Source organism: Coloeus monedula, assembly GCF_965178545.1.
Source record: "Coloeus monedula genome assembly, chromosome: 1".
NCBI classification, from domain to species: domain Eukaryota; kingdom Metazoa; phylum Chordata; class Aves; order Passeriformes; family Corvidae; genus Coloeus; species Coloeus monedula.
The window spans coordinates 69,118,044-69,602,924 of record NC_138781.1 but is presented as its reverse complement, the minus strand read 5'-3'; the positions used below and the strand labels follow the sequence as shown (position 1 = coordinate 69,602,924).

At 41.4% G+C, this 484,881-nt stretch overlaps 2 protein-coding genes across 4 annotated transcripts; both read left to right on the top strand.

The window, feature by feature from the left end:
• Window positions 1-35,939: 35,939 nt before the first annotated feature.
• Window positions 35,940-39,802, top strand: EDN1 (endothelin 1). Its single transcript, XM_082283100.1, has 5 exons — window positions 35,940-36,062; window positions 36,221-36,362; window positions 37,344-37,502; window positions 37,771-37,878; window positions 38,637-39,802. Exons 1-5 carry the CDS (start codon window positions 35,999-36,001, stop codon window positions 38,773-38,775), a joined length of 612 nt encoding a protein of 203 aa, XP_082139226.1. The 5' UTR covers window positions 35,940-35,998; the 3' UTR covers window positions 38,776-39,802.
• A 136,650-nt stretch (window positions 39,803-176,452) lies between these two features.
• On the top strand, window positions 176,453-474,177 carry PHACTR1 (phosphatase and actin regulator 1; the record flags this gene model as incomplete). Of its 3 annotated transcripts, XM_082280607.1 has the most annotated exons (13): window positions 176,453-176,513; window positions 187,890-188,036; window positions 189,655-189,801; window positions 357,305-357,469; window positions 403,860-403,940; window positions 410,709-410,888; window positions 422,426-422,756; window positions 431,088-431,296; window positions 432,785-432,941; window positions 459,670-459,725; window positions 464,555-464,616; window positions 470,675-470,815; window positions 474,097-474,177. In XM_082280607.1, the coding sequence occupies 13 exons, from the start codon at window positions 176,453-176,455 to the stop codon at window positions 474,175-474,177; spliced, it is 1,818 nt and encodes a 605-aa protein (XP_082136733.1). The 3 variants fall into 3 exon arrangements, with proteins under 3 accessions (XP_082136733.1, XP_082136734.1, XP_082136735.1); XM_082280608.1 differs by lacking the exon at window positions 187,890-188,036 and having other exon boundaries at window positions 176,456-176,513; XM_082280609.1 differs by lacking the exons at window positions 187,890-188,036; window positions 459,670-459,725; window positions 464,555-464,616; window positions 470,675-470,815; window positions 474,097-474,177 and adding an exon at window positions 412,041-412,247 and having other exon boundaries at window positions 176,456-176,513; window positions 432,785-432,945.
• Between the last annotated feature and the right edge of the window lie 10,704 nt (window positions 474,178-484,881).

Genomic DNA, 484,881 nt, shown 5'->3' with positions numbered 1-484,881 from the left:
CAGCTTTCCATAGAGCAAGCATCCATCCACCTTGTGGTTTTTTCCTAACTAAAATTTGAAGACTTGCCTGGGGGAATATGGCAAAAGGGTCAAGATGAAATATTTTTTTATTTGTAATCTTGAACTATAAAACCACTTTTTACTGACATTAAAATGTTGTTACACAAGAAAGGAATAATTCTTTGTGTGTTAATTGCAAAATCTGCCATACAGTTGGTGAAAAGGCCACTGCTGTAATGAGGGTTTGGCATTACTGATTACCATCAACCTCTTACAAGACTGTGTTTCAGGTGATCTTCATTTACAGGTAGACAAAGCCATTTTCTCCCTAAATACAACTGTGTGTTACTCATGCAGAGAAAGAAAAAGGGACTAGAAGTCTGACACGCACAGCTAATATGGCTGTTTTAACAACAAACCTGTCACTGTGGGCATACAAAGAATGGATGGATCCTGGCATAATGAAATTTACCATTCCTCTGTTTGCACATAGTGAAAACAATGTAGAATTATCACTGAATTGTTGAGGTGTTCCAATTATGGCAGGAGACACTTCTGACAAGTTACAGGGCTACACATTCCTAGAAGTTTCAAATTGACATGGGATTCATGCTGTAATTTTTAAGTAGAGTTGGTTTCCTGCTGTGTCCTTTTATCACATTGTTACAGAAGTTTTTATAACCCCTTTAATAACAAAATTCCAGTAGGAAACTGGAAGTTGTAAATTAAAAGCATGATCACCTTTATGGAATTAACAAGGATGAGCACATATAAAACAACTGGAAGAAAAGGATGGGAAGCAAATCTGGAAAAAAAAAGGGAGTGAACTTGAATGTGAGCTGGGCTGCATTGTTCACAGATTAACTCCTGTATCCATCTCAAGGAAGTAATTCATACCTTACACTGCTCATATTCAAGAGCAGCACTATCCTAGATCCATTTTTAACTTTACAGTGGCTTTTGTACTGTACTCACATTGCGCTTATTACATTATTCCATTACAGTGTTGTAAAACTGTAGGCGATGTTGAATGAGCTTTATTAACTTTCAGAAAGAGCATTTCAGTACCAGAAAGTCATTTCTATTACTTGTGATTATCAGGCAATTGTAGTAATCCTGCAATTAGAAACACACACAGTAGGAAGGAGAAATTACTCCCATCTGACATGAATGTGCAGAGCCTCGCTGAGGGCCTGAGCACCCGAACCACCAAGCACTCTCAACTCACATTGAACTTAATGAGAGTTAAGAGTCCTCAGCTCCCCGCAGTGCCGGACTTCAAATTTGTGAGTGTCTTTTGTGCAACCCCTGTGTGAAGTGTCACTGTGTGTTTGTATGTTCTTTTTATAAGCGTGGTGTCAATGTGTCTTGTATCATTATCATTTATATCTATGTGAAATTACCCCAACCAGCCAAAGGTAGAACTGAAACATTGCTGTGTTACATGTGCTTTGAGAGCCTGAAGCTTTTTCGAGTAGAATCAGGTGATGGTTTGCAGTTAATTAACTTGGGAAATTTTGCATTAGTTTTAACTCCTTTGAAATGGACACCTAACAGTAAAATAGAACTATGATAATTAATTTGAGCATATTTGTCTAAAGCGTGACCAAAAAAAGATGACAGAATCAGATAGCTTTACCGCAAAGTAAAACTATCTCCAGAATTTTGAATGCCATCACAACTTACCACCATTTCTCTGATTTTTATAAGGCAGCAGTAGGTAAGAAATTGCTGTTGCACATGCCCCTAAGTCCTGATTTTACTAAACTCCAGAGATTTACTGTATACACATCTTAAATACATACTTGAGGAGCAATTTGTGGTGCTCTCATATTCTGTTCAGGATTAATTCCAGGAAGTCTCCAATTTAACAAAAAATTCAGCTTGGTGAATTGGGTGATCTACATCTGTCTTTTCTGTTCTAGGTGTTTTGAAGACATCAAGGGCAAGAGATGAAAGCATATCTTGAAGAGTAAGAATGACATGAGAACAGATATGTCATAAAGAGGAATGTTAAGACATATCATTTGGTAAGTTCATATCAGGACAGTAGGGAGAAAGGACCAAGAGAATGGGCACTGATTCAGTCATAAGGCCCAGAAGATGGGAGTTGCTTCTGGGGATGTAAAGCTGCAGGTCAAGAGATCTGAGGACAGATACTGAATCATCACTTACCCAGGCAAAGCAGATAAGCCACATTTGAGGCAGGAACTCTACTATTGGCAGGTAGTTGCAGATATATATAATGTTCAAACCAAGGAGGAAATCACCGTTTTCTAGAAGACTGTAGTCCTGAATATTACACTGTTTCCCTTCCCTCTAGGATGTTTCCAAATGGATATTCCTTGAGGTGCCTCTACAGCTTGAGCAACAGGAACAAGGAAGAAAGACCTGAGAGAAAGTTAAACTCTGTACCTCTCGTCTGTTAGTGCTTGTAACCAACATCTATATACGTGTCAGCACACAGGGGTGTCCTGCATCAGCACAAGCCTGCGACCACTGCATTAGCAATTACATTTTCATTCTGAATTAATTCCTTTTGTTTTAAATTATATTGTATCTTTATTGTCTTGTCTAGAGTCATGAGTGATGGGTAAATCACATTCCCCCTGCCACAAGGATCCTTCTGTTCAAAGCAGTAGCAAACACCTCAGAGACCTGCCAGTGCAGCATTAGGCTGCTCTTCAGATGGTGTGAATTATCACAGCTGAATTGGAGTAAATAACACTGGGCTGTTTACTCAGGGATCAATTTTTAACAAATCTGTCAGACACCCTCTGGCAAATCCAGCACAGCTGTTTAAACGTTAAAAGGCCAGAACAAGTGTTGCTTCTCAGTGTATCCAGGCACACTCTGGCATCTTCTCACAACCTATTCCCATCAGGAGGGTGCAAGCAGGTGCCAGCTAAAGGCTGGCTACAAATACAGCCAGAGCACAGACATGGCATGGTCAGCTTCTGTGCGACCCGTGCGGATGCTTCCCTGTGATCTGCCAAAAGCACTCACTAGAAAAAGAAACGACCAGTGGCCTGTAGCTCTTTCAGCTCAGGCCTCACTTGGTTTCTCATTGCATGATGTTTGCTGGGGATGTGGGTACCTGATTTTGGAGGCAGTGTGTCCATATAATAATAATAATGGCTTTGGAACATGAACGCTATTAAATGTGTCTGTGTTTCCTGTTGGGGCTTTAATAAGCTACAGCATGGCCTACCTGTCACTTCTTAGGTCAAGAAATAAACGAGAGACAGACACATTCAATGTACCTGGCCTCAGATCTCTTGACTGTAGCATTACATCCCCAGATGCAACTCCCAGCTTCTGGACCACAGCTGAAATAAAGCTAACTTCATGGGTCCAGGGGTGCTCTGCCCTGCACTGGTTACTGCTGCTGTGCACACCTTTGTGCCTTTCTTTCTGAGCTTCAGATTGCTGTAAATTGTGCCCTGAGGCTAGAGCAGCCCACAGTTGCTCCATATCAGCCAGTCCCCTGCCAGAAAGTCTGATAGCAGTGTTTTGCTTACAAATTCAAGTGCCCATCACATGCATTTCATCTCAGATAACCTACGTAGGCTGAACACAGTATGGCCCACCTCTAAGCCACAGATGTACCATGAAACAAAGACATACCATGCTTTACACTTAGCTAAACGTTCTGTATGGTTTCTTAACGGATTTATCTCACCTTGAGTTTACTGACATGTGGTTAAACAGAATATAAAATTAATTTATCACTATATAACTTACCCCAGAAGTCCTCATTTTTTGCAAGATAATCCTCACTAAGCTTTCATAAACACTGTAGTTTAAACCTGTAAACTGCCCTTCAAATGTGTTTAACATTGGGACAGTTTCATCAAAACAAAATTTAAAATCCTCAGTTTTATCACAAGTGACTTGCCAAGAGCCATGGAAACCAAACAATCCACAATTGAGACTGCTCACTCAAGATACCTTCAGCTGACTTATCTGATGGGCCACTGCTTCAGTTCCTATGGAAAGTTCCTCTGAGACCAGTATGACCATCCCATAGCAGGGAATCCTTTCCTTACTTTCCTGGTTTTTAATACAAACCATGTCACCCATCTTAGGTGACTTCTGGCTAGTCTCTAATTGTGAATGTTACATTATGAATGACTAAAAAAAAAACATGGCTAGAATTGTCTTCCTATGTCTTAGGGAAATTTTCTTTCCCTGTAAGAAGTCTCAGCACTTACAGATGGTCTTTAAATGATACACCAAAGACTTAACACCATCTCTGGCTTACATCTTTGAGGATGAGACCACTGTCTTAGGTCTAGACACTGGACTGCTGATTCTGTTACTGACTTTAGATGAAAACAAGCTACTTTAAAGTACTTCAAATTGATTATTAGGTAATTTTATGTGGAATGTCCGTGGGTGGATAAGCATACAGCAACAAGGGTGTAACAGCCCGTAATGCATTGATTTGATGTTCATGTTTTGTTCCAGGAATGTTAAAAAAAAAAAGGTGGTGTTGCCATTTATATTTGTCTGTACATTTCTCCTCTTTATACTGAACAGACTATTCAAAATGTTAGGAGGTGACTGGTGATTTTCAGATATTCCATGAGATCTAAGGAAACCATGCTAGCTGAAAGATGGCAAGGCTTTACATTCCTATGGTTCAGTCATGGAAACAAAACTTAAGAGTTCTAAGATGAGTCAATTATCTAGGCATGCTTAGTTTTCTTTGGTAATTGCAAGCTTGTTTTCCCCAATAAGGTCAAATGTTAAGGCTTGTTTGGTTTTGTGGCTGTGCTCTTTAGTGTATTTGAAATCCATTACCATGCGTGAGGCATTTGTGCTGGAAACAGGCCAGCTGAAGGCTGTTTGTAAAGTCAAATGCCCCCAGCATTTCCTCTTTTTGTTGAGTTTAGGCAGTTACAACATCCTTTTGGGCTTCAGAAGTTCCATTTGCAGGTTATTCAGGTCTAAAGTGTTTTGGTGTTGGTACCTAAACATCCCAGAGTTGGATTCCTCCTTCTGAGAAGGACAGCATTTGACACAGGTGACAGTTCCATGTTGTATAATGAGTAATAAGCTCTTGGTTGAAATCACTGACCCCTAGGAGCCGTTCGCCACCCCGTCATCTTCCTGCTCCAGAGGCAGACATGGAAGTGAGTTCAGAGCCCACTTGTTGGCACAGGACTCATCCCCATTGTAACCCCTCTTTCATGAAGGGCTTTTCACAGAGTGCCTGTGGAAGGCAGGAGTGATCCCTGGACGTAAACATGCAGTGAGAGACACAGTGTGGAGGGAGCATCACTGAGAACATCCACCCACCTCCCAGGAGCACAGGGACAAGGTGCACCAATAGGGATTTTGCTCAGTGCTGGACCTCACACAGGTGCAAATTTTTACAAAGGAGTTTGTCATCGTTGCAGGGCAGTTAGAATAGATGACCTTTAAAAGATCCCTTCCAGCTCAAACATGATTCTATGAACAGCACCTACCCAGACCTGAGACACCTGAGTAGAAAGCCATCATCTTGACACTTAGCCTTTCCCATCCCTTATGATCAAGCAGATCAAGTCAAAATGAAGAATTAAAAGGCATCTTTTGACAAAAGTTTTTGACAAATCAGAAGGAATTTTGACAAGAAGCCAAAATTCCCTGTTTGAACAGAAAATTACTACAGCTTCTGATTCTGGTAATCCTCAAACATTCCCCAGCCTGAGCAGCTGCCCTTCTGGCACCCACCTCTTCTGCACAGGATCTAACAAGGTAGTATCATTCAGGAATACTATGTCCAGAGTGACCGTATCCTTTGTAACCCAATCACAAGGGCTTCATCCTGAACACGAGCATGAGGAGGAGGAGGAGATGGTGATGCCCATTTCTTGTACACTCAGCTACCGACACCGCAGTGGTGGCAGTCTCTGCCACTCAGCCCAAGAGGTGCCAGGAAGGTTCAGTCACCATCCTCTAGTGCTGCACCAGCTCTCTCCTCATCAGCCAGGGACTACACAGCAAGGGAGACAATGTCCCTCAGCTCCCTGGGTGAGAGGTCACCTCCATTAGTTACACCTCCTTCCCAGGAGGCTGCTCCAAGCTCCTGTGCTCTGGCCAGGCACTTGCTGGCAGAAACAAGGCCAGGAGAGAAGAGAGAGGGAAAGATAAACCAAGCTGCAAGACAGAGCAAGCCAGGGAGAGCACGGCATTGTAACCAGGCTGTTGGGCTGTTTGGGCACGGGAAGGCAGCTCTTGTATTTCAGACCTGTTACCCAGTGTTAGGTGTGTCCCTGGTTTGCAAAAACAGTCTAGGTGCCAGAACAGAAGCAAATGTTGAAACAGTGCCTCTTTGCAAAACAGAAGTCATGTTTTTATCTGGACACCAGACAGTTTTGCTCCACCAAAAAATCAAGTGGGTGGTGCAGAAACCATTTTTGGCACTTACGGGTTTAAATTTTGTTTCTCTCTTTGTTTATTCCCATACCTATAATGATCCATGATGCTTTTCTTATTTACAGTGTTTCAGAGCAAGAGCTCACACAGCTAATGCTGATTAATTCTGCTGGACTGGGCAACTGGCTCCCCTGTGGATATCCTGTTTTCCTGTGAATCATAACTCCTTGAGACATCCTCCAACTCGATCAAAGATCCCGAATGTATTAGATATGAAGACATCAGACAGCTCAAACAGATTAGAAAAGACACACACAAAGAAATGTGTCCCAGCTTCTCCCTCCTGTCCTGTAGAAAACTGGCATGGTGAACACAATCCTAAGCACTTGCCATAAAAAGTAGGACAAAAAGAAGAAAATGGAGAGAGACCTTGGGAATGTAGTTTACCCAGAGACTTCTGCAAATTGTCCTTTCTAAGTATTTGCACTTTTGTACTTACTTAGTTCTCCCTTGCAGTTGGGAACTCCTCAGGCTAGATCCTCATCTGATGAAAAATTACATCTGTAAGCTTCAGCAAGACCTGCACCAACTGCATCAGTGGAGGACTTGGGACTACCCCTTTTAAGCACTGAGCCTTGCCTACAAACACAAAAATTAAAGGAACATGAAAACCTGTGGTCTGTTTTTTCAAGTTTATGTAGTCTGTTGCATCCTCCATGGTTTTATTCAATTTTCCATTTAGCTACATGAACAATTGAAAGGGTCCTGTACCAGCGAAATGTCAAAACCTGAGGTCATGAGGTCAAACTAGGTTATCTTAATAGTCTCTTCTCCCCTTGCAATCTTTGCACACAGGTTTTATCTGATGAAAGAGTTAAAGTCTTTATTTCAGCAACGTTTGATCTTGAAGATTACACAAATAATTAGTCTTTTAAGCTTCTGAGCTTTTTTTAAAATAGAATTTTAAACTGTCCTTTTAATGGACGCCTTTTAATCCTTATGTTTAAGAGTAAGAGCCATGCTTGATCTACGACGACAGACAACGTGTTTGGATAGTCAGAAGGCCATTTTTATGGGAACATTTAAACAATACATTGTGTTTTTTCAGGAAGCTCTTCCTCCAATCAGTGGAATGAGCTGACTGAGGGACCAGAGGACAGTCCTTTTGCTGTCATTAAGCTCATGTAAAAGGAAGATGGGATGTGCTGCTCTTATATCTTAGACTGAACTGTGCCAGGTTTATTTTTAGTCCTGGACTTCTAATTCTTCTAGTATCCTTCTGCACTTGGAGGGCAAAATAAACCCTTTTAACCTTAGGCACTGTGAATACTCACTTGAAGGCAGTGGAGGAAAGAACATCCATCAGGAATACACTCTGCAAACACTCAGCAAAATCATTAGATCTGCATATTCTTAATCAATGAGGTCTTGGCAAAATAAAGGGTGATGGTTTTTATCCAGACTATAGTTTGTCCAAGTCCCTGGGTGGGGTTCAGCTGTTTGTGTTTTCTTTGAGGAAAAATGTTCTCAGGGTCTGGTACTGAGTTGTTCTTTGCCTCCAAAAAAAACCTCCATTGTGGGAGCATCAGCATATAGCAGGGTTGTGAGAGGCATAGGAATTGAGCCCAAAGTTTGCCCCTTGATGCAGCTTGGGCAGCTGTCAGGGCCACTGCAACCATGCAGCGGAGGTGGGACTGGGTTTGAAGGAACGATGGCCAAATGACATGAAAAATATTAGCCTTCAGCATAGAAACAGAAACCTCACTGCCCATTCCTGAGGACAAATGGATAATCTTTTTTATTTTCAGTATCAGTGGAATTTCTGTTGTTTTTGTGACCTTCCCCTTTTAATTGGACCAGTGTATGTAATACACTGGAAATAATGATGGATAGCATAGTTTTCCAGCATTTGAAAGAGGAGGGGGGCAATTGCTGGTATGTCCAATCTGGAAAGCAGTAGGAATACCACAGCATATGCTTGAAACTTTGCTGAGCATGTAGGTCATTATAACAGATGCTTCACCTCCCCCAGATTCCTCCCTGTCAGTTCATCCAGGGCAGTGATGAGGGAGCTAGGGACTGCTGGCTTTTTACCCAGTGCTACCTTGTTCCTCAAAAGGGTTCAGACTCTCCCTTCCTCCTACAAGGGACTACTTACTTAGCACATCTTATGTTCTGGATGTGCATGGCAATCTTGTCAGCCCCATCGAATCAGACAATGACTTGGGTTGGAAGGGACTTTAAAGATCATCTAATTCCAACCCCCTTTGCCATGTGCAGGGTTGCCCCTCCTTGTGAAATACTGACCAGACAGTAAAGCTGTCAGAATCATGATCATGCCAAACCACCACTTCCCAGGGGGGTAAGGGGAGCTAGAAGCTGCATGTGTCTCACTAGCAATTACACAGCACAAAAAAGAGAGCTGTCTGAGAAGGGCGTGGAATTTAGTGCTTTGGAGGGTGATGTGAAATACTTTTCAAACATTTGTTTAGGCCAGAAAGTTAAGACAAAGAAGACAAAGCCTGGCCTCAGCATTGTCACAAGCAGTCTCCTGCTGCCTTCAGGAGGGCCAGGATTTCGCTCATGGACTTTTAAGGCTGGCGCAGAGACAGTACCTTACAACAGAGCATGGGCATTTCTGGCACAATGGGGATTGCTGTTACTGACACCGGAAAGTGATTTTCTTTTCTTTTGGTTTTTTTTAACCTGGCATTGCTCCTTCAAGCAAATTAAAGTCTGATACATTCGCATTTCTATGTGTCATTAACCCAGACACCTACTGCAGGGCCTAAAGCTTGTGGCTGCTGGAGAGACTAAATCCTACTAATGCTCTTTTCCTAACGCACTGAGGGAATCTGAAGTCTCTCCTTTTGAAGCTGACTTGCTATTTTGACTAATTGCTTCTGGTAACTGTTAATAGCATTTTGCAAAGGCACTTCATCTGCTGACGGCAGATTGATGTAAGGAAGGGACACAGTTCACATTTCCAAAGGGAGCATCGGGAAACCCATTACCAGCTTCATTAATCTGTTAATAATAAAATTAAAGTACAAATAAAATGTGACAAATTGAGTTCTGTTGTGAAAGTCACTTTAACAGGAGGCTCTGAATAAAGGTCAAAACAGACTCTGATTTCTGCCGGGTTCTAATAGTGGAATCAGAGGAGAGCATTGTAGAAACACTGTAATTAATCTGGCAATACTGTAATTGTCCCCAAATGATACAGAGTTTGAGGAGTGATTTTTTTTCCTTTTTCCTTGAGAACATTTACAAAACCTGGAACATAAAGCTCTGTCACACAACATTTAAGTGCTAATCCAATTTCGCAGGAAGCTTTCAACCATGTAGGTATGGTAGATAGGCTTACTCTCACTGCCTGCCTTCTTGTGGCTGCTACCTCAGTCAAAACTCCAGTTTACCCAGCAAAGGGGTAAAAGAGAGAAGAAAAGCTCTGCAGGTGTAGATTGTCTAACATCTGTCAAAGAAATAAGCCAGACATTGGAAAGAGGCTTTGCTAGAGTCAATAAGTCGGATCAGACACCCCTTTTCTGGCAAGGATGGGATTGGCTTACCAATCTTGTTTAAAATGGTTTTACTTTTAGGGTTATCCCCCAAACCTATTGGTACCCCCTGCATCAGCCTCCGTAGCCACATTCTAGGTTAGCAGTTTTGTTTCTGCAGTATTATCTGAAGATCCTAGCAGGAGGATTATTTAGGAGTAGAGTCTAGATTAAGATATCCTGCTGAGACTGATTCCAGTCTCTCCAAGGCACAGTGTGAATGGGTTCTGTAGAAAAATATCAATTTATCTAAGTTCTTCTTATTACTGTTGAGCAATTGCCCCAAAAGCAGTCAATCACAGAGCATAATTTGGGCACACAGCTGCAGTGAATGGAGGGCTTCCTGCAGCCTGGCAGAGCAGCCTGTGCTCCCTGTTCAGGGAGCACCTGAACCAAAGGCACGCTATTAAGAACCCAGCCAGGCAAGCAAATACATAAACATGTTAATGTGAAGTGTTTGAGAAGAATGGCTCATTAAGTCAGGCAGGATAATGATACAGAAAACTAATGGCTCTATTTTAAAAATCGGCAGGAGGAAAAGTAGAATGCTGTCCTTTGTTTTTATGCAAGCCAAAAGGAGTCTGTAGAGCCTCCTCTTCTCCAGTCATTTCAGGGATAATCCAGACACTGAAGAGACCAGATTCCCAGTTTGAGAAGCACCATATAGTGTCAGCTATGCCAAGAAAGAAGCAAGGGGAGGGTGAGGATAAAGAATGAGGGAAAGAGAGCACCATTGTTACCTGATCTCATAGAAGATGTGAACAGCATGGTGAGGAATTGCCCCAAAATTGATGAGGTTGAGGGCTTGGGTAAGGCAAGAAGCCTGAAGCAGATACCTGTCAGTGTGAAAACACTTAAAGATTGGAAATGGGATATTAACTGGGCTTAGTGGTGAGAAATTTGTGTAGATTGTGAGAGGAGCTCTTAAGCAGAGAGGCAGACTATGGAAAGGAGAGAAGGCAGCAAGATAACTGCTGGCTCTGGATGGACAAATTTTTCATTGGCACAGTGGTCTCTCAGAGGAAAGGAGTAGGACAGAGGCTGACATGAGCAGATTTTTCTGCCACAATGTGTAGCAAGTATTATTCTTGTGCTCTGACTTCAGCTGCTTGCTTTACACTAAGTTTCACATTTAATATCTATTTGTGATAAACATCAAGTCAGATCTCTAATTCTTGTGGTAGTGATTTGAGCACGAGAAGTGGAGCTATCAATCTGCTTTGGTTTGGGTTCACAGAGAGCTAAGTTGTCTCTGCATGGGAGAAGATTTTGGGAAAAGCAATGATGGCCGGGCCCAGGATTGCTGCTGCTTTGGGAGGTGGCAATAGCCTGATTTTCTTCGTCAAGGACTCTGTCCAGCTAAGAGAGTACTATTTCCTACCTCCTTGTTCCCATTTTCCATCAATTTTCCTATGCTTTCGAAGTGGGTCTTTCTCACACAGTCAGTGTTTTTATAAGGCAAGGAAGACAAGTTCTGCCTGGTATCTGTCTTTCCACCTGCTTTTCTCTCTTCTGTCCAGCAGAAATTTGTGCATTCTTGAGCCAATGTGAGCCTGACAGATATGGCCATAACAACTGTGAAAGAACATCCCCAGGTCTGTTTGATACCCACCAAATTCCTGAGTCTTCCTCGAAGCCTTTTCTAACCGCATCTGTCGCACCACAAGGAAAGGGCTTTGTATTGCTATTGGTTATGTATGGGATCCTGCAGCTGCCTGCTGTAAAAGCAATCATGCCCCAGGCTTTTCTTTTTGAATAATATATGTTTCTCTCATAATTGCTTTCCCTTTCTCCTTCCCCAAGAGTTCTGCCTTGTAAAAAATTAGAGAGAACAACCCTATGAAGAGAATTACTATCAAATAAGGAAGACCTAATGCCTGAATGCCCAAACACAGCTCCACTAGTCCAGTCAGTACAGTATAACTCTGGGATCAGCATTTGCTCTGAGTTAATCCAACTCTGTAATTTAATTATTCAAAGGCACTATTATTAGGGCAAAAACATGGCCTTGGTAGCAGAGCACCGGAGCCTCAGCTGAGGTAAACATCTATGTGCCAATCTGTTGTGCCAGGGTCACCTGTAGGAACAACCATCACAAAAATTCTCATGCAGTCTAAAAGGCTGCTGTCTCTCCTTCAAGAGGCTCTATTTAAGCTCTCCAGGGCTTCTAACACTAAAATAAAATGGTAGGTAGTAGAAGAGAAATCAGCTTGTAGCAGCAAAATAGTAGCCTTCTCATGGAACAGCAGAGAGAAGTATAAGTGATGGCAGCCTGGAAAACCAAGCTATGAAAGCCCAAACAAGGGCTTTTTTGGTTTTGGTTTTGGTTTTTGGTTTGGTTTTTTTTTTCCTGAGGGAGGGGAGGTGGAAAAAATTATTCAATCTGGCAAAGAATAAAGAAGCAACAAAGACCTGAAGGTAGAAGCTTAAGTGAAACATGTGAGTTGTTACAAAAATAGAAGGGAAATGAGAATACATAGCCAATATGAGAACAGTTTAATATGGGATGTTCCCCATTCTTTTCTTATGTCAGTATTTGGATAGCTTTCTCCATGGCTCAATCACAACTTCTAAGCTTGACACAGAATTTATTGAATGAGCCTCTTTGGCTCCAGTTAAGCAAAAGATGGAGCAGAGAGTCCTAATGCTCCCCATGACTATAAAATTTATAGGCATATGAATTTATGGGAATGGAGTTTGCTTTTAAGATCCCAGTGTCTGGCTGGTTGCCTGGTGCAGGGGAAGGACTAATCTACCTGCAGGGATGTGTGCTGGACACTGAGCCATGACTGCTCTCTAGGCACCCAGTGTCACCAATATCCTCAGCTAAGAGGCGGACCCAACTGAGTATTTTCAACACATTTTCTAGGGGATAGTTTCTATCCTAAAGTCCAAGACTGAAACCTGCCATGATTTATGTGCTTTATCCACTGCAATCAGTGTCATCAGCTGGGGGAATGGTTCCACATCAATCACAAGCCATAAAATCAGGTGTACATCAAGTGCAAGGGGCAACTCGTTGCTACTAAACTAAAATTCAGCAACATCAGTGAGTGTTTGAAGTTTCAGGGCCCAGAAGGTTCAGAACAAATATAGACAAGAAAATACTATGCTGTTTTGCAGCCCTGGGCACTGTGGTCTCTTAATCAGTTTAAGAACATAGATTATACCTTGGTTGTGGAGGCATAAGGAAAGATCTATTGTCAGAAAAGATACTGACAACTGCTGGATGGGGTTTCCTCTTCCCCAGCAGAAGGTAGCACCTCCCAGGCTTGGCAGGGGCCCTGGTCAAGTTCCCCAGGCAGCAACACTGAGCTCTCAGCTGGGGCGTAGGGACAGTCCTGCAAGGAAGGGACTGCCAGTGGCAGGCAGAGGCCTGAAATGCCTGTGTCCTTGTGCTTGGAAGAAAGAAGGTGTCATCAGTCAGGAGTGTAGCCAGAGGACAGAGGCAGGGCTGCTTGGGTCAAGACCCTGGTGATCAGCAATGTTGGACATTTCAGAGCAGAGGAAATAAAACCCTCATGTGCTCAGGGGAGCAGGACTTTATAACTTGTCTCCTCTCTGCAACCAAGTTCACACCAGGGACAGATGTGTGTATTTATCTATAGGTCTCTGCCTCAGCTCTCTCCCTCTAAGGAGAAAAAAAGCCAGTAAGGCCACCAGGTTAGCAAGTGGTGGCAGCCCGACCAGCAGGAAACACACAGCTGGGATGCAGCTATCAAGTCTTCATCAGGACCATGGGACTCCCACTAGTGGGATCCTCTTTCTCCCTCCCTCCCCTCTCCTCTTACACTTGCCAGTCTTAATTTCATTTTAGCTGTAAGAGTCTCTTTGCTTCTGACATTTCCTCATGTCTTCCCTAAGTAAACCAATGTTTATGACATTAAATGTATTCACTGTGCCTTGGTATTAAGCAATTGCTTTTAAAAGATAATCTTCCCTTTTTGGTTATTACCCCTTTATTTTCACTGCTATTTTTCTTGGTGAGTTATATGTGGAAGAAATTACTGCTATTTTGTCTTGAGGTTTCCCTGAGGAATCTTGTAAAAATGAACAGTCCTTTTACTAAGCTTTCCTATACAGATTGAGCAGAAATAAAATGAGATAATTAAATGGCTCCTGAAAGAATCCAGTGCCTAAAACCCTGGGGAAAAAATAATGTTTCCAGCTACACCATTGTGAAAGCCTTAACTGAAGTGCAGTGTTTGTGTTCTGCAGAGGGTCTTATGGCATCATCCCCACCAGCAGTAGCTCCGAGTGCTTTCCAGGAATGCAGTTAAGTGACATAACTAAAAAGTGTCACCTGTTTGTTCTCACAGCCTCTCCCCACTGGGAGAAACCCATGTGGTTGAGAGCCTTGTTTTGGAAGTATATTACTTCTGTTTGAGTCACATTTTTATTCTTGTTTTTAGTATACTTGTTATCATCTGTATGTGTTAAAGAAGTTTAGTGGCACTCAGGGAATGAGTGTGTCTCCTGGCTGCCTGTTCTCCTGAGCACTTTGTTCTTCAGTAGGAGATTGAGAAAAAAATTAGCGTTAGGAAAGTTTTTCTCAAGTTATAAATAAGAGGCTGAATTTCACGCTTGTGATACACATAATTTGTGCCTACAAATCAGCATGATGAATAATGTCTTGGCTTGTTTTGCTGTGCAAAAATATCCTCCATCCATGCAAAGTTATGGTTGCCACAGTCCCAAGCATGGTTGTGGCATGAAAACCCTGAAGTCCCTTTGTCTTTTTTACAAAGCCTGTGAGGTTTCCTCAACTTTGGAATTTGCCCTTCTAGTTGGATCAAACAGTCTGAAGCTGTTTAGTTTTCTGGCTCAGCTGCTCCCCCCCTTACTTCTCAGAGAGTAAGAATTAATGGGCTCAGTCCTGTAAGACACTGATCTTTCTGGCACCAGTTCAGCAAACTACTTATGCAAGGGTTTAAATTTTAGCTGCCCAGGAGCTGCTGAGATTAATGGGACTGTACCAGGGACTACAGTGGGGTCATCTTCCCTGACCCCACGGCCTGACCTGCCGACATCCCTCTGGCTCCCACGCTGCTATAACTTGGGGGTGACCTCAGAACATGTTTGTTTATCCTGGAATTAAATGGGTATGTGGGGACTTTGCTGGATCTGCCTTACACTGCCCAGCTCTTAAGTTCAGATACCCACAGAGCAGTCACAAGGGGACAGCAGATGGGGTGGGATCGGCTCCATGATGTTGTCATGTGGCAGTCAGCTACCCTGGCCATGAACTCCTTCAGGCACCCAGGATATGGGTAACCTCTGGGGAGAGCACCCTCCTCCTCACTGTCCCACTACATTTTCTGAGGGTTTTTTGCATTCCAAAGGGTTTCATGGTGAAGTAGAGTCAACACTCAGGTTTGGGTACCCAGGTTTCTGGGGACCTGGACCTCAGTGGTTTCCTGCAGTGCCGTGTTGCAATGGTGAAAGAAGAGGCCACCATGTCAAGCAATGCTTGTGCATGAATAGGGGCTCTCAGTAGTTCTTTGTTCCTTATAGAAAACACAACAACAAAATTCATCTGAGGCATGATCACTCACAAAACTTATGAACCTTCAGAGGCAGCCAAAATTGACCCATCCTTTTTTCTTGAGAGGGGCAGGGGAAGCAATCTCCACTGGTCCCAATTACTCTGTTCGCTAGAAAAAATATTTCCGTGTAATGACCTCAGTAGGGAGTAATCAGCTCCTTTTGTGTATTAAATGAAATCTCTGGGGGGACATTAGAGCCTGTAATTCGTATTTCTCAGATGCAATTTAAGTCTTTCATCAAAAAACCTCATAATAACTGAGCACTGTGATACCCAGTAGATTCATTTTCATGTGGAGGATGAAAATAGCCAACAACATGTTAACAAATTCCATGGGGAGACCAATTGTAATGATATAAATAATGTAACGTGGGCATGAATTTGCAAATATGCTTCTTTATGGATTGCTGAGAACAAAAAGGCCCTTTTAAACATTTTCTTTATATTAGGATAGAGGTGGGGAAAACCTCCCTAGCCTGCTCATTAAGAATGGAGTACATGAGCAGTTTCCAAAGGTCAGAGCCCAGAAATGATGCATTTCTATATCTTACTCAGAAAAGATTCCATGTGCCAGGAAGGCTGCTTGAATAAGTTTTCATCACTTCTACTGCATTAAATTGACTGAGGAAAAGAGAGGTCTGCATGAGTAACAGCTTTCACTTAGGGATAACTGCAGAGAACTGCAGAGAAGAACATCACTTTCTGTGCAAAGAACTGATCCTGGATCAAACATCATGTTTTGAGGAACGTGTATCATTTCCAAGGTTTGGGGTCTTTTCCAAGAATTGCCAGTGAGTGCAGGACAGCCCAAAGCCTCAAGATGCTTCCTCCACCTGCATCCTGTGAGAGCACTGCTATGATAGAAAACGTCAGCACAAACGGACCTTAGACACAATTTAGCCCCTGGAGTGGACAGGCATTTTCTGATGGGAAAAGCAGCATTCTTCCCCCTCCAGCTGGACACTTTATCTAACACCATTGCTTATGACAGCACACTGATGGATGCACGTCTCTGTGGCAGTTCACCTCCTGAGGAGAAGCAGAGCCTTTGGTAGGACTTAGCCACACTGCTCAGAGTGGGGGGGGTTTCTGTGTAGCAAATGCAAAGCTACAGGATGATAACCCAGGTCAAGGAGAGGGACAATATGGCTGGAGGTAAAGAAGGGTGGCTGGGAGAACAGAAGAAAATACAACAAATTGTTTATCAAATAAAGAGATGCATTTGCAGTTCAAGTGACACTAAAACATCTAGAAGTCTCAGAGAAGGATAACAGTTTTGTCAATATATTAGGAGCTTTGCTTAAAATAATTTTAATTATGATTTTAAGCATAAACCCTGCTTTAGCAGGATTCAGCATCTGTTGTTGAAACATTTTCCACCAGAACCCTTAGTTTTTACATATCTTTAGATATTTACTGCTATTGAAATAACATATGAAAAGATGCTTATCAGCCCCATCCAAAACATATTTTCTGGCATACAAATGCTTCAATCTATTTTTGTATTTAATCATCTATAAATAAGCAGACTAAGAAATTGTCAGATAGTACACATGCAAGCCATGTGTACATCCGGTACTAATTTTCATCATGCACTCAATTTGTCAAAAAAAGAAAATTGAGCAGAATAAGCTTCCTAAGCCCATTGGGCTGAGGCAGAGTAAAGTTACAGTGGCCTATGGAAAGCAGAGCAAGAGGTCAGGCCTAGTTAGGTATTTTTCCTGATGGATTTGCAAAGGATAGAGCTTGCAAGGAGATGTGGCTTGTGAATGATGCAGTTGGAAAAATCACCTGGGGTAGACACAGCTGCAGAGTGTGGGCTCAGCCTACAGGTACAGGTTATTCTGCTGAGAAAAGACAAAAACCTCCAAAACTTATGCTCTGCTAAAAGCCTTTTCCAGAGATAGTCCAGGCTGAGGAGACCTAACACATGCTGCCACAGCCCAAGTTACGTGGTTAACCCTTTGAAGAGAGACCATGATTTATCATCACTCAGTCCTAAACTCTTTATGTCTTACAAGGTAACAAATGAAATTATTTATCTTACCAAATCCTTTCAAATCACTTTATCCCTGGAAAGCTGTCTAGAAAACCACAGAGGAGCTGTAACAGGCATGTCCACAGGCATGGGAGAAGCCAGCTCCCATTCACTCAGGCCAAGCTACTTGAAACCACAGAGAAAGACTGATAACAAGTTCTTATTTTTTGTCATTGCAAGGGCTATTAGCCATTTCTTTCTGCTCTCTTCTTCTCTCTGTCTGTGGATACCTTAATGTTGAGTTTATATGGTTCAGTTTATGCAGAGGTCATAAACAGCCTGTTCCTGCTGTAATTCCCACCACCAGCCCACTCTGGGAGAGCACCAAGGAACAAGCCCAAGGACCAAGAAATAGGTGAACTGCCAGAGAAAAAGGCCAGTGTGTTATACAGGAACTCCTTTGTAAGCAAGAATATTAAAAGGATAAAAATCGATTCATAATGAATTCAGGAGGCTCTCTCTACATACTTTAACTGCCTTGTATTATCTCATTGAAGAGGCGCTCCAGGCTCACTAATACAAGTTGTTACACAAGCAAAGCACTCCAGCATTGATTTTTTTCTTGCTGAGGATTATGAATCAACGTGATTTAATCAACTCTACTCCTGAGAGTAATGACCAGCCCCTGAAAGTTTAGCCAAGCACAGGAACTTTCTGGACAGAGGCAGTTTTGTATCGGTGCTTTTAATTACATTTGAAGACATGGATTATCCATTGATATTTGACCTCTAATTATATTTTTAAGAGGTGGCTCTATTGAAAAACAGTTATATTGTGAAGATGTGTGCAGAAGCTTAAATGAAAGCAATTTTTTTTTAACTGTGCAACACTTTCTCTTGAATGAGCAGATCTGTTTTTACCAGCAGGCCAGAGGGCCCCCCCCCACACCATCAGTCATTTCCTGAAGGCTTGTGAACCTGATGTGGGAGTTGTGGTTATGAGCTACGAGTGTCTAAGCTAAAATGCAAGTTGCTGCTGCCCTCGCTTGCATCTGGAGAGACTGTAAGGCTGTAATTGCCCAGTGGTAGCTGTGCGGTGCAAGAGCTGCTGCAGGCTCCCCTCCAACTGCATGCACATCCCATGGTTTTCCTATCAGTAGGACTGAGCTGAAGTTGCTCCAAGGCATCCAGCACCTGTCTGTTGTGCAATAATTCTTACTTAGGCAAGAGAGGGAACAAACCCTCCCTGCACAGATCCCCGAGAGCAAAAATACAAACCGTAGCTATGGAGTAAGCATTTAGTGCTGGAATCATGAACAAATTTGCTTGGCCTTGCACTTCCCACTGCAGCAATCAGCAGCTGTTTGCTGTCTGTGATGGCTGCCAAATACAGCGCCCTTTTAGAGAGCAAAGAGCCAGGCAGGGCCCTCCTGGCAGAGTTTATAGTTCTCTCTCCAGGATCCCACCACTTGCCCCAAGCTGAGAAAACCGTGAGTTTCTTTGCTGTTTATCGTTTATCTCCTCTTTCCACTAAACCCCCTAGTCTCTGAGCTGTCCAGATGTGCTGATATCATCCAGGGCCTTGCATAACTTTCCTCTTGGGAAAAAAGGAAAAAAAAAGGCTGCAGTAGCAGTTCCTATGGAAATTTATTATTTTAATAAGATCCTCTGAAGCACTCAAAACCAAACTAACAGCTGCTCAGAGACCACTTGTTTCCCCTGAATTCATTGAATTTCTGGGTGAGCATGGACTTTCGGAATATAAATTTGAACGCTTCTAAAACTGAAACTCAGAAAACATCCAGACCAGAAACAATATCCTGATGAAGCTGAAAACTGAATTTAGCATACAAGTCCCTGTTTTCTTTTCCCTCTGAGCAGGAGAGAAAAGATCACTGGTTTATTGCTCTGTTACTAATGGCACCAAATAACTTTAGATCTAACATAAGGAAATCTCTTGTGTTAGAGTTAGGGCCAAGTTGCAGGGGTATGCCAGAGTTTGCATTAAGAAACCACACACCTCTATTCTCTTCTGTGCTTCCTGTACAGCCTCTGCAGACTTCACTGTGCTACTTCTGACTTACACCAGCACAGGAGAATGGGAAACCAGTCCCAGTACAGCAGGAATGACTGTGGGGTGATGACATGAGTCTGTAAAACCTTGTGTGTCAGGAAGGAGGGATGTAAGGATCCTCCATGACAGGAACTAAGGGTCATAAAGCAGATTTGAAAATGAACTAAAGGATGTATTTTCTTCACACCAAATACAAGCGAGCCACAGAAATTGGCTGTGAGATGCCATGAACAATAAAGCTCATCTGTTTTCAGAAAACTAGGTAACTCAGTGGAATAGGAATCCATGGAGGGCAACTGCATTCAAAAGCACCACCTCTGGCTCAGGAAGTCTTCTGTGATTCATGGGGGTGTCTCACATGATTTCCTTCTCCATTCTCCCACTTCTTCCTAGAAATCTGCCTTGGACTGGTGTTGGAGTCTTTTGGTCTGACACAGCACAGGTGTCCATTCACATGGAAAGGGATTGCGTCAGCATGATATCCTTGCCATAACAAGGCATCCAGAATGCACAAGGGATTTGAATGGATGCACAAGGGATATGAATGGGATGCACTGTAGCACCTGGGCCCTGGAAGAGGGTGAGCAAAGTGAGACAACTCCTATGAGAAGGAATTGACCCAAATTCTTATATATTTTTTGGTTTTCCATCAACTGGTTGACACAAACTCTCCAGGATCCCACTGAAGACCCTTGTGGCAACTCAGCCATTACTGGGTTTTGACTTCAAAGACTTGCCAAAATTTCAGTGGTTTGGATTTGTTGGGGTTTTTTTTAAATACATACAGTGCTCAAGGTTACATTTACCGTGCTTAATTTAACAGTATTTGGTGCAGAGGCTGTAGAAGTTTCTGGTTTTTTCCATACACAGATGCCCCTTAAGAATCAGACTATGCTACTGCCTGGAAAAAGCAAAAAAGCATCCTGTCTTAGGACCTTTTTGTGAAGATTTTTCCATGTTGTACTTTGTTTTGTTTTTCCATTTAATATGTCAGTGGACATCATGACAGGTGTGAAAAGGCTGCTTCCTTTATCTTGTACATTCAGATGGAATTCATTTCCCTATGTATCACATGTGATTGAGCCCAAAAGCTTGGTCTTACAGCAGGTCTGCACTATAATGTCTATAGAATTTTGCCATCATCCTTCACAGGTATGCAAAGGAGTGTGAGAACTAGTTACTTCCTTTGCTCACATGGAAAGTGAGTGTAAACTGTTCCAAAGCTGTGACCCTGGCAGAGTTTTATTTGTAGAAGGAAAGTGAACAAACTTGCTGGGCTGTGTGGGGAAATACCCACCTTTTCAAGTCTGGCAGTGGTGTCCTTGTGCAGGGGCGTGGGATGAGCTACTGAGATAACTCTGTTCCTCTCTGATCCCTTGAGTGACTGTACCTGTATTGGGTCGGATCAGGCATTGCTGTCCTCCTCCTCTGCATTTGGCTCTTGCAGCATCAGACACTGACAGCAGCTGCTGTCCAACTTCCTTTCTGTGCGTTCCTCTCCAACAAACTCTCCCTGGAAGAGAAGGGGAGAAAGCTGAGGGTCCCCAAAATATTGTCTTTTCTTGTCCAGAGACAAGGAAACACCTCTGTATATTTTGCCACCTTGTAGTCAGCCTACCATGAACTCACTCTACTTTTGTACACTGCAATTATGAGTGATGAGGGAAAAGGACTTTTCCAATTCTAACATGCTAAAGTCATCTTTCTTGAGAGAAAATCTTGAGTATATACATGAAGGCACTGTTAGTTCCCAAGGACATCAGATACCTATAAGCCTTGCAGGGTGCCACACAATTTTCTGAGCAGTCCCTGCCTTTCCTCTACACAAGTTTAAAGATGAACAGCAGAAGGAAGTGTATAGACCTGTCTGCTTAAAGACTTAAGCCCAGAAGAATAACTATGGACTAATTATTCCTCTTCTGCACCAGTGTGAAATGCTTTTAAAGAGCCATTTATGATCCTGTTATTTCAGCCACTGATGGCAGAGGAAGCCAAGGAGACAGGAGGACATGCCATGGCTGGAGGCAGAGCATCTTATCCATCTTAGGGAAAAAACACAGCACCCATCTCCAGCTAAAACTGACTGAACCTCCCTATGAAGGTGCCATTAGTTGAGTTGCTTCTTTCAGAGCCTCAAAACTATGTGAGCTGAATCAGGGCCTGTAAAACACATTCTCACACAGCTTTAAGTGACGATATGTCCAGTGGTTTTAGGAGGTTCTGCATCTCCCCCATATTCCAGGTCCTTAAGATATTTCACCTCAGTTATGTGACCACCTCTGCACCCATGTCCTCCTAGGGCTCTCTCCAGCTTCCTTCTTTTCCTCCCTTTCCCATCCACACCACAGCTATATCTGGCCTCACTTACCAGCTATAATTTTCTTTTCTTTTTTACAGGCTTATTTTCTTCCTCTTTTAGAACTGCATAACCCTTTGGGCCTGCCAATTGCAGTGAGGGACGAAGAGCTTAAAATAAGAGAAAAGAAGTTAGAGATATTCCTTTTTATTTATCATAAAACCCAGACTTTTGGTTTAGCCCTGAAAAACATTCACATTGGAAATCTAACACCCTTTTCCAGCAGCACCCTTAAATAAGCACAGCCACAGGTACAGTCCAGGGGGAGGAAGGAGCCAGAGCTGCCAGCTAATTACCCAGCCCACTAGGAAAGCTGCAACAAGCTCCTGAAACATGTCCAAGGAGAAAAACAACAAAAGGAAATCTGGTGGGGTTGGGAATTGACAGAGGCAGGGAAGGAATAGGTTATTTCAGGAGGATTAAAAGGTCAAAGGACTCAGTGTGGAGAAGCCAGACCAAATCCACCCAAAGCTGTTAGTATGGGATCATCTGAAAAACAAATCCAGGGGCTAATCCTTCAGCCTGCTCAGGAGAGACATGCATGTCAAAGATGTACCCCCTCCTCCTGCTGGGCATGTCCTCCTTCTGGCTGAACTCGTGAGATGACCCTTCTCAGATGTCCATCCATCTGTGACACCACCTCATCCTTTGTCCCAGGTTTGCTCAATCCTTATATGCAAGCAAATGGAAACCTGTAGGGGCAAGTAGGAAGCCCAAGGGTGAATTCTTTGTCCTCATACTAAATACAGGCACTGTCACTCCACTCAAAAGGATGGTATATCAGGGAAGAAAATAGCAAGCCTTCCAAGGCAGTTCCTGTCTTGCCAAGTAAGAGTGTATTCTGCTTCCCAGGTGCATAGTAGAAAAGAAGATGTGATGAAGAGTTGTGTGACCATCCTAAGGCTGTGAACCTCCCTGGTGGATGTCCCTCACCTCAAAGATGTAAAGAGAAATACCAAGAACCGTTTACTCCACACCTAACAAACTAAGTGGAGCTTTTCAGTTCCAATCCTTAATGCTGCACGCACACAATATTGCCCTTAATAATGTCCTCACAGTCAAGGATAGGAGACAGCTCTATACCCTCCATGGCATCCTTTGCTCCACAGATGTCTCTAATAGTTGTTCTTGCCACACACACCAGACTTTTCACACTGCTCAGGTTAGCAAAATAGGCTGCAGTGCAGAAAAGTAATAGGCACCTGCTGATGACCCATGAGCCTGCCCACTTCATTTTTCTCTTTTAGCACTTCAGTCTGAAGGGTATAAACTTGGTTACATTTCCTTACAGACACAAATTCTCTAGAAGACAGGGCTTTTCAGCATCCTCAAAGCAAAACAACTCATGGTTTTCTTTAGGATGCAGCTTTGAGAGAAGATGTCTCAGGCAGGTCTGGATGAAGCCTGTATGTGAGGTCTGGATGAATTGCAGACATGCCTATCGCTGTGGAGGAATCCTTCCAGTTCTAGCTGTGTCTCCTCTGCCTAATACCTGTGTGAGAAGGCTTTGCTGCCTCTGCCGCGCCGGGATGGCACTGACGTGTGATGTGACTGGTGGCATCTCCCGCGAGCAAAGCCCAGCCCGAGGCTGCGGCTCCCGGCTCTTGGCACCAGGCGGCAGATCCAGGCACCACCTAGAGGCACTCGGGCTGTAGTATAAGGCTGGAGAGGTCAGCTCTTTTCCGCCACATTAACAATGTAGTACGACGTCTATCACTAAAGCTAAGAGCCTCAGCATTCCCATTTTCCTGTTCCTTATTTTATCAAAATAAGTTGATTAGTTTGAGCAATAAATGCAGGTCTGGAAGCCCTCAGGGAGAGAAAGCTGTGGGCAGATCCTCTGGGAGGGGAAATTCAGCCCACAGCAAAAAGAGTCCTGTGGGACAGTTTAATTGGTGTTTCTCCATAATCCAGGCAAGATGTGCTCAGTTTGCCAGCAGCTTGGTTTAGGCACTTTTTTGGTGAAAGTCTCAGCCTCGATTTTTAGCCATTGAACAAAAGCAGGTTTCTGTAATTGCTTTTTGTGGTCATCCACAACATCCCAGCTTTTTAGTCTTTAACAGCGAAGCAGCCTCCCCAGGCCAGAATTGACCAGGATTGTAGCACTGCTGAGGGAAAAATCTATTTCTCTTTTCTCTTCCGAAGCCAGTTCCTTTGGGAACTAGATACTGAGCTGTGGTACTGATTCCCTGCACTGAACCACGTGGGCTCCTATCCTTGCATCTGGATTAGCTCTCCAGAACGTGGTGAACTAGTGCCCTCAGAAAACAGATTCACGTGTCTTAACTTCCTACCACCTTCTCATTTTTGTCTTTCCAGATTGTTCTTCTTTTCTTTTGCAACCTCTTTTTCCACTATAAACCTGTTGCTGGCCCCTCCCAAGTAGGAACTTAAAAAATAATTGCTAGGTCTACAAAGGCAGAGGTGGTTTTGTTTGTTTTATGCCACGGGGTATGTGTCATGAAGTTTATTGCACCACTGAAGGTCGTTACTATAATGAAGTACCTCTCCATAATAGGAACTGGAGACAAGCCTTGGATCTTTTTGTGCCTCCAAGTAGCTATTTTCCTACACTTGGTCTCCCCGACCAGGGAAAAACTTTCTAAGAAATATCAATGGCCACTTTTAAGATCCAGAACAGCACCCTGTCTAATATTTCTAACATACTCAGACATACAAAAACATCACTAAACCCTTGTGGTGAGAGAACCACACCTCTGACAGATCTGAATGGAGATAAGAAAAATATTTCCTGAAACTCATTAGACTAAGATCAAACCTCCTGAAAAAGGAGAAGTGTCCTCTGCTCAATGAAACTCCTGAGCTTTGGATTTTATATGATAGGGGCACACTCCATAAGAGGTAAGTGGCCTAGCACGGTGACCATATGCACCTGTGAGCTCAGAAACATGAATTTCCTTTCTCCGTATTCCCAAGAATGCAATACCTCAAGAGATGTTTGAAATCCTTCTGTCACCTGCACTTTGTCATGTACTGGCACCCCACAAAAGGACACGCATCTGACCTTGATGCTGCAGACACTTGAGCATGTGCCTAAAGATATTCTCAAAGCCAGTCGAGCTGGTCATGCAGTTAACACCACTGAGCACAAGTTACCTGTTCCAAATGAGCACTGCAGCAGGGACCTTGCAATTCCAGCAGCTACATGGATCTCCTGTTGGAACTGTCTCTCATGAGTGGCCCTCCGCATATGTGTGTTTCTTCCTTGGGTCCTGTTCTAGGGCTTGACTCCCTAATTTTTTTCTCTTTCATACCACTTATATTTTTTTTTGTTGCTCTGGGACTAACTTAAATGTCAATGTTACATTACAGAGAGGATGCAGCACTTTGTAATTCCTTCATTGCTTAGCTGTATTTCTCATGCCATGGGCCAATGTGTTTGCTTCATGACTCTGGGCTGTCAAATAACCTTTGAGAAAACCATGCCCTTGCTGATAAGACCAAAGAAATGAAAAATGAAAAAAAAAAGGGCTTTGGCAGAGCAGTTTCTATTGCATGCACTAATCAGTGCCTTCTTTTGCTGCAGTGTACTTTGCTACAAGGAAATGCCTGGCAGGTTCGCTATCTCAAAGCAGCACTTCACCTACTGTAAATGTTCATCAGGAGGAGAATGAGGAGATGGAGCTCCAGTTCCACGGCCCCTGCAAACTGGTCTCTTTTGGGAAGGTCTCCCACTGCAGCCCGCCACAGGGCCAAGTTCTCTGCCCTCCTGCTTGCAGCTTTGGAAATGGGCAGTGCTGGCCTCACTTGCTGATTTCCCAGTATTTCACACAGCACAGAGCCACTTGCAAGGTCCAAGAAGCCAGCCCCTTTATTGCAACTGAGCTTTCACCCATTTATGTTCTGTACAGCACACATGGCAATGGTGGCACAGGCACAGCAAGCAAGGTCTCGGCTGAAGATAGAACCACAAAGAAACATGGAATGTTTGGGGTTGGAAGGGACGTTTAAGACCATCCATTTCCAACTCCCCTGCCACTTCCAGGGCTGGAGCATCCACCATTTCTCCAGGCAACTTGTTCCAATGCCTCACCACCCTCATCATAAATAATTTCTTCCTTATGTCCAATCTAATTCTACCCTTGCAGTATATAATTGTTGCCCCTTGCCTGTCACTACAGGCCTTCGTAAGAAGCCTCTCTCCATCTTTCTTACAAGCCTCCCTTACATATTGAAAACACACAGTAAGGTTTCCCCAGAGATGAAAAGATGATTTTTTCCAGTAAAAGTCTCTTTTTTCTACAAGAGTTGGAAATCCTACCTTCTCGTTGTAAGGAATATCATACACAGTTCCAAGTAAACTTCAAGGAAAACAGGATGCTATTTCATTCAAGTATCACAACTGATATTTGTATTAAATGAAAGAGTGGAAAAATTGTGACTACTAATGAGAGCAAAGGGTAGGTGGCCTTAGGTGGCCTGCTTCTTCCTATTCTTGTAACAAGGGTAAGTGGATGGAAACGAAACACACATCTGCTAATGAACATAGCGTAATTTCACTAGAAAAGGGAAGTGAGGATTTCTTTTTTGCCTGATCCTAAACCATTTTCCTGTCAATATAAGTGGGTTTTGAGAGGATCACTTTGCCTTGCTGCTTTTGATTTCCACTTTTCCAGGGAAACAAGCAAGCTGCAAAGAAACAGACAAAGCTCTGAGCTGTGTCACATGGCCCAATTCAAAGAAGGAAACTTTTTGAATCATCAAAGGAAGCAAGGGGCTTATTTCTTTTTTCCATTATGCAAAATAACACATTTTCAAATTTACTGCCAGCTCCAATTCTTCTGGGAAAAGAGGGAGTTCTGGAAACTAGTGGCTGAAGTAAAGTTAAAAAACTTGGTGTCGGGATCAAAATTCTTGGGAAAGGAGGCCTTTCTGTTCCTTGCACTTGGCCTGGATATCTACCCAATTAAGTTTCATTGTCCTAGAGAAAAGTGTGATTTAAAAGCCTTTTTAAAAACTATGAATAAAACTATATGGATAACTAACCACTGAAATGTGTTGGAAACACAATGCTAAACTTCGTTGCAGTCAGGTTTGGACCCTCCTTACAACTCTGCCCTCCTAAAACTAAAATGAAACTGCTTTCACTCTATTTCAGATGGTGTGAGACCAGTTTAGCTTTCCAGAAAGATGCTTTCACTTGAAAAAGGAAATATATCTACAAGAATTTGAAGGAAGCTGAGATGTTCTGTCGGCTGATGATTTGACCTATACTGTGTGATATATACAGTTCCTATTTTCAAAAGATTCATCCTAGACCCATTGTAAGAAGCTGGTTGTTCCTGTTGAAATTGAAACCAATGCTACAGTTTTACAGCATAATGCTGTTAGGGCACGTGGAATATGTATGTCTTTAAATAAGAAGAAGACATTATTAAAAACTGTGAAGAGATGGTAAATGTTGGGGAAAATTGACAGTAGGAAGCAATTCTTAAGGCTCACATACAGTTATGCCAATGGTAACAGGGTAAGTCCAGCTCATCTAATTGGAACAGGATTAGTCAAAGGACGATGCATATACGGTGCTAGTGGCAATGGTGGAAAAGTCTTCATCATCCACAAACTTTGTCAGAGCAGAGACTGGCATTCACTCTGCACAGTGCTACACCATCAGAGCAAAAGTCCCTGGGGATACCTCTCCTACAGAGGCTTCCTCCATTTCAGGTGAATGCCTACAACTATAATGCTAAATGCTTAGCGAAAACTCAGGAAACTGCATTGCCTTTTTTTGACATAGCAAGCAAACCTGCTTGAAACAGTAACAACAGAAAGGTCTGGCTGCAGGCACCAAGACTGCAGTGGAGTTCCCAGGGGCACCAGCTCAGGCTCTGACAAGAAGTTAAAATGGAAATGGCTGGTGAAAAATTCATAATAGAGACATGCCTCAAGGACACTTAGTGAAAACAGCCAGAAATGCTGGCCTCATTCCTATATGCTATTTGTCATGTATGTCAAATATCGACATACAGCCCTGTCAGGCATCTTAGTTTTTTAGCTGTTCTTAGGAACCTGGAGACATTTATAGCCCCTTCCCTTGCAGTGGTGCCTCATCCCCACACATTTCCCAGGCACTTCGTGGTGTGCTGGGGCAGTGCTGATGCCGCAGGTGGCATGAACACTTCGGAACAGGCTTGTTCTTGCAACTAAAGGCAGGGGGTGGAGTCTGTAAGGTAATCTTAGCTCAGTGCTGGGGCATCATCTATCCTCAAGCTGCTATTCCTGTTTTCTTGGCCTTGACAGGTCACAAAATCTCCTTGTCAGTGTCACCAATGAGTAATTGCCGTAACAAACCCTGGATCTGTGTGGCCCATATTTTGCCCAGACATAGAGGAGATATTTTAATGTGTATATGTCCCTTGCAAAAGAGGAGGGTGTTCCTCTTATTGTCCCTTTATAAATAAGAAGGAGAGTTTCTGAATTTTATTTCTTTTTTTTTTTTTTTTTTAATAACTGTAGTTAATCTAGAGTTTCTCTCCTCTGTCAGCTTTCAGTGTAATTTGTTCAAGCTGAGACCGGGTGCAAGAAACAGCTGGAGCATGTTTAGTGCAATGTTTCCTCCCAAAGCTGCCTTCTCCTGGGAGAAACAAGGGCAGATGAAGACTAGAAACTGCAGCTGAAAAGAGATAATCAACACTTCCTTTGCAGGCAAAGTATGATTTGGTCAAAAAAATAGACAAGCATCTGCCTAAATGGACAAGTAGATCTGTAGTGCTAGAAGCACTGGTTTGTAATGAGGCTGCTTTCCTGTCCATATTCCAGGCAGTCACAGACAGAAGTGTAATGCTAGGGAATTTGGGAACAAAGCAAATACCTGGAACAAGTAACAGGAGAAAACCAAACCCACACCTATGGCTCAGGCCACATCTAAACCCGTGGTGTGTCCTAGCCCATACTGATTTCTCTTACAAAGAAAAGACTGGAGCCAGAAGCCCGCTCATCAAACCCCAGGCTCTAAACAGAGGGGCAAAGCAGTCACAGAGGGGCCACATGTTCTTGGCCAAAGGGCTGTGCTGTAAAGAAAGTTTGACACCATTCTTGGAACAATGCATTTTTCTAACTACTTTCATTTCATCAAGGCTTTTATGCACTCAGTAAAGGGTAGAGCCAGCCAGTTCTCAGAAATCTGATTATGTGAGTCTTTGGAGACTCATCCAAAGGTGGAGCAGGCCACAGGACAGGTGGAAAAACTAGGCATCAAAAGTCAATTAAATTCATTAATTCAAAGAAGCATCTCTGAGCAAACTGCAGGAAGACATCACAAGTGCCTTTTCTGAGCAAAGCAACATAAAATCCAAGTGATGGACAAATCAAAACAGAAAAAAATGCCAGTTTTAATAAACAAACCTCTGTGTACTGGAAAGGCTGATAACGTAACAGGCAGGATACAGGACATGGTTTCGAGGAACTCAGCCCATTTCTCTACTCCCTCAGCAGTTTCTGAGGGAATCCTGGAAAAGTCACCAACTTGGATTCATCCCCAGCTAACTCTAGACATTAAGAAGAGGACGGTGCCTAAATTTAGGACAGTCAGCACCTTAGGCCCTTTTCCATACTCCAGAGGGCAATTCAGACACCAGGTGAATGAACCAAGATGTTCATTTAGTTTAGAAACCATATCTGCTGTCTGGTGGCACGAGTACTGTCCTCCACGCTTCAATTCCCAGCTCTGGACACTGGGATGGCATCACTGATTCTTTGCCAAGGCCACAGGAAAGTGATTATTATTAAAGAACATGAAACCCTGAAATGCCCTATTGATAGGAGCAAAGTATCAGTTAGAGCAACTGCTCTTAGTGATTTTCTTGGGAAGATTTTCTAATTGGAAGCATTGTGTTTGAATTCCTTGAAAGCCAGATTTGCCAAGAAGTAAGTAAAGAAACCTGATAAAGCACATTTTCCACTAACTGTTATTTGCAAATAAGTGTTCTGTCACATGCTGCTGTATTCACAGAAGAGGTTGTATATGAAACTAGATCTGGTTTTCTACAAGTGACGCTTTCTGTTTTGTATTTTCCTTTTCTTTGCTAAAGCCTTCTGTTGAAGTTCTTGCACTAATCCCTTGTATTTATAGATTATAATCTTTATATAGTTAAACTCTTACTTGCATAACTCATTCTTAAGAGACTGATTATCAACACATGTAACCTTTTGGCATCTTTTCACACTTCTAGAAGACATAGCTCATGCTGCTTGTATTTTGAACTTGAGTGGACTTGACAGAATGGAGCTGAAGGCCATGTAGATATATTTATTTTTTTCCAAAACAAACTTGAGAGTCCAAGAATAGCTATGAGAATATATCACAGCCCTGTGGGATCAACCCAGCATTTTGTGTCTGACATGGCTGAAGGTGGATGTGTCTGCAAGAGACCAGGCATAAGACAGAGAGCTCCTTCTCCAGAATAGCTCCCAATCTAAGACTTTCTGGGCCAGAAGTAAGGTCTTTGCCTTACAACTTCTACTAATGTTGACACTAACATGAGAATTGGGTCAATTAAAAACCTAAATCCAACTTAAGCACCACAGTATTAATTGCTTGTAACACCAAAGGGTTATGGCTTGAATTCCTTTGGGGCCTCTGTGTGCAGGATCCTGAGCTACTACAGCAGAAATGATCACCCATCTGAGCCACCCTGGCACCTCACAGGACACTCCCTTGGCAGTACCAGGCACCCTGTCACCTACACAAGACCTGGGTGGGAGGGCTCAGGTCACCTGCCCATGTTCCACTCACAGAGACTAACTTTTTGCCTTGCTCCTGTTATTCTGTTTGCTGCTCCTGCACAAGAGCAAATGCAGAGTAAAGATGGAAACAGGAGGAACTGCTACAGCTTGCTGGGACAGCAGATAGCCAACTGCCTCCAGTGCCCCTGTGGTTCACTGCAGGGGGAAGTGAACACTCTTTCTCCCACAGTATCAAGGAAGAAATGGACAGCTGAAGTAAGGGAGAAGTTCCTGTTAACTCTCACCTAAAAGTTACATGGATTCTTTATTCCCAGGCTATTTAGCCTTTCCCTTTTCCCACCTGATGTTTCCCTCATTTTAAAAATTATTTTATTTCCAGTGAAATATTTTCCTGTTGCTTGCAGTTCTTTGTTGTGGAAAGTATAAGTGGGAGGAAGGTTTCACAACAGGTTTCACCCTCTGAAACCTGGATCTCTGCAAACCATCTTATTTGTGTTTCTGGCAATAACACTTTTAGCCCTGGGAGAAACTGTGAAATTTTCTCAGTAAAGTTGGCTTTCTCATCTATTTCAGCTCTAAGCTGAGTTTGAATTTTTGTATTTTAAATGGTATCTAGTCACTGCCACACGGTGTCAGGACCTGATTGGTTTGGAAGAGCTTTCTTTTCTTATCTGATGGAGGCTTTTCTGTATCAAGGATCATATAGCTGCAACTTTCCTCCCTAGTTTAAATACAATTTTGTATGCGAAGTGAATTTTGGAAAGAAACTGGTCATTGGTGGTACTGGACAGGATCCGTTTGGGCCACGTGTTACAAACAGTTAGGGCTGAGATTGCTGGATCAGTGGTTGTCCTTACTCCTCTCCTCGGCACTTTAAGAAGTCCGCAACTGTATTGTGAGACAGGCACCCAATGTCCTTTGCTAAACCTCACTAACTGGAGATGGGGAGAAATGAAGAAAGCTGGTTTGCAAGAAATTAGACTTCTGCCCAAGGACTCTCACAGCTGTAAGAAGGATTAAATCCTTTATAGGGCTGGGTAGTGACAGATGAGAATAAGGTAATTTCCAAGGGCTCAAATTACCATGGCATGCTAGAATGGTTCGGGTTGGAAGAGATCTTTAAGATCATTCCGTTCCAAGCCCCTGACATGGACAGGGACGCCTTCCACTACACCAGGTTGCTCAAAGCTCCATCCAACCTGGCCTTGAACACTTCCAGAGACCGGGCATCCACAGCTTCTCTGGCCAACCTGTTTCAGTGCCTCACCCCTCACAGTAAAGAATTTCTTCCTATTCTAAACCCACCCTCTGTCAGTTTAAAGCCATTCCCCCTTGTTTTATCACTACATGCCCTTGTAAAAAGTCCCTCTTCAGCTTTCTTGCCCCCCTTGATATATTGAAGGGCTGTTCTAAGGTATCCCTGAAGCCTTTTCTTCTCCAGGCTGAAGCACTCTCTCAGCCTGTCTTCACAGAAGAGGTGCTCCATCCCTTGAGCATTTTCATGGCCTCTTCTCTATTTTCTCCAACAGGTCCATGTTCTTCCTGTGCTGGGGACCTCAGACCTGGATGCAGCACTGCAGGTGGGCTCTCACCAGAGCAGAGCAGAGCAGAGGGGCAGAATCACCTCCCTTGACCAGCTACCCGCATTGCTTTTGATGCAGCCCAGAATACGGTTAGATTTCAGGGCTGGAAGTGTATGTTGCCAGCTCATATCAAGCTTCTTGTCAACACCCCCTGTCATTGAATCACAGAACCACAGAATATGCTGAGTTGGAAGAGACCCATCAGGATCATCGAGTCCAACTCCTGGCCCTGCACAGGACACTCCAAGAATCACACCATGTGCCTGAGAGCATTGTCCAAATGCTTCTTGAACTCTGTCCGGCTTGGTGCTGTGACCCCTTCCCTGGGGAGCCTGTTTCCATGCTCAACCACCGTCTGGATGAAAAAAACCCCAAGTCCTCCTCAGGGCAGCTCTCAATCCATTCATCCCTCAGCTTGTACTTGGGCTTGGGATTGCCATGACCCCCATGCAGGATCTTGTGCTTGGCCCTGCTGAACTTCATGAGGTTTGCATGGGCCCACCTCCCAAGCCTGTCCAGGTCCCTCTGGATGGCATAGTTAGCTCTTTGACTTGCATGTTATGTAAAAAATTTGCATCTTGCATAGAAAGGGGCACTGGTGGATAAGACAACCCCTGAGAGGAAAGTAAGGTGCAAGAGGGGCAGCAAGGGAAGCAAAGGGACAAGTTATACAACTTTCACTTAGTTGAGAATAGTGTTTCAAATCTGCAGAAAACAGCATGTTGCTCCCCTTGTTCCCTAGACAGAAAGGCACAGTACTACAATCTCCTTTTATTGTTTTGCTGATAAGCAGGCATTTTTGCATTTTTGACACTAAACAAAACATCCTTTAGAAAAGTTGGTGCCATAGCCTTTTCCAGCTGGAAAGTTACAACCAAAGGCTGGGTGGCCAGCTAATTTTTTGTCCTGTTAACATAATGTCTCAGAGGTGGCTGCCCAAGGTGCTCCAGCTAGAAAGGGACAAAGCCTGCTGCAGGAGTAGTCAGCTTCAGCTCCTGCTTCCACCCTTGTCCACATGGGCAGCAGTGCAAATATGGTGCAAAATTCCCAGCTCTCAGGGTGATCTGGCTTGGCGTGCACCGGGATGACTCGTGGAGTACCTGACTTTGTATTTCCATCCTGCAAACACTGGACTGCTAGCCAAAGTTTAGCCCTCTTCAGCGGATTTTATAAGGCCCCTATTGTGACCCCTATTGTTAGACTCCTCCTTTAAACAGCTTTAAAGTGAGCAAATTTTCCTTCTTTGACTCCCAAAGGATATTTCTGCATGGAACAAAGCTGAGCCCGGTACCTCCCAGTCTCCAAGAAAGGGTCAGGATTACCCATTCCTGGGGAAACCCACCTCCTGGCCTGGCAATCCCAGCAGCCTGAAACGACCCACCCGGGCCACTGGTAGCAAACTGAACTTATCAGTTTTTGCATTACTCAAGCAACGGGAATAGCTTGATTCTGGTTAGTCCCATGATCTGAAAGTGGAGCTATTGAAAATCGCTGAATCAGAGGAAATGGATCTCTGACAACAATAATATTTATGAATTCTTATGAAAATTGCTGAAGATGTTTTTGTTTAAAAAAAAAAAAGTGGAAAAGAACAACACCTTTAGAAGTGCCTGCGATATGTTTGTGCCTTGTTACTCAGAGGAAACATGCATGCTGTTTTTGTCAGCTAACAAAATACTTTCTGACAAGGCATTTTGACAAAGCTGAAAATATCTTACACCAATGAGTCATTTTGGCTTCAAGAGCACATCTTAGAAAAAGGAATCTCAGGAAAAAAAGTCTAAATAAGCTCTGGCATGAAAGACAGTCTTCAAGTGACAGGCCTAGAAAGGCTACACATATTTGTACTCAATACAGAACGATTGCTATCTTTCAACCCACACAACTGCTTCATGTTTTTTTCCTTTTTTTTTTTTTTTTTTTTTTTTAATGACAAGAAAGAAAAAAAAATCACCTAGTTTCTTTGCTAACTTTTGGACACTGATAAAGTTCATTACTTCAGAGGGCTGCGATTACTTTTTGTATGTCGCTGTGTGACCTCTGCTGGCAGATTCTTATCATGACTGCAGCAATTCACACACATAGGTACGGATACATTGGCATTCCCGTAAGTCCTGCCCTACATACACAAGGAGACATAATACATAAAACGATATAATCTCTGCTCTGGAAAATAGACTCCCACACTGGAAAGGTGTGGGGGAAAAAAAAATAATTGTATAACCCAGCTTACTCCACTCACAGATGTTTTACAGGCCAGTTTTTAGAGTACCTTTGATAAATAGATATGACCATCTCAGGATGGGGTCACGGGTGTTTATTCAGCATAATGGTCTAAATGTTCATTATTGCTCGGAAAGCCCCTACACTTCATCCTGTTAGAAGCAGGGAGGTTACACCGAGGAAAGGATTAGTCTCCACTTGCATTCCTTTCTTGTACTCCTCATACCATCTGCTAACAGCCATTGTGGGAGAGAGGATACCAGCTAAATGGACCTTTATTCTGACTCAGCACGGCTGCAGACAGTCTGTCCGCTATGATACAGCAGCACAGTATAATTTGATACTTTAAAAAATGGTCATTCACCTGACAGATCACAATGCAACTTGCACTTAACAGCCTCGCTCTTTGTGATATCCAAGGTCATTTCTATTATTACAGCACAGTGCACGGAAATTCCACAAATACCAAGAGAGTCTTATCTATTTATCATAGGTGAAATTGGCACACTTTATAGCACAACGGCTCTGCGGCGGGTCACAGGCATTTGAGTTCACTTAAGTTTATATTCAGGGGCTGGCTCCCTCAGCTGGGAGCTCGGTGGATTCCATGGATGCATATATACCTGTGATGGCACTGCCGCAGCCACTCCTCAAGTGTCCAGGTTCCACGCTGACTCTGCTCCTTGACACGAGGCTGCAAACATAAACATGCCAGCAGAAAAGACCTTGCCAGAATTAGCTGTGAGAGCCAAAGGCAAAGGGCAGGCACGGATCTTCCCTCCTTCCCTCCCTGCCTGGCTTTACACGTGCTCACCCCTAAAACACGCTGTGTTTAGCACCTTGCTTTACCATGGCAGAAAAGGGAGATTATAACCCAATGCTCCGCTGCTGCTGCCAAACACAAAACGCTTGAGACCCCAGAGCACGAGGGGAGCATGCCGGAGTCCAACACAGTCAGGCATCCTTCATCCCGCATAAAAGACCCCTGCATCCCGCTGCTGGGTTCTCCCCAAAGCAGTAGCAGGAGCAGCAGGCCCAGAGCCCCAAGCCCTGAAGCCTTAAAGCACTGAAACCATGAAGCGCTGAACCTTGAGGCCCTGAAACCCTGAAGCCCTGAAACCCTGAAGCCCCGCAGCCCTGAATCCCTGAATCCCGAATCCCAGAGCCGCCCTCAGGTGCGACGCGCGGGCAGGGCGCCCCCTGGCGGCCCCCGGCGCGCCCCTCCCTGCCCCCGGGGCGCCCTCGGCCCCCCCGCCGCCGCCGCCGCCGCCGCCCCCCGCTCTTGAAGTTTGCAGGCGATTTCCTTTCCAGCCCGGCCTTATCTCGGCCCGCACGTTGCCGCGCGGTGACTAATAGGAGAATAACATTGTCTCGGGATAAAATAGCGCCGGGGCTGTTTACCCGCTCCATGGGGGTTCGCTATAAAAGGGCGCCGGGGACCGCCGCGCCAGCCAGACGCGCCGGGGCGCACCGAGCCGCGCCACGCAGGGCACCCGCCACGGCGCTCCTTCCCCACGCCGGGAGGCACTTTCTCCGCTTTTTCCTCGCCTTTTATTAAGTTTTACCCTGTTTCCTCTCACTTCTTCCATCCGCCCTCCGCCGCCTGCTATGGATTATTGCCACATGATCGTCTCGCTGCTCTTCGTGCTCTGCCCGGGGCTGCTGCCGGCAGGTAGGTGCCGGTCCGCTGCCGCTCGCCCCCACTCGGGTCCGGCCCCGCGGGGGGCTGCGGGGAGGGGTGCCCGAGGGATGCCGCGGGAGGGGATGCGCGGGTGCCTTGCCTTGCCTTGCCTTGCCGCGGGTGCTGAGCTCTGCCGCTCCCTCCCGCAGCCCCCGGAGCCGAGGTGGACGCCGCGCCGCCCCCCGCCGCCGCCGCGCACCGCCGCGCCCGGCGCTGCTCCTGCTCCTCGCTGATGGACGAGGAGTGCGTCTACTTCTGCCACCTCGACATCATCTGGATCAACACCCCCGAGTGAGTGGAGTGGAGGGGTTCCGGTAGTTCCCCAGCGCCGGGTTCCCCTTGGGTTAGAAAGAAAGGGAGGGAGGTGTGAAGGCGAAAATTAAGAACCACAACCCCCCTGCAGAGATGGGAAGGGGAGGAAAGAATAGCTATTTGCACAATTTCTCCTACTGCTTTACCTCCCTGCTCCCACTTTTCTGACACATTCAGCAACGAAGCTGTTCACCAGAAGAAAGCAAGCAGGGTTTGGCCACCTAGATTGGGCAGATAGCTCCTAATAGCCCTAACACACCTGCCTTCCTTAAGTCTGGGCAGCAATACTTCCTTTAGGTGCTGCTCAGCAAAGGCTGCAGGATACTTTTCACTATGAATCAGAAGCAGACAAAATGCCAAAGGCATGATTTTGCCAGCCTGAATTTGAACGGTTTTCTTTCTGACAAGTTAGGAGGTTGGAAGGAATACTTTGACACCGGGTGGCTCTAGCTGCTTTTTACTGCTCTCTGCTGCAAATTGATGCGTCCCACGTGCCAATAGGATTATGCACAGTATCCATTTCTACACTCTCCTCACCAAAACGTAGTGAGCTGGAGGCTCATCTAACGCTGCAAACACTGACTCTGGTGATTTCTTCTGCTGCTGGGTTTCCTCTGAGCACAGAGGATCTGTTCCTCACTTTTACTGCTTCTTTCAGTGCTGGCAGTAGCCAAAGTTCAAAGAGATGAGGTTTTATTGCTTTCTATTGCACAGGGAGGCACAGCAGCCTTGTGAAATCACAATTAAAAGGTCATTATCCTTGTCAGTAGCCATGCTAATGAATATGTTGCATGGTCATCAGAAGCATTTGCGTGGAAACTGTGACTAACGAGGCATTCCCAATCCCACAACCTTTACTCGTGCAATCAATGCCATTGATAAGATTGCCCAAAATACCCCACAGTGTTTTGAAGCCACAGAATTATTTGAAAGACTTTCATGTTGTCTCTTTGATCGTAGGAAGACTGTTCCATATGGTCTTGGAGGCCCTTCTCGACCCAGAAGATCACTGAAGGACATGGTGCCAGAGATGCTTGCTGAACCAAGCAGCAGATGCCGATGTGCCAACCAGAAGGACGAGAAATGTTTGAACTTCTGCCAGACAGGCAAAGATCTCTGGTGCGTCTCTTGTTGCTACTCTTTAAAAGGCAATGCATGTGAAAGGGATGGACTGTGGTGCACTTACTCATTTTGGAACTTGCTGAGCAAATACTCTCCCCAAAGCTTTGCCTCCTACCTGAGTGCTCAGACTGCTGTGATACATAATATGGCTTGGCCCAGAAAGATTGCTTATTACATGCCTTGAGAAGTGGTTGATGAGATGCCTCACCTTGTGGACTGCAGACTTGGCTTTTTTTTAACAGCAGCACCTTTTCCCTTTTAACAGGGCTCAGTCCACAGTGGAGAAAACCTCACGGCACCGCATCAAAGCCGGCAATTGCATTGGACCCGAGTGCATGAACCGACAGCTTGTTGACAGCAAGAAAATGAAGAGGTGAGTTTCTTCTCATCCTGTTGTAGTTCCCCGGAGCAGCAATAGGGAGCACAGTTCACCTGCCTTCAGGTCATCCTGGGCTTAGCTGGTGGTTTCAGCCTGAGAGTTATGGAGGAATCAGTGAGGATATTTTGAGGGCTTTTCTTCATGCACTGGGTTTTTAGCTTGTGAGGACACGGGTGCTGAGCTCAGCCTGCTATCTTCTACTTGCATTCAGTGCTCAGTCATATATGTCCATGGAAAAGTATGGAATACAGAAGTTTGCCCGTACTAAAGAAGACTCTTTAGTGCTACAAGCAGAACAGAACTTACGGGAGCAGGGCAGCCTGATAATATTGAATGAGACTTAGGCCCTGGAAGTCTTAAATAATTTTTTGAAAGTGGCGCTTGCTTACTTACTTGAAAAATGCACCGATTCATTGGAAGTAGGATCGGGTTTACCTGAAAGAAACAACACAGAGGAAATAAAAAAACCACTGGAGACCTCCTGACTGGCTACTTAAGGAAGTCTTGGGCATCTATATTTGAGTGAACATTTTAATTTAATGTTTGCATTGAAATTATGAATACAATATTTCAACTATCTTAAGTTAGCCTAATTCTAAGAGAGGTATAGCAAACAGCAGTTTATTAGGATCCCATGGCAGAAATCTAGACTGAGGTTTATTTAATAAAAAACTAAATTTTTTCACACTTCATCATCACAACCATATTTCTTCATTATCACAACCATAAATGTTCATTTCTTGTTTTTGCAGGCTGGAAGCCATTGGTAACAGTATCAAAGCTTCCTTCAGTATCGCGAAGCTGAAGGCTGAGCTCCAGAAAGGGCGAAAGCTCAAACATAACCGGACGAACAAGAGGCAAAGCGTCCGGGAAAGCCTGAAAGCATCCTAGTGGGAAGATCACCTGAATCTTTCTCCACAGTGCTTGCGGACAAAGCATCACGAAAACTCTGTCTTGACTCCAACATTCCATGATGGAGAAGGGTCCCTCTGTCCAAGTGTTTGTGCAGTGGAGCAAAATGCTAAGGAAGTCCTGTATTTGGAGATATAAAGACAAAGGATTTCATCATTTTGGCATTCAGGTGGATGGGTAGAAGGGCTGAAGGGAAATCTGCAGTAACATACATGAAAAGCCATCTGTCTGAAGAAACATTTGAATACTGCTTCTGGAAAGTTACCCATCAATTGAGCAGCTTTCAGGGTCTACATCAAAAGCATCTTGCAAGGAGGACTTCACAGATGTGCTTAGCAAGGACAAAAAGCTAGATCTGAGTGTACAAACTTCAAAGCAAAGAACTCTACCTTTTGATTAAAATGCAAAAATGAAAGCCACAGTGCTACTTTAATCAGGACTTACTGCATATATACATGTCTACCTCGCGTACTGTTTGTTGCACTCCTGCTAGAGTATTTTTACACCTTGTTATTGCCTTTACTAATCAGCTGCAACCCTTTGCCTTTTTTCAGAAGTCTAGTTTACTTGTACAACCAGAGTTATCTGAATGTGGGTTAGGCACTCTGGTTGTTTGCATAGTCAAAGTCCTTTGGCTTTGGATACCAAAGGACTGTTCAACATAAAATAAAAGTTAGAGGACACTACTAAGTTTCCCATAACAAGGATATTTGGTCAACTGAAGTTCTAATAATAGATGTTGTTGTGTCTTACATGCTACCAAAAATGCACTGAAGTGGGGATGTACCAGAGGCTGTTGCAAGATTTATTGAGGGCCTTGTTTGGTGGAAATGCATTGAGACAAAGGGTTGTTTTGAATTAAGTCAAAAGGCTAATATTGGGTGAATGTTTATAGCAGTGAATTTGTTCACATTGTTGAATTTACAGACGAGTTGAATCTTATGTGCTTATTTTTGTGTCATGTATTTATATTCACACAAGTTCTTCATTATATTTACCATGTTGAATACACATTGAAGTAGGCCATATTGGTCTATGCATGTTTTATGTATTTCTGTATGAAATTGGGAAATGCTTTATGCCTATCAAGGTAAATATCTTCAGAAATAAATATTTTTAATTACTGTATTGGCTTGTTTTTCCTTAGTCTGTGGCTCCGTGATCATGGAAGTAGATTGCCCCATGTACAAAGCTGACCTGGGTGTCCACAATTGCCTTTCTGTCAGATAATCCAGATCACGGCGGTGAAAGTTTGTGCTGGATGTGAGACAGCAGAAGATACTTGTTATAGATGTAAGCTTGCTCATCAAATCTTCATGGCAAACTCTAAATTGGACAAATGAATTTATCCTGGAGCAGTCTTCTCACGTGTCTGATGTCTTTTTCACCCAGCAGTACAAATTCTAGTGTTGGATGTACTATAGCATTAAAATATGGGCAGTAAGGGTTTGGGTATAGATGAACTAAGGGGGAAAATGCACACAGTGGAAAATGTGTGGGCTGTACTGAACTAGCAAATGTTACTTTTTACTATGCTATACTAGAAATTTCAGCTCATTCCATGCAAGTTAAAGATGGAGATCTCAATGGAACCTCAATGGGCCCCAAGCCCAGGAAAGAGCTAGATCAATAGTTAAATTTTCACATTTCCAAACATTGGCTTTAAATGGTCATACCTAGAAAGATGCTTAAAGCAAATAAATGGATTTAATAATCTGTGATCCTATGGGGGGGGGAAAAAAGCACAAGAGTTAATCCATGGACAAAACTGAGTGGTTTGAGTTTTTTTAAACAGAACTTAACAAAGAAGTACAATACAAGGAGTGTGACCCAAACACTGAAATAGTCACCATAGAAAATTTCTGAAATTGTTCTGGATTTCTTGTCAGTATTCATAATATTGATAGTAAAGCCCATATTGTGTTTCCTTCACACTGTTCTGCTATGCTTTGGAGCAGTAATTCAGGAGGGAAATGACACTGCTGGCAATCCTGGTCTGACAGGTGTGCCTGGCCCAGGCAGCGGGAAGGAACTGGGAGCCCCTGTGCTTCTGCAAGGCAGGATGCAAAGCCGGAGCTGTCCTTTGATCTCTGCATCACCCGCACTGACTGCTCGGGATGCGCCTGGGTCAGTGACCTCTGTCAGGAGTGAAGAGACCTCACTAACGCTCCCTGGTTTTCCATTTCTTGCCCTGCCAGTGGTTGCCTTTGGCAGGGAAAATAAACAAGCAAGTAGTTGAGATGCTGCCTCTCACTCAGCCAAAGTGGCAGGTAAGCAGCTGGTGTGGGATGTCCCTGATAGGCAAGGGGCTGCGCATCAACATCCCCATCCCAGTTGCTTCTGTTTCCTCTCCTAGGAAAGAGTGTGAGGAGAGGGTCAGTTCTGGGAGTGGAAGAGCATTGCAGCAGTGTCTGTGCTCTTATTAAGGCTGGTTATTTGGATTTTGTAGGTGGCTGGCCTAAATGATGCTGTGGGTGGGCTTTAGTAGCCCAAGTTCCTGGCTATCTGTTTAAGAGATTCTTGAGACACCATCCTAAAAATAAACCTGTTCCTTCTAGGGTTTACTCTGTTCATGCCTGGAGTCAAAAGCTGGCTTCCATTCTCCTTTCCTTCCCAGTAAACTGCATCTGCTGCTTGCTCATGCTGCAGCTTTGTGTAGTGATGGGCACTCACTGGCCTTTAGGCATGCCACGGGTTTGGCATGGTCCCTAGAGTTGTGCAAAGTAAGAGCCTGAGCCTCAATCAAAGAGCACGAGGAGGGTACTATGCCCTAATGGCAGGGACTTGCAGGATTTGGGAAGAGTGGCAGGAGCTGTTTCATGGTGCTCAGCTGGCTTCAGGGACCTGCTGGTGTAAAGCAAGGGTGGAAGGGGATGCACCGCTGCTTCTGCACTCCCTGCCCCCCCCCCCCCCCACACAGTTTGCCTTGTGGCATAAACTGCAGCTTACCCTGATTTGCAATAATGGGCTAGATTGAAAAAACAGAGTTTAGCAGTCTGTTTGTCTCATTGCATAAGCAAAAGGGAACATGAAGTATTTTATCTTAAGTCTGGCTCATGTACAATTACCAGGGTCTGTCCCAGAAGTTTGCTCCTTCTCAAAGCTCTATGGCAGAGAGAGATTCAGTAACGTAGGCTAGAGTCCCTGGTGAGAAAAGAGAGGCATAATATGTGCTGGGATTTATGGCACTGAACACAGAGCAGTGTAAAAGTACATTCTTACTCATAATAAACGACCTGAGTGAAAAAACATTCTACCTGAAGCCAAAGGAAACATTGTGCTGACTGCAGACGCAGGGCTGCAGAGTCAAGGCTCTTGTTCTTCTAACTAGAGCTAATCTCACTTCTCTGAAAAAGGGAACCTTCCATGACCATGATCTATCTTCTTTTTAAGTGTGAGGTTCTTCTAATCCAGGATAAAAGTTGAGAAGCATAAAGGAAAGTGTATAGGGAAGAGGGACACCACTTTCCGGTGTGGCCCAAAATACACCTGACATATGACTGAAATTCCATCTCACACCAAGAGCAAGGAAAAGCTCAGTTCCTGAGCCATTATCAAAGTGTATCTCCCTCTGATTTTTCTTGAGTTCAGTAGGGCCATTTCTGGAACTGGAAAAGGTTTCACAGGAAAGGACAACTATTCTCCAAAATTAGGCTTGCGGTACTTATTTTTATTCAATGCCGACTTTAATTCTTTCTTTCTCAGCTGGTTTATTTTCATTTTCTCTGGATAAAGGCTATTTTGACTATAGATCAAAACAAGGTATACAATAAAACAAAGCTCTGACGTGTGAGTCAGGCTTCAAGTCAGGAAAATACTACAATGCTACTGAAATTCTTTCCATCTTATCTACATAATTCTGACCTAATTTTTCCAGAAATGGCGACTCTAATCTGTACCACATTATCATGAACTGCCCCCAAATAATTCTTGCAGGATGTCCTAATGTTGCCTATAGAAGTTACCAAATACCAGCCTCTTTGTTCATGTTTCCTTACATTAGGATAAATTTAGCCACCACAACACATTTCTATATTTACTAACACTGAATGAGCTGGACAAACCACTGTTTGAGTGCTATCTGATGTTTACTTTTTTCACACTCAACTGTTTGCCTCTGTGTATATAAAACCATATCAATTTTTACTTGGCCTGCATCAAGGCACTATTATTAGGCTCCTCGGGTAGAAATCCAGCTTCCATCCTCAGCCAATATCTTTATTTAATGTACTGTTCTTCCTTCGTGACCTAGGAAACAAAAGGACCGACTTTTTGATTAATTAGAGGAGAATGCTTGGAAGCTGTGGTGCTAAGTGTAAGTATGCAGAGAGACAGAAAGCTGCAGATAAAGTACAAAGATAGTGACGAGATCGTTTTTCCTGAGGTAAACATCGTGCAAACGACATTTCAGAACCATAGCCAGAATGAGTGTTCATGTCTTTCTTTATTTTATATCTCTGATCAAATCTGAGCTAGGTGAAAAATGATAGGGAAGCCTATTTTGCTCAATATGGTTAAACAATCAGTTGGTATGTCTTAGTGCCTGGGACAAGCTCCTCTGCTCTGATCAGGTCAAGGAGACCTGAATTCTGCCTGAAGTCCATTGGGTCGGCCAGCCAGCCAACAATTCCCTCAGCTTTAGAGGCATCATTTCTGCCAGTGCAAACAAGAGCAGGATTTGATCCAAAAAGACTTCCTTCTTTCTCGTATCACCATGCTGGGGACAAACAGACACTGGTTTGCTGATACTAGCCCAGGCCTTTAGTGGCTCTTGGTTTTCTCAGTCTGGTATTGGAGGAGATTTTTTTTGTTGTTTGGTTGGGTTTTTTTCCTCCCTGCAAGCATTTGCTAGTAATAAATTAGATAAATATCACTTTGGTAAGCAATAGGGCAGTTTGCCTCTGGCTCAAAAAAAGCTGCATTCAGAAATGGATGAGCCCCATGGAGTTTGTGGTTTCATTGACCTCTCCAGCTATTTTGGGGGCTACAGAAATGATTTGAGTTCATCAACTGTAATTCGATCCCACAGAGTTGTTGTTGTGTTTTTCCCTCCAAGGAAATAAAATTTTAAAAAACAGCCCTAAAACTAACTTTTTTCCTAGCTAAAGGAAAAATGTACGTTATGTGCCAGTCACCAGAAACAAATCCAACTTCTAGTCTGGCAAGAAGAAAGCAGCACTGTATTTTGGTAGTATAGGTTGGATGTATATTTTTCTCTGCCTTCTCCATCTCTCTTCACAAACGCAGTTCAACCCAGGACTTGATGAATTATCCACCATGAAAAACAAAAAGAATTCTCTAAAGACTTCTTGTGCAAAGGTAGCCATGTGCATTGAATGTCTTGGTGGGCCAGAACTTCTCCTCTTGTCATCCTTCTCATCTTTCTTTCAGTCCTATTGTTTCAAAAGATAGTTTCTCTTTTGCTTCTTATTTTAATCTTCTCATATCTCTAGCAGGAGTATGAAGCAGTGATATTCACAAACTAGACAGCAAACTAAAGTGGACAGAAAAGTTGGACAAATGGTGCATGCCATACTCTTATCAGAAATGTGCAGGCCTTTAAGCTGTGTGTTTGCCTGTGGGAGGATTTCCTTCGAGTAGTGTAAACAAGCACAGAAAGAGAACCATGACATTCTGTGCTGGAGAGGTGTCTTGAGAGTGCTCTGTGGGTTTTTCCCTCATGACTCTACCTCTCATGTGACCTCAAAGGAGTCTCTCTTTCCTCACACGTGGACTGCCCAGCACATCCATCAGGCAGTTGACTTAATTATGCAGCAAGGCAAGCAGGGATCAAAGAACCCATGCTGCTGAAAAGAGGGATCATTGCTGGGCTGATCAGAGCCTGCTGTGCTCAATGCTGCTGCCACTGTGCCCTTTGGGGTACAGGAGACAGGGTGGCTGCGAGTCATAAGCCGCACCAGCAGCCCTGATCAGTCCCCTGGAAATGTAAACCTCCTGTCCCACATGGCTGCAGGTCCACCACAGGTAATGCCATGAGGGCTGCTTTGTTGTGTCAGCTGCTCTTTCTCTAAGAACCATCTCAAAATGACCCCACAGGTCTTATCAGTACCTTACAGCAGATTTTTCTGAGAAAGCATCTCAGTTGGGAGTGCTGTCCAGTCATCCCAGCTTCCCTATGGATGGACTAAATGGGTATTACTCATGAGAGTTTGGAGGACCACACTGATTTCAGCAACCAAAAGTTTTTATTGTATCAGCCATGTAGCAATAGCCTACAGCTATGAAATCCACAGACACCTCAGCAAAGGTCCATGTTTCTTCCATGTACCCATAAGAAGAACATTTTCTTAGTTTTCCCAGAAATTTTAATCCATTATCTTTCTAAAATCTTATGGCTTTTCCTGAGGACTTGGCCTGCTGCTTTTCCTTCTGGGTCATTATGTCATTCTCGGTACACATCCAGCTGGACACTTTGCAGCTATGTGCTTTCCAGTGGCTTCCAAATGTGCATTAAAGCTGTTAATTTAATTTTACTTCACCCTTAGTCTGCTTCATCGTGAGCACAAGGACATCTTTCACCTGGCTGAAAAGCAAATTGCTCATGAGTGCCATGCTTTGCCCTGAATTGGCAATAGTTTATAGATTGCTGGTTCCGGTGTTGACCCTTTAGGCAAGTCAGGAAGTTGGCTAGATATTACTATACAGTAAAAATTTATTCTTTGAACTCACCACTTTCTGCTGAGTAATTATTTTTCTCCAAAGACGTTTCTATAAATGTCTATACATGCACAGGGTTCAACTTTCCAAGCAAACTACAGTCTTTCCTTTATTTTTCTTTACACACAAGCATTTCTGTACTGTCCCTGTGACCAAACACAGCTTTTGTGAGCTGCTTCTGTATGAAGCTCTGATGGTAACTGTTTTTTCAGCCTGTGTTCCATGAACATTTGAAGAACCATGAAACATGATTAAGGGATGCAAGTTCATATATGCTTTAAAGCAACCTGCATATGTGAAATTCCTGGAACAGTTTGCCCTTCCACTGGAAATTCTTTAGTGGCCCACATTACAAATTAATTAAACCAGTGGTTATACATGGAAAGTATACTGGAAAAAAAAAGTTGCAAAATTAAGCTCTCAGCATAGGAGAGTGTAGGATTGAGTCCAGCCACATAGCAAGTAAGAAAGGTACTGTTCTTAAAAAAAATGTGATTGTATAAATACATTATCAGGTGTATGCAATCAGGTACATCAGTGAAAATTTGAGGCATTTACCAACCTGGCATGTGTACTTGTAGGCATGGAAATGTGTGTACATGAAATGTAATGTATTGCAGTGAAGGTCTTTTCAATGTTGTACAACACATTTTGTATCTACTATGCATTGTCAGAAAAGTCCAGAATCAAAGAGCTCTCTGCCCAGATATCTGTCTTTTTTTATCCCCATTTAAACTAGCAGAGTTCTGGTCAGTATAGCTGAATTCTCTAGGTGCCTTGCAAAGGATGCTTTGCAAAGGATGCAGTTGTTCTTAGCACCCAGACCAGGCACTGCTGCACAGAATGGTTACTTTTCCTCAGGATTCTGATCTGTTCAAATTGTGCTGTCTACATTAATATTTTTTTTTTACAATGAGGTCTACAAGGAAACAGTATATTTGCCCTCAGTTTTTCCTCTCTGGATGGACAGCACAGTTGGGAAGCTCTGAATGGTTTATGGGCTAACAGACCACAGGTTTTGGTTGGATTTTTTTCTTTTTTCCTTCTTTTTGCTGCATTCCAATTTGTTTAGCTGCTTGGCAGGGATTTGACAGGGACATTGTTAAGGAGACAAAGAACCTGTGGCTGGGGTGACATTAGTGTGCTAAGAGATGCCTCCTTTTCAGCTGACAGCTTAACCAAATTGGATCAGGTATCAGAAAGACTGATGGAACACTGGAGGACATGAAATATTTAGCAAATGAGTGACCTGCACATCCTACCTGGCCCTGGCTACAGTCACAACTTTGCAGGGGAGCTGATGCAGAACTAGCCTTCTCTCTCCACCTGACAAGCTCAAACAACTGATAAATTACCAGAACTAATTGTTGCCTGACAAGCCTTTGATCCCTGGAAGAGTCAGTTTATAAATGATGAGCTCTTTTTACATGCCACTGCTGATGAAGCTGTTGAAATAGCTATAAAATCAATAATCCCTGCTGTCTAGGGATCCTTTAGGTTTCTTCCATTTATTCAGGAGACTGTTCAAAGTGTCTGCAAATGCTCATTTCCGTCTCTTCCCAGCACCCTGCCCAGAGAATGTCAGGCATTGCTGCAGAAATGAGACTTGGGAAGGGGAGACAGGGAAAGCATCTGAGAAGCAGGTCAGTCTAGATGAACACTGAGTAGGAAGCAGGACAGTCTCCAGATCTTACTCTTAGCCCCTTGGGATGGTCTCTCCAGGAAGAGAAAATTGTTAAAAACTAGGGCAGAAAGGCAAGGTGGAAAAATTTTGGATAATAAGCAGCATGGGAGGGAATGGCAGCATTTTAAAAGTGGCAGTGAAATAGAAATCACACTTATGGCTCCCGGTGTCCAACCTCTACGAGGAGCCCAGCTGGTCTGTTTCTGAGGACATGCTGCCTCTGCCAGAGACAGAGCTCCCCACTGCCAGCACATGTGTTCTTCACCTGCTGCCATCTGGTTACAGCACAGCAGAGAGCTGGGGTACAAAATTCTGCTATGGTCTCAGCTGCATGTGGCCAAAAATGGCCAGAGTCCACCCCACTCAGCAAAGATTTTACTTTATGGTTGTGTTCAGTGCAAAGCCAGCGCTGCTGATCTGAAGGAACAAGCCACTATTTATCCAAACAGAGTCCCTTACAGGTGGGATCTCATGTGCAGAATTTGGTCCTAGACCTGTCCTGCAAGAGCGTGTTGTGACCACAACATGATGATGGAGAACTCAATGAAACCTTGTCTTTGGGCTGTTTGAGCAGGCTGCTGATGCTTTCAAAGCAGACGCCTTTGCAGAGTGGTCAGGATGCTCCAGAGGTCATATTTCTCTTGTGCAACCATTTGACAGCTTCCTTTTCATCTCTGATGAGAACAGCTAACTAGCAAAATGAAACACCACTACCCAAGCACATGCACAAGGCTGGATCTACAGGAAGTGTTGGCTGATGCTTCACTTTCTGTTCTTTCCTGAAAGCTTGTACACAAATATGAGGTTTTGTAATGAGGTTCAGTGTGGTTACTCCAAAGCCATCTGTGGCCTGGTCACCAAGGCTTGTCCTCGTCACAGGCAGAAGAGGTGCTTCCTAAGAGTGAAATTCCCCTGTGGTGTCCTCCAGACTGAGGAACACTTGGGCTGGGTCACAGCATCAGTTACAGAAAGGAATAACTGAGACATCATTAGCTCTAACTAGCTGTTACTGAGTGAATGAAATGGCTAATATAATGAAATCCTGCTCTTGTCCAGGCAAATTCTTCACTGTCTTACTAACCATGGAATTTCTCCAGACCTTCAGCCTGTAGTAGCATGCAGGCAATCCATAGGGAGTCCCTTCTTCAGGCCACAAGGCCTCAGGGCTAGGAAACTTGGTCTGGAGGACATCCCTAACCACCATGTGCTCTAGGGTACTGCATCTGAAAGAGGCAACAAGACAGAGGTGAGAATGGTGCAAGAGTGAAATAAGAACGAAGAGACTCAGTCTGTACAGCCTCTTGCAGCAGGTGCCTTTCTGACGCTAAGGGTCCTAGGAAGCTCCCAACAAAGAACTGCCTTCCGAAACAGGAAGGCTCTCAGCAACGCATCAAGATGAGCAGAGCAGGGTGATCAGCTCAGAGTTCTCAACCTGGTATTAATTTAGTGGCAATTCAGTAGTGAGCAGTTTATTCTCAGGATGCTCTTCACCCTGAAGCACCGTTACGCTTCCCAGCTGAGTAAAGGGTTTAGACACAGATATATTCTCAGATTAGCATCTGCTAAGAAGCAGTGAGGGTGGAGCAAAAGAGAGGTACAGCCAACGTAATTTTACGAGAAATGGTTAAGTGCAAAAGTCTAGGGGATCTTCTCCAAGGAAATGAGATTGTTCCCAAGATATTATGCCATGTGTAAATGATAAAAGAGGTGGGCATGAGGTTGATATGGAGATGCCAGAAATAGGATGGTGGGAAAAATATGCAGGAAGGATCTACTGGCAATCCTCATGGAGTAGCATTTGAGGGATGAAACCATACTAAACAGAGGAAAATGTATGCCATATCTAATTCGCTTAAGAGAATATGAAATTCTCACAGAAGAATAGCAAGACAGTATTTACCAATTGTTTTCCCATAGATAAATGACAAACTTCTGATATGTTACTAGAGGTAAGCAGGAACAAGATGTACTGTATGACAGCTGTACAATAAACTGAAGGTGTGGTAAAGAAAATGATATAAAGGAAGCTCTTGGGAGGAGAAACTTCTCATCTTAAGCTTAGTTTCTAGGACAGTCTTAAGTAACATGAATTAACTCTAGGTTATCCTGAGGAGGTAACAAGACAAAGGGAAGAAAGAAGCAGGAGGGAAGCTAGGCTGAGGAGAATTTGATTCTCATGAAATGTTGAATGAGTCTAGCTCCTGCAGCCTGGCCTACCACCCTCACATAGCTGGGCTGACTGAAGAGGAAGAGATTACCAGTTTCGACTACCATACTGAGAAAAGAAAAAAAATTCTTTGTGCTCTTTCTGACTTAGTCAGCTCTTTAAAGAACTTGTCACACCCAGATGTTATTTATATCTCTTTCAGGACAAGTTTTCATTGGGAAATCTCCTCTGAAATAAAAAATGAAAGAATAAGCTAACTCAAGGACAAATTTCAAGAATAGAATTATCAGAAATTGGTAATTTTAGTATAGTTAGAAAGGATGTAGAAACAGCACTGAAGTTGTTGGTTTCAATAGCTTTGGAGTACATGCCAGGATCTCGCTGTAGATCAGTTCACACTGTACTCAGTCCCGGTTTGAAGAAACCTTGTGAATGCATTCCATGTGTGACTACCATCAGAAAGCCAGATCATTTAGACAGCACTGGCATTCCTCGACAGAGGTGGTTTAAGACTATTTCTCAATGTGAGTTTGACTGGCGAGAAACTCAGGAGGGGTCAGCTGAAGCTTCTTTATGTTATATCAAACATATAGAAAGGAACAGGTCCCAGCTCACAGTGCTCTACCCTGAAATCTGTGGGTGACATCAGTGAATAGCTATGCTATCTTTGAGCCAGGTGGGTACTGAGTCAAACCTAATGAAGTGGCTTTCTGTGCTGCAGAGGGAGAACAAAGTTGTGAGATGGGGCCACCCTGATTTGCATCAATTTCTCATAAATCTTTGACAGCAGAGGGTACTGCCTGATGCAAAAAACCCCTATTATAATGGCAAAAAATTGCTCCCCTCAGGTCTCTAACATTCACATCCAATCATATGTGAGATGTGTGTCTACTGTTCATTTGGGTAAACTGAAATATTGTTTTTCTCTTCACTGGATCAAGGTTACAGCTATCTTCTAAACTGATCTTGACCTCTCACTACAGATTAAAGCAAAGGAGAGGAAAATAATCTCTCTTTTGTGCTGTTACAAACAACTGCACATAAACTTCTGTTGACTTGTCTCCTAATCCAGAGACCTGTATACAGCTGCGAAGATGGAGCAAGCTCAGCTTATGTCCTATTTGTTTCATGAGCAGTTTAACTGGTAGACATGCTGCTCTCTAGTTCACTCATGTTTGTGTTTTGCAGCATTGCAATGATACATAAAGCTCTGCTGAGGTACAGGGAACTCTGCTACTCCTTGTTGGTGGTTTTCGTTGAAAAGGTTGGGGCAGTGTCTGTGGACTTACGTGAAGAGTGACAGTAAGGATGGCACTTGCTAAAAGTGACTTTACTGTTCAGACAGCAGCTTCTAACACATCCTGGGTACTACCACTAAAAGCAACAGAAGGTGGTTAGAGGGATAGAAGACATGGCTGGCATTCATGTCCAACCAGCCCAGTTTCTGCAATATTTACAACCATGGGAAAGAGCAGAAGAGAAAAGTTGACAGGGAGTGTGGAAGTTACAGACCGTGATTCCAGATGCGGTATGAGAAGTCCAATGTACTTGAGGTATAAGCTGGCTGCAAATGATGGGACTAAGGCATCTTAAGCAAGCCCTGCCCCTGTTGTATTCTTCAAGCCCCATTGACATCAATGGGACTTTGTCCTGCACAAAATAAGATCACAGATGACTTTTCATATGGGCTTCAAGAATTCATTAAACTAGGGTGCAAAAATCATGGGGAGAGCTAGACAGATCCAGCCCCATCATTCATAGCTCCCAGTGAAAAGCATAATTGATAAGAATTTATGTCACCGTTTTCCAGCTGCTCGTACCAAGCCTTCTGTACTTGTCTGAGTAATACCAGCATTTTTTCAGTGTTGATACATCTCTGTTTCCAAGTTTATTGATTTATCCTTCAAGGACCTAATTCTGCAAACATGTTCAGTTTGCCATTCAGTTCAGATACTAACAAGTGACAGGGACAGTCAGTTAAATTGAAAGGGAAATTTGAGTCTTCAGCCTTGGCTCCTAAATGCTTGCAGTGACACCTTAGATGCATATAATCATATTTTTTCTGTAATATTTCAGTCAAAAAGTCTGATCTAGACTAATTTGCTTGAGAAACCTGGTTTCAAGTTCTCATTCTTCCTCCATGGTTTCCCTGGGTTGCATCATAAAAGATACATTTCACTATGTAATTTTGCATTCAGACATAAATGAAAATTGGTGTGCAAAGCTGAGTGAACTGAAACACTTCTGTGTTGCATTTCCAACATTCAACGCTGTTATGGGAGAGAACTGGTGAGAAATGGAGGCTATTGTAAAAGAAAGATTTCAGTACCACAGCCCTTAATTTGGAGCAAAGTAATGCTGACATAAGACATAAAAATATTTTCCATTGTGAGTCAGGTGCCTTGGCCAAGTCTGGAAAGAACTGAATTCTTTCTCTCTTTATGTTTGAAAATGAAAAAATGTACTGTTATCAGGACTTGACATAAAAATAGGCGCGTTTTATTTAATGTGTCAGCACTCGCTTCTTTTACAGCTCTGAAGAATTCTGAGTGTGTTTTTTCTGACTTGCTAAGTTTCCAGTGCAAATGAGTTACAACTCAAGAACTTGATATTCAAGGTTGCTAAAATTTTGCAATTTTGTGGCATATGAATGCACCATCTGTTCTTCCTAATAAGTAGCTATTTTTAAATTATATTTTGTATGGTTTTTGCTATTCTTTGATAGAAGGTCTATGAAACAGCTTAGTATATTCTGACACATCAGACAGAAATAACTTCAAAAGAGTATTGATGCATATTTCTCTCCAAATACACGAGTATTCAGTCACATTGATTTATTCATATTGTATGTTGTTTAGCAGATATTGACACATTTACAAGAACTCGTTTTCAGTGGTTTATTTAATAGAGTGGGTGCATGATTTCAAATAAAATACTTTTATTAGGTATTTGATCCTCTCAGAAATTAATAATAAAAAAAAAAGATGGCTCAAAATTTGGGTTTCAAAACACTTCTCTGATATTTTTTTGATGAAATGGGAGAAACAGGCCTTTTTCTACCCGAACCCTCTCCTACGTCATTATTTTCCTGTATATTCTTTGTTCTTATTTTCCTCTTTGTTTCCTTTTTTTTTTCTTTGCCATTAAATGGTTAAATGTGGGGAGAGGAGAAGAAAAGAGGGATAAAAGTTGAGAACAGAGAAGGGAGAAAAGTTTAATTCCTGTTCGTTGCTTAAAATAGGACAGCTTGTTACAATTATCATCTCCCTTGTTGCAATTACTGGTGTAGCAACAGCAAGTTTTTAGAGAACTGATAGGAACAAGTCGCTGTATTGCTACCATGCCTCAAGGACTCTACCCCTATTTTAGGCTGCCTTGATAATTTTACCTAAATTGGTGGGAGACCTGGAAGTTTGATTTGACATAGCTACATGAAATTCAGCTTTTTGAAGAACTCAGTTTTCAGGGAAAATGAGACAAACTAAGGGCTCAGTCTTGCCTCTCCCTTTTCCTCAGCTGGCTGTGTCTCTCTGTTTCAGTCTTTGGGAAGACACCGTTGCTCCTCTACTGCATCCTCCATCCTGTGTCTTGTCCTTCTGTTTGGGATAGTGTCAACAAATACTTGGAAGGTGGATTCCACATGGAGAAATACCCTTGCCCACAGGTCCTCAGGGATGCCCACAATCAGCAGATGCTGCAGGCAGCCTACCACACCAGCAATGGGACCTGCCCAAGTCACTGTTCAGTGACATCAGAGGAATGGGAGGTGTGTGGAGGAATAAATCAACAAACCTCAGAGAACTGGAGAAGTGAGGCAGGGATGCAGTACACCCATCTACACATTGAGCTGCAGCACTGATGGGAACCGGAGGTGAGGAACTTGGGAAAATTAGGGCATAGAGCATCTATCTTTCTTCAACTTGCCTGGAATATGTCATTTCCTACTCAGCCTGCCATTTCACAGCTGTGACTTTTTCATAGTGTTTTTTTCAAAAGAAAATAGGTCTGGCCCCTCAAGGGGACTTACCACAGACCAGCCCCAAGTGCCCCCCTCTAGCTGCTCTCTCTCTCTCTCTCTCTCTCTCTCTCTTCCAGCTGTCTGTCTCTTGGTTTTAATGAACTGAAGCCATAACAAAGTCCAGACAACACAAGGGCGATTCAGTACTGGATTTCTTTCAACAGTGCTAATTCCTCTGGCCTTTACAGGGGCATTGAACCAGAAACACACCTCAAATGGGTAGAGGGTAAAACAACCCAAACAAACAAACTGGAAGGTTAAAGAAAAGATAACCTGTGCCTATTCTTGGGAAAGTAGAGTGTTTTCTTCCATCTCAGTTCACCCCATAGCCAGGCAGGCCAGGACTGCTGGTACTGGGTAGCTCACCTATGAAAACAAATATTCTCTTGTTGGATAAAGTGCCACACTGTTGATATTCAATGCCTTTTCAGGTTTTAAGGCTCTCCAGACCAAGTAAAAATCAACCAGGCTAATTAGGATGTGCAAGTCTTTTGTCCTGGTTGTGTTTTGTGTACCAATGTACATATAAGAAAGCAGGACCTCCAGGACAGTGCAAGAACATGAGAGAAAGAGACAGAGAGAGACAGAGAGAGAGAGAAGAGGAGATGAGCATGTCAATGTGCAACAGGCAAATAAATCTGTCTATGTGAGCAACAAAGAGAGACCAAGGAGTCTTTTCTTATCACTGAAGATATATTAGAAGATTTCTTCTTTTAAAGAATGACCAGGATGAGACATGATTAAGAAATAAGGATAACAGGGCATTTAATTTTTATGACTCATTCCACTGAGCTATATAAATCATGTTGCCTGTGCATGACTTAATCTTGAAATGATGAAGAGAGATAACAGATAAGAACACAAATCAGCAGCTACTGCAAAGTGATACTCAGGGCTGTAGATTTCCTTCCCAGCTGGGAGTCCGGCATACCAAGTGACACTGCATGTGCTGCAGAATATTCTGTCTTACCCAGAGGAAAAATGCCACCAAACACAGCACAGGTTGAGATACAGCAGCTACAGTGCTCTATCTGCCTCTGTGCAGCAGTGCCTGGCTCCCACCAAATCCAAGCTCACCAGAGGCTGGGAAATGAAAACTGCCATCTCTTACAGACACCAGCCACAAAATACTGTGACTCACAGAATGCTGGCCCTGCTGGGTGCTGTTCAAAATCTGGCCAGCCTTTGGCAGCCCTGTGGCAGGTTGCCTGCTACTGCAGGGCATTATCTTCAGGCTACCCATAATTTTTGGACAAGAACTGACTCAGTGTTAAGATATGCCTCTGTAATCTGTAGGAAATCTGTCTTGCCTGAGATCATCAACCCAGTCTACACAGTCTGACAAAGAGTTCTTGGGGCAATGGTTTAACCCTTTCTCAGTTCAGCTGGGACCTGACAAAGTATCATGTAAGGAAATTATTTCTAATGCCACCGCCGGGTTTCCATTGTGCTCTTTCTTGCCAAAAGAGGACTCTTCCAGATATACAGGCACAGACTGCTATATAAAGATCAGCAGTTTTTTGGAAAACAGCACAGCTCTTCACTGGTGAAAAATGCTAGTCTCCTTCCCTGGACATAATCAAAAGCTCTCTGGACACAATTCTGAGTAATGTGGTCTAGGGGACTCTGCCTGAGCAGGGAGGTTGGACCAGGTGACCTCCAGTGGTCCTTCCAACCTCGCCCTCTTTGACTACGAGCTTGTCTATGGACTCTTTCATAAGCCTCTAAGTCTAGGGAGACTACATGAAAACTAGAGCATACAAAAAACTAAAATCACTTTATTAAAGTGCAAGTCTACAACTCACAGGCAAGGTTCACATGCAAGGAGGATTCATTCATGCCACTTACTAAATTTCTGAAAGGCATGCACTGATCAAGAAAAACCAAAACCCTCTAAAAACAGGAAGGAAGCTCTTTTTCTAGAATGAAATACACTATTTTGATGCACCTAAAATTGATAGGAAAAAGTCAACTTGAGTGCAGAGAATCACCAAGGCAAAACAGTATCCATGTTGTTACTGAGCAAAACAAACCAAGATGCCTACTGCTTTGTTTCTAGCAGTGAGCATTTTTATATTGATAAAATTCTTATTCAAGGGCATGAGCCAGAACTGTGACCCCCATGACACTCCAGGTTTACACATTGTGTACTGACAGAGGTCTGCACTAGCAGGATGAAAAAAATAAAGCTTTTCTTACACAGCAACAAGTTCCTACACAGCTGGCTCAGATGGATGGTAACATAAAAACATAAGGGCCCTGGTAAGGGAGACTCAGACATGTTTCTCTTCACTGTTTCTCCAGAATGTGTTTGATGAGCACATCCCAGATGTGTTTCTACTGAAACACTGGGGCTGGTTGAAGGCTCAGCTGTTGCCTTGCCTCTAGCTGTCTGAAGTGAAGCTGACAAATTCACTCAGCTGTGCCAATCGGGGGAGCTGCAAGGCTGTTGTCAGGACAGCCAAACACAGATCTGGGATCTGCTGGGAAGACAACTCCTAACGACTTCCTCCTATCAGGAGCCTCAAACCCAAAAATCTTCTTGTTTGTGAAGTGAGGAGGTGTAGCTTTTGGTTCTATTTCCCTCATTATGCAACAGTGACCTGATTCTCCATTAAAAAGAAATAATTATACTTTGTTGAAATGCTGCTGTTAAGTGGAAGACAGCACTGCCAAGAGGATGCACAGAGCATGTCCGTAAGCACAAACATATACATAAATACATTTGCATGCATTTGTAGATATTTATGTGCATGCATATATATATGTGTGTGTGTATATGTGTATATGTGTATATTGCTGCTCTGTAGAAAACCTGGCATAATTTCAGCATCAGCTAAGCACACACCTGGCCCACACTCGAAGAGGCCACTTGTGTTCTGCATCACAAACATGGTAAGAATGCTTTGACCTTCCTGTGTCCAAACTGGGTTTATCCTTGCAGAAAATACACACATGAAAAATAGAGGCAGAGAAGAAATATGAAAGAACGGAAACAAGATGCTATTTGGAAGAAGAGGGATTTGCATGGTTGATACCCTTTTGGGGCCCCCTGACTGCTTTCTTAACCTCCTAATTTTTTTCCCCCTAAATTGTTGCTATTTCAGCACAAAATCTGAGTCTGGGCCCTATTAATGACATTGAGCAATTTTGGCTTTGCTTGAACTTCAAATTCTTCACCGGAGGAATTTCGCTCTTTTGCAGAAATGACAAAATGTCATTCTTGATCAAGGATACAAGTTTCAACAAATGGTGTTGGGAGTGTTATCCTGTGTGAATGGCAAATATGAGAGCCTTGCACACTGTCAGAGCTTTGCTGTCATCCTGATCTGTTGTGTTTCTTCTGAGAAAACTGTTATCTGTCAAAAGGTACCTCAGCTACCTTGTCGGTCTCACCTGTGTCGCAGAAACAGCTGCTGTGTGTGGTTCTCTGCAAGAAAGCAGCACACGTGTTGAGGGGTTTTGTGCTACTTTGCCAGAAACTGAGCCTTTTCACCAGCTAACTGTCCCTCCCAAGAAATGTCAGGCTCAATTTCCTTGTGGACAGCTTATACATACAGCCAAAGCTTTCTAGTTCTCTGTTTCACCCCCTGAGTATCCTCAATCCTACTCGAAATTATATCAGTTAGCCAAGCAGTCTGCTACTACTTGTCCAGGTATTTTGAGACTTCCAACAACACCTCCTTTCTTCCCCATGGTGCCTAAGGCTCACAACACTGAAGTTTCTACCACCTCCTTTGGGGATTCCCTCATTTCAGGAAGATTCCCAGAAAACTGCTTTCTTATCTGGTGTTGCAAGAAAAGCCTTATGTTACAAAACAAATATGGGGAAGAATCAAAGGTGGGATTCTTCTTCTCTGTTTCTGGTTTTTAATATTAAGAGGTCACAGTCAATGATTCAGACATCACTTTGTATGATTTTTTAAATTTGTGTTTCTAATTTTTATTTGTATCACCTTTAATGATATTTATTTGTATGACTTTTAGTCTTTTAGCTAACCTTTGCCTTTCAGTAATTTAAAGTAAAAATAAAAATTAAATTCTTTGTCCAACACACATGATTTGGTAATCTGGGAAATATTTGTGACTGTCATGTATGACCTCAGCAAATTGCCTTGGGGAGAGCTACCTGAAGTTATTATGCTGGGGCTTGCACAGGTAAAGAGCTGTGCTCTCTTTGGGAGGTCTGAAATGTGTTGACTCAAAGGCCGTGATGCAACAGCCTTGAGGAGGAGCAGAAAGCACCCTGCTTGCCTGCACCTCCCTGCTGTCACCCAGATCAAGTTCCACTTGGAAGGCTGAATCCAGAAAGGCACACAGGTACCCTCAGAGCAATGGGAACAAACATTATTAGCTGGGACAGCCTGAATTTGAGGTGAGCCTTTTTGCCTACACCCATGATAAAAAAATCTCCGATTTTCTGGCTTTTTCTGTGCTGCTTCCAAAATGACACAGATTACATGTGGGCACAGGCTGACTGCCTATCATTCCACATGGTGACTTACGCTGAACAGGACGTGGTAGCTAAACTGCCTAACTGCTTAACAGAGTAACGGGAAGGACCTTTTCCAGTTGAACTTTGTAGGGGAAACTTGGTATATATGAGTAAAACATGATTGTTTGAGTTGATTTGATATTTAGCTTAAACCCCAACACAATCTTAAGGCATCCCTGAATACCACTGCAGTTCTGCTGCCTTCACACATAGATCACCCTCAAGGCAAGTAATGAGACATCAGCAACAACAAGAAGCAGTGAGGATCCATTCTGGGTTGTTTTTTACCTGAAAGATGGCTATAAAATAAGGACATGAACTTGTCTTGTGCAGTTAGTTAAATCACTCATGTGGCCAGCAGCAAATGTTCAGGGAAAGTGTGCAGAACCAGGCAAGCACACAGCTGCCTGCCTCCTATGCCAGGATACTTCTACCTTCCATCAATTCAATTTATAGTGACATAGCAGGATTCATTTTTGAAGTCTTTTTTTTTTTTTTTGTGAATTGCTTTATCCCTTTGTCACAAATTGTAAAGTGGTAAGGAGCTCTAGAGCTTGGTTATGCTTGTGCAAGAGAAGTACTTTCTTCTGTTTGTCTTAAACTTCTGCTTGCTAAATTGGTGTAGTATCTGATAGTGTGATAATACGAGATCATCAGGAAGTCTTTTATGGTGGCTGAAACATCATAGACCATTTTTCCAAGTTTTACACTCAGATCTCCAAATCTGCAATGTGGTTTTGCCATCAGCAAAGTGTATGGTGGATGCCAGAAGTCAATTTGTTAGTGTGCACACACACAGCTATACATGCTACACTCACAGGTGAAAGAACAAACAAAACCCATTGTGTAGTAAACATAGTGTAAAACAGAGGTGAACACAGACAGTCCCTTGTCCGATGTAATTCCTTGCAGGAATTCCTCCTATGAGCTGCTCTGTTACTGTGCTTTGGAGCCTGGATATGTTGAGTTTAATTTCTTTTCTAGGAACAGCAGACAACAGGATAGAGTCCACACCTGGGAGGTTTTGGAAAGGTGAGGAAAGGCAACTTTTCTGAGTTGAGTGCTGTGCTCTGAAAACGTATTACCCCTTGTCCATAGACATCGCTAGCCCTAAGCACACTGGCTGACAGCTTGTCAAACACCAGATGGATGCAACCAGCTAATCATAGCTGGTAAGAAAAGTTACTAAATACAAAAGCAACTGAGACAGCTCCATTGACTGTTATGCACTAAAAAGATAGCTGGGTTGGGGGGTCCAGTGAAAGCTTAGCACAGCAAAAATATTCACAGCAGGCCGAGGGGACCCTTGTGCCCAAGCCCTTGTCATCAAAATCAATGCAGTGGCACTTGTGACTTGCATGGTGTCTGTCCTCACTTTGGAAAATCTCAGTGCCTCATGGACCAGGGCTAGGGAAAGAGTGGTGAGTGACAGCTGATTTGTATGTTCCTATCTTTTCAGATATCATTCTGAGTGCCTAAATTTATATATTTTATTTATGCTGCCCATGCAACACCTCTCCAGAGAGAGGGAAGGAGTGCCCACGTTCATTAGATGCCAATTCCATGGCCCACATAGACAACACCTGCACTCAGCAGTCCCCTCACTAGTATTTCCAGGACCTCCTGTAGCAGAGTTCATCAAAGAGTTTGTGCTGGAGGACAGGGAGCACTGCTTTGAGACTCTGTGCTCTCAGGCTAAGCTGCTCCTCACTACAAAGGAGGAGTGGTGTTGACAGGGCTGGTTTCCCAGCTGCTGAAATGCAAAGCTTTGCCAGTTTGCATAGGAAGAGAAGACCAGCCAGGTCCCTGTCATCACAAACAAGCCAAGCAGTAAATGTTTAATTTCAACAGGGCCCTAGAGCATCACCTCCACATGCCACTGACTGTTAGAGGCTTCAAAAGAGTTTCCTAATACCCTCTGACAAACTAAGACCTATGGTAAAGACTGAGAGCCCATGCAAATAATGTAGCATGTAAAGGGAGGAGACCCATGGGAAGCCCAAGTGCAGAAACAATGATGCACTAGGAAAATGTTACTTAAAAGTCTGAAAGGTCCCTAGGAAGCAGGTTATAGCTTACACACTACAGAAGAAAGCAATATTCTTCTCCCAGCATGGTCTTCCTTGGCCCCCAGTAAAGTATTTGGCTTAATCCAGACATCATGAACAACATGCAAAACACTAATGTTTCTTTCAAAAGAATGTCTAGCAACTGGTGGCACTTGCAGCAAAGCACTGCCCAAAGGCTCTTCTTGGCACTTGCTTCAGTACCTCTCTACACATACTCTGTAACTTGACTGCAGAACAGTGGCTGGGGACCGGCACACTGTGCAGCAGGAGGCAGTTCTCCATCAGACTGGTTCCAGCTTGTAAGGAACCTCTCCCATGTTGGCTTAAAATAGCATTCCTACAAGCTCCCCTCATCTGCAGGGGCAATCTTGTGTTGGAACAAGCAAATAATGGGAATGGTCTTCCCTTGACTCCTGTGCCCTCTGCCTTTTTTCTGTGCTCAGTCTTTTTCTCAGCCAGGGCCAATGAGTAAGTTAACCTAGAGAATGGGATGCACTCTATGCCCAACCACAGCCCTCTTCTGCGCCAGCACCTCACACTGATGCAACACCTATGAGGAAGAGAGATGCAGTCATACAGCTGATATGTGTCTTTTTAAGAATAATCAAAAAGAATAGACATTTTACAGTGTTATCTACAAAACGCCTGAGTGGGGGAAACTCACAAGTAGTTCTTTTCTTTCTTTGGGTGTGAAGAGAGAGAACAAGCATTCCCTTCTTTCCTGTATTCACATTCCATCTAGATTATCCTGTAGTCCTTGCCTGTTAACTTCAGCCTTGGCTACAGCACTCCCAGACCACAGTGATGGCCCAGCAAAGGGCTTGGAGACAGGAGGCAGGGGATTGACATCACCTACCATGGCTGGTGTTTAACATACACTTCATTCGGCTCCTACTGCTCTGCCAGCCTTTTTGAGGATACTGGGGCCCATAACCACTTCTGCTCAACGCTGAGTAGTCAGTCATCCCCAGCCCACCATGTCAGCTCCTCTACAGAGATCTTAAAAAGCAAGAGAGCTTTAACTGTGCAATGTTGCTCTGGAATAAACATCTTTATTCCAGTTGAACACAGAGGGAAACCAAGGAACAGTGGAAGCATTTCTTTTAATGGAAAGCTGCTTGCCTAGTGAAGCATGCCTTAACTTATTCCAGGTTTGATCTGCATAAAATTCTTATAGTGGTGGGTTTTCAAAGTATGCTGTAATCTAGAGGCCAGAGGGAAAAAAAAGTTGACCAGTGGCAAGATCTGAATGGGAGCTGGAAATCTTTTAAAAGGTGGGGTTTTTTGCCTTTGAAGGGATCTTTGCAGTGATCTTTGGTTCAGGCTATTTATAGCACTTTCACAAGGCTGAGCATTTTCGAAAATGTCTTGCTGCCTTACAGAAGTGACATTCCCATGCTTGCTGTAAAATACCATGGAGGATCCTCAGAACACTGAATCCCTTGGGACACCTTGTCACAGTGCACAGTCTGAGAGAAGGTATCCCTTTGCTCCAGATCCATAGGGACACTAGGTTATGTTAAATCACAAGTGATTTTTTTTTTCCCTTTAGTAGACTGCTTTTTCAAATTTTAGACTAACCTACATTAAGGAAAGAAAAGCAAGAAAAAACCCAAACCACAAAACCTGGCACAAGATCTATTATAAATAATTCAGAACAATCTGCACAATTATATTAAAACCATTACTCCTCAAACAAAAATGGGACCAAAAAAGGTCTAAATGCCTGATTGTATACTTTCACAGTGACTCTCTGTACCATATCTTGTACTACAAGTTCTCTCAAATGCATTTTCCAGTGTACTTTATCCTGACCTGTCATTTTTTGATAATTTACTGGTTCATTCCATGACCTTTCTTTCATCTTTTAATATATATGTGAATTTCCTGGATAAAGGCAAATCACTATTAGATCATCATCTGTCTTCACATCATGAAAGTAAATTCCTTGCCAATGCCAGCATTAGTTGTCCACAATCCATTAATCCAAAAAGCTTAGAAAAGGTCAGTTTTTAAGCTAATAGTATAAAACCCACATAATATAACATTCAGATAGAAAGTTTAGGAAGTCTCTTTTGCAACTTAATTTAAATCCCCTGTAGACCACAATGTCTGGATAAAGCCCACAAAAGATTAAAGACACTGGAGGACCTGATTTTCTAACCCATTGCATTTTCTATCCCCGTGCAAATCCACACAAATCTTTACCTCTTTGAAGTCACTTGCAAATCTCTTGGTCTTTTCAATAGTACTTACAACTTCACTTCTGGTAATTACATCAGCCTGCCACTGTGGAACATCACTCCTGGGAAATGTTAATAATATAAAGCTGGCCACCGCCAGATCCTCTTTGTACCAAAGCCGTTTAATTTAAGTAGTTTTTTCTTGTCCTTGTTAAAGACATGAGGATGTTACAGGCTTCAGAGTTGCACAAATCGTTTCAGAAAGGGACAGGCTGATCCTTTTAATAGGAGTTTGAACCCTTACAATATGTTTCAGAGAGCAGAGCACATCCAAGCAGTCACCCCGAATGGATCTTCCTTCTCCAAGGTATGGCTTTCCTCACGCTCTTGGGATTGCTTTGACTCTTACTGTGCACCCTCTTGGCTCAGCAGTAAGTGGAATACAATCAGGGAAAGAAAGTAGGTCACTTTCTATCAGCACCTGGGCACCCTGGTAAATCTTTCCTTCATGAAGTTCTCCAAGTAAATATTATGGAGTGGCAGGTAGAGTTGGCTAAGGAGCTAATGCTCATCCAGGGGTACTTCCCATTGCTCACATAATGAAAGGCCATCTTCTCATGGCAGCTTGACAGACAAAGAAAGGGAAATAGAAGATGAAAAATGAGCTGAAAAATTAGTCCCCTGGTTTCGCTGATAAAATTTTCAAGCAAAATATTCCATTAATGGAAACATTGTCAGATGGGGGTTTTTTGTTCTATTATATTTCTCCATTAAATCTAGATGCAAGTACAAATGCACAAAGGAAAACCAAGCAAAATTAAAGATACGGTTTCACTAAACTTCTGAGGTTTCTGGTGAGAAAGTTCAGTTGCAAACACTGAATGCTCCCCTGTCTGCATCATCAAGCTGTTGTCCAAGATGGAATTCACTGTAATCCCATTGCTGAGCATTGCCCACAGGCTATCTTCTCCAGCAACAATGTGCCTTCCTCTTTAAAATGGCACGTTTTTGTGGCCTGGCAGGTTTCTAAAGCAAAAAGCTTCTTGTGTGCTGGAGGCTGCTTTTACTCTTGCTATTGCCGTTTCTTTTCTCCATGGGGGAACTGTTGACAGAGTAGATGATAAGTCAAAGCCCAGATGATGATCTAGGTGTTGACAGATAAGATCAACAGGTTTGTTGTCTCAACCAAGGCGCTGTTTATCCAGTACAATGGTGGGCTAATTTCACTGGCACAGGCTCTATGATAATGTCCTGCCATAAAGGAATTATTACAATTCCACCTGAAAGCCAGGGCTGCTTCTCCCTCTCCCCTCTCCCTCCCACCATTTCTTCCCCTCCCTGCCAGGTAAATTCAGCTGACATTCCAGACACAGATATTGCAGGCTTTGTGGTTTACTTTGACCCACAGGGTGCCAGTCTGCCACTGTTCCTGCTGCAGGTACTCCTCAGTGAATGAGAACCTCTCTTTGTCAGATTTAAGGAATATCACTCCTGAGGCATCAGGATAAAAACATCGTGATAAACTAACATAATTTGAAGCTAGAATTACTCTCAATTACACATTAAATTATATATTATTCCAACACCTTTGATGATTTTACAGTGACCGTAGGCTTTGCTGCTGAAGGTAAAATCTGGCTTGTTTTCTTCTCATTAATCGCAAACACAATCTCTTGGGAACTGAAAATCATTTGCATGTCTGCATGACACAGATTTATTACACAGAAGAGATTATTAACAGCATTGCTTCATAATTCTCATTTGAATCACTCAATTAGTTTTGCTTCCAGGTGAAAAATGAGGGCTTTGACAGGAAGGAAACAGTGTTTTCTAATTCATCACCAGAAAACATTTGCTGAATTATGTCAATTGTCTTACTAAATATTTTTTAACTAGTCCTTGTAATTTCTTCACTTCTCCCAAAGACCCTTGCCTCCCTGAACTTATTGGTGCGAGATAAGGTCTGTTCCCCAAGTGCCTCCCTCGCACCTCTCCATTCATCACATCACTCTGAGATCTATGCCCTTGGTGATAATCCCAGAAAGATGCTCCCTTCTTAATCCCAGCATCAGAAATATAGCTGAAACAGCATCCAATCCCATCAGCAGTGAAATCAATTAGGAAGTAGGTGCTGCAAAGTCATGAATATGTAGAGGTGCTTTCTGTAACAATAATCAGAGCTGAAAGGAACGTATGAGTAGCTTGCTGAGGAGATGAATTTGCATTTTCTTAATGAATTCCCTCTGAAGGTATCTGTGCTTCTTTCTAATGCTCGTGTTGTGCAAACATCTGAGTGATAAGGACTTTTGTACCCACACAGGCCAAGGCTTGGTGAACGATCATCAGAATTGCTCCTCCTGTCTAAAGAGGCTTAAGGGGAGACAGGGAAAGTGTCTGCCCCTCAGCAATCTATCCTGCTGGAGGACACTGGGCTTCCAGCCACAGAGGTGGCAAGTGCCAGATCCAGAAGAGGTGCAGCAGTGAGTTATGTATAATCTAACAGTCTTTGAGGCTCCTCTGAAATACAGGGGACAATTGCTTGGGCAACTGCCCTAGTGGGTAAGATGCAGTTCTCCTGTTTCCACTCCTGTGTCCATTCTTGTGCAGTTCATGCTAAGAGGAGCAGCCTAATTTTACAGTCATATGGGAATTACGTCCTTTTTCTTGTATCATGCTGTTCTAGGTTCTGTGAGGCATAGTTGTTTTAAACTCCTAAGATAAGAAGTAATGAATTCTTGTTACTGAATGATTATAATTAATGCTTTCTATTTTATTTATAGAGCTGTTTTGCAGTAACTTCTGGTAAACCTTTTCCCTTCCTTTTATAACAAAAAAATGAAGATGAAGTCTGCCTGTGCTGACAATCATAAGGGTCAGCTGTGTTGGTTTTTTGTAACAAACATTGTCAACTGAAAATTTAGGCTTCTTTTATTTATCGGACTGAGTCAGAACTTTAAAGCAGAAAATAGCTTTGAAGTGGGGCCCAAAGTAAAGAAGAAAAGCACAACAAACCTTTAATGTTTTATCTGCAGGTTTGCTGACCAAATCCATCTGCTTTATTTGTCAACTGATAAAGACTGGCAGGTGCTCTAATGAGATGGCTTTGGCTGCACTTGCAGATCATCCTTTCGAAACCCGCAGCAATGTCGTTCTCCAAATAGCTAAAAGACATGATTGACCTCAATGTCAAATGTGTCAGTGGATGTGTGCATGACCATTCTTGTGGGTACATGTAGAACACCCTCCCGCACCCCTCTCGCTGTGGCTCGCTGACCCCTGCTCCTATCTGCCCTGTATTTTTTTTTTTTCTCCTTCCATTTTGGGTCTGGCCTTCCCACAACAGGAACTCACCTGCAATAGCCAACATCTTGCAAAATGGCCATATCACCCCCAGGCCTTTCTGCCACAAGGGCAGAAAGGATCTGGACAGTGCCAAGATCTCTGGGTGCTGCTCTTACTCAGACAACAGAGCTTTGTCACTTAAAAGGCAAGATTTAGGGGAAGAGGTGGCATAAAATCACAGATGTCTGAGAATAATTGAGGCTGGAAAAGACCTCTGAAGGTCTTCTGCTCTGTCCCTTGATCAAAGCAATTACAAAGTTAACATTTTCAGTATCAATATTGTCTGAGAGCAAATTGTGCACCTTCATCTCTCTCCTTTGTAGGTACCAGCTGGGAATGTTTTTTCTTTCTCATAGACTAAGGGAACAGAACAATCAGGTTATAATTAGAGCAATAGTTCCAAATTTGTATCTATCTTTCAGCTTCTATTTTTGACTTGAAGAAGGATTTTTGTACCCAGACACTTGTTTGCTTTTTCAGATGTATCAGCTAGTCTTATAAAAATATTACCCCCTCTGGCAAATCTTGCTGGTATTCTTAGACTCTCCCAGCAAGAACATTATCTTCAGTGAAGTTTTGACTCAGCAGTGACCAGAGAATTTTTGTCCCTGAGATTACATACAATTTATCTCAAACAAGCTGCTGAAGCTGTTATTCAAATAAGCAGATTAATCCAAGAGTCAAGAGTGCTATCTGAAGGCTTAAATGGTACAGAAATTAAAAGAGAAACTGAAGTAGAACAGCCTGTGCAAAATCAGTGATTCCTTGGTTTTTTAACATAGTTGAAATTCATTTGTCCCAGTTATCCAGCCTCTTTTTTGCTGCTAAAGTTGACAATATCTTTGGTTTGCCACTCCAAGTGAGGGGTGGAGGGAAATTAGGAGAGCAGACTAAAAGAATCAGGGGTGGGCCAAGATGTCAGTAGCAAGATGTGCTTTGTCTAAAGTTCACTGATCTTAATTATGGTAAAAGATTAAGGGACATTACTTCATTCTAATTCCTGTACTGACAGTTCCCTCTTAAAAGTTAAACAGCTGACAAAAAAGCAATTCAATTTTCTTCAAATTAGTCTTCACAACCAAAAATAAAATAGGAAAACCTTGTCAGTTGCTACTTTTTTTACTGGGTATATTATGGGAAGCTTAGAGTAGAGATTTTGCTATACAGTCCAGCTGTTCCTGACGTGACTAGGCACACACACCAAATTTTTCACTGTAGTATAATCTTGCTGTGTTGAATCAGGTTAGAAACCTAAAAAAGCTCCAACCATATCACCCCGAGCAATCCTTGACCTTCGCAATTACATTTTCAAATGCTTGGGGAAAGACAAAACTAGGATGAGCTGTTCGGGCTGCTCTGAAAGGAATGCAGATTCCATCAGTGTCCATTTGCATCAGTCAGTGGAAATGACCCCAAAAAAATGTTCTCATAATTAATTCCTCGAGCTTCACTTACTAGATTAACCACACTTTTTCCTGATGCTGTGTTACTATTGGTTATGATTTAGGTCAGTGGATCCATCATGGACACAGTTCATCCTCCAAACAGTTCATAGTATGACCACAAGAGAAATAACAGACTTGTTATTGTCATTTATAGAAAGGGAGCTTAATATCTTGAGGGGCAATTTGTGACAGATTACAAAAATCGCAGAATTAAATGGTCTTGTGTACTGAAAGCCCAGCCTCTAGAGCTTTGTCCTGTGCCTTGCACTGGGAATAGTTCAAGGAGCATCTGCTCTTGGGGAGAATGTGGTACACAGGACAAAGTTGCTCCTCAGTCACAGATCTTCCCTCAAGATGATACCTCTTGAAATACCCCTTCACAAAAGCGTGAACGTCAGCAAGGAAAATGCTTTCAGGGCTTCAGCAGGCCTACAGAGCAGGTGACCTGCAAGTTCACAGGAGGATTGTCAAATAGCTTTTCATTGCCTGTTCTGTCAAGTACCCCCCTTCTTCATGGTGACAGTTCCCTCTAGCCTCTCCTCCTTCCTATCCTTTTTGCCCTACTTCTCCCCAGCTAATGCTGATAGGGAAGTTTAGATAGACAAAACAGGAAAATAATTGTTATTTTTCAGAACAAGGCTGCAGAATTTAGGGAGTTGCCTTTTGGACCTTAGAGTTTACAATTTGAAGAGCAAGCAGGGGAATGGAACATCTTCACTTAGTTTCCCCTCCCACATATTAAATTTAAATATGCCAAATGAGTGGAAAACTTATAATGCAAGTTATATAATCCTGAAGGACAAGGGAGAACAAAATACTTTGCTGTTCCTGGAAAACTTAAGTCTGAGGGCCAGATAACCCTAAAAACTTCCACTAAGCCATTTGAGCTGTCACACTCAACGTCTAGAAAACTCTTCATCCATGAGGAGAAGGGCAGTCCAGGAAAATAATTCATCTCAGACAAAGAAAGCAACTAATGTGGAAATGAGTGGCTGAAATCCCACCACAATAAAAGTGTGATTATAATGCTATGGCTTTAAGATCTATCAATATGATCATAGATTGTATTTGTCCAAACAATGGTTGTCTTTTTCCCTTCAGATTTTGGCTTACAAATCTGTGGCAGGCCATTACTGCTTCATGATTAAAAGACTCAGGCCGTAACCGCTTGCTGTGAGCAAGAGGCACAGGCACAACGGACAGCCCCTACCCAGTCGCAGACCTTCTTTCAGCAAAGGCAGCATGAGCTGAAAGAATTCACTGCAGATCCCACCGATGGTTCTAACACTGATTCAGACTTTAAATGCTGTCCTGGTGATGACTGTGTTGCCACAACTGACCTTACTAAATACAGGGACTGTATTTAATGTGGCCATCGATAAATGCTGTGTCCTCTACTGACAGAACTGAGTTACCAGCCGGTTGTTAGTTCGTCTTACTTCTCATGTAAAGATGGCAGTGTGCTAAACCTCACATTTGTTAAGTGAGATGCTCTTCTATTTTATGTAAAAGCTGTGTTTCAGGAGAACTAGGCTCAACAATGCAGCTGCAGCTCAAGAGCAAGAAAATTATAGACTATGTAAACCTTTATCTGAACAAATAGGCAAACCAAATAAACTCCCTCCTCTTTAACTGAGTGATCAAACTGCATAAGGAAGTGATAACAGGGTAAAGGTAGCAAAGAAAAGGTGCCTCCTAAATAATACCTTGTCAAACAAAGAAGGAAACCTGTGAGTGGCTACATTGGAGTTAGGAGAATTGGATGAACATGTTTGCACACATATATGGAGGAGTAATGTGAACGGTGGTGAGGGCCATTAACTTTGATGTCTACTGGAACCCTGAACAAAAAAGCAAAACAAACAAGAGATGCCAATCTGAATTTCCATACTCCGAAGTAACCTGTTACTATAGGATTTGAGCCTCCTGTGGTGTAATTCTGGCAGTAATTACATAGAACAGCATTTGTGGTAGCGTCAGGACAAATATTACCTCCATTAGGTCTTGAACAAACATGAATCGAGAAGTGTGGGTGTTCTCCAACTTACCATGTCCACACAGCACCAGTTATTTGATTTTATTGGGTGCTATGGGCCCCCAACCATTTGGGAAACTTGTGTTTTGAATGCCCTCTAGTGGTCCTTCCCGCTGCAGGAGCCCGTCCTCGGGAAGCCTCCGTGGTCCCGGAGGCCCGTAGAGCAAATAGAGGGAGGGTCAGCCAGAGGCAGTGCCGGGTCGGCCACCTCACTGAAGGCATCACGGAGAGGGTATGGGGCTCGGGGTTTTTTTATAGCTGGCTTATAATGATTTTTAATAATTCATTTAATGCTTGCAGTCATTAACTTTTTTGGAATGTGATTTGTCATAGAGGAGAGCTAAACTATCCGACTGTCTCCTGGAAGGAGGAGGGGCAAGAGGGGGAAATGCTGTGGGCTGCGTTTGAATGTGTCCAGCCATGGTATTTACTCCTACACCCCCTTGTGTCATTTACCTCGCGGCAATTCTCCTTGGATTTCGTACAGCTCCAATTTAAAGCTTATGCCAGCAAATTAGCATTTCGGGGCAAGAAACATTCTCAGTGAAATCTGCTCCTCTCTGGGTTGCACTTGTGTGCAAAGACAAACCCAGCCTGGCTTGGTGCCTTATGCTGGGCACCTTTACTGCATAAAGAAACCAAACCATCCAGGGAAGATGTGCTCAAAACTCATGCACAGGCATAGCCTTCGAAGCTTTTCAGAGCTCGCCCTGTCAACTCCCTCCAGTACCAGATGTAAAATCAGTCTGTATGTTTTAATAATTAACAGCAGTGATAAAAGTCTGCAAAGTATTTCTAAGTTAGTGTAGCTGCTTAAATCAGGTTTGTTAACTAGACCTCTGTTGTTCCATCTGCTTTTTGATCTGACACCTATCTTAATATAGTAATCAGCAACAAGCAGGAGGGTGTGTTAACATGTTACATTTGTTAGCATTGCTACAGGCGAGAAAATACTTGAACTTTGCGAAAAGAAGCAAAACCAAAACAATAGAGTAAGATCAAAGTGAAATCTCTGATGATTTTTCTTTCACAGAGAGTTTCCTTCTTTTCCTCCTCACATTTTCTGAGATGTTTCTGCTCTCAGAGGTTATCCTTAGATATTTTTATGAAAAGGACGACACAGAAATATTGATAGAAGCATTAAAGCAATCCCCAAAAAGGACTTAATGTAGAACCCGACCTGAGGACAAAATTTCTGCCACAATCACCACCAATTGTTCCCCTTAGCTTGTTTTGCACACAGGAACTCCAGTTGTGGAGCCAGTGTGGCAGAAACAGCTCAGCAGGAAAGGCATGTTAGGCATCTGCCACGTGCACTGGAGAGAGTTGCTGAGGGTTCAATTATTTTTCCTCTTTCAGATACCATACAAATTATTCAAAATTTGAAGGACTGGTCACTTCCCAACCCTGCCTGCTCTTTAGCAAAGTGGATCAATCCAGAAAAGCCACAATTTCCACTAAAGCCAGTTGTTTCCACGCATCCAGACTGGGTGTGTAATTATTCCAAGACTTGGCCCTCAGGCAGATGTGGTCACAAAATCAGTGGATCCTAGGTGAGTACCACGTGCTAGCCATCAGTGGTCCATCTTGGTTGTTTTGGAAAAGCGGAACCAGTAAAATAATTATGTACAAAATTTTAAGGTAGAAGAAATTGGTGGTACTTGTAACTGGGATACTGACTTGGCAAGAGGAAATCAAAGTTCTTTTTTCTCTGCTCTTGGCCTAACACAAAGGGAAGTCATTCTACTTCTGTGCACCAAACAGGTACTGTTCTAAAAAAATATATAACAAAACTGTCTCCTTCTAGAAAGGGCATGGAAATATGCTGAGGGGAAGGACAGTATATAAATGCTAAAGGAGATTATGATTATATAGTAATCTGAGGCCAGGACTTGAGCTGATGCCCTGGGAAACACAAAATGTGATTGGTCCCATGTTTCAGATCAAAACGTTTTGGTGGCTAAATATCAAATACTTCAGGTGCCCACAAGTACTCTCAAACTAGCTGTCATCTGAGAAGTTACAAAGAAGACAACCCCAGTAAAATTCAAAGAAGGAATACATTACAGAGTCCAGTGATCTGGCCAAACTATTGCGGAGAGACCAAGGTAAAAATCAATTAAGTAGACTGTTAATTACAAGGTACATGCTTAACTCCAGATGCAAAATAATGGTGATGGAGCAGCAAATATAGTCCATGTGTGGGCCCTGAGCAGCACCCAGACCAGGTGAGTCACATCGTGCCACACCACATGAAGTCTTCAGAGAAGTGTGGCTGCTACTAGGAGACCAACGAGTCAAGCTTGTAAAGAGCAGCTTTGCCTAAAAAGTTGTTAGAAGCAACTCCTGCCCCCTCAGCCCTCTGATCACAGAATATACTGAGTTGGAAGGAACCCACAGTGATCATCAAGTCCAGCTCCTGGCCCTGCATAGCACCATGATGGGCTGTGCACTGCAGCTTTCAGGTATATGAAAGCTTTGCCATGGTCTCTGAAGAATCAGAAAGGTTGGCAGTGCATTTCTATTGACCAGAGGGTGTTACTTGACATATTCTGGGACAGAGGAGATGGTTGTGGTTGTTCTTGTGCTATGGATGGAAACATGAGGCTTTAGGGGCTGTACCCAAGAATGGGAGTTGTTAACATGGGAGTCATCCTGGTGCTCCACTAATAGAAGTGACGGCTGGAAGCCTTGTGCATAGCATGGCTCAATTTGTGGTTTCACCTGCATGTCTGCAGGCCTGTATCTGCATGTTAGAGCTGATGACCACAGTCAGCTCTGATTTACTGAGAACTGATACAGTTGCTTAGCTCTTGCTAAGCAGAAAATGCAGGTTTTGCCTGAGCAAAACTGTAATTTCTGTGTGCTGTGAAGACTGTGAGAGAACCCTAAGATACAGATATAAACCTATATACTTTCCTACTTTCTATAGGCATTTCCTCTGGTTCACTCAAGTTAACATTAGGAATTTTTTTCTTTCCCATCCCTATGTGTTTGACTAAAGTATATTGCAAAGTAAAATTGTTTCATTCGACTATGACTTAAAAATAATGAATCCCCCCGATATTTCATCACACAGTTAATCTGAAATTTGTCTTCCAGAATCTCCTTATCTTACTGAGTATCATGGTGAGTTTTTGATTCCCCTGTTAAAATACAGCTGCTAGTACTTACCATCTGTTTAACTCTTCACAGAATCACAGGATGGGTCAGGTTGGAAGGGACCTCAGAGGGGTCATCTGGCCCAACCTCCCTGCTCAAGCAGGGTCATCCTAAAGCACATGGCACAGGATTGCATCCAGACAGTTCTGGAGTCTCTCCAGTAAGGGACACCCCACAACCCCTTTGGCCAACCAGTGCTCGGTCACCTCACAGTAAAGAAGTTCTTCCTCATTTTCTGGTGGAACTTCCTTTGCATCAGGTTCTGCCCATTGTCTCTTGTCCTATTGCTTGGCACCACCAAGAAGAGCCTGGGTCTGTCCTCTTGGCACCCTCCCTTCAGATATTGACAGACGTTGATGTGGTGCCCTCTCACTTGTCTCTTCTTGAGGCTGAACAGGCCCAGCTCCCTCAGCCTTTCCTCAAAAGAGAGAGGCTTCAGTCCCTTGGTCAGCTTTGTGTCCCTCCACTGAACCTGCTCCAGGAGCTCCATGTCTCCCTTATACTGAGGAACCCAGAACTGGACACAGTGCTCCAGGTGAGCCCTCACCAGGGGTGAGTAGAGGGGCAGGATCACCTCCCTTGACCCGCTGACAGTGTTTTCCCTAATGCACTCCAGGATTCCATTGGCCCTCTTGGCCACAAGGGCACTGCTGGCTCATGGACAGCTTGTTGTCCACCAGGACCCCCAGGTCCTTCTACCCTGAGCTGCTTTCCAGCAGGTCAGCCCCCAGTCTGCCCTGGTGCCCAGGGTTATTCCTCCCTGGGTATAGGAGCCTGCCTTTGCCTTCCTTGCATTTCAGAACATTCTTCTCTGCCCATCTCTCTTTTACAACTTTTTGTTCAGAAATCCTTTATTTCAGAGTTCATTTTAATTGCAGTCTGAGGTTACCTGACAATTGTTGCTTGACTTGTCCTGGCACTGACACAAGGCTCCACCTCTGGCTGAGGTATGAGACAAAATACAGTATAACCTAATTCCATTGCAATGGGCTCATGTGAAAGTGGTACTGCTGCCTTTTTGCAAGCTTTGGCAAAACATGAGCTACATGAGTAGGAAAGGCTTGTTTTTTGCCTCTTTTTTGGAATAATATAGAGAAAGGCTTCAGAGAGAGAGTGAGAGAGCATTATACTGTATTGCAAGGTCTGTTTTCTTTATCACTCACAAGGACAAGCCTATATTCTCATTTTGGGGTACCTAAACTAACTTCAAAATGAATTAAAAACTGATAAATCAATTTGACTTCACATAGCATTTTGACTACAAGTGTATTTTGTGGCAGACAGGCAACCTAGAAGTTCTCTTTTTCAGGGTCTTTTCCTTTACTTCTAGTGAATACCTGTTGTCTCTACTCCAGGTTCAATACTTGAGGTGTTACCTGCTGTCCACAGAAAAAGTGGATCTTAGACTAACCGATCATCCTACTTAGAGTCTCAATAGGGGATTCCCCTAGTTCTAGGAAAATCCAAAAGTCTCTCTTCTCTCATGTTCGAAATGATGATAAATAAAATGTAGGCATGTTGCATAGAAAACACTAAGCACTGCAAATGATATCTTGTCTCTTTAGTGCAGCTTGAGATGTTATTTGTCTCTTAGTACCTCAGCCCTTAAAACACCCTTTGGTTGCATTTTCAGGCTTTGAGCCTCACTTTGAGGGCAAAACACTCAATTTTTGTTTTGAAGTTCAATTAGCACTTTGAATATCCTGAATTTGGAAGGGAACCAGGATCATCAGCTCCAGCTCCTGGTCCTGCACTGGACAGCCCCAAGAATCACACCATGTATCTGAGAGCATTGTCCAAACAACACTGACCCCAAGTTTTAATGAAAAATAGCTCCACAAGCATTGTGTAACTTCATAGGATCATTGCAGCCTGTGAGACTGGCTATTTGTAAAACAGTCAAAAGATCTTCAAGCGCAATATGGGCCCTTCAAATCTACCCACCACTAACCTGTGGGTAGTTTTCATGCTTTTTGCATTGTGAGCTGGGTAGAAGACAGAGAAAGTTTAGGAAACGTTATTGCTTCATGTAATATCTTAATACACATCTACCACCCACTGTGCCTATCTAATGCACTATCTACCACTTAGCAGAGCCTGATATTGCACAATAACAAAATTTAACAGCAGTTTGGGAGAAGAAAAATAACTTCTCATCTCATGAGTAGGCCTAAGTCTCTCCCCTCCCTCTGTCAGGCAGATCTACTTAAGTCCTGCTTGCTCTGCCAGGTTTGAGGTGTTCACTTCTTGTTGATTTATACTTGTGATGCCTGGACTGATCCACTCTGATAAGCTTTGCATCATCTCTGGAAAGCTAAGGCTTTGTTTTCCCCAAGTCACTTGTATTCCCTTAGACATCAAGTGATTTCAGCAGAATAGCATCTGCATGGCTGAAACAATGCTGTATACAATGGCAAAAACTAAATTAGGCCACGCAAATTAATTTTGTGCTGTTAGGTTTATTGTTTATGCTTACAGTTGCCCTGATAAAGCATAGGTGTCAGTTGTTCCAAAATTAAGCATAATACTTTGCTCCAGGTAGCAACTTGACGTAAAAAGGCTTGGCAGGTGATTAGTTAATAATATCATTTAATCTGCTTCAGTAATTTAAATATTGTCAGCAGCTGAAAAAGTGCCTATTCAAAGTAGCTGCTCTAAGGATGCTTAATATCTTGTGGACAGCCTTCGAGATCTACAGATGAAAGTTAGGTGGTATTACTATTATTATTGTTGTGTCATAAAATCTGGGTGTATACTACAACATATTTTCTATGAGTACTCATTTGAATTTGGACTTTAAACAGGCTGTTCTAGCCAACTTGTATTTCTTTCAAGCTTGCTTTCAAAAATTTTGCTGGCTGGTAGGTTTTCAGGGTATATATTTTGAGTCTGAATTCTTCAAGGATTTGCTTTGTAAGTCCAATAGCTGAGGTGACTGAGCTGCATGACCAGAAAACAGCAACAACATCACGCAAAGTGTGATGAAGCAGAGGAAGAGTGGTCTTTACACAGTGATGAAGTAGCTAACAAACAGGTGGCTAAACTTATCTGGTGAGCTTTCCAGTCAGAAACAAACCCAAAAAGTCTCTCCTAGATTAAAGCTGGATAAGCTTTTGCTTGCCAATATTTGCTAGACTGCCCCACTGATGGGCTGTGGCTGTTGTCCTTCCCAGAGCAGAGCACCTATGAGTTGCCTCAGCTCCCCATCATGCTCTGTGCTTTGCATGACTGGGAAAGAGGATCCCTGTCTGCTCAGCAAAGCATTTCTAGTCCTGCACATGCAAACAGGGTAAAACATCATAATTAGTCACATATTTCAAGTCTTTTTCTCTTTAGGCAACAAAGTCTCTGTGGAGAAACCACAAGGGCTTGGCCAGAGCCAAATAGCTGTGTTTACTGGATATACACAAACGTAGGAGGCTAGAAACCTTCACTGATGAGCTGGTTGGTTTCTGGCATCTTCAGCCACAGAGAGCTGTGGAGAGTCCAACAGACAATTTAAAGGCAGAGCGCATGAGTAAGAATGTTATGTATGGGGTTTTACTGGTGTTTTTGAAACCCATAGCAGTAGGACACCAACATAATTTAGTCCCATTTTGAAGCTCCACTGTGTTTCCAGCATGATGCAAAGCAGGTACCTCATATGCACCCAGAGAGTCTGACACAGACTCCACTAGAAATGGTTGCTCTGTTCTTAGCCGATAATACAAGTCTGCCACAGAAAGCCCTCACTGTGCCCTCTCGTACAGACCATTTGCCTTCCTCCTGTAGTTTCTGTTATTCTGACTGGAACAATCTGAACAGCTCTAAATGGGTAATGATACTGTGGGAAAACAGAGGATACTGCATTGGGTATGTACGGTTGTGTGCAGGCATCCCTCCATGGCTGGATCCAGGAGTGGGTGAGCCTTCAGCTCCGCTTTTAGGGATATTCTTAAGGTATGTACAACTGAATGCTATCTGTGCACTGCAACAATATGTAGAGTAACAGAACACATACACTGAAATAGCAGCACGTGAGTTGTTCCAGGTGCCCAGGCTATCTGGGAAGGCACTGCAGGCTGGAGAAGCTGCATGTGAGGTGATGGGGAGCAACAACCAAACCTCAGCAGAAGAATCACCTCCATGGTGCTGCAGGTACAGGGTTAGTTCCTCATCACTTCAAGTTGTCCCATGGCACCAAGCCAGGCCCTGAAGATGAGAGAGCATGTTCCAAGGCTGATGAATGTGTGGAGAAGGGCATGAAAATGCACAGGGCCCGACAACCCTGTGCAGTCAGGCTGAAGGGCAGTGTGAGGCAGGAGTTGGGTTTGCACTGAGCAATGCTTCTCCAGGGAAGGCTCTGGTTACCCACTGTGACCTGTCTCTAATGATGACTGGAGGGTGAAGAGGTCTGTAGCCCATACCCCACCCTGAGAATTCCCCCTGCCTCCTGGGCTCTTCCCTTTCTGTCCATAGAGGCTTTTGGAGCCTCCTAGTAATGAAAACTCAGGGTCTATCAAGTTGAAATGAGAACAACAAAGCAAAGAGGATGCCTCAGTGCTTATTCTCCTCTCTGTGGCTCTTCTGGGCTGTGGCTGACTGTGTGAAAGAGCCTCACTCCGTTCCAGGAAACCAAAAGCTGTTTGTGCAAGGGGAGAAAAAAATCTGCCAGTAAAGGATTAAAGATTTAATAATCATAAAGGAAAATATGCTCTGTAATGAAGTATCAACACCAATTGACTAGTTTCTGCAGTTTTGACAATTGCCAGGTGTTCTGCACCTGCCTGTGTTGTTTCAGTAGCACCTAGGTGCTCTCCTCCCCACCGACCTGCCTCCTGCCTTGCAAATTCCCCTTGAGAAAGGTGGGAGCATTTCATGTTTGGTATGTTGTCATGGAACCAGAAACCCCTTTGGGCAGATAGTTGTCATATCTTCCTGTTTGTACAGGCGCGGGAGTGCTCCCTGGCAGCTTTCGCCAGGGATCTGGTGGACATCTGGGGGTGTGCAAAGAATCTGCATGGGGGTCCCCCTGCCCAACCCACACTCCCTGGTACCAAGGACTCAGCAAACCTGGATCTGGGCCAGCTCCCCAAAGACTGTGCCTGCTGTACCTTGCCGTGGTCTAAGTTCTCCCGGAGAAGGTGCGACTCTTTCTCCGAGGCCAGTGTGGGTGCTGACCTTGTGAGGGTGACAGGCACGCAGGCCCTGACTTGGGGGTCTCCTCAAGCAGAGAGGGGTTGTGGTGGGAGCAGTGCTTTGCTGTTGGTGCTACCAGATGGTCTTTAGGAGAGACTGTGGCTCCAGTTCAGGACCATATTTTTCTCCAAATGTCCGTCAAATTCAGAAAATTAATCTTTCTGGTTATACAAAAGTATCCTTTCTTTTTGGCACCGATTCCTGCCTACCAGACTCTAAGCACTTTTGACACTTTTCATAGAATTTTCCCCCTTCTATCCCTGCTTCTGTTAAACTTCCCATCAGCTCTGTTTGCTTCAAGGTGCTCAGTAATGGATAAACCAGAAAGAATAAGGAAAGAAGACAATGCTGAGTCTGGATTTGGTTGATGGCATAACCATAGTAGTCCTGTCTTCTGGCAAATTTCCTTACTTAATTTGTCTTTGCTCATGTGTAATCCCCTGCTCCAAGGCTGATGCCTTCCCCAAGCACAGTACACCCCCTGTATTCCAGCACACTGACACCCATACATGCTGGTCTACCAAAGGCTGGAAGAAGAAACTGTCATTCCTAGGACACTGTAGGTCACTGTTCCTAGAAGCTGAGGGTGAGGTCAGACAGCAGGGCAAAGCAAACATCCTGCAACATCAGTGCAGGGGCTGTGTCCCCATCCCTTTCCCTCCCAGCAGTGCTATTTCACTCCTCTGCTCCAGCTTTGTCACGTGTCTCCCTGCATAGACTTAACCCAGCCTGCTAGACTGGCTGCGGGTTGTTTCCCCCACTCCTGGGGTTAGTTTCCTGCTGGTTTACTGGCTTGAATTGGTTTATTTGCCTGTCAGCTGCACACCAGTGCCAACAGGAGGTAGCAGGGAGGGGAGGTGGGCTGGGGTGGGCCCCCCTCCTGCGGCGTCTGCAAGCCTCAGTATCGGCCCAGCCCTGCCATCTCACCACACCCTCAGACAGAAAAGCAAAGGACACTTCAGCTATTCCCAAGATAGATGTCTAGATAGATAACAACAATAGACAATAAGAGCTGTGTACTGCACACAAGCATTTTTGGCAGATAGCAGCAATTCGGATATCGGTGTCTGAAGAGCAGTGCTGCGTCTGACTGCAATTGCAAACCCACTGACACAGAGGCACGCATACCTAAGTGCCTTTCTTCCCCCACCCTTTGCTTTCTGTGCACTTTACCTTGATGGATAGGGAACTGTCTGAATTAATTGCATCCTATTATCATAAAGGTGGTTACTTCGTAACTGCTGGTAATTATCCTTTTGAAATATGCATCTGAAAGATTGGCACATCTGTTACACTTACTGCTCCTTCCATCATTGCATTTCAAAAATATATGTGTATATATTCAAATTGGGTTTTGAAATTTGTTAAATTGCTGTATTCTTGAGCCTGGGCCCTGTATTCAGAGAGATGCCTATGTTCTCAGAGATGTATTTTTAAGGAATTAGCTTTCCTAGTAAAAATTCAGCTTATCCTTTTGCTCTCTTCCTTCCTCACAGAGCTGAACTGAATGTAGACTTCCAAAGGTGCAAGTTTAAGCAAGATTCAACCAAACTTCTGTAAGTGAATGTAGCAGTAAATAAGGTTATGGTTAACAGAGCACCTAAGTCTGGCTAGGTTTTTGGAGGCACTAAGATTGCCAGAGAAGTGGCCAGTTCCTACAAAAATACATGAACTGTGGTGACTTTTTTAGAGTCAATAAAAATTGGAGCCTCCAATACTTTCATTGGCAAGTTGAAGGCTGGATATAATCTCTCTCTCTCTGTCCTTGGTTCAGGGAACATTTAAATAGATGGGTAATCTTATTTCTATTCAGCAGGACATTTATTTTAAGTAGTGCCAAATGAAAAAAGACTTTATCCTATGAAGGCTTCTAAGGTGTTTGAGAACATTATGATTTGAAGTTTGGAATCTCTTCTGTAATGAACTGAGTTCATGCTTGATTCCAAGGGGCATAAGTCCCAATTTGATTCTCATTTACTCTTAACAGTTAAAGCTAAGTTCCTAAAACTTAAGCATCTGTCAGATTAACTTCCTTCACAATCTTTACAGACAGTCAATTTTCCACGAGTGCTGGGTGTCTTTGCTCCTGGCAGAGCTGTGTAGCACGGGCATCCTTTAGAAGAACAAATAGGGCTTTATAGCCTATTCCTGGCAATCAGCTGCCAGCATGGAGAGGCAGTTAGCCACCCTGCATGCAGTGTTTCTAGTGGGTTATGGGACAATAAAATAAAGCTTGTTATTAAAGGGCTAAAGTCATGCTCTGATCTTTTTGAGAGCCTGCCCGAATTGTCCATAATCTTCTGTTTATCAACTATCGCTAAAGTTCATTTATTTATAACCATGACAAATAACCCCCATGTACATTCCTCCAGTGATTTATTGTGCAATTGTTTTGCATTCCTGAAACGTAAAACAAACCATCAAAGTAAGGCAAGATGCAAGATATTAATTTTTAAGAAACAAATGGAGGAGAATAATTCCTTGAAATGGACAATGCAAAACGTAAACCAGCTGCTCATACAGTTATGATAAGATTTAAACTGAAAAGTTACAGTGCTGATGAGCTCTCCATGAGAAGTGCAAGCTGTTTCATTGTAGAATAGATAATGCCACCTCATCACTACGTACTTAGGTCTCCAATAATTCATCATCCTGCTGTAAAGACTGGGCTGTTGCTGGGCAGCCTGGCTCTAGAGCCTGTGTCCGTCGTTGACCTGTAGTTGCAGAAAGTGACTCATGTACCCTGATCCCATTTTCTTCATGGAACAAGAGGGCTGGATCTGGTCTTTTGGGAGTAATGTCAATGGTCCTGTCTATATAATCTTCACTTCTCCATCCTCCACTCCTGTAACAGTATGTGCATCAGGAAGATGAGCTGCAATTAGGATACCATAGGAAAGACATGGAGGTTGTACTCCTACCTCCCAAGGTCTTGGGAGATGCAAGACTGGGACTGTCCAAAGCGCATCTACTGTGCAAGGAGGTGGTGTTTTCTTTACTGGCTCTGCTTATCTCGTTTGTCACAAATAAACTCATGAGACAAAGGAAAGCCCTCAAGCTTTGTATAAGCGAGTGCATTGCACTCACCCAGTAGCCCATGGTCACCCACACTGAGGGATTAATCTAAGACAGGGCTGGGACCTTCTTCGTAAGTATTAAATTTGAGGACCTTTGAGTCAGCATGACTCCCTCAGTGAGACCTACGGTTTTTGACCAATATTCCATGTGGACCTATATCAGATGTTGTATCAGCTGTATGGTTACCTGTTCTCCTGGGTCAGCCAGGTCCTGAGTGCCAGGACAAGTGAGCAAGCATGTGATACTAATTGTACCATTGGTTTGCTCAGCTCCACCGGGCTGCGGCAGAGAGCGGGCACATCGGGAGACCTGCTGGGGTTGTTGGCATCTACCTGCGAGCTCCTGGGTATGTGACCACTCGTATCAGGCTCCAAATTAAACTTTTGTTGTATTGTCAAGTGCCTTCTCTCAGAAGTTCACCCAGCAGCTTTTCCCTTGAGTGGCCCTTTTCTGAAGTGTCTCATATGTTTGGCTGTCATGTTTGCAGGACCTTAGTTATTCTTGTAACCTATGCTCCTTCACCAGGCTGGTGGAGATTGGTCAGAAGCCACTAGTGGAGGACACACTATTATCTCTGCTGGCGAATGCAGTCACATGCTCATATGAAAATGCATGTGAACATACACAGCTACTTTCCTAGAAGTAGGCAAAAACCCTATGGTCATTCTTTGCCCACCCTTGCTATTGCAAGCAGAGCCAGTTTCTCAGGGTTCAGGAAGCCTGTAGTGAAAGTGTCCCTGAGTTAAACAAATTAAATGGCTGGCTAACATTAACATAATCAAGCTTCATCTCAGCAAGAGCTGAAACAATGTACAGAGCTCTAACATTACTGGAAATCTGTGAAACGAGCATGCTGTTTCTTGGTTGTTTTGTTCTGGTTAATACCAATTGTTTAGAAAAGAAAATTCTTCTCAAAAAGGAAATCAAGAGCATTTCTCCATCCCTACTGTTGCTGCAATAACAGGAAGCAAAATTCACATATACAGAGCTTGGCAGATAAGAGCTGAATGGCAGTTTGTTTTTTATAGCTGGTGGCAAGGGATCCAAATGAAAATCAAATCTCTTGCCCTTCTAATTCACAGTGAACTGAGCCCTGAGTCTTGTGGGACTCATGCAGACAGCAGGATGGATCTACCTAGGGATGAGAGCTGCAGGAGAGCTCTCTTTTGAACTGGCAAGACAGGTCCAAGACAAAGAGCTCATGACCATGGTTGGCAGCTGGTAGCAACACCCACATAAGGTGACCTAGGCACTTACAGAGGGAAGGCAAGAGTGGCTCTGAGCAGCTGCCTGTGCCTCACCCAGGGGCTGCTAGAGCTTATGATCTCTTGCTTTTCTGACAAAATGTCACACAATCAGAGGAGGGGAATTCTTATCTGACTGGCTGCAGGAAAAGTTGCAATCCTAGTAGCCTGTCTGCTCGTTTCCTTGGCAGGAAGGTCAGCCAAGAAGAGGGTCTTCTTCCCTCATGTGGCAAAACCCGGCAGTGCCTCCATCTCTGCAACCGGCATCCCACAGGTTGCCTTGTAAACAGCCTCGGCTGCGAGGTGAAGGTTTGTGCAGGGAGTAGCTGAGGGCAGTTCTGTAGTTTGGGGTTTGGGGACAAATGCAGCAGCTGCATGGTTCTACCAATGCTGTCAGCAGCAAACTAATTCACAGACTTCATCACTTAATGTGTCTTTTGGGGGGTTCAGAGTATGTTGCCCCTGTTAGGAGACTCACATCTCTCATGTGGTTTCAGCCTATCTACAGAGTCAGAACAAAGGTGCTCTGTTCATGGTTTATACGTATAAATTTTGGATGACAAAAATTAGAGTTTAAAATGTTAGAGCCACATTTCTACAGTACACCAAGTATTTTGTTCCACAACTCTCCCTGTCAGGAACTGCACCATGCTTGGATGTTTTCCTTCAGGCTGCTGCATCTCGTCACTTTCTTACATTTCCCATCTAGTTTCTTAGGTTAGCATACAATGCTTTGTTCCACATTCCCATTCTCAGAGCTTGGAATACTATCAGTGGACTTCATTTAATCCTTTCTTTTCACCTAGTCTGAGGGCTAATCCAGGTTTCTGACAGCATGTTATTGTCAGCTGATCCTGGCACCACTGAAGTAAGTATATACTTCTGAGTCAGGGCTTGCTCGCTGGCTGGTACCATTTGCTATATGTGTATGATACCATGTCAGTAAAAGAAACGCAAGATTACATCTCTAGCAGTAAAAACAAAGCATTTTAAACAACTGAAATGCACTCTGACCACTGTGCCTTCTGAGGCTGTAATAGTGGAGGGATCCTTGAACGAGGCCTTTGCAAACAGAGACTTGTAGGAACTCGGGGTTCCTGCCCCAAAGAATTCACTATTTAAGAAATAATATACTTCTATAATGTATGTGTCTCACCCAAAGGTCCAATCACGCAAGATATTTTAAGGGCTGAAATTAAGCCTGATGGGGCAGCCTTATTAAATGGTTCGTCTGTTGCTGCCTTTAGGCTGGGCTGCATTGCAGACGTGTTTGCTGGCTTAAGTGCTTTGAACCAGTTTGCCTGTCTTGACACAGCAGAAAAAACCTACTGCTTTCTTCAGAGGCTGGTGGAATACTTTGAATAACATCCACTGAGCTGGGATTCCTGTCCATATGAACTGCACAAGGTAGAAAACTTGTCTGTATTTAGAATGGGCTGTGTGTGCATATATGTGTATGTATGTATACATGGACTGACAGCTCCTTGTTACCGGCCCTGACACTGTTCTGTCCACTTACCCCCTGTACTTCCAGTTTCCTCCACAGTGTCTTCTATTTGATCTGTTTCCTACCTGGGAATGCATCTTTTACCTGCTCTTCCTTCACCACCATGGGATAAAATGGTTTTTCTCTCTCATCAACTATAGAAACAATCTCCATTTAAATGTAACAGTGGTGTCACAAGCAGCTTTATTACCAAAGTTAGCAGTGCAGTACATCTTTGACCACTTGTGGAGCATTGGCCAACACTCTGCTTAGTACCTGGGTCAGCTGAATTTCTATCAGGTGGATTGTAGCTCAGAAAGCTGTTTGTTTCTGTGGCACATAGCTGAGCAATTCTTACCATGTCTTACCAGAGAAATATGTACAGCCAGGACATTTAATTGGTGTTGTTTCTTTCGAGTTAACTGGAAAATATGTAATCTTTAAATAATCTCTAGGAAGTGTCCCAGTTGGTAGTATTGTTTGTGGAAGGCAGCCACCGCAAGGGTTTGGCATTTCCAGTTTTCATTTTTATTGCTTGTATATGGAATGTGAGAGGTGCAAATAGCCGTGGCAAATGGAAGTACAGTGATATGTACCCTTGATGGGTTTATATAGATTTTCACACTGTTGAATCTCTAGATATCTCCTTCAAGAAAACAAGAAAAATATGAAATGAACACAAATCCTCACCACAGGGCTCAGCACACAATTTCAGAGCAATATCTGTCTCCTAGGGAATTGTTCTTGGAAAGTAACCAGTTTTTACCCATAGAATGATAGAATGATTTGGGCTGGAAGGGACCTCACAGATCATCTATTTCCAATCCCCCTGCCATGGGCAGGGACACCTTCCACTAGGTCGGGTTGCTCAGGGCTCTATCCAACCTGGCCTTGAACACTTCCAGGGATGGGACATCCACAGCTTCTCTGGACAACCTGTTCCAGTGCATCACCATCCTCCAAGTAAATAATTTCTTTTGAATACCACATCTAAACTGAACCTCTTTCAGTTTAAAGCCATCCCTCCTTGCCCTATTGCCCTTGAAAAAAGTCCCTCATGTGCCCTTGTAAAAAGTCTCTCTCCAGCTCTCCTGCAGGCCTCTTTTAGGTACTAGAAAGCTGCTTGGAACTCTCCACAAAGCCTTCTCTACTCTGGGCTGAACAATCCCAGCTCTCTCAACCTGTATTCACAGGAAAGGTGCTCCAGCTCTCTCAGCATCTCCATGGCCTCCTCTGGGCTTGTTCCAGCAGATCCATGTCCTTCTTGTGTTGGGCCCCTCAGAGCGCTGGACAGAGTAACAAAGTACATGCTCTTTGCTGTCTGGCAGGTGATTGTAAGCTTCAAATGACACCTTCACTGAAACAAGTGCAACTGACTTTTACAGATCCGAGAGGCTAAAACCTGCCTGGAACTGAGTCAGCATTTCTGTGGTGATGCATAAGGTGGGCAAGACCCAGCACCACTTACCACTGTGCTGGGAGACCTCAGCCAAAAAATTCAGGCGTTGCCAAGGCTGGAGAACACTCACTGCAAGTATTGAGTAGTTCCATGAAAAAAAATTCTCAATTAATAAATCATTGGAAACTTTCATAGGGCCCAGTTTAATAGAATTTAAAGATGAGAGAGGATTAAGTGAAAAACAGGAAGCATCCTTCAAGAATTTCCCCCAGAGCGATGTGGGCGAGAGAATGAAGCGAGAGAGGGAGCCCAGATGTGTTTGCAGTTGAGGAATGCGTGCCTCTGAGGGGTGGTGCACACTCCTGATCCCACTCCCACTCCTGCAACGCACACCAACACTGCTGGGAGAACCCAGGGCACACTGAGGAGCAGGTGGGCAGATTGCCTTGGATTCATGAGTCACTGAGATGCATTTTCTCTCATGTCATTCTTTTCCGCTCTCCACCCCCTGCAAAAAAACTCTCCTCTGCAACTGTGAAAGAAAGGCCCTGATTTCTGGGTAGCCTCTGCAAGGGATAAGATTTTCAGAACAATGCTCACAAGCAACAGAACTGAGAAGGAAATGTCTTTTATAAAATAAAACATTTTACTGACCTACTTGAAATCATCTTGGTGACAGCACAGCTACCCAGACAAAAAAAAAAAAAGAAACTCATGTCTTTCTGCATGAACTTAATTAGCATTTTCATTTGAAGCATAAAACATTGATGAGAAACAACATCTGTACATATAAAAGGTAGTTAACCAGGGAAAACAAGTGTATTGCTTAAATAGGGAAGCTTGACAGAGAATAAGTTATCAAAAGCACAATGATGCTTGAAAAATGCCATGAGAATGACAATCGTTTTCTTCAACGTAAGTGGAATTATGATTCTCCTGAGCCACAGAATGTAAGAATACAAAGTAAATCATTCCCTCCCTTTTCATACAAGCCCTTTTCACTGCCAAAAAAGAGACAACTGTGCCACGGACAGGAGAAAATAATTATTCTGTGAAACTCTGAATAGCACTTTGTCTCCAGATACAGTCTTGAAATAGCCATATCAAAGAAGAGTCATACTAACATCTTTCTAATTAATGGCCATTAATCTTGTGACCCTTCTGGTAGTTCCAAAACAAACAAATAAGTGCATTTTTTTATTCCCAAAGTGAGAGTGTTGTTACAAGAGTGGTGTGGCAGCTATACACACAGTTCCAAAACTGCAGGAATTGCCCTGTGAACCTGGGACCATAACTGGCATATCAGTAGGAAAAGGAAAGGGAAAGTGTGTGAATTCTCTTCCCAGCCTCTAAAATACTGCAAAACAATGTTAATTCTCTATTATACGGATGTGATAGGGGCGTGGAAAAGACTCAGCTTAAGAACAGCAGCATAGACAAGTGGGCCAGACCTTGATAAAATGCCTATATGTGTTTGCCAAAAAGTAGTGCAGTCCAGTTTTTGCAGCTCCTGTCACTGTGTTAAACCAAGTGATTTTGTGGCTTTTTTAGTGTTTATCTTTGAAACATCCCTTAAGATAAGAGTGCTAGCCTCTACAGTCAACAAGGAAAACACAGACAAAAGGAGTCCTCTAAGATGAAGGAGAGAAGTTGTGGTGGAGTAGAAAACGGAATCTGTATCTACCATGTTTCCAGCCACCGTCTCACCTGAAGAATTACCTCTCTCCTTTCTCCATTTCTTCCTTTGTGGCAACTTTTCTTTCCATGTAGGTGTGGGAACTGGGAGCCAGCAATGCTTCTGGTTTCAGCAAGCCTTGAGGAGAAAGCAATGGTCCTAACTCTGTGAAACTAGTCTGGGCACACTAAATATCAGGGATGTGCCCAGTTCCTTCACACATATGATACAGCCTGGGATGCACTCCACAGCAAAACAAGTAACATGGGAATGTCAGCGAAGGATAGGAGTAATTGTTCAAGTTCTCCCCTTACCCTCCCCCCTCTTCAAAAATATTATACTCTCACACATTTTAATAGACATAAGTTAATTTTTCTCCACCTAGCAAAATTGTCTTGTTGATTGAAATGACAGAAAGGAGCAAAACATTTGGTGCAAAATGGAAAAATCTGAGCTACCATAGTAGAAAAGCAAAATATCTCTGCACTGACATAATCCAGTGCTGTGAACTGCAGTGTCCATGTTTCACACTCCTAGTCTTTCTTATGATTTCTGTGAGGTACCACAGTACACAGCCTCAGTTAAAATGACCTGAGTCAAAATTCCAGTATGGACTTAAAATCGTAGCACTTTATTGTTTTAATTATGAAGATCCTTTTTTTTTTTTTTTTCCCTGGGTGAGCAAATAAAGGAAAATAGCTAAAGCTTCTTTAGCAATTTTCAAGTGTACAGATTTTCAGTGAAAAAAAACCCCTGCTGTCAGTGACTTTTATGAGAAAAAAAAGTCCTGTGTTTTGTAACCAAAACTTACTCCTCCACCCCTATCAGATAATGTTTGTGGTCACTATTAGATGAAGGGAACTTCCCATTCCCAATACCCCAACTCAAAGGCAAGTTGATATCAATGTGAGGTTTTGTTTATTCATAGATGTCAGGATCAGGCTATAAGTCTGTAGAAACAAGAGACCCTATTACTTTTTTACTTGTAGATGTGCAACTGATGGGTGTTCAGCCTCCAGGAGTTTAGATGACTGAGATAAGGTTTCAGATAAACATCCAAATGTTTAGATTTTTATCTAACCCAAAGCTCTGAACCTTTAAAGGATTACCCACCTCCAGGGATAATCCTGTAGTGATTTCAACACCTGTACTGAGTCAAAGTGAGTTCAGAGTGTCCTGGCCACAAGAAATGGTTCAAGCCCATCATACCATTTCTTTTGGATGTCTAAATCAGTCTGTGTCAGATCTGAACAAAATTGTTGGGCACTCCGATTTTAAATGACAAGATACCTCCAAATAGTCATCAATAGGATCACTTACTACCAAAGAAAAACAACCTGTGACGCTCTGTGTCTGTGCTCTACAGAGCAGATATGTCCTCAATATTTTTATACTTAATCAGAAGCCAAAATACCTCACAGCTTAACATATATTCTAATGAGCTGCTTTTCTGTTAGCATTCTGCTTTGGAAGAAGGCTTTGCTGCCCTCTCTTGCAGGTATCATGAAAATGTGTTCATGTTGGCACACAGCAAAGCTCCAACTGTAGGTTAGTGTGACTGATCCCAAAGATAGAGAGATATACCTGTACAGGAATACAGAGCAGATAACAAGATACAAAGACACAAAACAAAGAACAAAATAAAAAGAGCAAAATAAAAGAACAAAATAAAGAACAAGATACAAGTTACCCATTCCCAAATAAAGAACAAGATACCTCACGAATGGCCATTTCCCACTCCTACCACAAGTGTGTTAGATATGCTTATAGGGAGCCTTTTTTGATCCAGTTCCAGCATTCCCACAGAGCAGAGCCCACAGCAGGATAGGCTGTGAACTCCTCTCCTTCCCAGGCATCAGCTTGCCCAGCTGTTCTGAGGAGCAATTGGACTTTGTGCTTCATTTAGGCTTCTCCTAAATGACGCATAAGTCTTATCAGGGTTACTAGAACTCTTTGTAAATCTGACAAATTATTCTGGGTTTGGTTTCAGTTTCAGATGCTGTAATCATGTTTCAGGAGCCACCAGGAACTGGGAGGAAACAAAAAGAATTATGTGTAACACTTTATACATACCTGTGCACCTGTACCATGTACACACGTATGTCACATGTTATTTCACCATGGATCTAAAAGTGCTTTGCAAGTGCTGAGAATGCCACAAAAATCTGCATCTCCATACTGAAAATCAAATTTAAAAAAATTAAAGAAAAAATCAATGGGTGTTATTGTGAAAACAAAATTATAGACAGAACACAATCTTCCCTGAGGCTTTTTGGCAAATGCTTTAGCCTTATTTGGGCTGACTCCACTGTTAGTCTAAAAGGAAGACAGAGGGGTTTTTTTAATAGAAGGATTGCTCAGTAAACGGAACTGTTTGGTTTGGGCTTTTTTTTTCTAATCTAAGCAATAAAAAGCAGGTCTTCATTTAAGAAGTTTGTGTGCTGTAAATTAGCATATCTCTGAAAGCAACTACTGACTTTGATCACTCTCCTGAAGTACAACGGTATTTAAGGAAAAGCTGATCTTATTTTAATCACTGGTTCTTCACTCACCTCTGTAATTAGAAGGAAAGCTTGCCTCAACAGTGCTCAGATGGAATGCACAGGAAACATATGATTAAATGGTGATTCTAAGTTTAGCATTTCACTTCCAGAAAGCAAAACTAGTATCAGGTGTAAATGTTTTCTGTAAAGTCAAGGGACATTTGAAAGATGAATTAACAATGGCCTACATAATATGCAAAGACAAAGGGCAAAATAAAAACCTGTTGGGATCTTGTGATTGCATTCAGCGGGGCTAGACCTTCAACCCTCCATTTTCACACTGGGTCTTCTCTACAGATTTCATTTGACAATCATGGTGAGGTGAGTTTCAGAGAACTTTATCAATAATGAAAACAAGAACAGATTTGGTTTGCTTTCCGCTGCCACCCCTATCTGGATCAGCCTGAAATAGAAGCTTTTCTCTGTCCTGTTGTGCATCCTACTGTTTGGTAACTTCAGACAAATGCTTTTAACAGAGTTCTGGTGATTATGGTCTCCGTAATGTGTTGTAAATCCCTGGAAGTGGAGGAGGGTGTTTTCCTGGAGAGAACAAACTTGTTTTTCCTTTTAAATAAAACTGTTTTTTCGTAACTATGTTGAACTGGCCACTGGCAAGCAGACCTCTGCAAATGTATGTGTTAGAACTTAGGAAAAATTAAGAGACCTTGCACCAAAAGGCCAACATCTAATTTATGTAAAAATAATGATCTGGGGAGTGTTTTCATCCACGTTATTGTTGTCATCACAGAATATCTACTGTTTGCATCTCTGGTTCATTGTTTATTTCCCCACCATTCCATGTAAACTCACTCCTGGTAGGAATTTAGCAAAAGTAAGGGCAGAAGTTGCTTCATAAACAGGCAATGCTGTTCTCATTATGTTGCATTCTAGGCAACCAAAATGAAACTAAGGGTTCCCAGCAGTTGTTTCAGTTTCTTCAGCAAATGCATTCCATATCTCAGTGATATTCTCACCAGCCTTTTCCACCCTACAATTTCATGTCAAGTGAAGTAAAATCCGGTGTGTGCCATTTGAAGCATGCAAATGTCCAGAGAACTTGATATTCAGCCATTCACACCTCTCCTTCCTGAAATTGAGTGAAATCTTGCCTCATGCTTATTTGTGTTTGCAATTGTAATTCAAAGGATCACCAGAAAAAAAGGAACTATTCTAAGGTGGATTTTAGAGTCTATGCTACAAAATAGGACACACATTGGGTGAGATCAGGCTTTCTTGAATCCGACAGATATTTAAGTCTGCAACATTTTCTTTTCCTACTGAAAGGAATAAAATATGCAGTCTCAGAAAATTATGGTTGGACCATGATAGTGGTCTCCAATGGCAAAGTATTGGTAGGAAATTAAATACTATTTTTTCCCACCTCTTTTCAAATCCAGTTTGAAGTAGAAAGTATTATTAACAGTAATTTCATGGAACAATTAATTTATGCATTTGATACATCACTTGATATCTCTAGGGAAATCCAGAGAAAAATTTAGAAGTTTCTTTAACTCAGAAGTTCTGGATTAGATGCAGAAGCTACCTGATCTGAGGGAAGAGCTTGAGTACAGAGATAGACCAGATACCTGGGTTTAAAATTTAATGTAGATTAAGTTCAGTTTTTCAGAATAGTTTCTTCTTTTTGGGTTCTTGATTTCTAACTTTGATGTTGGTGTGACAGTTTATTTTGAAGACAAGAATCTTTACAAAATTCCACTCAATTCCATTCATTTTCATTTGCAGAAGAGTCATCTGTGGGTCAGAAGGTCTCAGCAGTGCCTGACTCCAGGACAAAGGCAGTCAGCCTAAGATTACAGTATGGAAAAGTGAGGAAGAAAGAAACTGATGATTCCAGAGAAGGAGGAGGAACAACTTCCCTCCCAGCACCTCTCCGACTCTTTGTTTCACTGTGCTGTGAGTCTCATGAAATCATGAAGTTACATCAGCCAGGTGCCTCAGTGAAAGGACTGGAGATACTGGGCCTGGTCTGCAAGGTAAGGTAGCAGGAATTTACCTGAAAATGCCATGAAAAAACACAGCAAACACACATATTTTAGACCTTACAAACCAAGCCTCAGGCTATGTGGTGAACAGGTTTGGAGGATAAAGTTGCCTATTGTTACATGAGTATTTATTACCCAGTGAAACTTCTATATCTGTTCATTGCATAAGAATGTTTATTTTAAACCTGTCGATTGGCAGGGACCAAGTACCCCAATGACTGCACTGCTGCAGCATGTTCTTTATCTGACATTTAATTGAGGGGATTTTTTAGTAAGTGTGATTATACTCTTTGTTACAGTCTGGCTATTTATAAATTATGTTACTGCCTGTTGCTCAGACAAGGACAGACATTGTAATGTAAACACATCTATTCACCCCGTAATTGATAAATGATACTCATCTTTGCACACTAGTCAGGAAAATCTAAGCTTCCCCGTGCAAAATATTAAGAAAGTTGCTTTGATACCTGTCGTTCCTTGGCAACCATCATTGAAACACTTTGATATATAGGACATCACATTTTATAGACGAGTAACAGGAGTCTCAGAAAGGCCAGTCTTGATTTTTCATTCTCCAAGGTTGAACAGCCAAAGTGAATACAAATGCCGCTCTTTTTCAGAATGGATATTTGCAAAGCACTTACCTTGCTGACCTGCCTCCTGTGCCATTTGAGTGTAAGAGAACAGCTTACACTTGACCAATTATACATTTTAGGGTGCATATAAGGCACCAATAAGCAAATAAAATCTTGAAAAAGAGGGGCAGCTGTAACTCCCTCATTTCCAGCTGTTGAAGCCAGCATTCCAGCCACCTGCAGCAGTCCGACAACACTCAGCTCCTCGTATTATGAATGGACTCTAAAACATGTCTGCCTGACAGGGGACAGGAAGAGAGGAGAATGGGGAAACAGACAGGAAAGGGAGGAAAAGAAGAGTAACAATGCAGTGCTTTGAAAAGGTAGGCTGGACTCCAGCATTACTTCAAACACTGCAGAGCTGCACAGAGGCTCAGCAGCCAGCGGGTTTTCCTAATGACACTGTGCATTGTGCTGGAGTGGCTTCTGCTGCTACCACACAGCCACACTGCTGAAGGCTCCAGGGAATTACCTTGGTATTTAATTTGTTGTTATGAAAACAGTGAGTTTCACTGCAGCAAGAATAGTTGCTTCCCAAACAGTTACCAGAATCCTATTGTTGTTCTCCTTCTTGTTGACCTTTTTGATGGTTTTGCGATTATAATGATTTTCCCGGCTTTGCTATCTTGAATTTGTTTGATTAATATTGTGTCAGGAATTCAGAAAGGGGAAAAGCAATCCATCTCAGGCAGAAGTTCTTCTAAATGAAGGAGTTTGAAGAAGTATTTTTTTCAAATGGAATTGTGAGGGGAAGAGCAAAATTTTCCTTGCTTTAAGCTTTTTAATTGTATATGGCCAAAACAAATATAGGGTTCATTTTAAGCTGCACTATCATGCTGTTACCACACAAGCTATTCCATTGTAGGATTTTTTAGATTACATTAAGAGCAAATACTACTTCTTTAGAGTGTAAAAGCTGTGAAAATAATAATTTTCAGTTCTGTTCTCATGTGTCTTTAGAGATTCAGAGTTTAATTTCCCAGAGTGCCCAAGAGAGTGGCAATCTTGGGAAGGTATTTTCCTGGCTGGCCCAGAAATCAAATTATTGTAAAACTATCTGGCTGTGAAATATGTCACCAGGGCAGCTACATGAGCTCCCCCTTGCCCTCTGGTTTTGGCCCGTGATGTTTGCATGAGGAAGTGTGTAACTGTGTCTCTATCTCATTCAGCCCATGTTCCCTGTCATATTTTAGAAAGTCTTGTGTGACATTCAATATACAAGCAGCAAGCAATAAGCTGGTCAAAGTGTCTGTTAACTTAGATTTGTGTAAATCTATGATGTTATTTTGAAAACCAATTGTAATAACAAAAGAATATAGAATTATTCTTACATTTCCTACAATAAATGATCTTTATTGCAGATAGTTGCCTGTATTTGAGGTAACATTTGCATACCTAACTATGCACCACTATGATAAGATAACAGAGTCATTATGATGTTATTTACTATGCTTATACAATATGCTGATTCAGTTCCTGCACGTTACTTTTCCTTTACCACTTATGTCTGTGTGTAAGAACACCCAAACAACAAAACCCAGAAATGTACTGATTTTTTTTAATTTGCATACAAAACTGTGTGTTATCTGTCCTCCACAAAGCTCACATTTTAATTGACATTTCTTATCTACAAGGACGTACTTTTCTACAATAAGGGCAGTGTGCCATAAGCTACTTAGGAAAGTCCTATTAGGAGACAATTATGTTCATTATTTTAAATATATATTAAGATTAGAATACTGCTAAAAACATGCTATCCACTTCAGAAGTACAAAAGAAAGACCTCTCCATCCTACACCCAGTTCCACCAAGAGAGCTTGCAATGCAGAGACAAAGCCAGCAGGGAACTGAAGAAACATGCAGGGGCTAGGAGACACGGGGGGTTTTGAGAAAACACAGACACAGTCTTGAATACAATTTATTAGGGTCTATATAAAGAAATTATAGAATTATCTTGTCTACTGTATGTATTCTCTTTTAAATGACAGTACTGTAAGTGAAAAGGCAAAACATTAATTGCTGGTTTGCTACCACATCTTCCAGCGCTGGTGTCATTTTGACATACTCCCCTAAACAACAGAAGTAGCTTTGTAGTTATTTCTATTTCTTTCTAGACAAAGAAAATCTTTACAGAGTCTTTCTTGAGTTTTGCATGTAGTGGTAATGTATACTGTGCCCACAGCCCCCACAAAGATGGACTTTATGTGTCACATTACAGATTTTTTATTAGTTTGTTATCAAAGGTACCAAGTCACATAAGTCTCTTTTTTTTCCACAGGACTGTTTGGAAGGATATTTGCAGTAGTAGGTTTTAGCATAAGACAGGCAAATAATTCAAGAAGAGCAAGGTGTTGCTGCACTTTAATAAAAGACTCCAAACTCCACTTGGAGAGCCCACAGAGCTGTGGTCCCCCTTCTTTGTTACTTCACTCCATTTTCCTCAGCAGCACCATCTAATGCACATCCTTGCTGTGCAGCTGGGAATGACTCAGTAAAGTCTACCTGAGGAATATCAAAATCTAGACAGAGGGGAAATATTACTGAGAGAGAGAGAGTGCTAACATAAAATCTGGAAAATTAATCCAGTGCTGGAAAAGAGTATTCCTGTCTTCTTCCTTCTCCCTTGCCCTCCCCTGGCCTGCCTGAAGCCCACGTTGAGCATGGCTGTTCACTTATTTTAGACTCCTGGAAGAATTTAAGTTCATGCACTGGAAAGTGAGAATGGCTCTATGGAGCAATGACTCATTCCAACGCACAGAAGAAAGAAACACTTTTACCAGCCCTCTGGCCTCGCTCAAAGTCCATTTCTCAAGGGTGGTCTTGCAATCAACAGCTCGGAGGAAAGACTTGGATCCCTCCTGACAGACCCAGACAGGTGGACACTGACCCAACCAAACATCTTCTGGCAAAAAGCTCCATCCTGCAAGACCACTGAGACCTCAGGCTTTGATGAGGCAAATGGTGAGACTAAACCAAACACTACCCTTTCTAATGGCCTTTTGGATGCTGCCCTCAGCCAGTAAGAAAGGGCCCAAAACATTGTTGGAGCAGGAGGCTATTCAACCCTTGCCAAACAAAATGTTCTTTGGTAAGATTTCTGGGAAAGGATTTTTCTCGTTACAGAAGCATCTTCTTAACTCTTTGCAGAGTGAATGTCAGGCAGGGCACTGCTTTAATTTTCAGGTTTTCCAGCATTTCCTTCCTGTGTGCCCAGTGGCACGTGGAGAAGGCAGATGCAGATGATTTGCTTAAATACCAGGTGCCACAACAGGAAAGAAGTGGGAGACAGGAAACTCTTCCCATCACCCTTCACTGTCTTTCAGCTAGGCTTTCTGTACAGCAGTGCACAAGTTAAATGTGACAGGGGAGAGCCAATTGCTTGATATTGCACAGTTGGGAAAGGGAAACAAAACCCAAGCCTTCAGCCCAACCTGCTGCTGATGTTTTCCTCTCTGTGTGCCAGCACTCAGCTTAGGAGCTGCTCAGTTGCATGGTTGAAGGCAAGAGTTATCTTTCAGTTGTGTGTTTGTACAGCACCTAACACAATGAAGCCCTTCTCCTCTACTGCAGCTTGGAAACATTATCACAGCACAAATAGTAAATAGTAATCAGGTTAAAGATAGCACTGAATTAAACCAGAGCAATACTCCTGCTGGAGGCCAAAAGGTACACAGTGCCAGCTCAGGCAACTGGCTCTCCAAACTGAAGGAGAACATTCCTCTGCAGTAAAATAAACAGTATTCTTTTTTCTCTTGAGCTAGATAAAGCATTGTGTGTTTCTGATAAATCCATATGGTTTGCTTGCTTGCAGAGGAAAACATGAAGAACAACAATTCCCCAGATTTCTTCCTCAGAAGTTGCATTATCAATAAATGCCTGTGATATCAGTCAGGCTCTTTAGCTCACACATCCGGCCAGTATCTTAATTGCAATAACTTCACGTCCCAAAAAGTCAATGCAGTGATATACAAGGGACCTGATTCCAACCCCTAACCTCTCAGAGCCCGGAAAGTCTTTCAGCATTCCTGCAAACTTACATAAGAGAGAAGGAGCAGATAACATTGTATGCTTGCAATTAAACATGCAGGATGCTTGTGCCCTCTTGCAGAAAGGAGTGAAAGAATGGCCTCTAAGGAAGTTGTTCTGAATTAGAAAATGGCCTTACAACTGAAGAATTTGGAGTGCAAGACCAAGGACCCATGGGATTGTCTGAATTGTTTTTTTCAAGTCTCCAAAATTACTTCATTGCACTTTTTTCTACAGTCTATGACAACCTAAAGCCTACTGAATAAACAGACAAAGTACTGTTTGTGGTCTTTATATACACTGACCTAGGCCTTAATGGCAGCATTATATTTATTGGATGGAGGACAGACCTGACTTATTCTTAAGTGGATAAGGAAATTCTCTTGACTTAAAATGTTTCCTTTAATTTAATTTGTCTTTAGAATTGGGAGCTACAGATTAGAACTGGTAAGCCTGGGAGGTCTGACTTCCATCCCTGGCAAGGTGGTGGATGGCCCCATACACCTCTTGGGAGAGTTGCCCTTAGAGAAGGGAACAATAAAATGTGCAAGTTTGCAGATAATAGGAAGCATTTCCCAACAAACAAATGCCATGCCAGGCTCAGAAGGACCACATGAGTGTACAAAAAAAGGGCAGGAGAGGTCCAGGTAGGTAAATGAAAGGTAATGCACCTTTGGAGAAATAATCCAAACTATGAGGCTAAACTCTTGTAGTTCCAGTACAGGAAAGAGACCTCAACATCACCAGTAACAACTCTCGGAGATCATCTGCTCAGTGTGCAGTGGGGCACAGAAGAGCCAGCAAAGCAGTGGCCATCACAAGGAAGGGTATGGATAATGAGAGAAGGAGCATTATTTGCTGCTACAGAAAAATGCTGTAGTGACGATACATGGAGTATGTGGAGTTCTGCATCTCAAGGAGGACATAGCAGAGCTAGATAAGATCCAGAGAAGGGCAAGGAAAACAAGTTCAGATACTGCTGATTGAATGACAGCTTATAAAGAGAGACTAGAAAGATGGAATTTCTTCAATATGGAGAGAAGAAAGGTGAGGGTGTGAAGGAGGAGATGGTAAAAACTTACACAATCACAAAGGTGGTGGTTTGGGCAAAGGTAGAAGGGTGATGTACCAAATTGCTTAATGCTGGAACTCAGGGGTGCTTGCTGAAACTTTGCACACCTGGTGACTCTTCAGTGCTGGATTCATTGGCAGCAGCCAGTGCCATTTCCTGTCAGGTGAGCACGGTTTACTGCCCTTCCTCTTGTTCCTCTGCTTCCACTTACTGTGTAGTTAGCAACAAGAGCTACACGGGACTATTTCTCTGTCTGCTCGCAGCCAGAATGGCTTCCTTTGGGGTTATGTGAGTATGAAAAAATTCAAGACTTGATTTATTGTTTTTCAAGAATAAGGGAGGTAGAAAGGTGTCAATCTGCTGACATGCAGCAGCACAATTATATAATGGCCTTGTATCTGTCTTGGGGGACTTCCCAAACCTGGTGAGGGAAGGATGGTTGTAACCTGCCTTCTATGAGATGATATTTTTTCTCCAAATTTGTCCAAACCGGCACAGTATCAAAGACTTTCTGTTTAGGAGCAAGAGGGGAAGTGTTGCTGCACTCATGTGTCATTTTGGTTAAATTAAATTTTCTTCTAATTTACTTTCCATGTGTTAATGTCACTGAATTTCATGGCAAAAGAATAAAGAAGTGAGATGGTATTGCCATACTTCAGTTAGTAGTGAAGGTAATTAATTACTACACAATATAAGGGCAGGCAATTGCTATTTGAGAAATTTTTGGAAGGAGTCAGAATGAGGGTGATCTTGGAGATTTGGGTGAAGGAAGGGTCTTATTATGGTAGAGTTTGGTATTGCTCCTTACCAAACTCTACCTCTAGACCTCAAAGTTCACCTTGGAGTTTTCCCTAGGGCTGTAGCTCTTTTTTGTCATCCTGGAGACTGTTACTAACACCCAGAGTGACTTCTGCTTGTTGTTGCAGTCCTGGAATACTCTCTGATTATGCGGGGCAGGTTGCACCTTGCAGTGTAATTCTGCAATTCTTGCATCATCCCTGTGAAAAGAAATCAAGGGCTGGGTAAAAACACTATTAGAGGCACAGAAGGAGGATACCTTGAGTGTCATTTCAATGCAACAAAATATGTATATCTAGTTTTGATCACTCTATGTCTACTGCTAGTAAATGAAATTATTTCCAGCTTGGAAAGGTTGATCTAACCCACAGGACAACACTGAGGTTCATTAAGTCTCAGTCAGCACAAAGTGGTATTGATGTGGTCAGATCTTCTCCAGAAGTCAGAGTTTGATACTTAATTTTCAGGCAGAGAAAATTTTTTCTACTTGCCCTCTAGGCAAAGTAATTTTTACCACAATGAAATATTGTCATAGCAGAAGGAAGCAAGTTCTTGAATTTAAATATGCTAGAACTTTGCAATAATTCAGGTTTGATCTAAAGTCAGTGTCAAGATCTCCTCTCTAGTTACAGAGGATTGAAAATGTATTAACTATTTCATATTTTATGTGACTTATTGTTGCTATTGTTAAGGGTTGGACCTTGTTACCACTGAGGGATCTGCAGGCCATTAAAAAGTGAAACTTAAAAGCTTTTTGTTGTTGTTGTCCAAAATAGTCCATTGTCATATAAGCAATGTATCTGGGCCATAGATATAAATATGAGACAAAATAGAAGACTAAACATGCAGACTACCAAGCCAGTTCTGAAGGTTTGTAGGAAATACAGGACAGTCAGATCTGTGAGTTGCATTAAGCCTTTAGTTTTTACACTTTTGAAATTCTAAGCAATACTTGTAGTTGTTAAGAAGGAATTTGCTTCTTCCTGGCAGTTACTCTGATCTACCAGGTGTGTGTGGTCTCTTCCCTTTCTGAGGCTGCCCTTTTGTTCTGACTTCTTTAGGCAAAAAAAAAAAAAAAAAAAAAGAGGCAGCTGGCAGCTTTAGTCTGTTAAATAGTCCACATTACTTACAGAGCTACACTCCTCACTGACCCTTAACAGTTTAGTAGCTATGAGCTTTAAGAGGCTCAGTCCTAATCTCCTGTCTTCAAAGGAGCCAGAGCTGCTGCAGAATGTGGCCCTTTGATTGTGGCTTTCCCTGAATTTTAGAAACCCACCTCTGTTAGCTGGTCACTTCCATTCTTTTATCTAGACGATGACAACAGTAAAATTAACATAAATTTCTAGACTTGTCCAGGGGTTTTCATTACTCCTTGATGCTTTGCTTTCCTCTTGGCATGGGCTCTCTCAAATAGCATATTAATAGCAGGCTGCTGCCTAAGGGACAAAACGTTCAGGATCCTTGGATGTACAGCTCAGACTAAATATGCTGGCCAAGGAGTGTTCTGGCTCAAGAGAATGTCTCCTGTATCTTTACTCTGAGCTGAGGAAAGGTATCATGCAAGTGATGTGAGGAAACAGTGTCTTGACATGTGGCTTCAGGGACTGTCTTTCTGTAATCTGCAGAGATGTCAAGACTGGATCCAGAGCAAGCTTGTTTTGTAGCAAAACCAGTAATTTTCAGCAAGAAAGAGCTGTTGGGCTGGTGCTCTCTCTGTTGGGTTTTGGTCTTCTGTTCCCCAGGGATAGTAGAGTTCTGCCCTGATTTCACATGGGCATTGTTTCCCAGTTCTGTGGAGCGCTGCTCTCTGAGCTGTAAGCACTGAGAATTGTGGGCATGGGCATGAACCTGAGCTGATTTGAAGAACATGCACGATACTGATATTCAAGGGTTCTGAATTTGACCAGTTCCTGTGGCTCTAAGACGCACATGAGTACTTCTGTGGTATACAAAGACCTTCCTGCTGTGAGAGCTCAGTAGCACAGAGAATATTTTTTGCCCTGGGCTGAAACTGGGCTTAAAACCTAAACTCCAGCTTCCCTAGAGGTTTGGTTGCTCTTTCCCACTTCAACAACAGCCGTCAGAGAACACAAGAATGTTCACTCTCATCATCCTCTGGACAAGGGGCTAAGATGTCAGCTTACAAAACCTTTTAAATACAACAAACAAACAAAACCCCAAACACACAAACAAAGGACAATAGAGGGCGGGGGGGCGGGAGGGGGGGTGAAGGAAGAGGGAGAGGATCACATAGTAAAAACTTTCCTCACTGTATCCACACACTGTGTGTGTCAGTGTTCCACTTACTCCTAAACTGTGGACCAAGACATTAGCTCTTGGTCATGTACTGCACTGGAATTGCATACAGACACTGTCTTCAGGAACACCAGTGATGCACATCAACCTTTTGGCTTCCCTCAGGTGCTTGCACAAACATTGGCAGCGGCTGTCAGGAACAGCTTGCAGGATCAAGCTGCAAATGCCTGTGCAGGGCTTCTGTGCGCTTGAAAGCCACGACTTGATTGCACAACATTCTTTCGTATCCTGTACTTTCTTCTTGACCTTTCTTCCATGTTTTCCATGTGACTGACAGCCCTTCAAAACACAAAGCAACAGGATAGTGTTGGATGGTCAGAGGAAACATTGCCATCAGTTTGGGATATCATTATTGAAACAGCTTCAAGTTATCAACAACTTCAAGGGAGAAAAATGCTGATATTTGTTTTTTGCCTTGCATACTATTCCCCACTTATTAATCGGTTTCTTGACTCTCTGACCCACTTTCCTGCAATAATAGTTACATGGACAGCCTAATATTTCTTATCCTGGTGTCTGTATCCCTGGGCTGAAGTTTTTCAGTTCTTTTTGCTGGCTAACCCTTCCAAGATGCTTCTGACTGTAACTAGACAAAACCTTTCCTTCCTAACAGTTTGGCAACCATGTTCTAATCTTTCTTTTTTTACTGACTTTTATTCTTTACTTGTCACAGCTGCTAGAAGAACTAAAACATACTTATGGAAGAAATATTTAATTTTGCCGAAGTCTTAGGGACCATATGGGTGACAGTGTATCAAATCCCTCCTCTCTAGGCTCATCACATTAATTGTCTATATAAAACATCACTAAAAGCAGTTTTACCATAGTAATTAGTGTCCTCAGGCCTACCATTTATCCAATAATCACGGCATTTTGCAAACACTCTTTAATTACATTCTCAGCAGCCTGGTCTCTTTAATTTTGCTGTTCTGCCTTAGTCCTGCAATAGCCACTCTTTGCAATAAGGTAATTAGTAGCCACATTTTAGCATTGTATAAACTGATAGAGAGATTGCATTCGGAGGCTGTCTGCTTAAACACTGCAAAAGTGGTAGAGAGAAATTAGGTCCGCATCTGACTCCTTCAATTCTATTTTGACAACTATGGTAATCTTGCTTTCTGATTCTGTAAGTTCACCTAGAGTTGCCCCTAGTGCTTCCCTATGGTTGCATGGTACCATGTTTGCTCTCCCCTTCCAGTGCCTTGCTGCACTTGTGTTCATGCTCCATCCTTTCCACCAGCTCTAGTGGCTGTGAAGCCATTCTGAAAGTACCAAAAGAAGTGCAGTTTTCAGTCATCTCCAAAGTGTTGAGTGGGTTGGGATGACCTATCCAGGGGATGACAATGCTCCCCTTGGTTTGAGGGGGTGACACCACCAGATTACAGTCAGGATAAACTAAAGTATCTCTATTGATTCAGAAACTCCGAAAATTAGCATTTTCAGGAACACAGTGATATCTTCACCTATGCCACTAGAAGATCCTGCTCCTTAACATAAAAGGATTTTTTTTTTCATTTGTCATACTGGATGTTGAAAACTGTGGATACATCTACAACCTGCCCATCAGGTTCCAGTAGGTTGATACAAGGACAGGTGAGAGGGTAGGCTGTCAAAAATAAAATCACAATTACATACCTTGCCTTCCTGTGATATTCAATAAAATCATGGTGTAACTAATATTTATGATTTTTGAAACCTTTATCCTGGGGCCTCGGTGGTGGCAGCAAGCTCAGTGTTTCAATAACTACAACGTGTAGTGCCTTAAAATCAAGGCTCAAATTCCAATCACTGGCAGGCAACATTCAAACGACGGGGGCAAGGAGGGGAAATTGTTATTTGAAAAGATGTGATTTATATATTTGAAGATTAGAAAAATAATAATAATATGGAAGTAACAATTTTTAAAAATACCTTTAGGCAAGAATCACTTAACTGTTTTTCCCTTTAAAAAAATATAATGTGTTACCGCCAAAGACTAAGATACAAATGTGTGAAGCTGACTGGCAAGGAACTAGTAGTAAGTAAGTTGTAAACCAGCTAGTGAGAAGCAGAGTTAAGCTACAATAGGATATGCTGGAAAGGTGATGGTCCCTCTTGCAGCAGTGAATTTTTCACTGTCCCCATGTAAACAGTACTTTTGGCTACATGTGAAATAACCTAAACTCTACTGACCATCTTTTACTACTTGAAAAATCTTCTGTATGATGGTGTTTTTATTTAATATTGGATCTTGTGCCTATCTTCTGCTTCTGTTCCCAGCATCTGATATTTCTCTTGTTACTCAGTCCTTCAGGGTCTTCAACCCTATGGGGACAACAACCTATAGATGACCACAAGGCCAAGTGCCCTTCAAACTCCTAGATTTGTGCAAGTATCAGGTATAATCTTGACCTGTACATTTTGTGATCTCACAATGGAAATGACAAGTAAGATGCTGAGGGCAAAGAAATGCTTTAAAGGCCTACAAGACTAACGTGATGCTAAGAGAGTGTGTAAATTTACTAGCCTTCAGTATTGACATGTGGGATGGGAGCAGGAAACTGTGCTTCCCAAATGCTGCATGACAGCTGAAAACTATCGTAATGGTAGAAAAGTAGATTGGAAAGCCTTGGAAGAGCACACAAGTGTGCGGGAACAGAGAGTACATCAGGCAGAAACTCTTGGAAAAAGTTAGACTAGGGAGTGATGACATGATGATAGCAATATAAATAAGTGAAAGGAAATTGCATGAAAGAAAGGAAGAGGGTTATCTGGATTATCTAGAAAGTGTCTGAACAGATTTTAGCCTAAAATTAAAAATGGAAAAAGAATGAGGCTAGACATAAGGAGAAAAATTCACAACCTTGAGCATGCCTAGAATAGATTGTCAGACCAGTATAGGCAATGTCATGGGTGGGTGAGACCAGATAGGATAAGACAATAGGAATAATAAAGTAAGGAAACAACCCTTTTGGTGTGAGCAACTGGAGTGGATGACCCAATTTGTGTTTTTCCAGGTCTGGCTGGCTATATATAGTTGAAGAGAGTCAGTAAATAAAGCTTGTGCACTGGTCAGTGATGGTTGGCTACAATGGCACACAAAGTTTAGATTCCCATGCTTCTGCCTGGTTTCATGGAGATGTAGCTGTGAGGGAGCATCGCCAGACCAACACTTGGCAGAGGTCAGGCTGCACAAATTTCCATGGAATGGAAAAGATGTGAGCTATCAGCCAAAGCTGTGGCTCTCAAATCTTCCAGGCTTTTGGAAGTTTCGAACTACAACTGTAAGAGTTGTCTTGGAGACCTAGGTTGCCTTGAATCGCCCAAGTCTGTTATTCACAGGTTCATCATCTTTAGACCAACTTCATTATTTGTTTGTCTAGTGCCTTTCCAATCTTTTCACCCCTCTCCATCTCCAGTGTGGTAACATGGATTGTGGTCCTCAGCATGTGACATTAATGCAGTGGCTTCAGGCTTGCTAGTGTAATTTTCATACAAAAAAATCACATCTGCACCATCTTCTGTTTTGTTTTATACTCCCTACAGTGGAATGAGAAAGAATAATATGAGAAAATGAGGGTTATGAAAGTACGAATTTACCATGCTTCTTTTTCTGGTTTGTTCATGATGTCAGGGGTTGGGAATTGTTTTTCTATTTTTTTTCCCCCTGAAATATGCATCAGTGCAATCCCAATCTGCTTCAGAAGAAGGATACCAAAGGAAAATGTCCACTAGAAGACCTTTTGGCCCTTTCTGTTTGTTCTGCATGGGAATTTCTTGTTTAATTTTGTAGTGATAGGCCCATACTTGGCTGAAACAAACCTTTAAAGGAAGTGTCCCTAAATGTGCCTTCAGGTCCCTTCTCTCAGCCCGGACAGGAACAGAAGACAGATCTTGAAATTCTCCTTCTTGCAAAGAAAGGGGTCTGCATTTCTAAGCCAGCAAGTCACTTTTCCCTTACTTGGCATTCAGTGAGTGCTTGGGAGAGCTGCAGTTACATGCCAGAGACATACCAAAAGGGAGGAAGGAAGATTTTGAAGTCCTGCCAAATACTGCGCATCGTTACGCACCGAGGCACTCCCTCACACGCCTTGGGTGGTGGGTATTGGTGTGAAAGTGTTCAGGTGGTGACCACCTTATATTTGCATACATGGAAAATGTCAACCCTGTCCCCCTGTTAAAGGCATTGAGAGCTTTTGGGTTTGATTACTACTCACATATAGACATTGTAGATTTGGAGAAATTTCTCAGCAAAAAAAACTAAACGAAAACAACTGAGGGCTGTCTACAAACCCTGAGGAGGGAAGAAGTTGAAAAGGTGACAAATGCTTCTTTAAAATCAGAAATTAAAAGGACTGAGTGTCATGTTACCAGGTTGAAATTTGCTGGGCTGGGTAAGGAGGGAGGAAATGCTGCAGTCTTTGGTTGAGAACCAGGGGCAGGGAAATAAGTTTTGCAAATTCCTGGAAAATGAGAATTCCACAAAAATTTCAAAATTCAAACAGGATATCCAGGAAAATTTTAAACCTCCTTTGAAGAGTAATATCTAAACTCCAAAATATTCAGTAGAGCCAGGGTTCCTCGGGCCTCTGGTCTCCTAGAAGTGGCCAGCCCAGTAATGACCTGCCCTGGAGCAGGGATCCCTGCAGCCTCCAGTTCCCCTGTGTTATGTTGTGCACCCAGCAGGAAACGCCTCTGGGACCCAGTCCTGCCTGTGCTTTACCAGAAGTGTGTCAAACAGACACGTTTCCTGAAGACATTTTCACTCTGAATTGCCCTTTTCCAATTTGTTTCGCTGGAAAACTCTTAACGTGCCCTAGCTGCTATCCAAGGACACTGGAAGAAACTAAAAGGTAGCAAGTTCAAAGCTGAAAAAGGGACTGTTTTTGCCTGCGTGAGATAATTCAACTATGGATCTCATTCCTGCAGGCTGTCACAGAGGTCAGGAGTTTATCAAGATTCAGAAAGGGCTGGGAATGCATACTGCTGCTGAGCATATTTGCAATTCTATTATGTAATCCTACAAAAGTAGGTGTGAGGAGGGCTGCTTAGGATGAGACCCTTATTGATATCTCATTTCATAATGGGAAGAAGTATAATTGTGTAACACACAGGAATGTACTGCAGAGGCAATTACTTGAGGGTCCCCCACACACACATTCAACAAGTTTTGGTGCTGGTCATTACAAGTGCAACTATACCATTTTACTGGAATCTCATCCTGATTTGATGGGGGAGGCTTGAATTAAACCTCTATATCAAGTCTCATCTTTGATGCACTGAAGGTGTTAAATCTTAGGGTCCATTTTCTTGACATTCCAAGTTGCCTTGGCTCCCACTGGAAATGTATAGGAAGCAAGGATTGCTCTCTTTGTAGTGGTTTGGGCCCATTTTGTTGGCACAAAGGAGATGGGGAATGGTTAGCAAAGATTTTTGGGGTGTTGAATCTGCACAGGGCAATTGTGGATACAATAGGTCCCAGGAAGGGAGGGGAGTCTGTAGGAGGAGTTGGGTGTTTGGGAGATGACTCTTCAAATTCCTGAACTGCAAAGACATGGTCTGGGTTTATGCTGACAGACACTGCTGCCTTGCTAATTTTGCTGTGTGGGTAGTGTCTGTGCTTCTAGCATGAAAAAAATATCACCTTTGGGTATGATTCATCACATCTAATTTTAGCTGTTTAAGTCTAGGTCTAGTCATCCAGAGTCTCTATATTCTCAACAGAAAGAGCGAAGCCTGTCTATAGGGCGATTCATCCCTCTTGTCTCTGGTATCTGTCATTAAATGAGTTGAATCATCCCCAGAAGGGCTCATCCTTTTCCACTGGCTGCAGTGGGAACCCAGACACACCAGATCATGCCAACTGCCTAACGCTGAGATAGCTCCTGTAAAGTGAGATAAATCTCCCTCCCTGGGTAGCTGTGCTCATACTAGCAACAAAAAAAGCCCAAATAAACATGGTTTTAATCAACAAAATAAATGGTATGCGTACCAGAGGGAGGAGGTTGCCTTCAAAGGTACTCAACTAAAGTCAGCAAGGTCCTACAGCTGTATTCCTCTCCATTTCAGCTCTCAGACCTTAATCTGTACCTGTGAAGACCTTGTCTACTTCTCTGTTTAGAGAAGCAAGTAGCATCAGTTAGAGTGTGCCCCAAAGTTTTCTTGCTTTTTTTCCTGCTCTATCTGTTAGCCCAATAAAAGAGATTGGGTCTGCCTACAAACTTTCCCTGCTTCCTATCCTCGCATCATCAAGGCAGCTACAAAGGCACTTTTACCTTGCTCCCAGATGATCCTGGATAAAAAACTCACACTAGGCCTGTAATGAGATGAACTTTTGTTTTTAACACAGATGCTTGTCTACTGGCCCCTCGAGCCACTAGGACTGCTCACATCTTGTAAAATTAGAATGTGCTTAAGCATCTCATAGCAGACCTCCATTTCATCTGAAAATGACAACTTTTGTGGCTTTTTCATTAAAAAACTGAAGAGGTTACGCACATGTGGAAGAGGCAATTCATATGCAAATCCTTTTCCAGAACTCTGGAAGCTTGTCTGATAAGAAAATCATAGGAAGCACAAATGAATGACAACAAAAAAAAGCATGGGACAATATTACTCATACAATGACTTTGTCGCTTAAAGCAGGAAAGAAAAAAATCCCAGCAAAACCTCAGAGGAGAAGCACGAAGGGAATTTCTGTATTTCGCAAATCCCTTGTTTTGGGTGCGAATGTAACAATGTTTGTCATCCGGGAGGCTTCTTATGCTTAGGTAGATGCTCGTTGTCCTTCTATGGAAATATACAGTAAGTTGTGCAAATACAGGCCGTGAGGAGACATCCGTCTCCCACCAGTAAGGAATGTGGGTGGGGAACACATCAGGCTCCAGCCCAGCCCCTCTGGGGCACTGCCCTTGCACGGCCCGAGAACAATAACCACCAGAACATGCTGAGAGACCTCGTCTGAGGAGGAAAAAGAAGAAGGGGTAAAAAATTATATAAATCTCAGCACAGACTTCAACCAGCCAGCTCTTCATTTGGTGCTATTTCTGGAGAACAATGGCACGTGGGGACAGGGACACGCACGTGGCTTCTGCTCACTTGCTCTGGACACTGGCTGCAGCAGGCAGAGAGATCATGAAGCACAAAAATCATGGTGACTTGGGTGGCTCCCAAGGGTGAATAGTCCTCCCTCTGACCTGTCTTGTTGGGGTATCCCTGAGCTGTGAGAAAGGAAAGGTCTGGAAACACTGCTTCTAGGGAGCATGTGGTAGAGAAATTGAGAAATCAGCAGTGGCTGAAGCTCAATAATGTCTCAAAATATCCACGTACTTGCTGCTGTCTCTGTTTTTCTGGCACTATTGCTCAGACTTCATGTGTACCAAAGCAATCAAGTGCCATGGCTTGTTTCCTTGTTGTGTGGCGTGTGTGCATCCCACACACAGAGAGGTGTGCGTGTATTCCCCGCGCTGTGTTTTGGAACAAACAGCTCCTGCGATATCTTCTTGCATAACGCAAGACTGGATGTTTTCTTAACACGTGGGCCTTCCTCCTTGAAAAAGAAAATAATTCAGGGTCAGGCGGTCCTTGCAGAGAGACCAGTGCACTGACCCACCCTTTGGCATCTGCAATGACTGAACCAGTGCTGTGTTCCATGTGGCACAGCTGCTGGGTGTGGACAGTGTGCTCTGACATCCAGGACTGCCAATCACAGTGACAGGGGAAACACCACCGGGTTTGATCAGTGGGGTCTTATCACAGGCAATAACAAGGAGGGAAACATAGGTCACCAGAAAGGGTCTGTTGGCGTAGGAGTTGGGCAATGATGCTAATTGCTATTTTAAGCATGGGTTGCCTGATTCTTGGGCCTCACGTCACTGCTTGGTAATGGACACAAGTAGTGGGTTTGATATTTTCAGGCACTGGACACTGCTTGATTGCAGTGACTGCCAATGCTGTAACCTTGGAAAAATCAGTGCAGTCACTGAGCTGTTGTTATCTGGGAGATAACATGTGCCTGTGGGCACCCATGTCTGAAAAACATTTGGCTTTTGACAGATGTCGCTCAGCCACAACAAACAGATGTTGCTTTACATTTTTTCTCCAGTTTCCCCAGGAGCAAATTTGGTGGAAGCAAGTAAACTGGTTTCCTGTAGCTCTGGGTCTGTATGTCAGATCTAAGCAAATGAAGTGTGAGTAAAGCCATTTTCCAGAGTAGAACTAAACTACAATTTCTTAATGTGACCCAGAGAAAGTTGTATCACAGGTATGATTTTAGTGTACATTTGATTTAAAAGAAAACAAGTAATGCAGAGGCTTGTTGTAAATGGCAAGTCTAAAAAATTGTGTTTAAAGGAAGAAAAAAATCATTGAAAAAATAGACTGGAATACAGACAAAGAAATCACTTGTTACTAGATTTACTTAGAACTGTTGTACTGCTGTAAATATAGGGTAAAGAGTGATATTTTATGGAACTGGGGATCGACACAGCCTCCTGCACGCTGAACCTCTGGCTGGTTGGCTAGATTTGGGTGGGGAGTGAAGGGAGAGCTATTACCTATGCCCAAGACTGGTATGTTTCACTCACCTTATCTAGTAAGCGTTAATTAATGTAGAAATGAGCCAAAAACACCGCTCCTGGTGCATCAGGTCAGGTTACAAAGTCTGGGAATAGTACGTAGGAGGGATTTCTGGGGCATACCTTAGGTGCCAGCAGCTGCTTTTCATATCAGGGACTACCTGAGTCTCCTTGGCAGAAGCAGAGCTCAGCTGTGGTGGAGTTTGTTTTTGGTGGTTTTGGGGTTGTTTTTGTTGTTTCCCGACTGGAGGCTGAATTGCATGCCAGGAAAAAGATGAGTTGGGCTAGTCAGAAAGCATGAGGAAATAGCATTCAAAATTTTATCCTTTTAGAAGCAAAGTGATAAGTATCTGCCAGCTCCAGACAGAAATCTGCTTTTTTTTTTTCCAGCTCCAGCTCACTTGTGGCAGTGAAGGGAGCAGGGGCTAAGTGGAGCCTCTCAGCAACTGATGAGGAGGGGATCTGCTTTGGCACCAGCACCACTGCACTGACAAGGGTAGTCAGGCTCCGTGGTTCTCTCCAGGGACTGCATCCTGCCTTCCTTCATTCCCCAGGTCCTCTGGAGTTTCACCTCACTCTGCTGGTTTTACTTGATGTCTCTGTGGATCCTTCTTTTCCCAAACTCCCCAAACCAGCAACTTGACAAACCACAGTGAGAGTTTGAGAGAAAGAGCTGGACAACAAAACATCAACCCCAGACCTGCACATTTATTTAACACTTGCTTTTGAGGCATGCAACCTGCTGACACCCTTCAAAGTGAGTGACTGCCTTTCCCCTGTGCTGGCTGGCAGCCTGGAATGAAGAAGCCACCTTGCCTGGGGGGACACCCATGGCTCTGACTGACAGGCCTCCACACAGCAGTTTATCTGCCAGCCAGCTTCGGCCGCTGAGCTGGAATTTGGGACAAACACAAGGACACCTGCTCTTAGCAGGGATGGGGCGGTGGGGGCCTTGTGTGACTGGGTTATAGAAGCAGCGAGCAGCCATGGGGAGCTGGCCATGGGAAGCCAGCAGCAGGCTGCCCAGCTTGAAAAACATTTTAAGTCCACCAGATCCTCACTGGCGGCTGGAGTTTAGTATAGGCATGAAAAGATAGCCTCCAGCCAAATGAAAGAACAGCCCAGATGTGAAACAGCTATCATTGCCTGACTTCACCAATTATATTGGGGCCACTCTCCTATTCATTTGCTTGTTTGTTTATTTTGAGAGGGCAACTTCTTTGTTGTATTCTGTAGCTGTAATTTGATTTGTCCTAGCTTTTCATGTGCTGTTGAGACAAGCTGAGTGGAAATTCCAGTTACATGCTTTCATTTGTTCCCCCTTGGCATGCAGGCTACGGGAACAGGGCTACAGGCCCGTTGGCCTACGTGTCATTAATCTTCTGGGAACAATGAAAAGAGAGCATTTGAATGTGTCTTGGCTTTTCCGGCAGGCTCTGTCTGAAGGACTTCTCCTTTATGTGGTAAGAATAACAAAACAAGGGGAAAAAAGGGTAGAAGAACAATAAAAGAAATCCTTCAGAGGAGAGTGCATGTGTCCCTGGGTGTCCATCAGCCTCACTGGATGGGGCTGCATCCCAATACCAGGAATGAAAGCCCATCATCACAGCAAGGGGCAAAGGTGAGGGCTCCCATTCAGGCATTCAGAACCCAAAAAGTTGAATAGATGCATCTTTTGATGAAGAGTTGTGTATGTAGATAACTGTTCCTGTCCCCTAAAAGTGTCCTAGATGCAAGGTAGGAAGGCTGCATCTTCAAACAGGTGGGTTGCAGCTCATCATGGCTTTTGCTGGAAAACAACCAGTAACCTTAGCAAATCAGTGAAAAGCTGTGGAATTTGTCTACCTGGAATTTATTCTCTGACACAGTTTCCCACAACATTCTCCTGGAGAAACTGGATGTTCATGGCATAGATGGATGTACTGTTTGTATGACTGGATGTGGCACTCGTGCCATGGTTTAGTTGAGGTGGTAGGGCATGGATTGGACTCGATCTTAGAGGTCTCTTCCAGCCTGGTGATTCCGTGATTCTGTTTGCTGGGTAAAAAACTGGCTGGATGGCTGGGCCCAGAGAGTGGTGGTGAATGGAGTTACATCCAGCTGGTGGCTGGTCACAAGTGGCATCCCCCAGGACTCAGTGTTGGGGCCAGCCCTGTTTAATACCTTTAACTATGATCTGGATGAGGGGATCAAGTGCACTGTCAGTCAGTTCGCAGATGATACCAAGTTGGGCAGGAGTGTTGATCTGCTGGAGGGCAGGAAGGCTCTGTGGAAGGATCTGGACAGGCTGGATTGATGGGCTGAGGCCAATGGTAGGAGGTTCAATAAGGTCACAACAATCCCTTGCACTCGAGTCTTGGGCAGGGCATCTGGAAAGCTGCCAGGAGGAAAAGGACCTGGGGTTGCTGGTTGACAGTGGCTGAACATGAGCCAGCATGTGCCCAGGTGGCCAAGAAGGCCAAGGGCATCCTGACCTGTATCAGCAATAGTGTGGCCAGCAGGACCACAGTAGTGGCACTACCACTACTTATCACCAGGGCAGTGATTGTCCCTCTGTACTCAGCACTCATGAGACCACACCTCAGGTTCTGTGTTCAGTTTAGGGCCCTTCACCACAAGAAGGATATTGAGGTCCTGGAGCAGGTCCAGAGAAGGGCAGCAGAGCTGGGGAAGGGTCTGGAGCACAAGTCATATGAGGAGCAGCTGAGGGAGCTGGAGTTGTTTAGTCTGGAGAAAAGGAGGCTCAGGGGGGACCTTATCACTCGCTACAGCTTCCTGAAAGGAGGGCGTAGCCAGGTGAAGGTTGGTCTCTTCTCCCAGGTAACAAGTGACAGGACCAGAAATGGCTTCAAATTGCACCTGGGGAGGTTTAGATTCAATATTAGGAAAAATTTCCTCATGGAACGGATAGTCCAACATTGGAACAGACTGCCTGAGGAATTGAGGGAGTCATCATCCCTGGAGGTATGTAAAGGGCGCGTAGATCTGGCACCTGGGGACATGGCTTAGTGGTGGACTTGGCAGTGCTGTGGCTGGACTCAATGATCCTAGAGGTCCTCCCCAACCTAAATGATTCTATGATTGTATAACTGCACACAGGATTTCCCTGCCCTCGCTGCCCCTCACTTATCACACTCGCTCAGTTACCTCTCCCATATGCTCTGTGGTGCAGGGTTGCTGGGCTGTTTGCTTAAACAGTTACTGGACTGAATTCATGGGGAGTCAACCAGGACAAGGCCTCTAGGACTAGGGTTTCACCAGGCACTCACAGCTTCCCTGCCTGAAGTGTTGCTTCCCCACAAAACTGGGGTTTGAGGCACTATGTGCCAACTTTCCTCTGCAAGCACATGTATCTTAGTTCATCATTTAGCCTAAGGATTTCCAGACTTTCTGGTAAGACGGGCGTCTGAGGAAACCTTGGGGTGTTGATTATAGGGCTGGGCGGGCAGCAAGAATTCCATTTTGCAAAATATTTCAAGGTGTTGACACTTGTGTCAAAGTGCAATAAAACCAAGACTCAATTGTTTTTGCCAAAAATAAAAAAAAATAATAATATGGGGAAAGAAAGGGGGAAAAAAAGTACACAGTGCACAATAGCCAACAGCTCAGACTTCACTTGAGAAGTGGTCCGTAATCTGGAAGAGGAAGAGCACTCCTTCCACCAGCCCACTCACCATCCTAGGGTGTGCCTCCCTAGACTAGAGATTCTTTTCTGCACCCAAGAAAAAAAAATGCTTTCTGTGTTCTTCATCAAAAGCAAGCAAAAAAACAATAGGTCCCTAAGGAAAGCCTTGGTTTTAACCTACTGCCTTTTCCAAGAAAACACCCCCTCCTTTTCTTAATCTCCCTTGCCATCTCCACTTATAACATTCTTTTTGCCTGTTCTCCACCACGCAAAGAATCACAGCAGATCTGGTGCTCTTGAAGTTGCTTATTTCTTTTATCCAGTAGGGGAAAAAATAATCAGGATTTCAAAAGTATACTAAGGATATTTTGGTGTTCAGCTTCCCTGTGAGCAGTGTTGTGCCTGTGAATGTTAAATTTCTACTAATCTTGCACTGGATTAGTGATGAGCTCCAAGCAGATGTCCTTACCTTTTCTGGACAACTCATGTTCTCAGCCAAAAAGATGAAAGAGGGGACAGAAAGATGATTTACTGAGGAGGAGGAAAGGCAGGGAGAGAAAAATGGCATCATGTTCAGTTGGATGGGCCAGCTAGGAGGAAAGAGTGACTGGAAGTGGAAGAGCAGGCTTCTGCCACCCTGCAGCTCCTGCCCTGCCTCTACAGGCAAGCACAGGAGGTCTCCCTTTGGAAGAAAGCCCCAGATATTGCCAGCAGTTCTCTTCAGTTTTGGTTTATGAGACCAGACCAGCTTTCTCAACCTTACCATGTTCTGCCTGCTTGATTTTTAGGTGTAAAGAGGTGGACTCATTGTGTTGCCCATATCCATGTCCAGCTCTGGTCCACTTCTGTCCTGAGACCTGTCTGCAGAGCCATGGCTGGTGTCCACTGGAAGGACTGGCAGATGCTACTCACTGACACGATTGAAATCAGCCAAGAGACTGCACTTGGGGATTTTCTGGGCCCTGTAGCATGGACAAGCAGGGTTCACCAGGGAGGTAATGCTAAGGTTTTCCCAAGGTTTTGGTGGGCCTTTTTGAGAGACAAAGTTAGCAAGTTGTCTACAAGACAACCTTCAAGGAGCTCGTGTATTGTAGTCTGGGTGCTCTGGGAATGTATTTGCTCTAGAATAAACAGTAAATATTACTGATAAGGAAATAATAACAAATATGTGCCAGAGATTTAATCACATGTTATTGGAATTTTCATCTATGAAACAATTAAAGGATTAGACCTTACAAACTGAAACTGCCTGACTGAATGGTGCATGAGAAATTTTGTTCAGAGGGGAGCTGCTGGGAAAATACCAATTTATGTGTCAGCAGGAAAGCTGGAAAACGTAAGTATCTCAAAATAAAAAATGAATGACTTGACAGAAATGTGTATTTTTAGGAAAACAGTCATTCATATGCTCTGCAGATTTAAAATTAATGATGGGATTTTCATTTTATCAGAATTAAAACACTACAGCTTCACAAAGAGAAATCTCATTAGTGAAGCTGCATATCTGAAAGTTCACAGTCAAAGGGCAACTGCTAAAAAAACTCCTTATATTTCATCATATCAGCAGGAAACCAGAAGAAAAACAAACTTTCAAATTCAGTTTAAAGTTTCTTAGAAATTGAACTCGAACACAATATTTTAGTGTTGCTGTTAAAATGTTCTCAAAAAACCTGGAAATTTTTGGTTCTGTCAAGGAAATAAGGTGTAAAGTCCCCCACTCATGGCCATCAAGTTTTTCACAGGAGCCAGCTTGCAGTTGAAAAGGGACCCTCTTTACCATAAATCTTTCCCTTCCCTTTTCCCAATTTCCCAGTGAAAGGGGGAGAACCAAGGACAGGGCCTAGCCCATCGAGGAGCTGTTGGCATCCACCACCATCTCTGGCCAAAGAAATGCAGGGCAGGAGCCTCTGACGGATCTGGGTCTGGAAGAAACTGAGCTGCAGTGAGTGTGACTGAATTGAAAATCTCCCCCCAGTCTCTGAGCTCCACCAGGATTGCTGGGTTTTTCTGGAATGTCCAAGCCCTGCCAGATACAGTTGAATCTTGTGGTTTGTTGTAGCACCAGATTTAAGTCCCTTCACTGCCAGCTTTGCAGTGAGGGGTTGAAACAAGGCTTCTTGCCAGCAATATAAACACCTGATTGATTGACTTCCTGGGCATGGGGAGCTTCTCTTGGCAATTCCCCTTCCCGCCAAAATCTTTAGACAAGGATGTCCATTTCTCATCCCATTCCACAAGCAACCTCTCAAGAGATAAAATTCAGCTCTGTAAGCAACAGCAATTCTTAGATATTAGTGCAACCAGGCTTAAAGTTTCCTTTTGTTCCTCCCTGCCTTGCTTTCATCTGACCCTGGTATTTCATCTTGCATTCGGCTTGGAAAGCTTTAGGCAGAGCTCCTTCCTTTGTTGTGTGTTTGCACACCTCGCACAGACTGGGAAGACCTGAATTGTGACTGATGCTCTGATACTCCTGAACAACAATGCATTATGCACACACACACACACACACATACAAAACCCCCAGCAACAGAAGAATGAGGATTTGTTGGTATTTGAGCTGCACTTGGTATTCCCAACCTCCCCATACAGCCACCACTGTGTGCTGATGGGATTCGGCCCTGTGTGCCCAGGAAGAGGTTATCTAGCTTTGGGAAAGTCGATTACATCTCAGTATGTCTCAGCTCCCCAAAGATCCTTTAACTGTGCTTTATGACCTGTTTTCCTGTTCATGGCAGTGGAGGCACCATGTGCCAGCTGCCTCAGAGACAAGGCACAGTGAGGTTAAACATAGATATATGCTAGGAACGAAATGTAATGGTCCTGCTGCTGTAAGACAAGAGATTTTCCAGCCATTCAAGGCTCAGGGGAGTATGTTATTGTGTGTGATGTCTGTATGTATTATATATGGTTTTGAGTGAATTGTAAATACATTCATGTATATATTTTGCATCCCTAATGCTTTATTGATATAATTCATCTCATGGTTTCAGTGACTTCATGTTTCTCTTGTAGCTACAGCACATGAGGAAATAATTTTGTTCAGTAAATAAGGTTGCAAACAGAGAATCTTTTATTTTCTTAGTATTATCAGAGGAGGGCAGGATGGTTTGAAAGGAATGCAGCAGCTTGGAAACAGAAGAATACTGCTTTTATTTTTTTGCAGGTGTCAGTGTGCATAGGGGAATAGCTGCTAGCAAGAATTTTCTGAATAAATTAACACCTTCCAGAAATACCTTGGGCCTCAGACCAGCAAAGCAATTAAACATGTGCTCAGGTTGGAACACTGCCTATTTTACAAGTCACTTATGTGCATAATGTTAAACAGAGGCTTAATTACTCTGCAAGATCATACAAAAGCAGAGCTGGAAAGGACCTCAAGAGATGATCTACAGCAGCCCTGACATCTGTTTCACTAACAGTCCTCCAACGACAGGATTTGTACAGCCTCCTCTGGTACCTTGTTCCAACTATCCTTCAAATGAGAAAGTTTTGAGTTTTATTTTGGGGCTTGGGTTTTGGTTTTCTTCCCTTTTTTTTTTCTCTTTTCCCCCAGGCTGTTAGCTCAAAATATCTTTGTGCAAAATAAACAAAACTCTCCTTGACACAGAGAACAACTAAGCTCTTTTCTTGCTGTAACACCCTTCTTGCTTGCTGCAGGACTGACAGCATCTCTCTTGTTCTCCCCCAGTCCTGTTTCTGTGCTGAACAAAGATGGTTTCTCCAACCTTTGCTTGGATAATGTGTATTTCACATCACATATCACTGCCATTTCTCCCTTCTGAACTCACTGGGGAATTGATCTCATTTCAAGCAGGGAGCCAAGCCAATGTCCTCCCAGTGTCTTAATTTTTTCTCTTTCTTTTTTATCTTTTATACACACAGAGAAAGCCAATTTCCTTGTGTTTCACATCCATCCCTATTATTGATACACCTTGAAAAAAAGATTCATCTTCTTTTCAGTGTGCACATTTAGTTTCTGGTCCTCTGTATCCCCAAGATCACTTCTTGGTGTGCTGCCACTTCTCTGCTTATTAGGTCTACTTTATTTGGCATGCAAAAATACCTCATCTTTGCTCAATTTCAAGCTGCAGATTTGAACTGCCTCCTCAGTTTGGATCATCCTCTAGCTTTACAGCTAATGCTGTAAGAGCTGAGCTCACTGTCAGTCCCAGCCTCTCATGAATAAGGTGAATAGAGAGGAAGGAAATACAGGAAGGACTTCCTTAAATGTCATCCTGCCCTGACAGGGAATGACTGAGACCTGGTCTCCAAGTGCAGTTTTTAACACAGAAGCATGTTCAGGTGAATGTGACTTCACCAAGATCATATTTTCCTATTTTACTTCTCAGAATATTGTGTTGGAAAATGGCATTCTGCCTCGTTTTTAATTACTGGGCTACTCACCAAGTAAATTGGTCTGACATGCCATGTTGTTAAAAATAAAAAAATATTTTAAAACTCTGCATTTGCTGATATTTGTCAGCATATTGTTCTCTTGGGGTTATAACTCGGTTATTTAATTATTCATTCTATTATCTTTCCATTTATCAAAGTTAGGCAGATTAGTTTTGAATTCCCTGGCTCCTCCTTTTTCCTTTCTATAAATACAGGTCCTCTCTCTGCCATCTTCCAGCCCTCTGGGACATCCCCTTTAAACCTAGAATTCTTGCAGATAATCACTAATAGCTCAGTCTGTTCTGATGAGTTCCTTAATTACACTAGTGTGAGTTTCATCAGACCTCATAGACTTGAAAACATTATCTTTCTAAAATTTGTTTGGGTAATTCTTTTCTTCTTTTTGTTTTTTCAGCTTTGGCCTTTATCATCTGCTAAATCAATTTCACAGTTAACTTTTTACGAAGACTTGAACAGCCTTCTTTCTTTCAGCCCTTATTTCTCCTGTTTATCCAATAAGTAATGTGTTCTCCTGTGTTGTCTGCTTGATTCTGGGTATCTGGGAGGCTTTCACACCACTTGCTAGTTGCTGTTCATTCTGCATTACATGCCTGTGCTATTCCTCTATATTCATTCACCAGCACAAGTCTGTGCTTCCACTTCTACATTAACTTCCTTGATAACCTTTCTTTCTTGTGGTAATCCTCCATAAGCTGCTGATGCTGTCCTATTCTCTTCAACTATACCTGCTTTCCTCTTCTGCAACTTGGACTGCTTTGTGGCTGTCCAAAGGTAGGCTTGAATACTAACTGTCCCCCAGAATTTCTTCCTGTGAGACCTGACTTACCATTTCTACACATGTTCATTTTATGGTTTTTACTCTTTCAAGAGTGTAATCATTTTGTGACCATCATCATACCCCTTGCCTTACATTTTAAAGCTTGAATTCAATTCCTGCCTGCTCAGTGGCACCAGGACTAAAGTATGCACTACTGCCCCAGACAAGCACCCTCCTTAATTGGAAACAGGCTTTTTTCTATAGTATTTAAAGAACACAATGAACTGTGTCCAGCCCTCTTTGATTAATTACTCATCTAAAATTTCCCCATCATCAAGCCTTTACTTGCCTCAAGATTTGCAGTAACCTCTGCCTGGTTCTGTCTCTGCGAGGTCAGGCTTGGCGCTGTTGGTTTCATTATGGGGTGCAGGAGTCTGTAAATTAAACCTTTTATGGGGCAATTACACCTCCAACATCTTGTTGATCAGGTACCTTCAAGTACAAAGCAGGGTATTGCTGATGCTTTAGTTCCCAAATGTGGCAAAGACTGCAAAGCACTGAGGCATCTGATGATGGCCAGATGCCTGCTGGGCAGCCCATCAGCTTTTTATTTGTCAAATGTGTGATTGTGTGCGCTCACTCACATGCACTCCTCCGTAAAAATGTAATGTTTGAAATGTTTGGCAGTCCTGAACATGTCAGGCAGGTACTGTCCTGGTGTTGTCTGGAAACACGATAACCCTCCAGAGATACTGAATAAATCAGAGAGTCATTAATAATCTCATCCAGAGCATAAACTGATTATACTGCCAAGGGTCTACCTTCAGTTACATCTTCTACAGTAGTACTTCTGTCCAATGCTTTTTTTTTTTCCTATATGCAGGGAAATGAAGAGGTGACTAAGGTGGAGAGGTGTGGTCCTCCCTGACCTCTGCACCTCTCACAGATGTGCTCCTGCTTTGTGCAGATGTTGTTGTGAGTATCCCTATGTTCTTTCAGGCAAGTGGACCTTCAGGCAAGGGCAAAGGCTTTCCCCAAACACAGCCAGTGCTCCTACTGAGCGGGGAGAGGTTCGCTGTGCTCCCGCCATCCTGACTGACCTAAACCTGGGTCTGACTGCAGTTTTACCCAGTAGCTGTTCTTAGAGCACCTCTCTTTTGCATATTTTGCTTGTTTGATCTTCTGAAGTGAATGCTGGCAGCTCTGCCTTGTCCACCCAAGGTTGCTGGCCCCATGCAAATCCTTGGAGTCCTGGATGGCTTTATCACAAGTCTCCCTGCTCCTGTGTAATGAGTGCCATGGTTACAAGCACCAGTAGACTGATGATATTCACATGCAGGAAACAATGCAGGGAAAACAGGATTTGCACGGCTCCGGCTGCACTGCCCCAAGAATTGCAGGAAGTGATTGTACTTTATGAAACCGTCTGTGCTCCGCTAGATTGTCTATAGCTTTTAAGGTCAAGCCGTAGCACACCGCGTTTGAAATGCCCTTTGTAATAATGAGGACTGTTTATGAGCCGTGGTACAGGCTGTATTGTTTACCCTGGGCTGTGGTTAAAAGGTGCTATAATTCAGCCTGTTTTGCAGGATGGCACAGGGAATCTATCACGGGCCTTTCTGGCATGGGCTTGGGCTGAGTTCAAAGAAGGAACGTCCATCATGTCATCTGAAGTATCCCCCGGCATGTAGAAAGTCACGCAGCACGCGCAGCCGCCTGCCGCCATGCAAAGCCAACAAAAGAGCCAGGGGTGGAAATCAGGAGGGCCTGTCAGGGACCTGGGACATTGCTCTGGGCACTTCCCGCAGCAGCCCAGCTGCCCCCTTGAAGCGGGGAGTGGCACGAGCCAAACAATGGATGTGCTCAACCCTTAGAGAGGAACAGAGCAGCGATACAGGGCAATCACCGCCCCCGCCAGCTAAGTGGGAAAGTTCTGGGAAGCAGCCATTAATTCAGGGTCCATTCTCTGCTAATTCCCCGATCCTTTAAATCGCATGAGAGCTGGCCTGTGCCGAGGCAGGTCCGTGCAACAGGGCTGCGGAACAATGTGATTCTGCAAAGGGCAGCTGTGTCAGCGGTGCTTAGGTCCCATTTCTAGTTCCTGACTCAGGTTTCACAATATCAGGGTCAATAAGCAATTAAATCTGTATGACTCAGACTTGCCCCAAAAACAAGGGGGATGTTTGCAGCAGATCTCTTGCTTCCGGTTTCATTGAAGGCTGCAAACTGAAAACCTAGCTGCTAGCCCTCTTTGGGCTACAAACATTTTGAAAGTAGGTTGCTCATGCAAGCTGCCGGTCATGCAGAAAAGCTGTGTTTAAAATAAATTAGTGCTGCTCACATCTTGGAAGTGAAGAGGACCTACCTTTGTGATCAACTGCACTCCTGCCATAAGGAGCATAAAAGGTTCAGGGGCTTTTGGTGTGGCCACCAGTGACAATGTGGACATGTTGGAAACATTGCAGGTAGTTAGAGACTTGCCAAGGCCACAGTGGAGTCTGGAAGCTGGAAAATATCCTCCTTCAGACATGAGCATTTTTTTATGTCATCACACCAGGTGGAAGATGAATGAATGCATGACAGAAGCCCAGAGGGCTTACTGGGACTCGTGAAAAGTGGCAGTATGCTATCCCTTAAATTCAGGTTTGACTTTATCAGTATGGAGAGGTCTTGGAGGAATTTGCAGTCAAGATGTGATATGCTCATGAGAGGGAGGGAGGGACCATCCAGCAGGTGTTGGAAGAGGAAAATGGGAGACACAGCTGAAATCCTTCAGGGGGTTGCTCTGTCCTGGTGTTTTGCTGGCAGGAGCCCGGTCTGTGGGTGTATAGACTCCATCAGCATCCCAGAAGAATGTGGGGGGCATGAAACCAGCCTTCAGGGGCTGATAAAAAGCCTCAGCAGGCTCTTGCTCTGGTTCACCCCCTCCTTCCCCATGATTGTGGTCATGAGAAAGAATTTACCCCCTTCCCAAGATACGGCTGGGCTCTAGAGTAGGTAAGTTGCTTTAAAAATTTAGTGTCCTAAAAGAAGCAGTCTGCTCTTGGTCCTGTTCAATTTGCTGTGTCTGCCTCACAGGAGAAGATCTGGCCTCAGAACAAGGGAAATACTTTGCTTGGGTAGGCAAAATCTACTCTCCCTCCAAGCAGTGAGGAACCAACCAGGCATCCTGAAGTACAGTGTTGTTTTCAAATAAATAAAGCTCAAGAAGAGAAGTTAAGGGAATATATAATTAACATTTGAAGAAGATGCTGAGGGATAAAATACTTGTCTTTGATAGACATCTTTCACATCCCCTCCTACTGCTCTTATGAGCACTTTCACTCATTTTCGCCACCTGTTGAATTTCCACATGAATTAACACCATCCTGAGCAGAAACTTGGTTTGGGCAGAGTGCTTGCACAGGAGTGTGTTTGCAGGGCTCTAGCTGGGCCTCGCTGTCATCATTGCATGATCACTAAGAGCTCCTGCCACCGAGAAAGAAGAAGCCAGAGGAAGGCACCTGTCCCAGGCACCACCACTTCACATACCAGTTTGGCAAAATCCTTTGGTGCAGGCTATTCCCTTAGGAGAGAAAGATCTTGGCATCTGCTGCACTCTTTGCATATCTCCTCACATCCACCCTCTCCAAGATCTTCTGTATGGGTCCTCATGCCCAGAAAAATTTATCTGATTCCTTCACCTCTGTCTTTATCCCAATTCAAGTACTACTTTGTGTCACTGACACTTTTAAGGAGCCTCATCAGCAGTCTGTATATATTGAGGAGAAGGTGCTACAGATCTGGACACCCGTGGACTATGATAACCCCCAAGTGCTGGGAGATATGAGCTTCTATGCAATCTAAGGGATGGACACCCCAAAGTTTGGGAAGGGGATTAGAGAGAGGTGGCACACATTAAAAAAACTGGAAACCAAAGGTTCTTCAAAGTATTACTCACTTTAAAAATATCTTGGCATGCATACACCTAGTGTGAGCAAGCATAGGGATCTGAGCTTATTTTTATTTTTTAACAGCCTAGTTGTGGTTAAAGTGTTAGATGCAGTTTGGACACAGCACACCATGCCCTCCAGGCTGCATAAAGCAGAAAATGCGGAGGTGGACAAAGCAAATCTTTAAAAAGAAGAAAAAAAATCAACTTTTCTGGGGTTTTCTGTGTAAGTTTAGTAATGAGCGAGCTCTGCTGTATGAAGGACAAATGCTCATCTCCTTGCTGGTAGAGCCCCATTTCTACTAACCCGCTGGCCATCTTCTGGCAGGCACTGAAGAGTTTTGACGCCCCAGCATTGTTCATTGCAGCAGCTTTCAGGTTTATCAGATATGATCACTTGCTCCATTTCCTATTGGTTTTCTTACTGGAAAACTGGAAGTGTGTTCCCAGGAAGATGATGACTGCATTCCTAGAGTGAATATATGAAACTTCTGAGGTTGAGAAATGTTTCTGAGCATGCTGTACATGTGAGTAATGAGGAGAATGACTTCCTGAAAGCAGCAGAGCAGCTGTCTTTATTCAAGACTTGGGTCTCCGACGTTCTCTCGTTTTTTCACTTGATTGCTTTTGCATGTATCTGAGGTCACACAAGCACATAAGACATGGCACAATCCCACCCTTGGGCATTCTGCAGCCAGGGTTTAATGGCTTGATCCTGTGCAGGAGTTTGCAAACTCTGACCTACAGTGGTTCACCAGTGCTTTTATAATAAACCTAAACTCCCAAATTCAGGGGTGTATTAGAGGATGCAGATTGGGAGCAAACAATCATGACAAGCATCATGATTGCCTATCTGGTTGTCTGTTCATACAAAGGTCTGACCTTTTGCTCTCCTCATCCCCTTAGTCCTGCCCACAGGGTGAGAGAATTGCAGGGCACCCTTTTCACAAACCATCCCAGGCATTCAGCTCAGGGACATCCGAAGGTGTAGCTGATGCCTAGATCTTGCCAGCTGATCTGTAGTTCCTACCAACCACCAGAGCATGGCTCTCTGGAGAACATAAAGTTAAAAAAAACAACCGACCTCAGAGCAACCTGACATAAACTACACAGGAAACTTTTGACCAGTTTGGCTCCCTGCTTGTAACAACAGCTTTTAGGAACTCTGCTTTACTGGCAATCAAGACTAATTCCAAGGTCAGCAGATCATAACCCCTTATCAAATAACAAATATTTGCCTACATAACCTGAGCACAGCTTGTGTGACTGGGGAAGGAAGTTAACTTCCACCAAAAGACGTTTGTTTGTTTGTTTGTTTGTTTTTGTTTGTTTGTTTGTTTATAACAAGTGGGTAACACTGGTACCAGAGCCTGTGCTGGCACCCCTAACTACAAGTCTTAGTTTTCCAGTGTAATGCACTTCGTTGCTGTCACAGACAGGCCTGGTTGCCTCTGAAAATCAGCCTGTGCTAATGAGATACTTACCTAATTCCATAGCTTCATTCTTTCAAAGCTCTGGTTTTCTTTTCTTACAGTATTTAGAGTAATTCAAGCAATTTAAATTAAAAATGTGAAATTCAGAGTAGTATGTTTACAGTTTCAATTTCTTGCCAAATATTTCTTTTCTACTGTTTTTAATTTTTATTATCATTTCTTATTGTTAATTGTTTTATTTCAATCAACACTTAAACCTCTAGGGTGTTATGCAATCTCATTCTTGCCAACCCTGGCATTTCACAAATCGTCAGTGGCATTATTGTAAATATTATTAAGAATTTGAGATACTTCTTAAATTATGTTCTGGCTTTCCAGTCTCCTGGGTACATTCATGTGGCACCTCCAGGCTTTTCCTTACATCTGTGCTGGCATCCTTTCTCTAAAGGGAAACTAAATAGCACACTGTCCCAAGAGCCCAGAAGCTGGGCTTTTAATTAGGCCATGAACTGTTTCCCAACTCACAGTTAAAGCTGGCAATGTTATAGACAATCCAGAAGAGACCAGACTAATGTACAATTGAAAGAACATCCTGTAGAGTAGAGATGTATTTGCATTTAAACTGTTCTGCAAAGCGCTCAGGTACCCAGCACAGCGCTTAAAACAAATAGATAACCATCAGGATGGTATTTTTAAGACCTGGCAGGAGTGAAAGTGCTTTTCTCTGTCTTTTATGTGAAAAGTTTGCACAGCAGACAAAACAAGAAAAACCCACCAAAAAAACAAAAACCAAAACCAAAGCAAAAGAAAACAAAACAAACAAAAAAACCCCTACAAACCCTAAAAAAACCCTTAAAAAAAATCAAGCAAACAAATGTCTGCTAAAACAGACATTTACCTAAGACTCCTCTAACATGAAAGTTTGTGTGTGTTTTTAGTCAAAGTGTGTGGACAGCTTCAAATAAACGTGAAAGGTTGAAATCCTCTACTGCCACTATCTATCCCTCTGGCTTAACAAGAAAATCCCAAAGTATGTTTGTTGACAGACTAGTAACAATTGCAGAGTTGATATTGTTATTTACCACCACCACCCTCTTCTCTTTTCTGCCGCCTTTTTCCATTGATGGTCTCAAAAGCCTTTACCATATGTATTTTATTTGCTCATTGATTCAGCTCAACTCTTGTTTCATCCAGAACAAGAGGGTTTCTTTTTCATTATGATGACTTTTGATGACTTTTTCTTTCTCTCTCTTTTTTTTTTTTTGCAGGTACTGTTTGTTTGGAGATTGGGAGGCCTGGGGTAAAGGGGCATTTAAAGCATGTCTCCTAGGATTTCTTATTAAAGGATGGCAGTTTCTTATCACTTCTCATCACACAGCTGTGGCCTCTTAATTCCTGTTGTTTCTCAATATGCATTCTTTAAGCATTTCCATGTTGACAGTGATATAATTTGTGGCATGCCCTCCCCCCTTTCCCTTTCTGTTCTCATCTTATCTGATTTGTTGTTGCAATTTTTTTTTTTTTTTTTGGCTTGACATTTTTCTCTGAACTTGCAGGGAACTATTTTTAAGTTTTACAAAGTTTTAAAACGGAAGAGAAATAAAAATGAAGTCTGGGTGGAAGAATAAGCAGTAGATTTGGGGAATGCTGGCAGGCTAGAACAGTATGGATACTGGCTGCTTTTCAAGGAGGATGGGCCTGGTCTTAAATAGCCACTTTTAAGACCAAAATGTGGTGCAAATAGTAGAACAGTTCCAACAGTTCTGAAAACTGGAGGTGATAAGGTTGTGTTCACTGACCTACAAAGTGTATAACATGGAGGCTCAGAGGGCAGACAGCAGCAAGAAACTCCAGCACAGCAGGGTTCAGACTTCCTTGGAGGGTAAAGCCTCATGGAAAAAGGGTTGACAAACCATGAGGGAGAACAGGAGACACAGCAGGAGGGCTAATGAGCTCCCACCTGAAAGGAAACACAACATTTCCTCCACATATGGCTAAACCAGAACTAGGTACTGGAGCAGCATGCTCATTTAACTGGAAAGGAAGACACTGAAGAGGTGGTAGTCATGGCTAACACGCATTGGTTCTCACGGATCAGGGCGTCCTTAGGATGCTCCTTGGTCTCCTTCACCTGAATGAAAAATGGCCATTAGGATTTGCCCACGAGGCTGAGAGATGGGCATTGGAGATCATGGCTTCCTGCTCAAACACAGACTTAATGTCCAGTGTCAAGTGTCTGGAATAGTCATGGCAGCTGCTCAGTTAGGGGAAGGAAGCCACAGGAAGGACAGCAATGCTACAAAGCCTTTCAGAGCAAGGGAAGAGGGCAGGACTGGAAATTTTCCTCCCTCCAGTACTCTGGGAGCTGTTCACCCCTGGAGCTGGGTTCACATGCAGTTTCTCACCAGCACCACATGGACCTTTTGGAGAGTTCTGCAACATCCCTGGAAGGTTATTTTCGTTTTTTCAGTAATTGGCCATGAATTTAGGAATGGCAAAACTCTCACCTCACCTATTTCTCAGCCTGTGTTCTCTCTCCACAGTTATATAGTGCTCACCATGACAGTATGAACAGTGGGACTAAGAAAATAAGAGAATGGGGGATCACTAGGAATATAATAACTGACAAATTAGTTACTGTTATCAAATTAGTGATTCTAAAATAAAAAATAACAAAAATAATCTTCCCCGCCAAAACTACCTGATGTTCCTGCAAGCCAGCACAAAAACAATCTGCAGCAGAGCCAATAAAGCTGCTAAAGAAAGCACCCACAGAACATTTCAGACAAAATAAGGAAGAATTTTCAATGGCCAAGACATTACAGCACCATCTGAAATTCCCTAATGTGCCTGTCCTTAGAAGGTCAGCATGAAGAATTAACTGTGCAACAGAAACAAACAGGCACACAGAGAAAGGGAGTGACTTTGTGCTTTTGCATTGTACCCACAGCGTGCCCGTTTTCCTTGGCTTCGCTGATGTTTTCCTTCCTTCTAGGCATTGCTACTCAAGCATGGGGCAGAAGTAGAGCAGTTGTCCTCTTCGTGGTCTAGGCTTAGCTTGTCTTGCTGGAGTATGGAGCCTTGATTTTTGGTGGGATATCTTCCCTTTTCCCTGAAGTTTACTGACTAAATTCTTTCTTTTTAATATCCCAGCGTGACTCAGCCATCACTGTGATAGGACCAATACAAACAGAGAGGATCCTGATAACAAGCAGGGTCCTGATAACCTGTGGGCTGGCCTGTGCATGTGATGCTCAGGTTAGTTTTGCTAACACCTTTAAAGGGTTACAAGGCAAGCTGAAGACCAGGCTGATGATTATTCTTACCCTGGGCCTTTGGTCTTGCTTTGGCATATTTGCCCATGTCACTCATTGAAACACCCTGCTGCTAGAGCCTGGGTTTGCACTGTGCAAACAGATCAGGGGCTGTGGTTGGGTGACACAGGGATGCCATTGGAGGGAGTAAGAGGAAATTCCATCCCATACATTGAGAAACCTAAGAGTGGCAACTCAAATGTATTTACTGGCACCCAGGCTAAAGCACAGCATGCCTTTGTTTTGTTGCAGGGGGTTTTGTGAGAATTTTCCATCTGAAAAGTGCAATACCTCAGAGTCAAGGGATTAGGTCCTTGCTTCCAATTTCCTTGACTGTAAAAACCAGATAAAACTATTAGACTGTTTTCTTTGCTGCCCTTGTTACTCTAGCTTGATCTCTAAACCTGATATTTCATAGAATTGTACAATGTTACCCTGGAAAAGGGCCTTGGGAGATCTTCTACAGCATCCCTCTGAAATGGGTATTTTTCTACACATTTCACAGAGTTTCTGGGTCTGTTTTCAGTACTCCTCAGTGGTTTTTATTCAGTAAACAGTGCTGAGGTTGCTCCTCACAGACTGTATTTCCCAGCCTTTTGTCGTTCTTCGGCTCAGCTCTGTCCCACACCACCTCACCTATATCCTCCCTGAAGTACAGCTTCCAGGACCAGACCTAATGTCCAAGCTGGGGCCTAGGCTCTTTTGGTGGTAGTTAGGTTTGAGGAGAATAATATGAGTGTGGTGGGAAGCTGGATCTGAGGGATCCTCTGGGACATGGTTACTGCCCCTTCCCCCCTTGGTACTGATGCTTTGGAGACAAATCCTCCAGGCTCTGCATTAAACATGCAGAGACTTAGGCATCAGGATGCTTGTCTAGAAGACTATGGCCAATCACTAGTACTCATAAAATGCCAGCTAACCTCATAAGAATCTAGTTGGTTTGGGGGTTTTATGCTTGAGCTTCCGTTGGAGAAGTCTGGGTTTTGTTCCCATCCACCTGGGCCTGACAACACAGGTCTCCTCCAAGCAGATCTCGCACCTCAGCCTTGCCACAACTTGCAGAACAAGCACTGCCCTGTCTCATTTTACAAGCTGAAAGGCTGTTTGCAGATGTCCTCTGAGTTGTATCTTTTTCTCCTACACTTTTTGTCTTTTTTCCTATTTCTCAGTCCTTTTATTGTGAAGACACATGAGCATAGAGAGATTCCTCTCTCCAAAAGGTACCCTTTAGACAAAAAAGGACACAGCAGTGTAAAGTGTACTGAAATACGTTGCCCCAGACACAGGTTTAAGCTCTGTCTCTACAAGACGTTGGTTTCTTCTTGTACCATCCAATTTTCAGTCAAGTCATGAAAGGATTGGCTTTCCTATGAATGTTTCAGAAAGCTGAAATCCAGGAGAAAGACTATTGCTGCCAAGTGTGGTTAAAAAGAGATGTTTATACCCTTGAGGGACAAAGCTGAGGCCACATAGTTTTGGATGATTAAATGGCCTCGTTATCTTGCTGGCTTCAGGAAAGCCTGTTCCTAGGCACTCCGTTTTGAGCGGTGTTTCAGGGTGGTGCGGACTTTTCAGGACTTAAGGGTCGAGATGAGTGCCAGGAGGCTGGACCAGCAGGGAGTCCTGGATTGACCAGGCCAGGCTGGCTTGGGGGCTGGCAGAGGTCACTGCAGCGTGCCAGGTGGCATCCTGGTGGCGGCCATAATCCTGTCCCCACAGTGCTAAACACCAAACCAGGAGGCACCAAGGTACCTGCATCACACCATGGTGTGCGACTCCACACTCATGGGGATGGGGGTGTGGGGTGGACTTGCCTGACACTGATGAAAAGTATGAAAGTGTTTTTTTCTGGACGTTAAGGGAAGCAAGTTTCATAAGCCAGAGAAACAAGCACCTGAAATATCTTTCTAGGTTCAGGCTGGGGGGCCAAAGCTACTTCCATTTACTTCTAAAATGCCCTGAATAACATGCAGTATTTTGTTAACTAATTGCTCAGTACTGATTTCACTTTCTTTCGCATCAAAATGTGTATACTGAATTATAATTAGATAATTTATCTCTTTTTAAAATTTATTTGGTTTGTTTATTCTATGTGCTTCAATTTATTTTTCCAGCAGAGTGCATTTGCAGTTGAAACTAGGAAGGTGTCCAGTTTTTCTTGTTGCACACAAACTTAATCTTTGACCTGAAATTTCTTCTTTTCAGCAGAGCAACTTTGCTTACTGTTAATATTCACAATTTTGTATTTTCTTATATACTAATTCCCAGCTGTGAACAGGGGGATTTTTTCCCCAGAATTCTTGCTTTGCTGGGCACAGGCTGGCACTAAGCTGAGGTGCTACTGCCCTCTACTGAGCTATGCTGAATGTCAAGAAAAAAGTGCGTGTTTCAGCAGTTCGTTGCTGCCGTGACCATCATCCTCTAGAGCCTGCGCTCTCTTTTTGCATTTTTATCAAGTTTGAAGAATTAAGAAACAGGGGCCTGCGCCTCTGACTCCCCCAGGACCACTGTCAGTGAAGCAGAGCTAACAATTCACAATGTATTGTTTAGGAACATAGTTGAGTATATACTCTAAACTCATGTTACCTAAATGCAAGTTGCTTTCACTGCTTTTATTTGTAGTGTTTACTTGCATTTGTAGTGTCACCGCGTGCCGTAGGCTCACCTGTTGCCCTGCAGATGCTCCTTCCCTGCCTTGTCCTCTTTCCCTGCCTTGTCTCACTGTGTGTGCAAACTTCAATGTGTCTGTGCTTCCTTTTTCAGCAGCATTGCCCCAGCCAGCCCCCTTTTCTTAGAGACTTCACCAAGACTTTTAAGTACATTGAGGTCTGGACATGTACAGCCAGCCAGGCTTTGATCCTTTGTGCCATCCATCACGACGCAGAGTAGTAGGAAGGAGAACTGTGATACTTGGTATTTACAACTGCATCCGCTGATTAATGGTTAATGGTCAACCGAGTCATGGTGTAATGTTTTTCCACTTATTTGTTAGAAGATGTCACCCTTATGACCATTACATCACAATTTTAAGCCTCTATGGGAAATCTACCTGCTAAGAGATGGATGTCTGCTTTGTTTTCCTGAAGGATTGGGTTGTTTTCCGAGAGTTCTTCCTGGAAGAACTTATATTTACAATCATTTAAATTAATGGGATGTATAGTAAGCATTTAGGTAGGAAAAAGTTGACCAGTTTGTTTCTAGTTGAGGTTGTTGTGGCCAGGGTCTCTCAGGACTCTGAGGAATTTGGCCCCCATGCTGCATCGTGAAGGGTGAAGTATAAAACACACGCAAGGGCTTTACTGCCCTGCCACACACAGGAAAGTCCTATCAGGACACACTGATAGGAGTAGGTTAGAGAAGCAGTTTGCAGCAGTTTTGGCTGAAGAATGGTGCTGTGATAAGAGTGGTGCTGTGGATATTGTGCATGGCACAGTGAGGTTCCCCAGAGAACTGCTGGTCCATGTGAGTGGGACATTGCACAAGGGAGAGGAGATGTTTAACCTCAAATTGGCCGAGATGCTACTGGATAAGGCTAAGATTAGAAATCTTGTGTATCATCTGGACAAGTCATGTTTACAGGTCACTCTGAGACTGGCAAAGCTGGTCACACAGCTCCCAGGCCCTAGGATGTGTGGTTTGTGAGAAAGATCAACAGAGAAATGAGAAGGACCATGTAATCCATGGCACAGCTGCCTCCTAGCAAGTCTATAGTGCACATAGAAAGTGGCATTAACGAGGCAGAGAGAGATTTGCTCCTGTGTTTCTTGTTCATTTTTAATTAGCATTTTCTAGTGCCTGAACGCTTTAGTCTCAATTTTGTGACAATATATAACTTTACTTCTTAGACACCCTGAAAAAATTCCTGGGTTGACAAAAGTGACAAACATAATACAAATCTGCCTTTTGAATAATTTCATGACCTATTTGTCTAAGAAGATGAGAATAATACACAATTCCAGCTATTCCAGATAATTATATTCTCTCTGTACTGTAATTACTGCAATGTCAGGACGTTTTTTCTAAACTGAGCCTGGGTGATGGTCACATTTACTTACTCACAGACACTGTTTGGATTTGACAGGGATTTCAAACTACAGCAAACCTAAATCAACCAGAAACTGCTTATGCAGTGACTGTTCAAGTGACATCCGTGAAAAACAGCTGACAAAGTAAATGTACATAATGCATTTAAACTAGCATGTTTTCTGCGATGTGCTCGGGTTAACTGCGTGCTTGGGTTAAAAACTGCCTCTTCTGAATATGGATCTCCTCAGCAAATCCAGTCATGATCCTCCCTGTCAAAACACAAGCAAGCGGAGTCTGCAAGTGGAGGAGGAGAATTTTAGCAGAGCTTGGGAAAATTTCAAGCCCAGCACTAAACTGGCAAAATCTTCAAGCTCAAGAATTACAAAAACACCTTTCCTACAGGAGTTGCAATATTTTTCAAAAGGCAAGGTAAATATCTACCTACCTCGCTTCTTTCATAGTGAAAAGGTAGGATTTTGGGCTCCCTTTAATTTGAGGAAAACCGCAGTATACTCAGATGACTCGGTTACATTCAGCTATAGGCATGCCTGTTTGTGAGAAGCAATGAAAGCATCTTAGATATTTGAGAAAAGCAAGCCTATAAATAGCAGTACAGTTTTGCTACAGATGGGCAGAAATTCCAGCCCTTCATCTCCACATTTCATGCTTTGGGGCACTTGACATCCAAGTCTGACGTTTGCATCATTAAAATGTTTAGAGTCCACCTACACAAATTGTAAAACATGCAATTTTCAGCAGACGTTACTTAAGTCACATCTTCTCTCTCCTCCCCCCCTTCTCCCCGCTTCTGCTGTTAAATCCTATAGATTTTCACAGAAACTTCTTTTTATAGACTCTCTTTATTAGAGCACTATCCCTGCTAAGCGCTTCTATGAAATTCTCTATTAGACTGTAACCACCTACAGTCCCTGTGGTATCCTGTTAGATTTTCAAAGTTGATTTTATACAAGTTTCTCACTGAGTACATTTTAAATGTCAAATTATAACTTTAAGCCTGTGATAGTATAAATAGTAATTTCATCCCCTTCCTTCTAGCTTTTGGAGGAAACTTTTCCTTCCTTCTGCACACACAACCTCCACAAGCTGTCTGATGTTTCCTGTCATAGTTCACAGAGAAATTTGTCTTTTGAGAGATGCAAACCATTTTTAAAAATCAGCAATAAAAGGAGATCTTAGAAAGTTACTATTATATAAGGGAAGCTGAACTATTATGTAAGAGAAAGAGTGCTGTGGAAAGGAAGAAGTGCAAAGTGTTCTGAAAACTTAACTCCTCGAAGGCCTGACAGATGATTATATCCTTGAGCTTGTCTGTTTTTTCTAATAGTACCAGGTTGATTAAAAGTATCATCTGTCTGGAAAACTCCTATATTTGTTTTCTCAGACCCTGCTGAGCCACAGTGATGCTGCCACTGCAGCCATGACTTCTGTTATGGCTGGAAGGTGTTGCAGCCCTGTGGTGCTGTGGTGGTGATGTAATTGTAGCAGACAAGGTTGGGCATCCCTAAATTTTTAAACAACAAGCCAGGTTGATACTGACTTCTATTCCTCTCTGTTCATACAGTCCTTTCAAGTTTGTGTTAGTGTGGTAACTTACAGAAACACTTTTGCAATATGAAAGCAGTATCTGCGGCTCTTTCACCAGGAGTCCTCCAGCTGCTCTATCCACCCCTGCAGCTGGATGTTCCACTTGGTCAAAACCAGCTGAAGCGACTCCTGGAGAATCATTCTCTTCCTGTCACAGCCTTCCTATCTATCTCCAAGAGAGTAAGTAAAAGCACTGTGCTGAAATTGCCTACCTAATTCTTTGCTGAAGTCTGACCCTGATTTTGCTTGTTTGGCATTTATGATGTGCATACTTCATATGCAGTGTTATATGCTGGATTTACAGATCATATGCACAGAAAATGCAGAGTGAAAAAAGACTCTCAGTTCTGTGTTTCTAAAGACTCAAGCTAGAAAATCCTCCCGAATGTGAACCACAGGAGATTTAACTAGCTGGTTCTGTTCTTGAATAAATTCTTCCCCGGTGTATTGAGAGAAACATTAATTTAAGGTTCAACGATGTTGATGTGACCACATAAGTATTCTTGTTACTACATGCAAAACACTGGGTTTATACTGCCCTCTTCTGTAGTACATTGAAAGTGAAAACAGAATTAAGGCCAGAAATGGTTCTACGAAACTAAATCTTATTTAGTACCAAGGTTCTTCTATGGCATTTTTTCCCCCCAGGTCAGCTTTTCCTTCTGATTGCTATTTCTGAAAATATTGTCCTTAGACAGAACATAACATTCCGTGTTCCTTTTTTCCTTTTAAGTTGGCCTTTGCTAATAGCTCTTCTGCAGAGTAGGTGTTGCTTCTTAAAATACTACAGTTACGTAAAGCCTGATTGATATGAGCTAAGGTGGGCAGAAAAAAGTTATCAAAACCTGACTGTTTGAAAGAGAAGAATGTATTTTTGTTTAAATCAGTGGGAGGGCATAATTACCTGCACAGAGCATAGGAAAGATTTGAGCTCATGTTGCTGACATGAAGGTCTATACAGAGCAGACCTCCCTCTTTGTGTGCTCTCCTGCACCCAGAAGTATCCACCCCACAGCACAAGGGCTTTCTGAAATCCCACTGCAGCCATAATATAACACCATGCTGTTTATCCAGAGCCCATGAGTAGTCAGGATCATTACACCACACATATAAAGGTCTCTGGGCACGTTGGAGTAGAAGGAGGGTACAGCACCTACCCAAGAGGGGTGCAGCAAGTCACTGCGTGGCTGTTCTGTGCCCTGCTGTGCTTCCCCCACCGGGCACCAAACTGGCCTAGAAGAGGGTTTGCCTCTCTGACCCTTATACAGAGAGGCAAATGGGGTAAGGACTCCATGGATGTCTCACGGCTCTGAAGTTGCTGAAGGGTAGGATAAAACCAAAAAAAGCTACAGTGAAGCCTCAATACCTAGAATTTGTTTTGTGTTCAAGGCATGCTTCCTATCAAGGGAGAAGAGAGAAGCTGGAAAGCTGGTTTTAAATAAAGGCAGGTGCAAATTTCCAGCTTTTGTCTTTTAGGGGATTTTCTTTGGATGTACCACTAAGTTTAAAGGGTAGCTCTTAAAGGCCTTCCTTTAAATCCCTAAGCCAGCTATTTGCAGCATTTCATTCTTCTGAAACCCTGGGAATCCTATTTTTGCAGTGTCTCCACGAAGCTGTCATGCCTTCAGCAGCTGTACAGAGGTGGATGCAGCCACAGAGAGCTCTGTTTTAGTCCTGTGTTTGGGTCTTTCCATGCAAGTTCATTAAATTCAATCTATCAAGAAGCAGTTTTGCTCACTCAGTAAATTCTAACAGAGCCAGAAGGACTTGCACATTGCACCATATTGCAGCTCTGAGAAATACTGGAGATGGTCTTCAGAGAAAGAAATCCAATAAAAGGGCCTCTTTGCTGAACAAGTTATTTTAAGACACATTTTCACATCTTAATGACCCTTCAATTACCAGCTTCCTGACCAATAATGAAAACTGCAGAAGCAATCCAATCTGCAGTAGCACTACTTTTTTTGTAATTTTGCTTTATAACCAATATTCTCACAAAGAAATAACAAAGCAGTGATACTACAGCACAGCTGTTCTTGTTGTTGATCTATACATGTGTATACATGCATCAGTCTTTTAGAATCCTTTGTCAAAGCATTCAGTTGGAGGAAGGGTACCTTCAAGCACTCCTTTAGTCCCTGATATTCCCGTGGCTTTACTGTTGCTAACATTTGTTCTGCTATTTTATTCCTGAGTTGAAAATATGTGCAGCAGTTTGTCAGTCTGTTTTCTCCTGGAGTGTTAGCAGGTCTTTTGCTTCTCTCTTTTCTCCTGCATTGAATATCTTTCCAAAGTATTATGGAAAATTGGAAACTTCTATTAAGGATATGCAATACATATTCTTTGGACCTGCTTGGCTCTGTTTTTAATGAATTCATTTTTTTAAAAAGTCAGCTTTAGCAAAATGTTTTTCACAGGGATTCCCTTGCAAATTGCTCATATACTGTCATCATATTTTTCAAGTTAAATTCAGGTTTCTGTAATGTCATTCTCATCACATTTCCTAGAGAATGTAAATTCCCTTTTGTTCTACTTGGAAGCCAACAAAAATTCATTAAAAAACTAAAAGTGAGTTCAAAAAGCAAAGTTCAGCTATAGGTACAAACTTTGACAAAGTCGAGGTGTGGTGCAGTTGGAGGCTCATTCCAATAGCTTTTGTGGCAGAGATGACCAGATGTCACTTGGGAACTACAAGGCAGCTGCAACCAGCCAGTCAGGATCTCACGGGTGTTGAGGTGACAGGGAAGAGTGTTTGGCTCTCGTGGTCTGTGGCCACTTTTTCTCAACCAGCCTCTCTGCTCTGAGAGCTCGAGCCCTGCAGGCAATAAGACTGAAGGGCTGGTAAGGACCTGCTGGTTAAGTTCAGAGGAAAAATGGAGTCGCTCTCTTATGGCAAAGAGCCAAGCTGCAGCTCTCTCTTTCTGCAGAGCAAAGCCCCCGACCAGCACAGCACTCCAGCAAATCCAAGGTATAAACAAGTTTTCACAGTTATTGACCAAAGCACAGTATTTTTCTCCACTGGGAGCCAAGGCTCACTGAGAGCTCCCACTCTGTTTGCAGTGAAAGAAGGGCTTTCACAATCAAAAGGCTCAATAGAAGCAGTTGCTACGTGGGGGGATATTGAAAACAGTGATTGGAATCATACTTTCTTTCTTCTGTCTCCTCTATTGTTTGAACCCCAAGAACTGCTCTTGTGATGAAGTCTATTACCCTATTCTCTTTCTCTTATTTCTCCACTTCAGTCATTAAAGTTTGAAGAATAACTTGAAGTAATGGCACTGATGGCAGAGGGGTTGTATTTCCCAGCCCTTTGCACTATCACAAGTGCACACCCATGTCTTGTGGGCATAAAACCTGCAGCTGCATCTACCACATCCTGCACCAAGGGTCATGTGCCTGCTCCACCTCAGAACAGGACAGGGAAGGGTGAGCTGTTCCTGTTCTGGGGGTGCATGGCTCACTGCTTGTGCCCTGTGGATCTCTGGGCATTGGAATGAGTCCTTGCAACATTCCCTGTGGTGCCACCACCAGCAACTCTGGACCGATTCCAGCTGATCATACAGATGTACTTGAAAAACATGAAAGACAGGCAATGGGGTTGTGCTGGCACAGAGGGGAAGCAATCTGTGCCTGTTTTTTGACTAGCACAGGATGAGTCCCCCATTTATATTCTAGAGACAGGGACCATGACCCCTCTGTCATGCCGCAGTCAAATATTGTCCAACCCAAAACCTCAGAAGTCCTTGCCTGGAGTTTAAGGTAAAGCCATGGGTATTGCTCTTAGAAGTAACTCCTGTTTTATTTCATCATTGTGAAAACAGAATTAGGGCCCTTGTTACAACCAACACCTTTTGCTGGCACTTGCTGAACGATTTGCCTAAAACTTGGCAGTAGTTAAATCCAGTTACAATGATAGCAAGACAAAGTATGGCTGTAAAGCTGAGAGTCATACAGTTTCTCTTCTCTTTGCCAAAGTCAGACCTGGGAATCTGTGATCATCATGTAGAGAATCACATTTTCTCGTGCCCTTGCAAGGGAAACAATTGCCAATGGATCTTGTGCTTCAGCAGCCTCTCTCTCCTTGCTATGTTTCCCAAGTGTTTAGGTAGAGCAGCAAGCATGTGGAAACCTTTTGTAAATTGAAAGAGAACAACTCAGAAAGATGAGAGACAGAAAGTCATGAGAAAAGCACTATTAACCACTGACTTCTGAAACCCTGAAGAAAGAAATTGGACAATGAAAGCCACAGTAATCAAGGACGCTGAAGGCATAATTTTCCTAAGCTAGAGAACTGCACTGGGTAGGGATAAACCTCTCCATGTACTTCTGCATGTCTGTGTGTATTTGCTGAGGTGAGAAGGACTTTGAAACATGTTCTGGGATTATGCATTGTTCTTTATTATAATTACTGGTGCTACAGCAGTGCCTAGCAACTCTAACAAAATACCAGGGTCTTATTGCAGAAGTCACTGTGTGAAGGAAGAATAAAAAAAACAAAAGAAAGTGACTGTCTTAGGCATTTCAGGCAGGAAAGAGTAGGAAATGAGCACCCAGATTGGCAGTGTGTCAGCAAGTTTTAAAATACAAGTCCTGTGAGAAATAAAATATGTGAAAACCAAAGGCTGCCCTTCATATATTTAACTAATAAGAGGAGTCATGAGGAGATCCTAAGCAAGGAGAAAAAAATGCGGAAACATTGGACCAGCAGCAAGGGAAATGTCTGAGGCTATTTTAAAAATTCTTGAAGACACCTTTCAGAAGAAATAAGGCCAGTTTTACTGGGGGGAGAAAATCCTAGTATCAAGCACCAAAAATATTATTTCAACCTCCATTCCTCACGTTCATATATTTCTAGCAATCTGGACGTGGTGTATCCATGCCATTTTCCTTCTACTTAATATCTAATTGTCACTGTCCTATTGATCTCCTGCCTAGTGGTGAGTGGTTTCTAAGCACAGCATACAAATCACCTAGGGGACTTTGCAATCTCTATTTAATAGTTTTGCTTTGGGATATTTCCTAATTTCTTTTTTTTTTTTTTACCCTGCTGCTCTCAGTGGTTCACCATCACTCCCCCCTCTGACTTATTTTTCCCATCTTAACAAAGAGAAGCTTCTGCAGTGAGCTGAAGCCACATCATTTTTTCCATGGCTCCCCTGTTCCCCAGCTAGGGCAAATATTTCTGGAGATCAATACTTTTTATTTTCTGTGGTCATAATTTCAGTCTTGTTGCTTTTCAATTTAGTTCCTTTCCTGATCAGTGCTTTTCTGAAACCTTTGTCACAAAACTAATGCCCTGATTAATTGATAAGTAATAAGACTGAGCTGATTCCAGAGATAAGGGGGAAATCCCAAGGGAAGTATTCTGCATGCTTCTTTTTAAAAGTCTCTAAGGCCCCCAGTCTCACAAAAGTGCACAGGGCTAATTAAAGGACTTTCCAAAGAGCAAGTATCAGAGGAATGCATTTTTGCTCACAGATGTTACTCAGTTCACAGCCTGACATGAAAATCCACCCCTTGCAGACAAGGCTATGAGGTAGAGGAGGTTGGGTCCTGTGCCCAAATAACTGCGCAGGTGAAGCACAGTCTTTCAGAAATCAAGAAAATCAATCATCAGAAAAAGATGATGAAGATTCAGTTGACTGATGCTATGTTCCTTTGGACAAGATATGGTACAGAAGAGGAGACACAGCTGAGACCAGGAAAAAAGAATTATTCATGGTTGCTACTTCTCATATAACAAGAGACACAGAAGTTGTTCAACCCCTGTATGCCTTCTCTCCAAGGCTCATGATTTTTTTAGCCCTACAGTTATATCTACCAAAGTCACATGCCTCCCAGGCTGCAGAGGCCCTGTCCATCCATAGGCTAGCACTAGCCCATTTCCCTTGTTCCCTTGGCAGTCTTACTGTATCATAATGCATAGGTCCCACTGTTTAAAACAGACATTGCTGTCTTGCTTTCAACCTGGTCAGTCTAGGTTGAGCTCCTGGAAGGAGGGACAGTCCAAGGCCATAGGTGGTGCTTTCAGTTCCTGTGGTTCACTGGCTTGTCGGCTTTTAGTCCTTGATGGGGAAGAACACATGACTATGAAAAGCTGTGCAGTCATGAAGGAATCCAACAACTCATAGCTGTCAAAAAGTTCAGTCCTTGCTGAAACTAAGAGACGGGCAAAAGTTTTGCTGAGTGTCTTGTGAAAGTGCCTCTCCTCACCCACCCCCAGATCTGAGACGGAAGAACTCAGACTGAGCTAGGAACGCTGTCGTTCTTCAGCACTATAGAGAGATACCTTGAGCTGTTTCACTGTGTCCCAAAATAGAAAAATACACATACACAGCTGACATCTAAACACTTACTGCCTCTGTATGCAGTGCATTCACCATAGTTCAATTCTGTACTAAACCACTTTTTAAAATGTTCATTATGTGGGAGAGGATAAAGCAGGGAGAGCACAACCTCATTCAAGAGCATAAATGGGTTTCTCTGGCAACCATCACAAGCTGCATTACATAGTAGCTAAGTGTAGAAGCATCTATATTTAGGTTCTGGGTCTGCTATTGACCTATCTTTTTTTGCTGTAGAAAATTAACACATATCTCTGCATCTAGTTTAGAGAGAATCCACCCATCCACTGCCGGCAAGGTAGAGATGATGGCTTTGGAATTTGAAACTGTCTGACTAAACTCATTCTCCTTTGCTTTTTGTGTTTGGGGTTTAGTGCATTTCCAGTTCTTCGTAAGTTCTTAGCCTGCTCCAGACTTAACAGTTGAAATTTTTTTCAGCTGTGTCTTCACTGGGCAACAGATGCCCATCTGCCTTAAGATGCAGGTGGGCAAGCAGTGATCATAGAACAGTTTGGGTTGGAAGGAACCTTAAAGATCATCTTGTTCCACCTGCCTGCCACGAGCAGGGACACTTTCCACCAGATCATGTTGCTTAGAGCCTCATCCAGCCTGGCCTTGAAGATGCAGTGTGCCACACTGGTCTTCCCAGCTGAGCAGTTTGGAGACTTCCACTATGTGGCCCTTGCAGGGCACAGTAAGCTTTACAAGGAACTGCTTATTCTATTCACAGCCCATGAGCCCAAGCACACAAAGGCCAGCTTCTGATTCCCATTAAATGATCTCGGAAGTTCAGAGCCTGGAAACACTTCAGCCAAAGAGTGACAGTTGTGTGTTTACCGAATATGCCCAGCACCACTGTAGGTGCTTAATGTGTAGAGAAAGGATAACAGCCCCATATATGATCTTGGTAGCTTGAACTCCACAAACCACAAGGGATCTGTAACCACTAATTTCAAAATGCCCATGGAATCTGGGAGTGCGAATAGTTGCTAGAGAGTGATAAGGATCACCTTTTCATGACCAGCTTCCAGCCAAATGTTTCACTTTCAGCACCTGAAATAATGCTATCTAAAATCACAGGTCCCTTTTCTGAAAGAGTTGATTCTATACATAACACAGAGACATCAACAAGAGTAGCACCCAAGGGAGTTAAAAATAATTCTGAAATATTCTGGAAAAAATTAGTTATGAGGAACTGTTCTTGATGGTTTTGTAATTTCAAATTTTTTATATCTTCCCTTAATATCACTTGATTTCTGTGGTCATCCTTTCTCTCAGCTTACCATGGAGAGATAATTACAGCAGGTATTCTTGGAAAAGGAACAATGAAACTAATTACTGCAAATCACATGGAAAGAACAAGATCTCATATTTCCAAAAATTAAGAAGTAATGCACATATGCTGCAGGGAATTATCCACAAGCAGTAATTAAAGACAATAACAACTCTGTTTATACACATTTGGCAGTTGTATCTCAAATAACAGTGATAGCTTGACATACAGAGATTAGCTCATGGACTCATTATCCTTTGAATGAGCTTAATGTTTTTAAAATTACTAGGTCGAGCCTCAGTCTGACATAGGAGTTATGTAAGTCTTCCTTCAACAGCCAGCCTATATGAAGTGGTCTCTTTTTCCCAATTTTTTTTCCATGGGTTATTTGGCAGATCTCTGGGTGAAAGGGCAGCAATTTCACAATCCACAAAACAAGTTTTTGGCATAAGTTGCCACCACAATTTATGTATTTACTTTTTGCTCAAGCCAGTAGAAATGTTTTGTTCTGAACCCAAATGGTTATTTCAAGTCCTAACTTATTCCATACCTTCTTTTGGAAATCGAATTTATAAGGAAATTGGTGAGAGGTAGACTGAATGAGGGGACTGGTTGGAAAATCCTCTGAACCATCAGGCTCCAGGGATGGTGCTTATGGGTCTGAAGTGCAAATGGCAGCCACTTGCAGAGTACCTCAGAGGTCCCTATCAGCACCAGTATAGTGCAGTGTCTGTATAAGCGACTGGATAAGGGGAATCAGTGTTCTCTCTGCAGGTTTTCAGACAATGTCGAAACAGGAGAGCAGTCAATATGCTGGAGATGAAGCTGGAGAAATGGGCCAAATTGAACCTCATTCAGTTCAATCAAGGGAAGCACCAAGCCCTGCCCTGGTGAGAAATAACCCCACATACGGGACAGGCAGAGCTCTGACAGGAAAGCACTTTTGCAGGTAAGACCTGGAGGTCCTGGTGAACATCAAGTTGAACATCAAGTTGAACATGAATCAGCAATGCATCTTTGCAGCAAGGAAAGCCAACTGCATGCCAGGCTGCATGAGCAAGAATGATGACATGATTATTTCCCTCTCCTCTGCAATTGTGAGACCACAGCTGAGGTGTTATATCCACTTTTGGCCTCTGCAGAACAAGAAAAACATTGACAATCGGGAACCAGCTTAGCAGAGGGCCCCCATGAGGGGCCATGATCTAGGAGGAGAAGCTGAGAGAGCTGGGCATGTTCAGCCAAATGGGGAGAGGATAAGGGGGAGACCTGCTGTCTGCAAATACTGAACAAAGCTCTTCTTGGAACTGCATGCTGTAAGGACAAGAGACAACAGACACAAGCTGAAACATGAGCAATTTTGACATTTAAGGAAAATGTTTTGTGACTGTGCAACTCTTCCTCTTTCCCCAGCCAGTCTGCTGGGAAACCAGTTCATTCTCCTAGGCACCAGTCAGCTGTAATAACATGAATTATAAACTTTACTTACCTGATATCTGGATTCAGGAAAAAAACAATGAAATTTCAGCACTGGCCAGACAGCCATGACAAGGGCAAAATTCCTTCCCTGAGCCCCAAAGGACCACCAGAAAGGCATCAGACCTAATCTCTCTCTAATTACAAAGACAAAGGGCAAGAGCTCTTCATCTGACAGCAAAATGGTACCCAAAGACAGGTTAAAATGCCCAGATGCTTTCAGAGGAAGACAGGGGACCCTTCCAAATCTGTGTTCCTTTCCTCCTGATGGGCTGATCCACAAGGCTTATCATACAGCCACATGTCCGACCCACTGCAGCCACCAAAGGCTGAGCTGTCAAAGGAGACGGGAGAACTGCTTGACAAGACTCAAGTTATTATTTTCTACTCTTTGCTGAGACAAAAATTCACCCTGATCTTCAGAGTTCTGTAGCCTGGAAGACAAAGTCAAGAGTAAAAAGTAAATTTTTTGTTCCTTCAAGATGGCATTGGCTAAACTGGAACTTTATCCCCTGCAAAAAATGCAGGCAGAAAACCAAAGTTTTTGTTGGCCAAAATTTTAAAATCAGAAGGAAAAAATCAGCCAGCTATGTGTTTTCCAGTCTAGGACTAGGCTGCATTTCAAGTGTTTAGGGAACTGATGCTAGTGGGCTAGGGATTGCTGTTACTACTGCTTACAGCAGTGGGGGTTTGTAGCTTGTGAGAGACCAACAACATAACAAGCAGATGAAATGTGTGGACTGTTGCCTATACAGCACCAACATCTTTATAAAAGAAACATCTTTTTTAGGCTTTACATCAATTCTGTCACAGACTTCCAAGAATAAATTGTCCCTCCCCTGCCTAGCTAACATGTCAGCCCAAGCATCAATCTGTAGGCTTAAGTCACTTAAACATGCTGATTCCAAAAGTCTTATTAGTTTACAAAAAAAAAATTAACAAAGAGATTAAATTAAACTATATGTTTGCATTCTTTTTGAGAACATATGCATCTAATTCTTGCCTCAACTTGGAATGGGAAAAAAAAATAAATCAAGAACCTCCCTTGAATTCCCTCCAAAAGCAGCCAGGTGAGGGCTAGCTAACACATATTCTTAGTTGAATTAAACCAGCCATCACACCTTTAAAAATAATGTGCACAATAAATTAAACTGTAAGTAAGAGACTTATACATGCTATTTTTCATATCATCCCACAAATATCCTGTGAGAGGCTTATATAATAAGGGGTAATTCTGCATAACATTGGAGCTTCTTTTTTGCTTTTTTTCTTGGCTTGAGATGGATGGATGAACCTGACAGTGCTGCAAAGAAATTAACTGCGTGTCTCTTAAATTATGGAATTTTATTAGGTTTTTAATTAAGATCTAGTCAAGAAAAGTGAGGACATAGGAAATGCTAGTACCAGACTTAAATATTTCAGAAGATAAACCACTGGAACCATTTTGCTGTTGTATCTTGCCAACCACTGGAGCAAGATCATCCAGCAATTAATACCATGGACATTGTCATGAGGGGCTTAAGGAGTTAAGCCCTTTAATGCTGGTCTTACAGCGTAAGTTTTTGAGGAAACAGGGATAAAAACAGAAAGGTTCTCCTTTTGGAGAAATTGTGGTTTGATAGCTGACAGATAGGAATCACTCGGAGCTTTGGAGAGAAAGCAGAGAAAAGATGCGAGGTACTTCTCCAGACCAAGCTGAATGCCCACAACTGGTATATAACACATTCCTGAGGGGGACTGCAGAAAGGTTTTATGCTGTCTTGTAAAGACAGGTGTACAGAAGTGCCTGGAGGGCTTTTTCAAAGCCTGAACAACTTCTCTTACATACTAAACTGCTGCTTTTGACAAGTTCCAAGTCCTTGAAAATGAAGCAAGAGTGATAAAATACTACCAGCATACTGTCACGACCCCAGTCACATCCCCTGCTCCAGGGAGGCTGCACATCGAGCCTCCCCGCCTGCTGCTTCACCCACAGCGCGAAAGAGCCAGAGATGAGTCAGCTTCACAGCTTCAGAAGCCCTTGGAAAACCAGCCTGGTTAAAATCACGGCATTCCCACAGTATCCACTGCTTTCCCAGGAGAGAAAAGGCAGGAGTCTCTGATTTTAATTAAACATTAACAGTAAGGAATTAACACCTTTTATGCTTGAAGCTACCCTGCAGCCTGCTTGACACCCTGCACCCTCACTACTGTTCCCCAGTAGTTTTCTGCTGTTATTCGCTCCCTTCTTGCTCTTGAGGGGGAAGAACCAAGGGGGAGGCAGTGTCCTGGCCATTCCTGTAGCCATGGGGAGGTGGTTGTGCTTGCTGTGCTTAACAACTCCTACCAGAGCCTGGATGGACTGCGATTAGATTAATCCTGAACATAGTTTGAATCTGAAAGGATTACTGGGTAGCTGAGAAGCTGTTTTCCTCAATTCTTGTCACATCTTTAAAGAAATGCCATGTAAGATGAGGACTGGTCAATGGTCTATACATAATGTAATAGCAAACAAACTTTTTTGTAAACTTTTTAAAGTGGCTTAAATACTGCTGTCTCTGTGCCCAGCTGCAACTCCTTTCCCCAGGACTTCTCCAGCCTACCGGCTGAAGTGGGAGTAACTACCAGGGGCCAGGGGTGGGCGCCGGGGGACTGGGATAGAGAGAAGGGCTGTGGGAGAGGGAGCAGGCTAGGAGAGGGTGCAAAGGCGTGGGACACTTCCTCCATCACGCACCATCATGGTAGGGGTTGCTCTGGTTACAGCTGCCTCTAGAGGGCTCATCGCCTTGTTGGAGAGACAGCAGCTTTCGTTCTCGCCTCTGAAAAATACTCCATACATTGCATTGTTTTTCAATCTCCCCTTTATTTCCACCCAGATCTTCAGTGGCTTGGCCTCAAAAGCAGAGGTGTGGTGTGTGAGGGTGTATGCCCTCATTGCCATCACCGGTGTACAGCATGACTCCCCATCGGGGAGGCAATGGGGATCTGCTCCCTGTCCACCTCCTGCATCCCCTTGGCACCCTTCAACTCTCCGAGAGTTTAAGGCCTTAAATGCTGCACTCCACTGCACTTAAAGCCTGCCGAACATCTGCTCATACCAATACTTCTTCTACAGAGCTAAGGCACGTGTATGCTGTGATTCTTTGTTCTGCTTCTCAAGATGGGCTGACACAAAAGCATAGAGTTCCAAGACCCATGCCACAACCACGTCTTGCATCTGAACAAATTTTCTGATCAGAAAAAGGAGAAGCCCAGACCTAATTTGTACTTATTTAATCCCCTGGTTTCTGATGGCTTCCTCAATTGAAGGACCTCTATTTCCAAACATGAGGAAGATATTAAGGACTGGCTTACTTCTCAAGGATCAGTTGCTAAGTATGTACCGCATATTTTTAAAGCTGCTTTTTTTTTTTTTTTTTTTTTAATGTGGGCAGGAGCTACACCTGCATGGAAAATTGTGAATATGCCGCTTTAACACTGTTAGCACTGTTTAGTCATTCTTGTGACTTTCTTTGTGAACTATACCGCATTTGTCAGTTTCAGATTTCATCTGCAGTTGTGTTGCCCATTTTTTTAGCTTTACCTTACTGCAGGATAACTTTGCAAAGCAAGCAACTTAAAATCTGAAGCCATTTGTTTTGCCTAGATTTTATAAGCTTCAAAAATTTCTAGAGTTCATCTGCATATGGTTTAGACTAGTCAAATGGGATGAGATCATCTCACTTGCTGTACAGAACTGCCTTACATGGAGCTTTTGCCATCTGCCACCAAAGGCAACAGAAAGGGTCTTGTTGGCAAGGTGGAAATGGGGACAGCCCATCAGTCCCCCAAAAGGCCACATGGTTTAACAGTGGTGCAAAAATCCCCAGCAAGTCTAGGCCATGAATGTCAAATGCTAAGTCTGATAGCACAAGTTTGTCAGCAAGTCCTTACAACAAACTGATCTTCCCCTCTTGTGAGGAGGGATCTCCACATGCCTTTCATCCCAGTGTGTACCCCATTCCCTCAGATATCACTGGCTGGGCTCATTTGTCTCCTCTCTCCAAGGAATGGAAAGAGCTTCTGACAGGGAACAGTCCCTGCAGTGAGGAATGAAGATGAGACTCTGGCTACTGAAGTTTAATCCTCTGGCATAAATCAGTGAACACTGTACACAATGACAGTATAAAAAGTATTTATTGAAGCAAGAGTGTGAATCAAATCAACAGACAAAAAAACAAACACCAAGCATCAGAAAGGGAGCAAACATTTGACTCGGCAGCGCTGTGTGCCAAATGCCCCAGCACACAACAGGAGACTGTCATGTTGTTGATGGTATTTTGTCATAATTATGTGCAATTTGCTTACAATGTTGTTCAGCACAGATAAAATAATTATCAGTCTTTGCTTGGCTTCTTGCTGCAGAGTGACTGTTTCAGTCCTGAAACAATCCTTTTAATCTGCACTCCTTTGTGCCTCCATGGTGAGAGGGTGAATATTTGTATGGACATAAGCAACTGTGTATTTCAGAGGCTGCCAGAATGATTTCATGCATTCTTGGAGGACTAATTCTCTGGGGACTGCTCACAATTGCTTTGGTGCCCTTGATTGATAAACTTTGTCTTGTGGCTCCATGTTTTGGAAAGCCAATTTGCATGTATACTGCCAGTGATTATTCACTCATCATTTTTATCAGGGAATCACACACAGGCCTTTTCTGAAAAGCTGTACTGGAGGTGCTACATGAACATAAAGCTGTGTGATAGTTCTGCCACACAGGTTTTTCTGGTGTCTAAGAGGTGAACAAGATCACTCTCAGCATTTGCAGCTGCTGCAGAGCTAAAAGAATGATCCTTTCTGTAAACAGTGCTTTTTATTTGCACAGAGTTCATAGGCAGACACATTTCTTGAGGGAGTAGAGAGCAACACAGAAAAGTCCTCGTAAGCTAGAACACCTTCCTCCTTTGGGACCATTTGGGATCAGTGTCGATATTTATCAGATAATCTACGCTCCTCTGGATTATTTCATCCCAGCATCTGGAGATGCCATCAAGTTGTCAGGAATTTGATACTCGCTGTGATTTCAGAACATTGTGTTGACTTTCACTACTAGAAAAGAAAGCTCTACTCAGTCATGCTAAGTTTTCTTGTAGAGACTCTACTGATTAAATAAAAATTGAGAGAACAAAGTTGTTTGAAGAAAAAGGGCCAGTTTTGGCTTCCAGAGACTCATTACTATGTTCTAGGACAACTCACTGGAACTCCCTGGAACAAAGAAGGTAGAAGGACAGCTGAAATCCTCCTGATAAAACTCTGCATGCTTTGTTCTCCACCACATTCTGCCTGTAGGCTACAAGCAGAGATCCAGCAAGGGCATGGCTTTGTGTCTGTGATTTGGGGTCAACTGTGACCGTGCAGAGTTTTTGCACCTTTCCAGTGGTGCATGGAGAACCAGAGGTGGGCTGCACATTTCAGCTACCCTAGAAGTTGCCTTACTCTGTGATGGAAGCCAAATTCAACAGAAAAGAGGAGAGAGAGCCCTGAACTGATAAAGTGTGTGCATCCAGGCTGCCAAACATGCCTAGCCAGCAGCCCATCAGGATTCACTGAGCTCAAGGTTTCTGGAGTTAGGTGCTGCAGAATTCATTCCAGTATAGGAAACCCCCTACCAGTTTGGCTTAGGGTTATCCAAATACCCCAGTGCTTATTCACCATCACTTCCACTTTGAATTGCTTTAAGATTCAAATACAGTGATCATATCCCGCAGCTTTCAATGGATTTGACTGGCATCAGTCTTCCTATCTGGCTCAGGATGAAATTTTTAATGAAGTCTTAGTAGAAGTGGCTCATCCTGGAGAACCAGTTTATTTCATGTTAAACTGAATTATGCAGCCATGAAGATCATTCATATATGTATATTAAAATAGTCAGATGTTTCCTCTGTGTGTTTATGATTTTACGATTAATTGAGCATTCATCATTCTTTCCCTTTTAAATGACATCATGTAAATACAGTATAGCTTAAAACAATTCCAGGCAGCAATGAGACCTGCACTCTGTAATGTTCCCAGCTAGTGGCTTTGAGACTATAACCACCACTTGAGTTTTCATTGCTCTGTTTCAAGATGAAAGACCAATGGATAGCAATTTGTTTTGTTTCATACCCTTTATCATAAGAAGAATGCATGAACCCGTGTATGGACCAGTTTCTTATCAAAGGATGTGTACTGTCTTACCCCTTACTTTTCAGTCTCCTGGTTCCAAAGCTTGCAAGTGTCTACAGTATGTCCCTTCTTTTTTATTAGCCTATCAAGCCAAGAGGCAGAAGAGTGGCATTCACAGAAACAGGCCAGTTTACAAGCCTTCAGTATAATGTGAACTGCTTTAATAAAGTACTACAGCAGTGATTTTGTTCCTTCAGCCTTCATAATTCTTTGGATCAGATTTTTAAGACAGTATTAAAGCCATCACCAAAACAGTGTTCTAGCTACTAAAGTAACTAAAAAAACCTTGTTCAAAACCCCATCCTCGCTAGTGCCTGATTAATAAGTTCAGTTTTATAGCCTAACTAGATAAAACTGATTACTGTGAATATAAACTCAGAAACCAATTTAGTCACCAAGTAGAATATAAGCCACATTATCGGTACAGTTCATAAAATGAATAGCTTCCAGAAATACACTAAATTCTTCTCCCTCCTCCTGGTGACTGAAATGTTAAAACAGAAACAGTGACCATTGGAAAGATTCCCTTCTGGCTCCACATTCATACAGGGTGATGGAGTTAAGCGTTCTCTAGCAAGCCCAGTTCCTTGATGGAAACCCTGTGTTTGGCGCAGAGAAACCACTTGAAAAAAAGAGGTTTGGGTAATTTCGTCTCAGTAATTCAATGAGCCTAAGTTGGGACAAACATATATTTACTGATTTTTCCTAGAAATATCTCAGTGTTAAATATACTCTATTGATACCTAGGGTGACTGTGGGTAAAATTTGCTACATACAGTTTTAGTGTGCTTATATGTACATACTATATATATAAAATGAAACATATATGCACAAGTTTATTTCTTAGATGCTCCTCTATCAGATGCTCAGCTTCCATTTCTGCAGGATAAAAATGCTAGTTAATACTATACAATAAGGAAACCATATTCACTTGGAATTCTAGACATCATCCTAAAGCTTATGGATATGATATATGCAGAATGCTAGGTAGTGTTCTGCTTACATTTCAGAGGGCAAAGCTTTAATTTTTAATGCTGCAGAAATGCTCTTTATCACTGTCTTCCATATCTTCAAGCATATCAGCATTTCATGAGTGTTGCTAAGACAGTTGCCCAAGGTGCAGCTGAACATCTGGATCACTCTATTTTTCCATTAGGCTAAGTGTCCAGGATGGCAGGATTAAATGTGCTCATCCCCAAAAATAGCTGTTCTGTTTGATGCTAAAAGGGAAGTGAAAGTTTCCTAAATACTTCAAACTTTCGCTTTGCATTTGTATAACAGGGCAGAACTTCCCATTGCTTCAGCCAGGGAAGCTGATGCCCTCTCCTAAAAACTGCTTGGTGGACTGTCTCCAGAGGCCACCACTTTTCTCCCTGTCAAAACAAAGTGTGAGCACCTAGGATGCAATTACTTCCACTTTAAGGAAGAAGTGTTTTATGCAAGCTTTTAGCTTTGGACAAGATTTAGTCACTGGTAAACCCAACAGTGAGTCAATTGTCCAATAATTGATGAGTCAGAGCGTCCAGATGCCTTTAAAAAAGTAATAAATCACTTAGATAAGCAAAAAAAACCAAAAAAACCAACCAATCAAAAAAAGGCAGTAAATAGACTGAGCTCTGAGTATTCACACAAGTATACTTAGAATAACACCATCATATACAAAACTATGTGATCAAAGGTATTTCACAGCTTCACTCAAATTTTGGCCATAGCTCTGGATTTGAGAAGGTGCTGGCACCTGGCATTTCTTCTGCAAAAATAGCTTGCCAAAAATATCCTCCCACCCCATCCCTGAAAAAACAACTGTGTCCCTTGCATACATATGTTATAAAAGAGTATAAGCCAGTTACAAACCACTCTCTACCAAGTGTCAGACCTAAGACATCTCTATTTTTGTATACAAGAGCTATTACAGACCATCTGCAAAGTATTTTTTTAGTTTCAGTAAGATTTTAAAATACTATTCAGAACAGACTTGCTAGACTGTCTCTTTTCCACTAATCTTTGTTGCAAAGAGAATCCAGCCATGTCAGAGGCAAAGCATTCTGCATACTGGGAAGCCACATCCACATGTTCTGCATGGCCTGGCCTCCTGGTGCCAGGTGGAGTGGCTCACACACAGAAAGAGGACAAAAGTGCAGCAATGAAATCCATCAGGCCAAGGTGGCAGCCACATTTTACAGATTTTTGTCTCCATATTTGGTCTCCAGGCTTTTCAGTACATTGCCTAACAGTAATAACTGTGTGTAGAATACCCTTGGGACAGGAAAGAACAGGCTTCCTTGCACAGGGAACCTTTTCATAGCACTTTAAAACTTCCATCTGAAATTATTGGACTCAACACATCAAAATGATTAACTAAGTCTTGGTAAATAATTTGACCCACAGATACTGACCAATGAAAAACGCCTGTTTTTCTCTTCATACTCTCACCCTGACATATCAACAGGTAATAAACTATTTTACTCCTGTTTTCACTTCAACAAATGTCCCTTAGAGCATAATTTTAGCTCTTTCAAAAGAACCACTTAGAGTAGATATCTGAAAGTAACTTTATGACTATAAGAGGTTCATTAACTCAGACTTGATTCACATCAACATTTCAAAAAGGAATCCCTTTTCACTTTCAGATGTTCTTCCAGTCCACCAATTTTACATCACTCTCAAAGGCTGGCTCTAAGTCAACAGTTTAATTTCCCCAAGTCAAGTAGCAGTACCTTCACTTATGTTACTGTATGAGGGCAGTTCGCACTGGGAGGCCCTATATTTAAAAGAGTATAGCCAACAACTTGACAACAAATTGTCCCTGAATATTAAGCACAAACACACACACACACACAGAGGAAGAAAGCACTTTGCAAATAATAGGATTGAAAGCAATAAACTATCACAGCATTTGTGCCCATTTAAAAGGACAGATGGAGCTGTTTGGGCCTATCAGGTCAATAATCCACAAACTAAGAAGGATTTATGTGATAGACTGTAATGGCTTAAATCCACTTTTAAGAAGGAAGGTTACAATAACTTGGAACAATGCTCAGTATATTCAGGGGCCTGGTGTGGTAAGTAAGAATTAACACAGTTCTTTAAAAATCAAATGAACAGGTGAAATAATGGGTTTTTAAATGCTCTGTTCCACTGATCTTCAAACTACCTAAATTTTAATACCAGATGTCACAACAGTGAGTCAGAGGCAGGCTGGCAGAGCAGCCTTTCCCCAGGGAGCAGTGCAGGGCCCAACCTCCCTTCTCTTCCCGACTTGAGAAACCAAATGTGCAACCTTGGGATATAATGGGAAGACATTTGTTGCACATGTTGTTTTATCTTTCTCCCTTAGTTGACCTCTTGGCAATCCCTGACCTCTCAAAGGCTTTCACCTGCCATGAGACCTTAAGGAGGCTTAAAGGAGGCTACCTAGGTGCTGACTCCTGACAGAAAGGGGCAATGGTTTCCACCTGGTTAGAGTGGGTTGCCCTTACCTAGTTTGTTACAGGAGTAGGGTGGGTAGGGTTTCTGAAGATTTTGCTTCTTCTGTCTGCTCTTCAGTTTGGCAGCTTGGTCTTGGGTTAGACAAATGTGTGACTGAGATTTCATGTGTTCCTTTCTGACCAAGAAGGAGCAGAATTTCTTGGGTGCCCTATGAATCTGATTTAATGAGGTAGGTGTTTATGTTATTGCTGTATCTGAGTGTGAGTCTACACACTGTAGCAAATATGAGTTAAAGCTCTCTTCTACTTTGCTGGGTAGTTGTCTGTTTCTGTAGTCTCTTCTAAAGAGCACTTCCTGTTTACAGATTCTTGGCTGTGGCCTCCTTAGATTTTCTTACCCCATTTCTTAAATTTCATCTATTCTTCAAATTATTTTTTTCTCTTCTAACAATGTAACATATTTTAAAACTTCTATACTGCTTCCACGTCGGCAGTAGTTTCCTTTCTTTCTCTGGCCATGCAATAGTTGTTATGACTGCATCTGTCAATATTGTTACAAGGCATTAACTGTAGAAGGCATGCCCTTGCAAGTTAACAAGTGAGGTATATTTAATGGTGTTTAAAAGCTAGGGTAGATATGAGGAATACAACCAGCACCTCTTACAGAGAGGTGTTTCCCCTTATGCAGAGCAGTGGGCATGTTTTCCAGCATTCTGGTTGAACCAGCTCATTTCAACTTTCACCCCAGAGAGCAAAGCTCAAAGTACTCTTTTTCCTCTTGTTGCTGAGTAAAATTAATTGAGTGATATCTGAGGCACACAGATACTCGGGATCCCATTGTGTGTCCCATTGAAATTGATAAACAACTGCAGAAAAAACAGAAAAGCCCTAGGGAACGCTGTGAGCTGCTCACCACACGTTCATATTGCTCCATCTTGAGTTCTGCCTGCAGCCCTGGAAAGCACATGGTTAAACACAATGAGCTACAGTTTTCTCTTTCTTTCAAGAAGTTCAAAAGACTTACACCCACCAGCAGCAGAAATTTGTGGGAGCTGAACAAAGGAAGGGTGCTAGGAGTTAACTGCTTGGGGTTGGTTCTGCATGCTTGTTCCCCTGATCTGTGAAATGTTTGTGTATGTATAACATATAAGCAGCTTGAAACGTGGAGGGAGTTTTTAATTGAAATGTGTTCTTTTTTTAATGTATATACAAATGGAGCCTAGTCTGTTCTGAAGTGTGTTTGAACTACAGAAAAATGAAGTACTGGACTTCAGTGTGAATTTGGTCGTTTATTCTATTTGTATACAGTAAGGCTGGAGGGAGAAGGGGAAATAATGGTAATTTAATTGGTCAGATGCTTTCTGTAAGGACAATACCCCATTTTTATATGTTTGTTCTATTGGTTTTTATTCAGTCCTTGTTTCTGTGTCTTTAGATCAAAAATAATACCTCCTTAGGAAGATGGGAGGGGAAAAACCTATCAGGTGTCCAAGAGAACTCAAGTTATTTCCAAACAGAAGTTTTGTAGATGTTGCTTTATTTTCTCTCTCTGCTGAACAAAAGGTCAGGAGCAGCATCTTTGAATGTATGAAGCTGCTTCTCAATTTCTAACATGCTGTCATTCTTTTTCCCACTGAGCAATGAAGAAAAGTCCTATGTAGAAAAGCTGAAGAGAAGAAAGGGTTGGGGAGGTTCAGCAGTTCAGCATACCTGGCATTCATAGTTATTCAGTGGAGAATCTGAACAGGTATTTAACTCAGCCTCAGAATTAAGGGCACGTTTAAATAATCTTTTAATTGGGTCCAGGATTACAGCTGAATGTGAAGAAGGTTTTCTGACAGACACAGGAAGAGAAAGAAGTAATTTTGATTTGAGATTATGAATATTTAAACAGAAAGTCATAGAATTAAGGACTAAAAACAACCACTTGTGGTGAAGAGTTGTCTTCATTGATCTGAAACAAAGGGATATTTTCAATTTGAGTTTTCTGAATAATTTTTAAATACACTTTGATAGTAATTTTAAATGGATAAGTTGTTTTGAGCTTAAAAAGCAAAATAACCTCACTATCAAAAATGTCCGAGTACAATGTTTTTACCTTCTTTGCATGCCATGAAAGCCTGAGCCCAATGACAGCTACATTTAAGAATAAACATTTGGGTAAAATTGACCCTAATTCCAAAAAAAAAAAATTTCTGTATAGAATCTTTCTCATTTCAAATAAAATTTTTGTCCAGCTATGATCTGGATGTTGCAGGAAACATTAATAACACTTTACCTCTATAACCTATTGCCCTGCACAATACTTCAAATGTCAGGGTATATGGTGGCTTAGGAAGGTTATTCTGGCAAATGGATAACTGGAAGTGAGCAGAGCAGCAAGAGGCAGTGTGTCAGTGTCAGCAGTGAGGCATCAGTCTGTGATGGTGGAACAGGGGAATGTTTGAATGGAGCTATTTGTCATGTACTAATGCAGTGATGAACACAGTAGTCTTGATAAGGCTGAAGGTCAAATTTCTGATATGTACAAGGGACACATGTTCACTGACTGTGGGAGATTGAACATTGCTATGCGGGCAAAAGGGTCTTGTGGTGAGGTAAGTTAGAAGAAGCAATGGCAGAAATATCAAAAGTTCTCAGGGGAACTACTGACCCCATTGAACTGGCCGGGAACTTTGCCATATGAAGTACTCCACTGTGTTTCTCCGTTATGGGACCCAGGGTACTTCTGGGTTTGCGTGTCGAAGTGTGCCTCACAGTTGCAAACTCAATAGGAACTTACCTGGGCATGTATTCTGTTTTCTTCTTTGCCTGTCTTCACTTGCCTGCCCCGAGCACAGGCTGTTTCACACAGAAGCTCAGCTATGAGGGATGTCAAACCTCATCATATCCTAACAGGTCCTTGTCTGGGTCTCAAAGAGATAAAAATGTTCTGATATACCATAGTAAAATGTTTTCTCCCCAGTGGTTAGGAGTCCCTCCTTCCTGCCCCTGTGCAGGATTCCCCAGGTGGTCTTGCCCTATAAGCAAGTCTTCTACAATACCAGATCAACAGTGAGGAAATGAACTCCTGTTGATTATCTCACATTTATGAATGCATTCAAAGTTTCCATATGTGAGGGGCAGATTACTTTAATCATGAAACTTTAAGCTGCTATTTATAACTAGAGCTAGCTACCTCTAGAGCCTCTGAACTCAGTCCCTTCATGCAAGGGTTTGGGTATTTACTTGCTGTAGAATACTAGGATTTCCATACCCTCCGAGCCAAGGGCTGTGATACTTTTTGAGTCCCTGAGACTGCAGGCACCTACAGATTTATCCTGAACATGCAGATGTCCTAAAACAGTAGAGAGGAAAACAAGTAGGGAAAATTGACTTTAGGTGTTTTGCCTTGCCAGAATGTTTTTTTTTTTTCCCCCAAGGTGTCATGGGGGTAGGGTGCTATAAGTTCCCTTCAACAGTTGACCCTCTATGACAATCCACTTGACTTTGCAGCATATTGCTCATGCGTCCTTTCCGTAGTCACTGGAGTTGTTTTCATCTCAGCATTCAAACTGACCAAAGATATTCCAGCAGCTTGCCTGGAGCCTAGAAATAGGCTCTCCGCAGCTGACAATTCAAACTGACCCAAGGGTGTTTATCAGTGGGTAGTTTGTATTTATCAAGTATTTCAAGCTTTGTCTGTGCCTTCTAATTAAATCAAGCCAACATAATCATACAATCAACATCATAAAAATCAGGTCAACGTACGCTATTCATAAATTACCACAAAGCATCTGTCACATGCTTAATCTGCTTTTTAAAGTGGGGGGCTGCCTTTGCTTAAGCCCATGTCTTAAGCTACTGCTTTAGCCCCCTGTTGTTTGACACTGTATGATGGGAAGGCAAGATTACTTATGCTTGTACGTACAAGATGCAGCGTAGAAGCAGCTGACTCATCATCAAGCAGGATCTCTAAACAAGTTGCTTTAATGTTGGAACTGAAGAACTAGGATCTACAGTAGCAGCCTTTCATATTTTTAAAGACAGAGAAGAGGTAGGGGTTAAGGAATCACTCACTCTTTGGTCTGCAATGGTCAGGCAGCATTTTAGGACATGGAATTCTGTGCGTTATTGGACTTAGTACATGTCCATCTCTCAAAGTAAACGGTAGAATTTCCCTCTTTACTCTGTCTGCTGCAGCCGTGGTAAAGACGAAATGCTGGGAAAAACTGTGCTTTATGTTGCATGCACTGTTAAGGGGGAGGAAGACATAGCAAAAACCATGTGTCTGTCAACCTTTTGCCTGTGTACTTGTATGAGCTACCAAAACCTTGGAGGTAGACAGCTGTAGAATATAGAACACCAGTTCTTTCTCCTCCGATGTCAAATGAGGATATAGAATTGCAAATAAAACTTTCACTCCAGCCTCAAACTCACCTGCTAATGTGTGGCTCTTGGAAAAGTTGCAGGAAGGGGGTAATAACCGAGAAGGTTGTTGTTGCAAAGAACATTTTTGGCAATGCCTCTTGTTCTAAGCAGTTTAGCTCAGGCCGATCAGACACTAGAGAGTACTGCATTTCATCAGCTGTACTGGTTGGGCCTTCATCACAAACATCTGAACCAGCACCATTAATAAGTAGCTAAGAAGGCATCATCTGGACCACATCAATTTGTCTTTTGCATACCTCCATGAGTATAAATGGAGAGTTGATTTTAATGAAGGGGGTCATTTTAGGATTCTTCTTTGGTGTCCTGAGTAGTGTCTAACAATAGTGGGCCTGTCCTTTCTGGTGAATGGCACAATCACTTTAAATTCATATCACCTTCATTGTCCAGGCCTGATTTCCCTGAAGACATACACCACTGCTCTACAATGAAAGAGGATCAAGCAAAATGTTACCAGAATTAGGAATTGCTATGTTCACAGTAATGCTTCTTGTACTCAAATAATATTCTGCTTTAACAGTGGAAAAAGCAGGCAGCCAGCTTCTGTAAGGGCTGTGACAATGGACCTGTCAGTCACCTCAACATTTTTATTCTGATAAAACGGGTTTGTTCAAATCTTCTAGGGACTTCTTTCACTGCAGTTGCATATATTTGCATAGTGATTCTCAGATAAGTGCATGCCAATAGCCACTTCTGTGAACAGATGTTGACAGAAGTATCAACAGAAGTATCAGAGGTACGTGAACAACGATGTCTTTTTGCATGCACAGAGAAATGCATAATCTAGTAGTATGCTGGAAATTTGTTAGTTCTGCCTTCTAACATGTCTGTCAAGTCACTGCATGCTAATCAGCCTTTGCATAAGTATTGATCCTTTTCAGTAATATCAAGCAAAAATTTAGAATAAGAAAGGGAGAACCAGGAGGGATGTGCTACAGTAATACTGGTAATAGAGACAATGTATGCATATTTTATGACACCTTATTAAAGAAAAGCAACATTCAATTTAAAATGCTGTATTTGCCAAACGGTGTAGAGATTGAATATGTTCTTGGTTGTTATCATAACAATAATGTAGCAAATATTGAAATAATTACCTAAAACTTCACTTGGTATAGGCTGTTTTAATAATAAGTGTCAACGAATCCACTTGGCTATCTAAATCTCCCCTGCATGTTGGTGTTATCAAGATGAAGTCTATGAAACAGGGACATTAAATAGAGAGCTGTCACAGGCCAGGATAATAGAATAGAAAAGAGAACAAGTTTTAAATGAAGTCTCAGCATACTCCATGCAGCAAAAATACTTACCTAAAAACTAGTGATAACCTACTTTGCTGATGACAGAAGCAAATAAGGCTTTTATGCCTTTCCAGATATTAATATATTTTTCAGGCCAAAATGAAATTATGCAGCATGTAGCCCAAACTCAGAATCAGGGAAGTGAAATGCATTTAATTCTTTCTTTCTGTTCATCCTCTGTTACTCTGAAGCAAGTAAAGAGTATTATTCCAGCAATAGCTCAGTTTCTATTACTAAATACAAAATCTGAGATGCACTTATACTATGAAATTTTTTTCAGGTTTCTATTGTGACTAATATGAAATCTATCCACATTTATTTTTATTTCTCATTACTGTTTTCTTTAAGGTCATCCATATCTAGCGTTCTCTGAACTTTTTTGTTTCATCAGCATATGAGATACTGGAAATTTTTTTCTCCTCTTTTAATACTTTTGCTTTTGATTTGTGAAAAAAAAAAATCAAAACAATTTTTCCATTCCTAGAAAGTGTTTAGTAATACTTTCTTCTTTTTTTTAACATGGCAAATCATTTGAAGCAGACCCTTGTTCATCTGGAACTCTTTAATTGCTGACAGGAAGCAGAAGACTTGATGAGAGCATGCTAAAAAGGAAGCAGAAGGGCAAAAAGAAGAGGCAGGGAAAATCAGATATTCTGTTCTTGAAGATTTGTACTTTAGAGTCAGATCCAGAAATTCTGTCCTGAAGGTTAATTTAACTACTCCAAACACATATTGAGAGTTGCCAACAGAGGCAACCTTTTGCTAATGGCTGTAAGGTATACTCTTTTAATGCTAAAATGAGTTTCCACATAACACTCTGAATACTTGTCTGAATTTTTGTCCCAATTTGTCAGTCTTGGTATTTTGGGGGTGAGAAGGAAGGAGGCATACACAGTCACACAAAATATAAAAAATATATAAAATCCCAGGCTGCTTTTTTCCCCGTTAAAAATGATAGGACCCATTTACAAACATGAGTGCTGTAGATGAGCAACGAATTTCCCCATGTGTCAGAGCTAAAGAAGAAAAGTAGAGTGAATGCTACTTCACTAGAGTGGGTCTGCCCCTACTTCAGTATGGATCTGCCTAATAATTAGATATTTGTGAGAGCCTGTATCTGAAATGGCCTGTGACTTCCCTTGCAGCTCTCTACATGGAGATCTCTTGCATCTCCTACTTGCAGACAGAGAGTGCTAAAGGTTTTCTCTTGGGTTCTTTATTATGGGCATTTTTTCTGATACAGGTACATACTGTTGTCCCCAAATCTTACTGGAAGCCACATTTCATGTAAAGTTAATCAACCTAATTGTTTCACATAATTCCTTCCCATTTGAGAAAATTTCACCAGGAGTAATTTCTATCACTCTTTTTGCAAGAATTTCTTACAAGCTGAAATTTTCATCTTAGTGACTTTGACTTCTTTCAGAGATGCAAGATTCCCTGCCGTAAAAATGTCACTACTAACATCAGATTCCAGTCTGTGTTCTTCTTTCTAAGTATTTGGGGGTTCAATCCTCTTCCTGTATCTGAAAACAATAAAATTGAAATTGGTCATACAGATTTTGAAAAATTTTCCTTTAACTTGATTGTTCATATTAGTTATCTTGCCATCATTTATTGCAACATCCAAGTAAATCTTGAATACCTCGATTTTCTTTAGTTCTCACTGTGGATTGCCTCTTCATTAAGATGCTGACCGGCTTTGATAGCATGTATGAGTTTGTAGTTGGCACAGTTTCAAAAAAAAGGAAATATTTGAGCTCTTGTAATTAAATAGGTGTTAACTCATTAATTGCTGAGAATATTATACTGTGAACTGGCTCGTTTGTGAGATGCTCAGTGATAACTATGGCATAGGCTTAAAGCAGAATCCCAAAACTTAACTTAGTGACCATCTCTGCTGCTGCCATTAGATTACTCAACCACAGAGATTCTGTTCTATAATACAGTGTTTGTTCTACCAGGTTTTATAGGACTGACTATCATACTCATCACAAGTGCAGTAATGGATAGATATGCTAGGTTGTTTAGTAAAATCATAGGAAAAGATTCAGACTGATGATGTAAGCTTTTAGTTCTTGAAATTTATAGAGTTGCAACACCTTCCTTTGCCAGGGCTTTTGTAAATATTCTGTATTTTAGTATATTCAAAGTGCAGCAGTCTGCATCCTTACAGGCATTCAGTTAGCTTTGCTTTCTGGGTTTTATTTACATGTTCTGAATATCAATTCAGTTTGTTCAGTCGCTTCCCTTTATAGAAAGAAATTCTTTGTATTTTCTTTATATGCCAGTCTTTATAGCAGAGATTTGGTAAATACAGTTGCATCTACAGGGCTATTTATCTGACCCAACCACATATTAGATGAAGCAAGTTGCATTAAGAGATGGCAAAATAAGTGCCCAAGTCTCTATAATATAAGATACAGCTAGAAGGAGAACACAACAAACTACAGAGGAAAAGCGGCATGAAGGAGACCTTGAGCCTTCTACCCTAAACATAGCCTGACTTTATCAAGGATTTAGGGGAATCACAAGGACAGTAACTTACCTGTAGGTTTCTTATCCCTGTTGTTTCTGGTTACCTTCTTTAGTAATTATGTTCTCATAAGCAGAGGACTAAACAGTCAAGAATAGAGCTAAAGTCATCTTAAGACTTGTTGAAGATGCTAAAATATGAAATGGTTACTTTGGAGTACAGTGAATCTGAGCTGGCTGATGTCAAGAAGTGATGTTTAGTAGATTCTACTAAAAATACGTATGTGCATAGCTATTCAGTATTTTTAACTGATTAAAAAGCAGCGTTTTCAGAAGTCTGGTCTCTGGAACTATTTCTCTGATGAACCAATTCTTCTTTTAATAAAAACAAAGTCACTTTTTGGCAGGGTTCTCTATAACCAACTGACAAGTCTATTTAAGTCTGCTTCCCAAAGTTTTATTTTTGTATCCTATTTGTCACCAGCTAATGAGCAGTGCAAAGTATCAGTTGCTGAAGCACGTGGTTTGTGCAGCACTGGACTCACTGGGCACTGATTATTAAAATAGAAGTTAGTTGGTAAAGCTCCAAGAATGAACCTGAAAATTGGGTTTGAGTGTTGTAAGGACTGCTTCCACATGTTAGCCTATGAATCGAATGAGACATCATTACTGTCTCTTCAACCATGTTTTAAAAAAAAAATCCCTGTGTCTTTACCAGGTGTTGTGCTTAGTGACAGTGAGAAAATTACAAGCTGATTAAAATTCTAGTCTTTTATGCTCTGTTTATTGGGGATTTTTAACTAAGCATCTAAAAACTCCCTGTATGTTTTTAGGACTCTATGCACACAAGAAAGAAGTGATCCTGACGCAGAGTCGACAATTGAATGTAAGAGGCAAGAGATAAAATGAAAAAGCAGGAAGCACTAACAGCCTCACAGAGGGCTTTTTTTTTTGGTTTGTTAAGATTAGTGGTAAGGTAGACGTGTCTGTTTAAGAAAGCAAAAGAAAGTTTTCTAAGGATGGATGAAAAACAGGACAATGAAGTACCTGAAGGTGCAGATTGGTGAAAGTGGAAAACTTCATCTGACAATCTTGTAGTGCAATAATGGAAGAAGGGGTATGTTTGAAGGAAATAAACTAGTCAAGCATCTACTTTTCTAAGTACCATCCTAAATTCATCCTTGTTCTGCACAGCAGTGAAAGTAGGTATGACTGAAGTGAGTGCTGCAATGAATAAGAGTTCTGCTGAAGTTTGTAAAGGTCTCATCAAGTTGTCCTCCACCCTATGCATCTTCCTGCTCAAGCCTGGGACTATTAAAGAATCCCCTGTAACTAAAAGAAGTAGCATTTTGCCTGTTACAATGCAAGTAGTGCTTTAGACTAGGTAAATACTTCCTAGGTCTTTACATGATATTTAAGACTGCAATTCCCATTTCACACTTTATAATTTAGGTATTAATCTTTGACTCATCCCTGACATTCTCCTTTACACCTACAAGTACTTTGGTGTACAGTATGTTTTGGAATTTAACAAAATTAGATATACTGCACTTTGCCAGAGAATGACTAGAGACAGAGTACTTTTTTCCTAAGCTAGCCAAGTTAAAAAAACCCCACTTCTGCAGCCTTAGCAAGACCATGTGTGTCAGGGCAGCTGTTTTGCTATAACACAGAGGGTCTACATCCACTGGAGATGAATAAACTGTGCAGATAGGTTACAAATGTTTCTCCTATCACTAATTTTTTTTTAATACCTTTCTTGTGTGTACACCTCTGTGTATGTATGTATCTTTTCCCTCTAGAAGTTCTATGTTACAAGTATTTCAGATAGGAACAGTTCTGCTTTATCAATTTCATGGATGAGCTCTCTGTATTTCAGGATCTCTCACAGTATTTTCTAGCCTTATTTAGTGACCTACAAGACACAGATCAGACAGAGAATGGTCTCATTTCATTTTTCTTTTCCAAGTTGATTGTGTATGTACTAGTGGAAATCCATGAAATTTAAATGCTGTGCAGCATCAACAGCATCTGGCTTGGGAGTCAGAAGCTGATGTTGGCTTCCTCCTAATGTGCCATTGCACTTATGTCATAGCTGCTAACCCCTCCTGTAAAACAGAGGTGGATGTGTGGCAGAGATCAAGACTTCAAGCACATTGTCCTACCTGTAATTTGGATTCCATTCTGTGTGCTGGAGCCAGAACACCTATGTCCTGGAGGAAACAGTTCTCTGTGCTGTTTATGCTGCTGGCCTTTAGCTTGATGGTTTTTGTTTGCTTCTTTCTTCCCTTACCATCATCACCAGTTAGTGTCCTGAATCTCATGTGGTTGGGCTTTTGTGCACGAAGGAACAATAGAAACTGTAAAATCACAGAAAGGATGAAATGTAAAAGCATTAATCTCAGAAGAGCACAGACAATGAAGAAAGTCTTGAGAAAAGGGTGAAAGATGCGGTGGATATACCTTACTGAAATGTATGGAACACTTAGGTATTGTGCCAATGAGTTGAAACAATGGCAAGACATAGAAAGACTGTCCCACTAATGGTAATGGTCTGTCCTTTGCTCATGCTCTCTGTTATTCCCGTTTGCTTCCATGGAAAAAGGAAGCTTTTCTTCTATCAGATTTTGCTACTGATTTCAATGAGAAAATATTTAGATGGTAAATTCTTTCAGGCAGGGATTATTTCTTCATTGCCTGCCACAGTGGGACTTTTGAGTTATGACTGCAGACAGTAGGGACTCAGGCAGTGAGGAGGAATAATAATGGAATAGCGCAAATTGTAAATGATTTATTTCCTGAAGGTTGTTTAAAGCAGATGTACACAATGCTTAGTGGAATCTCTCAGCAAAATCCAGATCTGCAATGAATAGAGCAGAATGAAATGCAGCTGGGATGGAGCTGTCCCTTCTAACCATAGCAGATGGAATGCATCAGTTAATTACATCTTGGATATATGATCTTCTCAATCCCAGGTCATGCGTGGGCTCCTTCTCCCAGCCAGCTCTAGGTTTAGACAGGACAGAGTTTCACAGCAAAGCAGGCTGCTGGGGAGGAAGGGAGCCTGTAAAACACCAGTGGCTACAGAACTCTTTGCCATAGCTACTTCATTGTTTTCTTTGCCAAGTAGCTGCTGCCAGGGAGTTTCAGTTCCTTCCAGAAGCAGCAGTTGCTGCCCCAGCCCCTCTAATTCCCCCAGAAGCAGCGGAGACACAAGTTCAGCTTCTGTAGCAGAAGAAAACCCAGTGCCTATGGGGCTTTTGGCTGCCACTTTTGGGAGCAGCAGCATTTTCTGTTGCCTTGCAAGGGGGCAACTCAAGCCACTGTCTATTTCACTAGGCAAGTTTTAGCTTTTAATAGGCTCAGAGTATTTATTAGCCACTCCAATCTGAACAGACATTTCTCTGGTTACTCTTGAATAAATAATCTTTTCCTGAGGGGGAAGGATGGATCTTTCCACTGTGATTGCCTGTCCTCTTTCAGTACTATCAAATTCCTTTGGAGTCTACTGCTGAATCTTGGACTTACCATTGCTTCCACCATTCACCAGCTTAATTTGGTGAACGTGACTTAAAGGGACACACCACTAAGAGGTGGTGACAGACACCCTCAGAGAGAGAGGATGACAAGAAGTCTGTGACTAGATGATGGGAATTTATTCATTACAGAAACACATATGAGTTGTAAGAGTAAAAAAATGAAAATGGAAGTAATGAAAAGTAATGAAAATGGAAGGACACCTTATTGGAATAATAACTGCAATAGTCCTGTCGTGCACCTGGGGAGGAATAATCCCATGCATCAGTACAGGTTAAGGACTGATCTACTGGAAAGCAGCTCTGCAGAGAAGGAGCTGGGGGTCCTGGTGGACAACAAGCTGTCCATGAGCCAGCACTGTGTCCTTGTGGCCAAGAAGACCAGTGGTATCCTGGGGTACGTTAGGAAGACCATTGCCAGCAGGTTAACAGAGGTGATCCTCCCACCCTACTCAGCCTTAATGAGGCCATATCTGGAGTACTGTGTCCAGTTCTGGGCTCCACAGGACAAGAAAGACATGGAACTCTTGAGTGAATCCAGTGGAGGGCTATGAAGATGATTAGAGGACTGGAGCATCTCTTCTATGAAGAAATGCTGAAAGCTGGGCCCTGTTTATCTGGAAGAAGAGATGACTTCTAATGGAAACATGGGAAGTTTCACTTGAATATGAGGAAAAAACTCTTTACTTTGAAGGTGACAGACCACTGGAACAGACTGCCCAGAGAGGTTGTTGAATCTCCTTCTCTGGAGATATTCAAAAGCTGCCTGAACACGATCCTGTGCAACCTGCTCTAGGCAAACCTGCTTTAGCTGGGAGTTTGAACCAGATTGTGTGACACAATATGCTTTTTTTTTTATCAATAATGATAATATCTGGCTTTGTCACAATTCTCCAGGTGATTGGGAAATCCAGTGTATTACTACTTAGTGAAAAATCTTTGCAGAAGACAGACAGGGCTTAAAGAGCAGAGTGCTTGAGGGGCTAGACAAATAGTTATTTTAAGTATCTCAAATGTATTTCTTCATTATGAAGAAAATGATCAACCATGTTCTTCAAAGGTTCTCACATTTCAGAGTCTCATGGTGGCTTTCTAGTCACCTACAGATGAGTATAATTCTCCCTTTGGTGAAGTGACTGAATACATTATTTCTATGTGACACATTCTAGTTACACCATCTTCCTCAATTATTCATGATATGCATCAGAGGAAAAAAGGAGGAAAAATTATAATTTGCAGCAGAACAATTGGGAGACTTTAAGAAAAGAAATTCTAATCCAAAGGGTCTTGTATACTAGGAAGATCTACCAGGGAGGTTGTGCTATCTTTCAAGAGAAGATTTAAACTGTAGGTCAGAGAAACACCACTGGAGAATGAGCTTGGTAAAGTTATTGCTGCTGTGGTGCACAGGGATTAGAGAATTTCTCAAGTCTCCTTCTGCCTTGAATTTCTGTGAACCTGGGCTTTTTTTGTTGTTTGCTGCGTGTTTATTGATCTATCCCACTATGCTCTTTTCCATTTAAACTGCAACTCTGCATTAAGTACTGCCTTCAAACACCTTTTCCTTCTTCAGTAACCTTTTTCTGGAAGGGCATACTACATCTCTCTTTTATTAAGCACACACTATTTGTATGTTCCAGTCCTCACTTCCTCAGGCTTTTGGAGCTGTTTCCAGCAAATTGTGTTTTCTCATAGGCTCCAGGCATTGGGAGAAAAATTACAGCCTAGAAGTGAAATTTCACATACCTAAAAAAATGTTAATATCTCCCAATATGCCGCATTCACATGGAGTTTGCAGAAGATGGGCATAAAACCCAGACTGATTTCAGTAGTGCCAGCATTTGGCTAGAGGAGCCTGTCACACACAGAGATGTTATATGCTACAGATACCGTTCAACTAGTCCCTTTCATTAGGGATGCTCTAATTCAATCATGCACCATATCCTATTTTCATGTTAAACCATGTACAGAGCATTTTTACAAGCACATGTAGTTTTAGGACAAGGGGGAATGGCTTTAAATCAAAAGTGGGTTGGTTTAGACATGATAGTCAGAAGAAATACTATGCTTTTAGGGTGGTAAAGCACTGGAACAGGTTGCCCAGAGAAACTGTGTATGCTCCATCCCTGGAAGTGTTTGAGAACAGGTTGGATGGGTCTTTGAGCACCCTGGTCTACAGGAAGGTGTCCCTCCTATGGCAGGGGTGTTGGAACTTAGATGATCTTTAAGGTCCCTTCCAGCACAAACCATGTTAGGATTGATTCTCCCTTATTTCTACAGCCAGACAACTCATTCTCATTTGTTACAAGACCCACTGAAGCCTCCCTGTGAGTTGCAGATGTTGAACCACCACAAAGAAGATTCTCACTAAGATTTCGTTTTTGTGGGCTCTTAATAAAAGAAGTGAGAAATGGAAGACAGGATTACTCTGAAGTAACCTCTGGAGTAATTGTTGTTTGTTGGCCGCTGACTATGTGCAGAGACCAGAGAGAGTAGCTACCCAGCTGCAGTACCTCCTCAGGTGTGAGAAACTGGAGAAGGAGTGGTGGTGGCTCAATTCAAAGTCCACTAATCTTCCTGGTCAAATGCCGATTAGAAATTTGTTGTTGGATGATTTGTAGAAAGTCGTTCATAGAACTCGGTGACAAAGTGTGTTTCTTACATGGTTCACAGGCAGAAGCCCTCTTTATCCTAATACTAAAACATCTTGAATACCAAATCCTTGCCCCAGTCAGTGAATTTCAGTTTAGGACCTGTTTCAAAAGAGAGATTTGTTTTATCTGTGTGCATTACCCAGCTTGGACTGAACTTCTTATATTCCTGTACCTACACAGGTGAAAAATACAAGCCAAATAAGAAATGCATGGAAAAACCCATATCATGGGGTTACAGGCAGGGTTTTATAGCATGCTGCAATATTCACTCCATATAGCAATTGTCCCCTCCTTTCTCAAGACTCTGTCCTATTACTTTTTGGCACACAGCTACTTCTACCTACCCACTGCTTGAAGTTCCAGATAGAAAACTAAAGTTGAAAGGAATTGACCATGCCTTTGCAAGGTCCAATCCCTGAAATATAGTTTAAGCAGCTCCTTTACTAGAAAAGTATCTGGTTAGACCTTCATGTAACTCAACCATGTTAGGAGGCTTACCGGTATTTGTTAATGGTCTACGCCTACTGAAGGACTAGCACAAGGAATGTGAAAGAGAAGTGATTTAGAGGAAGCAGCTGGCACTGTCTGGCTTTAGTCACCACTGTAATGCTGCTGTGCCCACATACCTCCTCTGCAGAAGTTGAGTTTCCTTTGCACATTCTTTTTGAGGGAGCTAGGGTTGTTTAGCCTGGAGAAATTGAGGCTTGAGGATACCTTATTGCTATCTACCACTGCTTGAAAGGAGGTTCTAGCAAGGTGGGTGTCAGTCTGTTCTCCCAGACATATAGCAACAGGACAAGAAGAAATGGTCTTAAGCTCCACCAGGGGAGGTTCAAGTTGGACATCAGGAAAAATTTCTTCCCTAAGATGGTGGTAAAGCATTGGAACAGATTGCCCAGGAAGGTGGTGGGGCCACCATCCTTGGAGGCGTTCAAGAAACGTCAAGCACTTAGTGCTATAGTTTAGTTGAAGTGATGGTGTTGGGTCAAAGGTTGGACTCAATGATCTTGGAGGCCTTTTCCAACCTTAATGATTCTATAATTCCAAAAGAAATACTGTAAAAAGCATTGTCCTAAGTAAATTTTTACTTCTCACTTTTTTCCTCATGCTGGGCATCTCAGGCATAAAATTCTGCATAGCTTTTAATTTTTCCTCTAAATCCACTATAGAGCTACTCAGACTAGTCTGTAGGTGATACCTGTCCATGCCAGCTGGTGATTGTTGCAAGACCCCTTACTTGCAGAGCACTATAATAAAGAATATAAGAACTCAGGCAATGGCAGAGCTACCTTGTCTCTTGAGTTTAATGAAGTGGATCCCCTACCCACTTGAAATCACTACTTGAGACATTTGGGAGACATTCTGATAACCTGGGAGTTTGTTATTATTGTAACAATGACAGAGACAGTGTATTAGCACACAATAGCTCTCTTCTTGCCTGACTCATTTATCTATGTATTTATAAACTTGTATGTGGATCTACATGTTTACATATTATAAAAATAGTTTTATCTATTTCTTTAAAGCTGGCCTACTTGAAACTGAGATATTTTTTTTTGTGCATGTCTGACCATTTCAAAGGAGGTAACAGAATGAAGAAATTATTACCTAGTATGCTTGCAATAATGGTTTTACTGTAGGGTGCTCAGCTCTGAAACAGCTATAAGGACAAAAGCTATAAGGAATAGAGAACAAGTCAGACGATCTGGACAACCAAATAACTGTAAGCGTGTTCTGTGTTACAGAAGGTTCATTACATAGAGCTGTAAGCACTGGATACATCCCTCCCTTCTGAAAAGGAAATTAAAGAAATCCATATTACTTCTATCTTCTCATCATTTTTATTTTAGTATTTTAAGCCCCAAGTTCAAACTAACTTTAAGTAACTTCTAAAGCTATAAGGGGTTAGGCAGAGGAAGGATTTCCAGAGATGGCTTCATAACTTTAAAAGCTATTTCTATGACAGGGATTGCAGCCTGCAAAAATATTAAATACTGTCCCTTTTTTTGGTTTGATAATCAGTGCTTGATTTCTCCTCTCCCTCCTTTTCCAAAGACATAAGTTTTAATACTGGGCATTCCAAGACTACAAATATGACTGTTCAGGCAAGATATTTTTGGCCTTTGCTAATTTCCACAATTGCTTTTTCAAAATCAATATTTTTTTAATTGGTCACTTGAGCTTTTTTCAGTGACGTTGAACCTCTGATGCGTGTCACTTCAAAAGCATTTTCCAAACATTGTAGGCGTCATGGAGCAATTTTAGCATAAAAAGAAGAGTATAACTAGAGATGGCGGGGGAGCAAATTACATTTTGTATATATAGTATTAAATGCTTCCATTAGTTGCCATAGGGATGGGCAGAAGTTGGTCTGAAATGACAGCTTTTCTGATGCTTGATGGGTTTAAAAGGAAAACACTGTGGGGGGAGGGGGTTTTATTGTTATTATTACCCTGGGATACTTTTATAGGGGAGGGGGAAATATTAAAGTAATATTTCTCAAAAAAGATTCTTGGTGTCTACATTAACAGACCAGGAATCACCTTCACCTCTCTACAGAGACACTGACCTCTACAAAACAGGCATCTTTGTAGCTTCAGGGCTGTAATTCCACAGCTGCTCAGAGCTTCTCATTTCCTTTTGTTGTGCAACACAGCAGCTATCACCACAACCCCTCCTCCTAAGCAGTGTCTGTAAATCTGCTGCAATAATAACCCGCGGAAAGCCGTGTCCTGCAATTACTGCTGCGCACACTCCAATTACAACAGGACTGGTGAGACCTGCTTGTCAGACCAGGCTTTCCGATTTGCGCGCTCTAACATCCACTTGGCTCAAATACTGGAGATCAACTGAAAGCAAGCCATGGATTTATCGCTACGATTTGAACAGCCACGTGATCGTGTCGAAAAGCTCAGAGGTGCGAGTCACATATCTCAGCGTGTGTTTTAAGCCTGCAGCCATCCGATGTTACAGCTGTCGTTCATGCCAAGCATGACCAGAAGTAGGATGCCAGCTGTATAGTCAGCTGGCATTCAGGTCCCTGGAAATTTTGTGTGGCTGGTATGTGTGCCATACAAGGGATACTCGCTGGCTTTGCTGACTGAAAAATGTGAATACTTTGGAAATTACTACTACACAATATGCAGATGAGAGTCAATCAGGAGGCTGAATGATACAACTTTGTGTTTCAGAAGGCAGTCCGTATCAGAAGAATCTGCCTCATAAGGATTGAAACTGAGGCAGTGTACTTACTGAGTATAACCTACGTTCACTTTCCATTGATTTTTAGTAGGTTTTTAAAAGAAGCACTGTGAAGTTACTTTTTTTTAACCTGACTCCTATGCTGTGCCACAAGTACCTTTTTTCTTCATTCTCCCAAGGGCAATGTTTTATTAATATTACTCATCACCCTGTGGAGCACTGAGCAAACACTTGAATGTTATTTTGAGAAGACCACTCATAGATGGTAAAATGTAATTTGTCAGGGCAGTTGTTTGTAGTCTGCCTGACACGCTGTTGTGTCAGTTCATCGGGATGCACCTCACTGATGTGGCTCTAGTGTCTCTAATAATTAGTGAAACTTGGGCAACAGAAAAGATGCTTAATTTTTCTTTGCAACAGGGTTGACTGAAAGTAAGCTCAACCCACGTAAAACACTGGACTGTCCTTGTCTGTAGTGTTTTAGAAACAATCTCCAGTCTGGCGTTTTGTTAAAAGACCTCCTCTTCTGTCAAGCTGGAGAAGAGGATCTGCATTAGCTGTTCCATAGTGTAATGCAGATTTGGTATTAGTGCTACAAATTCCCGTTGAAGGTGCAAAGAGGGATTGCTCCAAAGGCAAGAAGAAATTCTTTGAAATCACGAACAACACGAAGTTTTAAGTACTCTCCTGAGCATGCAGTGTATGGTAAAGGAGGAGGAGGATGTGGGCAGAAAGGCATGTCTGAGGAGATAGGAGATCTCGTGTAGCCCCCATCATGCTAATGGAACATGTAGCTGCAGTACATATTACTCTTTTGAGCCATACTTTTGATATCAGACAGAAGTAACTTGACAGCACTACAGTTTCACTGTAATTAAGAAAGAATGAATTGGGTTCCTCTGGCTTGTTATCACACTTGTCATTTTTGACCTTGCCTAGACCTGAATTATGCAGGCTCAAGTTCTTCAAAAAAGCATGGAGAACACAGCAATACATAGTTGCATATACTTACATATATAAAATGCAGTAAAATACCCAACTTATGCACATTTAAAAAATTACATCCAAACTAAGTTAAAGGTACAGGTAAGCTTTGGAATAACTTCAATAGTGAGGTACAGTAATATTTGTCCAGGAGTTCTCAAGATATCTGGACAATTTTGTCGGTTATATTCACCTGTTTCATTACAATTCCTATAAATATTCCCATTGTGAAAGATACAGCTCCTCAATAGCTCCAGAGTAACATAGGGTAGGAAATACAAGACAGGTGGCTGTTTTTCCTGAAGCTCTCACTGTTGATCTGTCTTACCAGACAGATTTTAAGAACCATAGACCAAACCATAACAAAAAATGATGCAATTTTTGGAGGATAACACAGTATAAAAACAAGAAAGGAGATTGGGAGCCCCCAACATAAGAAGGACACAGACCTGTTCAAACAAGTCCAGAGGACAGCCACAAAGATGCTGAGAGGGCTGAAGCAACTCTCCCATGAAGACAGGGTGAGAAAGTTGGGGTTGTTCAGCCTGGAGAAGAGAAGGCTCCATGGAGACCTCTGAACATTCCAGTACCTAAAGAGGGCCTGCAGGATAGAGAGAGAGAGGGACTTTTCACAAGGGCATGTAGTGATAGGACAGGGGGAATTGGCTTTTAACTGAAAGAGGGGAGGTTTAGATTAGATACTAGGAAAAAAGTCTTTACTGTGAGGATGGTAAGGCACTGGATGTGGATGACCTATCTCTGGAAATATTCAAAGCCAGGTTGGATGCAGCTCTGAGCAACCTGATCTAGTGGAAGGTGTCCCTGCCCACGGCAGGGGGCTTGGAACTGAATGATTTTTAAGGTCCCTTTCAACCGAAACCATTCTATGATTTTACAGTAAATTATTCAGGGACTGGCATTGATATATATTATTTATCTATGTATGCACAGTGCCCTATGAATATTAAATCAAATCTTGTTATTTGAGAACTACACCTTGTAGGTTCATTAATACTTCATGGTTATGTCTTTGCCTTACATAAAGTCAGTTGGCAAAAAGTTATTTGATTTTGTTCTAGCCAGAATGTAAGTCTTAAATTTTTATTGAATGTAATCATATTACTGTAGTTATGTCCAGCTGCTCAGGTACTTTGGAATTGTTTATCCCATTTAAACCACTAACCAACTAAAACGAGGTTTATGAATGATCCCCTTTCAATGCAATATCTCAAATGCCATCAGGAGACTGTAAGCACACAGCTGTTTCCAGTTTCCCAGTGCTAGTTTTCCCTTCCTTTCAAGGAAGGTTAAGACTGAGACAGTACCTGTATTAGTGCAAAATGAAGGCATTCCCTCTTACATATTTGGCCAGCCACACTATCTTGTGCAGGGGGATAGCTCAAGCTTTGGTGATTGCTCAGTCCCAGGAGGGCACAGAGGATGGATGATTTTGTTGTCTTTGCTTCCAGCAGCCAATTTAGATTCCTTTAAAGTTCCTTTGCCAGAACTCCTTGGAAAGTGAGCAGGAAGTCAAAAGCAATGCCTTCACCTTCTCGACTGCTGAATGCTGACAGGGGAGTGAAGGAAGGCTTACGCAAATCATCTATTTTACTCATTTCCTCCACTTTACCCACCACAGATAGCTCTGTGTTTCATTACTTCCACCAAGTCGCTCATGGGGGTGAACTAGAGAAAGTTCCTATTCTTCCATTCCTGTGTAGTTTGTTATAGGAAAAGAATAATCTGGTCATGTAATTGAGGAAAATTATGAAGGTCTATTAAAGCTGAAGAATGTCTGCCTGTATAAGGACTGGAGGCTTAGGCTTTAACGTACATGCTCTCCCAAATTCTCTCTTCTCTGTTTATCATATAATTATGACTTCAACTTCTCCTCCCTCAAATGAAGGCGTATCAAACTGCCATACATCATCTTAGAACAGACTTTTACTATGCAGGATAGCTAACCTTTGTTCTCGATGACAGCACTTTAAAGGTTTTCTCAACTAGCAACTTCTTGAACTTCTTGTTCGTGACGCATGATGCTGGAGCTGCCTCCTTTCAAGCTCATCTCTTCTGCATCGGAATCCATGCTGTTATTGCTTTGGACCTAAATAACAGGAATGTGACCCTGATGCTATGAAAGCACAAACAATCCTTCTACTGATTTCAGAGCCAGAGCTACCTTTACATTCTCTTTAATGTTTCTGGATATTGATAAATTTTACGGCAGAAGCATTAAAAGTAAATACTGCGGCACTGGAAGTACCTTCTTCTGGACATCTCTCTTTAAATTCCTATGTGGTTTCAGCCTAAGGATCCCAAAATGGAATTGTACAAAATTTGTAGAAACTTCTGAAAACATCAATGTTAGTCTCTATCCCTGTAAAGAATCTGCAAACCTAATTTGAATATTTTTGTCTTTTACTGCTTGTTATGTGCATCATAATATCTGTCTTGCATTACAAACAAGAAATAGAGAATATATTTGTGTCCTAATTTTGCTAGCAATCCTCTCTTTTTAACATATCTAAGTACAAGACTAATAATTATAATTAAAAAAAGCCCATTCTTCACAGCTTAGGGGCTTAAACTTTTATATTCCTCCTTTATTCTGAATGTATCCCTCAGGAAACAACTCTCTGTAATAATCACCTTGCCTACACTTCTTCAGTCACACATTACATTCTCTCTCCCACTTTCTTTCAGGTTAATATTAGTGTTTGTCAGCAGCAGACTCTTTTTTCAAAGCTCTGAGTCATTACAGTAACAGTTATGTTCTCAATAGAGAGTTCAGGGTAGGAAAAAACCTCAGCCCAAAGCCTACATGTATCTGACTGTTAGAGAACCAAAAGGCTACTCACTCCTTTCTCACTCGTTTTAAATGCCAAGTGTTCAATTACGTTCCTCTTGAGATTTGGAAGGGCTTTTATTGGCTTTCTTTTTTTAATCTGGGAAAAAGTCAAATGTGATGTAGTAGGTTACTAAAGCTCATGATGAGGAATTTTGGCTTCAGATTTTTCCTAAGTGTGACTGGTTTTTTCCAAGTATTTCCTCAGCAGAGTTCGATTCGTTGGTATTATGGTCTAGCTCACAAAGCATTCAGTCTCTGTCTAGTCCTATATAGATATCTGTGTATGTTACAAAATCACTCATTATCCTAAACAGGGATCTATGCTGCTAAGAGGTCCAGTCAATAGCAGAGGTTTTGCAAGTTTGGCTTCAGGCCTTGACAGAGCACAGGGAAAACATTCAGAGGGCTAGAGAGTATCATTTCTAGTTCTGGCTACTGCTGCCCTTCCCTATCCTGTTCCCCAAGATGCTCTGCTGTTCTTTGGAAACCAAGTCAGGGTACACATCTCAACGGACTGTGCATTAGCACAAGAGGTGTGCACAACTCTCCCACTGAGCCTCATGGATATGTGAAGCCTGATCTGGGGATCATGCTTGAAACAGATCTGTTTCACCTGCACGTTTTTCTAGACATGTAGGCTTTTCAACTGAACTGGATGTACTGGATTTCTGTTTCTGAGGATTGAGCTCTTCCTGGACTGTGGGTCAAATCTGAGCCCACACTACCATTCTAGAGGTTTTCTAATCAGGCAGGCAAGGATTTCCCCCATGGTGATGAATGCTACAGAAGCATATAAATATATAGGCACTGTTACCTTTCTTGTTGCTAAGTGCTCCCTAGTCGGAGAGAGCTCTTATCAGTTGTCAGAAATGCTGCACTATAATTCAAAATAAACTGTAAATCCCTGAGATGGATGAAAATATCAAGATGGATGATCTTGCAATGGTCAGTAGAGAGGCTGCTGGTGATTTCAATTACTTCACTTGCCAGTCACAGTGCAAGATGACAATGCATATTGAAAGGGACATAGCAAAGAGGGTCAGAAGGATACATCAAATGCTAAAGGATAGGTGCTATAAGACATTTTCCAGCATGCAAACTTGTAGGTTTTTTTCAGTCTCCTTCTGACTGGGATATTGTGTCCCTAGGAAAAACCAAAAATATTCCATATTGCTTGCAAACAGGCAGATAAAATCCTTGGGAGTGAGAGATGTTCCTGTCTTTCTTTTTCCTTCTGAATCTCTGTGATGACAGCCTTTCTTCTTTTTCCTGGTTTTCTGTTGAAGGAAGCCAGCTCAGCTAAACAGGCAACTGGCCCCAGTTCCATAAGATAATGGATCCGATTATTATCAGAGGCCAGCTTGGAGGGACCTCTTGTTCAGTAGTCACCATGGAAAGGACAAACCCTCCAAAATGCAAAGCAGGAGGTGCTAGCAACTCTCCAAAATGCAAAGAAAGCAGCTTGCAGTGTTCTTGCTGATTGTTTTTGCTGTAATTTGTATTTAGGAATGAAAATGTTTGTCAGATCTCTGAAAACAGGAACACAGTTTGGTAAACCAGATCTACCACTAAGGTGGCACAGTGAGACACCTACTCAACCCAACTATATTTAGTGGTGTGCCAGTGTAGGAACAGCCATACCAGACTCTACTTGGAGTTCATGTAGCTTCTCCTTATCTTTGATGCTGTCTCGGCGCTCTGGAAAAGAATATAAGAAGTCTTAGGAATGGGAAGCCATGTAGTTAATCTCTTCATGGGGATTCTTACTTTCTAACCTGCTCCAAAAAAAACCCCTGTACTCTGAGGGTTTATTCATCTTCTTGGGTTTCTTCTTAAAAACAAACAAAAAATTCCTATGTTCCTTGAGATAGAGTTTTCTGATACTGAAAAGAAAATCTGATCTTTGAGAACCCACAGTTTTGAGCACCAGTAACATTTGATGGCAATGGATTTCAGAAGGCATCTATATCTGATCTTTTGAGCAAAATACCTGCAAAAATGGGAAGACTATGTCTGACTGCTTATTGACACTTCTCTTGACCAGCGCTCCTGAGTTTAAATTTATCAAAGGATCACTTTATCACTGCCTTCTTTAATTTCTTACTTCCAAAAAGGCTTTGGGGAACTTCTCAAAGACCTGCTGGAAAAAGCAGGGTCCTGATCCTCTTGTGAGGGATGCCCATGCAACTTAATAGCATGGCCCTTGTTAGCCCCTAGTGCCTGGCTTGATCAGGATTCCAAACTATGTTCAGCTTCAATAATGCTAAACTAGATCAGCTGGAAGCCACCAAGAGATAACTGCTATATTTCAGTTTATTAGAGATTCAAGCTCACTTTTAAACTTTTAAAAGGCAAATTATAATTGAAAATATCTTGATAGAAACATATTCTGCTGTCACGGTCTATGGATATGCATGTTTAAGCTATCATGCCATGACACTGTGCTATTTGATTTATGTTTTTACTGATGCTTTGACTGAGTAGTTTGTTGCAATGTACTGCTAAATGAAGGAAAAATCAAAAACTGCATCAGACAACCACTCTGTATTTCATTCTAGAAAATAGCTGGCAATTATAATTACTCACCATGTTTCTGGCTCAGAATAAAAGTGGCATTGCACAAAAAACCACACTGAACATTCATCGTGATTAGAAAATGCTCCATACCTTGGAGTGCAGTGGAGACATAAGAATAATTTTAAATGCAAATTAAATTGTGGGGGTAGCAAAGAGAACAGATAAAAGACAGTAAAACAAAGCCTTTCACTTTCCTCAAATTAGCAGGCTAATGTAGTATAAAAAAAAGCAGTTCTACTCAGATCTGTGCTAAGAGCTTTCATTTCATCATAATATAAAACAGCAGATCCGTCACCTTTCTCTATTCAGTACTCTTGATTTCGAGGTTGAAGTGAAAATTAGAAGCTGTTCTTTCTGGCTCACAGACTGGGTTGCATTTGCTTAGTCTTATTGCATGACAGTAGGATGGAAAGAGGTCAGTAACACTGGTAAGTACTTCTGCATCTGATTTTATTTATTTATTTTTAAAATCTTTCAGTGCTTTGGCTTTTTGTCAATGTGCATTTCCTAAAAAAAGCTACATTGTGTATTTTGTAAAAGACTGTATCTTAAGCAGAAATGCAACGATTCCTTGAGAATGCTTATATCAGATGTTAGAGCTCCTTCAAGAATGAATGAATTACTTGAAGCAGGAATTCTGTAATAGGAAAGGTTTCTCAATATTCTATATATTTCATAGCATCATTGGAACATTTTGTGTGTTGTTTTTTCTGTCTGCCTTGTCCAACAAGCAGTACCAGATAAGAAACGGATCTCTTCTCAAGATGCTATTTGCATTATACTCATAGCAAAACAATCTCATTACCCTTATGGTACATGATGGAGTAAGCACGTATATTACTAACTGAAAGCAAATTATTAGGCAAAACACAATGTTATGTTTAAATTTAACTATTATGAAACATTAAAAATATCTCAGAATATGAAATGCAACAAGAAAGATAGAAGTGTAAAACAAATTCTTATGGAAACTTGATATAGGTTTTTTTTTTCCTTAGGAAAGTTTTTATCAAATCAAAACCAGGGGCTTAATTTTTTAGTATGAAGGGCGAGAGGGAGTGGGGGAGATGAACGTAGTGTCACCTCCTGTTGCTAAGTAACAACATCTCCTGGCCATTTTTATCTGATAAAGGAAGTCCAGTTGACGTTATGCATTATTCATCAGAGTTCCAATCAAACAATCAAAATTGTTTGCTTACACTGGGGACATTTAGTAAGATCAAAGAAACCCTCCTTGAAACTACTGGAGCTTACACCACTGCCAGACAACCCTTGATACTCTGCAGTAAGTATCATTTCTGGTTTGGGAGTGCTATGGTAAAGTGAATTGCTGTGGAACGTAAAACTTTTCTCATCACGACAGACTTCTGAATTTTAAAAGAACTGCATGTTGATTGATGAGAACTGAATCAAAGGAAAAAGGTAAAGCTTTGGAAACATGGTTTCCTGATTTTCATAGCATAATTAAGGGAATTACTTGAAGCAAGAGTCAGACTCCCAGCTCCAAATCTTTCTGTTAGGTTTGCATGGAAAAGGACTAGAGGTATTTTTGTCTGTCTTAAAATACATGTTGTTCAGAATTGTTTGTATGCTTACGATGTATGCTGTGGTGAACTGAGGTGTGGGTGAGAGAACGGGGTTATGTGTTTTCTCCTAATCTTGTTTTTTCTAAGTGAGTTTTTAAGAGTATAATTAAATGCAGAAGGTAGTAATGAAGCTGGAGAAGGGTCACACTATCATTCCAGGAACTCTGCCGGGCAGAGGCAAACATAATTCAGTGTACATCTTGGAGAGTTGTAATCTAGGATCTCAGCAGATCTGAGATTCAAAAGGATGTCCAAAATACGAACCTTAGCTATGAAACAGTGCTAGGAGTAGCTTACCATTTCTTAACGATTGCTCTTATCACATATTTTAAAACTGATGGTGGATGTTCTGTTGCTACTTCTGGTCAGTAAGAGGAGAGAGGGAAGGCAAGGTTGGATTCTGGTCCACTTAGGTGGAGTGAAATATCCAGAATATTGTGTCTTCCTTTCTAGTGAAGTGTTTTGGCATAAGTGGCAAGAATGCAATCTTCAATGTAGTCTGTTAGAGTAGTGCCTACTCGGAGGTGCTGGCTGTGAATCTGGGTAAAGGAGATCCCTGTCCTGAGCTTTTCTGATTTTCTTTTTAAGAGCAAATGTAACAGGCAGATGGATCCAAGTATATGTGTCCTAAGAAATGGAGACTGTGACTAGAATACAGGTGATTGTACTAGGAACATACTAGGAATCTTGCTAATACTGCAGTAGCACTTTTCTTTTTTGTCTTTAGACAAGGATTTGAATCAAACATTCTAAAATAGAAAAGGATGCTTATGAAGTTCTATGAATAGTGACTTGAAAATACTTTGACCCTAATACGCCAAATGAAGTACTTCAGTGACTGCCTACACAGTTCTTTCCACAAAGAAACCCACCAGCTTTTTTCTCTGACATCTCTGTAATCTTTTCTAGGAATCTGACGGATCGTTCATAGCGGAGTATTGTACACAAACATAAAGCACCTTCAAAATGGACTACTTTTTGGATGTCGAGTCTGCTCACAGACTGTTTTACAGTCAAGGAGCCCAAGGTAAGAAACTCTGGCACTGACTCAGAAAATTACTAGTTTAACTGTACAGTTAAAATGTATAGGGCCAGATAGGGGCCAGTGACTGACATACTTAAGTGTTGAAGGGCACAGGGTAAGGCCTTCAAAATGCATGGGCTTTAAAAGGGACTACACAAAGAGTAATGGTGGGGTTGATCTGCCCTCTCAGAGGATAAAGAAGAGCTGTGAGAGCTGTTGGGTGTGCTGCAGGAGCAAAAAGAGCTGCCAAGATCCAGGCTCTGGTGTTGCAGAACCCAAATGTACAAGACAGAGGAGACAGCAATGGCCTGCAGCTTGCTAAGTAAGCCTGTGGAGTCTTTTCCCTTCCTCCTTTTGCTTCTCAGCGTTGTCAGGATCATAAGGTGATGTTATTCAGGAAAAACTGGTTTGGGAAAGCCCTGAGGCAGTCCCCCACACGGTTTGCAAACAGCAGCTCTCACTGGTCTGTGTTGTCCCCTGTGAAATGCTGGCCCCCACAGAGCAGCAGCAGGGTGAGAGGGGAAGCGTAACCAAGCTCCACTGCTTCAATGTAGTTGAGACTTGTTCACAACATAGATTATATTTTTGGTAAAGTTAGTTCACGTTTTTCTCACCAGCTCTATTTTTGGAGAAAACTTGCAGCTTCAGAGAGAAGGGGTTTTTTTTTCCTTAAACTTTAAACACCATATTAAATTCAAGAAAATTTTAAGAGCCTAGTAGCTCTATCAGCCATTTTTGTTTCTACATACTGCCTATTTTTTGAAAATGGGATCCATCTTTCTTCCACTATTAATTTCATTGGTTGCTAATCAAATTCAAAGTCTGGACAACAGTTTGGCCTTCCCTCTGGAGGCCAGTCTCCCAGAGCAAGATGTAATCCACCCACGGGTTGCCACCATCCCAGGATGCATGGGGGTCAGTACCACATCTGACCTTTGGCTCAGCTGAGGTGATGCTGCCTAATACATGCTGTGTTGCTTAGCTGCTGCCTCAGTTGTGATACATTTTTATCTGTACCAGAGAAGAAGCAAATACTAAGCAACACAAAATCAGGGAAAAAAACCAGGTGAGGCCAATGACTGATTTTGATGGCTTTTTCTCCATCTCTAAAATGGAACAAACACCAGGGCATTGCTACAGAAGTAATATTGAAATATTTTTGAGCACAGAGGCTGGACTAGATGGCCTCCTGTGATCCCTTCCAACCACAGCTATTCTGTGATATCTCTATGGGAACAAGCCATTTCTATTCCATAGAACCTAAAATTCAGGAATCTACATCTTATTGCTTTACAAACTATAGCAAATTACCAACAGCATCCCTGTGCACTGCAGCATACAGAAGCAACTGTGGAAGAAAGAACATGTGTTCATGGAAGGAAAGTCCATTACAGTCATGTGCACAAGGTGACTAGTAAGGGTTGTGCAGGTGACCTTCACTGTAACTATTTCCAAGCAGGCAAGATTAAAAAAACATTATCTTACCTATACTTGAAGAAAGTATATTGTTGACACATATAGAAATGCTTGTAGTGATCAGTTATTAAATCCAAAACAAGGAAAAAAAAACCATTAAGCAGAATTGTATTCCTTGATACAAATGTCATCCGCAGGGGGCTGACCTTTAGATCTGTCATGTGAACTTCTATCCCTTGGCCGAAACAAATAAGAACCAGCACTGAGACTTGGAGTTTTGTTCCCCTGCTTGTGAATGTTTTATGAAAGTCACCAATTACATGCATCCCCTGTGCACCAGAGTGTCCCAAACCCTAACTACCTCCACAACTAGGAACAGTACCTTGATAGAACAGCCATGCTGTACTTATGGTCTGTCCCCTTCCACTTCTCACATTTCTCTTCGCTCTTTTTAGTGCATTTTCCACAGCTCCTGCCTTTTGCATCTCTTACCTCACATGCTTGTGAGGCCTCTTCCATAAACTCTAATAACCTCTCCTCTCTTCATATTTCTGCGCTTGAGGTCAGCTGCTTTCCAACACGCTGACTGCCAGCAGGGAAATTGCTCTGAGCACAGAAGAGACAATGCTTCTGCTTTACATTCTCAAATGCTGCAACACAGCAGCGCCCTGGCAACAGGAGAGGTGCTTGAGGGGAGGAACGGATGAACAACCGCACTGGCAATGGGATGTGAGACAAAATGTGGCCTGTGCAGAAGTTTCAGGAGGTTTTCACTGAGCATCTCTGAGGTGCCACAGACAGCTTCAGCAGGCCAAACCTAATCATAGGCCTGCTCAAGCTTTTCTGCAGTAAATGCCTTTATCACTATCTTTAGCCCTACACTTCTAAATATCCCCTTCCTCTCAGCTACTTTACCCCCTGTACAGAAAAAGGAACTCAAACCTATTAAGTGTGCATTGATGCTGCCTATACAGCTCTGCTAACTCCTGTCATCCTTGTACCTTATGCCAAATTTTAAGGTTGTCTTCCAAAAAACAGGCATTTCTATATGAGATAACGGTATGATTTCTCCATACATAGGCAAAACCAGCATATTTCTTTCCTTCTCCACCTTCTGAGAAACAGGCTAACTGCATTAGCTTTAACTTTCTGAAACCGCCCCCAAAACACACTGAATGTGAGGCAGTCATCCGCAATAAATAGCATAGCTCAAGTAGCTAGTATGGAACAGAATAAAAGATCTGCAAGAAAGCATTGTCAACAGATCTACCTAATGGGATTACAAGTAACTATTTGATGTTGATATAATAACATGACACTATTAGCAGATCACACTATGAAACAGCATGTGTATATGCATTAAAACTGCACTAAGAACTGAGAGAAAGAAGACTACAGTATTCTGCCATTTAATTTAAAACAACACCAGAAAACAATATATGCATTATTATTACTGTAGTTACATTATTAGTTATTGCATTACAAAGTGCTCTGTTTACAAAATGTAGAATGGGGATTTAGGACCCACTTAACTCTTCTGTGAGATTCGGAGATCTCTGCCTTTTAGTACTCCAGATCAGGAAAAAAATCTCCTTTCCAGTGTTTTTCATATCACATTAATGATATGACAATGTTACAAATGGCAGCTGTAAAGCACTCATTCGCATTTGTACCCACTCCTTGTGGGTGGAAGAGAAGGGAAGGAATAGGACTGCAAAATGTTGGGAAGGAACTCAAAGAGCTATGATGGCATTGACAATGATATCAAATTGTGTCTGGCCTCAGGTCTTGTGCAGTTGAATGGGGGATATTCTGACCTCAACAAATAGACTGAAACAGGGCTTTGTCCTCCAACAACTAACCCACCAGTTCTCTATGCCTTGCTGCCTGCACTAACGCCCACACCTTGTCCCTACTCCTGCAAAAAGATGCAAACTGCCTTTGCTATTGTAGGGTAGGAGGGAGAGAGGTGTTACCGTATGAGCTGCCACCTCTCCCATCCTCTCCTCTGCAGCAGCAGCCATCACCTCACTTCCCTGGGCTGAGCACAGAACAGAGAAATGGTTGCCCATTCAGGCTGTATCTGCTGTTCAAACAGCTGTTCCCTGTTTCCTTCAAGGAAAGTGAAGCAGGAGGCATGGAAAAGTCACAAAAGCTGGATCTGGCAGTAGGATTAGCTAGATTTAGAAAACTTGGTAAATGAAGCCAGCTGGCTGTAGTCTTCAAACACAAGCCAGAAATATCCTAAGCTCTGCAGCCCTCCTGACTGTCTCTTCTGTACTGTATGTTGGAATCTAGGAGCTGGTGGGATGTCCTTGCCAAGTGCGTAATGCCGTGACGCATCTGCAAATAAGAAACAGGAAAGAAAGGACTGTGATCCCTTGGATCCAGCCCCTTGCCCTTGGAAAGCCTGAATCTAAAATCTGAGCATGAAGTTGGACTTTCATTTTCAAAAAAAGCCTTCTCCCTCTGAAGTGTATGGAAGATACCAGTTATTCTTGGCTGCAAATGTATTCTAAATACAAATCTATCGTGGATTTCAGCTGCAAGGGCTGAAAGTATATTGTGCAGCCTGGAATAGGATTTAGCTCACTTATCCCCTAGGTGACCTCAGTGAAGATGTTTCCACCTAAGAGCTCCAACTAGCTTGGCATGTATCAGAAAAAACATCATTTTAAGAGCAGGGTTCACCTAATCATAGACATCTTCCTTGGGTTAATATAAGTCTTGCCTCTATCCTGCTTATGAAAGCCTAGATGGTGAACTTGAGTGAAAGACGCCTGTGCTAATGGCATTTGTGTTCATAGAGGAATGGCGTGTTGAAAGGAAAGATAGGATCTAATACAGAAAAGGGAGTAACTTCCCCCAAAATGGGTAAAGCTGTAATCCAAAGCTGTGAACGTGCAGATCCCATCTTGAGAGTAGCCTACTTTGGAGAGATATACTTGATCTTGAAGTTCTATATGAAAGTTATGCTTTCAGTCATGCAAAGAAAGACCTCACATTTGATAGAGCTGAGCAGGCAGGCACTGAGGAGCAGCAGAAGGGAGCAGCTTCATAAGGGAAAGTAAATCCAGAGTCACCAAAACAGGCAGAGGCAGCAGCCTCACCTATGAGCAGTAAAGCATGGCAGCACATGAGCCAAGCAGGCCTGGTGACAGTCATCGGGTTCAGCCAGGAGTCCAGACCATCAGACGAGTCCATGGTGATGAGGCAGGTATGAGACTAAGCAGGCCATGAAGTCAGCAGTCTGGAGGTGGATCAGTGGGGAATGTAGCCAGCCACAGGTACAGCTGCAGCCTTGCTCAGCAAAGCAGCAGCCACAGAGTAAGTGTAACTCGAAAATCAGGGAGAAAGCAGCTGTTGAGGCTTCTTGCTGCTTTCTCAAGAAGCTCCAAAGCTGGTCAGGGCCTCTCAAGCCACTCTTTCCAACAACTGTACCATGCCAGAGAGCCCACCTTCTGCACAGCCAACTAATCTGTGTGCAGGGAATGCACACAGGGCTGTTGGGACCTGGCTCTCACCTAGGCTCGTTCAGGATCAAGAAATGAGGAAGCCCTCCCTGCCTCCCATTGTATACAAGGGGGTTGAGCCCGTGGATGAACTCTAAGAGAGAAGAATGATTCCTGCCCCATACATTACAAGTGAAGGCTTTAGGTACTACCATAAAATGAGATTTGCCCATTGCAGACAGCATGTAGCACTTTCCTGCAGCCATGATCTGACGGAATGGGGCCCAAGACTCACCCCCTCTCTTGGTGCCTCTAGCAACACCACACCACAACCTGATGGGATGGGCTGCACATTGTGTTGTCAGGATGCCACTCTGGGCTGCAGGTGTCCACCTTCACACCACAGTGGGACTCTGAGGTCCCTGCTGGGAGTCTGGGTTCAGCTCTCACACGACTTCTGACTCAAGAACAAAATAGTTTCTAATTTCCTGGAGAGCTGTGCATCCACTTTTCCAGTCTTACACCCTTTTGCACCAGCAGGGCACACCATCTTAAAATTAACCGTGTTAATTACTTTGAAGATTCTTCTACATTCCTTGAAGTTGCTTGCTAGGACATTTGGCAAGATCCACTGTGCCTATTTAAACAACTGAACAAAACCCTCTTAAAGGTTTATCTTGAGCTATCTACTGTACCTATAAATAAGTTACAGATAAACTTATACTTACATTAGGTATGCTTTTATTGGTTGCACCATTCCCGCAATTTATTTGATGAATTTACATTCACCAGGAGTATGAGTGAATAAGAAATGTAAAGTAAAAAAATATGGAAATAAAAATACAGTACATATGGCCAAGGGTAACAAGTTTGTATAGACACATAGGGCATGACTGCTCAAAAGATTTTAGGAAATCTTTCTTGTTGATAAGGTTTAATAAAGTATTCTCAGGTATAGTTTTAATTCCACATTTTTCTGTTACTCTATGTCTCCACAATATTTATTTCACTGTGCTCCATTTTTGCTCATTTATTTTAATTCAATCAGTGCTGATTCACTCTAGATGTTTGATTTAATCACTGCTGACTCTTCATTGCTACTTACCTTCTGGTTTTGCATATTAAATTGTGTCCAGTATTTTATAAAACCATATTGCTGCCAAATCCCCAGATCCTAATCCAGAATTATTCCAGTCTAGATGTTCCTCTATCCACCAATGTTTTATGGTTAATCCATCCTATATGTTAACATATTTTCAAAGTTATGATAGCATCCAGGTCTTTTTTATTCATGTGATATCACTAGTTCACAGACTGACATCAATACCAGAAGAATTAGTAACATTAAATGTGCGTTCCTAATAAAATGTCCCTACCTTTAAATACCATTAAGTAACTGATCAACATCAACCTTTTCCTCATCCTTTTTAAACTTTTTAGAATCCCTTTCCCACCTTCTATTCTGGCATATCCCCATTATTGAGAATTTCAGAATAGCCTATGCCTTTGGACACAGAGAAACAAGCAAGTTTCATCTAAAATGTACAAAAAATGCTAGTTAGGAGCACTGTGCATTCTTTTTACCCAAATACCACAAACCAGCAGAACGAATGTGTGTGCAAATGTGGATATCCTTTCACGTGGGTACTGTTGTTTGCAACCCTCCGGCCTGTGCCTGAATACGATGTATCTAAGTACTTTGTTTCAGATTACTGATGTCCATCAAGACAGACTTCAACAGCTTTGCTTTAGAGACACAGAGCAATCCATATGCATGTGCTTCTGTGTTTATGTGGGAGACACAAGCCTATAAATCATTCTTCATAAATGACAAATTATGTCCTTTCCACATGTTCCACTCTCTGCCTCTCCTGCCACTCATACTCCATTTCCCAAATCTAATCCTTCAGATGTTGTCCTTTCATCTTGCTTTAAATGCAACTGATAAAGTGAAGTGGCATTAAACCACACAAAAAGATTTTTTTTTGCCTGGTAAACAGTCAGTTGAACCCACTGAACCCACTGCCTGGTCTGTCTCTAAGGAAGAATATTCACAACCTAATAATGTTTTTTTAGCACAAAAGGAGTATCATGTGCTAGATGAATCAAAATGTACTCGAACTCATGTTTTTAAAGCTTCCATTTAGCCAAAAATACATTTCTGCATGCATTATCTACATGTTGTGCCATGGTGAGCCCTCTCTACAGAAGCATGAAGGAGAACTGAGTAAGAGCTCAAATGTTTCTCTAGTGAAAAAAAGTAGCAAGAACGAAGAATCCTATTCAATCAGCAAAAGTAGGACTGCAATTTAAATATTTTTGTATGTATTCTATAAAGTTGTTCAAAATTTGCCCTGAGAAACAAGGTTTTCCTCAGAAAAGACTTAAAGATTTCTGATGTAAACCAGTATCCGTCTCATGACTATTTCAGTGTTATTTGAAGCTGCTTGTGATTCTATGAATCAGAAACATACCCCTTCTACATCTAGACATCTACAAGAAATGTTTTAGTGCTTCACTTGTACTAAGATAAAAATCATCATATTTCAAAGATTTGCCATTTTGAGGTCAAAATCTACTCTGCAAATTAGGGTTTCTAGATGAAGACCCTATTGAGTAAAAAATGACCAGGATACTTGTGTCACCAATGAGATCTTTTAATAAAGGCTGATTAGTAAAAGTGGATGGAAAAATCTAGATGAATATTTTGTGTTTTCTCCAATTAGTTTTTAGGAAGATGCCATTTCACTTCTGAATTTTTTCCAATTATTTTTTTCTAAATAACACAACTCTTTAAAAAATCAATACTATAACTCTTCAAAGCATAAAGGTATTTCTTGACAAACAAAAATTACTACTAACATTCTTATTAAAATATGTGGAAAAGTATTTTAATGGAAAAAATGGAAGGCATCAAAAATTCTTTGCAAACTGCCCTTCATGTTTTCAGTAATTTTAAGCAGTATTCAAAAATTGGAACCAGCTGTAGATATAACTAAATATATTGAAATTACATGTTCAAAATGCCTCTGAACTTGTGATATAAAAATTTACATATTTTACTTTCCCTTCTCCCAAAAACATACTTGTGTTGCACATCAGTAACATACAATATTTTGAGACAAACAAATGGGAGATTATATACAGTCAGTTCTAAGATGTCACAATGTACATTACAGCATTTATATTTTTAAGGTATTTTTCCCTTCCATAAGCAACTTTTTCCCTTTCTAACAAATACCAGACAAGACACTGCCGCAATGTGCAAACTGGGGTGTAACCCAATGAGGAATGATGAAAATAGAATTAAAGAATTTAACAAAATTACTGATTTCCCTTCCGTGTGCTGTTACAGTGGCTCCTTAAATGGAGCTTTTTGACACTGGTCTCAAATCCATTTGCAGACTAAGTGGGTCCCTTAATGTGTATTGTAATATCATTCCCTTGCTCCAAGACCTTCAAGAGGATACTTCCTAATTTTCCTGAAAAACTATCTCCTAAAAGTGTATCCTGGAGACTGAGCAGGTTTGTGGAGAGCAGCTGAAGCTAGAGATACTGGTGGGTTATCTGTAATGGACCCAATGGTCACACTGGGCATGTATTGACAGCTTTACTAAAAAATGTATGGCAAGTCATTCTCGAAATAAAGACTGCTAAGGATTAGGAAAAGAGTGTGTACACTTATATTCATGGCAGGCATAAACATTCAGTGTCACTCTGTAGATACCAGAATGTGATCAGCTACACTTTCCAGTTCTGAGGCTGCGTAAGAATTGATCTTAGGTTTTTACTGCAAAATGTTTTAATACTTATTAGCATACTCTGAAATGTTTTCAATGTTTACTGAAAATTTCGAGTCATTCTTGAAAACTCCTTTTGGTAATATACACAAAGGGGAGATAATCACAGTTGTCAAAGTAAAACATAATGATTACTACAAGAAACATTTTCTAGCATCCACCTACCTGTAGTCAAAATGAATACAAGCCAGATCCCAATATTTTGACCCAAAAGTTAAAAATGGTTTATAAACAATTATATAGAAAAGCCTACTCTTATTCTCTGCTTACTACAAATGTATATGTAATTTGGTGTTGGGATTTTTTTTCAAATAGAATTCTGTGCTGTGATCCAGCTAGCCCTGAACTGCATGGGTGCCCTTTCACTGACTTTAACCATAGCTGGATTATGCCAGTTTTAAAAGACAAATCTTTTACATGGTTGTTTCATGAGATGAGTTTTACAATGCTGACTTCCTATACCAATAAATCTTCCTTAAGTGTAAATTTGAAAATGCAGTACACAAAATTTTCCATAGTAGAAATTTTCCATTCTCTTTTATCTTCATTACTGTACTTCCCCCTTACAAGGGAATAATGGTTTACAGCCTAGTTACAGTGTTTACTTTAGCTTAATCTAAATCGTTGACCCCATTAAATCAATTTCAACTCCTGCCCTTTGCTTTTACTTCAAATTCAAATGCTAGGTTAGAAATTAGCAAAAACTTGAAAGAAATCTATTTAAAAACAGAAAATAAGCAAGTTAGACCAGAAATAACCTCTACCTCCAGCAGCACAGATTTACTTGTTTAGTAAACTACACAACAGTGCAAATTGAAAAACAGAGCATGGCAGCTTTTGTTAACTCATACTAATCATACGCTATCATACCTAACACCTAAGTCAGATTTTAGGCATCTGAAAGCTACTGATTGACAGGTTTCATGTGAAACCCTAAAAAACTTTAAAAAGAAAGAATCACAGTTAGTACGTCGCAGAATGTGCTCTTAGTCACTATCAGTCATGCTCTCCAGTCTCAATTGGAAAATATAGTTCACTGTTAGTTATTTGAAGTGTGATGCTTTACAAAAGCCCTGAGATAAAGACTCTTATGTCCCAACAGCAAGAAATATTCAGGGTTTAGGCTCCTAGGCTCATACACGGTCCCACATGATAGTTTATTTTAATAGGCCCACATTGTTGCAGTGGGGATACTGCAACATACATATACCAAATCAGGAGTCCCGTGGAAAGGAAATATATATGGACGGATTCTTGATAGCTGTTTCAGAGATGTTTATTTCTCCAGCCGCATGGCCGGGGCTCTGCCCAGGAACTGTTCCAGTCACGGGACCGAGGGTCCTTCTGCCCGCGCAGGGAACACAAACCAACCTATGGGAACGGGGCTGAGCAGGGGCACGGAAACCTCGTGTCTGTGCCCTCAGGGCCCCTCTGCCAGGGCTACACGGCAGGGGAGGGACCCCAACACCACATCAAGGGTAAGGACAGGCTTTCAAGCAGAAATTCTCTTTCCAATTATATATGAGGTGGAGGAGACAGTACTTGTGCATGGTGCTCATGCTTCCAGCGATCAGCCACCTCCCAACTAGCATTTGTGATTATCTACTCAGAGAGAGAGTTTAGGTGGATATATTTATAGAAGCTCTTCTGTTTGTCATTTGTAATTTATAGGCTCAGTGCCCAAAGCTTCCAAAAGCCACTCATAATAACATTTCACATATAAAACACCTACATTTAAGGGACATTATCAAGGCTATAAGGTCCAGAGCTAAATACTTAGGCAATGCCAAAATGAAGGGTGCCTCTGCAACATTAATTCAGTCTCCTTACACATATGGATTATAGTACAGCTTCTAATTGCATGATGACAGCAATTTTTTACTATCCTACCATTTGCTTCATCAGTGCATGAAGTGGGCAGTGCTCACTTAATGAGCCAGTATTAAATATTTTGCTTTCTCCTCCTTGAATGCATGGCCCCAAGCCATTTGAATCTTGTTCAGAAGATAGAAATCTTAATTTACTCACGGGTTTTTCATGGGTGCTTCACTAAAGTATATGAATACTTTACAATATTAATGGATTTATATGTTCACAAAATTCCTACTGAATGAAAATTATGTTTCTCCCTGTTCCACAACTAAGAAATTGAGACATAAAGTGATCAAGAGCAAAAAGGAGCTGTTAATTTTGAATGCCCAAGTTGAGACACCAAGAAACTGAGTTTTGGAATAGCTGCATCATGTCAAGGGTAAGCACCACATCATGTGTTCAAAGCACAGCTTCCACTGATTTCTGCAAATTAATCGACTAAAATACTTCCACTACTCAGGTATCACAGCCTCAAAAACAGCATTCAGGAAAAGAGAGACTGCAGCTATTGAGAAGCTGAGAAAAGAATGGTTTTAGTGGCAAAACTAGGAACTTGCAATCTGCGGCAGCAATACAGCTATAACCTGTGTCTTTGGGGCACACAAGACAGCAATCTTTTCTTGGTATCATTCAGTGCAGCCCTTAAATTCTGCAGCACTTAGAATATAATGCAAGGACCTTATAGCAAACAGCCTGTTCTACTACGTGCTACAGATCATCTCTTCCATTGAGTGATTTTCTTTCTCTCTTTTTTTTTTAAAATTTTTCTACCTGTTTCTCCCCCTTTCCATTTCTCTGTTCTCCTCCTATTCTCCTCTTCATCTGTTTTTTCTTACCAGCTCGTCGGGCAACTCTTCTCACTGTGCCCACTCTGGTGACAGCAACTTCTGAGGATGACATAGACCGGAGACCCATCAGAAGGCTCCGGTCTAAGAGTGACACCCCTTACTTGGAAGAAGCTCGCATCTGCTTCAACCTTGATAATGGTAAGACCACACCTTCCCTAAACAGTATATGATGTTAATTAAACTCTTCTTTTTGAGATGCAGATGGACCAGATGGTACCTCCTCTCACAAGTGATGTGGTGGTTTACCAGACATCCAAAGATGCCAAGGCTGTCTAACTACAAGTACCTGCATATGTATGAACAAGGATCATTTTCAAAATTCTCCTGCAAGTGCTAACTAAAACTTTTTCCCTGTTTTAGCCAGGGTGAGCTAGTGAGATCACACCAAAATAGAATTGATTTGCAAACAAAATACATCTTATCCATTCCAGGCATCCAGAAACATGAAAGGTCTTGAGAACATTTATGAAGGGATTACAGCTAACAGCAGACTTCAGCTAAACCCAATGTTACTGCCATTGAAGAACATGCAGCACACCCCAAAACCTCAATAGGACTAATTGGCAAACATGTAACAGAAAACTCTTGACTCTGCAGGACTAAGTAAGAGAGCCGTCCTTCAAAATTCAGACCAACTAGTGTTACTATCAGTGCCTTCAGAGTTACTGAGCCCCAGCATTCCTTCCCCGGTCTTTTTTTCTCATTGAAGTTGATCAAAACAAAAGATTTTTGAAGTACTGACAACTCAGTGACTTTAAGCAGAGTGGGTTTTTTTAAAAAAAAAGCCCTGAATTAAATGTCATGAGCTAGTACACTCTTAGGCACATATTTTAACTGTCCAGCTCTTACTTTACGTAGTATTGTTGTGCTACCCACTTTTTTTAAATAGCATTTTTAATTTTTTATATTACACTAACCAACCGAAATCGGAGCCCTAATGTGGCAGGCAGCATATAAACCACAGGGTAAGAACGTCTACATAAAGAGCTGATTACTAAATAGAGAAACAGAGATGCCACGAAACACCGACCCCAGCTTGCAGCCGGAGAACGGAGTCTCTGGTTTTTGCAGATGGTCACATTTTTCTCAAAGACCGGCCGAAGTGACTTAGGAAGGCGAGCCCCGGCCTTTGAGTGACGGTCAGTTTCAAACGTTGAGGGCAGGCTCCTCAGTTCCCTTGGCACTTTAAACTGCCAAGGTGTGGCACACCATCCCGCTTTATGTAATGGGTTTGTCCAAGGAAAGAGGGCAAGGAGGTGAAGGGATACACATTAGACATCCCACCAAGTCCTGATGCAGCTGTGCTGTGAGTTACGAGACGCCCTGGGCTGGAAAGGAGCAATTCAGGGCGCCAGGCTCGCTGCGGGGTGGCACCTCTGCCGGCCAGGCCCATCGGCGGCGTTTGGCACCTCAACCGGGACCTCCCCTGGGGGCGGGAAAGGCGCTCGGCCGGACCCTGCCCGGGGCGGGGGCCAGCAGCGCCGGGGCCGGGGCCACCGCTCCGTCCCCCGCACCGGAGGCGGGCGGGACTCGGCAGGGGCAGCGGGCAGGGCCGCCGCGGCCGCTCCCGTCCGCAGATCCTTGACGGGTTTTCCCTGTCTCTCCCCCACCCTCCCTGCGCTCCTTTCTCCCTTTCCCTCTCTCCTTCCCCGTCCTCCCCTCCCCCTCCCGCGCCTCTCTCCCTCCTCCTTTCCCCTCTCTCCCCCTCCGCCCCCTCCTCGCCCGGCCGCCCCGCGCCGCCGCTCGCCTTCGCCAGCTCGCCGGGCCACGCTGCTCACCGTGCCCACATTAATGGCGGCATCTTCCGAGGAGGACATCGACCGCAGACCCATCCGCCGCGTCCGCTCCAAGAGCGACACCCCCTACCTCGCCGAGGCCCGCATCTCCTTCAACCTCGACACAGGTGAGAGGCGGCCCGGCCCGGCGCGACCGGCGGCGGGGGAGGCAGGGAGGGAAGGGGCCGCCCCCCGCCCTCCGCCCCCGCCAGCGCCCGCGGGCTCCCCGGGCGCCGCCGCCCGGCCCTGCCCAGGTGCCCGCGCCTTCGCACCTCGCCGGCCTCCTCCGGCCCTGGGCCACGGACCGGCTTCCCCTGCCCCGCGCCTCCCACCTGGGTGAGCCGGGGGCCGGCTGTCCTTCTCTGTTCAGCTCCTCGAAGCTTCCCCTCTCCCAGAGTGCCGCCCTCTCGCCCTGCAGAGCGTCGTGGCGCATCCCTACAAGGCTTCTGCACTGTCCCTCCTCGCCAGGTTTTATGGCGTCCCTCCTGGAGACGCTGTCCTTGGCGTTTTGCAAGTCTCTCCCATGCTCTCTCTTTGCCTTCTTCCCCTGATGGGTTTGTGCCTCAGAAGTGCAAGAAAACTTGCACCTGCGTTGTCCACTTAGTTTCATGAGGTCCCCCGTTGTCTCAGCGTTGCCTTTTGTGACTCTCGATGCGTGTACAGCCTGAGGGTTTCTACCAGCACACCTCCAGCTCCCTACACTGACCTCCTCCTGCCTTTTATTGGGATGAACCTCCTGCAGTTCTCTACCTGACCTTTTCTTCCCCTTTCTCCACTACTGTGCTTTCCTCTTTGCCACCTCTTCCTCATGACTCCCTTGAGGTTTAAGCTCATCCCGCACATGATGAAACTATCCTGTTTCTTTCCTACTAGGCCTGTGCTTTTCCCTCCTTTCTTGACCTTTCCTTATGATCTCTGTCAACAGCAAACTAAGTACACCAGAGGTTAGTTGCTCTCAAAAACAAAAGAAAAGAAATTTCTTTCTGCTGGTTCTCTGCACCAAACCAGACTTCCTCTGTTTGGGAAGGGGGACAGTGTGAGGGAGAATCTGTAGCCAGCAGTACTGCAGGCTCCCTCATGTCCCAGCAGTAGTGCACAAAATGACCCAACTGTGTAGCATTCTTTGATGCTGAGCCTGTCAGCTCACTGCCAGCTGTAAAGGCAAATGAGCTGCCTTGGAGTTGCTGCTTGCCCTGCTGCAGTCTCTACCATCCCTCCTCCCCCTTTTCAGCTGGCAGAAAGTTGGAGATGGCAGAGATGCATTTTCTTCTCCATTTGGGGATGGAACGGATTCCCCTCCCCCTCCTGTTATCCCTGCTGCAATTACACCCTTGGTAATGGCTGATGCGCAGTTTGGTTTTACCACTGACGGAACAGTTGGTTATGTTGTATGGCGTGTCATTATTTCTCTCTGAGCATGACTTCTAAAAAATTACCAAACCATAGGTAAGTTGGGTGGCATTCCAGGGCACAGGCTGGAAGACCATGCCAGGTTTCAGCTCTATAAAGACCTGGAAGTGAAAATGGAAAGAGCATTGCTGTGTGTAAGGTGTAAATAAAAAATGGCTGTGTATGGTTATTTGACTGCTGAAATAACCCTATGCTGACTTGTGTTCTCTCAGGTAATGTTATGACATGTAGTTATAAATAGATAAACCAGTTAAGAGCAAGGCACCTTCAGGTCACCTGGTGCCTCACATCTCTATGCTGAGCTAGACATGCTGTTTTTACTACAAGTCCCAGAGAATGAGCAAGTCTCAAGGTACCTCTTTCCTGCAATCCACCGAAGAATTTGATAATTACACTTAACTTCTTTCTGTTCCTCCCCTCCTCCTGGCGCTCTATAATTTGGGTCTTTACTTGCAAACCTGGAAATGGAATTCCTTAAAAAAGAAATAATTAAAGGAAACAGTACTGGTGTATCAAGAAATATAAATGAAAAATGTTGTAAGTAGTGCAAGTGTGTATTTTCATTAATCCATCTGGCAGTGAGTAGTTTTGTGCTCTAAAAAAAATAAAATTGCTTAGCAACCAGTATTGAGTGAGTGAGCCAAAAAGCAAGTGAAACGTGCTGCTGATACCCACTTCATTTCTGAGCTGTTGGGTTTACTCTTCTGTTTGCTCAGAAAGCACAAACCAAGCTGCCTGGATTTGAGAACTCTCTAGTCTGAGGAAAAAGCCACTAGAAAATGTGTTTGTCCACTTTTGCTCATACCTGATAATGCCACGCACCTCAGGCTTTACTTTTGAAAGTTATTGTTTATGAGGTGTTCTTGCATTTATCTTTTTGCCTCCGGGGGCGAAGCACCCTGTTTCTAAGCCGACCAGGTTTCAATTTGCAGTCTCTTTGCTGGTGTCGCTGCTGCTGTGCCACGGAGGGTGCCGGGTCGCCCTTGGTGTCCCAGTGCCCTGTAGGCGGAGGGGCCCGACCTCCTGCCCGGGAGCCCGGGGCGCTGTCCGCCGCCCCCGGTGCTGAAGCCGCTCCGCCGGGAGTGGAGGACGCGTGTCCCGCCTTGCCTTGTTCTCCCTGTCTGTCCGTGGGCTGGCAGCGCGCGTGTGTACACAGGGGTGTGTGTACCTCTTTGCCTGTGAAGGGGGAAGGTGGTAGGAAGGAAGTAAAGCTGTTTCTTCAACCCACGGATGCAGTCAAAGCTGAAGTGATGCTTGGGGCGCAGGAAAGAACCTCTTCCTCGTGTGCCTATGGCTTGCTTTCCATTTAGTGTATTCCATATCTACACTTGCTGCTCAACCACTGCTTGCAGAGCTATCTTTCCTACAGCTGTTCCGAGTCAAGCTGCATTGCCCAGTCATTGTATTCTGTCAGGACATGGTCCGAGTTTGGCTGCAGCATGCAGCTGTTTAGCTGTACTGGAACTTTAAATCCACTTTTATTAATGAACCATAACCAGATGCAGTGAATAGTGCTCTTCTCCACCCTTAATTGCAACCACTAGTTAAGAACCATCAGGTTTTTATCTACTTCAGCTGTAAGTTATAATTATACCATTACTGCTGTTATCTGTATTGTTGAACGACTGAGAGATTGCATACACAGAGTCAATTACACAGTTTGGGTATAGCATGTATTTGGTCTGGGTCTTTAAAAAACACAATTTGCAAGTGATTACACTGCAGCTTCTACCTCCCCTTGTCTTTTGATTATACTAACAGCTCTGCTTTGTTTGATTTTCCAAAACATACCAGTTTATTATGTTTGTTTCTAAATATTGATCAATTGACTCACAATTATTACCTAGCATGAGTTGACAAATGCTGTTGGAGTAGTTGTGCCTGGTATGGTTTTTTTCTGGTGTTCCCAAACTGATTAAAATACCAAGTTGTTTTCCAAACCCAGGGTTATTTTCTCTTATCATTATACATATGCAAATCCTATTAATCTGAGTTATGTGCTCATATCAAGAGGATAATACTTCCCAAAGGATTAAAATTACCTCTTCTGCCAAAATTAATGTAGCTACATAACACTGTAAAGCTATAGGTGGCTATAAACTCTTTTTCCATATTTGATACTAAATCAGTTCCATACAGAAATTAATTTTTTATTTTCTGGACAACTTCCTCCAGTGCAACACTAGAGGAATGTGGAATGTGCTCTCACTTTTGGATGGTGATCTTTTGTTTTCTTGATTACGATTAGCAATCTGGCATTGCTCTATCTCTTAACATCCATCTTTGGCTTTTCATATACATCTTCTTAAAAACAGTTTTCAAACTGTCTTTCTAACTTTCTGATTCAGGCATCTAGAAGCTAATTCCAAATTACTTCTGAAAACTTGGGCCTCTGTGTGTGACAGTTGTCCAATAGCATAATCTATTTCTTGGTCCTGTGCCAGCTGGTAAGTTCAAGTGGTTTTTATTGGTTTTGATCTATTACAACTTTTGGCTGATTTCTGTTCTTCCTGTTGCAAAATACTGTACTTTTTAAATGGCAACGCATGGTAGGTAGCTTTCAAGCTTGATAAATTGGCAGAGGTGATGACTGATAAGGAGATGGACTGCTTAAAAGTCACTAAATCCAAGATGTGTGAGCTTTTCTCCTGCCTCCCCCTTCATGCAGCTGCTTGGGGAATCCCTGTCAGAATTTTATTGATATTTGCTAGGGAAGGGGGGAACTACTGCACTCAGTTGATCTGGTCAGGTTCTCTTTTAGCCCTTCAAGTGTTAGTCATTATTGAAGCTATTTCTAGACACAGACAGATACTCCTCCCTAGCTGAAAAAGAGTAAGCTTTGCACTGCAATCCTCTGCAAAGCTGATTCTAGCAACCTGGCTTCTTGTTAAGTGGTGCAAGAAGCTGTCTTTATCTCAGCCCCTCAATTGTTCTGGGAGGTCACCAAATGTCGGTCTTTGTTTGAGCAAGGCTGATTGTCTACTTACTTAACTTGGGAATGGAGACTCGGAGAGAAAGCAGGCCAATGCCTTGGAGAAGGTGTAAGGCCAGAATGACTGCAGCAGCTGTGCTAGGGGTCAGCAAAGAGGGGATGTTCCTTCAGAAAAAAGTAGCTTCCATGCTGTGAAATGAGGAGAGGGGAGATTTTGAATGTGAATATATTCCTCCTACCCTGACTTAAAGTGTGTACCAGTGGTGCAACCAAACAGAAGCCAGAGGAGCGGCAGGAGGAGTGGAGGAGCTGGGCTCTGAAGAGAGAGGACAGAGGGGGAAAGGGGTAGTGACAGGTAGAACTTGATAGAGATGGTGCAGCCTGTGCAAGCTATGGAGCCCAGCTGGCTCGCTCGGCCACGGAGTGTAGCACAGATTTCTAGTGCACTGAAATCACTCAGTAATCTCACTGAAGTAGCTGGGTCCTCAAGTGACTTAAGTCATTTGTTGACTGCAGCCAGGGATCTGAGCCAGACTGTAGAAATATACATCACTGCTCCCCTTCAATGATGAAAGATCTGTTTTATCTCTTTGTAGTGTGGAGCCACATGTTCTCTTGGAATGTGTTCTGGGAAAGCAAAGCTGAGAGGGAAGGGACTGAGTGGCTGTGCATAATTTTGCCATGTGTACAGAAGGAAGGTCCTTGTGTCTAGAAAGGCAACTGAACTTGGTGCCATTTGCTGTTCTTAAGCAGTGATGAATAAATCACACTGGGGAGAGGAAAAAATCTACGTCAGCATGTGTTAGTGCTGCTGCAAGCAGAATTAATTCACAGGGTGTAAAGAGGGAGGAGGATCCTGGCAGAAACTGCTGAATGGCTGAGACAAATGTTCGCGAGCTGGGAAATGTTCGTGGTCGGCTGTTTCTCTCATGCAGAGCTGGTGGGGGAAAGCCAGGACACAAAGGGTGACTGTTAGTTGTGTATGCGGGAGCTTTCCTGGTCTGGACCAGGCACAAAGTTGAAATCAAAAGTGTCTTATATTTTCAGTGTCCTGGCACCTTGCATGCTCTGTTTGGGCCCTAGGGTTTCTTACAGCCGTCATGGTAGGCTGCCTCACTGTTACTGTTTGTACTGCTGTATTCGCTGGATTATATAGCTCTAGAGCTATGCAGAATACTTCTCAGGGATCAAAATGATGTATGATTTTGCTTTCTAATGGAAAGATAATGTTATTTGTGTATTAGCCTCATACATGTTGATTTGTCTGGAAGGATATGATACATTTTGCTGCAGTGAACAAGGAGGAGCTTGCGAACTTTATTTTGTTACTATGTAAAATAAGAAAGAATATTTATACAGCTCACTGAGGTGGGTAAATTGTAAATAGGTGAAAATAAAGTGAAATTACTTGACTGGATTTTCTGCAGGAAATCTCCATCCCATTAATTCTTAATTTTCTCTAAACCCCATCATTTTATTTAAAAGTCTGTTTTGAAGTTTCTCAGTTTGCCCCTGGTCATCCTTACAAATGATTTAACACAGTTAATCATCTCTGCAGTCATTTGAAATGCTATCACATTTGGAGTTGTGTTATTTCTTCCCTGTTTATTGAGTGTATGTTTGAATATATCCATAGTAAAATACTCTGCATGGTTTCATGATATATGAATAAATGCTCCCTAAAACTATATGCAAATTTCAACTACTTTGGATTTATGGACCTCACAATTTAGAAATAATGTTGAAAGGGTAATCTGAAGGACATAATTGTGTTTTTAAAAATATTTTTAAATTATGGTGGCTTTAGGATTTCAGGTAGAAAAGACTGGTCTCGGGAGAACAGGGGAGAGAGAAATATGCAGTAGTAGGCTTTCTAATATGTGTGGGAGGTTTTATTTCTTTTTGGAGAAAGATTAGTAAAAATGCATGCTTGGAAAATTTCCACTTCTAGCTCTGCTCTAATCACTCCTTCAGATTATTGTCATGGAGATCCTGTCATACTTAGGAACCCGAATCAAAGGTTTTGGCAAAGCATTTCTTAATACCTTTATAAAAGGGCCTGAAGAACTGGCCTCCTTTGCCATCAGGTGTTGCCTTACAAAACCTTGTGTCTGCACTTTAACTGACTGATGACCAATAGTCTTAATACTGCTTAATTTGGAGTATAGCTGAAGATCAGATATGTGCCTGTGATTCATTCCTGGCTGCTTTCCAGCCCTGGGAGCATGAGTACACATACCAAGAAAAATGAACATCCAAACTGAAAGCCACCCTTCATGTGGAAAGGGTAGGCCATTTGAGATAACCTCCTCTTCCCCAGGGCTAAGTGCAGTGGCTGAAAGCACCTCTGTATCAACAGGCAGTTTAGAGGGGAAGAGGTTTTATCAGGAACTTGGGTTTTAACTCTTGCACTTGACTTTGGAAACCTCTGGTTTAAGACTGTGACATTCACTGACTGCCAGATGGGAATAAGTTCTCCAAGTCCTGTTAAAGGGGAGAGATACCCCTGCTTTACCAGCTGTCATCCAACAGGAATTGTTGATGCAGACTTGAGTTAACAAATATAACTGGGGACAGTTTGAAGGGAAGGGCAAACTTAGTCAAAATAATGGAACTGGCAAGAGTAAAATGATATAAGATCCATGTCTCTGAATGCTGGAAGTTATGATGTTCTTGTGGCACTGCACATATGCATTACCTTTCTGAGTTAAGGGGGCAGCTGATACCCGTGCAGTCAACAGCATCGACATTGCTGTGAAACAGCTGTGACAGGAGATGGAAGGAAGGAAGGTATGTGTTTGCTTTGGGATCAGAATGTGCAGAACTGATGCCTTGTAAAACTGTCTGCAGTATGTGTGACTTTAAGGCTGCAGTAATGCTTTGTTATTAACCTGGTCCTTCAAGAAAATTGATGTTGCAGAATTTGCCTGAACAAGAAGTTATCTCTGTGCTTTATTTGATGAGCTTGGTGGGTTAACACAACCGAGTCTATTCCTGCAAGCTGGGATGACGCAAAATTCTTTTTTTTTTTTTTTCTTCTTTTTTTTTTTTTTTTTTTTCCCCCCATCAGGAACCATAGATTTCTTATTGAAACTAGGTCTTTAAGGAAACTGCATTTTTTCGAACTTCAGAACTGGCAACGTTGTTCAGAATTATTAGCTGTAAAATCTAGTAAAAAGAAAGGGCCTAATCCTCAGTAACAGGTATAATTAGCTTTAATGCTTAATTACTCTGAGTCAACTAATTGGTTTCATTGGGACTACTCACAGTAATTCTCAGAGCTAGGCATGTAAGTGTCTTCAGAATCAGTCTTATAGTTTGAAGGTTTTTGCAATATGACAAAAGTCATTAGTCCTGAAAGAATGTCCTGGGCTGTCTGTTTCCAAATATAAAATGTCAATGTTAATGAAATATTGTGTTATTAGAAGTTATTTCTTGTGCTTCTACTTTAGACCATAGAGTCAGTGTGAAATATTATACTTATATAGCAAAATAAAACTTGACTGCCTTCACGCTTTCTTGGTGATGAATATTTGTGACAATGTATCTCTTGTGCATAAGGTGCAAAAAATGTCACTTTTAACATTTTAATCATATTAATGTGATGTATTTTACATGATAATACAACTTCTTGATATAGTCCACTAAAATGTTTTCTTCATTCAGAATGCTATTAGGGTAAAATTATTTATAATCATGCAATTCTGTTACTTTCATTTATAATGCATTGATGGTCTTAATTTATATTGATATGCTGAAGCTATAGCTGGACGCTCAGTATATGGTCACCTTCCCTAGGTTTCATTGTAGAGACAATGTTCCTGAATATTTAAAAGAAGATAATTAGTGCCTTTACTGCAGACTTTGTAATAATTTTCATATCTTGAAATTCCAGTTCAGTGTATAAGAATGTGAAGATGACGTCCAAAGAAGAATTTAATGAGTAGCAAATTCAGCAAGAACATAGGGAGGCAGATTTGAAAAATTAAATGCTCATGTTTCTTCTGCATTCCAGATTCACTGTGGTTTCATTCTGGTTATGAAGTACATAAGACTGGGGAAGTATGTGACAAGAATTTGCATATACTTGTGTTTTTATATACTGTGTGAACACGTGTCATTTTAACTATGATGGATAACAACTGCAGTGCATATTTTAGTTAATCAGAAGATTCTTGCTATGCATAATTTATGTTGCAATATCATTTTTACGGTTAGTGGATATAGTAGTTGGACAGACAGACATCTGGTTAGTAGTTTATAAGCAAATTAAATACCTGATGTATTATTAAAATGAAAGAGAAATTTCGTCAGGGCTAAATCTAATTCTATGCTAGAATGTTGGTAAGTTGGTTAAAGCCTGACTCAAGCTTGATGGCCCAAATTTGGGAGGACCTGTTTTGACTGTGACACTTGTCTGCCAGTGTGTGCTTATTTCTGTGGGTAAAAGGATAAGGAGTCTACTGACAAATTTGAGAACTAACTGGGGTGCATGTCCTTGGGAAAAATGTTCCTATGTTCCCTCATTCAATCAAGTGTTACAATAGAGTTAAGCCATCATAAACAGCATTAAAAGACTCTTTCAACCTAGTCCCATTTTGCTACAGCTTTGCCGTAGGAATCTGTCTCAGAAGAGAAAGTATGCTCCCAGTTAAAATGAAATGGGAAATTAATAGTTACATTGCAATATTCCTTGAGAAGGAGATTACTCCCATCTGATGCCTGTAATGGTCCTTTGTTTTCCTTGCTGAGATCACTGATAGTGCGGTTTTCATACATAATTTTTTTTCTTCTGTTTTCTTGCACTAGAGAAGTGCTAGAAACAGATGTGAAGACCTTGAAGGGGCTGTGCTTGATGCATGAGGCATCTGTGATGTTTGGAGAATGGCTCTTCCCCATGCCGAGCCTCAGTTGCGGGAGCATGTGGGTGTAAAGGTCATGTTGTGCAGTGTGCTGGTGAAGAGGTCCGTAGCTCACTATCTCATGTGAGCTCTCAGCTCCTGGCTTCTGTGGGGTTTTTGTTGGCTTCTCTCTTTTCCTGTCGCCTCTTCCTTTCTCCGGTGTTTTATCAGGCTATGTATGTGGGGGCCTGCAGCTTCTTGAAGGCTGTGCCTGCTGTCTTGGCAGAGATGCCATACCAGCATTTAAAACTGTAAGTTGGGAACTTTGACTTTAAATGGTCACCCTGCATCCTTGGAAACTCTGATAAAAGAGCTATTAATCTACATAGTGCTTCCATGAACCCAGTTAAGGCAATCATTCCCCAGAGTGATGATAATTCCTGCTCTCTGCATGGAGATTGCTCTTCTGGTTGGGGGTAGAGGTGGTTTATTGAAAATACTGAGGTGGAGAGTTAGGAATAAACTGCATTAAGCTGCCAATGAGTAGTCATTGTTTATATTTAAAGCAGTTTAGCATGTTCCTCCATTCATGAACAATTTAATTTTGTCTTAACACTTTCTTTGTTCATCGTCCTTTATGACTCACACTATACATCAAGGCTCTTTTTAGATGTGCTGAATATTTTCCCAAAAATCATTAAAAGTTTTTTTCAAAAATTACTTTTTTTCCATTTTTTTTCACAATTACTTACTAAGTTTAAATAGCCAAATATAAACGAAAAGCAATTGATCATTTTAATTTTCTCTGTGTGGAAGAACAGCAAAATCTTTCAAAGCTAATAATAAAACATTAACCGGGGCTAACTAATTACATGTAAAATGATAGCCTATAATTATAAGGCAAGAAGAAATCAATAAAGCTCGATTTGTAATTTAGTCTTATCTCAAGGCTCAGAAGAACAAGCCATTCTGTGAGATAAATTTTGTAAGATTGCTTCAAATAATAATCTTTTTAACTAATTATTTGATAGTTTTATTTATTTTTTAAAGAAACCAAGATAGGCATCACTAAATAACCTTGGGGTTTAACCTTGCAAGCTTTCCCCTCTGGAAGCAGTTGGTCTAACAGCTTTGTCAATGTTAAAGGAGACTCGAGGGGAGAGTGGTAAAAATATTTGGTTGAGAAGTATCATTACACAGATGGAATACAGCTTTTTGTTAACATGCTTCATGACATAATAGTAGCAAACCAGGGGAAAGAATCACCAAAATTAAGGCAACGCAGGACATGTGTTGTCATTGAAACATTTCAGGGCTTACTAAACTTAACTGCTCGCAGTCAGTGCTGCCCTAGGCAGCAGAAACATGATGTTAGCGGGCACCCACTGAAGTGGCTGTATATATACCTAGAGGTGTGTGTCAGCAGCCTGAGGAGCGTGCAGGGACCATCTGTTAACCAGCATGAGATTAAAAGGCTTAAAGTGGGCAGCAGAGGGATCTCTGTAGAAGTTGTGCAACTTACTCTTTCAATTATGCAAGTCAGTGGCAAGTAGACAGGTCCCAAGTAGTGATAGGTGTTCCTTCCTGCATCGTAGCTGTTTCAGGATATGTTTCTTCTGTGGCTTTTGGCAAGGTGTACTGACATTTGTAGCCAATTGTGATTAAAAGTAGAGCCTAGTGTTGAGAGGGAGGAAAATGCAGGGCCTGCTTCCTTATCATTTTGGAGATACATCCAGCTTTTAAACTTCATTCTTCCCCCTGTTGCTAAAATAAGATGTTGTATCGGCTATATATCAGTGTGTTTAATAAGGCAGCACTTAGCTTTCATTACAGCTCACAACAGAAAGAAAAATATTGTTATCATCAAGAGATAGAGGGATATACAGAGGAAGTGAATGTGGTGACAGTATTAGCCATACATAAAATCCACAGCTGTTTTTGCAGAACATCATTCAAAACCTATGACCTCCTGTGTAACAAATGTTAGAACACATTTGGTCTTGTTGGTTCACCTATGTGGGACTGTGGGATTTTGTGTATGTGTGCAGTAGAGCTTCAGTGTACTGCAGCCGCTCGTGTGAGGCCAACTTCCCTGGTTGAATGGTATATTGTGGGTGGTTTGCTTGTGGGAACTGGCTGTTTTACCCCTTTTAGAAGTTTACACTGGATTTAATACAGAATTTGAAAGTGGATTAAGCAAAGAAATGTTGGTTGGATCTTGAAGACGGTATTCTCAGTAGTTTAGACAAACTTTCATATTTTGGTTTAGCTGGTTTGCTATCTTCGAAAAAGATCCAGGACTGTATACATCTATTTGTTTTATTAGGTGGGAGGGATAATATTCCTGCTGCTCACAGCATGACCCCATCATTCATTGAATACATGAACGTATCTGTTATCCTTACCTGCCTTCAAATGTGCCCTGAGGACTTCAGGATAAGTCATCTCCAACCTCCATGTACATCCTTTCCATGAGGAGGAAGCTCAAAAGACCTAGAAAGGATACAGAAGTGAAGGCTTAGGATGGTGAAGAGGACCTGTATTGTGTCTTTCTTCAATCACAGGGGCTTTAATAAGTAAGCTTAATAATTGTATTTGCTAATGATTTTTCCTTTCCAAATTTTGATCAAGATACTTTCTGGGAAGAACAGGTATTTACAGTGTTAAGAGGGAGAACGGCCAAAGTGGTTTCAACCATTCAGATATATTTTTTCCCCTGCAAAGGATTTTTGGACTAAAGAAAGATGTTCCTCTGTGCTAGAATCGAATGCGCTGGTTTTTGGTTTTTTCTGCCTACTGGCATTTAGAGGACTGTATTTTGTAAATACGATATCTCGCATTGCTTCCCACAGGGCATTACCAAACCAGTTTCTATAGATCCCTACGCACAGAGTGTTTTATGTGAGACAAAGATTCTTTTTCTTGATACATTCTTTGCACCTTGCTGTCCAGCTGCACAGGTATTTATGCATATCCTGAAAAGTTTTTATTCTCATCTGCAAATGAAAACCTCGAGTGCTAATCTCTTTCTTCTGACAAAGTCCTCTGATGCTTTTCCCTTAGGAATCGCCTTCCTTAATTCCATGCCATTCTGTGTGGTCAGGGGGATGCTTTCTCTGAAGTACTTATCCTCCGTTCTGAAGTCTGTGTTACAGTCTTTCTTTTGAAATTGGAGAACTAACATGTTTGTAACAGTTTGTCTGTATTGGTATTTATACTGGATAAAAAAGTGACTATAAAATCCAGTAAAGGTTCCTTTTCAACCCTTCATGTACTGGCTCAACAGTACCCTGAAACTACATTGGCCTCAGAGCAAAGGATGAAGCATACGTCTCATGCACAGAAGTTTCTTATGTCACTGCCAGATCTTGTTGCTGCACTTACATGATTTATCCTGTGAGGATTTGTGTTGTGTTGCCTATTACATGCACCTCACCTTAGAAACCTTTTATGGTGGCTTCAAAATCAAGTAAAAACGATGTATTTGAAATTTTTTCAGGCTTCTTTCTCCTCTCTCTCCCCTCAGGAAAAGAATACAAAATATGAGCAGGTAAGTTTCCTTTTAAAGAAGTTTTCAAGTAGTTCACAGTAGCTTGAAAACAAATGAAAAATGTTCAGAAAAGTATGTCTGTTTTCCTGTTCTTTTAAATAATGTGTCTATCCTACAGCCCTCGTATATAATAAGATTTTTAGTCCCAGATGGGTAGGGAATAGTTATTTGCAGCTCTGCTTGTGTTTTGCACTCTATCAGAATGAGTCTCCCAAAACAACCCTTAAATGGTTGCAGGCTAATTAAGGTTCACTGGTACAACAGTAACTAGATTCCATATTTAATTAGTCTCTCTGTAAAGTAGAATTGCTGCATCATATTTGAAATACTCTTTGATGATATTAATGAAATGTCTTACAGGAACTTTAGCTTGATGATCAATGCAGTTAGTATTTAAATTTTCTGCAAATTGAGCTTCTATTACACAGATAATATAGCTTCTGATAGATCAACATTACAGCATCCTTGTTCAAATAGATACATATTCTATTACAGTTCTGTAGCCATGGGAGAGAACTGCTGCTTCACAAATGGCTTACTGTGACTCTGGAAGGACCCAGTTCAGGAAAACACTGATGCATCCAGATTCATCATTAATAAACATTAGAAGTATGTTCTGAATTGTTCTCTAAGTTCCAAAGGAAAATCTGCTCTGTGGAGACCATCATAGAATCATAGAATGGTTTGGGTTGGAAGGGACCTTTAAATATCAATTAGTCTGACCTCCCAGCAATGAACAGGGACATCTTCAACTAGATGAGGTTGCTCAGAGCCCCATCCAATCTTACCTTGAATGTTTTGAGAGATGGGGCATCTACCACCTCTCTGGTCAACCTGTTCCAGTGTTTCACCACCCTTATTGTAAAGAATTTCTTCCTTTTATCTAGTCTAAATCAACCCTCTTTTTAGTATAAAACCATTGCTCCTTCTCCTACCACAACTGGCTCTGCTAAAAAGTCTGTCCCCACCTTTCTTACAAGCCCTCTTTAAGTACTGAAAGGCTGCAATAAGATCTCCCCAAAGCTGTCTCTTCTCCAGGCTGAACAACCCCATCTGTCTCTGTCTTTCCTCATAGGAGAGGCATTCCATCCCTCTGACCAATCTTGTGGGCCATCTCTGGACACACTCTAACAGGTCTATGTCTTTCTTGTACTGAGGACCCGACAGGGGGATGCAGTAGTCCAGGTGGGGTCTCATGAGGGTGGAGCAGAGAGGGAGAATCACCTTCCTTGACCTGCTGGCCATGCTGCTTTGATGCAGCTCTGGGTGCTGTTGGCTTTCTCAGCTGCAAGTGCACATTGCTGGGTCACATCCAGCTTTTCATACACCTGTACCCCCAAGTCCTTCTCCCTGCATCCCCCAGCCTGTATTGATATTTTGGGGTTGCCCTGACCTGAGTGCAGCACTTTGCACGGGGCCTTGTTGGACCTCGTGAGGTGACCATGAACCCACTTTTCAAGCCTGTCCAGGTGCCTAATAATTCCAGCACCTTCTTTGTATGTTTCAGAAAACAGTAAACCAGCACCAGTCTCACTAAAAGTGTTGGCAGGATGTGGAGTAGATGAGGTTCTTCTCATACATTGCTGTTAGGACTTCTACGTTGTCCTGGGAGGCAGATACCCTGAGGTGCTGGCACACCTCTTCAGAACTGTTTGTGATTCTACAAAGTATCATATTTAGAGTCATGCTGTGTCCATGCACAGAAGCCTGTAGGGATCAGACACTGGAGAGAAAGGGGAAGAGTTCACCATGTCAACTCAAACAGTGGTTCTTACTGCTCTTACTAATAACTGTTCGCCTCATGCTTTCCCTGCTTGCACAGTTAGTTACAGTTGGGTCAAGTTTGGTTTACTAAACCAACTTCTTGGAAATCAGGGTCACAGATGTGTGTGTCTGATGTGCACCCTAATATTTGGCTGGGTTGTACCAGTTTTAGGAGTGCAGGAGTGTTCCCCAGGTGGCTCATCACAGTATGCCACTGATTTTGATTGGTGTCTTCCACCTGCCTTGGGCTGATGGCCCACACAGCCTCATAACAGCTCTCAAGTTAGACAGACTTGTGGTTGCTGCATGTGCTGGGCTGCTTGTGGTTTCTGCTCATACACAGTTTCTCTATGAGGAAGAAATCCAAATCTGCCAAATATTTGCCAGGTCTTTCCAGATCTGAAGCAACCCAGTCAGAGCAGGATTATGAGCCTGTCCCTGGATATCTGTAAGTCTGCATACTTTTATTTGCATTCAAAGAGCATCTCCACAGAGCATGCATGGCCAAAACATCCTAGAAATGTGTATTTCTATCTAGGAACAACTGTATCCCAAGGAAAGCTACCCACCCCAGCCTTACTACTGTCCTGGGATGCCCTCTGGGCAGTAATTTGCAGCTGACCTCATGGTGCATGCACTAGAATGAGACTTTTCTGGCCTGCTAAGGGTGCTGATGTGCTATATACTTCGTTGTATTATCACACTAGTGCACCAGCAGGGTGAAAAATATCACTTTCTAGTGTTTCTCATCCTAGAAGTGCTAGCAAATAATAACTGGCTATATTGAAATGTTAGTAGATGCTGCTGAATTAGATGGATCCTCTGTTGATACTGAGGAATGATGCACTGAATGAGTTCTGAGGTATTCTTCCGATGCCTTGAGCTTTCGTTCTTTTGTAGTGTCTTAGGGACAGAAAATTCAGGGTGTTGTTACTGTTGCAATTCTTAATTGTTGCAGAAAATATTGGTCATACTCATTGGAAGGTCAGCAAAATAATAGAACAACAGAGTCTCTGTGGGTAATTGAAACAGTTTCATTGTGGTCTTTTGGAGTGCAGGATGATTACTCCATTGCTGATTAACATCTTTAAAACATTGGGTCTTTTGAATTTGTGAAGGGGAGCAAAAGAAATGGATGTAACAGCTAGCAGGTGGTGCTGTTTCATTGGGCAAATCAAGAGCTTGGAAGCTTAAACTTGTACAGCAGTGAGAACTGGGTCTGGAGTAGTGTTAGTGAGTAGTGGTAGTGATGGATTCAGTTTTCAGTGCTTCTGTATTTTTTAGAATAATGTGGCCCACATGATGCCCAAAAATCAAAAAGCTCCTAGCAAGAAGCTTATTTGAAATACATGCAAAGGTGAATTGTTCTCCTGATAGATAGTTCGTTGCTTCAATTTGGGCTTGGTACCCAATGCTTAGAAGCTCCATTGTAGCCTTAGCGTGGCAGAGAGCTTACTTTGGTGTATGGTGACTTTTCAAAATCTAATGAAAGAGCCTATCTTGCTCCCTAATTCAGCATTGCTCTTCACTGGGTGACCTGCATGTAGTTTTGTTAATTGCAGGCTTTCATGGAAGCATGCTAATGTTTTGGGGGTTTTGGCATGGCCATTGTTGGTTTCTTTGGCAGAATTTGATAGAAAATCAGCAGAAAGTATGACAGTCATGCTTGTTCACATTTGCTTCTTGTCTGTTTGGTGCCATGGATGTGAACTGGGGTGGCTACTGGGAAGTGGGCTTTATGGCTAGAAGGACTTGGAGGAATGAGGGAGGAACCTAACACAAATGGTTTGTCACTGAAGTATGTAAAGAAAAAAAACAGTCTATGAAAGATGGAATATCTTCTCTCTTAAGCCTCTTCACTTTTAAAAACATATTCTCAAAGCTTTTAAGCTCCAAATATTCATGCACATTCAAAACTATATTTATTGTTAAGAAAATAAGAGAGGAGGTCAGAATTCCAGCCAGGTTCCTTTAAAGTAGTAATGACTGTCAGATGATGCATTATCTGACAGTTAATGGAGTAGCAGGGGGCCTAGTACTAAAATCTTAAATGCCAAGAAATGAATAAGCCAAATGTTGTCATAAGTACTCTGCATGCTGGTAAAAGATGAAGGCGAAACTGGAGATCCAAGCTTTGCCTTTGTACTCAGGATCTCCTTTTTCACAGAGAGACTAGAGTTAATGGTGGGATGTGAAAGGTAAGGTTCCATCTAAAGAAGTATGACAGATACTAAAGTAATTCTGAGTAATCAAGAAATTACAAGGTTTATTTTCATTCTTTGTTTCTTTTTGTCTACCTTTTAAATTTTTAATGTGCTGCTACTCCAGTGTTCATAAAACAACTCAGGACCTAAAGACGCAGAACAGTAATGAAAAGAAGAAGAAAATAACCACCTCTAGTCATCAGATTTATAATTTACAGTTATCTTCATTTAATGCAATGTAAACATTAAAAAAAACCAAAACCATTTGTGGGGAGGAAGAGAGGGAAGAAACCTCTCACCTAAAGCTAAAGCTGAGAATGTATGCTGAGGGCTTTTGGCTTTTTGCTTTTATGCTGTTTCTATTAAAAAAAAAAAAAAAAAAAAAAGAGCTAAAGCAGAATTTTTGTATTGCTACTGCACAGACTGGTTGTTATATGAATCATCACAAAACTGGTAATCCTCAAAATCTGAGGCTTTATGCTGAGTCCAAAGGTAACACGCTCCGAGTAGTAGGTAGTGGCTGGAGCAGCCCTGTTTATGTCATTGTGCACAAATGAGGAGGGGCTGCAGAACTGAACTCTGCCTTGAAACCCAGCTCTGATGTGCTGCTGGTCTGTCTTGGAGAGGGTGGGAGGGAAAGGCACTCAGCAGCATGCCTCCCAGAGCAGAAGGTCACTGTTTCACCATTATGCTTCACAGGATGAGAAGACCTGTTTAGCTCATGTGGTCAGTCTGGACCTTGCTGAGCAGTTGTCCTCCTGCTGGGATGTGTGTCCAGCTGGGATAGATGTTTAGTCCAAGGAACATTGAGGGCACTTATGTGTCTTGGTGCCAGCCATGCTCTACTCATGTGTCAGGGAAGAAATCTGCCCTTCAGGGCTTCACTGCTGTGATGCCATTCTGTGCTGCTGCCAATGTGGAGTTATCCCTTGAAGCCACAAGAATATTTGTCCCTCAATATTTGTCTGAAAAGCACCGATAGTTCCTTTCCTGTTTAGATCTGTGTCAATGAAAAGGAACGCCTGTGAGCTAAGCTGCTGTAAACCCAGTGTGAAGGAGATGTAAATAATGCAAGCCCTCATGTTAAAATTATCTGGTTTTTTCCAGCCTCTGCCTTGCTGGTCTGTAGGTAAGATTTCTTAGTGGATGAGGTGATTGATAGATCTGGTTGGTCTTTTACGGAGTAATCCAGAATGGGGGATAGCAGCACATCAGTTCTACACAAAGCTGAAAGAGAATGAAGTTCATGCATTTTTCGGCCTGGTGTAAGTACTGTCTAGTAAATATAAGTGGTCCTGAGCCCCACAGACTTTGGCATCAGCAGGAACCTGCTCTGGCTTTCTTCTATTGCAGTTCTTAAGCTGTCTCCAGGGAGTTGTTTACTCTTGGCAAGTAAAGTAACTGAAAATCCAGTAAGTGATCTTTATGACCATCATTTAAATTCTCTGTATTGTGTTTGAATACTAATCCCTGGCCAGGCCTGTGCTGTTCTTTCTAATTCCTACTTCTCAGCTAGTGCATACATAATTTCATGTTACTCTGCCACCTTTCAATTCCTTTGCTGGGAGGCTGAAAGCTGAAGTGATGAAGACCTCAATCACAGCCATTCAGCTGCTGCTCTGCTGGAAGAGGTCACTGTAACAACAGGGTCAGAACAACATCTTCATTCTCCTTACTGCAGAAATAAAGGACTTCCTAGGAGAGCGCTAGTGTGCACACATAGAATTAAGTTTTGATGATTTAGTCAAGGATAATCTGAAGTGGGGAGAGAGAAGATGGAGTTTCAGACCAGTTCACCATCTCTCAGGCCAGTAGGGTTGCCAATTAAGAGAGCTACCTTTATTTGTATTTCAACAGCTTTGTGAATGAAACATGAGTATTTACCCTAAGGATAAGCTTAAAAAAATCCTCAAAGGATTAGGTTTATGATGCATTCATTTGTAGGTAAAGCAATGTTGGTTTTAGGGTTTCTTTTGGTCTTGGTAGTGTATGGTTCAGCTAAAACAGAAACATGGTGCTGTTTCCTATGGGTCTTTACTACTTGGTAAAGTATCATCTAATTATCCTTGTACTTTATTAATTTCATGCTTTTCTTTTGATGCTGGTTTGTAAGATAGCTAATGTTGGATTCCACTCCATTGCCATGGAAAAGTAGTATTCAACCAGACAAAAGAAACACAGAAAGAATCTCTTAGACCTGGGATTTAATCTGCTGTTTTGCTGTATGAGTGTATCTTGAATGTGTGAGAAAAACATACCCTCATTCATACATTCACAGACATCCCCAAATCCTTCCCAATCTATAACCCTGTTTCTGAAATGCCATTTCTAGCCTTAATTGTAGTTTTTAAGAGAGCCAGAGTCTTTCAGACATTGCTTCAGCTGGTCAGGGTTTCTGCTGAAAGCCCCTTGCTAGATCAGGGTTCATTTCAGCTTGCTGCAGTGTTTCAGTCTTGCACTGCAGCTGAAGCTCAAGAACCTGTGCGCAGTGGGGAGAGGTTTCCTCCCTTTTTGTTATTCTGGGGTTTGGTTCCATAGGAGTGCTGTAAGAACATGAACTTCCAAGAAATTCTTTTCCTTTCTGAGGGAGAGATTCCAGAAGTTAGTACTCAACCAGGTACCCTCTATTTCATTATTTCAGTTGTGTAGATTTAATCAGACCTGGATGTGACTGCAGTGGAAGAGAGAACCATTTTTGGAGAACCATTCTAGAGATCGAAAGGGGAAATACACTTCTCTTCACAAAACCTCTTTTTAGAAAAGAAACACATTCCTGTTACCAAATGCAAACAACTTAGGTACCACCATCTGCTCTCTGTGTAGCAGATCCTATATTAAGGAATGCCTGTGTGGCCATTCAATGAAATAAGAAATTAGTCATATATGTAGTGTAATTGAACATTTGTGGTAGTGTGTATTGCTGATAATTCATACTGACAGTAAGCTGTGAAAATATCAACCTGAATATTTTCTGACAAAAATTTCCACGTGGCAAAACATACATGTGCCTGTAGTCATTTAAAAATTGATGTGGTGTCCTTGTGTGGTTTCCTGAAGCATAGTGCTTATTTATGAGCCAGTCATCTAAAGAAAAAATAAAGGCATCTCTTGTGAAATGAGTGTTGAATACTTTCCATATACTTATATTTCTTTATATATCTATTTTTAGTGCTTGTTGAACCTCCAAGGGTATCTTTGAATCCTTTCAATATTTTTTTTTCTTAATCTAAAGAAAATAGAGAATGCAGCTGGTTTCCATGCATCCCTTACTTTTCTCCTTTCAAGTGGTTTTTAGACTTTAGTTTTCAAGGTAATTCTATATATAGGTAATCTTGAGGTAGCCTACAGAATCACAGAGTGGCTGGGGTTGAAAGGGACCTCTAGAGATCATCCAGTCTAAACCCCCTGTCAAGGCAGGATCACCTAGAGCAGGTGACACAGGAACACATCCAGGTGGGTTTTGAATCCTCCAGAGAGGGAGGCTCCATGACCTCCCTGGGCAGCCTGTTAAGTGCTCTGCCACCCTCAGTGTAAATAAGTTCTTCCTCATGTTGAGGTGGAATTTCTTGTGTTTCAGTTTATGGCCATTGCTCCTCATCTAGTCACCAGCACCACTGAGAAGAGTCTGGCACCATCCTCTTGGCACCTGCCTATGAGATATTCATATGTGTTAATGAGATCCCCTCTCAGTCTTCTCTTCTCCAGACTAAACAGGCCCAGCTCCCTCAGTCTCTCCTTATAAGAGGGATGCTCCAGACCTCTAATTATTTTTGTGACCCTCCACTGAACCTGCTCCAGGAGCTCCTTGTCTTTCTTGTACTGAGGAGCCCAGAACTGGACACAGCACTCCAGATGTGGCCTTACCAGGGATGAGTAGAGATTCATAGAGGTTGATAGAGGGGAAAGAAGATGATACCAACCAACACATAAAACAAAAAAAGCCCCACACTACCAAAAGAAAATTCCAAGAAATAGTGGCCACCCTGTCAATTCAAATCCTTTCTATGTGGAAGCTCAAATAAAAAGTATTCAGATGCTGACAAGAGCTTGTATTTTGTCTGATATCTCAGTTGCTACAGATCACCTGTGCTTTATTTGTATGTGTGTCTTCCTATCAGATAGGTTCCCTCTTGCCTAAGAGAACACACTTAAATCTAAACTTAAATCTGTTGCTTTGTTCCTGAAACAATAAATTTTGAAATTATTTTATAGACTGTGCTGAAACTTCTAGTTTAACCAGTTTGCTTTTCTTTTTTGTTTTAAAACAAAATTTTATTTTTCTGAACAAACCAAGCAGGTTTATTTGCATTTGCTAGAAAATGCAGCAGACAGTTGTAATTTCAGTACATTTCCAAACAAGCCAGAGAAACAACCTTTGAACAAGAGTTAATAGAACGGGCAGGCAGAAAATTTGAACTGATTCACAAACAGCTTTTTTCTTTCTTTTTTTTCCCTCTTTTTTTCTTTGCACAAATCTGGATCTATCACTATGTGTATTTATGTTTTACATGTCAGACAACACATTTCTAGATGCAAAAGCAAAATCAATTATTTTTTAAATGGACAAATAGAAATAAAGTAGTGTTCCTGATGTCTCAGAGAAAGATTCAGCAATGGAAGCTAAAAAACAATATTGAGGCTGCTTCCGTGGTCAGTGGAGAGCTCACTTTTCCCCAGACGGTCCACTGGACTTCTTCCTGCAGAATCTCAACCTTTGTGCAGAGAAACTCCTTAATCTTCTGTTGAAGTGGCAGGGATTTTGTGCTTTGGAAATGTATTTGATCAAAGAAGATTGCTTAGACAGTTAAAGCTGTTAAATCTCTTCAATCAACTTGTGTTTTGCAGGTCTTGGGCAACTCTGGATTCATCAAAACAATATGCTTTGCAGTTTAGTGTTACCAGTTTCTGGACATTATCTCTTATCCCTCTACCCACTGTCTGAATTCCATATATTTTGAAAGCTTCTCGGTGATTAAAGTGTTTACCCTTGTGATGTCTTTTTTCATTATGGTGTTATACCATACACCATAAAGTACTTTGCTGCACTCCATCACTGGGCGTGAACCGTCTGCTATTTTAATTGACATAGAAAGCTCAAAGTTGGCTAGCTTTAAAAATTATTTTTCTATACTTGCAGGAAATGATCTTTGACATTGGTTGGCTATACTGCTTCTAAATCTGGGAAAATACTGTTTTGCTCTTTTGCAGCTTGATTAAAATTGATGAAAATTTTAGAACTGTAAGACCTTCCAGAACCACATGGGGGAAAAAGTAGAATAGCCAAAATTGGAGGAGGTTGTAATGAAAAGCTTTTGACTTAGAGTGCTGATGAACTGAAAATGCATGCTGCTTGTACTCCAACGAAAAACTTCTGTCTGATAAAGGCTGTTATTTGAGAGAGGGTGCTGACTGTGGAAGAGAGCCTTCAGGATTGTGGAAGAAAGGTTTCAGAGATATGATTGCCTTCTGTGCTCAGACACCATTTGTTTCATGCATGAAGTCCACCTATTTCCTCTCTCCAGCTGGAACTAGCGCTTGCCTGGAAAACCATCTAGTAAAAGAATAGTTCCCAACTTTTTTTGCGGCATCAGTTGTCTGGACCAGATAGGGAGGGTACACAGCTAGGAGGGAAAAATCCTGTATCATCTTGTATTTAAATTGGATTACCTTACTGTGGAACCACACCTAAAGCCACAGCAAGGGCAACACGAGGATGGCTGCTCTGATATCTAATTTCAAAGAGCTGTCAGCATCAACAAAGTTCGTGCTTGTGTTCGTCAACAAAGGATCACTATTCAGGACTAGGAAGAACTTTGAAAGAGATCATTGTGTCCAACACTCTGTTCCTGTAGCCTGTCTGATGTTTGACCTATGCATTCTCTGCTTGGTTCAAGAGCATTGAGCTCTTCAATACTTCAGAAGTGCTACTGGCAGCATTACACTGGATAAAGGTATATGAGTTTTTTTGGTTTTATGCATTTGTTTTGCCAAACATATGTAATAGCATGAATCATGCAGCAGGACACTGTTATTGCTATACAAACATTGTTTCCCAAAACTGAAACAAGCTGTACTTGCAGCTTTTACACATTTTTTTGTACATCCATATCCTCACTCAAGAGCATTTTGTTGCTTTTATCCATTGACTCTGTCACAGTTAAAGCAACTAAAGTAATAAATGTAAGCTTAAAAGCTTGTCTATATTTAAGTATTTCAGTGAACTGGGACCCAAGGAATGTTCTTGCAACTGTCCCCACTTCAGTTAATTGTGGCTGTTCTCACCTGTGAAAGCAACTTGGTTTAAGATTTCAGCAGCTGGATTTCAACCATCATAGCAATTTCTCTTGCACAAGTTAGAACAGTAGCCATGCAATAGAAATCTGAAAATCAGCTCTTCAGGCATTCTGCATTTCATTTGCTTGCTAAACTGTCACTTCCCTGTTTTACAATATCCATTCAGCTGTAATTTTTGCTTCTGGTTATTCTTTATTGTAGCAATATGCTGTTGAATGTATACTGTTACTTTTTTGTTATTACTTAAGGGATGGGTTTTCAAATTAATGGTTTTCAATGGTAGGCACGAGCCTAACAAATAAAACTTCTTTTCACATAAGTAGTATCAGCTAGATCTATGAGTAGTGCTTTAGAAAATCCTCAAAAGAAGCTGTAATAGGAACTATTTCTCAGTATGTCAGAGTTGTAAGGTTAGAGGATTTTAAAAGAATTTCCAATTAAGTTTTTATAAAAGTAGTCTTTTTATTCATGTGCATTTGGATCTGTATAATTGGCAAAGTTGACTTGATGTTGGTTTAGAAAATATGCTGCAGGCATGCTGTTCAGAGTAGAAGTAATTGATGAGCCTGGCTTCTTTTCATGTACTCCCAGTGCTTCTAAAAACTGTGAGCATTGTTCTTCACTCCACTTGGACAAGGTGCCTCCTGAAGACAGGTCACTTGCCTGAGTGAACTTTAAGGTTGTTCTGGTCTCTGTATTCATTCCCTGGCCTGCAAAGTTATTTAACTTAAAAACCTGTAGAGAAAAATATCATAGAATAAACTTTTCTAAGATTTTTTAATTATCATTAAGAAGCCAGACATTACTCAGGTTTTGACTTCAGGTAGCTGAAGACAAAGAGATTTTGCTATTTTGTCTTCCCATGTGGCTCAGCATCAAAAACTTAACTGGTAGTGAAGCTTCGGTACTTAAAAGATTATGTGGGGCTTTTTGTGGCTGTCATGGCATGGAGACTGAGCAGAAGACCAAAGATTGTGCTTGAGGGGCCTCCTATAATGCTCTGTATGAGGAAGGGATACAGGTGAGTTTCCCTCTCTCCTCCACTGTCATCAGACTGCAGCTGGAGTACCGTGTTCAACTCTGGGATCCCCAGCATAATAAGGACATGGACCCGTTGGATTGAATTCAACCAAAAGGGATCCTTCAGGATGGCTGGACAGGGAGTTTTTATAAGGGTATGTAGTGGTAAGACATGGGGGGAGTGGCTTAAAACTGTCACAGGGTGGGTTTAGATGGAAAGGATTCTTCACTATGCAGCTGGTGAGGTGCTGGAACAGAGAGGATGTGGATACCCCATCCCTGGAAGTGTTCAAGGCCAGATTGAATGAGACTTTTAGCAACCTGGTCTAGTGGAAATTGCCCCTGCAGTGAAAGGGGGTTGGAAGCATGTGGTCTTTAAGGTCCATTACAACACAAATCATTCTTAAAAGAAAAGAAAAGGATAAGAGAGATCTACTCCCCTCTTGGCAAAGTTCCCTAAAGTCAGTTTGACCAGTTACTTGCCAGTGATGAGAGTAATGGCTTCAACTATCCACACAATATTGCAATATTCTGCAATTTTAGAGCTATCACAGTAGTCCTGTGAAGTAATTACTGCGCTGTTAATGATATGGGAACTGTCAGTTTGATAATTGTGACTATAAACTATTCCTCTCTCCTCCTTCCACACCTCTCTCTTTTTCTTTCTCTGGACCCATCTCTTCATTCGTACACATGCCCACAGGTGTGTCCTGACCCTTGCCAATATTTGAGAGGATATCCTACCAAGTCTCTTCTTTGGTTATAACGCCAAACACTGTCTGACTGCATGTTTTTCATTGCATGCACATGCAAATGTTAGCCTTGCATAACAGTCCAGGTTGCACTTAATTTTTTCTTTTAACACCATACTGAAAACAACCATGAGAGTATTATGGGAAATTTTTTGAAGTTTTCACTGTTTAATAAGGTTAATAACTTAAAAATAGGAACCATTAGCTCTCCAGTCCCCAAATATGACCATCACTGTTTAGATTTGACCAGCAAGACAAAGGAAAGACTTAGGGTTACTGTGTTCTTACGACAATCTTTAGCAAGATTAAATTTATCCAGTTTATCCCTGGAAAGGATAAACTCTCCATTGAAATCAGTGCTTGTTCATTTTTGTCTAGGGGAAAACCACAGGACAAAAGGCAGACACATCCTCTATCTACTGAAAGTCTCATCTTGCTACCCTGTTTTGAAGTATATCACAAAATATGCCCAATAGGATTGAAATATAGTCTGTAGTGCCAGCTACCAAACCAAACCAAACCAAACCAAACCAAACCAAACCAAGTGGTTCCTCAGTGTTTTATTTAAGTATTTGTGTGGGTTTTTTGAAATTCAAGAAATCCTGAGTCAAACCTCAAGACTGCAGAAGCTGAAAATTATGATTTAGCAGGGAATGTCTAACTGGGGAGTGACACTGGCCATTTGTCAGGAACGGGAAGACTCCTGCTGAGTTGCTGACAGCAGTTAATGATACCCCTGACAATTAAGTACTGCTCCTGAAAACTATGTAATGTGTTTGGATGTTGCATTCTCAAGGCATTGTATGCAGGAGACAATGGTCTGCTTCTGTGCACTATGTAAGTTATTCTCAGAGTAAGAGTTGAGGTGGGAAGGGCCCTCTGGAGATCATCTCACCTTGTTCAAAGGAGAGTCAACTACAGCAGGTTGCTCAGGGCTGTGTCGAGTTGGGGTTTGAACATCTCTGTGGATAGAGACACCACAGCCTCTCGTGGATGTATTATCAAGTGACCACAAAGATGCATGACAGTAGGTTTCAGGCTACTTAAAGCACACGCATTTCTGAATATTCATAGCTGCCCCTTCACCTACTTCATTCACTGCTTGTTTCCAGGTGGCGATCTTGAGCCTGGCAGCTGGCTTCCCAAGCCAGCCCTTCTGGGCTGACCTAAGCCCCCACTGCTGTCATTACACTGGGCATGTGTACTCATGCTTTCCTCAAAAAGAGGTAGATGGAAGCATGCGGATGCCTGGCTCCACCTCCCAGCTACTTTGATGCAACTTTCAGCCTCTACAGGTTAAAGAACCTCTTTACCATCAAAGAAGGATTAATTAATTTGCTTATTTTGGTCCCAGATAGTGTCACCAAAGACAAACCTTTGGTATGTGCTTAAATTTGGGAAGAGACTACCATCTCTCTGGTGTGAAAGCAAAGGAGCTTAGATGTCATTTCTGCGTATTTACTTCTTTCCCTCTTTTGCCCTGAAGATATGAAACAAGGAGGCAGTGGGTCTTGTCATAAGTAGGGCACTTACAGTGCTCCTCTACAATGTTTTAAAGTTCCCCTCTAGGGCTTAGGTTATTGTCAGTCTCTGAAAACTGTTTGCAAGTGTCGGCTTTAGATCCCTTATGGTGGCAATGAGAACTTCTCATGACCATTTCTGCAGTGCTTTGATACAATCAGGTAGGAAGGCACTTTTTTTTCTGTATGCATGTGAAGGATCTGGATTTTTTTGTTATGTTAATAGAAATCACATTTTTAAATTACTTTTTTTGTATAGTGAAGACATGTGAGCACTAAGAAGTGCTAAGAAGAGAAATGTAATGATGCAGAAGCCAGAAAATCATAGGGCTGCTGCTGGCTGTCACTCAGATGGTTTTGTGTGACTTAAAGTGATGTATATCAAATGGCAGGAGTGAGTCACTGGAATGGCGATGACTCAAGTTGTTGCTATGAATTCTGTGAGGAATGTTAAATGATGGGTTCCCACAGTGGCAGTGCTGCAAGTCTCTAGGTGACAAGAAAGCAGTTTAAATATTAGCAGTAAGAAGAAATTAAATTTAAGATTACATTATGGTTCACTGAGAACAATAAGACTTTTGCCATTTGTCCGGTTTCACTGCCTTGGAACATTGTCTAGGAATGTTACTACATCTCATGTAATGCTGTCAGTAAGGATAAGAGTAAGGAGAGTAATGTTTAATACAGTACTTTTGATTGTGGTTAGTTGATTATGTAAATGATTTAACTCTCTTTAACATCAGCCTTTCTACAATGAAGACTTTCATGAATATACTGGAGAACTACCGTGGAACTCAGGATACTGAGGACATGAAATGAGAGCTGCTCAATGGAGCATCATAGTTCCTGCACCTAAAAATCCTTTTATGTTTTGGGAGCTGAAGGTCTGAGCATTATCCATGGTACCGTCATGCTTTCAAGTAACCACTGTTCAGAGCAGAAATACAGCTGGAAAGTCTACAAGCCTGTTGAGTTCTTGCAATATTTTATTTATCATGGATGGGGCATCAGTTGTTTAAATAAAGGAAAGGTGAGGGCATGAAAAGGAAAGAAAACGGCGCTTCTGACATAGCATTTTCAACAGAATACCAGAAGGCAATTTGGACCAGTGTACGAAAGGAAAGCTGCAGAAAGCTGTAAACTAGTGACCCAGAATGAAAAGAAAGTGAAATCTCCACCTACTCCAGCTTTTGTTATTGCCCATCTAAAATAATAATCCTCACAAAATTACCTTTCTTACGTTCTGTTGACATTTCTGAACAGGTGAGCAGGCTCTGTTTGGCAGTCAGCTGTATGGCATGCAGGCTCAGGCATTGGTATTCATGTGGTATTGTGGGTGTTTTCATTCCTGGATTTTGTGAAACAGGATTATGTAGAAAATGCATTTGCTTGTCTTCAGGGTGGTGTTGATGTGTGGCAGTCCTAGGGTGCTGCAGTTTCACAAAGGCCTTCAAGTTGTAGCCATAATATTATAACATATTTAGCTCCAAGTGCAAATTTTTGCTGCAGAAAAGAATATAAGAGGAAGATATCTATTCCAAATAGAAAATCAGTGGTGTTGAGAACAAGGGTAACAGTCTTAAAATAAAACTATTTTACTGCTTTTCTAAAGTTAATGGCTATCAAGTGATTACATTCAGTTATCTAAGAGCTGTTCAAGACCACAGTGTTAATACAGCTACATAAACTGCCCTTGCGAGCTTATTTTTGCAGTACTTGCATATACAAACACCCTTTTCTTCCAAAGAGCAAGTGATTCCCTGCTATTCTTACCTATTCCCTTGCTGTGGTCCTTACGTCAAGTCTATTTTGTTTGTTTGTTTTCCCCCAAACTTCCTGTCAATGTGAAATCCCAGCTCCCTTTTATACATCCAAAAGCAAGTCTTATGCATGGGTCAGGTAACAGTGTGCCTCCTCAAAAAGAGAGTTAAGCACTGATCTTTAGGTGGTGTCAGAGTCCCTGTGCCCATGGTGTTAGTGTTGGCTTGTCTTTGAAAAGGCTAAGAGTTTGAAGCTCTGCTGTAGTTCTTTCTGACCTAGTAAGTTCTTAGGGCCACTTCGAGATTTGTGCACTCCAGAGTTTCATCAAAAATTTTATTGGTGACTTTCTTATGTCAAGGATTTGACAGAGTATGAAATGCAGCGTCTGGAATAATATGTGTATTCTTCTGGAGAGCAGAGATTCAGGTTGAGCTGTGTCAGAATAGGTTTTGACTCATCTAACGAAGCATTCTTTTTTCACCTACCTAGTAAAGGTTGAGTTCTTTGTGGGGTTGGGGTTTCTTTAATCCTTCTGTTATGCACCTCTCTAACTATGCATTACTGTAGATGGGGAGAGAGATACTTCACAGGTGTATTTTGGCCTTGGCTCTAACATTTTACCATGTCTCTCTGTTAAAATAATTCCTATAGCCAGAGCAATTCTCTGTTGACCAATCCAAGACACTTGCTGTTCTTACTGGTGCTTTGGCTATCCACTGAATGGTGTGCAAACCAGAACTAGATGTTTCCCAACTACATTTCAAAACACTGAAGCTCCACAGGAGATTTAACCTTCTCACATAAGAGGTAGCCTGATTAAGAGATTCATGAAGAAATTGGCAATCAAAACACTTTAGAAACTTTTCAGCCTTGACTACTCCTACTCATTCACTATTCTTAGTGCACTCTCTATTGCCGTCAAGAATCTAGCTCAAAGCTCTGAGATTCTTCTCACTTCATCAGTATCGTAAGACTCCTTTTTTGTGTCTTTATTTTTAGACATACAGTTCCTGGCAATTAATGTGCAACCTCCTTTCCTGGGGAGGAATGTGTTTGTTAAGTACTGTGAAAACAGACTGTGTTTTGCGGATGTTCGAGGGTAGAAATTAACTTTTTCCTACATTCTTATTCTGCATTGGGGGCAGATGTTGATAGTGCAGCTGATTCTGCTTCAGTTCTTTCAATAGGATTATCCACACTCCTAAAATTCTGTCCTGCACTTGCTTAAATGTTTTACTGGCCTGGAGCTTAGTCTGAAACATTGACTAGGAAGCCTGTTCTGAAGTAATGAAATATTCATCAATGAGCATGTGAATAAACACAGCAGATTGCAGAGTCGGAAACATGCTGTTTAAGGAAATGAACTTTGCTCATTTAATAAATGCCGTTTGTTTTTTGTTATAACTTGTGATTATACTCATGTAAGGTATTAGCAGTGATCCTGTGTAGGACAGAAAAGGAGCTGCGTGTATGAGCGGAAGATGAAAGAAGCAGAGAGTTGAACAAGGGAGCCCCAGGGAACTTGATCCTGCCTGAATAAAAGAAGTGCTGCTGGCTGCCAAGTTCCCTTTCCTCAGCACCCAGAGCAGGTCTGAAGAGGGTACAATGACATTTATTATGGGTTAGCACGTGGTCATTACTGAACAAGATATAAAGGGCTTGTGATTTGAATAGTAGCTAGAGAATACCACAGACCGTGAGGAAGGAATCACTTAATATGCTTGCATTTTAGCTTTTGCAGCAGCAGAGTATTTTTTGAACTCTTGAGATGTAGTATTGGTTGCTCAGAAAGATAAATCAGAGAGGAATTTTTGTATGGGGACAGCAATGGTGGTAGTCCAATGTATCATGCTTGCCAAGGAGCTGACTATTTCCAGAAGACATAGAGTTCCTCCCTCTCTTTCTTCCTTCCTCCCTCCCACTAACAAATAGTGGTAAAACTATTATATATTAAAGGATCAGTTTGTAAATATGTGCTGACCTCAGTGCCTTTAAAGGTTCCTTCTTGACCTTTAAAGGTCCCTTCCAACTCAAACTATTGTAATTCAGTGCCACTGGAATAGTGTAGAGAAGCAGCCAGTCTTTGATTGCAAACGCTCAGTTAAAACTTTCAGGTGCAGAAGACACAATTTTGCTGTGCCAAGTCCCAGTTAGTGCAAGTTTTCAAGGTATTTATGCTGATGCCCTTGCTGCAGGAGCAAAACAAAGATTGCTAAAATGACTTCCAGATGGAGTGTGCACCTCTGATCGTGCATAACTACAAGCAAAGTCAGGGCAATCCTGAGGCTGCTTGTGCTTGAACTGACGGAGGAGCAATCATCTTGGAACTCAAAGTGGAGGAAGAAAACTATGTGAGAATCACCTACATTAATTGAAAAGTAATTAGCAAAAACACCAGCAGATTGCTGTGATAACTGAGAAGCCATAGAACAAACTGTTGCTGTGGACTTGATTGAGTCCCTTCCAACTCAGTATATTTTATGATTCTATGAATTTTGACTTTTGCAAAATGTTGCACAGAAAACACCAGGTACAAGCATAACATCTGCTGTTCTTCTGACAGTCTAAGTGTTTCCTCCTGGATTGGTGTTTTACCTTGAAGTGTCAGTAAATATGATTAAAAATAGGAATGGGGAAATGTGGGTGTCATACATAGGATGCTACAGAGTAAACACATTCTGTGAAAATGAGACGAGTGGTAGGTAGTGGTATCAGTACCCCATCTGATGATATAAAGTTTCCGATGTGTAGGGAGCAGAGGCTTTTCAACTGGATAACCATCATCTGAGACTGTCAGTACAAAATGAAGGAAGTGCAGTGGTAGAAAGGGAGTCGATTCATCCTTTGGGTTTATTCAACATACTTCTGTAGTTTTGAGGGATAATTGAAAGTTTGGGATAAGACTGTTCTTCTCAAAGTGGTATAAAGCTTAACCGAGGAGCCCTATCTAGAGCCATAGCCTACATACTGCATGTAGGTTAGCCTGTTTGAAAATTATCTTTGCATCTGTCTTAGCTGATGTGCTGGGAAGCCATACAGGCTGATTACAAAAATGCTAGAATTAAGCTGAGAGAAGAAAAGTCAGACTAACCTGCTGGAGTCCTTTGAAGATCTTACTACAAAGATACAGTGCGTGTCAATGTGCTTAGCAATTTGTCTCCAGCTGCTGAAATCAAAGGACTCAGTGCTTCAGTATAGAAACCAAATGATCACATCTGTACTGAACAAATACTTAGCATATCACCCACCAGACCCTTCAGAGCTCGAGCCTCTATGATTACAGTCAGGCATAAAAAACTGTGGGTCAGGCCATTGGTTTTGTTGTCTTTGCTATCATTATTATTATAATTATAATCATACTTTTAGTCCTTCTCACAGGGAATATGACAGTGATAGTTTACTTAAAGACATATCTGTGAGCCTTCCTCCTCCATGTGTGACTCAACAAACAGAGACTTCAGAGAATCGGGAATGCTTTTGTTGTCTGCTCCTACAGTCACTTCTGCTAGAAAATGTGCATATAATTGTTACTTAAAATTAATATTCCAGTCATGTTCTTCCCAGAAGATTTTCATATACTTAAAATTACTGCATCCCATCCCGCTGGACAACTTTAATGCCTGGAAGAAATCAGGAAGCAGCATAGAGCATGTGCTTTATTTAAAACAACAAAAAAAACCCCAACTCAAACCAGAGTGGTTGTTCAAAAACACAGACCTAGAAAAGGAGACTTTCTTTCTCAGCAGACCAGGGAAGTGATCGTCTAATTCCTGCTGGGATGCCTCAGTTCCAACCAGAAGAAATTGCCTGTAGTGTGTTTTCATGCCTTTGCCTGTTCACTTTGTGGCATCTCTCTTGTGGATTTCATGATGCAGCATCCCTCAGGCAAAGTAATACCTGTTAGTGACCACCACCAAAGTGCCCTGTATCTGATTTAGACACCCAGAGCTCAAACACTCCATACAGTGTTCACTGAACAAGACATTAATCTCTTCACACAACCTTGCTATCAAGAACGCAACAAGAAAGTCCAATTAGATTATCAGTTTTAAAGCTGAACAGTCTCCTTGCTCTTAGCTCTGGTCTAGTCAGGCTTTGATAACAAGCGCTGAGTTTTCTCTCTGCACTGAAAAAGCAGGAGGAGCTTCAGAACACTGGCCACGTGCATTTTAAGTTGCATTTTGCCTGTGTACAAACACACACACATGCTATATTTGTGTGTAAATGGCACCTTTCTTAGAAATGACGTTTGTCTGAGACATCAAGTGTGTGCAGGCACCTTAATGATCTAACAGTCTGAGACACATTGAATAGAAATATTTGTCTGCTTTGCTTTATGACAAGTAAAGTAAGAGTGTGGAATAGTTCAACTACCACCAGAAGGCATGGTGCTGCCCCAGCAGCACTATTTTTGGGTTGATGGTAGCTGTCATCACTGGTTTTCCAAGCGGCACAGCAGCTACTGACCTACCTGTGCTCCAGCCCTGCCTAAGCTGCAAGAGCTATTTCATGCAAAATTGCTCTCTAATTAAGTTGCACAGTGGTAGACCTAGCAGAAACTGTACTGAAAAGGGGATGCCACTTTCCAGTAGGTACAAGAAGCTCAGCATGTCGTTAAGCAAATAGAATGAATGGCTCTTCACAGCCCAGTGCTTACTGTATTTGACCTTGCAGTGCCAGCTATTGTATGTTGGCTAACAGTACCTTGGCTATACTATTAACAGGACCCTGATAGTGACCCCAGTTACTGTCGATTAATGAACCAGCCGTATTAAAAAGTGAGTTTTGTTTTGAATGGTAGGATGAGATGTACAGTGATGTTTCATAACCTGGTGCTGCTCTGCCAGGGTATTATTACCTGAAGAATCCTGAGGAGCTGGAAGGAAAATAGACAAGAAGTTTGTAGATACATGCATCCCTTTGCCTTCACTGTTATTAGAAGGTGTTAGATAATTTCCATTAGAAAAATGTACTCTTTTGCTGCTGATCTTGACATTCTGAAATGCAGGCTATTACATGTAAATTAAAAGAATGTTTCATAAGAAATTGTGGATGGAAAATGTCTTAAATCTTCTGCTAAATGAAGTAAAAATTGTATTAGGGAGATGGATCATCCAGCTGCAGAAACTATTCGCCTCAAAATGAAAGAGAGTGAAAACCATTAATCTGGTAGACTACATGAATTATCTGGGCTGGTTACAAACCAAAACATAATTAAATATGGTTGATGGCTTGAGGTTACTTTAGACATCAAAGACAGGGAAACGGAAAGGACAGAGTGGTTACGGAAGTAGGGGTTTGGAAGAGCTTCCTCAGACCCAGTGAGTACATGAGCATTGTCTTGGCATTCTGTGCCCTGTGCTGCCGGCTGCTCTGCTACATATATACCCATTCCCAGCTGTTTCCTGTGCACCTAGGAATTGTTATTTGTAATGAAAACTAAAAGCTTTTGGGGTCTTTCTCTTAGGAAAAGAAAATAGTGTGACACTCACAGAAGATGTGGAAGTAGATGCAAAAAGATTCATGCAAGTACAGAATATGTACATGTGGACAAGTAATGGGTGGCTTGGCATTTTGCTGTGGGAGGAAGTGTAGTGGTCATGGAGGTGCTGTACAGGCATCCCTGGAGAATGATACCCTCCTTGTCTATACAGGTCAAAGCAACCAGGAGACAAACATCAGCCTCTACCTCCCAGGAAAAGTTGTGTTCATTTTTTACAGCTGTGTTTGATATTTGTTTCTTAGTGGAACGTGACTTGCATTGCTTCCATTGATAGCCCATTGCTGCTTAGTCTGTATAAAGATAACTCATTTTGAAGGGGTAACAATTTGCTGTGGCCTTAGGTGCTTCTCCCTTGTGTGTTTGCTTTTTTCATTCTAAATCCCTATTGTAAACTCTTACTTGTAAGTATATCCTTATTGAAGGCTTCATCTGCTGCAATCATTTTTTTTCCTTATTTTAACCATTTAGGAAATTCAGTCTCCCTTAAGTATAAAAGTATAAAATATGACTGGTAACACTAGTCTGGTCTCTTAAAATTAACTGGAATTGCAACTTCTCACACTGCTCCAACCAGGGACTGCAATCCTACTATGCTTCTTCAGGAGCAGAGGAAACTCTCCTTTTTTTCAAACCATTTTTTCCACATCTACTATTTGTTCAGGGATGGGATTAAGTAATTTTTGTTTTTAATGGGGCTGGCACACAGGGTGTTACTTTAGTCAGACAACATGGACCTGGAATTGAGACATTGCAGTCTTCCTCTTACGTGTTCCACCTTGCCTGTTTACCCATCCCTGGGGAGATACAAGAAGGCCAATGAATGTTCGCAGATTTCCCATTTCCCTCTCACACTGTTGTCAGAGTCAGAATGTGAGAATAGATGGGTAAGCCAGCTCTTTCATAGCATTGCCCTGCTTTATATAGGTAATAACCTCTGCTAACACAGTCACGACTTTACTCACGACTTGTACTTTAAAGACTGACTTCTTTCTTTAAAGGCCCCAGGTCACAGCCTACTATCCATCATAGTTTCTTGTCGGGAGGCAGAGGGATTTATGACCTCAGTGTTCGTGCCTAGCAAAATCCTTAGGGCTTGCTCAGTCTCAAGGTTTCTCTTTTTTTCCCCTTAAGGCTTGAAAGGAAGAGGGAGAAAGTGAGAGGGGATGTACCTGCAGCAGGTGCAGAGATAGAATCATGATACTGGCTGTCATCATTGTGTTTAGACTGCCAAATAAAATAATGATTGAAAATTAAGATTAAAATTGGAAATCTTCTTTCATATCTAATGAAAATCAGTAATCTTGGCATAACATATGGTGCTGCGTTCAACTCCTAGTGCCGTAGGAGTAGTTTGCAGCTGACAGCACATATGTCCATACAGTATGCTTCAGAATCCCCAAATTTAGATATTTGATTGAATCAGTAATTTTTAAGCTTGAAACGTAAGCATATTCCTCATCCCCTTTCTTCTGCTGCTCCACCCCCTACACCCCCAGGAAGCACCTTGAAAAGTTAAGCATTTCCTAATGCTTTGGAATTATCTTCTGTGGTCATTGGGAGTGATCTCTGCTCATTTGGAGTGATCCTTGCTGTCATGCTTCCAGTATTCTTTTGGAAAAAAAAAAAGGTCTTGCATTTCCATTAAGGAGAGCAAAAGTCTCCAGAGAGTCCCAGGTGCCATCTCAGAGTTCATATATTACCTGCCAGGAAAGCCTGCTGCTGCAACTGCCATTATGGGTTTGAGCATAGAGGGTGTGAATTATAAGTACAGTGTGATATTGTGTCTTTCCTGACCGACGTGGTAAAACTTTCAGGATCTCTGAGCTTTCCCTTTGCAGAAGATTTATTAATCCTGTTTCCACAGTCATCTCCATACATTCACCATGCATAAACTCTCACTAACTCATCAAAGTGTGCAGAGAATTGTACTCTCCAAGAAGAAAGAATACAGAGTTCTCTCATTAACTCATTTTCTCTTGCTTTGCTTGGATCCCTTCAGGGTAAAATGTCAGGGGTTTTTTTCTTGTGGCATTTGATTTTGTTTGTGTTTCATTACCAGTAGAACTTGTAACAAAATTTGGTCCATTTATATTCTGGCATTTGGAATCCAAAGCAGAAGACCATGTGTACATAAATTAAAATTTATTAAAAAAAAAAGTGTTTTAATGAACACAGAAGTAACACCTCCTTAGTCTGAATCAGAAGCTGGGGATAGCACGCCTTTGCAAATTCATGTACGTTAGCCCACTCTTCTTAAAGAAATCTACTGAGTAATGAAGAGAAGAGAACAGTTCAGCATGAAGTCAAGCTTAGGGATGAGGTCTCATGACTGCTAAGGTGAATTAGATAGGGGGAAATATTTGAAGAAATATTTGGCTGCAAACATCTGCATTTTAAAAGAGAGGCTGTATCAAGATACAGGAGTGCAAACTTGAATATATTGCCAAAGTACAACCTAGGTGCACTTTCTAGCTTATGCATTTTGATACTTAAAAATTGGGGTTTTCTCTTTGAATATGCAATCAGACTGCAGGAGGTTGGGATTCATTTGCTGTATTCATTTGCCTACAGCTATCCTTTGCAGAGCTGTGGCACACAGGCAGTGTACAGTTGTGTACCAGCATGTGAGATGGCCCCCTTTCAACCTGTTTTATCCCTACTGAGGGCTCTTTGGCTCCCATCACTTTGCCCTGTGTACTTAGTTCCCCTCTACTTCCAGTCTCTCGCTGACCTGCAAGGCATTCTCAGTGTCCCCACATGTAGCCAGCTTAAAATCCTCTGCACTGGGTCTGCAAGCCTTTTGGCAAAGGGGATTTTACCCTACTTCGTCAAATGGATTCTGTCTCTCAGCTCTTCTTCCTTAAAGAGGGATCCTGGGCTGTGAAAGCCGAAGCACAGCTTGCAACACTGGCTGCAGAGCTCATTGTTAGTTCTCAGTGTGCATCCACACCTGTCCAGGCTTTTCCTGTCAATGAGGTCATCCCCTGGGCTCTCATGTTCTTTGCCTTTGCTCTCAAAGCTCTGTAGTCATTCTTGTTCTAGTTATTCACGCTAGTCGCACACCAAAAAAAGAGGTTGAAAGCTATTTCAGAAACTGTTTCCTTGATATTTCCCTACTTCACAATATCTGTTCTATGACTTTTCTTAGAAGACTGAACAGACTGTACTAATAGTTCTAATTATTTCAAGTAAATAACCTGAAGTATGATATTGCATCATTTATTATTGGCTTGAATAAGACTTTCTGGAAATGTAAGATTTGCTTTCCAGCAGAGCTGTCTACATAGATTCACTTTTCTTGGAGAAAAAAAATTATATCTTTAAAACTGTATGGACTGCTATCAGTCAGGAAAGATTTGGGGAAACAAGGTTGAATCTGGAATGGAACATGTGAAAAATCACAACAAAACCAGGCGCCAGAACACTTTGGTGGTATTCATGAACTCCTTCATTCATTTTTCATGAGCAGTGACAGAAGTGATGTTTTCTTAGCAAGAATGTTTGCAGAACTCCACCTTCTCTAGCAATTCTTCAATAGTCTTTTCAATATAATAACAGTTTTTAATATAAATAAATCTTCAGATTCTCCATCTGATTTTATAAAAAGTTTCAGCAGGGGAGCAGAAAAATACCACAAAAAACTAAATCTCATAGGTAAGCAGCTTTTGGACAATTTATATGATGAAGTTGTTTGCTCAGGATATTGGATAAACTTAAGCAAATTAGGAAATATCAGTGTAAAGTGGAAAGAGCTTGGCAATGTATCTGTGGTTTAGTTCATGCTGAGTTTATTTTTGGATCTTAATAGTTCCATCTTCCATTCCTCTACCCCTGAGAGTTAATGTTTTTGCTACCTGTGACAAAAATTACTTGCTCCTTGTAATGTCATGTTCTGAGAGAGCTGGCTGCTATAATCCATCTTCCTTTCAGCATTCATCTGCTCATCTTGGATTCTCATCCTGATCCACCATATCAGGGTTTTAGTACAGTCCAGGAACATATGGTGTATCATGAGGAAACCGTTTATATTCCTGGTGCAACCTACAGCAAAGGTGATTAAACAGATCTCAGATGATATTTAATAACCAAGGGGTTTTGCCTTTTCCATGGCATTTTCTTGCCAGCTTTTAGGAGTGTGTGTATGTGCTGCCCTCTAGCAGGACATCCCATCGCATAGCTGTTGTTTCTGTCACTCAATTTTGTACCTGTTGCCACTGTCGCTTTAGAAATAGTGATGCTCTCCAGCTCCTCATTAGCGTGTTGTTCCTTGATGGGTGTTGCACACAGATGAGTAGTTGAGAGGAAATTTCCATGCACCCCTTGTCCCGGAGTTGGGCAGTTTTGTCTGGATGTCATGACAATTATTTGTACTGCCTTTTCTGAAGAGCTCAAGAGCTGCCCCAAGGGCTGTCCTTGAAGAGCAAGGTTGAGTTCTTTAAAAAGAAACTAACCACAGTTGGATACCAATATATTTCTGCTGGGACCAGTCCTTTACTGCTTTGAAGTCTGCTACAAGTTGTGTCAGGGGAAGTTTAGGTTGGGTATTAGGAAAAAGTTTTTCACCCACACAGTGGTTGGGCACTGGAACAGGCTCCCCAGGGCAGTGGTCACAGCACTAAGCCTGACAGAGTTCAAGAAGCTTTTGGACCATGCTTTCACATTGTCCACATGTGAGAATCACATGGTGTGATTCTTGGGGATGATGCTGGGCAGGGCTAAGGGTTGGACTCAATGATCCTTGTGGGTCCCTTCCAACTGAACATATTCTGTCATTCTGTGAAGTGTGGAAGGAATCATCAATATGTGTTTTATCAAAAGGCAAATGATCACTTGAGCCAAAATACCAGAGTAGAAATGCCAGCCTGGCTCTTTTCAGGGACTGAAGCATTCTCTGCATGTCTTAAATAATATGGGAGAACTGAAACATCATGTGAATGTCATTAAAAATGCCAGGGAAATATGTGATTGCCTCTATATAGATTTAGGATGATGTAATACAGCTTTCATTAGGGAAAGGTTAGAGGCTCAAACACTATCATTTTTTTCACATAGAAAGTTGTAATTTCATGCCAAATTTTAATTTCTTTCTCTCTGGAATATGAAAAAAATGCTATTTAATTACATCTAATTTTGACAGGGTACGTCTTGGAAAATGAACCTTCACTGAGGAAAACTTGTAATTTATGCCATTTATAATTGCACAGATAAACTTTGTTTAAAGTCTCATAGAGAGGAACCAATCACTAACTTTTTCCCCCTTTTTCTGAATTTGTATTAGATTTATAAGAGTGCTTTCAAGTGAAAGTAAAAAATCATCCTCAAGCTGTTAGCACAAGTACCCCTCCCCACCACTAACATTCATTTCAGGTTTTCATAAGGATATGATAATTTACATAAATAAATATTTCTCTCCTGGTTTTTGGGTTGTTTTTTTTTTTTTTGGTACAGGGAGACCACCTCTTATTTTCTTTAACACCCTACAGATGGTACAAATGTTGGGAACAAATAGATGAGGAGGCTAGGATCATTCAGCTGAGAGAGAGGGGCCAAGTGGCAGGTCACTCAGATTTGTAGGCAGGTGTAGGGGGACAGAAAAAAACCTTTTTTTCTCTTAACTGCATCTGCTCAGGAAACAACCATCGTCATGTTCAGGGTTCTGCCGCAAGCCATCAAGTGAGTAGGGGATCCTAATGCTCCCTCCTAGTACTACTTCTCTTTAGGGTGCACCAAGAAGGCCTGTTGCTGTGGTTGTACGTTGATCCCCTTACAGTATTTTGGGAGGGGGAAGAGAGCGAGAACATTTTAATCTCTGCGGTGGCTGTTCTGACACATCTCAGCCTCTACAGAGACAATGGTATCCTAAGCCTTCAGAGATACTGTAAAGTGTAACTCAGTCTTTTGACATACTATTTCTATGGCTGGCAGTTGTCTTCATTTATTCATTTATTCCTATTATTTTGTCAGTTATTTGGGGTTTTTCCTTGTCTTGAAGGTGTGGGGGGGGTTTGGTTGGTTGGTTGATCTTTCTTCTTTTATTTTTTTTTTCTTCCCTCTAATCAGATGTTATGTATGAAGATGGAGGGTAAGGTGTCTGTTTACCAAGCAGTGCTTTCTGGATGTGATACTGAGGGGCCCTACCCAGGAGGGACAGTGTATTTCTGATGTCAATATCCTGCATGCACTTAGCAAGACTGGGGGGTGACCAAATGAGATAAGTGCTAACTCCTCATAAAACAAGCAATACAGAATATGAGTTCTGAATGCTGTGAAGACATTGTATTTGAGTAAACCCTATTTGTTGAGAGAGAGGCTTAACAGTGTATTTAGAGTGAACTTCTAGGTAAATTGCCCCGTGGCAGGACTTGGTAATGCTTTTCTAAGTGTCTTTAAACACACTCAGGAAAACTTTATTTTTAATAGTTGTAGTGCTAAACTGAGTGTATCCTGCATCTGCAAGACTTGACAGATTCATCTTTGAACTTTGTTTCTCTTCTTTATCCTAAGTATCTTGCCACTACTGTGGAGAATAGGGGAGGAAAATGGGCTCATTTCCTGAAGCAGTCACAATTTTCAAGTTCCATGATAACCTTGTTTAAAAATTTAATTCAGAGTGTAATGGAAAGCATCAGTTCAGGTCTACAAAGAATTACAGCATGCTCCCAGATAAACTTTGAGGCCTTTAGTATGAAAGGCAGAAAGTTTTAGACTTCAGCAATGTATAGGGGAAGGTTCACAGAAATAGGAGTGAAATTATGTATTGATAAAGCCATTTACTGCTGCATAGGTATTGGAGCTCTTGCTGAAACCTTTCCAAATGCATATTTTATGCAATCTGTTTTAAACAGGAGTTCTAATACTTGAATCTTGGTGCATGGACTTGTTGTATAGTGGAGTAGACAAGAATATTATTCACACAGAGCTACTAACTGGCCTGAAAGCACCCTAACCAAACTGCAGGAGGTGCTGAAGAAAGGGTTGGGGCTGTTAAATGGTTATCTCTGCTGTCATAGTTTACAATATTTCTCCTCTCCCACAGCTGTAAAAAACAGCAGTCCTCCTGGGAACAGTAAGAATGTGCATGAAATGGTAATCAGAATAAAAATGTGAATAATTTGGAACATTCATTTGATTACATAGCAACTGAATTCAGTGTAGGTCTTTTTAGTTCCAGCAGTTTGCATCCAAGTCGAAATACTAATGGAGAAGTATACCTGCATCCTAGTTTAATAAATGTTGCACAGTTATTTCACTAGTGTTAGAAAACTTTTAAGTGTCTTTATCATAAAACCTATTCTTGAACAGTCTGAGGAACTGTAAGTTTCTTTATAGCAGTGGTGTTATTGCTGTTGACTGAGGTGCACGATTGTCAGTCACATAATTGTGTTTTTGTGTGCCACCACAATTGTTGTGCACAGACCTGACTGAGCCAAAGCTGAGATCAGCAGGCTCAGTTGAAATAACCAATTCTATGAATTTGGCATGAAATGTTTTCCTGAAACACAATCCATAATTTAACTTACTGTAAGATTTTAGTCTATCTGCTTACCTTTTCCTAGATCATACTGCCATTTGACGACGATCCCTATGAGTAGGGCAAATGGGAGGTGATACTTACGCTAGAGTTTATTTCAGTGCTACTGCCCGAGGTGATGCACAGCAAGAAGCAAATTGTCTTGCACTCAAGGTCATGTGCTGGGAGGATCCTTAGGTGTGCTGCAGTTCCTGTGTCTCTGAAAATGCGCCTTCTGGCAGGAAGTCCCATCATGGTGGTGCTCTTGTTGCTTTTGTTTGGGGGACCCCATGTGCCACATATAGTCAGAGTGGGAGGAAACCGTGAAGATGCAGCATGTCTGTGTGGGATAGAGCCAAACAAGGGCCATGCGGAGGAAGTGTCACGCTCTGAGCAGAGAGCGTGACTTTTTTTTTTTTTAATGAGAAAGTATGTGCCTTCTGTTCTGCCTGATATGTGAAAGAGGGGAGAAAGAAAACACTCCTCTGAGATTGTCCCCATGCTCCTGCCCAGGTAGCTAGTAAGGTGTACTGGCCTCCTCATTTTCTAGTCAAAATAAGAACAAGGTGTCATTTAGCTCTGTAATTCCCCATTGCAGCAATCAAGTTACCACTAGATTAGCTAAAAAGGAATAATTTGTATATTTGTAATTTTCTCTTTTTTCTAGGAACCTTCTACAAATGTCTCCTAGGTTGGAGGAGTAAGGTCACTTACCTGTGGTGACAGGTAGGCAGCTTCAGAAGGTACCATTTGGTATCTGATAGCTGCTTCTCTTAATTTTTCTCCCTGTCAATGAACAGCAGTTTTTTCTTTACAGGGAAAAAGAACAGAAATTAACATGTTTTAGTTTGAGGAAAATTCTATGGGTTTTTTCTGTTATTTGGAGTCTTCCAGCATTTTTGTGAGCAGCTACTGCTTGGGGTTATTCTCAGCCTGCTCAAGTGAGCTGTAAGGTATGCTATATTTCAATTTAAAAAAGCTTATCTCCCTACAGACTCCTTCTTTGGGAACATGTACATTATGTTCACTTTTAGTTTGCTAGTTTGGCTGGGTTTTTTGCCAATATGGATAACCGAAAAAGTGCTAAACTTAATTTTCAGTGGTGAAAAACTGGCTTGTAAGTCACACACAGGGGGAGGACTGGCCTGGAATAGGATTGGGGTTGTGTTATGCATGTGCAAAAGTTGCGTTCTCTTCACTTTCACTTCTGAAAGCTTGTTCTTGTTCAATGGAAGTACCTTTTTTGTTTGTTTTTAATGAGTAGTAAACATTCTTGTGTCTTAATTCCACCTCCCACAACTCTCCAACTCACGAGTAACCTTAAATGTGAGAAGTTGGAGGGGATTTCTAAGCTTGTTTCCCAGCGATCAGTTACAGATGGTTCTGCTTTAATACAACACGGTTGCAAAAGCCCTCCTTGCAGTGCTGTCACAGTGGGCATGGCCTGGGAGCAGAGGCTTGGGAGCAAAGGACTTGGTCTGTAGTTTAAAAATTTGCCATTAGCTGTAAAATAACTGTTCCTGTTTTGAGCAAATGAACTTAAAATGGCATATCAGCTTCTCTTTTACTTTTTTTTTTCTTTTCCTGCTAGTTGATATGCCATAAATGAAACTGAAGCACAAGAGTTATGTACTGAGGAGCTTACCATTGATAACTGCACCCATGTTTCTTTGCCCTGAGACCCGAATGTGTTGGTCCACATTTCAGATAGCTGGTGATGCTCTGCCTGGTTGCTCTTGTGCAGAAATGAGACCTAGATACAGCTGAAAGTCGAGGGGGCCTCCAGACCTGCATGGCTGTGTAATCTGACTGGAGGCAAGTAGGCCATGTTTAGATTTTGTGATAAGCTGCACATGCACTGGTAATATCAGAAATTGAATAAGATGCATTTCCCAGAGCGTTACTAATTCAAACATGCATATTTATTTTATTAAATAAGGTGAAAGCATGGCAAAATTAGCTAAAAAAAAAAGGAAATAAAAAGCTGCCTGATTCTTAGATACTGCTGTGAAAAGATGCCAAAGAAATTAGATACAGATACTGAATTTAATGTAATATGGTCCTTTGTGATCTAATTACTCAAGAAATGCTAGGGTTTGTTTTGTAAATGGAACTATTGGGGAACTTTAAAAAAAAAGTATTTAAGTCAGCATAAGATATAAAAGCAATTTCCTTTAAACTGGAAAAACAAGAAATCGCAGCACTGTGCATTCAGTCCACATAATAAATCATATCATATTGAATACTCCAGATCTGAGGGGTGACATTGAGCACTGGAGACTTTCCAGGAATCAGCAGTAGCTAAATGGTGCAAGTAGGCAAGATACCAGTCTTTTGTTTCTTGTTCAGTTTAAGGATAGTCCCTTGGAAATAAAAAAAAATAAAAACAGGATTTCCCTGACCTGTATTCAATCCATCTAAACACAAAGAAAACAGATTTTTTTTCAGTTAAACTCTCCAAAAAGGAAAGAAAAATGTGTGTCTGGAAACTGTATTGCTCAAATTCTGCCAGTTTTAATTGTAGAAGGCCTGTTTTGAAGCAGTATGTGAAGCAAAGGGATGAACTCAGTGGATATGAGGGCTTTGAGTCTGTGGTCTTTGAAGCACATGGCTCTTACTGTTCTATTTCACCTTCTAACTGGTGCTCCTTGTCCAGCTTGAATTTTGTACCTTTCATAAGTCAATCGATGTTTCCTATTCCTTTCTCCATTGCATGCCTATGGTCCATGTGAAGCATGTGACTGCTTCTTCTTGGAAACTCACTGGAGCAAGCTCTTACAAGCACAGGAGAGGGTCTCAGGGCATTCTTCAGCCTCGGGTGGAAGGTGTACAGAGCCAGCCACACTTGCTGGTTTTTCCCATATTCCCCTCAAAGCATAACCTCTTTTTTTCTGGAGTGCTCTTTAGGTCACACAAAAGTGGTGATATTTAAACCTGTTTAAAGCTTTCTGCATGAATATATCATCTCATTTTAGAACAGAGTGTGTCCTGTAAACTAACAAGCATAGGCTAATCTGAAAAATATATCTATCTGAACTCATCTGGGTATCCTAGCAGGATTTGCAACTAGTTTAATTCTACTGATACAAAATTATACCATTTAATTCTTCCAGTGTAATGTCTATACAGGTGTAAAATCACACCCGTAATTAGGCTGTAATTAGCAGGTGTTCCAATGCTGGTGTAGATAACTAATGCAGTTTTGAAATAGATCTCCGTCTGGTCCCTGTTTTCCATGGGTTGGCTGGTGTCATATGGGAGCCTTGGAAAGTCCAGAAGGGAGGTTATTGAGAAGGCAGAGCCAGGCTCTGTCCGAAGGAGCACAGAGGCAGGACAAGTGACAATGGTCTTGAACTGAGCAGGTAAGGGCCTGATTTGCCAAAGGGAAGAAAAAAAAAAAAAAAACAAAAACCTGTCCCCATGACGGCAATGAGGCCTGGACCAGCCTGCCTAGAAAAGCTGTGCAGCCTCCATTGTTGGAGACTTTCAGGACCCAGTTGTACAAAACTCTGAGCGCTCTGGTCTGTAATCTGGGCTCAGCTCAGATTAAATTAAACCAAGTGGTGTAGTCTAGGAGTAACTAACATGCACCACCCACTGGGGGCAGTTCTTACTGGGGTCTTTAGAGGAGATGTGAAAGAAGTCAGAGGAGCATGGATGGAATATGGGAGCATTGAAAGTTGTCTGGGTATGGAGAGCAGAACAGGAGAGAGTGCTAACTTATTTGTGAAGGGCAGACATGGAGATCACTGAAGGGTAACACAATGAAGGACACTTTACACTTCATGCCTGACACTATTTGATTACCAGGGTATATTGCTTTGCTAAACTGAGCATTTCTATTCAAACACATTAAAAGAACTCTTAAAATTGTTCCTTCATCACCTTCCTTGTCATGTCCATTTCATTATGTTGGGCACCTGTCTCCAAAATTAGAAAAGTCATCATCTTGTATGATCTGCCTTACTTAAAGGGAAACACTTGGGTATGCAGAATACTTTCTTGGCAAGCAGTTCTTCACAACATAAGCATGTTTACTCAGATTTATCTGACCTTTCCCTTTTGGGCCTCGATATTCATGTAATTTCTGTTTGCTTTCAGGAGCACATGCTGCATCTGTCATGGTCCTGTCCTGCGTTTAGTGTGAATGGTTACAGAAAGAGCCAGTACATGTATTTCTGTGGTATGGACTTCTGTGGTGCTTGTTGGAGAGTTCTGCATTGGTACCTTTTGTAGTCACATTATAGAGATTTGGACTGCAGAACATCTCTACAAAGCATGCTGACTCTGGCGTCTGAACAACATTTAGCACAAATCACAAAAAAACTTCCAGTTATTATATGGGATGAGGTATCTCATCTGGTATTATCAAGCTTGTTCCCAGAATAACAGATACCTGAATTTCTAGCCATGTGCTTTTTCCATTTCACTGACCAATATTGTCCTTGGTAGGTTTTTCCCCATAGTGTACTCACACTGCAGCATTTTTTTGAGCGGATAAATATTGAAGGCTAAAAAAAACCAATTGCTGTTGTTCATGGAGAATCATAATTAGATTTTGCGAGTGTTTTGAGAGGAACGTGGTGGGAGCTCTCCTTTTCTCAAAATGGCTGCCCTATAGACAAGATTCCTAGTCCAAGAGACAGTTAACAAAATCTAGCTTTTCAAGTTTCCAAATTAGATTTTACATGTACACATCATTACTTCTGTGCAATGCTTTCAAATCGCCCTGATTACAAAATACTTCTTGTAATCAGATCAAGCTGAACAGGAAATCCCAACTAAGTGCAGTATCTCGTGAGTAATTGCTGTACAAATACTTTAAATAAATTGTGAGCAATTTCTTATGCAGTGGCTTTAGCTAATGTTATTAGGATGCTTAATTGACTTTTCTCTCTGTCAGGTTTAGCCATAATGCTGAAATGTGAAGAGAAGAAAACATCTGAAACTAAGGTGCAGTACCTCATTTGCATTGAGGCATGAGTGACAATTTTTCTTTCACAGATCTGTAGGCATTGATTAAAAACAAAGAAGAAAACACTTGGGGGGAAAAAAAGCTAGGAGCAAAATTTGAGGACTGTTTGGAAATACCTGTTTGCATATGTGAAGAAGGAGAAAAAGATTCAGGGGATGGAATGGCGGAGTGTGTGCAAGAGAAGGGGATTATCTGTAGACGTGGAATTTTTATTGATCTTTTTTTTAATTGTGTGGGTCAGCTCCACACAACTGGCAAAACCATTCCTGAGATACGGAGATGAGCATTCAAGATGGTCCTGAGTGCACAGTAACAAATTCTTAAGCAATGGTCTCTATCTGAAGTACATATCATTATATGGTGAGAAGAGTCTATTTTTTTAAGTTATTATTCTTTTCCTCTGATAAAACCTTTACAAATTTTGATTTTATCGTCATGTGGCATAAGGAAATTTTACAGGTGGCTTCTACCCTACCTCCAAGCATTTGTACAACACAGGCTTGTTTCCTTACAGTTTTTACCAAAGTGGCCTCAAGATTTCTGTTGAGTTGGCTTTGGGTTGGGAGGATTAGAGGGACTGGGGGGATTGTGGGTTTTTTACTTCACTCCAAGCTGAGTGAGAATATTTGGTTGATAGGAAAATCAGCTTTTTTGGTCTGTGTTTAAGAGTTCTTGTAGTACATCACTGATGACATTGTCAGCACCTGGAGTCAATGTTGCAGACAAAGAAGTTGATTTAATGTCATTGTGCTTTCTTTCCTCATTTTGATTTAGTTGTTGAATTTGCATCTAACTCACCACTTGAATATTTAGTTGTACAGACTGATTTATATCAGTTATATATTTTCTTAACAAACTAGATCGCTTTGTTCTGGTATAACACAGGAGTATTTGTCCAAAGATAAGGGCAAAGACACAAGCCAATACACATTGCTATAGCTTTGCAAAGATGATGTATTTCTATTAAATGAAAGTGAAATCAGTAATGTCATTCTGTGGGTTTTTTTAATGTTGGAATTAACGTATGTTCAAAGACTATATTAATTTAAAACAGTACAGTCTTCACATAAAAGGGAGCCACTTTGATTCAACTATCGGTGTTTAGAGAGAAGAGAGCTGTAGAATTTTGCAAGCTTTTAATTGAATCAAGTTAGTTTAAAATAAACTTCAAATTGTGTTTTACTTTAATATCATCACAATGTGAATCTTTCACATAATATTAATAGGCACTGCAAGTTGTTCTACAAGATAGCACAGCAGTTATTTACATAAAACATTAAGATAAAAAGATAAAACCAAGGAACTTCTCTTACGTTTGCTGTTCTGGTTTAAATTATTTCCACTTTATAAGCCAAAGCAAAATATATGCTGAGAATTGCTGGGAGGAGAAAAAACGTCTTTTTAACACCCCCCCACTCCATCTCCCCTGTCTCTTCCCCATTAAGATTATTGATGATAAACTATTTGGAATATGCATGAGTATTGCTAAGGAGCTGCAGCAGAGATAGATTTAATAATTAATGCACAGGAATTATTTATTTCCCCAATATATTGCAAAGCTTCGTCATTTCAGTAATGATAAACAGTCTTGATGGTGCTGGAGCATTGAAAACACAAAGGAAAATGAAAACAGTCTCTGAGACTTGTTTATCACTTGAATATGTGGGTTTAATATTTTTAAATTAAATGCTAAAGCTTTTTTATATATTTGATACCTACATATTGTTTATTAGTGGCCATTTGTTACATTTCAGTGGGACCTTACAGAAATAGTGATCACAGTGAGATCTTTTATCAGGAGCTGGTTCCTTTCATTAAAAGGATCTGTTGGAGAACACTGTCCCTGATTTGTCATGCATTATTGTGTAGCTCATGCTCACAAGTATATGACATGTTCCAATACAAATATTATTTCAATTGTCTATTAGATATTTATTTTTCACAATTTAGCCAGTTATTCCAGTGTTCATGTTCTGCTTTTGGGTTTCTCTTTCTGCATTGTAGTGCTTTTGCTTTTCTTCATTTTGTGTTATTGATATGGGGCTGGATCATAAATTTATCAGACTCATTTCTAATTCTAATCTCATTCTCTAAACTGCTCGCTGCTCTTCCAATCCAAAGCAATCCACAAGTTTTAGGTGCCTTCTCCAATTCTGATATCAGAGTAACTGCTGAAAATATTGAATGCACCAAGGAAACACTTATCCCCAGAGATCCTGCTTAAAGCATGTTATTGGTTTGTGCTGCATGATTAGTAGATACTTACGTAGATAGATGTTCCCAACAAATTGATCAATCCAACAGTGATTTATGGGAATAAAGTCAACAGGCTTAATGCAATACAACACTTGACGTCACTTGTTCTGCTTCCATTCTCCTTTCTTTCTGTCATTCTCTCCAACCCATGAGGTCAAGCAGGAAATTAAATTGATCAGACTTAACCTTGTTCATGACAAGTCTGTGACATTTGGGGGTTGGGGTGAAGGAAGGTGGCATACAGCTGTTTGTTTAATAATTTAATACCATTCCTGCAGACGGTCAAGTTGACTTGCCTGTAACTTTTTCTTCCCCCTTTTTTTTGAAGACTAAACACTATTTGGTTTTTACCCAGAAATAACACTTGCATTTCTTCCACAGTTTTTTTCCATCTTGTTCCTAAATAATACCGAGGTAAATATTATCATCTTGGTGAGGTGAATAAAACTAACTTAACTAAATATTTCTTGACCTGTTCTTTCTGTATTTTGACCTGTATTCCTCCTTCATTGTTAAAGCTAATTTAAGTATTTAGTTATAATTAACTTTTTTATGATGAGGAGGTTGAATACTTTAGTCTCATTGTAGGCTCTCCTTCTCCCTTAATTAGTGGACCTGTTAATTAACTGAGATAATGGTCTTCCTCTTTTTACTGGTGTACTTATAAATCTTCACTACTTGTAAGCTGTTTTGCCTCTTTACCTTTCTGATTTTACCAGGTTTTCTTTCCTTCGTAAGAATGGCAAGCTATGTGGTTTTTTTACTCCATGTTTTCTACTCGTTCCTCCTGTTTTCTAAGTCTTTCAAGTGCCTCATTGCTCCTTATTTGTGTAGTTGTTAGTTTGCTACAGCTTTTTAAAGAACAAAATATATTTGTCCTTATTTTGTGTTTATCTTCTTGGTGATAAATCCTGGAGCATCTGCTCATGCTTCCTTTGTTTCTAGCTTTACAGATATTTTCCTACTGGACAATGCATTAAAGGCGTGATGTGGGGGTGAATGACTATGGAAGAGACATGGACATACTGGAGGCAGGCCAATGAAGGGCCTTGCAAATGTTTAAAAGACTAGAGCATCCTTCCACTGAGGAAAGGCCAAGAGAACTGGGAAAGCTCTCTTGAGCTTGAAAAAGAGAGCTCAGGGGGACTCTCATCAATGTGTATAAATACCTGAATGGAGGGCCTAAAGAAGATGGAGCCTGGCTGTTTTCTGTGGTACCCGGCGACAGGACCAAAGGCAATAGCACTAACTGAAACGTAGGCAGTTCCCTCTGAACTTGAGGAAACAATTTTTGACTATGAGGATGACTAGAAAGGTTGTGAAACCTCCATACATGGAGATGTTCAAAACTCAGCTGGACGTGGTCCTAGACAACCAGCTCTAGGTGGCCCTGTCTGTGCTGGGGTGTCGGACCAAAAGGACTCCAGAGGTCATTTCTAACCTCAGTCCCTCTGCAATTCTTTGATGGCTTGACACGTCAAGACTGTGGCATATTCTTGTTCTCTTAATGCCGTGGCTGTCTCTCGCTGCAAACACTTCTGAAGTGTTACAGCTTAGTATAATTCTTCAGAGGCTAGTACGTGATTAAACTACAGCAATTTTGGAGATTAACAGGCATATTTGGGGTAGAGATAAGATGACAGGGAGCACCGATACTGCCTGATTATGTCTTCACTTTATTTAGAGAATATTGTTGTTGGTTTTTCAGTGTTTTGTGGTTTTGTTTTTTGGTGGGTTTTATGTGTTATTCTCTGTTCATTTTCAAGTTTTTTTAATTGCCATCAAAAAATACCTGCATAGTTTAAGCTCAGCAGACCTGGTCAGACTTCTTTCAGGAACAGGGGCTTAAAAGGGCAGTTTTGTTCATCAAATCCAACCACTATCCCAGACATCACATCCAAGATCTCTCATAATAAGCAGTCATCTTCCCTCCACATCCCTTCAGTTGGAGGGAGAAGCAGCAGGCGACTGTTTCACTGACAACTGTTAGTGACAAAAACAGTGTTCCTGGTTTACTCTAACTTCAATTATTTATAGAAGATTGAAATTAGTCATTTGGAGTGGCATTAAATGAAACTGTCATTAGTGAGAATTTTTGTGTAGCACTGTTCAGAGACCTATTTTCTCTCCTCTTTTGCTCACTGTGTGTGGCATCCCAATATGTAAAGATGCTTTTTGCTGATATCCCTTCTAAGTGTAGTGTGTTGTCAGGTAAGTGTCCATCTCTTATCTCAGGGGTCCTAGGATTCATTTGGTTTATCTTTTTTGGTCTATCCAACTGACAGTCAATCACAGAAACTTCATTTTAAGTCCCAGGGATCTCTTGCTTTTCAGGACTTCAGGCTAAAAATGTTCAGGGAAGAGGTATTTTCTGTCTTCTGATGAACTGGCAACAAGTTCACTTGGAAGGCTGACATTAGGTCAGTAGTTTCTTTCTTTATAATTCTGTTTTAGTTGAACTGGTTTAAAGACTGATCATACATGCTCAAAACATGGGGGTTTGTATGTAGCTTAGATGGCCTGTTATGACTTTCAGAGCACCCCTCTAGCAGACATGATTTTATAGTTCTGTTCTTGTGTTTGTAGAAACGAAGCTCATATAGACTTCAAACAACTTGAATTTAATTTTCCCTTTAAACCTTTGAATGTTCTCTTAGGCAATCCATTATATCCTTGAAAATGCAGGCCATCATGATGATGGAAGCTATGCCCAGTGGCATTCCAAGAAGCCCCCTGGTATATTTGCCATTACCTTTATCTTGTTTTGGATGAAGCATTGGATTAGTGGGTGAGACCTCCTTGGTCAAAGACCTGAAGAATACATGTGTTCACTTGCCATCTGCCTTCTTGTGATTACACTGTAGTGCCTCGGGTCAGCAAGTGACAAGGTTTTTGTTGTCATGGCCTCAGTACCTCTGTGGTCTTCTCCACTCTTTCAACTTTAGGATTCTCTTTGGTGTGAACACCAAAGCCCACACTTGCTGCCTTTTTAGTTCTGTCATCAGCTGTTGTCCTTCTACAGACTTTAAAGGGTTTATGCTTTTATTTCATTTTTTTGTTCCAGGTGTGAAGGAGTTGCAAGGAGAGAGTAAGAAATACCTCCTTAACGTGATATAAAACACAAGTTTAGGAAATGCAAAGCTTCCCATTATGAAGGTGTTTTGACAACGTTGGATGTAAAATATGACCACTTTGTCTACTGTAATATAAATGGGTTAAATTTTCTTAATGAATTTTTAACTTTTCTTATTTTTGTAGATAGTCTTTCAATACTTAGGGAAGAACATCCCCCATACGAAAAAAGGTTGAAATATTTCTATCATGTGTGTATAAACTTTACTTGTTTATTTATTAAGTAAAGGAAATAACACATCTGTTGAGGGGAGGGTGAACCTGCATACATCAAGCATGGATTTCAAGGATCACTGAATAGACCTGGAAGACTACCTCTGTTAGAGGAAAAAACTGAGTAAACAGTATTATTCTTGCTCAACTGCAGCACAGTACAAAGATTTTAAGATGGATAGAGAAAGAGAAAGCTAGCACAGGCTTGCACAGATTTTACTCAGCTTGAACAGTGCAAGTGGTTTTGTGCTCAGTATTGCTGCAAGGCATGTGTTGCTGTTGAATTACTTGCCCAAGATGTCCAAACATTGATAGCTACAGTTGGAGACCCACACCAAAGACCCCACATTGCCATGTTCCCAGGAGGGGCAGTCCCCACTTTTGCCCTAATGTAGCAATTAGTTTCTCCTCTTTCCTCTTTCTATTACTGTGTGAGCTGCTGAAGGCCCTTGATGCAGTCTGACACAGAGTGGGGCAGACCCTGCTGGCTCTGTGGAGAGGGATGGACAACTCATCTGCTGCAGCTTGGGATGGGATCCAGGTTTCTGCAGGAAAGGGGTGAGGAATAAGCTCCTTGCCTATCATCAAGACAGGAGCATTTTCAGCTCAGCTGCTGATGCTCCAAGCCAGATCAGAAAGGAGGAGGCGTTCTTCAGCCATTTGGGTTGTTTCCTCCTCAGGCATGGTTGCCTGCTTCTGGGACAGAGGCAATGGACTGGATGGAAGCAAGCTGCCTGCCGATCTGGCTTCAGGGCTCCCACTGGACTGCACTAATATACAGACTTGTTGGCTTATTTTAGAAGTAAATTTGCACATTTGGAGTTTGTGTGTTGTGTGCATGTATGAGTGGCCACTGAGATATTTGTTGAGTCGCATCTTCAGGTTGTTCCAAGCATGCAGAACATAAGAGCCCAGCTAGGGCCTTCAGGGACTACATTGCAGTAAAGTTTTAGGTCATCCTTTTTGCTCAGAAAGAGCTTATTTTAGTTTTTAATCTTGATTTAATTTTTTTTCTTGCTTTCAAAGTTTAACTAACGAGGTCACCAGCTCTAGTTGTTGCTGCATGGGTGAACAGCCCACACTGCTTACCACAGTAGGTGTTCTGGACCAACAGCATATCACATTAGCCTGAACAGCATGGAACTGCTTGAGGGTTTATTGAAAAGTAAGCAAGCCTAAAACTTCACATTTCTCAGCCATCTACCCTGAAAAGTTTCAAAACTGAGAGAAAATGCCTATTCAGGAGCAGATACTTTTTTTAAGGGCTTTAACAATTGTGAGTTGATGATTCAAGAACCAATTGATTGATTGAATCATAATAGATGGCCTCTATAATTCTACCTTATTTCTCCTTGAAGAATTTCTATGCAATAGACCGTCATTAGTGTTTTCTCTCACGCTGTGTATTGGCCAAATGAGATTGTCTCCATTGTAGAGGGGCACTGAAACAGAATCTGCTGTTAAATGAATGAAACCTCTGTCAAAGCTAATAGAAGAAATTCCTACTTTAAGAAAAGGGAGGACTTTTCATCTATCTATTTAATGATAAATATATCACTCTCCTAGCTTCAGTGCTGAGATGACTGAGGTTTAGAGAAGCAACATGACTTGCCAAGATAACACAGTGGGTTAATGGCAGGGCAAGAAATAAAACCAAGTCTCTGACTCACAGCATGGCTATTTGATATTTTGAACCCTATTGTTTTGAGTGCCTTCTTGGAGACCATTGAGGAAGTATTTTGCAGAGCAAGAAATAGCTCCCATTTATGCATGTTTTTAAGATCATTTCCTTAGGAGTGTTTTCTTATCCTCTCTCATTCTATAGTCTCATTTGTTTTCCCCTGGTTCTAGTGAGCTTAATCTTTTCCTTGAATCATGTGCTTGGCTGTTGTCTTTGCCAGCTAAGGTTTCTGACAACAGATTTTTTTTTTTCTTCTTTTCCTTCTTTACCTGAAAAAAGTCATTGGAGTAAAAGTTGCCTTATTTTTCTTGCTTATTAAATCTGAAAACTGGTGAGACCCCAAGTTACTCTCCTAGGTCTGTTAGCACAATTTGTACAATGGAAGAGGGCTTCTTCAGGTTCATAATGAAAGTTTTATTAAGCCTAAAGCTTGATGTAAAAAACCAGATTATTTTCATCAATCCAATGGAAATATATGTATCCTCTGTGGTAGAGTTTTAATGTCAAAAAAAAAAAAAAGAAGAAGCAAACACTCCATTCCCCAAACAACCCCAGGTGTAGGCTGGTTTTTGCTTGGCTCTTTGGCAGTGTTCAGATTCTTATCTGTGATCAATATTAGCAGAATTGACTCTGTTCTGTGCTTTCTCAGATTCATGGTGTGAGTAAAAATAATGTTTCATGTGTCAAGTTCCCTGGTGTGTCTATTAATATTGCCAGTCATTCATGTTATACAAGTAAGGAGATGTTAAAAAAGTTTCTTCTATGTTAGATACATCTATTTACACCCTCCTTGGCTCTGTAACAGAGAAGGTGTTATCCTGTCTCTCTGTGAGGTTGTTCAAATTTAGTCTGTTATGAAAACAAGTTTGAGACAGCCACTGGGGTTTTCATGGTGAGCAAATGCGTCATGTAAAGGAATGAAAAACGCGCTTCATTGCTATTTGAGTTCTTAGTATTCCTGAAGCTTTATTATCAGTGTCTCTGTAATTTTTTGGTTTTAATTTAATAAAGTGGAAAACTTGAAATGCTCTTAGAGAAACTGGCCTTGTAAACAGGCAGAGTTTATAACACACCCAGCTTAATCTGGGAGGCTCAAGAACTTCTGTGTAACGTTGTCTTACAGCTTGCAGCTGTTGGAGGGTTGGCACTGTTGGCATAGCATAGTAGGTAAAGCATGTTCTGGTTTGTGTTTGTAGCAGCTGGATGGGAGTGACAGGTTAAGTAAAGTGTTCAGGCCCCTTCCAGAAAGTTTCAGACCTAAGCATGAACAGTGAACCTTGAGCTGTGAAATACAGGTGGTCACTTCATGTTTTACCTGTATTTCTATCCATGTCTATAATTTGTTTTAGGAAATTTCAGAAGGGGTAGGAGGGAATCTTTTGTATATGAAATGAATGCTTTCCTGACTTCTGTCTTCTATGAAGGAGATCCTAGACTTCTAGTTTATCAGGCACTTAAAGGGAACTTGCAGTGCTCTGACATTTGTTCAGTGGCAGAGAATTATTTAATCTGATAAATGATTAATACAGTCACAAACAGAAGAAGCTTTGTGAAAAGCAAAAGTTCTAAGAAAAGAAAATTAAACAGCCACAGGGAAGCCACCCAATTAAAACTATCTGCCAGCTGTTCCTTTTTTTCTGATTTAAAAACAGTTTTATTTAAAACGTAACTAGAAGAAATTTTGAGTCTGAGCACATACAGTCCAAGTGATTATTGGCCATCGGATTTTAGTGCCTTGTATAACAGCATGTGGGAACTGCTTAACAGCTCCTTAATGGGCCAATATCTTGTTCTCATTTGTGTCTACAATTGTCATGTACTCTCCATATTTTGTCATAGGTCTCCATGCACGTGGCTTCCCCTGGTCTGAGACAGACCTAAAACACTGAGACTAGGTATATTCTCAAACAAAAGATGAGGAATCAAAGAGTTTCTCTCTTTTAATTTGCCATTTAGACCAAAACTCTTTATTAAATAGAGTGATGAACAGGAGATGATTTTGCAGTGCAAATTGTGAAACAGAGAATGTGAGTGCCAAACTGCATGGTTTTGAAGTTCCATTTTCAGAACAGTAAAATGATATAAGTACTATATGGTAAGATCAAGCCCAGAAATAACCAGTTTTGTGGAAAACCCTGCAGGGGCATAAAAAATTTGGGCTTGCTTCCAGCAGGAACTCTGTAATCCAGCTAAACACTGATGCTTGAGAGGATTTCTCTGCCACAGAGGGAGCTCTCTTGCTCTTTCTTCCTCTCTTTTGTCAGTGCCATCAGGCTGGCTCTTTGTGTGGCCTCTCTGACAGATGGAAATCACTTAGGAAGGAACAGATTGAAGCATTGCAATTTTAGTGCACTTCTCTCTTCCAAATGAAAAGCAGTTACACTTTTAAAATATGATATTAATAACTCAAGATGATGAAGAAAAATATTAACTAGAAACAATTGTCTCTTCACTTCTGCTAGCAAATTCTTAGCCTGCAGAAGTGTCTCCTATTAGTCTGGAGGCAGTAGCACTTCTCTTCCCAGTGATGATACTGACTTGACTGGGATCTATAATGGACCCTGAAACTGCCATCTTGGTGGTGAACAGATATTGCTACCCCATCATCTTTTATTTTCTGAATATTCCCTGTGCTTTTGTACCCATTACAGTTATGATGTTGAATTTTGCTTTTGTTACCCCTAGAGACTGCAAACTTACATCCTATACTTAAAATTCTTAAGGTCTTACAAAAAATTTGAAAAAATTAGTAATATCATATAAATCCTACACTCTGACCTGATGGATCCCAGCTGATATCCTGATCATATTAGTCAGTCCTGTCACTAACTATATTGTTCACCTGATGTCCTAAATGAGTGCTTTAAGGTTGAAGGGACTTTAAAAAAACTCATTTGGGACACCTGACTACTCTTTACATCAATATTAAACAGCTCTTTCCCTTTTCAAAGAGATGTAGCTTCAGCCTGCTCTGTATTGCCACATCCTCACCCTTCTTTAGGTGACAAAAGACTGGTTTACTTTGGTGCTTTTTAATTCCTTTTTACTTCTTTGTAGTCAAGCCACACTAAGTCCCATAATACCAAAGCAAAAAAAAAAAAATCTGTGTTTTGACTTAACCTGGAGACTAGTGTTTGGATTTGGTTTATAAATGGTTTTGTTCAAGTAAGATATGTATAATTGTTCCATTTAGAAAGAATTGCAAATGGAATAGCAAATGGAAATTTTTGTCTTGCATAACATGTGTCAATGCCCTAGAATTGACATTAATGTAAATAATTAAAAATGAACTTGTCTACTGGGTTCTCAGTGTCAGATTATTTTCCTTAAGTTAATGCTTCTGTTGGAAAGACTGAATATTCAAGTTTCCGCTTTTTTTTTCAAAATTGGATGTCAATAAAGTAATAGAACTTTTGTGACAGGAATGTTTCTTAATAACATGTTTTTAGGTAACCACAGTGAAACTGATACCTCTCCAGGTGCTATGTAATTTCAAGTTGTATAGTAAAACCAATATATTTTGGAACTAAATCCAGGAATCTAAACACTGCAAGAATACCTTTCATTTTTTAATCCATAGCCATGTCTGTTACAAACATGGTTTTATATCTCATGAGAATTTATATGTTATTTTCCCATTTTCCAATCACAACCAGTTTCTTTTTAAAAGATATTTGGCACTGGCCTGCAATAAGGGGCAATAAGGTAGTAATAATGTATCAGCTGTTCTCGCTATTTATCCAGGGCTTTTAAGCTTTTGTAAAAGAACTGGGTTTCCCAGTGCAGTTAGTGAGTGCTGTTGCCATTTGGGCAACATAAAATGAGGTATTGGAAAGCTGGAGTGGGTTGCCTGGATCAGGCCACATATCAGTGTGAGTGGAAGTCTTTCCCTCCTGGATGGGCTGTTCCAATGCACCAAATCCCTCATGTGGAAGCTGCAAATGCAAATCCGGCTCTAGACTTAAAGACATTAAATTGAGAATTAGTATCGGGGAAGAAAGGCTTAAAGGGGATTTTTTTCATTCATGTGAAATAAATCCTCCATGCAGTGGCTGATCCAGCTTGATACCCTTAGCAGAAGGACTGTTGAACAAGCACACTCGCTGCTGAGACATCTCTAAAAGCTGTTTAATTTTATCACCAGGCCTTTGGAATTAAAGGCCAGGAGACAACTGTTAGCTGCTGCTTGTCTGAGTCCAAGCATCAACAGGAATTATATCCTGCCGCAGCCTGTCTGAGCTCTGTAAAGATATGTCAACTTACAGGTGAAAATAATTTTATCCTAAAGTATGATGGTGTAGGATTTGGTGACTTTTTTTTTTTTTTTGTAATCCTTCAGGACTAGAAGAGGGAAGAAGGGCTGCTTTTTGATGGCATCAGGGCATTGACAAGCCATCACCAGCAGGAACAATAGTTAGCACTTTTGCTATGCTTTTCAGCATTCAAGTACCTTACATGCATCAGGTAATGTTATTCACCTCTCTTGATTCAGCAGCCATTAATTTTCCTCTCCTTCTGAAACGGGAACAATTGCTGGATGTGACTGACAGTTTATTCAGAGCTAGAATTATCTGTACAAAGAGGGAGCTGTGGGTTGGGGTTACTTAAGTAAACCTCTCCAATCACAGTGGGCTGAGTGGGCCGCGGGTGCCAAGGCAGCTCTCTGGCACCTGCAACCAGACGTGACGGAACTGTGGCAGAGGCACAGGAGAACTTTATTTGTCAGTGGCTGGTGAAGAGAGATTTCAATGCTGTGCTTGACTTTCAAAGTTCAAATGGAAATTCGCCAATGCAATTATATTTCAAGTAGGCAACACGAGCCGACCGCATGTCTTTACATACAGAGTTCAACTCTGAGTATAAACTTCTTTTGGATGTGGCACTCCTGAAGATAATTGTGGGCTTTACTGAGATTTAAGTGCTGTCTGGAGGCCAAGTGTGCGTCCACCAATCTGTATGAGCAGTGACAGGGGAGACTGCAGGAGAACTGAAATGTGTGGCATTCTTTGCTAATAAAACTCTTGGAAAATTCAGGAGAGGGAAAACATTTCTCTAGGGTTGTACTGTTGTGGTTTTTGTTGTTTAAACCATCCAATACAGCTGAGTGCACAATAGTAGTCCTTCTAACAAATGTGGGAAGTGGAGAATTTAATGAGTCTTTTGTGTTAAATTATCTGAATAGATAACTGGTTGTTTTATTGGGTTTGGGGTTTTTTTGGTCAGATGTTGTGCGTTTATTTATTTGGGGTTTTTCAAGGCATAAGCTGAATTTATGTTCACCTATACTATTAGACATCATTTAGCATTCAAACAAGTGAATTTTTAGAGCAACTTTTCACTTCCCCTACAGTAGTTTCAGTCTGTCCCGTTCTTTCATTTTTCCTTGTGGATCTTATCCATAAAAGTACCTGCAGGAAAAATGATCGAAAGAGTGGCTAAAATGTTTCTTGGCAGCATTCTCCTCCCTCCCCAGTTTTGCAAGACGCAGTATTTTTCTACCATGTCATGAAAATTCAGGTCACCTGATGATTTCATCTCTTAAACAACTTGAATTCTGCTTGATCAGCATGAGGCAGAGAAGATGGTATGGCAGAGCATTTGCTTATACATGTTTAAAGCTCCTAAGAGAAAGAGAAGTTAACTTGGGTTGACACAATCCTTTGCCACAGTTCTTTCTTTGTAGTGAAAGTTTTTCTCCCTCGAGGTTTAACTTTACAGAAGGATGAGATTTGACTCTTGACTTTTATGGGCCCAGAGAAGAGAGAAGGAAATTCTTGCAGTATAAGGAAATATGTGTAGCAGCTATTTAACGATGAAAAATCGATTTTTGCTCTCAATATTTAACACATAATTGGAAAGCAGTCTGCCTCAGAGGCTCTGGTTCCCAAGTGGGTAAACTGAATCAAGGAAAACTAATCAGTTTATTCCAATAAGAAAATCAAGGTACTCTGCAGAGCCAGATGGAACATGCTTCCTGATATAGTGATAATTAATTAATATTTCACACTTTATTTTCCCTTCAGTTGAATTTATCTTGTAGTTCCATTCATTAAAAAGACTAGATAGCTATCTGAACCATATAACACCCTCGGTGGGATTACTAACCTAATTTTGCAATTAGAAAATTTAGATCTTTAAGAACAGTCAACAGCTAGCCAAAATCACAGTAGCAGCTGTGGTCACCAAGCAGTAATACTGTTGTTTTCCTAGTTTACTTTGCTCTTGGCCTCCTTAAACCTGCTCAATAGTTTCCTATTGAAAAGCAAGCAGGTGTGAGTGGAGTTCATTCTTTCAGAAATGTGCTGAACCTGAGAATTTATTTGCTTTCTAAAAATTTTGCATTTAAACCCACTCATCAGAAGTGGTTTTATCAAAAGACATAGTGCTTTGCATTTCACCACTTCCATTGCTTTCTGTTTTGATACGAGTTTACAAAATCATGTGCTGCTTTCCTCTCTCCACTCAGTTCAGTTTATCTTTGTGGTTTATCATGTAGTGTCTTGGAAGAAAATCAATAAATAGTGTACCAATAAATTAGCCATGACACCTGTTACTTTCAAACCTTTTATTGGCAGGGAGATAGGGAGAAACTTGCTCCCTTCTGTTAGATGCTTTCTTTTTCAGCAAGTTTTAACTGTGCTAGCCCAAGGTTTCTCCACCCTGTGCCCTCTGAAGTCTGAGGCAAGTCCTGTCCAATTCCCACTGATGTCCACTGTCTCTCCTGCATCAAAACATCTGCTGACTTAGTGTTGCTTTCTCTGGCTTGTTTCCAGTCTCCTTCAGCATCCCTTCTCCTGGGAGCTGTCAGTCTGTGCCTGGCATCTGTCCCTTTTTCATTTGTGTAGTGGCAAAGCAAAATATTTTTTTTTTTTTTTTTTTTTTGGAGGGGTATTTATTATTATTTTGTCAGTGCCTGCCTTTTGTCAACAAATGGTCCTTACTGGGTTTTAAAGGCATTATTGTAGCCTTGAAATTGTACAGTCCCTTTCTCTTAAGGAAGGGAGTATTTGCTTTAGAGGTCCTAATACTGTTCAGTAAAATTCACCTGCTGTGTGGCACTTGTACCTCTGGGCAGGAGTGATTGTTCTCCCTGCAGGAACTGCGCTGTCACTTTCAGACGTTGTTGTTCTTTATTGATCTATCCGGCTGTGGTTCCTTTCACGGCTTAGATGGGCATCTGGGCTTAAAACCACAAACCAGAAGTGGCACTAATCAGGTTAACACTTTTTAAGACAGCAGTCTGGCTTTGCCAAAAAAGTAACCTTGTGATCCATCTATATTTATGCTAGATAGGAAAAGCCTAGCGGGAGGCTTCTTACGTTTCTTTTCATTACTGCTTTGAACTCTTTGCTTAACTGGTTTTGACCTCACACACATCTTTGTTTTACTTATGTTTTCTTGACTCTTCATCCTTTGAAGGTTGTTCATAACATAGTGATAAAGTTGCTTGCTGGCTGGAATCTCTTTAACTTGCCTGTTTGCAGAATTGAAACTGACTTTGCTCTTGCATGACTCTTTTCCAAAGCCAGATTCTGGCACTGTACCACTCCTCTCCTACTCCTTGAGCCTTATCCTGATGCCTTTCTGCAGCCAAACCTCCCATCATTTTGAAGATGCTGCAAACATTGGTATGCCTCTGATGTATGTTGCACCTGCCTTATAAATGCTCTTTGTGGTTCTGGTGGGCCTGTATTGGAAGAAATATAGTGCAATGAAAATGTCACAGGGTGATCAAAATGAGGGAAATAATTTTGAAGAACTACTTACACTAGGAGTTTTCAGCCTGAAAATGATACAGCTGAGAGGAGGTACAGTGCAGGCATATAAAAGAGGTTGGGTGCAAAGCAGAATTAGTGATCAGTTGTCCAGCATCCTTTCCAATACGAGGGCTGGGGATTTAAATGAAGTTCACGTGGTGCAGAGTCAAAGCAAACAAAGGGAGATGGTTCTTCACACATTGTGCTGTTAAGTTACGAATTCCTTAACAGAGGATGTTGATGCTAAAACTGTATGTGTTTTTAAGGGAAGACTGGAGACATTAATGGAAAAGAAATCTACCAAAGGCTATAACCACAAAACTTTTCTTTTGGATCAGGTAGTCCCTGAGCCTCCATGTATTCAAGCCTGGAAGAATAGACTGGAAAAGAGTAATTTCTTGCTTGCTCTATTCTTGGGCTGTCCTGTAGGCTTCTATTTTTGTCAATTATCAAGGCCAGGATATTGGGTGAGATTGCTCTTAGTTTTGTCCTGTTGTTGTTTTTATGTTCTAAAGCATCTCAGCAATGATATTCAGGAATATAAAACAGAGACAATAATTGTGGCATCTTTCTACAGGATCATGGCAAATGCATGGGTGGTGTAGTTAAGTTTATAGTATTATAGTGTTTCAGTATCTCAGAAGTCCACTGGGTTGAGTGTTGTCCTGATAGACAGGAGTGTGAAATCCTTCACAGTAGCAAGGGGAGCAAACCCAAATCTCTCAACACTCTTCCCACTTCTGTGCTATGTGAAAGGTGGGCAGCACCACCTGCTTTTTTTTGAAGGGGTTAAATATTACAGTATTTGACTAGCTTGTTCAGGAAGAACCCACCAGATGGGAAGCTTGGGGGGGAAGATGCTTATGATCAAGTGTCAGGTCAGTAAGAGTGGAGAGCTGTGGTACGTCTGGGTGTGCAGTTCACATCAGAAGGTTAAGGTTTAAAAACAAGTTCCTGTGTAGTTCAGGTGACAGCTGAGTCTACTCTCACTTTTTACTTTCTTCATATAGTTCTACTAACATACTTGTCCCTATCCATGCCTAACTTGCATTTAGTTAAATTTTGTCTAGCTGTTAATTTCCCCTAATCCCATTTTACCTGTACTCTTGTACATAGTTCGTACAATTTTTTTAGCATAATAGCAGTTTTGCAGTGTTTGTAAAACTGCTTTGAAATCTGATGGAAATTTTCTGTTATCTGATGAAAGTTTTCTACTTATGTTCAGAACATAATTTTTCAGTTAGTTGTATATGTTATGATGTTATTTTTGATTATCAGACACTATCCTGCTAGCCTAAAAGGTCAATATGAGCTAAATATGGAGAAAAAAAACCCAAGAAAAAAGTGTCCTATGAGACAAATGCAAACCATTGACTGTTAAAAATACTTTGGTATAGATTATATCCACTTAAAAATGTAAATGATATCCACTTTAAATCAATTTCAGGTGGTGGAACTAATGTTAACATACTACTTGTCATTTTATGGTGTTCCTTTATGACGAGTTAGAGAAACCATTAGAGTTGTCTAAAACTATTATTTTATTGCTAGCTATTTAACTGTTCATTAATAATCTGGAACTTCCTGCCATAAAGAAATACTTTAATTTTAGAAAATGTCAAAGGATTGAAATTTGAAACAAATTCTTTTACAGGAGATGGCTTTCTACATGGCAGTTGACAAATGATACTGTAGGGTAATTTTTTATATGTATCATGGAAGTTACAATCATTCATTAATACCTTGGGAGATGATTCACATTAAGGACATTTAATTTCTTCACTCAAATTCAGAGTACTCTTTTAAAATGCTGTCTTGCACAGTAATACAGCTGAGGTTTTAAATATAGTGTATCCTTTAATGCACTTTACATGAATATGCTCTTCTGTGTCTAAACATGTAAAAACTGCTGGCACAGAAAAGGACTGCAAAGGTTATTTATGTATAACCTTGTCATGTTATACCTTGCAACTTGGTGTCAGTCTGGAATCCTGCCTCCACAAATTTCACCTGGCACACTTATAAGGAGTCATTTGCCTGCCACTGTATCATAGGTGCTGAACAAATTGCAGGGTGGTTATGTTTGCTTCCAGTTTAGCCTAGATAACAGGAAATGAGCTGTGCCTCAAAACAAAAAAAAATTTAAAAGTAAAAAATCCAACTATTGTTATCATCTAAATGCCTTAAGAAGCTTGTAGTTATACTAGGGTTAAACCCAAGACTTACTGAATCCCTTTTTGCTCCCTTTCGTGATGTCTGTAAAGCTACCTGGTTTTGCAGAATCTCCATTGCTTCACTGATACTGCCCTCTGTGTCTCTTAAACAGGATTAATAGACTACTCCACAGTTTCTGAAGTCAGGTACTTTCCAACAGCAACATGTATGTTTTTAAACAGAAGGCAGCATTTAAATAAAATAGAAAACTCGTTGATTTATAATCTGAATTTATCAGTTGAAAGGGTGAAAATTGCTTCTTTTGGCACCAGTGACACAGATTATATTGATCTAAGTAGAGTCTTCAAAAGAGATCGTTTTGGGGATTTTGAGGGGCTTGAGGCTTTTTGGTGTGGGTTGGTTATTTTTCCATTGGTTGGGGTTTGTTGGTTGGTTTGGGGTTTTTTGTGAGATTTGGTTTTGCTTCTTTCTTTTGTTTTAACTGGAGCTGATCAGAAGACAGCAACTTTGTTCTGTGGCTCTTATAAGACTTAGGAATTTTACTTTTTTTCTGCAATGAGAAATCCATTTGAAGCATTCCTACCTGTTTTGAAAATGTCATACACTTTCCGCTCTTCCATAAAATTATCAGAACTTGAACTATCCAATTTTAATGGTGCTGTGTCTTCACTATATTGTCCAAAACCAGAATCATTTAATCTATAGTTTCTGATGGTCTTCAGTCTATAGTTCTAAAACACTTGCATGTGAAGAAAAGAAAATACACATGAGAAGGAATGGAAAGAGATGAAGTTTGGCTACCTGACCCTGCTAAACTGGGCACATTTTCCTTCTTTTAATGTGTATTTAATCAAATACCTCATGGACTCTGGTCACTGTAATCCATCACTGATGGCACTGGGAGGCTTTTGTTAAAAAGAAATTCTCAAGATGAGTGTATAATTACTCTGGAAAATAAAGATCTGCATCTGTAGAAAAGATGCAATGACACAGCTGTCATTCCATACTAGAATCTTGTAGATGTGGAATTGCATTAAGATGAAAAATACAGACTCTGTTGCAGAGAATTCTAGTCACTTATATGATTTCTTAAGATCTCTATTAATACATCCTTTCCAGTCATACTGAAGCTGAAAGCACAAGTGTTTGTCATACAAGTGGGGAATTTTTATTCCTTTTACTCAGTGAAAGTGTGCAAAGTTGAACTATTATGATGATGAATCTTGAATTCCTTTATTTCTGCAGTACTATCCAAAATAGACATTAATTGCTGGAACCTAGCGTTAGAGTGTCACAGCAGATTGTAACTTAGGTATTTTGAAACATTAGTTGCAAGTTTCATTCTGGAAATAATTGGCCTCTTTTATACTGCTCTCTTATACCAGACTTGCTGATACCCTCCTTTCCTTCTGCCTTGTATTGTTAAAATAAAAGCTTTAGAAGAGCAGAAGGTAAAAATTAGTATGTGTATGCGTGTTTCTCAGTAAATTACTTTGTCCAAGTAAAAGACTTGTCCAAAGCCAAATAATTTTCATTGGAAATATCTAGAAATCTGTGCCTTTTTCCCTAGAGTTGAACTAATTCCAAATCATACATTTGCAAAATGTCCATAACTTATTTTCCAAGTTCAAAATCAAACCAAGATGTGGCAGAAGGAATCAGCTGGAATGTCGGTAAGTGTAGCAAACGTACCTATTCAACTAGCCAGTGCCTGATTTGTCATTCTGCCAGAAATTTCTCCAATATTAATGCTGATAGCCAGGTAACATAAGAACATTTGTGCCATGTACAGTCAAAATTTATACCCAAGTGTCTCCTTTTTGTTCTACGTCTCTATCCCATATTGAGGATCACAATTAGAACCTAAGAGGAGTTGAGGTTCCACTGGAGGAAATAGTTACATACTCATACAGTAGAAAAGAGTTAATGCATCATCTTTGCTGTGAATTTCATTCATAATCATACCATAATTTCATCACATCAGTGTATTGAAAACAGTAATTTTCCAATTTAGGGGATAACCCATAAAAAGTCAAAGGATCAAACAAGATGTTTCATGTGTTGCTTTGCTGTCTTTGCTCTTACCAAGTTTGTTCAGAGTTAAATTATGACATGAGAAGGAGAGAAAATGCATATTCCGCATAGAGTTGAAGATTAATGGTGTTTCAGCTGAACAATTCTACTTCCCAAGAAAGTATTCTACTCGCAAGAATATCAGGTAAGGCTAATGGTTGCCTGTCGGTGAAGGCAGTGTCATCTGAAACAGTAGAAAGAATTGCAATAGCTGCAGTATTTTCTGAACTTCGGGGCAGAATTCTTTTTTAGCCATTACTTACCATGAGCAGAAGTGGTAAGTAGATCATCCTGCTTTCTCTTAGAGATGCCTGTTAAATGATAAGCTGACAAGAACGATGATGAACAGACTGGCTTAGTTCCCTTTTTTGACTGTCACTGCAAAGAACTATCAGAGCCATGATGTCATGTCCTCTGGAGTTGTGTACAGTGAAAGCAGGTACATTTTTAAAAAATATTTTAAAGGAAAGACTTCCATAATAATTATTGAAAGTAATACTTTTAAGATGCTTTTTGTTTTAAATCATGCCAGCTTTGAATTATGACCATCTCAAACAGAATATTGCTGCTGTTTTTCTGACCCAACGTATCAGAGCATATTCTGTCCATTCTTTATGTATTTCTAAGCTTTCTACACACACACACTTCTTGTATGGAATTCATGGAGAAAGTTGCTGGCAAATCTTAAGTTTCATTTTCGAGTCTGAAGAGATTAGTAAATCCATCTCCCATCTGGATATTATGTAGGGCTGAGAAGTGAAATCTGATAATACTATACAATAGATACTATAATGAATATGAGGATTTTAACTTTCCCTAATCTTAAAAATTTAGAAAGGCTACAATTTCCCACATACCCAAGTGTTTAAAAACAGCAACAGCAGAGTTGAAGTCCTTGACAGCTGGGAAAATAATGTTCTCCTTGACAGACTGGAAGCTGTCAAATGATGTGTTTCCAATGTGGAGATTTTTGTGTGGAGCATCTCCATGGGTTGCTCCTGCCTTGGCAGAGAGCTGCGTCAGAGAAGGTATTCTCAGCATCCTGTATGACAAGAGGGAGGAAAAATCTAGCACCCATGTCTGGGGAGGGCAAATGAGCAGAGTTATCTGTACCATTTAATTACAAAATGAAATTAAAAAAGAAACACCCAAAAAGCGTGGTTTCTATCTCTGCTTACTTGAACTTTTTATCTGTGAAATATAGAATAACAAGTGACAGGAAAACATTATAACATATGAATTACAAAGTAACTCGAGAAGAATAAAGCATCTTTATACCTAGAATTACCTTCAGGTATGAAGTCTGTGTTCATAAATAAATCAGTGCTATTTTCCTTAAGCCTAAATTTTAAACCCAAGATGGTGGGGAATCCTGCCAGTATTTTCCATTTATGTTGTCTGAGGTTAGGTTTAAGAGCCATATCTTGTGGGCTGCTTTCTGGAAGTTCTGAGCTCTGCAGTTCTCATCACATTGGTCAAATGTACAATTTCAGCATTCTGTGCTGCTCAAAACTTATTCAGAACTTGATTTGAAGAAACACTAGAATGTAGCTTGCAGATGTGAGTTATTGAGGAGGAAAAATAGCATAAGGATCTGCTAGGCATATTTAGAAATTACTAGCTCTTCTTCTCATACTTCTGTTTTAATTATTCTGTGGGGACCTTCAGAACCAACACTTGCATATTATGTTGTCCATGAAACTTAGTATTATTTAAATGTCTTTCTAAATAGACTCATGATTAAACAAATAATGAGATGCCAAATAAAGCAAATATTGCTGTATAGACTTAGCTCAATCATAGATCTACCTTGAAAGATACACAATTTTTAAATTGTGCTTCGCTTTTCATTCCCCATTACAGATTTCTGGAAAATTTCATGTAGTAATCAGAGGTCAGTCAAATAAAACACTTGATCAAAAGATATGGTTAATTAGTGAGTTCTGTTATTTTCACTTGACCAATTCTAACTTCAGTTAAGGCTTAGAGATGCAAAGTATCTGAGTATAATGTAATATTGAAGCCTCAAGGCTTGTGTTTTAAATTAGTTCTGGATAATGCTGCATTCACTAACTATGGCTGTCAGCTTTCAGTTCCTCAGGGAATGGGTTTACAGTGAGTACAGGGCAGAGCCCAGAAGTGTGCATCCATCTACAGCAGTCCCACCAGAAATGCATACAAAGTCTAAAAACTGAAGAGAATTCAGATTCTGTACTTGTCTGCATAATTAGAACAAATTCTGCACTCATAAATGCCTAATCTCGTAAGTGCCCTGTGTGGTCTTCCAAACCTTTGTCCTGCCTCCTGTGTTGTTTTCATGTCTTCTGTAAGCATCTGTGTGATGGTGAGCAGGGAGGTTGGGTTTGTTTGCACAGTCGTGATAAAACTGGCCCAGAAAAGCATGAGATTAAAGGAGAGGCTTCTGTTTGCTGTTTCAAAATATGTAATAGCTACTCTTTTCTATTTGTTTACACAAATCTATGGTCTCAAACCAGGGCTTGTTAGAGCTTGCTACTGTGAAGGTACAGAACGATTTAATGGGTGTAGCTGTCTTAGCAGACGGGTTGTTTAAATAGAAATGGAGCTCTTGCAGAGTTTAGCTCCAGGTTGTTCCTCACCACTTCAGCTCAACAGATGGGGAACAATCCATCACTGCAAGGAAACTGTTTACACAGAGGTGATGCGCTGATTCTACTAACTCACTTTTATGTAATTTAGTACAACTTTGCTGAGCCTTTGATTTCCCATTAAAAAAAAACCAACCACACAACCCAAAAACCCCCCAAAACAAAACAACAACCAAAAAAACCCCAGCCTACTTTGACACACTGTATCCTTTGGGTATTTTGATATCCAAGGCAGTAACTCATTGAATGCGACCTTGGGCTGGGAAATAAACAAATTTATCTGGAATGTGTCCAAATGTCAAGAGAAATGTTTCTGGTTTGCATTGGCGTTTTGTTTGATAAATGATCTGCCTTATCTCCCCATTCTTCTACTGGTAGGAAATCATTGTCTAATGCAAATGTGTTCTTCTGCTGACATGGCTTAAGAAAGCTGGAATTCATTTCAGATGGCTTTGTGTTTATTGCCTTTTTTAACAGAAGTGAAAAAACTGTTTTAAAACCAGTTGTTTTGTTGAGATGCACTTGAAGTCTCAGCCTCTGAAAATAGATTGTGATTTAAACTGCCCCTGAAGCATTTAGCCTAGATTTTTCTTCTTACTACTTTAGGAAACCTTCATATTTGAAATGGGGTAACTGTTAGACTTGCTTTGCACCAGGGGTCCACTTCATCCAGTGTCCTGTCTTGCAGTGTCTTTATCACATGCTTCCTGAAGGTTTTCTAGAGTTCTCCTTCCCTAGCATATAGCTAAGGCATGTCCTGAAGAGAGACAAGTCTCTGAAGGGGAATAAGCCTATGTGTTATCCTAAATTGGACTTTTTTCTGAGAAGATATATTTGTTTTTCAGACCAAAGGAAATAGCATAGTCTTACTAGAAGTATTGGTCTCAGTGTGACATTTAGTAAGGGACAGTCTCTTAATGAAATGTACTGGACAGAGCTCATTTCCTGCAGTATTGCAATGATGGAAGCCTTGGTGGTGTTTTCTTCACGTTGTACCCTAATTTGGAGAATGTTCACTGAGTTTCCTCTAAACCAATTAAAAGCTAATCATGTTAAAGAATTTAAAAGTCTGTATTGTAATGTGAGCCTACTTTGCTGGGTTCATTTCTGAGTCTCAACATGAAATAATTTTGGAATATTCCTGTTTATAAGTAGGACATCAATTTTTAAAAAAAATTTTCTGTATAGACTTTTTTTCCATTTACTCATTTATATTCTTGTTTGGTGAAGTGAGATGAGTTCTTTTCATGTAACAGCAAGAAGTGCATGTGTTCAAGAAATGAACATTGTTCCTTCTTGTCTGTAGATAAAATGAGAAGCAGCAGCATGTTGTACTAGTTGGATATAAAATAGTTTTAGCATCATGAACCCCAAAGCAGAGATTTTTTCACCCTATGTAAGAAAGTACCAGGCTAAATTCCACCCTTTCCTGCATTTAGGGAAAACTGTAGTACCTTAGCACAGCCTTAAATAATAACTATGCAAAAAGAGCAATACAGATGCTTGAATATGTAAGACCTAATTTTATCACAAACCCATGGAGACAAGCTTTCTACTCAGCCTTGCCAGCTGTACATATGCTTTAGGTTTTCTGAGCACAAGGGAACTGAGTCTGCAGTAAAACCAATAAAAATCAATTCTCCTTGATTGTGCTGTGTTGATTCCAGAGCTGCCAAAGCCTTGAAAGGTGGCCTTTATGAATGCAAGAGTTTTCTGTTGGTTCCTAGAGGAATACCTAGGTGAGAATATAAAGGCTGTTATGCATTCTTCCCCAGTTATGAGCTGTTTTTCAAAGACTGAGGAGAAGCTGAGTGATAATTTACCTTTTGAAGGTATTTGCATGCGTGAAAAAGGAATAGGGGCAGTAGGGCTTTGTTTTCTGATTGTATCTATGAGTTTCAGGTCAGATAAGAGCATTAGAAAATGTCCCAGTCATACTTGAAATGGTTGAAATGGTTTACTCTTGTTGCTTTCCTTTAGTGCATTTTTAGCCTTTCTGTCATTATGTAAGCCCCTAGAATGATTATGGGTAGAGTTTAGACCTCAGTCTTTGCCACCTGGGTGTGCTGATCCAGCAGTCCAGGCCAGAGTCCTGGTGCTTCTTCCTATACTGTGGAGTGGTAAATAGCAGTCAGGTCCTGAGTGGGGCATCACTCCTCAAAAACTGTTCCACCAGCCATTCCTGCCGTCCATCCTGCTTCTCTTTGTAAAAATAACTCATGTCTGTAGCAGGGGTTCTGCTGTTTCACAGTTCTGGTTGCTTTTAGCAGAACTGTTTGGGTGTTTTTCGTCTTCACCATTACATTTGCTGACAAGTATTCCACCCCAATCTGTCTGCTCAAAACAGAGTCCAAATATGCAAAGGATATTATCTTTAAAAACTTTATTTCTATCAGCAGACTAGTAAGGTCTTTGGTGAGCAGATTACTGGGGGTTTTTTCTCCGTACTCTGTCACGTGAATTCACTGCATGTGATGAAGGGAAACGGGAGCGTACCCTTCACTTTCTTAAAATATGCAGATGCCCAGCATGCTGGCTCCATCTCTATAAAAGGGTAATGTAATGGCTGTCACAAGTAACAGAAGGTAAGGCTGTTTCATGTGCTCTTAGTTTAAAAAGGAAAAAGGAAGTTTAAAGCATGATTAGAAATTACTTGAAGGCTGGGGAAAACTGTCAGGGAATAGTTAATTGTGGAGAAGAAAAGTAATCCCATTGTAATATAGAAGTAAGGTCGACAGGTGAGCTCTAGAGTATCACTACCCAAACAACCATATACATGAATTTTGGGAGCAAAAGGGATGGACACAAAGCACCTCTAAGTCTTCCACACACGTGTGGTAAACATGCTGTCTGCATTTGAGTGGTTCTGCAGAAATTCATCTTAAGTGGTAAAAAATAAAAGCAATAAAAGAATGGGGACATATCAGTCAGACCTAAAGAAGAAAACAGCATGACAGATTGGCTTAAGTTTAATGAGTTATTGAGAATCCCCTGTGGTAGTTATCACAGAGCTACAGAATTGGTGAAATATAAATCCAGTGCTGTTATCAACATTTCAGTCATTCTCCCAGGGAACAGGTCTTAATTTTTCAGTTGTGCACTGGTGAAATAGCAAAATCTATTAAACCCTCACTTTTGTCAAATCCTGCCAGATAAAACGTAAAAAACTTTTTGGAGAAATTGGCCTCTTAAATTTATTGCAAAAACCAATCACAGGAAATTGGCCTTACTAGTACCATGCACATTAACTGTGTTATGAATCAAAGTCACTAGCAGTTTCTTTTTGAAACATGAAGAATGCTGTTGTAATACTGTGCTTAATTTTATTTTTCTAAGTTGTAAAGATTCCTTCCTGTGGGGAAGTGGCGTTGGAGTGAATGGCTTGCTGAGACAGGTTTTACGTATCCTCACCGGGTCAGCAGTAATGGGTTGGGATGAGCTCTGGAGGACTCCTGTGAGACACTCATAAAATACCATCAATATTTAAAATAAATATTGGAAATACTTCTTTCCCTGAGGTTTGGATGGACTTTGCTTCCATCTTAGCTGTAAAGTGCTGGAGCATCCATAGCATCCTTGAACTTCAGTCTTTGCAGAGCAACTGTTTGCTTTCAATGACTTGTGCCCAGATACTTCGAGTTGCAGTGGAAAATAGACTGGGCAATGAGTCCTCCAGGTTTGTGCCTGTTGAGAGTATCACAGGGAAATCATGACAGTCTAAGCCACTGCTTACATTAGGGTGTTAATCCTAAAGGGTCAACACAATGGAAAAATAAAACGACAGAAGAAAACAGTGCCAGGCTTTCCTTCCTCCCCAAAAGTCTGCATTTGTGCAGTACTTCACATGGCTAGCATCTTTGAGTGGCATTTTGAGGGGGTTTTCTTTGTGTGGATATTTTGACTGCATAAACTGGGGAGGGTGAGAAGAGGTTTGCAGCAACAGGCAGACAGATCAGGGGGAAATTCAATAGCTTTTGCATTATTATGAATTTTTGAGACAGCCCACTGACACTCAGGATACCTGGATATCTTTCTGCTGCAGGTTTTAGGCAAAGAAAGTTAATAAGAAATATTTGTTTCCTGCTTTGAAAATATTTGGCCCTTGCTGAAGTCTCTCACCGATACAAACCCTACAGTTCTTAAAATTTCGTTCTCTTTTTAGTGATGTGAACCTCTTTGCAGTGACTCTTTCTCTACATTATTTTGTCCCCACGTAGTTCGTCCCAAACAAGAAATCCACACGTGTCTTGGTTTGAAAGACAAGTGTCTGTTAAGGAAGGCAGGAGCCTCCCTTGGAATGGAAAATGTAACCCCCTTCCCTCCGAATTACTATAATTTTGAAATTAAGGGGCTTTCAGGCAAAGATATGAGAAAAAGGAATAACGGTTATTCACTAATATTTATAACAAGGCAGTAATACAGAAACACTGCCTTAACCTGACAAGAGTCAGGATATAACCTGATGCCCTGCCGTGGTACCAGTCCAATTAAGGGGTGGCTACAGTCCTCTCTGAAGTGATAGATACGGTTCTGTTGAAGCAGTGACCCTGTAGAAGGGTCTGGTCTTCCTCTGAAGGTCTAATGGTGGTTATGTAGCTCTTGTCCTCTAGGAATCCAGTAGGTAAGGGCTGAGTGTAGTGTTCCAAACCTCAGATTATATCCAGGTGGGAATGCTTGGTTCCTCCCCCTGGGCAGAGCATCTCACAATGGGATGATGTAATTTTATGAGTCACGAAGTGAGGCTGGATGGCCCATTAAAAGAAGACATCCCCAGGAGGGAGTTATCAGGGATGTGTCATGGAAGAGACAAAGAACGCTGCTCCACCTGGTTTTAACAGCTGGTGACAGAATACATACTTTTGGTTACATCTTACATTGTAACCTAAGACAGCAAGTTAAGTAGATTTACCACCTCGGTGGTGACTGGTGAGGGGTCTTCTGTATGTTTGAGAGGAACTGGCTGGTTCTCCCCTTGAGGCCATCATGTACAGGAGGACCTGTGCTGCAATGACTGAAACGAAAGAAGCTGAGGGGGTGAACCCTAAGGGCCAAGTGTTCCTGCCTCCCAAAGCACCTGAGAAAAATATAGCAAGGCTTTCTCATTGCTGAGAACAGCTTGAAAAGGCTCCTCTTCCCCTCAAACCAACAGCCAGAAAAATTAAGACCAGATGATATAAATCAGCATTGTTTTAGCTCAAATTGTTTTTACTCTACAGATTGAATTGTTTTCCCCTTTCTTTCTTTAACACATTGTGCTTGCAGCCCCGGGAGTTACTTCTGATTTAATATTTCTGTAACAGGCAATAGGATGAAATCCTCCAGATCAAATATTTCTGTTAAATAGCCTAGCAGAGGTGCAGAGCTCTTGGTTCTGTGTATTAGAACTTGCATTTGTTTTGCAGCAGCTCATGGGATAACATGGGAAGGAAGGCCCAGCAGATCTAGATGCATAACAAAAAGATAGTTTGGATAGGATTCATGTCCTTTAACAAGGACTATGTTCAATGGAGGTATCTAAATCTGACCTAATCCTCTTAGACCCTATATTCAGACAAAAGAACTAAAGAGACATTTCATGGCTTTTAAGGAGAAGTTAATTTTCCATATGATGATGGTTACTTTAAGGGTAGACAAGCTGCTGTCATCTCTTTTCTACATTGACTTTAAAGAGAATTTAGAGCAAGTACCTCAGGTGTAGATCCTTATACTCTACAGTGGGTTCATGGGTGACATAAATATATGCATAAGATTTTTTTTTCTAATCTTGGTAACTCTACTGCTCTTGTATTATTTGGGCTTCATAGCACTTTAAGTGAGAGTATAATGTGGTTTTCTAGTTCAGTTCTTAGTTTAAGAATTCTCTGTCCTTACTACACTTACCAAACCCAGTCCTAAGCTGTGGCTTGAGACCCTGATTCTTCAGTGGTCTTACAACCATGTGATAACAAAAGACTTTCCAAAAATCTGACTAGCATTATATGAAATATCTTCAGTGGTTTGGGGTTTGTGATTTTTTTGAAACAAAAAGAAAACTGTAAGCTCCTTTTTTTATGATACTTAAAATAAAAGACTACAGAATTAAATGGGGTTTTATGTTTTTAAGTTCCAACTAGAAACTTTCAAGGATGTCTGTCTTGGATTTTCGTAGCTCTTTGTTTTGAATCAAATGATAACATTTTATTTTAAAGGTAATAAAAGGAAAAAAGTGTGGCTGTCAGAGTTCAGGCTGCTAATGAAGTGCTTGATTAAAGTCCGATTTTTTCTTCAGTCTGACACCCATGCAGCTGCATATGTCCCTGTGATGAAAAGAGAGACTATCAGCCCTCAGCTGGATTGCATCGGGTGCTCCTCCACCCTGTGACTGTCAAAATCATAAGACAGAAAACAAAAAGAGAGGTTTTATCATGGTTTTGTTTTTCTTGTGGACTTTGCGCTCTTCTTCAGTGCTTGTACTGATCAATGAGTTATTAGATACTGTGTTTTTCTTCTGTTCCCTAGTGAATGCTGTTAATGAAGTAAAATGTGTGTTTGCTTGATACCATGTTTTAAAACAATTCTGTTTCAAGGTTGGAAATAAAATGCTGTTTCACTGTATTCTTTAAAATGTGTTTCCAGAATGAGGAGTTGTTTTGCTCTGACAGGTGTTAAGACCCACATTTCAAATCCTCCAGGAGAGGAGCCAGTGAAATACCACTGCAAATTATTCTAAGTCAAAGCTTTCCTGAGGAAATGGGTAAAAGGTTTTAAGGTCATGAATGGTTGATGCAGGGGTAGAGGAAGATCCAGGTTCTGAGTGGCTAAACACACTATGTGACAGCATCTTTTGTTCTACCAATTGGGGAATGGTCTAGTTCACAACCTGGAGAAATGAGAAGGTAAAAGTCATGTTTAGCCTTTCTGAATATCAGAAGGCATTCTCATTCAATGAGTACTTCACTAAAATTTGAGCAAGTACATAGAAACAGTAAATGCTACAGCATAGGCCTGCAGCTGTTTATATATGAAGAGATGGCTTCTATGGGTGTAAATGGAGTGTGAGAATTAAATGCATGCCCAGCTGTGTGTGTTAGAGACAAAGATGTACATCAAGGGTCATCTCAGTTAGAAACTGTTGTACCTGTTGTTTCCAGTTTTACTTGCTTGTAGATTATGCTGGGTAAGGATTTGTTGGATGTTATACACATATTTAACCTGATTACCCTAGTGAGGTGAGCAGATGATGATACTGGAAGGTGGATGAATATTGTTGCAATGTATAATCATCTTTAAGCCTTGTGGATTAGCTCAGAAGAGGTGCTGCAATGATCTGGCAATCAGTGGATTCAGTTACATGTAGGTAGGTCCTTGCAGATGTGTGTGTATTGGGTATATGCACAATGGTTTCAGGAGAGCTTCTTCACTGTAGCCACCTGAGTGCTTAAGATGTGGATTTATTCACATTACTGTTGTGTAGTATTAAAGTCAGACACTGTAAATAGTAATTACGCCTCCCATGCATCGTTTCCTCACGTTCTATTTTCCACTTCATCAATACACTCAAGTAATGATATCTCAAGTAATCATTTCTTCAGCATCTCTGCCTGTTCAGCATGTCTTGATTCCGTGTCTTGCATAAAAAATCTGGTGAGAATCTATTGCATTTTCATCTAAATTTTTTCATCTACATTATTAAATAACAAGGTGCCTGCAAACCATAATTCATTGTAAGGAAACTTCAGTTAAGTACCCTTCTTATAAGCAAACTGCTGTCTTGGAGGACTATTTTAAGCTGTCTCTGTTTATTCCTGTGACAATCTGTGTGACCTTTACTTGGAGACGACCCTTACCATAAAACCTGATGCAGTCAGGGGGAGTCCTGCAAGAAGTCACACTCCTCAGAGCACGCATCTGTGGTGAGCAGTTAATTCACACCCTTTCTTCAGCAAACAAATCAGTTCATGTTGAATGTGCCAGACCGATCCACAAATTTTGGGTGAATTTCTAGACATACTGAAATCAAAGGCTAAGTTTCTTCCACTAACTTCTGTAGGGCCAGATTTTTATCCTTGTGTGTTCTTAAGAGATGGCTTTTTTTAGGTACATGGTAACAGTGACATTTAAACACCTGATCTTAAGATTTCCTTCTGAGTTCTTTAGCCCAACTAACTCCTTTCCCCAGCCAAAAAAAGTATGTCATAGAAGTTAATAAAATATTAAAAGAATAAATGACTGGAACAACTTGTTGTGAAGTAAGTTTCAGACAGATTATGAATCCTAGTTCCTAGGCTGAGATGCTGCTGTTATTTCTGATTTTCAAATGGAAGATGATTATGTTCGATGGTTCTTAAGAGCTCTGAGAAATCCTGAAGTGTCTGAATGAATGAATAAATGAATGATGGAGTAGTGCCGTATTGTACTGTATTCATTACTCAGCTGTAACTCAAAACCAGCTTGATTATTTATTTTCCTACTTTCTTCAAGGAGGGCAGAATATGAAATTATTGCTTGTAGCTTGGGAGTTACTAGTGATCTTGCTTGATCACTAGTAAGGGGTGCTGAGATTCAGCTGTGTCATTTATGTCAGGCAAATTTCTTGCTTTTCTGTGACTTTAGCAAAATCGATGACTACAACATACTCCCCTGTTTTTCCCACTGTATTTTTTTTCCTGAAGTTCATATGAAAGGATATGCAGTTGACTAAAAGACACACCAAGCTGCAGTTTTAAGCAGTATTAAAACTGTAATTTGTCTTTCTTTGCTTAGATGATATCAAACCCAGGATAACAAGAGGGGTCAATCAAAAAACTTCCAATTATAAAGCAACCTTTGTTCAGCTCATTGAGAAATCATATGTCAGTTTAAGTCACAGTTTTTTAGCAGAATTGTTTCTTCTGTGGAAATCTCTAGAAGTTGTTTATCAGTAATAATCAGGGAAGGTAATTTGGGATTTTCTTTTGTGAAGAGAACTGTTGCTGCTGTCTAATGTGAAATTGGGTGTACTGTGATCTGCTTAAGATAAAAGGTCAGATCCATCACTAGTTTAGATCAGGGCAGTTGTATTCAGCCCAGTCTTCATAAGCTGAAGGTGCAACTGAAGCATTTGCTTGCCATGTGATGCTTCTTTCATCTAAATATCCACAAATAAATTCCTTTTCAATGCTTTTTGGTTATGAATACACACACACACAAAAATTACATGTTCTTCTGTATTCTGTATTAGCCAACAGTAAAAGTGACTTGCTAGAATGGCCCTGAACTGTAAATCCAAATAACAATAATGACCAAGGTGAAGATGTGAGTAGACATTACTTGCTAGCTAATTATCTCCTGAGGCATTCTAATCATGGGAAACATTGGTCTGGAGTCCTTCTGATGCCAGGGATGAATAGCTTATCCTGCAGGAACTTCTGTTTCAGTAGCAGGCACAATTTATGCCAGTCTGACAGCTTGCTTCATTAATGTGTGGTTACTGATTTACCAACAAGGCGTGATTTCCTCCCCCTCACCCCAGCATCCTCCCTCTGTAAGCTTTGTAGATCTCATCAGAAATCATTATTTGGAGACACCACAGAGGGTCAGCACAGACAGATACACAGTCAGGAAACTAGGATCATCCTAGCCTGGGAAATTTTATGTTCTTCTGATGGCATTTCAGTAGAAAATGTAGAGATGAAGGAGATGCTGAAGATATGTTTATTGCCACTAATTTTGGTTCTCATCTTCTGACTTTTTGCTGTTATGGGAGACAGTTAATTTCAGTAGTTTTAAATTGCTCAAATAGACACCCAGGGTTTTGTATCAACTTGATTTGAAAGGTTGAGGGATACCCTATTGAAAATAAAAGCTAGCATAAATGACACAAGTCTGGGGTGTGTAGACAGCTGAAATTGACTTTGAGTCCAGTCCCTGAACACTCCTTCTGTTGCTCAAGCAAAGACATCATTGAAGGAGAGCCCAGCTTTGTTCCTAAGTGATACAGGAGTGCTGGGCAGCCAGTCATGAGAGAAAAAGCAGAACAGTTTGAGGAAACAAGATCTGTGCTGACCTTCAATTAGTATGCTTACACTAAAGTGATTGGGGCTCTACTGATGTCCCATCAACATAAGCAATTTCACCAAAGCCCATCAGGTGCTTTTTTTTGCAGTGGTTCATTGCAAAATGTGTTTCCTGTTCTGGTCAAAACACACTGGCACATCTCCCTGATAACGTGGAGGCGGCTCCTTCCAGATTAAAGTGTAATCTTTACATTTTGCAGAGTGGCTGAGAAAATAGATAATGCTTTTGGAGAGCTTTTGTCTCCTGGACTCCTTAATGACCAAATGTTTCATTTGCTTCTCCAAGGTACTGAAAAAACACAACCATTCATCTATATTTTAATGTTCTGTCTGGATGCTTTGTCACTTAGTGTTCAAGAAAATGGCTCATTGCACTTACATGTCCCTTTCTCCTTTCCACATCTGTATTACTTAACACCTAGCTAACACCACTCTGAACCTTCTTCTCACATCTCTCTCTGAATTGAAAAAACTCTCACAGTGGAAGAGTAACTTTTGTTTCTTTTTTTTCTTTTGAGTTAGAAATCTTTGTGACTATATTTATGCTTGTTTAGCTGTGTTCCCACTTAGTGCAAATGTTGCTGCTTGCAAGTGCATAGGCCATTGACTGCCTCCCTGTTTGTGCCCAGTGATTAGAGCAGTCCCAAAATAGATTTCTTCGTGCTGGTGGAGCTGTGCGCACATGGAATGCTTGTTTGAAAAATTGGAGTTAACAGCACACATGGGAAAAGACGGCAGCACACTTGACTCTATTTTTGTGATTGTGTGCAGATGCTGTTCTAAATAATGGTGCTAATGGGACTAGGAGAAAAATAATGGTAATGACTTCAAATACAAGGCCAGTCCCTTGTGTGCTCTGCGGGGTAACACTCTTCATAAACACTCAGAGTGTCAGTCTCATTACGATACTGTCCCTTCAGAGCAGCAGCCCTTTGCTGCAAGAAAACACCAGTAGTTTATCATGATCAAGTCTTCATCTAGCAGGCATATCAGTGTTTGCCTATTTTCTTCAACAAATACTCTCCAGAGAAGAATTTACTGCTGTCTCCACTGGGGTGCCGGTGCTCAGTAAGTAGCTAATAGCTGGGTCACAGTCTTAAGTGAAATTTAGTTTCTCAGCTCTTACTGAGCATCAGAGAGACCTGAACACCCATTTGCCTCTTTTTTTTCCTTGCAAATATTCCATCTTGTTATCTCCTCTTTATTCTTTTTGGTAGGTTATAATTTATACTGGATTTTCCTGCAGATGATGGCAATTGAAATAGGGTAGGGAATAAAGACAGAATGGATCCAGTGTTAATTGTCCCATGTGGTCCCACAGCAGAAAAACGGTGAAGTCAGGTTTTCTGTGGACTTCCTCCCTGTCACTAAAGTCTCTGCTGTTGAAGGAAGAACATAGAGTGGAATCTTTCCTCAAAGTTCTCTCACTCCTTGTGCTATCTGTGGCTGTATCTATAGCAGTAGTTTAAAAAGGACCTGTTTCTGAGCACTTGACCTCAATGGTCCTTGAAGGAATTCTCTTTTTTGTTTGTGACCATGGCTGACAAAAGCTCTCCCAGACAACCTCTGGACTTTATTTAGAAGTCGGTGCAGTACAGGGATTGTTCCCACTGGGCTGTTCTCTTGTGGGTACCCTTTATAAGGCTAAGGGAGCCGAATAGAGCAAATGAAGGCTGTCCCATGCCCACTGGGCTGGAGAAGAGACCCAGGCAGTTCTTGCCTGTGGTGGCTGTGGAGGGTAGGCTGCTCTCTTGCTCTGGAGAGCCCATTCACAGTGTTTCTGTGCTAGAGCCAAAGCCTTGCTCCCTTCACCAATGTTGCAGTAAGGGAAGGGGTCTGGTTGGATTAGATGGACTTCAGCCCCAGGGTCTGCATTGTCGAGTGTGACAGGTATGACAGCTGCTCATAGTCATGCCTCAAGGCCCATCAAAAGCTGAAGCCAAACAAATTATCCAAGTATTTTTTCCTTCCCTCTAGAAGCACTAATGCTACCAAGATTGTTAGCCAGTGGCAGCTTTGGCCACCAGATTTTTAAGTCACTGGGAAGGACAAGGAGAAGGAAACACATAGAGAGTGTATCAAGTAAACTTCATTTTCTGAGGCCATTTATAAAACCAGCAAAGTTGATTCTGCTGATTTATCTTCTAAAAGCTCCAATAACAGTTGCTGGTGGAAATGTGCTGACAACTCATGTTTTTTTTGTCTATAATTAATTAGTACCTAAGAACACTGTATTATTTTTGACAGTCCAATGAAGTTCTTGAATTGATATTTCTTGCAAATAGCTTCTAAGCAGAAGGAATGTGTTTCCAGCCAGAGTTGATGGATTTGAAATCATGATTAAAATAGATTATTTAATCAGCCAGCAGAAATCCTTTACATAGATCGTTCATGTTTGTTTTCTGTTTCATTTGTACTTGCTAGTTATTTTCCAGGACCAGCATACAGTCTTAGGGCACACATGACCATTCAAAACATGCTGATTTACAACATGATAAAACTTTTGTCCTAAAAGCCAGGATTGCTTTGCTAAACTGGCAAATGCACAATGTCTAAGTGTCTACATACTTCAATTCCAAATGAATGCATACTAAGTATTCTTATAATTATTCTTAGGTTTTAGTATTTTTAATAGTTGAGATTTACTGGAGTTTTTCTGTGTCTTTTAACCTCCTCATGTCAGACAATCTGTGAATGGGATCTAATGAGAGTGCAGTTGAGATTCATGTCAGCATTTTAAATTGGTTTTATTTTATAAACTTAATAAAATGCATTCTGCTACAAAGCCCATTTAGCCCAGTCTCTTTTTAATACCACCTGATAGCTGATGCCTAGGAAAGAACACAATGAGGTAAGTATATAATAATACTTCCCCAGTGCACTATACTGGTTTCTGGAATCTGTAGCTTATGGTCTATGTGAGCTAAATAAGCTTCTCCATGTTTATTAGCCCCAATAGATACTTCCCCCCCCCCCCCCCCCCCCCCCCCCGCTTACATTTATTTGTCTGAATGCTTTATGAAGCTGTTAGGATTTTTAGCATGTCTTCCCACAGCATGTAGTTTCACTGCTGAACTCTGTATTGCATAAAAAAAGCCCCTCCATTTGCTGTTTTTATCCTGCCACATGCTGATCTTATTGATTTCATTTTATTTCTATTAGAAGAAACAGTGAATAGTCATTTCCTACTCACTTTCTGCAAGCTAATGAGGATTTTAGTCATCACTCATTTCTCTAGATCGTGAAGAGTCCTGGTCTCTTTAAATGCTCTTTATGTGCAATCTGCTCTGTGTCTTTGATGGTCTCTTTGTCTTTTTCTGTATGGGAACATTCTGGTTGTCCTACATCTGTTAACATGTAGAGGGAACCAGTTTGGCCACTGTTTGAGGTGCAAGTGTAGCATGCATACATATAGAAAGCATTCTCTCTAGCTGTGTCTTCCTTGTCAAAGATGGCTTTATTTAATATTAGAGTGCTAGAATTATTGCAGTACTTTACAGACTGAGGGGAAAAATAAGTTTGCCAAAACGTATTTTGTGTTCAAAACTAACTGATCCATTCAAGAACTCAGTGAGTTCTTGTAGTTAGTGAACAGGTTTTGGCCATGCACTGCTCATACTTTTAGAACTACAAGTTCTAGAAATTAAATTTCTGCTATGTTGTTTATAGTTTATTTAGTTTGGGGTTTTTTAATTTCCTCAAATTCTCATGGATTTTGTTCATAGCAGAATGACTTAGCTTGACACCAATGAAGGTATGTATGATTTGATTCGTGTCAGGATTTGTGTTGGATTTGTCAGGATGAACTGTTTTTCTCCTTTCTCCTTGATCTTTCTGGGAAACAAATTTTGTCAAGTACCATTGGAGAGAAGATGCCAGGATGGTAAGAATCTTACTATAAAATAAAATGGCACTTTTCTTACTCCTGGTTTCTTACAGGCAGATATTTCGTAAAGGTTAATGCAACAATTTATTGTAGCTCAACCCTGGTGAGTCTCTATAGACTTTCTTAACAGAACAGTGTTAACATATATTTTATTAATTTAGCTCCTTTTAATTTATTCTTCAAACCATTAAAATTTGATACACACATCAGTATTCCTAATATCCCATGTCATTACTTTTCACTTTTTTATTACAGAAGTCATCATTGGCTGGACACTATATATAACAGTAGATACATGAATTTTTTTTTTTTTTTTTTTTTTTTTGCTTTAATATTCAGTCTTACTAAAAAGGAAAAAAAAAGTGACAGAACAATGTTCCCCTTGACAATGAAGTTTGATTCATCTGTATTGCCATAAAATATTTTGCAGAGGCTCACAATAGATTCAGTCATCTTGTTTTCTTAATGTTTTTGGCTTAGCAATGACATTAGTTGTGGTAGGACTTTGGACAGCCAGAGCTGTAGCCAGTGTATGGTCTGTCACTAACAGCAACTGATCTCTTGCATGCTGAGTGGTGCAGTACTTACAGATCTGACACTTTCTGGTTTGGTTCCTTAAGGCAGCCATGGCTCAAAGTGGTGTAATCAGAGATGGTGTGACAGTCTCTTCATCTAGGGAAATGAGTGCCAGATGTATTGTTTTTCAAGTTATTGCTGTGGTTTAGTAATGATAGCCATGATAAAGGTATGATAAGGATACAAGTTTTTTTGTACCATAACATTTCAATGATGGGTTTGCACCACTGATAGCAGCCTAAGGCTTAACTGACACCTAAGTCACAGATACAAGAGTTTATTTCAGTGAAACTGTGTAATTTACATAGTTTCTAGATTTTTTGCATTGTGCAGTGTTCCATCATACACAGTTAACAGCCCAGACACCTGGTTTCTTAGGAGTACGTCCATTCCTTTAAACACAACAATTCAAATATGAATTTGCTACAGTCAGATGGTAGAAAACATAAAATCAACACTCAATTTTGACTATAAGCAAGGTAATATTTTCACAGAGAGAAAATATTTTTATTTGTGGAATAGAAATATTTGGAAGAAACAGGAAAGCTTTCAGGCCCACAAAGTCTTCTCATCTCCATTATCAATATAGGAACCTATTGCTCCAAAAACCTGTTCCAGAAAGACATATTACAAGCTATGTTATCAATAGGCATGTTTAAAATGAAAAACAAGCAATCTTTTATGTTTCCTGAAAGAAAATTTTAGTGATGCATTTCCTTTCCAAGGCAAAAGCTGTGTAATGTCTGATGATGAATTTTCATCCCTGGGGCAAACCTTCACTGTACTGTATTTAATTAATAGTTTCTGTTTGAATGCTGGCCTTTCTTCCTATTTAGGCTGTGTTGAGGATGTTAGCCTCAGCTGAGGATTTGAGCTTTGATTGTAACTGTGAAGTGAACTGGGATCTACATTTCATCAGCTCTAGGTCACCCTCTGTAATGAGGGCATTTAGCTGGAGGGTGAATAGACAAGGGAAACAATGGAAAGCAGCTTCACTAACCTATTGAATCAGACTGCAAATAAATATCAAATATTTTGCAGTTGTTTTCTTAAGAAATGTTATTATAAGAACATGAAGCGTTTTATATCCTGAAGAAAAGGTTTTAAGGACAAAGACTGCTGATTCAATAACAGATGCAATATCTGATTTTGTTTCAGTCCTTTCCCATTCCGGTCTTTGTAATTGGAACCGTGGGCTTTGTGTAGAGAAGCTGCCCATTTTCAGAACAAGCTGGTGCATCTTTTTAAGCATAATAGTGAAACTTGGTAGAGCATGAGAGATGAATATTAATAATAATATAGAGCTAGAAATTTTTAATAGTATGACTGCTTACAGTTGTCAAGAATGGCAGGCAAAGCTAAGTAAAGAAAGCTATAACCACTCGATTCTGAAATCTGTAGACATCTGCTTTGAAGTATCTTGCAGAAGCATCTCAGACTTGTCAAACTTGCTGTAATGAACCACATTTCAAGACTACCCTGTTGAAGTAAGGGTCTGATCAATAGAGAGAGTGACATGAATCTTAGTGGTCCAAATAGGTCTTATGGTATTGTCCAAAACTGGCTGAAATACAAATCTCCCTTTTGGCTGTCCTTCCTCCTTAGGTTTTTCCCATTCTTTTTCTGCCATGGCCTAGGGAGCATAGTCAGCAAGATACTAGAGAGAATGGATAAGTATTTAAGACTAGTGAGACGGTTTTCCTTCACCGTACCTGTTCTGCACCTTCCCACTTACACACTGAACACTGTTTCCCAAGAAGATGGGGCACTTCTGACCACTTTGGGATCCTGTCCCACGACCAGGATGTTGCTTTAGCCAGAGAGGTTAATCCATGTGTTACACAACATGGGAAATGAGTAGTGATGTGCTTCAAGCTACTCAGTTAGTCAGACTGATCCCAGCTGTTCCTCTGGGCTCAGAGGGAATGAATTCAGCCCTTTGCTTGCATTTAAAGTCATCAGCTGTTGCTCAGGGGCTGCCAATTTATCTACTCCTAGCCATTTCAATGGTATTTTCTTCCCCTTACATCAGTCAAAAAATCATTAGCAAGTACTAAGAGACAGCCTGGTCCTCTTGCCCACACAAAGAATGTCAGTAATTAAAAAGCGTGTGCCTTTAAAGTTAAAAGAAAAATGAGAGGAAAGGGCCACATTAATTAAGTACCTGAACAATCGCTGTTGTCAAAAAGTTGAATACTAAGGATTTATAATTTTGGCTAGCACCTTCAAGGCTTTTAGAACAAAGTCATGATGCTAAATGAGAGGGACTGTCACAGGGTACTGTTAAGGGATGAAAAAGAATTGTGTTGAGTTTGTATGTGCACAATATAAAGTTGTGATGCAGTAACAGGTCTCGGTGTGAATGCAGCTCTTTGCAGATGGAGTTCACTCTCAGTCAAGTTTTTTAAGAAAAATATGTAATAGGAGTCTGGACTTGCTACAGCAGCTTGCATGTGTTATGCAGCCAGGCAGAAATCACAGCCCCAACTTAGGTGTCTCTTTTCCATCTGCTCTGTACCAGGAGCTTCTTGGCACCTGAAAATGAGACGCACCAAAGTTCTTGTTTTATTAAATCTTTCACATAATATGCTTAAAGCTTAGCTAACTGAGTGCTGTGGCTGCTGGGTGATCTGCTTATTCTATTGTTTCCTCAACAGATACCTAATGATGCTGTTGAAGTGGAACAGTACCAACTGCAGTTCAGTAGTGCTACTGCAGAATATAGTGTACCCTTTGTCCAAGACAGATCATGTGCTGTTATTTCCTACTGTTTCTATCTGCTGAAAGTTCATTTGAAATGTTGCTTAATCGTCCTTCCTATTTTCCAAAAAAACTCCCTCCGTTTAGTACTTAATACAACTTAATTGATAGGTGCTTTCACTCTGGTTTCCAGACCATTATGAATATATGATAACGTGTTCCAGGTGAGTTCACACAGATCATATCAATTGGATAGGAAAACTGTCAGTCTGCTCAGCTCAATGTGATTATATTAAATTTGGGATATAAACCCCGTGTTTCCTGTTGCACAAGGCATTCTACATGTCTAAATTTTGCATCTTTTATTTTTTTGTCCAGCTGAGCAGTATTAACCTATGACAAGCAGTAACACCAGGTTGCAGGGGCCCACTGCATAAGGACTTTGATTGAAGTGTGGATTTTTTCATATCCTCTTTGCAACAGTGTGTGAAGAAAAGGAGCCACCAGAGGCCTAAGGATACAGGTTACCAGCTAGCAGCTTGTTGGCTACAAAAGGGACATTTAGTGAAATAATTGCAAGGTTATATTTCAGGTTCAGTTAAGACTGCGGTATTTCTGAATCTTGCACATAGTCTTGAAAAAGCAGTACCACAGAGATGTAATAGACTTGCAGAGTAAAGTCAGTAGATATGTACAACTTCCCACATCCTAAAAAAAACTACATCCGTAGGTTTGTGTATTATTTTTTTCACCCAAGGCATGCATTTCTCATACAGCCAAGGGGGAAAATTAAACCACTGTAAAACTTGAGAAACTATGGATGTAGCAGAACCAGGGAAGTCAAGCAAATTGCAGAGATAAAGAATTCACATGAGAAACCCCATCACTGGCAGCTGATGGTGCTGTAGTTTAAGGGTCTCTCTCCCCTGACTCAGTAACTCTAGTGGTTACTGAGAAGGGTGGTTGTCATTTGTCAGTGTGGCACAAGGCCACACTCAGAAATGACTTTATGGTCCCTTTCAATACACCTATGTTAGCTCATTACAGTTTTGTATTTTAATTGTCACTCTTGCTGGTAGTTCTACCAGAGAAGCCAAACTAAGTGAACATGGATAACAACTCTTCAGTCTCCTTTTCTCCTGGGAACGTTTACTCATATTTTGGTCATAAGACAGCTTTAAATTTTGGGTTAAGATGTGATCACAAGCTGGACAGATGTTTACTTGTGAAGAATTTAGTGCGTATAGCACACACTGTACTTGCGCATAGGTGTTGGATGTCTTATCGTGACTCCTTAGGCACTTGTGAGCTGCACCAGATGTTGCATTAGTTGCATTTCACTTTCCATACCTGCATTCTGCATGGTCTCTGTGCCATGTCTGGCAGTGCAAAGTTCCTTTCCTGTTTGCTGTATGATGAGAACTCCAGGCTCTCAACCAACCACTATTTGCTGAAGTTCTCCAAGTACTTAATTTCTTCCTTTTTCTTTCAAGTTTTGAGCTAGAGTGCAAATCTGTGAACATGTCAAGAGGAAAAACCTATTTTTGTGTAAGTTCACACCTAAGTAAAACTAGGAAGAACTAGCAAATCTCTCGCATGCACACACCCACATCCACGCTTTCCCTCATCCCTGTGCGCACACTCCTCCTTCGTTGTTGCGTAATGCTCTTGCACCAAGAAGAGTGGGTGGGCTAAAATAAACTGCTTGATGCTCATCTGGCCTAAAGAGCTCAATCTTTCAAGAATTTGCTTCCCCACTGCTTAATCACTTCACCATTGTCTATACTGCATGTGATCATGCACACATCTGTTTTTTTCAAACTGTCCTTTTCTGAATGGTTTCATCAAATAATCAAGCCTTGTCTGGTAAAGGAATGCAATAATCCTTCTGCAGTAATACTGATCTCTTTTCTTTGTATTATGAAGCCTTTCAAATTCCTCTCAAAACTGCCAAGGTATGGAGATTTTCTCCCTCTGGTTAGTATGTCTGCTCTCAGGTAATGCAGGCTTAGCACTTATCTTAAAGTTTGGAATACAGCAAGGTGAGAGCTTTCTCTTACCTTATCAGAACTTTGCAGCACTTAATAATGTGGACCTATTTAAGACCATCAGCATAAGGCTTAATATTTTGCTAGCACTGTTGTCTCTTTGATGCCATCATGAGGAACTAGAGCAACTGTGGGACATCAAAACTAGCATTCTGCATGACAGCTACTTTTGCAGAAATTTAAGAATTTCATCCTCAGTGATGGATTCCCACATCCATGTCCTAAATACCATATTACATCTCCAACACTCCTTTGCTCGCCATCTAATCCAGCACTGGGATGTGGCCAACACTGACAGGTGTAAGGAGACGCACAGAGCACTTCAGGATGTGTAATCAGAGATTTATTCTTCTCACAGTCTTTGAAAGAAACACCACTTTGCTGTAGCCTCCTAACAGAGAAGCTGCTCGTTCTTCCGCTGTGTGCAGTATCTGTCATACTGATTGTCACAGCAGGAACTTGCTGCTTACCCTCAGCACATTTGCCCGGCAGTCTCAGGCAACTTCTATAAATGTAAGTATCCAGTTACTAGAGAATTAAATCAACTCAACATATATTTGGCTGTCAAGTCTTGTGCCGACAAAAGGAAAGCATGAATGAGCAGTCTGTATGTACATAAACAGCTTAGAAGGTAATATTTTCACAGAAAACATAATTGTTAGACCTTCTAGCTCTAAAAAACACTGTAGTGTTTCTGAGGTTTCCTCCTACTTGCTGCTATTTTTCAGTGAGAAGCCCAATTCAGATGATACCTGTAACATCTCAGGTTTCACTTCATCTTCCTTATTACGCCCACTCTTCATCAGTCATGGGGGCCTCAACCATTCTTTCTGTAACTTACTGCAAATACAGTGCAAATTTAAGGATACCTGGTTAAATAAAAGTAGGAAACGTAGTGGGCTTGCACTGAGCCTTGACAAACAAAATATATGTGTTTCTTTCTAAAAAGGAAATGCATATATAGCCTGTACAGAATCTTCAAAATGTGTTGAGAGCTGTGGAAATTTCTCCTGTGTTAACAATGGAAAATGTTTTTATCAAAATCATTAATAATTTTTGAGTGAATGTAGCCTATAGAAAAGTTAACGGTGTCCTAGCTCTCGAAATCAAAAGCTTCTCTGGGAAACAGGAACGCAGACTTTGGCTGTTTCCTGAGGCGCTCAAATGAAGGATTTCCTTAAGTAAAAAGTTGATTCTTCCTGGTTCTAACTTCCTACTGAAATGGCTACTAAATCATGATAATCAGCCTGTTTTCATGGTGGTTTGGGGCTCTTCATCCATATGAAGAGGAAAGGGGTAGGAGAGGGCTAGCATGTCTAGCTATCATGGGTGATTTAGATAAGTGCATATTTGTATTTATAAATAAGGATGATGTGAAAACCAGAATTGAAATAGTAGCGGAAACTAAATAGTGATTTGAAAATTACAGGTAACGAAAGAAATACAAGGGCATAGTTAAAACTAATAAAAAACCTCATAACTACACATTGACCATGCTTCTGTGGTTCAAAGCATACCATCACCTTGCAAGACAATAGCATCTTATACATTTTCCTGTTAAAATAATGCCCTTTCAACCATGGCATTTTTGAGTTTTATGTCTAACAAGACTATCAAGTGTACTGTGTGTGCGAAAAATTAAATTCCAAAGTTGAAAAATGTAATTATTGGATCTTACTTGTTTTCTTAGGAAGCCTGTATGGCAGAATGGCTGTCCCTGAGAGCTGGAAGTGTGTAAAAATCAGTCATATCTTAAAGTGTGAAAGGGTGCTATTTTTACCTCCCATGCCTGCCTTTCAAAGCCTGTTTAGTTTTCTCCCCTGCCAAGCCCTGCATGGTGATCGGCCTTACAGGAAGGCTGGGACACTCTGGGTACAGGCATAAGATTTTTGGGCTTATGCACCGTCATTAGGATTGGGTTTTTTCCTCTTTAAACGTTACAGGTTTTTATAAATTCCAGTTTATGGAAGAAGCTGAAGCACAGTGTCTGGTTTAAAGCAGGGACAATCGCAGAACTCTGTCTGACCAATTCTTTTTCTTCAGTGACAACACTCACTTGTCCACCCTGCTGACCTTCCATAACACAATAATCATCCAAGTGGCTCAGAAGACAGAGTATCCACTGCTTTCTCTGGTTAATTGAATCAAATTTTTCCTCTAGTTGATGTTTTGTTCTAGTTATTTTGTTTTTAAGTATGTTTAATTCATTAGACCTGACAGAGCATGTTTCGTAGTAGAGTTCAGTTCAGACTGAATTGCAATAATCATACAGAAATTTTGCAGTATTGACAAAAAAAATCTTTTAAAAAGTATTTAAAGGATTAAGTTGGCTTGTGTCAGATGTAATGGCCTCTTGTGGGCCTGGGAAGCCTGCCAGGCACTCATCGTAACAAATACCCTGACAGGTCACCATGGTTTTATGTCACAAGTTTAAAATGACTCAATTTTGTCTGTCTCTGCTCAAGTCTCTGATTAATTCTTTCTCCTCTGTTATTTTCTCCCCAGTCTGGAGATGGGGAGAAAATTTGCATATGATTTAGCATACAGAAGGATTGTCTTCTCTTGAAAGAGAAGACAAAATAGAAAAATTCAGCTATTAAAAATAAATCATCCCAGAAAATCTTTTTTTACATTCACAGAAACGATGTAAATACAAATTTGTCTATGTCATGACGAAAATGACCCAACAGTACTTCTATGAAGCTTTTAATTTTTGCACCAATAAAATTCTATTTTGTCTTCTCTCCCATCTTTGCTACTGCACCTTCATCCATTAAAATACTGTCTTGACCATTCACACTTCTTTCTTGTAATAGAGAAACAACACTTTTTTCTAGATCAGGTTTCCAGTGCTGCCACTGCGCTCTTTGGACCCTTTCTGTTCAGCAAGTCGTATATTATTTCTGGAGCTACTTTTTATGTTCTATCAAGCCACTGACCTCTCTCAGAACATGTGTTATTAGCCATGCTTATTACATGTGCCGAGAAGCCATGAAATGTAGTCTTAAGTATGGTCAGGACTTGCAACACGGAATAACCCAAGGAGCATCCGAGTTAAATGGTAATATGGATGCAGAGAGGAGTGGGTGAGCGTAGTGAACAATGTGATGGCTCTAATGGAGATGGTTTTGATGTGTTTTGTTTGAAGTAGAGCTGTTTAGATTTAGTAGTCAGCTCTCCTGCTTTGAAGAAGCAAGGAAAGGTGGATAACGGAAGGAAGTGAAATGGAGAGGAACAAGGAGGCAGGAGGGAAGGAGCCAGCACCCACCAGAGAAAAGTAGGCAAACCTGGGGGAAGCACTTGGAATTTTCATCCTCCCTGCCTGGCTGCTTTTGCAACTGTGCCTCCCTTAGCTGTCATCTGCAGCCAGACTTCCTCATCTCCCCCCTCTCCTATCAAACGCCTCCCTACTTTCTCCTCTCTCCCTTGTGCTTAGGAATGCTTTCCGCAAAGCTTTACAAAACTCTTAGTGCTCTCCTTCAGGTTTCTCTCTCAAACTTAGCTTTTGCTTGGGGCCTACAAAATTCTTGCTGATTATCAGGCCTTTGGGGGTGGGCATGTGTGCACCCATGTGTGTGCATTGAAGGAAAAGGGTTTCTTCTTGGCATGAAATTTATGGTGTTTATTTTGGGCACGTTATCTGCAATCACTTCCTGTATCTGCATGTTGTGTCTGAGCTTTACAGTTATACTGCGAACACCTGTGTGCATGGACAGTGCTGTAATGCACCTCTGCAGCACTTGTCAGAAAGTCTCTCTAGACACCAACATACTGCTGTACCTGTAAAGGCAAATAATTAATACATTTTTTGTCTCCAGTAAAACAACTAAGAAAGATCTCCAGTTCTTTTATAGTTCTAATGTATTACACAGGGTAATCCCTGCATAGTGTGGTTTGAGTTCCTTTTTTATTCTATGCAGAAGCAAGTATTCCTTCACTTACCTGATTTTACTACACTGCTTTTTCTGTCTTTCCTTCTCCTTATTTTCTCTAATATTTCTTCCAGTTCATGCTTTGACCCTCTTTTCTCTCACTGCAGTCTTCTAGGTTTGAGGAAGAGATTTTTTTAGAGTAGTTTGGAGGCTCTTCTGTGATAATTCTGTTGTCTCTATCTTCATTTTAACTCTTCTATTCCCACCAGCCCCCCGCCTGCAATGTCACAGGCTTCCATCGTCACATTGAGGCCCATTTTGGTGGTCCCTCTGTGTAATTGATGCTACTGTGTTGGATGTAGTGCTCTCTTCAGCCTGCACTCATTAAACAGGGAGTACCTTCCATACCATCTCTCACATCCAGAGGAGGAGGATAACTGAATAATCTGCTCATCCCTCACTGGTGAGGCCTTTCGGATGTATGTGTTGGGTTTTAAAGGCTTTATATGAGAATTCCCCTGTGGATTTTTTTCCTATCTATGAAAATCTCTTTAAAATCCTTCAATTGCTAATGAATGTTATTTGCTTAGGCCATCATTCCGTGGTGTTTTCATTTTAACTAGGTGCCTTCCTCTCATTAGTCCATGTATCCCTCCTCGATAAAAGAAGCTGCATTATATGAAATGTTGCCATTAAGTCACATTGCTTGCATTCAAAAGTTGATTCTATAAATCTTTCTTCACTGTGTGGCAGTTGTCACTCACATCTTGTAAAAATTAAGTAAACAAGCCCTCCCTATTTATGGCAAGAAGCAAAAAAAATCAGTGACTACTCAGAATTCCCCTGGTTCATGCTCTCCTTTAATTTCATACCCATTGAACGGTGGCTTGACAGCAGAAGTTCACAAAACAAGTGGACAGTATGTACTGCAGGCCTTTGTATGTGCCTGAGTTCTCTATTCTTCATTGCTCCCACACAAAGCCAGATTTCCCCTCCTTGTATTTTACCACCCTAATTCTGCTGCTTTCATAGAATGTCTCCCATTTTGTGGGAGAAGGGGATAAATAACTGCATCAGTTAGGTTGTATTCTTAACCAAGCGAAATGAACCAGGAATTTCAGGTGATCGAGTCTATTCTTGATGATTAAATCTTCCTTAGGTTGCTAATATTTCATATGGGATTTGAGGACAGCTTTCTTGTATTTTGAATGCAGTATACAGCAATTCCCAGTGTTGGGCTTTTTACTGGGAAATAAAACCAGGTAAAACAGTCTTGTCAAAATTAATAGATTCAGCATTGAATTTCCCCTGTACAAATTCTGTCTCTAGCTTCAGATACCTCCACAAAAGAAAAATATGATCCCTTCCTGACACAAGGACTGAAATTGAAGTTCTAGGGACAGGGAGCAGACCCAGGGCACTAAGCTATCTGTAATGAGCTGTGGCATCTGTATCTAATAAGTGCTCTATATTTGTTACACATTGCAAAAATGGAAAGAAAGAGAAAGACAGTCAAGTCTAAATTACCAAGACTTGAGTTTTATGCATTTCTTTAGTACTCGTATGTAGTCACTGAGAAGTCACATCAAGCCACACTGTTCATCCTGTTACTGAGTTACAATAAATATTTCTAGGGGATCATGATAATTAAAAGGAGTCTTAGCTTATGCTATGTAGCACTTCAATTTGCATATTTAAAAGTATACTGTATATCTTGATCAGATTAACTTTGTGTCCTGGTTCTGACCAGGACAGGCTTATATTTTGCAGTAGCCAGGAGGGGGCATGTCTAGGACTCAGAGATTATTCTATCAGCTCATTTTCCAGGGATAGGGAAAGGCCTCTCTTCAGGGTGTCAGGCTTACAGTAAATGCTCATTGCATGTGAATCATTTCCCTCTTGTACACTTTTGTTACTGAAATTTTTGCTCTTACTGTTCATTTTCTTATCTCATTGCTATCTCCAGTAAATTTTTCTTACTCAACCCATGATCTTTACGTTTTGTACCTCCAGTTCTTTTCCTCAGCCTACCGAAAGGGAGCAGGAAGGGAAGGAGTGGGGTGTGGTTTGGAGTGGCTTCAGTGGGAATACTAAATTGGAAAACATCATTCCTAAACTATAGCACTTTGCATTAAGTGTTTTTCTATTAAATGTTTTGTTGGTTTGGGGTTTTTTGGTTGGTTGGTTGGTTGGTTTGTTGTTTTTTTTTTTGGCGCAATAATCTGTTCTGTGAAATTAAAGATGTATTTCTAAGATTCAGTGTAAGAAACTGCTTTTGAAAATTCTTGAAATTTGAAGATGATCACAGCTGAATGGGAACCTTCTAGCTCAGGCTCGTCACCACCAAATTAGATCTCATGTTAGCTTTGAAGATCTGCACCACTTTTTAGTTCTGAAAAGCTTCTGTACTTTTATGTTGTTTGTAAAACCTCGACTACTGTATTTAGGGAATCCAACTTTCTGTCATTATCTACTTACAAAAATTCACAAAAGTCTTGATGCTAACAATTTTATAAACTGTACATATACCTGGCTTGCCCTAATGAAAACCTCATGTGCTTTTTTCCTCAGACTTTCAGTTCAGTAATGGCTTCATTTGACATCTCCTTTTTATCCATACAAGTATCCCTGCTGCATGAGTGTGAGCTGGCCTCATCTCTCATAGAGAAACACAACTTCCATGCAAAACATGAGCTGTGACCTGACAGGGAGATAAACTGAATGAAAAGAGAATTTTGATGATTTTGGTTCTCCATTAAACTTGTAGATCAAATCCGGCATGATTTTCATAGTCCTGATTTTCAGACTCATCTTTTGGTTATAAAAGGTTAAATTTATCTTCTTCTTCCCTTCTCTCCTCCACCCCCATCTCCCCCTGTCCCTCTGCATCGCCTGTTGTCTGTTTCAGCACCTGGCTCTTAAATGCAGTACATCAAACATCTTTTGAAGGGCTCAGAGATTAAAGATTGTAAGTTACAATTAGAACAGCTATAATGATGATCAACTCTTAGTTCCTGCATAATGAATAGGAAAATGAGTTACAGAAGACTCAAAGCTTTAGCCAAGATTTGAAGATTGTGATTTTGGTTTAAAAAAAAAAAAAGAAGAAGAAGAAGGAAACAGCCTGTGGTCTATTTTTTGCATGCCTGAAGTTCAGATGATTCAGGCTCAGGCTTTCAGGTACTTGCTCAACATGGAACATTTCAGAGCTTTTTATTTTATTACCTGAGACACCCTCAGACTTAAAGCCTTCTGTCAAGGCATAGTTATGTTTTCAAGTGACTGAAATGCATTTATAAGGTATTCGGTTGGGCCCTGGGGTGGGTGGAAAGATGTACCTTTTTTCCCCCCACTGTGAATGATGGCTGATACAGGCATGTCAAGTGAGGTGGTTATTGTGAAGTATGATTGATTTGCCTCAGTCTCTGTGATTATTTGCACCTATATGCAAAAACATGTATTTTGCTTTAAATAGCAAAGGAGAGCCTGCATTGTAACAGGAAGCATGATTTTAATCTAATGATGCAGCTGTGTGAGCTTTTGAAGTAATTTTTCTCTCAGAAAAGGGAGCATGCATTAGTGTTTTAATGTCATAAAGCAGCCAAGAGACTTCTTTAGCAAGAACTTCAGTTGGTGGCAGTGCTGTGGTGTCCTTCTCTTAAGGAAGGACACAAGACAAATGAGCCTGCAAACAATTAAACTGTAGCTCTGCACATGGGCAGCAGTAGGTTGGTGTTTGCCAAAGGCTTGCAGAAGAATCAGTATCCCTGGAGGTGAGGCAGCAGAAAGTGCTGATGGAGGATCCAGTACCAGTCCTGAGTTCAAAAGTGATCCTCAACACTGAGCCAAGACCTGTCTGTAATGAAAGTAACCAGGGAGTTGTTGTTGTCTCTCACCAGTAAAAATGAGCACCCTTTGTTCTCTGAGTGTATGTGTCTAAGCCACCTGAGGGTTTGGTATCTGTTTTCCAGTGTTGGGACCTCTGTTTCTTACTTAGAGCTACTTACGACTTGCATACTTGAGCAGTGGTAGCATAAAATGGCACTCCTTCTCTGCCCTCAGGAACTAAAATTATTCCAGAGCATTCTGGGTATGCTCTGTTGATTGTGCTGGTAGCTATCTTAGCCCTTACTTATTGGGGAAAAAATGCAGACTGAGTGTTTAATATGAAAAAGGATTGTCATCCTTTATGACTTGCCAGCTACTTGCTCATTATGTTTATTTCTAGCCAGAGCAGGAATGAAATTATGTGAGGAAATTACTTACCAACTTTCTGTTAGCATCTCTATCACCTGCCGGCCTAGAGAAATGTGTAGAGTAACAAGTCAGTAGTTCTGAAAGGACAAATTATGTGGGTCCAAAAGCAACTTTATCTGATCATTGTGCCACCCAGTTTCACCTGCAATGAGGAAAACAACTTTCTGCATATTGCAATTTTGGTCGGAGTTTTGATAAATGTACCCAGTTTATTATGTTTAGAGTTTTTAAAGTGTGAGCAGTAGGCTTTTTGTGGGTCCCTGCTCTGGGTTGTATCCAGCCTTGTATATTTACACATCATGAACCAAAATAATCTTGGTCTTAGAAGGTGGTTCTAAAAATGTACCAGTGAAAGACAACCTTTATGTATTGCACAAGGAGAGTTTCCATTTTGTTCCCTGCATTTCTATACTAGAAGAGGATTTGCCATGTCCTCAAGAAATTGCCTATTTCAGACATTTCTCCATTACTGAATCCATGTTTTCCATTGATGTGTCCTAGTTTTTGTACATCTTGATAGTTAGCAGGAAGGTAAACATGAGAACACATAAATGATACACCTAGACGGATAACTCTGCAAAGTAGTTTGGGCTGAGGCACATAACGAATCAGTATGTGATCCTCCATCGGCAAAAAAATTGCAGCTATGTTGTTCTGTTTGAACAGTCCATAAACAGCCTAAGGCAGTTTAATACTTTGCATATCTCTGCCTATTTATGCCCATGTTATCTAGTCTTATAGCCTCAGTCTTCACTGCATGTAATGAATATTATTCAGCCTCACTTCTGAGCTGAATATAAAGGATACTACAGTAAAAAAAGAGGGGTTTTTTTTGTCTTGGTTATTTTCAGATTCAAAATACTGTATCAGTACTTGCAATCACCAAGTGCTCAAGGCCTAGGAAAGGCCTTGAAATCATCGCTTCTTAGTTCTTTATCTTTTTTGCTGGCACTAAATAGTGTGGTAGGACCCCATCATGGACCAGGCTCCCACCATGGAATTGGGGTACGTGCAGCTTCAAACCTGACAGCAAGGAACCACTTCCAGGGTGTGTGATTTTAGGAACAGCCTGTACATCTTGGAACATCACCTCAGTGCATTAGAGGGCCTGGGTCTTAACCCTTCTATGTCTCAGTTTTCCTACCTGTTCAGTATGTGCCCTACCACCTCTTTCATGTCTGTGATGGAGCTATTTAGAGTGTGGAGTCCTTAGTTCTCCATCTAAGAAGAAAATCTTGCAATGTTTCTAAAAGAACTACCCATAGCACTGTGGGGCATTCCTGCTCTAACATTAAGCTTTTATCTTTCAGAAAAAGGATACAAAAGAGAGGAAACCTGTTTCCCCTGAGGATCTTTTCTGTTTGCGAAAGGTGCATCAACATCCGCAGCTTTGCGGGGTTTTGCACAGCAATAATCTTCATTGTGTTCAACTCCAGTTCTGTGCACAGCAACCTGTTGACTAATTACTCCTGAACTACTTTGACATTTCTAGTGCACAATTTGAAACATTCAGGAATAAGGAGATATTTGCTTTTCTTGTCTACCAATTAATTATTTCAGGAATAATCATTCCCTGGAGCTGGGAGGGGAAAAACATAACGGATCACAGCTTGTGGCGCTGTATCGGTTGAAAATCCAAGGCAAGAATCAAAGGCTGTGTTTTATTCTACCCCAAATGAAATCCCACTGTGACATCAGTATTTGCTTTGTACTGATTGCATCCCAGGCTGCCGAGCAGAGAGCAAGGAGCTAAGAAATCCCTATGCTGATAATAACCCTCACTTGTCAATTAGATGGCATTAGTGGTGACTGCACAGTCGCACAGTTCTGCTCCGGTCAGATTTTCGTTTAATTTTTAAACTTCACTTCCATCTCGTGGTCAGGTCAGGCATTGCATGCAAGAGGGATTGCTCGCTGTCTTGGCAGTTTTTAAGCCCTAATTTTTCAGGCCTTCTCATAGGGCAGCTTGTGTCATGGTGTAACTCTATCTATTGTAAATGCGTATCATTGGGTTTGGGTTTGCCTTCTTTTCCTAGAGGTGTCTGTATGGGGCTATTTTAGACAAAATCTTGTCCCAGCATGATACAGCATCTTTCAGCAAAGCTGGTTTTTTGTTGTGTTGTCGTGTGAGGGGTTTTTTGTGTGTTTGTTTGGTTGGTTTGGGGTTTCATTTTGGGTTTTTTTCAGATAAAGTGAGGCAAACCGTCAACCAGTATGGGGACAATTTTGTGACGCAGCACAGCTAACCTATTAACTCCTTCCCATCCGAGCAGCATTCACAGTCTTTCTTATTTCTAGCTCTAAGACAGAAAGCCCTGCCCTCTTCCTTTGTGACACCTTGGCTATTCATAAGTTATTAATTTTTGTGATTGTAGCACTAATTTTTTCCGGATTAATGACCCATGCAAGGGAAGCAGCGCAAGTTAGCTGCCATCAGAGAGAAGGAGGAGGAGAGATATGGATGCCTTCTTAGGCAGTAGAAAGACATTGTACTAGTTCAGCTATTAAATGAGGTCTTCATTTTCAAATCATATCTCCTTGGGTCACCACTGTCCAGTGTTTGTTTTCCTCCAGCACAGCTCTCCACTTCTTAAAGCCAATCAGCCTTCTAAGGGTTTCTGAAGGCAGAGGGAAACTCACTTTTACACGCTTAAGAACATCTATCCCTGTTCTACAATAATTCATGGCTTAACTATAGGTTAAGAAATAATGCAGGAAAAAAAGAGTTAAAAATTAAATAAATTTTGTGACTAGAGAGCCTTCATATTAAAGAGCTACCTACATGGCAGCCATGAAAAGCTACAAAGAGACATATTTTTTCCATTAAGAGATGAGTTAATGTCAATGAGAATCTAATTTCTGCTACCTTTCTTTTTGATTAAAAGTGTGCCTTTCCCTATAGTAAGAAAGTGTAGTCAGTAATTTGTGACTCAAGTTTTAAAAAGTTTTATTTCTCATCAGAAGGCTTGATAATGTAGGAAAAGATCAGTTAGTTTCCCGATGCTTTAACGATCCAGAAAATAAAAATTAATTAGATCAGTTTATCTTGTCCATGAGCCCTAATCCTGCAGCATTAAAGTAAGTCAGTCTTGTTATTGACGTAAAGATGTGAAAGTTAAAATGTAAATATGAAAGGATGCCTTAGATATTAAAAATGTGGACAACTCACTGGAAAATTGTGGACAACTCACACCAAGTCAAGTCACAATTGTTAAACTTTTCTATTTTGACTGTTTTCTTTACTGGGGGATTGCAAGTCATGGCCCAGTAGCTCAGTTTATATCCTAGAAAAAAAACTCTGTTAAAAGAAACAGTCAGCCTATGTGGGGTTGTACTGAATTTGGATTTATCTCCTCATTGCAGTCTGTGACTCCATCCTTCTTGTATCATCTGCATGTGCCTTCTGCAGTACCTGTTCTATGCTTTCACTTGTCATGGTTTTAAGTCGCTTTAGTCTTCTTTTTCACAAATTTGAGGTGCTTATCTCACTTGTAAGAAGTATTTCTATTTCTGAGAAATGCCAGGCTTGTAGTAACAAAGTTCCAAAGAATGAACCACATACCTTTCTCTGTTAGTGTGGTAAAATGGACAAACTAAGAGGAAAGAACCTGAAATGAGTTTCTGAAAATTATGACGTGTCGCGCAGAGACCACAAGTAATCACTTTATCAGTACAGTTTCATGCATCATTTCGTCATGATGTTTTTAACAATACTTAGAAAAGAAAATGATATTCAGCTTAATATACTGAGATTTTGAATTTGGTGGGGCTCCTTCACCTTCAACTTAGAAAAAGATTGCTCTAAGACTGAGCTCCAGTGCCCACATTATCATTTAATTATCCTGAAATAACAGTTTTGTTACTAATTACATAAAAACACCATCCACCCTTTACTAAATTTGCAGTGCCTGACTGTTAGAAATTGTGTTGTCATAATAAGGGTGGTTTCCTTTATTTGCATATGCTGAGTTGCAGAATCTATAATTATATGCACAGATCATCAATTTTAAACTTGTTTGTATAATTATAAGTAATTGAACATGAAAGCAATTTAGAAATATCAGACTATAAAGTACTCTTTCTATTGTGGAATTGGAATAATTAGTAGATTAGAGGGATGATCATCAGTTAAGAAAGAGCTTCACAATTTCATAGTAATTTGAATATAAATAAAAAAAACACAACTTCAGCAGCAGCTTTCCTTGCTTCCAATCAGGGACAATCAGATTTTCAAAGTTATTCAGATAGGTAACATTCAGAATGATTTTGAGTTGGTCTAATGTGTTAATAAATTAGCACAGTAAATTTGCCCACTAATATTTTATGGACTGTATTCATTGTTGTGAATACAGGCATTATTAATAGCATTATTAAACTTATTGACAATACCTTTTATTGCTAAACAGATGAGAGGTCTATTAAATATAAAGTGAGCATTTGTCTTTTCTCAGTATTCACCATGCATAGAAAAGAGCTTCTTGGTGATTGCAGACAAAGTTGCTGAAAAGCTGGGTGCAGAGGGAAACAACCATTCTTCACAGGTGTATCAAAAAAATGCAGGTGTGAGAGTACAGACACTTCAATGGTCTCAGATGAGGCCGCTGACATTGACTTTCTGTCTCCTGAGAGAGCAGATGCTCTCAACTTTGAGCAAGCCCAGAAGGGTCGGAGCCGGGGCTTAGTTGGGAGTGTCAGAAAGCTGTGCTGGTGGATCTTGCTCCTCACGAGGGCTTCCACATTGTAACCTCCAGGGTCCCACAGCTGCCAGCCACTGGTGCTAATCCTGGCTGCAGAAATGAATTTCACCAAGGCTGACGTCACCTCCCCACTGCTGAAGGCAGGGATGAAGGGAGAGGTGGCACCCTCTGCTGAGCTGCGAGAGGCAGGCAGGAACTCTGCCAGCACCACGCCAGGTGAGTTGTGTGAGTGTTCAGATGTTTTTATGCATCTCTTCACAAGGATGCTTCTTGTCCCTCATGGTAGAGTGGTGATCAGCACATTCCTCCTCATGAGGATCAGGGGAAAGAGAGCTGCCTGCATGCTCTGGGTCCAGAGGAGAAAATAAGCTTAACGTTCAGGGATAGATCATCTTCTCTTTTTTTTATCTTTTTATTGATATTTCTGTGGCTGACAGTTGTGATAATTGGTCTTCAGAGTGCTTCTTCACCAAAAGGTAGTGCTTGGAGCACTGTTGTCTCTCTCCCTCATATGAACTCAAGTCAGCTGGTTATTCTGGGAATCTCACAAATGTCTCTGATCACAGGAGACAGGTATTTGGGACCAGGTTACAAAACTGTTTGAAAAAATGGTGGTTTCTGTATTCCCACCTCCAGGGGGTAGTAGCTGACAGCAAAGTACTTCACAGAATTTCTTGTTATTCTCCCCCAAAAGGAAGCCACCTTCTATAATCTTACATCAGTTTAATTTTGCTTATGTTTTATTTCTCTTATCTCAACATAAAAGCAAGAGGTGTTTAAAAAAGAAGCAAATTTCCTTGGATCAATAGCATTTTCTGCCAACCCTGAACTGAAAATTGAAAGGAGCAAAGTGAGCCAAACTCAACAAAACCCCTAGAAAATGGGCAAGCATAGCACCACCTCCTCAACACATGAAAGGAAATTTTCTTGCAGTGCGATCCGTGGCAGTTTTTGTGTTGATGCCGAGATTTCAAGCCTAGATAGGTTATTGCTCAGCTCTGCATTGCTTGGAAGTGCCATCATATGCTGGTGTGCCACACATACATAAATTTTGTAGCACTGACACCTGGTGGCAGGAGGCAATGTGAACGCCAAGTGGCAGTCTGGCAAACAGGGCTCCAATGGTCCACACACTCTTCTCATCCCTATAGTTTTCGTGTTATTTTCCAGTAAATGCAGCACTTGGTAAAACTAAATGATTGTGGAAGATTTGGGTCTTACTAATGCTGCTACAGTATAATAGTGAGTAATAATCAAAAGCTGATGACAACAAAAATAAAGTAGCAGCCCTTAAGTGGTAATTAAAGTTAAGGAGATGGAAAACAAAAAGCTGAAGATGCCAATTCAAGGTATTCATTTCATTTTGATAAAAAAAAAGTTTCATGTGGCCTAATGAAGTTATTAAACACTCACCAATAAAAATTTTTGAAAGGTTGGAAAGGAGAATTCTCTTCTGCTCTCTCTTTCTTGTTGGGATTCAAAAGTGATAGGCGGTTCATCATTTTTCTTTTTTATCCATATTTTTCTGCTCATCTTCTCTGTCACATTGCCTCCAGTGAGTCTCAGGCTTGCATCTGGCTGTGATCAGAGCACTCTATCAATTCCAATACAGTGCCAGAAGCAGGAGCTCGAAATCATGAGACATGCCCCAAAAGACAATAAAACTTCCTGAGATATTTTTAAATTAAATGTGTACTGCTTTGTATTTGTGTTCTGGAGTTTGAGATATGAGAGATCACATTTTCAGGACTATTCTTACAATTAGGACTGAGGCTTTGTTTTGTGTACTTTCTTTCTTTTTTTTTTTCCCGTTAATAAAATCTGGTCCTGGTGTGCTCACCTGGTTCCATGAGCTCGGACCTCCAGAGAGCTGCCAGCTCCTGGGAGAGTCACAGGAGAGCTGCAGCTTGGCTGCAGTAAGCATCTGTGGAACTGTAAGTCTCCACACACCCAAACCATGTCTGTATCTCTGTATTTAGCCAGACCTTGGATTCCCCTAGGAGACAGTCACATCCCTCATGGCCCAAGGTAATAGTGACCCTTAATAGCATCTCTCTTTTCTTGAGCATATGAATTCAGATCTTTAAAGAAATCGTTCCCAGAATAATGTTTCTTATTATTAGTCTCAATAAGCAATAGCTGAAATTCTCAGTTAACTCACCAGATTTTTATAAGACAAAAGCTGTCTCCTGACAGGCAGCACTTGTAATTTTTCGTTATCTGCTAGGGGGCAACATCTGTTAAGTAATGTTATCCTGCTCTGTGTGATTAGTGCCAAGATCTGTAACAGCAATACAGTGAAGAGGATGCACAAAAAATTACATACAGAATTTCTGTGCTTGGAGGGGTTAAATAATAAGTAACATGGAGATGCAAAGAAAGCTAAGAACAGCAATGGCCAGAGATCCTGATTATATTTAGGTGAACAGACTCTAGCTTATAGCTTCATGTAGACAGGTATTCCTCTGGTAGGTATAAGCACAGACAAGTGTTTAGCTTCCTCATGCAGGGTGCAAACGGCCCAAGCAGGTAAGTCCCATTCTGCACAAATGTTGTTTCCACACTACAGGCACTGCAGTGAATGCTGCTGTGCTGCCACTGGTCAGTGAAGTCTGGTGACTAGCTTCAGCTTTTGCAGAAACTTTGTCTCTTTCCACTCGGTCTTGCACTCATTTGAAGGTGTAAAATAATTAATTGTAAATGGTTCTAAGGATTAACATTGAACACCAGAAAACAATGCAAGTAAAAAGGTGTTTCATGTTTATTGACCAAGACAGAGAGAGGAAGAGGATTTGTACCCAGATTGAACACCAGTATAGGTCTGATCACAAATTCAAGATCAAAGAAATAAAAAAGACTGCAAGTCTCTTCACAATTCATAAACTTTATGCACAGTAGGATAAAACAAATGCATGTTAGGTAGTGTACATCTTTTCAATGTTTATTGGCATCTTTGACCATTTTCTTATGCCAAGCCTAGTCTCGTGGTTGGATAATGGTGGCAGTTACTGTATTACCTTCCTGCTCAGGCTGAACTCTGGTGCACTTCACTCAGGAGAAACTCATAAATGAGAAAGTTTTTTGAAGTGGTTAGTTAGATAGCACTGCTTTTATATTGACTGATTGTGAAATTCGGGAACATGTATTCACATATTTGTTCTAGGACATGCCTACATGTTGGCAGGTGGTTGGCATATCCACTGGGGACATATATTTTATGAGCACTAAACTGGATTTGCAAGAAAGAAAGAAATTCACCATGGAAATAATTCAAGAGATAAATAATCCAAGAGAGAAATTGTAGGAATAATTCAGTTGGTTTTTATTAAAAACCCCTGAATCCTTTTAAAACTAATATACACGAGTGGGTGCATTTAGCAGAGCGTGAATTTTGTAAAACGTAAAACAGGCACAGACATAACCAAGTGAGTTCTTTTTCTTACCCAAGCAGTCCAATTGAATTCTTTACAGGATATACAGGCCCTCGGGAGTGTGATGAGTGGTTTAATTAGTTTTAAACCATCATATTTAATCAAGCACTGTGCATTTTCAAATGGCTACATTCATTCCACTTCTAGGAAGACTTACAGATCTTTTTATCATTAGTAGTTTATGAGACTTTGGAGCTCTATATTCAGTGTGAAGCAAATCTCTTTAATTGACATCACTGTGTTGTAAAACTAAATGATTATCCTCAAAGTGAAACCTTAAACTTAGCTTACAAAAAGGAAGAGCCATTAGACATTTCTAAGCTAAAATTTTAATTGGTATATCATTCATCTGCAAAGCAGCCAGAGTTCATTCTATTTATCCCTATGATAAGATGCTTCAAAAGGCGTACATGATAGGACAGTGGACCAAAAGAAAAAGGGAATATACCCATAACAAAATTTCATTTTGCTGAACAAATTTTTCAGTCAGAGCTGCTATGAGACAACTGAAATATTTGGTTTGCATTTTTATAAACTTCACTCATCAAGCAAATATCAAAGCAAAATACTGACATCTTAACCTCTCACTGTACTAAATAAGCTTTAATTAATTTAAGTGAAGAAAAAAAGAAGGATAAAGGCTCTTGTTGTGTTGTGATTTTTGATTGGATGTAAAGGAAAGTACAGAAAACACATCTTTATTAAGTTTCTGTGTGGAAACATACTTGCAAACAAGCTGGTTTGCACCATGGTTTTTTGCTGTGTTTAAGCAGGTTTGAGCTTTCCTGATGCTATAAAACAAGTGGTGCAAAGTCTGGTTCTTACTTGGACACAGAGACTCTGCTAGAAGCTCCCCGTAAGATGCTGAGAGGGTCAGGAGCAGGTTGTGTGCCCAAGATTAGGCTGCAGCTGTGTGCAGAGAGGTAGCCCATTGCTCCTGCAGCCTTGCCAGCTTTTTTTGTTAGATGTGTTCCTGTCCTTCAGCCCCTCTGTGCAGCACCCGCTGGGGCAGCTCCTGGGTCCTGGAAATAATCTCTTTTATTGATATGATCTGGACCTGTCACACATCTTAGTGCCACTGTTGTGCTGTTCACAGATTCACAAAAATGGACAGTTGAGGTCAGTTTTGGTATTTTTCCATGAAAGTGCATACTTTTTGAACAGTGTGGCGTTAATATGAAAAATAACTTCATCTGCCTTTTTCACAAAAGGTTTATATAGTGGATTCCAGAAAAAGTCTTTCAGGAGAGTTTCTCCTTGTTAGACAATGACCACCGTGAGATTTTGAATCATGGAATCTTATGGTCTTAAATTTTTTTCCCCTGCTATTTATTACCATTCTAAGTAGAGAATTCGGTTTTAAGAGTCTGCACTGTCTGTTAGAGAAAACAAGAGACAACTGTTTTTCTTTACCTGATAGATGGCACCACCATGCCTAAGTGCTTTAGAATAGCATAGTCTTCATTAATTGCACTGCTAATATTACAATAAAACATAGATGTTCTGGTAAACTGGAGCCTCTTTAAGTATCCCTATTGCGAGCACAGTCCTTCCCCTAAAAAGCTTGCGATCTAAATAGACAAGATTGCCAAGGAGATGAAGGGAAGTGCTTGCTGAGGGAAAGGTAAAGTGGTTTGCACAAAGTCGCCCAATTAATTTATTAGAGAGCTAAAAATGTACTTCTCGGTGTCCTTAGAACTTAGGTGGAGGTTTTTTTCGCTGGTGACAGATTTAAGGTTTGCTGTCTCACAGTCCTTCTGATCTAGTCCCACGATTTACAGGATTTACAACATTGAAGTAAAATTTATAGCAAAATTTAAGGTATCAGACCTGAAAACTGCAGGAGTCTTATATATGTGAAAGTTGCACTGGGTCACTTTTAGGTGCTTCTAAAATTGTATCAGTCAATCTTTTACCTTGTACATAAAATACGATGAGTACTTCCCCCAAAAAACCTCTTACACTGCTCTGAGTTTTCTGTATATGTGAAATACCCAATACACGATTTAGCCTGAGGGCAAAATGTTTTACTGACTTTTGTTAAAAGTAGTACCAACTGGAAGCATCCCAAGTTCATGACCTCATGATGGACTAGTGAGAAGTTCTCCAGCAGAATGGTTTCTTTTTTCCTACCTGCAAATGCTGATTCATCAGAATGACACTGATTACAATGTTCTTTGGAAAGAATTCAAGGCAGACAAGAAATTACAATGTTCTTTGGACAGAAGTCAGAAAAGAAAGCAAGTGAACTTTTGCTGGAAATCTGTCAGACTTCCTCTGCCTGGTTTCTCAGCATCCTGTGGTCTGCCTTTTAAAGGAGCCGAGAGCGTGGAGCACTGGCAGTGCTGGTTCCCCAGTTCCCAGGCAGGCACATCCTCAGTGAGTACCTCTTGTTAAGGCAAAAATTCATCCTCTCAGCTGAGGGTGAAGGTGAAGAGCACAGAGGAGAAAAGTGGACCCCTTGGCCCTCCTGACTGGGGGAAGAGGGGTGTCACTTGCCTTAAACATGTGTCTGTAAACAAAGAGATACAGATGCGCACAGCAAAATTCTGGCCCATGATCCCTTTTTTTTTCCCTGAATCACCTGCATTCACTAATGCAAAACACCTTTTTTTACGGAAAATTGGGGGTTTGGAAATGGAATACTGATTTTTGTCTTCTGTGGCATAACAAAAGCATCCATGTGAAATCTCCACAAGTTGAAACTGGCTCTCCCTCCATACCCCCGGGCTCTGCTCAGTGATACATTTACACATTAGAAGTGGGAGGAGATGATACTCCAATATTCTTCACTCAGATGCAATTCTGCTAAGTGCTAGCTAGGGGAAGCCTTTCACTGTGAAAGATGCTCTGCAGCAGGAAAGTCTGGGACTTGCTGTCAACCACAGAACAACGCAGACTTCCAGAAAACCTGAAGTCTCCAGGACAGGGCCTAGACGTTTCATGCTAGCTGCAGAAAGAGGCTTTCCTGAAATGTAGGAACTCTGGAGCACAGCTCTAAAGCCTCACATCCTCATGAGGCTGTCTGAAGTGCTGACCAAAAGACCACAAAGGATTGCTGAGACCAAGGCTACAGCTTGCAGTGCTATAGAGATTTCGAGATTTAAAAAATCATGTTTTTACTGCTGTGAGCTCTCTATCTCCTGCTATGGAGGTACTTTAGCTTCTTTCTTAACTGAACAATCCACCCTATGCCCCTTTAAAGCACAGTGCAGAACCTGGCACCTTTTTGATGTGGTTTTCTTTGTAGTCCCTTAATTTTATTTCTCTCTGAATAAAAAGGGAGAGGCTTTTTCTTTTCGTGGTATGTTTTTCCTCCCCCAGGTACTGTGGTATGATAATTTTCTATTACACAGTTTTGGCAACCACCTCGGACTATGTGTCACTTCTGCTGCTAAAAAAACCCCAGTTCTGTTGTAGGAGAAACAAAGAGATCCTGTGGCAATAAAATGAGTACCAGAATTCATGAAGCTGAAGTTTTGCTGTGAGGGAAGGAAGGTGATTCTTTGGGTTGACATGGCTGCAGAAGCAGTCTCATTGAGTACAGAGCTCTGGGTTCTCAGTCGTGAATGCTTACAGGAGGATGAAGGTTGGGAGCTGAGGCTATAAACTGATTCAGGCTTTGCCAAAAAACCCAAATAACTCACTGCTCCTCCTTGACTTTTAAGTGTTCCTGAGGACTTCTCTAAAGGATGTGAGAGTCCATATTCCTCTTGTGGCTGGATGTGCAAGTGTATGTCAAGGTTGCCAGGCAAGAACCTTCTTTAAGACAAGACAACAAAGGCTGAAGCCCTTACTGTTACTGCCTTTTTAAAATGGTAATTTGGTACATCTCAAATTGTTGTTTTGTTTGATTTTTCTGGTTGTTTTAATTTGCATTCCCTCTTGCCCTTAGTAATTGTGTCTTCCTTCTTTGGTCACAGACTGGGATTTAATTTGGGAGGGTTGGTGCACAAGGAGCTTTTGTTTGTTCTAGAACAGCATCACACAATTCTGCATCATGTGAAAACTCCTTTCAGAGTAGAATAAAATCCTATGGAAATCACTGCAGGGAGATTTCTAGAGGACCTTCTTGCACCTCCTGTAGAAATGTGACTTCTTTTCATTGACACTTTGGGAATTGTTCATATGTGTTGTCATTGAATTGTGACATATTAGACATCAGCTCTGAAGCTGAATTTAGCTGAGTGGCCTTTTTTGTGTGAGTTCAATTTAGTTTTGGATTTTTTTATTTGATTTATTTGAATAAGCTTAAGAAACCAAAAGCAAAAAGGCTGCTAATTGCTAGGATACAGAAGACAAGATGGTCTCATTGCATTGCAAAGGTAGCTTTATAGATAAATTTATCATGTCTGAGTACTGGTCAAGCTAGTCAGCTTTGACATTTTCCAAAGTGCTGTACAATTCCTGAGAGGGATCCTGGCTGTGATGAGTACAGTCCCACTGACGCTGGAGCAATAAATGCTTTTTGACACAGTATTTCAAAAGAATTACAGCAGTAGATTCTGGATTGTGCTCTGGTTGTACATAGCAGATAAGGGAAGTTGGATGGCTTTGAACACCTAAGCAAGGGTCCATAAAATCATAGAATGCTTTGGGTTGGAAGGAACCTTTAAAGCTCATCTAGTCTAACCCCCCTGCAATAAGCAGGGACATCTTCAACTAGATTAGGTCGTTCAGAGTGCCATCAAACCTGTCCATAGATTCATGGAATCACAGAATGGTTGGGGTTGGAAGGGACCTCTAGAGATCATCTTAATAACCCCCTGCCAAGGAAGGGTCACCTAGAACAGGTGACACAGGAACACGTTCGAGAGGGTTTTTAACGTCTTCAGAGAAAGAGACTCCATGACCTCCCTGGGCAGCCTGTTCCAGAGCTCTGCCACCCTCAATGTAAATAAGTTCTTTCTCGTGTTGAGGTGGAATTTCTTGTGTTTCAGTTTATGGCCATTGCTCCTCATCTAGTCACCAGCACCACTGAAAAGAGTCTGGCACCATCCTCTTGGCACCTGCCTATGAGATATTCATGTGTTAATTAGATCCCCTCTCAGTCTTCTCTTCTCCAGACTAAACAGGCCCAGCTCCCTCAGTCTCTCCTCATAAGAGATGCTCCAGACCCCAAATAATCTTTGTGTCCTTCCACTGAACTGTCTCCAATAGCTCCTTGTCTCTCTTGTACTGAGGAGCCCAGAAATGGACACATCACTCCAGATGTGACCTCACTAGAGCCAAGCAGAGGGGGAGGATCAGCTCCCTCAATTTGCTGGCCACACTCTTCCCAATGCGCCCCAGAATACTACTGGCCTCCCTGGCCACAACTGGCACACTGCCAGCTCATGGACAACTTGTCATGCACCAAGGCCCCCAGGTCCTTACTGAATCCATGCTGACTACTCCAAATGACCTTCTTTTGTTTTATATACATGGTGATGACCTTCAGAATGATCTGTTCCATCACCTTTTCAGGGATGGAGGTGAGGCTGACTGAGTCCTCCTTCTTGTCCTTTTTGAAGATGGGAATAACATTGCATTTAAGGTTGCAAAAAGGCCTCTGAGATCATCAAGTCCAACCATTTAACCTGATACTACAGGTCCACCACTAAACCCTGAAGGTTTCCAGGTTGTGCAGAGACAACCTCTCTAGACAACCTGTTTGAGTGTTTCACCACCCATGTTATAAAAATTTCTTCCTTCTATGTAGTCTGAATCTACCCTTGTTTAGTTTAAAACCATTACTCCTTGTCCTATAACTACAGGCCCTACCAAAACATCTGCCCCCATCTTTCTTGTAAGTCCCTTTTAGGTGCTGGAAGGCTGCAGTAAGGTCTCCTTAAGGCCTTCTCTTTTCCAGGCTGAATATCCCCAGTTCTCTCAGCCTGTCTTCACAGGAGATGCACTTGAGCCCTCTGATCATCTTTGTGGCCTCTGGGTTTGCTCCAGCAGATCCAGGTTTTTCTTGTGTTGGGGGCCCCACATCTGGATGCAGCACTCCAAGTGGTGTCTCACCAGTGTGGAGTAGAGGGGCAGAATCCCCTCCCTCGACCTTCTGGCCACGCTGCTTTTGATGCAGGATGTTGTTTGATGCTTTCTGGGCTGTGAGCACAAATTGCCAGCTCATACCCAGTATTTTAGTCACCAGCAACCCCAAAGTTGTCTGCAGAGCTGCTCTCAACCCTTTTGTGCCCCAGCCTGTATTGATAGTGTGGCTTCATGCAACTTAAAGAGTGTGACTGCACATCTGAAGGGTGTATGGACCAAAGGAGAACATGATAGAGCAGGACAAAAGTGAAACTTTATGTCCACCTATTCAGACCCAAAAGCAGTATTCGTGTCCTCGAGGCGGTCCATAAACACATAAAAGGAAGATATTTATAAAGTTGATACATCCAAAGTGAATTGGATCCTCTATATTGCATTAATCTTAAGTGAACTGTTGGTATTGTGACAGGTTTTTATATTTACTGTGGAAAAAAATTGTGTGGGTTCTTTTAGGCATCACTTTTGATGTGTACAAATGTTGGGGTTTTTCTCATGAACTCTTTGCAAGTACTGCATCTGTGCTCTCTCACATGTTGAATAAGAGAATAAAAACATTTCTCTGAAAAGTTAGAAAGCAAAGATGTAGTAAAAATGCTGCAGTAAGAGTTCCGTTTAGATCTTTGTTCTAAATGATATTTTCATTTTCTGCTTAGTAGCGTCAATTGCTAGTTCAGCTTCTTCCACCCATTGCCTCAAGGCTTTCTCTTTTTTTTTAAACATTTTTAGATCTTTTTCACAATTCGCGCACATAGCTGCACAGGATTTTCGTAATGATTATTAGTCTTGATAGTTTCCTACTTTTTCTTTGCTCATATGGTAAATTATTTTAAGTGGCAGTGTGGTTATTAATTTCAGAGATGAGTCTTTCAGATGGCTCTTTGGTAGGATGATGAAAAGTGTCTGCTTGATGTTACCCTGACTACTGTGGAGATTACTTACGACCCTTTAAGACAGTTTAACGCAGTTTAAGAGGTACATACAATGAAAATAGCAAGTGTACTAGGAGATTGATTTTGCTCTAGAGAGTTGAATCCAACTGAGCAAAATGGCAGAGGAGCCTGCAGGCTTATTTCAAAACCCCACCTACATGTTTCCCTCTCTGCACACAGATTTACAGGATCAGATGCCAGCTCTGGATACTCTACTAGTACTCTAATGTATTAGTCAAATCCACATCTCCTGAAACTGGAGTTCAGATCCAGCCCTTCGGGTTTCTTTGTGACAACAAACTCAGCCACTGCAACGCTCAAATACATTTCCATTGGTTGTATCTGTTCCAAAGGCAGGACACTCATACAGACTGGTTTCCAAAATCTCTCATTTATAGAGCTCAGATACCTATTTTTGTCCAGTTAATGATTGTTTTTTGGCTTTTGGTAGCTTCTGTTCATGAAGAGCTAGAAGAAATTTAAAAATTGTTTACATAAACATTTTTCATGAACAGTCTAGATGTCCCAGGGTACTTTCTATGTTTAAGAAGCTCAGAGTGGTTGAAGTGAGGCATCTTCTGTATATGTTTTCTGACAATCTTCTTAAATGTGTGGTTAAAAAAAAATATTCCTTTGGTCTCTGTCAGTTCTTTTAAAAAAACTAAGAGAACAGTAATTTTGCTGTGCACCCACCTGATTCCAGCTCTGTGAAACACTGATCCTTCCAATGCCAGCAGCTCTTTGGCTTAGGCCACAGTTCACGAGCAGTTCTCCCCTGGGGGCATGAGATGTATGCCGGCACTGAATATTAAGGTTGCCTGGATGCCACACTGAGCACAGAGTGTAAAACCTGTATTGGAGTCTTGTCTCTGTAAGCCCTCAGGACAGAGCTTTCTCTAACACACAAGACTGTGTGCTTTGCAGATGTGCATTATGCAGCTCTTCTCCCCGATCTTGCCTAGAATAGAAGCTGCCCTATATGCAGTGAGGGCGTGAGGGAAGACCCAGGCAACTACAAACCTGTTAGTCTAACCTCAGTTTCTGGAAGAACTATGGAGAAGATTAAACTGGATTGTTCTGAAGGGCATTTAAAAACATCAGCCACAGTCAACATGAGTTCACAAAAGGGAAGTCCTGTTTCACTGATACCCTTTTACAGTAAGGTCACCTGCCTGGTGTGTGAAGGGAAGGTGGTAGATGTAGTTTTCTGGATTTTTGTAAGGCTTTTGATACCATCCCTTACGGCATCCTTCTGGACAAGTTGTCCATCTCTGGGATGAGTAGGTACACACTGAAGAACTGGCAGAACAGCAGGATGCAAAGGGTTGTGGTCAATGAGGCTACATCTGGCTGGTGACCGGTCACCAGCAGTGTTCCTCAGGATCAGTTCCAGGGCCAGCACTGTTCAGTGTATCTGTCAGTGATCTGGGGGCACGAATTGAACACCCCATTAGCAGGTTTGCTGATGATATGAAACAGGGAGGTGCTGTTGACTCACTTGAGGGACAGGAGTCCTGGCAGAGGGATAGAGTGGAGCATTGGGCAGTCATCAATAAGATGAAATTTAACAAGTCCAAGTGCTGGATCTGGCTCCTGGGATGGAGTATCATGGGCACAAGTATGAGCTGGAGGAGCAATGGCTGGAGATCAGCGCTGTGGAAGGGGATCTGGGAGTGCTGGTCAGCAGCAGCTCCGTGTGAGCCATCGTGTGCCCTGGCAGCCCCAAGGGCCAACCTCGTCCTGGGGTGCATTGAGCACAGCACAACCCCCCGCAGGAGAGGGGATTTTCTTGAAATTCCTCATACTACAAAGAGCTTTAGGTAGCCATCCCAGAGCTTTTTAAGAAACTTGTTCCGTAAAGATTCCACAAAAGTCAGTAGATCTACAAAGGGTTACATTTTACCATGGAGTAATGAATTCTCTTGGTGGCTCAAACTGCTTTTCTACCTCTGTATTTAGATTTGACTTTAAAGCCAAATCTCATCATGTTTGCTTCTTCCTCCTGTTTTTAGTGCATGCCACTTGCTTGGCCCTTGTGAGTCTACAGCCTCTTTTTACAGTGGTTGACAGAGCTATTGGTCACATTTGTCACCCTTCTCTTAAAGGATACCGAGGACCAGCAATTTTCATTCTCCTGCTTTTGTTATGGCTCCGGCTACAGCATCGAGATTGATTGGGTGGAGGAGACTCATGCATTGTCAAGCCAAGCAACTCTGACTGTATTTTTGCCCTAGTACAGCAGTCTGAGTATTAAAAAGGATGTTATGCACATTTATGGTTGAACTACGTACGTATTCCTCACATAGACACAGAGTTATTTTGCTTATTAGAATTACGTGGCCTTTCAATATAGAGAGAGCTACAGCCCTCCTTATTTTTTAAAATGATGGGTTATTCATTAAGAAGAATGTAAGGTGTGGGTTTGGAATAATTTTCTGTCCTTTAACTTTTAGCCTTAGCTTCCCCTATGTCTTTAACCAAACAGTTTTTACTATCCTGCCTCAGTGGGCCTTATCTGTAAAAGAAGAATTAGTTATCTCTGAATTTCAAAGGAGTGTTGTAAGGATTAATTTGCTGTGTTTTCTGTTGAATGTTTTGGAAAATGATTGATGCTAAGTAAGTATTATTGTTTCTAAAGCATTTTTGTTTTGTGAATTTTCTCTGAAATACAGCACTTTCATGCTAAGAATATTTATAGTGGGGGCATTTTTCTTAAAACACCATGCATTTAATTTGCCTCTGTGAAACACTACATAATATGAACTTTATTAATAAATTGCTCCAAGTGTTACAGACAAAAGACTGAATTCAGAAACCCTCAGTATCTTACTGAAATGCCTCGATATTTAGCAATACTTAATCAAATTAATCTGCAGTAAATCTCTCTGAGTCATTAAAATTCTGCTAGGCATTCACTTTATTTCTAGGGACTTTGAAGTAGACGAGGCTTTGGATTTGTTGGGTTTTGGGCGTTTTTTATGTGTTATATTGAGGAAAGAAAAAATAGTTCAATAGATGTTTCACGGAGATACAGCATTAAAAACAAGTCTGTCTAGCAAAACTAGAATAATGTATTGCTGTCTCTGTTTCATATTTATGTTTTGCTTGACACAAAATAGCTTTGCCTATTTCCTACTTTGATAGGTCTTAAAGCTTTTTTACAATTTTGATGAAATTAGATTTTTTTCATATTTATCTCTACCGTGCAGAAACAAGAGGCAGTTGGTTTGGACACACTGTACTGAATTCAGTGAACCTGGTGGAGCTGCACTGAGGATTGATGGCTACCCAAAATGTTCAGACTTTCTTTGTGGAGCACAGCACACAACTTCAGGGTTTCTCATGGAATCCCAGCTCCCCAAGTCATGTGAACATGCTAGAATCACAACTGTTTAATGAGGTTTATTTTTAAAGCACAGAAAGTAAAAAAATAGACCAACCACACATAGCAAATCAAAGAACAGTTGTACAGAATGCTCTTCTATATTTATTACTGAGTTTAAAATACTAAAATGTAAGATCTGGGGTTTTTTTTTTCAGACTGCACATGATGAAACTAGCAAGAAAAAGCTTCTGATTCTTCAGTAAATGTTGATCCCCTTAATGAGTCCACCATGTATTTCTAAGCTGTTGTTATAAGCAGCTAACCTGGGTCACAGCCTAGATGAGGCTGGAGACTGAAAAATTCAGTTGAGGGGAGAACTCTTTACTGGAGCAGACAAGCACAGACAGTTCAAGATGAATCTGGGTGATGCCTTCTGTCAGGTTACCAAGGATGTTCGTGAGATGACCATTAGGTGTTGCTTTCCTAAACTGTTCAGAGTAGCACCAGTCCACTTGACTTGCTTCTTCCCATTCAGCTAGTGATTTATAGGGGGGTAACTGTGGTACACACACTGTTGTCTTTTTCACAAGACAGGTAATAGATTTTGATTCAGATCGCCATTGGATGGAGTTTACTCTGGGTTTAAGCTCCCCTTTTTCTCTTTATTGTAAAGGTTTCTGTTGAAAAATAAGATAAAAAGTTAAACAAGTACTATATGTCCCTTCCAGAGGCTAATAGTTTTAGGACAGTAAAATCACAGAAATCAGTATATTGTCAGCTTTCTGCTTTATGCCTTTTCATACACGCCAGTTTTCATTCAGATTAGAGTCCAACACCAAATCCATCCCATCACTGAATATTCCCTGAGTTAGGGGACTCCCACACTAAAATATTCAGCAACCCAAGTGGACTTCAACAGCATTTTCTTTTTTCTGTTTTTATTGTGAATGTTAATTTCTTGTAGGGTTCCCTGCACGTGCTTTGCAAGGGATAAGTAGAATGAGTAAGGAAAGGGCAGCTTGCTCAAGAGACAAGTGTCAGCATGATGTCATACCCAAAGTGGAAAGGTTTTCAGAGAGAAAAAAAGATGCAACAATCCCAAGACACAGCCAGGCCCTTGCTTAATTGTTGTGTGCTGGGAAATCACCCCACATTTGTATCACTGTGTACACAAACATCACCAGCTTAGAATGAGCAAAAAAAACTCACATAAATGGTGGGGCCCAGTATGTGCCTTTCCTTCCAGTAGCAACTCTTTTTCCTGAGCTTATTTTCCAGTGCATGACATTAAACTATTAGAGAGCATCCAAAGGAGGGCAACAAGAAGGGTGAAGGGCCTTGAAGGGAAGCTGTATGAGGAGTGTCTGTTCAGCCTGGAGGAGACTGAGGGGAGACCTTGTGAGGGGAAGAGGAGGCGCAGACACTGATCTCTTCCCTGTGGTGCCCAGTGACAGGACCCAAGGGAATGGCCTGAAATTGTGTCAGGGAAGGTCTGTGTTGAATGTCAGGAAAAGGTTCTTCACTCAGAGGGTGGTTGGGCACTGGAACAGGGAAGGGGTCATAGCACCAAGGCTGACAGAGTTCAAGAAGCATTTGGATAATGTTCTCAGGCACATGGGGTGATTCTTGGGGTGTCCTGTGCAGGGCCAGGAGTTGGAGTCACTGATCCTTGTGGATCCCTTCCAACTCAGCATATTCTGTGATTCTATGGTCATGGCTGTCAGCCACCCCTGAGCTCCCTCCTCTGAGGATGGCTGTACATAGTAATATGGGGAGCACTTTGGAAAGCTGAAAGATTTGTATTTGAAAGTGCTTCAGGCTGGATTGGATCAGAAGGAAAGTTTCAGAAGGACACATACCACAGACCTGAGGAGCTGCCCATTCCCACTGTGGGTCTGCACACCTCTGTCAGTGCCTCTTCCATCAAGATTCTGGTCTTTGGCTGGCTCTTGCATGCATTTTGGCAGCATCAGGAGCAGCTCTGACCATAAGGAGAATTACAAACAAGAGCTGTGTTATGGAGGAACTTGCCTGCAGAGACAAGGCTGCTGGTAGCAAGACATACTTGGTATGGGGCATGGAGGAAGGGAAATGCTGGGAAAAGAGAAGTAACAATTACACAAATATGTTACATTACACTGTAAATTTGGTGAAGTGGTAAAAATGAAACTGGCTACCTCATTACACAACTTAAATAGAAAGAAAAGAAATAATAAGCAAAACTGTGATCAGGAAAGAAATCTGACAGGCAATTTGTGAAAGAAGTTGAAAGTAATCTAGAAGCAGTTTATCAACTGAAGCAAGAAAGTATATCTGTTCCTGAGGATTTAGGGGGCCTTAAGGAATATGTCTAACCACATGGACAGCATCCACTAGAAATGGGAATCTTTTTATTGGGCCTCACATCCTAGCACCACACCTGGCCATGCAGAGCCAAGCCATTAGCTCCAGAGTCTCTCATTATGCACCACTTGGATGCACCACTTAGATGCACCACAGCAATGAATAAAATGCTCCTTAAGCTTAGGGCAGATGAAAAACCATCTTGGGCTAGGTTTTAAATCAAGTGCAAATTCCTTTGTTGATCCCGCCATGACGAAGTCCAAGAGCTCTCTGTGCTTCACTTGCATTTATAAACACCACCATTCTAATTTTCTTGTGTCCTGCACGATACTTTCCCGAACATTATGATGGAACTGGTCTAACCCAAAATCTCATATCCAGATATTTTTATCAGATTCCTTTAAACTTTATGAAACTCTGAAATGTTCTCCTTTGAACCCTAGGTATTGAACCTGAATTTGAATTTTAAATTTTCCACTATTTTGTTACTATGGAAACTGTTGGCCCCCCAAATCTGATACACTTGCATTCATACATATCCTCCTCTTCCCAGGACCCATTTCCTTCTTGAGGGCATGTTGCAGCCTGTTTGCCTGGTTATTTTGAACTCCATGTACTGATGGGCTCCTCTCAAACTTAGGTGGGGTTTACATTACTCCATAACTCACAGTTTTTCTGTGACAGCAAGCCCTGGGAGAGTGCACACTGGGAGAGTTACAAGCTACTACTTGCACAGAGATAGTAGTTCCTTGTCATCATTGGGATTTGTTTATCTCCCGACCTCATATGATTTCCAGATGAGCTTAGCATACTTTGAATCCTCTAATTATGCTGCTGCAGCCATGTGACTGCCTGGCTGAGTAATTCCCTGCAGAAGGAGACAAAACTGCACGTAAAAAAGCTCAACGAACAGCATTCAAAATGTGAACGAGTCGCAGTAGTATACAATACCATGCTGCTTTGCCTGAAATCTCCTACTGGTGCCACAGCCATGTGGAGGCCTGATTTATGGTAGCAATCTTAGTGATCTGCAGGGAAGAGCATGGGTGGGGAGGGAAGGCTAGCTGGACCTTTGGCTTGTTTCCTTGTCACCTAATTCAGAGGTCTCAGTGAGGAGGTAGGAATCCCTGCCTCGTGGAGATAAGGAGCAATTGCCTTCTGCACCACCAGGGAGCCCGAATCCATTCTGGCTGTTGTGCAGTGGTGTAAGATAGAATGAGAAAGACAGAGCAGTTGGCATCAAATATGCAGCAATCTGCTGAAGGCCTTCTTGATTTATAGGTAATATATGTAATAATTATTCTCGTTTTACAAAAAGCCTTGCGCTGTTTTCAGAATGGTTAATAGCATTGATTGTTCCGACCTCTGTATCTTCCTTTCATACGGGAGCTGGTCATTGAATTGCAACTTGTTTTTCGGCTGGCTGACGGCGGAGAAGGGGCTGTCTGGCACAGCAAGGCTGGATGGGTGTGTGTAGAGCGTGTGCATTTTCAGAGCATGACACTTAGGAAGGCTGTTGCTCAGTTGCCAAAAGCACAGCTGTTGCAGAGTAAGGGAGGGAGCCTGGCAGCATCCTTGTAATCAGGTAGGCAAACGTGCAAACCATATGCTTATTCCTGCCTAATTTTATTGCTCGAAGTGGCAGTGTTATTAGTGGGTAGTGTCTGGGCACACAAAGTTCTCTTTTCTGCCGGTGGCAGTCAGGCGGGGTTGATGAGAGCAGCTGGGTGTGTTTGCCCAGAAGCTGGTATCTATGAATGAAGAGATCAATAGCTGCACTAAAAATCACTGAGCCATCTGGGATTTACAGATAGAGGATTGACTTGCAAATCCTACTGAAATTGAGATCTGCAGTAACTGCTGAATAACAGCACAAGCAGTGGAGGTGGTGTAGAAAGTTATCTAGAAGACCTGAAATGGCCTAGTGGTACTTTTCTCAGCCCTCAGTCACAAAGAAGCTCAGGAAAGGGTGAGAAAATGCTGATGTAGGGGGAAATTATGTTCTGCTGCTATTTTTTTTATTTTTAACCCTGTTGTTGACATGTGATTTTGAAGGTACTGCAAGATTATACAAAATGCAGCTATATTTTACCAATACCTGTTGGCTACCGAAATCAGTCTCTTTCCATCTGCATGTAAACAGGATAAGCCTGTAACCAAGCAGAAGAGGGAGAGAAAAAGGTGGAGACAAAAGAAAATACTTGTTCAGAAAGGTGCCAGAGGATGCACTTGGAAATGGAGTTTAGACTTTGAGCCAGTTTTATGCTTATCCTGTGCTCTGTGGTTATGCAGAACTACAGCAGCTGTCAGGCTGGAGAGAGGAGTCAGGAACAAACCAAGACCTGAGAGTGGAAAGAAGGTGTACAGAAACAACTTCTACTGTAGGTGAAGAAAGCCATGCATTTATAGCAGAGACCAGTCATGTCTGTTGTACCTTTCAGCATGGATTTTAGGTATGGAATTGGTCTTCCATTGATTAGCAGGGATACTTGCCCGGCTTACTTAGCACAAAGAAATTAAAGTACAGGAAGTGTCCTGTGGGCTTCTGGTTAAGAGGTTCTAAAACACGGCCAGGAAGAAGGAAGCTGTTTGCTGGCATGGGGTGCTGTGATTATAGACCTGCGTTGCAGTCAGGTAAGCAGATATGTGTTATGGCATGGAGCAGCACAGGTATTCTGCTCTGCATACTTCTCTGCTGTCTTTTAAAGTGGGCACAAACAAATATTGAAACAGCCATCTGTGATGAAGCTAGACATCTGAAGGCATCTAAGTAGGAAAACAGTAACATGTGGAGACTACACAGGCTAAACAACTCTGATGTTGTAGAAGTTTGGGAAAGAAGTGGAAATGCAAACCAAACCCCCAGCATTTTATCCACTAACCCATTCCAGTAAAACAGAATAACAGCTTTTCTCTTTTTATTGTTTGTTTTGTTTTTTTTTTTTTTTTTCCTAGCAGGGCATGACCTTGACCTTAGGTTAGCCTAGATAGTTGCACTGACCTGTGCTGTTCTAGTTTCTGTTTAAGAGGTGGTTATAGTGTTTATTTTATGGTGTTGTAATACTGTCCCTGCCCGGCTCTGTGGGGTCCCGCGTGCCCCCACAGACGCACGGGTGGGTTCACTATTATAGTCGGTAGCAAAGAGTCAAGAAGGGCATTTGTGTGCGTTCCGGCAGGAGCATTCATTGCTTCTACACTTTCGAAGGTTGCGGAGGCAAATACCAACATGATCCCAAAGCCCACAGTTTTATCCGGGGGTGGGGAAAAGGCAGGACTAGGGAACAGGGACCAATGGGGAAGCTCTGGGGGAGTGACAAGGGGTAGAGGCTGACAGCCAACCGGGGAATTCAAACTGGGATAGATTAACAGAACAGAGCAATGCTTCCTGGGAGAAGCCTTTTTGGTCACCCTAACATAAAGTGGTTCTTGTGGTACTAGGGACTTGTCTTACTGAAAATTCTCTGTCCCTTGTAGTGTATGTTCACCGGCCACCACAGTGTTGTCTGTGTAAACCTACATCTAAGAGGGGAAGATTTTAGTGGTGGGTAATGTAATCTCTCTTATGAGTTTGTAAAATGCAGTACGTGATTATTGATCCTCCCTAATAGTGCTATTGCTAACTGTGCTGTGTGTTCAGAGGTCTCTCAGTGTTAACAGTGTTTGCCAGCTGTGCTGTGTGTTCAGAGATCTGTCAGTGTTAACAGTGTTTGCCAAATCTTTTTCCTGAGTTTATTTCTCAGTTGAGGTATCCACAGTAAAAAGACTTCAGGTAAAAAATTCATGAGTATAAGGCATAAGTATAATCGTTCATATCTGTAGTTGTCACTGGAATCATACAACAGATAGAGTATTGTGACTTTAACTAGCAGCAATCTTAACTCCACTGCCTTTGCTGATGTGTTAGCAGAGCTACACTTCCTGCACTGGCCTTTCTAAGAAGCAGAGCTGGGTCTTTGTAAGTCATTTCTGTTATTGAGACTGCAGCCCTGCTTGTTCTCCCAAAATACAGACCATGGCCAGTTGAAATTAAGAAGCAGTTTGTCTTGTCTTGGGGTACAGCTACAGGAGAATGTCTCTTCTCCTGTGAGCCAGACCACTGAAAGTCATCTCTCTGCAGGGCAGAGGTTATATTTATCATTTCTGTAATGCCATTGCTCCATGGTATTATAGGGAACATCTGTGTAGTCAAATACATTCACAGTTATCAAGAAAGCTCACTAGATAAGTCCTATATCACAGCATATCACTACAGTATCTTTCAAAGATATTGAAGAAAAAAATATAGTTCAGATGTCTTCTTACAAAATCTTTCTCCGTGCTCTGCAGTCTCAGGAGATCTGAAACGTCTTTCAGCATAGTCACACTTATTTCTATGCATTACCTTCATGAGGGCAGTAAGAGTGAGGATTAGATAGGTAGGAAAGCACAGACCTATTAATTTTCATAAGGGCTGTCAGTCGTACTGAAGATTAGACTTTTAATCTCTGAAGGAGTCATCATGCTTTATTGGATAAAGGATCTTCAAATGAGAACTTCTCTGAGGAAGCTGTGTGATGGGTGACAAAGAAAGGAAATGGTCCAACACAATCTTTTATATGTTGATTAGAAGAAAAATTCTGGCTCAACAGTGAAGCTAGGATTTGCTATCTCAAATTGAGAAACAGTCTTGAACTTTGTTATTTTTGCCTTGATTTTCAAGCAATAGACTGCAATAGGTATGTGAGTAAAGTCCAGATTCCTCAAACTTTCTAAGCCTAACACTCTCAGACAGCAGAACAGAAGGTGTCTGACATTTTTAACAGCCTATTAAGCTGATAAAGGAGCAAATGTGTCTGTTAGAAATTCTGTGGTTTATTAACCTGAGAGGGTAAAACAAGCAAAAAAAACCGCAACAAACAAAACCAAATAAAACCCAAACCAAACAAACAAAAAACCCAAACCAATGAAACAAAAAACCAAAACAATAAACAAAAAACCACAAACCCAAAAGACAACAACAAAAAAACCCACAAACAAACCCAAAACACAAACAAACAACCCAAAACCAACCCAGAAAAATCTGTGCAAGGTTGTATTTTTGAAATACAGTGGCTAGGGGAAACATGAAATCCACTTACAATTGAAGTGCAGAGCAAACTGTAGCTGTAGCTGTGGCTTTGACCACCACTGCAGTATTTCTGCCTCTAAGTAATTCTTGTTTCACACCATGTAAAATGTCTGTAAGAACTGGCAAAATGTACCTGGATTTCTAGTTTTCTTAACCAGCTGTCAGATCCCCATAGATTCACAATGTAGGCAAACTAAGAGAATGCTGGAAACTTTTGAGAGTGCGGCTGTAGTGAAAAAAACTGTCTTCAGAAAGAGAGCACTTTTTTAGATAGGCATGTGTTGTTTAAGAGTAGTTTCCTCTTCCTCGTGACAGATGCAAAGAACCAGAAAGGAAGCTCACAGTATGAGTAAATAATATTCTTGCTTGAAAATCATTTTTGTCACACTTTGAGTTGTTCCAGAGCAGTGAAATAGAAAAAAAGTCCCACGTGATTGCTCATAATTGACTCAGTACCAAAACTGAGTACTAGTATTCTCAAGTTTTCATGCTATTTGTTTCAAAGTTTACTTTTTTAGGGATCATGAATTTGAGTAAGACAACTTTTCCCAGAATTATTTTCCAATTTACCAAAATTCAGTTTTGAATAAACCAATGCTACTTAGCATTAGAGGATAATTTAGATCAGAAGGGATTTCAGGATGTCAGGGTGGTCAATTCAAATTAATGTTAATTAATGTTAATGTTAAAATGGTCCTTCATTCTGTAGCAGTTCAGTATAACAGTAGGCAAAACTTTGAAAGATTCATATTGTGAGTCTTTTAAGTTGTAAAAGAGATTTGGGAGATTCCATGTGAGTAAGAACTTTATGAAAAAGCTTTGGGATTCTGGTTTGGGATAGTTTTTTTAAACTTATGCAATGGGAAACTCAGTTTTGCTGAGCTCAGCAAGGCCAGGCATTCCTGAAAACAACCTCCCAAATACTGCACCTTTTCCAGATGTAATGGTAGTCCAGGCTTCAAGCCCACCACATACTTTCCATGGTGTGTTTTGCCCTCACACACATTTTTCAGATGTGAACCTAACTCAAAATGTTTCGAAGCATTGGTCTTTTTCATTTTGTTAATTTATATACACTTGGAAATGTATTGGGAAAACACTTAAAAAGCAAAAACCCTTCAATCTCCTGCTGGGAAATGATGATCAGGAGAATCCCTCTGAGTGTGCATGGATTTGATGTCAAGTCAAAGCCTTTCCAAGAATGAAAAGAGTCTACTTTTGTAGTCAACTGCAATTACACAAAAGATGAATCTGTCTCCCTTTGTACCATTCCCCCCTTTTGCTTAATGTGGAGCAATGAACTAAAACTTGAAACTTGTAGAGCACCATTTTCACTGATAGGAATATCTGCTGATTAATCAGGCTGCAGTACTTAAACTTTGCTTACTATAATTGACTGTTATGTCATGCTAATGAGATTTCTTTCAGTTTTACTGCCTGCATGCTGCTGATGTAGACAGCCAAGAATTTTGTATTATTTTATGTTCACCTATGCCTTACTGGCTTTTTTGCTTTTCTCTTTCAGTGGGGGGGCAGGGGGAACAGTAGATCGCTTCTCTGTTAAGTATTTGTCTCTATCTGAAACAAGTGAATATGCATGTGTTTAAGCATATGAGGCTTCTCAGACATCTTTGTTTTAATTTTAAAAAACCAAACAGAACCTGAAAATAGTGTTGCATCTTTGTTAAATATCTAAAAAAATATTTTAAAATTACTGAGAATAAGGATGGGAAGTAAAGTGGGGAAGGATCACATTTTTAGGGAAGGAATTAAATAAAGAAGCAATGGCTTTTCTTCTTTCATTTCTGCAACTGTAAGCAGTTACAGAGTACAGTGAAAATATCTAAATGATGTAACTAGCCAAATGTACTATTTCCCAAAGGCAAAGCTCATCTACTCATTGGAGACCTGACCCAGATGAGAGTTACATCTCCTGGGGAAAATGTCAGGTCTTGAAATGAGCATTGAAATAAAGTTGGTGGGATCATTAGCATTGAGAGGCCAGTTCACTCTGGTGCTGTGCCCAAGCTTTGACCACACATACTTTAAATTTACCTGTTTTCTTCTAGTTTTTCATGGACACAGTGTAACTGCTTGTACTGTATAACCAATTTGTGAGCTGATGAAGGGTCTGGAGAGTGAGTAATATACAGAGCAGCTGAGGGAGCTGGGGTTGTTTAGCCTTGAGAGAAGAAGACTCAGAGGAGACCTTACTGCTCTCTACAACTGCCTGGAAGGAGGCTGTAGCCAGGTGGGGGTCAGTCTCTTCTCCCAGGCAGCCAGCAACAGGACAAGAGCAACCTAAAACTCCCCTGGCCCCACATTGTGCCAGGGGAGGTTTCGGTTGGACATCAGGAAGAATATCTTCACTAAAAGGGTGGTATAGCATTGGAACGGACTGCCCAGGGAGGTGGTGGAGTCCCCATCCCTGGAAGTGTTCCAGAAATGACTGGACGTGACACTGAGTGCTGTGGATTAGTTGGCATGGGGGTGTTCCATCAAAGGTTGGACTTGAGATCTTGGAGGTCTTTTTGAACCTTAATGCTTCTATGATTCAGTGTTCACTTCACATGGAGGAAATGGCCCAGGGATATTTTACCTGCACAGGATGTGAAGTGAGTGTAGTTCTTTGAGGGGAGAGGCAGGTTTAGCATTCAGGTGACTGTTATTTATTACTCCTGTTTGTAAGTCACATCACAAGTGAGAGTAAAGGATTTAGCCATGTTGAACTTGATAGACTTACGCTATCTTACATTAGCAGTGTACTGAGCTAATTAGTGTGCTGTTCTGCATATTTATCACAGTGACAAAGAAGCTTTGGCCCATTCACAAGCCATGGAGATGCAGTAGCTCCAAGGCTTTAGCATATAGTCATGAGCAGCAGGAGTGACTAACCTCCGCTTAAGAATCCTCCTTTACGCCTGAGGTGGTGGGTTTTCCCCCTTCTGCCAAAACATAAGCCATCTGCAGAGATAAGTAATCCTTATCAGTTATTTACAGATGCCTTAAATAGCAGAAGCAAGTAGAGGCATTTATTCTGGATGCCATGGTGTTGAACAGTGATTTGTTGGGTTTTTTGCTCAAAGAAAAAGGGAAATAAGAAAATGAACCCAGCACCACCAATCTAGAGTGGCCACTAAAATGTCTGGTTTTGGAATGCTGGCAGGCTGAGGAGAGCAAGGGGAAACCATCTGATAAAAAAATCAAATCAGTCATGGGCTGAACATAGACATTTCTTGCAGGGACCAAATCAAAATGAAGAAACCATGGTTGAGTCTCTGATGGCCTTCCTTGTAGGCATCAAAGCTAATTACCAAGTCCACAGACCAACCCAGACTGTCCTAAGGGCTGGACTGTGAATCGGAAGCTGCAAATTCATGTTTAAATGGGACACAGTCTGTGCTGGATGCCACACTCTCTCCTAGTTAGATCAGGATTGTGTCCATCCACAGTGTAGGTTACCCAGGATTTTTTCATAGCAGTGATAAATTGGAAACCATCCCTGCTTGTGTTCATCCATTTGTTCCTGATGTGTAACTTCTCAGAAGAACGGTGTTGGTTTTTTTTGCAGCCATTAAAATTGACCTGCTGTTTTCAGCCTTTGAGACCTCTGAGTCATTTTGGAGTAGTTCTGACCTGTTTTGTGCCTGAGTTCTCTTGCTTACAAGCTGGTTTTCCCTGAAGAAGTGCTGTTATAATTGCTACACTTGCAACCCTGCTTTTGTCGCATATGTGACTGTGTCTGCAGGAGTCATTCTCTGCTGTTTCTCTGCTCTCTGCTTGTAAAGTCCATGTTGTCATTTCAGAAATTGTATTTAAAGATGGGATTTAAATTGGTGGGGTTTAGGCTTACCGTTCCCAAACAATTGTGCTTTTGTTTGTTTGCTGATGTGGCTGGCTGGACACATTTTAAAGGGGGCTGCCTATTAGAAAATTGTCACCCCTTGCTTTTGAAAGTCTTCAGTGCATATTAAGCTAGGCCCATTTAGTCACTAGTCATATTTGAAAACATGGACCTTCAGACTGCCCTTTTTTATTTGTTTGGGGATTTTTTTAAATCTTCTTTCTTTGAGACCTTAAGGGAGAGACAAATTAATCATCGTCTGGTGACACTCCATTAGGGAAACAAAATTCTTTTTGAAGTCTCTATGCAGTTATTACAAGGAAACTTTCATTGTGTCATAACCTAAGAGATTAAATGTCATAAGACAATGAAAAACAATACCCATTTCAAGAATGTGACAAAATATTAAATTTGTTCTGTGAACTACTTCGTGATACACTTTATCATCCTTAAAAGAGAGGCAAATGATCTAGAATGGAGTACTGTGTCAGGTGTATGTCTTTGTTTCGGGGGCCAGCTTTGTGCATTATGTGAGTATCCATGTTTGCATAAGGACATACTTGGTGCCTTCCTTGTCTCCCAGCATCTGTAGGTTGTAATTGGCAAAGCACTGGGGAAGATAACTCATTCCAACTAATGCTGGAAACTGAAGCCATAGCTCAGGGGAGTGGGATACCGGGTTTGGCACTGGAGGTTGGCAAAGACGTAGTGAGTGTGGCTGATGCTCAGCAAGTTTGAAGGGAGGGGATGGGCTGCTGCTGGCTTGTTTTCATCTCATTCCCTCCAAGCAGGTAATAGCATACCTGAAGGCAATCTCCAAAGCAGAGTGATGACATGCCATTACTCAGCCTTATTTAGGGCTAGAAAGACAGAAACACTATATTTGTAGCTTTACTAATGCCTGCCCTAGCCGTTTCTTGTGCTGGCTTGCTTTTTCTTGAGAGACTGAGAGAATATATGTTCTGTGAGCAACAGGCTTGCCATTTGGGGTTCCAAAATAGAATGCATTCCCCATGTCTGAATGAGGTGGCTCTTCCCTTGGTGAAGGCCCTTGTGCAATCCAGCCCGGAAACTAAGAGTCCAGAATGCATGTAAGCAGTTGCTTTTTTATCAAAGCAGCAGGGGTTTTCTGAAAGCTGTAGGTATGTCCTTCCACATGTGTCCCAGCAATGCAGATTTCTTCCACCTGTAATGAAATGCCCAGTGGCCAGCAGGAGAAGGAACCAGGCACCAGTTGACACTCAACAGGAATATTTTTGTTGGCTTTACTGGGCAGAATCTAGAAGTCTACAATCACTACATGAAACTGAAATTGCATTCTGGAAACATGTAATTGAATGCAGACCTGGGCACTCTTGAGATGATAATGAACCACAGAAGCTCAAGGTACTAGATTATGATGCTATCTCTTATGGTAGGCATCAATTTATCAATTGTTTTGATGCAAATGAGTATCTCATACCAAGCTAAAATTGTGTTTCTGCAGCAAATCAAAGCTAAGCAGTAGGATTTATATATAGATAGATAAATCGTAGCTGTGCTTAGCAGTGCTTCCCTCACCATTTTTCCCAGGGACAGTAAAGTCATTAATCTTTGCTAGTGAGAAGCTTTTTAAAAAAGAGACAGAAAAGCTTAGGAATATATCAACAATTTAGTGTTCAAAGAGAAAAGTGGTTACTGGCAGGAGTCCTGTCTTACTTAAGCCAAGTCTGAATGTGTCACCTAGAGTAGGAGAGTGGTAGATGGCAGTTGCACTGCTAGATTGCATGTGCTGTACCATCAAGTGTGCTTTTTGGGTGAGATTCTGCATGCAGGAAGAGATACATTTTGAGCCTGACTGGGGCTTCAGGTCTCATTTGGTGAGGAAAAAGTGTACCCCCAAAAGGGAAAGAGCCACTGGCACTGCAGAGAGGAATGCTGCTGGAAGTCGTGTAGGACTCAGGTATACACTGCTTACCCTGGTATTCTTTCTGCTTGTCTTCTAAATGAAAGTACTGCTTTATAGTTTCTAATGCACCCCACCACATAATGCATTCCCTGTGAAATGTAATGGGAAGTTACTGCTGTAATTAACTCATTGATTGTTTAAAACAATTGCTAGTTGTACGTGGTTGGAAAGCTGGGAGGATCTCACTGTCACTAATGTGACTGGATAATTATAGATTTTTCTTTTCATATATTTTTCTGTAAAACATGTTTTCTTTGCAGTAGCTTTTATTTTTGGCCACCTAACTTTCAGTTCCTGTGACTGACAGATGCAGGCTAGCAATCAGCCCCAGGGCAGAAAAAAGGATGAAGATATTTCAGACTTCAGTAATTCAGCCCCCTTAGGGACACTCTAGGTAAACCAAGTATTCATTCTTATATGTAACGCATGCATGCTACTGTAAACATGTGAAAAACAAAGGTCTGTGCCATAGCAAAAGAGTCTATATACCACTGGAAACATCATATTTGGGAGGCTTCTAAGTGCCAGAATATGGTTCAGTTGTTCTTTTTTTAGAAGAGGAAACAAAAAAGGAAGACAAATAGCTTGGAAAGCCACCTCTGAGATGCTGCTTCTGCATCCTGGCATAAGAGTCTGTACCCTACCCACGCACATTTGATATTTCAATGGGAAGTGCGGTTGCTAGCTTCTACCACAGATCCCGGGGAAGCTGAAAAATGCCAGCTCTCTCCTGTTCTTCTCACAGCCAGTTAACAAAATGTCTGCATGGCACAATGTGATGGCACAGTGCTTCTTGCAGGTTATACGTCATGCTCCATGCATCCTTTTGCAGCAGTGCATTGCTCTCTGTGAATAGATGTCTTCTGAAGCAAATGCAGGTCCCAGGCCTAGGAGTAGTAGCAACTTGCAGCCCCTTCTTACTAAGATATTGGGAGACCTTTTAAGCAAATGTATTTGCAAGGACTGACTGGAGGCATCATGAAAAACAAGCTACTCTCTTCTGATGTGTATCTTTTTCTGCTGTACTTCAGACATGCAGTCAGTTTGTGCAAGACATCACTGTATCTCAGTTACTTATCCACAGGATAAGTACATTTGCATGTAAGGGGACAGGAGCTCCTTCTGAGTTTTTACTTTCGTGACTAAGCCTTGAATCTTCACAGAGGCTTCCAGAATTCAGTGTGGTACAATTACAAAACAGGATTTTCTTCTGGTGCTCTGTTTGTTTATGCAGTTTAGCTCTGCTTTAGATATTGATGTATCTGGGAAGATCTTGCTGTATCAGTGATGCCTTAATAATCATCACTGTAAAGGGCTCACGCTACATAAGGACTGAATTCTGCTAGTTAGTAGTACTGAGTAGTATATTTTCCTCACTCTGCATCCATAAAACAATGTTAATATCTAAAGTAAGGCCTATAAGAGGCCTTTTTGCAATATAGACTGCAAGGAAATAATTCTCTTTGAATAGAACTTTCCACAGTGTGGCCAGAGAGGTTCTAAGTGTGTTTTTTCCTTTGAAAATTACATCTGTAGTCATGGGTTCACTTGCCTTATACTGAGCAATGCAAAAGACATTTGCAGCAATATTTGCATGTATTTGCATTCAGCTTAACATGGTGGGGAAATTTAGTTCTGCATTAATCTGTGCATTGACTTTATAGTAGTTATTTCATAGCTTTATGGGGGAAGGTGAAGCCGCTGAAGAGTTGACACAGATTCAGTGGGAAGTTCTTCCCATAAGACAAGGCCAAAGTGAAATTTCAGTGTATACAGGAGGAGAGTTATCAAACAGAAATTGGTCTGGGACTTCTGTTTTAGAAAAGGCCTCAAAGTATTGTGGTAAATAAAAAAAAGAAAACATTTTTGAGGAATGAAGGGTGCCCGACTTGTTTGTTTGCTTTTCAGAGTGAATGGACTCACAGCAGAGCCTCAGAGACGTAGATGTTCTCAAACACTGAGGCTGAGAATGCAGCTTCAGGTGGGGTCTATTTGGCACAAGAGAAATATTATTTGGTTGCATTTTTTCCATGAGAAAAAGGGAGTGGAGGGGGAGGGTGTGGAATCTTTGTTTGTATGATATCCTATGACCAGAATCTGGTGGCATTAGGTTTTTGCCAAGAGGGTGCATTCTCCAAAGATGCCCAGTTTCACTTGGTCGAATGCATATATGTATATATATATATATATATATATATATATATATATATACACGTAAGACAAAATCTGTTGAATGTTTATTTAAATAATTTTTATCAGCTTAGTGGGTTGGAAGTACTCCTTCCATTTCAATTCTGGTATCAGTGACTCCCTTTAAAAAGTCTTAAGAAGCAATGAAGATTCACTTTCTTAGCTTAGAACTGTATCTGGTCTTAAATGCCCTAAGTGTTTGTTTCAATCCAGCTCTCAGAATAAAAAAGCAGGGGAAGGTATGACTAAATTTTAAAACCTTCAAACCATATACCAACATTAGAATTTTGTATTTGGATCAAAGATCAGTGCTAATGAACAGAAATTTAGATTTTAATGCTCTGCTCTGAGAAGCTATGCAGAGTAGAATGAGAGAAAATAGTAATTTTAATTGTTAATGGGGAAAGTAGCACAGGAAATGATTTTTGCAAAATGGCATTGATCAGGACTGTAATTAAAAGGCATCTTAAAGAAATAAAGAGAAGCTCAGCATAGATTTAGATTTTAAAGCAAGCTGGATTTAGAGTGCTCCAGATGTTTTGCTTAGAACAAGCTTCACTGACCTGGAACATCAAAGTGTGCCAGCATACTCACTGGAGCATTGTTAATGCCTCTGACTGGGTTTGCTTCTGGATCCTTGGTTTGAATTTCAGTGTATTTAATTTTGTGAGCACAGTAAACTACAGAGAATAATTAATCTACAGAGATTAAATTAATAAAGGTATACCAACCATCCAGACACAAAGCTTTGCACTGTGACTTCTTCCTATTCTATTTTGGTTTTAACCAAGTCATCCCAAGTGTGTAGACCCATTGTTTCCTGGAAACCTATTTTTGCCAGGCTTGCATTATCAAAAATCTTTTTCAGCACAACTGTGTTTGAAAAATGTTTTCGCCTTTTTAAAAGGCCCGCGTCTTATCTGACCTGTCATCCAGGCACCTTTTATAGCCAAAGATACCAGCAAGTGATGCCTGAACCAACTGAAAAATTACCAAAAAAACCTCTGTAATCTTCATTAAAATGATAGTTAAACAACTACCCATCCTCCCAACCAGTAGATCATTGGAAAATATTAATGTTGGCACACAGTTTTAGACCTTAGAACTTAAAGACACTGATTTTACAGTGTCTCTCATCTCAAACAGTGCCATGCTTCTTGTCAACTGAGGCGAATGAGTCAGGCTTGCAGCACCTCCTGTGTCTGCTGAGATGTGGAAGAACCGCCCTAAGCTTTACAAGCATCTATTATGCAGAGGCAAAGTGTATTTTCTAAATTGCTCCTGTGATGCTGTTGAGATATGTGTTCTATATCTAAATAACCACCATCAATTTCAAAATGTGAACAAAAAACAAAGGTTACAGGCCTTGTCCATCACATCTCAAGACCCTCAGGACCATGAGTCTTCCCTACTATTTTTCTAAAAGCTAATGTTCTCTTGGTAAGTGTCCCTGAATGATGTCATTTTGTCAAAGCTAGCATGACCAGCTCTGACACTGGACAGCTGTAAGCCTTTGATATTTGGGGCTATGCACTGGAAATCTCAATGTCTGTAATATCATCCCAAAGTCACCATTACTGTGAAGCAAAAATGCTGTGTTACATGTTCAGAGTCAAATGTGCCAGGAGACAGAATGTAAAAACAAAGATTTAGTCAATCCATGGGCTTTTAAAAATGAAAGAAAACATCAGAAGAATAAGTAATAGTATACAGTAGTTTGAGAGTAAAGAAGCTTCTCGACTGATCTAGCACCTCAGCTAGCTTTTAATTTTTTTCTCCTGAACCAAGCTGCAATCCTTCCCTCTTCCTTTGTTGTCCAAACTGCCTGCTTTTGTCTGTTCTCAGAGGATGGGGAGAAGGCACAGAAAGAAATGAATGAAAGGAGATTACCTCCTGTGCCATCCAAAGCTAGAATCCCTTTGTCTCTCCTTAAAAAGCTGTGCTTTTTTCTTCCTAGCCATGAAGACACTGCCTTCTATCTCCTCTCTCAGATACCTCAATTTTATATTACTTGGTTGTACCTCAGTGAGCACATTCCTGCCTTGGAGGCATTCACAGCTCCCAAAGTCCTAGTCCTAAACTCCACGTTTCAAATGTCATATAATTGTAATTACTTAACTCTGGTACAATTGTCAAAATACAAACTCTTAATTGTATGAACAGTGCAGCCCAGAATGGGATGCTGAAGACTGGTTAACCTCCCATTCACTCTCCTCCACACCACTAGTTTTGTGCTAGTCCTTCTATGAACTTGAGGAAACTGATGTTTAAAAAATTTGCATAGTCCAGTTATTCAACATGATTATACTGCTGCAAATGCCTAATGTGGTCCCATTGCACAGGCTCAAAGAGGAACATGCAGCAGAGTAGCATTGCTTAGTAGTGTGCTAGATGAAGCACTATAGTGTGTGGAATTTTAAATCCGTGCTAAATCGGTGACAGTAACAATGGACTACATCAGTATAACCCCACTGATGGGTCAGGTCACTGCAGTTTCTCTGGGGTCTCTGTGTATTACCTCTCTGTATCTTGTCCTTGTTTGGGTTTTTTTTATCCTTCCAGGATCAACTAAATTTCCTAGATTCCTTCTCCCCTCCAGCTTCCCTACGTCTTTTTGTCCCTTAACTAAGCCTCCATTCTCCAATACCTCTAATCTCTTCTCATGTATTTATTTACTATTCACAAATGTAAGAAACAGAGGATTCATAATTCTGAATTGCTGAAGATTTCAGGAAAGGATCTGAACTACAAGTTGTGGCCTGCAAACCCCAATGCAGCTCTGACAATAACCTGGTAGAAGAGGAGTTGTCCGCTGTGTAAAGATAATGTTTATAGCCCTTGCTAGCAAGCCAGAAGCTGACGCCATTCCTTGGTACTAACTACCACGCCTTCTCTTTCTCACTGGGGAGATCTGTGAGAGCAGAAACAGACTCTTGAAAGATGCTGATGAACATGGTGGCTAGTAAAGGGCACCTTATGTTCTTTGCTTCTTTATATAGACTGCAGTTTCGCCCAACAGGCACTGTGCAATTTCTAAATGCCCAGGCAGGAAGAACTGGCTCATAATTGAACATAGATTCAAACAAAGCTCCAGCACATCACTTCTGTAAAGCATTGGAGAAACAATGCCATCTTTCTCTTTGTCGTATTTAAGTAATACTTTTACAGTTTTATCTGCTTGAATTGTAACCTTTTCAAAGCTGGGCTGTTTGAACAGTACCTTGTTTAAAGCCCTGCCTCATGCAAGTGGAGGTGCTTATTGCAGATAATTACTTATGAATAAACCTTTGTCCCAAACAGCTTACAAGGGACCAAGCTCATTCCACAAAACCTGATGAAATAAATCAGATGGCATTCATGTTCAGTTGGTACTGACTTGACCTGAATTCAACCTGTCTGATATAAAGATGAAAATCTTTCCATATCATTATAAAGCCCCTTCAACCATTCATCATCTCTTAATTGCTAACTTCATTATCCCCTAGCTAAGCATCAAGCCAACTGTTCATAATAGCTTTATAATAAGCTGCTTCGTTCTCTAGAACCCATATTCTTTGTTTTCTCACCTTGTCTCCCTTTTAAGTGCTGCGTTGGTCAGAAGAGCAAGAGAAAGAGCAAAGCAAACACTTGTTTCCCATTAACAGTCCCTGCATTTCGACTTGAATGCCAGATTGGCCTCACAGAATTCCTGTTCCTCTCCCTTGTGCAGCTGCAGCTAGTGCCCTGTATTGCTAGGGCTGATAGCCTTTTCATTTCTCCCTCAGCATGCTTCTGTGAAGACATCAAAAGAGTGATGCCTCAGGCAGGCAGAGCAGCCCTTTGTCCTTTAACACATTGTGTTTCCCTGGATAGCTGTCTTCTGGCAACCAGCTTGTAGAGGTGGCATTCCTTCAGATGGAGGTGGCTAGGAAGTGATGGAGGAACCTTCATCAAAAAGATTACAAAGCATAATTGCAAAATACGCATAACTTTGGATTTCTTGAAACAGCTAGAAAATGGCAAAATATGGCCAGGGGAAGAAAGAAAAAAAAAAAAAAAAGTAGTGCCTTGGTATGAAAAGCTTATTTGCAACTTACAGTGCATGAGATCTCTCAAGAAGGAAAGCTGCAGGTTCCCTGAGGAAGAAGGCCAAATGGCTTCTCTGGAGAAAACTGAAAAGCTGTGTATATTCCCATGAGCACAACTCACCAGCTTCTGATCAAAGGGCTGTAGCATGGTCATATCCCACTCAAATATCTTGTCTGAATGGCTGAAAACTGTTACCCTGACAAGAAAGCTTGGACACTTGCAGTTGCAAAGTGCAGAAGTACACCCACACACCCCTTACACTGCCTTTGGTTGTTACCTCAAAGGTGTACAAGTCAGAGGAAGATACTATCAGTTGAATGTTTTAGAATCATAGAATAATTTAGGTTGGATGGAGCATCCAGAGCTCGAAGCAGATCTAGTTAGATCAGATTGCTTGGGGATTTACCCGTTCCAGCCTTGAAAACCAACAGAGATAGACAACCTTCCTGGGTGACTTGGTCTTATGATTGGCTGTAAGTAATTACTAGTCTCACCTTTAAGCCTTAATCTGTTGTGGGGAGGGGAAAGTATCTTTTTGCAGCATGTGCTTCAGTGCAAGCATCACAAGAATGCAAACTGTGTTCTCTCATGAATCTTTTCCAGCATGCTCTTCCAGTACTGCTTATGAACACTAAGCTCTTAGTTGTTCATGGTGATGTAAGGAACATAGATGTGTTTGACCTCTTAGTATACATTTTGGTGATATATTTCCAGCAATAACCCATACAGTGATTGAAAACTTCCATCTGCTATTGGCCTCCTGAGCACTTAGAGCTTTCCCAAAGCCTTGAACGAACATAGTCTTGAAGGCGGGATGCTTTAAGCTCAGAGGATTACTGCTCTAGAGGAAACGTGAAGATCATTAGGACAAAAAGTCTGTTAAAATGTCAGAGTACATTGTATACTGCAGTCCTAAGCTCTGCTGGGGCCCCTTGGAACTTTTGTAATACAAAGTAATAAAAAAGATCTGCAGTGGGTTTTACCACTATTTTGCTGCATTCACTCCACTGTGAATGAAATGTGTATTGTACTGCAGTCCTTCTAGTTCAGCCTTCAGTCACACATTCTTCTCTGGTTTAAACCTTTGGGAAAGCAAAATCCTGCCCTTGTGCTACCTATGTTCCCTGGAGACTTAGTTTTTGACAGACAGACATCATGGATCATGCAGGTGAAGCAGCTGAATCTATAACACCTCAAAAAATTAGCAGGTATTAGGAGTAAGTTTTTATTTCTTGTGAATAATTTACACACGTGATGGTTAAGATTGTGAAGAGTACTATAGGTATGTTGTTATATATTATGGCAATGCATCACTGAAAAAGCTGAATTAGATTATAGCTGTTAATATTTCCTGCTTTTATAAAAGGCCCTAAAAAATTACTAAAATCTAGTCTGGATATTGAGGCTTTAACCAGTGGGCAGAAATTAAAGAGCTTGGCAAGATTCACATTAAAATATGTTCCAGGATTTCAGCAAAAACTGATTATACAGCTATTTCTTCAGATCCTTTAGCGCACCACAGCTTCTTTGTGTTGACTGCTATTCAAGGTTTTAAAGAGGCAAACAATGCTTAATATGGCCTTTTGCCAGCAAGACCTGTTGATGGTGCATGTATTGTCTGCTAGTGTTGTAAAGCCTGGTTGTGTTAAACTCTGGGGATGGTAGGAGAATGATGACGTGGGACTGATGCAAAGCCAAACTTCTCCCTCCATGCTTTGTGCTTCACACCAGTCCACAGTGAAAGTACAAGCAGCGACTAAGGGATAGGGGTCTGATGATGGAAAATGACCGGCCCACAGAAAACAGGGGCTATAAAGAACCCTTTTCTGTGCTTTTCTTTGGAGAAAGTAAAAGGTTCCTCATGCAGGTTTCTGTACTGTTCAGAGGACCCCATGTTTATGCTGAAGGAGGAAAGACTGAAAAAGATGCTCGTGATAATGTCAGAAGTTTCTTGCTTCACTTCAGCACTGCTAGCTCACTGGGTGATATGTATAGAAACTGTATGCTATTCCTAGGGATTTGTGTTGTGTCTTAATTTCTAATTTGAGAAAGATGTGAGCACTTACTGAAGTGAGGTGATTGACTGTGTGTGCTGCTGTCAGACCCAGTGGAGGCAGATGCTTATGAAAGTTTCCCCCTACAGCTTTGCCAGCATTCGTACCTTAATCAGCCTTTGCAGCTGCCTCAGTACTCTTAGTTCCTGCACTGTTCACGTGTAATTGCAAAGTGCTTTTCAGTGGTGGGGAAGCCTCTGAAGGTTGGGAGGGTCTGTTGTTTCAAAGTCACCCTGAAATTTTATGTGTGTGTTCACAGCTTTCCTAATATCCTCTCTTTTTCTTCTCCTTCCCTTTATTTTCCTTCTCTTCTGACTGAATATTACTTCCGATCATCTCATGTTCTCCCTTGATTTTGCCTGCCTGCTTGTTTGTTTGTACCTCTGTTAGACCTCATGAACCTTTAGCTTATTCCCCAGCTCAGCCTCTCATCCTCTCTCTGAGCTTGGTCAGGGTTTGACTTTACTGGACTTGCTGTCTGGCTTTCCCCACACATCCATCCTCCAAAGCTTTTGCATTTTGTGACTTTCTCAGATTTCTTTAAACACACTGGTACTGGAAATCACAGGAACCATAGTGAGCTGAAAAACTGAAATAAAAACTTGATCGTTTTGTGCGGCTGCCCAGTGGCATAGAAGAGACATGGCAAGTCCCAGGCCATTGACCTGGAAAGTTTGGGTAAGAGTCTATAACTGTGTTACTGAAAATGAGCTCTTTGGGGCCAAGTCTGTCAAACGTATTCTTCTTCATTTGCTGTTTCCTTTTCTGTGTGAAAGTGTTCCCTAAATGAATGTGCTTCATGCACAGTCATATCCCTGACCTTCAAGTAAACTGTTCTGAACTGAAAGCAACAGACTTAATATGAGTCATTTATAAAGGCAAAAAATCCAGTCATCCCTATTATGTGCTGATTGTAACTTTGTCTGCTGTAGGCTGGTGATCTCAGTAGCCAATAGAGAGTTTCTGAGATAATAACTATCCCTTTAATTGCTTGGAAATAAATCTTTGGTCTGTCTAGCAATTTCAAGCCACACTCTTACTTACTTTGGATGTATTACTTCAACAAAGATTCCTGCAGTGTGATCCTTCTCCATAATTTTGACCTGAGAAGCAACTTTTATAAGTAAGGATTATCATCAGGGAGTGTTAGTCTGTACATTCTTGGGGAAGCCATGCTATTTGATATGATCAGGAATTAATTTGATTAGTTATGTAGACAGAAATATGAGGGCAGCTTGTGCTGAGAGCAATGCTTGTGCATGCCGATTGACTTCACTGCAATTGCCTGTGATGGGAAATTCAGTTTGACCTATTTTCTTAAATTTGGAGCTTTTGGAGCCAGGGCAGACGGAGTACTGTGTATGGCTCAGTCCTTGAGTGGCTGTGACAGGAAAGTCCTAGACTTCTGGGATTTTGTGATGTTCATGTCTGTCCCACACACTCTAAAAGGGATAGAGGTTCAGGGTATCCCAAGTGGCAGGTCTGCAAAGACTGAGGTTTTCTCAGGTGTCTGAAGTTGATCACCCAGGATTTCCAGACACTAGCATTGAAAAGTAGATTTTTCTGTCAGCATTGTTTCTTCTTTTCTTATCTTGAGACATGTGTAATTCTTGAGAAAACAGGGAGAAAACCATAGTGGCATCCTAGTTTTCTTTACATGCAAGAGTCTCCAGAAAAGGCTGTTCCAAGTCATAAGTTTATCACAGTAGAACCTTGATAGGTTTCACCAAGTTTTAAGTTTCTCTATCCCATGTTGTAAATACAGGGCTTCTGCTGTATTTTCCTTGTTATTTTAAGAGAAACACTTGATTTTGTCCAAATTAGGGTTCTTCTTATGAAATAGTTGTAATGCACAGCTCTGGAACCCTCCTACTGCCTTCTTTGCTTTACTTTTCAAACATGTAGTTTTACTTGGAGCCAACAAAACCATAAGTGCCTGATTTCTATATCCATAGGAAGCAGTATAAAACTAACCCATGATGTGGAAGTAGTTCTGCCTGTTTGTGAATCAGAGATGACCAGTACTTGACTTTATTTACTCTAGAGGCTTGGACTCCTCCTGTGGACCTTCCCTCTCCCTTTTTCCTGCCTCGGAGCATTTCTGACAAGAATAAGTCATATTCAGTTTTTTCCCCCAGGGGCTTGCTAGACACACAGGTACACACACAGGCACACTGACTTCTCCCCCCGCTGAGCTTTTTTTAGCAGACTGTGGGGGAACAGAACCTTGTGAGGAATTATAGATGCAGCCTCATACCTGACTGTGGGTTTAGTTCTGTGAGCATTTTAAAAATATTTTTCTGCATATATAAGACTGCTCTGGTTTTGATGGAAGGAAAGCAGAAGGTGGAGAGCTGTTTCTTTATTTATGCACAGAAAGAAAAAGGTATTTTGGGGTGGTGTGGGGTGTGAAAATCCAGTGTATATCGTACTTTATTCTCTCAGTGTCAATTAGGGAGTAACTAGCAAGAAAGCTGCTGCACTGATGCAGGTCTTCAAGTCACCAGTGCTGTTGAGTTTTGGTATATGTTAAGGTGTGCAGCTAATGTCATGCAAAAATTCCAATTAACTTGAATAAGCACTGGGTCAGGCCCATATTTTGTAGTGAATCTTACTAGTAGAGTCTATTCCAACAGTTCCAAACACATGGGGCAAAGCAATTATCAGTGTCAGGCTGCAGTCTGTATGCTTACATCAACGCTAAGTGGGATCCTTCCTAAATGGAATGCCTAAATTGGCCACGCAGGACTTAATTCAGATTCCTCCTTGGTTTCAATCTCGTAATTGTAGTGAGGCTTTTGGATCCACTTTTTGTTAACTTCAAGATGGCAACTATATCAAACTCTTGGTTTAGATCATGCAGGGGTGCTACCAAGTCCCAGTTCACGCTTCTGCTCTATCCTGTGTCTATTGTCAAGACAAAAGAGGTTTTCATTTCTCTGAAAGTTATGCAGGATGTGCAACGTGCTCCAAACAGATCATAAAACTGCAGAGCATGCCACATCAAAATTAGATACAAAAACTGAGAGTGGATTTTCTAGGATGGGAGGTAATGACCTTGTTAGGACTGTAGTGACTAATGGCTCTGGTGCTAGGACTTGCAGTAAGCTCTGCAACAGCAAGAGCTTCACCTGTAATTTCAGCATAAAGATTATCTTCTTCTCAGTGTCATCTAATGCTAATGGTTGCTTGCTCAGCTGTTTTAGAAATCCAGACCCCACATTGGTTCATCGCTGATGTTTACCATTAGCTTCATCAGGCCTTTGGGCATTAATTGCACATAGATGTTTGAGCATTCAAGTGGCATCTCAGCAACTTTCCATCTGTCCTGCTAGATAGGATAACATCTTCCTTTTTATCCTTAGAAGGCCTTTGCCATCAGTTGTTCTTCACTTTTGCAGCAAACAGGTGTTCCTAAGATTACATGTTTTTTATGTGTAACCTTTTCTGTTCATTTTCATCACACCATATGGCATCACATTGAAATAAAGCAGGGCTTCTCCTAAATAAGGAGAGGACTCCATCATGGCAAACCATGTACAGAGGATGTGGAGAGCCCTGCAGGTAGAGCAAGAATGAGACGTGTGATGCCAGCACTATTGCTGAATGTAGGAAAACCAGGGAGGGGCATTTTCTTTCCTTTCTTCTTCCTTCGGTTTGCTTTTGTTTGTGCAGCACTCATCACCTGGCTCTCTTGGGCTGAAGACTGCCAGGAGTAGCTGGGATTGTTGCTTAAGAATGTGTTTATAGCTGCAAAACTAAAAAGGTCATATTCTATTTTGGCCTGCTGGAGTCTCAGGCTGATTCTCCCTCCTCCTTGCCCTCCCATTTTTGCTGATGTGCCATGTAGTAAGCAGAAATACTGTCAGCCTAGCACCCCGGAGCCCCTGCCATGGACCAGAGTCCTCCAGCTGCAGTAACTGCCTGGCAAACAGAAAATATTTGGGTAGCCAGGTTTGAGTTGTGCACATCATCTCAAAAGATTCTCCACCTGTCAACAAACTCCTTTGGCAAATGTCAGCTGTCCTGAGGTGGTTTTGGGGGCATTTTTTTGATAGTAAATTGAAGATGCTACCAAAGGAAGTACTGTGCTAGGGGCTGATTCCTGTATTGCAGGATCAAATTGTACATATTTCCCTCTTTACTCCAAGCTGGTCAGTTTGTATCGGTATGTGTAGTACAACATTGATGTATGCATTAATCACCAGAGCAGCTGGTAATTAATTAATTTATCTTTATCTCTTTTTTATTCTCACTGGGATGTGTAGTACCATGAGCAGAGGAAATAGGAAGGAAAAGAAAATATTTATGAAAAAGTGCCAAGTACTGGGGCATCTCTGTAAAAACATCACTGCCTAAATAGACTGTAAAACATGAATCATGGTGTTTTGGTTTGAAAGATTAAGCTGGCTGAGAAGAAGTGATGCTGCCTTGTTAAGACTTGCATTTGTCTAGCATTTTCATATGAACGGTGCCATTCTGTTAGCCATGGCTTCTTCAGGGGAACACTACAGCTCTCCAAGACAACATTTGTATTGAAGAAACAAGGATCAAAGGCTTCCACACAATTTCTCTTATTTGTGCTGGAAGAGAGAGCCTGTCCAGCCCACACAGAAACCTCCATGTTGTTCAGCTGAGGGCTGTAGGGCACACTTCAGGGATGTCCTGACTGGCATTTTGAACAGTGCTGCAGCTTGGAGAAAGCAGTAAGAGGAAATCTTCTTCTCTTTAGTGTGGAAAATGCAGCTGAAAACTTGCCTGCTCTTTGAGGGCACAGCGTCCCAAAAAAGACTCTTAGCCAAGTGATCTGTGACATGGGAAGACATGGTCCAGGGGGGAAAAAAATGGTATGACACTGTCAAGCCTCAAAGATTTTGATGCAGGTAAGAGCCAATATCTCAGTAGCCATCTGTTTAAAGGGGATGCTGCTTTCATTTCTTCTTTATGGACAATGGAACTGGCACTCTCCTTAATGGCAAAGGCTGCAGGGGGGAAAGAACTGAAGGTACAAATAGTTTCCCAGTCTTACAGAAGAAGCAAATGTGGGCTGGGAACAGATGCAAGTTTGTTGATTCACTGTCAAATAATGAATTATCTGACATCCTGTTCATTGATTTTTTGTTGTCCACTGTGCAATAAAAATTTTGTAGCTGTGTACTGAGGCAGTGAAAGGGTTATTAGACCTTTTTTTTTACTTATCTTTTCAAACAAGGCAAAGCAAGTCCTTTTCTCCAGGACTACTGTAGTACATTCATTTTACGTTATTTGTCCTGGAACTGATTAGCAGCGGCAGCTTTCACCATAATTAAACAGATCATAATTAAACATATTTTTGTTTTATGAGCTGTGGCAAATTCAGATTCTCTGTAAGGTAGCTCTTAGGAATGAAGGTAATTTGCATGTTATAGCAAAGAGCATGTTACAGGAGACATACTAGCAGATGGCTTCAGGGCTTGTTTGCATTCAAAATACATAGCACCTGCAAGCAAAAATGCAGGTAAAAAAATCCGTGATAATTTGGGGTTCTTACCCACATGGAATCAGTGTTACTCACTGGACCAGTTATTTAATTCCCAATCGTCCACAAACATGTCAGAGCAGCTGGGCTTCTGCAGTCTCCTGGGATCTGCTTTTAAAAACTCGGTCCATTCTGGTAGTATTTGCTGGTTCTTTCACAGAATGGAGTACGAGTGAGTCTGGACTAGGATGTAGGTGATAATCTTCTAGTCTCTGCCTGAGAAAGAAGTTGCTTCTGTCCCTCTCTAAAAGTTGTCTGGGGTGAGGAGATAATAGCAGAGTCATTAAAAATGCAGTGTTTGGATATGAAGACTATTTTCAGATCCGAGTTGAATTTTATGGCTTTAGAATGAAATTAGTTGGAAGAGGAGGGATAAATACTGTCAAAATAAAGTCAAGTGGAATAAAAAAACCTAAGTCTGGAGTGAGTGAACTGTTTGGGCTAAGCCTCATGGAACATGTTTCTCCTGTTCCCCCTCTCATTTTGCTATAAACAGTAAGTCTCTGTAATTGAAAAGTCTGTTTGTATTCTCTCTGTGATATACAAACACCTTCAGAGAACCTTAGATTATGATTTCAATAAAATTTGTCTGAAAAACAGAAACATCAATGTCACTGTTCTTCAGCCAAGGAACTGAGTTATCAAAAGGTTGTAAATAACTTGTCTGAGGTCACAGAGGGAGGCTGCAAAAGACTGATGACTTGACCCAGTTTTTCATGTTCTAGTTCCTACCCAGTTCCTGAACTACAAGACCATTTGCCTTACAAGACCAGCTCTTCTGGTCTTCAGCTCTTCTAAATGTATAACTCTAGTTTTCTTTCTTAGGACAGGTGAGACACAACACCCCAAAACTGCCCTGAGACAACAGATATGATATTCCAGTTTTGAGTTCACCCTCCATTTAATTAACACTCATATTTCCCAGATTCAGGGAAGTTGACATTTGAATGTGCTTTCCTCTCCTGACCCATTTCCATAATGCTGCAGTACTGAGTACCAGTGACAGCTGTGAACTCTAAGCAAGTTCAGAAGGTGAATTATGATCATGTCTTCCGCTCACCTAATTATTTTCTGAATCACAACCAAACTGAAGGTGTTCTCAAAGGCAATGAATAAGTTAGAGGGAATTCCACTGTGAACGTCTGAACTGCTGTCTGACTGCTGGGGGAATCAAACTCTCCTCAGCCTTTACTTTCTAAATGTGTAACATAGCAAATAGTATCTTGGCATCAGGCCTTCAAAGGGATGGCTTTTCAGTGCATTAACTCAGAACTACACGCTATGCACATTTGGGGAATTCACCTGCTTATTCCGGAATAATTCTGCATTCCCTGTTCTCCTGCCACTCATATGAAATGGGCAGGAATTTTAGATGAGCAACACATGCAAAATCAAGTCCTTTAGGGCAATACATCACCTGAGGTGACCAACTCTGTTCAGCATAAACCCACATACATAGCCCAGTGTGTAGGATGCTTGTGTGGCTTGGTGAACAGCATAATTCTGCTGAAAGCATGCTTCAGTCCATATTTCTGTGAGATCTGACAGCACCTAGGCTGATTTGTGAACTCTGCTGAGGAAAGCAAAGCCTTGCATTTGGTTTCAACTCCCAGGAGTGCCAGGTGAGAAGTCAGACCTGCATCAGAATGATGCAGAACAAGTAGGTCAGCAGTTTCATTGTATGCATCTTCTGTGTGCCTGTGTGTTGTGTGTGTGTGTGTGTGTGTGTGCATGTGTGAACTTGAGAAAATGAAGAACCATGGCACTGAATCCCTAAGTTTCTGCTCTGTCTTCTTTAGGCAAAAGTCTCACTGACTGTTTCATGTGTAGTTGAAGAGAATCAAGGCTGTTTAGTCCTCCTGTTGCAGTAAAACATGGGGCAACAGTATGTGGAAATGGTAAAGAATTGCAGAATGAGTGGATTTCTTCTAACAGTGAGTGAGAGCTTTGGCTAAAAATAAGGAGAATGGCGTTATTCTTTGCCATGTTTCATCTGCCCCAGTTGCACTCTCTCTGCTTAGTGTCTGCCAAACTGATAGCTTGCTGAAGATTTAAAGAACCAGTACTCACATTCCTGCAATAGCAGCCAGAATAGCTGAGGTTGCCATCTCTTCTTCAGGCTTTCCTTCCCAGAACCTGCAAGAAGCAAGCATCTTCACCCCCACTCCTCTCATTGTCTATGTCACAGGCACTGTCCTGAATTGCTGCTTCGGCAGGTTGGGCAGCTTGGGTTGTTTACCATGCTGTGAAAACGCACAGCATTTTGGGGGCAGCTGGACAGCAAGGGATTGACAGCGTGTCTGCCTGAGGATTATAATCCCTTTCAGGCTGGGGGAGTTTTGGAAATGCGAGCAGCCTGGAATGATCAGGCTGTACTCTGGAGCAGCTGCACTATGGGCAGGAGGCAAGGAAGACAATGAAGTTCATTGCCCAGATAAGCAGTCACAAACTGTGGGTTAGCCTTTGCCGCGGAGGAGCAGTGCCCCTGCAGGGGCTCTTGGGCCGAAGTCACCAGCTATTGTCCATGGCTGCCCTCTTAAACCCTGCACGAGCCAGACCAAGCACTTTATCTGGCTTTTATAAGAAGCAAAGGAGGGGAAAAAATAAGAATGAAAAGCGGATGGGGTTTGGTTGTGCTGGGCAGCTGAAGCGGAGTGGCCCTGTGCCCCTTGCGCCGCAGCCGACGATGGAGAGCCGGGGAGGAGGGTTTGCAGCCCGCTGCCGGACAGTTCTTTGTGTGTACATTCATTCCGCGGGACGGGCTGCGCTGCCGCCCCTGTTGCCGTGTTCGCCAGGTCGGGGGACGGCGGCGCTGGCAGAGCCGGGCTGTGCCCGCCATCCCGCAGGGCCGCGGCCCGGGGCGCTCGGGGGCCTGCAGGAACGGGGGAGGGCGTGGGAGAAGGGGACGCAGCGGGAGCGGGAAGCGAAGGGAGGCTCTGCCTCGTGAGTGTTCGCAGGCAGCAAGGTAGCCAAAGGTGTGCCAGGCTCTCCCATGCCGCCAAATGTGTCCGGCTCCCGCGGCTAAGGGAGAGGGTCGGAGCGGGGCCACGCCGAGCATCCTCCAGCCCAGCCCGGGGGATTGGTTAAGGAGCGGGGTCGCAGAGGGCAGGCAGCAAGGCTCAGGCAGCGCTTCTGCCTGCTCTGCCTCCCGCCTCCCCCTCTCCCCCAGCCCTCCCCTTTATCCCTGTTGTGTGTGGCAGCTAAACACCGAGGCGAGCGAGAGCGGATGGCGGACTGCACGCACGCCAGGCAGCCTGGGATGCTGGCTTTTCCTTCTGCTGGCTGCAGGCAGGGCTCGGTTTCAGACATGAGTGGAGAGAAACCTAAAAAGAAAGCTTTCTATCTAGTGAGGATGAAGCCACTGAAGGAGCCCACTACCACCACTAACAACAATGTCTCGTTTGTGATACAGTATCACATAGGCAAGGAGATCAAACACATTTGCAGCAACTGCAGTCGCGGGGAGGAAGCCCGTGACGGTGAGTGCTGAGATCCTGTGGGTGTAGGAGCGAGGCAGGGGAGCGCGTGTGCTTGCTTGGGGGGTGCGCGGACATGTGTGCGCTCCCGTCGGAGCCTGGGATGCTCGGCTTGCTCCTCCACAGATCCCAGGGAAAGAGGAAAGGAAGCGCGGGAGGAATGCGCTGGGCATTGATTCAGCCTGTCGATCAGGGAGATGCCAAAAGGGACAGGTCCCTTCGTCTGCCACAGAAGCTTTTTGCTAACAGTTAAGGCACCAACTCTTCTCTTTTTTTTCCCGTTCCCTTTTCCCCCCAGTTGCTATAGAAATTGCTGTTTGTATTGATTGTGTTTTGTTCCCATTCCTATGAATTTTAGATCAGGGGTTTTTGCCTTGATACATCAACTTTTTCCTTGTCGTGCTGCAATAGAGTTTGCTTGACTCAACTGAATATCTGGAAGGTCTGGTTTATCAGGAATACCGCTAGTGTGATTTTCATCGTGCTGTCAAATGCATGGGGGAAATTGTATTTTTATTGGAATTAATATAGTGCTCTTCAGACAACTGTTCTCATCCCTTCCCCCTCTCCTTTTGGGACTGAGCAAAACCTCTAGAGGGTATTCAGAGAGTGACGGTGTAATCAATCACAGGTGTTGCTACAGGTAAGTATATGCTTTTTATGTTTCATGTTTCTAGGAATGCAAATATTTGAAGGCAACAATGACAAATTCTTTGGATTTTGCCAAAGTCAGCAATTAGGAGAAGCTGAGAACTACAAGCAGCATACAAGCATTCAGGCAAAAAATAGCCTCACAGATGTTACCCCACATTCTTGTTCAATGTTGTATTACTTTGCTTTGCTGTGAGGATTTGCATGTTACTTAGGACTGAAGGCACTCGACTTAGGACTCCCTATTAACTGATGTGGTAGACAGATCTCATTTTCTGAAGGTCAGGGAAAGACTTTTTTTGGTGATAAATGTGAATATGAAATTGTTACCGTTTTCTGAGCAGAGGTTCTTAGTAGTTGTTGGCACTTCATTTTTCTGCTTTTGTCATTAAGGTTAGTATTATTACTATTATTAATAATATTTTAATTAACCAACTCTGCTTTCATTTGCTCTCTGCAAAAGAACAAAATATCATTTGGGATCTCATGGTTCTTTGTCAACCACAGGTCTGCAGTTTAACGAAGTAACCGTGGTTTTGCTAAATGTCTCTTCAGAATTAGCATCCTGCTAGTGTGATTATAGTTTCCTTTGATTAAAAAGCAGCTAAAGCTGAAAAGAATTGCTTTTGGTGAAAAAGGAGAAAATAGCGTGAGAAGCCTGGAAATCCACTGTGGGTTAAGCACTCTTTCTGCTTATGCCACTACAGCTGAGGGAAGAATCTGATGGATGCTATGTAAATTGTTGAGTGTTTCCTTTCCTGTTATGTGCTGCTGGTGACAGCAAGCCCTACAGATATTAAATGAAGGGCTATGTCCAGCAGTAGTAGTTACTTTACACTATTAGTGTAGTTTATGTATCCTTAAAAGCAAATGAAGCCATTTATAAAAATAAGCTTTCCTAGATTAATTGAATTGACCTAAAACTCAATTGCATCAACATCTTTTGCTGTGGTTTTTTTTGAACCTTGTACTTGAAATCTTAGCACAGTAAGAGAAGAAGATGCTTTCCTCCCTTTTAAGGCACGCGTGTACACATGGATACATATCAATGTATAACTTCAGTTGCTTGTACCTCTTGGCAGACCAATAGGTTTGTATTTAAGGAGTTTGCTTCCTTTTCTATGTTTGGTTATTTATCTTCAAACCATTAGACACTCCACGGGCAGGGTATGCCTCTTGGCAGGAGATAATCTAGTAACCCTAGAGAGGCAAAGAATAGATTAGGGAGGCTCCCAGCCATCAGGCTTCCAGAGCATGTCATCGGTCTGGTTTTGCCCCCTCTTTCTGTGGGGTAGGATTTCATTCTGCCTCATGCAAATGACTTTTAAGATCATAATTTTAAAAGTATCTAATACCAGCACAGCCTTAATCTTTTCTTTCCCACCAGCATGCACAGCTATGAGTTTCTTTCAGAAAGTAAAGAAACTGTCGTCCCAGCTATGCTGCCTGGGCACACTCACTGATTTGACTCTGACACATTTTTCAGCAGTGAAAAATGCCTGGGGTTTTTTTTCTGAAGAATGCCTATTCCAGACCTTTTGGTGCTTGGAGGGAAAGGATGATATAATGGACTGAAATTATGTGATGATCATATCAGACAGGTCAAGTAAAAATCTGTGAACACTCAGATACAGAGAAACCTGTCAGAATCTCAAGATGTCCGTGCGTCCTCACAGTTGCACAGCCTAAAGAGCTCTTTGGAAGGGGACCATTTACTACTTTTTATAAGGGAAATGCACAGTGCTTTGCAATGTGAGCACCCCCACCCTCCTATTCAAATTATATATAGTTTGTGTATGGTCTTGCAGGCCTGTAGCTGCTCTAGTGTACCCAAATGTCCTGTGTGGGTCCTGTGACCTGAGCAACTATTGTATTTGTTGGAACTGTGTACAAAGACTAGGATTCAGTCCCTATGGCATAGGCAAATCAGTGGGATACATTGATTTAATGCTGAAATATCCTCCAAATCCAGTTATGAGTCCTGGATTCTAGTCATCATCTTACTCTGCATTTTCATTGTACTACTACTCTAGGAGAAGGGAAATTTATGCTGAAACCAAGGGAAATCCTTAAAAAGCCACCACCAAATCTAGCAAAAGTCATGACTAGGAGAATAGTAAAAGACATAGCCATGAAACTGAAGGAAAAGATAGAAGCAGGTACTGAGTCATACAATATCTTGGAAGGGAGGTCATGTAATTTGGAGAGAAGTCAGTGAAGGAATTTGGAGATGCAAATGGGCTCACTGAAGTAAGGGTAAAAGGAGTTGATGTGGATGCAGCATTTTGATGAGGTAAAAAATAAGAAATGAAGAGTTCCAAGAGAAGCAGGAGGCTACAGTAATAAGATGGACATGGGGGATGCTTTAACTATTGGACTGAAAGGAATGGATGTATTTAATGCTATTTTAGTTGCGAAATAGAAACAACAAGAGGAGTCTATAAAAGCACCAATACTAAAAGGTTGTGTGACAGAATAACAGAAAGGGTGTTGAAAATGGAGTAGTGAAACTGTATGTGAGTGAAGAATGAGGTGTGTGGCCATGAGATATTCAGGACAGGATGCCAGAGAGGCAATCAGACATGGTGAACTGAACCGAGAGGGAGAGGTCAAGTGAAGAGAGGTATGAGTCACCTCCAGGAATACAAGAGCAATCAGGGCTGAGCTCTGAATGCTGAGGGCTTCGAGGAAGGTGTTGGGAGAAGCAGAATGGTGAAGAGTTGCAAAAGTCCCAAGAAAAAACAGACAAGAATTGAGGAGACAACACAAGTTGTTCCAGGAGCATGAAGGGGAATGAAAATGCTTTCTGAACATAAATGTGGGGAAGTGACTGATAATCCTGTAGAGCAGAAGGAGCTAGAACTACAAGAGATCAAGGTCCACTGCAATGCTAAACATGTCCTGTTATATACAGAGAACTTCTCAGTGTGCTGATTTTGGTGGTCTCTGGGAGGGCTGTGATAATGCTGGGTCATAGCAGATGACAAGACTGATGAACACGAGAGTAGTAGTTAGGGAAACAAGTAAAGAAAGAAGAGACTTGTCTGGTTTTTATTTATTTTATACTGAAAACGGACTGCAAATCTCTGTGTCTTATTGAAGTCTGAGCCTGGCTCTGGAACATAGTTTAGACACATCTCTACTTTAGTGTGGCTGGAAAGAACTGTAGAGGCTTCATAGACACACAGAAATGACCTAAGAGGAAGAGTGAGTGGAACAACTGAAGTGGGATACTTTTGATTTTTATGCAAAGGATCTGACAAGAAAATTTAAGTGGAAAGCAGTTACTTAAGAGTATGTTGCAAGAGAAAGAATTCACAGAGCAAAGCATTTTTTTATCATTGTCAGATGAGGGTTCTCAGCTCAAGGGTTCTCTGCAGAGTATCTCTGGGCAACTTTAGGCATGTCCATCATGTATTGCTCTGTACCCAAGCTCTTTGTCTGTAAAATGGAGATAGTAGGATTTCCTTCCACTTGCCTGCTGGTTTGTAAATAGATTATGAGTCCTTTAGTGGAGAGGGGGAGGAAAGGACTGTCTCTTCCCATTTCAATTCCTAGTGCCAAGGACTATGGGGCTCGAGATTTTTAGGGTCTTTAGGTTCAAGTGTAGTGGAAGTACAAATAATGTTAAGAATGGACATACCTGAAAGGTTTCATTCAGACAGACTGATATTCAGTCTATTTATTATGTGCTCCTATACTTCATGGTTTTGCTATTTAAGCAGAAATTATTCTAACATCTTATATATGCATGGAAATCAGCGTGGACTGAGATACTGTTGCCATAGGAATTCCGACACTTGTTTTCCTGCCACTACCCATCTTCTAGAGCTTCCAGATAAATATGTTTTCCAAATAGAAAAGGGGAGGGTTGTGTATGGGGGCTTGTGCATGTGCATGTGTGTGTGTGTATGCATGTGTGATTCCCACCTCGAACTGAAGACTTACTTCTTTTGACTGGGAACTTTGAGAACATTTACTTTAGCATCACTTAAGAGATTGTCTCTGAGGTGACTGTATTGCTTCCCACAAAAGTAATTACTAAATTAAATAGTTATCTTCTAGACAAACTGTAAGCCCTGGAAGAGCTGTGTATAGAAATAAGTTTTACTTCACTAATTCCCACATTATTTCAGATGGTAACTGCTCTTCCATTACCATCTGCAGAGTGAGCACAGTATGTTGCTATGAGGCATTGCAGTCTTCTACGATGGTACCTGTCAAAAATGGTAAAATATTTTGGAGTAAAAAAATTAGACTACATAGAATGGAAAAGTGGGTAAAAAAACAGTGTACCTGGTCTTGTTGTGAAGTGTGGGAAGCTGAAAATCATGTTTGAGGTTTGAACAGCTGATAAAATTATGCAATGTGTGTCTTTAGTCCCTAAGGGATAGTTACTGCAAAGAAAGAGGCAGAGGGGGAAAGGCATGGGCTTTCCTTGCAGAGTGAGATATGCCTCCTTTGCAGAACAGATCATAGAACAAAATTGGTTTATTTTTGTCAGTTGAACTCTGTACTATTTGATTTGGGTGAATATGGCTATGCTAGAGAAAGTTGATGAGATCAAGCAAAGATGCTCCACTTCCTGACAGGTTGCTGGTGAGCTGCGCCGCCCACTTTGCTTCCACCAGCATCACTTTCTGCTCTGGAAGATACAAGCCCTTGGTGTTTTGCAGGCTGAGAATAAATGTGCCTTCCAGGAGGAAGGCGTGATGCCTAGTCAGGGTAACTTCCAGATGGCAAAATCCGAAGGCAGCCAGGACATGATCCTTTACCTTTCCTTTACCAGGGAGAGAAGGGGGCAAAGCTCTGCTCCCGTCACTTTGTCTTGCACATTGGGGACTAACAAAAACTCATCAGTTACCTGTGGGTTTGACCTGAGATTGGAGAGTAACGGATCTGTTAATGCTGCTTCGGCTGCGCACAGCCTGTGGGCAGGCAAGAGAATGGGGAGGAAGAGAAGGGGAACATAAAGGTCAATTTAGGCTGTAAGATGGCATCCACCCAGCTTACGCATTTGCCAAGACTAGCAAATGCAAATGGCTGACCAGTGATATGTGAGGCTTTCCTTAAACACTGGCAATTCTTTCAGTTGTCTAGTCTGCAGCTGAAAAAAGAAAAGGAAGGGACATTTATGTCCCAAAATAAAGCTGAAGAAATATCACCAAGCCTGGAGCAGATCATTAACTGCTCACGTGCATCTCTGTACTGACTAACTCATATCCTGGTAAACTGCCTGTAGCCAAAGCTGCTGGCGGCAAAATAAGCCAGTTGTGTACCATTCCAGGTGTCACTGTGCTGGCACTACAAAATTCACTACCAAGTTTCCATGGGCTGTCACCCAGCAGAGCTCCAGGCTTAGTTTGAAGTGCCCTGGAAGATGTCTTGTCCAAAATTGCAATATCATTTACATTATTGACAGAAACTGTAGGGAAAATAGAGGCAGTAAGCAAGGTCTTCACTTTGGTAAATTAGATAGTATGAGGAGAAAAAGTGTACACAAGATTGGGTCAAGCTTATGCAAGCAGATGACTAAGTTCTTTGTTTTCCTGTGAAAACTCCTGTGTCCTTACGGGGGAAATGTTTGCCACCTTTTTTGGGAATTCTGTATATCTGTGTCATTGATTTGAGGAGTTTTAGGTGATGCCTTTTCCTGGTCTTAAAATCAAGAGTCAAACACGGTTAGAAGGGAAAAAGGGATTTTACCTTGGTATTTATTTTAAGGTTCCTTAGGTGCACTACGTCCAGATGGAATCCGCCAAAATGCATACCGCAGTGCACACCCCACAAAAGATCTGGTATAACATTATAGGTCTTACTAATTAGCATATCTATCAAAGATTCCCCAGTGAGAGGCTTGAGTGAGCCCCCCTCCCTGAGGAACCTTCTCCTCGATGGCTGTATCTTAGTTTACAGAATGTGTTCTGGAGAGGACCTTGGTGTCTGGGGCACACTGATCCCTAACTATGAGGCTTCTAAAATATTTAGTCTCTTAGCTTGACAGACAAGCCCAAGAATGTAGGCAAAAAGCACTAATACAGAAGCTGTAAAAGGGTATAAAAGGGATATAAAAAAGGCAAAAAATCGTCATGGCATCATAGGAACAAAACCAACAAAGATGATGGAATTGATCATGATAGCTCAGCACCCCCTCATTTTTATTACACAGTGCTGACATAATGACACGGATAAGAGGACACCTCAATTCTTCGGGTCTTTAGAGAGCAGACGGCTCGCCTGTTTCAGTTCTGTCTCCTTTTATTGTTTTCTTCCCTTTCTGATGCTGTAACTCAGTTGTCATCTTTCGATAGCATTTTACCATCCTGATTTCTATCTGAGAACCAAGTTTAAAGTCTTTGTATATGTAAGCTTCTTGAATGCAAAGACTGGGGCAACACCAAACACTCAATAAATATCATTTCCTTGTGGGAACTTCGAAAAAACAGATAAAATGCCATCAGGCATGATGAAAGCAATACAGTGGTTTTCCTGTATTTAACAGTAATGATCTGCTCTGAGTATTTGTTGCCATCTTGATTAATATGCCTGGTTTTGATTCTTCTGTATCAAGTTACATACATCAGAAATATAATACAGAACTATTTGATAAGCCATAAAAGACCACAGATTTTCCATGTGTAAAATATGGCGGCAGTTTATAAAAATGGGGCAAGGTGTCAATGGTGGCATAGATCATGGAAGGACATGTTCTTGTTGCACTCTTATTACCAGATCACTTCAAACCACCTGATACCAACCTGGCTCAATAAGTTTGGCTTTCTGTGTCTTTTTTTTTCTTACATCCACCACCCCTATATCCTATTCTATTCTTTGGTCCCTGCCCAGGTGGGCAGCTGGATTCCATTTCTGTGGTTTTTTTCTTCTTCTCTTACTTGCTCAGAGATGTTCCTCTTAGAGGCTGATTTGCTCATTTGGATTCTTAGTTTTTTGAAACTTGCAATTTTTTAGAAGAAAATGAGATAGATGGAAGTACTTCACTTTACAACCATTATTGGAATTTCATTCATTAATGTTGTCACTGCCTGAAATACTGGGTATGTAGGGAAGAGATCAGAAGACTCAGTATTCTGCCATGTGATGTCCCTTCCTTTCTTCTCTTTTTCATTGTCTTTTCTTTTCTTTAAATATCATATCATTAAAAGCAGCAGAGTTTGTTTATGGGCTCCTTGACTGATGAGCAAAACCTATCCTGTAAATACTGTTGTATTTATAACATTTTCATTCATTGCTGCTCCCTCAGCAGAGGAGGCAGGCTTTCTACATCAATTTTTGTATTGTAAGATTTTGTTCCTTGATCTATTTCAGTAACTGGTAGTAAATGCATAGCTATTCCTTTATATCCTCTAAGATCTTGTTTGTAATCAGACAATACCAAATTTGGCTTCTTGTTCTTGGCACCTTATTCAGTCCACAATTAGCCAGAATTTAATTTCAAGAGCACAGTATAAGTATATGCAGTACCATCTTGCCAACAGTCCACCAGGATGTCTAAGATAATTTGATGTATTTGTAGTCTCTTTAATGGATCATGCCAGGTCTCACACACCATCCCAAATCCATTAGCCAAACCCCAGCATCAGGGGACTGGTGTAACTGAAGGGCAGTGCCAGAGTGTCCAGTGGTTAAGCCAGCTTTGTCTGTGTGTTTCAGTGGCTTTCTTAGAAACTGGAGGGTACTGTGATGTTTGTCATTATCTAGATGAATGCAGCAAAGCTGCAAAGGGGTGAAGTTGGGACACACTTGGAGGCCCTGTTTTTCCTTTGTGACTTTGATTTGCACGCTTCTCAGAAAATAATGATGTTCTTGCCATCCCTGTGAGGTGGAAAACTGTCCTCTTGCTGGTTTTTTGCTCTTGTGAAGTGACATGAATCTTCACTGGTCTGTTGCTTTTAGTCTCCTTGTCTCAGAAAGGATTGGGTGGAGAGGAATAAGATAATGTTTGATCATGTCACTGTCATCTCTCACTGACTTTTCTGGCTTTGGGTCGAGGTACTGAAGATGAGGCAAATCTAACAGAGCCTTTGCCTTTGGATGAGACTCTTAGATTCAAAAGATGAGTTACTTCTGTTGCTCTGAAAAACAATGAGCACATGGTATAATTTAAATCAAAGATAAAATCAGCCACTATAAAATCACCTGCTGTAGCTTCTTTGGAACCACTAGACATAGCATTCTGGCTTGGTAATGTGCAGGCTACCCTTCCTGAAACATGCCCAAAATCACTGAGCCCATCAGCCAACATTAAGCTGTGCTGTTGAAAGAGATCTCATGGGCAAGCAGTGTTCCTTCCTGAAAGAAAGCTCTGCATCCCAAGTCAGAGAAACCACAAGTAAGAGATGACCAGACCTGACTGACAGCCTCTGCATATTTCTTCTGCATAGACAGTGGAAATTTTTAAGGTTTGAAAATATGACTCAGGAATAAAAGACAAACATTTCCCCAGGCTTCCCCAATGCTTCCCCCCCCCCCCCCCCCGAAAAAAAAAATAAAATTGTGTCCAAAATGTCCAAAGAGAAGAAGAGGGCAGGTTTCTGCATATTTATGATTTGTAGTGTGATAGTCAGGACATAAACTGGGGTGAGAGACCTGCAGGCTCCAAGTCCTTGGTTTGCATAACCTGGTTTGTTATTGCTGTGCCCATTTCTTTGCCCCTAACCAGGAGAGGTATTCAGTCTCCGTGACTTACTAAACCTCCGAATCCCAAGGGTTGCAATTTAGGATGTACAGCCTCTTGTGCAGGGAGAGCCCAGCATATCTATTGATTGGGTCATTTTGAAAAGGATGTAAGGCGTACTTCAAATCTTCCCTTTCCTTCCTCCTGCCCAGGGCTGTGTAGCCCAAGGCTAGGATGACAAGTTTAGTGCTGCAGTTCAGTAGACACCCTCCCCTATGACTACTTAGGAGAAGGATCTTTCCCTCTGCCATCTTTTGCATGACATCTTTCAGGCCATTAGTCTAATGGCTTTGTGCAATAGAAGTGCAGGGAATAAAATTAAAATGGATCCAATTGTTTAATTTATCTTGGGAGATTTAGGTAGCAGAGAATGATTTTTATTTCACCTTGCCTCCTAAGAGAAGTTGATTATATGTTTGAAAAAACAGAGACTACTGGTATTTTAAATCTTCTGGAAGCACAGAAGTGTAATCATGGAAATACTGAGACTATCAAGTCATTGCAAGAAACGAGAGTCTAAGTTTTGTTAGAAATTTGAGAACTATTTTTTGTCTTCAGTTGTAGGCTAAGGGATGTTCAGCTGCAACACAGTTAGTGTTATCTTGGTGTTAGTTATCCTTTTAATACAGACTCAAGAATAAGCAGATAGAAATGTTGGTAAGCAGACTTGAATGTATTGGAGATCTTAGGATAAATAATTAGAATACTCATTAACTACATTCTCACAAATGAGCCTGGCCTCAAAATGTCACTGTGGTCTATTGCATCCACAGTCTTATGTATTAGCAAGTTTCTACAAAGTATTGATGATCCATATATTCACATCTGTATGGACTGTAGACATGGTCCTTATGTCCATGTCATAAGGATTATGGCACCACCTTTATCTCTCTTCACCTATGCACTGGGTGCAGTTACTTTGACATTTCCAATATTCTGATACTATCTGAAACTGTATGTGTGCAGCTCCAGTGTTATTTTTAACATGGAGACTCTTATCAACCTTGCTTTTGGTAAAGGAAGTAAATAAATAAAATAAATAGAAATGTTACTTCTACTGTATCATCTGAAATTGAACTCATATAAAGAGTATGTGTGTCATGCTGCTGTAGTGCTTTATAGAATCTTTCCCATTTTACTTTCCAAGCTGCTTAAAATGTCAACACTGATAAAACTTCAGATGCACAGACTGGACAGTCAGCAGTGTAAGTGCACAGACATGTGGATGGATGGATGGATGGATGGATGGATGGATGGATGGATGGATGGATGGATGGATGGATGGATGGGTGGGTGGATGGATGGATGGACGGACAGTGGAAGCTATTTGAACCCATACACCAGCAAAACAGGATGCTTTCCTTATGCTAGCACACTGGTTTTATTGGATAAATAGTTTTGAAATTTGGGTTCACCCTGAAGGGAAAGCCAGGTGCAGCGAGTTATGTGGAACTTCACCTGTTTGAATCTGAATTGCACCCTGTTGAGAAATAGAAGAGTGAGATGAGTAAAGCTTTCATTAATATTCACAGCCCCAAAATAATTGTCTGCAGGTTTATAGTCATGAAGGTGAGAAGTTGTCTTCCAGTGATCTGCTGTGGCACTTAAGACAGAATGTGCTGTCTGCTCCAGCATCTGAATAGAGAAGAGCAATTTCTGACTGTGTGCTCTCTGTAGCTGCCAAACTTGAGCTCCTCTAGCAGCCATTGAAGAGAATTAGACATGATACCTAAACGGTAAAGAAAGGAGGGACTCATGAGCCTCAGCTGTGTAGCTTCTTCTCCATCAAAGTCCACTCCCTAAGTCACATAAGCAAGCTAGAACTTGGGAGGTGTTTCCTTTTCTCTTTCTTGTGTGTCTCATTTAAACAAGGACAGCATTTTCCCTGCATTATTTGCCTCTAGTTGCTAATGTGTGCTTGGTTTTCTATGTGTTTTTGTCATCTGAGTCAAATGCCATTTTCCCTGTGAACTCAGTGTGCTCGTGCTGAGCATAGAAATCCATGAGCCTAAAAGAAAATAGGGAGATCGTGTAGTTCCAGTGAACTGATGCTTCTTTCTCTTATTCATCTCAAGTTGGCAGAACAGCCAGTTCACGAAACAGCAAGACAGGCATCAGTTCATTAATACATTTGCTGGCATTGCATAGAGGCTCAAGAAGGACCCTTTTTGGTGATATTTTTCTTTAGGGTTGTTTTCATTTGTTTTTCATTTTGTCAGCCTTTTTTGGCCATTGGGCCCAGTGAGATAATTAAATTTTGAAAAAATACAGGCCTATATAAAGATGGGCATTACTTGTAGAATTCAGCAGCTCTGAGCTAGTGCAGCTGCTCCCTGTGCTTACCAAGCAAACTGTGTTCTTCACCTGCTATGATTAATTTATTTCAGATTTTTGCATTATTATTGCATGTAGACCAGGTATGGGGAATTGTAAGAGAGAATTGGGTTGTGAGCTGTAAAACCTGCCTGCAGAGGCACATGGCAGCACAAAGCAGCACATGGTGGCACACAGACTTGTCTCCACCAGACCCTGGGGGGAGGAGGTGTCACTTGGCAGACCCCTACGGAGAGGAGCCTGCCGGGAGCTGACAGACAGGTGAGCAGTGAGTGATCATCCCATAGAAGGACATTTAGGAAGTGTGTTGTTGATGTGGTAACACGGGATGGGTATTGCCATATAAGGAAATACTGTGCCTTAGAAAAGTGTATAAAACCAACTCATTCCTTTGAATAAATGATTCAGATTCCCTGCCAGTCTGGGTCCGTCATTCAATCGCCAACAACCAGGTTCCATTTTTATATGTTTGTGTATTAGTACATGCAGTCATACACCTGTTTTGTTTCTTGTTTCCTCCCTTTTTAACAAAATGCTTGGGAAGTGTTTCATTCTGAACACCACCATAAGCCTTTTAAAACTTGGTGTACTCAGCCAGATGTCGTGGTTCAAGACAGTCTCTGACTTGTGAATTCAAACAAAATGCTGTTTAACTAAAGAGATTTTTGAACATTAGGTTTGTGGGGTAAATACTCCAGCTCAGTTGGAAGAGCATATGACATTTGACTTTGACAGAAAAGGATTTGTTATACTTGTAGGATGTCGTGTGGATACTTCTCCTAAAAGAGAACAGTACTTAAAACTGAGAACCTGTTCCCCATAGATTGTATAGAAAGAGGCAGTTTATATTGTCAAGAAATGCTCAGAAAGGCTTATGTTGTAGTTGTTATGGTTTGTTGTTTTGGTTTTGTGGTTTGTCTTTTTTTTATCATCTGCTTGGTAGCAGAATCTTGATGACTTTGAAAGGAAACTTTCAGCATGTAGGCAAGACAGATTTCATCAGTTTGTTGCTTTGTCCAGTGCCAGCAGCAAAGGGGTGAAAAAAGATCACTTTGTTTTAATTATAAGAAATGTCAGGGTTTGATTGAATTTCATCCTACTTCTGGATTGAAGTGAAACCTTGTGCAGATGCCTATCACAGTTACCTTCATGATGTTGAAAATGAACTTTGCTGCCAATTTCATGGCCAAGTGACTCTGTATAGGCACATCCCAGTGCGCTGCTGGAGTGTTCTGCTTGCATTTGCAGCTCACAACATGCCTCTGGTTCCTCTCTCAAACACCACAGAAAGGCATTGTTCCCATCAATACAGTGGAAAGCCCTCAGTCACACACCATATTGTAATGTTTTCTCTGCTGACTTTTTTTTCTTAAGGTAAATTTTAGCATTCTGGAAAGGACCCTTTAGCAGCTTTGGCCAGTCACTAGATGGCTTGGGTAAGGTAATTTGACCCCTTGTGACCTTTGTCATTCACTGTGCTACAATCAGGATTTCATTCATTTCTTTCTGCTAGCATTATTTCAGAGCATAAAGCATCTGGAAGTATTTCAGAGCTTTTTCTGTGATCATGTTTTCTTGGTTCCCTGTAGTACCCTTTTCCTTAGCTCTGATCTAAACCCGTTCTCATTTTTTGAGCTATTTCTGCTTGCTGGACTTGGAATAATTCATGAGCTTGAAGGTACGTGCAGATACGTGCATAGATCCTTCCCTTGCCTGTAACATTCCTTACACAGATACACCAGTTTGATTACCTGATGGGCTCCATCTTTTTTCAAGGCAGCAGCCGCTTTTTAGAAACCAGAGATTTCCTCTAAATCTGTTGAGCAAGAGCAATATCCTGCAGAGCTCAGCAACCATGAGATACCCTAGAACTTAAAGCTAAAAAAGACAGTGGAAAAAAAAGTGAAATCATAGCTATGAAAGCCATACAGAAAAACTCAGTTGTGTTTTAGCCAGCAAGTTTCCATGCTTTATTCATGACCTTAACAGAATCATGGATATTATTGTCCCCTTTGAGTTTCATCTTTGAAACTCAAGCCTGTACTATAAGGACCTAAAGAGACATTTCACCACAGCCAAGGGTCTAAACTAACTATCATTTTAATAAACAAAAAAGTTCTCATTGTAATGACAATCAGCAAAGACCATATGTAGCTGCACTTAGGTACTCAAAGCAAAAGTATTTAGTACTTATTGTAAATTCCTGAACATGGATACAGACTGTCTCTTTTCAGAGTCCAATGAAACATATTTTTTTGCTAGGCTGTTACTGAGGGAGATTTTTAAACTCGTATTTATACTCATTATCAATGTGCCATTTGGTATAATTACTCCTTTCCTCTTGGCCAACTTCCTATCAACTTCTTTAAAGAACAGAAATAGAAGTTTATTTTTCCTAAGGGAAGGAATACAGAGTTTACAAGGGAATGGTTTGAACTTTCTAGCTCTTAATTTTTTCCTTTTCTCCCAGCCATTACAGTAATTAAAAACTCAATTTTTTATCTTTATTTTGATAGTGGTGAGATAGTACCATTGTTTTTAGGAAGTTTAATGTTTGTAATGCCCTTTTCTGAATAAGATTACTTTTAATAAGAGGACACACCTCTCTCAAATTTCTGAAAAATATAAAGATATGCCTTCTAAAACACACATATCTAGTAAAATTAAGTTAAAATATTGGATATTCCTACTTAGGAGAATGTCAAAAGGAAAAGATCAGAAATTATTTGGTCTATCAGAAATTCCCTAAGAAATTTAGAAGCATTCAAATATTTTTTTCTGGGATTTCTCAAAATAAACAGCTAGCCTTTTGCACTAGTGGTTTATTTTTAGAAGGGTGGAGAACTTTCCTGATTCCCAGTGAGGACTGGTAAAGCCAAGGTGCTCTGCTATGTAAGCAACTGTGTCTTCCTCTGTCTACATGGCAATTAGGAAAATTGTCCCCCTCTAACAGAAGCCTAGCAAAATGTGAGCAACAAACCCATGGGCTTCCGTGGACTGGATCCTTTTCTTGGATTACTTTTGTATTTTGCAGCTGAGCAGAATTTGCAATGCAGGCTGGTATAAGAGAGAAATCCAGCCATGAAAATGTAATCATTACCGGCTCCTTCAAGAAGACAGCTTCAATCACTATCAAGCTAAAACAAGCATAGGAAAAATGTTATGCACTGTTTCTTCATCAGGATATATTTAGAAGTTGAAGGTACCTGGGCCTCAATTCTGTATTTTCTTGTTGAATGGGTTAAAGATTTGCTGAGAGGAAGACAGCTTCTCTGTTGTCCTTAGCTTTGGCTTTCAGGAAGAACTTGAACTGTGATGGATGAGACTTAACTCTAGTTGATGAGTTTGGGTATGACTGAAAGACAAATTAGATTGCTTAACAACAGAAGTGTCTGCAGGGATCAATCTAGGACTCCTGAGCTATGGTGCCTAGTCCTGTTCACACGTATCATTGGTTTCACCCCAGCCAGCAACTAAGCCCCAGACAGTCACTCACTCACTCTCCTGCAGCGGGATCACAGAGAGAGAAGAGTGAGAAAACTTGTGATTTGAGATCAAGGCAGTTAAATAGGTAAAGCAGAAGCTGCATGCAGAAGCAAAGCCAAATAAAGAATTCCATGGACAGGAAGGTGTTCAGCCACCCCCAGAAAGGAGAGCCCCATCACGATAACCTGGGAAGACAAACACCATCACTCCAAACATCTCCCCCTGCCTCCTTCTTCCCTCAGCTTTATATGCTGACCATGACACTGTATGGTCTGGAATACCCCTTGTGTCAGGATTGGCTGTCCTTGCCGTGTCCCCGCCCAGCATCTTGTGTATCCCCAGCCTCCTTGCTGCTGCAACCGTGGGAGGAGCAGAAAAGGCCTTGACACTGTACAAGCCCTGCTCAGCAGTAGCAAAAGCATCCCTGTGTTATCAACACTGTTCTCAGTGTTGTTAACAAATCTAAAGCCTAGCTCCATACGAGCTTCTGTGAAGAAAATTAACTCTATCCCAGCCCAAACCAGCTCAACATGTATTCGAGGAGTTACTGATGTTCCAGTGGTTGATGCCCACTTCTAAGGTGAGAGTCACAAACCCCACAGCAACTGTTTTGCCTGGTAGCATTTCATTTGTTTAATACAGTGTTAGAGCCTTGAATTGCAGTAGTTCTGTGGGTATGCCCAGCCTTCTCCTCTGAATTTTTTGGTGTTGTGAGATTTAATCTCCTTCTTGGCAAAATACCTTTTAAGGAGGTTTGAAGAGTAATGTTTTTCTGGTGCTCTCTGCTAGGCGAGCTTTTAGTGTGGCAGTGTGATTACCTTGGAGTCAATGCCCTAGATGGGAAATCCTGCTTGTAGCTGACATTTACACCAGAACATGAGTTTTTTATGGCAGTTCTTCACAGGCTGAAACATGGATCCCTCTCACTGGGTGCCCAGCAAGCTCTGCTCACAAGGTTCCATCTACCTGTCCATCCTCTCCTGCTTTTGCTTTCTGGGGAAAGGATGTAGGAGACAGCACCTCACCTCTCTCATCTCTCCCCTCATGCCTCAAAGAGAAGATCCCCTACCAGAAGTGAAAAAAAGGGACAGTGAGAAGCAGTATCTTCACTCCCCTTTATTCTCCTTTGTACAGAACTGGACAGGATCAGGCTCTCAACAAATCACAGCTGTGAACAGTAGTTTCTTTCAATCCATAAGTGTAGCAGTAAAGAACCCACAGTAAAGCCCAGGAATAGTGTTGGAAGAACAGTGTTTGTGCTGGCAGGTCAGTGCCCTAACTATCACTAATGCTTTCTTTCAGACCCAGTAGCTCTTGAATTCTTTAAAATAACAGTTTTAGTAGGATAGATGTGCACCTTCATCCATCATGGTATGAAGTAGTAGTAGTGTTCCCAGGGAAAATGGGAGATGTGGGCTTAAGCCTTTTCAAGGGGAAGATGACAGTGACCCCATGATTCTCCTTTCTCCCAAGTAAGTTCTCTACCTGCTTTAACAGAAAAGTCCTTGCATCTCATCTTACTTCCTCTGCTTTCTTAAAAGCACAAACTGTGCATCTCCTCCCTTCTTGCCAATTAGGAAGGGTAAAATATCCCTTCCTTTCGAGCTGAAGTTTTTTACTGGAGCAATTCCTGGTACCTATGGAACTGTAGCCCCAAGAACAGTGTGATATCTCTTTTGCTTTTGCTGGCCCTGTTCTTCTCTTGGTTGGTTTTTGGATGTGTTCCACTTGTAGTGACTGCTCTGAGTCCTATTTTAGAGCTACAGAGTCTCCAGATACTGTGTGTGATGCCCAAGACAGACCTGTGCTGTCTGCTTCGGTGTCTGGGCACAGGACAGTGATGAGCTACAGTACTGTTTATTTGATTTAGCCTTGAATCTGTATGAAATAAATGCATAAGAGATGGAAAACCTGGTAAGTAATAAGAGCAATAAAGGAAACAAAACAGCTGATATCAAAGAAATTTAAAAATCTTTATTTTCTGTATTTGCAGGGTTTATAGGAAGAGATTATATGGCTGTTGGTGACATAACCTGATAAATTTCTTTTGTTGCAAGTGAAAATCTTATGTACTATCTTATGATACAGAAAATACTCGGTGTTTTGAGAGAATTCATATCAATAAAGACATATTTAGAGTGATGCATTCAGTGCAGTGTAGTTGGCAGAGGTTAAAAAAATGGCTTTCAGATTGCAATTAGCATGAATAATTTACGTTTTACGTCAAAATGGGGATGAGTTGAAAGCAGGGTCCTAGAGGGATTAGACTTCCAAAACTATTCTCTGCACTTCTGTGCCAACAAGAAAAATAAATAGACTGAGATAGAGGGATTGTAGCTGAGAGCAGAGCTTTACCATGGTGTGGTACCTGTGCTGAAACAGGCAAGGTTAAGAGATGAGAGACTCCGCTTATGGACACAACGCAAAGTGCTGCACACCTGGGGAGCAGGAATAATTGGCAGGGGTTTGGAACATGTGAGTGCTGCTTAGCATGCAAAGGAAAGCTACTGACAGGCTCTTCATGGCTCATAAAACCACTATGCCAACTCACTGCCACTGCAAATGCACACATCCAGTGGGAGCTGTTCTCCACCAAATAGGTAATCATCCTCGTTTGGCAAGACTGCATTTAGACTGCAGCGTGCCATGCCTTGTCTTTCATTGGAAAACAGACCTTTGTGAAGTTAGGAAAAGTTTAAATGGGCAATTCACATAGTAAAGGCAAGGCTGATGGAAATTAATTCCAGGTGCAAAAGGAAATTAAAGGGAAATAACTGAACATAATAGAAGAACAGAAAATAAACAATTTTCCTGAAAGAAAAACAAGGTGGTTTTTTAATTGAAAGTTTTCCCATTCGGGTAAAGAGTAGACATAAGTGCTCAGCAATTAGAGAAGTTGTTCAGGTTTCCTGTCATTTCAAGAAGACATATGGTGTGTCTGCATCTTGTGTTGAACAAAGCTGCTAAAATAAGGTCCATGCAGTCTGAAGTGAAGGATATTTGGGGAGCAAGTTCAAAAGAAACCCTGCAAGAGGAGTTTGTTGGAAACTGATCTGCAGGATAAAGACTGGTTCAATGTGGATTGGCAATGAGTAATATTATGTTAGGGGTATTTATTTATATAGAGTTCTTGTCATTAAATAATATAGCACATTTAGTTAATTGCATCTTTAGGTCCAAGATAATTTTCAGCCTGTTACTACAGATTTGTGCAAATACCACAGAAAGCATGAAGTAGCCATTGGTGCTTCCTAGGAAGACTTAAAATCGAACTTCATGAAGTAAATTGCCTGTTAAGATCATCATGTGTCTGATTAAGAAAAATTAGTGTTAAGAAAAGGTCTGAGAGAGAACTTTGTGTGATTACCAGTGAGGAAGGTAATATTAAAAACCACCAGTGGGATGGGTGGGCTTCAGCCTTCAGCAATGAAACTGCTTTTTGTACCCAAATGCAGTAATAGTGGGTTTTTTCTAAAATGGAAGCTGGGTATTATGGAAGCCACTATTATGTATCAGCAACATTCAAAGATTAAGTGATTCCCAGACAGTGGTAAGAATGATAAAACTGGCTGTCATTCTCCAGGAATACTTTCTAAGTTATGTTGCCTTTGGGAGGGCCTTTGATCTGTGTGCTATGCTTCTCAAATCCAAAAAGTAGGCGACCCCTATGTTGTCTCTTACTGGACTTTCTGGAAATTAACACCCTACTGAAAGATGTGGGAGAATCATAAGAACATACAGAACAGGTCCAAGATGGCCTGGCCTCTTTTTTTCTTCGTAGTGTATTTCAAAGAAGTAAAATTTTTTTCATATTACTTGGATGCAAAGTACTTCAGTTTGTGGTGGGTTTTTTTCATTAAAACCTCAAGTCTTGCTTAAGCCTTATATAAAGTCTATATGGACTTCAAGAGTATTAAGAACTACAGTAAAATCTTGAGAGCTGTCTCACAGCCAAGCAGTCTATGAAAAACTCTCAGGTTTGGTTTCCCCATTGTTAACTCTGGAATGACAGCTTGGACAGAAGACGGGGGGGGGGCTGGGGAGTGCATCACCCTCTTGCCATAAGTGCAGGTCCCAGTATTTCTTTGTGTCTCAGAAAGATCTCTCAGATCCTGGAAAAATATCAGAACAAGTTCCCAAAAGCACTGAGTATCAGCAGCAACTGTAACACATAAACATCACATTTGTGGCACCGGTGTCAAGATGAGATCTCAGCAGTGTGACTACAGGTACTAATGCACACGGCAGTTCCCTCTCCCAGTTCAGCAGACTGATCAGGCTGGGACTGCTGGGACTGCTTTTCTCTTTGAAGGCAAAAGAGATAGAAAAAGAGTGCAAGGTCTGGGTTACTTTCCATTCCTGCAAGTACCAGCTTTTTTGGGAACAGCAAAGGTGTGAAATCAGCCTACGGAGCCTGCTGTCAGCAGTGGGTGTCGCAGCCCACAGCCAGTCAGTAGTCATTATGAGCCAAAAAGGCAGAGAAATCCGGCCAACTTGAGCAAAAGATGCAGCAGCAGAGAGGAGCACAGAATTCTGGCATTTACTTCTTGCATTGTGGTCTGCTTTTATTCTTGCTGTATTAAAACTGTCATGGCTTTATGCTAATGTGGTTTATTCCTAGCCAGTGATTATTATGCTTTGAATTAGCAGTGCTCTTGAGAGCATTTCTCATGAAAAAAAATCATGTCCTTCTGAGAACTGCGAATGAGAAGGAAAAAGAGCTGTTACTTGCATTAGCTTGGAACTGTGTGTGTTTGGAGAGGATGAAGGAGAGAGGCCACTTTCATGACTGATGCCAGGCACTGCAGGACTCTGAGGCCACAGATTGGTGTGTGAGACATTACTGAAATTCAGGGAAGAGCAGTCAAAATATGGGAATGGTTTTTACACTGTGTTTGGCTTTCAGTGAACCCACCCTTTGGGTAAATTCTTTTTGACTCTAATGTTAGTTTTGCCTGACTGTAAATCCATACTCATTTACCCTGAGTGGGAAAAGCTTCCCCAGGGGCATGAGAGCGCAGCTGTTGTGGGACAGAGCTGTGTGTGTATGTTGTGAAAGGAGAGTGTCTTTAAGGGGTGTCAGTTCTCCAGGGAATGGCCTCAGAAATACCAGTTAGGACCAGCTATCAAAGAGAAGTTGTTGCAGCTCTGAGATTTAGTAACTAAGGCACCTGGGTAGCAGAGATCTTGGCTCAGTGATGGGGAAAAGGGGAGAGGGTGAGCAGCAAGAGGAACTTCAATATGTTTCAGCTGTAGGTTTCTCAGCAGGAAGCCTAATTCAGCAGCAGCAGTAGTGTGTCATTCCCAGTTTGCTCAGTGGGCCACTTCCTGTATCCCCCAAATAAGGCAGCAAAGACAATACCAGCCCATTACTTTTAGCTGCATCTCTAAAACATCACAGCACTGGAACACAGTGGGATCTTACATGCTTGAACTAGAGGCATCTTAAAAATGGAGGAAGGGGAAAAGGTGTGGTCCCTTTGGGTCTGCATATAGAGGGCAATGGTCTGTACCTTGTGCTGGTCTTCAAGGCCCAGCAGGTTCCAGTGAAATCAGAAAGGATAAGGAAATTTCTGATTTCCTCTTCTTTTTACCCATATGGTTTATTCAGCATAACCAGGCAATTCCCAGTCTTGATACAGCATGTCCAGCCCCTGCACAGGACAGAGCCTTGTAATGGGTTCTTTGGATAAGAAGGTATTTCTCCAGGCAGTCAGGCACAAAGAGCTGGAACAGAATGAAGTGCTTTGGCCAGATTATCTTTTATTCCCTCTGCTTTAAATTGAAAAGAGATGTTCTCAGAAAGGTCTGTCTTTCTCTCCATTACCCCAAAGAATAGCAGTTTTTAACCATTCCTACTGCAACAGCTGGGTTCACTCTATCTTGCTGGCTAGCTTTTTCTTCTTCAGAAAGAAGTTACAGGCAGCTGTATCTGGCATTGATATTTTACAGGAAAAAGGATCGTGTTGCATGTTAACATTCAAAACAAACAGAAAAGCAATAACAAAATAACCAACCTTCTTGCAAAAACCTGAGGGACTCAAATAGTAGTTCAGTTGGAGTTCTGATAATGAAACCTCCTTTGTGTTAGAAATGCGTCTCTGGCTGTTCCCATGAAAACCAACCTAAATTTGGCTCACTTAAAGCCTCGAAAAAAATTCCATTGATATACATAAGAATTTGCCAGCCAAAATCTCTGGTGATTCTGTCAGTGTGGAGTGGGCGTGCTCATCCCTTCAAAGCAGTGTTCTTGCGGATGTTCCTGAGCCCCTGTTCATGCCTGAGGTTAATACTTAATGTACTAGAGGTGAATAGAAACACCAGTCTGTTGTCTTCAGAGCAGGAGAGGTGACAATCTGCATCCTGTCTTTATGAATCCAGACTGTGTGTGCAAACCACTCAAGTCAGTGTTAGTGGCAGTGTCACATTACAACACAAGCCCGGGAAATGGTATCCCTTTAAACAAAAAAACAAAAAACAAACAACAACAACAAAAAAGGCAATAACTTAAAAAAAAAAACACAAAAAAACCCCAAAAAAACCCCAACCACAAACCCTCCTCCTGTATGCTGACTGAACTATGCAGATGTTTTTTTTAGGGAGCTGCATGCTTCAGTCCAGGGCAGGGAGACCCTCTTGCATCCCTGGCAGCTGCCGCACAGAGACAACCTCTCTTGTGGACTGCTGGTACCTTCTCTCTGTTGGTGTTTTCTTTGTGGTCCTGGCATTCCTCTCTCCATGCATCCTCATCTCCGTGCATAATATCACAGGGATATTATTTCCCAAAACTATCAGCATAAATTTTTCCTTGCAAATGTGAGATGGGGAGGACCATGCAGTATAATTGCACCAAGTGACCATCCCCAGACTTCTCTTGTTCTCATCAGGTAGGAAGGGTAATTTAAATTCTTCAGATTTTTTTTTCAGTATTGAGACTATTATGATGTATTGCAGGGCAAAGGTTGCAGAAAACTGAAATCTTAAGAACAGAAGCTCAGTGAAAACCTCTATCCCCTTCAAGGGAATTCAACCCTAAGTGTGGACAGTATTAAAACCCAAAATTAAAAGTTTAAATATTAAAAGCTAAGCATAAGAATTGGAGGGCAGTGAGTGGGCAGAAAAATGGGACTAGACTTGGGCCCCTTACTACGAGAAAGACACTGAGGTGCTGGAGAAGGGCTGGTAAAGGTTCTGGAACACAGGTCTCATCATGAGTACCTCAGGCAGCCTGGAGAAAAAGAGGCTATGGGGGGACCTTATTGCTCTCTAGAGCTGCCTGAAAGGTGGGTGTAGCCAGGTGGGGATCGGCCTCTTCTCCCAAGTAACCAGTGGCAGGACTAGAGGAAATGGCCTCAAGTGGCACCAATGGAGCTTTTAGATTGCATATTAGGACAAATTTCTTCATGGAAAGGGTTGTAAAGCATTGGAACAGGCTGCCAGGGAAGTGGTGCAGCCACCATCTTTGGAAGGATTTAAAAGATATGTAGATGTGGCACTTGGGGATGTGGTTTAGGGGTGGACTTGGCAGTGCTGGGTTAATGGTTGGACCCGATCTTAGAGGTCTTTTTCACCCTGAACAATTCTATGATTCTGTGATTTTTTAACACCCTCTCTCTTACTAGGAAGTTCCTAATGTAGCTCCTTTTTGTAACCCAGGCAATTTTAATGGACACGGTAATGGTACCAAAGGGTCATTATTTATCAGGGTCTTTGCTCTTAATAAATATTAATTAAAGGAAATGTCTCTTTCCATTCCAATTAAAAAAAAACCCAAACCCTTGTAATATTTCTTTTAAATCATATTGTATCCTTTTTTTTGAGCTTTCTCTTCCCCAGTCTCTATCACACCTCCCCAGGAGTGGCTGATGGCTGAACTGCCAGCTATCTAGAGCAATGTAGAACAATTTGTTAAAAATTATAACTTTTATAACATAATAATCCATATTCCTGTTGAATCTTGTTGTTACTACTGTTCTTTACAGTAGATTAACAATTTCACTGAAAGAAAAGGAAATAATGTTAAAATAATAAGGACTACTTATTCCCTTTGTTATGGTTCTCTGTGTCCATGAAAAATTTTGGCCATCTGTGTGGTTTTCTGATAACTTATTAAAGCATTTATTTCACTTCCCACCTTCCTTGTTTTTTTCTCTTCTTCTTGCTGAAATTACAGCTGAAGAGGTGGAAAGACTGGCTGCAATGCGTTCAGATTCTCTAGTACCTGGGACTCACACGCCTCCAATCAGAAGAAGAAGCAAATTTGCCACTCTTGGGAGACTTTTTAAGCCGTGGAAATGGAGGAAGAAGAAGAGTGAAAAATTTAAGCACACTTCAGCAGGTAACTGTTGCGTTGGGGCCGGTTTATTAATCTGGAACTTTTTGTTCATCAAGGCTGACCATTTGTAATACAGCCTCAGTTTACATCTATTTCAACAGTTGGAGCTTGGCTTGGAGAGATTCATCAGATTCTAAATGGAGATCTTCAACTTTGTTACCAATGTTTTCTTTAAAAAAACCCAAAGCAACACAGTGGGTGCACTACAACTAAAGCAGCAGCTCACCAAAGCTGTATTTTCAAGTTCTGCTACTAGAGCTAGAGCGTAACCCAGAAGAAATCTTTGAATATTGATTCAGCAGATTATGAATAAAGGAAAAAGCAATATGAAAAGATAATACTAGTGGTCGATTTAGCCACATTTAAGTTCCTGTGAGTGCTAATAGAGGAGTGAGAAAAATACAGGATGAAGAAGTTGACATTGTGTTGAAAAACTTGCATAACCAGAAATTATTCGTTCCATTGGGCAGGAATGATGTGTCACTTGTTTTTTGGAGAAAACCAAATCTCAGTTCCTGCCACACCCATCCTTCTGCCATTGCTTTCTCACACTCCTAGTTCAAAACCCTTTGTAATTATGGAAAACTGTAAAAAAGTGGGTTTATATTGTAAATTGGTCTGAGCAAGAATCCCAGATCCAGGCACTCATGCATGTGGTGAAAGCTTTGTGATCTATTTAGAAGGTTTCTTTTCTTTGTTCTTTCATGATGGCAAATAATTACTACATGTGGTTCTGCAAGTCTTTAGCCTGGATTATCTGTGAGAAAACATGAAGTTTCTCTGGATTTCTTATTGTTCTCACTAGAAGTAGAAAGAAAGCAGTAGGTATCTTGTTCCTTCAAGTGCCAGAAGAGGCTTGAGTTACCACCTAGTTGCTTTTCTGCCCTGTGTATTGCACAGTGGAAGCTTTTAGGCAGTACTTGGGTGTAACTGTGGCACCCCAAATCCTGTACTCCTGAAAATGGCCCACAGTTGGGTGAGACATCTCATTTAACTAAGTGTGAATTCTTGAATGAGATTAAATGCAGAATAAGTGTTTCCAGTGTTTGTACCTGAATGAGTACTTTACTGTGTGCTGTTTAAGCTGCTTTCTGATTCGTCAGCCAAAAACTAATGAACTGGAATAGATGGCTATATTACTCTGAGTGATGATCATATTTTTTGACTTGACAGCTGAGAAGCTATTGTCATGAAAAGTGACATGTTTCTGCAAAACAAAAGACTTGTCTTTCATGTTCTGCATCAGTCATAACCAGAGTGTAGTGTAGCAGGATTTCCATAAAAACCATGTAGCTCTTAGGGATATGTGCACACTGGGGGGACAACTACTTTGAATCTAGTTTAAGTGTGCTGGCTTAGTTGGTTACAACTAGGAGAATAACCATGGCTGTTGAGGAGGTACCATGGGTTGCCAAAGCCTGCCTACTGATGATTTTTGTGGTTTCTCCAGCTCCATGAGGTGAGACTAAGCTGCTTACTGCTGGGGTTAGACTGACTAGTTTGAAGCTGGATTGAATATGGCTCCATAGTCTGCTCTGGGCATTACAAGAAGTATTGCTTAGATTTGCCCCATTACCAAAATATTTGGAAAGTACACAATGATTAAAACCAGACTGAAAACATGTATTTTCTCTTCTCAGAGGAATAGGAAGTTTTACCAGACATGCCAGCATATCTTCTCCCCTGGTAAGAGGGAGTTCCGTGTCTGAAAAACTAATTTAAAAGATGGGTCTCCAGGAACATTTGTCAGTCGCAGTACTGGATTTGATCTCAGTTGAATCCAAAACTTTTTTTTTTTTTTTTTTTTTTAATTTTCAATTCTAGTAAGTTAACAGTATCCTGCAGCTGCTCTGCAAAATTGGTACTCCTGTCAGCTCCCGCCGCTACTAAATGCAGCAAAATTGACAAGAATGTCAAATTTGCTGAGCACCCTGTGGAAGTCAGAGATAGAGATTTACTTCTGAACTGTGCAAGAGCTGGGACCTCACAGTTTCCATCATCCCCAGCCCTGGGGAACAGGAGTCCACCAGCATCCTACAAGACCCCCGAGCAATTAAGAAGCATTGGTTGAACCTTGGGTGTGTAGTACAAAAGATTTGACACATGGAAAACTAACATTTTTCTGCCAGCATTTCCATGACCTCTTGTCCAATACGTCTGATCTCACTGAGAAAATATATTTAATTTTTATAATAAATGAAAGGACAAGCTAGTGGGATGGCATAATGAGAGCCAGCATGAAACTTCATAATACAGGCTTATTTTCTTCTAGTGCACTGATAAATGTGACACTTGGAAAAAAAACCCATTCCCATTAGTGTCCTACAGGCATGCACCCAAGCTTTCCCACCTGCACAGAACATCAGTAATTATCAAAAAATAAATAGTAATATAAGTATTTTATTAGGCTCTTACTTGCTGCAACAATGGATTCCATTATTTTTAATGTCAAAAGTAGTAAGGGTCAAAACATATGGCCTAATCTGATGAAATTTCCTTTGAAATTAATGGGAGGTTCTTCTCTGGGAGAGGACAGGAAGAAAGAGTCACGCTGATACATAAGGTTGAAAGGTTGCCTTTTTCTTGGTATTTCCAAGTGCTAACATTTTGTATCCATATCTTTATCAGACGAAAAGCTCTGCTTATTTATTCAGATATGAATGTTTTAAAATACAATTCAGCAGTCAATGGGCAAAAAAACCTTTTAGGTAATAGGAGAAGTTATTTTCTGACACCTGGTAGTTACATAAGATGAGACAGACAATAAATACATAATTTGATTGATGGAGGACCTCAATGTTATGCTTATTATATATGAGTCCTCTTAGCACATCAATACTCAAATTGTGATATTTGAGCATAACAAGTCCCCCATCCTCCATCTTTGTTACTGGATTGTCACTGACAAGCAGAAGGTGAAAAGGATGTTTGTGTTTCATAGAGTTTATATGTTACATTGATTTTGGTATCTCTGTAGTGACTATGCAGAAGTGTCAAAAGTCTGACAGTGCCTTGGTGCTGACTTAGGACGAAGGTAAGAGTCTTGGGTTTTGATGCAGACATCTCATGCCTTTGCCTTGCAGCTGGCCTGTCTGTGAGATCATCATTAGGTATTTTGTAAAGCAGCCAGAGCATGTAGAAAAGATTATGGATAGGGTGATCTGTTTGCAGATGGGAAGCGCCAGATGAGCCGTGGGGTTTGATCAGAGCAACCTCTTCCGCTGCAAGGTGGTGTGTTAAGGAGCTGTAAAGAATGTCCACTGTGAATGAAAGATGGGCTTTGGCTATAGACAGGCTCAATCTCAGAAAAACGGGGAGATTACACTATGTAAGGGACACCAGTGTACCACAGCCAGAACAGAAACAAGTTAATTCTCACAGTAGTTCTCCTCCTGGACAGAAGTGAAGTTTCTATCAGCACAAAGTGGTTTTCAGTGTCAGAATTGCAAATCATTTTATCCCAGAAGATCCTATTGAAAGTTCCTTGATGGGTGATGAAACTCCCACAGTACAACATAAACTTTCCCGACACTGAAGTTCTATATACAGGGAGTTAGAAAAAGAAATCAAACTCTGCCACACTGCTATTCATGCTACAGTCAAAGGTATGCTGTATGTTTTTTAAACCTACTAAGATTTTTACAGAAAGTGTGGACACCTTTATTTCCATGCAGGACTAAGGCCCCCTCAACAAAATGAGAAATATGAAGTTAGGAGAACAGGCAAATTTCTAAATGGCAAGATTGTATCTTTTGAGAGGATGGTTTCTTAGAGCTGACAAAGAGCAGCCTCACTTAGGCAGAAGAAGCCAGGAAGAAACAGAATTTTCTATTCCCAAGCACATTTCCTTGGCTGGATACAGCTGGGATGGCTTTAGAAGACTGGTCAAAGTTTTAAAAGCCACACTGGGCACTGTGGGAATCAGCAAAGCAGAGAGCAAGAGAGCAAGCTGACTGTCTCCTCTGCTAGACCTTTGTCCTTTTTTTTAATACCTTGATCTTCTGCTCACCTTGCTGTGAACTTGAAAAATGTTCCTGGGTATGTGGTTGTTCTATTGCAGTGCCATACACATGCTGAAATGTCATTTCCTGGAGATGTTTTGGAGAAGGAACTGCTTCTGAAATAAAGAAGCTTTAGGGGAAATAGATTCTGTGCTTACTTGAAATACTATTGAAGGTTTCTATCACCACTTTCATCAAAAGCCAACTGTTTGCAACCTTTCAGAAAAAAAGTCTTTCAGCTGCTGGAGGAGTTTGAGTAGAAAAAAATGTCTTGTTTTGTCATTTCCATTTCTGGTGACCTTCATTTTAAAGAATTGGTGCGTATGTCTTTCCCTATCCTTGCTTCCTGAATTGCAGTGCTCAGGCAAAAGGGAGGAGGAAGCATTAACTTGTACTTGAAGGACACTGGTTGGAATGAGGAAAGCAGGAAATGGTGAGAAATTAAAGGGTGTAAAGAAAGCTCAGCTGTAAGTAGGAGAGCAAAGGATTCAGCAATGTTTGGGTTAGGTACATTGGCACACTGTACAATGAGCAGAGAGTGTCAGAGGAAAGCTCCTCAGTAGCTCTGTTGCCAAGTAGATGGTAGTCTGAGACAACCACTAATACTAAAGAGAGAAAAGGAAATCTTTTTAACTCAGCCTTTCCTCCTAGATATCTTGAAACCTCCTTTTATTTGTGTCCCAGGCTCCCTTCCTAGAAATACTTACAATCCTCTTCCACAGGGCAGTGATCACATACCAGTCCTCTGGTGCCACAGTTCCCATCCCAAAACCCACGGGTGAGCTAGTGAGCCACGTCCTGTTCTGTGACCAGAGAAGGACACAACTGTGACTTTCCAGCCTCATGCTTGGGGTACCCTACTGAGAATAGGGAAGACCTGTTCCTGTTTCATTTAAGGCTTCATTGGCTCAGGTAACATTGTAGGGGTTGGTGTTCAAGAACCTGTCTCAAGGTGTAGGACTGGGGAGTTGGAAGGGATAAAGACTGGGGCTGAAGTGACCAGAATATGAGAAGAGCCAAAAGGCAGACCACTGTGAGCCAAGCATCGTCAGTTGGCTTGGGGAAAAAGGACATTCAGTGCAGGTTTGTGGGTTGATCTGCTGCCTAAGGGCCTTAAGACTCTTTTTAACAGTTATCTGTACAGAGAATGACAATCTTCTCTTGCTAGCAGTTCCTCTGTTAAATAGTAATAAATGAGGTCTGCACTCTGGATTTAAAGATTTAAGTGCAATACTGTAGACAATGCCACAAAAGGGAGCATGTGGATTTTTTCAGTTTACTTTTTATGGAGAGCATAACACGCTCTTCCGTTTGCTTTCACTCAAGCCATTTAAAGATAGTAAGTGAGCCACAACAAAGTCAACTCATCCAACCTTTATCTGCCTCACTCCCAAAATCTGCTTTAAAACAGATATTAATTTTGTGCCCAAATCTTTTTTTTCCACTTGTTAAGCCTTGTTGCTTTGTTTTTTCCAACCAGAATTTTTTTTAAAAGATGCTCTATAAAGAAATCATATCTCAGTGTGTTTATGTAATTTAAGTCTCCCAGTCAGCAGAGGGGATTGCTTAAATTGGCAATACTTACAGGCAAGGATTTTTCACTGTTTCTGATGAATAACAAGAAGAAAACAAAATGTGGTAAAGCTGTTCAATTAAAGAAACTGTTACTCATAAACCATACCCAGATCATTTGATTCCTACTGGTGATTATTTCTAACTACAACAGGTAAATATTTTGAACCTTTCTTTCCAAAATATTCCAGTTGGGAGAAATTCAGTTATATGTTGCCAGTGCTTCTCTTAAACCTTCTGCTTTGCCAGTAATTGCCTCTTGAGTTTTTTCACGTAAAACCCTTAGGCTATTAAACTGGTCATGTGATTTAGGTGAGACCTTTGCCTGGGGAAACAAAGGAGAAGCACAGCCTGCAGACATGCCTGCCCTCACCCCTGCGTCTACTTCTGCGGAGGTGGTCTACAGGGTGAGGGACTTTATGTGGTTTTCCCAAGTGCCAGTATTTGACATCTATCTGCAGAGGTTCTAATTTCATTGAAAAGAGTGGTTTTGTTTGGATCATTGTCTAATAAGGGTAACTGTTTTAAAGCACTTTATGGTCCCATTCTGTTCTTCTGAATTTATTTAATATCTGGTTTGATCCCATATGAAAGGTATTAATATTTCAGTTAGAATTCCTCTTATACTTTCAGGCCAGACTGTCTCTAGGTTTAGGTATGGAGAACAGAAGTAATGATGTTTTTTTCTTCCCTGACGCTCATATTCTGATGACTTGGAAATACAATTCTGAATTCTGAATCACTCAGAGAGTGAGCAGGCTGTCCCCTCCAGGATAGCTGGGTCTGAAGTCACCCTGAAGCCTGAAATACCCCAAAGTCCTTCCTGTTCTCTTCCATGACAAAGCCTGTAAATACTTCTGTGTAAAACCCCCAGTGACCCTTTTGAAGCAAAACAGCGAGCAGGTGATACAGGTGCTGGTCCCAGCCAGGTATTTTTGCTGTGCTGGAGCAGCTCATAGAGCATTAAGGCATTGCTGAAAATCACTGATCATTTCCAAGATTTTGGGAGAAGAGAGAAAAATGGCACTGTTGTAAAACTTAGTCCAAACTTGCAAAAAAAAAGAGCTCTGGCTTTGTTAAAAACCAGCAGTACAACCACTTTTCAGAGTTAGAAAGGGCTGCTGTGTTCACTGTGTTGTGATTTTTTTGAGGGAAGCATAAAATCTCATTGTCTGGACAAAAGCAGCGTTTTGGAGGAACTTGGGCTGTTCCTGAATGCACACTGAATGCAGCAAATATTTTTACATGAAGGAAAATCCAAAAAATAAGCTTATTATATTTCAGTGTTTTCTAGATGAATCTTAGAAGAGTTATTATGCAAATTTACATTTCTGTTTGAAATTTGAACTAGATAATATTTTGTATAGTTAAAAATCTGAATTTCAAATATAAAATGGCCAGGTAGACAGGAAAACATTTGTATCTTGGGTCTGTTGAAGTATTACACTGCTTGTGTTCAAGGACTGAATAAAAATTAAAATCCACACACAGTTTTATTTTTTGCATTGATCCAAAACTGCACACTTGATGTATTCTGAATTTTGGAAGTGAAAAAAAAATTCTAGGATTGCATACAACTTCTCTTGGTATGCACTGACATTTCCTTAGTGTCTTTTGAGAAATTGGCCAGAAAAATGTACCAGAATTCATGCAAAACTGTAGACAACTTTTTAAAAATTTCATCTTTTGCCATTCTATAGAGGGACCAAAACTATCTTGTATATCTGCTTACTGCTGTGGAACCAAGGATTCACAGAGATTTTTAAAGCCAGTGGTCATTTTCAGCCTCACAATTAAATAAACAGCCCAAAGAGAGTGGCAGGAGACACTTCATAGCAAGGGAAAGGGATGGGTGATATTTGCCTCTCTATTGCTGGTATTTTGAATTGTCAGCATTTTCAGATTTGTCATTTTAAATAAAGGAATGGAAATGAACTCAGAAGTTGCAGATCTGATTTGTACAAGGAAGGCAGTGAAAGCAGTTGTCTATTTTTATACTTGAATTGCTGACTGGAAGCTCCTAGTTCAAAAATGGGGGAAACAATCACTCCCCTGGGAGCATGTATTCCACTACAGAGCAGTATCACTGTGTCTTCCTGAGATTTGCTGCACAATATTTCCAGGGTTTAAGAAGAGGACTTTGCTTAGCTGGACTGAAAAATGAGTCTGGGGATTGTTCTAGCCCCGTGCCAGCTGTAATGGAACGTGTGAAACGAGGCCTCTAAATGTGTCCCTTCTTACAGGAAAGAGATGTTTAATGAGGCTGTTTGGTTTTTATGCTAATTACATTTCCAGCTGCTGTGTGAAGATTATATGAGGCCACCCAAACTCTAATGCTGTGACATAACTCTACAACAGTGCATTCATGTTAAAATAGTGTAATACAATTAATCCATTAGAAAAAGTACAAATTCTGATGAGTGCAAATAGATGCTGTTAAAGCATAAGCTTCTTCGTGATACATGGATTAGAGAACAAGCTCCATTGGAAATATTTTAAGTGTTTTAGCAACAAATCAGCAATAATGGAATATCTAGCTGTGGGGAGAGAGAATATATTTGGAAGAAGCTCATTCTTGTGTAAACAGTTGTTGTATATCCTCAGCTTCTATTGCCATGGCTCATGAATGGAGGGTCTTCGTCAGACTGGGTCCTTACAGATTATTTTAGAATTATTTCATTTAACAACAAAATGTGTTGAAGCTGCTTTTTATTTTTAGATTGCATGTGAAGCATGGATAATAATTAGTATTTCTCAGACTGTTGGCTTTTGTTCTTTAGATTTTCACTGCCTCTATAAAGGCACAGGAGAAAAATCACAACATTTCACAGTGACATGAAGCCATGAGGAAATTTGTCTTCACAATGATGCTTTCGCTGAGAAGTGCTGTTGAGGAAGTTTTATTCCTAGAATACTGTTTTGCTCTCGCTCAGTGTTTCCTGCAGGGGGGAAATGAAGCAGGAATCCCCGAGGCCAGCATGGCAGTACCTCGAGTGAGTCCTGCTGTGACATGTGACCCGTGTTGTGATTGGGAAATGGGTTGGTATGGTCGTGTGAGCATGCAGCTCAGTGGGTCTAACCTGATGGGATATTTTAATCACGGTAGTTGCCCTTTATTTCCATGTCCATGAGCTGCATTAAAAAGGCACATACCGTTGGATATATAGGGTATTGGCAACAGAGATGAGAATTCCAGGTCCACGGGGACCTGACGCATGGGTGGCAATCACTCAGACAAAACCGTTAGCTTCATGACCTCTTTCCAGAGATGCTGAGGCTAGTATGTTGAGGCAAAACAAATAGTTGCTAGAAAGAGAAACTGAATTGCCCTGTGTACAGGGGTTTAATAGGAAAACAGATTATGAATTGGAAATCAAAGATAGCTTGATGAAGAACAGTTTCATAGAAATCTTGGTCTAAGTCTTGTTTATTCAAGGACTTGTTTATACATTGTAACTTGAATTATTTAAACCATAAACATGAAACAGATTAGTTATAACATCATAAACCCTTGGGCGGATGTTTATGCAGTTCATAAACTCATTCATTTTATTTTAATTCATCAAGGCAAATTTAGTTCTGAATTAAAGTGTCCACATAAGTGTTTAATGTGGTATTGGTGAACCTCCTTGAATTACCAATTCAGATTGCTTTTCCTGAGCACTGTGTAAGTAGATACAGGAGCTAATGGGCAGGAAAGAGTAGATGAGATAACCTGAGGTGCCCCAAGAGATGGATTCTAGAGGCTCTGTTTGGTGAAAGCTGCACCTGGCTACTTGGACTGCCTTGGGGACTGGCAAAGGAAGTCCAAGGTGATGATAAGAACACTTAATGAAGAGAGAAAGCTGTTGTGTTCTCTTCCAAATTCTGCTGCTGAGGCATCCCTGTAAGGACCCAGTCTAACGAAGGCCCTCGGTGACACTGCTGGGGCTGCACGGTGTCCAGCTGCAGATGTCCCTGGTGTCAGCTGCAGCTTGCAGGGAAAGCTGGTTCCTTCGCAAGGAGTGAGCCCCAAACAAACGTGGTGTAAAAGCATCGGTGGACGCAACGGACGAGAGGTTCCAGCTGGTTTACAGCAGGTGGAGAGTCCAGGGACAAAGACCAGGGATAAGGGAGAACACAGCCTTTTATAAGGGGGTGGAACAACCAATGGGGATCGACTAAGGGGGAGGAGACAACAGAGGAATATCCAATAAGGATAACTTAAGGGAGGGAATTACATGAGTAGACCAATGGGGCATTGAAGAAAGGAGAACTTTCCGGAACTAATACATAAGCAGCTAGGGGAAATACATAAACATGAACTCGTAGATAAAAACTGGGTGGAGAATTCCTAAAGCAATAAAACGTGAACTAAGAACCAGTAGGAGCATGGGAACTCGCCGTAACCAAGGGGTGAGGATTAGACCTCAGTGTTCTGGAGGCCTGTCCCGCAATCCTCCTAATGCTCTGCTGCAGTGGCCACTGCCACGTGCACTGCAACACCTCCATTCAGGAGTCCTGGTGAACAACACGTGTGGATATTGGACTGTTAAGTATTGCAGGACTCTGCAATTTGACCAGGTCTTTTTTTTTTTTTTTTTTTTGGTCAGTAAAGTTTCTTCAGATCTGCAGCTCACAAAGTCAAGTAATTCAGAGAGACTTTTGGATTACTGTAATAAAAAGGATTTCTAAAATGTTGAAGAGAATCTTGGAAACCAAAAGCATGGGGGAGCACTACTCATTCCTTTTAGAAGTTAAACTCAGTTTTCAAAGAAACGTACAGATTTTTTAAATATTAACGATTTGCTTTATTGATACACTTTCAGATGAATGTTTCAGTTCCACAGTATGATGTCTGTATAAAGAAGTAGTTAAAAGTAAGACTTATTTTGGTTACTGTTTGTTTGTGGAGGCTGAAGGCATAGGCTGTCTGTTGTTAACTGCAACTGAATTGCTTATTATATACAGGATATGCCACACTGTTTGATAAAAGTAGTGGTAGAATAGATCCATGATGCTGAACATGACCCACAATTTCTTTTGTTCTTGCTGGAGTAGTAGCAGGTGTATGTTTCAGATATATGTTTCTAGGTTGAAAAATGGAGTATCTCAGTCTCTTATTTTGCAGATGAGTATGTGCATATGCATTTTTGAAGGACAGACCTTAGTTCCTCTTTGAAAGGTTTTAATTTGGTAATTAACACTATTGGTCCTTTATATCCTCAGAGTTCTATTTACATCTCTCCAAGTTAATCTGGCAATCCCAAACAATTCTATTTATCAAAACAGGCAGTAAAAATCATCCTTTTGCTGTGGTGAATCATACTTTTTAAACTTAACCAACAGCATTGTTTACCTATTCTAAAAGAAAAGTTATAGGGAATTTGAGTGCCACTAGCTACCAGTTGAATCTGAAAACACCAATGGCTCACCTCCCTGTTTTGCAGGAAGCTCTTGGTCTCCATGTGCTCTTCATTCATTCTGTAGTTAAAAGTAACATGGCGCTGACAGCTGAATGTGCACAGATAAGAAGTACTCTGAGGAAGGACCAAAGAATGCCCAGATATGCTTCTGCCTGAAGGCAATGACATATATTTGTGCTGAAAATGGTTGGCAATGAGTTTGATTTTCTTCCTGCTGAAGCTGATAAATTCTGCCTCTGTCTTCACTGAGCACAGGGTGCCTGGCAGGAACTGCTGAATACCAAAGCCTTCGGTCATACGGATTGGCCAAGAAGGCTTCTGCCAGCTGCACAATCTCCTTTCTGAGGTGCTGTTCCCAAAAGAAGACTGTTGGACTCAGTAGGTGATCAGCTCTTTGCAGCAATAAACAATATCTGCTGGCAGAATGTTTCCAGGGTGTGCACATATATTTTTAAAAGCATCCTTTTGTAGTTAAGTTCTGCCTCAAGACACTTTGAAGCCCATGAATTTCTATCACTATCATCAAGAATCAATACTGCATTTACACTTCTGTACTGGCACTTACATTTTCAAAACTGTACATGTACATCTAATAGCCTGTGTGCTTTATGGACCTGATCAAAAGCCCCATAAAAATGGTCATTTGGTTCTCTCTGGTTTTTGTGGGCATAGGATCAAGTCTGTATTAAGTAGTCATAGTAGCATTCCTCCCAGTTTCCTGTCTAATAAGAAAATATGCTACAGGTAGATTAAACATCAGTTTTAAAAAAGATGTAGTTGGCTTTGAGTTAAATACTCAGATATCTGACACTTGGGCTACAGTTTGCATGTGCCTGAGTGGTAGCATTTTTTCTCACTGCCTAGTGGCTTCTTGTACATCATCTTGCTCCTCAAGCTGAAGGATTCTTTATAGTTGTGGGGAAAAAAAACCTCAATAATTCCATGAGGAACAGAACTTTTGAAACACAATTATGTATGGGTTTCTCCTTCCTGTATCTTTTGCTGTCTGATCAGAAGCCTAGGAATGGCAATTTGGATCAAGTTTCCCTAGCCAGCCTTCCAGAACTTTAGAAACATTACAAATTTATGATCTTTTGTCCTGACCAACATTTGCCAAAATTGGAAAGAGGTAGTAGAATTGCCAATGAAGGCAGATAAAGACAAGAAAGCCACTGCTGTTGCTAAAAATATGCAGAGAGGAATGGGAGAAAACAAGACATTGGCTGGCTGCTATGGAAAAGGATACTTTGGCTCTTCTTGTTTTAGGCAGGGCAATGAGTTTAGAAGAGTGGCAGCACACATTGCATCCTCTTACAACCTCAGTATTAACTCCAGAATATCTGCAACATTTCTCGTCAAATGTCCTTCTGTAAGAAGATAAGCATTGGAATAAGAAGCTTCTGAGAAACTGTTTATGGAAATAATTTGGGATTCTATGATCAGTGGAGAATCCTTGTGTGTCCTCATGCTTCCATTTGCTTTGAAAAGAGCCAGGGTGTGAACAGGGTGTAAACACACTCTGCAGGTGTTTACAGGGTTTGGATCAGAACCCTGAGAGCGATCTGGAGGTTCCTCTGCAGGCAGGCAAATGCAGAACTGTCGTGGGAAGATTATTACAGAAAATCTATGTGTATTGGTTTATAAATTAAAAGAATTAAATCAGCGACAGCTACTCTTAATTAGTGATGGATCTGAACTGACCATATAGTCAGTCAGGCATCCACTGTTGATCTCCACAACACAGAACTCTCTCATCCTGGCAGCAGCAACGCAGGAGCTCTGGCACACGTACTCGTCCCTGCTAGTAACCAAGTCCACGCACTATCTTTTATTTATATGTGATGTTTACGCCCCAGAAAGCTTCCAGTTTGGAATGGCTACCTCTAAATATTGATGTTGATTTTTTGCATCAGAATCTGCAAAGGCATTGTGCTGAAATGAGAGGCCAGTGACGCTGTGGTATTTCTGGCATTAATGTGCAGACAGCATTCCTGCAGGCTAAAATGCACCGCAAGAAGCGGACAAAACCAATCAAAATCCCCCCATTTGTTAGTCTAGCAGATTAGTCCATTTCCTGATTTCACTGCAAGGGTTGTGAGACTAGCTTAACTCAGCTGCCCTCGTTTGAGTGACTGCACTTAGATCAAGCCAAGCCTCAGCTGTGTCATTCATAATGTCACACCTTCTGAATGCAGGCAGCTGAGGCTTAAATTAGTGCCACTGAATTAACAAAATTAATGCTAATTCACATTTTGGTCAGGGCATTATTTTTAATATTCTTCCATCTGCTGTGAAGGAGTTAGCTGAGCTGCTCTTGTAGAAGTTCTTGAGCCAGCCACTGGTACCCATCAGTCAGGAACCATTAACAGCATCCCATTGGCAATCCCACGTGCTGACACCTGAGCAATGGTTTCCAGAGGCCTGGAGCCCCTGTTGCCAGTGAAGACATAACTGTTTCACCATTTATTTTTCTTCTAGCACTGGTTCATTTATTGAATTGAACTGGCTGTGAGCTCTTCAGCATAGTCATGACATTTTTCACCTAGTGTCCTCATCATCAAAATGACCACCGAAAGAAAGAACTTGTATTTGACCAGATCTTCAGAATTTATCTGTGGAATTATGTGCCTTGAGGAAGAGTGGCTTTTACATGTGATATCTGTTGTCTTGGCAACATAATTTCATCCAGGAAATACTGTGTATATTGGAGCAACCTTGTTGCCCCACGCTGCAGTATGAGTTATATTGGTCCGTTTTGTTTCCTGCATCCCTCGAAGGAAAGGCTATAAAAGTGAACGTTGCAAATACACAGGATAGAAAAGCCACAGGGGAAGAGAGGTGAGACGCTCCCCTTCTGTGCTAATTGAAAATAGGCCAAATCATAGTTCACTGCACAGATAAATGGGGGAAACAGAAGAGGGGCTTTGAGGATTGCACTATCTAATAAACCCAGCAGTATCTCCAGATGAGCAGAGCTCTCTCTTAGCTGGTGTCAGAACAAACATGGTACCAGTATGCATATTATGAATAGGTGGTGTGTGTCCTTGGTCAGAAACTCCCTGTAGATTAAGAGGAGCAAAGCAATAGATTTTTCAAGCATATGTGGCAAGGTATGGGCTAAGCAAAGTACTTCTGCTGCTGGTCTAATGATGCCTCTTGTGCTGCAGAGAAGCTGGATAAAAAGAGGGCTAATATTCAGGAGCCCTAGATCCATATTACAGTTGATCTGCAGCAAATAGGGTAGAGTCTCCCTATTCATCTAACGCTTGCTATTTCTGTAAAACCTGTATATGTATATATGCTTATGTCCTACTTTTTCCCCCTGGAATCTATACCCATGTTCAAGTTCACTACAGTGCCTGCCTGCAGCAGATGATATAGGGCATCCTTTTGTCTGTTAAACTCGGTTGTAAAATCTCATCACCTTCAGTGACAACGGGCCTGACCCTCTGTAAAAATGTAGTGAAGACTTTCTGCAGGAGGCTTTCTGCTGTATATCTGCAGCACTCCAAATAGTGAGCAGACTATTTTAAGTAATGCTCTCAAGGGAAGAATAACACAAAAAAGGCACACACATTTATTAGAGGAGATAACTGTGGAATAAAATTATGTTGATGAATAACAAATAGATTGTTTACGAAATGCTGATTTCTCATTGTTTGCTTAATTTTTCCTGTTTCATTTTTCTTGAATAATGTAAATGCATTGGTCCCATTAGTCTCCAAGAGATCTTTAGGCATTTTCATTTGTGGCTTGCTCATTAGAATGTTTCCCAAGGTCTTCTGAAGTGGGACTACCTCTGTGTAGGAAGAGACTCTCACATGCCACCCTCTCATCCTGTTCCTGACTTCTTGGCATCCCCATGGTAATCGAACCAACTGCTTATGTGGAAAAGTAATATGAGAAAACCACTGATGCATTTTAGCTGTCTCTTAATGAAATGTAACAGCTGGAAATCAGGAGGAGCATGATCATCATGGGACCAATCAGCCCTCTGTGGAGAAGCAGCAAGTGTTGTATAAACCACAATCAGTCTGTCTGTGACGAGAGCAGTGTTGTACTGAGTGGGTAGCTGATATTATGGTGAAATACTTAAATTCAAACACCACTTTAATTAAATTTCACTAAGTATTAGGCTAGGAAATTGATAAGATTTTTAAAAATTGGAATCAACCCTGTGCTAACTTGAGCATACTGATCTGTCTCTTCTTTCCAACTGCCTGCAATCATTTTTGTGCCACAGGATAGCCTCTGCGGCCAGTGGCCCACTGCATTTTACTAAAACCTGGGCTGTTTTCTATCCTTTTAATATTGTCAGCTTTGAGATTGCTCAGAGTGCACCTCTGGGGAATTTTGTTTCATTTTTCCATGCCGCATATCATGGGAGAATCCTTAAGTCAGATAGCAGCTTCCTCAATGCAATGTAAGTTGAGGCTCCAGTTCTTCCTGCCAGAGATGTCCCAGACAGATGTTGACAGTATTATGTTCACTGCAGGAACTGACAGCAGAAGACCTTACCCATGCTAGGAGCAGAGCATGCACAAGAGGCGTGATGTGACTCATCACTCCCATTTCAGCCCTTTTACATCAGGTAAAATGCCTGCGAAAGTCCTGGATCTGTCCAGAGAATATCTCCCACAGAGAAACTGTAAGAGACAACCATCAGGGCCTCGTCCAAAGCTAAGCTTGCCTTTAGGTGTCTCAGGCAGGCATCTAGGCCAGCTCCTTGGCTCACAGTATTTTCTCAGCTTGTCTTCTGTCCTGCAGCCCAGTGGGCAGGCAGGGAGAGGATAAACAAAGCACAGATTGCCTTAAAGTCGTGCTAGCCACAGAGCAGTGCTAGGCTAAGATTTCACTTCATTTTATTTTGCAGTGTGATCTTTCCCAGTTTTTTTTTTAATAGTTAGCATCAATGTCACTCGGATAACACAAAGCAGCAAATAACAGTTGACTTTTGCTTGCATAAGATCGAGTTGTACTTTGCTTTACACCCCTATTTCAGATATTTCAGGTCAAATTTTGCTTGCAGTTATGTCTAGGTATTTCCTATTAAATTCGTCAGGTTGGGTAATACTGGCATTGTAAAGAAAAGCATTAATTTTGCCTTAAAGTGCATTGTTCTACGAGTCCATTTTATTCTGTGCAGGTACAGGTCTTTGAGTTATCAAGCTGATTCCTAGTTTGAAGTGAACCTCTGCTCAGTGCTTGAAGATAAAAAGTGTGAGGCAGACAATATGCTACGTGAGGAACAAAGGTAGAGGCTAAATCTAGATGGCAGGAAGACAAGCGTGAGTAGATGTGATAATTGCACGTTTACACATGCTCGCATGCATTCACTCTTACTTTTCTCTTTCTAGTCCTAAAAATCTAGTCAAAATCCATATACTGAAGATATGTAGCTCATAAATTACATTTTTGCAGCATGTGCTAGGTGTGGATTGGTGTGAGCAGCTATTCTATGAGATTAAGTGTGTTAAGAAACACATAATGACTCAACTTAGGGAGTGAACCTTCCAGAGCAGCTTATTCGAGGGCAATATATACAGATGTAGAGAGATATATAAATAAAAGATATTGCATAACTCAGTAAGCTGGAACGAGCTGGAGAGGCATAAAATGGTATATGTTCTAGTTCTTACTATCCATGTTTTATTTTAATTTGTTACTTTTGCTATATAGTTTAAAAGCCATTCCCATTCTTGCCATTTGTAGAACATTTTTAGCCTCTGTTATGTAAACATATGCATATTTTATGTTACTTTTGAATTGAATTTATGGATTGGATGACCCTGAGCAGAAGTAAAAGCAATGGAGGACTTAAAAATAGTAGGTTTCTGTTTTCAGCGTCTTCTAGCTTTGAAATGAGACATGAGTAATTTAGGCTCTTTTTTCTTATTTGATTAATGCTCCCCGAAAATACAGACACTGAGAAGTCTCTAAAAAGTAAAATGTTTTACTAGATTTGCAGGTCTCTTCTTGATACAGCTGTGATAATACCAGTGAGATGTAAAGTGAGTGTGAAGTGTCTGGACCTGTATAAGAAGGTGCCTAATTCTTCCATCTCCTCTTATTTCAGTATGAGATTCAGGAGGAAGGGCATGTTTCCTTCAGCAGTACATTAATGTGCACAGGCATATGCTCTTTCCTCCTCTCTAGGATTGTCAAAGCCCATCAAGAGTTTCAAATTAACAATTCCTATTGGATTTAGTTGCAACTGAAATGTCTAGTGGCCAAGAAGCTTATGAGAAGTGAAAATTTTCTCCTCAATTCCTAGTGGTTTGTTTGTCTGGATGTTGCTTCGCACTACAGTGTTCAGAGGGGCTCAGGACACTCTTGGGCACTTTTGAGCATTACTGAGTGAAGTGCCAGGGCAATGCAAACGAATTGGGTTGTGAATGACTTCAGACCTTGGTGGGAACATTCAGCCAGGTGAAACTGTACAAACTGACAGAGTAGCTTGTCAGACTTGCATACAGCGCATTAAGCTCAAGGAGGCTACAAAACATGGAGCAGCATGGTGGAAATGGAGTAAATTCTTTGAAAAGAGTCAATATAAAAAAACAGTCAGGCACCATTTTCGATGCTGCCGGCACCAATCTTTTTTACATATACAGGTAAAGAAACTCCCACGTTAAATATTGGATTCCTGGGAAGTATAAGTCCTGATGAACCTATTTTAGTGCAACTCAGATGTCTTGTTGATATGTGTGTGTTTACCTGTCCCACTTCTGCTGGCTACTGTGTGCTGCTTACATCAGTGGGCCAGTTTGAAGAGATTCTGTTTGTATTGAAGATGTAGCTAACTGGACCTGTTCCTGGTGATTCCAAGGCAAGAGAATAAACTAACAGTCTGCTTTTGCCTCAGTGAGCACAAAGGTAGGATTTAAGGAGCTAACAACCCTTTGGCAATACTAATATTTGAACTGCCTTCCTGTTTGAGAATAGCAGGTCTTTAAAAATATACCTGTAGGTGTGGTTTTGTGGCATCAGTTTTTAGAGGTATATAATGTAGGTATAGTTAATTAGATCACTTTGGTGTTAATGAAGTAGTTTTGAGATTCTTGGAGAGCTTTACGTATGACAGTTCTCATCAAAGCCATGTTCCAGGTGTACCCAAACCTCAGGCAAATGTATGTAAGATGAGAACAGGCAGATTGGATGCTCCATCAAAAAATCCATAATGCTTTTTCTGAGTTGGTTTTATCGCAATGCTAGCAAAACAGTTTCAGGGTTTCAAACATTTTAACAGTGGTCTTATATTTGTCATGTTGTTTCCTCAGTAAATTCTACTTAATTACAGGAGAGCAAAGTGGAAATACTGTCATTGATTACATGTCCGTGACCCGCTTGAGAATAAAGGGATTGCTCTAGTGTACTGAGAGAAGTATCTGACCGACAATGGCTGTAATACCATCTGCTAATTAGAGGATTTGGCAAAATAATTGCAATTTTCTACTCAAATTAGAAAAATACTCAATAGAATCCGTGCTTCTTCTTCAGCTTGGGGGATATATAGAGTGCTTGCATCAGGACAGGCAAATAACCACTTAGTAACAAAATAGACTGGTACTGGAAAGCCAAAAACGACTGTTCTTTAAAAGGAAAAAATGCAACACTTCTCACCTACAAAACATTGTTCTCTCCACGTCTTTCTCTCTACCCATCTGTGTATGCACACACCTCACAACTCTTGCCTATTAACTGTATTGTTTTAATAGTAGTCGATAGTTATCCACAGCACCAGCAGTAAGGTTGTTTGAGAAAAGGACAAAACATATTATTGCAGCATTTTGTGAAGAACAGCAGGAGATCAGAAACCACTTAAGTTGCCCTGACACAGAAATATGATTATGTATTTATAAAGATTAATTTTTAATAATGCTGTTAGCTACAAATGTGCCTAGATCACATGTTCAGGTACAAATATTGCTTGAGCTCTGGTGAAGTTGACATCTAAATTCCTAGCAATGAAATATGTACAACATTTCAACTAGGTCTGGAATATACAAAAATGCTAGCTATTCAGTTACCACTAAGCTTTCATACCTGATTAAATATTACTGGAAATTCTTGTGTTACAACTCTGCCAATCATTCATTTTTTTTGATGTATAGTTGGAATAATGCAGATACTGCGAAGAAAACTGTAGTCCTATTGTTCTTCTTCGGTATGTAACTCATGACAGTGCAGAATTGATATTGAACAGACCAGAAAAACAAATACTCATAAATTCATATACTTAGCTTTATCCATTTAAGCACATTCTCAGATAAAAGTGTTATAATCTGGGGACTGAAAACCTAGCAGCAATACCATGATTGGACTTTGTGATATCTTCAAAGAAGCTTCTGGAAGCTGATGTGCATTTGCATATTAAAACTGCTCTGAACCTTGTGCGGAGAAATCTCCATGAAATTCAGAGCAGGAGAACCAGTCCTGCAGAACTTGCCTTTCTCAAAGAATAAACTGAGAAAAAAGGTTACAAGTAGCAGACACTGCTCCCTCTTTCTTTTCACTTTCAAGTGTAAGTCCTCTGCAAGGACTTTTCATTAGTGAAGTCTCATGCTTTAGTTGTCTTTTCTCTCTACGAGTTGTTGGTCTGGGATGGGCAGCTTGGCTCACTGCTTTTTTCAGAGACTCCTGCAGGGAGCTTGGACAAGCCATGTTCCATAGCAGCTGCACACGGCTGCTATGGCTGAAGTCATAAAGAAGGTTGTTAAAATGTGCTCTATTTTGGTATGGGTTAATCTTTTTCATATAGCGTTTTCAAAGGCACAAAGTATATATACTGTGTAGTATTAGGCATTTCTCAAGATCTACTGGGAGATCTCAGAGACATAATAGAGCAAAGTTGGAGGGTGAGGGGAGAAGTATTTCTGCACTGAGGGAAAAACTTTTGATTCAAACTTATCAAGGGGCTTTGACATTGTTTTGGTGTTAAAAATGGCAGTGCTCCCCTGTATCTTTAAGTAGTTTATAATGAGCGAAAATTAAAGAGCACCTCGTGTCATAAAGCCATGCTTTAGGATATTTTCCTACTATCATATTTTCCTAAAGCAGAAGCACAGATATGTTACTTTAGCATTAAAGTTTTGTATACTTAGCTTTCATAAATATTAGTCTGGCAAAACATCTCTTTATCTGATTTTTCATTTATTTCAGTCATGCATATCTGACTACTGGCATTTTCTTTACATAAATATTCGGACAGTCAAGTTTCACTCACATGATTACCTTTAAAAATGCAGTTAGCTGGCTGGATAATGTGTCCATAATTCTATATGAGAAGAGATATTTTAAATAAGATAAATGGACAGGATTTACCAAATCCTGTCACCAGAGCCTTAGCCTCATTGCACACAGATCTGATTCAAACCTAATATAATGCAGGCCATTTGAAACAAAATTAAGTCTAAACTGTTACTGACCTAATTCATGTCTCATCCTCATTTTTGTAACAGCCCCTTTGCTAATGATTGTGTGACTTTCCAGCATTTGGGTGATGGGATCAATCACAGCTGACTATTACACCAGCACAGACTCTTCAATACACACATGTGCACTGCTCTGCATAAACTTCTCCATAATTTACCTCAATGGAGAATGAAGACAGTCGTGGAAGGGAAAGATTTGTTGAGCTTCAGACACAGCAGTTCAAGGGTGCTAGATTGCTTCAATAAATGTATTAAAAAATCAGTGTGCTTATTTTGTTTGCTCTGTTTGAATATGTAGGAAATATATGTGAGCTGTAGAAATAACAGTGACAAGCAAGACTTTCTAAATCACTGGAGATACTTTTATTTCCATTTTCAAGATTCATTTGCTTTTGCAGGTTTTATCTAGGCAGTGCATGATAAGTGTTCAGCTTTCTGTATTTAAGAAATGCTCAGTACAGAATATAGCTCTTGAGAAACCATTCATCTGAGCCGGATAAATTTTGTGTAGATGAAATTCAGAAAGGAAATCTCCCTCAGGTGGCTACACTAGTCATTAATACTGCTAGTTCTAAAGGGAGCCCAGGAGAGCAGTAGACAAGAAGAGCAGTCAAAGCCAGTGTTGGAACCCTGCTAGAGGCAAATTGAGGGTAGTCAGGACACCTCCTGTGTTGTCTGAGATCTTCCTCTTCAGCTGAGCTCAGTTATTCTCATGTATAAGGTTAAGGTGATGATCTAAAGCGTTATTTATTTGCTCCCAGGCTGGGCTCTGCTCAGTAGGTGCTACCAACACCCCCACAAAACAGTAAGAGGGCTCTTTCACCAGTCATTTCCTTTTCTTTCTGCGGAGTTTGCACTGTCTACTCCAAAGGCTTTTTGCCACACTTACACAACTGCTTAAATTTGTAGCAGAAGTTCAGTTTTGGAAGAAATTGCAGCAAGGGGTGGGACTTTCTGAAGTTGATTAAAGTGAGAGTGATGACTAAGCAGCTGGGCTGGGAATCAGAAAACCACGTTATGCTCTGAGCTCTGCTGCCAATCTGCCGTGCAGTGCAGAATGGCTCTTCATTTCTGCAGTTCTCCACGTGTGCAGCCTGCCTGAGGCAGGCAGGGGCTTTGCCATGGTGGTGTTCAGTGGGATGTCATCCTGGGGCTGCTCCCGTGCTGCTCCCAGTGTCATGTTCTGTGCATGCTTGGAGATCACCATGCCTCTCTGCAAAACAAGACCTTCATCCCCAGCAGTCACCTTAGCCTTCCAGACCTTTCAGGACTTGTTCAGTAAACCTTGCCCCTCAGCCTTGCCGCCCTGAACATTAATGTAAGCCTTCACCCAGTCATTTCAACATGCCCTGGAACTGAAAACAGCTGTGTGACCTCCTTTGCCAAAAAGGCAAAACCTGGTCAGCCTCTGTTGAAACTGGTTAAGTGCTGGTGAAGTTTCTCAGGCACTGAACAAATCTTTGAAGGCCCAAGGTCCTCTCCATGGCTGGCAGAGAAGCTAGCTATAGACAGCTGGCTATACGAAGTGTGAAGAACATGCCTGTTTAATCAAAAGCTATTTCTACTTGGTCCTATTTGTAACTAATTTAAATGGAGATTTTTTTAAACTGAAAATTTATGTCAAAATATGAGTATAAAATGAGTTAAGGCTAAAATATTTGACATGACTATATTCAGTGCTCGAGCCGTACACAGAAGGAGAGAGAAGCACGCAGGCTTGGGGAACTCTGTCAGCAAAAACCTTGGATAACTTCCCCCAGCCTCATTTTATTAGTAAGGCATATGAAAGGTCAAGCAGATTTCATGTAACAGCCTAGTATTCTATTTGTATAGCATAGGCTGTAAGGAGATATATATATAGAGAGAGAGACTGTAAGGAGTCTATTCTCTATCATTAAGGTAGCTGTAATGCGATTAAATGCAGACAGACAATTATCTGTAACCCACCTCTATCTTGTCATATGCCTGCTAAGTCTTACAAAGAGAAAACTTTTATTTGCTGTGTTCCCATAAGAGTATAATAAAATGAGAGTCACAAAAGGTGACACCAGAGATAAATTAAAACCTGTGATGAGAGAAATCCCACTGTTCAATATGTTTGCCATATAAAATAGACTTGACTTTCAGATTTTTAGAGTCAGTTCTTGTCTAGCATCTGACAAGAATTAGTCTACAATTTTATTTTTTACTTCAAATTCAAGCCAGGCAATTGCCTCCCACATCCTGAAGCTGGCAACAAGGTATAAAGAAGGTGACCAGGTCAAAGACAAAAAGCAGAAAAATAAATTGGAACTTCTTTTTTTCGAGTATTAAACAGATAAGTTATGTTTACTATAACTTGAGGCTTTCCTTCCTCTAAAAAGAGCATTAATATTATTGCCATTGGTTGTGACAGAACACCTACAAGGATGTTACTTGTGGAAATACATGGTAAAAAAAAATAGTGTTTTGAAATGCCTTACTTCTTCCAGTGTAATAGCTCAGATTTCTTATCTGCCTGACTAGGGAACCAGGAAGGCACACGAATTATTTACTGTAGGCATCTCACCAATTTCTGTTGCTTTATTCATCAGCTCTTCTGGGAACCCACAGCACAGCAGTGATGTGTGTTCTTCCTTAATGTAAAATGCAGACGTATTAGGATTAGAAATTTGTACACAGAAAGACCTGTTCATGTCACTGAATCTAACCTGAGAAAGCTTTTCCTTCATTTCATATTAAACCTAGCTGGCTTTTAAAAATTACATTAAAAGCCTGTGCAAGGTTAGAGGTTTCCTGTGAAACCTTTGTGTGAGCTTAGAGCAGAATAATGTGTTGGACAGGGTCTTGTGCGGGCAAGTGAGTTAACTGCGTATTGCCTCATCGTTTCAAACTGGACCATGAATTTCCCTTTGGCTCTTGCTCTTTCTTGCTTTCTCCTCTTCATTTATGCACACTTCCTCAAGCAGTTTCTTCCTTCCTTTCCTCCTTTGTCCACAAAAATGCCTGCAACCCTCACCACTCCCGTGCTGCCAAAGGCATTAAACCAGCAGCAGCAGGGGAGTGCCAGCCTGGATCAGGGCATGCAGCTGGGTCATCCCTCTGTGCCTGTGCCTTGGAGGCACATCCTGAATTGGTGTCTCTCACAGCTGAGCCCCCAGCACTCAGAGGTGTAGGCTAATAGGAATATGATTATCTGCATGCGGGCTAAGTTTAGAGAGCAGCAAACTTGACTGCTTTAGGCGTGCTCTTAGCAGACAGTTTTTGCCATGCATCTGTAGAAGGGCAAAGTGCATTCAAGAGGACAGTTTTGTCTTCTTAGAGAACTTTCACCCCCTTAAGGCCAGTAACGCTTGTATTACAAATTCAAAGGGCTGGACACAGCCCCTGCAGCTACTTTTCTGGGCAATAATGCACTCACCACAGTGGACGATAAAATTAGGCAAATATTTCCCCCTTATTCCCTGCTGCAGCCATCTAGAATCTCTTTTGGTAGATCCCTATCTCCAACTGTGATTGTCATTCACAGAATAATAACATCAAGCTCAACTTTTGTCAGTACTCTTTTTTTGAAATCCTGTTTCGTTTATAAATAAAAAGATGGTATACTGGAAGAGAAATTATATATCTTCTGCTTCATTTCCCCTGGTTCTGTTCTGGCTGTGGTCTTAGATCATTGCAGGCGAAGAGCTAGGTCTTCTTAGTGCCCTAAGGGGACTAAAGTGTTTCCCTGACAGTTACAATAATTCTGTCACTCTTACCAAAATTAGTGTCTCTGCAGCACCTCACAAGGAGAGCATGGTGTTGAGAGCTAGCTTTGGATGAAATTCCATGACATTTTTCTTCACTTCCTAAAAATAAAACTGAAATGTATTTTCTCTGGAGTGTTGTGGTTTAGGTTTTCTGAAACAGTGTTTTTGAGCACTCGTATTTTGTGAGATGGCTTATCGGAGAATGTTACAAGACTCTGTAGATATTTTATACTTTTTGAAAATTAAGACCTTTTCAGTTGAACTCTAGAATCAAGAAGCTCAGGCTGTGGGTTACATCACTGTATTTTAATGTACTGAACAGCACTGAAGTGAGTCTTGATTTTAGGTAGTAGGATTCAAACTGCAAACACACAATGACAGCACTACAATAGCAAATATTAAAAGGAGAGATTTCTCTGAGGGAATGTAGTTGTAGCTTATATATGGAAAACGATTGGCTAAAAATAAACCTTAAAAATAATTCTTAAATAGACCCACAAGGACACTGTGTATATTTTTCTCTCATTAAAATTTCCTGTTGTCTAAAATTATCTTTAATTAGGATTGCATAACTTAACAATAAAACTGCTGAGGATTAGAACCAGCAGACACATTCAGCTCAAGGCTTTAATTAGATAAAGCTCTTCATTGCCAGAAGTAAAAGATGGAGCATTAGACCTCTTTAACATTTAATCTGGAGAATGCTTTATAATTGTATTTAATATTATGTGGCAAAAGTTTACAGGGGGAAAAAAAAAAGCAGTCTGCCAACATCTTTTATGTAATGCTTGCTTAGCTGTTTGTCACATTTTAAAGACAGATTGTTTCAGGAGGGCATACCAAGATGGGAGGGGGGGTCTCACGTATATGTACAGTCTCATAAAAGTACCTCTTGCCTCTAAAGTAGCTTTGTCAGCAGCTACCTCCCTTTCATCCCTATTTAATCCTGTTTTCCTCAAGAACTGTGGAAAACATCTGAAAAAGTGTAAGTCTAGTGGTGTTTCTAGTAAATCATCAAATCCATGATCAGTCATCCCAATGGGCATGATCACCAGTGCATTGTGCTTTATGTTGAAATACATTTCTACACAGATAATGATGTTAGGTTGCTAATAAGCAAATTTACTAGCCTTTTCAGGGCTGCAGAGTGTAAATTCCCAGTGCAAGCATTGGAGATTCAAACTTACAGCTCCAGGTACCAGGCCATCATGATCCAGTTGCGGAGACAACAGTATTTTGCCGAGCTTTGTTGTAATCAGCACTGTTCATCTTCCAAGTACTTCTCTGAGACCCTCAAGAATATGGGACGGAGCTTATCTCCACTTTCTTAGCAGCAGATTCCTGATGTGGGGCATGGAGAAGATTATTAGGGTTTATTTGCTCCACCGATGCAACCATGTAAGATTTAGTCACTTCTTTCCTCTCTGTGCCTGTCCCTCAACAATGTCCTGGAGCAAAATCAGGTCTGTGAGCTCCTGCAGGCAATGAACACACGTTAGTTTTTTCATCCTCACCCATAAAGTGTAAAAGTCTAGAGAAGAGGACACAGGTGAACAGATGTGCTCCAGCAGGCACCAGCCAGCACTGAAAAGGCAAAAGGAGCATCTTCGTATAAAGGTAGTATAAAACTTAGGACAGGCTCAACCTGGCCGACAAAGTTTCATGTTTTTGTTCTCTTTAGTGCCCTTTCCCTGTTGTCCAAACTTTAGTGCAGATATACACAGCTCAGTCCAGAAGATAAATGCTATGGTGTTTAACAAAAAGATGGCATTTATAATGAAAATGTGAAAACAAGTTCCAGAGCCCTTAAATGCCTCTGTCCCAGAGATTGTTTTGGTAAGATTTTTGGGAAACGTTCTCTCTGGATTTCAAAACATTCTGTTTTCCTGAATTCTTTTGCTTCAACAGAAAAAGGGATTGCAACAGTTGTGTTGATGTAAACTGTGTGCCTTCATTCTGTCAGGAAGGATAATAATAAATTTATTCAAAATAGCATGGGTTTAAGTTTAGAAGAAGCTTAAGATATTTTCGTTAGTAGGTACTAAAGCAAGGCAAGGGGCTGTAGCTAATAATCAGCAAGGTCTGCTGTTTCTAAGTGAAAAAAAATCGTAGGTGACATCAGGTGAAAGCTGGGCTGAGTTATTTTTGTCTTGGTGGACTTGGATCCTGGTCCAGTTGAACATGGTTATAATGCTTCAGAGTATTTCTGTTAACCACCCCAGTAATACTGCTACAGACAAGGAAATAATGAGTGCTTTTTTCCCAGTGAAAGGAGGTTGCCTTTAAGGAGTTTGACCTTCTACCACTTACAAAATGTCCTTGATGAACAGAGTTCAGATAACTAAACCCATCTAAAGGTTGTTCTGCTGGACTAATAAAATCTGTCATTATTCGGTTCCTTAAATTCAGTGGTAAATTACACTGTGGGAGCATTTGCCCTGAGCATTCATACTCAGACAGAGATACGTGACAGGGTCTTTTTAAATAAAAATGTTAGATGAAGGCAATGTAATCTTAAAGGAAAGCAATTCATATTAGGACAGTACCTTATCTCTTGTCTCATTTAAAATGGGTTCCTCTTAAGTGAACCTCTCATCACAAACCTATCTGAGGGTATTGCTATAAGATGCTTGCTTATTTCCAAGCAGAAAGGTTAATATTTCTAATTAAAAAGAGGCTTGCTAAGGTATTTCTTAAATCAACTGTCTTTGATGATAAGAGCTTCTTAGACATTTTAAACTTTTTATTTATTTATGTTGAAGCCATTTCTTCCTCATTTAAATTCTACTGGAGAAAGCAAAGTCATCACAAATGTTAAAGTCTGTAGGGAAGATGATCGTTTTCAGCTAGCTGCAACAGAACTTATTAAGGCTAAAGGCTTATTTTCCTCCCTTAAATGAGTACTCATGTGAAAAACATCGTGTTTCTGTTTTTCCAGCAAGATTTATGTTTTCCTTGTACATTTAGAGATAGCATTTGTAATATTTTCAGAGTGAGCCTGATATTTTTACTTACCAAAGTTCAATAATTTCAAATGAAACAGTGCTTTCATTTCCAAAGAGTTACTCCTGCAAACCCATTGTTTCTGGGGGGTATATGGAACTGGTTTGGTTGGAGATGTAGGTCCTATTGTTTTTTGAGTTATTGGCCAGCTTTATGGATCCAACCAACAAAGTGATCAGGTAATGATGGTAACCACTCCACCAGCACAAGTATTTCCTTCATCCACTGGAAATTATGGGAATCACAACTCAAATTATCAGCTGAAAGTAGTAAAAATACGAGTTGTATTCCCACTTTTTAAGGAAAAGAGGGCTTTGTGGGGGGCAGACGTATTGTGCAGTCATCCTGGTGCTTATTGCTACAAGATCTGTGGGGCAGAGAGCAATGATGCTCCATCCTACAAGATCTATGGGGCAGGAGGGCAGGCTTCTCCATCCTCTGACATTAGCTGCTGAAGTGAGGGAGCTTCATCTGTGGATCAAGCACAGATGTGGAGTTTGCCTTAGATTTCCCATAGGAATAGTATGAGGGAGAGAGGATGTTAACACACTTCTCTAATATTTGGGATCTTTGATCTTCCTTGACAGAAGCTGCTGTTGAAATTCAAATGATTTATTAATTACAGCACAGCACCTCACAGAGTAAGAGAATTGGGTTGTGCTGTAATTTATGAGTCCTGCAAAATAACCCCATGGAACTTTCCAAAAACTGGGGAGTCAGGGAAAAAAAATGAGTACTCAAGCCCAGATTTACCAAAGTTAATAAGCAACTACTTTTATCAGCCTGGCAAGGCAATTTCCTCCCCTCTTCTCCAGTCAGCCTGTATGTAGTTACTGCATGTTTTCAGGGACTGAACGAGAGGAAAAGAATCAAAGAAGGAGAAAGGAACATCTTCCTGAAAAAAAATACAAATTGAGCAAAGAGAGAAGAAACAATGATTCTTCATGGGTGTGGTCTTCCTGGTAAGAAGATCCTAGCTCACCTGGGATTTGATAATGTTGTTTGGATACAATTAGCCTTTAAGACAGACTCCTCCTCTTGTCAGATTCCAAAGCTGCAGGATTTTACAGTTTAAAGGGAGTATTTTATTTTATCCATAAAAACTGGCTTGAGGAAGTATTCTTCAGCAAAATGTTGAAATAATTCTAATTTTTTTTTTAAAGCCACATAACTACTGTGATACTGAGGAAAACATCACCTCTCCACTGTAGAAGTGTGGTTAAAAGTCTGCCAGTTTTGGTGGTATAAGAAAAGCTGGCCCTATGCCATATCTTTGTGATTAAGTTAATGAGCAACTCTTTCATATTCCTTTTGCACCCTGCAAAATAAGCAGACTCATGTTTCTCTTACGAAAAATTAGCCTACAGTCAATGAGCTCCTGCTGATGCTGGTGCTCTTCATTACTCACTTTGAGTAAAGCTACAACACACAGTTCCATGTGAATATGAGGATACATTTAAAGGACTACAGCAGTATGCAAAGCAAAATAGTCTACTAGCAAAATTGGCCAGAAGGAAAATTCCCATATTTATATATTTATTTATTCATAGTTTCTAGAAAGCTGAATTCTTATCATATTTTCCTACACACACACTTTGGGGAAAGCTGGAAAACTTTCTTATGTTATCAAGATGTTTGCTTTCCAAGCATGGTAAGCTGATGAATTCTGTCAAGGGCAAATTCATAAATAATCAGTATTTCACCAGACAGGCTTTGCTCATCTTTTCTCTATCAAAATTAATATACAGCTTTTATTTTAAAAAGCTCTTAAAAATATCTAAGCCAGAACTGGTCTTCTTTTTTTCCCAGCTTCTGGTATCTGTTCTGTACACTTGCCTTTGCACATCATTGGTGTAAAAACTTCCTTTGCAGCTGCTGTCAGTGTACATGTCCACTGTAGATCAGTTTTGTTCAGGTCCAAGCCATAGGGAAGAGGAGCATGGTCTCCTACTTCAGCACAGGGATATTATAATGCAGGGTCTGCGCTTCTCTGAAAGGTTTTACTCTTACTGCATAGTGAAGGTTAGGTTCTTCATGTTTCTTTGTCCCTTGGGATTTACATTCTTTCTAGGGAAACCAGCAGAGCTCTGGAAAGTGTTAGGGACTGCCTACAGAATCCACTGTATTCTCTAAGTTAAACTATGAACTAAGGAAAATCATTCTCCTAAGGATTGATTCAGAGGAAGGCAGGCTTTAGGAACTACTTCAGTCAGTGAAGACAACTTAGAAATTTCCTCAAAAACAAGAACACTTACTTAGCTTTTGGATTTAGTTCCACCTGGGGCAATTATTTCAACCTTCCCCATTTGTTCTTCGCCCCTGAAATTTTAACTGATGATGGGTTTTTTCTTTCCCTCAGAGTCGCAGTGCTGTGTTTGCTAGCACATCACAATTATTGCTTCCCACCCCAGTACTGGCTGCACTTCAGAGGTGGCTGAGTAATCTGTTTATATTGGCTCAGGACGTATTACTGTCCTTCTGATGAAAGATATAATACCAAAAGCAATTTTAATGTGTCAATTGATTTTTTTTTTTTAAGTTTGATGTGGTTGTCAGAGCCTGTACCTAATGCTTGTGTTACTGTGATTGCTCTTCTTGCGGCCTGTCAGGCCCAAAGAAAGGGATGGAGCAGAACACAATCAAAAAGTCACTTGAAAAAAAAAAATTGCCTCTTCTTAATAAAGAATGTGGGAAATCAAATGCATCATACATTTTTCCTTTCAGCTCTGGTGTCTGATCTTTGGTAAAAGTGACCTTCAATGGAAGGAGCACTTCTGTTTCTATTTTCTTACATTTATAAGGAAGATGGAGGTTATTATGCATTTATATTTGTGTTTTTTCATGCATATAGAAGCTGCCAATTTTTATCTGCTCCAGAAGATAGTTACTCTGAGTATCTCAGCTTCTGTCCTCTCTAGAAATGAGTGGCAAAAAAATGTTTCCCAAATTTGTGCAAAAGTTTGGTTTTCCTAGCATCAATCAAACATATATGATTAACTCATCAGGGAAAGAGAGCAAATTTACAAAGTCCAGCTACATTACACAACAAATATAATTTCAGTCCCTTAAAAGGTCATTAACAAAACCAGAGCTAAGCAAGCACCTTTTTAGCTAATATTTCTGAGATGGAATGAAAACAACAGTATGAAGCTATTGATTGCCTCTATCTCTTTTCAGAACTTTTTATGTACTAAGAAAAAATTCAAATAGGGCAGGCAACAGAAATTGATTTTTTTTTTAATTTAAGAAAAGATTCTTGTTCTTGAAATTATTTTTTAAACTGTCAACTTACACTGTTGTTTAGAGTAAATTAAGTAATGCAAAAATATGGGCACCCTGCTGTATCAATTTATATCTTCAGTAAGCACGTGAACTCTAGTGAATAATTTCATCTAAGATTAAAAAAGGTAATGAGAGTGGGATTTGGTTCTGTGATTGTAGTAATTAGTTACCTAAGTCAGGCCTTTATTTTTACTCTTGAAAGAAAGTCAGAACTCACTATAATATGTTGACATGGTGGGAAGCCAGCTGGCATATCCATATCTATCAATTGGCTAAATAAATGCAGAGTCATTAAATAATTTTCTGCAAATATAAAATCATAATTATTTATTTATCTTCTGTCCTTTGCCAAGACACTAGGCCTGTTTTGAGCATGTCCTATTCTGCTCCATGTATAGTGCTGCCTGAATATTTTCCTTCAATAGTACTTGGGGCTTTGAGCAACCTGGTCTGGTGGAAGCTGTCCCTGCCCATGTCAGGGGAGTTGGAACTGGATGATCTTTAAGGTCCCTTCCAACCCAAACCATTCTGCAGTTCTGTGATTAGCAGACACACCTTCCTGACTCCTCCTTGAGGTCTAACAAACAACATAAAAAAGGCTATTTGAGGTCCAAAATATGTAAGATAATGCTAAGCAGATTGTAAGTCCTGCAGGGTTTTGCTTTTCAAACAGCACACAAGAGATGCCTACAAAAAAAGCCCAGGCAGTAACTACACAGTGGTTTTCATATATTCATCTCCTCCACCATGTTTAGCCCTCAGCTTTCTTAGATGCAGCCTTCAAAACCACTGTAACTTCATCTGAATTCCAGGTGGGGAAAAAAAAAATCTTTTTGATTTTCTACTTTTCTCTGGATTTATTGTTAAAATAGTAGCTTGAATCTCATACTCAAAAATCAGGCTTAAACCTAATTAAAACTTGCAATAACTGAGATTAAAGATATTCTTCTTTCTAAACATTATGCGTATTCTGCTCTAAGATTACTAACTTGGAGTTCTTATAGAGCTGGGTGCACCAGATTGTCACTACTGTGTTCAACAGGGATGCTGAAAGAACAAGAGGAATCTGTGGTGTGATGCCTTTGGGATGTGTTCTGCAGTATGGCTGCAGTACAGGAGAGGCTCAGACTTGAAAAGAAGCATGGCTTGAGTTCATTTCAGTTGGAGCGAAGTGATGTGGTTTTGTTTGTACGCAAAGAAACACAAGGATAGCAGTGCAGCTTTTAAGGCTTTTGTCCCTTTAGTGCCAAAGCAGTGGGACCTGCTGGTGTCACACTACATCCAACAGCAGTCCGTGCTATCAGAATGATCTGCCAGTGTGCCATGACTCTGCATGCAACAGCACTTGCAGTCTTTGTTCAGTGGAAATGATGGACTGATACAGACTGGAAGATATCTGGAGCACATCTGGGCAAACCTTGGTGAAAGCAGGGCCATCTCTGGAGCTTCTGTAGGTTTCTCAATCACCTTTCAAATATTACAAGGGACAGGCATGAAGGCTCTGGAAGACCAGTTCCAGTGTTTGACTACACTTAGTGTGAGGACTTACTTTGCTTGTATCTGATCAGAATTTCCTTTGCTGCAACTTGTCCATTGCCTCTTGTCTTTTCTTCTTGCATTTTTCTTACATGTAACGGTAGGAGGCTTATAATTCTCAGTTGAATTGGATGTATAAAAAGTGCTGGGTAAAACTTGTTCTTTTCTCAGTGTTACTAGCACATCCCTCAGATCTGTATCGATGCCTAATACTGCAATATGCAGCTGTGTGTCATGGTTTTATTTGCCATGTAGAAGTAAAAAGTAGGCGCTGCACATCCTACCCAGCCTTTATGAGAGGATGGGAGATGTGCAGTCTTTAGTTTGACCAACACAGAGAAGAGGATTTCCAAACCAGATGCATTTTCAGATTTATATTTATTTTAATTTTATTTAATTAATTTTTTAAATTTAATTTTATTTAATTATAATTTTAAGCAGTTTAATTAACTGCTGAGTTTAAAAGCAAGAGGTTTCACATCAAATTAGCCTAATTATCAGACTGTTGTGTCAGCAACAGTGCCTTGAAAAGGTGCAATAGATGGATAAGACAGCAGAGGAGCGTGTTTCAGATTTTGCCTTGTTAAGAGGCTGATGAGAACTCCTCTCTAAACATAGGGTGGGTCAGAATGGAATGTACTGGTTCACCTTTACAGAATCCATTCCAATGTCTTTGAACTGAGGAGTTTTGTTGATACCAAAACCACTTGCTGTTTGGTTGCTCAATCAGTAAAAATACACTGATATTGTGGAGCTCAACCATCTCTAGGTCAGCCCACAAAAGTTGTCTTTATCATCTTCATAAGATGCCAGGAGACTTGTTTGGTTTTTAAAAAGCTATCCAAATAATGGCATGGAAATCTTGGGAATATATTTCTGATATCAGTCACTCAGCTGTACTCAGAAAGGGTAAGAAATCTTGTTTTACAGAGAACTGCTTCTCACTTCCCCTTCATATTTCAGAACGCAACAACTTAGCTTTGAACCGCAACATGTAAGAGAGTATTTAACTCAATATTTAGCTCAGTCAAGCTTTTAAAAGTTTGTTTCTTCATAAAAGTGTAATTTGGGGATTTTTTTTTTCAATTCAGGGCAATTACTTCGTGCTACTGAGGCAGAAAAGGCGAAGATTTGATAATGCTGTCATTTTGGTAGTGCACACAGTGTCTGTATGAAGGCAGCATCATTATACTCAGTCACTTAATGCAGCTCTGAGGTGAGATTGGACTGCCAGGCAGCCCTGCAACAAAAGACAACACAATGTAAAGGACTTCTGCTATTAAAAAGTACATTGGGAATTTTATTTTTGTCTACTTAGTCCTTTCTCCCTGCGAGAGGTTCATTAGTCTCCAGTGGAAGATAGAGCATGATTCCTGCCTTTTAAAGAACGATGTCAAAGGGATAATTCTAGCTGCTTTTCATGCAGATACTTGAACACCTGTTTCTCCTTCATTTATCTGCCAAAGAAGATTAGTTCAGGATAACACCTACTGATTTTATGGATTACTGCTGTGGTTTTTTTGCCTCATAGTAATAAAGGTGAATAGCACAAATGGCTTTTCTATAGGCCTTAAGCACAACTATATGTAACAAAATCATAAGATGTGTGGGTTGTATGATAATTTTGGTTTAGCATTAAGCTAAATTTAAGATGCCATCATATGTAACTGTCATGTTTCTTCACAGTGTATTCATTTGAAATGTACACCACCCCCTTATTCTGTAAGCCTCCTCATTACTATGGCAAATTAAAATATCTTGTAGTCAACTAGTTTCAAGGAACCTTGCAATATTTGCACATTATCAATGTCATCTTTTCCTGCTGCTTATTCCTCATTTGCAATTATAATAATTCATGGTATTTCAGCCATCTCCACAGCAACTAATTATGATGGTAGAAATAGACTGACATCTATTGCTATTATGCAATAGAAAGAGGTGAAATTTCACAAAAATAAATCATCCAAACCTTACAGATGTAAAAAAAGGCCAGGATAAAGTTGAAACAGAAGAATATTTAAGTAGAGTTAATCACTAAATGGTTATTTTTTTCTTCACTTGTATCTGAAATTTGAAACTACAGCAGTAATATTTTAATTAAGGCATTTATAACAACATCATGGCATTTTGATAATCTTCAGAAAAATACTTCTAGGTAGTGTCACCTTTGATCCAATGTCTAATTGCCACGGAGCAGTTATTTGCAGTATCTGTGTGGTTCTTTTATGAAATATTTGTCAAAATCTGCAGAACAAGTCGACCTTATTCTCTGTTAAAAAGCCATCTGCAGTCAGGTCATAACCCAACACTGGGAAGAATTTCAGATTTCAGGTTCACATTCCACTGTCACTCCACATACTGCATTGCCAGAAAGCAATTAATAATAATTAAGATTTGTCCAACATGAAATACAGCACATGCTCTTGTAATTCCTAGAACTGAAAGAAACAAAGTAAAATAAAAGAAGTCTTAGTATTCTCTGAAATTAATGAGTGAAAATTCCTGAAGCCTATGTTGAAAAAGGGTTCTAAGCCCAGATGACACACTAGCTAGTAAGCTACTTTTGCAACCAGCACTACACAGGCCGTGAAACCTGAATCCATTTTTGTAATTTTAGACGTCAGTATGTTGAACCCTGTATTACTTAACAGGTCTGATTTAATCATGCAAGAAAAATCCCTTGACATGCATGGTAAGGAGATAAAATTCAAGTTTCTTTCAAAGGCAAATCAGCTGCCTTTGCATGTTTCCTTACAATTAGATAATTGAACAGTTTTGTGTGTTGGGATCGAGGGTGTTTTCTCCTGATTCATTAAACACGTTTTAAAAATAAATGTACTCCAGGACGGACACAGTGGCTCAAACTACTCGTGATAGTTCAGTATCTTTTCTTGTACTCAATGGTTATGTTACATGGAAGAAGCAGGGTAAGCATCTATTTATCTGACTCCTGACTTAAGAAATCAGATTGCAGCACTCAGAAATTCATTAGCTAAAAGCTGCATCCAAATCAAGCCATGTGGATTTATCCTTTGTGTTGTTGGAGCCAAATTTAGCCGTAATGGATATCTCTTGCAGACAGTTCTACAATGAAAAAAGACACTGTACACAAAAGCACCTTTTTTTCAGTTGCACCCTGACCATTTTGTTGGGTGCTCTTTATCTTTGGCCTTTCATGAATGAGTGAATGGTGTTACAGAGCAAATAGTTCATGGTGTTACAGACTTCTGTTGTGTTTCCCGTTGACTTCTGTCCTTGCTGCAGCAGTGCTTGCTGCAGCGTGGCCTGTGGTGCCGGGGGCAGGTGGTGCATCTCTCTGTGTTGGTAATAGCCCCGACCTGGAGCAACAGGTCATGACCACACTGCGTGAGGGCAGGAGCTCACACCGCTGCCAAAGGCCACTTCATGCATCCAGAAGGCAAAAGCCCTTATGGCATGGGTTTCCCCTCGATCTCTGGGTCTGGAAGCATGCAAGGGCTGTGGGGATTCTTTGAAAGGCTGTGCCAGGCCAAGGAAGCCCTGTCTGGTGTAGCTCCCACCAGAGGGTGTGTAGAATATGGGTACTGATGTTGTCCTGTGTTGTGCCTTGATTTTCCTCCAATGGAATGGTCTGGTTTATGCAGTGCACAGCCTAGATGACAGTTACCATGTATTTTTGTGAATATCAGGGGAACCAGGACCTTGCTATAAAAGAAGAGATGACAAAAAAAATGCAGTTCTGCTATTATTCTTTATTTCTCTGGAAGATACCCCATTCCTTTAGTCATGCTTTTTTCATTTTTTCCTATATTTTTTAGTTCTGATGTATCCTTTTGGAGATGAGTACCCAGATTTGGGTTAGCTGTAGACTATTGCACTAGCACAAAGGGGCTGTATTTATTTCCTAGTAATTTCAGATTTCTGTTGCCTTTTTTTACTGCCTAGAGCATTAGGACGATGTTTTCAAATAATTCTCTGCAGAGTTTCCAAGCACTGTCTTCTGAGTGGGAATGACTAATATAGCTGTTAAGTGTGTAGAGTTTGGGCTGCTTTTTCCCAAATGTCTTTTTTGCTCTTATCAATGTTGAATTTTGTCACACGTCATTTAATATCATAAGAACTTTTGTAGCTCTTTGCAGTCAGCCTTATTTTAGACCGCAGTCAGCAGATTTTGTCATCTCCCTATTGTCAACCTTTCTAAACTGTGTTTTTTGAAGAAGACAGTGAGTAGTGCTACATCCCTCTGCTTATGTATGAGGCATTCCTTTTTGATTTCTACATGTTGTTATTCCACTAGAGCATCTAATGCAATTTTAATTCTTCCAATGACCTTAACGTAGGAGTTTTGGAACTCTGAAGACTCCAACTTGGAACAAGCATCCTTATTCATTGACTTCTATGAATTTCCCACCTCAAACCCAGGATGATTCTTCTCTCATCTCTCTTCTGTTCTAGGTCTCCCAATTTCTAGCTTTATTCTGTGTAACTGTTGCTAGACTGGTGGTATGAGAACCAGGCTTCTTACTGGTCTGTAATTCCCAGATGACTTTCAGACTCTAAAGAATAGCGACCTTCTATTTGCCATCTCCCACTTTTCTATCTTATCAAGGTTACATGTCACTCAGTGTTCATATTTGATTTCCTGAGGAACTCTAGGAAAAAAACTGTCTGGTCTTGGCAGCTTGCTTCTCTCCATTTTATTGATTTCTTTAAAAAGCTCTCCAAGTGACACTTCACTTAGACTTCCACAGCTCCTTGTAAAGAAGAGTTTCACTCTGCAATTCTGCTGAAGCTCTTCAGGATTAGCACTGCTGTGAAAGATATTTGGCTTGTTTACCATGGCCTTTATCCTTCAGTACCATTGCAACCTTAGATCATCTATGATTCTATGAATTTTCTGTTTGGTTTTCTACACAATGAATAAAGAAAATTCATTAGGTTCTGGAAAGCAGGGATACTTATGCTAGAATACTGAGATATGAGGCTGACAATATTATCTACATTTATAATGTGATTACACCGTAAGAAATGTCCAGACTATTATCATATCTCCTTCACTTCACTGTCCTTCTTGCCTTCTTTTTCAAATTTGCTTTTTATGTCAGTAATTCATTTCAAAACTGTTACCATCTAAACATGTTTTGTATCTTCATCTCTGTCTCCCCATCCCAGACAAGCATCAGTACTGTGTATTTGCACACACACACAAAAAGCACTAAGATAACATAAGAGTAAAGATGCCTTATTTCCTCAAATATCTTCAACATTTGCTGGAGAGGAGCATAAAACAATGTCAGCATTGGTGGTTTTTTCTAAAGATATCTCCTATTGAAATAATGGAATAATTCATACTACAAGCAGGATGTTGCATGCCAAATTCTCATGAAGCTGTTCTGCATTCATGTTACTGTAACTGAAATCACAGTCTGGTCCTTTTTCAGTCTGTTGATTCCAGAGGACTGCCATGTATAATGGAAAGTTTCCCTCCATCTGGGAATGTTATCTTTTCACCCCAAAGAAGCAAAAAAAAAAACATCAAACCAGGACTCTGAATGTGTAAAACATGCTGAAATTGCATGGTGGGCCTTTACTTGAACTGTTATCAGCTACCAAGCCAGAAAGCAGACTGCACTATTTTGGGAGATAAGGCGCTGGCGTTAAAGACACTTTGGGGTTTTTTTCAGCGTTATGTACCAGCCAGCTAGTGCCATTGCACAGGCTGGAAATATCATCCAAATATAATTGCTGGATGGTGTGACAGCTGCAATTCAAGAATCTTCTTATTTTGGAGGAAGTGTTTGTTGCTTTGTGATTCAGTCATTCCTATAATCAAGGATTAAATGAATTATTTCCTGTTTGGCTCCTAACAGAGGTCTGTGTTGAAGGGTTGATGCCAGTTCATTCCAATAACAAATGCATTTTTAATTTGTGTGTGCTTAGTCAAGATTTTCTGGGTGTACAACAGTAGTGATGGTTTCTGAGAAGTATATGAAATATTCATAACATCTCTCTCAAAATGGTGCTAAGCCAACTTCAGATTTAAGTAGGTATTTCTTAGTCACAAGCTGTGCTTTGTATCATTTATTTTTAGTAGAGGTACATGTGGACACAGATAAACAAGTCCCCATCTATTTTCTGTGTCAGTTTGGGAGGCTATGGTATACTAATTATTCCAGTGTAAGTGGAAAACTGCAATTTACTTCAACAGTGTTTGAGTAATGTGCAGATATATTTTAAATATATTTAAATCCCTTTCTGGTGAAATAGGAGCATCCAGCAGAGCAGACTTTTTTCAGTGTAGCCAAAATAGAATGTTGTTAGGGAGTAAAACACTGGATTTACACATCTGTCTGGCAGTGGGTACCGGGCAATATATGTTTGTAAAGTTACAGGTGTAAGGTAAACTAAAGCTGTAAAACTCCACAGCAGTTGGCTGTTGCTATAGGAAGAGTTGTGCTGCTTGTCTTACCAAGTACAGGTCTCTTTTCTGTCAGCGAGGTGATCCCCCCAGCTGGAAAACGAGGGGACCAAATACTGGCCAGTAGCTTGGTTGTCATCTCTAGGTGGTCTGTCCAAGCATTCTTTTGGCTTTCTTATCATCAGCCTGCCACTGTTTTGGTTTTGTCTCAAAATTTTTCCACCCAGGAAAGCTGACGCCTTCACCTTTAAAAGTTACTCTGAAGAATCCAGTTTCCTGACATCTGCTAGACATCTTTATGTAAACTGTGCTCTGTATTTTGCCATCTGGAAGGGTTGTTGGGTGAGGAGCAAATCCAAAAGCAGCAGCTTGCCTGGGTAGTTCTATGCTTTGTGTAAACTCTGTTATGGAGAGAACTCTCCAGAGAGTCACAGGAGTCGTTATCTTACTCAAGTAATGCCCACCATGGTTTTTGCTTTGAGGAAGGTCCCTTGAACTATTATGCTGCAGAATATTGCAAATAGACATTTCTGCTGTTACAGATGACACTGCAGTATCCCTACTGCAGTATCATTGTTCTGGGAACCATCTCCTCAGATGTAAAGGAAACCCCTTGCAGATATTTCACCCAGCTCTTCACCCATTTGCTTTTAGCACAGTTTTTGTCTGTTGTACGTACAGAAATCTGAGACTGCAAGGTACCTAAAGCAAGTTGAGTCACTTGGAAAAAGTTCCTTGGGATGTACAACTGCTGCTGATGTTCCCACGTATTTTTTTCAGATGGCATCACTCATCTTGTCCGGTTGCAAAGGTTTGATGTGTGGAACCCATATTCTTAGTGTTCCTTTGATACTACACCTTCTGCACACATTGTTACATGGACACCCACTGGGGAAACCATCATTTGGGGAAATGTAAATGGATCTCCTACCGTAAGGATTGCATCAGTTGCCTTCTGCTGGTGCTTAGGACATAACCTCATTGCAGTAAGAACCGTGGTAATCACTATGGTCAATTTACCTTTAACATAACTACAGCATACATAGGGTGCTGGTACCAGTATGGACTTAAGCAGGGGCTATTCTAGTCTGCTAGATTTCTTGCTTGGATTAAAGCCTTCTAATTCCTCACTACTGTTCTTGATGCCTAAATTGAGAAGTCTGCGAGTGCCAAGTTACAGCTTTTCACTCTGCAGTCACACTGTATTTGCAGAGCAGGTGTACGTTAAGATATGCTGTTACCTTGTTGCAAATTTCTTTAATTAAGATGCAGAATCTCCTTTTTCGTGAAGCTGTGGAAAGCAATACCTGTTGGTGGCTCAGCTTGCCGGTTCTTGACCTAGTACTACCTAGGAATTAATAAAAACACTGTGTAGCAATTCAGAGGGAAGAACAAAAGAAATGCATTTTCTTCATTTTTTCTCTCTTCTGGTTGGCTTTCTGAGAGTCTCGCTAACTTCTCAAGTGTGACTAATAAAGCAGTTATGTATAAAAGGTATAAAAATACGAGTCTTTCCAAAATCCTGTTGATAGATTATCACAGTTCACCAACACAGTGGAGTTCTGTTTTGCTGTTTATTCGCTGGGCAGCTGTGGGTGGTAACATTTTTCGTAAGGTGTCTACAATCTTGTTTTCTTTTCAAATCCACTTTCTTAGGGTTTTTTTTCAAACACACAGCTTTTGTTACGTTTGTCAAGATATCTTGTTTTATCTCCTGTTTTCATGCATTCATTTTCTGCCAGGCTCTCTCGGCTTTGCCTGTGAAATCCATTATGTTGGGTTTCTTTGGATCTATTGAAGTGACGTCCTTTCCCTGGGAAGACACCTTCTTTGATTGATGTTTTTCAGTCCTTCTGTATGAAAAAAAATACAGTCCATCTGTTTTTGGATTTCTTTAGTACAGAAGGAATTAAAAATTATCATGGTAGAGTTGTTCAGATATAATTTTTGCTTTTCCTTGTGTTTGCTGAATTTCTGGTTGTATGCTATATTTCTGAATTGTGTTACTGTATTGTGATCTTAGTGTGGTTTGCAGTGTTTTGATTAGGTTCTGCAATTCTGTGTTTGCTGATTTGACTTTGCATCCACTTTTCTCCCAAGTCTGTCCTCTGGCAGTTCAGTGTAGTAATGGTCAGTACAAGTCTAGAGTTTTCTTAAGGCTGCTTTCACTTCTTCCCCAGTTTTACTTTCTGTCTCAATCAGTAAGGAAGAGATGATTGAATTTTTATCTGCAGTTACCAGGTGAGCCAACTGTTATACCTCCTAAACTCTTCCGGTTAGTAACTAGAAATTTTACCTGCACTCTTAAAGCAATGTGTATATTTTTACTGTGTTATTTCAAAGGCTTACCTGTCACAAGTGAAGATTTATCATGCTCCCAGTCCAGTGCTGCTAACTGGAAATGGACCATTGTCTTGAGCTGGTCCGAATTTGAGTGGAAGCAGGATGCCCTGACACCATCTTCTCTATGCTTTTACATAGTCATAATCTAAAATAGATCCAGTTGTACTTGCAAGACTGGAAATGAAATAAAATAAATCACTTGGGGGGGGGGGGCGGGGGGGGGAGGGAGTGGTTTATTTTTACTTTGCCTCTTTCTCCTGTTATTTTATTTGCCTTGATTACAGTAACAAATTTTAAGTCTAGAAGGGTCGTTTCCTAGCCTACAGTGTTGGCCCCTGGTCGCAAAACAGGTGCTGTTAATGCTTTGCTACTGGTGTAGCAAGTGACACGCCAAGTTGTTTCAGCTTGTCTGTACCTCACTTTTCCACCTCTATAATGATGATCCTGGTTCACTTAAAAGAGTGTTTCGAGTTATGCATTAGTGTGGCATCAATGCCGTGGGGTTTTTCTGTGTTATTAGTTTGTCTCGTAGCACATGCCACAGAAGTTTTCCAAGTGATTCACATACTGAAGGTGGTTTATTTGGTCAGCTGATTTGGAGAGGTATTTCTATACACTTTTTAGAATCAAGCTTAACCTTTTCTGCCAGCTTATTTTTCTCCTTCTGATGTTCAGAAGAAGACTATGTTATCTCATAGAATGGCAGTGCTAGGCTAGAGTCAGAACAAGGAATGTCATGGGTGGACACAGACAAAAACAGGGTCCTGATCCTGTCTAGATAGTAATCTGTCTGAATTAGATTTTGTAGATAGTACTGTTGCAAGAAAACCCAGTATTAGAGATACTCAAAACTTCTGTAAAGAACTTTAAATCTCAAAGATTCAGAAACCTGTTGGAATATTTTTTTTTACTTTCCTCAGGCTTCAAGAGACATATGCATGTTTGAAGCCAAGCAAAATTCATATTTATCAATGAGCAAAGCAATACAGTTATTTCAACCAAGCTATGTTTTGGCATTGGTCATACCCCAAGCTCACAGCAGCAGTGCTGGGTGTCATGCCACAGCTATTAAAACAATCCCAAAATTAATGGAGCTCTCTGTGAGCTGGCACATCTACATTTTCCTCAGCTATGTCTAAGACTTTCATCTACATCAGTGTTTCTTTTCTTAAAACTACTCTCTTCAATCAATTTTGATTTCAGGAGTATATTCAGCCTTATTTTTATGCATCTTTTTCTTAGATTCCTTTACAGTCAGTGAAGCCTCACAGGCACTTCCAAGGTGCGGTTCAGCCTTGTTTAGATTCTTACATTAGTCTGAGGTTAATCATGCCCAAGACTTGTTCTTAATATATAAGGAGGCCAACTGAGAGGCAGAAGCCCACACTGTAATAATTTGTATCAGCTGAATCCTGCTCCATTTGATTTCTAAGAAAGCCTACATAGTTGGGAAAATTTCAAGACGATGTAACATTTTTAATACATAATCCATCACATTTGAAAATCTCTTCTTCCTTGTAAATCTAAAGAAAATATTGATGGTTGTTTATCTAAACACTGTGCAAAGCAATTGGTTTGCTTGTTTCTAATTATTCAGATCTGAATTATTAGCAAAGCAGATTCCTACTGAAAGCAAGTATAATTGATGCACCAGAAAGCTTCTGCTCTCAGCTTCTTCCTTTAGCAACCTTTGCTTTCTAAAATCATCATGAAAATTATAGTGGCCTTTGAAAGGAAGAATTCATGGAAACCATCCCCCAGTGATTTTTAAGACAAAGGCCAAGGACAACGTCAGAAAAAAAGTAAGTTTAAGATCCAACTGGCCAGCACAGACTGGGATTTAGTTTCAGTTGTCAGATGAAAAGGGCAGGACTTGTTTATTCAGTCCGTCCCTTGGTTTAAGCAGCAGCATGACAATTGCTGCAAAAGAGGACAGTTTATTATTATCTTGTATAATAATGTTTATTATTAATTTATTATTGTTTCATATAGATGGAGGTTGGAATAGTTCATCTGAGATGTTTTTGTCCTGGAGGGAAGGATGGGAGGACAGAAAGGTTGTCTTTCCTGACTGCATAAATTCCTCTTTGGCTGGTTAGTGGAGCAGCAGAAGCGCTTGGCACAGAGGCAGCGGCGAGCTTCGCCTTCGCAGCTGGAGGAGCAGCCCACAACCGCTGCCATCACGGAGCACAGCAGCCTATTAAAGGAATAAAGACAAAACTGTGTTTGATTTCCAGAATGGAGGGGCAGGAACTCCTCCTGACCCTGTCAAGGCTTTACTGATCTTAATGGGTCTGCCACAGAGAAAAACTCTGCTTCAACAGCAGAGGGGTGCTGCTCCTGAGGGACAAGTTCAAAAATACCAGCTCAGAAACATTAATAAAAACATTTCCCACTGTTTCTTCATCAAAGCATAAAAGAAGCAGAGTACTGCATAGCACACTGGTGTGGAAGGTATCTTTCGGAACAGGCAGCAACACACTGGCAAAATCTTTACACTTCTACCATAAGATACACATAGGCTCATTTCTATAAACTAGTAACCGAGAGTTTCTTGGAGAGTGGATGAATTTGTTACAGTAACTAGTTTCTGGCATAAGTAGATCCCATAAAGAGGGCTTAATGCTTATTTCTAATCTCCTGGAAGGTTGTGCAAATGAAAAAAAGTGAGGTTAATCACCAAGGAAAATCACTAATGAAGTAATACATCTTTTCTTAAATATTAATTATATTTCATTTTTTCCCATCACAGAATTGACACAGTTCTCATGAATCAAGGATTAATTCAAAGGTTTATATTTATCCTCTGCTGTGAATGGATTCCTTCTCAGTGGAGAGTGAATGAATTTATTTTATACCAGCTTTCTGCTTGAAAAGAAAAACCCTTCATAAAAAAACTAGCAATCTTTGCTGGAGAAATCCAGCCCAAGTAAAGCATTTCATTGTTCAGGCTGTTAGATCCTGATGAGTTCTGCATCTAAGTGCTTGTATTTTTTGCCATCTGATCAGCAGTAGCATAACAGGTTATGCTCTTAAATGTACGACACTTGTTTGGGAAGAAGAATTGTATTAAAGAAAGGCAGTATGTTCCATAGTTTTAGTATAACATCTGTTATTATCATTCAGTGCTGCTCTTAGCCCAGCATGCCCTTCCTCTAAATATCTTATTAATTAAACTGGCTTAGTAGGAAAATAATTAATACTGTAAGTCCTGTACCTACTTAGAAAGGATTTAGAAATTGAAAAAATTTATTTTGTCTGAGCTTCAGCTTGAGGGTTGTGGGTTTTTCATTCTTGAGCACAAGCAGATTACAATAGGGAGTATCTGAAAAGCCTATATACAGTCTTCCAAATGTATCCAAAGATATTCTATCTTTGAAATTCTGCAACTGCAAAACTGCACTACTTTGAGAAGTCTTGGTCACTACTGGAGGGTCTTCCTCAGCAACTGGTTTGGAAGAGACACTCCTGCACTTCTTCTAAATGTCCTGGTAGCCCTTTTTAACACCTGAATCCCCAAAAGCCTTAACTCCAGTCTGCAAAATTACTGTTTCTTACCAGTACTATGATAATGTGGTGGGACCTCCTAGTCATGAAGTCAGTAGTAATGCTGCTACCTTGCATAACCAGCTCTTGACTGAGCAGGAGGGTGAGTCAGTGCACCCAGGTGGATGCCAGTGAATTTGTAAGATGTGGATCAGTTACTTAGCTCACTATGGTCAAGTAGAGAAATAGAATTTGCTTGTGCTTTTGTTCTGGGGATAGTGCTGCTGTCTATATGCAGAAACTGCTGCTTTGTTGCTGATTGTCCCAGCTTGGTTTCCCACTGAAAAGCAAGTTCAGTTTGCTGAAGAGCAAGTTCAGTTTGCTGCATATTCTAACAGAAAATTACACTTTTTGAGACCTATTGGAAAAGGTGCTGGGTGCCACCAAATTGTTCTTTAAACTCAGAGTTTTAACAATTTCTTTAGTGGGAGAAGGCTCAGGAATTAGCTGCATCTTATTCTGGCTTTTTTTGGAAGGTCCAAGGGCAGCTATTCTTAAGGAGGAAGAGGAAAAAGCTTTAACTGCTTTAAATGTAGCAGAACAAGAACCCCTCAGCACAGGGAAAAGGCAGCTTGGGAAGAAGTCTGCAGTGTGACTCCAGAGTTTGATTGTTGGGCCTTTTTTTTCAAAAGCATATTAGAAACTTCGAAATCAGTGTTTCATTGCAAGTCAGTTGAGGTGCCTAAAGCTCTTCTTCAAATGGGTTTAAGGCACTCTGGAAAATGCTATGGCTATTATATTAACAACCTCCAAAATCAAACTGCATCGTGTGGCTGGTGTGCTTCAGCAAAGGGACCTGCCTTAATTCTGATCCATGCTGAAGTTCAGACATTGTGTCTCTCCCTGGGGAGACCAGGGTTTTTAATGAGCTTCAGGCTGTACATACTGGTCATCTTTGTCCCAAAGAATGTGTTCAAAACTGATTTTAAAAGCAGGGAAGCCTAAATTTATCCTATGGAGAAGAGTGAAGCAGAGCTGGCCTTGTTCATACTGAGCCCTAAGTATCTGGCAGCAAGTAAGTTGCAATGAGCGCAGTGTGCCAGTATAGGCATGGCTAATTCACCAGATATATGTGTCCCTGTGAGAACAGTCAACACAGAGCAGTACCAAGAAAGGTTGCACCCTCCTGTTTTCAAGGAAGGAGAGAGGGTTTCCAAGCTTCTTTTGCTTTAAATCTGCCTTGGGCAGGCTGAGGATGCTAAGTCTCAGTTCATCTGTGTGTGCGTGCATCTGTGCTGGGTCTGATAGAGGAGCATATGGCAGAAGTGATTTGCCCTTGACTGTGCCTCTATTTTGGCAGGCACAGGCATGTTTCTCACAGAGCGGGTGCAGTCACAGCCAGTCCTTCACATCCCTTCATGTGCCCCTGGCTTGCTGGCTTTCAGATCTTTGCCTGCGTGCATGTCCTTTGTGGCGTTTTGGTTAATTGGACATTGTTTTAATTACTCCTGCACTAAAGAAACATGTATTTTCTATCTGTCGTTTTGCTGCCTCAGTGACCGCGGTCTCCAAGCAGCCAATACAGAATTCGAGCTGTTCAGATCTGGTGTAAATGGCAGTGGCTCTCTTGGAGTTTCCCTCCTTCACATTTCTTTAGGAGAAAACACCACTCCAGGGAAGAGAAGGCTCTATTAAACAGCTCATTTTTGCAATGTCCCAAACACCTTGATCTGTCCTCACTGGAGGAAGTGGCAAAGAAGCCTTGGCTTCCATTCTCTTCCACAACCTGGATACAGTCCATGGCCATGTTCTTGGCCACATCTTTCCTTGGTTTGAACCTTTGTGTTGCCTTCTTTCTTACCCTTCCCTCTCCAGCTTCTGCACTAAGTTCCTTTTTCTCCCTTTGCTGTCTCTAATTCTCCACAGAAGTCAGAAATGCTTGGCTCATGTGTCAAAATCAAGCAATGGGTGTGCAGACATGCCCTCAAATCAGTCTATCACTGTTTCTGTCAATAACAGCCACACTACAGCAGCAGACAGATTCTCTGGACTGCCAGTAGCCTTTATTTCGAGATGCTAAACTGCCACTGACTTGAAGAGGAGAAGGAGCATTTTTTTAAATGCCTTTAAAAGGCATGGAGCCTTTTAAAACAATAATTTCCCTTCTTTTCTATTTATATTGACCCTTATCCTTTGCTTACAGCTTTGGAAAGAAAAATGTCAATGAGGCAAAGCAGAGAGGAGCTTATAAAACGAGGCGTGCTGAAAGAAATTTTTGATAAAGGTAAGTGTTCTTCTTTTCACAACAGTAAATTGACATCCCATATAGTTTTATGGCCAGATGTTACATAATTGTAACACCAGGAACAAGGAATAGAGTTCTGAATTGCAAGACTGTGCCAACTAGGATCTCTAAACACTTCTCTTGACTTTGACATGGTCTGGCCCTCTCTGTTGGATACATGTGATAGTTACTTCACAAATGAAAATGAAAACTAATCAGAAATGTAAAGCAATAGAAATAAAAATGACAGCAATAGGCAGTAGTCACTGACTACAAAAGAGCAAAGCATCCAGACTGTGGAGAAATGTAGTGGGTTCGTGCCTCTGTGTGTTGCCATTGTCTGGTTGAGTCACTTTGGGATTAACTGTTGCAGAAAAGGGAAACATTTAAAGGTTTTCGATCCTGATGAGCACAAAGCAATGTACTTTCCCTTGAAACAGCTCAGAAGAGATAATAATTCCTTGTTCAGGATAATTAATTTGTTGAGTTGGTATTGTTGAGTTTGTAATGTCTTACTTACGCAAAATGCCACTGTTTTACAATCATAATTGTTTTACACTGGTAACACAATACATAGTTGACATCTATTACATATATGTCAGTCTTTGAGTGCAGCTTTTATTTGTTTTGCTGCTTTCCTTGTAAATAACTAAGGCAATTAATTCAACAAATTATATAAAAACATAAGAAAGTTACCTCCTAATCACAGTAGAACTTACGTATATGCTTAAATAATAGCCTAAATAATTTGAAATCTAAAAGGTTTTGACAATAGCAGTACAAAATCTGGTAGAAATAATAGAAGTTAGAAACTTTCACAGATATTGGAAGTATACTCTACTTCATAAGTTCAGGAGCATTTAAATCTGCTACCTACTTTTTACTTCAGCTTATTAGGAATTTAAAAATTTACTAACCCAGGCTGGTAATTTTTTTAAGTGAAAAACATACAATAACAGCAAAAAGGTGCTTATCATAAAATTTTACGGTTTCTACCAGTTGCGTGTTGTAGTGTGCTCTCACTATGACCTGCTGGCTTAGAAATCATCCTAGACACAACTTCAGAATAAAAATAACTCCTGGCAATAGGTTTGCCCTTCTCACTGCTTTGTGTAGTCCACGTTTCATAGTGTGACTCAGATCGGACCCGCAGCCAGCAAGGCGTGGTCCAGGCTGTCACACCAAGCAATCAGTGCCTCAGCTAACTCGGAAGACAGCCTTCAGTCACACCTCTGTCCCAGGTGTGACCTCCTTCATCCCTGCCTCACAACCCACATGTAGCCACCTTCTGAACCATCCCTACATACACCTAAAGGCATCCCCAGGAACAATCTTTTCTGTGAAGTCTGACTCCGCCGTCCATGTTGAAGCTTGGGGAGATTCCCCTTGTATTGCTACCAAAGCACTACAGTTTTTTCTATTGATCAAATAATGATGTAGTTTGTAAACTTCTGTGTCATCTTGTGAAGCAGATACTAAGTTGTCTGGAGGTATTTGAAAGAAAGAAATTACTTCCTCTTTATAGTAATTTTTCACCTTTACAAAGCTGATATGGAAAGAAAGAGGTAGGGCAGAGAAGAAAGTGGTAATACACAAGAATAGCAGCAGTAATCAAATAGCTATGATGATACAAGGGTATGAACAAGGCAAGATGTGTAGAGCAAAAGCATTATTTCCTTCAGCAGTGTAATAATCTGAGAGTAATTCTAATAAAGAATATATCTCACTGAGAACCTTAAGTGGAAGTAACATTTTCTTTGTAATTCCTGTTAGGTAACCTCTAATCCTTCAAGAAAACAACAGACCTTTAGCATTTCCTAGCAGAACGCTTTATTTGATTATGGTAGCACCTTCCATGCCAAGAGGCATCTTGCACAGACAGTAGGTGTAAATCTCTTTGTATCCCTTTCCTAAGAGGTGGGCAAAGCAGGCAGAATCAGCCTGTGAGTAGTTTTGGCTTTTTCTTTCTTTAAAAACTCATACCGATCAAAGAAAACAGTGTGGACAGACTGACCCAAGAACAAAAATTCTTGCCATGTGCTTAGTGTTGGTTTTGTCATATCTTCTATGTTGAAGAAAAACATAATTATCTGGTTTGTTTGCCTGCTGTTTAATGTGACACTCTGACCTGTTTGCTTCAGGATTTGCTGGCTTTTCAGAGGACTTTGTGTCACCTAGCAGGTGAAAGTTACCAGAGTGCAGTAAGTCACAGTATTCACTTATGGGAGAGTCACTGCAGTCCACCTGCTATATTTGGAAAACAAGAAATGCTGTTATCACTTCAGTAACCCCCACACTTAAATTAGTCAAGCGGAGCTGCTCCAGACTGAACTGCACAGAGCTCTTTCCTTGCTAAGGGCCACACTCATGACAGAATCGGTTTCTCTTACCTTCCATTTCTAGGGGTCTGTGACTTGAGTAGTCTGAAAATGTAGGCAAAGGTTATAATTTTTTCAAATACTCTGTACTTTTGGAAAATAGTAAGTTGAAGTAGTACCTGATGAAGCTCCTGTTCTTATAGTTTGTGGGAAGGTAGTGCCAAGAGGTTAAAAATACCTCTTCCACCTGCATCGCAGAACATACCTCAACATTTAGAAAAACTCATATTTTTTCTGTGCCGTTGCTCCTACACATAGGTACACACCTTGATTTTCACACAAAGGTGTAACTGTCCCAAAAGCATCTGTCATTAGAACTGCCCACTGTTTCATGCTGCTGGTTAAAGAATTAAATCTACTTGTAGTATTTTGATACCTCTTCTTCTTTCTGAATGTAGATGAGATTGCCTGTAGTGAGAAATTTCTGAATATGAGTGTGTACTGATCACTTACTCCAAAGGCAATGATGCAATGGTTTTTGAAGGGAACATGGGCAGTCTTCATCTTTTACATTCTTGTATTTTTATATGCTCTATCTAATCAAAATGATGGATTTAGACTTAAATTTCAGGTAACCAGAGTCCCGACAGGATTTGGACATGTTGCACTTACACACTAAGGCAGATTTTGTGACAACAGTATGTGAGAACAAACTTGAAGTGGTTTTGGTAATGCAGCAAGGAGGAAGGCATGGCAGCCACTGGAGAGCCAGTTGTGCTGCAGTGAAATTGAAAGGTTTTGAACTCCTCCAGAAACAGCCTGTCTCAAACTCCATGGGATCCCACAAAATCAGGGATCTGCTTAGGGACTGAAGTTGTGGAGGATCCCAGCTACTGTGCTAAGGTAGTCGCCAAGGCTAAGAAACAGTTCCAGGGGCAAGTCTTGACTACATGCAAGAACACTCAATTTTCCATTCCCTGCCCTTGGGGTCATGGCAGAGAAGGACAATGACTTTTACTCTGCCCTTCCTAGTCTTTGCCATCAAGAATTCTTGCTTGCCCTGTCTACTTGAGAGCAGACAAGTACTGAAGGAGACAACCCAATCCAAAAATTAACCCAGGATTTCAAACTGTCCATTTTGACTTCTGTCATTCTTCTATCAAAGGAATGTGTGAGCGTGGCACTTTTCAGATGTGCAAAAAGTTGCATAGTCCAAAGGACTCAGAGTAAAAGACATGGTGAGAGGGTAGGCAGAGCTACAACAGGAGGAGCACAGCAGGACCGGTCTATGTCAGTCAGCGTGACACACTGTGGGCTGCTTCACACCAGGCAATGTTTTTTAAGTACCTGAGAGTGGAAGTGGCCTGTGTGTTCAGGGGTACAAACCATGCTGAGGAGCCACATGTGAGGTTTTGAACACATCTTCTATGTATCTGGGCCTTCTCCCTGTGCTGTTGTTTTCACTTGCTCTAAGGTGAATCACTGTGTCTGAGTAGTGTCCTCTGCATCAGAGAGTTTCCTCTGAGGTCCTGTTTCTTCAGTGACTTCAGGTGTGTTACTCTCTCCTGAGTAAGAGAAGAGCAGCCTTCACATGCTCTCTTGCTGTAGAGGTCAAGCTCCCTCATGGACCCATCCAGTTTCATGCTCAGCTGATGTTATTAAAGCTCATGGACTTACGGGAAGTCATTCTCCGCTAAGTAGCACCAGACTCTGAAAACAGCAAAGGATTTAGCAAGTCTGAGAACAAAAGATTACATATGTTATCACTGTGCAAAATTAACCTTAAACTCATAGCCGGTTCCTGAAAACAGATCAGTTCATCCATGTATATGTAGTAATTGCATTACCAGGATTCTTCCCTTTTGTATGTCAGCCTACTGGAATAGCTTTAATACTTTGAAAATAATAAGTAATTTGCCTTTTATATCTGGTTGTCAAGCATATCTCTGATGCAGGATTAATTCACACTAAGATGCTCTTCCCTCTACAAATTATTTTTTCCTCATCTTTGATCTGTTTGCTGTACTTGAGCAACTCCCCATGTAGCTCTTCTTTAAGCAATACCTGATTTAGGATGTGTATTTCAGTCATGATTCTGTGCCATGTCTGACGATTTCATTCAAAGCCAAGGACAAGTTTTAGAGTCTAAATCAAGATTAAAGATATTCAGATGTAAGATTTAAAAAGGTTATGCTGTCAGCACAGAAAGCTGCCATGCTTTAGTATGATGACAAAAGGAAAAAGCCAAAATTTTATCTTACATTTTACTTTTTTTGCAATCATAAGTCTTCATTGGTCATTCAAATGGTGTTTTCTTAAATCATGCTAATATACCTTGAGAAGCACATAGCACACTTAAGACAGTAGGATTTCAACATGTTCAGCATATCACAATAGGCATCTCAATGAAAAATGTGTAGTCATCCTTCCAAAGAGCAAACGTTACTGGGTTTGTCATGCATATTTTTCTCATAGTTACAGTCAAATTTAGTCTGAATTAATGCACTGAATTAATGAATATTTTGCTGGACACAGTTACTGCCTTTCATTCAAGAAGCAGATGCTCTACATAAGAAACAGTTACACTCTTTTGTGAAACCAGGTAACTGAGAGAACATCTGTCCTTATCCCAAACACATCTAAACATGTGTCTCTTTATGAAAGGGAGACAGAGCCAGCACAGAATACACAGCATTTCTACCCCAGCAGCTAAGTCAAAAAATGTTCAGCTTAAATACTGGCTGAACTGTTTTTTGATTTTTGCTGCCTTGGGAAGTAAACAGCTTGGTACAGAATGACCACGGCAGTTAAAACGGAGGCTGTGCTGCAAACAGCCAAAGCCTTTAGCTTTGGCTCATGTTGCCACCTTTTAGCCAGCTCAGTTGATTGCTCTCAAAGCCATGGGTCCGGTTTCAGTCTAGTATGATGTGACTGCATTACCATAATAGCTCTCTGGGTCTCCAAAAAGCCTCCAACAAAACCAAGGAAGTCAAGACCTTGGTATTTATAATACTTCCAAAATAAACAGGAGACCATCTTCACTCGCTGTAGAGAAGCTTTAAATGGTAGAAACATAATTCTGAATAGTTATCATATAATGTATTTTCAGACTTGTTAATTGCTGTGTACTAGCACTAAAATGAGACAACTTTTTTCTCTTTTCAGTATTGTTTTCCAAAGTGATTTGCACATCTTAGCCCTGTGAGGGGAAAATGTGCACTCATTTGACTGATGTACATCTCTACTCAGTACATTGAGCAGTAATATGGCTAATCAGTGGTGCCCAAAAATCTAAAACCATATTCTGAAATCCTGAGTTTCATTTCTAAAAGTAATTTAAATGCTTAGTAAAATTGTGTTCTGCTTATTTGCCTGCTGGTTTTTAGTCTTACAGGTCACATTTCAGTTATATTTTCAGGCTTCCATTTGTAACCATAGGCGCTGAACACTTTGCTTTGTAAAACTCTTAATTGTGATGTCCATGTAGTCATTGCCTCCAGGTACCAGAGTGCTGTGCTTAACAAGTTCGGAGATAAAAATCATGCAGGTTGACACTATAGAGAATAATCTGAATCCTTTCTTCTGCTCTTTATTATTTCTAATGTGAAGTGGTGTTTGATAGGAAAGAAAATGCCAGCTGCTGTCACAGAAATTTTTCTCAGATAGAGGAGATATTATTAGTAACTATAAAAACAGGCTTTCTAAATGGAATCTGATATATCCCAGTATCAAGACCTTACATCAGGCAACTATAAAAATTATTCTCTCCCTTACATAAAATGTGGTTATTTGTGTGTAAAATAAGGACATACCCCTGTGATTTTGTTTGTGTCCCTTATAGCATGAAAGTTGGTGTAGGGAAAGATAATAATTCTTCTTGTTGTTATTATTAAAATATTATATATTGCATACAGTATATATTAATATTCTTTAAGAAAGCTTCATATCTTCAGTTCTAGCCCACTATCATTCCTGACTTCCCAGATTTAACAGAGAGAGGGAAAACAGATTTTTTTTGACATTGGATGGGACTGCATGTCCACATGGGTCAAGGATGGTCAGGAAGAAACCAGCTTAGACCATGGTTCATAATGACCATCCCAGCATAGAGCAAAAGATCATACAGATATTTGACATAAATTATATGTTACCCCAGAGGTGCTACCACCATCACTGATGGGCTCAGCCTTGGCCAGCGGTGGGTCCAGCTTGGAACCGGCTCCATTAGACATGGGGGAAGGTTCTGGCAGCTTCTCAAAAAAGTCACCCCTGTAGCCCCCCCTGCTATCAACACCTTTCCACATAAACCCAGTGCATGTATACACAGAAGATCTCAGTCCAGGTTCCTCATTTGAAAACCATCTAATGGAGATAGGTTTCATTTAAAATTCTCTCTGCATCTTATTTATGTCTCTTTTTTGTCATTCTTCTTTCCTCTGACTATGAACAGATGGGGAACTTTCCATACCAAATGAAGAAGGAGCTTTGGAGAATGGGCAGCCTCTGGGCTCTGGGCTGAGCTCCAGCCAGGTGTCCCTGCCAGCCCTAGCAGAACTGGAGTCAGTCCCAGCATCTGTGGAACCCTGCTCATATGAGGTGCTCCCAACCACAGAGATCATGGATGGGACAGGTAACATCTCATTTACATTATGGTGTAGATACTCTTAAGCTGTTTGAAACAAGTTTTTGACTTCTAACATTTGGTGTTTAGCCCTGAGAAGTCCTTGTCAAAATGAAGGTCTTCTGGTATAGAAGGAGGTGACAGCATAGAGATTGTCACTGAATGCTCTGTGAGAAATTTTGTCTGACGTGATGTAGAAGTAAACTCTACTTCTAAGCAAGTAACCTCTCTTGGAGTAAGGCAAAACCCCTGCACTTTCTGAACATGTAAAAGTAGGTTTCCAGCTCTCTGTCTACATCTAAGATGTGCCAGTGAGCTCTAGAGCAGAGAGCTGACAACGATTTTGAAGCCTGGGTACAACATTGTGCCCTCTATCTGCCACGTGGTGCTGGGTGATGTTCACACCACACATCTGTCAGTAACTAACACAATCCGCTGCCCTACCCTGGGTGAGGCTGGCTGCTCTTCTTCCCCAGCCCATGCAGAGAGACAGCAGTGTTCTACGTGTAGGTTAGCTCCTCTTTCTGCATCATTTTGTGCTGCTGAGAGTTGTGGACAAAGGTCAAGTGAGGAAAAGCGAGCAGTAGAAGTTGTCATCCATGATCTTGCACAGCTATGCAGCCTTTTTGAAACAGAGTAGGCCCCGTGAGGTGCTTTTTACTTTTAACAGGGTAAGTTTACAGACCACCTGCTAACATAGCCAGTCCTGGCCAAGCTGTGGTGACAGACCATCAGAGATGTGACATTATAAAACTTGATTTGTGTTCCAGATGTGGGAATACATCCCAGCCTGACATAAGGGAGCTGGCTTCTGTCAGAAGTAATGCGAAATTTGGCTGTTGTGTAGATGTGTGTTACTCTTTCTCTTTTTCTTTTTCTTTCTTTCTTTTCTTTCTTTCTTTCTTTCTTTCTTTCTTTCTTTCTTTCTTTCTTTCTTTCTTTCTTTCTTTCTTTCTTTCTTTCTTTCTTTCTTTCTTTCTTTCTTTCTTTCTTTCTTTCTTTCTTTCTTTCCTCCTTTCTACATTATACAATGTTTGAGTGAAATCTATGAGTCATTCCTAATCTGCATTGCTGTGCTGCTTTTCTTGTCTGACTTTGGCTGTATCCACTGCTGCTTTGCTCGTAACGTTGTTGCGTCTATGATGTGGTTGTGTCCTCCAGTGTCTGAAGAGAGCCCCACATCCAATGAATCCGGAGTCCTCCTGTCCCAAGATCCTACAGCTAAGCCAGTCCTGCTACTTCCCCCCAAAAAATCTGCCGCTTTCCCTGGAGACCATGAGGACACCCCAGTGAAACAGTTGTCCCTCCTCAAACAGCCCCCTGCCCTGCCTCCTAAACCTATTGCCAGGATTGCCAGCCACTTAACTGGTAAGTAGGTATTCCTGGACCCTCAGCACCACCGTTTCCCTTACAGGAAAAGCTGCCTTTGTAGCGAGGTTCCCAGTGTTCTTCCTCTTTCTGTAATGCTGTTTGCTATTGTTGTGTGTGCTGGTAACGTATGTGCCGTACATAGGGCAGATCTTCAGACTGCACCTTCATCAAGGTTGCTTCAGGGCACTTCCCCTCTCAGCTATAATCTCTTAAGATCACTGTGGCATTTCTTAACCCTCCTCACTCTTATTCATCAAGACTTACCATCACCACTGAAGTTGCAGGATGTGCTTTGATGGGAAAGGAAGTATGAGAAAAATACTAGGGTATCTTTAAATGCCCTTAATGAGGAAAGGCATGAGAGTTGAGGGGAGAGTTTTGATTTCTCCTTTTGCCCTTTGTTGCTTGTCCCTTCAACTGCCATATGAGCAGGTCCCCCTCCACACACCCTGTATCTTTCCATATATTTGTCTTGACCCCTGATCCTTACACAGGCAGTTCTGTCCCATGACTTCTTGCCATTTTGCCTCAGTGCTTACAGTGTCTGCCAAACTCTGCCAAACTCTTTCCACTCCTGCTCTGACTATTGCCCTCCCACTGGTGAGTGCAGCTCCAATTCCCAATGACCGGGATTTTGACGTCCTGTGCTTTATGCTGCAATTTAGCTCTCACTGCATGGAAGGTAGCAACAGTAAACACACAGGCTCTGTTTTGTGTTCTGCGTGTTTTCACAAGTGTCCAAGCTCTTTGGGATTCAAAGTTCTCGGTAGACATGGAAGGAGGATGGGTGTGTCTCCTCCTCCCAGTCTCTCATTTTGACTGCTGAAGCAAAGGATGGCTATATTTATGCAGACCAAAATAGGTTCCCTAAATGCTTGCCTGCACCTTTTGAACAGTCTGCTCATAATTGCAGCTGCTGTACAGGAGGCAGCAACTCAAAATCCTGAGTTGAACGTGAGGTGTGGTTCATCTTTGTAATGGGGCAGCTACCAGTCTTCCCCCTGGGTTGATCTTGTGTTAATGCTGCCCTGATATTTTCAGAGCTGATGTGAGAAATGGTCTGCCCACATTTATATATTGTAGATTTTTTTTCCCAGACAGTTCATACAAATTTTATCAGGTTTAAGATCTATATCAGGAAAGACCTCACTAGGAAAGAACATGCTCTGGTTTTCTGTCATCTCTGTGTAGTCTCTTCATGTTTCTGTTTGGATGACCATACTTTTTTGTCCCGTATAGTTTTGTACATTTTATGTGAAACCTCTTTCTTACCTGCCAAAATCTGCACATAATGGTTAATATTTTGCCTTTTGCTACAAACTGAATGGGCAGTCCTGCAGCCTGCAAGGCCAGGCAGCAGTATTAATGGCTTCACCTAAGGACAAAACCAGCTTCCTAAGATCTCCCATAAAACTCTGTCCCAATTATAAGAAGTTGCTGAGAAATGAGGCCAATATGGCAGAAATAAAATTATAGGAATAGCATAGGAAAAAAACTCAGGTACTAAATGTCCTTGGTTCATAAGCCATTCTTTTGTAAGAGATAACAGAAGAATCAAAGGATGAGGGCTTCTGGAGTAGTTTTGTTTTTTCTGTGAAGTAGAATCAGACTCAAATTATCAGCAAAAGTGACTTGCTTGATGGCGATGACTTTCATATGAAAGTGAAACAGAACTGTGACTTCTCTTACTTTGTGGTGTCCTTCAGTGGTGTCTCATCTAGTCCTATATAAAGTCTTGTATGTGCATACAGATAAACTCTTATACATGCATATACAGAACCTTCAGGGTGAAGGAACAGAGATTCAAGTTTAGTCATAGAGCCATAATTTAATTGACAGTTATTCCTTCTGGTACTGAAACCCTCCTTTATACATTCCTTATAAATAAAAGTATTCAGCTTGTTCTTAAGGGTCCATTTACTTTGGTGGTCCAAAGGATATATATGTTGCTCAGTGCTTTGTGTTCTCCACAGGTAATTATATTAGCCGTGTGCAATCTTCGGAAATGAGCAATCAATCCTAATGAAGCATCCTCCTCAGTGAGAAGCAGAATTAATGCTATTCTTTTTCTAATTACTCCAGAGACATCCTCAGCTTGTGAGTGAGAAAACAAGCAAAATCTGAATTCTGGCATTCAAAATGAAAACTTTTCTGTTCATGCTGCATACACATTTTTCTACTGAAGAATTTTTGAAAAGGTTGAAGTACAAATTAAAACATATCAAGCCTGGTAGTGGAGAGTGACAGAGGTTTAATGGTCTGGTAGCTCTGTTCAAGGGACTGCAAGAGGAGATGTGATCCTGTGAAGGGTTCAGGTACACATATGAAAATGCAGAAGTAACTCAACTTCTGTCTACATATCTGTATGTGTATGTGTACATAAGTGTATCTATTTTACAAACATATATTAAAAAATCACTACAGACATGGTCAGAGGCAAAAAAAAAAAGGAAAAATATTTTAAATACGAACCTTGAGGGAAAAAAGTCGGACCTTCTCTTGCTCTGAAATTATTCCTAAGTTCTTCAAGAAGTTATGCAGACTGACTTGCAGGGTTTGACAAAGAACTTACTACAGGTTTGAGAAATGGAAAAGAAACATTCCTTTCCTCTGAAAGCATTTTGAATCGTCTCAAATATCTATCCCCCTGTGCCAAGACAAAGATTGGCCTTTCAGCTGATAAGAAATGCACATAAAAAAGCAGGCCTAAATAAACACATAAGAGCAAATTTAATTTTGTGGAGAATGAAAAGAAAAAAAAATCCATTTTAAAGATGGAAGGCAGAGAGAATTGCCTCTAGCAAATATAAATCACACAGCCTTGGCATGCTTCTTCTCAATGCTGAGGCTCTGTAGAGATGGGACAGTATAGAAACAGGGCGGGAGCCAAGAGCAGACTGCAGGGCAGCCACTGGGAATGATGCCAACACCTCTGCAGAAAGTGCTCCATGCTTTTCCTCACACCATGGCCTGTGGTCTTGATGGTGCTGCCTCCACAGGGAACATCCCTGTCACAGCACTGGGTGTGGATGTGTCTGTGTAGCCCTAGAAGACAGGCAACTCTAGGAGAAAAACATGACCCTTAACTATTTTGATACCGTTGTTTCACTGCTCTGCATGTCCTGTTGGCCAGTCACCTCCTGGTGAGCCTTCTACTGGTTTTCAAATATAATTAGTATTAGACACACAGATAGAAATTTCTTTTGTTGTTTTACTTCTCCAATACCCACATGCAGAACCCAAGCATTTAGGACAACATTTGTAGCTTCCTTCACTGAAAATTTAGGAAGCGTTGAAATAATCACCTGGGACCAAATTTAATTGGGGTGCTGGGATAAAGTCCCCAGATTATCACAAAATCTTTAATGGCCAAGTGACAGGAGACTAGGCATGTCTGATTTGATAGACCCCGATGTTGTAAAGTTCCCTTTGATCTTGATTCATTAAGCTGTTAATTTTCACCAGCACAGATAATGTTTTCTGAAATTAATTAGATATTTTCCGACTGAATCACCAGCAACCCATAAAGTCTCCTAAAACACCAGAGAACAAAATATGTGCCACTAAGATGGGATCTCAGTAACACCTGAGTGTATTTGAGCCCAAATTTAGCCTAATATTAGAATGGGGTGTAGCTTTGGTTGTATCTGGCCACTTATCTATTGCATTTAAGCTGTTTGCATTCTTTTGCTTTCTTCATTCAAGATTTTGAAGAGACACATAGCACATTTTTAGTTTATTTTTAGATATTGTGCTTTCTGGTTATGTCTGTGTAGAGTCAGAACTAATTCATAATTAGAGGCAAACATTTAACAAGGTAGGAAATGTTAAAAGTCCTCAAAAGTTACTTCTTGCAATACAGAAGAGACAAGAATGAGGTTTGACAACATGAATGCCGGGGGTCCTGCTACCTTGCAGCAACTGGTTATTAGTGACAGCTTTATAAAAGTTTTTGCAACTACAGTTTGTCCAATAAATACTCTGCAGTATTTTATAATGCAGTAGTCACATATGTGTCAGAAGACTCCTCTGGAGATGAGCCCAAGACATAATCCGTGAGCTGCCTCCACTGTGACGTTACCTCCAGCTGCCTGCTCTGGCTGGCTACATTCATGAAGACAGGTTACATTCATGTGGGAGCAGTGGACAGTTCTCTCACTGTGTGCTCAAGGGAGAAGCAGCAGAACAAAAGCAGTTCTCTTTCACCAGGTTCTCATGGGAAATGGGACCCTGATGCAGTTTTTCCCTCTATACTTCCTCTCTCTGCTGCTTCCTGGAGAGTAGTACCTATCACACAAGCATCAGGAAGTCTTCTCATTTTTGAAACCCTCTTCAAGGCCTTGCATGGAAATTCATGCAGAGCTATACTTCTCAACCTTTAGGCTGATCATGCCTTGTTTTTGTTCTCCAAATTCAACCTGAGCCTTGGATGCATATGTGGTACAGAAGAACAGCAAAGAATTTCTGTCTCCAATCTTCCCCTGAAGACAGGGCTGCAGATCTTGCTGTAGCCAGCAGGAGATGTATGGCAAATCTCTGAGAACAGTTTTTGACTTGTCTTTATGAATCTGCTCAAAAACTCATTGAAACAAGAAAAGAGGCTCCCACCATTTCGGTACAAGTGATTACAGGAGAGAAGAGCTGAAAAAGTAAAAGCTGCTTGTCCAAATGAAGCCAGCAAATATCAGACACATCACCCCATTTCTACTATGGAGCTCCCTCAACAGGCCACACTGGTTTTTGCACTGTTTGTTGGGTTTGGGGAGTTTTTTGCACATTATTTTACAGAATTAATTACTTGGAAGGAATTTAAAGAGTATCTCATTAACTTTATGACAAGTTGTATTAGTTGTAGTAAGTACAGAAAATTCCTTGTAGTACATAGTACAGCAAAGGTCACAGCATAAGGTCATTCAGGTGAGGAAGAACCTTAGCAGGTCTTTAATCCAACCTCCTGCTCAAAGCAGAGCCAAGTATGGGATCAAACCAGGTTGCTCAGGCCTTTGACCAGCTGGGTCTTGAAAGCTTCAGAGGATGCCAGCTGTACAACCTGTCTGGATAAACCTCCACTAACTGGCTCTTCTCATGGCAGGGAAGATATTTTCCTTATAATCCAGTCTTGAACCTCTTTTTTTTTTTCACTTTTTTCCACTGTCTTTCCTCCTCCCACCACACACCATGAAAAGTATTATTGATAACCTGGCTTGTAGGTACTGGGAGGCTGCTGTTAAGCTTTCCCCCACAATCTGTCTTTTCTCCAAGCTGAACACGCCTCAGTCCCTCAGGTGCTCTAGCCCTCAGCCACTGCAGTGACCCCGTGCTCAGCTCATTCTGGTTTTTTGATATCTTTCCTGGTGGATACTAAGCTTGCAGTAGTCTAGATACAGTCTAAGGACTGCTAAATAGGAGGGCATCCTTCTATCAATAGAAGAATCCTTTGATCTTCTGGTTTTTCTTGTACCACCCAGGAGTCTGTTGTCCTTCCTTGCTGTCAGGGTACAACGCTGGCTTACATTCGGGCAAGGAGTCAAGAAGGAGCATTTCTGCTACTGGCAGTATAGCAAACACAGCCAGCTCTGCCACAAGCCCATGATTCCCAGGCATGTCCTCTTTCTCCATGCAGTAATTGATCTGGGGCAGAATTTGAAGATTTTAATGAGCATTTCTACAACCCCTGCTGCAGCAGCATTTGCTGCCATACACACAGGAGTTTCTAGCCATCCCATCTGCAGCAGTTGTATCTTCAGTGTGTGCTGACCAATTCTCCAGCCATGTTCAGTGACTAGGAAGCATCAGAGTTGGTATATTTGGTGCACAGCTCCAGTGTACCACTAACACATCAGAAAAACCATATAGGAGCAAACCTGTGCAACAAATAAACATATGTTTATCTCATGAAAACCCCAAAAGAAATGCAGATGCTAACTGCAGATGTTAGCAAAATTATCTCTATGGAAAGGGTAAGGGATGGCCTGCTTGTCAAAAGTCTGATGTGTAGCAAATATTGTGGCATCCACAACTGTCTTTTAAGTAATTGATTGTCATCAAGAGTGGAGAGGTTCATGTCTTAATATCTTTTTCATCAATTCTAGCATACAAGTTATTACATAGTGCTGAGTGGTCACAACCCCACTGGAAACCAACATCTTGCAAAATTGCTCATTATTCTCTTGAGCATGGAAAACCTCAGCCAGAAGAGATTAATCAGACTTGCACACCTGGCTTCACACAGTTTGCTTCTTTTTGGATACAAGCGCTTTGTGCAATGATTTAAGACTCTGGTAATGTTTCACTGAGAAGACACTTATCATAGATACCTTGTTCTTATTTCTCCTGTCCAGCTTCTTATTTGTCTACAGATGCCCATGTCTGATGTATAGTCCATGCTGAAGTCAATAATTGTTACCACCCCGGTTCATAAATCATGTACATTGTGAAATTAAAACAAACAGAGGAAAGAACTGTAAAACTCGGTCACCTCACTCTTACATGCAGGGAGAAGTTGTTCTATCCTTGACTGTAGATGATGGTAGCACAGTTTCCAACAGCGCGCCCGGAGCCCATGGATTTGGGCAACGCCCCACTTGCTCCGCATAGTCACTGATCAGACCACACATTAAAACTTGCAGTACCAAGGTCTCCATTACTGGTGTCAGTGAAGATACACAGTTACATTTCCCAGCAAATGGATTGAACTCTCTTCCTATTGTAGTCATTCTCCTTTCAACCATTTTTTTTAAACAAAGTAGAATTCTCCTGAAGGTGAAGGGCAGACAAGTAGATTTAATTCCTCTGGTTCATTTCCAAGAGTCTGTTTTGGTATTAGGACCATATTCAGACAAGCTCAAGAACCTGGGTGTAACAGTCAGTCTGAATAAAGACATGAAAAATAATGGGCAAGATTTTTGGCAAGTGTCCAGTGGAGTCACCCAGCACTGGTACCATTGAAAATATGTTGATGTGAAGCATTTGTTTAAATTTAAGTGGAATCTTTGTTGTGCTGAGTCGAAACCAGAGTGTGCGCCTCTGATTCATGATGGAATGAATATGGGACTGCTCAGGATAATTAAGCTAGACTTGTTCTCCTGTGCAATTCCAGAGCTGCAGTGCCTGTGCCACAACTCTACTACATGAATGCTTGCATGAGAAAAGAAATTTTCACTCTATTTAGAACAAAGAAGGAAGGATCCCTGTTTGCTTTATACCTGAGCTATTTGACATGTCATGCTCATTTCCAACATACAATATTGCTCTGATCTTCAGGATCACAAAAGGCAGCAAACCCAGATGAACTTCCAGTTATTCTTTTGTCAAAAGCAAGAGATGCCTGCAGTTGGGATCTCTTTGAATTCACCTTTAAGGATGGCTGCCACAGAGTAATGGGGCATCCAGGAACAGGCACTGTCAAATGAAGACTTTAATTGACATACTGCAGAAAGGGATCTTAAACCAACCTGTATTTGTCAAAATGGAAGTGCAGATCTCAGTGTAGTCTTTGTAATTCAGGACAAGCTGTAGAAGTAAAATTGCCTGAAGCATAAATGTATGAAAAAACCTACTTTTTTACTACAAGTCTCGTAGGAGCCTTATTCTCAGGGCTCTATACAATTTACTCTTTACTCTTTCTGTTATTTACCTTTTATTGAAGAGGTGTGTTCTTTTATGCAGGATACAAAGAGGAAATATATACAAATAATATGTTTGTAAGGAAAACAAGGTGACTTGAAGACCTTTATGTGCTTGAGTAGAAAATCCTGAAAGTGTTTTTTTTTTCTTTTACTGCTTTGGCAAACTCATGAGTTAAATTTCAGCCTTGGTAGAGCCATCAGAAGAATTTTGCCTGCAAGAGGCGACATGTTAAGTGAATCTAATATTACGTTGAAAGGTGAAAGACTTGGATTCTACTCTCTGTAACTCTTCCACTCTGCAATGTGGAAAGGCCACTTTTTCCCCATGCCCCTGCATCATGGTGTAACCCCAGCCAGCAGTCAAGCCCCACACAGCCACTCACTCTCTCCCCCACCGGTGGGATCGGGGAGAGAATCAGAAAGGTAAAAATGAAAAAACAAATTAGTTGAGATAAAGACAGTTCAGTAGGGAAAGCAAAAGCCATGCATGCAAGCAAAGAAAAACAAGGAATTTGTTCACTGCTTCCCATGAGCAGGCAGGTGTTCAACCATCTCTAGGAGGGCAGGGCCTGCCCCATCACAAATAATGGCTACTTGGAAATACAAATGCCATCACTCCCAACATCCCCCCCTTCCTCCTTCTTACCTTCAGTTTATATACTGACCATGATGTCATATGGTCTGGAATATCCCTTTGGTCAGCTGGGGTCACCTGTCCCAGTTGTGTCTCCTCCCAGCTTCCCATGCATCCCAGGTTTTCTCAACAGTGTGGCAGTTCAAAAAGCAGAAAAGGCCTTGGCTCTGTGCAAGCCCTGCTCAGCAGTAACAAAAACATCTCTGTGTTATCAACCCTGTATTCAGCACAAATCCAAAACAGCTCACCGTGAGCTTACAAACCAGACACCGTGAAGAAAATTAACTCTACCCCAAGCAAAACCAGCACGTGGTATTTCATCTTTGCACTCCCTTTGACCCCTCTATGTTGTTAGCCTATAGAAACACTCTGGAGAGGGGGAAAGCTTATACTGTCAGCATCTTGCTCCTTGCATAGCAAAACCACTAATATCAAGTGGATACTGTGGAAGATCTGACTAGCACTAAAGTAAGTCAAGAGACATATCTGGACTTGGCTCATGGTCTTTTTTCACCTTATGATGCTTAGTCATTTTCAAGAAGTGTTACTGCTTGCTAGTCTTCATATCATCCTGGCTATTAGATACAGATGGAAGAACAGGCAATACCCAGAATAGGCCAGGAGGAAGGAAAGAATGAAGGGGATGGGGGGAAGGATAGTTTAAACTAAAAAGAACCATCTGGAAAAGGATTTTAGAAATCTCATAGTGCTCAGGAGACCAATGACCTTTGGAGAGCAGCATCTAACTCCCAAGCTTCCTCAGGTCAAAAAGGATTCTGGCCCTGCAATTCCATGTTGCAGCAAGAGGAATGGACTGAAGTAGCAAGAGACCAAAGGTCATGCAAGCATTGCCCACAGAGCTAAATTGCAGAGACAAATATGTGCAGTATTCCAGGCTGGAAAGGGCCTGGCCTTTCTCCTAGGGACAAACTCAGAATTGTTGCTCACAGTGTATATATTTTCTCTCTCTTTTGCTCTTAGCATATGTTGTGACCATTTCCCCCACCCATCTTGGCAACTACAAACCCTCATGTTACTTCTTTTCCCTTCTGAAAATATTTCACAGTGCAACTCCAAAAATCTCCATCCTGCAGTTGAGTTCTGGAAGAGGGGTTTGCTTGTGGACCTCTCATGGATTTCTCATTGAAGTCAGGAAGTCTTTGCCTGGCTGATCAACTATGGGTTTCAGTGAATATTTAGGTAGAGTTAAAAAGGTAAAATTCAGTGCATGAGTCCAGGGAACAGTTCTTGCCACTTCTGTAAAAGAATACATTAGTCCTAACAATCTGCTGCCCTTTAACTTTTCTCCTCATGTACCCTGCATTTTTCAAACCTGTCCTGTTTAGTATTCAAACTTTATTTCTTTTCTCTTTTGCCCTCTACTGTAATTTTTTTACACCAGATGTTTTGCACATTACAAACCCGTAAGAAGCGTGACTTGTAGTAATTGCACTGCAGTGGCTGAAATGGATCAGGAGTCCCTGAGCTTTTGCTCTGGCAGTGATGGTAGTGAGTCATCCTGTAACTTCAGACACTGAATTGCTCTCACCCTAATTGCTCTCCCCCTATTTGTGCGCCTGTTGAGTGCAAGAAGCTGCATCTACTCCACAGGGCTATTTTGGAGGATTAGGGCTTTAAAGCATCAAAGTGTGCCACAAGCCTTGTTAAGTGTTGCTTAATGTGTTTATTAAGGGACATGCACAGCCCTGAGATGTTTTTTTGTGGGACTCAGGAGTGCTGCAAAACAACAGCATTTTTTCTGGAGACCATGCTGAGCATACAATAGGAGTTGTCTGTCACAACAGGGAAGGTGTGGAGTAGCAACCTCTATACCTGCTCACCCAGGCAGTTACTCTCATCTCCATCTTCCTGACATAAAAATTAACACCAGGGCTCTCTTTCTTTTTTTTTAGATCCTGGCGCTCCTGTGAAACTGCCTTGTATGCCAGTTAAACTGTCACCTCCACTACCTCCAAAGAAAGTCATGATTTGCATGCCTTTAGGGGGGCCAGACCTCTCTCTCTCATCCTATTCCACGCAGAAGAGCTCCCAGCAGCCTTTGACCCAGCAGCATCACACTGTCCTGCCATCCCAGTTAGCAGCTCACCAGCACCAGCTCCAGTACGGCAGCCACAGCCAGCACCTTCCTTCTGGGTCCAGCACGTTGCCCATTCACCCTTCAGGGTGCCGGATGATCGAAGAACTGAACAAAACACTAGCCATGACCATGCACAGGCTAGAAAGGTAATGGATCAACTTTTAAAATTACATACTGGTGTTGCATTGCTTGGTTTGGTTTAGCAAGCCACAGCCTTCTCAGAAAGCACTGTGGGGGTGCTTAGGATAGAATGGCAGTTCTGCTCTCCCGTAGTCTCCCGGACAGCTCCACATGCCTGCTCTAGCTAGCTGTCGGCTCCACAACATGGTGACAGTAAAGGAGGCGAGAAGGGTCCCTCCATATGGACCTCAGAGGAACTTTTATTACATGATAACAAGCCAGTTCCCAGAGGCAGAAAGACTACCTGGAGAGGGACCTTGGGGGTTTTTATGGGGACAAGAGAGGCAGAGAAAGCACATGGATGAATGATCTTAGGGCGCAAGGACGGTACATGGGCAGAGTTGGGGTACTAGAACCAAAAGGGAGAACCTGAGGGAGTGGCCAGGCCTAGGGGCTGGGGAAGAGGGGACCATGTGGGAAAGGCAGAAAATTTAGTAAGAAAAGTAGTGGGGAAATACAGGACCACATCTCCCCCTTTCTTATTAAATCGAAGAGGGAAGGGCTTAATTTTTATACAATAGAAAAATGGTAAAAGAATGCAAAATAGTTCAGTTTAAAATGATGAGGCGGCTGGTTGGTGTTGACTTTGGACATCGGTGCCAGTTGAGTTCTCACACAGCAGCTGCTTCTGTATCTTATTCGCGTTCTGTATTCTGCTGGGTCTGCTGGGATGGCATCCTTTTGTTGCTACTTGGCTCATTTCTGGTCCGGGTAGTGTGGCAAACAGAGACGGGGGGCAGCGCTGCCGTTCCCACACCGTGCGGCGCGGAGCCGCAGCTCTGCACTGATACCCTCAGGGCGGGCCGGCCCACATGGTCCCAGGGCTGGCCTGCCCTGCGTACTGGTGTGCACTGTTTCCTGTTAACCTCAGTATCAGTGTCATCACTTGAGTTATGTGCCTAGGACTTGCATGAGGTGACACCTCAGGGGTTTAACAGCTTCAGGGCAGAGTCATTTCTGGAGAAACAGAGACAGGGGAAGAGCCTTTCCAGGCTTGTTTGACGGGTTTGTGGCAGAAAGGAAATATAAAGACCAAATTTCCTGAACCCTGTTGTCCTGTTCAAAGAAGTTAGTAATACAGCCAATGGAGAAGATTTTAATAGGACATGCCTGGCTTGCAATATGTACTGCTGAGGTATAACTGCAGAGCTCCAGTTGCATGGAGGATTGCTAAATGCAAGGAAAGGAAGATTCATAAAAGAGCAGTTAGAATCCAATGTGCCACTCCAGCAGGGCATCTGATTAGTATTACCAAATAGCTCGAAACAATTCATGTGGACTTCCTAAAAGTCACTTAGAGGGGTTTTAATACAGTATTTAAATTATTTAAATTAATTTAAATTGTATGTTTGATCTTAAAATAAGTATTTAACCCATTCCACAGCAGCTACCTTCTTAGCTGTTTGCATCTGGCAAGAGGTAGCACATTTGATCAGAAATGCCTTACCCACCTTGGGGCTGTTTTTTGTTACTGTCACTTATGAGTATCTCTGAGTGTTTCTTCAAGTAGTCTGAGTAAGTGAAGTAGCATGTTGTATATAAATGCAAACTGCCCTCATAGACTGCTACATCAGCAAGCTTTGGAAAATTTATTTCACCTTCCAGAGGAAAACCGAGAAAGTCCCAGAACACAGAACGTAGTCTGAAAAATTACGTTTTATTTAGTACCAAGGACAGCTTTGTAGCCAGCTTGTTCTAGGAGCATCACATCATCCTTCTGTTGTACAGGAAGGCAAAATATTTGGTCTAACAGACAAAATGCCTAATGATTTACCCCAGTACTTCTTTCTGATAATGCTGCCTTCATTATATTCCATAGCTGGAAACAACTGGATTATTGATGGCAGATTCTCCTTACTGCCTGAAAAAGAGTCAGGAGACCAGAGGCTGTCTCAGACTGCCAGCTTATTTTAGTACCAGAATAGTGGCACATCTGTGATTACATCATGGGGCTAATGTTTCTACAGCATGGGGGAATTCTCAGCTGGGGAAAAACTACTAGGGCTATGAAGGACATTCCTATTCCCATCACTGAAAGAGCTGTAGAGGTAGGATTAGAAAGAGCATCTACATGGCCTCCCACTGCCATGCCCAGTGACTACCCATTTACCTCTCACATTGCCATCATGGCTGGTCAGGTGCCTCTACACCACCCCAAAATTCAGTGCGCCAGGCGCAGAGCGTAGCTGTTGTCTCCCAAAGGCTCCTTTGGGGCTGCACTTCCCATGCCATCCCCAGCTTAGGCCGGACGTCTTAATGTCTGGCTCACACTTGTGCAGAAGGCCCTTTGTTAGCCTGAGCCCAGTGACATCTCTCAGAGCATGACTTCATTGTGGCATCTGTTGCCCCACAGCAATGAATGCTCCAATTTCTAGTCATCCATCATGTTTATGTCTACAAATACGTTTAACTGATTTCAAGACAATGATGCTGTTTGGGTTTAACTATTAATTTGAAGCTGAAGCTCTGCTGCTTGTTAAAAACTGAGTAAGCAAGGATTCATGTCCCAATTTGAAGCAGTTGCTTCCCTTTGCAATTAATAAGAAGAAAATAAGAAAAGGTTGTGGCACTGATATTTCACATTTAAAATTAATATGAATCCTAGTTCATGATACTGGAGACAGATTTTTCACAGCCTTTTTTTGTGTTGATAAACTTATTTAAATCACGGATTAATGTATTGAGTACTTCAGTTGTGCTGCTTGTCAATACAAATCAATAACTTTTGCATTCACAAGGGAGAAAATAGGTCATGATTGTCTCCTCTGCAACAGCAATTGTTATTTTTGTAGTATTTAGAGGTAGAAGTATTTCAAACCATTTACAGGTCTATGGAGCTGATCTTGCTGTTAAATTCTTCATTTGCTTTTTCAAGCCACATTGTGATCTAGATAAATTTGCCAAGTTTGCTTGAAGATTTGTGCAGATTTTTTAAATATATTTATTTAACTTGGGAGACAATTATTTGCACCAAATACAACACCATGCCACTGTTTTCTACAATTTTTGACAGTGCTTACTTTCCCTTATTGTAAAAATCTGCATTAAACCCAAGAGAAATTATGCTGCAGTATTTGTCACTGTACACTTCAGCCCAAAACTCTTGAGGGCCTGTTAAAACTGCAGAGATCCTAGATCTCCTTCCTCTGTTTGAAATTTGGTAGTGTGCTCACTTCTGTAGCGTGCATTGGATATGGAGTGACATCCTTTGCTGTTCCTTCCAAGCTAACAATGTACTGGGCTACTGCTGTTGGGTCAATAATCTTGAGGAGATGAGAGAGCCTGATAAGTCTCTGAGGCACCTTCTGGTGAATACTAAGGGGCTTTTTCTTCTGATGTCAGACATTATCTCAAAAGTATCCTACAACTTCACAGAATAATTGCCATGGTGCTGCAGTAGCAATGCTGCCAGGTCTGGTATTTTGAGGGATTATTTAGAATAGTGTTTTGGTTTTAATAAGGGATGATCATATAGACAAGTATAGATCAGGTTTCAGCTCTACATTTTTTTCCTTATGGAATTTTTCCTTTTCTTCCTTGTATCTAGTTTATTTGATCCTGGTGCAGTGGAAGCTCCTCAAGGTCATTTAAGCTCTATTGATACTTGCCGTATCAGGTTGTATCAAATCCATATTTTGCCCAGTAAACTTTTCTTAGACCTCACAACTCTCCTCTTCACCACGTCTCTGAGTGTGGACATGAAAAACAGATGAAAGGCTAAAACATACTGTTCCTCTAGCAATCTGGATTTTTTGCTCACACAGTTAAGGTCTCTGGAATTTGGATAGTGTAACAACATCTGAAGACTGATAGTTGAAATCAGTGCTTTGCCAATGAGCCACAGGCTTGCCAGAGAAAAATGAGCTCTCCCTCTGTACAGACCTGGAAGCCAGATTTTTCTGTCTTTGACCTTGAGAAAGTTACTGAGTCTCTCTATTTTCCCCTCTGCAGGAGTGATTGCATGTAACTGCCTCACCTAGATCTAGTGCATATTAATAAGTTAAGGTCTTAAGGTACATTAAAAAGCATGTAATAGCTATTCAAGTCCCAGTTGTTCTTATGGCTTAAAATGGCAGTTACTTCCTGGATTTTTTTATTCAATTTTATTACAGACATTATAGAACATTAAGTTCATTTGTGCACTTAACGCTTTTGATTGCAAACATTTTCTGGTACTCATAACGTCTATTCATACCCTATTCTCAGAAGGGCAATCTGCCCCTTGTCATAGTATGACTATTATGACATGTCATTTGTGCTGCCAGTTTGCCTCTATTCTCCCTGATAAATTACCAGTTTTATGGTAGATTAAGTTGAAACAGAGAAATGTGTAATTTCCATGTAACCTTTTTTTTGCAACCTCTGTTGCCAATTTGTGTCCTACTGCAAATGACTTTCCCCTTCAGCCCAAAGGGTGTGTGTCAAGCGTAAGTAAAACTCTAGATTTGGACACCATTTTTCACCATTTTAGAATGCATTTTAGGAGTTTATGAAAATCTGGTAAGCCCTGCCACCAAAATACGCCGATTTCATCCTCCTGACTGAAATGAATTTGAGAAGAAACACCATGCCCCAAAGCTGTGCATCACAAACAGTGGCTAAAGAAGCTTTAGAAACCCTCTCGTGACACTGAAATGTGTCTTTAATTTTGACTTAGTGAGGCAGTTTCTTGATCTGAAATAGCCTGATTTTCTGCCTTGCCTGTATAATTCTCAGCCTGTCTGGAAAGGTGACAATTAATTTCATTTACTCTGTGGGTTCATGTACAGGAGCGGGCGCAGATGAATCCAGACCTCAGTTTGTCCAACGTACATACTAAAGAGCTGTTAAGTGGCAATATCTCACTCCGGGCTAGAATTGCCTCTGTGGTGGAGCAGTGAAAAATCACTGTGTCCAAAGAGACTGTGTGTGAGACCAGTTCCTGTGGGACACCCAGCTCAGCTTCAGACTGTAGATTTATGAAATGAGATGCATTAGACATTACTGCCAGTGTCTTGTAAATCTTACGAAACATATTTGAGTCAGAAAACGTTTCTCTTCCATAAAACTTGTCAAGAGAATTGCATCTTGTCTAAACTTTAGCATTGCCTAAGGATAGAAGCACTTCATATTTATAGTTCTGCCTTCTCTCTCTGTTTCTCACACACATTCCTGTAGTAGAAACGGATATACAATGGTTTGAAGTTTTTTCAGATTTTTTGTTTTAACTGGTGAGTACAGAAAAGTGTACTTGGATCTGAAAACATGTTGAGAAAAATGTAATGCTTTATTCCAAAATCAAAGGGCCTGGGATAACAGATGAGAAGTGTGCACGTTTTTCCCACTAGATTTTACAGGAGGTATTTTACTTTTTTCTTTTTTTTTATTTTGTCTGTACCATAAGTCACTCATATGCTTAAATTGTGATTTTTCATTAAAGTATTTTCTCTCTAAAAACATTGCAAGCTGTAGTGGTGTAATTTTTTTGCTGTTTTGATCATGTAAAGATGATGCAGCAGTAATTGCAAGTTCTTGTGCTGGAGAGCTATGAATTGTTCAAATCCGTGCATTAAGATCTTCTTGAAACAAGCACTTGCTTACTGTAGTTTTTTTCTCTAATTTTGTTGCAAAACACAAAACTGATTTTAAATGGGCTTTTTGAAACAATAGTATGCTTTTTGGTGAATAATGCTAAAAAATTCTGTGGTGTAGACCACCTGACCATGTGGGAGTTTTGCTAATGACCCAGAGTCATTTATACACAATGGACATATCCAGTGACCTTGATTTGTCTTTCTTAAGTATACTGCAGTACTGCATGTATTTCATAAGCACTCTGCTTAGACAGCTGACTTAGTGAAATTGCTGTGGAAAGGGCTGATTTTAATCAAGAACGACACAAAACACTAGGAAAAATGAGGGGCTTAAAATAGAAAGTAGTATTATCAAGAAAGCGGATGATTCAGAAAACGTACAATGAGATGAGAAGCTGCCTATTTCTAGATCACTAGTTCAAATAAAAATCCTCTCTGGTAACTTGAAAATCTTGTTGCTATCCAATATCTGTTCGATAACCTAAATTGATGGATCACTTTGATATCTGCTACCCTATGTACACACCCATAAGGATGCATCTGTAATTCTACATCAATCCTTCACAGAACAGGGAAGCACCAAATAGTCCAAGATGCTGAACTACTTCTTGTTCCTTTCATTTGTACTTCCAGAAGGGCCTTAATGAATTTGTACTTACTCTCTGTGTATTTATTGTTCTAAAATTGACTGAATGATTCAGTGGTTGCGTGTATGCAATTGGAAGGCTTGGGGTATTTTTTTTTAGCAATGTTAACAGAATTTCACAGTATTACAGTTTTTCTCAGAAATTTCCTTCCAGACTTTTACATTTCCTCCCTTTCCTCTTTAAAAGACTTACTCAAAAATTAGCTTACAGAGAAAACAGATTTAATGAAGTTCATAATATAAAAATTCCAAAAGCATTTCAGTAAATCAAAAGTTGGTTCAAAGTTTTTAAAAATTGTAGTGCGTTGATGTGTCATTATGAGAATTCAGCTGATGAATTCTAAAACTGCATCTGGGATAAAGTTTTTCATGTCAAGCTCATTGAAGTCCAATACAAAAATTTGCAAGCCAATTCTTCATGAATTTCTCTTACTTTGTGATACAAAAAATGGACTATCACAAAGAAAATGGAGTTTCTCTCTTCAAGGCATCCAATATGTTGGTTAGTCTGCAGTAGTAAATGTTGGAATTAACAAAATTATTTCTTTGAAGCTGAAGATGATAATAACAACATGGTATGGTGTGTTCACAGGATCTGAAGCCTTTTCTTCTCTTTCATCCCTAAGCATATTTGGGAACATTATAGCATTATATTCCTAGAACTACATTTTTAAAAGTCTCTGTGGAATGTTATCTGGCAGCCATTTAAGAATCCATTCTAACTTTTGGGTTAGAAGAAAGCAAAATGTTTCAAGTGGAAAATAGTAAAGTCAGTAGATTTCAGTAGAAATCTTTTAAAGAGAAGACTACATTTTATTCAAGATGCAGAATACCTCTGGTATTCAGAGCAGGCTAAAATTAATTCAAGGCAATTGAGGCTTCTCAATAATTGTCAGATCCAAGTTTGTGTGCCTCAAGGTCAACTTGGCCAACACGTCTGCTTTCACACCTGTGTTCTTCTGGAAAGTAAAATGGGCATTTGACATGCAGAGGGTGTCCAACAGGCAAGTGTTCCCCATTTTTCGTATAGCTGTTGCATCAGCCAGGACTCCAGAGAGAGGGCAGTTTCTGCTGTCTCACAAATAATCCTGAGCTACCACCATTTTTTCCTGCCAGTCTCTCATTCTGATTTCACACTGGAAAAGCAACATGAGCTATTTAGATAAAAACTGGTTGGTAAACATGATTCTGTTCCTGACTTTTCCTTTCACTTTGTGTTTGACATTGTGTTCACCTCCTTATATTCCTGTTTTCCTACTTGATATGTTATTTGGTAAAGGGCTTTGAATTCAACACAAACAGCTAGATGGTAGCAGTCTTCACCACTATTCTTAACCTCATAAGATGCAGAAAATAATCAATCACACCTGTAACAAAAGAAATACGATGTTAGCACCAATTCTGATTGATCTTCAGCACCTGGCTGGATAAGGAGCTGGGGCAGGAGAAGGGATATCATCATGGCCACCCCCCAGTATGTAACTGTACCATTAGCAAACAAACCTCTCAGGTTTTGGCTACTTCCTTGGTTACTCTCACCTGGTCCCAAAGTCCCTTTTCTCCAAGCCCAGTTTCACATGCTCGCTCCCCTGCGCATCAGAAAGTTGTGCCCTTGCCATCCCTTCAAGTCACTCAACATCATCTTGTCCAACTAGTGCAAGCCATATTTTCCCTCTGCCTTTCTACAGTTATCCTCTACAGTCTGTACTTCCTCCCTTCCACCTTTCACATTCCTTGCTGCCTGCACACCAGTGGAGAGGTCACACAGACACCAGGCTGGAGAAGTGCTTACCACTGAGTAGCTGGTGCTTACCGCTCTGAGTAACTGGTCACTTAGTATTTGCCACAGATCTTTAGAACTGTCCTACCTCTCCCTAATAAGTGTTGTATCCTAAATCTAATAAGGACTCAGTTTAAACCCATTAGATGTCTTGCTGGTCTTGAAGATCTTTCTGTTCTCATTTCTTCTCAAAAAGGGATGAAAGACCACTACTTTCCTATACACAGTGAGAGAAGCAACTCTGGCTTTCATTGAGCTGTTTTCTTTAGTTTATTTATTCTTTTTTCTTTCCCAACAGCTCTGGTTTACACACAAGTGACAGTGTTACAAAAACAGGACCTGGGGGCCTTCCAGACATGAGACAAGTGCCAACTGTTGTGATCGAATGCGATGACAATAAAGAAAATGTGCCTCATGAAACCGACTATGAAGATTCTTCCTGCCTCTATCCAAGGCAGGAAGAGGAAGAAGAGGAAGATGAAGAGGAGGATAACTCCTTATTTACAAGTAAGACTCATTCCATTTTTCCTTTCTCACTTATTTTACTCTGAACTCACAATACACAAAGGAAACACAAGGCCTGTGTATTTTCTTTCTTGGCTGTGGCTTTCATAACTCTCAGAGCTTGACTACATGGGGATGCCAATTCAAAGTAACAAGTAGTATGAATTTTTAGTGATTCCCCTGATGTACATGAATTGCTGTCTGGGTAGTGCTCAGGCCAAATTCAGATGACAGGTTTAGGCTTACATTAGTTCAATTACAAATTGGCATTTGGATTCACTTTCCCAAGTGCCTGTGGTGAAGAGAAGCCCTGCCTTTGGCTTAAGTCAAGATCATCTCAACAGAAGGATGAAATAAATGCCACATGTAGAGAATCAGAGTTTTTATATGTAGTCAATATTAAATCACTTCAGAATCATAAATGTGCACATGCTTTAAAAGGGGTCACAATCAGAGGATTTGGCTCAGATAAGAAGAGGTTAATTGGTAGCCATATCACAATTACAGACTGGGAAAAGACCTGTGGCCTTCCTGACCACTGTAAGGAAACTCAGCTCCTGCCCCAGTATGGCATCATGGGACTCTCCCATGAAGACAAGATACAGTACTTTATGTATGACAACTGCTTGTCATCCCAGAGACTGAAGTTCCAGGCCATTGCATTTCTTTTCTTCTGAAAACTGGAAGCAGTACAATCAAACATCTCTTTTAAAACACACAGAAAGAAGATTCTAAAACAAGCATATTTCATCTCCTCAGAACTCCACCTAACCCTGCAAGTGAAATTAAGCAGTGTTTGCTCCTAAACTAAAAACAGAGCAGAGCTGCGCTATCTCACACTCTCCTGACAAAGGCCAAAATTCCCATGTGTTTGTGTCTCTCTGTTTGTGTCTGTCTTGCTTGCTCAAACTGCTTTGGACACAAGCCTGAGAAAGCAAATTTGAGCCATAAAAGGCCACTGGTTTTTACAGTGTCTTTGCCACTGTCACTGCCTGAGAAGCAGTCAGTTAATGTACATAGAGATTTGTGCTGTTTCTGATTGACTTTTGACTCCTTCTAGTGCTGGCTTGGATGTCTTGATATTACAGTGCAAGAGAGATTCAGATACCCCTCTCTTTTCACTTGTTGTAGCTCTGCTGCCTGCCCAGATTCTGAGGTTGAATTTTTCATTCCATTACGTGGAAATACTGTGCTAGAGAAAGCTACAGATGCTACTAGCAATTCTAAAACAAGCCCTTCTTATCCACTCCCCTCTATGGAGCAATATATTAACTTCTATCTCCTGTATACCTACCAATTTCAGCTTTTCCTTATTATGATATGAATTGAGGTTAATTGAGCACATGAAGTTAATGACACCCCTTTTCCCATAGTCCATACCAGTGTAAAGGAGAGCCTCATATCCTCCCTTGGCTAGTGCTTCTTTGCCAGCTGCATGTTGTAATGAAATGATGACACCTCCTTTGGCAGAGCGTCTCCTCTCTCCCACAGGCCCCCTGGCAAGGAAACTCTGCAGGAAGGACTCTTTAGCAATCAAACTAAGCAACAGGCCTTCCAAGCGAGAGCTGGAGGAAAAGAACATTCTCCCCATGCAGACTGATGAAGAGAGGCTTGAACTTAGGCAGCAGATCGGGACAAAGCTAACAAGGTAAGAGACAAACGTTTTTTTAACTCTTGCTTTTGGAAATATGTGGTGGGATGTAGCTTTTTCCTTAGACTTTAAACATTTGAGATCTGTTTTGTTACAATGTTCAAGAGGAAAAGCCATGGAGAGGAAAAAAATGGGCCTAGACATTATTTCTGCTCCAATAAAGCTTCCCATACAACTCCTGATTTCATTTTCCTGGCAGATGCTATGGGAACTTTGGTTGTATTAAGTATCAGCATGAGCTACGTGAATTTGGTTCTTTTTGGCACCTCACTGGAAAATGTTCAGCTTTGATACCATTTTGGACTGTAGCTGCAGGTGCTATTTTATAAGCTATTAGTTTGGCCAAAGGTCAGAAGTATAACTTTCTCTTCTGACTGCATCTCCTGTGAATAGCTGAGGCTTTCCCTGGTACAAAATAAGTTAAGTCCTTTAGTACTTGCCTCTATTGGGTCAGGTTGGACAGATTTACCCTGTCTAGACACTTTCTTCTTCATAACAGTGTTACTCACCAACTGTTCTGGTGTTCTGTGTTGCATGGGGTATAAAGGGGTGGCCTTTAAATGTGGAGGATTTCTGACAAGAATTAGTAAACTGAGGTCAGCTAGAACTGTCTTAAGAACCTTCTATGCACATGTCAGGATTTCTGTAATCAATTTAATCCTCTTATGTTGTCATCTTGGTGGTATGAAGAGCTGGTGAATGCTGTTAGTTGCTCTCCAGTAAGAAAACCACGAGGAGATGAGCAGCCAGTTGTTGGGAATTCTCTTGCAGGTTTTAATTTTTTTATTTTGGGGGTGGGTGGATAAGGGGGAAACACTGCTACCATGTTGTGGAGACAGGAAGAATAGCAGCTCCTGGTAAACACCACTTTCAGCATTTTATTTACTTTTCTTGCATGACCTTGTTTATCACCTCTGGAATAAACTAACCACACCTTTCCAACATGTCTTTGAAAGTTTTTGTGTTGGATTGTGCTTAGCCTACTCCAAGACCTGTCTAATTCTTCAGTATTCTTGTTGAGGGGCTTCAGCAAACATGCCCAAAATATGTAAGATGGTGCTGCACTGTTGCTGGTACTGTGATTTTTCAGTTCAGTCTTTATTCAGCTTTATTCCAGCCTTGTTAGACTACACCTGCAATGGAGCTCTGGGTCCCAAAGAACAGGAAGGTCCCAGTGCTTATATGATCAAGTTTGAACCATTTTGAAGCATGTGAGGAATTTAATTTTTTTTCTCTTAGTCTATCTCATTGCTTGACCTTGCAATGACATTGAACAACATTTCCACTGTGTTGCCTATTTGCCTAAATTACTTAGGTTTTTCTGAAATTTTCCAGCTCTGGCTGATCAAGAAAAGTAGTGTCGTTTACAAACATTGATTCTGCACAGCTCACTGTGCACCAAGTCTTTTTCATTATAAGTATTTTATTTTTCACCTCTCCAAATCCTGCTTTTTTCCTTGCCAAACAATATTTTTTCAGCATATGTCTTTTTAACAAGGGAAACTATTTTTGGCAATACCCAAAACCCTTCCTGTCTAAGCCCCATTTTCTCATAATGTTGTTTTTTGTTTCCCCAATTGTATCTCTGCTAATTTGTGTTAATAGTTTGAGCTATAATGCTTGATCTTGTCTTCTAATATAGCTAGGACTTAGGGGCAATCACAAATAGTTGAAATAATTAAAACTATGTATATATGAGTTCAAAATATAGGTGAGCTGAATGAAATTGCAGTTTCATTCCCATGTCCCATCGCTGAAATGGGTAGAATTTCACAAGCCTTAACTGGAGTAGTATAGTTGCCAGTCTCACCTTTTAATTACTAATGTTTGCAACTTAGTATCTCGTCCTTTTAAGAAGGTGAAAACAATCAAGAAATATGAGGAGAAAATAGTTTTGCTTATATCTAATATGCAAGAAGCCACAGGCATTTCAGCAGCAAAAAGGAAAGGTGCCTGTCTTACCAGTGCTTTATATCTAAACATGATGTATCCATGTGCACAGAATGATGAATATTAGGTTGAAATAGAGAGAATATTTCAGTTTGGACAGTATTTCCTTACTGTCCTGACTTTATTACTGAATCCATCCTTTGCTGTTGCTTGGTAATTGTCACACAGTGATGCAAATGCCAAGCAAAATTAAAGTAGTGAAGCATTTATAGTCCTTAGAGAAGATGCTAGATGCAGACTGTAATTGCAGCTGGCAATTTTGGATTTCAGAGGGATTTGTACTGCTCCACCAATGGTTCCCTAGGGTTTAAAATATCCAGCCAATCAAATCACATATGCTACTTACAGAAGTAAAAAATGCAGAAAAAAACTTCAGAATATAGTTATTGTCTGTAATGGATCAATTAATTTTCAGCAAGAGGCTGATTAGGATACTTCAGTATTTATGCATAATCCTCACAGTATTTAGTTTGGAAGAGCTCATTGGCTGCCACATTTGGCAGATCAGAATTTAGTACTATAAAGAGAATGTATTTTTCAAAGATGCCTCTATCCAGGCATATTGAGATTGGCCATTGACATATTGTGTGGGACTAAAATCATCCCAGGTGCAGTTCCTCCAGCCTCATTAGAGTTGCACTGGGAATCAATCTGGCTCGGAAAGGTCTGTTCAGATCCTGTTTAAATGTAGCTTGGAACCTCTGAACCTCCTGTTATTCACAGAAAATTGTTATGACTTTAGTGTTACATCAGCCAACTGGAAGAGAGACTCCAGAGCAGAATTCAGTTTCTTATGCTGGGAGAATAGTGCCTTGACCTACACCAGGCCCGTTGTAAGGGGGAGGCTGCAGGGACTGGATCTTATAGCAGGGCCTGGCTTACTACACACTTCAGTGTTGCTCAGCCATGAGACAAATTCTTTGTGCCTGTCATAGGAATTCTTCACATGAATGTTGTGCTTTGCTGGTCTGTGTCCTGTATTGTGGCTCAGCACATGCCGACCCAAGCAAAAATGGAGCTTCTTGCCCAAGGTGGCAAAATATGTCCCAGCAAAGGCAGGAGATTCCACATCATATTCCAGCCAACATGAATAGGCCACTGCACCATAAACCATTTCTCAGGCGTCCTTACGTAGCAATTATGGCCATTGATTACAGTAATTAATTAAAGACCTCCTCCTCTAACCAAACCAGAATGGATTACTCCAAAATATGACATCTACTATGAAGTAAGGAGCAAAAGTGTGTTAAGATGCAGAACTTTCAGCTCAAAACCACATGTGGCATGGGGATAGGGAATGGATGCTGGAGGCCGTGTTCTTGGCTGCTAAAAGCCTTTACGACTCCATTAACTTCTACTCTGAAATGCAAACCTTCTGTGCTAAGTAAATCTTTAAGTGGGTATGGTGTTCCTTTATTTTTTTTCCCCTGTTCAGCTTCTCCCAAACTCCTCCTCCATTTTATCCCTCTGGTGCCTACACAGCTTCATAGCTGCTCAAGAAGTGTGCATGTGTGACTGTAAGACAGAAAAGAGAAAGCAGGACTCTGAAAGTTAACAGGGAGAGGGAGGGAAAAGACAGACTTCTCACTTCTGCCTGTCTCACTGGCTGTGTTGGACCTGCTGGGAAGCACAGGTTCCCTGGTTATTCAGGCTAGAGAAGCAGCCAAGAAGACTTGGATTTAGCTTTCAGTAACTGTCAGGGTGAGAGGAATGGGGCATATCCAGGCTATGACAGTGAAACTTGGAGGTTTTCCCGGGGCAATGATAAAGGCCTGTCAGGAAGTCCTGGTGAGAAGGAGGGCCAGCAGTGATGGGTAATGGACAGCAGAGCTGCATGTCTCCCAGAGACTGCAGGAATGTCCCCTGGTACTGAGGCAGGTCCTTCAGTGCCAGTCCTTGCATTTCTGTTTCACCAAGGAATCCTAATGGTGGTCATAAGAGACCACACAGACTTTCTCAATAAACATATTTAGTAACACAAGAGCCCTTGACAGAAACGCCAGATTTTGCTGAGGACTTTGTGCTCCCTTGGAGTGGGAAGACCTGGTTTCTTTGTGTGTCTTTCACAAAGTCTCCCCCATACCCTGAGACAAGGTGTTTTTTTTAGACTGACCGATCTGCCACACATCCTGCAAGGGAGGCTTTCTAAAGTATTCAAGTATTTTTGAGTCTCTTAACCCACCAACTCTGGTGAAGGTGCTCATTAGCAATTAGATATGGGAGTATTAAAGCTGAGATTTTGGTCTGCTGCTTTTCAAGAACATGGTGTATTTATTTGTTTTCCCTGATTGTTTCCATCCTGGCTTCTCCCACCAGCTGGAATTGGATGATCTAATAACATGATAAGTCTGGTAATCCAGTGTGCTGTCATCATGTTGTTAATAATCAATGTCAAGGGAACTTCTTGATATTCACGGTATTCTTACTGGTCAGCATAATGTCGGTCTCATCAGCACACTCCTACCCACTGTCTGCAGGTCAGGAGGCAGAGGAGACACATAAAGGCTGTCCGCTGGCAGTAGTGCTTGTCAAGGTACTGCTACCCTTCCCTGGAAGGTGCCACAGGCAAGCCAGTAAGATTTTGCAATCGAACAAGAGTTTGTGCTGTGCTGCTGCCAAAAGCTGTTAGTTGTAGGGGTCACATTTATCATGCCCAGTGTGAAAGCAAAGAGAGATGAGGTGGGGGAGCAGCCTTCTGCACATTAGCTAACTAGTAAAATGAGAAGCAAAGAAGAAAGTAACAGACTACCTATTGCCTCTTTCATGACTTTGAGGGATGCTCTTTCGATTGCTCTGCTGAATCCTCTGTGTGTCACTATATATGTTCTGCTGGCTTTAAAGCAGTGAATTAGAGGCAAGTTCCTCTGCCAGATATACAGCAGTGCTCTGCATTGGTTTTTTGTATAGCCCAAGATTTATTTGCTACAGTACCTTACGAGGTACTATCCTTACACCAGCAAGCAGAAAATCATGATCTGAAGCAATATAAATAGTATATTGCAAGGATCACGAGGCAATAGATCACAGAGACACTGTCTGTGTGCATATGGCTGTAAATAAGTACACTTGAGATCTGGACATGCACACCTGCTGGCTGTGTTTTTATAGTCCCATTGATGTTTTTGAAATAGTACTGAGATGTCTGTGACTGAGAAATGTAGCATGAGAAATCATAAAAATTTATGGAATGGCAGGTTTGACAGATGATGGTCACCTGCTACCTTGTTGAGAGCGGTAATCTACGCATTCCCTGATCAATACTATGTTTTCTTCAGCTGTGCTGAAAAATGCTGCTTGGAAATCCTGTGATGGAATTAACTTGGTGAATTCCCACAAGTATAAAAAATTGTCATTGATTTTTAAAATGTCATGAGGCTGTTGCGAGGTTTTTGGACTTGTTCATATCAGATGCTAGAAAGAAGAGTAGAAAAATTGGACAGTTTGGGAAGAGGATTGGACTGTCAGCATCACCATGAAGGTGACAGATATTACCAGTACTGAGGAAGGGTCAGTCTGCAAGGCTTGCACAGTCATTGAAAACACAGCAGTTCCTTCAGAGGTCTGAGGGGACTGAATAGTTCAAAGCAATCATTTTTATTCACCAAAATTTAAGCTGTGAAGAGATTCAGCTGTTTGAAATGGTCAATTCTTTAAACAGTGTTTCAGTACCACTAGGGAAGGGTTTATTCAGCCAGAGGATGGCAGCATGATGGCCCTCACTGAGCATGGCTGAATCTCCTTGTGGCTGCTCCCCATCCAGTGCTGTGGAGAGCATTTTGTGCCCTCCCCATCTCCGAGTCATTTAGGGATAAAAAGAATGGGCAGACAGCAGGATTAGGCTTTATTCACAGACCTCATTTTGTTAGGTAACGTGAAATAATTTCTTCCTAATTACTTTTGATGTCTGCAATTCTCACACTTATTGTTAGCTTCCACTAATGAGAGAAAAGCAAGTGCCTAAAGCAAGAGCTCATCCCTGATGGCAGCACGCACGCGCAGATGTGTGTGAAGCTTGCCTCTTTGCATGCAGGGTGCTGGGGATAAATCACACGGAAAATGGGATTGTGGTAAACAAGCTCATCTAAGTCCTGGATTAGAGGGGACAATGCGACAGCACTAGATACATGAATGGGGGTAACGGAGAAAAACTGCAAAGGGCTGAGCCTGGGTTTTAGCTGCGATGGTGCCTAGGGAGAGCGGCATTTTTTCCCTTTTAGTTAAGCTTCATGAGGAAGCTGTTCATTTGGAAAACCCCAAGGGAGCTATTGAAATTGCCCTTAGCATCAGGAGGAAGGCAGGAAAAGCAGGTGATTATTTATGGGTGACAAACTGAAACTGAGCTATCATTACACATCTGGGCTGGGAATAAATACTCTGAGCAGGGAATAAAACCACTGGGAATAAATACTCTGAGCAGAACTGGTCTAGGTTCTGTGCATGGGTACAGATAGCAGATGGGCGTTCAAGGCCCTTGTCAGCCCTCTTTCCTGTTCTCAATGTCCTAGTAAGCTCTGCTCTGCTGAAAGGAAAGGTGGCTTTGTAGTTAAAATACTCTGAAAAGGCTGCATCTTCCACCAGCTTTCCAACCTTAGGCAAGCCACTGAAAGAGACACACACACACAAATATTTATTTGTTTCTTTCTTTCTTTCAGGTGTGTTGGGGTCTCAAAAAGTACATACAGGCCTATGAACTTTGTAACATTCCATCAGTTGACGAACTCTTATTGATAGCAGTGTTTGTGTGCTATCAAAAAAACCACCCCAATACCAAGATCTCTTTAGGCATCTAACTCTGTGTTTCAGTAGGACAAGGATCCTCATTTCTGTGCATAGTTTGCACTTACCTCTTTTTATGAGGATTTCCATGGCTAACATCATTCTTCACAGAAAATGGCATGTCTAACATCATGATGCTATTACTGTTGTTTTGATAGTTGATGGTTGTTTTGCATTTCATAGCTAACAGCATGAGTTTGCTTTGTCTGAGTAATTTGCTATGGCAAAAGTCAGTGGAGCAGTCAAGGGAAAGGGGACATGACAGTGTCACGACAAAACACATCACCTCTACATACTCCCTGGTTTGGGGGATGAACAGTGTCCTTAACCTTTGCAGCTCCACCTTGGGATGGGATGAAACCCTGCCCCCCATCAATTTTGCTCAGCTAGGGCCAACAGATGTTTTGTTATTTATGGAAGCAAAGCCTTGCAGAGTAGGTATAGTCTTGGGCAGATGCGTCTCTCCATGTTAGAAGATGGAGCTCCAAACATGCAGAGTCATTTTATTTATGCTACTATAAAGAAGGAGAAATGTTGTCCTGAGGAGAGGGATGATTTTAATGGTAAGCAACAGGCAGCAGGGAGCAGCATTTGAGGACACGGTCTCCCCAGAGGCACCTGTGTGACCACTGATGAAATGGAAAGTGTTTTTGTCATGTCAGAAGTTCATTTCAATCAGAAATGTCACCAGCCCAGAAAGGAATTTGTTATTCCTGGGGTCTGTCGCTGTTCCTGTTTCTATTCTCATGGAAGCAGTGCAAGTCACACCACCCTGTCATTGCAACATCTGTTTCTCCCATCCTTTCTCTGCAGAAGTCAAGACAAAATGCATTATGGGGTTACAATTTCCCCTTCATGCTTCCCAAGCTCTTCAGCCCCCTGACACAGTCTGTATTTGAGGTCTAATTCAGGCTGTCAACACAGCTGAGACAGATATATTAAATCTACCTTTATTTCCTTTGCAGTTTCGGTGGGGTGTGGTATCGTTCGTTTTCGGCCCCAAATTGATTGCAGTTTTGCTTTTAGTTGTCAAAATACTGTCAGCTTTTATATAAGAGGAAACATTTCTCTGCTGGGCAAAATAATTCATGGTGATATAAATAAAGCTTGTGGCAGTAATAGAGTAACATATTTTGGTAACAGGAATAGTCTTATTTCTCCATTAAACAAGAGTCCATGCAGTACTCCCTTTTGAGTAAAAGAATGGCATTAATAAAAACAGGTGAAACAAACACAAGCAAGAAAGAACCTCCTTCAAAATGTTATATTCTGGCTTTAAAAACAAAGGTGGTTTATTTGTTGGGTTTGTCTTTTGCTGGTTAATAGTGGCAAATTTAGGGCAGCTCCATTAAGAACTAGCTCATAGAATTCCACCTCTAAAAAATCTAATCATAAATCTTCATATTTTGTACCTGCTGATTGTAGGTAGTTAATCACAAGCACAACAGTTGCTTAGCTTGGATGACCTTGTAATTTCTGTAAAGGAAACAAATCAGGTGGGAGTACAAGTAGATAAAAGAAGCAGACTGGCAGGAATAAATTTCTCTTTATAGTCTGATGATTGTAAAATGGAGAAATTGCTCTTTGAGCAAAATATTTAACCTCTCTCAGAAGTTACAGTTTGCATTTCCACTCCACTTCAGTGTATTCTGGCCTATTTAGCAACACATGTGCAGGAGATTTAACAGAGGCAATCCTTGTAAAGCAGTCAAACATGTATTTAAGAGCTGATCCGAGTCAGGAGTAAAAACACTGTGTTTATGTATGTGGTCATATATATTCACTGTGGCTGTTACTGTAAGTACAAGCAGGACTGCTAAAGGAGCAAGTCTGACTTGTGTGCATGGTCATCCATCTATATCCAGAAACTCTGGAGTTTCACATGCAGGCTATTGTATGTGAGTAAACAGAGATGCCTTTCTGAAGTGGAGTAAATAAGATTGAATGTTTGTGTTTGTTTTGTGTAGGACTAAATGTCTTTTGGACAAATGTATCAAGAAAGTAAATATCCTTACCCTTACACCTGGTACAATTATGTGATGTTGGAATTTTGCGTGTTTCCCCTAAGACATGGTGTTAACAAAAGGATCACTTAGAGATGAATGGGGTCTTCTTTTTTATGTGTGCGGGAACATTGTAACCAGTCTTTTAGAGGCAGGTTTGGATAAGAACTATGCTCCTCTTTCAGTGCACTGGGATTCACAAGCACTACACAGACCATATGTGGGAATTAAAGTCCTTAGCTTCAGACCTGACCGTCTGAAATTACCATTTATGTTAATAACTTTAGTGAAGAGGAAGTGTTCTCATGTGTTGTAGACCACATCAGTGTGTCTCTAAGTGTGCAGCCTGTAATATTCATTACTTGCCTTTCTGATAATAAATAACAAACCAGCAAACTACAGGGAAAGCACATTAACACCACGATTTAGTAACCTGGTTCTTCACCGACATCCCTGAATTCAGGAGGCAGCAACACTAGTGGTTAATGAATAATTAATAAAATAAGCATTCAATATATTGTATTTGCTGTGTGAGCAAGCATCTGTATTATCAGGCTAGACTATTTATCCTGCAGAATATTGGAGTTTTTCAGCATGCTGGAAGAGTCATCACTATTTCCTTTATTGCAGTAATCAAGACAGAAATGGTCTTCCTGCCTCCCTGTAATCAGCTGGCTTTGATTTAAAAGCTAGCCTTGCAAGCAGGGACCCTGATCTGAAACATCAGGGGCTGCAGAGGCACCAGCCTGCTTCTTCAGTGGGGAACAGGCATGGCTCCTGGACCAGGGCCCCATCTCTTCTACATGCTCAGGGATTTCAGTTACCTGGTGGGGTGGCAGATGTCAGCTTGGTTGCACCCAGACCCTTCAGGGGAACATGCAAGAGGTCACAGATTCATATCATCATAGAATGGCTTGGGTTGGAAAGGACCTTAAAGACCATCTGGTTTTAACTTCCCTGCGATGGGCAGAGACACCTCCCACTAAGCCAGGGTGCTCAAAGCCCCATCCAACCTGACCTTGAACACTTCCAGGGATGGGGCATCCACCACTTTTCTGGAGAATTTGTTTCAGTGCCTCACCACCCCCACAGCAAAGAATTTCTTCCTAATACCTAATCTAAACTCTCCCTCTGTCAGTTTAAAGCCATTCCCCATTGTCCTATTGCTACATGCCCTTGTGAAAAGATTGTCTCCATCTCTCTTGTGGGCCCCATTAAGGTACTGGAAGGCTGCTATATATAAAGTGTGAGTAAACTCTCTCCTTGGGAGCCCCTCAAAGAAGGTACAGGGAAAGATTCCTGGTAATCTGCTGTGTTGGTATTTTCATAGACCTGTCAGCTGGCCCACCTTCAGCTAAACGTGCAAGCAGCATGGGAAACAAGCTCCTTCAGCCTCTGGGTGCACTGCGAAGTTGGAGCACCCAAACTCTGCTCCAATTCTGGCTTTCCAAGAGCACTCTGCGCCCCCATACAAGGATTTCCCTGCCCCAGGGAAGCTTTAATATTCAAGGTTCAGCTATAAAAGAAAGAGGGCAGGCAGCCCCTCTGACAGCAACTGATTTGTTTAGAACTGCACATCAGTCTCAAAGTGGGGAGCAACTTCTCTGACAAGAGTCTGGTGCCTTTACATCTCCCCATCATGGGATTCTCCATCTGATCCCAAAACCTCCCTCTGCTCCTTTCAGGGAAAGCAGTGGCTGATGTTTCAAGGCCAGAACAGCCCCTGAGACTCTACCTTTTCCTGGTTAACAACTGAGTGTAAATGCCTGGTGTCCTTTACTCTCAGGTTGTGCCAGAACCATTCATCCTTCCCTCATTTGAGCAGACATAAAAGATGAGATAGAGAGTCCTGGGCAGTTGCAAGCATCACAGAGCCATGTGATATTCCACCATCCATTTCTTCTTCCCCTTCAGACTAGACTAGTAAAGAAGATCTAATAGTCTACTGCAGTTAGAAGAGCTGCCAGCATTTTGCACTTCACAGTTTAATGCCAGCAAAGGGCTCCATCATGTTTTCTAATGTGACATGACAGATTTAAAAAGGCTCAGCAGTGGAAAGATAGGATTTTTGCCTCTGACAACCATCATATATGACACATTTTTGGGAGGTACTTTTATTTCCTGTTGTCTTGACTAATTCTTCTCTTCAGGTCTTTATTCTGTCTTATTTCTCATTGTAGTTCAGTAGTGCTAGTAGCCCCCCACCACCTCACCTTGGTTTGAGGTACTGTGCAGCACTTGGCCTCAGTCTGAAGGGTTTTGGAGCAGGTATCAAGACAGAGATGGGGAGATGCAAGGCATCACAGGAGGAATACCAGGCATGACAGCTCACTTGTCTCAACATCCTCCCTGATTGTTGCACACTTGACTGCCTCAGATTTGATTCTCCCACCTGCCCATCACTGTACCTTGCCTTTCTCTCAGTTCTGTGCACTTGTCACTAGACATGTCATGTTTTAACAATTAGGGCATGTGTTAAAATCTTCCAGAGAACAGTACTGCCTCACTATTCAGCATAAAAGGATATCTGAAAGGATGAACTTGACCTGGCATTACTAAATATTCAGTGCTGTCCTTATTGTCTTTAATATTTCTTTGATTGATCATGGCAACTGGGAGAAGTGCTAAAAGACAAGAAAGAAAGCAAATGTCATCCTTTTATTCAAGGAGGAGTCAGGGAATTATAGGCCAGTTGACCTCACCTTCATCACTGGGAGGGTGCTGGAGCAGCTAATCCTGGAAACCATATTCAGGCACGTAAAGGACGAAAAAAGTCATCAGTAGTCAACATGGATTCACAAGGGGAAGTCATGCTTGATCAATGTGATGAACTTGTACAGTGAAGTTACTGACCTGGTAGACAACCAGGGAGTAGTAGATAATGTCTGTGTAGATTTCAGTAGGGCTTTCAACACTGTCTCCCATAAGATTCCTCAGGTGCCCAAGAATGGGTGCAGCCATCCAGACTTTTCAATCCATTTAGCCACCCAGACTTTTCAATCCATTTAGCCATCCAGTCCAGAGGCTGATGTTCAGTGGCACCCCAAGTCTAGTTGGACTCCAGTAACTAGCAGTATATCCCAAAGGCTCAGTTCTGGGTCCAGTCCTCTTTAACATCCTTTGTTAATGATCTGGAAGACAGACAGAATGTGTCCTCAGCAAACTCGCTGGTGACACCAAACTGGGAGGTGTGGGTGATGCGCTGCAGGACAGTGCTGCCATCCAGAGGGACTTTGACAAGCTGGAGAAATGGGCTGACAAAAGTCTCATGAATTTCATCAAAGGCAAGTGCTAATTGCTGCACCTAGGAAGGAACAACCCCATGCACCAGTATATGTTGGGAGCTACCCAGCTGGAGAGCAGAAAACGATCCGGCGGTTCTGACAACACGAAGTTGGACATAAGCCAGCAACCTGGTGGGGGGAAAAAAATGGCTAATGGTATTCTGGGCTGCACTGAAAAAGTATTGCCAGCAGACCAAGGGACATGATTTTTCCCTTCTAGTGAGCACTGGTGAGGCCACATCTGGAGTGCTGTGTCTATTTCTGGCTCAGCATCACAGAATATTCTGAGTTGGAAGGCTCCTACAAGGATCATCAAGGCTCCTTTATAGAAAAGAGATGCAGGCATATGAGAGAGAGTCCAACAAAGGGCCATGAAGATGATGGAGATGAACTGGAGCATCCTCCCTGTGGAGAACAGCTGAGAGAGCTGGGACTGTTGAGCCTAGATAAGAAAAGGCTCAGGGGATCTTATCAATGTGTATAAATACCTGAAGGAAGGGTACAGTGGGGACAGAGCCAGGCTCTCCTCAGTGAGGCCCAGTGACAGGACCAGAGGCAACAGGCATAAACAAAACAAGGAGGTTCCCTCTGAACATCAGGAAACATTATTTCTACTCTGAGGGTGACCAAACACTGCCACAGGTTGGCCACGGGGATTGTGAAGTTTCTCTCTGTGGAGATATTCAAAAAGTGATTTGGACACAGTCCCAGTGCTAGGCAGCCCTGATTGCGCAGAGGGGTTGGATAAGATGGACTTCAGAGATCCCTGCCAAACCATTCTGCAATAGCACAAGGTATCAAGAGAACTCACAATGTCAACGTGTATTAGCAACATCTTTGGCTTTTGAAGTGTACGACATTGTTGGCTGGGGTTTTTTTGTGTACCTTTGGCTAAATTCTGTCACAGACTTCCCCAAATTCTGATTCCCTTCACTCTCTGCAGTCTAAGATTTCTGTGAATATGTTTCATAAACCTATTCTGCTGCAATGCTTGACTAATTTCTTCTGATTTGGGTTATTGCACAATGGCTGGGCCAGCACAGATGATTTAGCCAGGTCACAAGCTCTGACAAATGCCCATCTAGGACATGTAGACTCTAAGAGTCTCTACCTTACTTCAGTCCCAAGAGAGTGTGGGGTTAGCCCTTGAGACCAAACTCCTTGTGTTCTGCTCTATGGAAAAAGTTACCAGGACTCAGTTTCTAAACAAGAACATCTCACAGACATACTGCATTCACATAGAAATCAAGTCCAGACACCCAGCTTCCTTCAACAACTCTCGGCCCTGCACTTCCCCATCCCTTCAGTCCACTGCTTACATAGCAAAAAAAAAAAACCAAAAAAACAAGCAAACAAACAAACAAACAAAAAAAAAAACACACCAAACTGAGTTCCAGTTTCCCTTCCAAGAGTTTTCAGTGTCCCTGCAACCTTGTATAGCACTCTTCTCCTTTTCTATCAGAAGCAGAACCTTAAGATCTGCCTTCAACAGTTTCTGTCTGTGGGTGAATCCAGAGACAAGAATCAACAAATTATTGTTCCTTCTCAGTTTGGGGAATTGGGAGCTTGGTCCTCTCACAAGCATCCCAGACAGCCTACAGTGCTGCTGCCTGGTATCTATACAGCAGCGATGATCTCCACTAATGCATCGTGCAGCAGTGTTCTGATGTCTCTAAAGAAGAAAATAGAGTGGAAGTGTGTATTTAATGCACATTTTGCTGAAAACACTGCTCAGAGGAGTTTGAAAAGCTGACAGAGTGTAGTAGTTGTGAGACATTCCCCCCACCTCCCATTTCTTAGCAGCTGGTGTTCATTAGCTGAGCAAAGTTGTTATTAGCACTAGATAATCTCCAGTGATGAGAGTAGGCTTACCACCCAATAAACTATAGGGTACAGATGTAAATTCAGTATGCCTGTAAAGCAAAACACAAGTCCCCATGGCTGTGGCCATTGGGGCCGGGAGGAGGGCTGAGAGGGTGTAATCCTTTTACTTCAGCTCAATGTGGATGAATGAGAAATTGCATGTTTTAAACTAATAAAGAAGTTGAGCAGAACTGGGAAGTCGGCACTGTGTTTGTTTGCCCAGGCCATCCTAGCCCGCATGTTTTAGTCCAATCTGCAGCCTCTCATAGCAGTAGGTGCAGTTCCCAGTTTTATGAACACTTTGTGTATCATCAGTAAACACTCAGAAGGGATTTTTGTCAGGGTGCCTGTGATGATTTCCTTTGCTGCCTTTTTCCTGTTCTTGCCATCACTGGAGCTGGATATACAGAAAACAAGCATATGCCACAAAACCAGGGCACTGAATGCCCAGGACCAAGGTATTTCAGTCTTGGCATTTGAGTGTGGCCTGCAGGGAAATCCAGGTTTCTCCTATGGCATGTCAGCAGCCATGAACAAACATACTGTGCTCATCTTGAGTACAAAGTATTTTAAATATTAATTCTCTTCAGCCTTTCTGCCTGAATGCCAGCTGCATAACTATTCAGTCAGGAGCTCAAAAAATAGTCACTGATGTAAGGCAGTCTTTCTTTCGAGGGCAAACAATTACAAAAAGGTGGATTTTGATAGCACCCTCATTTGAAATATCACAGGGAAGATATCTACAACACTTTCCCAATGAGATGTAAGAAGTGAAGTGTCTGAAGTGTAAAGGAGAAATTATTCTTTAGGTCAACAGGGCCAGGAATAGTTTTCTCTCCCATTTTATATAAGGAAGATGTCATTGGGCATTCCCTCCCCCTCCATAGTTTAACATCACCTCTAGTTAGAGGAAAAAAATAGTCTAAAGAATACTGGCATCATCCCAGCAGCTAGATTGTGGTAATGAAGCAGGTTTTCACATTGATAAAGTGTCGGGTGGAACAGGGGAATGTGCAGGCAAGAGTACAGGCACCTGACGCTAGTCGGAAAACTGAGAGTGGAGAAACTTCAGTAGGGGGTGAACTGAGCCCTCAAAACTTCAGGGAGAAAGTGTAAAAAGCTGATGTCACACTATGCAGGGGACAAAGAGAAAGGCTGAAGCCTGTTCAACATAGCACAGAGGGTTTGAATGTCCCTCTGGAAGTCTTTTGTTTCACAAGGGGGGGGTTGTTTATTTTGAAGTTAATAGTATTTGCCTGGAAATAGGATCTTTGTTACTTTGGAGATTATTGATTCCCGCTGCTAATTCCCTATTTGATGTGATAAGCCTCTTTTATAGCATTCCATTTGTTTTGCTGTGGAAATACGTACAAAGCAACAACAGAAAAAAAGCTTATCACTTTTTGGTCCAAATTCAGCTTCCAGGTAATTATGTGCATCTCAGTAACTGCAAGGGAAGAAAAGGCAGATGGGACAAGAATTCTCCTGAGTAAAAAATATTTTGTCATGCTTTTAGGCCACTAGATTTGAACCAAAAGGCAATGATATAACTGTGACATAATCATACCTAATATCTTGTCAAAATAATAAATATGTCGTTTTCTAAGGCATGGAGTTTTTTAATTTTAACCAGGTAAATAATTTCTTCTGGTTTTGTTTTTAAAGCTAGATATCTTTGCTATTTTCTTTCTCTGGTGCAGCATGTTTTCATTGATGTTCCATGAGATGCTAGGATTTAAAAAAAAATTGTTTCTGACCTCTGTTAATGCACAGAGGCAGAAGTAGGCTCTGGCAGTGAAGGTGTTAAATGCACACCAGCTGGGAATTTGTACAATGGGCAGATTTCTGGATAGGGTGGTGAAACATGACATTCTCTAGAAAGATAAGAAATTAATGTGCAGTTGGTGATGCAGATACAAAAGAATCGATGTTGTAAAACATATGCAAAGGCCGGGTCTGACCAGCAGGTATCGCATCAAATGGTGAGGAATGACCAAGGCACCTGCACTGGAATTTGCAACGCAGGTGCTGGGGGAGAATTCTCCTTGTAATCCACCTGAGTAGATTTGTGCTTGGAATCACTGTAGCAGATACTGGAAAGAAAGTTGTGTCTACTGGACTTGGCCGAATAAGGGATTTTTTGCATTTGGTACTCAAATGGAACAAAATAATTAACAAGTGGAGTAGGGAAAACTGACTAAAAATAGCAAGTACAGGCATCATTAATTTTTTTATTACACACTGAAAACTAGCATTTCAGGTCAGAATTAAATATTGTCCAGTGCATTTTTAATGCTTCTTACATTTTATTATTTTTAAGAAAAGTATGTCTAGTGAGTTGGTTTTTTTCAGCTGAAACTACTCACTAAGTTTGACCTCACCTTGCAGATAGTTTCTGACCTTCTAGAACTCAATCTTCCAGCAATTTTAGTGTTTGTCACAAACATTTCAGCCAGTCCTAATTCTTAATCTTCAAGTGAAAATTTTAGGCACAACCCTTCTGTAAAAAGTTACTGCTATTTATCACCTCCCTTTCATGAAGTCTAGGGATCTAAAACCTCACAATCTGGGGATATGAAATCCCTCTGTCACAAAATAGTTAGTCACTCTTAAAGCTCTCAAATTTGTTCCCTTCCAGGAATTTCCACTTCAGTAACAAGACGAAGTATGGGCAGCATGCTATTTCCTATGCATCTTTTCTAGTAGAAACTGAATTACCATGGTTTTGAATTGCTAACACTGCCAGCTTCTGTTATGAAAGGTTTTATTTGGAGTTCCTATATTGTGGCTATTCCAAGTCAAGTGAGTATTTTAGCTTTTGATTCATTTAGCAGAAAGTGTGTAAGTTGGGTTTTTTTGGACATTACCAGTGTAAAGTGCCTATTTGGAGATTAATTTTATTTCTGCACTATTGTTCGTTTGCCTTTCTTCATGCTGGCACTGGTAAAATGGTCTACAACAAACTAATATGGTCAGGGAGTTTGTGATACAGGCTGAGAGACCTGGGGTTGTTCAGCCTGGAGAAGAGAAGGCTTCTGGGAGACCTTGGAGCAGCCTTACAGTGCCTAAAGTGAGTTCTGCAGGAGAGCTGGAGAGGGACATTTTACGAGGGCATGTAGGGATAGGACAAGGGCTGTACACTGGAAGACAGTGGGTTTGGATTAAATATTAGTAAGAAATTCTTTACTGTGAAGGTAATGAGACACTGGAACAGGTTGCCCAGAGAAGCTGGGGTTGTCTCATCCCTGAAAGTGTTCAAGGCCTGGTTGGATAGGGCTTTGAGCAACCTGGTCTAGCCCTGCCATGTAGCCCTGGCAGAGGGGCCCTGAGGGCACAGGCACGGGGTTTCCCTGCCCCTGCTCAGCCCCGTTCCCATGGGTTGGTTTGTGTTCCCTGCGCGGGCAGAAGGACCCTCGGGTCCCGTGACTGGAACAGTTCCTGGGCAGAGCCCCGGCCATGCGGCTGGAGAAATAAACATCTCTGAAACAGCTATCAAGAATCTGTCCATAGATATTTCTTTTCCACGGGACTCCTGGTTTGATATAGGCGTGTTACAGTAATCCCCGCTGTAACAGTCTAGTGGAAGGTGTTCCTGCGCATGACAGGGAGGTTGGAACTAGATAATCATTAAGGTCCTTTCCAACCTATTTTATGGTAATTCCTCTCTCTGTTCTTTGAGTGGTCTGTAGGTGCTGTAGTAACAGAGGAGATTTAATCAAGTTGGCCATGTATATGTTGAGATTGACATCAGCAAGCTGGTGAAGCTCCCCACCCAGATTTCCTTCCTTAAAATGAACAGCTTTTTACGTTTTGGATTGAGATTTTCCATGATGGTCACAGATTACTTGGACTGCCAAGCAAAGTTGGTTTATTTGTTTACATGTTTAAAATGTCCATGGCTTGATATTTTAGGGTTACAGTTGTATTAGTGTGTATGTGAATAAGAAGATAAGGTGATGCTGCTGCTTTTTTTGTTAAACATATTGCATGTTGGCAGTGCTAGAGGTGTAACATACCTGCTGATGTACGGGTCAGGTATGCGCAGTCACTGTGGTCCATAGATAAACACCATGCAGCCACTGTGGTCCACAGAGGTCTACAACGGGGTTTGATCTTCAACTAAATGTAGGGAAGATGGTTCCTCCATGATGTGTTTCAGCCCTCAACCTTTCCTCAGAGCCAGCAGCTGGTCCTCAGGATACGTTGCATTTAAGTTTGTGACAGCAGATTTCTCAGAAGGGGATCCTTAGAAGAGAGTGTTGCTGGGAAAGATCACTGGGGCTTTAGGTGAGGAGCTTTGCGGAGTGGGACTGTACTTCCATTGTCATCCCTCAGCCTCCCTCCATGTTTTCTTCCCTGGTCCCACAGAACTTCTTCCCACCTAAAGCATTGTTTTTTGTCGCCATCCCAAGGCCATGCCACATACATAGAGGCTTTATTCCTATATGAAATACGTTCCAACATCCAAGCTTCCCTGAGCATTGAGAGCCAGGGTGGGGAAAATTCCAACAGAGAAGGGGGTTCTGCTCTTCTGGCTCATACTTGGAGATGCCTCTGCTTTTGAGAGTATAACTTTTATGGGAAGAAGCACATGTGTGCTGGAAACTAGAGAGACACCCCAGATTTGTTTAATCCAAGTTGCTAAAAATACCGGGGTGGTGTCACAATTCCAGTCACAGCTGGCTTGGCTGGGTGATAGAGAGCTGAAGGAGTCTGGGCCCCCAACTCAGGTCTGTTGTTTGGCAGGGTGGTCCATAGGATACTCCATGAAACCCTTCAGCAGCAGGAGACTGGGAACACCTTTGCAAATATAGTGCTGGTGATCTGGTCTCCTACAGATCTTCCAAATACAAGGTTGCACCTCAAAACTGAGTAAGTGCAGAAGCTGGTAGGAGAAGCTGTCAAAAACCAGTGTTTGGAGGAAAACAGTTTAACCAGAAAAAAAATAACTTGCTCTGAGGTGTAAGGCAACTAAAGCTTAAGGCCTAAGGTTCAGGTTCTAGATCTTTACTTCAAAAACGTATCTTTAAAGACTCATTGCTGTAAGTATGTTTGTTCTCAGAGACAAAACAACATTACTGTAGAGAGAAGAGATTTTAAAAGAAACCATTCAATGATATCTATAGACAGCAAGCATATCTGTTCAGCTCAGATTGATTATTTTTGGTGCCATTTTACTCAAGTCATTCATAGATTGACCTTGAGCTGTGAATTATGATCTCTGTAGCTTTGTAAAATCAGCTTTTAATTCAATATTATTACATTTGGTGAAGCAAGTGTCTTCTCACAATGCTGTAGAGACAACAGAAGGACAATAGCTAACGTTTTAGAACATTTTTTTCTCCATTACAATGGGTCCTAACATCCATCTGTTTTTTCTGGCATGCTTTAGATTTTTCAACCAGCATTTAGTACATTTCTCCCTCCGGATTTCTAGTACTCAAAAATATCCCACTTTTATTGTTCCAAAAATACATTCTTGAATTAGATACATAGTAAATTCCCTCTTCTAAAAAGGATTGTTCTTTCTTTGTCTACTGCAGTTGTTGGATATTTTGTTCTTGGGACTAGGGATAAGAGATTTGAGAAATAATGCTGCAAAGCCTATGTGGTATAACGATCTTAATTCAGCCATGTCTCTTTTTTTTTTTAATCATTTAAACTTACATGATCATATTTTATGTGAACAGCCAGCATTTGGTTGAGAGCTTTGACATTAATGGAACAGCACAGTAATGAAACGGAGGAGGCTCCATTTTAGAGCTTGAGGTGTGAGGCACGATCTTGCAATGTTCCACAAACCAGTAGGCATTTAGCAGTTAGTATTATTGAATAGGGGGCCAAAATTTGAATTTGTGTGTCTGTCACTGCTTGGCTTTATCTTTGGAAAAGAAATTAAGTGATTCCTTGGGAAAATGCAGGTGTCTGCATTGTGATAGTGGTCTAATGGAAGACTGATGACTTGGGTATGTCATTATTCACACTGTTTCTAGTCAGAGTTATAGAGCTATCTAGTCATTGCTTTATTTCTTTTAACAAAATAGAGACATCATGGCCCAAGATAATTCTGCTTTATTTGGGTATTTTAAAGAAATTTTTTCCGTATATGATGAACAAGATTTTAACCTTATGCAAACTTAATGAATTGTCAAAATCTGCATTTTGAATATGATTCTCTTTTCCCAGGAGACCTACTCTGGGCAGACAGTTCTTTCTTGGGAAGCTTGTAACTTTCCAAAGAATAAATCAAAATCATAATAATTCAATCCCTCAGTGAACTGAAACAGAAAAAACAACATAATTTGAGCCATGACTCAAGAATAGATTCACATGATCTAAATAATGGGAAAACAAATTGGTCACTTTTAGGAGTTTTAAACAAAGGGCCAGCATGGTTATATTTTTCACTATGCACAGATGCTTGAGCAAGCAGAAAATTTGCTGATTAGTTTTCCCAAAAATCCTCACTGCAATCGAGACTAATCGGAGCTTTAAAGTCTATATTGAAGCTGTTTCTCAACACAAAATCAAGTCTGGGATAAGGATAATTTTGGGGGTTAGTAAATGACTGCTTAGAGCCTGAATTAAAGTCTGAATAATTTTAGTTGTAAATCTGATTTTCCTGTAGAGCCCAGCTGGAACCACAACTGCAGATGTGTTATGGGAACTGTAATTTGGTTGGCTCACATTCCAGACTGTTCTGTATTTCTTGCAGTGCACTAATGCTGAGCAAAAGCATTGCCTCTCTCCTCCAGGCATATGGGACTGTTGCAGCTATCCTGGATCAAATGGTCCAGTCCAGGGAACATGTTGGGATACCAGTAAGGCACCGTCAGAAAGTACTTTTATCTTCAACTGACACTTAGCAATTTTTTAGATTTTCACCCAAAGCAAACACCTCCTACCAAAATTGTCTAACTAGTTCTCTGCTACACTCTGTCACTGTGATGCTTCACCCATTTTCCTAGGGATGAACAGGCATCTTGGCTCATGTTGGTCTGCTTTAGTAATTGCCACAGGCTTCTTTATAGCTGCAGAAACAACACCATCTCCCAGAGGCTAAATATTTTAAAACAACAGGGAAGTGCAGAGCAGTCAATACATGATAGCTGAGTCGTGGCAAACACTCCTTATGGTTTTATTGTCCTAATTTCTCAGGAAAAGGAATTATAAAGCGTATTATCATGACTGATACCAGGAGACTTGTCACACTTACCTGTGAGTGAGTTTAAAGAAAGTGATAATCCTACAGATTAGCCAACATTTTAATGGACTCTAGTACAAGAATTTTATTGGTATAAAACTGTTACACTTGCTTCTTTGGGTAGGGATTTTCTATTTAATATGCTTTCAGTTTATTCACTCATTGATAAAACTGTATTTAATCCCATTTTATAAATCCTGTTTAGGAGACTGACAGTCCTCTGTAGACTCTACAGGCTGGCTGGCAATATCTGGGCTGACACTTCAGAGAAAGTGGACCTCCAGGCTTACAATGATTTTTTTGCTCGTTGTGATGTAAGGAAAGGAGGTAGTTCATTCCTGCCCTCTGCTAACAGTTAACTGGTAGAAGCAAATACAAGATTTTCTTCTACTCCCTTTTTCTCTAAATTTTCTGTATGTGTCATGGGAGTGCAAAGAGCCCCTGATAGCCTTTACTTCATCAATTCTGCTTTACTATCGCATTATTATTATTGGGAAAGGCAAGGTAAATTAAGACTCTCTATTCCCATTGAATTTTCCTCATGTGGAATTATTTTGTTGATGTAAATCAGCACAGTTCTACTAGCTTCAGTCACACTCACTTATGTCAGCTAAAGAGCAATGTGAAAAGTAGTTCTTTGTAGCAGCTGATTTCTCACATGTCCAGCTCAGATTTACTGCTCTGTTAGAGCACTGTCTAGGGTAGTATGAGCCCAGTCGCAGCCGATTAAAGATATTTTCACGTACAGAACAATTTCAGGAGTTGCTCCAGAGGTGATGCCCCACTGTGCTCAGATGTTATTTTACATCAGGGTGGCTTAAGTCATGAGGAGCAGCTGTGTGAGCATGACTTGGCTCAGAGATGCCTTGGGGATATTCTGGACATCTCACCATACTGCTGTGGGCCTGCCATGTCCACCAGTCCTGCTGATGGGTCACACACACCAGATGTCACCATTTAAGCACTAGAGAGCTGCTAGGTTCTGCCTTTCATGTCTGCAAACACTCACAGTTAATAAGCCTGGCAAGTGTGTGGGGAATCATTTTCCGGCAAGCCCTGTATTATATCCAGCCATTATACTTGCGTATGACCCCACGCTAGGCTCTTAAATTTTCCTGTCCTCTGGACAGAGGCAAAGATTAATTTCTGGTACACAGAAAACACATATCCCACATCATCCTGTTCACATAACAAGCTGGATGGCGTGAACCAGCTTTTTCTTGAAACTCATCCACAGCAAAACAAGAGATCGAGGAGTGAAAATCCATGAGTCCTGGTAGGGGACAGGCTAGGCAGCCAGGAGCATCTTTATTCAAAGGTGCTGCCAGACAAAGGGCTGCAAAAATCTGAGCCAAGGCCCCACAATGGGTTGGCTGCTGTCCTGAGAACCCTCAGGGAATGGCCACACTGCAGAGCAGGCTAAGCATCACTGTGTACTTCATTTAAGTGTTTTGTCATGCTCAAGGAGATGTTTTCCCTTCTATTGCATCTGCAGAACACTGACACATGGAGCAGAAACTTTTCATTCTGAGTTCTTGGTTTGCTGGGGAAGCTCCAAACAGTAGCATCCATCAGCAAAAATGCTGCCTTTCTTTCCTGTTGCTCCCTGAGGAGATTATACCTGCACCAGCCAATATTTTAGATCTACAGCAACTGATTTTGCATGATTGTCCCTTCTGGCCCCAAACTCCTACTCATCTGCCATAATGTGACCGGTCCAGCCCAGAGCAAATTCAAAAGAACAAGCAAACAAACAAAAAAAACCTCCCAACAAAATAAGCCCCACTGTACACTGTCTTCATGAAGACTGCTCAGCTCTTATTGTCTAGCACAAGGAGTGTGATGCATTTGATCATGCAGGCAATTAATTCAGAAAACTGGTTTGCTGTTGAGTTTCTTTGTAAATGTGAGCAAACTTTTTATTTTTCACTGACAATCTCATTTGGATATGATTTTTTTCAGTGAAATCCTAGCAAGGCTTTCCTTACATCACTGTAAATCTTAGGAAGGTTTCCTTTGTAGTAAAACCTTTGTCACAGTGTATTTGCAAAACTGTTGTAATCAATATCGCAAAAACATATGGAGTGTAAACCAAGCAATACACTGTAAAGCACAAATTACAAAAAACTTTCCTGTCCTCTTGAATGCCTGAAGCATATTGCAGAACTGTACGGATGGCACAGTGAAGGTCAGGCATGTTCACACAAGGGATTTTAAATACAGAAAGTGTTGTTAGAGGTGGTTACTTGTTAAGGTCTGTCTAGCCTGTTCCTTGTTTAGACACCTGCACTCAGTTTCATGAAACATCTGGAGTTACCCTTCTGATCAACAGCAGCAGCACACATCCCACTCCATCCTTACAGTTTGCACAAGCAGATCCATTCTTTGCCATGGCACCAGGTTCCTTCCTCACCTCCATTTTCTCCCATTTATTCTGATTGTGCTGCTAATGAGACACCTTTTTGCTGACCTGTGGCCTCCTGACTGCCTCATGCAGCCCCTGTGATATTAAATTAAATAAGGCACAGCAGCAAGCCAGCAATCAAACCACTGAAATCAACCTCTGCAAGCTAGGTGGGCTTCATTAACAACTTTTTATTCTCGGCAGCACAGGAAGGAAGGCAGAAGAGGGGAGCTATGACCACTGGTGTTTGCCAATGTCAGAGCTGTATGCTGGAGATGGTGTACTGAAATTTAGTGTGAAAGAAAAATACAGCCATAGTAATAAAGCAAGAGCTGCTTGTGTTTCTTGATTTACATTATCTGTAACTAGTATCAAGATTTTGAAAGAGTAACAGAGGTGTTAACAGCTGTTCAACATCTGGCAAACCTAGAAATTAGGAGTCAAGAAAACAGAGCTAAAATGGTGCTGTTCTGAGGAGCTGGTGGAGGTGGTTGTAAAGCCCTGATAGTTTGGGGGCAGAAGTCACTGTAACAGCATGAGAAGAAATTAAATTAAATGAGCAAGAGGCCATGAAAAGAGATAATTGTGAGAACTTGGAAGGGAAGGGCTGTGGAAGGGGCTGGGTTTGTTTGAAGAGCTCATCAAGGAGCGACTTACAATGAAGGAGCAAGAGCAGGTTCAGTCAGTCCCAAAGGATGATGGTAATGGGAATGTAACAGCAGTTCATGGAGATGAAAGCAGATGGTGGTATTGGAGGCCAGAAACCTCCATGGCTTCTATTAGTGACCTTCTTCATCCTCCAGCATTGCTTTACTACTTGCACTGTAAGGACTAATTAAGATTTTGTTCCACTACAAGGATACCTTAGCTTTTCCTACTGCCTAAATCACATTATTAAAAATTCTTGGGATTGTAAAACTCCAGAAGTGATTGATAATCCGTGAACGAATCTATCCAAAGTGTCATGGCTTTTTCTGCTGTGCATCACTTAAAAATGGTGGTCACCATTTAGGCAGGAGCACTCTGCAGACTGAAAAGGGTGGATAATGGGCTCTACAAAATAATTTGGCTCTTGATGGGGAACGTGGTTGGCTTTTGCCAGGGGCCTTACCAGACACTCTGGGGAAGAATCCCATGGTCTATAGGTCCTGAGCAGCACAGGAGTAGAGGGTGCATAAAATAACAAGGGCGTACTTGAAGGAAATCTCTGTCCTCTTGTGTGGAAGCAATGACTCGGTAACATGGGGTTAAAAGCTTCGTTTAAATGCACGTACTTCATGGTAGGTACCTCACTAAACACATGGAAGACTTGATCCTTGTTGCAAATCACTTCTGTAGGAAGATAAAACTTCTGCCTTCTGTTAGAAACGTCCTAGTGTGAACTGTTCTGACAGAACAGTTATCTGAGTCCTTCAAGCCCTGTTTTCTTGGAAAGGGGAGGACCTTTTGTGGAGCTTTTTCTTCTTCCTCCTTTTACTGTGATGTTTGTTTCTGTAGAAGCCATCCACATGCTGGATGGCTGGAGTTTATCCTGAACATCCCTTTGATCCATCCTCTTGAAAAGCATCATGGCATGAGGGATTGAAAACATTTATAACACAATTCCTGCAGACACATATGGTGGGGATGAGAGTGCCAGCTTTTTCTTTTTGGTTCTCATGTGCTGCTACAAATGAAGTAGTTTTAATTGCTTTGTAGTCTAAGGCAAAGTCTCCTATTAGCAACAGCTAGAAGTTTAAAGATGGTAATAGCAAGCACTTGAGTAGCACCTTCCGTCTTCAAAGTACATTGCAGACATTCTTTACTTCTGAATTAAGGATCAGTTTCTGTCCCTTTTAACACTTTTATAATGAGATAAATGTTTAATCTGCCATGAGAAAGGGACAAAGCTCCTGACTCCAAATTCTACACTGAAGTAGGGCTGTGTTCTGCTGTTTTGCTTTCATGGTGTAAAGTGCCCCCAAAGGACATATGGCTGGTATCACCTCTGCTGGTGGAAGTCTTCAGACTCTAAAATCAGGTGCCTGTAAAGCTTCTGCCTTCAAAGAGCTGGTGTAGGAGGTGGGCTCCTACCCACTGCTTTTGCTTCATTCAGCCCTGTGCTCTGCACACAGTGTGAGGGGCAGGGGTCTTGAACTGACACACAAATGAGCTTCTGGCTCTGGAGAAGGCTGGGGATGAGTATGCAGCAGCAGCTGAGCCCCTGTGTGCTGAGGAGCCACTGTCAGACATCTCTCATACAGCCTTGCAGAGCGAGCTCCATTTCAGGGAGCTGCTGTGCCCAGGGTCAGGGAAACATTCATTGCGGAAGATGAAGCCATGCAGCATTCTTATCATTTCTTATCAGTGCCCAGTAACGTGCAGGGAAACTGGTCCAGCTGGCAGAGACTGGGGCCCTCAAGTTGGAAATGTCTCAGAATGACCAAGTCTGAAGGAAGGAAAGGCTCTGTCCTGTCATTGGTATAATTGACAAAACTCCCATTGACTCGGATAAGAGTTTGAGGATGCCCAACAGTGCTGACTTCTGATGTCATCTCTCTGGTTTGCTTTGTTTTGCAAAGACCCTTTTGTGCTTGCTTTGTATTCTGAATATTCAGGTCATTCCTATGTACAGAGTCCCCATTTGTAATTAGATTGTGGGGTTTGTGACCCTGTTACGTACAGGTTGACTAGCAAGTCACACTGATCCTTCAATATAGGATTTAATAAAAGCCACAAGAGAAGGAGGAGGGAAGTGAGTATGGTGAGGAGGAGGAGGGCTGCTATTGTTCTGCCCTCAGTGCTGCCAAACAGTCCCTTGTTTTTTTCTGTGGACTGTGCCTGTGTGTTCAAACTGTGTGAACAAACGGGGCACAGTCAGGAGGCTGGCAAGAGGGCAGCGAGAGGGTTAGCTGGATCCTAGCTAGAAATACTTGTGCAAGTCAGGAAGCAGGCATAGAAGGAAGGAAATTAAGTGGAGACATCTGTGTGGCTTAGCTTTCAGCAGCTCTGCCTGGGGTAGGGGTGGGAGAGTCATGCCTAAGATGACATAACGTATTTTGTCTTTCGTGGGTTGGAAACAGAGGAAACTGCGAAAGCGAAGCATGGTGTGTGTCACGCATGGTCTGGGCATTCCAAGTACATAATGGAGCAGTGTCAGTGCTTTCTGTTCTGCCTTTCACACCCCAAAGTAACTCTTCAAGACAGAAAGCTGAGGAGAATATGATATGGTCCAAAAACTGATCTTGGACTTTTTTCGCAGACGACTGAGCCAGAGGCCAACTGCTGAAGAATTGGAGCAGAGGAACATACTGAAACGTAAGTCCTGATTCTGCTGACATTTAACCTGAAGCCAGATAATTTGGGTTAGCTTTCACGTACATTTGGTGTTTTTTATTGATACCAACTATTCTGTGGAAGCATCACTAATAATAATATAAAATAATAAAGGGCATCATAAGTGCAAATAAGAGTGGAAGTCTGTAAAAACATCTAGATCTGCAGAAACAGTTCTTTAAAATCAGAGTCAGTAAATTTACAAGAATAAACAACCTATGGAGAAAAAAACCCAGATGCTGAATGACATTCCAAACAGGGGGTCAGTCATCCTGAAAAGCCTCCTTTATGCAGCACTTACATAGATGAGCATCCCATTGTAAGTTAGTAAAGACATTAGGGCATAGCTTGATTAGCTTTCCTAAAAATCTTCACAGCAATCTACACTAGCTAGAGCCTTTATTCAGTTTAAAAAAGAATCCAGTGTGACTCAGGGTTACTTCCCTGAAATGTTCCCCTGAAACACTTCCTTTAAATCAGCCAAGAATTTGCTGGTAGATTCTCAGCATGTGATATTTTAAAGGGACAAAATACCATTTAGAAGTCCTGAACTAAGTTAAGTTAGCAGATACATTGCCACTGACTTCAAGGGAAGCTGGACTGAGTCCAGCTTTCATAACCTCATGAATGAGCAGGAAGAAAATGGCAGTCTCTCTACTAGCATGGAGGTGGTTTGAATATTAAAAAAAAAAAAAAAAAAGCTGTTTATCTAATTGTTGCTGCTACTTTGGAAACAGAAAACAAAAGAAACAAGTTGTTCCCCTTTTAAGTTAGTAAATGCGTGTTTCCAGGACAATTTTCAAAAACTACTACAGAAAAAGGTATTCCTAAATGGTACCTTACACATAATGTCTCCTTAGGTAGGTCCATAATTCACCTTCTCTTGTTCAAATAACTGCATTGTATAGAATCATAAAAACGTGGTAGCAGAAGATTAATTCTCAAAAAAAATCAGCAGAATTCATTTATTAAATACTTCAAAATAAATTCTTAGCAAATTGATGAAAGTGTTAATGCCCAGCAGGTTCTTTTCATTTGTTCATGTTATTACATGTGGCAGGCAAAGAGAGAGGGAGAGAGACACCACTGTCAATGCAAAGAGGAGAAAAGACTGGACAGCAGAGCAGCATGGGCAAGCTTGAGGCTGCCAGAAAAGCCATTTGTGGGGGACCAGCCCTTTCTTAATAACTGTGCTCCTACTGTCTACTCCTAACTCTGGTGACTGCCTGCTGGAGGAAGTCTGGGGCAGAACCTGGGGAAATATTTGGCACATCCAGATGTGATTGTCTCACAGGGGTGTAGCAGAACAGCTGGAGAAGGGGGACCTGCGACGTGACTGATGCCAGGCTCAGGGACAGAGGCCAGTTCTCTGGCAGCTCATGTTGTCATCTGGGACCTATGAGCAAACACATGTCAGGCACCACCTGGCACTGGTGCGTGACCAGCAAACACTGCCCTGGCACTGGGGGAGTGGGGTCTTGGGCACCTGCTCTGGCAGCAGCGTTTGGACCAGCATCAGCAGAGAGCAGTATCTCCAATGCTGGGTGCCTTGCAGACATTCCTAAAGGTCAGGTTGCCAAGCACAGCAGTCACAGAGCACCCTAAAGATGTCTTACATTTCAGAGGAATTAGCCCCTGAGAAACATCGATTTCTTTTTTAATTGAATAAAGGCTCTTAAATGACATGGATGTTTGAAAATACTACCCTGAATCCAGAACCATATTGTATTTCCTAAATGGAGTTTTTGTAGCTTGCTTTAGTACAGATCTGCCCCAAAACATGTGTGTCTTGGTAGACAAACAGCTTCCAATTTCCAAGGCATTCCGACTTTTGGTGAACCACAGCAGGAAAGAAAAAAATTAAAATAGTTACATAATTTAAAAAAGAAAGCATAAACATGCTCTACCCTTAAGTAAATATAAATATTTTCTGGTTTGTACATCACTTTGTCTCCTTCCTCTAGACTTCTGAGAAGGAGAATTATAATAAACATAATGGAGCGCCAGGAAAGAGAGACTTAGGAAGTGGTAATAAAAAGAGTGTAAATCTCTGCATAAGCAATTTGCAGAAGCCCAGTTCAGAGCACGCACACACACACACACACACAGACAAAAGAAAACCTACCAAGCTCTTGAGCAGACTAAACAGGATTTTCTCTTCAGTTAAAGCTGAAATGTCCCCGATGAAAATGTCATGTCTGGTACCATGATGTTCCTATTATATGTGTGACTGTATTACTGCCCATGCTGATGGGACAAAATGAGGCAAAATGTGATTGGACAGCCAGTCTTCATACATGAATTGAACGCTTCCTAGCTCTGTGCTGCTGCAGTAATTGAGTTATCTTTACAAGGGCAAAGCATTCATTGCCAAGTTCTGCTACTTGCTGATAGTAAGATCACAGCAGCCACAGCAAGGAAACAGAGCAGACACAACTGATTCTTGTAGGGTCCTTCCCTGAAGTATATTCCATTCACTGACTCGGATTTAGGTCAAAGGCATGTAGTGGGAGGAGTCCAGACCTGCAGGGTTAGTTTGAAGACTAAAGAACACCTTACAGTTCTTGCTGTCAAAGCGTATAAGGAAGGATGCCTCAAATCCCCCATCGTGCACCACCCCTGTGCCACTTCACAGGTGGATAAAAGTAGTCCAGTTATCAACCTGGCACATTCAGGGCTGCATAATTTCCACAGAAAAATGATGGTTAGGTAGGCTCTGAGTGCCTCAAACTATATTGGGGGACATTTCACACTGGCACAGAAGTCAGGCTTGAAAATTACACCTACATCAACCCACTCACCCTGACGCACAGGTTTAGAGAACAGACAATCTCCACACATAAGATAAGATAAAATAAAGCATCAGTTCTGTAGCTTCACAAGATTGGCATGACCTAACTTAAAAGAAATAGGTAAAACAGAGTCACTTTCTAGTTTGGAAGGAGAATGTATTCCTATTTTCCAGCTTTCACCTGCCTGAAGTCTTAAGCCTGCCTGGTTGTCTCTGAAGGTGGGTTGGGCTGAGAGTGAGGAGAAGAGAAAAACATCAGATGCCAAGGACAAAAACAAATAGCCATAACTAACTGGGTTTTATGTATAACTCCTTGGCTGCTTGCAGTTCTACCCTCACTCTGTGTGGACTCTTTAACTCTCTTTAGTGCTGTGTCTGAAAGCAGGCATTTGCAGGACCAACTCCACCAAATTTGAGACGCAAAGGGAAGAAAAAAATTGCTAGAGGGTCATTTGCTAGAAGAGAATCCAGCCCAGTAGGGACAGAAACCATTGAAAGTGGTGGTGTAGATACTCCAGTGATCATTTAAAGAGACAGTTGTGACTCCCTGCTGTCTTGTGTTCTTTTTACTCCCCTACTGATTTCCTTCCATCTGAAAATATAAGCAGGATTTTTGGTAAAATGGCACTTAAAGATCAGAAGTGTAGTGTGAAATATCATAACATTGACAGGTTTTTTGTCTGCTTTGGTGGAGACTTCCTAGTCCTGCTGAAGTCAGTGAGCAGTTGTGATAGCACCATCAGCTCTACTGTCCTGAGCAGCAAGAAACCTGGCTTCCAGCTTGACACTTTACCGTGCCCTCCTCACCCGCTCAGAGGCTTCTGTGGTCTCTGAACCTTAGGTCTCATTTCTGTGTGGGGAAAGCTCCTGTTTTCTAGTGGGAGTGCTGGCTCGTGCTCTCACAGCTGAAGAAGCCATGGCTGGTGGATTGTTACTACCTCTGCAGGATGCGCTTGCTCCATCTGCAGGATCAACAGAGGGGAAGGTGGGATTCCACCTTGAGTTTAGTGCAGTCCAAAGTTTAACAATTTAAATCAAGGCACCTGTCCTCAGCTGGTCTTTGAGGTCCATAATCTCCCCTGCAGAGAGTTATTCCTGCCTGAGCTAGTCCTATCTGAGCAAAAACCGGATCCCAGCAGGAGCACAGAGTACTTACTGGAAAAGCTGATGAGTTGTGTTTGCTCTCACCTGTTATGTGCCAGCATGATTGGAGTAAGGAGCATTTCAGCCATCCGCCAAAGCAGTGGAGACAGATCCTAACTGATTGAGAAGCTGAGTACCTGGAAACCTGGGATTGTAGTGACTTTTGGTAAATGGAAAGACAATGCATGACAGCCTGCTCCTAGATTGAAGAGGAGTTAGTGTATTTAAATGTTACTTTGCTCTTGAGGGAGAAGAGTTGAAGCATGCCCTAGTAAGAACTTGTAGCATGTGATCTTTTGGCTTAATGTTGAAAGTTTATTGCCCTAGGATGTGCTTTTATGCTCCAGTGTGATACTTTGAGAGCTCATGATGGAAGGACGCACTCTCCTTAACTCTGCTCAGGCCATGGGAAGTTGCACGATTTGCCTGGCACCTCTATTCCAAAGGGCCTTTTCTATATCTCCAAAGAATAGCTGCAAGAAATTATTCTGTAATGGAAAAAAAATGCATGTGTTTCTTTTCCAACCATTGACCTTGCAGAATCCGACCATATCATAGCTGAGCCCCCCGAGGCCGCCAGGCCTGTGGGCAGGGTGATAACGTTTTTTGAAGAGCTGGCTTGCTGCCCAGCCCTTCTAGAAAGTGACACACATGAAGAGGTGCCAACACAGGGAAAGGAAGGAAGCTGTAGGTGTTTTATGAAGCGTGTGAAGAAGCGCAGTAGCTACAGATCAAGGATGTTCACCAGCCCCAGAGGGACATACTGTGCATCAGAGAGGTCCTGAAACATTAATATAGTGATGGAAAGGCTTATTTTGTTGCAAACTGTGCATGCTTGATGAGTCTATAGTCTGAGATCCCTGTAAATCTTTTACAGCCCGGAATGAGCAAGAGGAGCAGGAGGAAAAACGAGAGATTAAGAGAAGATTAACACGCAAGGTGAGAAGCAACTTTGATCGTATTATGACACTACTGTAACTTTATCCCTACTGCACAGTTGTTTGTCTTTCTCCTTTTCTTCAGCACCATTTTCAAAAGTAGAGTGTGAAACAAGTCTTAAAAAAAAATCTTTAAAAGAAATCGGCAATGTTGCAGGGTCTAAGTCCACAGAGAGCAAAGGAAACCACTTTTCAGGCTACTGCTGGTAACATTTCAAACAGAACAAAAGAAGATCTAGTCTTCATAACTGAAGGAGTTTTGAACAGCAAAGGATAGCGACCAGCATTTACAAGGACCAATGTTCTTGTAAATGTAATGGCTTCTGTAGCCATTACAGAGAGCAAAGTTAAAGCAATGCTGTTTTGAAAATTCCACCAAAAAAAACGCCTCATAAAACTGGAAGTGAAACATTTTCTGGAAAGGGGGGGGTTGTCAATTGAGGCATTTTAAACTAAATAGAAACAAGCATTTGCAAAAAAGCATATAGTGCAGAAAACAATCTTGTATTGGCAGGGACGGACAAAAAAACAGTATCGCTTGATTCAAAAGTCATTTACTCTTAAAACTGAAGAACAGTTATTTTAGATATACACATTCGGTTTTGCAGCTGGCATAAATGTCTGCAGATGCCCAAACATACACAATGAACAATCCATCCTGATACTGCAGATAAACTTTCTTTCACCACTGATATATTTCCTATTTCCAGAGGTGAAGAAAGCCCCGTAGAAACTCACATACTTGTGAAGCAGCACCATTCCCTTTCTGTACAGTTTTAGATGGCTTAGTTTTTTTGACCTATGTGATCACAGCTTTCATGGTATAAATAATAACAAGGAAAGGTTTCTAAATATGTGTGGAAAGGTTACATTCGGAGAACTGAATTGCTTTCTTCCGTGGTTAAAAATCTCATGCTTTATTCTCAGTTCATGTAAATAGGTGGAATTCTTGGTCACTGGTAGGAGGATACTGCTGTTGTCTGCAGGAACTGGAGAGCCATAATATTGTTTGTAAAACACTTACATTCCTGAACACAATGACAGGGATGATTTTGCATTCCCTCTTAGCACTGCCTGAAAGAAAAGATCCTAACTGCATTGCAGATGTTTCATGGGCTTGAGGCTCTGCACAAAGGCTGGAAACACCATTTTACCAGGCTTTCAATTTCCCTGTACACTGAAGGGTAAACATGTGCAGGAATCCAGTGCAGAGCTTGATGCCGTTTGAGGAGTGGCTGTAATAGATACAGAGCACAGCTCCCCATACCCAGTGTGCTGCCTGAGAAGTGAGGGCTTGCTGACTGAGCTGGTATCGTCGCCACACAGTTCCCATCCTCCACTATCCTGTAGGAAAGGTTCCGAGCACAGGAATTGTTTGTCAAAGGCGGAGGCCACAGCTCACCTAAAGCACCCAGGCTGCCACTGCTTCACATCAGTGTCTGTTCCCTGAAACCTCAGCAGTCTTCTGTGAGATTTCTTGCTTTGTCTTGTTTGCACTTTTAAGCAGGAGCAACAGGGAGAGCAGCAGCAGTCCGAGGCCCTGGCATTTGGCTCTTTAATGTTAGTACCCCTGTTCCTGGTCACATACCTTTTAGTCTTTTTCTGGCTTTCCCTCTAGTAAAGGTTTTTCTCCCCCACACTTCTGAGGTTGATAGCAACACGGCTTAGCATTGTTTGATTTGGATCATCTGTTTAAACTGTTGTAAATTGTTCTAGTGACACATGTAATTTTAATGAAAGAACTGCAGGGCTGATCTAACAACAGATTTTGTTCTCACCTACCAAACATACCATCATAAAAGCTCAGAAATCACTAGAGAAAAGAAGTGAATAAAGTGTGCAAGTGCTTTAGATAACAACTAGAAATGCCAACCAGCAAGTGAATCCTGCAAAAATAGTTGTTATTCCCCAGTTGTGTCTTTCACGAGCCTGTCCCAGATGTGTCATCATGTTTACAGCAGAGTGGCAAGCTCCTTCTGTCGGTTTGTACTGAAGTCTTATTACCAAAGGATTTTAAACCTCAGATCAAGCAGAAGTTTAATTGAGCACAGCAAGTGTGTTGCCCAGCAGCCCTTTCTGTTTGCACTGAGTTTTCAAGCACACACATGCCCGCAGGGTAAATTCAACATAAAGAAACTCTGCCATGTTGCCTCTTTCGTAAACCTGTGTAGTTGAGAATAAGAAGGGAAATGGATTCTGTAGAAGCCACTGATGAGACTTTTGACCTTGCTCTACAGAAACTGCTACTGCCCCCAGTTTTTCTGGTGGCAATATTCCAATTCCAAGGGAAGAACCCACTCCATCCATAAAAAAGCTGTTCTTAAAATTCCTTCAGCACTGACATTTTGTTACAGCTGTTATGATGATAAGTTGTAACACGACATGCTGTAATAAGTAAGATTACCTTGCTAAGTCTAGATGCCTTATTAAAGTCAGCAATAAATATCCAGCTGAATTCATCATCTGGACAGGCAATTTCTAAAAAAAAAAAAAAATTATAAAGAAATCAGGTGACCTATAGCGAGCTGCCCCTTTTAGCACTTTCCATCCTCTCAGACTCATCTAGCTCCACATTAACTGGGGTGAGAAATAGCTGCCATTCAAATAACAAAATGGAGGCACATGCTGTTGGCTAAGTTTCTCAGTAGCTCATGTCCCTCCTGCCTGAGGAAGGAGAGGGGAAGCATATTTGCCTGTCACCTGAGATGCCCAACCGGCTCTGTCCTCTCTCTCTCCCTGCCCCTTAGGCCCACTGAGCACCTTTGGACATGTGGACTGGCATCATTTGAGGGGAAGGACATGTAGATTAGGAAGGTTTTTTCTCTGAGCACTGGTCTTGAGCCCCAGCCCATTCAAGGAATATTAATGTGCGGGGCCCTCTGGATGGGTTACATCCACAGGGAGATCTGGGCCCCCAGGAATTACTACCGAGAATGTATCTTCTCTGAACCACAACGAACTTGGCCAAGCACCAAGGCAATTAACACAGGCCTGAATGTCCCCTGGGGACGTCCATTACAGAGAGAGAATCGTAGCCTGGATTAACAGAACACGTACAAATCACTTGCAAAGTGGAATAGAACTCTTCTTTACCTAACTTCTCTTAATTGGCACCATGCTCCCCAATCCCCAGAGCTGTTTACTGCTTCCTATCCCCCCCTGCCAATAGCTTATTTTTCTCGGAGGTCTACCTCCAAAATGAAATCTCTCAGAGCTGTAATACTGACTACGAAACTGAAGAGGTGTGGCTGTTTCTTAAAATGAATGCAATAATCTGAAATCTTTGCTCCTGGTGAATTCCTGCCCTGGTCCAATTTAAATTCTCTGTTCACTGGTGCCTCTCTGGGAAAAGTCTCCCTTGCTTGAAGATGTTCAAGCTTTTCTTTAACTGACCTCCACTGGCTTGCACCAGCAAAGGCTGTTGAAAATAATGAACTCTTGAGAGAGGTGGGACTCATCAGAGAGAGGCGAGAGAGAGGCAGTGGGGAGGAGAAAGGTCAGAGAAGAAAAAAAGGTTAGTGGCTAATTTGGATAAACTGCATTTATAGTCAGAGGGAAAGGTCTTCAGGGTATTTTCATCACATCCTGCTCCTATGTCTTTGCCACAGAAGTTGGGGAGCAAAGGAGAGAGGGGGTTGTGTGTGCTGCTGGTTAGGGTTTGTAGTTTTTCAGCTTGATTTCTTCCTTAAATAACAACTATAACATTTTAATAAAGTAACAGAGCAGGCAAGGATGATGTGCCAAGACAACAAGCTTCCTTGTGACTGAAATGGAGCAAACTCAGCATTTTACATTTGACTAAATCCCAAGACCAGAGTGGCAAGAGTAAGTCCCCCTCCACTTTACCTGGTGGTGGTGCTTGGGTTTGCTTCATTTCTCATGCCACGGACATTGAGCCCTTGGCCATGTCCTTGTCCTGGAGTTTTTGAATGTGCCCTATTCTTTCTGTCTGTTAGAAGAGCTCCTTCTCAGGCGTTGCTTGAGAAGGACTCTGTAGCATTAAGCAATTTAGACCCAAGAGACCACAGCTCACACATCATAAAAATAAACTGCAAGGCGAGATCTCAGATGAGCTGTGCCCTCAATGTGGACACACACTGAACAGACACCTGCAGTGGGCTGCTTGCAGTCTGTCCTGCAAAGCTGGTTCCCCAGCTATTCAAGAGTTAAGGGAGCTCTGGGCAGCCCAAAGATACTGCAAGACCCTCACACTTAGAAGGTCACTGGAAATCTCTGCAATGGCATGAGAAGAAGGCAGGGAAATTTGTTAACCATTCAAATAATGTAGCTTTAATTAATGGCTTTTAGAAAATGACTTAATGTGGTTGTCTCTCTCTTTACACTTAGCATGATCAGACTGGCACTTTGGTGTAATGTACTGAATATATTTTGTGTGGGTGTATTTATATATGGAAATATATGTAGATTTATGGCTACACATGAATTATGTGATATCAGCCATGGATTTCAGGACTCTTTCACAGCCAGAGCACTGGCACAAGAGTCAGTGCATCTTTTTTCCATCCTCATTCCTGTTCTCCTGAGCATCTCACAGGCAGAACATTAGTGCAGCTCTGCAGACCACCTCCACATGAGGTGTTTGAACCCAATTTGTGTGTGCATGCTCAGGGATACTGGTGTAAGGAGAGCAGCCCCACTGCCACCTCCCATCACAATCATCTTTTCTAAACAAAGAGAAAGACAACCAACCGTGCCAAGAACAAGCACACACGCTTACAGCCAGGTGCAGGATAGGGTGGTGGAGCTCCACCCAAATGCTGAAGAAAGGAGGGATTTTTCATCCTTCACTCAGTATCCTGGCTGTTTTAGATCTCCCTGGACAATAAAATGCAGGAAACTGAGATATTTAATTTGGAAGAAAGGTGGATTCAGGAACATAAATAATGTTGCAGAACAGAATCTTAAGCATTTTATTAAATATTTAGGCCTTTCACCCTTCACAAGGGTAAAGTATTTCAAACACATCTACTTCTAGTGAGTGGGAAGAGCATCATACACCGTGTAGGAAATTATTATCAGGATATTATTTTTCCTGATGTTATCCTGGTTACAAATGTTCTACTCTAACAGTGAAACTTTTCAGCTAACCTACAGCCACATGCACACATTTATGTAGCACCTTCTTTAGAAACAATTGTGTAATTGCTTTTGACACTGGCCAGCATGCTGTGCATCCAAGGAGGATTGCCCCCTGAAAGCCAACTCCTGTCCCTGCCCATGTAACTGGCTGTGCGACATGTGGACTATCAGCACACTAATTTAAGAGGAGTTTTGACTGTGGCTGCCTATTCTGCTGTGGAATTTGAAAGAAATGCATTGAAACAATGAACATGCTTTCCTGACGTGATACAATCCACCCTTGCCTTTTTTTTTTTTTTTTTTTGGCTTGTAGCATACAACAGGAACTTCTAAAAGTCAAATATGCTGTGACACAAACCACAGCTGTCAATAAATACAGCAAAAAGTTCAATGAGGACTTAATCATCCTGTCTGCCTTTTCTGGAGGTAAGGACAGGTCTGCAGAATATCAGAATGGTAAAGAAAGTTGTTTTTCACCTTTTGCACATAATTCAGGGCAGGAGCCACTCCATGGCTTGGCCTGACTCTTCCAGGCAGTGCAGAACTACAGACAACTGCAGCAGAAGGCTGGAAAGTGCACAGTGTGTGCAGGTAGTTTTAAAGTTGTGTCGTGGTCTTTGTCTCTTCCTGGGACATCAGTGCACTGGGAGACTTTCTTGCATCTCGTTTCTGCCAAGTGTGACCAAGCTCAGCTGGGAATTGGGGTCTCAGTTTCTCAAAGAACAGTGGGCTGCTCTGGCAGCAAGGTGAGATGATATTCAAGGTGTTCTAACAAGAGGGCGTTTCCCAGGCAGCAGTTCTGTGAAAGGCCAATAAAAACAAAGCACAAAAAACAAAGGAATGTCTGAACCCTCTTATTACTGTAACGGCAGTTGTAGTAAAATAAATCCCCAAGCAGCACTCTATAGGGAAAAAGCAAAGTCCTGATATCTTTTCCCACTCCTTCCTCAAACCTGCAGCTGAGTCAAAGGCCCACAGTAGAAGAGCTACGTGAGAGGAAGATCCTCATCCGCTTCAGTGACTACGTGGAAGTGGCAGATGCGCAAGACTACGACAGGAGGGCGGACAAACCCTGGACACGACTCACAGCTGCTGACAAAGTAAGTGGGGCAACTCTGGGAGAGCCATGGCCTGAACAGCCAGGGCATGTTGTGGCAAACAGCATCCCTTGGGTCTCACAGGTCCCATGGCTGTCAAGGAGTAAACATCCACCTGACATCCCTTCCCAACACACCTATGGTTTTTTCCCATTCACAAGGTTTGTTTCTTTGTTTGAAGCATAAATCTTTGGCAAGAAGGTTTCTGTATGCATGGAAACCAGGGGAGGGAAGGAATCCCAAGCCCCTTGAGGAAAGGTCTTGATGACAGCCCTGTTATTTGTCAGTTTTGGTTTTGCCACATTATGCTGCCAGCTGAGAGCTCTGGCAAGACTGAGCAGAGCAGTGAGACAGGAGTGTGTGCCAGAATGGCCATGCCAGGACAGGACAGGCTTGGGTGTGGAAATGCCTGCAGGTCCATTTGGCAAAGGTACCTCCATCCCTTCAAAGCCAAGTCACTTCTCTCTACTGTGTTACAACAGGGACCTTTTCTCAGGATTTCTGCCACAGAGTATTTTAAGCAGTGAACTGAAACCACACAAGACCTGCAGATGAAAAGAAGACACACGTTTGGTATTGATGGCACTGCCCTCTGAGCACTGGTGGAACATTTCCACTAAATGGTGTCTCTGGTGTTGGCATTGATGGCAGAGGGATTAAATTGCTGGCAAATTGTATCAGTCACATGCTGAGGGTCTTAATGAGACCTCGGGAAAAAGATCTAAAAGATTTTATGGATGTTATAAGAAGCGAAGACTATGAGGCTCAGTGATTCAGTCATGAATCTTACAGTCACTCTATGATGCCCTTGTAATGTTAGACTTTCAGATACCTGAGTTCAAGTCTTGACTATTTCTTTGCCATGAAATTCACTCATTCAGCAATGGAGAGCATGATGTCCAATGTTTAGAGAATTAGCAGAATATCCAGCCATGCCATTCATCTATGGTGCTCTTGGTTTAATTCACAAAGGACAGCCTGTTATACTTGTATAAGTCAACCAAAGGACTTGTATAGTTTTGTGGCATTGGTCTCCTCCTTGATAGAGGGATTTTTTTTAGTTTAGCTTTGGTTAAGTTAATGTAGCATAAATTGATCTGAAAAAAAGAAAAGCTTCCTCTGGACTATGCATAGACCATGATATACTGGGTTAAATTAGCTTTTCTCATTTTACCTCCCCATATTTGGTAAGATATTAGTGAACTGACTTAGTTTTATTCTCTTAATTGGTAGATGAGGGAGGGAATAAATCTTGCAACTGGTTCTGCAGCCTTTGAGAGATCCCTGTCTGGGATGAAAGGCATGGAGAAACTTCAGCTGGACATGGAGATTTGATTTCCAGACAAGTCCTTCCTCATCCTGTGTCTCTGAAAAGAACAAACATTAAATATCACTATAAAATGTAACCTAGTAAAGAGTTTAGTATTAAGGCTTTGATGTCACTTTTTTTATAATGCATGTGCAAGTTAAGTAGTCAGAGAAAAGGGTTAAGTCCTTCAGATTAACCTCTTCTTAGCAAAGCACCATCAGAAGAAGAGATGTTTGTCATTCTAATATTAATGCCCTTTATGGCATAAGGAAGCAGATAGATTGGTTTTTGTTTGGGTCTTGTGGGTAATATTCTGATTTCTGCCATTCAGATGACCTGCTTTTCCTCAACACTATGTCCACTGTTGGAAAAAATAGCCAGACAGATTGAAACAAAGCTGCATCATCCTATATAGGATTATTTTCTTCCAGAGCTGTGATTCAATAGCTGTCTTCGCTGGTCAGCACAGGCCAGATTTATTGCAAAAACAGATTTTAGCAATAAAATCTGGGCTTTTCTGTTTGCCAGTAAATCTTGCTTTGTGTGCTGCGTGAAGGGAACTGCCTTCAATCAAGAGTTTGTCTTTAGCAGGTCTGACTCTTGGGGGAAGGAAAAGGACATTTTTGCATCTCTCCAACACACAAAGGAGGGAGGGGTAATAGATCTCAGTCCCTGTAGGAGTCAGCAGCCCCTGTGGCCTCCTTCTCAGTCACTTCAGTAGCAGATTGGTCTGCTGAAGGCAGCCCTGGAGCTGCTGCATAGCCATCACTCTGTCCTGATGGATGAGGCAGCGCCTGACAGGCACTTCTAAGGGAAATAAGAAACCAAAGCTGTGCAGAAGGAGCAGAAAGGGCCTTTTCTGTAGAAAAATACTTGCAAAATCCACCACTTAGGGCTTGTCAAAGCAAAGGTAGTTGGTGACCAAATCAGTGGCTGTTGCAAAAGTCCTGTTTTGGGCTCATGCTGCTCATACTGGTTTAGATTTCCTTCACTGAGAAAAATTCCTGACAGACACGAATACCACTTACTGGAACAACCCCTTTCCACCTCTGATGTTGATGTTTTCAGCATCACACAGAAAGGCAGTGCACACACCTTGGACCCATGGGAGCCTTTTGCCGCAACAGACACCTTGCACATCCCCTCCAAATGCTCACAGTGAAATCATTCATGAGCTACAAATATCACAGTGCTGTCAGAGGTCTTGACTTTGGGCCTGAGACTTGAGCCATTTGTGCTGAGCACCATCTCTACCATGCAGCTGAGTCCCTCCAAGTCACACCCTCTGTTTTATTTATTTCTCAATAATTCTCTTCCTGCTAGTGCCCCTGGTTTGCTTTTCCCTCACAGACAAGCCACAGAGGCTGAATACCCCCACATCATGGCAGGTTTTCTGCTGGGTTAATTTGTTGAATCAGTTCAATAAATAGCACAGCTGGGTCAGAAGGGAGGAGCAGGGCAGAGGGGCACAGCTCGAGGCAGAATAGAGGGCAGGGAGTCAGGTATCCCTCTTCCCTTCCCAAGTAAGATGAGTCGCTTTAGGTAACTTCACCCAAGGAAATTCAGGACCAATAGAGGTAGAAGACATCTTAAACACAAGTCTGTTAGGATCTGGGCCCAGTCTAGATCACAGTGTTTCACAAACTGCAGTGCACAGTTTTTTTTCTCGTGCTTGCACTAATTTGGATTTTGTACATGTAAAGGTTTACATAATAAGCCAGAATTGGGTTCTGTACCTGCATTGTCTGTGATATGTTTTCAAATTGAGCCATTCCACTGAAGCATCTCTCTTCCCTTTATGTGGTTTAGAACATGCTTATCTCTGTTCCTTTTCACATTTTAAAGTCTTTATGTTTGTCTTTGTCTCTCTGATGTTATCTATCTGCTTTACTTTTAATATACTGTTTTGAGAACAAAGTGAACTTATTTTGATCTCTCTCATTTATACATTTATGAGTTTATTTGTCCTTTGCAGGCAGCCATTCGAAAAGAGCTTAATGAATTTAAAAGCTCTGAAATGGAAGTTCATGAATTAAGTAGGCATCTAACAAGGTAAGCTGGGAGATTATTTTTTTAAGACTGTAAATGAATACTGCTGTTTTCAAAAAAAAAAACAAAGCCAGCAGCTGTTTCTCCAACATGCACTGAACACACCATGAGGTCTAGACAACATTTAGAATTACAGGCTGTAAAAACAACTCACACAGACGAACACATGCTGCCCCATTATGTGGCATTATGCAGGCACGTGCCGTTTAATGAAGTATAACCTTTTTTTTTTAAAATCATCATGCTGCATGTCTGTTCTTCTGAGAACAAAAGTTAAAAAAAAGTATTGGTGTCTGAAGGAGGACGGGGAACCCTTGTGGAGCACGTAGCAAAGTCTGAACGAGCGCACACTAAGCCCTGCTGAGTGTGCCGCTGTTCCACACCACGCAGTTCCCACCCACAGATCTCTCAGTCTTGTTCTCCATGTCTGACCATGGGTGACACAGTGGGGCACGGCGAGATCCACACTGTAAGAGAGGCACCATTATTTACACCTTGGGCTTTTTTTAAAGGTGGAGACTGAATTAATTGTCCATGAGCCCAAACCAACCACCTTCCTCTCTGACAGGCTAGGGCTGAAGTCAGGCCTTAGCAAATCAACACTTTAGACTTTAAAGACAAGTGTGGGGTACTGAAGACAAGTGACAGTGAGATCTGGTGCAAAACTGGAGCTGCCCTTGTGTTAATGTGTTCGTAAGCTCAGTGCTCATGAAAAATGCAGTCGGTACTTTTAGGAAAAATACAGAAAAGCTTAAGGCAAAATTAATTTTGTATTAGGGGATTTTTATGTGTATAAATTAATAATTATATTAAAATTCACCACATGTATTATGCATATATTACCTTGCAGAAATGATCTCCCTTCTCCATCCTAGCATGTGCTAGGCTGGTTGCACTGGGGGTTGTAGAGACAGAGTGCTGCTAGAGACAAGCCAGCTGCTCCTGAGCCACAAGGTCTGGGAGAAGCCTTAGGATGTACAATTGGCCTAGATCTGTTGACCCTGGTGACTGAGCCTTTGAAGGACATTTGGCTCCTCCAGGGCAAGGTGACAAATGTAGAAAGGATGAGGCTGTTTTAAAGGGGGTGTTGCTACAAGTAGTCAAGCTCCATTGAGGGTTCTGTTGAATTCCATGAAGCCTTTAGCATTCTGCAGCCTACAGACTGGTTTAGTTTTCCAGAAGTCTGTCCATCTGCTTGGCTTTCACAGGTTTCTGCGCAGTATTTCCCTTCTCTTCCAGAGTGACCAGTGACCCTTTAAAGTTTGTATCTGAAAGCCACTGAGCAGCTTGGACTCAGTAAGTCTGGGCCAGGCATACAGAGAGCCATAGCTCATATAACAGACACTGGAATAAGGGTTTGCCTGAAGAACAGTAGGACTTACTGGTTAGACAAGTGGCTTGAGGAAATAAGCACTTGAAGGAAGCATGCTTAAACAAAAGAGAGTAATTCCCTTAAATAAACTTAGATAAATCACCATTATAGAGTCATTAGCAAGGTAATGAGCTCTTCATGTCATTAAGCAGTGGCATGAGCAAAGAATGAGTGTCACTTTACTAGTGGGACTCATTAATTAATTCATAATAGACTGAAAAATCAAAGCTTAGAAAAAGTATTTGCAGATCTGACAAACCCAGGCCTTCTGACACAGGGTGCCTTGCAGGAAGGGTGGCCATTTTAGCTCCGTTTGTCTCTTTAGCCTCTAACATGAAGGAATAATCACAGTTAAACTGTATGTAAATCTTTCTGGCAGAATAGCATAAGGTTTGTCTAAACCAGACAATTTTTGTAGAATCAGGCTTTGCATGGCCTGAAAGAGGGTGAGCTGATCTGCTGTCACCCACTCAGGGATCCCATTGGATGGACCCAAAGTGTATGAATGTCTCTGGTAGATTTTGCTGCAAACAGCTTATGCCTATGAACTGTGAGTCTGGCAAGGACCAAGGAAGTGTGAGTGTCTGTCTCCTTTGGGTCCTCTTGCCAGCATGGCTGATGTCAGTGCTGCAGGAATTGAACTGTCTAATGGTGTCACTGTAGCAATTAGTTCTCCAGTGTTTTTATGTGCAATATATATGTGAGGATATTATCTTACTGTTTCTCTTTTTTTTTTCCCCCTTGGGTTTCAGGTTTCACAGACCGTAGCAGATCAATTCTACCTGACTACTATGCCATCTTCAAAACATAACTAAAAGGAACCATAAGTGCTGGTATTATTCACTTCCCTGTTACGTACAATGTAAATCTTCCGAACTGCCTTTTTAAAAAAAAAAAAAAAAAAAAAAGAGTAGAAAAATAAATATTAAAGAAAAGGAGAATTGTATTTACATGTGATGAGTACTGCAGCATCATCAGACCTGCTGGTTCAAGCTTCAGTAACAGAAAATACCCCTGGTGGGAATCATGCCAAGACTTGGCATCTATGTATAGGACTTTCCCGGCATGTGGATTTGCCATACATGTTCAAGCCCAGCTGGTGATGCAACCATTGTTGTCTTCAGGCACCCCTCATCCTGACAAGCCTCTGTCATCAACTCTAGAGAGTCCTGAAATGGTGTTTAGGGAATCACTTGGCCTGGGTGAAGTCTCCAAAAGGTGAGCCCCTATGGCACTAAAGCACTTACACCAAACACTCCTTTCAAGCTGAGAGCACCTTATGAGGATGGTGAAGGAGCGAAACTACTCCGTGGGCCAGCCTGTCTGTGAATATCATCTGACTAGAAAAGCATTTATTTCCCTGGAGAAGTTTACAGCCAATCAGTAGACATTGTTCAGCTTCCAAGCAGAAAAAAGTATCACCTCTAAAGAGCAGGACTCCCTACTGAAGGCTGCTTCAGTTCTAGCAACTGTTTGTTTTCCAGCTCTTTGAAGTATAATTTTCTAAACCCAGTTGTGAGCCCATTAGCAGTAAGTGACAAGAACGTTGAGGACCAGCAAGCAAAAACCCATCTCTTCAGGGTTACTGCATGGCATCTGCTCCGCTTGTAGTTTGTCTTACACCCAAACCTTGTGACTGTGTGAGAGCCAACGTGCCCCTGGCAGCAGGAAAGGCTGGGATTCCCCTCCAGCTTTGCAGAGGGACACGCAACTGGAGGGGCTGGAGGTTCCATGAAGGATATCTACCATCTCTGTATCAGGTGTCTAAAGAACTGATCCTAAACTCACACTGAGCAAAGCGTGACAAAGCGTGTTACCTGGCCTAACAAAAGGAGTCTGGGGCATTCTTATGGATGGTGGGACTTGTCACTGGTACCCACAGCTGAGGCGTAAGGACAGTAATTCAGAGGTGTTCTGAATTTATTGGTTTTAATTTATTTTTCTTATAGTGGTTTAACACACAAACTGACCAAGCAGAGCTTGGAGAGCTGGTCGCTCTGGGCCTGGTTTACTTGCCAACATAAGCGTGTGCTCTACAGTAAGGAAGCACACACAGCCTCACTGCTTTCAAGAATGTCTGACAGGCTTACTGGAACCTGAACACAGTTAAGTGCTTTTCTGAACTTAGGCCATCACCTTCCAGAATTAAGTCCTTAACTAGTATAATGCCAGCAAGCTGGGGCAAACATTGTCAGGATTCCTTTCAAGCTCTTACAAGACATTATTATGCCATGTTTTGGGATGGTGGCCAAAAGCACTGTAGCAACATTACTGTAAGAAGTTCCAGATTATTACTTCAGGACACCTTTTCTTCCACAATGGCTATTTTCCTTTGACAGTGTGAACAGAGAGGCCAAAGTTTTTTACTACAGAATTGTTATTTCTGTTATTCTTTAACTGATTTTTCATTTCTCACTGTCTTCCATGTATCTATCCTCTCTTTTGTGCTCCCTGTCCAGCTCCCCCCATGCCATGCTAACACCGCCCTTCACTGATTGCGGGCTGAAAAGCCTCTCACACTTGAGCATTTAATGGCCAGTGCAGTGTAGTGCCAACACTCCTGCCTCTTCTCAGGCCTCATCTCACTCCTCTGGATGCAGGAGTACAGCCAAAGAACCTGCATGTAGCCCATGGAGTGGCTCTAGCACCCAGCCTGCCCCAACAGCGCTGGCAGCGAGGGTAACGCCCTCCATCTACACTTGGTGGTGGCACTCAGTGCCTCGCAGATTGGCTCTCCATCAGAGACAAGCAAAAGCTTTTCATTCTCATCCATGGCCATCCTTACAATGCTATGGATTATTAGCTATTAAATGAGGATTGGCTGTTGTAGGATGGAAGATCAAAGGAAAGTAAAAACCAGGTGGTTTCTGGTGCTTCCCAGACTGGGTGATGATTTCTAAGGAAACACACCGTGATCCCTGTATCACCAGCTCACACTTGCTTAAGATAGAAGTTCATCAGTAGTGGAAGCCATCAATGTGCAGTGTTATCAGCTCAGTGCAGCAGAGGCAGAGCACTTAACGTACCAGCCAGGAATACACGGCTTTGGGGTTATCTTCATGAAAACCTTGGGTTCCTGTTCATAAGTTCATTCACATACATATGCACACAAGTTACAAGAATGCATCAGAGCTTTAAGAAAGGGAAAAAAAGCCTTTATGCTTTTGACTGCGCAGACCTTGCATTAGCAAAGGGCTCTGCAACAGAGCTGTTCTGAAGAACAACAAATCCTTGTGTTCCCAGCATGGATCTCACATCTGCCCTGGCATTGCTAGCTTAGAGGATCACTGTGAAATGGAAGGGACACCATTTAAGGAGCAGTGGTGACAGAAATCACACGACTTGGTAGGCTAGTGGGAGAGAAAGGTGAGGGTTTGTTGGATTTTTATTAATAAAATTAAGAGGAGGGAGGTGGAAGTCACAGGCTGTTGCTGTCCATTGTTAGTGCCGGAATCCCCAGGGGGATGGTCAGTCTGGGCACTGCCACCGTCCCTCATGGGCACAGCCCCAAGCAGTGCCCACACTCCCAGTCTGGCACCCAAAAATAAACCCTCAAGCACTGGCTGAGACACATAACATCCAGGTCCTGGGTGATGGCCAAACATTCCCCAGCACCTTCATCCAGATGAGCCTATGGCAGGTCCCTGCTGACCACTCAGCAAGTTGCCACATTCAGCCTTGCCCCATGATTTGTGCTGTCCCCAGGGCAGCTCCATGCAGCCATGCTTTTTTTTTCTTAATTCTTTGGAATTGTTTTTAATTAACTCCTGGCTGAGCAGACACCAGGACACAAGTGGAAGAATTGCCATATTTTTCCCTAGTTGCAAATAGAGTTTATTCCTGAAAAGGGGGAAGGGGAAGAGAGAGAAGCCATACAAGGTGTTTGGCACTGCAGTAAGTATCACCAAACTGACGCTTCATCTGCTTTTAGCTTCAATGGGTCTGGGCAGTTTGCAAAGTTAACCTTCGTCAAGGCATTCCACAACAGCCTTTCAGGGCCTGAACACTGCAGCATATCCTCAGTGTGCACACCCACCTCTGGAATCCATGGGAAGTTGCACACAGACTGGAGAACTGCTGGTCCCTTTTTTTTATAAATCTTGTTTCTTGAGAATTGTTTTCACATCTGTGAAAGCCATCTCTGCCATGGCAAAGGAGCTGTGATTCTGTTGGGGGTAAAGAAAAAACCAAACAACAAACAGTCATGATTTCTCTCCCTTTGACCTGGATTATGTGTAGGATGTAATGATGGCATTCCTGCTAAGACTCTGTTAGCAGAGTCATCCTCATTCTGATTGGGAGGAGATTAATAGGTAATAAAGAAATTACAGCCGGTTTAGAGAATGGAAGAATCAAAGCGGAACAAAAATGGCTCTTCCAGTCATCCGTCTCCAGAGATAATAATCTAAAGTCAAGGAATAGAAGCGTTTTTGTTATAATCTACCTAATCCTGAATACTTAAAATGTGCAAGTGTTTTGACATCTGTTCAGCAACCTGTGGAATAATGAAGAGGAAATGGGGAGTAAGGGGTGGCTGGGGAGATGATGGGGATTGAAAAAGCAATTCCTAAACATCTGGACAAAAAAGTTTTGATTGTTTGGGAAAAGTGACGGTTAGGAAGCCCAATAGTGACATCACCCTCCTACCCACACCTTCACCAGCAGAGGGTTGCAGGGGCCTGTTGACACAATTCTGACTCAGAGGGAATGTGGTCATTGTGGCTTTTGCCCATCCTACACCCCACTGGGTAGGTACTTGCAGGGTGAAGAAGTTTCAAGCTGCAGGTTTGCTGGGAAGGCGCTCAGGCCAACTTTCGTGTCTAGGCAATTCCTAGTGAACACTGGGTATTATCAGAAGAGAAGGAAGAGGCGGGGGAAATAACGTAATAGACTTTGAGCTGTTGTATGTTAAACCATTCAGTGAGCCCATTACACAAATACATCTCATCCTAATACACGTATAACCACTGCATTGTGTCGTCACTGCAACTACTCACCAAACTTACCTTTCCTTATTCCTACAGCACCACCTGTGCAGTGCAAACACTATAAACCAGGAGAGGGGGGGAGCACTTCCAGCATGCCCAGTGAAGCTTGCACTCATAAACATAGATGGGCAAGGTGGAAACCCATAGTTATACATGAATGGGGGCTCCCTAATGTGCCTGCAAATAAAAACACTTTGTATAAATAGCTGTGGGAGATGACTAGGCTTATAAAAAAAATCAGGAAAGAAAAAGGGGACAAATTATTTTTCCCGGGTGTTCAGTCTGCTCGAGCTTGGAACAACTTCTGTAAAGAGGAGGTGACGGGGACATTTCCTGTGTTCCTGTGTGTCCCAGTTACTCCTGCACCAGTTGCATTTTCCAGTTGATATCCAAGTGTATGTATATAGTTTGTCTTTGTATAGGAGTGAGTGTGGTGGCTGTCAATCGTGCTCTTCCAGTATTGTAATTTAACAGATTATGGCTGTATGAAAATGATGTAAATAACTAGAAAAAATTAAACTGGATCTCTATGTCCTAGTTTTTGTACATACTGAAACTGCATGGTATTTAAATTATTGTTTGTCTCTGATGTATGCAGTTTCTTAAAAAAATTCATTTAAAAAAAAGCATTCCAGTGCCTGTGTATTTTATCACCCTCTGTCCCCGTGACTGACAATGTAACACATGGAGGCAGTCAAGGATACCAGTCAGGCTCACCCACACCTCCATGGGAGCAAAGCAGGAGAGGGAGACTTTCCCAAGCAGATGGGTGGGACAGATCAGATGAACCCTGAGCACCATCTCTGGGCTGGTTCAGCACAGCAAGGAAGGATGAGTGGTACCTCAGCTGCTGAAGTGCTACCTGGTACCACCCTAGTGAAGAGCAAATCCAGCAGTCTGCACTAGACACACACAGGCATCCAAAAACCCCACAACCAAACCCCATATGTCACCACAATGCTGCTGGTGCAGGCTGTGCACTGCCAGTGCCAGCTGCCAGAGCCAATGTGCAGCCACCAAGCAGCACCAGCCAAGCGCTGTTGCTGTTCAGCAGAGGGGCTGTTCCTGCACATCCGTATCACATATTCCTGTACAATTTTTTTTTGTTCACCTTTTCCCCCAAGTAGCTTCAGTGGTTGCACAGCATTTCAGGCTGTGACAAGTTGAAGCCTCTGTGTAGTGAAAAGAGGAGGAAAAGCCTTCACAAGAATAACTACATGCCTTCAACAGGCTTGCTGGCCTCCTGCATTAAGTACTGAAGGTGACAGCTTTGCTGAGGCTCTTCAGTGCTTGGAGCTGATGGTGCAAACATTCTGACCCTGAGGAGATGAGTGACACTCAGCATCCTCACTGTAACTGGAAGCTGGGAGCACCTCCCCTCCCCTGACAGACAGAGGCTTCCAATTTCACAAAAATTAAAGATCCATCTACTTTAACTGACCAAATTCTGTTCCTTTCCCTTGCTGATACAGAAACACAACATGATCAAAACTGCAATTGAGCATTTTTGGTTTGCTTACATCTGGTCAACTTTTCACCTACCTCACGATCCTTGTTTGTGTGTTTGTATGCATTTCCATTCTGACAGCAATTGAGTTTGTGGCCATCCAGTGAGATTTGGGTAAATAAAGTAAACGAAAGTGTAGGTTTTGTCTAAAAACCCCCTTCCCCCACATCAAGCTATGGCTTCCATAGCAGCAGTATATAGTGGTTTATATATGGTAAATATTGGGGAGAAAACATTGTACAGGGAACGTGAGAACATAGTCCAATCTCTTGCACTAAGACCTCTACAAAAGGGATGGGTTTTTGCTGTTTTAATGGAAGCATTTCTTAAAAGCAGTCTAAGGGAGGTGTGTGTCTTCAGTGTAGTCCATGTAATTACTGGCAATCAAATTGCAATCCAATGCCATCTGTAGGCAGGAAATGGAGAAGGCTGGAAAAACATGAATTCTCCATTTAACAGACACACCTGCACAAACAGACTCTGCTGCTTGGCAGTGCCTGGCTAAGAGCCCAGTCCCTTAGCACAGGTGCATGGATTGCTTTGCCATCATCTTCTTCCTCACCTCCGTTTCTCCCCTTCGCTCCTCAGATCAAGGTTCCCAGACAACCGTCTGAAAACAACAGCATGGCCATGTCCTGGTCCCACCGTCGAGATGGTCTGTGTGGGACGAACCAGCTCCCTGCTCCTGAGCAGTGGGAGCTTCTGGTGCAGCTGTCAGGGCGAGTTGCCGGCGGCGCAACACCACCCTCAGGCCACACGGGCCAGCAGTGCCTTCCAATGGTACAAAGCTGCTTACGGAATTCTTCCCCCAAGTGGCAGAATGAACAACAGCTTGGCTCTTAGGTAAATTTGTGCCACGGGAGCTGTGGTGTTCAGGACATCAGCTGAAGCTGTCCCATGTGGAGGCCAATTGATCTCCTGTCCACAGAAATCTGCTGTGTCACTTTATGAGCCTCTGAATTACTTTATTTCAGCTGCTTTTGTCTCCATGCTCTCCTGCTTTTCTTTCCATGCAGTCAGACCCCTTAATAAAGTTCAAATCACTCATCACTTTTCAAGCATCATCCTCTGACATCTGCCATTACTTTGCTTATCTGGAGTTTCCATCACATTTGGACATCAGCTGGAAAATAACTGGTGCGTGCAGCACGGGAGAGCACAGACATGTGGCACCACTCTAAACCTCTCTAGAGAGAAAGTATGGCTTGAGGGAAGAACTGGACCAAATTAAGCTTATTTTTCTTGTTTGCAAAGCGCATGAAGATATTTGGCAGGGCAAAGCTTGAGGGGGAGCGCTTTCACTGTCCAAAGTGAATGCTTCAGTGCTGTCTCTGGGGAAAATAAAAAGCAGAAGGAAGTAAAAAAAAAAAAGAAAACCCAATGCTTACCAGCTAGGTCTAAAGGAACAAGTGTGTAGCAAGCAGTTACATACTTAGCCATTCAAGGAGAAATTATGTAAATAAAGAATACCTCATTTTCAAGCTTCTCAGGAAAAATAAATATCAGGTAACTTGTCTTCATGTTCCTCCTGGATGACATAGAAGCTAACAGAAAACAAATAGCAAAGATAAACCCTTCCTCACCTTATTTAGCCAAGGATTTCAGTGGGAGGCTCAACAATGTGCAACATCAAAACATTCTGTGTTAGGAACTACTAGTCCATAGTAGATAAAGGACCAAACTTGTATTTCCCATTAGAAGTGCCGAGTTGGACACCACCGGTTTAGTTCAAGAGGTCCAAGAACCACTGCTCACAACCAACCCCAGGCTGGTGACAATCACTACAGGCACAGACCCAGGCTTTCCAAACAGTGGACTCTGCTACAGGCTAGGACTTTGGAGGTGTCTTGCCTCAACTTTCCCCGGACGATCACATGCTTGGGGCAGTGGAAGCTCCCATTGTGCCATTCTGCTCTCTTGGGAAGCAGGGCTCTGAGCTAAAGCATTATGTTCCACTGGGTGTATGAGCAACTGAGCAATCACCAAAAATTGAGTGTAAGTGAGCCAGATTCATACTTCCAGTCTATTGGGAATTGAGGGCATTTTCTGCATAAACTGATTCCTTCGTAAATCCACAGCTTAAGTTTGTGAGCGGATCCCCTATGAGACACACAAATGCCTCTTACCAGCAGTGAAGGAAGATGGAGTTAAACCACCATGCTTTCCCTTGAGAGTTCCCCTTCTTCAGCATAGCCCACAATGAATGACCTGTGCATTAAAGAAACACTCCTGATCCTTCTTTGTACACGGAACTGAAAAAGCTACACACAAACTTCAGCTGAACATTACAGTGGAGCAGCATTTGGGGATCCATCCAACATGTAATGGGACGTTTAAGTAAAAGTGCTGTTGCTTATGTGGAAAAACAAATATTTTTTTACTCTGAGGATGATCAAGTACAGGTTGCCCAAAGAGGTGTTACACTCCCTCTCCTTGGAGACAGAAACCACACGGACATGCTTGGTCCTTGGCAATCAGCTCTAGGTGGCCCTGCTGGGCAGGGGGATCAGACCACATGGACTCCAGAAGTCCCTGCCAACCTCAGCCTTTCTGTGATTTTGTAAAGTTGATCTCTCTCCTCTGTGCAGCTTCAGGCCTGCCTACTGATAGAGAAAGGCTTCTTTAAATTAAAAAAAGGCTTCTGGAGCCTTCAGTCAAACACTACTAATTGGAGGAACACTCACTGGCAAGCCTGGAAGCAGTAATGCAGACTGGCATTTCTAATCCTGATTCAGTGCACCTCTCTTCACAGAATATGAGTTATTGATTCCCTTTCAGGACTGAAACTGCTGAACACCTCCAGTGTCATCGCTGCTTGTTTTTAAATGACCGAGTAATCCGCCG

What these genes read in the sequence shown, in the direction of transcription:
- EDN1 (XM_082283100.1), top strand. Translation starts at nt 35,999, where the DNA reads ATGGATTATTGCCACATGATCGTCTCGCTGCTCTTCGTGCTCTGCCCG. An exon ending in ATCTGGATCAACACCCCCGA is followed by an intron (nt 36,363 to 37,343) that starts GTGAGTGGAGTG and finishes CTTTGATCGTAG; the next exon opens with GAAGACTGTTCCATATGGTC. An exon ending in CAGACAGGCAAAGATCTCTG is followed by an intron (nt 37,503 to 37,770) that starts GTGCGTCTCTTG and finishes CCCTTTTAACAG; the next exon opens with GGCTCAGTCCACAGTGGAGA.